This window comes from Toxorhynchites rutilus, chromosome 3, assembly GCF_029784135.1.
Source record: "Toxorhynchites rutilus septentrionalis strain SRP chromosome 3, ASM2978413v1, whole genome shotgun sequence".
NCBI classification, from domain to species: Eukaryota; Metazoa; Arthropoda; class Insecta; order Diptera; family Culicidae; genus Toxorhynchites; species Toxorhynchites rutilus.
Window position 1 is genome coordinate 234,538,033 of NC_073746.1, and position 501,765 is coordinate 235,039,797.

Sequence of the window (501,765 nt, forward strand, 5' to 3'; positions counted from 1 at the left end):
CCAGTCCACCTAGCCGGCGTTATATAGTTTCGGCCGCCGAAGTGATCGAGTTAGCTGGCAAAGCTGCTCGCGACGATGAGAAAACCCGCATTCGGTTCGGTGGACATCAAGACAACAGGCAGTTGCAGCGAGTGGCGAGTGGCAAACGCAATCGCAAAACGGCATCAGGTAGCAGAAGAAAAAAGTTTGTTCTTTATACAAACTGCTTTGGTGGCAAATCCAGAACAAGGCGGCATCGAGGGCGTTCGAAATGGTTTTTTTCAAAACCACGAGTACTAAGTTTTCTAAATTGGAACCATTCCATAAAACAAGGCGCTTTTCAGGGCCATTAAACCTTCCAAAAAAGAGTTTAGGAAATACAGTACAATGCTTTCTAAAACATTATCCAAAATAATAATAAAACACAAATTGATTTTTTCATAATTTGTTTGCCAGGATCTGATGAGTATGTGAATTTGGCAGTTGTTCTGAGCTTATTGATAGTTGGGGACTTTCCTGATTATTCAATTTTCACCAATTCTTAAATTGTTTCCAGATTGAAAGTACAGTAATTTACAATTAGTTCGACATTTAGCTAATTGGACGGACATGTAATGCGACTTATTTAGTTGGACATTTTTATAAACATAGAGATCCAAATTATGACCCCACATTGAAAGTCGACACTGTACCACTGTCATCGCAAATGTTCAATTACAGGTTAAAATCGCCTCCAATGCGACACTGAGTGGCGCTTCGGCACGTCGCATTGAATGTAATTTACTGTACAACATGTCACAAAGCTGGATGGGAAGAAATTTTCTAACTGTGAAAGCTGTGGCGAGTGGCAACAAATCGCTAAACAGGAAGGTTTAGCCGAACAAGATGGGGATATCGAGTGATAACAAAACAATAAACTCTTTAGATTGAAGATAATTTTGTGATCCTGAAAAGGACCCTTTTTAGCCTGTATGTTTTTTTTTATCTGTATTATAGTGACTTTCAACTCATTTGGCTGGTTCATCACTTCTACTTCCATTTTTGGAAGAATGTCGGGAGTGAGAATTGAACTCGTGACCTTTAGCGTGAAGGGCATGGATGTTACCACTACGCCAGATCGTCTCCACTTAGCCTGCATGTGAATCCAACGAGCGAACAAATCGTAATGAATGTATTTTTTGCCATCGCTCCCTTTTAACGCTCATTCGTTCGTCTCGTTGGACTCGCCCCTCTGGCTGTGTCTGCCGATTTGTCTCTATCCTGTGAGTGTGTACCGCTAGAGTATAAAACACGCGGACCCCAAAAAAATATCTTATTTTCTTTCAAACCGTAAACCCGTGTGGTTGTACGGCATCGGCATCGTGGACGTAACAAAGGAGGACAAGTTAAGGGAAAGGCAAAGTCTCACTCGAACCGTGCAGGTCTCCAGTTCCCTGTTGGTCGCATTCACCGATTGCTCCGCAAGGGTAACTAGGCCGAACGGATTGGTGCCGGAGCACCGGTATACCTAACAGCGATTATAGAGTTTCGGCCGTCGGAGTGCTCGAGTTGGCTTGCAAAGCTGCTCACGACAATCAGAAAACCCGCATCAAGAACAGAGCAGCTTCGGTTCGGCGCTCATCAAGGCAACAAATAGTTTCAGTGAGTGGCAAAGTGTTTCTCCGGCACGTCACATTAAATGTAATTTACTGAACAACATGTCACAAGCTGGATGGGAAGAAATTTTCCAACTGTGAAAGCTGTGGCGAGTGGCAAACGCAATAGCTAAACAGGAAGGTTTAACCGAACAAGATGGGAATATCGAGTGATAACAAAAACACAACACCAAAGGTTCTTTTCAGAACCATCAACATATTCATAAAGAGTAAACAGTAAACTAATCCATTTTTCAGGTAGATAGGTAGATATTCACGTAGGAGAAGAAAATAAAACAATATATTTAAAATATATATTTAACAAAAGCTGTCCCCTTTGTATAGTCCTACGTCACTCCGGTTATGTCCCCGACATTACCCACCCGTCTTTTTTTTATCCCATTTATTTATTTCAGGCTCATTAGCATTTTAGCTGTAACAGAGCCGAATTTTAATCATGTACATGTCACATGGTTATCATATCTATAATTATAGCACATTACATTACACAGTTGCCATTCGCCAGTATTCCTTCTATACCATTGCATATGGTACATTTACACAGTAGCCATTTAGGCGTAAAAGTATTCTGTATTGTATTTTTCTTCCATTATCCAGTTAGACCACCGGACAGCGGAGAAAGTTGATTGATCATTGTTGAGCTATTTATAGAACAGCAGCCCGATGTGTCTTGCAGAGCAGAGCAGTTGTATGGATGAATCGATCTAATTTCGACCGTGGATCGATCTCCATCGCTGATGATTGTTGCGTGGACGTAGCTATTCTGTAACAACACAAAGATGGTCAATGAGGGTCCTGAGTTTTGAACTCACGATCGATCGCTTACTAAGCGAACGCGCAACCAATGTGGCTACGGAGACCCCCAAGGTCATCTTGATTGATTTTCTTTCGAACTTCTTCCTCTTTTTCACCGGTTGCCACACGTATGCACTGCAGCCGAAAATCTGGAAGTGCTGCAAATCGGGTTTGCTGCCGAACCAAATCTCGTACGGCGTCGATCCAACCGCTGACGACGGCAGCCGGTTCTGGATGTACGCCGCGGTGTTCACAGCTTCCGCCCAATAGTGGCGAGGCAAGCCAGCATTCAACAGCATGCACAGTCCCATCTCGTTTAACGTTCTGTTCCTTCCTTCAGCAACGCCGTTCTGCTGCGGTGCGTACCCAGCGGTGAATTCAGCCTTGATTCCCTCCTCAGCGTAGAACTTGCACCTTACCGGAGGAGTACCTGGATCCACATGCCTCCAGAGCTGCTCCCTCCGCAACAACGCCTTCACGGAAAACGACCATGCTTGGTAGTTTGAATTGGTCAACTTGACAATCTTCGCCCACTCCATCACTTCGAGAAAAAACAGCAACTATTCACGCTTCAATTTTCCGACTTCAGTAGCTTCCGGACTGGGCCCATAACCTGTCCGAGATTCAGGTGCAGGGAAAGATTCTTCCAGAGGAAATAACACCTAGTCGAGTTGAACTACTAATGAAAAATCTTTATTATTCTACAGTAGTTGCTATGTTAAATATATAGCAACGGAACGATATTGCATATGCGCAGGTTGCCTTGTTGCTTCAACATATTGGACGCTCGATGGTTCGACGCATCGTGTAGTCGATGGACAAACTACGAACCTCCAATGTCGAGCATCGAATAGTCGCGTTGAAAGGTAATCCGTTCGTTGTGGATTAAGCCGGCGCCACACGATGCTACGAACACCCCCGAATATTGGATGCTCGATTGTTGGATGAATCGTGTAGTCGACGGACAAACTACGAACCTCCAATGTCGAACGTCGAATAACCGCGTTGGAAGGTAATCCGTTCTTTGTGGGTTTTTTGGCACGAGTCAAAGGATTTTTGTCATTCGCTCGATTTGACACTCGATGGCATCCGATACACCGCTACATAATTCGTCCGAAGCTATCTTCGACAGATTGGTTTGTTTACAAGTTATAGATGAAGGAACTATGAAACAGTGTCGTGAAATTCAAAATATGCGGCAAAATATTGCAGTTTAATAATGTTGATTTCAAGTATTTTTTTACATCACGATATCAGTAGCAATTTCAATACTCACATCGTCATCCAATTTCCAAACGTTTTTGGTGGTAAATCAAAATAAAAAAACATTCGCTCCAAATACTCGTCGATTGTTTGGACCGAATGCTTTGGTTCGAGCATTCACTTCACCGTGTAGCAGCACATTCGTCACAATATTTGGCGATTGATTCAGTCAAAAATTTGAGTGAAACATTCGACTCAAACGTTGAACGAATCGTGTAGCGCCGGCATTGCACGAAAACTCTGGGCGAATGTTAACAAGCATTCGTAAACAAGCTAGAATTACTGAAGCAGCTGTTTTCAAACATTTACATCTTACCGTGAGCAGTCAAAAGAAAGAAAAATTAGATTTCCGGATAAGATCGGGAAGGAAACAAGAGAAACAGAAAATATCGCCCAAACCAAAATACCTATAATTGTGACAATTTCTTCAGATCGTGGTGCAATATTTTTGAATTGCAATGAATGATATATTTCAAAACAAAAATTAACCGGGCAAACGTATGCCGACTTCACTAAAGGATTGTATCCTATGTTTCAAACTAACCGAGAAATCAGTGGAACACAAGATTGTTTAAGATAGACCGCCGCTTCCGGCGGCTGACTCTGATCGTGACATCTCGGCGCCTTAAGCTGCCTCGATTCCTTATCCTCGATAAATGGGAATTTCGCCCCCATTACACCGGGCAACTGCGGTTGGAATAGTTCTGGCTAAGTGAACTGTGAGAATAACACAAGTTTCTGAAGTCCAAATTTCTCTTTATATTTCACTAAATGCGTCACTTTTTCGTTGGTGGTAAAGAAAAAACTGGCATGATGGATCATGTTCTGTGCTACCTTTATGTTCTGTCAAAAAGATAGTGAGGTAGTTGTTCAGTGTTGTTCGTCTGTAATCTTCCTACTACATTCATCTCGCTCTTACACATCGCGGGGTGATGTCGTGGGGTGAGAGGTGATACCCGCGACCATTATAATTATATTGTTTCGAAAAAAAACTTTCTAAATTTTGAATGAACGTCACGCGTTAGTGATTCTTTTTTGCTCATTTCGTAAAGGCTTTATATTAAAAGTTCATCTTTTTTTAAGTGATTGGTGATATTATTTAGTGAGTAATTTTACCATGGAAATGTTCATGTAAAAAAATAATTCTTAAGTTTTTTCGTTCTGGACGGGAGAAAGGCTGCTGATACAAAGACATCCGTTATCGAATGGAGAGAGACGGTTCAGCTTTCATGACGTGCCTATCTTAATTTTCAACAACGCTCCAATCATGTCGATTTCAGATGTAGGACTTCAGGTTTGGTTAAGAAAGCAAAACAAAAAGCCATATACTAGCGTTTGTGGTGTGCTGTGCCGATATCCTGTTTCCCACATTAGACCATATGTTTCCTATAAAACACCGATTCATTCATTCTCCCTTTTCCATGTCATAAACCACCCAATATGACACACTCTTCTTCCCAGAATCCGTACACCTTATTTGTAACGTGAGAAGTCCCGAGCGCCTCTAGCGCGAAGCTACATGACTCACTAAGTCTTATCTGTTAACCATTAACGACCTTGCTATGTTTCGATTTCTGCTTTCCACTGCAACCTAGTAACACACTTCTGCGCACCAAGTGCCAGCAAACGAACTCAAAGGCACAGCGCACAGCGAGAATACAATTGTCCCTTTTCTTGCTCGAACTGGGGAATCCGCCCAGATAGTAAATAAATAATTATGTACAAATCTAGCCGTAAGGATCATTCGTGTAAAGCAAACTGAAAATAAAGAACCATTCTGGTCTTAACCTTACATCGTATCACGTATCAATACACGAACCAAAAGAAATGCAATTAGCAGACCTCGATAGTGGACCACTCTTCGAACTTAGGAGGACAACACGCTTTTGATGAGAACTGATGAAGCTGTTCACTCGTTTCGCAGTTTCAACTCATAGCATATTCTCCTGAGCCGCACAAGAGTGGTGGTAAAATGATTGTCGCAAACTCAACGGAGTGCTAATTGTAATGTTGTAAAATCGATTTATGCGAACTACATTAGGCCAATGAAGTTTTGTGTGATCCTTCCGGGAACTCGAGTACTAGATCAAGTAAGTACATGGCCCTTTCTTCCAACAATTTTCATTTTCACTTTCCTGTGTTATCTGTACTTCTGGTGTGATGTACTACGTGAAGTAGATCTAGCGCAGAATTATTTACAAACCAAAAAAAATAATCTGAGACACATTGCGAATAGACTCAATGCACTGGCAATTATTCCTGTTGCAGAAAGGAATAGAAAGGTTTTCATTGGGAGTTACAAGAGCGATGAAAATCGTCAAAAGAAGTTGCCGGAACTTTTAAATCAATGAAAGTAAATTAGCAGTATTAGAGAAAGAAAACAAAAAATAATTTTTAAAAAATTGATCAACGCGTACTTACAAATATAACTGACACAAGGTACAACAAGCAGATACCCAGCAAACATTAAATCGCATAACAAGCGTATATATAACATCATATGCCCTAAAATTTGGTTTGCATATAATGCGCCTAACTGGCATATGCATGCAAAAGTGGAGGCCATATACATACATGGCAAATGTTAACCGAATTTGTTTGGATGAATATGCAACTTTGACCGGCTATAATAGCGATTATGTTGGAATTGAATTGCGATCTAATATGAATATAATCATGAATTGTCAAAGCACCAAATACGACTTTTGTCATACTCATATACGATTTATTACGGACATAGAAAAAAAACAAGCAAAATATTTTTGTGAAATATTTATTATAGCCTCACGAATCGCCATTTTTATATATGAGTATTTATGTTTGCGGGTTCGAACTCCGGTCGTCTGGATTATCATCCACCAGCTATCTCGCGCGGCCATCTGAAATTTGATTCAACAGTGGTTAAAACTTTCGAGTGCATCAGCTTTTCATTGACATTTCAATATGATGTAATATGTTCTTTATTAGGATCTAAAATGATTTACTGTTTCATGATTTTCTTCAGCATGCAACACGATTTACTACAGTACTGAATCGATTAAAATTATACGCTTATACGACACACAAACTGCATCAGCGTAATATACGCATATGATGCGGATTAAATATATTTTACGACAATGTACAGGGTTTTCCATTTCGGGCTTCCGAAAGTATACAGCCCTGCGCTGACAACCGTTTGACATAGCTGTCAATCAAAGCTTCATATCGTTAGTTGAATGTCTTCCATCAAATCCGTAATCGTACTACACCATGCAGATCTCTTTTCCCTTCTTTTGAATGTCGAAAACAAGCTTTCGGAACATTCTATTTAGATAAAATTATAGTATGATATGAGTGTTAAAAGGTTTGCTATCTGTTTTCAGAATAATGGTTTTTATTTCTATAAAAATAGCGAATGTATGTGCTAATGTATGAAAATTGACTCAAACTCATAACCGTACGCTGGTTGAAATCTCTACTCGATTTCGAAGGCGTTGGCAAATTTCCTAATTCCATCATTATTATGGTATCCCTTGTTCATTGTAACTATCTTTAGCTGTCTTTAGCCTTATCTACGAGTTTTTTGGTGTATTCAGAAGGTATATTTATCATTTTTTTCATGAGTGGTTTTTTAAATCGTTATTTTTAGGAATTGATGGGTACTAAATTTGCTACACAAATAACTTCCTTTGTTTTTTATTGGGGTTGATGTCGGAAGATTGTTGAGGACTATCAACAACTTTTGATTAATTGTAATGTAACCATGGGCGAACTTCATATGCCTTGAACTGTGGGTTGGGTCAGAATGTTTCATCGATCATCCTGAAGGAAAATATGAAGCAAAGTGCCAACAAAATGGGATAGAATGTGGATTCAAGTTTTGCCAAGACAATAACCCACAGTTCAAGGCATATGAAGTTCGCACATGGTTACATTACAATTACAAAAGTTGTTGATAGTCCTCCACAATCTTTCGACATCAATCCCAGTAAAAAACAAAGGAAGTTATTTGTGTATGAAATTTAGAAACCATTAAATTCCTAAAAATAACGATTTGCAAAACCACTTAATGAAAAAAATGATAAACATACCTTCTAAATACACCAAAAAAACTCATGGATAAGACTAAAGACAGCTAAAGATAGTTGCAATGAACAAGGGATACCATAATAATGATGGAATTAGGAAATTGGCCAACGCCTTCGAAATCGAGTAGAGATTTCAACCAGCGTACAATTATGAGTTTGAGTCAATTTTCATACATTAGCGCATACATTCGCATTTTTTATAGAAATAAAAACCATTATTCTGAAAACAGATAGCAAACCTTTTAACTCTCATATGACACTATAATTTTATCTAAATAGAATGTTTCGAAAGTTTGTTTTCGACATTCAAAAGAAGGGAAAAGAGATCTGCATGGTGGAGTACGATTACGGATTTGAGTCACTGTATGTTTATTAGTACAGTACAAAACGACTATAGATTGGTAGCATTCACCAAATAAATCGTTGTATTTATTAATTATTTCTCTCAGTGTGCTAATCAACACGCAGCGAGTGTTCAAGAAAAACATTTCTACAGAGCACTATTGTACCCACCGCATAAAGCACAATTTTAAATCAATGTGCACTGAAGTTGCGTATAAAAAATAATCAATCAAAGCCGTGTCTAGTTGTCAATTTGCACGGTTTTCCTTCTTCTGCCAGTTCAACACGGACGAACGAGGAAAAATCTTGATTGCGACTGAAAAATGGCTGATTCCGAGGTAAATTAACTAACTTTGTTTTAAAAATTGTAGTGTGCAATGGTGCCTGTATAGAAAACATGTGAATGTGTTTAAGTTTTGCCTCAACTGCTGGTCTGTTCTTTCCTCGTCAGCTAGCGAAGGCCTTGAAGGATTTGCCGAATCGGGTGCTGAACTCGAGCGTTGAGGATAGACCGGAGCTGTTCCGAAATGTAATTGATGTGCTGCCTAATCCAGGTAAGATATGCATGCCAGTGGTTTACTCGAGATATTCATCTGGGTGGTCACTCTCTGTGATAAAACTGTGTCTAGTGGTTTTAACCTCAAAATGTTAACAAACCTTCATTCCATAAACAAAGTTGCTGTAAATTATGAAATTTGAGGACCGTTTCTGGAATACAAATCAACAAATAAACCAATCGTTGTATTTTGATTTAATTTAATCTTATTCGTTTTAGGTATCAACGCCACAATTATACGTGGAATTTGTAAAGTGATCGGCACAACGCTAACTAAGTACAAGGATCCGGCATCACAGATGCTGGTTCGGGATTTGATTGTTGCATTGCTCGAACAGCACCCGGACCTGGCATATGAACACTTCAATAATGTGCTTAAAACATTGGTAACGAAGGATCTCGCTGCAGCACCGCCTCTTAAGGGAGCCCAGGTGGCAATACTGGCACTGGGGTGGGCTAATCTGATAGCGCTACATGCAAACCATGAATCTGCAGTCGGGAAGAAGGAATTCCCCAAGCTAATAGAGAATCAAGCGGGATTGTATCAACTTTCGTTAACATCTGGTATTCAGAAGGTTTCAGCTAAGGCGTATAGCTATTTGAAAGAATTATTCGCTAAAAAGGAGGATTTAGAAAAGCTTTACTTTTCGCAACTAATCAGTTTTGAACCCTCCAGTTCAGTGATTATTCTTATGTCGGCCATTTTACGCTACTCCAAAGAAGAATGCGATAATCTTACGCTGTTGGAGCAGAATAGAACGAAGCTTCTTGATCACATTGTCAAAGGGTTGATCACCGTGAAAATTAAGCCCCATGCGAGCGATATCGTAGGATGCTCGGTTGTGTTTGGTACCATCACAAAGGATGAATTCAAAGCGACGATCCTGCCAGCATTACAAAGGTCTATGTTACGTTCACCGGAGGTAATTCTGCGGGCAGTGGGATCGATTGTGAATGAAATCCAGCTTGATATCAGCGATTTCGTGTTAGATCTCGGAAAAACGCTTGTCCAGAATCTGGCATCTAAGGATGAAACCGTACGCCAGGAAGCGGCCGAATCGCTCAAACAAGTGGCCATGAAATGCAGCGCACCGAAAGCAATTGAAAGTTTGCTAAAAGACGTATTTGCGGTTTTGAACGGATCCGGTGGAAAAATAACCATTGCCGAATTGAGAATCAATTTGTTACAGGTAAATGACCCTTTTGAAATGATAAATCAAAAATAGCTAAAGTCATTTGTTTTCAGGGAGCGGGTAATTTAAGTTATAATCGGGTTAGCCCCGTGGATATCCATGCACTTTTGTCCACAGTTGCCGAGCTATTCACTAAGACGCTGGAAACTGAACTTCAGGAGAAGGTTCTTTGCCACGCACTGGAAATGTTCGGGCTATGGTCAGTTAATTTCCATGGAGAAATTCCAGCAAAGATCGTTCAAACGTTTAAGAAGGGGTTGGAATCGAAGGCGCAGGTCACGCGAACATGTTATCTACAATGGTTTCTTGCATGTTTGAGAAATGGAAAGCTGCCCAGCGGAAGCGATTTCACCATTGCACTATCCAAAATCGTCGAGAAGGCCGCTCAAAACCCTACTCAATCACCGATTATTTCCGAGGCCATCGGTGCGACCTGTGTGATTTTACTGACGAATCCCAAAGATCAAGATCAGTTGAAAGATTTTTGGAACGTGGTGCTCGACATGAACAAAAAACTGTTTCTGGGTGAGAAGTTCCTCTCCAGTACCGCACCGGAGACGCTGTGCTATGTAATGTTAATCTGCGAGCGATTAATGTTGAACCATTTGGAACAGCTCAAAGGTTCGTCGGATCCCATTTTCAAAGCGATTATTTACTGTGTCAATTCACACCACAAAAAGGTTCGCCAGTACTGCTTGCCTCTGCTAAAAAATATTGTGAATAGCTCAAACGGTATCTTTCTTGGGAAAATTTTACTTCAAGAGCTTACCAACTTTGTGGAGATTACTAAAATCCTGAACGAAGGAGAACAAGAAGAAGGTGTTATTCCTGCTCAAGCAATCGTGGATACAATAATGGCGGCTTCCGATATTGACCCTATTCAAAGTGCGGACGCACAGACAATTGCTCTTCATGCGCTGCTGAGTGCCCATCATTCAGCGGCAGTTTCGGTGAAAGCTGATTTGTGGGAATCAATACTGCAGCGTTTCGAACTAGACGGAAAGTATTTCATATCGATGAACTTGACGCACATAAGGGAGGTGTTCTTCAACAGCTACAAGGCAACCGCTATGTACGAAAACACACTGGCTACACTATCCCACATCAGTCCAGAGGTAATCCTACCGGTGCTTGTGAAGAATGTCACGGATCATCTGAATAACTCGAGAATGTCCAACGTAACCGACGAGGAGTATTTTACTTATTTGACGCCGGACGGAGAACTGTATGACAAAAGTGTTATACCCAATTCGAACGAACAGACAAACACCGCACATTTGAAGCGAGAAAACAAAGCTTACAGGTGAGTCGATACGAATAGTATAGTTTTAAATTATTTATCGACCAGTTGGCTATTGATTGTGCGTATTGATACTGTTGATTAGTTAGTTTGTTTTTTTATCGTTATCACCCGATAATTCACCGAAAAAATTGAGTTGTACAGAAAAAATATTAAAAGCAAATCCGACATCACTGAAAATGTCTAATTTTTGTTCCTGTTAGCATCGACGCTAAGACGCAACAAATTCTTTCTTCTCTCAATTAAACGAAAAAAGTATTGCAGATCTGAAATTTATCCGAAATCAGTAAGTTTTGATTGTTCTGTATCTGAAAGTGACTTATTTGAAGTGATGATTAAAGTAAATAAACTCAGAAAAAGAGGATTTATAATGCGTAGAATTAAGCTCCTAATGTTTTGTTTATGTTCCTTACTCTGCGTTCCCATCAGTAGCTTGTTTTGGCCATGGAGATGACAAGAAAAGGCATTTTAAAACACCGAGTAGCGAAATATCAAGGAATTCCGAAAAGAAAGCACAACTGTAACGTGAATCACTCTGAAAAACGCTCAGTTTTCGGAAGGAAGAGAAAAAAAGTCTCGTCCAGTGGGTAATCGACGCATCCAGAGCCGGTTTTCCGATTCACAAGAAGCGTCTGGAAACACCCGTGCCATATTTTCTGCGAACCGTTAAACGGAAGAACATATTAAATTTTTGTATGAGAGATAATTGTGAGAAATGTCACTGTAAATAGCTAGGATGAACTATTATAAAATATAGGACAGTACGATATTTATAATTGGAGTGTGAAATCAATCATACCGTGTTTTATTGTTCAGTCGTGGACTATACAAAGTCATTGGACATCCGCCAAAGTGCGGCGATCATGGAGGGATGAAACGCCAGGTGATCTCGTTCTCCGCACACCAGTTGAAAATTTGTCACTAATGGCACTGATGGTACGTAAGGCGAACCAGGTTACGACCCCCCATGATCCAGATCCAAAATATGGTGAGAGTACTTGACTAATAGACTGGATAACAGATGCTTCGGCGAGAGGACAATCGGAAATTCCACATCTTCGCACACTGCAGCATTGCCGAGTCTACCATCGACTTGGATGGCACCTTCCTTGTCGCCTTTCAATCACTTTAAGGCTAGGCGCAAATTGAGAAGCGTATAGCGCTCGTAAGCGAACGCGAAACTACCAACACGACTCATACGTGCCACAAACGTAGCGTGGTGGAGCGCATATTGAGTCGCAGTTTGGTGTAAATAACATGCCACTCGCATACAACTACTGATTAACACAGAGTTGCGCGATATATTTATTTACTAACACAATCACCCGACCAGTACAGCAATACAGTGTCAAACCCACGGCGTTATATGATTGTTCACCAACACAACTACCACAACCGGCATGACCAGCACGAGAAACTGTGGTTCAGCCACAGCGTCGCGCGAGTCGTGTCTCACGAGCGCTCCACCATCTCGCGTCATCTGGCCAATTTGCGCCGTTCTATCTGTTTTCATTATCCACAAAAATAGGCGCTATATCGCGCCAAGTTACTCGCGCTATATGCGTCTCAATTTGCGCCTTGCCTAAAGGTTACGATATAGGAATGCGTTCCCCGGAGAAAATATCTGGAACCGAATCATGTCGAGATAGTCAACAAAGCGCGATGTCTGCTTCAGGTGAAGGTGGAAGCTAGCCACAAATGGCTGCCACAATGGCGCTCATTTCTTTCATCTCCCTCCCTCACCCCTCGCCCGAAAATCAATAATTTTGCGAAACAGTGTGAAGAAAATGATCGTTTTCGCACACTTCCCATGAAGTAATATCAACCAAACTCTAATCGATTACTCACAAGATATTAAATTTTCACCTGCTGTTGCGCTGTATAGTGAAAAACGTCGGAAAACTCGAGCAAGTGCTCTGAAAGTTAAATTTTCATTTTTCAATCTTCGGCAATGGTTTTGTTTGTATTGGTGAAAGCATCGTTATTTTTTCGACACTGATGCCAGACAACATCATCGAAACAGCTATCAAAACCACTCAATAAATTGTTATTCCTGAGTTATAGCGGTTCATGTTATGAAAATCAATAGGATAAAATTGTGTTGATATCAATACAATCATTATTTTTACGTTTAATGGGTATATAATGTAAGTTTTAGCAACTTTCACATAGGGTAAGAAAATTGTATTGCAGAGCTCGGAACACTGCCACGGCTCCCTATGCTTTCAAAAACAATAAACGGAAAAGTATTACATTCAATCTAAATGTTTCGGCCAACGAAGAGAAGGGTTAAGGCTCTCCAACGTGAATATGTGAAAACAATACGACCAACGAAGGAAAAAAATTGAGGAATTATCAGCATCGATACTATGCGGAAGAACTTGTTAATATCAAAAGAGCCCCAATTCGCATGTGTTATAAATTTGCTCATGTTACGCTCGCGTATAATCAGAATTTTACTTCATATTCAAATGCACCTTCCATATATATTTATGTTTGCAATCGTTCATCGGAACATATCGTTCATACATTTATCTTCAGTATTGAATTGTTATTTTTTTCAAATGTATTCAAAGACTCGTGTCAATGAAGCGCCACACAGTCTGATAAGTGAATTGATCTATTTACATGTGCTTTGCTCTTCTCTCACAAACACTATTACCCCATTTTTACACGTGGGTTTACCTATACTACTACAATGGCTAGCTTCCACCTTCACCTTCACGGGAGTCGGTAGTGATCAAGGTCTCAAGGTCTTCAAGTCACTGAAATATCGTGTGCCGTATGCAATATATCGGGGAAGCTTGTTGAAGCAGGAGTACCGATAGAACAAATTATCGGAAAACTTGCAATCGACAGTTGCTACTAAGGCTAAGTTGGATTTGGCCTCTGACATGAGGATCGAGCGATAGCATCTCGATAACATACCACTTAGATGGAGACAGAGATGACCAGTCCGAACCGTTCCACCATAGAGAATTTGAGAAATTGCTCGTGAATCGATTACTCGATTTCTTGAATAAAAATAATGTTCTCTACAAGTTTCAGTATGGATTTAGACGGGGGTGTAGTACTTCAACCGCCATCACTGAGCTTATAGATGAATTAATTGATGGAATAGATCATAAAATGTTGGTGGTCTGTTTCTAGACCTCAAGAAGGCATTTGACACGATAGATCACAAAACATTACTGAACAAGCTGAGTATTTACGGAATACGCGGGAAAGCGAACGACCTTGTCAGTAGTTACCTCTCCGGTAGACAACAATATGTAACACTGAATAATGCTAAAAGAAAGTACTCTGAGTCCAATAAATACTGGCATACATCAAGGTAGTAACATTTGACTCCTTCTATTCCTAATATACGTCAATGATATAGGAAATCTGCCATTGAAAGGAACAGCCAGACTATTTGCGGATGACACTGCATTATTTTATCCATGCTGTGACTCGAGATCAGTAGTTTCACTAATGGAAAACAATCTAGCTATCCTTAGTGAATATTTCCGGACAAACTTGCTATCACTAAATCTAAAAAAACTAAATACATGCTCTTTCACTCGCCAAGGAAAAAAATGATCAATTATCCAGATCCTAAAATCTCAAATATAAATATCGACAAGGTTCCAAGCTTCAAATACCTTGGTGTCCACCTAGACTCTAACTTATCCTAGACATACCATATCAACTGTTTACAAAATAAAATTTTGTTTTGAAAAGATTGTCCTCTTTTGTGCCCCAAAAAGCCTCAATCAATTTCTATTTTGCATGCATACATTCTCAATTACAATATAGAATTTTAGTATGGGGGCATGCATGCAAAACAAGGCTCAAGAGAAATAATCTACATGCTACCGAGTCTACATCCTACTCTGAAGTTGTATTCAAGAGACTCTCACTTTATATTGCCCCTCATCGGGCTGCGCGATTTTGAGGTTAGTAAACTCGTACACAGTGTGATACATTCAAATAATAGTCATCATAACATATTATATTAATACCTACTGTAAACCATGGACATGAAACACGGCAGGCTCAGAATTTAATGCGTAGTCAAGCAGCATCGTGTATTGGTCAAAAGCGTATTCTGTATTATGGACCGTCTCGCTTTAACGCATTACCACTTGAAATTCGAATGATAACACGTCGTGACCACTCTAAAACAAAAATACATGAATTCATGATATAAAGAGCAATCAACCACAACAATACAGTGAACTCTTATGAAACTTTTATGTGTCTATTCTATTTTCTCTCAATATGATTTTGCCAGGGTAATCACTGAATTTTTATGGTTTTGTTATTGAATATTCTCAAATATCATTTAAAATTGGATCCCTTGAAAGAAATAATATTTTCACTAGGATCCAACTGTAAGTGTTCTAGTAATATGCCGCTCGTTTCCATCCTACTAACATTTTTATTGTTTCGTTTTTTTATATGTTTTAAATCAACTGGAGCCCAACTCCAGGAAGCTCAAGTGAGGGTTTCTTCGAGATGGGGGTGAGTGGAGGGTACAAAAAAAATGTTCCTGCAACCACTACTCTGCACACAGTAGAGATGTGATACGGAGTCCTATCTTGTCCAAATGCAACATTTGGCTTCGAGCCATACTGCTTTGCTTACGGAAGAACATACTTACCTAAAATCCGGATGTAGAACTTCGTATTTTCTTTGTTGCCTTCTGGAATGAACACCGGATTTTTTTTTGCTTCGGAAGCCACCAACCCAAACACCATAACGTTAGCAGAATGTTTTGTCAAACACATGTTTTATGATCGTCGGTCACGTTTTTTACCGAGAGAGAACTAATATAATATAGCGATCTGTTCCGGAATTTCATACGAGATTAACGGTAAATCTGATCTCACCGGTGAAAAGGAATACCGGATTTTTTTCTCGCTAGAGGATGTTCAAGATTTTCTTATATCGCTAGACTCGTAGCTTCCGGATGTTGTTGGTAATCATGTGAGTTTTTTCCGTGCCCTTCGCACTTCGCACAACAATCCTCCTTTGCGATTTTCCGTGTCGTAAATTCGCTGATCCCGTGTTCTTTCGCTATTTTCCTTATTGACGGCAGCCTTCGCGGACAGTTATCTTTTATTTTCTCTGTCTGAGACTCTTTACACGGTCCACTGGGACACTCCCACGGCAATTGAAACGTCTTTTAGCGACATTTGTGCGTGGGACAAATCATGAATACGCTGCCACTTCGTCATGGTGCAATTGTCAAAATAGGGTAATCGGCTTCTTTTACTCGCAACCTATCATGATAAAGGGTGTGTCACATCAAATTGCATCACGGAAAAAACGCTGTAGAAATTCGCCCAGTAGACCGATCCTTTTGAAAATTTTAGACAGTAAAATAAAAACTATTAAACAACTTTTGGCATTTTCTTTTTATTCATACTTCGAGCCCAAGCCCGTATGCTCGCACCTTCCTCTTTACCCCGTCCATAAGGTTCTGTACAACGTCAGGTTGTAGTTTTTTTTGAACAGAAATCCATTTTCTCTTGAAGTCCGCCTCCGATTTGACAACTTTTGGGTTCTTCCGGAGGGCCTGCTTCATAATCGCCCAATATTTCTCTATTGGGCGAAGCTCCGGCGCGTTGGGCGGGTTCATTTCCTTTGGCACGAAGGTGACCCCGTTGGCTTCGTATCACTCCAACACGTCCTTTGAATAGTGGCACGAAGCGAGATCCGGCCAGAAGATGATCGGGCCCTCGTGCTGCTTCAATAGTGGTAGTAAGCGCTTCTGTAGGCACTCCTTAAGGTAAACCTGCCCGTTTACCGTGCCGGTCATCACGAAGGGGGCGCTCCGCTTTCCGCAAGAGCAGATCGCTTGCCACACCATGTACTTTTTGGCAAACTTGGATAGTTTCTGCTTGCGAATCTCCTCCGGAACGCTGAATTTGTCCTCTGCGGAGAAGAACAACAGGCCCGGCAGCTGACGAAAGTCCGCTTTGACGTAGGTTTCGTCGTCCATTACCAGACAATGCGGCTTCGTCAGCATTTCGGTGTACAGCTTCCGGGCTCGCGTCTTCCCCACCATGTTTTGCCTTTCGTCGCGGTTAGGAGCCTTCTGAACCTTGTATGTACGCAGGCCCTCCCGCTGCTTGGTCCGCTGGACGAATGAACTTGACAAATTCAGCTTATTGGCGACATCCCGGACCGAACTTCTCGGATCACGTCTAAACTGCTTAACTACGCGCTTGTGATCTTTTTCACTGACGGAGCATCCATTTTTGCCATTCTTCACCTTCCGGTCGATGGTTAGGTTCTCGAAGTATCGTTTTAGTACTCTGCTGACCGTGGATTGGACGATTCCCAGCATCTTACCGATGTCCCGATGTGACAACTCCGGATTCTCGAAATGAGTGCACAGGATTAATTCACGACGCTCTTTTTCGTTCGACGACATTTTTCCAAATTTACGAAAAATTGACAGTGAAGCATGGTCAACGTGATCTATACACTCTTATCTGATTATAAGCGAAAGCTGAAGATATAATTCCTAAAAATTAAATTTCTACAGCGTTTTTTCCGTGATGCAATTTGATGTGACACACCCTTTATGAATTATAGCTTAGGTGCATGCAAAGAAAACCAAAGCATTGTATGCACAGGTGAAACGGGAACCTATTTGTACGATGGTGCAAACATTATCACGCATACGGCGTGATAATATTGGCGTGCACTACAATAGACCAAACTAACAGTCTAACTCCGTGAGCAGATAACTTGGCTTCACTTGGCTAAAACTAGTGGTTCAAGGTTCCTACAGAAGAAGAAGGGCCAAAGGCTATTTCGCAGAAGTTGATGAGCAGTGTCAAGTTAAAAGTACGATCATTCTTTTCCGGAGACTTATGAATATAAAAAATCAAGTTAACAAAGAAAAGAAAAAGAATCGATCTTTAGAAATCAGCAATACGCTGAATTTCTTCGTTCAAATGTTCTCTAACATGTGAAGCTTTACTAAAGTTTGATAAATTTTCACAATTGTCTTATTATTTATTTCTAAATGTTTATAATTACTTTTCGATGCACTTATTACTCAAGTCTCACAGTGATGTAAATCGGTATAATATGCGTATGCCACATATTCAACATTTTGTTGATGGTCAACTAATTCACTTTTTCCATTCAAATTCGTATTTTCAGCTACAAGGAACAGCTTGAAGAGCTTCAATTACGACGGGAAATCGAGGAAAAGCGTCAAAAGGAAGGGAAATCAAAACCACCACAGCTTACGCCCAAACAGAAGGAGGCGATCGAGAAGCAAACCGAGAAGGAGAAGGCCATCAAGAACCGCCTAAAAGAGCTGAACAACATCATCACAACACTAGTTTCGCAAATCGAGGGCGCCGCAAAGGGAACCCCTCGTCAGTTGTCGCTTTTCTTTCCGACACTATTGCCCGCTATCCTGCGAGTGTTTTCATCACCGCTGGCAGCACCCTCGATGGTCAAGTTGTACCTCCGGCTGAAGGATATATGCTTCCCGTCTGGGGGTGATCTTGCCGAGATTGGGCGGGATGTTGCGATTGCCACGATTCGCCTTAGCAAGCCTCACTGTGATCTGGAGGAGAGTTGGTGTACGTCAAATTTGTTGGAATTGGTTAGCGATATTTTGGTTTCAATTTACGACGAAACGATCGACAAGTACAATGTTCACATTGAGGAGGATGGAGCGAAGAACTATTTGCTCAACGCGCCCGCGTTTAGTTATTGTTTTGAACTGTTGAAGAGAGCTCTTGTGATGTCCGACGCAGAAAAAGATGAAAGCTTGCTTATCAATGGAATACAAATTATTGCGTATCATACACAGCTGAAAGGAGATACCGTCGATGGTTTAGATTTTGGGGATTTGTATCACCCGAGATATATGCCCAGATTGGAGATGATCAAATTGTTGTTGAGGTTGATTCAGCAGCATAGGGGAAGAGTTCAAACGCAAGCCGTTGCAGCGTTATTGGATGTGGCTGAAAGTAGTTCAGGGAAGGAGTATACCGCTGATGCTGATCAAAAGGAAATTGAATGCTTAATGGTTGCGCTGCAGGACGAATCGGATGCTATCAGGGACGTAGCATTGAGAGCGTTGGCAATTATGATAAACGTGCTTCCGTCGATCAGTGATGATTATGAAATAGGGTTGCGGCTGACGCGAAGACTATGGGTGGCCAGACATGATGTGTGCCAGGATACGAAGCAACTGGCAGAGAATCTTTGGCAACAAGGCGGCTTTGATGTACCGATCGTGATGGCGGATGAACTACTGAAAGATATTATTCATCCAGAACCGTGCATTCAGAAAGCCGCTTCCTTTGCTTTGGTTACTATTTTAACTGAGGATTCCTCGATAATTGATGGGATTTTGGAACAACTGTTGGAAATTTATCAGGATAAATTAACTATGATTCCGGCAAAATTGGATCAATTCGATCGTGAGGTTGAACCGGCCATTGATCCGTGGAGTCCGCGACGGGGTGTTGCCATTGCTTTGTGTCAAATAGCCCCATTTTTAACGTCCGAATTGGTAAATAGTTTGACACAGTTTATGGTCGCTACAGGCCTGAGGGATCGGGAAGAGATTGTTCACAAGGAAATGTTGGCCGCTTCCTTGGCGATTGTAGAACATCACGGTAAGGAGAGCGTGTCGTATCTTCTGCCTACTTTCGAGGAATTCCTAGACAAAGCGCCCAACAATAGCGATTACGATAATATTCGCCAGGCGGTTGTTATATTGATGGGTTCACTGGCTCGTCATCTAGACCGGGACGATGCGAGAATTCAACCGATTGTGAATCGTCTACTAGCAGCACTCTCTACTCCGTCTCAACAAGTTCAGGAATCAGTTGCTAATTGTATTCCTCACTTGATTCCATCTGTGAAGGATCAAGCTCCGCAGATGGTGAAAAGGCTTATGCAACAGCTTGTGAAGTCGGAAAAATATGGCGTACGGAAAGGAGCAGCGTATGGAATCGCCGGAATTGTGAAAGGGCTCGGAATTCTCTCCCTGAAACAGCTGGACATCATGACAAAGCTCACTGCTCACATACAGGACAAGAAAAATTTTAAATGTCGCGAAGGGGCACTGTTTGCCTTCGAAATGTTATGCTCCACTTTGGGTCGTCTGTTTGAGCCGTACATTGTCCATGTTTTACCCCACCTGCTTCAGTGTTTCGGAGATTCATCCTCCTATGTCAGGGAAGCTGCCGACGAGTGCGCAAAAACTGTGATGGCCAAGTTATCTGCTCACGGAGTAAAACTGATTCTGCCCTCATTATTGAACGCTTTGGATGAAGATTCATGGAGAACGAAGACCGCATCGGTAGAACTTCTTGGAGCAATGGCTTACTGTGCACCCAAACAGTTGTCTTCCTGTCTCCCGAGTATCGTTCCCAAACTGATGGAAGTTTTGGGAGATTCTCACATCAAAGTGCAAGAAGCGGGGGCGGATGCATTGAGGGTTATCGGCAGTGTAATCAAGAATCCCGAAATTCAAGCAATCGTTCCAGTTCTGCTGAAAGCCCTGGAAAATCCATCTACGAAGACATCGGCTTGTTTACAAAGCCTGTTGGAGACAAAGTTCGTTCATTTCATCGATGCTCCCTCGTTGGCATTGATCATGCCCGTTGTCCAGCGTGCCTTCATGGATCGTTCCACCGAAACTCGCAAGATGGCAGCTCAAATCATCGGAAATATGTATTCTCTTACCGATCAGAAAGATCTCACGCCCTATCTGCCGAATATTATTCCTGGATTGAAGACATCACTTTTGGATCCCGTGCCGGAGGTTCGTGCCGTATCATCTCGAGCACTTGGAGCCATGGTCAAAGGAATGGGTGAATCCTCTTTCGATGACCTTTTGCCGTGGCTAATGCAGACACTTACTTCGGAAAGTAGCAGCGTTGATCGCTCAGGTGCTGCGCAAGGTCTATCCGAAGTGGTCGGAGGTTTGGGTGTCGAAAAACTGCACAAACTCATGCCGGAAATTATCGCAACCGCTGAACGGACGGATATTGCTCCACACGTGAAAGACGGTTATATTATGATGTTCATCTACATGCCAAGTGCGTTCCCGAACGATTTCATGCCCTACATAGGACAGATCATCAATCCAATCCTAAAGGCGCTTGCCGATGAGAACGAGTACGTGAGAGATACTGCTTTGAAGGCTGGACAGAGAATTGTCAATTTATATGCGGAATCTGCAATCGCTCTGTTGCTTCCAGAGCTAGAAAAAGGTCTGTTCGATGACAATTGGCGAATTCGCTACAGCTCGGTGCAGCTGTTAGGGGACCTCCTGTACAAAATCTCCGGAGTGTCCGGAAAGATGACAACGCAGACTGCCTCGGAGGATGATAACTTTGGCACAGAACAAAGTCATAAGGCGATTATCAGAAGTTTGGGAGCCGAAAGAAGAAACCGAGTGTTGGCTGGTTTGTATATGGGACGTAGCGATGTATCGCTTATGGTAAGGCAGGCGGCTTTGCATGTTTGGAAAGTTGTGGTCACCAACACGCCTCGCACTCTCCGGGAAATTTTGCCAACCCTATTCAGTCTATTGCTCGGGTGTCTTGCCAGTACGAGCTACGATAAACGTCAGGTTGCTGCTAGAACTTTAGGAGACTTGGTTAGAAAACTTGGAGAGCGCGTTCTTCCGGAAATCATTCCTATTTTAGAGCGTGGACTCAACTCGGACCAAGCCGATCAACGACAAGGTGTCTGTATTGGTTTGTCCGAAATCATGGCCTCCACTTCCAGAGATATGGTGCTGACTTTCGTCAACAGCTTGGTTCCCACCGTAAGGAAGGCTTTGGCCGATCCACTCCCGGAAGTACGCCAAGCCGCTGCGAAAACTTTCGACTCTTTGCACAACACTGTTGGAACTCGTGCCCTTGATGACATCCTACCATCCATGCTAGAGAGTCTTTCCGATCCCGATTCAGACGTTGCCGAATGGACTTTGGATGGCCTGCGTCAAGTAATGGCCATCAAATCGCGTGTGGTCCTTCCGTATCTCATCCCTCAATTAACGGCACATCCAGTCAACACTAAGGCATTGTCAATTCTAGCGTCAGTCGCGGGAGATGCTCTCACGAGGTATTTGCCCAAGATACTCCCCGCTCTGTTATCGGCGCTGGCCACTGCTCAAGGAACTCCGGAAGAGGCTCAAGAACTGGAATACTGCCAAGCTGTGATTCTCTCTGTAAGTGACGAGGTAGGAGTTCGCACTATTATGGATACCGTGATGGAATCTAGCAAGTCGGATAATCCCGGAACACGGAAAGCAGCTGCAACATTGCTGTGTGCTTTCTGCACTCATTCCCCCGGAGACTATTCTCAATATGTGCCACAACTGTTACGAGGGTTACTCCGTCTGCTGGCTGACTCGGATCGAGATATTTTGCAGAGATCATGGGACGCCCTGAATGCTGTCACTAAGACACTGGATTCGGCCCAACAAATTGCTCATGTTACAGACGTCCGCCAGGCCGTCAAATTTGCCAGCAGTGATCTCAAGCAGCCCGAACTGCCAGGGTTTTGTTTACCCAAAGGTATTACACCGCTTCTCCCCGTATTTCGTGAAGCCATTCTCAATGGTCTGCCAGAGGAGAAAGAAAATGCTGCACAGGGTTTGGGTGAAGTCATTCAGTTGACTTCGGCCACTTCGCTACAGCCCTCTGTGGTTCATATCACCGGTCCTCTGATTCGTATTCTTGGTGATCGCTTTAACGCGGGTGTGAAAGCTGCAGTTCTCGAAACGCTGGCCATTTTACTGCACAAAGTCGGAATTATGCTGAAACAATTTTTACCTCAGCTTCAAACTACATTCCTGAAGGCACTACACGATCCAAACAGGCTCGTCCGTATCAAATCTGGTCACGCACTGGCAGAACTGATTGTTATCCACACCAGACCAGATCCACTGTTCGTGGAAATGCATAATGGCATCAAGAATACGGACGACTCCGGGATCCGGGAGACGATGCTCCAAGCGATGCGAGGTATCCTAACTCCGGCTGGCGATAAGATGACTGATCCGTTGAAGAAGCAGATCTACACCACCCTGGTTGGTATGCTGGGTTATTCGGAGGATGTGTCACGTGCCGCTGCTGCTGGCTGTTTCGGAGCTCTCTGTCGCTGGTTGTCCCCAGAACAGCTGGACGACGCCATGGGCTCACATTTGCTCAGTGAGGATTACGGTGAAGATGCGGCACTTCGACACGGTCGAACAGCTGCATTATTCGTTAGTCTCAAAGAATGCCCAGCTATAGTTTACACCGGAAAATACGAGGCTAAAATCTGTAAAACTATTATTTCCTCAGTGGCATCAGAAAAAATACCCGTTGCTCTGAATGGTGTCAGAGCCGCTGGATATCTGCTTCAGTATGGCATGTGTACCGAAGACGTCAAGCTCCCGCTGCAGATAATCGGACCGTTTGTGAAATCTATGAATCATACCAGCAACGAGGTAAAACAATTAATGGCAAAGACCTGTATCCATCTAGCCAAAGTAGTACCTGTCGAAAAAATCGCCCCGGAATATATAAAGCTTGTAATCCCAATGCTTGTAAACGGAACCAAGGAGAAAAATGGTTACGTCAAATCCAATTCGGAAATTGCCCTAGTGCACGTGCTTCGATTGCGGGAAGGTGATGAAGTACATCAGAAATATATCGCTCTGCTGGAACCGGGCGCACGGGATTCGTTGAGCGAAGTAGTCAGCAAAGTTCTCCGCAAGGTTGCCCTCCAGCCAGTGGGCAAAGAAGAAGAGCTAGATGATACAATCCTAACGTGATTACCACCACCGCTGCTAGCGAATGGTAGTAGAAAGCAGTGTCAGCAACTTTGCTTCACTGTGCTTTGCATTTGGATCGTGGGTACACCCTCTTGGTGCCACTGCAATGCTCTGTCGTCAGTTGTAATCGATAGCTTACAAATCAAGTGGTTCGATAGGAATAATAAAATTGAATATCATCCAGAAAAAAAAATTGTTTTGTGGAGCGTCTGACCTTGCCAGATTATCGGTCAGTACTTACGGTGAGCATCGAAAGAAAGTCTTGATTCGCCCTTATCGGTTGTACATACACTGCTATTGATTATTGCTATAATCTTCTTGAATATGACTATCAAGTAAACTACGGTTACCAGCGACGGTGCACACAATGTAAGACTTCGATTAATACAGGACACAGATATTTTCAAAATAAACATACCAAAGTTTTCGTAGATGGCGTTCTCGGAACCATGACCAAATATGTGTGTACTTAATTGCCTTTGGTTGTTTTTATTGTTATTTTCTGAAACGACGGAAAAGGGGAAAAACGAAAATAATAGAAATGGTTTTCCGATCAAGTGTAATCAGCGATCCATTTCTGGAGGGCCAAAAATATGACTTAGTCAAGTGTTCTCTGGTTCTCGTAAATCTCGCTGGTTGAACATTAATCTAAGGGAACTATACAACCAACTGGAATTTGGATAGAATACGGAAAAATGTTGGTGGTAGCCTTTAAAAATTCAAAAAAAAAATGTCAACATGGCGGCTACATTATTTTTTGAAAAAATTGTGGCAAAAATCATCATTTGAAATCAAACAGCGTTATGCAATAGAAATAACATTTTTATGAGCTGAAAACAGATTTCAGCAAAATCGATCTTGTAGATCAGCAGTACTCAACCTTTTTTTCATAGAGGCCACAAACACGTGTTACGGTGGGTTGAGACTAGTGATTTCATGTGAAGAAATTTGATGAGATTTATAGAAATCGCATCAACCGTTTACACTAGCGCGAACTTATATAATGAATATATTCATATTTTCGGTGAATTTATTCACCTGAAGTAGAACTGCATCCAACTTTAGTGATTTCCCACCAGTGAGAAATTCACCAACGTTTACATATGTCTGAATTTATTCTTCTCATAGTGGTTATATATACCTCGAAGAAGTGTATCATATATATTCTCAACTGTTTACATCTATTTTCGTGTGAATAAATCTATAGCTATAGATCTCCCTAATGGAAAATAAGGAAGGTTGATGTCCAAGACACAACCGCATTGTTAACATAGAACTACAAAATTATTGCCGGCGAGAACAAACATTAAAGAAATCTATATAAATAAAAATGATTTGGTGTCCGTTCCTCACGATTTAACTCAAGAACGGAGCAACGGATTTAACTGTCTATCAGGTTTGATGCGTCTTATTCGGCCTCAGGTTTATATACCTAAAAGGCTATGAAAACCTTTCGGAAAGTTGGTAAATTTTTAGCAAATTTTGTATATCTATGTAAATAAAAATGATTTGGTGTCTGAAATAATTTCTGTGAGAGCTTAAGTGTTTGAATTGATTCAAATCAAAATATCAATTGTAGGTGGGACGAAGTTCGCCGGATCAGCTAGTTAAATAATAAAACTCTTTGATATAAATATTTGATAGTAATGACAAGTTGTCAAATTAATTGTACACATTACCGTGTACTGTTGATTGCTCGCTGCACTAAAACTTAAATACTGATCTTCTTTAATATCCAAGTAGTATTTCAGTATCTCTTAGCAAAATCATATCTTCAACGCAGAACGAAACATCTCAGAAGGCGCAGAACGGTTACAGAAAATCCAAACCAGATCTATTGTGTGGTGGCGACGGAGGCGAATGCAATTGCATCAAAATAAATTTTCCTCTTCAGTTTTTGACCGAAGAACACAACTCTAAACGCTGAAAAATATCTTACTTTTGGCCTGGAAACAACAATTAAAATCTCGAAAATTGAATATACGATTATAAAAATCACAAATAAGTCATTATCGATCTATTAGTCATCCAGCTAGCGACCGGATGGCAACACGGCTTTCCAAATGGTATTTCTCAAGGCGTTGTTCAGTTGAGTTCAGTTGAGCCGTTTGCGTTGTTTTGTAAACGCAGCTGAAGATGGTTGATTCATGAATCATTCTTGTTCTCGCAAGAACAAAACACGCACTCAGTATGCATCGCGACATTCTTCTCGTACTACACACAGTGCGGCTTCAAGCGATTATATATTTATTCCGCCACTACCGTTATCTATTTGATAAAGCATAAAATCAACAATTCGTACAATCTCCACAGTATGAAAACCGACAATGTACGTCCTATTGGATATTTTTCTTCTGTTTGATTATGTTTTACACTATGCATGTCTCTTATATATTCAAAAGATTCATTCTGTGGTGAAAAAAAAAGTTCAACACAACAGCAAAATAAAAACCAGGGCAAGCAAAATATTTCGAAAACTTTCACTGACAGTCAACGACATACATCAATAAATCGTGACTAAGATGGACTTTCAACCAGGTAACCATATTTAGATATTTTTTGATTTCAATAGTTTGCTTTAGAAACAGTTTTAAGCTGTTGAAACAAGTTTTTTGGCCAATAAGTAACCAGCATTACTCATACATCTTTTATCATTCGAATGAAATGATTTACATACCCCTTTGTGCAACCGACAAAATCAACGCTCAAAACATTGCTACCCAAACGGAATGTTAAACTAACACCCCAGTACAGATTTGATTATGATGTAATGAAAAAATCCAGAGGCACTCTTCGCCAGACGGCATGCAAATCGACGAGGCGCCCTCACCGAACAAAATTACCCCATACTGTGCGATATCTATCTTTCATTCTTCCTCAGAATCGAGCAAAACCACTGCGTGTGATATTAGCATTGAGAAAGACTGGTGTCTGATAGCTGAAGCAAGACGACTTGAATGATGATGTTTTGAATTATAGAGGTTTTAAAATTCATCAGTTAATTCGCCTCTAACTTTGAAAAAATCGCAATATGGAAAAGTAAACGAAACACTCACCCTTGAGAAAGCTCATTCCGAAAGCCTTGCTGCCGTCTGATCACAAGATGACTGATGAATTGTGAATACTGTAATTTGAAATCGTGAATGGTTCGTTTATACTCAATGAACATAATATAGTGGAGCTTAGATTTCAATATTTTCTTTACCCACATTGTCCGAAGAACGAATGTTGCATTTGTATTTCGAGTGACCGATTTACGCTCACCTGTGTTATTGAATATTGTATCTCAGCTACGGGAACACGATAGGAAAATATTTTTTTTTTCAATTTTCGTTAATTTTAATCATAACCGTAATGTATAACGTACCGAAAAAATTGAGAATTTCCGATTCTATTGGAATGCAAACCATCAAAATCCGTTCAGAGCTAAAATCATTAATCATTAATATTTTTATGACCGGATTTAATATATTCAATAGATATTTAACTAGACAATGTGTAATAATCTCCATTATTTCCTCTCATGTTTCTTAGATGATTTCTCAAATTTTCATGATTGTTACACATACAAAACGGTAACGGGCCAGGCGGGCCAACCAAAAGAGCCCGGTGGGCCGCAGGTTGAGTATAGCTGGTGTAGATAGTTAAAAATAAATGTGTCGCCAGGTGTAAAACAAGGTTTCTTGAAAAAAAAAGTTTTATTCTCACTTATATAACACAAGACTCGTTTTGAACTATGCAATATGCAAATGTGCGAAGAACTGTTAATTCCAAAATTTATAACATGCCCCAATTCGCATGTGTTATGAATTTGCTCATGTTACGCTCGCGTATGATCAAAATTTTACTTCATATGCAAATACACCTTCTTTATATATTAGGCTGTCAAAAAAGTCCTGCGGTATTTCCGCGAGGTGTCGTTGTAAGCGCGTAGTTCTAGTTGTATTCATTGTATCGAGTCAAACTTTTGCTTTTTGGAAAGGTATTTTTGCGCGCTATAATATAGTCCTTGACAGTGTTTTATTTGATTAAGTCGTTCGTGAGTTATAGTGTCGCAAATATGGAGCAAAATAAAGAGAAAACCCGACATATTTTACAGTACTACTATGACAAAGGCAAAAATGCATCTCAAGCTGCCAATAAAATTTGTGCAGTTTATGGAGCCGATACAGTTTCCATTTCCACCGCACAACGATGGTTTCAACGTTTTCGTTCTGGTGTAGAGGTCGTCGAAGATGCGCCACGCTCCGGAAGGCCTGTCGTCGAAAATTGCGACAAAATCGCTGAATTAGCCGAGAAAGACCGGCATAGTAGCAGCCGTAGAATCGGCCAAGAGCTGGGGATAAGTCATCAAACCGTTATTAACCATTTGAAGAAGCTTGGATTCACAAAGAAGCTCGATGTATGGGTGCCACACACGTTGACGCAAAAAAACATCTTTGACCGTATCGACGCATGTGAATCGCTGCTGAATCGCAACAAAATCGACCCGTTTCTGAAGCGGATGGTGACTGGCGATGAAAAGTGAGTCACTTACGACAACGTGAAGCGCAAACGGCCGTGGTCGAAGCCCGCTGAAGCGGCTCAGACGGTGGCCAAGCCTTAACGGCCAGGAAGGTTCTGCTGTGTGTTTGGTGGGATTGTCAAGGAATAATCTATTATGAGCTGCTTCCCTATGGCCAAACGCTCAATTCGGACCTGTACTGCCAACAACTGGACCGCTTGAAGGTAGCACTTATGAAGAAGAGGCCATCTTTGATAAACAGAGGCCGCATTGTCTTCCATCAGGACAACGCCAGGACACACACTTCTTCGGTGACGCGCCAGAAGCTCCGGGAGCTCGGATGGGAGGTTCTCTTGTATCCGCCGTATAGTCCGGACCTTGCACTAAGTGAGTACCACCTGTTTTTGTCCATGGCGAACGAGCTAGGTAGTCAGAAGTTATCCACAAAAGAGGCCTGTGGAAATTGGCTATCCGAGTTTTTTGCCAATAAGGAAGCGAGCTTCTATAACAGGGGTATTATGAAGTTGGCATCTCGTTGGGAACAAGTCATCGAACAAAACGACGCATATTTGACTTAAAACAGATGATGGTAACTAATTTTATGAACAAATGAAAATTCAAAAAAAAAATACCGCAGGACTTTTTGACGTAGAACTACGTCTTTCATTAAGGGTGCCAAATCAGAAAACAGGTCACGTTTTTATGAAATAAAGTTAACGTTAATAACTATTTTTGCCGCGAACGGATTTCGTCGATTTACATACTAAACGAATCGGAAATTCCGTAAGATTTGTACAATATGCTATACATTAGAATCCCCTAGTTTGTAAATGGTTAAAATTCATGAAAACTTTAAGCGTTTCCATTTTCCCATACATTTGTTCTGTCCATTTGTGTGCTTTCCCGAACAGAGCTATCAATAACGAGCAACTTATCGACGACCAACGGAGGGGAAATCGTAGGATTTAAAGTCTCCGTGAACAAAGGAAAAGTAGAAGAATGAAGGGGAATACATGCCTACAGTATAAACAGTGGATCTCGCTGAGGTAAACTTTCATTCGGCAGTGGACACCGACTGGACAACATCGTTGCTGGACGAGCTGGACGGCGAGGGATCGAGTGCCTTTCTCAAGGCAAGAGGGTGGAGGTGGTAGCGCTGGAGTAAATAGAGTAGAGTTTTCAAAGGGCCTTTCTCAAGGCTAGAGGCGAATGAACTGCAAAAGTTTAAAGTCTCTATAATACAAGACGTTCCTTCCTTCATTCGGCATCGGACTGTTGAGCAATCCAGTTCACTTTGCTTTCGCTGCGCTTCGATCTAAGATTGGACCCCACCAGTGGTAATCCAACTTGGATATCGTCGTTTGCTTTTGACGTAGGACTACGTCTAACCGGAAGATATAGGGGGTGAAATGGAAATCTAGGCACTGAACAAGTAGGAAAAAATGCAAGATTTGGAACGCTTATAACTCGAGCATTTATCAATAGATCGCAAAGGTTTTTGCATCAATTGATAGGAAATATATCTACGCATCTATCATAACGAATAACATTTCATTTTTCTTGAGATAAATAATTGAATAATTGTGAAATATCAAGCATTGTCCAAATACATTATGTGCCCATTTTTGATTGGTCCATTTTGTGCTCCTCAAATCGTACCGACCAAAACGGGCAACCAGAGCAGCAGCGAAATAGAATGAAGCACGATTGGAAAGGAAAAAGAAAAAAATGAGGGAAACATTGGTCGCAGTCTCACACATGCGTAATTCTCGAGCCAGCCAGTCAGCTTAAAAATCCCCGCTCCGCTGCCGTAACGATCATTCTCATCCAAACCGTACACCACATCGGTTCGCATCACAACACATCAACAAACCAACCCAAGCAGCCATGCCTGGACATGGTAAAGGAGGAAAAGTGAAGGGAAAGGCAAAATCCCGCTCGAACCGTGTTGATCTGGAGTTCCCCGCAAGGGTAGCTAGGCTGAGCGCGTTAGTACCAGTGTACCAGGCCACCTAGCCGGCGTTATATAGCTTCGGCCGCCGAAGTGATCGAGTTGGCAAAGCTGCTCGCGACGATAAGAAAACCTGCATTCGGAACAGAACACATTCGGTTCGGTGGACATCAAGACAACAGGCAGTTGCAGCGAGTGGCGAGTGGCAAACGCAATCGCAAAACGGCATCAGGTAGCAGAAGAAAAAAGTTTGTTCTTTATACAAACTGCTTTGGTGGCAAATCCAGAACAAGGCGGCATCGAAGGCGTTCGAAATGGTTTTTTTTTCAAAACCACGAGTACTAAGTTTTCTAAATTGGAACCATTCCATAAAACAAGGCGCTTTTCAGGGCCATCCTTCCAAAAAAGAGTTTAGGAAATAAAGTTCAATGCTTTCTAAAACGTTATCCAAAATAATAATAAAACACAAATTGATGTTTTCATAATTTGTTTGCCAGGATCTGATGAGTATGTGAATTTGGCAGTTGTTCTGAGCTTATTGATAGTTGGGGACTTTCCTGATTATTCAATTTTCACCAATTCTTAAATTGTTTCCAGATTGAAAGTACAGTAATTTACAATTAGTTCGACATTTAGCTAATTGGACTGACATGTAATGCGACTTATTTAGTTGGACATTTTTGTAAACATAGAGATCCAAATTATGACCCCACATTGAAAGTCGACACTGTACCACTGTCATCGCAAATGTTCAATTACAGGTTAAAATTACCTCCAATGCGACACTGAGTGGCGCTTCGGCACGTCGCATTGAATGTAATTTACTGTACAACATGTCACAAAGCTGGATGGGAAGAAATTTTCCAACTGTGAAAGCTGTGGAGAGTGGCAACAAATCGCTAAACAGGAAGGTTTAACCGAACAAGATGGGGATATCGAGTGATAACAAAACAATAAACTCTTTAGACTTTTTGTGATCCTGAAAAGGACCCTTTTTAGCCTGTATGTGAATCCAACGAGCGAACAAATCGTAATGAATGTATTTTTCGTTTCGTTTCTTTGTTTTTAAGAGGCTCTAAACTTTGCAGTTCATTCGCCTCCAGCCCAGTGAAGAGCCACAATAAAACCAGTCCAGAGGGGACTGGCGAAAGGGAAACCAACAAAATCACTCATCAGACCTGTCCGCTCGACTCTCGGTTAAAGAAGAAGGTAGGAAGGGATCCTATGCTTCATAAGATATTTAATATATGCTGTGAAGAAAAGTAAAAATTTACTGATCCGAGGACCAAAGCAGTAACGAAGCACAAGTGACCCAGCGAAAGGCGTGTTCCAAAGCCAAAAAACAAAACGGCCCCTCTCAGGAGGATAGGAAGGAAAGGAGTGGAAAGGATTTGGGTGGGATTAGTGGATTGGGAGGGGGTGGGAGTGGTATGGGAAGGAAAGAGGGGAGGAGTAGGTGTGGGGTGGGGTGAAATGAAATGAAATACAGTTTGAATAGATAATAAAATATAGTGGTTTTGAATTTAATGGTATATAGTATAGCTGAAAAATGGAGAGGTTTATTTAATGAATTTATTCTCCTTGGTGAGTGTGGCTGTAGGAATAGGAAGTTGATTAAAGTATAATGTAATGGATAGAAGATAGATGTGGGTATGAAAGTATATATTATATTATTTGTTATTTAATATTATTGAATGCGTGTATATACATGTATGAATACCTTCCTTCCGACCCGTACATACATGTGTATACACACATAAACACGCATACATGACTGTGAAGTTTAATAAGCACTTTCCAAGGTATTTAGTATTTCGGTTTAGATTTTACCAAAGAAGTCGGTTTCTTTCAGAAACGCAATTAAATTGGTTTCTTGGGTCTCGTCTCTACTGAGGATATCTCGGAGACTCTGACCTATGTTGTGTCGGACTCGAGCATCTTTGGTATGTTGACATTCAAGTAAAAGATGGCTAACGGAAACCGGAGCTTCGTTGCAAGCACATTGGGGTTTTTCGGCTCTGCAGAACAAGTGTGAGTGGGTGAAGTTAGTGTGCCCAATTCGAAGACGGGTAAGGACTTGCCTTTCCCTACTATTGAGGCGGTCATCCCAAGGGAGAGTGGAATTTTTAATTTTATGAAGATGAGTGGGACGGCTGTTTATCCAGCCTATGTCCCAGCTTTCACGGACTTGCTGTTTTACCCAGCGGACAATGTCAGATGGAGGACAGGGCATGTCTGGGGGATCTATTTTGCTGCCCTTGCCGGCCTGTATGTCGGCGGTTGTGTTTCCACGGATTCCTGAGTGACCAGGAACCCAGCAGAAGGAGATGTTTTTATTTGAAGCAGCCTCTTCTGTTTGCTTAATCCATGGGTGTTTGCTGTTTCCACTCAGAAGATCGTGGAGACAGCTAGCTGAGTCTGAGAATATTGTGGTAGGAAGAAACTCATGGGTGCATTCTTGGGTAGCTATTAAAAGGGCGAAAGCTTCCGCACTGAAGATGGAGCATTGCGGTGGAAGAGAAAAGCTACCAGTGTATCTACTCTCAAAGACTCCACATCCAACTCCATCGGCACTGACTGAACCATCTGTGTATACCTGGTGGTTGATTTGAAAATTGGATGCAACGAGGTTATTGAAGCAGGCTTTGACTTTTGGAGAAGGGTCTCCCGCTCGAACTGTCTTGAGAAGTTCAAGGTTAATGTTCGGCGGTTTGACGTTCCAATTTCTTCCCGTCGCAGATGAACGTTCACATATATCGGGAAGATCTTTGTTCGTGAGATTTTTGAACCATGTTTTAGCTCTATGTATTAATGGGACATTGTGGTCGCTTTCGGGGAGTGACAAGTGACGGATGGCTTTATTCGTGATGGCTTTTGTTACCAGGTGGGTGAAGGGAAGTTGCCCACTTTCTGCCATTACAGCAAGAGTAGGACTGGTGGGAAAAGCGCCAATTGCGAGCCGAATTGCTTTATTGTAAATTGGTTGAATGGTGTTTAACACCCTGTCCCCTCCACGGCTGAAGGTGCCTATTCCGTAAAGGATTTGTGGGACCAACCAAACATTTACAACATTTAGCAACGTCTTTCTATGACCAGAGGCTAGGTTGCCTGCGATAGACTTGATGATGTTCAATTTCTTTCTGGTGGCTATTTTGGTCTTTTGGGAATGTGATAGGAAGTTGAGTTTCTTGTCGAAAGTAACCCCTAGTATTTTCAATGTCCTCATTGTAGGGATCGGGATTTTGTTGAGCTGAAGATAGGTTCTCCTTCTGAGAGCTTTTCCGATATGTATGTGTTTGGATTTCTCCGGGGAAATTTTAAAACCTGTTTTTAGAGCCCAGTTTTGGATGGAGTCTAAGGTTTTTTGAAGCCTCTTTCTCTGAATTAAGCCGAAGCAGCTCGTAGAGATAAGAGTGATGTCATCTGCATAGACTATGACCTTTATATGGTCCGGGATAATCTCGAATAGAGATTGCATGGCAATGTTGAAGAGGGTTGGTGAAAGTGCTGAGCCTTGTGGGAAGCCGTTTTCTGGGATTTTTAGAGAAGATTGGTGGTTGTTAATAACGGTTTTGAAAGACCGGTTTTCTAGAAAACTTTTAACGAAGAGACCTAATCTCCCACGAATCCCCCAGTCGAAAAGGCTTTTCAGCACTGGGTACCTCCATGCCCGATCGAAGGCCTTGGATAAATCCAGGGAAACAATATCAATGTGGTGTAATTTTTCAGTTGCGTCGTCTAGGATTTTTTCGATTGCTACAAGGCAATCTTCTGTACCTTTTCCCGCACGGAAGGCGAATTGTCTGGGATCAATCAGCTTATTTGACTCTAGAAAAGTCGTTAAGCGTCGATTGACCATTTTTTCCAAGACTTTCCCAACACAACTTAGGAGAGTGATGGGGCGGAAATTGTCAAGAAGATGATTGTTCATGTCTGGTTTCGGGATACAGATCATTAAACCCTCTTTCCAGCAACTGGGGAGGGTTCCACTGTCCCAGACTTTGTTGAGGAGCTTCAGAAGTGCTTTTTTCCCGAGATGAGGTAGTTTCTTTAGCATCGGGTAGCTGATGTCATCGGGTCCGGTGGATCCTTGTTTGACTTTGTTCAGTACCCAATCGAGCTCTTTGAGGGAGAGGTTTTTGTTGAAGTCAAATTCCACATCGGTATGAAAATCGATGGGAATTCTTTCGCATTCCGTTTTGTGGGTTAGAAAGGTTTGGTCGTAGTTTTGATTGGAGGAGGCGGAAGCAAAGAAATCTCCAAACGCCTCGGCGATGATTTTCCGGTCATTGGTGTATTGACCGTTAATTAGAAGATTATATTCTTTGCTTCTTTTCTTTCCATGAAGCCTGCCAATCTTACTCCATAACTCCTTTGTTGACGCGTTGGGATTAATTTCGCTGACGAATTTAACCCAACTGTTGTGCTTGGCTGTGTTGATAGCAGTCTTAGCTTCTTTGCGAGCCCTTTGGAACTCTGCAAGCAGAGTGGGTCTCAGTGGGCTGTCCGGATGGGCCTTTCTTAATTTGCGTAGGGCCTTACGTCGACCTTTGATCGCTGCCTTCAGCTCAGGCGACCACCATGGGACACATTTCCTGCCAGGGATGCCACTGGTTCTGGGGATGTGCACCATTGCAACTTCTAGGACAACTTTGGAGAATTCCTTGGCTGTCCAATCTCGTTTAGCGGAGAGGCGGTTTTCAATGTCAAACTGATAGCCAGCCCAGTCAGCGTATTCAAATTTCCATCTTGGCCTTGTTGAAAACTCTGGAGAAGTTTGGCCGAAGGAAGTGAAGATTGGAAAATGATCGCTTCCGCAAGTATCATCGTGGATGTTCCAAGAAAGTTTTGAAGATAGTTTGTCTGATACTATAGTGAGATCGATGGCTGAAGTAGTACCAGAATAATGGGTTCTGGTGTGTTGGCCGTTGTTAAGAAGGAGAAGAGAATGGTCGGATATGAAATCCTCTATGATGGATCCTTTTCGATCGAGGTATGCACCTCCCCAGGCGTATGAGTGGGCGTTGAAATCACCCATAAGCATGATTGGGGCGGGAAGTTGGGCGAACAGATGGTCCAGTTGTCCGCGTAGAGTGTTCGGATCGGAATCATTAGTGATGTAGATGCTAACGACGGTGATTGGAAAGGGGTGTTTAATGCGCACTACCACTGCCTGAAGATCAGTGGTAATGGGAAGAAGATCATGTGGAGTGCCATCTTTGATTGCGATTGCAACTCCGTTTTTTGAGGGGTTGGGACCCTCTTTGAAATATGTGATATATTTTGAGATGAAGTGTTTATCGAAGTTGTTTGGAGTCATAGTTTCTTGAAGGGCTATGACTGTGGGATTAGAGTTTGAAATAAGCATTTTCAGTTCTAGAATATTTCGTCGGATACTTCTGATGTTCCATTGTATCCCGAATTTCTGTGTTGGAGTGAATGTGTTGGTGTTTTTAACTCTAATTCCTAAGTCTTAATTGTGTGTATGTTTGAACTATTCAAAGAGAATTAGTTCGATGGTCCTTTACCCTTGGAAAGAGAAGCTTTCTTTGAGGTATTGGTGTTGTTTTTGTTTGGTGTAGAAGTCTTTGGAGTGTTTGTTGTGTTTGTGTTGTTTTTTGTTGAATGTGCGTTGCTGTTGTTGTTATTGTTGTTTTTTGTTTGATGTGTGTTGTTGTTGTTGTTGTTGTTGTTGTTTTCTGTTGGGGTTGTATTGTTATTTGTTGTTGGTGTCTGTCTTTGTTCATTCTTAGTTCTTTTCTTGTCCTTGTTTGTTTGGGTCTCATCTTCAGATTTTTGATCTGACTCTGAGGATGATCCTTTAGTTATTTTTCTTTTGTTTTTGTTTTTGTTTGGAACATCAGACGTGTCCATAGAAATGACTGATTCGCTTTCGGATTCAGTTGATGAACTACCAGTTGTTGAATCTGTCATGGTTGTATCGAATGTAGTGTCAATTGGGGGGGTGCTTTCGCGACTAGAAGTGGCCGAAGCGGCCGAGGCGCAGTTACATTTGCAGTTGCAGCTGGGTGCTGGCTTTTGCAAGTTGGAAAGTCTGTCTTGCAGAACACTTGCGAATGTTGGAGCATTGTTTTGAAGTTGCAGCTGTTCCTTTGCCTCTTTGTATGAGATTCCATTGTCGATTCTTATTCTGGTGATTTTATTTTCGGTTTGCCATACGGGACAATTCCTACTAGAAGAGGAGTGGTTCCCTTGGCAGTTGACACAAAAAGCTGAAGCATCGCATACTTTGTTTGCGTCTGTTTGTTGTTCCGGATGTTCATGGCCGCAGTTTCTGCAAAGCGGATTTTCGCGTTTGCATCGCTTGTTCGTATGTCCGAATTTGTAGCACTTGTAGCATTGCATGGGATTGGGATAAAAATTTCTAGTCCCGGCTCGAATGAACCCAAAGTAAATAAAATTGGGAACGACAGTTCCGCGAATGGTCAATATTAAAGTGGCCGTTGGCACAACAATGTTGTTGTCCTTTCTGGTGATGCGTTTGACGCCGATCACACCTTGAGCGGTGAGTTCTTTCACCAGTTCGGATTCCGGAAGGTCGATAACTTCGCGGCAAGTCACAACGCATTTGCGTTGGTTTAAAGTTGGGTGGAAGATCACTTCTACAGGAGTATTATCAATCAGTTTGGTAATCGAAAGTAACTTACCGACTGTATCCTCATCCCTGGTTGTCAAGATGTACTGGAGTTTCTTTTTATCATCTCGCTGTGGTTTGGCGCTGTTGAATTTTTTTACAACTGCCTTGATGGTATTGCTGACTGTGAAGGGGTTTGTTGGAAGCACCTTGTCTCCTGTGGCTCTCAGAAGCAGTATCTGGAGATTACCGTTCGAGGGGTCCGCCCATAGTGGAGCGGTGGCTTCGGTGGGCCTGCCCTCATAGAAATTTGTAGCCCGGCCTCCCGGAGGCCCGGAGCTACTTGAAGCCATGCTTCTGCTTGACTATACCTAGGTTATAGTCAGCAGGTACGGATATGAAATCACTAAAATTCCTTATTGGGAGATATTCACTAAGGGGTATGTTCCCAGAAAATTACACTTTGTTCTAGTAAAGCACTTTGAAAAGCCACCAATGGGTGCGGAAAATTGCAAATCACACTTAATATAATAATTGCTTCCGTCACTTCACTTGCTTGTATGCGTGTTTTTCTTTTTAGATTTTATTTAATAATAAATATTCACTACACTACAATATAACTGGCAACACTGCCCGAAAGAAAAAGGGGGCGTGGCGTCGGTGACGCCGAAAAAGCGCGCGCTTTTTCCGGCAAGCCGGTGAGCGCCCGCTCTCCACGGTCGAAGCGAGCTATTGCCTTTTCCCGCTCTCCTTCTGCTGTCACCTTAAAACTTATTCTAACAAATCTCCTTCCACAATCGCCAGGGGGAACGTCCCAGTCCGCTGTCCAGAAACGCCAAAACTCCGAGCTGCTGAAAGAAAAATCGACCTTCTCGGTCGGAGGTTAAAATCAGTATGATGTATTTTTTTGCCATCGCTCCCTTTTAACGCTCATTCGTTCGTCTCGTTGGACTCGCCCCTTTGGCTGAGTCTGCCGATTTGTCTCTATCCTGTGAGTGTGTACCGCTAGAGTATAAAACACGCGGACCCCAAAAAAATATCTTATTTTCTTTCAAACCGTAAACCCGTGTGGTTGTACGGCATCGGCATCGTGTACTCAACAAAGGAGGAAAAGAGAAGGGAAAGGCAAAATCCCGCTCGAACCGTGGTGGTCTGCAATTTCCCGTAGGTGTATCCGCCAATTGCACCGGAAGGGTAGCTAGGCCGAGCGCGTTAGTACCTGTGTACCAGTCCACCTAGCCGGCGTTATATAGTTTCGGCCGCCGGAGTGATCGAGTTAGCTGACAAAGCTGCTCGCGACGATAAGAAAACCTGCATTCGGAACAGAACACATTCGGTTCGGTGGACATCAAGACAACAGGCAGTTGCAGCGAGTGGCTAGTGGCAAACGCAATCGCAAAACGGCATCAGGTAGCAGAAGAAAAAAGTTTGTTCTTTATACAAACTGCTTTGGCGGCAAATCCAGAACAAGGCGGCATCGAGGGCGTTCGAAATGGTTTTTTTTTTAAACCACGAGTACTAAGTTTTCTAAATTGGAACCATTCCATAAAACACGGCGCTTATCAGGGCCATTAAACCTTTCAAAAAAGAGTTTACGGAATACAGTTCAATGCATTCTAAAATAATATCCAAAATAATAATAAAACACAAATTGATTTTTTTATAATTTGTTTGCCAGGATATGATGAGTGTGTGAATTTGGCAGTTGTTCTGAGCTTATTGATGGTTGGGGACTTTCCCGATTATCCAATTTTCACCAATTCTTAATTTGCTTCTAGATTGAAAGTACAGTAATTTATATTTAGCTCGACATTGAGCTAATTGGATGGATCTGTAATGCGACATTTTTGTAAACATAGAGTTCGGGGTCCAAATTATGACCCCACATTGAAAGTCGACACTGTACCACTGTCATCGGAAATGTTCAATTACAGGTTTAAATCACCTCAAATGAGTGTTTCTCCGGCACGTCGCATTAAATTTAATTTACTGACCAACATGTCACAAGCTGGATGGGAAGAAATTTTCCAACTGTGAAAGCTGTGGCGAGTGGCAAACGCAAAAGCTAAACAGGAAGGTTTAACCGAACAAGATGGGGATATCGAGTGATTAAACAGTGAACTAATCCATTTTTCAGGTAGATAGGTAGGTATTCACGTAGGAGAAGAAAATAAAACAATATATTTGAAATATATATTTAACAAAAGCTGTCCCCTTTGTATAGTCCTACGTCACTCCGGTTATGTCCCCGACATTACCCACCCGTCTTTTTTTCTGTTCGTTTTTGTGTGCTTTTCTTTCCGTGTCATACATTGGACGCTTCGCGTAGTGTGTGATGAGCAAGAAGAAGAAAAAGGCAGGCTCGAGCCCTGCAAAAAACGAACGCATTGCCAGGGGCAATGAAATTTCGAGGCAAGCGTCATCTAATGATGCACGCGATGTTGGTGCTAGAGATGGGCAAAACAGTTCACTTTGATGAACGGTTCAATCACTAACCGTTCATCTAAGTGAATCAGTTCTTTTGAACCGTTCTTTCGCTCTTTCGTTCAGCGGTATTAAGAACAACATAGAATGTTAGCTGCAACTCAACATCAATAGACAGCTATTCATTGATATCGTTTTGTGTACGTATGGAATTTATATTTTTTAAATTTAGTCCTTCTTCAAAAGTCGCAAACTGTATGTGAAATCATGTTCATCGGCCGACAAAAGTGTATGTAATAATTTAATGCGAACAAAATATATGCAATTTTTCATATTTTCTGTTTGGACAATACACAGGTTCCATGTAAGATCATATTTCATTCAGAGAAAAAATACAAACCATCATGATAACACGTACGCGGAATAGGCCAAACAATGGATTGAAAGCAACGAAAAAACTTTTTTCTTAACTTGCCCTCACTATGAGATTTTATGTTACCTAATTCATGAATCGCCCCAGCTTTCCCGGATTTTTTTCTGATAATCAGGAAGTATATTAATATTACGCGGAATTGAAAGAATACATGAAATTGATAATATATAGGTTTGCCTTTAAAACTACGAAAATCTAATTTAATTTTTAACCCAAAATTGAGTATACATTAACAAAATAAACCTTGCGTTACATGCATTTTGCTCATAAATGACAATATTGTTTTATTTTTCTTACACCGTTTTCGCAAACCGTTCTTTCGGAATCAGTTCGTGGATAGTATACCGTTCTTTGAAAAAGAACGACCGTTCGTTTACTCTTTTCGGCGAACTAGTTCTTTTGTACCGTTCGTGAACGGTTTGCCCATCTCTAGTTGATGCAGTGAAAAGCGCTCGCACTGAACCGAGCCTTCGCGATTGTTACACCGCATCGAACAACATCGAAGTAGGTGATTTCGGCGCTTAGGTCGAAAATGTAAACGCCGCTACCCAGGCAGCAACCAAAAGCTTCCCCCGCTGGTGGTGAAGGCGGTCGCTCTTGATAAACTCATCAGCGAATTCGCATCGATGGGTGTTACAGCAGAGTACAAGCTGTGTGGCATAATTCAGTCTTTTTCCAAGCAGATAACATTGTTTATTTTCCGTCATCATAAGGGCTTCGTTGGTGCCTTTGAGAATGCATCAATGCATTAAACTGACGTTATGGCGAATCAGGCGTAAAGGTTGTGCGCCAAAAAATTATTTGGGGAATACCAAGCATCTTGAATGTCTTACTGGAATGTTATAAGTTATTGGGGTTTGCGTGCCAGTCGCAAAACTGTCTTCAACTAGGATTGCATTTGCGCTAATATTGATCATAATGAAGCATTACTACTGTTTTCGAGGTTGTTATTAACAAAAAGAGTTTATTTCGCTTGTTTAGTCACGAAGAAAGTAGATGTCGTTCTGGAATTTTGTATGTGATTAGGTTTCGCTTGCCAGTGGCAAAACTTCCTCCACTAAGGGTGACAGCTGCGCTTCTCTCGAGCATGAGTAAGTAATGCAACTTTTTTCGAGACCAGTAATATTAACAGAAGCGTTTCTTTTGAGTATATCGCAAAATGATGAGAAGTGTTTATATTCCTAGTAGTTTAAAGCCCCCAATGTATGGCTCTGTATGCATGCTATGGCGAACGCTTGTTTGGCGCTTGGTTTACGTTGTACGGACGATGCCTAGAGGTGCGATTCCTTTGAGGCAATACTATTTCAGAGATTATTCTACTAAACAGTTGTTTCTAAAATTTAACAGCATTATAGAATAATATCCGAAGGTATAAATAAGCGACTTATATAAAATATCAGCGTAGTTCTACGTCAACAATGCGGTCGTATCTTGGACACAAACTCCTATAATTTTTTATCAGCCTAATATTTACATTTGCCATTGTTCATCGGAACACATTGTTCATACATTGAAGCGTACGCGTCATACGCGTCAATGAAGCGCCATACAGTCTGATAGGTAAATTGATCTTTTTACGTACGAAAATCAAAACTTATTCAGATATAATTGAAATTGAATGAAAAAACTCCAGAAAATATTTTTTCTTTAACTCCATTTAGTTTTAATAGTCATTAAATTCAGCCATCTCATTTACGCTCGGTCTGTCAGACCTATGCGCGAGTATAGGAAGGTTAATCAAACTCGAGTGTTGAGAACAGCTCCAGATCCTGAAAATAAAAAATGAACAATTAATTAAACACGAAAAAGAAATCATACACAAATAACTCACGAATTGTACTTACCTCTATTTACTTACCTTTTATGAAACGCACATAAAACGCAACCATCACATAAAACGCAAACGTCACACAAAAACATCGAACGGAAATGATTACTGTCATAAATAACCTTGGACAATCACCACAAAAAGTTCATTCCAATAAAACCCATCAACGAGTGAAGTGCGCAGTTGAAATTCGTCTTTCTTTTTTTGATCCGAAGTGGAGGAAAGTTTTCGCATAAGTGGTCGGTCGGAGCATACAGTCGGAAAGAAACTTTTTCTATTCACCGAGTCCGCCAGTCAGCAACATTCTCCCGTAACATTGGTGCCGAAACCCGGGATTATAGTTGCAGAACGGAGGAGCTAACCTCATTCCCACGTGGTTGGAAAGTTTCGGATGGCAGTTGTCCTACCTCAGCGGATCGGAATCGGCCATTTTGCCGGACAAACAGTAGCAGTAGAAGCATCTTCCTGCTTTTATCATCCCGTCGTCGTCATCGCCCTCGTCATCATCGGCATCGCCCTCGTCATCGTCGTCGCAAAACCGGCCGAAGTAGTTGTCGCTTCATAACCTCACCACGTGAGTTGAAAGGTTTCACTCTCATCATCGTCGTCATCACCATCATCAGAAGAACGGTAATCAGAATCATCAGTTAGTGTCGTCATCGCCTGACTCCACGTCACCACGTGAATTGGAACTGGTCATTGCACCAGACAAACAACAACAGAAGTATTATCCCAGTGTTGTTATCACCGTCGCAGACAAAGCTATCGTCGTCGTCATCGCCGATTAAAATCGGCCAGGAGCAAGTTGTTGCCCAGTAAGAGCAATCAGCATCGTGTTCGTTGTCATTGTCGATCATATTCGACCAGCAGTAGCACATTTCGAATCATCATCATCATCATCACCGTCCCAGTTCTCGTCGAGCAGGAGTTGTTTACACCAGCCGTTGGCAGCAGAAAATTCATCGTCAACAGTCGTCAACAACAGCAGTTCGCAGCCACCAGCAGCGAAAATTCCCTCTACCTGGTCGGTGGAAGGTTCATCGTATTCATCATCACATCTCGTTATCGACAACCGTCGGTGATTACCGAAAGCAGAGATTGGATCTTCACCCCCGTCATTACCTGTACGACGAAGAGGACAAAGAGCAGGCTGAAGAGGTCAGGGTAAGGTGGTAACAATAGCAGAAAACACAGGTACGTGAAATTTTGTTCCATTGAATAAAGAGTTGCTCATAATGACGCCACCAAAGCAAAAGGCGACGAAACAAACAAAATTAAAAATATTGCACCGTCGGCGGACAAATATTTTTGGTTCCGCGCATTTTATAAAATCATTTGACGACGATTTTGATTCGACTAAACTCGCACAAGTGCCCATTCGCATTCAACGTCTTGATGCGTTATGGCGAGAATTTGAAGAAACTCAAGAAGAAATTGAGCTTCTTGAAGATGGAGAGGAAGATTTTGCTGAAGAGAGACAAGAATTTCAAGCCTTATACTACGAATTAAAGACATCGTTGCAAAGTAAAATTCCTGTGCAACCACCCGTACCACCCCCTGCTCCTGTTCAACCAATTTCGTCCGCTATTCCGATTTCGTCGAGTGTTCGTCTGCCGGAAATAAAGTTGAAGGAGTTCTCTGGGAATCTCGACGATTGGGTTTCTTTTCGCGATTTGTATGTCTCGCTAATTCATACGAGCATACAACTTACAGCAGTTCAGAAAATGCATTATTTGCGAGCTACACTTTCTGGCGAAGCAGCGCGAATCATTTCCTCGCTCGAGATTTCTGCTAATAACTATCTCGTAGCGTGGAAGCTATTGAAGGAACGTTTCGAAAATCCTAATTTATTAGTAAAGCGGCATGTTTCTGCCTTACTCATGATTTCTTCTCTGAAAAAAGAGTCTGCACAGGGACTAGCAGATCTTGCTGACGAATTCGATCGTCACGTACAGCTGCTGGATAAGCTCGAAGATTCTGAGAACCACTGGAACGCCTTTTTGGTCGAACGATTGAGCCAATGTCTCGATGCTGTTTCACTCCGTGAGTGGGAGACACATGTTTCTGAGAACAACAGATATCCAATGTACCAAGAGTTGCTCGAGTTTATCCATAGAAGATCGCGAATTGTGCAAACCCTTAAGCTCTCCCAATCAGCAACCACCCAATCCGAGATCAAGCATCTCAAGTCACGATCCGTCGTTGCGCATGTTGTTTCCGATAACGTGCCACTGTGTGTCAGCTGTAAGCAGGCCCATTTCCTGTTCCAGTGCGAGCAATTCCGAACGCTCTCTCCTCAACAACGCTTTGAAGTCGTGAAGAGGCACGGGTTATGCATTAACTGTCTCAAGGGAAAACATCATGCAAAGAACTGTTCCAGCGGGGCCTGCAAGAACTGCTCAAAGAAACATCATTCGTTGTTACACCTGCCACCTCTCTCGTCGGCTTCTGGTTCACAACCAGCGGCAACAGTCAAGCAGCCATCATGGACGAGCAAGTCCACTGTAACATCCACTTCGCAGACGTGCCAAATGTCGCACTTCGTTCCAGATTTTATCGAAAGCTCTCCGTCGGAAGAGCTCGTTGTTGCTTCACCACCTGGCACATCGGGTCTTTCGCAGTCGTCGCGCGGTCAAACTTTTCCCAAATCGTCGGTTTCGCGGGTTGATTTCATTCCTCCACCCACTGCCTGTCAGAGTGCAGAATTATTTACCCAACCTCGACAGTCAACAGTCATTTTGTCCACGGCGGTGATCAAGGTGAAGGATGCTGATAACAACTACGTTCTTACCAGAGCTCTTTTGGATAGCGGTTCACAACCAAGTTTCATTTCGGAAGCGCTATGCCAAAGGCTTCGTTTGCCGCGGACAAAGCTGAATTCGCCAGTCAGTGGGATCGGACAATCCGTTGTCAACGTTCGCTACGCTGTGTCGCTATCGCTCGCATCTCGTTTTGAAAATTTCTCCACTCAACTAGATTGTCTAGTATTGCCGAAACTAACTGTCTCGCTGCCAAGTCACCACATTGATGTGTCTCGCTGGAGAATCCCAAGGAATCTTCCACTCGCTGATCCACAATTCAACATTAGTCAAGGTGTGGACATGATTATCGGAGCCGGGCTATTTTTCGAGCTTCTCGAAAACCAGCAACTCTTTCTTGCTGCTGGTTATCCAACACTGCAGAAAACGGTTCTAGGCTACATAGTTTGTGGAAAACTGGAGCAGCCCAAGACAAACGCCACTGGAACACAATCCTGTCACATCTGTGTCGAAGATAGCCTTGATACACAGCTTCAGCGATTTTGGGAAATCGAAAACTTCGATGATGGTAAGGCTCTCACTCCGGACGAAAATTTCTGCGAAGAATACTTCCAATCCACCGTTGTCCGCGACAATACGGGTCGTTACGTCGTTCGTCTACCGCTCAGGAAAGACAAAGTGTTGCTTCTTGGAGATTCCTACCCCGCCGCATTACGGAGATTCCAGCAGATGGAGAAAAGGTTCCTCGCCGATGAAAAACTCCGTCAAGACTATTCGGAGTTCATGGAGCAGTATGAGAGGTTGGGTCATATGGAGTTGAGTACCGTCGCGTCTTCTGGCCCACAGTATTTTCTTCCCCACCATGCTATTCATCGACCAGAGAGTACAACCACCAAGATACGTGTGGTATTCGACGGTTCGTGTCGTGGAGCTACCTCGCTTTCGTTGAATGATGCACTCTACGTCGGGCCAACGGTTCAGCCAGCTCTCTTTACCATCGTCGTGAACTTTCGTCTACCGCTATTCGCCATAACCGCTGATGCGGAAAAAATGTTTCGACAGATTTGGGTCCACCTAGATGATCGGAAATTTCAACAAGTTCTTTGGCGTAAAAAACCGTCGGAGCCAATCCGCAAGTACCAGTTGAAAACCGTCACTTACGGCCTTGCAAGTTCGCCGTTTCATGCTGCTCGCATCCTAAACCAGCTAGCTATCGATGAAGGACATCGCTTTCCACTGGCCGTACCAGTTTTGCTAAAGGGTACTTACGTAGACGACGTTATCTCCGGACACGACGATCACGACACGATGACGGAAACATGCAAGCAGCTGATGGAGATGATGAAGTCCGCTGGTTTCGTCCTTCGCAAGTGGGCTTCAAACCACAAGACGGTTCTCAGCAGCGTCCCAGAAGCCTTATGGGAAACGTCCACGGAACTTGAGCTCGATAGTTCGCAAGCCGTCAAAACATTGGGGTTGTTATGGTTCCCCCTGCGGGATGTCTTTAAATTCAAGGTCCCTGAGCTCCCAGACCTAGAGGTGGTTACCAAGCGTATTGTCGTTTCCGAGATGTCTCAGCTCTTCGACCCTCTTGGTTTACTCGGACCAGTAGTCGTGAACGCAAAAATGTTCATTCAAACTCTTTGGGCAGCGAATATGTCATGGGATTCTGAGCTTGCAGAAGAACCAGCAACATGGTGGAAAAGGTATCGTGCGGACATTAAGAAGCTCAACTCGCTGCAAGTTCCAAGAAGGGTCGTATGCAACACCAAACGTCAGTACTCACTCCACTGCTTTTGCGATGCTTCGCAGAAGGGTTACGGATGCTGCGTCTACATCGTATCAAAAGACGAGTTGGGCCAGCTCCATTCACATTTACTAACGTCGAAATCTCGTGTCGCTCCTCTTCGTGGACAATCAATTCCGCGCTTAGAGCTATGTGCAGCTCTCCTCGGGTGTCAACTGGTACATAACCTCTTGACTAACACCGACATCACTGGACCAGTCACGTTTTGGACTGACTCTACAGTCGCACTTCACTGGATCAAATCCAGATCGAATTCCTGGAAAGTTTTTGTATCAAATCGGGTCGCAGAGATTCAACGATTAACAAAGGATTCACAGTGGATGCATGTACCGACTGATCTGAATCCTGCCGACCATATCTCCCGAGGAGTGCTTGCGAGCCAGATCATCAACGACAGTCTGTGGTGGCATGGTCCACAGTATCTAACCTCCCCCGTCGAGCTTTGGCCAAAGTGTGTGGTTTCAATACCGATCAAGTCGGACTTGGAGGAGGAGATGCGCCCGTTGGTTTCCCTCCACCTACTGCAAGACAAAACAACTATCTTCAGCGAGTTCTCAGAGTTAGCCAAGCTGACACGCTTCGTCGCCTACTGCTTCCGCTTTCGAAACAACTGCAAGCTTCCGAAAACCCAACGCGTGTTGTCCCCGCTGTCACCCGAGGAATTTGACTACGCACTGAAGGCGTTGATTCGCCTTGCTCAGCACCAGGAATTCCCAACGGAAGTTCATTCCTACCGTCAAAAGCAGTCCGAGAACGCTGCCAGGCTCGCACCAAAATCACCGCTAAAAAACCTCAATATATTCATGGATGAATTTGGACTCCTTCGGATTGATGGAAGGCTGAAAAACTTAAACGCACCATTTGATACTCGTCATCCGATTCTGCTTCCAGCAAGGCACACCTTGAGCTTTCTCATTGCCAAGTCCATTCACCTACAGACACTTCACGGTGGACCGTCGCTGTTGCTCGCTACAGTCCGTCAACGATTCTGGCCGCTCCGGGGTCGAGACTTGGCTCGTAAGGTTGTCCGACAATGCATCACCTGTTTTCGGTGCAATCCTACAACATCCAACCAAATTATGGCACCTTTACCATCAGTTCGCCTCAGGCCAGCTAGAGCTTTTACGTACTCCGGGATGGATTACTGTGGGCCATTCCTCGTTCGTCCGCTAATTGGGAAAGGTTCGTCGGTTAAGGTATATATCGCGTTGTTCGTCTGTATGGTGGTGAAGGCCGTGCATCTTGAGGTCGTCGCCGACCTGTCGTCCGCCGCGTGCATAAACGCCGTCAAACGTTTCATTGCCAAGCGCGGGGTCGGGTTCTTGAGTTGCATTGTGACAATGCGACCGCTTTCGTCGGTGCGGATCGTGAACTACGGATACTACGAAAGGAGTACCTGCAGAAATTTCAGTCGACGAAATGGGGAAACTACTGTGCAGGAAATGGCATCACCTTCCGTTTCATTCCTGCACGCTCTCCGCATTTCGGTGGCATATGGGAAGCAGGAGTGAAATCGTTTAAGTATCATTTTCGTCGCATCATGGGACAAAAGGCTTTCACAATGGATCAGCTCCTAACGGTTGTAGCTCAAGTAGAATCAGTCTTAAACTCCCGTCCACTCGTTCCTATTTCTGATTCTCCTGACGACCTTTCTGCTCTGACCCCAGGGCACTTTCTAATTGGAGAGCCTCTTGTCTCTATACCTGAGCCTGACCTGCTTCCCCAGTCCCCTAATCGCATCACCCGTTTGCAGGACATGCAACGCTCGGTCCAGGATTTGTGGCGTTGCTGGTCTCGGGACTACGTGAGCCAGCTACACCAGCGTAGCAAGTGGAGACGCCCGGCGGTGGACGTTCGCAAGGGTCAACTGGTACTACTGAAGCAAGAGAACTGCCCTCCGCTACAATGGCCTCTCGGACGCATAATCGAAACCATCCCCGGTCCAGACGGTCGAGTCCGAGTAGTGGTAGTCAGGACGGCATCAAATGACTACAAGCGAGCGGTCACGGAGATCGCGGTTCTTCCAATCGACTCCGGCGACGAGGAAGACAGCTCAGCAGCAACGTCAACTGGCGACGTGGTTGTTGGTTGAAACAGACTGTTTCAACGGCGGCCGGCATGTTGAGAACAGCTCCAGATCCTGAAAATAAAAAATGAACAATTAATTAAACACGAAAAAGAAATCATACACAAATAACTCACGAATTGTACTTACCTCTATTTACTTACCTTTTATGAAACGCACATAAAACGCAACCATCACATAAAACGCAAACGTCACACAAAAACATCGAACGGAAATGATTACTGTCATAAATAACCTTGGACAATCACCACAAAAAGTTCATTCCAATAAAACCCATCAACGAGTGAAGTGCGCAGTTGAAATTCGTCTTTCTTTTTTTGATCCGAAGTGGAGGAAAGTTTTCGCATAAGTGGTCGGTCGGAGCATACAGTCGGAAAGAAACTTTTTCTATTCACCGAGTCCGCCAGTCAGCAACATTCTCCCGTAACATCGAGGTTTTTACACTTTTCACAAAACACAAGTTTGACTGAAGTTTCTTCAGAATTCTCAGTAAGTTGAGCATTATATGATTGTAGTTGTAAAGGACCAGAAAACGGCACACTCAATTTTTACGAAATAGTTTTATGATTTTCCTGATCTGTTCTACTACAGAACATCGTTTTGTGCAATACGGTTGTGCTTCAATTTTCGACCGCCTGGGTTGCTCATCCCTTTGACAGAAAATAAAACAATAAACCTCTCTGAGGCCGAGGACATAGTAAACGCGATGCGGTGCGATGCGATGCGAAGCGATTAATTGGTGCTCATTGCGTGCTATGACATACTAATCGCTTTAGATCGCGCGTTTTTTGATATTTCATTCCACTCCATTCTACATGTAAACAACCCAGCATAAGGATGCCATATATGATAACATGTCTTCATTTCGTAAACAGTTGAATTGTGAGATCGTTTTTATCTGTGAACATGGTAAATGGAAAGTCCTTAACGAACGTTTTATATGCATTATGTAAGTTAGAATAAAGTTATATGATTTATCGAACAAAACAAAAATAATAAGTTTTTTTTTATTAAATCGTTTATTTTTACATGCTCAGTTACATAAGTTGAAAGGAGCCAAACTCCTATCTGTATAGTTACAAGTATATATAAACATTTTTCATTAATTTTAATGTTAATGAAGTAGAGAACCGATTACTCGCGGTTTGCTCGAGTTTAGAAGGGTGACATTTTTTTCTTTTTTTTTTATAAGGATGTGTTGACAATGTTCACACTCACATTCATCATACTCAATGTTGGGGCTGTAGTGGACTGTAATTGCGCCGGTCGTTAGAGTGCTCGCGTTCCTAGCGGGAACCGAACCGGGTGGGAGCAGGAACCGCTGTGTTCCTTCCCAGGAGGGCAGCTGGGCCGGACTCCTTGGGTTGGCTTCGCCTCATGAAGTCAACGACGCAGTTGGACTGGACTAGCTTGGCTATCAACAACCGCATGAACTCGGAGAGCCTTGAGGAATGCTTTTTCGAAGCTCTTCTAGAAAACATTAAACTCTTTTTATTGCGGCAGAGATGGAGGACTGGATGTTCCGGCGGTCGAACGCAAACACCGGAGACCATGACTAATTACACTTTCATTTTATTTACAACTTTTCTCTTCTTGTTTCTATTTGAATTCACTGTGATGTTCACTGTTCGATGGTTTTATGACGACTGATGCGCGCCGCAGTTGGCGCGTCACTTTTATGATGTGGCACCGAAACGGTTTTCTACTTGCTGGCGGTGCAGCTTCTTACTGCCGACAGTGCAGTTTCATTGCTGCTGCTGCTGCTGATGTTCTTTTTCTTATCTGATGATGGTCTCTAATGTTCACTGCACCACGGCTCATCACGGGATCTTTTAGTGGGAGTACGCCTGCCAAAACCTCGAGACTCATGGTATGCGTTGAGGGCATACATCCCAACGCAATACGGAGACAAAGATACTGAATTCGCTCGAGTTTAATGAGGTGTGTTTTGGCAGCTGATTGAAAACAGAAACTGCCATATTCCTTCACTGAGAGAATAGTTGTTCGATACAACATTATAAGATCTTCGGGATGGGCTCCCCACCCGGTGCTGGTAATTGTACGGAGAAAGTTTATTCTTTGTTGGCATTTTTGACGTAGGATTACGTCTTTCGGGAACATATTGGGGTACAAATTGAAAATCGAAAATCGAGTACATCGTGAAAATTGTCCAATTTCAAACGCTTATTGCTCAGTCATTTCATGATGGATTGATGAAATTTTTGCGTCAATCGATTTCGGCACTCCATAACAATTTTTTATATTGAAGAAAATAATATATGTCATGGAACTAACTATCGAACAGTTGAAAAATCTCAACCCTTTTCCTAACGGAAATACCCACTTCTGATTTTTTTGAATTCACGACACATGCGGGGCTCCCTAACAGAGACAATAAAACCAAGCTGCCTGGAGGAAATCGGCATTGCATATGCCGGGGGCATTTTTGTATTGCAAGTAAGGTGCGTGATACGATTAATTCTAGCAAATAAAATTTAAATTTGGAACTTGAATGTTGGTTGCTTCATGAAATTTTATATCAATGACCGATCGTGTATTGTGAAAAATTCAGCACAAGTGTAAGTGTAACATTGTATATTGTAGCAGTTGCGTTAAAAATGACTTGATATATGACACGATTTATTTCAATTTTAATACAAAGCAAGTTATATAACATGTTATTCAATAGAGGCGGTAGACCCCGAGAGTGTAATTTGTCTGACAAAACCTCTATTGAAACAGAATCAAAGGCCCCCTTTATGTCCAAGAATACTGAAGCCATTTGTTTTTTTTCGGCGTAAGCCATTTGAATTTCTGAAGAAAGCAACGCAAAACAATCATTCGTCCTCTTGCCCCTGCGGAACCCATATTGTGTATCTGAGAATAGGCCATTCGTTTCAACCCATCGAACAAGGCGAAACAAGATCATTTTCTCCAACAATTTCCGTATACAAGACAGTATTGCTATTGGGCGGCACGAATTGAAGACGGACGCGGGTTTTCCGGGTTTTTGAATAGCTATAATTCGCACTTGTCTCCAATCATCTGGAACAATATTATGTTCCAGAAACCGATTGAATAAATTCAACAAGCGATGTTTCGCCACATCAGGGAGGTGTTTCAACCAGTTGAACTTAATTCTACCCGTTCCTGGAGCCGAATTGTTACAAGAAAGGAGAGCAAGAGAGAATTCTACCATCGAAAACTCGGAATCAAGATCGCACCTATCTTGTGGTATATCTCGAACCATTTTTTGCACAGGAACGGAATCGGGACAAACCTTCCGTGCAAAATTAAAAATCCATCGATGTGAATATTCTTCGCTTTCATTCGATGAAGAGCGATTTCTCATGTTTCGAGCCACTTTCCATAATTTTTTCATTGACGTTTCTCGTGATAAACCTCTCACGAAAGCACGTTTTTTCCCTTTGATCAAGTTTTTAAATTGATTTTCAAGTTCCAAATACGTTTGAAAATTCTCAATGGTTCCACGTTTCCGAAAAGCTTTAAATGCGTCCGATTTATTCTGATAAAGCTTGGAACATTGGCCATCCCACCATGGATTGGGAGGCCTTTGACGAATAGTGGAGCCTGGGATGGGTTTCGTTTGAGCGCGAACCGCGCATAATAAGTTAACAACTCAATTTTTATTTTCGTTCGATGAGTTCGATTTTGAAGATATTTATCAAAATCGTCTGGCAACCATCACTTGCGTTCACTCGCGACTAAACACTCAACAAACAATTCCGCCGCCTTGAAATCCGCATCGCATCGCGTTCACTATGTCCTCGGCCTAAGGGGATCTCAATAAGGAACGCAACACCCAAATTGAACAAATAAAAGTTATATTCAATTTTTTTTAATTAAGTCAAACATCAATAATTATAATGATTTGTTAAAATGAATCAAAATAGTCATTATTTTTACACGGTTGCAATTCCCTCAAATTGTAAACCTCAATTTGGTTCAACCCAGCCATTTTCATCTACTTGTTTTCTGATGGCGGGGGCACCCATCCACCATATTTCCGTTCTAATTCCGCAGCTACTGCAAAAATCAAATGATCCTGGCCGGGACTGGCAACGATCTGCAACGTAAACATAGCATTAAACAGAGTGAGCTTCCCAATTGATTTTTTCTTCGCTCGCTTACCTGCACTGCTATAGGCAACTTATTTCGATCCAATCCTACCATACACGAAGCCGCCGGAAGTCCTAATGTATTGAACACCATCATGTAGCTCGTGTCTACCAACTTATGGTAAATCTCAAAGTGCCGATGGGCAGTATTCGGGAATATGGGATAGATGAACACTCCATTTGTTCCGAGCAGATCGATGAAATCTTTCCGGAGCAGTTCGATCTGCTCATCCAGAAAGTTTAGTCTCGTACTGGGGATGTAATTCTGGACGACGTGTTGCATGGGGCCTATCACCACTGACGGCAAGTCAGAATCCGAACAGCCGCAGATGTATTTAAGTAGTTCCTTTCCAACAGTGGTGTTTGGCTGACCATCCTTCTGTGGGGTGTAAATTGTCTCGATGTCCCTCATACGAAGCATTTTACACACAGAAATATCCAAAGACCAAATTAAGCGTTTAAGTGATACTTTTTCGGCATTGAAGTGGTTCGCAACATTTTTTATGGCTGCCACGATATCTGCTTGGATTGGTTCAGTGAGTCCAGAAGGACCGTCATTCTCCATGAAATAATACTTCAATTCTGTTAGGTTCACTGGAGCATCTAGATGGTACGGTTTACCGTTGGGATCACGCATTGCTTTGAGTAGTAGTGGAAGATCGTCAGCATACCGACACATGGCCCCGGGAGTGAAGAAATCTCCCCACGATTCATCCTCACACGAGGGATTGTGACCATACGGAGAAACCAGGAATGGAGAAGGTTTGTGACCGAACACACCTACAAAAGCAGCTGGAAGTCGGGAAGAACCAGCGATATCGGTAGTTACACCGAGCAGAGAAGCTGCTGAGCTAATTAGTGCCGCTTCTCCTCCTGACGATCCTCCGGCGGTTCGCTGCAAGTTGTGTGGATTTTTTGTGATACCAGTGCATTTATTATAGGTTTCCCAACACATACACAGCTCCGGAGTGTTGCTGACAAGCAGTATGATTCCTCCATTTTTCTTGATCTGCTCCACCACTGGAGAATCATGCTGTGCAATACGCTTGTTCTTTAATTTTCGACCGCCTGTGTTGCTCATCCCTTTAACAGCAAGACTCTCTTTTATGGTGACCGGAATTCCCAGAATAGGCGTTTCCTCCGCTATCTCGGCCGCGCTTTTCAACCCTTCGGCCACTTCTCGATCGATTCGTCTTGCCTCATCCAGAGCCTGTTCGAACCGATCCTCGACAATTGCGTTCAGAATCGGATTGACCTGCCGGCAGCGTTCGATGTAAGCACTAACGACGCTCTCACTTTTGAGTTGTCCCGTTCGAATTTTGGCTGCCAGCGTGACAGCCGGGATCTGGAGCAGCGGGTTATCGATGGGAGGCAGTGGCTTGTGACGTATCCGAGCGCTTACCATGTACGAATACGGTATAACAAACCAGCTGAACACGTGCATAGCTCCGCGCAGTGCTTTCCTTATGATCCAGCTCATTCTTCTGCATGAAATGAAAGGAAAAAAAAGAAGTTGAATTAGAAACATATATTTCGCGGAAAATTTATTATGGACTTGCTCAAGTGTGGATATGTTTAGCCACAGTGCGGTAAAAAAGCTTTACACTAAGGCGCGTGAGGTTCCAGACACAACAACGTTGGGGTTAATTATTTACTTATTGATGCTAGATGTTCTCCCACAGATTGCATCTAAAGCAGCGATTGTAATAAATTATAATAGTCAGAATGGGTCACCTGTTTACCGTATTGAAAGTCAGGGAATATAATCGTTATTCATTTTCTGCACACGTGGCCAAATTCATTTCCCGTGTACCAGCGTGTGAGCTGAATTTATCACAGTCCGACAAATATGGATAACATCCAAACAGCCCGGTGGACGTAGGCGCAAAGTTCACCTCCATCCATGGATAATCTCGGATGCAGAATATCCCGCTTTCCAGCATCGCCATTAGGATCCGAATATACAACCGTTTCGCTACAACAGTTAGTGTATCATCAATAACGCTTGCATTGGAAAAATGGATAAATTTTACCAATCTTTCATGCGTTCATCTCAACACCTATGGATGAGACCACTTGTGCATCGTCTATCGTAGTAGCCCATAAGTTTTCAAATCAAATATGACAGGGCTATCAGTTGAATTGCGGAAGTTATAGCGAAAACAGAGAAATAACCGCGCTCCTCGGTTTGTGCGTACTGGGAGTTCCACCCGGTTGCGAAGAAAAAGGACATCGTCAAGTACAGTAGAACCCCGATTATCCGCAGAATAGTCGGGCAAGCTCACCGCAAATAACGAAAATCGCGAATGAGGGCCTAAAAATGAGGCGTGACACGAAAAAAAAGTTTTTTTAGCATGAAAGCTATGCTTTATCGATACATAAATAATTAAACTATTCATCTATAAAGTTGTTTACACCAGTAGCTGTACAATGTAAAAGCCACGTGGAGGCCTATTGATTTACCATGGAACAGGCTGCCGCGAATAATCCGCACCGCGGATCATCCGCTCGTGGATAATCGGTGTTCCATCTATAATATTTTTACACTTCTGGTGAAGAATGAGAGCATTGAACAGACGCCTGGAAAATAGCTAGCAAAGATGGACATAATCATGCGGTAACGTAAGTCAAGACAGGTCGTGTCGGGACAACAAGCTGTGACTCAGAAATTTGATGGAAAATGTTTTTTTTTCGGCGAAGCAGAACGTCGCGGCCGCCATGGATGACGAGACGTATTTAACGATGGATGACAACGACTGGTAGGGAACCTCGTCCCCCACCAAGGACATAAGCTCCGATGCGAGGTATATCTCCCACATTGAGTTCCCAAGTGGTGAACCATCAGCGAAAAGAGGCCCTTCTTCCGTTCGGGACTTGCAGTGAACGGGACATATACTGCACAAAGTGCCTGCCGAAAGATGTCTTCTTCATCCAAAAATATCATCCGGACGAGGGTGAGGTGTTTATCCGGACCTGGCCTCCGCCCATTACGCGAAGAATTCGCTGGAAGAGATGAACCGCTTGAAGATAGATGTTGTTTCGAAGTCCGTCAACCTTCCGAACCCAGCTGCATCCCGTCGAGAATTTCAGAGCAAACCTTACGCGGAGGGTCTAGACCAATAGTTTTATGGTGAAAACGGAGGAGGAACTAATAAATAAAGCTAAGAAAGAACCGAAAAACATGCCAATACAGATCCCAACACGGCCCGAATATTTTGTGTTGCCAAAAAGCAACGGTTTTTTTTTTTCATATATTCTTTTAAACTTTTTAGTGGTTAACAATATTTAGGGATCAATAAAAAATGACATGACGCGAATATTTTAGTTTTTGCACTCCTCGGGTACACTATGGTATACACTGATGAGTCTACTGCTCCGGGGCTAAAGATGCCAAATATAGAAAAACCTTCATGCCATGCGCAAATGCAACGGGTACTCACAAATTGCCGATGTTTTCAAAAACGTCCAAATTCCCGTTGAATATGCCTCTTCGAAAAATGCGTGGACGACTCGCGACATATTTCAGAAGTGGTTTCACGAGTCTTTCGTACTGACTTTAAGCAACGGATTAAGAAAATCAACCTTAGATACGTTTCTTTATGGCTGCATGAAGCATGGAAACGGTGATTCAACGACCTTGGAAAAATATAGGTTGGATAGTTGGACCTGCGCACGAAAACGGCGTTCCTTTGAGCATATTGTTCAATTCCCAGATGGACATCGACACAGTTGAAACAACGGAATACCCAGAGGAAGAATTTTGCGTTGATGAATACTCAAACGCGAAAATTATCACTCTGGTACTGAATAAGGACGACAAAGGCTGCGATGGCATAGAGGAAGGAGGAGATGTCGAACATTTCTTGGATAAACAAGGAGATGAAGATTCGATTTTGGTGCACATCGTACTTCCTGGTTCAGCATTGACCCGAACCTACCAAGTCACTCAAGAACTGGCTCGGGTAATCGGATATGCTGAGATGTGAATTGAGATATAGCTTGCATTATTTGAAAATGCAAACAACAATTACTTGAATAAAGATGAAAGAGAAAATTAATTTTTCAATAATAATTTCTTAAGGACAAAGTCGTTGGAAACTACAATGGCTGCCTCTGAGGTTTTTACCATGTCATCTAGCATTTTTTTGAGACACACATCTCAACAAATTCAGACGTCTCATCCCTGAAATTGTTACTCATAGCTTGCTGCAGTGCTGGATATGTGGGTTAACAATTTCAGGGACGAGACGTTTGTATTTATTGAGATGTGTACCTCGATAAATGCGGGGTGACAGGATGAAAACCGCAGAGGCAGTCTTCACCTAAAGAAAGTAACATTCCAATGATACCAAGGGGGAAAACACATGCAGATGAGGCCAGAAATGTCATGTGCACCTGTTATATTCACCAATTGACTATTTTTTGGATTCTAAGTTGTTAGAGGTCCAAAAATAGAATAGCCACCTGGTAGTATTCGGAACGCAACCGGAACAGGTCCGCATCTGGCCTATGACGACCTAGATACTAGATATGACCACCGATGGGCTAGTTTTTAAATCCCGAGTAATTAGAGGTGTCACATGATGGGCATAGTACGGTTCTAAGCACTGCTTTGATCATGTCCATTATATTACTGGAACATGTTCCGGCCATATTCCGGAACCAGTTGACCGATTCCAGCCATTTATATTGGCAACATAAAGGATATTATTATCTTATATTATGGTTGAGCTTAAATTGGTGAATGAAGAACCAGAAAACTAAAAAACAGTATTTAAGAAAAACCGTTCGTTTTTTGCACATGTGCCAAAATCGAACCATGCCAAAAACGAAACGTGCCAAAATCGAACGGGTCTGTAAATATGTTTTTGACAGCGATGACGAATGTTCCGAAGGTGTTTTGGGACATTTGTTCCATTAAATTATGTTTTGTAGTTTTTCATTCGCCGTCCGAAAGTTGTTTTTTTAATGCAAGCTGCTACTCACCAGGCAGACGAAGCATCCCAGACCCACCTCGCAGTCGCTGCCGCTCAGCCAAATCAGGGACGCTCCACTAACCCTCGTTTGTCATACGCCGATGTAGCTGTTGATATAACCTCTGACAGTTCGATGTTTACTACGCAGTAGATACTGACTCTCGTAACAGAAGTTATCACTGTTATGCGTACCTGCGTACTGAACTAAGGCTTAGCAGCTACAAACTGCATTAGCACTGATCAGCAAATATGTTCCGTTAAGCTGTCAGTATTGCGGATTGGAACATTTGCTCGATTACAAGGAAGCACATGGATCTACTCGATTTCCTCAATAACAAGATCTATGATGCTGTCATCATCGATACGCACATTAAACCAGAAATTAACATACTTCATGAGGAATTCCGACTTCTAAGACTCGACAACCAGTTCAAATAAAGGGGGAGTGGCAAAAGCTGTGAGGTGAAACATTGACGGTTGCCTGCCGGTGAACATACAGCTCAAAACATCACAACCATCGTTATGAAGGTTCGTACATTGCTTGGGCCAATTATCATCATTACGGTAAAATGTCCTAAGCAAGTGAACATTAGGGACGGCTCAGCCGCATTTTCATGGAGCGACTTGGTCAAAATGCATCATCGTAGAAAACTTCATTGCTCGGCATGGGAATTGGGGGAACTGAAGGCAAAACCAGAACGAGGGTCTAGGAACATAAGAACCCCTTTCCCAGAGGCGTCTCGTCCGCCTGTTCAAACTGTTCAGAGGACAGGTAGACAATCTCTGAATAAAATGTATATTATTTCACATTTGTAACATGTATGAGGAATTGTCGAAGGTAATTTTTTTGTAATTTCCATGTTATCCCGAATATCCTTATTATATTTTCTATTTTGGTGAAATTCAAACCCACCGTGAAGAATATAATCTGATAATTACATTTGAATACACCCCAACCCGCGCGCAACACAACTTTAACGCTACGAAATAAGCAGTAATTACTACCGGGTTCAAACCATACATCTGAACCCGCCGTCACCCAAACACAGAGCAAACACAGTCAACTACGTATGAAAAGATCACTACTACTTATGCGCCGTCTTGCGTAAAAATGACGTTTTCGGTTCAATATTTCTGCTGAACAAAACCGATGCAAACGATGGAAAATACACACCACCATTCTTCAGTGTTTATTCGTAGTTGTCATCGTTTCCCTTTCTGTTTCTCTTCCTATTCCTGACGTCATTAAAATTTAAGAGAGGGCACGAGACCGTGAGAGTACACAGCACCAAACACCCCCAGCGAGCATGATACAAATAAAAGAACGAACAAATTCATTCATGATTTCTGTGGATGTGGTGGTATTCTTCGTTGATGTGTGGTTTTAATTCGAGCGTTTTTATCGATTTTGTTCATTTGACAACTTGAACCCGGTACATTTAGTACACGTATGTCTGCTTACGTGCAGAGACGAATGAACTCCCAGAGTTTAAAGTCTCTTTAATACATCATCATCATCATCATCAATGCTTACGTTTCAAAACCTCCGCTAGATTGGCCGGACATGTGGATGAAATAGCTGCGTACTTTGTTCTTAATGATGACAAAATTGTGGCCCAGAGCCATGATGGCGCTACTGTAATGTCCGGAGACAAATCTGATGTGCAAACATTGGTTATTCACTGGATATATTCACTGTCGCACACACGTATTGAACTTGTTTTTGCTTCACTCGTGCACAAACAACAAGAAAACGTCAAGGTTTTTCAATACGATCTCATCTCTTGCGGCATTTTTCTCGCAGTCGTCGAAACGCAGCGAGACATTGAAGCAATTTATGGAGACCAAAATACCAAATGTTTGCAAAAATAGATGATTTTGACGTAGGACTACGTCTAACCGGAAGATATAGGGGGTGAAATGGAAATCTAGGCACTGAACAAGTAGGAAAAAATGCAAGATTTGGAACGCTTATAACTCGAGCATTTCTCAATAGATCGCAAAGGTTTTTGCATCAATTGATAGGAAATATATCTACGCATCTATCATAACGAATAACATTTCATTTTTCTTGAGATAAATAATTGAATAATTGTGAAATATCAAGCATTGTCAAAATGCACTATGTGCCCATTTTTGATTGGTCCATTTTGTGCTCCTCAAATCGTACCGACCAAAACGGTCAACCAGAGCAGCAGCGAAATAGAATGAAGCACGATTCGGAAGGAAAAAGAAAAAAATGAACGAAACATTGGTCGCAGCCTCACACATGCGTAATTCTCGAGCCAGCCAGTCAGCTTAAAAATCCCCGCTCCGCTGCCGTAACGATCATTCTTTGTGTGGACACCGACTGGACAACATCGTTGCTGGACGAGCTGGACGGCGAGGGATCGAGTGCCTTTCTCAAGGCAAGAGGGCGGAGGTGGTAGCGCTGAAGTAGAGTAGAGTAGAGTTTTCAAAGGGCCTTTCTCAAGGCTAGAGACGAATGAACTGCAAAAGTTTAAAGTCTCTATAATACAATACCTTCCTTCCTTCCGTAACGATCATTCTCATTCAAACCGTACACCACATCGGTTCGCCTAGCAGGCGACATATAGTTTCGGCCGCCGATGTTATCGAGTTAGCTGGCAAAGCTGCTCGCGACGATAATAAAACCCGCATTCGGAACAGAACAGTTGCAGCGAGTGGCGAGTGGCAAACGCAATCGCAAAACGGCAGCAGGTAGCAGAAGAAAAAAGTTTGTTCTTTACACAATCTGCTTTGGTGGCAAATCCAGAACAAGACGGCATCGAGGGCGTTCGAAATGGTTTTTTTCAAAACCACGAGTACTAAGTTTTCTAAATTGGAACCATTCCATAAAACAAGGCGCTTTTCAGGGCCATTAAACCTTCCAAAAAAGAGTTTAGAAAATACAGTTAAATGCTTTCTAAAACATTATCCAAAATAATAATAAAACACAAATTGATTTTTTCATAATTTGTTTGCCAGGATCTGATGAGTATGTGAATTTGGCAGTTGTTCTGAGCTTATTGATAATTGGGGACTTTCCTGATTATTCAATTTTCACCAATTCTTAAATTGTTTCCAGATTGAAAGTACAGTAATTTACAATTAGTTCGACATTTAGCTAATTGGACGGACATGTAATGCGACTTATTTAGTTGGACATTTTTCCAACTGTGAAAGCTGTGGCGAGTGGCAACAAATCGCTAAACAGGAAGGTTTAGCCGAACAAAATGGGGATATCGAGTGATAACAAAACAATAAACTCTTTAGATTGAAGATAATTTTGTGATCCTGAAAAGGACCCTTTTTAGCCTTCATGTAAATCCAACGAGCGAACAAATCGTAATGAATGTATTTTTTTGCCATCGCTCCCTTTTAACGCTCATTCGTTCGTCTCGTTGGACTCGCCCCTCTGGCTGAGTCTGCCGATTTGTCTCTATCCTGTGAGTGTGTACCGCTAGAGTATAAAACACGCGGACCCCAAAAAAATATCTTATTTTCTTTCAAACCGTAAACCCGTGTGGTTGTACGGCATCGGCATCGTGGACGTAACAAAAGAGGACAAGTTAAGGGAAAGGCAAAGTCTCACTCGAACCGTGCAGGTCTCCAGTTCCCTGTTGGTCGCATTCACTGATTGCTCCGCAAGGGTAACTAGGCCGAACGGATTGGTGCCGGAGCACCAGTATACCTAACAGCGATTATAGAGTTTCGGCCGTCGGAGTGCTCGAGTTGGCTTGCAAAGCTGCTCACGACAATCAGAAAACCCGCATCAAGAACAGAGCAGCTTCGGTTCGGCGCTCATCAAGGTAACAATTAGTTTCAGTGAGTGGCAAAGTGTTTCTCCGGCACGTCGCATTAAATGTAATTTACTGAACAACATGTCACAAGCTGGATGGGAATAAATTTTCCAACTGTGAAAGCTGTGGCGAGTGGCAAACGCAATAGCTAAACAGGAAGGTTTAACCGAACAAGATGGGAATATCGAGTGATAACAAAAACACAACACCAAAGGTTCTTTTCAGAACCATCAACATATTCATAAAGAGTAAACAGTAAACTAATCCATTTTTCAGGTAGATAGGTAGGTATTCACGTAGAAGAAGAAAATAAAACAATATATTTAAAATATATATTTAACAAAAGCTGTCCCGTTTGTATAGTCCTACGTCACTCCGGTTATGTCCCCGACATTACCCACCCGTCTTTTTTTTTTCTTTCTTTATTAAAGAGATTTTCAGCCAAAGGCTGGTTCATCTCTAAACAAAAAAAAAAATAGATGATTTCAATTATGCACCTATCAATGATGCTGTAACTTTTACTACATCCAGAGGTCCTCACGCATTCATGCTTGAGTTCAACACTGTATACTTGCTAAAACTTTTTTCGAATATTTTTGCACATACGGATGTTCTTTATCAAATTTTGCAAAAGAAAGGAATTAGATGTAATAAAATTTGTGCATATCGTCAAGGCTTGCCTTGCTTCTATAGAGAAAGCAGATGATCATTCCGATAGTACGCTCAAAGATGCAATTGATGTATCTGGCGATACTATGATTAACAGTCATCAATTGTCGTCGTTTATATGAATCGATTACAGACAAAATTATTGACGAAATGACGAAACGGTTTAAGGAACTAGATGAATACAAATTCGTCGCTTTATTGAATCACAAAAAAATTTCCGACTTCGATGTCGCATTACCTACTGGAAATTCGAAAATGCTTATTTAATACCACTCGAAATTCGATGAAGCGAAGCTGACGGTTCTCTTTAAATTATAGTCATTATTCCGATTATCGTTGGACAAAACCTGCATCAAACCATCTCCGAAACGGCTGGCCAGAATTATACTGACATTGTTCCGTTGAAAGAACTTTTTTTTGTTGTTCGACGGATCAAGAATTATTTACGGTCGAGATCTGACCAGAAACGGTTATTCGGAATTATGATGATGACTGTGGAAAAAAATTACCTTTATAACATAAGGCAGATGTCTTTATTTTATGAGGAATTCATTGTTAAGTTTGCGCTCATAGTTGATCGTAGGATTCTTTTGTCATACAGGCAAACTTGTTTTTGTGCGGGTGATAGGGACCGCACAAAAAAATCGTGTTCGCTAAACAATTTGAAAAAAAAATTGTTATGTGGTTTGCACATACGGATGTTCTTTATCAAATTTTGCAAAAGAAAGGAATTAGATGTAATAAAATTTGTGCATATCGTCAAGGCTTGCCTTGCTTCTATAGAGAAAGCAGATGATCATTCCGATAGTACGCTCAAAGATGCAATTGATGTATCTGGCGATACTATGATTAACAGTCATCAATTGTCGTCGTTTATATGAATCGATTACAGACAAAATTATTGACGAAATGACGAAACGGTTTAAGGAACTAGATGAATACAAATTCGTCGCTTTATTGAATCACAAAAAAATTTCCGACTTCGATGTCGCATTACCTGGATAGGAATACATGAAAAAAAATTCCTTAAGAAAATAACCCAAATCCTAATGATTCCATTCGTGATCAACATTCGATTTCCTTTTTTCACTTTCATAAGCGGCCTACTCACTTGCGCAGATCATAAAATCAACTCTTTGCTCCTGTCAATAAGCTTCACTGACACCTTAAAACAAACAAAACAAAACATGAGAATGGGAATTTACTGACACAGTCCTTATGTAGAGCGATAAAATACATATGAAAGATAGAAAAAAATGAGCGATTACTTCATTTTCTTTCAAATACCGCACAAAAAGTCGCACCGAAAAAATCCCATAAAAAACCTCAAAAGAACTGGTTTTACTGTATATATATATATAAATGTTGAGAAATAAAAATGTTAAAATCTGTCATCGCAATACTGTTGTTTTAATGTTGCAAATGAAATTGAACAGGTAGCTCAGTTGGTCACGCGTCGCTACTGCCCTTCCCATCCTTGTTTGTATTTGGCAGGCTTTAAATTTTGCAGTACATTCGTCTCTAAAGGACCCCGGGTTCGCCAACACTTTGAACATCGGGTTCACACTTAATCGACGGTTCATTTGCGGTTCATAACCGATGCTGAGAGTTTTGCTAATTCCCTTCAGTGTGCAGGTTACCAAAGTCCTGAAACCGGGAAACTTACTGTCTGAACCTTATAAGTGGATTCAAAAGTGTATTTTTATTTCACAAATGAGCAAGGTCTTTTCCTGAGGAACAGTTCATAAAAGAAGGTTCAAGTATCTCGAAAACGGTTAGTCCTAGGATAAATTGTTATATATAGTTTTTCACGTAGAATTGTATGTACATTTATTTTTTGTGTAACTTTTCTTAACAAAGTATTGAAATTAAAAAAAAAACTTAAAATTCATATCTCCATTTTCGAGAGTTTACCACGGCACCACTGTACGTCCAACTTTGTTAAATTGGGAGGTATTTCCAAGAAAAATATACAAAAGAATATTGAAAAAGGGGTGTTTTGAGATACAAAAATATTTTAATAATAAAATCAATTTTGTGTAAGATTTTTTAACAGTACATTTAAAATGTTATTTTTCCCAAATGGTTCATTTATTTTTCAACAACTTTGTCACACACCATATTTTAATCGGACATCTGGATATTGAGTTACGATTTTTCGAAAGAAAGATCAATGATTCTGAATACGCCCTTCTAAAAAATCAGTCGTAATTCAATTTGGTCATATAATAATGATAATTGTGATTTTGGAGAGGGTCAGGTCAGCGGCCGGCTGATTTGGGATGGAATTGCTCTATGGCTGTCAATAAACAAACATTCTACCCTACCATTGAATATGAGGTTTCTCTTCGGAAGAGGTGTGTCCGGACACACATGCTGAGACTCTAACGCGTTCAGAACAAAATTCTCAAAATCATCCTGAGCTCCAGCGTGCAAGGCTGGATGAGAACAAAGTTTGACAAAGTCATACGAAAATTTGGGGAGAGGTGCTCCACTCCCGCTGTACAGAACTTGTGTATAGTAGATTAAGGTCTTCAATTAAGTAGATAGTTTTATTTCAACAAAAAACACAAGTGTTCATCACTTAGAAAAATTTAAATAGTTAAATTAACCAGAAGTAAACTTAAATAAAGATGGTTTACGTAAGCTGAAAAATTGAAACATATAGAATATAATATATATATAATATATATATATATAATATATATATATATATATATATATATATATATATATATATATATATATATATATATATACATAGAATATATACTATGTTCATAATTTTGGGCAATTTTTGTACGTTTTTAGAATGAAAAACCGAACCTCTCAGAAATCACTGATCATAATTCAACGAAATACGTTCTACCATTATCTAAAGATATCGTACCATTACGTAATGAACACGGTTATCGACGAAGCAAAACTAGCTTTCATTATTCTGCCATTGAATAGATATACATCAATGAAGTGCAAGCCGAACACAAGTACCACAAAGTTCGTTAGCAAATATTTAATTTCAACAGTTTCTGAAACTCTTTCGCTGTTGTTGAAGGTTGACACGTATATGGATTTTGTATTTACAGTGGAGTATCGCTCAGGAAGCAATATAAATTGTGCTTGCCATTCTCGAGTGATAAATATAGTCAATAAATACACAGACCGGTAATGATTGCTTTATTGACTGTACTAATCGCAGTTGCAATCCGTAATCGATCAGAATTAGTCAAATAATACAATATCACATGGAGCTCATGAGAGTCAACCCGTTCAAGATGTATAAACATTAGTGATGAATCGAATAGTAGCTTGACCGGATACCGGATATTCGGCAAGCTTCGAAGCCGGATGGCCAGATATCCGACAGCCGGATATTCGGTTCTTTATTTGCGAATACGAAACTGGATGAACTACATGTGTGCATGAAGCAAGTGAAGGACTCAATTTTTACATAGAAATAATGAACGATGATTAAATTTTCCGTTTAGAATGAATATCCTTTAACCCTTTCAATACGACAGTGCGTTCCGCCGGAGTGCTACCGCTGTACGGAGCACTGCGCCGAAAAGTATGCACATCGCGCTGATGTGATCGATGTATCAATATCACTCTCAGGTCGTCTAAAGACGACGCTCGTACACACAGCTCATCGCGCGGATGTCGTCAATAGACGATACTTGTAGCAAAAGGGTTAATAGAGTATCAATTTTTTTTCTCCTGAGAATTTTTTACTTGTTTTGCTGGAAAATACGCGAGTTTTTTTTGTAAATTTCTAATACAGGTAGGACTCGATTATCCGGAATTTTAGACTCGATTATCCGGAGTATTTTATTTTTGATTTTCGGAATTATTGAATAATTTGTATAATAATTATATATTTAATAGCTAATATGGGTATCAAAAGAAAGGGCTTGACTAGTAGAATGCAGTTATTTATGAAAAATGCAAATCCAAGATGGCGGCCACTACAAAATGGCGGATTACATATTTTCTCAGAACCCCAACAATATGGGTATCAAATGAAAGGGCTTGACTTGTAGAACACAGTTATTTATGAAAAATGCAAATCCAAAATGGCCGCCAACGCAAGATGACACCATATATATTTTTTTCACAATCCTATCAATATGGGTATCAAATGAAAGGGCTTGACTAGTAGAATACAGTTATTCATGAAAAATGCAAATCTAAGATGGCGGCCACTACAAAATGGCGGATTTCATATTTTCTCAGAACCCCATCAATATGGGTATCTAATGAAAGGGCTTGAATAGTAGAATACAGATATTTATGAAAAATTCAAATCCAAAATGGCCACCACTACAGAATGCCATATATTTTTTTTACAACCCCATCAAAATGGGTATCAAATGGAATGGCTTGACTAGTAGAATACAGTTATTTATGAAAATTGCAAATCTAAGATTGCGGCCACTACAAAATGGCGGAATACCTATTTTCTCAGAACCCCATCAATATGGGTATCAAATGAAAAGGCTTGACTAGTAGAACACAGTTATTTATGAAAAAATGCCCAAAAATGTATCAAAAGAAAGTTCTCAACTAGTCGAACATAGCAGATAATGAAAAATACAATTTCAAGATGGCCGCAGTCCCCAAACAACTAATTACTTTTTGAATGGTTTCATTCAGCTTGATCTGTTTCTATGTTTTTTTTATAGAGGTGAGGAACGCTCTTCCAGACTTATCTGGGAAGGAATAACCCAGACGTCGAGTGGGGATCGCACCCACAAAAACCAAGCCCTCTACTCGTAGCCTCATTCCCCCCGGGACCACATCTAGGCGACTACTTCAGGGGGCGGCTGTGCTCATGCACTTCACGAGTTTTCAACGCTAACTAGCTTTCATCCTTCCCTTTTTCTCTGTATATCTCATTTACGAATCCGTTGTACTCCGCCACGCACATCCGTTGCACAGGATTCCTTTTACCCGTCGAGACGTGTACCGATTAGGAATTGCCCTCCAACTTGACGCGCAACCCGTCACAGTCACCCTCGCGGGGTTTCTCACCTGTCGAGACGTGAACCGATTAGGAAGTGCCCTCCAACTTGACGCGCGCCCCGTCACAGTCACCCTCGCAGGATTTCTTTTCCCAACGGAGCGCCGATTAGGCAGTGCCCTCCAACATAACGCGTACTCCGTCACAGCGCCTCTCGTGGGGTACAGTCCATTGCAGCAGCCCTCGCAGTTGTTTCTCTTCGACGGTCAGGGGTTATTACCACGCTGGTCGACCCTCCACTTCCGCTGTAGCTCGGACATGATGTGCACGATTACACTGTTCACAGCGTTCCAGGTGCCCTCCTCGCGACACATTTCCTCCACTATGTTCCCGGCATGAATGGCAAGCAGCCCCTCGCGTCTTGCGGTGAACCTGGGACACTCGAATACTACGTGTTCTGGTGTTTCCTCCACGTCTTCACACTCCGGACAGAGTGGCGACGTTGCGTGCCCGAACCGGTGCAAATATTGCCTGAAGCAGCCATGTCCGGACAGGAACTGTGTCAGATGAAAATTCACCTCCCCGTGCTTCCTGTTCAGCCAGGTCGATAGTACCGATATGAGCCCATACGTCCACCTACCTTTCTCCGCCGTGTCCCATTCCTGCTGCCACTTCAAGAGTGATTCTACTCTCGCTCTTTTCCGGATACCTCTGATTTCCTTCCGTTTGTAGCACTCTCCGTCTTACGCCAGAGTGATGCCAATCGGGATCATGCCAGCGATAACGCAGACTGCCTCCAACGAGATCGTCCTATACGCGCTCGCAACTCGCATCGCCATGAGCCGATACGTACGATCCAGTTTTCTACGATTCCGGTGGGTTTCGAGAGCCGCAGACCAGGCTGGTGCTCCATACCGCAGTATGGACGAGGATACAGCAGCCAGAAGACGTCTTTTGCTACTGCAAGGTCCTGCGTTATTCGGCATTATTCTCGCTATCGCGCTAATGGACTTCTCCGCTTTCTCGCAGACGTGGTCGACGTGGTTGTTGAAATTCAGCCGGTCGTCGATCATAACTCCCAAGTATTTCAAACTACGCTTAGAAGTTATCACGTGTTCCCCGACTGTGATTTCCGCTCGCTGCACGGCTTTGCAGTTACTCACCAACAATACTTCCGTTTTATTATGAGCAATCTGCAGTTTCACTGCTTGCATCCAGTTCCCTACTGAGACGATGGACTCGGTTGCAAGCATCTTCACCTCTTCGAGTGTCTCGCCTGCCACTGTGAGAGCGATATCATCCGCGAAGCCCACGATCTCCACGCCTTTGGGAAGCTTCAGATTCAGTACACCGTTATGCATTACGTTCCAGAGCGTTGGGCCCAGGATAGAGCCTTGTGGTACTCCGGCCGTTATATTCAACGTTGTCCGCCCCATGCTCGTCTCGTAGACTAGGACGCGGTTCTGAAAGTAGCTTCCTAGAATTCTGCACAGGTACCCAGGAACCTTCATACGGTGTAGGGACTCGGCGATGGCTTCCCAGCTAGCGCTGTTGAAAGCATTCCTCATGTCGATCGTTACTACAGCACAGTGTCGGTCGCCCCTCCGCTTTTGCTGTGATGCCTTCTTTGCTTTTTCAACCACTGTCCAGATAGCATCAACGGTGGACCTGCCTTTCCGGAAAAATACAATTTCAAGATGGCCGCGTCCCCAAACAACTAATTTTCTTTTTGAATGGTTTCATTCAGCTTGATCTGTTTCTATGTATGCTTGAATGTTTGTTGGGTTGTCCCATATTAATAGAAAACTGACCCCGTTCCTGTTGAATGATTGATCTGAAATTTGGAACATACATTTAATTCTACTGTCATTATAAAACTGCGTATTCCATGATCTTGGAAAATTCAATTTTTTGTTATCCCTTTTGTTTATTTTAGGCTCATTAGTATTTTAGCTGTAACAGAGCCGAATTTTAATCGTGTACATGTCACATGTTTATCATTTCTATAGTTAGCACATTACACGGTTGCCTTTTTCCGGCGTTAGAGTATCCCCTTTTATACCATTGCATATGGTACACATTTACACAGTAGCCATTTAGGCGTGAGAGTTTTCTGGCTGTTCTTCCATTATCCAGTTAGCCCGGACAGCGGAGACAATTGATTGATCATTGTTGAGTTATTTATAGAACAGCAGCCCGATGTGTCTTGCAGAACAGAGCAGTTGTATGGATGAATCGATCTTATTTCGACCGTGGATCGATCTCCATCGCTGATGATAGTTGCTTGGACGTAGTTATTCTGTAATAACACAAAGATGGTCAATGAGGGCCCTGAGTTTTGAACTCACGATCGATCGCTTACTAAACGAACGTGCAACCAATGTGACTACGAAGATCCCAAAAAAAAAATTCAATTTTCCCGCCGCAAAAAAATGGCTGAATGGCTTGATTTGGAGAACAACACTATGAACAAAATAAATTCGAAAAGGTCGCCGCCACAAAATGGTCGACTATGTATTTTTTGCAATCCCCTCAATATTGGTATCGAATGAAATGGTTTGACCGATAGAATACAGTACAGGTTGGACTCGATTATATACAGACTCGATTATATGTGATTCGATTATATACAATTTTGGACTCGATTATATTCAGTTTGGAAAAAAATATTTGTTTCATATTATTACATGTATTACATGTGGGGTAAAAATCGTGATTTTTGAAAATTTTGTTTGAATTTTCACCAGGAATTGTTCATATCGATATTGCAGCCAAATTAAGAAAGATAGAAATTGTGCGTCAAAGAACAAATTGTGGAGCGGTTAAATAACTTCATTTTAATTGATAGAAACAATCTAGTTTAATATAAATTTTTAGGATAAAATTAAAAATCACACATTAAAAATTATTAACTTTTAAGTTTTTCACTTCCAAAATGGTATTTAAATTCACTAATTTAGTTGTTCCACTACTATATCCTGTACTAAATTTTCTCATCTTTCAAATGAGCATCAGAATCGTCTTCCGTAGCGTACTTTTTAATGTAGAGCCAGTTTGAAGCAACAGAGTCCGAAACGAAAAAAAGTTCTGTAACTCTGTCATTGTTGAAATTCGAACATATGCGTAGGAGGATTTTTTCATCAAATATGATCGTCTATCACCTCCTGAGAGAATCTGGATAATTTTTTTTCATGTGAGAAAGGTATTTTCTGACTTTAAGGGGATGAATCAAAAATCAAATTTCTCTTTTATTTTCAAAAAAACGAAAAATACATGCGAAAGAAAACAAATAAAGAAAAAAAATGTTTTGACTCGATTATCCGGAGTGAAAAAAAATCAATACTCCGGATAATCGAGTCCGACCTGTATTTTAATTTACTTGTTAATTTGAGTAATTTTGATTAATTTGAAACAAAAAAATTGACACAGAACGAGTCGTAACAAATTTGTCCTTTCTCCTAGTTTAGGCCCCAAGGAATTTGTGAAAAATATAAAGGAGTTTGAGATTTTCAAGAAATAGAAATATATTTTTACCAATGTCATGTAGAATTGAAATTTCGCATAAAACTCAAATTAGCACATCGACGAATCGTTCCCCAAAGTTACCCCCATACAATTTTTTTTCGTTATACCATGAGCAATCATTATCCGGCTATCTGACAAAAAGCTATTTTGGTACATCCTAACATACATGGTTTGAAAGCTACTCGATAACAGATGTTTTTTTTCATCAAATATAATTTTCTATAGATTTTGTTCTATCTCGAGAACAGTTAGTCTTAGGGTAATAATTTTTTTTCCAAGATATATGTTTTATTAAGGCACATATGGCGTTAGCCTAACGGGGCCGGTAGTTCAATATTTTGACAATTTTTGTCTTACGATTATGTTAGTAATATGTAACCGATTACTCGCGGTTGGCTCGAGGTTAGTATTACAAAGATTCTCATAATTAGGATGTTGCAGTCTCCAGTGCTCTGTATGTGTGGCCGACACGGGATACTTCCTAATGGGGTGCAACTGACCATTAATCAGCGACGCCCCCCTAGTCTGTACCTCATATCAATCGTGGTGCATCTCTCTAGACTCGAGGAATCCAGGGTAGAATGGTCACTGGGCGGTACAATCTTCAGCTCGTGTAGAGTTGTCATGAGCGGTACAATCTTTGGCTCTTGTTGAATGTTCAGTGGCCTGCACAACCTTCGACCTGTGTATCTGTGAAGAGTATGTGTATGTATTGACGGAATAACATTGGATCGTAGATGATCTTGGATTCCATGGATTTTTTGCCTCATGGACAGATAAAAAATGACAGAGGAATTGCAAAAAATATGGGAAGCAAACTTGGTTGGAGATGCCTGGTGAAGGGTGCACTTCATGGGTAAGATACTCATGGTATAAAGGAGGAGTCAGTTGAAGTAGATTTTCGAAGTTATCAATCACCAACGGATTCATGATCTTGCAACGGATGAGAAATCTGTAGGATAATTCTGTGAACCGAAGAGTAAGCGGGGGTACTCCTGCCAAGACTTCGAGACTCATCGTATGTGTCGAATGCAAACATCCCATGGCTATACGCAAGCAACGATATTGTATTCTCTCCAGCTTGAGAATATGAATCCTGGCAGCTGATCGGAAGCAGAAACTGATAATATCGTTGTTTTGTACAACTGATGGGCTCCTGGATGGGCGCCCCACCATGTTCCGGTTATTGTTTGGAGAAAATTGATTCTTTGCTGGCATTTCTGTTTCAAATACGCAATGTGTCTCCCCCAGGTGCACTTAGAATCAAAATATACACCCAGGTATTTAAAGAACATCGAGTGCCTGATCGTTTTGCCGGATAGGTGAAGCTGGAATTGAGCGGGTTCGTGCTTCCTAGAAAAAACGACCATTTCAGTTTTCTCCGTAGAGAATTCGATACCCAGCTTGAGGGCCCACGTGATCAGATTGTTCAGGGTATCTTGCAACGACTTTTGCAGAACGACGGGATTGGTACCCGTGATGGAAATAACTCCATCGTCTGCAAGTTGTCTCAGCGTGCAGTCTCTAGTGAGACAATCATCCATATCATTGACGTAAAAACTGTACAAGAGGGGGCTTAGGCAGGAGCCTTGCGGTAGGCCCATAAAACTGTAATGAGAAGATTCGAGCTGCCATGAGAGAAAATCATGTGCTTTTCTGACAGTAAATTTTACAAGAAATTATTCAGAGTTGGTGAAAGTCCACGATCATGAAGCTTCTCTGAGAGAATTTCCATGGAAATTGAATCAAATGCCCCTTTGATATCAAGGAAAATAGAAGCCGTTTGTTCTTTACGAGCAAATGCAATTCGAATTTCAGAAGATAGCAGCGCGAGACAATCATTATAAGCAGAGTCCCTTTACCTCGACGGAAGCCAACCTGCGTATTTGACAGCAAATTGTTCGTTTCAACCCACTTGTCCAAACGAAGTAGAATCATTTTCTCTAACAATTTACGAATACAGAATAACATTGCAATCGGCCTATACGAGTTGTGATCGCAAGCCGGCTTGTTGGGTTTTCGTATGGCTATCACTCTCACTTGTCTCCAGTCATGCGGGACAATATTCAGCTCCAGAAACTTGTTGAACAAGTTCAGCAAACGCTGTTTTGCCAAGTCGGGAAGATTCTTCAAAAAGTTGAATTTAATCTTGTCCGACCCCGGAACTGAATTGTTACATGAGAGAAGTGCAATTGAGAATTCCACCATCGAAAAATTCTCATAATCGCTTTGAAGCGGTATATCGCGTACGATGTGTTGTGCAGGGACAGAATCGGGACAAACCTTTCTTGCAAATTTTAAAAACAAACAAATTTTAAATTTTGCAAAACAAACCATTGACGAATTTCCGCCAATATCCACGCTTTTTTTTAATCAAACCAGTTTACCTGAATTTTTTGAAGGCGGATGATTTTTCAAGGAAGACCTTTGAACACTCCTTGTCCCTCCAAAGTGATGGAGGACGACGTCGGAAAGTGGTAGCCGGTACACGTTTTTTTGGGCTTGAAGTGCGCTTTCGTAAATCAAACTCGATATAAAGTTATACTCTTCGAGTGGAGGGAGTTCATGCATTGAAACAATTGCTTCAGATATTATTTCTGCAAATTTTTTCCAGTCAATATTTTTCGTGAGGTCATACGCAATATCGACTGACTTACGAGAACCTGATTCATTGGCGATCGATAAAATTATTGGCAGGTGATCACTACCGTGGGGATCTTGGATTACCTTCCACGTGCAATCCAGGGATAACGAAGAAGAGCAAAGTGATATGTCTAGCATGCTTGCCCGTGCAGGAGGGTTGGCTATTCTAGTTGCTTCCCCAGTATTCAAAATTGTCAATTTGAAGTTGTCGCACAGATCATAAATCAAAGTGGCACGGTTGTCATCGTAGAGTGATCCCCATGCTGTTCCATGGTAGTTGAGGTCACCTAAGATTAGCCGCGGCTCCGGCAATGCCTCGATGATATCAAAAAACTGATGGCGGCCGACCATGGTTCTTGGAGGAATATATATCGAGGCAATGCAGAGATCTTTGCCATTGATTTGTGTCTGGCAAGCGACAACTTCAATGCCTGTCATCGATAGGAGAGTAACTCTATAGAAGGAGTGACATTTTTTGATCCCCAATAGTACGCCACCAAACGAGTCATTTCGATCGAGGCGAATAATGTTGAAATCGTGGAAATTCAACTCGTCGGCTGAAGAAAGCCATGTTTCACAGAGGGAAAATACATCACAGTTAGAACTATGAACCAAAAATTTAAATTGATCTAGTTTAGGGATGATGCTTCTGCAATTCCACTGTATGACAGTGGTCAAATCCTTGACCTCTTGCACTGAATCAGGCACCGAGGGAAATAAACGCTGCTCAAAAACCACATTTTTCTTTCAAAAATGTTCTCACAATCGGAAGCAAACATAATACTATGCTTTTAAGAGGGTCATTTATATTTAAATCATTTAAAATGTTGTCCTACAAGTCAGAAAGCGCAAGCAAACCAGATTGTGGCTGTTGCCTCGACCGCAAAAATGGAACAGACGGGGTGGGTGCTGCTTCGGGAAGTGCTGAGGACCCCTGGTGCGTTGAAAAACCGCTTAAACCAGGAGGTACTTGCTTCGGTCTATTCTCAGCACGTTCAATTCTAGTTTTCATTCCAACTTGGGAAGTTTCGGTCGACTTTCTGGGGAGTGATGGAAAAGAAGTAATTTTTCTTTTCCTAATGGCACCCTACGATGTACCGGAACTTCCTGCATTGGGAGCGTCAGCAACAGGCTCGTCGTTCTGCAGAATGGAGTAGGGATTGTCCTGAGTCGTTGGAACGGAACTCTTAAGCATTTCTGCATAAGTCCGCTTGGAACGTTCCTTTAAGGGACGCTTGATTTTTTCCCCTCGTTGTTTGTACACCGGGCATTGGATAAGATCATGAGGAGTCCCGCCGCAATGAAGACACTTGTGCTCTTTCGCGCAAGGATTCTCATCATGGCTGTCTCCACAATCTGCGCAACGTTTTTTAATGCAACAATAGGCGGCCGTGTGACCGAGTTGCATACATTTGTTGCATTTCATTACCCGGGGTACAAACAACCGAACAGGTAAACGAAGTGCACCTATTGCAACGTAGTTTGGAAGGGCGGAACCCTCAAATGTCACACGAAAAGAGTTTGTCCGATTGAGAACTCTTTTGTCATTTTTAAGTAACACAGATTTCAGTCGATCGCATTCAAGAATCTTCACACTTTTAGGTGAGGAGTTCTTGAAGCGACCGACACCATCGAGTATCTCTTTTCGAGTCAAACCCTTTCCGTTTATTACACCGTCTATTTCAACGTTGCAACAGGGTACGTATACGCGATACTCAATCGCAAAGAGATCACAGCGCGTTTTTGCATTCGCTTGGGTCCTGCTAGAGACGACAACTCGTAATTTGTCTGGCCCCATCCGAGTAATTTCAGTAACATTGGAAAAATTCTGCGTTAGTTCTTTTGAGATGCGAATGACATTAAGAGGTTTGGATTTTCGTCTAACGTATACAATCAATGGACCTTTGAATCCCTCATGGTATTCCTTTAGACGAAAATCATGTTTTTCATCAACTTCCTCATCTTCAGAACTTTTTACTTCATACACAGAATTTTCCTCCTCAATGTCTGCTTCATCCTCCTGCTCTTCAGGAGGTGGGTCAGTATCAGAAACATTCAATGACGTGGATGGGGGATCCTCCCCGCCCTCAGCCATAATAATAAATCAGTCACCTGTTCAATATGAACACTATAGAATAATAATTAAAAAATAAAAAAATAAATGAGTAAATAAATTATATTTCTATTCAAGGAATATATAAATTATATTTGTTTCAATTGTTTATTGTACAAAATTCAAAAATGAAAAAAAATTTCAACAAAAGTTCAACGGTAATGTAAGAAAAATGGACACCCCTAATGACAACGCTTGCCGATTTGGTAAATACAATGTTGGACAATGGTGTAAATCGTACACAGGAGGTAGAAGGAATGATAATGGAACAATAGAAAAATAAACTTCTACTTGCTGCTGCTGTGTAGCGTGTGATGAATATGTGTACTGAACAGAATCATCAGCGTCTCGATCGTGCACCACTTTTTATTTAGCTCGCTTCATTCGCAAGCGCTGATGAAAAAAGCACAATATAAATCTGCGTGAAAAAAAACACCGTTATCGGATCGATTATCCAAATGTCTGTATAATTTTTCATGCAGAATTTTGTGTAAAATCATTTTCTCGCATTACTTTTCTCGAAAAGGTAGAATTTTTCAATGTATTGGAATTCCGTCAATTTCTAGGAATTAATATTTACGTTTGCGTGAAATGATCCATGCACCACTAGTCGTCAAACTTAAATCAGTTGACCCAGTATTCTATTTTTTCAGAAAATTTCGCATATAATGCAGTTGTAAAACATTTGAATTGATGGATTGATGTACCTTTTAGAAGTTAAAAAATACTTAAAATTTGTCGTTTTTCAAGGGTTTTTATAATTTTTTATAAATATTATAAAAATAAACTTGATTGTTTCTATCAACAAAATTAAAGCTCTCCAACCCTTCTACAATGCCTTCCTCGACACCACAATGTTATTCCTATTGTTATCTACTAACTGTTCCACAACAGAAAATTTTCTCATCTTTCAAATGAATGCAATTAAATTCTTCTAAGTAGCGTAATTTTTAATTGGGGTCAATTTCCAGCAAAAAATGAGTCTCAAGAAAAATTCAACTTTCACAGTTGAGATTTGAGCTTAATTCCATAGTTGGGAATCAATGTATCGTAAGTTGTCTTAAGTCATTTTTCTCCGCAAACACTTTGAAAGTCATCTAGACACTCAATGCAGAATGGCCCATAAGGATTTGAAAAATAATAAAAAAATTTAAAACGCCTTCAATACCCTCTGAAAATTCTCCGAACTATGGCGGAAAAGGTTTTGACTTGCGCTACCGACTAAAGGTGAATCGGAAATCCAGAGTGGAAATGAATAGGCATTTACTGTGATCGAACATATTCCGGAGTGGGCAAAGATTTGTTTCATCTAAAATTTTGAGTAACACTGTAACAATGCAATTGACAAATAAAACAATGCATTTGTCAAAGCAATGACTGGATCTTGTATATAACATTTTCAATTTTCCACAATTGCCCTTCAATTTGCTGTGCGATCGTTATGTCATTAAACATTCATAATCCAAAATGAAAGGATAACTTTTCATTCGATCGAGAATATCTCGGTAGTAAAAGGTTCTACTGGAATTCCATATGAGTCAAATGAAGGCGAAATAATCAAGTTGACTGGATTATTACTGGCGTCTATGTGATATCAACACATTTTTTGCATGTGTTTAGAAAATCGTGAACTAGCAATGTATTTGAAAATGATTTTAAATCCATTTATTTCTATTCGATTGGAGCTTGCAGTCTCAATTAGCAAAGCTCAAGATCAATCTTTGAAGTTGTGTAGTTTATATTCAGATGCGGATTATTCCTCACCTGGCTAACTGTACATTGCGTGTTTCCGTGTTAACAAACCAGATAGCCTTTATATCTTCGCTGATAATGGAAAAACAAAAATATTGTATACTCACAAGTGTTTCAAAATTGAACTCACAAGAAACATGTGCTTTGTTATGCCACTCATTTCTCTACCATATAAGAACAATGGCCCACAACAAAGCACGTGCAGGGTACCGCAAGTAAAATTTGAACTAAAAACAGGAAGTGGGTTGTATCTATGGTATAACCGCAAGGGTGACGTAGGACTATCGTTGATTTAGAGATCATTTGTATGAAGTTGAATCTGAATTCATTCTGAATGAATGAATATTTGGAGAACTTCGAAAACGAGAGCGTTACGTTGGAGGCACAAGGTTTTATGCATCCAATATTGGATACGGAAATATCCTACTGATGGGGAAGAATAATCTTCAGAAGCTATCCTGTTGATTACGATTGATTGAAAAATCACAAAACCTAATGTATTTGGTCACAGTGTTACATGGATAGAAAACATTAAAATAAACTCTTTCATATGAATGTAATTTTAAATTCCTAGAGGAACTGGCAGATTATTTTCAGTAACGATTAGATATTTCCACATTTTCCTCGATACTGGAAGCCCACCAGTGGTTAATGCTAACTCGATAACCATCTGTTAATAGCACTTGATTGAAACATATTTGGTCACAGTGTTACATGGATAGAAAACATTCAAATAAACTCTTTCACATGAATGTATTTTTAAATTCCTAGAGGAACTGGCAGATTATTTTTCGGATCTTTCACGATCCAAACGGAAAGAATTCCGTGCGTGTATGTGTGTGTGTGTGTAGCGGCTGCTTCGAGATCTTCCCGGGGAACCGTTTGTAGCATCACTCTCCTCCTGATGGATTCCCTTCTGGCCTAAGGTGCACAAACAGGCTCTTGGTGACACCGTTCATCCGCGCTTTCATGATAAATGAAGAGCTTCACCACAACAGCGACAACATGCTCCAATCGCTGTTCAATTAGAACTGAGTGGATTTCCGAGCGGCGCTCGCTTATATACCGATTGGTGACTTCAATAGCCTATTTTGAAAGCAAATTTAAGACTATTGAAACAAGTTTTTGGATCAGAAAGTAACAAGTATAGAACGCGTAGACATTTTATCTTTCGAATGAAGTGTTTATCATACCATTTCGTTCAGTTGTTTAGGAGCTATTAACACTCAAAATCTCGGTCTCCGGCGTAACGCTTTCGTTTTCGAAATTTTGATTTTACACCCCGCTATAGAAATGAAAGACGTAGTCCTACGTCAAAACAACTTAAATTGAATTAAAATGGAGTTTAGGTGCAAATCAGTTATTCTCTTAATTATTTTAATTTAAATAGGAAAAATGTCCACGTGGACAAAGGGGGGTAGGGGTATGAAAATGTACACGCTTGTCCACGAAGGGGGAGGGGGGAGTCTAAAACCGTGCTTTTTCTGTCCACGTGGTATGTGGACAGCCCCTTATGACATATATAATGCTAATTAAATTAAATTGGTTATATCTCGAGAACGGTTAGTCCTAGGATAAAACGTTATATACAGTTTTTCATGTTGAATCGCATGTAGATCCTAATTCTTATGTTACTTTTCATAAATGATTACGACTTCAGAAAGTATTGAAATTTCATGATTTAAAAAAAACATCTCCATTTTAGTAAGTCCGACACGGAACCATTGTACCTCAAACTTTGTTAAATTAAAAGTGTTTTCCAATTAAAAATACAACAAATATCGATATTTTGTTTTGAGTTTTCAATATGAAATTCAATTTTTCGGTAAGATTGTGACAGTGGATTTAAAATGTTATTTTTCCTAAATAGTTAATTGGTTTTCAAACATCATATATAAATCAGATATCTGCATTCTGAGTTACAATTTTTTGAAAGGAAGATCAATGATTTTCAATAGAGTATAGGTAGGCACATTCGGACACCTTTTTTTTCTTGATTTTTAATATTTTTTGTATACTTCAAAAGCAATCCTGAATTCATTCTGGTTGTAATTTAGACATCGAAGTATCATATAAGCGTGTTAGAGGTATGCGGTGATGCGATTACGAATGGTTTATTCGAATTTTTGAAAATTGTCTTTTCGTCCGAATGTGCCTTAGGTTAGGTTAATGAAAATTTTGTGTTTATCAACAGTTTTTTTTCCGTTTCCTCTTATTTCCAGCACTTTCTGCATTCCTCTGTTTATCAGTATTTGTCTGAACGGAATCTGCTTGCTATGGAGAGTCAGTCAAAATTCGTGATTTTCCCTTCCTCCGTCCTCGAGTGATGGTTTTCCGTGCTGAAGCTTTCGGAAAAGGATTCGGGTCAAATTTGGGAGAGTAAAATCTGCAAATGCTGCAAAACGCAATGTTTATACTAAATTGATATTTGTTAGAAAACAACAATCAAACAAATTTGATGAGGTATTAAACAGTGTCCGAATGGGCCCCGTGAACGATGTCTGAATGTACCCCACCACCATCCGAAGACAAATCATAATTTTATCTAATAAATAGACCTTTGTTTCCCTGTTGTATGCACGTTTTTTCATTTTATTTAGTTACTAACTGAGATGGTGTAGCTAAATTTCTAAATCGTTCACAAAGGAATTTAGGAAATATTTATAGCTTCAAGCTGAAAAGTTTCAAAACGTGTATGGAAAAGGGCACTGTGTTGTTTTCGTAAGTAATTAACGACCAAGAGTTGTCAAACTATGTGACAGTTGTTTGTGGAAGTAGCAACCCTTACTTATATTTTTAATTTGGTTGAAGATTGTACCACTTATTTTTTTAAAAGCCTCGTCCGAAACTGCTGAGAGCCACCATAGGACCGGAACAGTATAAAAGGTTTGGATACTGAGAGTAGACGAGTGACCACAAAGGGTTCAAAGGGTTGTAGAATTTAAGAGACATTGCATTCACACGTTGAAACTATATTTTCAACTGCTGAATGGATCTAATATCCTTTTAAAATGATTATAAGATTATAACACATAAAGTTTTTTTTTACAATCAGATCTTTTTTTGTTATCGATCCGATTTTTAAACACACTAGATAGTAACATGATACGTTGATAACGACGGACCAACCCATACCGGCACTAAATCCACGGATTGCACGGATCGATTCCAGAACACTCTGATATTTTCAGGAATGAGCATGCAGATCTTTTGGCTAGTGCAGTAATTATTCTCTGTATACGTATATTTATGATGTTTTCGGCAGCTATATGCTGTTTATGCTATTTGCTGATGAAATCATCCGTTAGTAATGCAATAACTCTGTAACAAACTTTTTCAGCTACGCGAGCGATAGAGTGTGAAAACAACCGTGTATGTCGGCAAGTTCCCTTTCAGAGCGGTGTAGAAAGCTTCAATGCGTTAAAATGCGTATTAAATATGTGTATACGTATCAACCGACCGGTAGTATTAGCAGCTACAGTGTGGAAATACATTGTGGCACGTGCATGTCTATGGAGATTTCAGGTGAACGAACTAGTATCAGTGTGTGTGTCAACACCTGAGAAACTTTCGCTGGTGTCAGCTAATTGCACCCGGTCATGAACGCATTCGTGTGGCAAAGCGATACGACCTTGAATTTTTTTTTGCAAAATCATCTCTGCATCTAACTTTCGAGATGAATGACCATCGCGCCCTGAATGTGTAATCCGAGCTGTGAGCCTACACTAAATAGCCTGTGACTTGGCCTTCGTGCAACCTTATCAAACATGTTGAGCATGAAATGCGAAGCTTGTTGAGTAGAGTTGCGTGTGGCTTAGTTACAAAAAATCAAAACCATGCTGTCAAAAAAATTCAAAAAATTAAACCGCAAAACCAACATGAACCTGTTTAACGGCATTTGTTTTTTATATTATCGAGATTTGAATGCTTGTCACTCAAAACATAAACAATATGTATATTGCAGTATCGAAATGAAACCTCTAATAAAAATTCGGAAATTTGCTGAGTGCTATGAAATGCTATGATTGATATTCAATGATTTTTTTTTCGATGTTTATGGCAAATACGATTTTTTTTCTGTGGGTTTCAGCATAGGTCGACTGTTCATTTCGCAGCCGCAATTTCGACAATCAAATTGCACAAAGAACACACCGGGTGGTGTTCGGGTGGGAAAGAATGGACGTATTCAGAGGAACCGGAAGATAATTGTGCGACTGATAATGGCGGAGACCTCCCACTAGAACATTTTCAAATGGTGCTCCGCGGGAAATTTGTGCTCCGCAAAGTTATAGCAAATGCTCCCACTTGAAAACCCACCTCGAAAAAATACATTCTTCAATTCAATTTCACAGTGCATACAATGTTTTATCTTGTTTACTCCGGGTCAGATGTCGTGTAACTGCTACACGCAATCGAAATAGAGTTGTTCCCAGTTGGGCAATGTCAATTCAAGTAGAATTTGTTTTGTTCATTAAAAAATGCAGGTGCTCCGTCAAATATTTTTGCTATAAAAGTGCTCTGCCATAAAAAAAACTGAAAACCTCTGCACTAGAATACAATAGGGCGTATGGTATGATATGATACTACAAAATTAATAATCCAAGCGAATTTGCATTGATTTCAGTTCAGAGTATGTTTAGACTTACTCTTAAGTTCAGAATAAACCCCGTATAGCAAAAAGGGTTCAAATTATCTCGAGAGAATGACAGCTTTCAATCCGTAATGGTATTGTAATTTATATATTTCACTAGCTGGCCCGGCAAACTTCGTCCCGCATGCCAAATTAGGCTCCATTTGCTTGATTGGTTTTCGAGTTATGCAGAAATTTGTTTTTCATTTGTAAGACAGCCGACCCTAAGAGAGGGGGAAGGAGTGTTGAACCACCATAGAAACATTTATTGCATCCTAAAACCTCCACATGTCAAATTTGGTTTCGTTTGCTTGATTGGTTCTCGAGTTATGCAGAAATTTGTGTTCAATTTGTATGGAAGACCCCCTTAGAGAGGGGGAAGAGTGTCGAACCACTTCAAAAATTTTTCTTCCCCATAAAACCTCCACATGCCAAATTCAGTTCCGTTTGCTTAATTAGTTCTTGAATTATGCGGAAATGTATGAAACTGTCGGTTCATGTGAGAGATATTCGAAACTGTTCTAGCTATTTCCCGCTTATCCCGGTCAGAGAGCTTCGATTTACGTGGAGCTCTCTCCTTCTTGCCGTATCCTTGAGGATTCGCTCAATAATTGAACACTACTTGATGGGATCGTCCAATACGACGAGTAATTTCTCTGATACCAATATTTTCTTGGTGAAATGCATCAATTTATTTTTCTTCTCTCTCCGTGAGCACTTCTCCCTTCGACATTTTCCAGATTTATTGATCAAAACTACTAAAAGAACGGAAGATGTAACTGGTCTTATAGAAACTTGACACTTGAAAAATACAAAAACATTCGTTCACGCTCAGCGCTTGCACACACACAAATGAAAATCATGCAATGTATGGTAGTCATAAATACCTACACACTAGAATATAAATTGAAACATTGTTTGTTTAAAATGACACAAAGCAGCAAGATCACCACCTGCTCTTATAGAAGTTGGACAGAGTGTACTTGCTTTAAATTGATTTTATTGCCCAATAAAGTTATACAAAACTGAATGAAATTAATGGTAAATGGTAGCTGAAAAATAAAGCTATCATTTGATGCCAAAACATTACCATATGGTCATATTCCTAAGCCATGAAAAACTATCAAAATTGCTGTTCGATTTTTCGAATAGCTGATACGAAACGGGCGAGTCCGCCCTGTACTATAAAATAAGGCATTTACAAGTTTTGTGAACAATCGAGAAAAACTTGTAAATGTTTCTATAAGGTCGTGTACACCAGTGGTCAGTTAATGTGAAAGCCATGACCAAAACAAAAGTGCATGAGCCTGTCACTCACCAACAAATTCCGGGACGCCCTATATATTCCCCATGAAACTCGCTCCCGCGGATAATCGGAGTTTTATTTTTTGTGATTTCGTTCATTTTATTGGTTTGTTGATAGCTGGAAAAGTTACTAGGAACACCCATTTACGTAGAAACGTTGCTTACCAATCCAGTTGAACTTCATTTCTAGCTCTGCCATACATTTCGAAAACAAACAATTCTAGAATTATTTCCGTCGAATCTATAAAACCGGTCTCGTAGTATCGATCTAACCCAAAGCCTGACCATTATTTTGTGTGTCAAATGATATGACACACAATTCCTCACCTTGTTTGGATATGTACGAAGCACAACACACATCAACTAGGGATTGCATTACCGTGCCAAAATTTCAATAACCGGTTACTCGGTAATGAAAATTTCATTACCGGTAAAACCGGTAAATCACCGGTAAACAAAATACTTTGAAATGAATCCATTCCATGGCTTTTATTGTTACTAATTAGATAACAAACAAACAAAACATTTAGCAAGTTTTTGCTACTCAGTTTTTTGGCTAAAATAATACTTGAGGACACTAAGGATGTTAATTGTGTCGTCTCCTAATCTAGATCGAATCTTATTAACGAAATTTCCAGAAGCGGAGAAGGCACGTTCAGAGTCCACTGATGTTGGGCGTACAGTACGAAGAGCATCAAATACAATCGTCATGTATTTGCCTCTGATGTTCTCTGCGTCGTAGTAGGAAAACTCTTGTCTGAGGGTCTTCATCAATACGTTTGTAGACGTTGTGTTGGAGCTGGACGTTAAAACCTTTGACTGTTGCAATCGTCGTTCCAGTTTTTCCTTGATGCTCAAATTTTCTGCAGGTTCTGCATCGTCCAGTGGCTTTTCCTCCTGCTGTTTACCAGCTACTGAATCAATACCATCTTGGTCAAATTTCATCAGGTCACGCACAATCTCAAATGCCTGCTTGATCATTGTAGTCCGTGACGTTTGATAGAGAACGCCAAAGTCACCATTAGCTGTGTCACCACCACGAGCAGAATGATTATTCATATATGCGAACAAATCTGCATATACGAAACGTCTTTCTGTAATCCTTTCAATCAGGGCTTCAAGCAGCTGCTTCGAAATTTCTGATGGTTGATCCGATACCTGTTCTAGCATAAATTGCAATCCGACGTCAGCTTCGTAAAGAGTGCAATTCTTCCGGCATAGCAGTTCAACGGCGACCAGAACTGGTTCGAGGGCATCAACCAATTCCTTTATCGCTGTCAGTTCTTGATCGCTGAAGCTTATATTGTGCTTCGTTTTCAGATCGAGTATCGATTTTTGAACTGAAGTTCGGAGGTAGTAGAATCGGCGCAACATTGCCAGAAGACTGTTCCATCTAGTTTTGCAATCAAGGAGCAAACAAATATCCTTCCCGTGGTCCGCGGTGACATGCTTCTGGAGAACTTCGTCGTTTTTAACCGGAGATTTTCTGAAGAGCTTCACCGTTTTTCGTACTTTTTGGATTGTTAGACAGTATTCGGGCTTAATGATACATTCATCGGTTTCCTCACTGTTGATCGCGAAAAAATCGGTGATATCATCATTATCGTCGTCATTTTCTGTGTCCGACCCGTTATAATCGGCAAAATCTGCATTGAACGGAAAATTTATTTATGTTTTATCATTTAATTTATTTTTTACAATTATTACCTGAATACGAAGTTGAATTGGATTTTTGATACAACACGTCTGTGACCGCTAGATGAACGCCATGCGCGAGACAAACTTGATGCGCAGCTGGTATGAGGCTTCCAACTTTTTTCATGACGGACGCCCCATCAGTCGTGACACCCATTATGTCCTTTGTTGTCGATATTCCATATTGGGATGTTTTCTCAGAAAGTAAGGTAACACACCGTTCCGCGTTCATTGAGCCTTCAACACGTTGCAGACCGAGGTTCCAAGTTTTATCGGCCGAATGAGCATTCACGTTCATGTAACGCCGATTTCTAATCGAAGTCCATTCGTCGAAGGTTAGGCTTAATTTTCCCCCGTCCTTTTTGATATTTTCAAACTCTTTCCGATACTCGATGACGACTGTTTCGAAAAATGTCTTGACTCGTTGGCGAATTCCATTGCTGGTTCGAGGAATGTCCGAAAACCCACGAGCTACCAGCCCTTGCCTGATGTCTTCCGAATTGCAAATAGTGCTGAACGGTATTCCATCTTTAGCTGCCAATCTAGCTAGAACAGCATCCAAAGGGCTTGACTTGAAGAAATATCGGATGATACTCCTCTTCTTGGCTTCGGGTCCGGATGTTGATGGAACTTCTTTAGACGGTTCCGGAATGGCAGATGCAGGTCGTTTGTCCAGTAGTATTCCATGTTTCAATCGGAGATGAGCTTTACATCCACTTGTGCTTGAGCCTTCACACTTGATGATTTTATCACACTTGACACATTTTGCAATCCCTCTGTTCTGTTTACCTCGTAAAAAGTACTTCCATACTGAGGTTTCCGACAATCCTGCCTTCACTTTTCCTTCAAAATCCATTTTATCTAACAAAACTTGTTTCGTTCTAACCAAAATCTCGTGCGTGTTAAAAAAAAACAAATGAATGAATTCACAACAATCGATGTTTTTTCGGTATGAAAGCGGTGAGACAGGCACAATGTTGATTCATCATCTCTTTCATTCGTATGCTGCTGGTGATATGTCACGTCAAGCACTCATTCATGTATACAGCGAATGGAAACGATGGAAACGAGAAAGACAGAGAAAGACTTTTGTGCCTCTAGCCATGTTTACATGTAAGTGTCGATATCTTCTCCCGTATGGGTATCGACACTGACGCAGCCGTTGTGTTTTCCCGATCTTATTTAGATTCTCGAGTAAAATTTTAAAGCGGCATAAAGGCAAATATTATTTATGGTGAAAAAATAAAAATTACCGAAATAACCGGTTGTTGATTGTAAAATTACCGGTAATTCGGTAATGAAAAATGGTCCGGTATTACCGGTAAAACCGGTAACGGTAAAACCGGTTAACAATCCCTAACATCAACCAACTTCCCGACGAGTTAGGGCGAATTTATGATCTGTCGTTTCCGCGTGAGAAGATTCAATTGCAGCAACAATTACTCAACTCCTCCATTCACGATGAAGGCTAGAGTTTTGTGAGTTTTCTCAATCACGAAGCAGCACAGAGCTTCTCCCCGCGGTTCCGATTCAGGCAAAACACTAATCGATCGGTCGAAAGGTATGGGTTTGGAGCGAGATAAACTTTGTACGGTTGAATCTTGTTTCTTTCATACACACAAGAATACAGCAGCTGTAAACATCGATGTTGCACACACAGCTGATTACTTTTGGTCTCGCGTGTGATGCTTTCAAGCAATGAAACAGGTGAATCAACTTTGGCCGTGGTTACCGTACATAGACAATTACTCTGGTATGCTAGAAAGGACCTTGCATTAGTATTGCTAGATAAGCAGGAAAGTTGTATGAGTTTGTATGGAATTTAAAATATTTTTGTAATTTAGTGCAAAATAGAAAACTACTTGTTACTAATATAGTTATATATTCGATGATGAAATATGCTTTTCATATAGAGATTATATTAATATAATCTGATTTAAGCAATTTCTTATAGTTTGCACAAAGAGCAAAAAAAATCATTAATATTTATCACGCGCTTTTCTGAAAATTCGATTATCAGGAATTTTAGACTCGATTATCTGGAGTATTTTATTTTTGATTTTTCTTATTTTTAGATCGGAAATTTTGAGAAATTTGTATAATAATCAATATGGGTACAAATTAAAGGGCTTGGCTAGGTCACAGTTTTTCATGAAAAATGCAAATCCAAGACGGCGGTCACTACAAAATGGCAGATTACATATTTTCTCAGAACCCCATCAATATGGATATCAAATGAAAGGGATTGACTAGTAGAATTCATTTATTGTTGAAAATGCAAATCCAAAATGGCCGTCACCACAAAATGACACCATATATATTTTTTTTTCACAACCCCCTCAATATGGGTATCAAATGAAAGGGCTTGACTATTAGACCGCAGTTATTTATGAAAAATGCAACTCTAAGATGACGGCCACTACAAAATGGCGGATTACATATTTTCTCAGAACCCCATCAATATGGATATCAAATGAAAGGGATTGACTAGTAGAACACATAGCGAATTCGTTTTTGTTCAATTTCACTGCTGTCAAAACGTTTTTTATTCACTCAGTTTCAACCTAGTTTCGCACTAGGTTCACCCCGAAAACTGTTAGTTTTGCACTGAGATGTTTCACGCGGAAATAATGATGAAAATTCAGGTGGAATAAACATGCTTTCAAAATCAAAATTTTGAAAATGAAAATTTACTTCAACGTATCGTTTTTTTATTTTATGTGATGAAAAAAGGGTTTTTTTCCGAAATTGCAAAAACATATTGAACGAAAACTGTGTCTGATGATGATTTTATATTATAATAGTAATTATTTGTGGAACAAACATGAAATGTATCGACAAATGGTTAAGTGAGTGTCAGGACTACATGTGTTGGGTAATAAAACAATATGAAGTAGAAATTTCCATTCAAACTTTTATATTTTTACACGGAACTTGGCCCTTCCGATCTGATAGAGAAAAATTCACCTCCCGAGCACTAATATCGCCACCAGACGTCGACACTGTACATTGGTCATCGCAAATATAAACAAATCAGACCATATAACGCACACCAACAAACCGTCGCATTCGTGGACCTGAAAACGTTTTGTTTATTACAGAGTTTGGAACTGATTCAGTTTTAAAAATGAATTCGCGAACAGTTATTTATGAAAAATGCAATCACAAGATGGCACAATATATATTTTTTCCATAACCCCATCAATATGGGTATCAAATGACTGTGCTCGAATGGTAGAACACAGTAGATCATGAATAGTGATCCCCGATAATCGTTCGATTAATCGATTAATCGAATACTTCCTACAGAAATCGATTCTTAATCGAACGAATACTGCGCAACCAATAATCGAAGCGAACGAATAATTTACGTCGAATCATCCATTCAAACCCAGAGAAAAAAGTACGGCCACTGCAGTTTAATCCTGAAAATCAATCATTATCTTTGAGGCTCGCGAATTTGCATTGACGGCATTGAGCTTCGTTTACGAGTTTAGGGAAGAGTAAAAGATAATAATTTCCCGGCGGAAAGAACACTTTTTTGCTTGTAGATGGCTTTCTAGCAAATGAGAAACATTAGTCCAATCAATTATTCCTCTCTGTACGACGATTAATCGATTAATCGATTATTTGGGGCGATTAATCGTATAGAATAACAAACTCCTGAAAAGTATTCGATTAGTGGATGAACGATTAATTTCAAAAATCGGGGATAACTAATCATGAAACATCTAAATCTAAGATGGTCGCAGTTCCCAAATAAACAATTACTTTTTAATGTTTTCATTAATTTTGCCCTGTTTGTATGTATGTTTGAGTGTTTGTAGGGTTGTCCCATATTAATAGAAATTTAACTTCGTTCTTGTTGATTGATTAATCTGAAATTTGGGAGACACTTTTAATTCTACTGTCATTATAAAACTGTGTATTCCATGATCTTGAAAAATTCAATTTGGCCGTCGCTAAAAATTGGCACAATGGCTTGACTTGAAGAATACACTAAATTATGAACAACATAAATTGGAAAAGGTCGCTGCCAAAAAATAGTCGACTATGTATTTTTTGCGATCCCCCCAATATTGGTATCAAATGAAATGATTTGACTGATAGAATACAGTACATCATCAAAAAACTATGGATGGGTTATACCTATGATATAATCGCACCGTTGGCTTAGTAATCATTTGTGTTTTTGACGCAGAACTACGTCTTTCATTAGGGGGGTCTCATTAGAAAACAGGTCACGTTTTTATGAAATAAAGTTAACGTTAATAACTATTATTGCCGTGAACGGATTTAGACTATTTACAAACCGAACGATTCGGAAATTCCCTAAGATTTGTTTTTTATGCTGTATATTACAATCTCCTGATGTGGAAACGATTTAAATTGATGAAAACTAGAAGCATTTCCATTTTCCCATACATTTGTTCTGTTCATTTGTGAGCTTCTCTACCCATGCCGTCAATAACAAGCCACTTATGGGCGATCAACGAAGGGAAATGCTTTAAAGTCACTGTGAACAACAAAAGAAAAACGAAGGGAAATATTTGCCTGGAGCATAAATATTGGATCTCGCTGAGACAAACTTGCTTAGAGGCGAATGGACTGTAAAGTTTGAAGCCTCTCTAAAACAAAGAACGAAGGCAAACCTTCAGTATGGTTCTAGATACGAAGCAATGAACGCTTGATCTTCCTTGTTTTGTGTCAGCCCTTGTCTTCGTTTCGCCTTGTGGACGCGACCAAATTACTTACGCGCTGATGTCTCTGGCATTACAATCATTGCATCAAACTGCATTATGGTTCTGAGCTGCACATTTGTGTGCAGAATAATCAAGCTAGGTTATCGTCGGGTCACCAAGATCTCATTGTTCAAAAATTTGGTGTGTGATTTGGTTTCACATGTCAGTTGCAAAACTCTCTCCATCAAGGATGATAGCTAAGCTAATCGAGACCGGAAATATTAATAGAAAGGACTTCTTTTGAGAAGAGCGCAAAGCGGATATAAGTTTGTGTGTGTGTAAAATAATATCCGAAGTTATTAACAAGCGACTTGAACGAAATAACAGCGTAGTTCTACGTCAACCAAATGGTCGTGTCTTGGACATAACCTCCTATATTTTTTCAATTAGCAATAATCGCACCTCGGATGTTCCTCATGAGTACGATATCGCCGCTACGCAGAGCTATCTTTCGTATGTATTGATTAAATTATTGATTAAACTAGTGAATGAACGAAAAAAATTACGAATTCAATTGCAAACAAATCCCATTTTAGATCAATTCATGCATTAAGATAGTGTTTATCGCAGCAAATAGTTATCAACATTTTGCCTAATCATCAAACGATATGTGTAGAAGCTCAGTGAGCTGGCGACATGAAGGGATATGCAGTCTTGAATAACCGAGCCAAAGCGTTGCATTTGTACCCGATTTTGTAGACCGTGTTAGCAAAACGAATTCCGGAGTGTAAAAAATGCATAAAAGTACTGCCGAGATCTGCAATGCCGATTTTCCCAACTTATTGACTTCGGAATCTGTGTTGGGAAAACACATTCCGGTTTGCAAAATGCAAGCGAGTACAAAAGTACACGCAGCTTGCATCTCATTTGCAATGCTAATTTCCCCACGCTCCATGGTTTTGAAATCTGTGTTAGGGATACATTCCGATTTGCAGAAACGCCAGCGAGTACAAAAGTACCCACAACTTGCATATATTTTGTAATACCGTTTTCCCCAGGCTCCATGAATTTAAAATCTGTTTTAGTGAAACATTCCAATTTGCAAAAACGCAAGCGAGTACAAAAGTACCCGCTGCATGGAACTATTTTGCAATGCCAATTTCCCCAGGCTCCATGGTTTTGAAGTCTGTGTTAGGGAAACATCCATTCATTCCAGCGATGGTACCTCAATCGTTGCGCAATCATAACTGAGTGGATTTCCGAGCGCCACTCGCTTTTATACCGATTGGTGTTATTTCAACAGCCTGTTTTGAAAGCAATTGTAAGGCTATTGAAACAAGTTTTTGGATCAAAAAGTAACAAGCATAGAACGTGTAGACATTTTATCTTTCGAATGAGGTGTTTATCATATCATTTCGTTCAGTTGTTTAGGAGCTATTAACGCTCAAAATCTCGTTCTCCGGTGTAACACTTTCGTTTACAAAACTTTGAACTTACATCCCAGTATAGAAATGAAAGACGTAGTCCTACATCAGTATTCCGAAGAAAGTATACTAAAAACTGGAAAGATACTAAAAACTAGATAATAAAATAAGTAAAAAAACAGGAAGTGGGTTATATCTATGGTATAACCGCAAGGGTGACGTAGGACTATCGTTGATTTAGAGATCATTTGTTTGAAGTTGAATCTAAATCCATTCTGAATGAATGAATAAATGAATATTTGGGGGACTTCGAAAACGAGAGCGTTACGTTGGAGGCACAAGGTTTTATGCATCCAATATAGGATACGAAAAACCTTGTTCTGAAGAATAATCTTCTGAAGCTTTCCTGCTAACTGTACTTGATTGACAAATCACAAACCCAAATGTATTATATGGATATTTTATAGATAGAAAACATTAAAATAAACTCTTTCGCTTGAATGTAATTTTTCAATTCCAAGGGGAACTGGCAGATTATTTTCCAGCAACGATTAGATATTTCCACATTTTCCTCGATACTGGAAGCCCACCAGTGGTTAATGCTAATTCGATAACCACCTGTTAATAGCACTTGATTGAAACATATTTGGTCACAGTGTTACATGGATAGAAAACATTAAAATAAGCTCTTTCACATGAATGTATTTTTAAATTCCCAGAGGAACTGGCAGATTATTTTCAGTAACGATTAGATATTTCCACATTTTCCCCGATACTGGAAGCCCACCAGTGGTTAATGCTAATTCGATAACCACCTGTTAATAGCACTTGATTGAAACATATTTGGTCACAGTGTTACATGGATAGAAAACATTCAAATAAACTCTTTCACATGAATGTATTTTTAAATTCCCAGAGGAACTGGCAGATTATTTTCCGGATCTTTCTCGATGCTGAATGGCATCCAAGCGGAAAGAATTCCGTGCGTGTATGTGTGTGTGTAGCGGCTGCTTCGATGGTCACCTTCTCTTCTCCTGAAGGATCGGCTTCCCTGTGCTCCCTTACAGTTTCAAACAAACTGCTTGCGTTTCAGGGCAGATCTCGATCCTTCGCCGTCCAGCACCCTCAGCAACGATGTTGTCTTGTCGATGTCCTCACGAAAAATGAATGCATCTCACCACCAAAATATCGCTTAAGTATGCTTTTTGTGCGTGATTGAATCGAGAGAAGGCGTGGTTTACGATGGCAATTTGGAAGGCAAACTAGAGGGGAATGAACCCTCTGAGCTCGAAACTTTCGGCGACTGTGCAATAATCGATTGCGGGCGCATACAATATTGGATACGGAAATATCCTACTGATGGGGAAGAATAATCTTCAGAAGCTATCCTGTTAATTGTGATTGATTGAAAAATCACAAAACCAAATGTATTTGGTCACAGTGTTACATGGATAGACAACATTCAAATAAACTCTTTCACATGAATGTATTTTTAAATTCCCAGAGGAACTGGCAGATTATTTTCAGTAACGATTAGATATTTTCACATTTTCCTCGATACTGGAAGCCCACCAGTGGTTAATACTAACTCGATAACCACCTGTTTTTTTTATCCCATTTATTTATTTAAGGCTCATTAGCATTTTAGCTGTAACAGAGCCGAATTTTAATCGTGTACATGTCACATGGTTATCATATCTATAATTAGCTAAACTGTGTAATGCCATTCGCCAGTATTTCTTCTATACCATTACATATGGTACACACAGTAGCCATTTAGGCGTAAGAGTATTCTTTCTGTTCTTCCATTATCCAGTGGGACCACCGGACAGCGGAGACAGTTGATTGATCATTGTTGAGTTATTTATAGAACAGCAGCCCGATGTGTCTTGCAGAGCAGAGCAGTTGTATGGATGAATCGATCTTATTTCGACCGTGGATCGATCTCCATCGATGATGATTGTTGCGTGGACGTAGTTATTCTGTAACAACACAAAGATGGTCAATGAGGGCCCTGAGTTTTGAACTCACGATCGATCGCTTACTAAGCGAACGCGCAACCAATGTGGCTACGGAGACCCCCATATAACCACCTGTTAATAGTACTTGATTGAAAAATATTTGGTCACAGTGTTACATGGATAGAAAACATTCAAATAAACTCTTCACATGAATGTATTTTTAAATTCCCAGAGGAACTGGCAGATTATTTTCCAGCAATGATTAGATCTTTCCGGAACTTTCTCGATGCTGAATGGCATCCAAACGGAAAGAATTCTGCGCGTGTATGTGTCGATCCTTCGCCGTCCACCTCCTCCAGCACGTTAGGCAACGATGTTGTCTTGTCGATGTCCTCACGAAAAATGAATGTGTCTCACCACCAGAATATCGCTTAACTATGCTTTTTGTGTGTGATTGAATCGAGAGAAGATGTGGTTTACGATGGCAATTTGGAAGGCAAACTAGAGGGGAATGAACTCTCTGAGCTCGAATCTTTCGGCGACTGAGCAATAATCGATTGCGTACGCATACAATATTGGATACGGAAATATCCTACTGATGGGGAAGAATAATCTTCAGAGGCTTTCCTGCTAATTACACTTGGTTGAAAAATTACAAAATCAAATGTATTTGATCGCTGTGTTATATGGTTAGAAAACATTAAAATAAACTCTTTCACATGAATGTATTTTTAAATTCCCAGAGGAACTGGCAGATTATTTTCCAGAAATGATGAGATCTTTCCGGAACTTCCTCGATGCTGAATGGCATCCAAACGGAAAGAATTCCGCGCGTGTATGTGTGTGTAGCGATGTCTTCCCGGGGAACCGTTTGTGGCATCACTCTCCTCCTGATGGATTCCCTTCTGGCCTAGGGTGCACAAACAGGCTCTTGGTGACATCGTTCATCCGCGCTTTCATGATAAACGAAGAGCTTCACCACAACAGTGACAACATGCTCCAATCGCTGTTCAATTAGAACTGAGTGGATTCCGGAGCGGCGCTCGCTTATATACCGATTGGTGATTTTAATAGCCTGTTTTGAAAGCAATTTTAAGACTATTGAAACAAGTTTTTGGATCAAAAAGTAACAAGTATAGAACGCGTAGACATTTTATCTTTCGAAAGAAGTATTTATCATACCATTTCGTTCAGTTGTTTAGGAGCTATTAACGCTCAAAATCTCGGTCTCCGGCGTAACGCTTTCGTTTTCGAAACTTTGATTTTACACCCCGGTATAGAAATGAAAGACGTAGTCCTACGTCAAAAAACTTTTAAGGTAAACGGTTTAATGTCCTGAAAGCTAGAAAATAATTAGGCAAGTAGTTATCATATCCGTTTCTTCGTTAATCTAGGGCTATGATGAGACTAAAATAAAATCGAGGAGTATATGATGAAACAACTAACTGTGGATAATGGAAATCCAACGTTTATTTTTTATCTAACTTTCATCGGAATATTTTCATGATGCACTGTATTCTATTAGTCAAATAATTTCAATTGATACCGATATTGAAGGGATTGCAAAAAATACATAGTCGACCATTGAATGGCGGTGACCTTTTTGAATTTATGTTGTTTATTATGTTTTGTGTTCTCCAAGTCAAGTCAGTCATTTTTTAGCGACGGCCAAATTGAATTTTTCAAGACCATGGAATACGCAGTTTTATAATGACAGTAGAATTAAAGGTGTTTTCCAAATTTCAGATCAATCAGTCAACAGGAACGGGATCAATTTTCTATTAATGTGGGACAACCCTACAAAAATTCAAACATACATACAAACAGGTCAAGCTGAAAGAAATCATTTAAAAAGTATTTAGTTATTTGGGGACTGCGGCCATCTTGGATTTGGATTTTTCATAAATAACTGTGTTCTACTAGTCAAGCCCCTTCATTTGATACCCATACCGATGAGGTTTCGGGAAAACCCATATTGATGGAATTTTGAGTAAATATGTACATAATACGTCATTTTGTAGTGGCCGCCATCTTTGATTTACATTTTCCATAAATAACTGTGTTCTACTGGTCAAGCCCTTTCATTCAATACCCATATTGATGGGGTTTTGGGAAAACCCATATTGATTGGATTTTGAGAAAATATGTACATAATCCGCCATTTTGTAGCGACCGCCATCTTGGATTTTCAAGATCATGGAATACGCAGTTTTATAATGACAACAGAAATAAAGATGTGTTCCAAATTTCAGATCAATCGGTCAACAGTAAGGGATTTAAATTTCTATTAATGTGGTACAGCGCTACAGACAAAGTTACAAAGTCAAAAACATACAAATGGGTCAAGTTAGATAAAACTGTTTAATAAATAAGTGCAAATCCTTATTATATTACGTTTTTCGAGAGAAAATTCTTATGATTAGATTATCCGGAGTGAAAAAAAAATCAATATTCCGGATAACGGAGTCCGACCTGTACTTTTTTATTCTGTAATAGTCATTTTTTAGTTTATTCAGTTCATTTACGGAAAAAACAAACATGTTTTCACATATGTAAAGCAATTTACGAAATTTTTAAAAACTCAGAACTTTGTGATTCCACTAATTACTTTAGTCTGTTTGAGTAAATTTGTGTGCGATACAAAAATTAACATACCTCCGGTAACTGACGATTTACGTTGGGCTGCAGCAGCGAAACAAAACAGGGAAATGAACGAAAAAAATAGTAGCAAAACAAAGCAGGAAAATGAATGAATAAAAACCGCTCATCTGAGCTTCTTCCATTGAGAACATGAGAGAAGGCAAATACAACGTGTGTGCGTGAATGTGGTTCATTTGCTGAATGAACATTTCGTGGGAGTGTAATAACATTATGCAACGGATGTTTCAAATAGCTCTGGCGCACACTGATTATGACACGAACAGTTTTGAATAAGCCTGAGATCCTGTAGTACTTTGTCTTATTTGCTGACCTTACGTCCTTAAGCTGATTAATTTGTTTGTTTCACTCTCTTTCGTTCGCTACTAGCCGGATTTTGAGCAGAACACACTGTTTGCAGCTCAATTCTTATCTGGATATGCTGCATCCGTTACATCTCTGAAACCTCAGAGAACATAAGTGTTTGTTTGAGTCGGGAATAATAACAGTAAATATAATTGAACTCGTCGTGGTTATTCCATTCAATTTTCTATGTATCATTCATCCGTTCAATTTCTTCTTCGTGCTTCAGTATGATGTGAAGATCGTTGAACATTTCTTTTTTTAACTGATTGTATTTAGAAATTGATTAAATTTGAATAATGAATTGAATAAAATAGTTCTTGGTATGTGGAACTTGGAGCTATATTGCTATAAGTTTATAATAAATTACTTTTTGAAAATTTCGGTGGAATGAAATTGAATTATATGCAAAATAGCATCTATTTCTCTCATGGGTTTATTATGCAATTGCTATTGTTAACGGTATCTAAGATTATCCGGAGAATCTAATCTTTTCACACTAAAAGTTTCGTGAATGCATATTTGGAGGTTCAGACATATTCTGGGGTGGTTTTGACGTGCATTTATCAAAAAAAAAAATTGTCAGAGGATATTGTATAGCGGGTTTTGTTGTCTATCTGTTGCTTCGGAATATGACGCATTAACATCGTTTGTTTATCACAGCAGTTGGATATTTTTTGAACTTTAACCTTTGCGTTATATTGTATGATCAATTCTAACTATCCTGCTTTTGCCCGACGGTTAAACCCAATCTTCCAGAACTGGTATTTCATTAAAGCTCCTGATGTATGGAACGACAAATGCTGATATATTTATTTATGCATATTACTAGTTGGTCCTCAGTTTCAAAACGCAAGGATCACATGTATAAACATATAACCAAACAAGTTTAATGCTTCAGTATCCGTTTTTTTAAATACACCGCTCGACAACTCATGTAGCTCTTTTTGCTTAACTAACATGTGAATGTAAATCATTGCAGCGTCTATGAGCAATTCGTTTTCTCCTTTTCTTCTATCATGTTGAAGTAACTCTATCCATCTATTTCACCGATGAATTGATTTGCCGAGTTATATACACCTGGTTAAAAACATTCAAAGTATTCTATTAGGTTTAATGTGTTGATTTTTCTTCTATCGAAAACCATAAGGCCTCTTAAAGTTACAACAGCATTGCAAATTGTGAAAACAAAGTGAAGCGAAGAGGTTGATCCTACCTTCCATCTGGAACTTACATGTGAAATTCACGCCTCACTAGACGACATCCTCGTGAAAAAAGCTGGAGCAGCAGTCCCACCGCTGCGTATGCATATGACAGCATTTCTTTTCGTAGTTATGTTCGCACTTTGCACTGTTATTTCGATTGCACTGCTAGTGCCGAGCAGTGGTATGGTGTGGAAAATGTAAATGCAAGTAGTACAATTGTGGATGGTAACAACGTTGAAAACTAGCACATAAATTCAATACACATCGACCGCACCGTTTGAACGCCCGAATACCACTGTCAGCTGTAAAAACATTTCAAACGGCATCAAGCGGCTTGCTATTTCTCAATGTACATTGGCAGTTACCATAGGTATGCCATTATTTTCATATCTCAAATAAAACAGTCACACATATAAAAATAGCAGAATCGCGATGTTTTGTTCAACATTTTTAACAGTTTGGAATATATGATTAATTTGAACACTTTTTTTCAATTCAAATTGAAGAAAAAATAACAAACTGAAGAAATTGACTGAAAATGAAACTGAATTAAATTCTGAAAATTACCAGATTTTTATTAAAAAAACGTTTTTAATTGCCTTGATGGAGTCGTTTATAAGAACTGGTTTGTGAATCATAAGTAGGGATTCAACAAAATGTATACAAAAGCACATATTTAGCACGAATTACAAATTCTCAGCATTTTCGTATCAAAGACATTTTTTTCACATCGAATATGATCTTTATAAGGTAGAAACAGCCTTCCGTACACCATATTACACAACAATATTCACAGGATGTGACTTCATATTTCAGTTAATCTCTCTAGATCTCTCCAGTACATTGAAAATATTTTCTTATTTCCAAATGCTTATCGACCATTCGGCATTGTGTGTCCAAAGCGTAAAAAAAGAAATGATATCAAAGGATCTCGTGCGGCAAAATTACACCAGACAATTTTCAAATTTGTGATCTTCGTAGCCACATTGGTGACGCGTTCGCTAAGGGATTGATCGTGAGTTCAAGGCCCAGGGCCCTCAATTCACCATCCTTGTGTTGTTACAGAAAAACTACATCTAGGCAACAATCATCAGCTATGGAGATCGATTCACTGTGGGAGTCCTGGAGCCTCTCACCATATATATGCTCTGCTCGCAACAAAGAGAAACATCGGGGTGTTGCTATTAATAACACAACAATGGTCATATCAACTGTCTCTGCTGTCCAGCCTATCTGAACAACGGAACAGTAGGAAAACTCTTATGTAGCGTTTGCATTAGGGAGATCTATAGCTATAGACGGATTTATCCACGCGAAAATAGATGTAAACGGGTGAGAATATATATGATACATTTCTTCGAGGCATATATAACAACTATGAATAGCATGAATTCAGGCATATGTAAACGCTGGTGAATTTCTCACTGGTGTATTCGAGAATCAGTCCCATAGTTTTATTTATGGAAAAAAAACATTTGCTTGCAGATAATATAACTTGCATATATTTTCGCAAACTAAAATAATCTGGCATCTCTGAAACTGAAAGGAACAGTCTGTATTTGTGAAGCGAGTACTATGATGTGTTTTTGAGAAGGAAAAACGAGTTTTAAATGAAAATTAACTTTTCCGAATCAAATTAGTATTCTATGTGAATGCAAATCACTTTGTTTCTGCAAGTGGTGAGAAAATCCCATACAAAAATTGTGTCTGAAATTGACGTTATATTATAATAATAAGTTTTAGTAGGAATATCGGAAAATTCAGAGGAAATAGTTTAAGTTAGGGTTAGGACTACGCGCTTCAACTAATTAAATAATGCCAAGTAGATATTTTCATTCAAATTTTACCAATTGCTTTTTAGCCTTATAATCTGATGGAGAATAGTTTGGATCCCAAACTCGAATGTCGCCACTAGCCATCGCGTATACTTTTGTTGTCTCGGGTTGAAGGCGATATTGACCGTGTAAGGTGGCAAAATATTGATTGAGGTTAGATCGGATGACGGAAGCCTAGCTGTCACGATATTGGAGACACTTATTGTCAATCATTTTGATCGTGTAAGGTGCCCATTAGACTTTTCTTTTCGATTGCAGTTAAAATTTATAAACTTCTGAAATTGTAAAAAGCATAGTGAAAGCTTTTGGTTTGGAAAACTGATGCTTTTAATAGCAAAATACGGTACTTTTCGCGATGCAAATGAGAAGTAAACTGGCAATGTGGTGGTGAGAGAGTGGATGAAACGTAACAACGTTTTACGAGTTTTTTTTAGTGTTGAACTCGGTCAATTTTGCACTAGCATGCGGGGCAGCCACTTTAGTCTAAGCTGTGTGTTTCTTCACAATCCGCTATGAAATTTGGAGAATGAGAAGATCTGGGAAAATCACAGGCGGAAAAACATCATGTGTTAATTCAAGGTACAGTAGAATCCCGATTATCCGCGGAATAGTCGGCCAAACTCACCGCGAATAACGAAAATTGCTGATGAGGCATTCGAGGACCAAAAAAGAGGTGCAAACACGAAAAAAGATGTTTCAACATAAAAAAAATATGTTTTATCAATACAGAAATCATTAAACTATCCATCTAGAGACGTCGGTTAATCGTTCGATTAATCCAAATAATCGAATATCTGAAATTATAATCGATAAATTTTGTATCGAATAATTTGAAATCAAAATATGGATAAATCGAATAATTGTCACTGTAATCGCGATTAATGAAAGAACGAATCTTTTTCAAGGTTGATGCATTTTCAGGCAATTAGGCTATTTAATTTTCTATATCCAACATTTTTTATCCAAGCATCTAACATCGATGAATCGAATATGGAAAAATGCCCGATAATCGGTAATCGAATAAATGAAAAATTTAGACATCACTATATCCATCTATAAGATCGTGTACACCAGTGGCTAAATAATGTAAAAGCCATGACCAATACAAAAGAGCATGGGCCTACCACTCACTTACAAATTCCGGAAAGGTCAATTGGTTTACTATGGAACTCTCAGTCGCGAATAATCCACACGACGGATCACCCCTCGTGGACAATCGGGGTTCTATTGTCGTAGTCTTATTTATAGCAGATGTGATAATATAACATGCATAAATTTTCGCAATCTAAAATAATCTGGCATCTCTGAAACTGAAAGGAACAGTCTGTTTTTGTGAAGCGAGTATTAGGGTAAGATGAGAAAATTTGATTGTACGAAGAGAAACAAACAATTTTGTTCGATAGAAGCTAGCGAAATTGAACGAAACAAGGGGGAAGTAATGTAACCACACCAATACAACTCAATGTGGTTGTTTACTTTCACTATTGCATACATTTCGTACGACCACTTTTCTGCATCCAGTGTCACCGCCACCTTATGGTGTGTTTTGAAGAAGGAGAAACGAATTTCAAAGTGTAAATTATGAATGAAAATTAACTTTTCCAAATCAAATTAGTATTTTATGTGAATGAAAATCACTTTTTTTCTGCAAGTGGTAAAAAAATCCCATACAAAAATTATGTCTGAAATTGACGTTATATTATAATCATAAGTTTTAGTAGGAATATCGGAAAATTCAGAGGAAATAGGTTAAGTTAGGGGTATGACTACGTGCTTCAAGTAATTAAATAATACTAAGCAGATATTTTCATTCAAATTTTACCTATTGGAAATTGCCTTATATTGATTGAGCTTAGATCGGATGTCGAAAGCTAGGCCACGATATTGAAGACACTTATTGTCAATAATTTTGATCGTGTAAGGTGCCCCTTACCAAAAGCTCAACGTCAGTCCCTATGGACCGACACGGACCTCAACGTGTTAATGCTTTTCGGGTGTTGAACAGGTAGTAACTGAAAACGAAGCAAACGTTCTCTTTAGTATCTAGTATATAGTACATCTTAGTAGTCCATACTTGGCTCCTGAATTGTTCTTTTTTTTCCAAACCCAACTGTCATCGAATAAAGACGTTCTCCAAACTGAACTTATAAAAGGTTATGGGTTCCACGGCGAAAACTGTGTGCGGAATTCCGCAATTCAACGGCGGACTGGATTTTCAACACTAGAGCTTCAGAATGAAGATGCATCTGGATTCGGTCGGCGTTTTGAAGAATTTGACGGAGAATGCACCGGAAGCGGAAGCGGAGAAAAAGAAGTTCGATGAGTCGGATCGTAAGGCCAAGGCTCTAATCATAAGTTTTCTGGCCAACGAGTGCTTGGAAGTAATCAGGGAGAAGTCGACTGCCACGGCAATGTGGACGGCACTTGAAGCTACGTTTGCCACCAAATCGATCGGATCTCAACACCTGATAAGGAAGCAGCTCAATCGGCTGAAGCTGAAAGAAGGCGAACCGATGAGACCACATCTGATGGTATTCGACGACTTGATACGGCAAATGAAGACGGCTGGCGCGAAGGTTGATGATGCTGACCTGGTGGTGCTGCTGTTCCAGACATTACCTGATTCGTACGACCCTCTGGTAACCGCCCTAGAAAATGTTCCTGAACAGGATCTCAAGATCGAAGTTGTGAAGCAACGTCTGTTAGCTGAAGACTTGAAGCGTCGGGAACGAAATGAGGAATGTGGCGAAGCGAAAGGTGCGGCTTTCTCCGGTGATAAAACGAAGAAGACTTTCAAGTTTCAAGGAAAGTGCCATAAATGTGGCAAACGCGGTCATCTGAAGAAAGACTGTAAGCAGAAATCTGGTGGTGAAGCTAATTCGGCTGAAACGCAGAGGAAAGCAGTAAGTTTCATAGTGAACCGGGACTACGCGCAGCAGAAGAACAAAAAACTCGTGTTCAAACTCGACTCCGGGTCCAGCGACCACCTGGTCAATGACAGCAAGGTGTTCCGGAGCGCTCAGAAGCTGAAACAGCCGATTGTGATCAATGTGGCAAAAGATGGTCAATCATAACTTGCAAAGACCGTTGGAGAGATCTATGGGAACAGCAATAAACTGTATCCGCTCCATATGAAGGATGTGCTGTATATTCCGGAGCTACGCGACAATTTGATGTCAGTGAAGAAGCTAGTGATGGCTGGAGTACAGGTAATCTTTGTCGGAAAAGAAGCAGTGTTGAAGAGAGACGACGAAACCATCGCTACTGCCCATCTGAGAGGCGGACTCTACGAACTGGAGATAAATCTGGAGAAATCGTCAGCAAACTTGTGCAAGAAGGAAACGGATAAGTTATGGCATCGACGGCTCGGGCATTTAAGTGAGAACGGCATGAAGAAGATGGTAAGCAACGATCTGGTGACGGGGGCTGAGTTTCGTGGTACCAAACTGAGTTTCTGCGACGCCTGTGTACAAGGGAAACAATGCCGTGACCCGTTTAGTGAAACTCGTGACCGAGCATCCAGGCCCTTGGAAAGGATTCACTCGGACGTGTGTGGTCCTATCGACCCTCCTGGATGGGATGGATCAAGATACTTCGTAAGCTTCATTGACGGTCATACCCACTTTGTCGTGCTGTATCTGATGCGGAAGAAGTCCGAAGTCTTCAACAAGTTCCAGGAGTATGAGGCGATGGCTACAGCGAAATTTGGCTTGAAGATATCGACCTTAACTGTGGACCAGGGACGTAAGTATGGCTCTAATGCTCAGAAAGATTTCTATCGTAGAAAGGGCATACAAATCGAACCGACGGTGGCTTATACGCCACAGCAAAATGGTGTCTCGGAACGGTTCAACCGAACTGTAGTTGAAAAAGTGCGCACCATGTTGATCGACGCAAGCGTTCCCAAGGAGCTGTGGCCAGAAACTGTCCTGACTGCTGTCTATTTCATTAACCGAAGTTCGACAGCAGCTCTCCCCAAAGACGTAACACCGGCTGAATCCTGGTATGGAACCAAGCCGTGCGTGAAGAAAAGATTTTTAGGTGCAAAACCTTCGCTTGGATTCCTGACCAGCAACAAAGAAAGCTAGATGCGAGAAGCAAAGAAACAGTCCTGGTAGGCCATGCTCCAAATGGCTATCGTTTGTGGAATCGTAAGGCTAGAAGGATTATTATTGCTCGTGATGTGAAATGCGATGAAGATTGCTTTCCGTATAAAAAATGCTCCGACAAAAAGGACTCACCGCTGGAAATATACTTCCCTGACGAGCAAGAGGGGGAAATCACCCACTACTCCGATGATGAAAACCACAGCGACAACAAGCCCGACATTGATGAACATGACGAGACTGACGACGAATTTGAAGACACTGCAGACACCGGAGCGCTCCCTTCGCAATCAGAACAGCACGAATCCATGGATGAGGGTCAGCCGTTGCTGAGGCGCAGCGAACGGGAGCGCAGACTCCCCGGTAAGTTTCTCAATTTATTTTCGACGTACAGTGCAACTTCTGCTGGTTCAAACATTACAGATGTTCCAAGTTGCTACGATGAAATCGATGGTAGAGATGATCGTGACCAGTGGCTACAGGCTATGCAAGAAGAGTTGGATTCATTGAAGGCGAATCGAGTCTGGAAACTGCAATCCTGTCCCCAGGGTATCAAGCCAATCCAATCGAAATGGGTGTTTCGTGTGAAGGAGGATGAAAACGGCGAGAAGGTTCGTTACAAGGCACGACTTGTGGTGAAAGGTTACCTGCAGCGTCCGGGCATCGATTATAAAGATACCTACGCACCCGTGGCAAAGCTAACTACGATTCGCACTGTTCTGGCAGTAAGCGTTCATCACCGATTCCTGTTTCACCAGATGGACGTTAAGACTGCGTTCCTTCACGGTGATTTGAAGGAAGAAATCTATATGGCAGTACCGGATGGAGTAGAAGCTGATCGAAGTAAAGTGTGCAAGCTTTCCAAGTCGTTGTACGGGTTAAAGCAGTCGCCCCGCTTCTGGAACGAGCGGCTGAATGGTCAGTTACTTCGCATGGGATTCACCAGATCAAGTCATGACTACTGTCTGTATACGAAATGCACGCAAAGAGACGAATTGATCATCATCATTTACGTCGATGACCTACTGATCGCTGGAAGAAAGCTAAATTCGATTGTGAGGCTGAAGAAAGAGCTCTCTGAAGCGTTCCAGATGACCGACTGTGGTGACGCTCATTACTTTCTGGGAATCAAGCTGGAGTACGACCGGGATCAAGGAACACTTCGACTCTCGCAAGAAGCGCAGGTGATGAAGATACTTGAGCGTTTCGGGATGAAGAACTGCAATCCTTGCAGATCGCCTATGGAGAAGGGTCTTCAAATGGATCGTGAAGGACCAGCGACGAAGGAACCGTATAGAGAGCTACTTGGCAGCATAATGTACACCATGCTGTGTGTGCGGCCTGATATTTGCTATCCTGTAAGCTACATGGGACGTTTCCAGCAAAAACCTACTGATCAACACTGGCAGTCGTTGAAGCGCATCGTTCGTTACCTGCAAGGAACATCGGGACTCTATCTGGAGTATACAAGAAACGAGAATGCGGAACCGTTAGTAGGATTTGCGGATGCTGACTGGGCTGCTGATACCGTGGACCGACAATCAGTAAGCGGTTGTCTGTTTAAGGTCTTTGGAGCTACCGTATCCTGGTCAAGCAAGAAACAGACGACTGTGGCAACGTCGTCAAGCGAAGCAGAATACGTTGCCCTGAGTACGGCTGCGTCAGAAGCAATTTGGCTGGCTGGGCTTCTTGGCGATTTGAAGATAGCTGAAGGACCCGTTGTAGTCTTTGAAGATAATCGTGGCTGTATAGGGATGGCCAAGAACCGTGAAACCAAACGTACCAAACATATCGACGTGAAACATCACTTCATTCGTGATCACGTAGAAGAAGGACGATTGAAGATCAAACCAGTGAGCACAATGGATCAACTGGCAGACCTGTTCACCAAGACGCTAGATGCTACACGTTTCCAGGAGCTACGCAGAAATCTTGGACTAAACGATTGAGAGGGGGTGAAAACGAAGCAAACGTTCTCTTTAGTATCTAGTATATAGTACATCTTAGTAGTCCATACTAGGCTCCTGAATTGTTCTTTTTTTTCCAAACCCAACTGTCATCGAATAAAGACGTTCTCCAAACTAAACTTATAAAAGTAACAAACTAACAATGATATATCACACAATGATAAAACAAGCTCTCGGAAGATTCTTTTTAGATAAAGTCATAGTGTCTTATGAGAGTTAACACGCTCGCTGCCCCGTCACCCAGATATGGGTGACACTTTCATCGTTCAAATTGAATAGGATTTTTGGAAAATAATTTGATTAAATAGACACCTAAATGTAACTATAGGGTATGTAGAAAAATAATATAATCATAACCATATTAGTATAATGTTTATATTAAAGTGACCAGATGGTCAGAGGTCTAACGCGGGACACAAACACAAACAAAACGTTATGTATATACGTTATGTGAACATAAACCATAGTTCAGCGAGTCTAAACTGATCAGTATTATTTATTTCTGAGTATCGGCACTCAGTTGTGATTTTTCGGTGGTTTAGATTTTGTTTACGCCCGAAAATCACTCGCTCAATCAGAGCACTTACGCCTGGCAAACACGATTCAAATTCTACAATTTTCTTCAAATTACCGAATGGAATACTCGAAAATTCCAATTAATTTTTCATCGATTTTAGTGTTAACGTGTTTAGTACACTTATTCGAGGTATATATAACTTGGATAAATTCAGCATATGTAAACGCTTGTGAATTTCTCACTGGTGAGAAATCACTAAAGTTGGATGCAGTTCTACTTCAGGTGAATAAATTCACCGAAAATATGAATATATTCATTATAGAAGTTCACGCTAGTGTAAACGGTTGATGCGATTTCTATAAATCTCATCATATTTCTTCACATGAATATATCACTAGTCTAAACCCATCCTTAGACATCCTGAGTCACTTTGTGTCCGCCAGATATAGCCGATCTGGTATTTACAATATCATCTCTTTGCCGCTCATTAAGCCGGGAGATCGAAGCAACCGGCCAAACGGTGGAGAAGAATCTGGCCAAAATGGACTTTTTATGCGGAAGCGTCAGACGAGACCGGCCGTATCTGAGCAGCAGGCTCACCAAGAAGGAGTAGCTTGAGGTGCTGGTGAAAAACTTCTTTCCGGAGAAAGAAGTGAAACACTTGTTTCCGCACTCATAATGAAAGACGAAACGTACTTGACGCTAGAATTCAACGAATGGCAGGGGACCGGGTACTTTACGTTCCCCAGGTAAACGATGACGTCGAATATATCATTCACATCAAGTTCTCGAAGAAGGAGGACCTGACAGACGTGAAGGGAATGTCCAAGCCGCTCTTCTTTCGAGTCATATGGTGAACGGGGAGATATATAGTACGAAGTGCTCACCGGAGTTGGGAAAGTGATGTGGTCTTTATGCCGACCCTGGGATCAGCCCATTATGCCAAAAGATCACTGGATCGATGGATCGGCTGGAGATAAACATGGTCGCGAAGACCACCAACCTTCCCAACATTTCTCAGCTGCGCCCGATAGAAAACTTTTGGGCGAATGGCCAAAATAGAAAGACAGACGACCACCAAAGCCACGAAAAGGTAGAATAACACGCCAATATACATCTTTTCATCGATCATGTTTCAGGTACTGGCCAACTTCCGTAAGCGCTTCATTTACGATACTTCATCAAACAACTCTGCCTCTTCCTGTCGAATATACACTAGTTCTTCCGGCTTATTTAAAACGTTAAGGCCTGGCCGAGCTAGGGGACCAAAGATGAACTTTTCGTCTGACTCACGTTGGACCCTGCGGATCAATAGGGGACTTCATTTTCCAATTTTGTTGCTGTCGCTTGACACTCTCTAAACAAAAGGCCCAATGTCGGTGCAATGAAACCAGCTCAACGTATTAATCTTTGGATGCATTAGAAGCGCTCTTGAACAGTCTGCCAAATAAAAGTTTTTTTGAGGTTCATCCATTTAAGAAAATCAACATGATCAAATTGTGATATTGAAATATATTGATATCGCGGGACATTTTCGTTTCTTTTGCCAAATGCGGGACGTTTCGCGGGACGGAATCTCACGCGGGACATTTTGTTGAAATGCGGGACTGTCCCGCGTAACGCGGACGTCTGGTCAGTTTAGTTTATATTATACTTTTTATTGATTTATAGTACGGATGATTTGTACTGCAGTTTTTTGCGAGACCCATATAATAAGACTTTGGCATATGTTATTATTGCGAATACTTCTTCAAACTAAAAAAATATTGCTACATCATGTAAAAGTTGTCTACAAACCAAGTTTGATCTTCATTTGATAATTTATCCGCAAGTTGTGTCCTGCGAGAAACTCAAAAACGTCGCGTTGGGCGTCGAACGTGTTAGAAGGTTTGCTATCTGTTTTCAGAATAATGGTTTTAACTTCTCTAAGAATGGCGCTGAATACGCTAGTTGAAAATTCAACTCGATTTATCATTAGTATGGTACCCCTTGATCATTGCAACTATCTTTAGCTGTCTTTAGTCGTTATCTACAATTTTTTTGTGTATTCAGAAGGAATATTAATCCATTTTTAAATCAATTGGTTTTTAAAATCGTTATTTTTAGAAAATTGATGGTTTCTAAATTTCCTACACAGATAACCTCCATAGTTTATAGCTGGGATTGATGCCGGAAGATTGTGGAGGAGTATCAATAACTTTTGATCTGCATGGCGCGTACCATTACGGGTTTGTATAGTGATACAACTTACGCACAGTACAGGGAAATTTATTAATGAACACATAGAGCAATAATAATGCGAATAATAATTATGCAATCAATAGTGTCGAAAAAGATAATAGTCGAATAGATGTAACAGAGCCGGATTTTAATCGTGTACACGTTGCATATTTCATAGTATCTATAAATTGTACATTACATGGTAGCCATTTCTAGGCGTAAGGGTATTCTTTCTGTACCATTGCAACCCTTGCTGTGGGAGCATTGCTGTTTATTTTCAGGACGCAATGGTTTTTTCGGTTTTGTCGAACGAAGCAATAGCGCTGAGGCGTGGAACTGATATGTTTACTATGGGAAAGCATAAATCCTGACTCGATTCGTTACCAACATTATTATGTTCTTACTGGTTAGGTCCAATCTGTATACCATGAGATGAGTTTCTAAAACAATAATAAACAACATTTTCGTATTCCTTATAGTAATTTATTTTGCTGAATTTTTCGATAGTACAAAGGAAAAAGAGCATACTGCAGTTGATTCACTTCCACCTCGCCTGGGAAACAATCCTTTCTAACAAATAACATATCCAATGATCGCATTAATCCATTCTAGTTTTCAATTTCTTCACGGTAAGTTTCTCCTTCTCTACAATATAAACTGTCGCACCCCAACCGGAAATAGCATCCCGATCAAAAGCATTCACCAGCGCCTGTGAGATCACCTCGAAAAGATTGGCTGGCTCAAGATCTGGCTTCCACAATGTTTCACACATTCCATACAGCTGTTCGGCACAAGTACCCGCAACGACGAAGTCATTCGGTTTGTTGGGGCAACCAATTAGATCCATATTGCAGATAAACGGTTCGTACGTTTTTGGATCCAATCCGGCGATCACAGGCTCGATAAAGTACGGCCCGAAACGTTTTTCGTACAGGAAATTGGATAACATTGCGGCGAAACGATCCGGTGTCATTTGACGATTTTCCCGTACTTCATACAGATTCTTGCGGAATACCAACCGCTGGTGGACCGTTAGGATATCTGTTTGTAGGCCGACCAGGCCCAAATACATGTGTGGATTTATCTCAAACACCTTCTCGAAATCGGTTGCAATTGTCTGGGCCTGAACACCAAAACGGTGATCCGTGGCGATAGCTACACAATTTTTGCCTTTCATCGCCACTACACAGCCACCATTGTACGCGAGAATAGACATTTCGAACGAAGTTGATGAACCGTATTACAATAGGCTGGAATACAGAGGGTAGTTATTTAGAAATATTGAAATTTTGAGATTAACTAAAAATTACACGAGAGGTTAAATGTTTACGGCTTGCAGTTTTTGATGAGATGCGTCGACAATGACAGTACAGTTTTGCGGCTACGCAGATTTGACAGCATAACGTCGCCCCTACAGTAGCCCCTGTGTCTAAATATAAATAATATAGTAATGTAGAATCCAGCTGCTAAATGCGAATTAACAAAGGTGGAACGATCAATACCGTGCGAAGTGCTTCAGGATCCGCATGACTTTTTAATCTGGACACTATTATTATATTCAATATCATACCGAAATCATACCATCATTATCATGTGACTGATAGTTACTATTGTATCAATTTAGTGTAGTGTCAGGAATAGTGCCTCGCTGTTGACAAAATATGTGAAAAAAAAGTCACAGGAGGGTTGTGTCCGAGACACGACCGCATAGTTGACGTAGGATTCCGTTAGACTATCTGTTGATTTTGGATATGTTTGAAGAATTACATCGTTAAACTCTTTGATAATGATATGGTGGCCCTGAAAAGGGCCGTTTTTTTCGGTTGTTGGGTATTGTATGTTAACTCCACCAGTGTTTATCGAGTGATGACGGCAGAAGGATGGTAAACAGTCGTTGGATGGTGCGTATCAGATGAAAGATACCGAAGTGGAACGATATATGATGAAAACAGCCCTCTGTGATCCTAGACGAGATGCCTCCTGTGATATGTATGCATGAAATAAAGAAAAAAAACTCACCAATGTAACATAAGACAATTACCAATACCGAACACAGTTATAGTTTTTCCTCATCAGTAAAAACATGTTACTTTAATATAGAGAAAACATATTTGAAATGGAAAAGGTATTCTTTTTTTATAATTTTTACTTTCTGAGTGTTTATTCAACCCAATTCAATTTTAATTGGACTAACAATATCCAATACTATATATAGAGGATATGGGAAATCACCTTTTCGAATATTTCTTCACGTTTCCAATTTTTCTCGCCGTATAAACCTCCCTCGGGTGAAAATGAACAAAAAAACAGACAGCTTAAACTAAACGACCCGTTCTCGAACGGGAACACACCTTGGTTTTTAATTTTAGGAAATTAAAATAAATCGTTTCATATATCAAGTCATTCTTAGCACAACAAATTTTACACTTACACTTGTGCTAAATTTTTCACAATAAACGATCGGTCATTGATATGAAATTTCATGGAACAACCCCCGACTTGCATATATTTGCAATGCCGATTTCCCCGAGCACCTTGATTTTGATGTCTCTGTTAGGGAACACATTTCGATAGGAACAAAAGATCCCCCTACTTTAATATATTTGCAATACCGATTTCCCCCAGGCAGCTTGGTTTTGATGTCTCTGTTAGGGACTCGCCGCATGTGTCGTCAATTTCGACCAATCAGAAGTGGGTATTTCCGTTAGGATAGGGGATGAGTTTATTTTCTTCAATATAAAAAATTGTTATGGAGTACCGAAATCGATTGACGCAAAAATGTCATCAATCCATCATGAAATGACTGAGCAATAAGCGTTTGAAATTGGACAATTTTCACGATGTAATCGATTTCCGATTTTCAATTTGTACCCCAATATATTCCCGCAAGACGTAATCCAACCTCAAAAAATGGGGGTCTCCGTAGCCACATTGTTTGCGCGTTCGCTTAGTAAGCGATCGATCGTGAGTTCACAACTCAGGGTCCTCATTTGACCATCTTTGTGTTGTTACAGAATAACTACGTTCACGCAACAATCATCAGTGATGGAGATCGATCCACGGTCGAAATAAGATCGATTCATCCATACAAATGCTCTGCTCTGCAAGACACATCGGACTGCTGTTCTATAAATAACTCAACAATGATCAATCAACTGTCTCCGCTGTCCGGTCTAACTGGATAATGGAAGAACAGAACGAAAACTCTTACGCCTATATGGCAACTGTGTAAATGTGTACCATATGCAATGGTACAGCTAAGGAGCCTAAAATAAACAAAAAGGGATAAAAAAAAAACGTCAAAAAATCTTATATGAAAATTGCACATGAAAAAAAATGTGTTTGAATGATGTGTTTTGGTACATCAGGCAATATGCCTTCGGGCCTTCTAGTTCGATGGGAGATTAATCTGCCTGCCTAAGGCGGCTCGCACACCGGAGCAATGAGCAACTAGCAACTGTCAACATGCAATAAGCAATATTATCACCAATGGATTTTTCCATTTAATCTTTGTTGATCTCGCACACCGACGCAATACGATATCGCTGTCGCCTTTACAGAGCAACACATGTCGCTAGCAACACGGCGTGTCGGTTGAATAGCAACTTATCGCTCATATTTTGACAAGTTTCGTACATTAAGGCGATTGTTTGCATAATGTCAGGGGTTTTTATTGCTCTGGTATGCGAAGAACAACAAAATATGTTTCCTGTTGCATATTGTGTACTGCAGTTTGCTAGTTGCTTATTGCTGCGGTGTGCGAGCCGCCTAAAAGAATATTGCTCATGGCATCGCTTGGTGCCACCGAAAGCAGACTCGTTTGCTGAGGAGTGCTGAGCGACAATGAAAATGTCTTTCTAAAGATAGGTCGAGAAAGAGTATGAACTAGTTTTCTTCGCAAGGGCCCTTCTCAGGGCTAGAGACGAATGAACGTAAATTTTAAAGTCTCTATAATTCAAAAGAAGAAAAATATTGCTACCAGATGTCACGAGCTTCGACATTTTTTGCTACTATGGTGCTACTCGCCCGTGTAGTTGGCGCAAAGGAACCGCAAAAATATTATTTTATAGAATTCCTTCATGCATTTGTCTGATACGGGCTGTGTATCGTTCGTTCTTGTTTTTGAAGGGACTTTAACCCAAAGGTCATTCGTCCCTAACGGGCTGTGTATCGGTAATAGGTAATGAATTAGAAAGACTTTAAACTCTGAGAGTTCATTCGTCTCTTATCGGGGCTGTGTAATAACTGGAGCGTTCCGTTATATACGTGCATGCATATGTCCTTCGCTTCTTTTGCCAAATCCAGTAAAAGGTGGTTGATGAAACGTATGTTTTTGACGTGATACGTTCCATGTTAGTTGTTAGTAGAAAATGTAAAAATAAACAGTATTTTTGTGGTAAGTGGAAAACAGTAAAATAAACTCTTTTGTTTCAAAACAAATTGATAGTCCTGAGAAGGAATGGAATGGTTTAATGGGTTGTACGGAATCTGCTGCGTTTCAGTCGGATGTAGCAGTTTAGTTCTGGGAGCGGTAGCTTTTACGGATTCGCTGATGCTTTCCTTGACTTTGGCGCCATCGGCTTCTGTGCGTCGATTTGCGAGGGTTTGATTGGCACCACCACGACGAGCTAAACGACGGATAGCGGGTGTGGTACGATGCGATGCAATGCACTTCGCTCCTCTGCCTCCTTTGCCGCATCCAATTGTTGATGTGAAGAGGAGCGCACCAGCAATGCACACTAGATTTAATTCGATGCTCTCCGCTGCTCCCTCTTCTTTGCCCCCTTTGCCGCACCGCATCTATCGCTGGTTGCCGATGGCTTCCTCTCCTTTGCCGCACCGTATGGTGTTGGTTGATTTGTAGAACACTACACACTAGAAGCCCAGATGTTTGCCGATCTGAGCGTTGAACGAGAATGAGATCCAAGGAAGGAAGGAAGGTATTGAATTAGAGAGACTTTAAACTCTGAGAGTTCATTCGTCTCTAAAGATCCAAAAATGCTACCGTCCTTTTATATCAGTTGGTATGTGAGAAATAGGCGCCCTCCACTCGCTCGCCATGCAAATATTTGAAAGAAGCGAATCAGGCGAAAAAGAAATGACGTCAATTTCGACCAATCAGTACCGTTTGGATAGGGGTTGAGAATTTTCAATTGTTCGATAGTTAATTACATGATATATATTATTTTATTCAAGGTGGAAAATTGTTATACAGTGCCGCAATGTTTTGATGTAAAAATCTCATCAATCCGTCATGAAATGACTGAGCAATAAGCGTTTGAAATTGGACATTTTTCACGATGCGATCGATATTCGTTTTTCAATTTGTACCCCAATATGTTCCCGAAAGACGTAATCCTACGTCAAAAAACATACATTTGGGTTTCTTAAACCCACGTAGAATCGAGTGATTAAAAGAGTTAGTGGATTGATATGCAATACCAAGAAAGCATTAACAGGATTTCAAGAACGATTATTCGGATTATTCGGAACACATTCAGAAGAAAATTCTAAATCAGGAAGGATCAAAAGTTCACGATATTTTTTATTGTTACAAGCCCTAGAAAGAATGGAGCAAGGATTTTAGATATACTAAAGAGTACACTGAATGATCAGACTAAGGAACGCTACTAATTAACAAAAAAAAAATGCAGCAGCATTCTTTTCAATAATTAAGAAGAGATTATCATGCAGCGAAAAAGTTAGGAGAAGTCGTCAAAAAGGTTAGTTCACCATGTCAAATGGACATACTTGTTTTTCTCATTTTCCAGTTTTCTATATTTGATCTGTGCTGTATCAAGGATTTTATCAAAAAGACGCTTAAATTGTGGCAGTAAGGTATGACTGTTGGAACTGGCAAAGAATTTTAATATTTTGAATAAATGTTTTTCGAGTTTTCGATATCTTCATCTGTCAGCTGAGTGTAGTAGCGATCTAACGTCACAAAGTAATAAAAGATTACTGCAGTAAGATAATCATGTAATTTTTTGTATTGACTTCTGTAGCAAAACAGTTTAGCGGCTAACTTCAAAACCAAATAGAATTTGAGTTGTGCACGCCGATAGACTTTTATCGATTTAATTGAAGAGAAAAACATTTTGTCATTCAAAGCAGACAATCTCATTAACAGCTTATAAAAAACTAGCTGAGCTGAACCCAATGAATACAGGGCATAATCTGAAATTCTAGACGATTTGAAAGGGATTGTTTGATCATTCCCAATGATCGCACCAAATCCACTTGATATAAACACGAGTTTTTATTGAGTAAAGTACAATACACATACAACGTCCTACGCGGACGTCAGTCGATCAGAATACTCGTAAATTTATCTTTCCAACTGATGGTTATAACGAGAATTTCCTGAGTTGTGACAGATCTGGCCGGTGGAGTATCGGTTTAAAAAAGGTTCGGGTCGGCTCGGTTATCGGGAATCTAGTGAAGTGAGTTTTCCCTTGTAGATTCATTATGGACATAGATATTCAGTTCACGATCGGCCAAAGTTTATACGGGATGAATAAAATCGGGTTGGATATACAGAGAGTTGCCTTTAATTCGACATACTGATGCACCGCTCACTGTCGCATTGAACGCGGTTTTGACCTGAAATTGGACATTTGCGATGACAGTGGTACAGTGTCGACGTCTGGTGGCGACTTTCAATTTGGGGACATAATTAGGGTATCAAACTCAGTGTAATCAGTGTAATCACTATCAGATTAGAAGGCATGGAACCAGTTTTAAAGTGTTAAAATTTGATTAAAAATTTCTACCTCATGTTATTTAATTACAGTGATTCGCCTCTAATTGGATAGACCGAGGCACCACTCAGTAGTTGAAAACAGCCCTAAAAATTTCTCGTGTTGTAGAAACTTGCACAAAGGATGTTTACAAAACATGGCCAATTAGAGGCGGAAATCCCCTAACATTCGTGTCGCATTAAGGTCTGTCCGATAAGCTAGATGTCGAATTAGAGGCGAATCGCTGTATATTATAAACATAAAATACATAAAAACCTGTTTGAAATGTTTTTTTTTTGTTTTATGTTTTAAATGTGAATAATAAGTGATAAATTATAACTTTGGGAATTCTTATTAAGATGTCACAATTTAACTTTGCGGAATCATGGTATCATCGTAGTATCAAGCAGTTTGGGAAAAAGTTCGGATAGTTTCAACTGAGATGAAAAGCATGATACTTTACATTAAAGCGGTGGTTTTTCTATATGTCGATGGAATCGATTTCATCGTTTTACGCAGGAGCAGAAGGATCGTGGAATATCTGCAGGGTTTGTTGTAAGATCGGAATTGTACGCTTTCAATATATATGATTTTTTACATTTAGCTTGATATTGTTCATAGATAGATATATTGGCGTGTTCTTTTTTATAAGTCGATACTATTACCAGCAGCCATTTTTTGTGAAGAGCATTGCTTTAGTCGATTTAAAAGCTGATTTATGGGCGCTGGTTATATGGTTTGTTATTACCACTATTTAATGTAGGGTGAATGATGGAAATAAGATAAACTGACAGTTTATGAAAGCTAGGCTTGATGACAATATATGACACAAATGAGTTTGCTATAAAAGCTCCAAGCGCCAAGTTGTGGTTTTTTTTTCTATTTTTGATTCCGAATAATCAATATTGAATAAATTTGAATACCAAAAAAAAAACACATTTAATTTTGAAGAACCAATTTAAAAAAATAGATGGTTCATATAAATGACGTTCTATCAAATCTCGCGTTCCAGAGCAATTTCAAATGAAACCGTCCTAGAAATGCAGATTTTAAAAACATGTATTTTTGATTCGAATGAAAGTTCATATTCTGTTTGGGTCGGAGGAAATATGAGTTTTCCACAGCAATTGAAATTTTTCGACTCAAGTGTAACTTTTGGAGAGGACGTATCGATTTTAGTAAGAGAAATTTTTGATAATTTATATCTCAAAAACTATGAGTCGTACCGAAATAGTGTCTTAGAAAGAGTTATAGAGTATTGATGTTAAAATGTGAAAAAATATACACTGAGAAAAAAAATTAGTACTCTTTTTTTTCCAAAAAAAAAAAATCAATTGCGATATCTAAAATATGTATTTTTTATTTTTTTTTAATTTTTTCATATAAAATAGAAGTCATGTAGAAAATATAAAAAATGAGTCCAAGATGGTAAAACTATTTTTGACGAACTTTGTGATCCAATTTTTATGAATATTCGGAACTTGTATGTTGCTTTTTGTATGTTAACAATCATTTTCAGCCACAAATTATGAATCCTGATGTAATTTAGAATAAAAAGGCTCTTAATCAAGCCTTCTAAATGCAGCCATTCTCGAGATATTATAAAAATATTTCTAATTTAAGGTCGTTTTTATTTTTTTTTTGCAATTTATATATGTATTTATAATTTTTTTTTAATTTTTTCATATTAAAACAGAAGTCATGCAGAAAATTTGGAAAATAAGTCCAAGATGGTAAAACTATTTGCGAAACTTCGACTTTTTGTATATTATCAATCATTTTTAGCCACAAATTATGAATTCTGATGTGATTTAAAATAAAAAAGCTCTTTATAAATCTCCTTCTAAATGCAGCCATTCTCGAGATATTTGAAAAAACATGTCTAATTTATTGTTGATGTTCCACAAAGAGTACTAACTTATTTTCTCAGTGTATATTTTTTTCACATTTTAACATCAATACTCTATAACTCTTTCTAAGGCACTATTTCGGAACGACTCATAGTTTATGAGATATAAATTATCAAAGATTTCTCTAACTAAAACTTTTCAGAAGTTACACTTGAGTCAAAAAATTCCCAATTGCTGTGGAAAACTCATATTTCCTCCAACCCAAACGGAAACAAACTGTCATTCGAATTAAAATTACTCATGGTATGTCGTTGGGATGTGATGTCATAGTGATGTGGCATCGTCATAGTTTCGTGGCATCGTACAGCCGTCTAATTCGTTAGGGATAGTTCAACATTGTAAATCACATGATAATGGAGGTCAATTCACGGACTCAATACGCGAAATTATCCGTTCTTCAAAAGTTTTATTCAATATATTGCACCGTCTTGTTGAACCACTGCTCCCTCACATTGAAAGCTCTCAGTTGTGGTACAAGAAAATCGATGATTATGGCCCTGAAACGGTCACTATTAAATATAACGTTCTGGCCGATACCATTTCTAAATAAAAACGGACCAATCAATTCACCGGCCTATAAAGCGCACCAGGTATTGTCACGAGTTATCCTATAGAGTAAAAGTGTGGTGCGCCAACGATCCATGGTTGCTCGCATGACTGTTCTGATGGATGGTGGATGGAGTAAGTATTCTCTTTTGTTCCGGTAAACAAAGTGGTTTGACAACGGATATAGGTAATAGTGATTCGTTTATCGTCGGACGGATGTCAATTGATGCGGAATGGCGAAGAGGTTCGGATGCAGACATCCAATAAAGTTCAGGTCAGTCATTGAATATAGTAGAACTGGGCACTGAGCGCTTTTGTGGATAGCGGAGCTGCCTATAACCTATGAGGATCCCTCTAAGGTACGAGGTAAACTGTTGACCGACAGAATTACCAACAAACATCTAAACACATGAAAATAATAAAAATTTAAAACTGAGAGAAAGTAGAACAAACGACCTACGTCAGGTAAAATAAAAAAAAGGTTATGCCATTAGTGTCATGACATAATACGTTGAAATTCTAATTAGAATTTCCAGTGAATTACTCTATCCAGTGACGTATTTTGCTGTAATTGAACTGAACACGAACACGAACAAATGTAAGATCATTTATTTTCGCATTCAGAAATTTATTAATTAAGTAATAATAAGCTTTTTGTTTGCCTCCTAGCGAGCCTTTGCAAGCATTTTCATATGTATACCATGCGAAAATAGGCGTCATTGGTCATCCTTAGCTTAACACATTTCTTTAAATCATGTCTATAGAAAACTTGAATATACCGCATTTTACATGGGTGTGCTTGCAGAATTAATTATATTTTTTTTGTTATTCCTGGGCAGGAGTTTTATACGGCAACCGGAAGGCTCACACGGCTGAGGTATTCCAGGTAGTTTGACAAGCCATCTAGACCTGTGGCTGCCTTTTCCGGAATAACAATACAATATTTTTCCGTACTGGTATACCGCCAACAACATGCGGGTTGTGTTCAAGGACAAAAACGCTCCCAAAACAACAGAGTTCCACCCAATTGAGAAATATTGAGCCATCGGAAATGGTATTTGAAGAAGACCAGAAAAACGGTCGGTAACGAAAAGCAGCTTGAGATAAACTTTGTTGGTCAGTGGACGAGGTCGCTGTACAGAATCAGGGATTAAGGCTGGAAATACATGAAAGGTCCGGCAATTTGGATTCGATCAACCTGAACATTAGCAAAATATTGTTTCGGTATTGATAATTGCACTTTAAAAAGAATAATAATTTGAATTCTTGTTTGACCAAATTTCGATTGTAACATCCTTTACGTAAATGATACATTTAGGATCCACATGCCATTCAATAATAATTATGCGTCTAATTAGCTTATACAGGGTGGGCCATTTAAAGTGGAAGCATCTGGCAACCCCATAACTTTTGACAGAGATGTCAGATTAACAAATGTCATACCGCGTTGGAAGCGTCATTTCAGTACAATTTTAACCATGGAACAAAACACACCTAAACAACGCACTGAAATTGTTCAGCTGTACATTCAAAATAACTTCTCAATTGTGTTAACTAAACGTGCGTGGAAAAATAAAAATAAAGTTAAAACATCGCCTGGAGACAACACTATACGTCGATTATATGCCAAATTTATATCGTCTGGTAGTGTTGGTAATGCCAGTCATCTGTCCAGACTAGGATTGGGCGATCTTTATAAAAAGATCGATCTTGTCGAATCGATCCTCTAAATGGCGTAAAGATCGATCCACTGGTTAAATCGGAACTAAAGAATCGATCTTTGCTGAATCGATCTTTGAAAAATCAAGATTTTTTTCCAATTTATCTGCTTATATAGGAGTGTAGAATTTTCTTTAGACATAAAAAAAAAATTTTAATTTCATATATTGTTTTGTTCCTTAGTATGAAGACCACATCCAGAAAAAAACCAGGGCATTCATTTTGCGACGTCATGGAGTCGCTTTATCAAGCATTTATCTAAATTCAACAACTGATAACTGTCCATAACTCAGCTGACAACGATAAAAGCCAGTCGTGCCATACGTTTGTCATTTAGACGAAGCCGATTCTCGATTTTGGCGCCAGCTCTTAAGAATAACCTTTCACCTGGAATAGATGTCAATATCTAGTTCAGTGATCCTTTGAGCCACTGATGACAGTAAATCTTCTCAGTTGCTGCCACTAGTTCGAGACACAAGCATTAGTACATAATTAAATCGTAGAAGAAGCGATTGAAATTATGTTTAAAAAATTGGTTATGGTGTAATTGGTGAGATTAAAATCGATGTATACTGAGAAACAGATCTACAAAAAGTTTATCCAGGATCGAAAAAATCGAAAATCGAAAGAATCGATTTTCTTGATTTTTTTAAGTCTAAAAGATCGATCCAAAAAATCGGAAATCGGAATGGAAAAGATCGATCTTCGAAAAATCGATCCGAGATCGCCCAATCCTAGTCCAGACAACGACCAAGACGTTTCGACGAGAATATTGATGCCGTTCGAGCCAGTGTTGCAGAGACTCCATCGACATCAGGTCGCCATCGTTCGCAAGAGTTAGGCATCGCTCGAACCACTCTCCAACGCATAATTCGTGTTGATTTTTTATTGCCATTTGTTCGTGAAAATGAATTGGACAATTACTGGTTCCAACAGGACGGCGCTACATGCCATACAGCGGCTGCCACGACCAAATTATTGCGCGAAATGTTTCCCGGAAGATTAATATCGAAAAACGGCGATTATGACTGGCCACCGAGATCACCTGATTTGACGCCTCCTGAATTTTTTTTATATTTAAAATCCAAGGTATACACTGGTAAACCAAGGACCCTGGCTGCGCTGAAAGACAATATCCGACAAGAAATTGCTGCCATATCGGCCGAAACATTGGGCAAAGTGATGGAAAATGCCGAAAAAAGGGCACATTTTGCGGTCAAGGCCAGAGGCGGTCATTTACGAGATATCATAATCAAAAAGTAGTTAGAACAAATCTCCTTGGACCAAAATAAATGAATTTAAAAAAAAAATTTTAAAGTCCACTTCTTTACTTTGCTATTGCAAAAACAAATCCTTCCACTTTAAATGGCCCACCCTGTACATGCAAAAGTTGAGACCATATACACTCGACAAAAAAAAAATGAAAGTAACAGAGTGCGAAGTCGAAATTTTTAAGTGATTTTTGAAATGCTGTAACTTCGTGAAAAATCAGCGCATGAAGTCGGAATGTATTATATTCTGAAGCTTCAAAAAGCTATGCCTACCCTCGAAATGAAGGATTTTTGTTAAATTTTTTTCTCAGTTTGTTCATTTTAGCAATTAAGAGTATAATAGGATAGGACGATAAGATAATAAGGGTATACAGTGACAGTATCAGTATGTAATATTGGTACTTATGTATTAACGCGGCCGGAGCTTAATTTTCATTTTGATTTTTTTTTCTTAATTAAATTTATGCTGAGGCCAATGTAATGGGGGCGAAATCCTTATCTAACGAAGATATGGAACCAATGCGCCTAGCCGCCAATACGACGCGTCATCTCATCGGCTTGGGGCCACCTCGTTTCCTAATCCTCGTTAGATGGGGAAATTACTTTAACCTCAGAATAAATTTTATTGCAAAACAATAATTTCATAATAAAAATTTCGCTCCGGTGGCGTTAATACGTGAATATTGTAGCATTTTTAATTTTTCTTATTCTGTTTTTAATCATATGTTTTAACATTATATATTTTGTTATATTCTGTGTTATTCTGACTAGTCCTGACTGTTCTTTATGAATGTCTACATTATTTTTGGGAGCTATTATTCCTCGCATAGTTTTTGTTTCCTGTTTTTTTTCCAGATTGTTTCCTTAAACTTAAATAATCGTTCAACGGCTGCTATGAGTGCAGCAAAGTCAGAAATGTTGGAATATGTTTTCCTCAATTTTATAATAGCACAATTATTGTAATTGATTTTGAGTGACAAAATTTTTCCCCGAAAGAAAGAAACATCCTAGGCATAGTAAACATCGTTTACAGTGAAGTCAGTATAATCCAGGTTTCGGATCTCCCTGAATTCATTATCGCTATCATGAATATAATTTCGATCGCAAACATTTGGTGGACTTTGTAGAAGGGGAACAATTGATATACAGTGACTCAAATCCGTAATCGTACTCCACCATGCAGATCCCCTTTCCCTTCTTTTGAAAGTCGAAAAGGAGCTTTCGGAACATTCTATTTAGATAAAGTCATAGTGTCATATGAGAGTTAAAAGGTTTGCTATCTGTTTTCAGAATAATAGTTTTTATTTCTTTACAAATGGCGAATGTATGTGCTAATATATGAAAATTGACTCAAACTCATAATCGTACGCTGGTTGAAATCTCTACTCGATTTCGAAGGCGTTGGCCAATTTTCGAATCCCATCATTAGTGTGGTATCCCTTAATCATTGCAACTATCTTTAGCTGTCTTTGGCCTTATCTATGAGTTTTTTGGTATATTCGGAAGGAGTTATTTTTAGGAATTTAATGGTTTATAAATTTCCTACACAGATAACTTCCTCAGTTTTTTTTACTGGGATTGATGTTGGAAGATTGTGGAGGAATAACAATAACTTTGGAGCAATTGTAATGTAACCATGTACGAGCTTCATATGTCCTGAGCTCTGGGTTATTGTCTTGGCAAAACTGGAATAATCAATTCCATCCCATTTTGTTGACACTTTGCTTCATATTTTCCTTCAGGATGTTCAAGTAAACATTCTGATCCGGTGTAATCGAAAAAAAAAACAAATTGAGTAAACAAAGAGTTTGTAATGTGCCTAGGAAGGGCAACTTGAATGCCCAGGTACACAGGGACGAACCTTTTCTCAGCAAAAAAAAAAAAAAAATAGTAACTCCAATTTGATCATTCCAAACAGCATGAAACACATCAATGTCTTACTGGTAAGGTGTTATTTCCGTAGATGGGTCCTAATTTGATATTTTTGGCTCCGATTATTATCGTACGATGGATTAAATGTAAAAAAAATCTGAAAGCAACGTTTGAACATGGTGGTGATGGAGGGATGGTATGAGGGTGTATGTATGAGTGATTTGGTTTTCATCGATGGTGTATTGGATCAGAATGTTTACTTGAACATCCTGAAGGAAAATATGAAGCAAAGTGTCAACAAAATGGGATGGAATCGAGGGTTCAAGTTTTGCCAAGACAATAACCCAGAGCTCAAGACATATAAAGCTAGTACATGGTTACATTACAATTACTCCAAAGTTATTGTTATTCCTCCACAATCTTCCGACATCAATCGCAGTAAAAAACTGAGGATGTTATCTGTGTAGGATATTTAGAAACCATGAACTTTCTAAAAATAACGATTTTAAAAAAAATTGATAATAAATACTCCTTCCGAATATACCAAAACACTCATAGATAAGGCCAAAGACAGCTAAAGATAGTTGCAATGATTAAGGGATACCACACTAATGATGGGATTCGAAAATTGGCCAACGCCTTCGAAATCGAGTAGAGATTTCAACCAGCGTACGATTATGAGTTTGAGTCAATTTTCATATATTAGCACATACATTCGCCATTTGTAGAGAAATAAAAACTATTATTCTGAAAACAGATAGCAAACCTTTTAACTCTCATATGACACTATGACTTTATCTAAATAGAATGTTCCGAAAGCTTGTTTTCGACTTTCAAAAAAAGGGAAAAGAGATCTGCATGGTAGAGTACGATTACGGATTTGAGTCACTGTATGTTTCATTTCTATGGCATTAGTTGGATCGATTACCGTCATGTTGATGACCAAAGTATCATTGAAATTAAATCGTTTTAGAACTTGATTGCAGAGTGCAATGTAGAAACTTATCGAATTAGCGCTGTCCGAAATTTTACATACGGACATTAATCAACATTTCAGTCGGGGAATCAACAAAAACATTAACCAAACTGAAATAATTCTGTTGATCGATCTGTACGTTGTTCTGATCGGTTATATTTTTCATGAAGTCTGCCTTTAAAAAGTTATCCAAAAGTGTTCCGAATATTCATGAAATGCTCAAATGCTAAGTAAATAGTTTCGGACTTTAGCTTTGAAAATACTTCAACTCTAAGAGAGTTGGGGAGTAAAACACTCGAAAATGACGGAAAATAATAAAAAAAACTGCATACTGGATAAAACTGTGAAAAATTGAAAAAGCTCCTTACATTTATTATACCCTCAAATGAATGAAAATGAAAGTTACAAATCGTTCACTTCGATGACATGCATAGCTTTTTGTAGTTCCGGCACAGTTTGCGATGAAGTGTTCATTTAATTTAATCCAAACTTTGATCGATCGGCTAAAAAACGGCAGAACGTATCAATACGAAACGTAACGTTCACAGAAATTTAGGAGATACAATGGGTTAAAGTGTACCTGTTATTATTAGATTTTACTGCAATATTTGCCAAATTACAGAAGATTTTTTAAAACACTACAAAAAACGTGCTTTGGCACTTTTGAAAATCGATGGAAAAAATTCAAAAAAAATTTATCATCAAAAGAATAAATTAAACTTGTACAAAATTCATTGAAGTCAACTAATATCTCTGTATGGAAAGCATCTACGGGAACGTTCTAGAAATCAAATGAAAGCTATTGTAAGGTTAATTCGATTTTCTATTGACTTAATTAGCAAAAAAAATGAGTTAGTCTAGAGCAGGGATTCTCAAACAATTTTGGCCAGAGACCCCTTTTCTAGAATGAATTAATACAATCGACTCCTATAGCCAAATTACCTTAAACATTTTTTCTTTATCTCATTCATACAAAAAAAAACAATTCAAAAACTTTGCGGTTGGTTAAGTGAATAAACTTGACATAATTTTCTCATCAATGAATAGACAAAAAAAATCAGTAAATATAAAGTGTAAATATTAATTATTATTACAAACTACAAAAACAATACTTTCTACTAAAACATTAATCATTCTTATAACAAGTTGGTTTACGTAATACAACTTATACAGTATTTTGAAAGTTTCAAATAAGAACTTGTGTTAATAAATAGGGATCGATCTTTAGACCTCGTCGACCCCCAAAATCAGTTTTCGTTAACGTCGACCCCTGGGAAACCCATATCGACCCCAAGGAGTCAATATCAACCACTTTGAGAACCCCTGGTCTAGAGAAAGTTTGAAAAAACAGAAAGAGATCGATTTTTTATATCTTCCAGACATTTCTGTCCACACAAACTCAGATTAAAATGTTTTCGTAGATAATCCAAATCTACAAGTTGAAGCTTCAAAATGATAAACATCCCATCTTCATGAACAGATTTAGCACGAAGTTACAGCAGTTTAAAATCACATAAAAATTTCGATTTCGCACTCCAAACTTGAACATTGCTTATGGACCCGTATAAGTCAATAAGAGTCTAACCGTACATTAATCAAACGTGTCATCGAGAAGGACGAGAGATGTGTTTAAGATGTAACACAGGCAATCCATATATTAGAGAAGTGAATGGTAATTGACCAGTGAGATTCCAGTCGAACGAGGCGATGCTCAGAAGATTTCCAATAATTATTTTGAACGGCAGGCAAAATATAATTGAAGTACATTTGAAAAGGACTCAGTTTTTCATTACCAGATCGAATAACTTATAATGCGCCTTCGGTAAGTTGATGGATTAGTTGGCATGGGAAACATCCAGTGTGGCCCCACCAACTAGAATAAATACTTCCTTATGAATACAATATTTGTCATAAATTTAGCCATCGATAGAAAATTTATCAAAAAAACAAATAACTTGTTACCCCCATGAACAAAACGAAAATCACCCTACAATATCACTCGTTAACGCTATTCAGTCTTGACACTGCAATTATATTTATATAAAATAGGACCAAAATAATTCGATTGGTTTCAGATGAAATCAAAGAAAAACAGCCAATTTTGAATACATTTTTCGTCTCTTCCAACTCAAAAATGTTTATTTCCGATTATATATAGAGCTAACTGATAAATAATTTAGTTTAAGCATGATGAAATAAGTTTCTTTGCAGCAGTTAATTCAACTAATACAGCATACCTATTAATACTTTCATAGTTGTTTTTATCTTACATCGTAATGTTTTGCTCTAATTTTATCGCTTTCATACAACTTTTTGCTCCGTTTTTTATATGATTCACATACTGTTCGTAGGTTTGCTTGCGGCAAATGGGCCTATAAATTGAACTAAAAATTAAGCTGACAGCCGTTAACCCCATATAAGAGGGTTCACTTGTTGTTCTCATGTAAGTTTTTGCTTGAGTTTTAGCCTTGTTCTTGTTTGTTCTTCAACTGACCGATATAAGACTTCCTTGACTATGGTATAGCAAAGTTCTGTAAAATTTCCGTTATAAATTTGTAAATTTCAGCTACGCCCGGACGCGTTTCCGTAATCACGTGACTGTTCAAATGTGTGTAAATGTTACGTATGGTTCCGAGTGAACCTATAATAGTAGTTGATTTTGTGTTGAGATGCTGTTGGTTTTTTTTTCTTCTTGTTCTTATTTTATGCCCCTAGTCCGCTGATGTCCTTTCGGTCGTTATAATCTACTAATCATCGCTGTATAACAATAGTTTTTAGTAGTGTATAAAACTCTGTCTCATGGATATATTGTCCTGTGGTTACGATATACTTTTGCTGCAAATGTTCTGCTGGGTAAATTCTCGTGTAATCTCTACGGCTTGGCTTAGCACGACTACAATTTGTTACTGTAAAAAATACTCCCTCTTGTATTGACAATGTGTCGGTGTGCTTTTCTCTCTCGTGTGTTTTTTTTTCTTTTGCTTATTCATCCTGGTCGGTTTCATTTGATCAATCTAATGAGAGGTGGATAATTGTGGCTTCTGTGGATATCAACCGTTTGCTATCACTGTGTCAAAATATTGGGAAAAATATGGTTTTCATCCCGCGTTTATACTCTGTTTCTAAATTACTCTTGTATTTAATTTTTCTTATATTCCTTTGGTGAGATATGATTTCCTTGCAGAACAGATATGCCTCGATCTTAGGTTAAATTACGGATTAGATGAATTCGGTTACAAGTTTTCGCGAGTAGATAATTACTGGTTAGTTACACGATTGTAATATTCTGAAAATGAAAATGAAAGAGATCTATTGCAATTTCAGTCGGTGATGATTGAGCCTTTAGATGTGTTCGGTTATTACATGAAAAGCGTGAGATTAGCAACGAGATGTGTTATGTTTCTGAGTGAAAATATAGGACGTCAAAATTATGTTCTAATACTAATTCCCATATCATATAAACAAATAATGTTCGTGAAAATTTCAGCCACAGATATAAATCAATGCGATTTCGGTGTCGAAAGAACTAAGTCACATTCCTTTACAATGTGTTACTTATTTGTGAGTTACATGCCTGTGCAGACACACGAGTAGCATTAAACTCGTAATTAATTCCTGTGTCTGGCAACAATATGAGTATGAAAAGAATTTCAAACTAGGAAGAAATTCAAAATTTTTATCAATAATTTCATTATTTACTAAATGAGGAATGATACCGATTGGAGGGAAGGCAGCAAACAGATCTCTTTCGGGGAAAAAGGCGCTGCCTGGAAGAGAAAAAAGGGTGAGTATATGGATATAGCGTACATTTTACCTCGATATTTTCAATGTGTAATTTTTTTTCGAAATACAGTAAAACCCCGATTATCTGCGGAATAGTCAGGCTAGCTCATCGCGGATAACGCAATAAAGGTTTAAAAATGAGGTAGCAACACGAAAAAAATGTTTTAGCATGGAAACTATGTTTTATCAATATGTACAGAAATCATTAACCCTTTCCTGTACAACATCGAGTCTCACTCGTGGTGTACTTGCATAACATAGGACGCTAGAACGCTCAGCAGAGTAGTGAAATCACTTTATGTGTGACGTATTGAATAATACGGGAAAGGGTTAAACTGTCCATCTATAGGGTCATGTACACCTGTGGCCAAATGAAGTGAAAGCCATGACAAAAAAGTGCATGAGCCTACCACTCACTGACCACTTCCGGGAAGCCCTATATATTTACTATGGAACTCTCCGTCGCGAATAATCCGCTCCGCGGAAAATCGGGGTTCTACTGAGAGTTTCACTGGTTCAACAAAGGTCACTTAGTGGACTGGGTATAGGTTCCTGAATTTCATTTACAGCATTGGAAGTCCCATGAAGCAATATGAGTATTGTCCATTGTAGATAAGCTGTCATAGTCTCATGTCTGAAACCATAGCCCATAACCAAGACTTTCATAACAAATATGCATTTTTGCATTACATGCTCTGAAATATGGCTTGACCACTTGTGCTGAAGAATAAAGGTGAAATCGGTCATATTATCTATTTATCCTTAAGGTATGATTCAGTTAGTATCCAGAATGACAGTTCATTTTATAACAGCGATCGTAGTAGGCGTATCTCAAATCTTTTGACAATTGTTTGAAAAACCTTATGTTGATCCGTTTTGTTTTGAAAAATATTTGTGCAGGATGGAAACCGAGAGAAGAAATATGATTTTGAATACCCATATTAAACATCGCGAAATCGCTTAAAGTGGGTAAATCGACAGTGTATGATGTGCTGAAACTTTTCCGTGAATGTACAATTGTTGTTCGGATGGATCAGTTGACGCGATGTAGTGGAACTTAAGAACAAAAGCTGGAGTTGAAGGTATTGAGAACAATTAAGGCAAACCCGAGACTCTCGGACTACGACATCGCCAAAAAACACAACTCTAACCAATGTACCATCCGGAGAATCCGTATGTGAGAAGGTTATCGTATTTTCCGTGCCTGCGAACAACCAAGCATGATGCTGAGGCAAAATCTGGTGGCCAAAAGACGCGCTCGAAAGTTGTACAATAAGGTTTTGAGGAAGAACGAAGGATGACGAAACGTACGTGAAGATGGTTTTGGACAGCTTCCAGGCCAGATATTCTATAAGTCCATTGCTAGAGGAGACGTTCACAGTTCGTAAGACGTAAGTTCGTTTTCGTTGATCAATTTGCCAGGAAGTTTTCGATCTGGTAAGGGATTTGCAGCTGTGGACAGAAATTCAAGGTTCTCGTCACAAGTAAGACAATGGACTCGAAAATGTATAGGAGAGAGTGCCTACACAAACGTCCGGTGAAGTTTTGGTGACTCGGAAAGCTGCCACTACAGTCGAGAGGTGTTTCAGTGGTATCGTGACTATGGGATCGATTATATTGATCCCAATCCTCTCAATTGCCCTCAATTCCATTGGGCATTTGATAAGCGAAATTTAAGATGGGTGCCAAAGTGACTCGGAGAGTAGCAGACATCAAGAGATCGTGGAATGAATTGCCGCTGAGGTTGACTAACAGAGAATACAAACTTTGATGGAGGGTATCCGAAGAAAAGGACGAAAATTCATCAAAACTGTAAAGGAACATTTTTTCTGAAAGAACAATAAGTTATCTGTATTTCGAAATAAAAAAAATGTTGTACCTTTATCCAATCCCGAGATACAACTGGTTTTGTGATTCCGGATTCTAAATGAATTAAGCTTTAATCAACAGTATGAAGGGAAACATCATGAAAAAGGTTGGCTACATCTTCTAGTTGAACTTTTTCATGAATATTTACTAACTTTATCCAAACAGCAACACAAAAAAGAAATAAAAGTTATGTTCCCGAGTTCTTTATTATGCTTCGATATAACGTACAATTTTGAAAGTGAAATGTATGTTATATCGAAGTTCCCCTGTATTTGCTATTCCTATTTCAGAAAAACGATCCTCGTTTTCTGAGTATATCTCATCCAGAGTAGCACTACAAATGATAATAACTCGTATAATTTTCCTAAAAAAACAATAACATAGCTAGAGGCGAATGAACTGAAAAGTTTAAACCCTCTTAAAGCCAAAAAGAAGAAGAAGAAGAACAATAACATATCTCGTTGTGTTAACAGAATCGTGTCTTTTCAATAAATGATTTTTACCCGCAGCTTCGGCAATGTTTTCTATGATCGAATATGATTTTGTGATCGTATATGTACGTGAGATTACGTGCCCGTGGTTATCTGCTTATGGATGTGTGTATGTGTATAAACTAGCGATGAAGCGATGATTCTCTCAATGCGTATGCGTGCAATATATTCGATTTGCTTACAATGTTCTGAGTATAATTTACAGTGTAGATAGCTCACTTATCTCGAAAAAGAGGCGACATGATTAATTACTTAGAATGATTCAAAGACTCTATTATTTACAATACGGACCATTTGATAAATTCAATGTACAAACCTATACTAAGTGTAACTAAATTGGTTATCGTTTCAATTACTTAAATTAATTGTGCGATATCTTTTCCAATCTTCTCGTTCCCTTCGGAGAACAAATAGAGTATTAACCAACTGATCCGAACGAAGGCAAGTCTAATGCAAATACTCTACACTTACAAGCTTACGTGATTCTTAATTACAATGATAGGCGGAGCATATCCTGTTTAACGCGGCGTTAAAATACTTTCGGTGCTCCCTTTGCTCCTTTTGATTAGCTTTCTTTACCTATATGACTAATGAAATTGTTCCTTTGCCTACTAGTTTCTTCTTGGCGCCTAGTTCTGGAACTGTAACGAGCTCATCTGGCCTGCGTTTATGTACATTTCGCGGTCCTGGTCAGATATCATCGAGTAGTTTGCAGAATCCCGATCCTCGGGGATTGTGGCAACCGGGGTGAATGTGCTATGACTGGATTGGGAATGTGTTGGTGGCGTGCTGTTTGGTATTCCCCCCAAAGGGTCGTGTAAAAGTTTGGAGAAAGTGTGATGTCCACTTCCCAGACCCAGATGACCGTATGGCGATTCGGCTGCCTTGATGTAGGGCATGCGTTTCAGGAACTGGTTGGACGAATAACGAACTCCATTGGGAAGAGTTGTGTGCTGCTGAAGCTGCTGCCGGGAGGAAGAATTCGGAGGGGTAAACGAAGACTGTGAGTGATAGTGGTGCTGCTGGTGATGATAACCAGCCGGTAGAGGCATCGTACTGCATTGCGGATATTCAGTGCGATGATTATCCACTGAACCACGTGTCAGCGGAAGCGTTGCACTGGAGCCATCCTTGTTGAAGCTTGACATTTTCATGTTAGTAGACCGACCGAAGGGTTCCTCCTGGATCGCTGGTGGTGGGGGTTTGATGATCGATTTATATGGACCTGATCGTGGGCGGATGACGACTTCATCTCGTTCCTCCCCGGAGTGTACTCCGCTAGATGTCTCCGACGGAGCGTCTCGGCAGTCGGGTGGCGATGTCGAACTTTCGTTCGAAGTGGTGTCGGATCGGGGTGTTAGAGCCTCGTTTGGCATGCCAGAGTCGGCCCGACGTAAGCAACGTGGGGTTGAACCCGGAGGCTGCAAAATGGAAGAAGAACTAGTTGCAAATCTGTTGAATGCGAGCAGAGTGTACCTTACCATATTTTCATTGTTGTGTACGGTTACGGTGACTGGTGCGAGAGGACTGCCTAATTGTTCCGGTGATCGCATGAACGCTTCGCGAGATAAAGTTCGCGTGATGGGTGGTTCCAGATCTCGAGTGGATGCGTACGTAACACTGTCATCTCGAACGCAGGCGAGTAGTTTGCCTTCCTCCGAAGTGTCATCGGCATGGTCCGCGTTTCCGCAGACCAACAGTTCGTCTGGTGGAGGTGGATGATCACCGAACTCTCCCATGTGCACCAGATCACCGGGGGGACCTCTTAGCGTAGCGTAGTCTCCGTCGTCAGTTTCCCCCGTAACACGGGATACACGTAGCGAGGCTCCAACGGACGGATGGCTGAAGAAGTTGTTATAATGGATTAGTAAATGGCTAGTCGCACAGTAGAATGCATGCTAAAACGGTTGTGGGTCACATTTTGCTCTCATAGCATTAAAAATAAAGATATCGCATGCATTAAACTATCAAATGTATTCATTTGAACAAAATTCGAAAGTACAAAATTTGATGACAAAATGTCCTCGTTGAGCTATCTTGAAAATCATTTCAAAATTATTATTCAACACTGTTAATTTAGCCAAAAAATCTAAAGATACGGCGTCGTTGTGCTAGAAAACTTCTAGCATAAAAGATTGGAACAGTGTATATATTTATCCAAATACTAACACAAATGATTTGGGTGTCTGGAAAAGATGAAATTCCATCAAAGAATGTACCTCATCTGAAAAGTCGCCAGGCTATCATCATTTATTAGTTTTTCTAGAATAAAGCAATTCAACGTCAAATCAACCGGCCGCTGATCCGATTCTCTCCGATTCTTTTGAAACATGGTACTTATCATGGAAACTACCTAACATCACAATTTTTATTATCATATTATCATATTTAAATTACGATTTTTCAAAAGGGCGTATTCAAAATCTTTATACTTTTTTTTTCAAAAAATCGTAACTTAAAATCCAGATATCTGATTAAAATATGATGTTTGACAAAGTTATTGGAAAATTAATGAAATATTCAGGAAAAAATACATTTTAAATGCACTGTTAGAAACCTTATTCAAAAATTGAACTTAATACTAAGAACTTTTATATCTCATAACATCTCCCCTTCGATATTTTTGACGTAGGACTACGTCTCTCTTTCTGTACTGGGGTGTAAGTTCAAAGTTTTGAAAACGAGAGCGTAACATTGGAGAATCAAGCTTCTCCTTAAAATGGGAATCCACCTGAGAGAAGAATGGTGCCACAAAAAAAAAATGTGCCAATGCCAAAGAGAGCAACTGCGGCTTCGAAAAAAGATACCGTCGCCACACAACACGGACAACACGAGAGATTTTGTTCTGTTTTAAAGGGTGTGTCACATCAAATTGCATCACGGAAAAAACGCTGTAGAAATTTAATTTTTAGGAATTATATCTTCAGCTTTCGCTTATAATCAGATAAGAGTGTATAGATCACGTTGGCCATGCTTCACTGTAAATTTTTCGTAAATTTGGAAAACTCGAACGAAAAAGAGCGTCGTGAATTAATCCTGTGCACTCATTTCGAGAATCCGGAGTTGTCACATCGGGACATCGGTAAGATGCTGGGAATCGTCCAATCCACGGTCAGCAGAGTACTAAAACGATACTTCGAGAACCTAACCATCGACCGGAAGGTGAAGAACGGCAAAAATGGATGCTCCGTCAGTGAAAAAGATCACAAGCGCGTAGTTAAGCAGTTTAGACGTGATCCGAGAAGTTCGGTCCGGGATGTCGCCAATAAGCTGAATTTGTCAAGTTCATTCGTCCAGCGGACCAAGCAGCGGGAGGGCCTGCGTACAAGGTTCGGAAGGCTCCTAACCGCGACGAAAGGCAAAACATGGTGGGGAAGACGCGAGCTCGAGCTGTACACCGAAATGCTGACGAAGCCGCATTGCCTGGTAATGGACGACGAAACCTACGTCAAAGCGGACTTTCGTCAGCTGCCGGGCCTGTTGTTCTTCTCCGCAGAGGACAAATTCAGCGTTTCGGAGGAGATTCGCAAGCATAAACTATCCAAGTTTGCCAAAAAGTACATGGTGTGGCAAGCGATCTGCTCTTGCGGAAAGCGGAGCGCCCCCTTCGTGATGACCGGCACGGTAAACGGGCAGGTTTACCTTAAGGAGTGCCTACAGAAGCGCTTACTACCACTATTGAAGCAGCACGAGGGCCCGACCATCTTCTGGCCGGATCTCGCTTCGTGCCACTATTCAAAGGACGTGTTGGAGTGGTACGAAGCCAACGGGGTCACCTTCGTGCCAAAGGAAATGAACCCGCCCAACGCGCCGGAGCTTCGCCCAATAGAGAAATATTGGGCGATTATGAAGCAGGCCCTCCGGAAGAACCAAAAAATTGTCAAATCGGAGGCGGACTTCAAGAGAAAATAGATTTCTGTTAAAAAAAAACTACAACCTGACGTTGTACAGAACCTTATGGACGGGGTAAAGAGGAAGGTGCGAGCATACGGGCTTGGGCTCGAAGTATGAATAAAAAGAAAATGCCAAAAGTTGTTTAATAGTTTTTATTTTACTGTCGAAAAATTTCAAAAGGATCGGTCTACTGGGCGAATTTTTACAGCGTTTTTTCCGTGATGCAATTTGATGTGACACACCCTTTAAGCAAATCAAATCCAGTTCTTTTCAGAACTCAAAATTGCTTGAAACGAAAGAGTCGTAAATTTATGTAAACTGATTAGATTCGACCGATATTTTGTCTATTGGAAATTATATCCCACACAAAGGGGGAAAGAGTTTGAGAATTAGTGACAAGCAATGTATTATTTGGCACCAGTTTTGCGTGATTGCTTCTTTTGCTGAATATTTTTTCTTCGTTACGTACAAATTGTTCGACGACTTTGTACACAAAGTGAAAGGCAATCTTGCTTTGCCAGTCGTGCCGCTCGCATATTAATCATGACTGAGATGGACTTTTTCAGTTAATTCTTTATACAATAGTTTGCTCTCGAAGCATATAAACCGTAGACATTTTATCTTTCGAATGAAGTTATTATCATGTCACTTCGTTCAGTCGACAAGAAGGTTTTAAGAGTCAGAACCTTGTGCCTCTAACGTAACGCCCTAAAAACACTTATGCTTATCCACTCACATACTCAGCAAATTTTTAAAAATATCCATTCTTTCATTCATTGAGAATTGATTCAGATGCAACTACAAATGCGCTTCTACATTAAAAACTATATTTAACGTTTTACCCCGCCCCATGTTGTTTTTTTTTACATTCGAGTATGCCTGTCATTAATAAAAAACAAAAAAAAATCAAGAAAGTAGTAGAACTAGGTATTGCTATCAAGCGATGTAGTTTTATTCTGTCCTTGGTGACGTTGTCAACTACGGAGTATGAACAATCACACCCCACTCTTTACTCTTGATTTTCAATTCACCTTCCTCAACCTCGTCTTTGTCCATAAGCGGATATACACGGTCCATGGTGACCATATTGTCAATATGATTACATTTGAGATCATGATGACGGCTGACACAGCCGACGCTCGATATTGATGAAGAAATCCGGATTTTCTGATTTTCGAGCATCAATATCTTGACATTTCATGTAAATACATGGGGCCTTATTCCCGAATACACTTCACAGTTAGAACGAAATGAACGGTACGCCATTGAATTACGTTTTACGAGTTAATGAAGTATCAAGGATAATAATGAGTTTTCAGGGAACTCCTTCCAAATAATTATTAAAAAATAATAAATGAAAATTAACTTCTTCGTATTAAATTAGTGTTTAGTGTGTATTATAAATGAGAAGTTTAGTGGAGAACTACTTTCGTATCCAGATGTCAGCACCGTACTGTTGTCATCGCGGATACACTTCATTTCGTTTTCACCGTGATGTGTATTCGGGAATAAGGCCCATGTTGTTGACGTTTAAGTTCACGGATTTTGAAACTAAGTTGCCAGACTTGTCAGCGTAAATTTGAAGACATGTTTTTGTTTGTCTTTTTTGTGATTGCAATTGACTTTTACAAACTTCTAAAGTTCTAGGAAACATAAATGAAAGCATTTGTTTTGGAAAACTGAAATGAAAACTTTTAACCCATTAACGACCAAGCTGTAAAAATTATTTTTTAGGAAACCCACTGGTGGTATTTTGATTATTGGTGCTATAAAAACCCCAATCTTGAAGAATTATTTTTTCCTTTCTACCATTATCCGGAAAAAAAACAAAAAATAGAAAAAACATTTCCTAAAATCTACATTTTTATTCCTGAAGGATGTTGAACATAATATTTTTTTCCTACATCACAATGTGTGTTTTTATAATTGAAGTAATACTGTAGAAAAGATTATATATTTTTACATTTTATTAAGTTTTTTTTTATGTTGTGTGCGTTTATGTATTATCCGCACATAATTGCTTTAAACCGAATTCATCGCCCACTAAAGCTATACAAAATAAATAGTAAGTGGTAGCTAATAAACTAAGCGATCATTTGATGCCAAAACCTTACCATAGGGTTGCTTTCCAAAACCTTGAAAAATTGTCAAAGTTGTTGATTTGTCGAACGCTTGGACTAATATGGATTAATAGCAGAATCTGATGCAGGATAATTTGGATCCCAAACTCGAATGTCACCATTAGTCATCGAGGATACTTCAACCCCGTCAAAGGCGGCCAAAAAAGATCTCAGTCAAAAATTGTGAAATCGTTGAATTTGAAAAAAAAACACAAGCGTGTAGCGTTCTCGACATCTGCATAGGCAGGTATTAAAAACAATCAGAGCAAATCCAGAACTCTCGGAGTGTGATATTGTAATGACTTACAGTACCGTTTGGTGATTTCGTCTGTCCAGACAATATCGAACCGGAGACTGAAGTAGAACTTAGTGGCCAAAACACGCGCCCGTAAATTGTACGGCAAGGTTCTAACGAGGTACCTAGGATGCTAACTTAACACTCCTATACACTCCTGTGAGACCGAGAAATCAATATTACGTTTATTTCTCAGAAAATATCAACCCTACGACTTTGCGATTCTCTCTAACTTCGTTACTCGTCGTTTGTCATCGTTTAGCCTATCGTATGTGTTGGTACAAAAAAGACGTGTCTCACTTTTTTAACATTTTCGGTCTGACACACCGACGCGAGTATAGGAGTAACTTTTTTGGACAAGTGACTTTTTCCTAATTTATAATATTGTTCAATGAAATGTATTAATGAATGTTATTGGCGTGGAATATTGATTGAATATAATGCATAAGATGATTACCGGACTATTATTATTTGATTAGAGTTCTTTTTGTCACCGGATTGAACGGATTCATACATCATTCGGCGTTAGATTCATACTGACAAAAGCAGAATACAAATGTTTGACTTTCGTATAGTTATTCGCTAACTAAAATGGTCACACATATACGCACTTGTGGAAGAATTGTGAGCTGCAAACTGGCTTACGGCTTATGGTTATGTTTTTCAGTTACAGTTTCGGGGATATTTTTTATGATATATGGGCTGAACAAAATCGACAAGAAAACAAGTCGCAGGAAGTTCTTAGAAAACCTTTTATATCATCTTTTTATGTCCCATCAAAAAAGGCATTACTTTTTAGTTTACTAAAAACACGGAGACAATGGATATTAGAAACATGCAAACTTTATATTCCAGAACCGTTATCATCTGGTTAATGAATTATATTCAGTTGCTTGTTTTCAATTAATAACAGGAAAATTTCGAATTTCGTTATTTGTGTTGAAGAATCAAAAATTACTCTGTTTTGAGGAGGCTGAATTAGATGACGGGAGTTTTTTCCATTCAATTGTACCGTTTTCTTCAAATAAATACCAATAAAGCCTAAGAAATACACAATAGCAGTGTTACAGAGAAGTTCAACTTTCGGTCTGTGACCCACGCGAGAATACGAGGCATCGAGCAGCAAGTTCAAATTGATTTTTGCTGATAAATTTTGCTAAAATTATTGATCTGGCAAGAGATATGCAGCTGCGGAGTAAAACCATGTTTTTTTTTGTTACAAACCAGACAAATTTATCAATATTCAAACCTAATTAATCCTCCAAGTATAACGACTAGTGATGAAACGGATAGTAGTTCTTTATTTGTGAATACGAAACTGGTAGGAACTGCATGTGCACAGGAAGCAAATAAAGGTTTACATTTTGGGAAGAAATAAATACATTTTCACATAGAAACAATGAACGATAATTTAATCTTCCATTTAGAATGAATCTATGAAATGAATGAAATAGACTGTTATTCGAAAGCAAATCGATCGCAATCACGATCCTTACATTTGGTAATAGTTGAGCTCTAAGCAGTACCTCCAATTGGCAATGTTTGATACAGTTTGTCCATCAGCTCCTTGCAGTGGTGTTTACAGCGGAAGACTGTTCTCCTTATGTGGTCTGATTACGAAACAAAACGTAATCGGTTGTCACCATCAACCGTTGAAAATTTATTATTCATTAATCATAATTTACCACTGGTTACTGTTCATAAATTAAAAATAAAATTAATTCTGTTGAAAGATCAATTTAAGTAATAATAATTTAATTTTGGAAACAATTCAGGTATTTCAGTCATCAAGCCTTATTTTTAAATATCTATGATGTGTTAATGAGAAATTATGATTTTTTTTCCAAATATCCGGTATCCGGCCGGATAGTAAGTCACATTCTGGTATCCGGTCGGAAACGACTGTGTTGAACAGCGTATATTTTTTATTTAAAACGTACACAACCCAAATTACCAAATTAAGAAATGGAAAATCGATTGGCCAACTTCAAGCGCTTATTGCTCAGTCGCTTCCTGGCGAATAGGGGTAGTGGAGGCAAATTGGTCATGGAGGGCAAAGTGGTCACCTGCTTGTTTGGTAGTATAACTATTGACTATTGAAACCGTATTAATAGTCATCTTATGTTTGAAGAGTTCAATGACTTTTAAGTCACCCTGTACTTCAGTAGAGCTGTCAAAATATGAATAAAAACAAAAATTGCTCTCTCGATAGCTATTGGGCCGTATTCTGTGCGCATGGTATCTAAGGAATTTCACGTGAAATTTAGTATATTCAATCTGATATGTTGGACAAATCATCAGTTTGGACAACTGTTCACCTATTCTAGGAGAGGTGAAGAGATATTTTGTTCAATCTCAGCGATTAATTATCATAGAGATTTCTTTCGTGTTTGGGGGCAAAGTGGTCATAGGTGTTATTCACTTACAATGTTCTGTTTACTAAAGCTGATATACCTCGTCACATTCTGCTCTTGATGAGGTTTCTTTTGTGGCATTGACCCTGGAAAAAAATGCCACTCGAAGTAAGCGAAGCCGTATTATGCGGAACGTTATGTGTTTCTTACTACATTTTTGTATGCATCAGAAAAATCAAATTGAGACTCTAGGTGAATAGGGCAAGCTTATTTCATACATGTACCTACTATATCAAGTATGATTTGACCAAATTCGGACGAAAAAAACTTTTATTTTATAGTAAAAGCCGAATGCTATCTTGAACAACAATGAGTTGAACTATAATATTCTTCGAAAAACGGGAATTGAAGCGGTATGTGGACGCTGGAAATGGGCATATTCCTTAGAGTGACCACTATGCCCTCACTTCCCCTATATGAAATATTTGCACTTAATTTGGGCACTCACACATTCCAATGAAATAAGTTAAATATTCCATGAAAATAACTATCGAACAATTTGATTTTTCGCTCCGCCAAATCCCATGTTTTGATTGGTTCAATTTGCACTTCCTAAGTTTCGGAGTCTGAAAGGAGCAAGGGGTGATCAATTGTACCATGTAGCAACTATGAAAGCCGGTGTCCACGATTTCAGTGTTTAGCCCATAGAGGCGAATGAACTGAAAAGTTTGGGGCCTCTTCAATTCATCACATCCGTTCGCTCAGTGTTTAGTGTTATTATGGACAGCGGGCAGTGTATGTCAATGCAGAGCGTTAATTTGACAACGTTGCGTGCTATGTGTCCTAGGTTACTTGAAGTAATGACGACGGTGTTAATTGCTACGATATTTTCGGGCGCAAAAAAATGAATCGATTCCGTGTGCTATTGTTACTTTCATACACCTCTACCATTGTAAAGCCTACTGTGCCATCTAGTCGACTGCAAACCGCGTTCAGGAGAAGAAAAATATTGAAACGTAAGCTCCGCTTTAGTTGGTCGATAGTGGCCAACTTGAGTATTCGCGTTGACGGCGTTGAGCTTCATGTGTTAGATTTAGAAGGAAACATGAAAATAGATTTTCAAGTAGAATGAATTTTTAAAATAAAAATTATGAATAAATTAACCTTTTCTCATCAAATATGTACTCTATGTTATAGAGTAGCACCTGAAGGATGTTGAACATAATATTTTTTTCCTACATCACAATGTGTGTTTTTATAATTGAAGTAATACTGTAGAAAAGATTATATATTTTTACATTTTATTAAGTTTTTTTTTATGTTGTGTGCGTTTATGTACTATCCGAACATAATTGCTTTAAACCGAATTCATCGCCCACTAAAGCTATACAAAATAAATAGTAAGTGGTAGCTAATAAACTAAGCGATCATTTGATGCCAAAACCTTACCATAGGGTTGCTTTCCAAAACCTTGAAAAATTGTCAAAGTTGTTGATTTGTCGAACGCTTGGACTAATATGGATTAATAGCAGAATCTGATGCAGGATAATTTGGATCCCAAACTCGAATGTCACCACTAGTCATCGAGGATACTTCAACCCCGTCAAAGGCGGCCATGTTTTTCATGCCAACATCTCGAAAACAAAACAGCTGAGATGTATGCGGTTATGAACCCGTTTTGAACCCTACTGACACCTGTGTCAGGTTTTGTCTTGTGTCAGCTGAGATGCAGACACTTTTATAGTTTTGAACCCTGAGATGTTGGCATCATTCGAGCACATAGGGAGGGAGAGACGGTAGCAGGGATCTGGGATACTTTCATAGTCCCGGGTTGATGGTGATATTGACCGTGTAAAGTGCGATCTACATATAACATCAATATTACGTACTCGTTACGTCACGTCACGTTACGTCAATTGTTCTTTAATGCAATTATTATTGAAACATTTACTTTTATTAGATCTGATGTCGAAAGCCTGGCTGTCACTATATTGGAGACAAATTTTGTCAGTAATATTGATCGTGTAAGGTGCACAACACGCATGATTTTTTTCCTATAGCTTTACTCAGTTAGAATAAGGTTGAACTGTTTATTTTACTACAGCGCTACTACTCTTCGATTTTGGAATGATTTGACAGCAGATTGTTCAAAAAGTTTTCTCCTCTCAGTGGTGAAAGTTTTGGTATAATAAATTCTGGTTTGAGAAAAAAGTTGTGTCAAACAGGCCAAAAAAAGATCTCAGTCAAAAATTGTGAAATCGTTGAATTTGAAAAAAAAACACAAGCGTGTAGCGTTCTCGACATCTGCATAGGCAGGTATTAAAAACAATCAGAGCAAATCCAGAACTCTCGGAGTGTGATATTGTAATGACTTACAGTACCGTTTGGTGATTTCGTCTGTCCAGACAATATCGAACCGGAGACTGAAGTAGAACTTAGTGGCCAAAACACGCGCCCGTAAATTGTACGGCAAGGTTCTAACGAGGTACCTAGGATGCTAACTTAACACTCCTATACACTCCTGTGAGACCGAGAAATCAATATTACATTCATTCAATCAATATCATATTCATACATCATTCGGCGTTAGATTCATACTGACAAAAGCAGAATACAAATGTTTGACTTTCGTATAGTTATTCGCTAACTAAAATGGTTACACATATACGCACTTGTGGAAGAATTGTGAGCTGCAAACTGGCTTACGGCTTATGGTTATGTTTTTCAGTTACAGTTTCGGGGATATTTTTTATGATATATGGGCTGAACAAAATCGACAAGAAAACAAGTCGCAGGAAGTTCTTAGAAAACCTTTTATATCATCTTTTTATGTCCCATTAAAAAAGGCATTACTTTTTAGTTTACTAAAAACACGGAGACAATGGATATTAGAAACATGCAAACTTTATATTCCAGAACCGTTATCATCTGGTTAATGAATTATGTTCAGTTGCTTGTTTTCAATTAATAACAGGAAAATTTCGAATTTTGTTATTTGTGTTGAAGAATCAAAAATTACTCTGTTTTGAGGAGGCTGAATTAGATGACGGGAGTTTTTTCCATTCAATTGTACCGTTTTCTTCAAATAAATACCAATAAAGCCTAAGAAATACACAATAGCAGTGTTACAGAGAAGTTCAACTTTCGGTCTGTGACCCACGCGAGAATACGAGGCATCGAGCAGCAAGTTCAAATTGATTTTTGCTGATAAATTTTGCTAAAATTATTGATCTGGCAAGAGATATGCAGCTGCGGAGTAAAACCATGTTTTTTTTTTGTTACAAACCAGACAAATTTATCAATATTCAAACAATTCAAACAAATTTATCAAAGACAAAACAATTCAAATTAATTAGTCCTCCAAGTATAACGACTAGTGATGAAACGGATAGTAGTTCTTTATTTGTGAATACGAAACTGGTAGGAACTGCATGTGCACAGGAAGCAAATAAAGGTTTACATTTTGGGAAGAAATAAACACATTTTTACATAGAAACAATGAACGATAATTTAATCTTCCATTTAGAATGAATCTATGAAATGAATGAAATAGACTGTTATTCGAAAGCAAATCGATCGCAATCACGATCCTTACATTTGGTAATAGTTGAGCTCTAAGCAGTACCTCCAATTGGCAATGTTTGATACAGTTTGTCCATCAGCTCCTTGCAGTGGTGTTTACAGCGGAAGACTGTTCTCCTTATGTGGTCTGATTACGAAACAAAACGTAATCGGTTGTCACCATCAACCGTTGAAAATTTATTATTCATTAATCATAATTTACCACTGGTTACTGTTCATAAATTAAAAATAAAATTAATTCTGTTGAAAGATCAATTTAAGTAATAATAATTTAATTTTGGAAACAATTCAGGTATTTCAGTCATCAAGCCTTATTTTTAAATATCTATGATGTGTTAATGAGAAATTATGATTTTTTTTCCAAATATCCGGTATCCGGCCGGATAGTAAGTCACATTCTGGTATCCGGTCGGAAACGACTGTGTTGAACAGCGTATATTTTTTATTTAAAACGTACACAACCCAAATTACCAAATTAAGAAATGGAAAATCGATTGGCCAACTTCAAGCGCTTATTGCTCAGTCGCTTCCTGGCGAATAGGGGTAGTGGAGGCAAATTGGTCATGGAGGGCAAAGTGGTCACCTGCTTGTTTGGTAGTATAACTATTGACTATTGAAACCGTATTAATAGTCATCTTATGTTTGAAGAGTTCAATGACTTTTAAGTCACCCTGTACTTCAGTAGAGCTGTCAAAATATGAATAAAAACAAAAATTGCTCTCTCGATAGCTATTGGGCCGTATTCTGTGCGCATGGTATCTAAGGAATTTCACGTGAAATTTAGTATATTCAATCTGATATGTTGGACAAATCATCAGTTTGGACAACTGTTCACCTATTCTAGGAGAGGTGAAGAGATATTTTGTTCAATCTCAGCGATTAATTATCATAGAGATTTCTTTCGTGTTTGGGGGCAAAGTGGTCATAGGTGTTATTCACTTACAATGTTCTGTTTACTAAAGCTGATATACCTCGTCACATTCTGCTCTTGATGAGGTTTCTTTTGTGGCATTGACCCTGGAAAAAAATGCCACTCGAAGTAAGCGAAGCCGTATTATGCGGAACGTTATGTGTTTCTTACTACATTTTTGTATGCATCAGAAAAATCAAATTGAGACTCTAGGTGAATAGGGCAAGCTTATTTCATACATGTACCTACTATATCAAGTATGATTTGACCAAATTCGGACGAAAAAAACTTTTATTTTATAGTAAAAGCCGAATGCTATCTTGAACAACAATGAGTTGAACTATAATATTCTTCGAAAAACGGGAATTGAAGCGGTATGTGGACGCTGGAAATGGGCATATTCCTTAGAGTGACCACTATGCCCTCACTTCCCCTATATGAAATATTTGCACTTAATTTGGGCACTCACACATTCCAATGAAATAAGTTAAATATTCCATGAAAATAACTATCGAACAATTTGATTTTTCGCTCCGCCAAATCCCATGTTTTGATTGGTTCAATTTGCACTTCCTAAGTTTCGGAGTCTGAAAGGAGCAAGGGGTGATCAATTGTACCATGTAGCAACTATGAAAGCCGGTGTCCACGATTTCAGTGTTTAGCCCATAGAGGCGAATGAACTGAAAAGTTTGGGGCCTCTTCAATTCATCACATCCGTTCGCTCAGTGTTTAGTGTTATTATGGACAGCGGGCAGTGTATGTCAATGCAGAGCGTTAATTTGACAACGTTGCGTGCTATGTGTCCTAGGTTACTTGAAGTAATGACGACGGTGTTAATTGCTACGATATTTTCGGGCGCAAAAAATTGAATCGATTCCGTGTGCTATTGTTACTTTCATACACCTCTACCATTGTAAAGCCTACTGTGCCATCTAGTCGACCGCAAACCGCGTTCAGGAGAAGAAAAATATTGAAACGTAAGCTCCGCTTTAGTTGGTCGATAGTGGCCAACTTGAGTATTCGCGTTGACGGCGTTGAGCTTCATGTGTTAGATTTAGAAGGAAACATGAAAATAGATTTTCAAGTAGAATGAATTTTTAAAATAAAAATTATGAATAAAGATTAACCTTTTCTCATCAAATATGTACTCTATGTTATAGAGTAGCACGTTCACATTTGCAAAAGTGTTGAAAAAAATCTGTACTAAAATAATATCTGATAATGAATTTATATTATTATAATGTTTCATAGTAAAAATATCTATCAGATTATCGGGTCTGCTAATCTGATAGAGATTAAATGATGAAATGAAATCAAATGGATATCACCTCTAGACGTAAACACTGTGCATTTGACATCAATAATCGATTGGTTGCTTCAAAAAAATCACGTGAATAGGGTGGTGGCGCGCACAGAATAAAGCGGGATATGTTACATTATTTGGCCACACAATATGAGCAAGTGTATATTATATGATTTAACATATTGGTTGCTTTGTGATATTCCATTACAAATCCATATGAAGGGCTTAGAATAAAAGGGGTGTAAGTGACTTGATCGATTTCTCTTCATCAACTTTTTCTTTAGTTAATAACTCAAATGCAAAAACGTTCCAATTTGAGTTTGCTATAGAACCCGATAGATGAGGTTCTGGCCTATATTCCACATTGTAAAATACAGCTGGGAATGAGTTTGCAGCTAAGTTATGACCAAAAGAGAGAGTCGATGTAGAGAAATCGATCAAATCACTTACACCCCTTTCATTCTAAGCCCCTCATATAGAACGCAGGAGTCATTTCGTCCGGGGTCAAAGAGGGTAGATTTCAATATATCTCATACCCCTACGGCATCTTTTATCGTGATATGCACTGTCCATACTTTTGCCATCATCGCTCGATTGTATCACTGGGGGAGTGAACAAATAATATCCAACAATCAAATTGAATGGTCCTTTTCAGGGCCACCAGATTATTATCTAAGAGTTTAATAATGTACAATTTTAAATATATCCAAAATTATTATACCGTAAATTGCGTAACGCAATTCTTCGTCAACGCTGCGGTCAGACAAGATTATCCCTATCCTAGGATCAAAACTATGCTCAAAACAAGAAAGAACGTTTTCCATCACTGAGTGGTATTGGTGGTTATGTGAACCATGCAGGTCAGATTTTAGTGAAGCAGGTACCAAAAATTGAGTATTCAAGATGAGCAGAATGTTTGGTTGTTTTGAGATATAAATGTTGTTAATATTAAATTCAATTTTTGAGTAATAAATTTTAGCAGTGCATTTATTACGTTATTTTTTCTGAATAGTTCATTAACTTCAATAACAATGATAATGAAAATTATTATTTTAGTAGTTTCCATCATACGTACCAAGTTTTAAATAAAATTGAAGAGGGTCGCGTCAAAATTCGTGTTTTTCGGCTGATTTGGCGTGGAATTGCTCAGTATTGATAATGTTAAGTTAGCAGATACTCAAATGCAGATAACATTCGGTTTCAGTACTTTGGAAAAATATGTTACGATACTTAAACCTAATAAACGAAACAGGCAATCAATGTAAAACCAACACAATACAAATTATCACGGTACAAATAATGCTTACACACACAGCAAGCAAGAACAAAAACAAACAAACAAAAAGAAAACACAACTAGAAAATCGAAAACAAAATAATTTGATTTGGAGGAACTTTGATTGACTGTTTACCGCATTCCGTCATGTTCGGCCTGAGTATGATCGGATGACGTACTGGTAACTTCGTTGAAGGTTACTTTGAGCTTCGGTGAGTTGGGTGCTATCTTGGGCCAGTAAATTGTTTCCTCCTCGCTGCTGTTTGCCCCGTTGCCATCGCCGGGCAGACTCTTCCCGTTGGGTGATCGCAGAAGTGATCCACCACGGAGAAGTGGTTGTGATATACCGCTGCGGGCCCCAATTGCCTCTAATGGAGGCAGTTTGAAATGCCAACGACGTTTGGCTGTCAGCCCCAACCAGAGGACGATCCACAAAAACAAATGGATCACCGAGCCGAGAGCTAGAGAAAATACCACAAAATGTTCAATGATCAACTCCAATACTTAGTTTTCAATCTCGTGAGAACTTACCTGCGGCTAACACAGCTCCGTCCAAGCTGCCCCGATAGGTTGCGCTCAGATCGTGAAGCAGTGGAGCCTTAACTACCGCGAGAGCCAACACGAAACACAGTGAGGAACAGTGCGCGAAGTAAGCCCACACGTCCGTACTCTGCTTGGCTGTGATCATTCTTCGATCGCGTATCTTCACCGTCAGCTTACCATGGCCATATAAATATAGTACCATGGAGGATGCGATCGTTAATATCACCGCCAACATGGTGAGCGCAATCGTGACCGTTCCGTTCAAAATCAATGTAGGAGCCTGTAGAGGCAATGGTTGTCCGATGGTTTGCAGTTTATAGAGAACGCTGGCTCCAGCGAAACTCAAAAGTATGTCGACTCCATTGGCCACCATCTGCAGACTGAATAGGAAAGAGAACAGTTTCGAAGTGTGCCAGAAAACGGATGGATAGCGGGCAGCCCAGGCCATGAGTGCCAATGAGAGATTGATGAACTCCAAGCTGGGAATTGAGGCCCAGCGCTTGACGTTGAACTGCCGGTCTACACCAAGAATGTTATGCAGAAATCCAGCGAATCCAGTCAACTCAATTGGTTTCGTTGTGTCGTTCCCTGGAACCGTTCCTATCAGGAATGCTGGTCTGATTGCCATTCCGTTTTCGTCCTTGATAATGAACTCATCCTCATCCACACTCGGTATGTTTTCCAAGCTTTCCAAACTCTCGCTACTGTAATTATCTGAAGTATAACGTTTGATCTTCTTCGCTGTACTTTTAACAGTCGTTCCTGTTGTGCTTGGTTTGATCTCGATAATCTTAGAATTGGTTGTCACTGGAGTTGACGGAATAGCGTTCTCCGGTAGTTTAACCGGTTTGATGATATGTGTATCACTATCTTTGCTGGCTATCTTTTTCACCGCAGCTTTTGTGGTTGATTTTGTTGCAACAGTTGTGGTCGTATCGCTAGTGATCGTTGCCATCGAAGATGGTATATTCTTCTTACCAAGTGGCTGCTCTTTTCGGCTATGATTGACCTCAAACAGTGTAGTAATTTCATGCTGTCCGTACTCCCCAAAGTCGAACTCCTGTTGTGGCTGCAGCTCTAGTTGGGCATCCACATCCTCCAAGCGATGTTGACTGTGGTGGTGGGATTTGTCTTTCTTGCTTCCATTGCTATGCCCTTTACTAGAATGTTTACGGCTGTGGCCGTGGTTTTTGGATTTTTCACCTTTCTTTGACACCATTGGTCGCGTTGTTTTTGGCGTTGTCGTCGTAGTAACGGTTGTAGTCGTCGGACTTGATTCCGAAGTCGTCGTTAGCAGATTCTGTGCTGGAGGTAGTGTGTGCATTGTGGTTGGATTATCAAACACGTTGAAGTTCTCCATGGTGGAAATGGAAATGACCGAATGGTCTTGGTGTCGTCCCATCTCCATTGCCTCATGGGTGCGGAAAGGATCATCGTCGTTGTCAATGTCCTCATCGTCGTCGTCTTCGTAAGCAGAGAACTTCTCCACGAGGTCACTGTGTTCGAAATAGCCGTTCTGGTAGAGCTTGCGTTCGAATTCACCACTTCTGTCGCCACCACCACTTCCTATTTGCGAAGGCTTTTGAGTTGTGTTCGGATACGGTGAGGTCATGAATGACAGTACGACAAGTCGATCGTTGTGTGTTACCATGAAGTCTAAATCGGTGCGCCAGATATCATCTGAAATTGGAAAGAAAACCAAATAAGAATTCGATAATGGTGTTTTCGTACGATATAAACGTTCAGTTGATTGCTTTACAAGCTCACTCAAAAGTTACACGGTTGATTTGATCCCATTGCACATACCGTCTCGTGTGTTAAGTGTTAAGTGATACGACTTGGTTGTAAGCAGTTAATTTGTCCACTAACGACACTCTTGAACCTCTCATTAATCCTTTGAGGCACAGAATTTTAGAAAACAAAAATACTCAGGTTGCACAGAAATTTTATATCATTCAAAATTGAAAAAATGGTAAGGGGTTGTATCTAGGACACGACCGCATATTTTCGACGTAGAACTACGCAATTATATTATGCAATCCACTTGTTTACCACTTCGAATATTATTTCAAAATGCATCGAAATTTTTGTAATAGATTATGTTCTTTGTTACAAATAAATTTGATAAACGTCCTATTACGTTTGATATGATGCCTAGGACTACCATAATATGTAAACGGAAGAATTGTCAAACGATCATTGTATTTTACATTTCCCTCTGAAACCGCGAAAGTTCATTCACCTCTGGTATCTGAAACGACGATTTTCCGAGGCCTCTCAGTTCAAAAGTACGTTTTGGGGAAACATCTGCACAACGACAAGCGAGTACAAAAGTATTCAACACCAAAAAATACCTCCGACTTGCATGCATTTGCAAAGCGGATTTCCCCAGGCACATTAATTTTGAAGTACGTGTTAGGGAAACACAGCTTAGTGGGAAAAAATACCCCCGACTTGCATGTTTTGACAAAGCGGATTTCTCCAGGCACATTGATTATGAAGTCCTTGTTAGGGAAGCACAGCTCGGTGGGAACAAAAACACACCCGACTTCCATGTATATTTGCAAAGTGGATTTCCACAGGTACATCGATTTTAAAGTCTGTGTTGGGGAAACCGTAAATCGGGCCAATCAACCCTTGGCAGTTAGAGCGTTTAGAAAACGCTTGACATTTTACAGTTGTTCACGGCTTACAGAGACAAGGCTAGTTCTTTAGCGAGTAAACATTTTTTTTGATGACGTCATCCGAGTCGTCAGTGTAAACAGTCGCCAGTTGTATTTTGTTTTCCGACTTACGCGTAAATGTTTCTGAAATGAAAAATCGAAAATGGTTCAATGCGCTGTGAGCGGGTATATAAATTATGGAAATGACATTATCGGGCCAAAAAAAGATTCTTTCGCTTTCCGAAAAACCGAGAATTATGTTCTTTGTGGATAAATGTTTTATCAAATTATTCATGGTGTTAAATATAATCAACTATATTATCAACGCACAAACTTACAAAGCACGAAAAATAAAAAATAAGAACACATTGTTTACTTCAACGACTCAGATGACGTCACTAAAAAATGACTGATCCGGAGTAGCTAGCCTTGTCTCTGTAAGCCGTGACAGTTGTTCAATTGTTCATCTCATAAAAATAACATTTTATCAATTAAACATTTTATAAAAACACGTGGAAATATTTCCTATCAATTGATGTGAACATCTCTCCGATCTGTTAAGAAATGTTCGAGTTATAAGCATTCGAAATACGGGTAAGGTTAGCACACAAATCGCCAGAACAAATGTATGAGAAAAAAGGAAGTTCTTCCAGTTTTCATGAATTTAAACCGTTTAGAGAATAGCGAATTGTAATGTTTAGCATATCAAACAAATCGTAGAGAATTTCCGATTCGATTGGTATAGAAATCATGAGAATTCGTTCACAGTGAAAATAGTTATTAACGTTAACTTTATTTCATAAAAACGTGACCTGTTTCCTGATTTGGCACCCTTCCTGAAAGACGTAGTTCTACGTCAAAAAATGTGTGTTGTCATAGAGCGATTTCAAAAGAAATCGACAAATGACAAAATATGAGTATTTTTGATTCGAATGAAAATTTGTATTCCGTTTGGGTTGGAGAAAATATGAGTTTTCCACAGCATTTGGGATTTTTTTTGAAAAGGGCGTATCGATTTTAATAAGAGAAATCTTTGATAATTTATATCTCAAAATTTATGAGTCCTACCGAAATAGTGTCTTAGAAAGAGTTATAGAGCATTGATGTCCAAATGTGAAAAAAATATACACAATACAACAATAATTTGCAATATCTAAAATATATATTTTTAATTTATTTTTTGAATATTATCATATAGAATAGAAGGGATGTAGAAAATTTGAAAAATTGGACACAAGATGGTAAAACTATTTTTGAAATACTTTGTGAAACTTCGAATTTTTTCGATTTTTTGGAACTTCGGATTTTTTTTTCGGTATGTTAACGATCATTTTAAACCACAAATTCTGAATTCTGATGTGATTTAAAATAGAAAAACTCTTTATCAATCTCCTTCTTAATGTAGCCATTCTCGAGATAGTTTAAAAAACATTTCTAATTTATTGTCTATTTAATTTTAATTTTTTTAAATTTATATATGTATTTTTTTTGTTTTTTTTTTCAATTTTTTCATATAAAAATGAAGTCATTTAGAAAATTTAAAAATTGAGCACAAGATGGTAAAACTAATTTTGATAAACTTTGTGGAACATGAAATTTTTATAAATTGACTTCTTTTTTATATGAAAAAATAAAAAAAAAACAAAAAATAAAAAATACATATATAAATTAAAAAAAACGAAAAGACAAAAATTTGGAATCGAGAAAGGCTGCATTTAGAAGGAGATTGGTAAAGAGCCTTTTTATTTCAAATCATATCAGGATTCATAATTTGTGGATAAAAGTGATTGTTAGCATACAAAAATTCAAAGCTTCCAAAATTCATAAAAATTTCGTCAAAAATAGTTCTACCATCTTGTATCCATTCTCCACCCCAACCCGTCAAGAAACATTTTATATTGTCCACATTATCTATCGTCAATGGCCCAATTTGCAGTCTCAATAGGATAGCCGCTTTGTTTAAAATCATTCCCGATACGTCGTTTTTCTCTAGAGGTTCCGTTCAGACCGGTAGCAATATAGAAACGGAATTGACCAGGGAGGGCACAATGTTTTGGCTGTCAGCGAAACCAAAACGTCATTCGTCTCTGAGAGTGGTTTTCCGAGCGGACGCCAGTTTGAATGCAGTTTTGTGTGATTTCACTAGACAGTTTTTAAAGAAATTTTCAAGCTATTGAAACAAGTTTTCAGGTATATCACTCTTAGACATTTTGTCTTCCGGATAAAGTGATTATCATACCACTTCGTTTAGCCGGAGAAGAGATATTAACGCTCACAACCTTGCACCTCCAACGTAACGTTCTCGTTTGCGAAACTTTGACCGTACCCCTAAGTACAGAAATGAAAGACGTAGTTCTACGTCAAAAGGAGATCGATAGAACGTTGAGAATAACAGAGGAATAACAGGAATAACTTTGGAATAACAGAGGAATAACTTTGTGATCTATGGTTTTCGAAATTTTAATGAATGACTTACTTTTCGATGCCTGAAAGAATCACATTGCCTTCGATCAGCATGGGTTTTACCCCAAAGGATCAACTACCATGAACCTAGTTCAGTTTACCTTGTTTTCTATAAGCAACATTGATGCTGGTGCTTAAGTCGACACCGTCTACACTGACTTGAAATCAGCCTTTGATAGAGTTGACCATGGGATACAGCTAGAACGATTAGGAAGAATCGGTGTTCCCGCGGATCTTGTAAGCTGGTTTGAATCATACCTCACGTATGGTCACCGTTAATATTGGGTCGAAAAGATCGGAACAATTTTCGAACCTCTATCGCATACCACAAGGGATCAATCTGGGTTTCTTGCTATTCTCACCTTTTATTAACGAGTTTTCTATTGTACTACCACCTGGCTGGCGATTGTTTTACGCCGATTACGTCAAAATTTATGAGGACATCAGAAGCTTTGTGGATTGCCATGTTCTATAACGGCTGCTGAATCGTTTTACCGAACGGTTTACACGGAACATGCTAATGCTTAGCATTCACAAATGTAATGTTACTTCGTTTCACCACAAGCTCAATCCGATAACATACGATAATGAAATTAAAGGACAATCACTCGATCGCGTCTCCCAGCTTTGTGATCTTGACATCACTCTGGAAGTTCCCTTTAGATTACATTACAATGTCATGTTCTCTCAAGCCAACCGGCAGCTGGGATTTCTGTTTAAAATATCCCGAGAATTCAATGACCCACTTTGCCTCCAGCCTCTATAATGAATTCTGGTGAGATCGATTTTGGAATCTAATGCTCAAGTATGGTACCCAAATTGGTCAACGTGGACCAGTAGTATTGAATTGATTCAGAAGAAATTTGTGAGATATGTCCTCCGTCGCCTTCCGTGACGAGATCCTATGAACCTTCCCTGATACGAAAATCGATGCAAAGTGCTGGGGCTGCAGACATTGCTGCAGTGTCTGCAGCAGAAGGAGCATATTTCAAGCTATGTTTATTGCAAACATTTTTAACGGAGAAGTTAACACACCAGAATTATTGGGGCAGCTTAACATTTACGCTTCTGAACGATTGCTTCGCCAACGGAATTTTTTGCAGTACGAACCCGGAACACTTTATGAGGCCTCCGTTACTCAGTACGCTTCATGTCGGCTAGCTTCAACGAAGGCTACGTTCATTTCGATTTTGTTTCTACTGCGTTTGAATTGAGGCACATACTCCCAGAACTGAATAGGTATCAATGACAAGGATCGTGGCCGAGTGGTTAGCATCACACCTAACATGAAGGGGTTCGGGTTCGATTCCCGTTCTGGTCGGGGGAATTTTTCGTTAAAGAAATTTTCTCCGGCTTGCACTGTGGTCGCGCGTACTCTAGAGCTTGCCACTCAGAATGCATTCAAGGCGTGTTATTCGGCAAAGAAATGTCAACCAATTAATAAAAAAATTACGCAAGTAATACTACGTTGAGACACCGAAGTTCCTCTATCAACGTTAGTGCCATTTAAGAAGAAGATAAGGACCCAGTTCCCACTTAGTTAATTTTTTTTATTATCTGACTACAGTTGATGACCACTGTTATTTAATGGATTTTGATTGTTTTATATGTTGTGTTCAACAGGTACAGTTTGTTTCAAAAAATTGTTTGTAAATCCTGTGAGAAGGTGAGGATCATTCAAATGTCCACCTAGGGCTTCCTCGCACACCTTGATCCGGAACAGGTAATTTTCGATGACTTTTCGGCACATATGGGGCGGTATCTCGGTCATAACTTAACGAATGTTGTCTTTCAAATGTTCAAGAGTTTGCGGATAGTCGGCATAGACACGGTCTTTCGCATAACCCCACAAAAAAAGTCTAGCGGGTTCAAATCGAATGATCTGGACGGCCAATTGGCATCACCAAAACGCGAAATTATGCGTCCCTCAAATTTCGTTCGCAATATGGCCATGTTCGGTCGTGTTGTGTGGCACGTGGCGCCGTCCTGTTGAAGCCACATGTCATCCGTATCTATATCTTCAATTTGTGGCAAAAAAAATCGGTTAACATGCGGCCATAGCGCTCACCATTCACAGTTACCGTCTCGCCGTCCACATTTTCAAAGAAATACGGCCCGATGACTCCACCAGACCATAATGCGCACCAAACAGTGACTTTTGGCGGATGCAATGGCCTCTCAACAATCACGTGTGGATTTTCTGAGCCCCATATACGGAAATTTTCTGCGTTCAAATAGCCACCGAGCTCGAAATGTGCCTCATCGCTGAAGAAAATTTGATGCGAAAATTCAGCATTTTGCTGCTGTTGTTCGTTCACCCAATCGACGTATGCCCGACGCATTCCATGGTCACCACGCTCTAATTTTTGTACCAGTTGGACTTTATATGGATGTAGGTGCAAGTCCAAATGCAAAATTCGCCACAATGATGTGTTCGACAAGCCCAATTGCTGAGCACGCCGTGGTATCGAAACATTCGGGTCATCCTCCACACTGGCAGCAACAGCAGCAATATTTTCGGCCAAACGCACATTACGATGATGCACAGGTTTCACAATATCCGCTACGGATCCAGTTTGTTCGAATTTACGCACTACATTAGCGATTGTGTGCTCTGTAGGCCGTCCATGACGACCAAAATCCGTCCGTAATGCTCGAAAAACATTTGCCGGTTTTTCATCATTTTTATAGTATAATTTAACAAAATTAACACGTTGTGCGATGCTATATTGTGCGCAGGGTTGTATACTTTCGGAAGCCCGAAATGGAAAACCCTGTGTGTACGAAAAATTCTACGAAATTTTTCTGACACGTTCAGCATTGTGAAAACAATATTATTATTTGTTTTCTAGAACTCGAATTTTTTTTCTAGAACTAGAACTATTAACTTGGTAAACAACATCCAAAATTAATTTGAGCACATTTTTTGACAACCTCATAAAATGCTTTAATCTCTTCAGTTCATTCACCTCTATTGCAAAAGGTGAGTTTGTGTTTTATATGTTTGTCACAACAATATAAAAGCCATATAGGAGAGCAAAATAAGTTACTTTTCGCAAATAAGCACACATTAACCCTTTCACCACGAGGCATCTGTATCATACTTTGCCACTTTTCGCAACTTCATTTTATAATGTGAAGAATTTCAAAGAATTTCAAATACAATTTATCCGGATAGAATACATACCCGAGTGGTAAATGATTTCGAGAAGGAAAGAAATTTCAATTTTGTTAATAATTCAGATAATGAATTAAAATCAGTTGAACACTACGTAACAGAAAAGCTCACTTGTTAAATAAGGGATTATTTTTCTATGATTATTGAATTTAGATGTTCATTTTTGATATGTCCAATTTTAATATATAGAACGAAAAACGCGAAAGAACAGCTCATGTTTAGAGAAGGAAAACTCTATAAAATATGACATTTTGTTTTCTTAAAAAAATCACATTTTCAGCACGTTTATGATTGATATTTTTTATGTTGAAATTATCTACTATATTATCGAAAAGAATGTTCCGAAGCCCGTGATGATTTATAAATGATCTTATAGTGTTAGTATTGTTCGGCAAGGAAAGAAGAAAGCATTTTAATTGTACCTACACTAATTTCTAAAAAATCAGTGAAGTCCCCTGCATAATTTTCAAATTTCCTCATTACAAATTTTCACTTCACTTCGTATTTATGCTGCTCTCTCACGTTGTATGGCAATAATCTTATTTTTTTATCAGAAATTTCAACAAAACTCATAACCTGATTTGTCGAAAAGTTTCCTTCTTCATTTATTTACATTCGAATAAATGTTGTATTCGGGTATTTGTTACATTCATGTAAATGTCACATTCGGGTGATTGTCATTTGCGTATTTGTTACATTTCGGGTGAATGGTTTTCGGGTAAATGTTACACAACCGGTAAATCTACCTGTATCCGGCTTATCTCTGTTGTGCACAAAAAAAATGACAGACAATTTGAATTGAATAGTGAAAGGCGAGATCGTCGAACGGAAGTCTGGCTCCGGCCGCCCGACGAGGCAACAGAAGCTGAAAATGAAGATGGTTTATGATGGTTGAAGATAAACGTTGTACCGCCAACCTTCCCAACTGAGTTTTTGTGCGAACCTTAATCGGAGGATTTACTCAAATAATTTCGGGGCCAGAACGGAGAAGCAGATGATCGCCAAGTGCATGAAAGAGCTGAAGATGTCGACACTCATTTTTTCTTCGGTCATGGCTAAGGTTCCAGGGCGTCGAATCATTGATAAACGTAAGATTTAGGGAAAAATTGATCCATTGAATTATCTTTTGTAGTTTTTTTTTTCAGCGCAATCCGAAACTAGTCCATTTTAATCCATATATTAGATTATAGTTGGAATGCGAGCAATTGAACTTACTAGACACTGGAGAGTTTAAAGAGTCATGATTGAGGCAAATTTGCATGAAATGATTTCTCTGAAGAACACATATCAAACAAATTGAATCTCTTCTAGAATGTGAAATGATTATTATCGGGAAAAATCAAAAGCGAAAATCTGATATCATCCGTCCTGTTAACACAAACTGGAACAACTTTCTAGTGGTGAGTTTAAAAATTCTATTTGATGTTCAGCTGTTGTTTGTTTGATGTCATGAAACGATCATCGCACTTCCCCAGGGCGATGTATAATTTATCCGTTTAGTTGAAAACATAAAACAACTGCCTGGAGGGATCGGAATGTGTCTTAAAGAGGACTTCCTTACTTTATCCAGATGCCCTATATATGCGATGTGTAGGAGACTATGCGTCACAAACTATCCAACACATTTTCCCGCCAAAGGGCTAGCAACTTTCCCAGAGCCTAAAGAGGTCCAGCTTTAATGGTGAGTAAACAGAGTGAGAATGTTGGAATTCGTCAGTTTTTTCAGTCGTATCGTATGCACGGTTTTGAAGATAATGAGGAGGATGATTACGGATAGCTTCAGGATATCATTAAATTCCAAACAATGATTCTGGTAACTGTGTGTTTGTTTTTTTATTTTTTTATTTCTGGATAGTGGCGGTTACATATTGATATAACACATTGTTGTGACTATATTTCTTTCATGTTGGAGCAAAAATGGATATTGAACATCTGTTTTAAACATGGGCAAATTTAAATCGGTTCAAATTCATTGATGGAACAAATTAATTTGGGGAACACCCCCAAAATACTTACTTAATTATGGACATCGAAACAAGCGCACGAATAGAAATTGTAATTGTACCTCTAGCTCAACTTTTTTGATGCGTCAGAATCACCAGCATCAAATTCTTTGCTCATTGGCGATGCTTCGTGGATTACGTGAATTCACACTCCAGCATTTTTTGACGTGAAGAGAACATTTCATTCACACCGGTTGCCACAAAATGTTTCGTTTTTGTGGTCCATCACCGATGGTAATTTGAAACTTTCCAAACAGTTGTAAACAATTAAAACCCACACCACTGCACCGGTGAATAGTCGTTTCACCGTCGCACGTCCGCTTTGCAAACAGCTAAAGCATGCTGTAATTCGTATACTTCCTTCCGTTTATTAGTATTATGAATGTGGATCCACCGGTGGAGAAAGTTTGGCCGTAAGGCCTGATTATGCACCGTGGGTATATGATGATCCTTTACGGACAAAAAATTCGCACCGTGGGTTTAATGTTTGCTGGGATTTCTATCCAAACCTGCAGTTTTTGTTGTGTTTGAAGTAGAAAAGTGAACTGATAAACGTAGCACAACCTTATTTTGACTTCTGTTTGGATTTTCGAATGAATGGTACGAATTTTGTGGAGTAGTTCGTTTAGGCACATTTCGAGGGACAATGCCCATTTTTTACCCCATTTAATCGACGTGAATCTTCCTCGTAGAGAGTTAGAACCAACAAAATTCTTCGGATGTTCACCTCACGTTCCTTATTTTCTGTTTGTCTCAAATATATTTTTTACACTGACAGTTTCTTTTGCTCTGAACAATATTATTATTATCCCAGCAAAAATTAAGTCGTTCTAAGTCATATATAAAGTGGGATCGAATCACAATCATATATAAGGTCGAACAAAGTATATATCGTGTATATCTAAAATCACTAAAATGTAAAAAATCCGAATTTATTAATCACTACAGGTAAAGTCGTAATTCGCTATAACAAGCGTCGGTTTCATGATACACACAATCGTAAAATCGATTTGAGCGACATCAAATATGCATATCAGGCAGATGCAGTTCGTGAGTCGATTAATCAAAATCAATGAATTTTGATGGAAAATCGTATTACATGCTGGGAAAAATCGTGCACCAATAAATTATATTAGATCGTGAATAAAGATATGATGTAAAACGTATATAGTTGACACATCGATGACATATGTATAGTGTAGGCGTCTGGTGGTGATTTGGGAGACAAACTATTCTCTACCAGATTATCAGGCTTGATGACAGCTTTAAATTGTAAAGATTTGAATGAAATTTTTTACTTCATGTCATTAAGTTACTTGAAACTAGACTTTCTGAGATCTCGCACAGCACGCAAAAGAGACAGTGTGCTTTGCGTTATCCAGTCTCGCATCTCACAAAGTCATTGGGAGCTGTCTGCAACAAATCAGCGAGACAAAAGACGGCCGAGCGAGCAGACTTCCTGTGTGCGCTTAAATTTCGTGAGACGAGTAGCGATGACACCGGGCTTTAGCACGCGAGCTTGGGATTGGCTCTTTCTTTTCTCTTACGAAAAATTTTGTGATGCGTTCAGGAATACCTCGTTGCGTTTCGATGCAAACGATGCACATGTGTTGTGTACACGAAGAGATGCTCGTGCATTAGTGCCCGCAAGGCTTTCTCGTGTAAATGCCTCAAAGTGACAATACTCGACAATATTTTCGAACCATCGGTCAACTTAGGAAAATCATAGCTCAAAAACGAAGAAAAACGCTTCTCTCTTTTCGAAATATGTTATGTGAAAAATCTTCAGCTTTCCAGAAAAAATATAAAAACATATAGCGCCTTTGGTCTCGAGACCATGAAAACAATAAAAAAAACGAATACAATCAATAATAACGAGAGCAGAATTCGATTTTTTTTGCAGGTATAGTCAAAAAATACCAGGTGATTTTATATGTCGATCATCTGAATCGGTCTAGTAGTTCAAAAGTTATGTATTTTTGAAAAAAGTAATTTTTGGAAAAAGAGGAAAAAGTTGGTTTTTCGGACAACCCTAAAATGGAAACGGTCATCCTGATAAAAAATGGTAAGGGGTTGCATCTAGGACACGACCGCATATTTTCGACGTAGAACTACGCAGTTATATTATGCAATCCACTTGTTTACCACTTCGAATATTATTTCAAAATGCATCGAAATTTTTGTAATAGATTATGTGCTTTGTTACAAATAAATTTGATAAACGTCCTATTACGTTTGATATGATGCCTAGGACTACCAAAATATGTAAACGGAAGAATTGTCAAACGATCATTGTATTTTACATTTCCCTCTGAAACCGCGAAAGTTCATTCACCTCTAATATCTGAAACGACGATTTTCCCAGGCCTCTCAGTTCAAAAGTACGTTTTGGGGAAACATCTGCACAACGACAAGCGAGTACAAAAGTATTCAACACCAAAAAATACCTCCGACTTGCATGCATTTGCAAAGCGGATTTCCCCAGGCACATTAATTTTGAAGTACGTGTTAGGGAAACACAGCTCAGAGGGAAAAAATACCCCCGACTTGCATGTTTTGACAAAGCGGATTTCTCCAGGCACATTGATTATGAAGTCCTTGTTAGGGGAGCATAGCTCGGTGAGAACAAAAACACACCCGACTTCCATGTATATTTGCAAAAGGGATTTCCACAGGTACAACGATTTTAAAGTTTGTGTTGGGGAAACCGTAAATCGGGCCAATCAACCCTTGGCAGTTAGAGCGTTTAGAGATGAACTAGCCTTTGGCTGAAAATCTCTATAATAAAGAAAGAAAAAAAAAAGTTAGAGCGTTTAGATAACGCTTGACATTTTACAGTTGTTCAATTGTCCATCTTATAAAAATAACATTTTATTAATTAAACATTTTATAAAAACACGTGGAAATATTTCCTATCAATTGATGTGAACATCTCTCCGATCTGTTAAGAAATGTTCGAGTTATAAGCATTCGAACTACGGGTAAGGTTAGCACACAAATCGCCAGAACAAATGTATGAGAAAAAAGAAAGTTCTTCCAGTTTTCATGAATTCAAACCGTTTAGAGAATAGCGAATTGTAATGTTTAGCATATCAAACAAATCTTAGAGAATTTCCGATTCGATTGGTATACAAATCATGAGAATTCGTTCACAGTGAAAATAGTTATTAACGTTAACTTTATTTCATAAAAACGTGACCTGTTTCCTGATTTGGCACCCTTCCTGAAAGACATAGTTCTACGTCAAAAATAAAAAAAGACGGGTCAAATGTTTTGCGATAAGGAAGAAAACTACCATTTTTCACGAAAATCTGAGAACTACTATATCGGTTTGACATGGAATGGCTGTATATATCGTTTATTCATTCGAACTAATTCGCAATCATATACCATGCTTGTATATCGCCTCCACTTTAGCATGTATATGCTAGTTATGCACATCACATACCACTCAAAATCTGCGTATATGATGCTACATATACGATTTCATGTTTGCTTAGATATTTCCCTGATACGAAATGGAATGATTACGATTTTTTTACGATTTTCCGTATAAGCATGCGTAAAATCGGAAAAATCATATTTCTGTTTTCTGCGTGGCTGTCGAATATGGTGGCTAAAATATTTTTAACGCTAGAAGAAAAACTATCACGTTTGCGGTATACCTTATTTTGTCGTGAGGATTGAACTGTTTACCAACAGTCCACAACGCGGATGGAACTAAGTAAAACGAACTCAACAAAGGTGTGACTGCTAAACTTTTTATAAACAAAGTTATATTTCTGCTAATAGGGAAAAAAATCATGAAAACTTTCCCATCCACCGTTCGTTATGTAATTCCAGTCTCAACTGTAGACTGTTATATTTATTACCAACCATACCGGAGCATGGAACGCTGTTTTTTAATAATTCTTAGCTAACACGTGACTGATCGGATGGTGTCGAATCTCCGAAGTGGTTACATGCCCACGGCTTCAAGGAACCTCCAATAACATGTTACTGGTACAAAGCCGGATTTGCTTGGATTCTACGGTCAAAAACTTTTAATGGACGTAACATTGGTTATGCTGAATGTTCTCACCCTTAAAGTTTCTCCTCACGAACAAAAAATATAGCATTGACAGAAATTTAACCCATGTTAAAGACCTCATTGAAGACTTATGGTCAAATATTTCATAAAGTCATTAGATCAGAAATGAATTGTAAACTTATTTTTCGCACCTTTGCGCACATCAAATAGTCGTAAATGTGCGAAAAATCATAAAATCGAAAAAACAGCATTGGGAGCTAAAAATCTAAGAGTTACTAATGAACGTGGCCGGCAATATAATTTCTCAGCGGCTTTCAAACCTCATACTGTTCGTAATTGATCATCTCACAGCACCCACGAGTGGAGAGGGCTTGAAAAAGGAATTTCATTTTATTCTTTATTAACTTTACACCGAGCGAAGGATTCTTCAGTGCTTTTTTTGCTTCCTGTTGTGCTTTCCTTCCATCATCTCGACGCGCCTCATTTCAGTGGCTGTGTCGTAAAGAACAACCGGCAAAGAAAAGGCATTTCAGCTTGGCTGAAAAGAATTCTCAACTTGTTTTATGTAGCTTGGTAAATTACCTTAATTAGATTTATGCACAAAACGCGGGGGTGGCGCTTGGGTTCGGAGCAAGAACGAAAAGCGAGCGGCGCTGGCTGAAGTGAAAGACTTGCTTTCTTCGGAGCGCTGCGCTGTTGTATGGATGAAAAATCAAATTATTTGCATGATGAAATTTGAAGCAATAACAACCGTTTACGGTCGTAGCTCGACGGCTAGATGTTGTTGAGGTGCGGTGTTTATCATTTGTTCTACGCCAAGAGTGATAAAGCGTGTGATGGTATCACGTCATTTCGCATTTTGGCTTGAATTTTTGTATCAATTGTGGAACAAAGCTTCGTCCTCACCGTTATAATGCTTTGAACTCGGATTCGAACCAAAGTAAAGTGAGAAGTAAAGTGATTTCCAGCGAAGGAAGAGAAAGCTATAATGGATTAGTGACTTCAGAGGATTACTTTGCACTGGATAAGATGATAAGAGATGAGAAAAAAAACAAGAAAACTGCAATTCTCCTAAATTCACAAGTCAGATGAATAGTTTTGTGTTACGGTACAGGGATAAACTGGATACAGTTGGTGTATCGAATGGGAACGAATATCTAAAAGAAAATTTTCTTTATCGAAATGATTGCAATAGTATCAAACAACTATCATCACAGCGCATTTTTCCTGGATGTTTTTAAGTGATATGTTAAAAACATGGAGATGAATTGTGGCCTTTTGAAATTGTAAGTATTCCTTGGATCGGTGCTTTCAATTCGTTCAGTTACGAGCAGTACTCATTGGAATTCATCGACTGGTTTCATGGTAGACTACAGTGATACAATTTCCATTTTTGGTGCGCCCAACGCAAATTTTCAAATTTCACTGCCTGAATGCCTATTGAAGTTTCAAGTTTCAGTTTCAAGTGAAAAAGGAATATTCAACCCGATAAGGAGTCGCACTTTTCACGATTTGTGTGATTGGCGACTACACCACTAACCACTCGACCACGGGAGCCACAAAGAATACAGAAGTCATGCCAATCCAATCAAATATGCATATCTATGTACACAAAATTCGAAAATGGATTGCGCTATTGTTTGATGAGTCGAAAATTCAATTTGCAGCTCTCCAGCTTTCGAAATCAGAACTCCCAAGCACCACAAATAGTGGTGGCGCCCGACGACACAATTCAAAATTAGTTTGGCTACCAAACGTTTGCGCGTCGTTGCTTCAAAGCAAATGGCGAGGAAAGCATGAGAAGCACGCGAATCCATGGCTACAGGTCTTTCGACAAACAGCAACAGTGTTTGCCACAAGGAACGAGAAAAGCTTCGTGCTCGATGCTGCCTGTACTCAGCAGCGCGGCGGGGGAGTTAAATGAGTTGAGAATGAATGAAAGAACGAACCAAGGAATGAATAATTCATTCGGGAAAATAGCTTTTGTTCACGATGCTGTTTTCTGCCATTTCTTTCGTTAGCTTCCGGTTACGGAGCAGCAACCGGAAAGAAAGTGGCGAAAAGCTGGGAAAATAATTCAATGTAAACTGTAACCTGAGACGCGAAGGCGGAACCGTCGAGTGTCTCCTTTTTCTCAATCCCTGTGTTTGTTTTTCTCTCTCTCGCCTTTTCTTTGGTCGGAAGGAAAGAATAAAAATACAGTGAGATATGAACGGGGAAATTTGTATAGTTACAATCGCTTACTACTACAAGAGTTTTGCAATTACAGGTACACTTGTATTTCAGCCGATGTATTTGAGTTGTTAAGTTCATAGTGGAAAAGTAGCTGTAAACGTTTCTTATTTTAAGTTATGAAGCTAGCCTAGACGGCATATTTCGCATAAGGCTTAAACTATGCGAAATTGAGTAATTGAGTAGCCATCGAATGGCACTTGGAAATTGATATCCATTTTAAATTCACAACTAGCAATCATTCGAATTCATACAAGGGATATACAGAGAAGTTGTTTCAGAAAAGTAAAAAAATCGAATTATAATATTAGTCATTCATATTTTTTAAAAAATAACTTAGGAGACTGAAATTCTTCCAAATATAGTGTTTACAAAACATCAGCTTTTCCAGTGGTAGTAATGTGGATTGATGTTGAAGCGACAGGCGGTCGCAGTGCTTCGTGCAGGCGGGTATGCTACAGTATTTTCACATTCTCGACAATAGCAAGCAGGGCTCGGTCATTTCAACTGAGGATAGTCAGGGGCTATGAAGAAATTTGCCTTCGTATTCAGTTGGAAATGAGTTTTAGCTTCCTTCAGCGGTTTCTCAGTCAACATGACTCAACAGTCATTCGGGCGATTAGTTGCTATATCACTCTACGACTCGATTATCTCATTTCATTTTTCCTCGTCAAATTGACTTCATTGCATATTGAAGTGACTCCCCCCAAAATAAATTCGTTTCCCTCTCTCATGTATACCATATGCATGTATCGATGTTTTAGATGCAGACTAGCTCGCGGCTAGCTCAACAATCGATGAAAATGTTGCGCTGCAATTTCGTGCGGATTGTCATACCTAGCCTTCAGTTTAACTAGAGTGAGAGCGTGGTTTGCATGTTCTACACGAAGGTGCGATAACGGAATAGCTGCTTCCTAGAGGAGATTGGTCTGACTATCCCACAGTATTGCATTATGGTGTATTTCACTACAGATCCTGAAAAGAATTAAAACACGTCCTAAAAGAGCTTAAGACAAATCATAGCGTTTTATAAGTTCCATGAAAGTATTCCTCAGCGAAGTCAAAACGCCTTCAAACTCGACTCGATGCTCTAGGAATTCATTCATCTCTTCATCCTTGCAGCTATCCACCACACGACTGTGAACAGAGAGTTAACGCGTCCAAATTACGACAATATTATTTAACTCGGTTTGATTATCAACGTTATCAATATCGTTTCTTTTTTGTAATGTTTGTACATTTTGTGATGCTAGGTTCAAACGCTTCCAGTGATGTGTTTTGACGTAAAAAATTGTCAATTTCGGATACACTAAACGGATTCTAATTATTTCAAAAGACAAAGCTCGAAATGATGTTGAATCCCAGTAAGATACTATTATACAAATGAGTTATAAAACACGCATCCGAATCAGTTCGCAGAGCTTCAATTAATGTATTCTTGAATTTAATACATTGATGACTAATACTAAACTATTTTAAAATTAGTAAGAGAAGAAAAAGCCAAAGATGTCGATCTAACCACACCCTTTTGCTGTATCGTAGACTTGGTAAACTGTGACTAAAGCCGAGAAGTGCGTGGCATCGTGGCAATGGAATAGATTTCATCAGAGAGGATCTCAACCTAGCTTATTTGAGTGAAATGTTTGAGTGGAAAACGAATGATTTTACTTGTATGAGAATTCAATCAAAACTGTATCACAGAGACACTCATTGGGCCCTATTATAGAAATCGAGGCGATAAGAATTTTGCTCGTTAGCTCTATTTTACCATTATAGAAATCGAGTAATGCGATATCACCGAGCGAGTGATAGCTATCGATGCAAGTGTCAGAATTTTTCGAGTTGTTTGGTTCACTTGTTGCATATCTTCAGAGAATTATTTTGTTTTGGTTTGCGTCCCTGATATTTTCCTTTGGGAAACATTTCAGAAACGCTTAAATATATGCAATTTTCAACACATGTTCGTTTGTCTTGATCAGTATTTGTTTTACGGTGCTGCCAGAATAGTATATACAAGGTAAGTGTTCAATACAGCATTATTTATATTGATCATGTTATAATTTACAATGCAGAACATACTTCCAGCACATATTTCAGTGGCTGGAAATGAGTGGACAGACAAATCACCACCAGTTTGAACGACTCGTTGAAACAATGAATGCGAATGTAAACATTGCTCGAGGTATTTGTGGAGGCAGTTCAAATAGAATCCCGGTTAAGGAAAAGTGGGAGGAGCTTAATGCACTGAGACCATCAATGCGTCCTGGTTCAAAATGGCAGAAAGTAAGTGTTTCTTCTACGATACATATAACTTCATAAGTAAATTTTATCATATTCTTTGAATTACCATCAACCGAATTTCCTTCCTAAAAATTGCTTATTCCTGCTAGCGTACATTAGTACGTGTTACTTTTGTCAGCAATTTTCTTCTCTATCGCTATACTATACCAAACTTTCTATACCATATGCTAAAGCTGAAATATCTTGCAAAACAATAATGATTTTTTTTAAATTACAGATTTGGATTGACATGAGGTGAAAGGTAAAGAAAACACTAACACACAACAAGCGAGAATTTAGGGCCACAGGTGGTGGCCGAACACAATAAACCTATTGACGCCGCTACAACAAGAAATCGACGCTAAAAGAAAATTACATGCAAAAAAATTGTTTTACTGAAAAAAGTGGAATTCATGTGTGACTCCTTACGGAATTCCATAGATTGCAGTTGTGAAAATACATGAAAAATCCTTTTCTACTAATTATATTTTTTGTAAAGCAAATTGTTCCATGATGTCATTTTCATCACACATCCATGCATGCATTACGCCTATTAAGCTTCATTCGTTGGGGGAATATCAGTTTTCTCCAAAACATAACCATATTAACACTTTTGGAAATATAGATATTTATAATTTTCATAGCAGATGTCTCAAAAAAAGATTTGGCATCCTTTCTATAGTGCTTTGTGAAACATTTCAAACTCGTTTCAAAATATTTCAGCACCGCCACTGACATTCGAGCAGAGTAACGAATCGAGCTGTTTTCCTCGATTTCTATGATTTCAGACTCGGTGTGATAGTGATAGTGATTGTATCGAATCCTCGATTCGATTTCTATAATAGGGCTCATTGGCTCGAGCAAACGATTTTAATCTGATTCTCTCACCATCTAACGTCGTTCCGAGAGACAAATGAGAGAATGCAAAATTCTCTGAAAATAGATGAAAGGAATCGAGACTGATATTTTTCTGCTGCTGAAAATGAAAGGAATCGAGACAAAAATTTTCCGATGAATTCGTGAATGAACTTTGCGAAGATGATAGGTGATTGTTTTCTGTCTCAAATATAGTGAGACATAATCCAAGAATAGAAGGATGAGTTTTATCTGTGAATGAGTGTTGTCGAACGAATTTAGATACAATTTTTCCCATACCTGGATTCCAATTGACTTATTGTGCCGACCTTCTGGTTGCTTAACCACGAATAAACCCTCTCACGACTAACGCAACTGCTCCTCTTCGAGAGGAAATTTCATACTTTTTCTTAAGAAAATTCTTCACCTCAGCTAATTTCTTTCGTGTAGCGGCCCAAACTGCTTCTTCCTTCGCATTTGTATGACCTTCTGTTACTCCATTATTCTCAGGTTGAGATTGTCTACCCTAGACGAGTGTTTGCTTGATGTAGAACGAGCAACCGACCGTTATGACTGGACTATGGAATACTCTGCACGACATTGATCGCATTTTCAATCACTCGAGCAATTCCGAATGAAATCGACAAATGTCAAAACATGAGTTTTTTTTTTATTCGAATGAAAGTTTGTATTCCGTTTGGGTTGGAGGAAATGTGAATTATCCACAGCATTTTGAACCTTTTTTTGACTCATGTGTAACTTTTGAAAAAAGCGTATCGGTTTTAGTAAGAGAAATCATTGATAATTTATATCTCAAAAACTATGATTCGTTCCGAGATAGTGTCTTAGAAAGAGTTATAGAGTATTGATATCCAAACGTGAAAAAATATACACTGAGAAAAAAAAATACTACTCTTTTTTTCATTTACAAAAAATACTTTAATTTGCAATATTTAAAATACATATTTTTAATTTTTTTTTCATTTTTTCATATAAATAGAAGTCATGTAAGATTGTAATGTAATTTTAAAAATGGGTACAAAATGGTAAAACTATTTTTGACTAACTTTGTAGAACGTCGATTTTTTATGAATTTTCGAAACTTCGAATTTTTGTATGTTAACAATCATTTTTAGCCACAAATTATGAATCCTTATGTGATTGAAAATAAAAAAAATCTTTTTCAATCTCCTTCTTAATGCAGCCATACTCGAGGTATTTGAAAAACATTTCTAATTTTTTTAAATTTTTTATATAAAATATAAGTCAGGTAGGAAATTTAAAAAATGAGTCCAAGATGGTAAAATTATTTTTGACAAACTTCGTGGAACATCGAATTCTTATGAATTTTCGAAATTAATTTTGAAACTCAAATTATGAATCCTAATGTGATTAAAAACAAAAAAGCTCTTTATCAATTTCCTTCTAAATGTAGCCATTCTGGAGATATTTAAAAAAATATTTCTATTTTATTGTTTTTTTTATAGTAAATAGTCTCTTTTCATATGTTTGCTGTTATAGATCGCCATGTTAAAAAAAAATTATGGATTTGCTTATAATTTTCAACAACTTTTCCACATACATCATTATGGTAAAAATATATGTTTAGAAGTTACGTTGAAAAACATTTGAAGACATGTGGGTTGAAATTTAAAAACATAACATGGTTAACTTTCTACATGACTTATATTTTATATAAAAAATTAAACATACATATATAATTTTTAAAAAAATTGAAAAAGACAATACATTAGAAATGTTATTTTCAAATATCTCGAGATTTTTTTATTAAAATACTTTATTATAAAGAGCTTTTTTATTTTAAATCACATCATGATTCATAATTTGCGGCTAAAAGTGATTGTCAACATACAAAAATTCGAAGTTTCGAAAATTCATAAAAAAACGATGTTCCACAATGTTTGTCAAAAATAGTTTTGCCATCTTGTACCCATTTTTTAAATTTCCTACATGACTTCTATTCTATATGAAAAAAAAAATATATATATATATATATATTTTGGATATTGCAAATTAAAGTTTTTTTTTGTAAATGAAAAAAAGAGTACTTCTTTTCTCAGTGTATATTTTTTTCACGTTTGGATATCAATACTCTATAACTCTTTCTAAGACACTATTTCGGTAGGACTCACAGTATTTGAGATATAAATTATGAAAGATTTCTCTTACTAAAATCGATACGCCTTTTTAGAAAGTTACACTTGAGTCAAAAAATTCCCAAATGCTGTGGAAAACTCATATCTCCTCCAACCCAAATGGAATAAAAACCTTCGTTCAAATCAAAAATACAAGTTTTTAAAATCGGAATTTTTAGTTCGACTTCATTTGGAATTGCACTTCACTTGTGCGCATCCGAAATGTACCCGACTAAGTTGACTGCCGTGTTCGGTCAGTCACACTTCGCACATTGACTCATGGCCTGCATTTTTGAATTATAAATTCGAGAAAGTCTATGAATGATATTCGGAAAGGGTAGGACAACGTCCAGATTGTAGCCAATTCGCAGCTTCAAAGCTGTAATATATTAATTCAGTATAGGTATACATCTTTTTCATTCACACATAAAGCTAACATATTTGGAATCCGGAATCACTGTTCCTTTCATAGTAGCGCTTGTAGTAGGTGTATCTGAAATCTTTTGACAGCAAATTGTTTGGGAATTCTGTATCTCACCTGTATTTCACGTTAATCCGTTTTGTTTTGAAAATGTTGTGCAGGATGGAAGACAATAAAAGAAAATTAATTTTGGACATTAAAATTCCGGCTTGGTCAGGTACTAAAATCGCGAAATCTCTGAAAGTGACTAAATTGATCGTGTATGATGTGCTGAAACTTACAACTCTTATTTGGATGGATCAGAGGACGCATCGTAGAGGAACTTACGATCGGAAGCTAAGGTTTAAGGTATTGAGAACAATTAAGGATTCTCGGACTACGACATCACGAAAAAACATAGCTCTAACCAATGTACCATCCGGAGACATCATATGCGAGAAGGTTATCGTAATTTCCGTGCCTTCAAGCAACCAAACAGGACGCTGAAGCAAAATCTGGTGTCGAAAAGACGCGCTCGAAAGTTGTACAATAAGGTTTTGAAGAAGAACGAAGGATACATGTTGATGAATGATAAATTTAAGCTCATTTTCGCTGATAAATTTGTCAGGAAGTTTATTATTTGACAAAGAATTTGTAGCTGTGGTAACAGCAGAAAACCAAGGTTCTTGTCACAAGCAAGACAATGAACATGAAAATATTTAAGGAAGAGTGCCTGCAGAAACGTCTGTTTCCGTTGATTAGCTCCGGTGAAGTTTTGGTCAGATTTAACAAGCTAACCACTACAGTTGAGGAGTGCATCAGTGATACAGCAACAATGGGGTTGATCATATTGAAAACGGCCTCAATCCTTCCAACTGACCCGAATTCCACCCAATCGGAGATATAGGGGAATTGTCAAGCTGAAATTAAAGAAGGTTGACTCGGCATGCTGCAGACATGAGAAGATCGTGGAATAAAACTACCGCTGAGGTAGACCAACAGAGAGTCCAAACTTTTATGGAGGTTATTGGAAGAAAAATACGAAAATTCATCAAAACTGTAACAGATTTTTTTTTCTAATTAACATTTTAATATAAAACATTTTGACGTAGGACTACGTCTTTCATTTCTATACCGGGGTGTAAAACCAAAGTTTCGAGAACGAAAGCGTTACGCTGGAGACAGAGATTTTGAGCGTTAATAGCTCTTAAACAACTGAACGAAATGGTATGATAAACTCTTCATTTGAAAGATAAAATGTCTACGCGTCATATACTTGTTACTTTTTCATCCAAAAACTTGTTTCAATAGTCTTAAAATTGCTTTCAAAACAGGTTATTGAAATCACCAATCGGTATATAAGCGAGCGCCGCTCGTAAACCCACTCAGTTATGATTGAACAGCGATTGGAGCATGTTGTCGCTGTTGTTGTGAAGCTAATTTCGTTTATCATGAAAACGCTGATGAACGGTGTCACCAAGAGCCTGTTTGTGCACCTAAGGCCAAAAGGGAATCCATCAGGAGGAGAGTGATGCCACGGTTCCGCTTGAAACATCGGAGCAGCCGCCACACACACACACACACACACACATACACGCGCGGAATTCTCGTTGCTATCATCGTTGCTGAAAAATAATCTGCCAGTTCCCCTGGGAATTGAAAAATACATTCATGCGAAAGAGTTTATTTTAATGTTTTCTATCCATATAACACTGCAACCAAATACATTTGGTTTTGTTATTTTTCAATCAATCGCAATTAACAGGAAAGCTTCTGAATATTTTTTTTCCCCATCAGTGGAAATTTTCGTATCCAATATTGAATGCATAACATGAAAAACGGAAAATGTTTCACATCGCGAAAATCAAGTCATTTTTGAGCGATTATTTGCTTTCTACTCATATAAATCTGCGACCAAATACATTTCGTTTTGGATTTTTTCAATCAAGTGCGATCAACGTAAGACCACGTCTTTCGGCAATTTATTAGAGGTGCAATGAATCTTTAGGAATTCCCGCTCTATGCGCACTGGCAAACAATGTTTACTCAACAATTTCTCAAACGAGAAATGGGTGTTGTGAGAAAGGATTAGCGAACGCGAAAACGACAAACGGGAGAAAGATACGTTTGGAGGTTGAAGGAAATTGGCAGAAAACTTCTTCATTCTATCATTCAAATAATGTGATTCATACCACATCGTTTTGCCAGAAAGAGATTATTAATGTTCAAAGGAGGAATCGAGTCCTCCGAGGAAATTACCCAGCGCAAATTAGAGTCGACTATCGATTGCGGCATTCGTACACAAATAATTTTATAATGCAGTTTCACCAAAGTGATTTCTTCGGATATATTCACTACATCATGTCATGTATTTCATATTCTTCATTAAGAAATCCATATCCATGGCACCTATCGGTAACGAATTATTATCGAAACCACGATTTTCGCTAAATGCTCCTTTCAGTTCGGCCTGTAAAAAACTTTTCTGTACTCTAATCCATCAAATTTGGAGCCCTGAAAAGGGCCGTTGATTATATGCTAAGCTAATATAGCACGCTCTCCTCGGATACGATGGGCCAGCTGGATGTCCTTGGGCATGATGTGACGCGTTTTGCATGGATAGCACACAAATTGGTATCTTCGAATAAGCCTCCTGCAGCGTCATAGCCGCGGAACTTTGAAAGCGCGAGTCGGTTTTGAAGTCCTGAGCAATTCCACGATCCAAATGCTGCAAAGGTAGCTGCGGATCAGCAATTCGGTCGACTTCTGATAGCGATGAATTTCACGCAAAGTTCCCGGTCGATAGCGATGTGGCTTCTCCACCTATCCTGCTACTGGTGCGCTTATCCGAGCTGACTTCGTGTGCCTTACCACCGAATGACTAACGAGCTGTCTGCGAAAGACTAACGAGCTCGAGTCCTCACGGTGCGAGAGTAGAGTAAGAAATGAACGAAAGCAGGAAGGAAGGAAGGTATTGAATTAGAGAGACTTTAAACTCTGAGAGTTCATTCGTCTCTAACGAAAGCAGGAAGGAAGGAAGGTATTGAATTAGAGAGACTTTAAACTCTGAGAGTTCATTCGTCTCTTAGAACGAAAACAAGGGAAGTGTCATTTTATAAACCATAAAAGTATAGAATCTAAATCCCACCCTTATTATATTCGTGAGTATACAGTAAGCTTATATAATAAAGAGGGTGGGGTTTACATTCGATTCTTTTATGTTTTATAAAATGACACTTCCCTTGTTTTCGTTCTAAGAGACGAATGAACTCTCAGAGTTTAAAGTCTCTCTAATTCAATACCTTCCTTCCTTCCTGTTTTCGTTCAATGGTGCTACTGACACTCGACCGCAACGGTTATGTTTTAGCGCCATTCTAAAAGAGAATAATAACTATAGAAGTTTTCTCCTACAACCGAATGTATAGCTTTTTTCAAAGCTGGTTTCGGTCCTAAATATAGCGTTTTTTTCAGCAACAGTTGTCCGGATACCAGGAAAGGAGGAAGCAGCCGAGAAGCCCCCAACGGCCACTCAGGAAGTTGGTTCGGTCGGATTGGCCACTTTGACCGGCAGTTTTCACTGCCCCCTGCGTGTCCCGCTGTTTGTGCCCGTCCCATCAGCTACGTTTTTCCTGCCAGTGACGCGCGATTTTGGCGCAATTTCTACTCATCAATCAGCAGCTCAGGAGGTGTGGAAAGAGGTTTTCTTCGCTTCGTCGCTTCGAACCGCTGCGGCGATTGCCCTGCCGTCGGCGGTATCCGGTCCCTTCCCCGCTACCCCACTACCATTTGGTGGTGTATTAGGAGTGGTTCTTCAACACGATCGGTGAGTGACCAAACCTTTCTTAATACCAGGAGTTAGTGAGAGATAGGACGCCCAAAGGGTATAGGTTAAAAATTTTTTTTACTACATATCCCAAATTGATTTTAATTTAACTGACATTTAAAAAGTGATTTTTTCCAAGTGTTTTTAAAAAAATAGTGTTTTTCCGCCAAGTGATTTCGGTGTTTGTTCATGTGACTGCGTTGGCATTGTCCCCCGCCGTTACTGTCCTCCGCCGTTTTCGTCCCCCGTCGCACGTCGTAGGGTCTACTTTGGTTAGTGAATATTTTACGACTTTTTCGCCGGCTACACCTGGGTGTAGCTAGGCAACAAAAATGGCTTCCAGTAGTTCCGGACCTCCAGGAGGCCGGGCTACAAACCGTTACCGTGGAAGACCAACCCAACGGACCAGTCCATTTTGGGCTGACCCACTGAGTGGTGATCTTGAAATTCTTCTATTACGGGCCACAGGGGAAGATACCCTCCCCTCGAACCCCTTTCTTGTAAGCAAGACAGTTGCCAAGGCAGGATCCTTAGAAAGTGCAAGACCACAACGAGACGATAAAAACCGAATTCAATATGTACTCTCAGTAAGAGAAAAGGATGTTATCGAAAATTTACTTTCAATTAACAAGCTAATTGATGACACCCCAATAGAAATTATTTACCATCCGACTCTAAATCAACGCAAATGCGTTGTCACCTGTCGTGAAGTTCTAGATTTAAAGGAAGACGAATTGTTAAAAGAACTAGCCGATCAAAAAGTGATCGAGGTAAAGCGTATCACCAGGAAAGAAAATGATTTGATTATAGCCACACCAACATTAATTCTGACCATTCGTGGAACTGTTGTTCCTGAATATATAAATTTTGGATTTCTTCGAGCAGGGACTAGGAATTATTATCCAAACCCCATGCAATGTTTTAAGTGTTACCGCTTTGGGCACACAACAAAACGGTGCAGACGAAATACTCCACTCTGCAAAAACTGTGGAAAAGAACACAAAATAAATATTTCCGGAAACAAAATTTGTAAATCCCCTGAATTTTGCGTCAACTGTAAGGGTGATCATACCTCATCCAACAGGACGTGCCCAATATGGGTAAGAGAAAACAACATAACCAGAATAAGAGTAGATGAGGGAATATCTCACAACGAAGCTAGGAAAAAGTATGACCTCCAGAACAATGGAATAACCTATTCCAGTGTGCTGCAGGACAGACTTAATACCATTCAAACAACAGTAGATGGCTGCACTCAATGCAAATGCCAATGTAATTCCGCTAGACCCAATCAGGATAATAGCCAATCCATTACTTCAGGCAATGAAACGGAAAGCTCGGTAGATGAATCTGAAGAAGATTCCGAAGAATCAGAAGAAGAAGAAATGGAGGAACCAAAGAATATAGAATCTGAAGAGGATAGACAGGACATGCAAACCGAAGAGGAATCAGATAATCCAATGGAATACATTGAAATTAGGAATAAAAATAAAAGGAAAATCTCGAACAAAGGAATATCTTCTGAAGAACATAAGTCTTCTGATGAGGAAAACAAGCAAACCAAAGAAGTCCAACGAAAACGGACAAGGAACGAACAAACAAATCAAATAAATGGAAGAAACAACACACACACACACACCAACAATAAACACCCACATAACAACAATCAACAATCACATGCTAACACTCTATACCACTCCACTCCAAATAAAAATAACACTAACACAAATAACACACACACCAGGAAAGTTTCCAGCCCTCCAAAATGTAATAATAAAAACAAATAAATTATTACTTCTATTACATAATTTTAACCTTTAATCTGCAGCATTTTTATATCAATCAACATTATTTTAGTTAAACCGAACGGCCCGGAGTTGCCGTCCACCTTATTTCTGAGGGAGATAGGATGGACGGCGGCTCTAGCCCTCGATCTCTTGATACTATTTATCATACTTTTCATAAAATAATTCATAAATCGAAAGACCTGGAGTCACCTTCCGCCTTATTCAAGAGGGATGGGACGGAGGGCGGTTTTCAGGCTTTCACTTATTCATATTATATTTAATCGAATTATTTCTTTAAATAACTTTCATAATCGTAGGACCGGAAACCGACTCTCACCTTATTTTGGAGATGGTAGGGTGAGCGGCGGTTCCTAGTCTAATATTATATTTTCTCTAAAGGCCGGGAGTTGTCCTCCATTTCACTCAGTGGGATTGATGGCGAAGACTCACGATGGAACACATATTAATCACATGCCCTAAATTTAATGCTTCAAGAATAAAGTTTCAGGTTGCAGACACCATAAGGACAGCACTATCGGACGACGCCGTCGAGCAAAAAAGGACCATCTAGTTCCTAAAGGATACAGGTTTATTCGATCAGATCTAATGTCAAATTACTATATCTACCTATACTGATAAAACTACGTTTGTTTTCTCTTCTAATTTCAGCAAAAGATGAGCAGGTTTTTTACGCCCTTTTTAGAAGCGAGCTCGTCAAGCACACTAAAAGGGGCTTTTTCCCTGCTCCAATTGTTTGGTTGTGTTTTTGGCCCCAGAGCCGTGTAGGGTGCGGCGTTACGACATACATCCATAGCGGTTACTAAGACTGAGTCGAGCGAGAATAACGAATTTTGCAATAGTTTTTCTTAGTTTTCCTTTAGTTAAATTTCCCGCCCTCAAGGGCAAGAGACGAATGAACTCTCAGAGTTTAAAGTCTCTCTAATTCAATACCTTCCTTCCTTCCTGTTTTCGTTCATTTCTTACTCTACTCTCGCACCGTGAGGACTCGTTTCATCGGGACTAAGCAGACAGCTCGTTAGTCCTTCGGTGGTAAGGCACCACGAAAGCAGCTCGGATAAGCGCACCAGCCGCAGGAAGCGTGAAGAAGTCACATCGCTATCGACCGGGAACTTCGCATGAAATTCGTCGCTATCAGAAGTCGACCGAATTGCTGATCCGCAAGCTACCTTTGCAGCATTTGGTTCGTGGAATTGCTCAGGACTTCAAAACCGACTTGCGCTTCCAAAGTTCCGCGGTTATGACGCTGCAAGAGGCTTATTCGAAGATACCAATTTGTGTGCTATCCATGCAAAACGCGTCACATCATGCCCAAGGACATCCAGCTGGCCCATCGTATCCGAGGAGAGCGTGCTATATTAGCTTAGCATATAATCAACAGCCCTTTTCAGGGCTCCAAATTTGATGGATTAGAGTTCAGAAAAGTTTTTTACAGGCCGAACTGAAAGGAGCATTTAGCGAAAATCGTGGTGTCGATGATAATTCGATACCGATAGGTGCCATGGATATGGATTTCATAATGAATATGAAATACATGACATGATGTAGTGAATATATCCCCATATCGAAGAAATCACTTTGATGAAACTGTTTACCGTTTGTCGTTTTTAAGTGTTGGGAAAGGGCATTATTTTTGCTGAGTAAATTCCAAGAAAAAATCCATTCCTTCTTTAAGCGTGATTCATTCTGCTTCGGAAAACGGAACAGTGATAATCATTTCATACAAATGATAAAATGTCCAAGAGTTATATGATTGCTATTTATTGAGTCGGAAAATTGTTTCAATAGCTAAATGATAGCTTCGAAAACAGGTTTTAAAATGACGCTTCCTTTGCTTTCGTTCATTTCTTACTCTACTCTCGCACCGTGAGGACTCGTTTGTTTGGGACCAAGCAGATAGCAGGTTAGTCTTTCAGTGGTAAGGCACACGAAAGCAGCTCGGATAAGCGCACCAGCCGCAGGATAGGTGAAGAAGCCACATCGCTATCGACCGAGAACTTTGCGTGAAATTCATCGCTATCGGAAGTCGACCGAATTGCTGATCCGCAAGCTACCTTTGCAGCTTTTGGATCGTGCTCAGGACTTCAAAACCGACTTGCGCTTCCAAAGTTCCGCGGTTATGACGCTGCAGGAGGCTTATTCGAAGATACAAATTTGTGTGCTATCCACGTAAAACGCGTCACATCATGCCCAAGGACATCCAGCTGGCCCGTCGAATCCAAGGAGAGGGTGCTATATTAGCTTAGCATATAATCAACGGCCCTTTTCAGGGCTCTAAATTTGATGGATTAGAGTTCAGAAGGCCAAACTGCAGGCCAAACTGAAACGAGAATTTTCGTTTGGATGCCATACAGCATCGAGAAAATTCCGGAAAGATCTAATCGTTGCTGAAAAATAATCTCATGCGAAAGAGTTTATTTTAATGTTTTCTAATTATATGGCGAACACAGCGACCAAATACATTTGATTTCGTAATTTTTCAATCAAGTGTAATTAGCTGGAAAGCTTCTGAAGATTATTCTTTCCCATCAGTAGGATATTTTCGTATCCAATAATGGATGCATAACATGAAAAACGGAAAATGTTTCGTATCGCCAAAATTATATAATTTTCAATCGATTATTGCTCAGTCGCCGAAATTTTCATACTCAGAGAGTTCATTCTCCTCTAGTTTGCCTTCCAAATTGCCATCGTAAACCACACCTTCTCTCGATTCAATCACGCACGAAAAGCATACTGAAATGATATTCTGGTGGTGAAACCCATTCATTTTTCGTGAGGCGTCGTGCACAAATTACGTAACGCGATAAGGGGGGAGGGGTTAGATGTTGCGTTACTTTCTGTTTATTAGAGATAGGAAATTGCGTTACGAAAGGGGGGGGAGGTTCAAAATCCGGATTTTTGCGTTACGTAATTTGTGCACGACGCCTGAGGACATCGACAAGACAACATCGTTACTGAACGAGCTGAACGGCGAGGGATCGAGGTATTCATTACCTGGCTTGACCTGACCTGAAATGCAATCAGTTTGTTTTAACTGTGAGGCAGCGCAGAAAAGCTGATCGATCAGAAGGAGAAGAGAAGGTGACCAAGAGAGTATCAGCATCGAAATACGGTTCCTCGGAAAGACATAGAAGCAGCCGCCACACACACACACATACACGCGCGCAACTCTTTTCGTTTGCTGGTTATCGAGAGGAAACCTGGAAAGAAATGATCGTTGCTGAAAAATAATCTGCCAGTTCCCCTTGGAATTGAAAATAACATTCAAGCGAGTTTATTTTAATGTTTTCTATCCATATAATACTGCGACCACATACATTTGGTTTTGTGATTTGTCAATCAAGTGCAGTTAACAGGAAAGCTTCTGAAGATTAGTCTTCAGAACAAGGTTTTTTGTATCCAATATTGGATGCATAAAACCTTGAGTCTTCAAAGTAACACTCTCGTTTTTGAAGTCACCCAAATATTTATTTATTCATTCATTCAGGATGGATTTAGATTCAACTTCAAACAAAATCAACGATAGTCCTACGTCACCCTTGCGGTTATACCATAGATATAACCCACTTCCTGTTTTTTTACCTTACCTTTACCTTGATTTCAGATACGCTTACTACAACTGCTGCTATTCACTTCATTGAGAACGCAATACCCGCAATACCCATTCCATCATTTTTCCATTATTGAAGAAAACACAAAATTTTCATGCTTTCACCATAAAATTTATTTTGAAATATAAAGTCCTAAATTAACACATGCAAAGAGAACTACAAAACGGAAAATGATATCTGTATGGACTCCTGATGGATGAAAATACAGAAAGTCTACAAAGTTTACTGCCGAATTTTACGGAAGGATTCAAAAGAGCTAAACTCCAACGAGACTAACAACAAGATGTTGTGTTATTCTAAAACTCAATTACTCGTTGTTCATTTTGTATCCATTTCGATAGTGGTAGAAAATAGATCCAATCATTTCACTTCCCGATGGCGATCGTAATGGCGATTCTTTTTAAATCACGCCATACCTATAAGCGTCATTCGTTTGCTAGACAGAATTTTATCAGTAGTGGGATATGAGTGCATTCTGCAATCGAATTTCCGCAATTTCCGGGATGTGGGGTATGGGAAAATATGATTGGGTAGCGTCGGTTTGCTATCTTTTGTTCACCAGTTTCAAGTCAGACATCAACCACTTTGTGTGATTTTATAAAAATGTATGAACGCAGGAATGAAAGATTCTGAAACTACAATGGAAGGAATACAGTCGGTAACAGATAATGATGATAATAGCATCAAATGTTGTAAACAGTCACTAGTTTCTTTACTGTTTTCTTACTGTTTATTGACACCGTTTTGGTGACAAAAAATAGAAGATAAAATAAGATTAAATTAGATGAGAAGCTTCATTCTTCATTATCCTACATTTGTCTGTTTGAGAAGCTATTCCAATTCGCGTTGTTGAACAAGTTTTTTCATATACTTTTTTCGATAAGCTCACTTACTCATTCTCCACAGATTCGAAATGCATCCATGAAATTAATTTTTTTATTATTTCAGTTGCATCGACAGTTATAATAATCTTCTGAAAATTGAGAAAACGTGGGAAACAAATATTATGGAAAAACAAATCATCCCTCATCTCTTTTTCCACCATTCGAACGGATCAATTCATCTCGTTACCATTTGATTGGTTTTTCATTGGGTCGTTCGAGAAATGAGAAAAGGAACTTATCGACTTGTCCCAAATATCAGGTTTGTTTCTTCAATGTGTTTTTCTTTTTGTAAAAACAAGCCAAATCGTTTCATAAAACGATTTTCTTCGTTCTCCGTTTCGGCAGAAGTATTGGGAACTCACCGCAAACAAATTCTTAGTCAATTACTGGAAACTGATGGAGAAAATTCCTTCTCCAAACAAACCCGGAATCGCATTGCGAAAGAGCTCATCGGAAAGGATGATATGAATATTCAAACAGCTTACTCTTGTGGTGCTGCGAAAAAAAATGCTTCCTTCGTAAATTGGTTGTCGAGTATACAATAAAAAAAACTATGCTTGGCATCAAAGTTGTTGAACAATACACGCAAGACTTGGTATGGAAGCGGAGGACGATGTGTTCTGTTTGAATGGGAAACACGTTTTTCCTCGGAGCTGTTTTCCCGCTGCTGCAAACTTCCTGAACTGTTGCTTGTTGTGGTTACTTTGCACTTTGATGCGCACAACGGAGCGGATTATAGATATATTTTTTTCTGATTTTAAGAAGACACATTTGTTTCCCCGGGTTGAAAGTGCGATATGAAGGAGGTAGATGAGTAAATTGGAATAGGCGAGATTGAACTTTATTTCAACACACTTCGACGAAAAATCTACGCAACTTTGGAACGAATCAGAGGCAACAACTCTTTGAAGAACATACACATTTAAGACGGAACAATGTATTTAAGGATAAATATTCTACCATACCCGTCTGCTATTCTGTAGGATGTACCTCTCGGCATTGTTTCAAAGCTTCTCTTGAGGCGAAGCGAAGCAATTCGGCACGTGTGCAAATATGATAAACTCTCTCATGATATATCGTCGCTGTGCAATAATCTGGTATAAGCGTAAACCCTTTGTGTGGACCACCGATCGAAATACATAGTATTCTCTGCAGATATATCTTAACAAATGCTTCCACCCTAGTAACCAAAACAATGAATCCGGAAACACTTTGCCACAATTCCCAAAGCCATTTATTCACATTTGTTATAGGCACGTTGGAATTGTCGAAATTTACAATGCATGGCCCATCGACGTCGTCGGAAACGGAGGTATATTTTACGGGTTTAACCTTCTGTCACCTTTAACTTAAACCACATTACCGCATGTCCCGTGTCATATCACAACCATAAATCTATCCAAATAAAATAATAATCCCATCTCTCAGTGTTTCTCAAGGGTGTTACACTGATGGCTTTCCCTTGTACGCTCTGTTGATCCCTTTTTGTGCGAAAAATATAACATTCCCTTATCAGGTAGCTCCATCGCAGCATTTAATCACGGCCTACCCCTCAGGATATAAGAAAACACCTCTTAGAACAAACGCATCCATCCGTTTGTATACCCATCCCGACTGACTGGGAGCTGAGTGCTAACCTCATAGTCTTCAAAATTCATCCATCATGTACCACCTTGACTTTGCACCAGCGAAAAAAAAGCATAAACATCAAAACCAGTTGTGTCCCTTATTAAGCATTCCATAGTCTGACGGATCCTTTGCGGTCGTCATGGTGGTTTATCCATCATTTTGCCACTTTTCTCTATCTTGTATCCAAACTAGAACTGTCAAGAACTGGCCGCTTTTCTCTGCTGGAGGAGACGGATGGTGTTACACTTCATGCCATTTCCACTTAGGATCTTTGAATGCTTAAATACTTACTTAAATACCCTCCAAAGCGAGCGTAAGTTGTTCCTTCTGAGCCTATTTGCAAATCCTGTTGGAAATCTTCAGCGTTGGTTGAGAAATCGGTTGGGTCTCCGATGAGTAACAAACAGTGTTTGTGGAAATTTTCGGGGGGTAAAGTGAAAGTTTATAATTTATAGGTAGATGATGATGGTCGAAAGATGGAAGTTTCACGAGTACTATTTTTCATTTTATTATAACTTTTCTACAGCCTGGGAGCAAAAATGGAAGGCCAGCAGTTAAGAGCAGTTTGGAAAATAGCTCCAAGTGCCTGCTCGTAGTTCTGCAGAAGAGTGCAAAAGTTATTGTGTCTGTCTGTTTGAAGTTTAATTGATTGCAATTTTGAAGCCGTTTCTGGCTATCGTCAAACGGTCACTGCTTCGTTTGGTGCAGTTTATATTTTCTATGGAACGAGTGGATGCGCTAAAGGGCTAAAATATTTAATATCAACGTTGCAAAAGAACTACGAATTATTTGTAAATGATTGTTTGAACATTATATCGTCGATGGGAATGAGAATCATGGTCATGGTCATGGGGGTGAGATTGGGTCAAAAACGGAGAAAGTTACTATGAGTAATATCTTGACAAATATTGCGAATAGTTTTCGAAGCTGTGAACCGATTAGTAGGAGACATTCTTTCACTGCCTAATACTAAACTGTAGTACAAATACATATTGTTTAATAATTCATCAAAGTTTGATATATTTACACATCACAGTTATTTTTAAATTACCTGAAAAAATTCAGGGTGGTCCTAAATTGACCCATTGTTTTTGCTTTGTATGTGGGCGTTTGTGTTTGCGTGTTGACAATTGAACAGTGAGCATTGAGTGAGTAACTAACTAAAGCTTTCTTTGTCTCGCTTTAACACTTGTCTAACTCAATTCCTTCAACTTAATTTCCAGTTTATTAGTACCGTTTTCAACTAACCGGAAGCCACCATGTCCTTTTCCAAAATGGCATCGTTGTATGATATTCGACTTTCGCTGTTATAGTCTTTTAACCAAATACCTATATCGTAGGGGGTATCCATCATTGTTGGTCATTTAGAGCCATTATCAGCAAACCGGAACATAAAACAAAATTATATTCTTTTTCCACTTGTCAATTACGTCATTTTTTACATAATTACTAGCTGACCCAACAAACGTTATTCTGCCATATAAATTATTGCTGGTGGATATTTTTTTTTTTATTAAATTCGTTTATTTTTACAGGCTCAGTTACATAAGTTTCAAGGAGCCGAATTCTTAATTATATTTTTATTACTATACATAAACATTTTCTTAATCTAAGGTAAGTAAGGTAGAAAACCGATTACTCGCGGTCTACTCGAGTTTAGTAGGGTGACATATTTGTTCAGGAAAAGGATGGGATATAAGGAAATTGTTACAATAATGATAATCTCACACACTCAATTCTTAAATATATTCGTATATCTATTGTGTATTTACATTTCAACTTATTCTACTGTTTGTAGCAAGGGGACCAATTGCACGCAAAGGATATAAGGATATAAGGATAATCACACACGAACATCGATAGCTTTAAGGAAAATATAGATTTGGGACATGTAATCAAGGTCTAACCGAGCCAACACATCTCTCACCGGCACATTGGGCTGTCTTCCTCTAGCCCTGAGGGAGTTTTCTAAATTCGATCTGGCGACAAGATACAACTCGCACGACCAAACAACGTGCTCGATGTCGTGGTAACCGTGATAACCACAAACACAAAGATTGCTGTCGGCAAGATTAATACGAAAGAGTAGCGCGTCTAACGAACAGTGGTTGGACATGAGTCGGGAGAAGGTGCGAATAAAGTCTCGACTCAAGTCCAGACTTTTGAACCATGGTTTGAAGCTAACCTTAGGGATAATTGAGTGGAGCCACCGGCCCAATTCATCTTCGTTCCATTTGCGTTGCCAATTAGCGATGGTATTTTTACGGACTAAAGAATAAAATTCATTGAAGGCGATTTGACGCTGATAAATATCGCCTTCAATCGCACCTACCTTTGCTAATGAGTCAGCCCTCTCATTACCCGGAATTGAGCAATGAGAAGGGACCCAGACAAAGGTAATGACATAACAGCGTCTGGTTAAAGCACTCAAAACTTCTCGTATTCTCTCAAGGAAATACGGCGAGTGCTTTTCCGGCCTCACTGAACGGATAGCTTCGACAGAGCTAAGACTATCCGTTACAATGTAATAGTGTTCAACAGGTCGTGAGGCGACGCTGTCCAGCGCCCAGTGTATTGCTGCCAATTCAGCAATATACACTGAGCAAGGATACTGAAGACTGTGTGAGGTGCTAAAAAATACGTTGAACACTCCAAATCCTGTGGACTCATTTATAGTGGACCCATCAGTAAAGTACATATTATCGCAATTGATACGCCCATACTTTGCATTAAAGATCGTAGGAACGATCCCCGATAGAAGATAATCTGGAATTCCATGGATTTTCTCCTTCATGAACAGATCAAAATGTACAGAGGAATTGATGTAGTCAGGAAAACAAACACGGTTGGGAATATACGAAGAAGGAACAACCTGCATGGAGATGAATTCATGATATGAACTCATGAATCCAGAGTGAAAATTTAGCTCGATCAGTTGCTCAAAATTTCCGATCACCAATGGGTTCATAACCTTACACCGGATGAGGAACCGAAGAGATAATAAATTGAAGCGATCTTTTAGTGGGAGTACGCCTGCCAAAACCTCGAGACTCATGGTATGCGTTGAGGGCATACATCCCAACGCAATACGGAGACAAAGATACTGAATTCGCTCGAGTTTAATGAGGTGTGTTTTGGCAGCTGATTGAAAACAGAAACTGCCATACTCCATCACTGAGAGAATAGTTGTTCGATACAACATTATAAGATCTTCGGGGTGGGCTCCCCACCATGTGCCGGTAATTGTACGGAGAAAGTTTATTCTTTGTTGGCATTTTTTACTCAGATACCTAATATGGGCCCCCCAAGTGCATTTGGAGTCGAACCAGACCCCAAGATACTTGAATGACATAGCATGAGTGATCGGTTTACCCAAAAGTTGAAGCTTTGGTTTTGCTGGTTTATGCTTCCTAGAAAAAACCACCATCTCTGTTTTCTCCGTGGAGAATTCGATCCCTAGCCCAATGGCCCAGGTTGAAAAATTGTTCAAAGTATCTTGTAAGGGTTCTTGCAGGTCGGATTCGTTTGATCCTACGACAGACACCACTCCATCATCTGCAAGTTGTCTTAAGCTGCAATTTTGTGTAAGGCAATTGTCGATGTCGCTTACATAGAAGTTGTACAAAAGGGGGCTTAAACATGAGCCCTGGGGGAGTCCCATGTAGGAGACCCGGCTTACTGTCGAATCTCCATGAGAAATGTTCAAATGTTTCTCACAAAGCAAGTTATATAACATATTATTCAATAGAGGCGGCAGTCCCCGAGAGTGTAATTTGTCTGACAAAACCTCTATTGAAACAGAATCAAAGCCCCCCTTTATGTCCAAGAATACTGAAGCCATTTGTTTTTTTTCGGCGTAAGCCATTTGAATTTCTGAAGAAAGCAACGCAAGACAATCATTCGTCCCCTTGCCCCTGCGGAACCCATATTGTGTATCTGAGAGTAGGCCATTCGTTTCAACCCATCGATCAAGGCGAAACAAGATCATTTTCTCCAACAATTTCCGTATACAAGACAGCATTGCTATTGGGCGGTACGAATTGAAGTCGGACGCGGGTTTTCCGGGTTTTTGAATAGCTATAACTCGTACTTGTCTCCAATCATCTGGAACAATATTATGCTCCAGAAACCGATTGAATAAATTCAACAAGCGATGTTTCGCCACATCAGGGAGGTTTTTCAACAAGTTGAACTTAATTCTATCCGATCCCGGAGCAGAATTGTTACATGAAAGGAGAGCAAGAGAGAATTCTACCATCGAAAACATGGAATCAAGATCGCACCTATCTTGTGGTATATCTCGAACAATTTTCTGCACGGGAGCGGAATCGGGACAAACCTTCCGTGCAAAATTAAAAATCCATCGATGTGAATATTCTTCGCTTTCATTCGTTGAAGAGCGATTTCTCATGTTTCGAGCCACTTTCCATAATTTTTTCATTGACGTTTCTCGTGACAAACCTCCCACGAAATTTCGCCAATAAGCACGTTTTTTCCCTTTGATAAAATTTTTGAACTGATTCTCAAGGGCTAAATACGTTTGAAAATTTTCAGGAGTTCCACGTTTCCGAAAAGCTTTAAATGCATTCGATTTTTCTATATAAAGCTTGGAACATTGGCTATCCCACCATAGATTGGGAGGCCTTCGGCAAATGGTGGAACCTGGGATGGGTTTCGTTTGAGCGCGAACTGCGCTGTCATAGATCAAACGAGAAAGGAAGTTATACTCCTCCAATGGAGGTAAACCATCTCTGGAATTGATGGCTAGAGCAATCGCGTCCGCATATTTTTTCCAGTCAATGTGTCTTGTGAGGTCATATGCCATATTTATAGATTCAGAAGAATTCGACCCAGTGGTGATGGAAATTTTGATTGGCAAGTGATCACTACCGTTGGGATCCTGTATTACATTCCACTTGCAATCTAACGATAGTGAGTTCGAGCAAAGCGAGAGGTCAAGAGCACTTGGCTTAGCAGGTGGTTTAGGTACACGTGTTGTTTCCCCAGTATTCAAAATGGTCATATTGAAGCTGTTACAAAGGTCATATATCAACGATGAACGGTTGTCATCGTACTGTTCCCCCCAGGCGGTTCCGTGAGAATTGAAGTCTCCCAAGATCAACCGTGGCTCAGGAAGGAGTGAGCACATGTCAGCAAGTTGCTTGCGGCTAACCGCAGCTCTCGGAGGCCAATACAAGCTGACAATACAGAGGTCTTTGCCTCTGATGTTTGCATGACAAGCAACAGCTTCGATCCCACCAATAGGTGGAAGATCAATTCGGAAAAATGAGTGGCACTTATTGATCCCTAATAGCACCCCTCCGTATCTGTCATATCGGTCCAAGCGTATAATATTAAAATCGTGGAAAGAGAGATCATCTTGCGAAGAAAGCCAAGTTTCGGACAGAGCAAAAACATCACAATTGAACGTATGAATTAAAAATTTAAATGTATCCAATTTAGGGATAAGACTACGACAATTCCACTGTAAAACAGTGATATCTCCGACCTCTCTATTTAAATTAGACATCAAGAGAGATAATCATTGCAAGGAGGGGCCATGTTTGCATCAATTGCTGCAAAATTGTCTTTAATACTGGAAGCATTGCGGTGACAATGGTTCTGATGGAGTCGGAAACATTAAAACACGTGAAAATTTGATCCACAAGGTCGGACAACTTTTGCTGGTGGATATGATGTTTGTTAAATAAAAAATAATCACCTTATTGATACTGTGTTTGAATGTTTATGCGATTTATAGAATCGATCGAATGTGGTCGATACAATAGAACGAATGAAAAGATTTGAAAGGAAGTGTGTTTGATGTTTATGCTGCCGAAAGTGACGATGCACATCGTCATTCGATAAACAAAGCGAAATGTTCGTGACTCATGTGTTCATAGTTGTGTTTGACATACCGAGAAATAGAGTGCCAAGACGATGACCGCCGACGAAAAAAAACATACCTTTACTTTTCTTAATTCAATGTATTTCAACGTAATTGAAATGTTTGATCTCTTAAAAGTTAAATGTAATGCGAGAAAATAATATATTTTTGTCGTGAAATTAAAAAAAAAATAAAGTAAATCAATATTAATGTGAAAAATAATCTCTATCAGATTATCAGACCCAAAAGCAATTTTAAATTGTTAAAATTTGAATGAAAATTATTACTCGAAGTTGTTTAACCTTCCTATACTCGCGTATAGGTCTGATAGACCGAGCATCAATGAGGTGGCTGAATTAATTGATTATTAAAAGTAAATGAGTTTAAAGAAAACATATTTTATTGAGTTTTTTCACTCAATTATATCTTTTTCTTTGAATAAATACCAATAATACCTAAAAATACAAAATATCAATAACACAGAGACGCGCACAGCCCAGAGTGTTAAATACTTAGAAGACATATTCCTGACCTAACTTAACTATCTTTCTATAAATCTCGTTGCATTTCCACCAAAACTTTATCCATTATATAAAACCATTCTCAGAGACAATTTTTTTCAAGATTTTTCCCCACTTGCAGAGAATGTGTTACTCCGTAACACAGAACATATATTAGGGTCTTTTTTCATTTATAATTATTATTTTGAAGGCGTGTTTATTTTACCCGAAAATTCTTTACCATTTTCCCTTCACAGAAATGACATGAAGCTCTATGTAGTCTATGTCTATGTCTATGTCTATATTGTGTGGCTAGGTTGCACCATTTGCACAACCCAATACTGCGAACCGTTAGGGTAGTTCTGACTCGATCGGATTTCAGAGCACAAGAGTGTAGGCGATCAGTAGACGGATCTAGAATTCCAGAGGATTTTTTTTCGCTACCAATTTGTTCATAGCGTATTTTGTCGACCAAACAAAGTAAAAATGTGCGTGTGAGCTAATCCTCGCTTTTGTCATTCAATCTCATACATTCAACAACGTCTGGGACCGAATACGTGTAATGTGGAACTGGAGCTCATTGACGATTTCATTTTTTGTTTGAGTACACGTGCTGTAATGTTAATACAATGCATGCATTTTGGTCTGGCAATAGCAAAGGCTGTGTCGGTTTTTTTCTCATGATAGCGTCTCGCAAGTGAATGTATTCTTTTTTACGCCGCTTCTGTTAATTCAGTCGAATGAATCGTAGTCGTTCGCTCTCTACCTTTGCATATATGTCAACCATGATCGTTGGTATAGTCCACGACATCATAGAATGACCTCACACGATACACATAAAACCTATCGAGCGCACTCTTTTGTTTTGTTCCTCAGATATAGCTACTCAGAAATATTATTTCATAATGAGTAATGATGGTCATAATGAATGGAGTACCTGTGGCAGGATCACGTTGTCTAATGTTTGTATAATATTCGGCTTGTCCTTTCAGAACGGTCAAGCAGTTTTCGTCATATATGTTTCTTCTGACTTGCATTGTGGTTACACACATTTTAGAGCCTGCCACTCAGAATACATTCAAGGTGTGTTGCTTGGTATAGACATCTCAACTAAGTACTATGAAAATGATGCAAGTAATGTAACAACGATGATAAGGCAAACGTTGGGAACGTTAGTGCTATTGAAGAAGAACATGGAGAGAGTCGTATGAACGATGAGCGTTAGCGATTAATCCCAGATTATTGTTTTTTATTTGAATCACAATTTCTCACGGCACTGTGTAGTCGCCTTGCATGATTCTGGTAACACTGGCGCATTGAATCAAGATACGTGCTCTCCAGCAGGTGTTTTATCAGAATTGTTGATAATAGCGTGATTGTCATTTTGTAAACCGAGCAATTGTGATTTAATTATTTCAATAATTCGTTGTGCTCATTCAAAAATACTTCCAGCTCGCCGGCGATATGCCAGGCTTCAGACGAAGTGAAGTTACTTGCGAATGTGTGGATAAAAGTTCGATGTAGAGGGCCTAGCGCCATCTGTCATTAAAAAACATAAATAAAATTATTCAAGGCCGTTTATCAAGGCCGACAGTTAAATTATTTGAATATTTTTTAAACCGAAATACTAAAATCGCGATTAGAAATAGGGTACGGGGGCTTAAATCTGTGGTTAGATGTATTGTTTGAAGCTAAATTTCTGCATAGGGCCACTCTAATCGGTATTAAATATTTAGTAATCGGTGTCCTAGTGGTATCGTATATAGTTTACAACCTATTCTTATGCTTACCCAGTTTTTTGTGCATAATTTCAACAAAATCGGTCGAGCCGTTTTGAAGAACTTCGGTAACAAACACCGTGACACGAGATTTATATATATATATATATATATATATATATATAGATAATATAATTAAAGGTGTTTGTTATTTCCGGGCAGTTGGGAGTACAATCGTTGCAAAAAATCGAAGACCTGTTCAGGACCATGTGGTGGTCGGTTTAGGACCACCATTTTTGAGCCCGTCGAAAAATGGGACTTCCGATTTGGCCTCTGTTTTCCCCTTTTTTGGCACTCACGAACCACACCGACCAGTATAAAACATAGTTTAAGAGTTATAGTATTCAAGTTAATGCCGAAGTTGCCGAAAAAACGAAAAATTTATGTGATGAATGGCCGTTGAAATTTAGGGGGTCGGATTAGAACCACCTTCCCATACCATTCGTCATCAATCGTTTGAATTTAATGAACCTAGTCAATTGAGCTTCGAAAGTGTTCAATGTCAAACGAAAACTGTTCCTTCTTATTGGAATGTGATGAATGTAATGAGTCGAACGAAAACAAATAATTCATTTTTAAACCTCGGATTTCCGCATTGAAGTATGATTTCGGTTTATTACCGGTCAAATCCGCGTTGACGGCATTGAACTTCGTTTACTAGTTTAGGGGAGCGTAAAAAAATAATCGATTTTCAGACGGAATGAATACGTTTTTAAAATTAGAATTATAAATGAAAATTATTTTTTCCGTATCAAATTAGTATTCTATTCAAATGAAAAACACTTTTTTCTGTCGGTGGTGAAAAATAAACTTACAAAAATTGTTTTTGAAGACAACTTTATATTAAAATGAAAAAATTCAGTAACAATGTTGGAAATGTATAGACAAATGGTTAAATAAAAGTCAGAAATACGTGTTTCAGGTAATTAAATAACAAGATATGTAAATTTTCATTTAAATTTTAACATTTTATAACTGGGTCCGTGTCTTCTAATTTGATAGAGATTACACTAACGAGTTTGGAACCCAAATTATGGCGCCTAATTAGAAGTCGCCACCAGGCGTCGACACTGTACCACTGTTATCGCGAATAGGCAAGGCATACACAGAGCAGGCGATGGGCAACGTGGTTTGACATGTACTACAAGGTTTTTTGTACCGAACGCGAAAATTACTCGCGCAGATAAAATAGCGTTCATAATCACGGTCTTTTGTTCATAAAATCTAACAAATTCATAAATTTTGTTGATTCAAATCCGTTTTTCCGGTCATTTTTCCTTACAGAATTGGAGGAAAGAAATAACTATAAAGTCATAACTTTTACCGCGTGAATTTTATTCATCAAAAAAGTCGAACAAATAGATGCTCCTCCTGGAAATTGATTATCATCAAGTTACATGGACGATTCAAGTTTATCAATCGCTGCTGATGATTTCTAGTATGATATGGAAGTGCGAATTGTGGATATAGAGGAATATGTACGGAACAACAACATTTTATTGATAAAACTTGCGAACAGTTTTTCTCGAATTGAAACAAAAACATATCGGGTTGCATGCTGTAGGGTGTCAAAGAGAGAGTAAGTTGGAACACTAAGGAGTTGTGAAATGTACGAATATGATCGGAAGCTCAATAATGTATTGGGTCCTCATGGCAACGTTCAGGTAATTTATTCTTTTCGTTAAGATTTGTCTGTGTTGCCCTTTAAAGAATGTTAACACTTTTTTGTTTTTCCAGGTCTGGATACCTCGGGGCCTTTTTGGAGACTGGAAGCAACGATGTCATGCATCCATCAATGGTTAAATGACGAAGCTATTGCTTATGGAAGCTGTCAACAAAGCATAAGTTGCTGGGTTTAAAGTCAGCGGTATCAGACTGCTGTAGAGAAACGTTTTTTATCTCATCTATTTATTTTTATTAGGCTTATTTAGTAATTCAGCAGTAACAGAGACGAATTTATCGTGTACATTTTTTTTTCTCATGTTGTATATTGCACATTAGCCATTTTTAGGCGTGAGATTATTCTTATCTTATCGATGCACATTTCATCTGTTACACAGTAGCCGTTTAGGCGTTAGAGTATTCCTATTCTATCGATGCACTTAGGGAAACGTTGATGAATCATATTTTCCAAAAAATATATGAAATCGTTTGAAATGCATACTTCTACATCAAATATGGGGTTTTTTAGGAAGAAATATATATTCATTTCTCATAAATTTACAAAAAAAAAAATAAAAAAATTCAAACAAATTCAAGCAATTTACTGTTTACCAACGCTAACGCAAGGACCCTTATAGCATACCTGGTGACTGTCTAAGTATGTTGGGCGATAGGAGAGTATTTTCTAATGTCCCCTCACTCATGTGTTAGCGTCACACTCTCACAATAATGCGAGAAGCGTAAGAACGAAAGAAATAAAAAATTCACTCTCGCCAGTTATCGGGTGTCGATTGAGTATCAATCACCAGTTCAATCGATAGGGCCAAACGTAAATCTCAAATGACAAGCGGCTTGAATGAAAGTTACTCAATGAAATGAAAAGCATACAGTGAGATGAGATTCGTGTGAATGAAGCATGCCCATTCGTCAAAGGAGATCATTAGCTCTTCATATTCGTGTGAAAAGAAGTGTTGTCAAGCTTGACTGATGTTAGTTGTTCTTTCGAGCTCAATTGAATGAATTGATTAAGCATTGAATAGGACATTTCTCCGTTTCCGAACCAATCTCACCCCCATGATCCATTCTCACTCCCATCGATGGTACCTCGTGTTAGGTAGCGTATCGCGATGGGTCCAAGCACCTCTCGTATAGCATAGTTCTCTGGATAGAATTGTTCATTTTTGGTTAGTTACGCATGGTAGGCTATTACGTTGGAGAATTGGTAATATGTTTTAGCAATAAAATCCTCAAACCCATCACATTTTTTTCTCACTGTGAACAATAAATTAAAATTTTAATACCGCGAGTTTTCTTTAATTTGTGCGAAGAAATCCGTCTTGGATAAAACGCATACAAATTAGAATGTTGGTTCCAGTCAATTTCAAGCCCGTGCATAGTCGCGCGGCGGCTTAAATGGCTTACATTGCCTTGTTTGTGTGCTTCTGCCCGAAAGCTCACAACTGCCGTTTTCCTTAATGCCTTGTGACACTTCTTATCTCGTAGAGGTCTTCCCACAGAAATCCACTCAGATAATGGTCTTAATTTCCAGGATGCCAACAACCACTGTCGAGAGCTGTACTAACTGATCCAACTACGATAGCTGGAATCGCCCATGAAACAACCCAGCATGACATAGTTCGAAATTTTATGCCGTCACGAGCACCAAACTTCCGCGACCTTTGGGAGTCAGATGTGAAATATGGTCTCTCATCCTAGTCCTGGACCAGCGGCAACTTTCTTCCGAGGGCATGATAACGATTCTTACTTAGGTCGAAGCTGTTATGAGTGGGTGCTTCCGCGGCCGAATTATCTTATGGCGGACGGACAAACAACACAATGTTTTGGCAAGTATTTCGACGAGATCGAATAAACCAGCCTTGTTTACTTTTTATTTTTCGACAGCAAATCGACAGTGCTTCAGACGAAATTTGCGTAAATATGCGTGAATAAGCAGTGCCGTTGTATTTACTGCATCAAGGTATCCTGACAAGATTATGTCGAGATGATCATATCAACTACTACTTTATTGTTAATATTCGATTAATCTTTACTAGTAGCAAAAGGTACTAGTTATTCACTTTTTTATTTTCAATACTTGAAGTATTCTAAAAAATAAATTATATGTTACTTGAAAACTTACATGGGTCTACATTGATCTAGTATAGTTACATCAAATTAATGGAGATGATTGGTATAATTATGCTCAAACTGTATGTTTCTAGATGAATTGGTATTTTTTTGTATTGTCGCTAAACACAATAAAATATGTCTAATTTTGCGAAACGCTTTTTTCACAAAGCACGAATTTTTATAATTTGATAATTGGTAAACATTACGCAGTTGTAAGCCATGAATAAATGACAATACAAATTGCTGAACATGTTCTATCTTGGCACATGTCACGAATCATGCGTGAGCTGTCAGAAATAAAAGTTTGAAAACGAAACTCCACAAAAATCATCCTGTCTTTCCATGCATGTAACATTTTCACAAGGCGACGTTTTTAGAGTGTCAATGAATGACACGTGTTTTAACCTTCTCACCCCGACCGGAATATAAAAAGTAACAAAATAGACATAATATTTTTGCGCTATACAACCTAACAAACAAACGCCTTTTCCTAGGTATAATCAAACAAAGGAATCGGCTGCGGCTAGTAAGGATTCATAAAACAAGCCCACACTTTTCATCTTTTCAACAGTTGATGTTCACTGGAGCATGCTCTGCGTCTAATCTTTCGCTGTCTTGGTTTTCCCCCTGTTTCCGCTTGGGGTCTTCGGTGGGTGGATTGTATTATTTTTTGTTTCTTTCGGGGGCACTCATGCGTGAAAATCGTCACTGCGAGCGCATTACTTCCAGAAGGGATTCCGTTTCTCGAACGATGATGACGATGAAAAAATTATCTTCACGCGAAGAATGAAAGGATGAAAAATAAATCCCTTTTCTCATAATGAAGCCTAATTAGAAAGTTCGAAGCTAAGACTGTATTAAATTTATAAATTTATTTTGTTGGCTTTCAGGATAATTCGCCTTATTAGGGAATTACGTTGACATTGCGTCAGGAAGGCCATCGGTGAAGGTGAGATCATCGTAAATTCGTTTGATTGTAATGATTTTTTTTTCTCACGGAAGATTTTAAATGGCTAATCCTGTGAGTTGGAGAATATCTGAGGCGGCTGAATGTAGAATTGGCTCACTTTCAAAATCGAGTGAAATATAGTAATTTGTGTTAGTACAGAAAAAGGAAAACTTTACTTGATTTCTTTACTAATGACAGTGCTCTTTATCTGATTCGTCCTTGACATTTTCTCCAGTAGAAAGTGTTGTTGCTGTAGGCTTTGAGCTATTTAATATTAATTTAATGCTTTCCATGATGTCGAAAAAATATGGACTCCACAACAGGACGTTTGTTATCATTCTTTATTTCCAATTCGGATCCTCCGGGGCTCGAATCAACAGAACCTTGTACTTGTTTTGATTGCATGCCTCCTTCCTCCGGATCCCGTGGTGAGTGGAAACCAATTCAGAACAAACTGCTCGAGGGTAAGAGAAATCAAAATGCTATTCCGTACAGCAGCAGAAAAATATGCTCGAACGCAGCAATATACAGCGGCAACCGGGGAAATATATCTAGTACAACCTTAATAAAAATGCATCGTAATCAAGATTGCAATTCATCAGTTCCCTATTTCTGGCTACAATGTTATTGTCGATGGTAGACTAGGAATGAGACACACTCGGCTTGGATTTTTTATGCACCGAAAGGCGGCATCATGACTCACCCGGGAGGTGTTCATGAGAGAATGGGGAGAAATAAACAGACGTTGTAGTTGGAAACGATGGTGGTAGAGTAATAAGCTCGCTTCTATAATTGGTTGGATGAGAAAGGATCATGTCGAAAATTAATAATTGCTCGAATGATTGCTCTAATAACTACGTTCGCTGAGTGTAATGAACCGATGTATCATTAAGTTTGTGTGCATTTATTACGTATACTAGGTAGCCAGTACCATCCACAGATTTAGTTACAGCTTTAAGCGAAGTTGGGGAAGTAATTCAAACTAAACTGCTTTGAAAACTAAATTTCTATCATCCCCTTCCCTAATCATATTCGAAAAAGGATAGATATACTGCATCTCACAGGCGAGTTTGTGCAACGTACCAATATCTCAATACATAGATCGTTCTGCTTGATTTGGTTTGGCTAGGCGCATGAGCTTATTGATTATTGATTTTCATTAGTGTTCCATGAGTTGAGCAGTTAGGTGTCGTGCACAAATTACGTAACGCGATAAGGGGTGGGGGAGGGGGGTCGAGGTTGCGTTACTTTCTGTGTATTAGAGATAGGAAATTGCGTGAGGGGGTCTAAAATCCGGATTTTTAGCGTTACGTAATTTGTGCACGACGCCTTATTAGCTTTCGACATGATCCTTTCTGATCCAACCAATTATAAAAGTGAGCTTAATACTCAACCACCATCGATTTTCACTTCAACGTCTGTTTATTCTTGACAAACTGACAAAAGAAAAAAGAATATGGAAGAGTACCGAAGGAGACGACTGTAAGTTCTATGAGTTTGCTCCTAGATAGAAAGAAATAATGTTTCGAAGGAAACTGTCTCTCTTCCATTTTCACGTGGTAGGACTTAGCACAACACAGTTGAGCCCTTCCAACCGACATTCTGCAGTCATTCTGCGTTTTGATCGGGAGAAAAGGGTCTTTCAGCCTGCCGTTATGAGCATGTATTCTTTCAACAGTCATCACATGACTTTTCAATTACATTACATAATCCTATCCGACGATTCTGGTGAAAATCTGTTGCCCGGGTGTTATCAAAATGTGCGTGATTCACGCACCAAAACTTTGCGACTATTGCTTTCCAGTTGCGACTACGATATCTTGGTGTTCACTGAAAAGATGGCTTTGATCGGACACCCATGATCCATAGATATCACCCAAATACTACTTATGTCGATGTGACCTTAGCGAACTTACCAATGAACTCTCGGGAGACGGTATTTGTTGAAACTTACTTACGAAAGGGTTAAGGAAATATTACTGAGGAAGGAAGGATTACTTCCTGAAATAGCGTGTGAGTTAATGGAGCGCCCCCGCCCCGATAACACATTGGTAGGGATCTGGGTACGTTCGAATTTCGTCTAGGCTTAGGCACTAGGTATTAGGCTTAGATGTAACAATCCTACGGATACACCAATCAAAAACAATGAGGAAAGTAACAATAGACGAATTTCATGCCAGCACGGCTTAGGAGTTAGCAGAACCATCTCAGATTGTAGCGAAATATTGTGGGTGTAATGTCATAGGTCATTTAAGTGACTTTGCTTACATGAAATCTTAAAAAAAAATAATTAGGTTTTTTTCTAAATTTTTTACAAAAATTTCTAACTCAAGAACTATAACACCTAGAAAATTTCGGTCAAAGAAGGAAATGTAGAAAATTGTTTAAAATTTCATTAAAAATGACAACAAAAAATTTAAAAGTATTACGCTGAAAAACATGATTTAAAAAATAGCAATTCATTTTACTCAAAAACGTTTTTTTAGAATTCTCATAAAAATTATATGAATAGCCCATACAATTACCAACCCCATGTCACTCATGCACCGGAAGATGGGTAGTTTTACAGGGAAACTTTTTCCTTGTCAACTTTCTCATGTTTTCTCTGGAAAAATTACAACTAACCCTAATTTTGTCAAGATAACGATATGGTGTACTCGACTTACTTTTAGATCTTATTGAAATATGGATTTTTGTCGAAGAAGTCATCTTTCCATTCTTTGGCGTCATATACAAATTACGTAACGCTAAAAATCCGGATTTTGGACCCCCTCCCCCCCTACGTAACGCAATTTCCTATCTCTAATACATAGAAAGTAACGCAGCCATTTTATAGTGTCTTGTGCCTATTAATCTACACTCAGGTTCTCTTTCGCCAATAAATCATCATACGATCTACAAGTGTTTTTTTCATTCGGTGTAATTGAACAGTGGTTTTTCTATTCGCCTCGTCGGCTCGGTCGGCTGTTAAGTCCACGAGTTTCATCTAGTGACAGAAAGATCCGTTTCCACTTGGAGCTCCCATTCAAAAATGTCATTTATTCCAGAAACTATAGACGATAGGAAGTTGAAGTCTTCGACAAAAGTCCAAAATTTAATAATATCTAAAGCTTTGTCAAAAACCTATATCGCTATTTTGGCTTTAAACAATATCAGGATTAGTTGTATTTTTTTTCAAAGAAAACAAAAGATTTTTTTTGAGAGTAATATTTCTAACATATTTTGTTGGAATATTTAATGAAAAATTTAATATGAAAATATGAACTATTTCCTACATTTCATTCATTGACCAATATTGTGTAGGTTAAGCATTTAAATAATACATTTTTTTTAAATTTAGAACTGGTTTTTCGCATGCTTATTAGAAAGAGGGCATTGAAATTTAAAACTTTTGTAGGTGGCGACACCACGAATAACAGGAATAACATTAAATAAATCATTCATTTGACATTCGACGTGACGGTGCTGCTGCAAGCATAGACTGCAAGTGTGAATTGGTGGGAACGGTGACGGAACGTGGATATTCTTTTACGTAACGTTCTATTTGAATCGCACATTATAAGTTTTGAAGAAGATTTCAAAGATATACAAAGTTGCTTAAATGACCTATGTATTTACACTCACAACGTTTCACTGTAATCTGAGATGGTGTTGCCAACTCCTAAGACGAGTTGGCATGAAATCAGTGTGTATACTAATGTGTGTGCTCCCGTGGCCGAGTGGTTAGCGTCACACCTAACATGCCGTGGGTTCGGGTTTGATTCTCGCTCTGGTCGAGGTAATTTTTCGTTAAAGAAATTTTCTCCGTCTTGCACTGTGGTCACGCGTATTCAAGAGCTTGTCACTCAGAATACAATCAAAGCGTGTTATTTAGCATAGAAATCTCAACTAATTACTTAGAAAAATGACGCAAGTAATACTACGTTGAGACGGCGAAGTTCCTCTAGGAACGTTGGCGCTAGCGTTAGCGTGGATTTTATAACACTTTAAAACATGTGAATTCGTAAAAATATACTATAAAACCACTGTAACTCAGAAAAAAAGACAATTATATTTGTACGTTTTGAAACATTCGAATACCCGATTTGACACAGGTGCGTTGAATTAGAGCATTCAATAAAGTGGATAACCATGATCATGTTTTCGACTGGACAAACCAGAATCATTAACCTTATTCATTTCTTTGTCATTATTTTCAATAACACAGTGCTACAAAAATTCAACTTTTCTTCTGCCATGAGTTCTATCCAGTGATGTCATCTATGTAGCAAAGAGAAACTTAGATTCTCCCACCTACTCCGTCACCCTCAACGAGAACGCTCCTCTTTAGTCTATAATCACCATAGTTCTAGATAAGTGCGAGCGCAAGATCGCACAAAGATTTCCCCCAACTAGCGCACATTGCCTCTTTTTACAACTAGCGCACATTGCCTCTTTTACATTTACATTTTCTCTTTGGTGAGTGATGACTGTATTCTCAGTTTAGGCATGAAATTATCACGCGGGTGTATCATTTCAGTGAAAATGCCATCACTGGTTTTATCTATGTTTTTTCATGGATTCGGTACAAATCTGGATGTTCTTTAGTTAGGGCCCTATCACCCTGATGGAAAGTGATACATCATTTTTATTTTTTTTGAAAAATCTGATTTTTTAAGGTTTTAGTTAGCCATTTTTTCAAAGAAGCGGGATATCAAAAGGTTAACACGGTTACCAGTCATACGTTTCACTAATGCATTGGTACAAATAGATCCGAAATTGGTCATTGCGCTTAAAAAAATGCTTATTTTCGAAGTCATCTCAGCGTGCTTTCGCTAATTCTTTTCAGATACCTTCAGAAACCTTCAGAAAGATGGTGAGCAGAGCCGGTGGATAGCGATGCCTACATTGCGATATTTAGTTTTGAGCCAAACACAAATGAAAAATCTTTGATAGAAGCCAGGGGAAAAATTTGTTGCTCCTTGTATTTTTTTTCAGGTTCGAATTAGAAAATCGATTGTTTGACCATCGACATTTAAAGCATCGCTTTTGAAGTCTACAAACATTTTCATATCTGCACGATTCGTGTAGAACAATTGAAGAGTTGAACAGTAAACTCTATGCAAAATTGAGCATGATTTCTTTCGCTTGGATCTTTTATTGAGAGGAATATTTTTGACGGTTTGCTATTTTCATCAAAAGGAGAAATGGCCTGCATGATTGATTTGAAACCTCATGTCACAAGCTATAGTTGTTTTTTACCAGAGATCAGCTGGCGGTCTTTTAAACATTTGTTGCCTTGTTGAAAAAGACAATATATTTGCCACTGACTTTTCTGTTATTTCTAATGATTTCGTAACTGTTCTGTTCGTTGTCTGGTTTATTCAAACTGAATACAGAAGGCTAGCCTAGGAGAAATACTACAGTATAAATTAGCTGTATTAAAGCGCATTCCTGAATGAACAGATATTGAAATGTTCGTGATAACCGAGCATAATTCACTTCACTTAATTATGGGTAAAGTCATAGCTACGATAGACTTCACTGTGAATAAAATACAAAAGAAAAAATCCCTCAAAACCAAGTTCAATATGTTTTTTTTTTGCAAATAACATTATCTTGAATTCTATAAACCTAATCAGCTTGACAAAATTACGTTTGCCAGAATGTATAAGACGCGGTGAAGGTGGTTGCCACTAAGCGAATTGTCTTGGCTATCTACACAAACACAGTCGCGACAATTCGTTTCCTCGAAAACATTACTGCATTATTATCCCCTCCTCAAGAATCCTTCCATCCTATCCAGACAGTTACGGGCCATTTCGAATCAGCGTCTGCATAACGCACTCCGCAAAACGCACGAGTGCAAAACATTCCGGCAAAGAAGGTTCATAATCGTAAATATAATTCGACCGTAAAGATGGACTTAAATTGATTTTCCCTTCTTCTCGCGGCGAAAGAGCCGAGCTCGTGTGCTGAAGCTCATCGTTTTCCACTTAGCGGGTTATGTCCGGAGCATCATCGGGGGTCAGCTATTCAATGAGCCGGAATAAGGAAGCGTTGAAGTTGAAATGAGCATTTTCCCTCTGACTGCGTTTCCACCAAGAGCCGTAGAGTCTGTTGGCGTGATGGAATATCAAGATACACATTTCGCAGTAGCTGCATAGTTGCAGCTGTTTTTCGTTCTACCTTGGACTGTTTGACTTAGACTTTTGAGGAACATCTAATAACCTGTTATGAACAGTTTGGACAGTGAAGTGACATGTTATGGTATAAAACATTTCAAAATTGCAATTAACGTACCTTTAAAATGGATAATTTTACATTCAACTTGAGAGCTAAGCTTACCTGAAAAAAGGAAACAAAAAAACAATGATTTACATAAATCTGCAAATGGCTGTCATAACAGATGGAATGTGTTTCTATCCACTACGAAAATAGAAGATTCGGGAGAAGCTTTTTATCCCCGCACCCAGTGATGCCGACCAAATTTTGTGGCAGAAGTCTGCAAAGTTCCGCAAGTCTCATATGCAAATAAACCACTTAGGTGTTCGTCGACTCAATCGCTCGCTGAACCAACACGCTTCTCAGTTTTTCACACCCCCATCTCTAATATTCCAAGGCTGCGGAGATGGCGTACAAGTGAAAACTTTTCATTCATGCGAGATTTGTATGTCTTCTCCAGCAGCCGCCAACATCTATCAGGGGGTGAACTTATCGGCAGCAGCAGTTGCTGGCATTTTATGTGGTGCTGTTTGGTTTTTCTTTCCCGGGAAGAACGAACTGGGGATCAATCAGAAGCTGCTATGAGCAGAAATAAGGAACGTCTTCAAGAGCGTGTTTATTACCAATTCTGTATTCGTAGCTTTTGTGGGAGTGGATCGTTGTTCTAAGGGAATTTTATTTTCCGAGGACTATCTAAATTTTCGCAGCAATATCGTTTGTTGTCTCTTAACTTCACTGCAACATAAAGACGAGGAAAATGGGTTCAAAATGATTTGGAATAATGTTAGCGAGTAAGTGATCGATGTTCGGTTTTCAAGTCGGAATAGTATTCTACTAGTGTAATTAGGGCTGAACAGTGTCGGTTCTTCTTCTTCTTGAATGGTGTTAACGTTCCCTATGGAACTTTTGCCGTCTCATCGTATGCATTAAATAGCGTCATTTGTTAATACTTATTTGAGATTTCTTGAGCCAAATAACACGCATTGAATGTATTCCGAGGGGCAAGCTCAAGAATACGCGTGACCACAGTTGCAAGTCGAAGGAAAATTTTCTGACTAAAAATCCCCTGGCCAGAACGGGAATCGAACCCGAACACCCGGCATGCTAATGTGAGACGCTAACCACTCGGCCACGGGTGCACAACAGTGTCGGTTGATAATAATAAATAAAAAATTAAGTATGGTTCCGTTGTGTTGGGTAACTTTCGACACATTAGTTTTTCAATGTTTTCTAACAGAACTATTGTTGGAATTTATCTAGGTGATGACATGATGACAGAGGGATCGACCCTGGGTAACTTACTGTCAAATCTAGACTTGCTGGTTAGTGAAACCTTACGCTTAACACCGAAAAAATATTAAAATCAATGAAATCTTAACTAATTCTTCGGTGTTGCTAGTATTTATATTATCCTAAGAAAAACTACCCTTTAGAGCAGTATTGTAATCGGAGCTACACATTATTAATAGTCGGGATATTAATATGATCATTTTAGTACATGCGTAGAGTACCTTGTAAAACAAATATCAGTTGGAAATTACAACACAAAGATGCTGAGTAGTCCTGAGTCTTATAAAGCTGTTATCGGATGGTCACCATTATCTTCCGAGAACAAAACTAATATATTGGCTGAAAAGTTCCGGGATTTTTAATGAAAACAATCGTTTGTTGGGCAAAGCTGTATTTATTCCTCAACAGCTTTGTTCGAGGGCCAACATTTTGATCCCCTTTCTGTAGTACGAAACGTCTAAGTCTTCAAAATATGCCTCAGTGCCACTCTGCAGACTACCTATTGGATTCTGGAGTGTGGTAATGGATCCACGTTTCATCCATTGTCACAAAACTCGATTACGCTTCAACGACGTTAAACCGGCTGTCGAATCATTAACGCGCCGCTGTTTTTGGTCGACAGTCAGTAAACGCGGCACCCATCGCGTGGATAGCTTTTTTCATGTCCAAAATGTCGTTCAAATTGTATCTTACTCGTTCTTCTGAAATGCCTACGGCCTTAGCTAACTCGCGTAAGTTCACTTCACGATCGTTCAAAACGAGTCGATGCCTTCCAGAGTGAGGTGCATCTGCGGTTCTAAATTCACTAAGCCACCGATAAACTGTTGTTCTCAAAGGAACAGGAGTAGAATAACATTTCGTCAACCACCGCATTGATTGTTCAGGAGTTTTTCCTATCAAAGAAAAATGTTTGATTTAAATACGATACTCCTCTTTTTCCATTTTCTATACGATTGCTAAGGTAGTGACACTTAAACAACTGTAGTTTGTGAATAAATAATCGAAATGTCATGAAACTTCACACATAAGCTAGTGACAGATGAACCTCTCGGAATGAATCTTGTTCATTTTTCAGTGGCGCCATCTATTGAAAAATCCCAGGAAATTTTCAGCCCATGTAGAATATGATGTGTTGAAAAACGGCTATACCATAATTCGTAGTCAAACAATAATGTTTAATGAAATATAAAATCTTTCTAATGTGTAACTCCATAAACATATGATACTTAGTCTTATTATATTGAACGCGTTGTTCGTTGTGTGTGAAATCAGTAGATTATCTCAATCGAACGTGAAAAGTCACGCTCAACACTGGTTTCTACCCGCAAAAAATACAAAAATGTTGGATTTGCACTGACTGACAGCTCGTTTCCAATTGGGATTTTTTGCCTTTTGAATAATGAATTCTTTCTACCAAGCAGCAAACCCATTGTGATTGCCATGTGCAGATTGGCAAAAGTTTTCCATCGCTGGGATGGAAATGCATCATGTGGGTGGAAAAGGCACATAACGAAACGACATGTGTGATGTACAGTCGCAATCTTGAGCAGATGTTGTACATATTTTATTTATTTCCTCTAAAGGATTATTTCGATTGATAGAATGCATATTTGTACATCCATGCGATTCAGCTCCAATGCTTGTTTGCGATTCGTTATTTGGTGCAAATGTCGTGACTGACAGTATACTGTTCATGACATTAATTGGAATGGGGAAGATGTGTTCTGGACTGAACCTAAATGCAGTTTTCCAAGTTATGCACTGATGAAGGAGATATACGAGCCAACTTCCTAAGGGTTGATTTCGGTTTTTTTTGAAAAACATTCACTTGTCGGAGAAAAAAGAATGAATTATTATATACACTATACATGAAATTTGGAAAAACGAACTTTTTTTTCCAATGTCAAATGACTTAAAAATGAAGATGTGTTTTGGACTGAACCTAAATGCAGTTTTCCAAGTTATGCACTGATGGAGGAGATATACGAGCCAACTTCCTAAGGGTTGATTTTGGTTTTTTTTTGAAAAACCATTCACTTGTCGGAGAAAAAAGAATGAATTACTATATACACTATACAATAAATTTGGAAAATCGAATTGTTTTTCCAGTGTCAAACGACTTAAAAATTCCTAAAACGTCGCGATCTGGTATCATCTAAAAAAAAAATTTTGGCCGAAAATCGACCATCTGGGAACTGAGTGGCCAATAAAAATCAAATGTTTGAGTGCTTTGAGGAACCCCTAAATTATATCCGATTGAGCTGAAATTTTGCGCAGGTCATTTTTTGGGCCAATAAATAAAATGTACACTGTCAGTTCTTTTTTCCATGCCTTAGTTGCCTAATCCCAGAAGGTAAATTTTCGGCCAAAATTTGTTTTTCGAGATGACACCAGATCTCGACGTTTTATGCATTCTTAAGTCATTCGGCATCGAAAAAAAGTTTTTGATTTTCGATTTTCGTAAACAAGGCTGAGTGCACGGCTATTGCAAAGGTAACAAAATATCAAAAAAAAAAAAAAAACAAATTCAATTTGATATCATATTAGACTTATGATTAGGAAATAAAGATTGTGAAATGTTTTATAACGACAGCGATAGTGAACAAGAGAGCACTCTTATACCACAAAGGCGGGAGCTGAGGGATAAAAGTAACCCTCTATCTCTAAGTGAAAATGAGTGAGCTTGTCTTATTTACGTTTTCGATATGAATGATAATAATTATTCTTTTGTTCAAGATTTCGGCAGTATTTCAGGCTTAACCGAGAAGCATTTGGAAATACCATGTTCCAACCAACTTCCAGAATTACTGCTATTCCTTCAGCTTTGCGTTTTGAATCTTTTGGCTCCTGGTCGTACCAAATTGAAGGGTAAACACGAAATTATTGCGACACCGAAAATGTCATGCCAATTTTCTTATAATGTTTAGAATCAAACCAAAATTGAGTGTTGAGTGTAAAATTGAACGCATTTTCGCTTGATGCCCTCCATCAAAGTCTTTACAGTGTCATCCGGTACCAGTTTCTCAGTTTTTTTCCATTTTCTTAACATGTCCTTCTCGTCTTTGACTGTCTTCTTGCTCTTCCGAAGTTTCCGCTTCATTATTGCCCAGTACTGCTCCACCGGGCACAGCTCCGGACAGTTTGGCGGGTTCATGTCCTTTGGAACAAAATGGACAGAATTGGCCTCATACCACTCCAGGACACTTTTAGAATAGTGGCATGATGCCAAATCTGGCCAAAATAGCGGAGCTTCGTCGTGCTGCTGCAAGAACGGCATAAGGCGCTTCTCGAGGCACTCAGATATGTAGATCTCGCCATTTACTGTGCCCTTTGTCACGAAAGGCTCACTCCTCAGTCCGCAAGAGCAGATGGCCTGCCAAACGAGATATTTGGAGGCGAACTTCAACATTTTCTTCTTCTTAAATTTGTCGTCCACATCGAACTTGCTCTTGCCGGTGAAAAACTCCAACCCCGGAATTAGCTTAAAATCGGCTTTTATATACGTTTTGTCGTCCATCACTCAGCAACCATATTTTGTCAGCATCTTCTCGTAGAGCTTCCGTGCCCGAGTTTTAGCCGTCGATTGTTGCCGCTCATCGCGGTTTGGGAATTTCTGTACCTTGTATGTATGTAGTACAGCTCTCTTCTTTGCATTCTGGACGTAGCTCTGCGACATGCCGATCTTTTTAGCCAAATGACGGCTTGAGACGTTGGGATTTGCTTTAATCATCCGCTTCACCTCTCCCTCCGTCTTTTTGTTCTCCGGTCCCGATTTTCTTCCAGCTCCTTTGCCGTGGTCCAACGTCAACCGCTCCTGGAACCGCTTCAACACTCTGGAGACGGTTGAATGGTGAATGTTCAACATTTTTCCCAACTGCCGGTGCGACAGGTCAGGAAATTCCAGGTGTTTGGATAGAATTTGTCCTCTCGACTCACGTTTGTTCACCTCCATTTTCGTTGAATCGAAAAACACGACTTCGAGTTTGACAGCAGGTAGACAATACACATCAATGAGAAAGTGTGCAAAATTTGGTTGATTTTTATCCAATGGTAAAAAAGTTACGCCCTGTTGAATGTGTCGCAATAATTTCGTGTTCGCCCTTTAATGTAATAAAGGAGAAAACTGTTTACTTGGTATGGCTCAACCAACAGTTTCATCAGTGTTCAATAAAATGATGCCACTTCTGGAAAAAAGCTTATGCGAAAAATGGATTCTGTGATTCTACCCATATACTCATTCTAAGACCTACGGAAAATGAACAATTTTTTTTTCACTGCGAAACTCTCCGCACCGGGATCCCTCGCTCATTATGTGTATTCTGTCAAACTTTCCCATAATTTGTGAGAAGTTCTCTTCGCATCAGAGGTATTCAGTAAAATTTGGGCTAGATCTGAATAGTCCTCCATGGACTCTGTCAAATGTTCCACTTGGGAAGCGTTGATGCTTATTGCATTTCTCCGTGATTCCATAGTGCTAAAATAACAAGTGATTAATTATGCAACATATTAAAAGTATTGTATTCACAGTTACATACTGGTAATAATAGACGTTTTCCCATACGACGATCAACCATTTTTTGTCGAGACATTTGTTCTCGTTTCGAGCTATTAGGTGTACCGGTATTTTTCTTAGTTTTTACAGCAGATGGCGTCACTTGAATCATATTCCAGTGAACCAAATTTCCATACAATCGTTGGAAAGCTACTGCCATTGCGCGTCTTTTTCAGTATATGTCAAAAAGTTGACACGTAAACAACATAGTTTTTGCCACGTCGAATATGTCGAATTTCGTACCAACGAGAGTGTTTTTGCGGGGAGTGTTACTTCATTACTTCAACATGAAGAAAAAAGCTGCGGAAAGTCATCGCATTTTGGTGGAAGTTTATGGTGACCATGCTCCAACTGAGCGAACGTGTCAGACGTGGTTTGCACGGTTTAAAAGAGGTAATTTTGACTTGGAAGACGAAGAACGTTCCGGACCGCCAGAAAAGTTTGAAGATGAAACATTGGAGACTTTACTCGATCAACATCCGTCACAAACGCAACAAGAGCTTGCAGATACACTAGAAGTAGCTCAGCAAACCATATCCGATCGTTTAAAAGCAATGGGAATGATCCGAAAGATAGGGCAATTGGATGCCGTATGAATTGAAGGCACGAGACGTCGAACGCCGTTTTTTCACGTGCGTCAACGTCTTAAAAGAAAGGTTTTTTTGCATCGAATCGTTACTGGCGATGAAAAGAGGGTCCATTACGACAATCCTGAACGTCGGGCACCGTATGGATACTCCGGCAATACATCAACATCGACGGCCGCGCGGAATATTCACAGACAGAAGGTTGTGCTGTCTATTTGGTGTGGTGTACTATGAGCTGCTAAAACGAAATAAAACCATTACGGGGGACTTCTACCGACGACAATTGACAATTTTAAAGATAGGAAAAAATCTTTGTTCTACAAAGTTGTTTAAAATAACTGGGGCTACAACATTGTTGAACTATGTTTATCTCTATCTATAAAGATAGAAAGTTAGATTTTTCATTTCATCGACAATTTTGGTCACCCTATTTTTGATAACATAAAAATGAGCGCTCTATCATATGTAACAACTTTGTCTAAGACAATTTTTGTCTAAACTGAGTTACATTAGGGTAACTATGAAAAACGGGTTTTTTTACTCTAAATTTTATATTTAAAATTCTACATCAAAATGGTCTTCCTACGGCTTTCAGAGCTTATCAATACCAACATTTTGCGATGCAGAACATGTCAATATATTAATCCTGCTCAAAGTTATTGATGGGTTTTCATCCAAAAACTCATGATTTCAATTTTAATTCTCTCAAACACAATATCTCTATCTATAAAGATAAGAAAGTTATATTTTTCATTTCATCGACAATTTTGTTCACCCTATTTTTGATAACATAAAAATGAGCGCTCTATCATATGTAACAACTTTGTCTAAGACAGTTTTTGTCTAAACTGAGTTGCATTAGGGTAACTATGAAAAACGGGTTTTTTTTACTCTAAATTTTATATTTAAAATTCTACATCAAAATGGTCTTCGTACGGCTTTCAGAGCTTATCAATACCAACATTTTGTGATGCAGAACATGTCAATATCTTAATCCTGCTTAAAGTTATTGATGGGTTTTCATCCAAAAACTCATGATTTCATTTTTAATTCTCTCAAACACAAAAAATAACATAGTTTTAAAAATCACATATTATATATAGTGAAATCTGTTCTTTCAAATTCCGTCAACAAATATTTTTTATGTTTGCCCCAGAAAAAATGACAAACAAATGAAAAGAGCGTGTTTTTTGGGAAGAAATATCAATAACTTTGAGTGAAGTTGAGATATTGACAAGTTCGACATCGAAAAATGTTTGTATTAGTAAGCTCTAAAAGTCTTTCGAAGACAGTTTGCATGTAAAATTTGAAATATAAAAGTTAGAGCAAAAAAACAATTTTTTTCATGGTGACCCTAACGTAACTTAGAAAAAAGGCGCTATATCGGTTATTTCAAGAGATAGAGAAAAGCTTCGTTCTACAAAGATGTCTCAAATTGGAGCTACAACGAACTATGTTTACCACTATCTATGAAGATAAGAAAGTTAGATTTTTTTTTCATCGACAATTTTGGTCACCCTATTTTTGACAACACAAAAACGAGCGCTCTATCATAAGTAACAACTTTGTCTACGACAGTTTTTGTCTAAAGAATAACTGTCAAGCTCTAAATTCTAATTTCCACTTAAATGCATCTCCTGGACCATTGTGCAATGCTTTGAAAAAAATCGTTAATCTGCATTGCTCTTGAAATTTATTTCGTAGTTACTCTCTGTGATTGATCTAAACCAGCGGAATTTCACAAACAACAAACTGAATGGCGGTTGGGAGTAATAATCCATTCTCATTGTGCATGTTTTGGTGATTCGGATCGGGTGGTTTTGATTTCGTTACTTGATGCAGTTTACGTAGTCTGACCATTTATTATAAACGAAATAGCGTTTAAAAAAAACTATCCAAACAATTTCATTCGTAGAGAAATATAATCCGATTTCGTCTGAGACTTTGAAAACAAAACAGAGTCAACGGTCGGTTTCAGAGGAAAAAGCCCGACACATTCGTTTTCAATGTTTATTGCAAAACTTCTTCGGTCTTCATAATAATTCCGAGATTGCCCCTCTACTACTGCACGTGACTGGAATCCCATTGCGGCGAGTTTCCCTCTGGTAACCCAGCGAGTAGAAGAAGGTTTCTTTTCCGTGTGTATGTTAACATCATGAAGCGACGCATACGATGCTCGTTATCGATTGCGATGCAAACTTTATCGATAGATGAACATTGCCAATCGCCATCAAACTTCGCTCAAAAGTTGTACTTTGGCCATTAGGGATTGGCTAAACCAATATCACGATGGAGGACAAGTTGAACCCTAACTACGTATCATTTGAACAGATGTTGCCACACACTTTACTTACGTTTCTCGCAAAAGGGGGCATACTTATGTATGTTCCACCCACTCGATGGGCCCCGTTTCGTCGATCATATTTGAGGAAAGTTATTTGATACTCGGGTGAGCGACTTTTTTCACCACACACACAAACACAACTCTCCTTCCAGAGATCTATTGCCAAACAGAATTCGAGGTTCAAGAGAAGGACGAAAATGTTTTATTCCCCACCGAATTGTCTCGGCTGGTTGGAAAATTTGATAAGAAGGAAAAGGTGGGTCTCTTGAGGCTAACTTTTCCAGCCAGAGTGGACGGGGAAGTTTCTGCAAAAACGAACATCGGTGCAGAACGGTGCGGTAGGGCCCGGAGCCATGTTTTCTTATTTTTTTTTATGGGTCCTGTTATGATGAAATGTTCACTTTTCTGTGTTTTCGTTCATCGCTTGATAATGATTCTAGTCTGAAAGCGTAACGAAAATGTTTGTTCACATTTGTAGGTATTGAAGGAGGGGAAATAGGCTTTTACGCGTGCCAAACGGCGCCTTAGACTCGACGATTCAGTGTCAGGCCCCAGATTTGTTACTTATCGACGTGACTCATACGTTTCGAATAACGACGTGTGGCACAGATTGAGTTGAAAACGGGGAAAATTTTATTTTCATCAATTAAAATATAATGAAAATGAGGTCTGTTACACTCGCCGATCACAAGTATCTAATTGGGAGATAATAAACCGCGCACCACAGAAGTGTTATCGAGTTTGAAAGCCGACAAATTGATTCTGCTCCGACAGCGAGCATCTGTGTCCATAATCATCAAAAGGAAAATAATAAAATTTTAATCAAGTTATATGCTATCAGTTCAAAGGATAATGAAAGTATTATCTTTAATAAAAATACAGTCTCGTCGAATATGTGTCGTACATGGCAGTTTCCAACAGCAATAACCCTTCAACCTATTTTTTTATCGCTGAGGGAAGCCCGGTTTATACATTGTAATGGCAGTGCATTCGACCACACCATCCCAACCACGTTGTTGGAGGGGAGGAATGATGAAAGCATAATTGAGTTCGGAACAATTTCCATTCCACCGGAATATTTACGATATCCAGTCGGCGTGAATTCGTTTAACGCAATGTGTTTGTTACACTTTTCAAGGTATATAACAGATGAAGCGTACAATTGAAACCATATGCATGGATGATAATGCCCGTCGTTGGGGAGTACGCAGAGAGTGCACTTTGGAAGTATATTTGTGCAGGATTGTTACATGGGAGTGTTCGAACAGAAATAACATTGCACTTGTGTATTTTTTCCCATGAGTGCATGAGTGAGAATTATTTTTAGCGGAATATGTAACTTTCAGTTTCCGAGATGTGACTCCCATAGCCGAGTGGCATGCCGAGTTGGGAGCTTTGGGGTCGATTCTTGTTCTGGCCAGAGGTTCTTTCGTCATCTGAATTGCTGAGAGCTATACTTATCATGGATGGTCTCAAGTATTGTGTCACATTTACCCGAAACCCACTCACCCGAAAAACATTCACCAGAATTCCACTCACCCGAATGTAACGAATACCCGAATGTGACAGCTACCCGAATGTAACATCTACCCGAATGTAACATCTACCCGAATGCGACAGTCACCCGAATGCAACAATCACCCGAATGTAACATCTACCCAAATGCGACAGTTACCCGAATGTAATAATTACCGAATGTAACATTTACCCAATAATATGCAAATTTTATTATTAGGAAGTATTTGTATATTTATTTCTGATGAGTGTTATATGAAGCTCATAGTTGTCTTGTAAGTTCGTTTCCATCCAAAAAGTTCGTATTTTTCGTGGGTAGTGCAATTTGGGAAACAGCGGCGTTGGATCAAATCCTTTTTGAAATAATAAAAAGTGAAAGAATGCAGTTTTATAATGTATTATGAAATTTATTTATTCATATGGATGATGCAGCCCGTTTACTTTAAAGAAAGCTGACAATTTTGGTACATATGTATTATGGCACTGAAGTGCAATTTATATTATGAATTTATTGTTTCGCAATAAAATTTATTCTGAGATCACTATAATGGGGGAGAAATCCCCATCTAACGAGAATGAGGAACCGAGGTGGCCTCAAGCCGACAAGGTGATGCAATCCGAGTTGGCCGCCGACCGTAATGCACCAGGTAACCGTATTCCGTCCGACCTAACTAAAGGATCGTCTCTTACGTTTCAAACAAACCGGGTAACCGATGGAACACAGGTTTGCTTGAGAGAGGCCGCCGCCGTTTCCGACGGCGGGTCGGCGGCGACGGCAATTTTAGAAATAATCCATAACCCATGCTCATTTTTGAATGATCTCAGGGCCTTAAAGATCAACACGGAAAGGAAAAAAGACGGTTTTTAAAAATTATACCGCGAAGTCTTCATTTCAAACTTTCAAATTTCCTCATTACAGTGATTTCTTTCTTATTTCTTTTTATTTATTTATTTATTTATTTATTCATTTATTTGTCTTCGACATAAAAATCGTACAGACAATTTCATCTATTAAGTCTAAACACGTTTTTGGATACACCAAAGTCAAACACATGAGCCACTTCGTTGAACTTTTTTTTCTCTATTATAGTGACTTTCAACACATTTTGGCTGGTTCGTCACTTTTACTTCCATTTTTGGAAGAATGTCGGGAGTGAGAATTGGACTCGTGATATCTGCGTGAGAGGTATGGATTTACGCCAGATCGCCTCCTCGCTTCGATGAACTTGTTGCAACAGACGTCCAGTAACAATCCAATCCACAATCCACATTCCATAGGTAGTGCGGTGGTTCGATCGGCGGAAAAATCTGATTGTCTCGTCACTCGAGGAGGTGTGTTGAAGCCAAGTTTTGCACAGTCAATGTGATCAGTCAGGATATCAAAGACGAGTAATCGCTGAAGAAGTGCTCGTCTCATTGCTAATGTTGGCAGGTCAATCAGCATACAACGGTTTTCGTACCCTGGTCGATTCGTTCTATCTCTCCAGTTGAGATTCCTAAGAGCATAACGGATAAAATGCTTTTGGACTCGCTCTGTTCGATTTATGTAGACTACATGGAACGGGGCCCAGACTTGTACCCCGTATTCCAACACACTACGCACCGAAGAGCAGTACAGCGTTTTCAAACAATATATATCGCCAAAGCATTTCGTGTTTCGTTTCAAGAAGCCTAGCATGGAATATGCTTTCGCAGTGGTTGAGGCGATGTGTTCCGCAAACCGTAGTTTACAGTCTACGAGAATCCCCAGATCCTTTACGACACTCGTACGCTTCAAACTTGTCGTCGCCATTTTATAGTTGGAAGACAATCGGCGTTCGTGAGCTGAATGAAATTACGCAACATTTGTTGACATTGACTTCCATCCCGTACAAACTGCACCATTCCAGAATCATGTCGGTGTCCGATTGCAGCGCACAACAGTCTACAGGCGTTGAGACTGCTCGATACAATTTGAGATCGTCGGCATACATCAATTTCGGTGATTTCAGCGTTTTGCAAAGGTCGTTAATAAACAGAACGAAGAGCAACGGCCCCAAAATATTTCACTTCGTATTTTTGTTGCTTTTTCTTGTTTTTTTGATTTAATGCTATTTATCAACAGGAGATTTGACGGGGTAAATTCGGGTAAATGTTGCATTCGGGTAAATGACACATTCGGGTAAATGACGCATTCGGGTAAATGACGCATTCGGGTATTTGTTACATTCGGGTATTTGTTTCATTCGAGTACATTTCCATTCGGGTATTTGTCGCATTCAAGTAAATGTCCATTCTGGCATATGTTGCATTCGGGTATTTGTTACATTCGGCGAATTGAGGTGATCCAGCGGAAATTCGTCCGTTTCGCCCTACGCAACTTGCCCTGGAGCGATCCTTCGAACTTACCCAGCTATGAGGATCGTTGTAAATTGATCGGACTCGATTTGTTGAGCGTACGTAGAGATGTAGCGAAGGCAACTTTTATATCCGATCTAATTTCCTCGAAAATCGATTGTGCTGATCTTCTTCAGTCGATCGATTTTAATATACGCCCTCGTAACCTGCGTTCACATACATTTCTCTGCCTTCCTCACTCTCGCACAAACTACGGTTACAACGAACCCGTATTGAGTATGTCTCGTGTATTTAACCGCTGTTACTTATCTTATGACTTTCACTTATCTCGCGCCAGTTTAAGAAAGGCATTCTTGATCGCTCTTTCCAGTTAGGCATAGTTTTAAGTAGATTAAGTATTTTATGTTATTAATTTATTAGGTATCATTAGGGCACTCATGTTCAGGCCTGTTGATAGTAATGAATAAACTAAATTAAACTAAAAATAAACTAAACATTCGGGTGAATGTCATTCGGGTATGTGTTACATTCGGGTAAATGTGTTTCGGATAAACGTGTTTCGGGTGAATGGTATTCGGGTGAATGGGACACAATCGGTCTCAAGATCTACGCTGATTCTCGCTAGCGGCAAGCCGTAGCTATATAGGTTGTCAAAGACATAAGCGAGAACATTGGCATGGAGTTCGACTTAGACAAGCCAATCGCAGAAATCAACGACGGCGAGTTTATGATGAACATGGTTCGTGGCGAGACGTATAAGTATCTGGGATAGTCCCCCTTGGATGTCGAGCAACGAGAGGAAGCAGAAATTTGAGCCCTTGAGTCGGATGAACTGTGCTCTGATATGTTAACTTTCCTATACGCGAGAACAAGGTAAGCGCGAACAACACCTTCGAGGTTTCCCCGTCTGATCTTCAGTTTCATAGTAGTCAAATGGAGAAAAACTGACCTTGAATACCTTTTTTGGTGACCAACGAGAAATTGATTATTTTATAACATAATTATTTGCCACAAGGTCGCTGGAAATGAAAACCTTAATTTGTTGAAAACAAAAAAAGATACCTTGCAAAAAAGTAGTAAACTAGAAAAAATATTATACTATCCTCGTCCAAAAACAATTGGCGAAATTAGAATAATATTAAAACAGTAAACAGGAAAGTCAGTGGGAGCAACATCGGAATCGACCATTTGATCATAAAATCAAACCACAAACAAGTACGATTTGATCACGATGGCAACCGCAGTCGGCATTAGCATTAACGCAAGCAAATTACCGCACTAAAATTCAATACCTGTAAACAGTTCTTTTGTGTGGGGGAAACGGAAATTCTACTGCACCCCGCTCCAGAACAATTGCAAAGCTTGGTTCTCCTTTCTCTTATTCTTAAGCTCAAACCGTTCCGACTCCACAACTTCGTCATTATCATCGTGTTACACACATGGAAGACGCATGCCGGTGGTTGGCAGCAGTGCGACGGGGCGTTTCATCCCCAAAGCAGGAAGGGTCGCCCGATATAGGGTGAGGCAGTTATTCGCTTACTCGTGCTAAACAGAATAAAGTAATAACCGGCTGGAGCTTTTCAGAGAAAAAGTAATTTAAAACGAAAGTGCTCTCGTGCGGGACGAGGAAGATACGTTATTTAAAGCTTCATTTGCATATACGGAGGTTTTGGGGGCGAGGAAGGGATGATTTCCATGGAGCGCGTTCATTGTGAGAGGGGTTTTGGGGTTGACTTGCTGGGGATATACACCCCGTCTGAACATTTATTTGCATGGAACTTGAGAAAACCGCCGAGTAAACACCGGGTATTTATTTTGGTCTGGCTATTTGGATAAGGTGGTGTTCCATGAGATATTTCCGGGTTGTGTTTCTGCTGTGCGGTGGAATACTATTAAACGGATAAATTGGGAAAGTCTCTTTTGCCCGTCGGAATGTGGGTCTTAATTAGTGAGTGCACAATTAACGATTTTCTCTGGGGTTATCCTGCAAAGCGAATGTTTGTATTCGTGTCTTGTTTATTAATTCAGCGCTGATAATCAAGCAATTAATGCTCACATTAGTAAGCTGATAAGAGGTGTGTTATAGTTCACTTGGTATTTTTCCGCATTGCGAAGTTTACGAATAGAATCCAATGACCTGCTTGTTGGATGCCACACATGCCTACGGAACTATCCCTTGTTGTCAAACAACAAATATCCAGCTTTGTTTAGTTTATAACTACCAGAACTAACCATGATACACAGTAAATCATAAAAGTGGTTATAACCACTGTAACAATAATCAACATAGTTATCTCCGTTTTGTAATAGAACTGCAAACTATTTGAAATTTTATTGCTTATGTTTATTCTCCCCCGTGGGAGGATCATATCGAACCGTCCAGACAAATCGCGCGGAGGCAGAACAGCAGTCAAAGTTCGATGTAAATTCATCCCAAGCGAATAGAATCAATTATTATTATAAAAAAAGTTTGTTTTTCCCTCGATTATATTCTGAGCTGCAGTGCGCGGACCGAAACTTACTCCTTCACTCTTAAATTACTACTGTTTCGGGAAATTAATTTTTTTGTCAAACTTTCAGAAAACGCAGTTGAATACTCGAAAATCAAAATAGAATTAAAACTTTAAAGTCATATCTATTCCTGTGATACTACAAACTACGCGAGTTTGCTATAAATTATAGCATCAGCCCCCGAATTTACGAGCAACCTACCTAGAATAAATTATAGAGGGTGGTATTTGAGCCATGACCGCAATGTTGATGTGGGACAACTAAGTTATTTAATTGAAATTCGCTTGTTGTAATAAAAAATTAATTCCGTTTTTTTCTGAAATTATATCTGTAGTGATAATATATGATTTCAGAATAAAACGGAATTAACTTTTTATTAAAATTATTAATAAAATAATTTTAATAAAAAGTTATTATTTTATTTTTTTAAATTATTTTTTAAAGTACTCTCGGACGAATATAAGTCGATTTCATATCGCGAGTCCATGGATACATATGAAGCATGATTCGACACACAAATACACGTACGCACACACAAACAACCAATTCCATGCGAATTATGTTGTCCGATTTTGCTCGAATTTTCCATATTTATACCCTATAGTATTTGAACTGTCTTTATTTTGTTGTGTTCGCCTTTGCCCAAGAAAGGAAAAATTAGAAAGTTTTAAGGGGAAATAGGAAAATTCGGAAAAATCGATTTCTCACATGTTTTGCATTGAAATAGAGGCGGTTAATAGTCCAATTATTAATGGATTTTCAGGTGGCATGAACACACATTTTGAATTAAAATTTGGAATTAAAATAAATACTATCTTTTTTGTGGCAACTGTCTGTTCCATGTAGGGTAACACGGGGTGATTTGGTCATATGGGGTGATTTGGAACACCCCTTTATCTCAAAAATTACGGCTCAACTTGGATTTTTTATAATGTCATTTCCTTCTATTGTTGAACCGTATGTACCTAAAGTAAAAAAACTTTGGTTAAACTTCACAAGTAGAGGGAAACGGTAGCATAAACACAGCAAGCACTTTGATCGTCAAAAAATGTGAGTTTTCCGATAGTAGTTTTAAGGTTGTTCCCGCTAATTAAACAAACTTTTCGTGTATTGTGCATTACAGTTCTGTTCGCCTACAGAAGAGGAACAATTTGATGTAGCGAAACTGTAAGTTTGATAACAATGAATGAAATTAATTGCAATTTATTTTTTGCATGTTGTGTGGGGTGCCATGGACACGTTTCTGTGGGGTGAATTGGTCCTACAAATTTGTGACTTTTTTTTGGCCTAACTGATTTCAGATGCCACTGAATTACAAAAAGAGGATGGACAGACAACGTTGGAAGAAGGAGGAGCTTGAAAGAGCAACGCAGGCCATCGAGAACGGATTTTATTTAACCAAGCATAAAAAGTGTTTGAAAATGCTCGAACAACAGTGAAAAGATTCATGCAGAATTCGAGATGGTCTCAATCCAACTTTTCTGGTCTGGAATCTGGCCAAGACACCTGGTATCGATCCCAAAACATTGTTACTGATTGTAACATTATCTCAAAATACTTTACATAAACATAAGTATGTTTTTTTCGATGAAACACACACTGGACCAAATCACCCCACAGGCGGTCCAAATCACCCCACATCAAATTTTAGTGTCCAAAAATCATCTCTTTTATTTTATGATATATTTGGTAGATTGAAGCTTTATATAATGATGAAACATTATTTATTGAGAGAAAAACAAGTGTAGCTCAGTATACAATGTGACATTTTTTATTTAGACCGTATAGGCTTGGGAATATTAGGCGATTTGCTTAGGCTCCAAATTCCCCCCTTTTCCCCTAATACAGTAATAAGTAATACAGCTCCCTCAAAGTAGTGAAAACATATTTTGCATGTAAGAAAAAATTGTGTCTGATGTTGATTTTACATTATAATGTTATGTTGGGTTTTGAAAATATTGAGAAATTTCAAAAAAATACAGTGATTCAAACACGAAGTCGTACCCCACTATACAGATATGCTTTTCACTACTTTTGAAAGTCAAAAACAAACGTTCGAAACAGAAGGTCGATTTTCGGCCAAACTTTTTTTTTTCGAGATGGCACTAGATTTCGACGTTTTATGCATTTTAAAGTCCGTCGGCATCGAAAAAAAATATGATTATCCATTCCATGGATCGAGGATAAAAAAAATCAAAACTTTGCGCGTTCTAACGCTTAATCATGTCCGATTGAGCTGAAACTTTGCACAGGTCATTTTGTTGGGGGCCAATAAATAAATTGTACATGGTCGGTTTTTGAAATTTGACATGACTATTTTCATTGCCACCCTAACGGACATATTCTGATAGAATTTTTTCATGTTAAACAAATCAATCGGGTGTGTTTTTGCAGCTTCAATAACGACAAAGTTATCTCGTGAATTATTCAGGTGCTGTTCAGCTCCTTTAAGGGGTGATCCTGTTACCTTAGATTCGATGCATTTTTCTGTACATATATCACACAAGAGTAAGATAACGTGTGCTGGTTTCTGAATTAACATGAGTGAATTCATGTGTTTCAGTTTGTTTTGTACAATTTTTCAATCAATGGTAAACGTAGTTCAAAAACTATAAAATAGGTTTGATCCTCGTTTTGTTCAAATGTTTAAAGTTCGTTTCACTGTTTGGTTTCAGTCGTAGTTGACGCGGAAATTGTACAACAGTTTCAGTTCGATGAACGTTTAACTGGGAAAAAAGTGCTTAAAATTGAACAATTTTCGTGACACGGCCTACATTTAGTTTTTCAATTTGTACCCTCAATATGTTCCCGAAAGACTACCTCACGCTACATATGAAAATCATAAAAGATGACTCTCATAACGACTAATCAAATAAGAAAGCTGTATTAATGAAATAGGATAGGTGGAAGAAAATGATTTTTTTTTTATCCAAAATATATATTTTTATTAAGGCTCATATGGCGTCAACCTGACGGGGCTGGGAGTTCAATATTTCGCCTTATAACTATGTTAGTAATATGTAACCGATTACTCGCGGTTGGCTCGAGGTTAGTATTACAAGTGTTTTCGTAATTGTGATGTTGCTGTCTTCAATGCTCGGTACCTGCGCCCGACACGGGATACTTCCTATTGGGATGCAGCTGACCATTAATCAGCAACGCCCCCCTAGTCTGTACCCCATATCTAGCGTGGTACGTCTTTCTCGACTCGAGGAATCCAGGATAGAATGGTCACTAGCCGGCGCAAACATCAGGTCGTGTAGAGTTGTCATGAGCGGTACAACCTTTGGCTCTTGTTGAATGATCAGTGGACTGCACAACCTTTGGCCCGTGTATCTGTAAAGAGTGTGTGTATGGATTGCCGCGACTAAGAAAATGATATTGACCTTAAATCATAACTAATATTGGAACGTTGTTCTAAAAAATCTGTAAATTCTGTGTGAAACCGAAAAAACCGTAATCTACAGATTCTTGTTTCTAAAACATCTGAAAAAATTGTAGAAATATAGATTATTCTGTAGACATCGTAACCCTGCTTGCAACATCGAGTCGCACTCGTGGATCCTTTAGCCGAAGGATCCACCATTCCGGTCAATGGTCAAGGTGTATACATAATTGAATAAATGTGTGAAGATAAATATATAAAATATAAACAATGATTCTTTGGATTTTAAGTTGCTAGATGTTCCGTTTATTACGATAACGTGCCAAAAAAGGAAAATTGTAGGATATCGTGGAGAATGTCGTTAAGGTTTATAATTTCATCAGATTGCACTCATTGGATCAATGTGAGTTTGAAACAATTCAAGGAGAAGAGGATGCAGCAGAAAATTCTTTACTTCAGTTGAGAAAAGGTACAGTGATGATTTTTTGGCTTTAAAAATGTAATTGGGAAAGGTTAACCAATGTTAACCATTTCCCACTTGCATGGCATCCAAATTCAATTTTCGCAAAGATGGATTTCTGTTAAAGTATGTTTCATAATTCTACATATAACGGCACTATTGTGATTTGATAAAAAATTATCGTAGGGCTTCCTTAAGCGCATCTTTCCCTGCAGATTTCACGCTTCGATAAGGTTTGTGTCCTGAAACCCATTTGTGCCCAGTTGGTCCATTTCCGTCGCCTCCCTCGAATACAAGATCGGATTCTGTTTGGAAAGAGCCCCCACTTTCGAACGAGTTTAGTATCGGTTGTTTATGATTTCTCACCCCCTCCTGGTTTTATGCCGAAGATCAAACGTTCTTCAACGCTTTTCAGAACATCAGTAAAATCACGAGTGAATAGTCGGCGATCTTAATTGTAAAGGTATTCGATCAATTACGCTTGTCCTGGGGATGCCATAAGATGAACAAATGAACTTTCTCTGACAATGAATGCCTACTTCTATATTCTTCAGTGAAATTTTGAAAATGTTCACTATCGTGACCAAGTGAGCAGTCTAAGTGATAGTCGAGCAGCACATCTACACTGTATCCGGCATCTTTGAAAAAATAAGAAAAAGTCAGGATAGACGGACACTTTCTGACTTCCTTCATGGACTTCCCATAGAATCTTCCCTAGGTCGAGGAGATGTCGCACCAGCTAATGTTCCTCCTGCTGACTGAAAACTGTTGCAACTGGTCCTAGCTGTGATAAAAAATTTGAATTTTTGAGGTGCCGAGGTGTGAGGTATGATTGTTGTTTTTGGAATGTTGGAATTCAACTCAGCTGTGTTCACGGGGGACCCTCAGATTTTACAGTCTCTTTCATTCGCTGGTTTGTGCATGACTTCCGGTTGCTCTTGCAAACGGAGTTAGACAGAGATGAATCAGACTTCGGCTGAAAATCTATTTAATAAAGAAAAAAAGAAGTCAGTGAGCATCTGTTAAAAAAAATAAGGACGAGATAAACAAGTTTCTAAACAAAATGTTCGCGGATTGTACGTCTTTCCCGACTTGATTTCTATTTTTTAACATCAATATTTCTGGAGTAAAAATGAGCAAATTAACCGCTGGTTCGATAAAATGGGAGGAGAGTGATGGTAGACACCCAGAAAATTACTTAACAATAAGAACCTTATTTTCTGCAGACGAGAAATAAGTTACATCGAACTACTCTTTGGAGATCACTTTTATGTTTTGACGTAGAACTACGTCTTTTATGAAGGGTGTCAAATCAGAAAACAGGTCACGTTTTTATGAAATAAAGTTAACGTTAATAACTATTTTTGCCGCGAACGGATTTTGGCGATCTACATACTAAACGAATCGGAAATTCCGTAAGATTTGTTTAATATTCCATACAATAGAATCCCCTGGTTAGTAAACGGTTAAAATTCATGAAAACTTTAGGTGTTTCTATTTTCCCATACATTTGTTCTGTCCATTTGAGTGCTTTCCCGAACAGAGATATCAATAACGATCAACTTATCGACGACCAACGGAGGGGAAATCGTAGGATTTAAAGTCTCCGTGAACAAAGGAAAAGGAGAAGAATGGAGGGGAATACTTGCCTAGAGTATAAACAGTGGATCTCGCTGAGGCAAACTTTCATTCGGCATCGGACTGTTGAGTTAACCAGTTCACTTTGCTTTCGCTGCGCTACGATCTAAGATTGGACCCCACCAGTGGTAATCCTACTTGGAAATCGTCGTTTGATTTGTCTGTTCGTTTTTCGCGTTGTTCGTATCGTGTGTTCTTCTTTCCGCGTCATAAATTGGACGCTTCGTGTAGTATGCGATGAGCAAGATGAAGAGGAAGGCAGGCTCGAGCCCTGCAAAAAACGAACGCATTGCCAGGGGCAATAACATTTCGAGGTAAGCGTCATCTAATGATGCACGCGGTGTTGGTGCAGTGAAAAGCGCTCGCATTGAACCGATCCTTAGCAAATGTGACACCGCACCGAACAACAACGAAGTAGGCGATTTCGGCGCGTCGGTCGAAAATGTAAACGCCCAGGCAGCAACCAAAATCAAGCTCCTCCCGCTGGTGGTGAAGGCGGTTGCTCTAGACAAACTCATCAGCGAATTCGCATCGATGGGTGTTACAGCAGAGTACAAGCTGTGTGGCATAATTCAGTCTTTTTCCAAGCAGTTAACATTGTTTATTTTCCGTCTTCATAAGGGCTTCGTTGGTGCCTTTGAGAATGCATCAATGCATTAAACTGACGTTATGGCGAAGCAGACGTTAAGGTTGTGCACCAAAAAATTATTTGGGAATACCAAGCATCTTGAATGTCTTACTGGAATGTTATAAGTTATTTGTGTTCGCGTGCCAGTCGCAAAACTGCCTTCAACTAGGATTGCATTTGCGCTAATATTGATCATAATGAAGCATTGCTACTGTTTTCGAGGTTGTTATTAACAAAAATCGTTTATTTCTCTTGTTTAGTCATCAAAAAAGTAAATGTTCTGGAATTTTGTATGTGATTAGGTTTTGCTTGCCAGTAGCAAAACTTCCTCCACTAAGGGTGACAGCAGCGCTTCTCTCGAGCATGAGAAAGTAATGCAACTTTTTTCGAGGCCAGTAATATTAACAGAAGCGTTTCTTTTGAGAATAGTGCAAAATGATGAGAAATGTTTATATTGCTAGTAGTTTCAAGCCACCAATGTATGGCTCTGTATGCATGCTATGGTGAACGCTTGTTTGGCGCTTTGTTTACGCTTAATTTGTACGAACGATATCTAGAGGTGCGATTACTTTGAGGCAATACTAAAAAACATGTAACATGATATTTGATACTTGCAAGTGTTGTCATTGTTGTTGTTTACATGCGGTGCCAAAGATATATTGATGTAGTTATGAGATATGGAATAATGGTGCTGGTGCAACATATATATAATCGACTGTAGCCGAGTCTATGTCAATTTCGAAAAAGGCAACCGGAATAGCCTTCGAGGTAAATTTTCAATGCATTGACATGAAATAAATTGCGACATACGATTGTTTTGCGAGGGCAAGAATGAATCATCAATCAATTATCGTCAACTGATTCTACAATGAAAAAATCATTTCAGAGATTATTCTACTAAGCAGTTGTTACTAAAATTTCACAGCATTATAGAATAATATCCGAAGGTATAAACAAGCGACTTATATAAAATAACAGCGTAGTTCTACGTCAACAATGCGGTCGTATCTTGGACGCATCCTCCTATAATTTTTATTTACAATTTTGTCAGAGTACCAGCTAGGTGTACACAGTGAGTGTTAAAAATATTGATATACTATATTGCAAGATTGTACATCATTCAAATTTAAAATAAAAGTGTTAATTTATCAATTATACATGAGTGCACATCTTACCTGCCCTGTCCGTCCATCCCGACTTCCCCCTAGTTCAGTTAGAGAAACACATCACACTTTTCTTTCATTGTCAAAAAAAATCGAGCAATCATGGGTCGTTTATGCACCTCACCACTTTGCCGGTGAAAAGAAATCACCTTTTCTTTTGTCATAATTTTTGAGAAAAAAGAATAGTTACAAAGTGCAAAAAAAAGGTGAATGCGGTGGATGATTTACGAGACAGACGCGATTTCGAACTCAAAATTGTGATAGTACAACGGATTCTAGTTATTAATTCTTCAATAATCTGAGCTAACCCCCTATTCAACTCGAACGCACAACCGTTATAGCTACGGAGACCCCCGCCTGTTCGCTGGCAGGAGTAAGACTGGGTAATGAAAGTTGCAAATTCTGCTTTTTCACTATGGGTAAGTTGCCAACGGACCGAGCATAAATTGACGTTCAAAAAACGTTAACATTATTTCATAAAAGTAGAAGGGTCTGAGTCTAGGGGCACGGACGTCAGCTTGACGTAGGACTGTGATTGTTCGGAACAAATTCTTTTCATTGAAATATATTATTTAAATTCTTTCGAAAATCTAAATGGTGGCCTTGAAAAGGGCCGTTTGTTATATGTACTCATAAAACGGGTTGTAACGAACAAAAAACAAAATTAGCTTTTAGCTCAACTATTCATCTTTTTTTTTGGCAACTCTGCTTCCATAGTGTTCTGTAGTGCCTATACAGCTCGTGAAAGTTTTATCGTTTTCTTAGTGAATTAAACAAGTTTAACTCACAAAAGGTACGTACAGGATTTTCTCGCGCTGTCAGCCTCACATTACGTGAGAGAGGCGACAGAAATAAGTGAAGTGTGCCACAATAAATTGTGATTTTTGGTTTGCATAGTGAAGCAAAACAAAAGCCATCGCACAATTGTCAACAAAGCACAGGGTATTGCATGCGATATAGACCTAGTGAACATATATTGCATGAAATATATTATGCAACATTCTGTTGAAGAAGTGTTGCGGAACTATATATATGTACATGCACATGACATCTAACTCTTCGGTTAAGATTCTGTATATACATATATATTTAGAATATATCCAATTTATTTATTACTTATTTATTTACTATAATTCTTTTTTTTTTTTTTTTTTTTTTTTTTTCCCCCAGCAATGTAAACGCAATGTAAATTCTTTTTTTTCTTTTTTTTTTTTTCTTTTATTATTTTATTATTATATATATATATATATATTTTATTATTATATATATATATATTATATATATATATATTATTATATATATATATATTTATTTTTTTTTTTTTTTTGTTTTTTGTTTTATTTGTTTCTCTAGTTTTTTCCCCCTTTTAAAGATTGGATATAAACATGCAACCGTCCAACTCAACCGAACTGAATTCCATCAAGATTCAAATTGATGAAAACTCGAACGACGAAGGACTTCACAGCAAATCGCTGGAAGACATTGCTTCTTGTTCTTCGTCCATTCTTAACTCTCCAAATCATGACACCCTTGATGAAGAGATGAGCGGTGAGGATGACAAAATAAATATCACCATCAAAGAAATTCGCCAAGGAATGAGTGATACTAATCGGATGGAGTCTTTGGTCGAACGCCAGACGAAGACATTCGACAAATCGAACAACAAAATGAGTGGAGCGACGAGGAGGCGCATGAAAAGATTCATTCAACGAGGCTATGACAAACAACAAGCCCGTGAAATGGCTCTTGAGAAGCCTCCATCTGATGTTCCGGCGAAAAGACCTAGCAATGCAATGGACTTGAGTGGCTCTAGTGACGGCAAACCTGAACCAAAGCGAATTAAGGACACTTGCAAAGCTAGGCCGTATAACGCTGGAATAGGAAAAACTTTCTCGTTACCCACTGGTTCAAAATCTGCGAACCAAAGGTTTGTTAATGCAAAAAACTGCACTTCCGGGCTTTCCAAGAACCTGGAGGGTGCTAAAAATTGTACACAAACTAACCAACTCTCTTACAGCGATGTAACCATTCGTGTGAAGGTGGGAATACTCCCAAAAAACTATCCAGTAGTTGAGCTAAGCACAGATCAACAAAATCTTATTGAAGATGCAATTTTTGATGCTGTTCTACTTCAGCGGAAAGAACAACTGAAACCAAAATTTGCCAATTGCACCTACAAACCAGGGTACATGATTATCAACTGTCTCGACAAACCTACGTCTGAGTGGTTGATGAAATTGGTCCCTTCCCTAGTTCCGTGGAAAGACGCGGAGCTTCTGGCTGTCGATGAGAGCAACATTCCAAAGCCAGACATTCTTGTTACAATCTTTCCGAAGAGTGTAAAATACGATAACAACATAATTAAAGCGCTTATAGAGAGCCAAAATAACAACATCAACACTGACGCGTGGAGAATCCTAAAACGCTCAGTGATCAATAATTTGCACATCGAGTGGGCACTCACGGTCGACGGAGCATCAATGAAGACGCTAGTTAACCGAGGCATGACCATCAATTATAAATTTGGGCAAATTTCGTTCAGAAAATCAAATAGAAGTTCAGGCAAACCCAAAACAAAAGACCCAGAGGTCTCTGATGAAGGGAAGAATCCAAACTCTGGACAAACGGGCTCCACTTGTTCAGACCTAGAGGGCAAAACCAAAGGCGTCAAATGCGTCAGCGGTATACAGAACTCAGGGTCAAACAAGATCAGTGCCTGTTTGTTCCAGAGGGAGAGTTCAAGCACTTCATCAAGAAGACCTGAAATCACTGCTGGCTGTTCAAAAAGCTTCAATGATACCACTACGAATGTTCAGAAGCAGACCAGCACAAAGACAATTGGAAGCCACTCCAATCAGAGGGATAATCTCATGCCCCTGAAGAATGGTAACCAACAAAACCCACAAAATACAGAATAATGTAAAACTCATTCAGGTGAACCTTCACCACGCCAAGGGAGCAAGTAGTGTCCTATGCAGAAGGTTCATTCACGAGAATTTGGACGTGGCTCTTATTCAAGAGCCTTGGTTCAACAATCATAGAATCCGAGGAATTTCTACACCAAAAAGTAAGCTCATCTACGATAGCACACAAACTGCACCAAGGGCAGCAATTCTTCTACGGGATAACATTGAACATGTACCCTTTACAGAATTCATCAATAGAGACATCGTGGCAATACAATTGGAGGTACCAACGACCCGAGGGAAAACCGCCATCATCATCGCATCAGCTTATTTTCCAGGAGACAACGTTGAAATTCCCCCATTAGAAGTTGCTGCGTTGGTTCAACACTGTAAATTGAAGAACAAACAATTCATAATAGGATGTGACGCTAATGCCCATCATACGGTCTGGGGTAGTAGCGACGTCAATACTAGAGGTGAGTGTTTGCTTGAATATTTAATGTCGCATAATATTAACATTTGTAACCAGGGAAACGATCCAACATTCGTTAACTCAGTTAGACAAGAAGTTCTTGATCTAACACTCTGTAGCTCTAAATTATCAGATACGTTAAAGAATTGGCATGTGTCAAGTGAAGAATCGCTATCTGATCACAAACATATAATGTTTAATTATAATTCAGGAGATCTTCTGATAGAACAATTCAGAGACCCTAGAAAAACAAACTGGGATATTTATCATTCCAAACTTCTCGACAATAATTCGATGTCATTGAAAATTATTTCTTCCACTGAACAGCTTGAGCTAGTTTCGTCGGAATATGGAACCAATATTTCATCAGCATTTGAAGAAAGCTGTCCACTAACGCGGAAAACATCAAGTAAGGATGCATCTTGGTGGAACAAAAAACTCGAAAAGCTTAGGAAATTATCTAGAAAACTTTTCAACAAGGCAAAAATTACTTCTAATTGGACAGAGTACAAAAACTGTCTAACGGAATATAATAAAGAAATTCGCAAATCCAAAAGAAGGACTTGGAAGCTCACTTGTGAGCAAGTTGAAAACATACCTGCTGTAGCAAGACTCCATAAAGCCCTCTCAAAGGATCATACCAATGATCTTGGTAGTCTAAGAAAAGAAAATGGACAGTTCACAACCGATTCTCAGGAGACACTTAGTATCATGATGGAAACACACTTCCCAGGATCAATCCAAATGACTTCGGGAAACGCACAGGTCCTCAATACAGCTCAATCTTGTCCAATCAGAGACGAGAATAGAGCTAATGAAATGGCTAGGGCGGTCTTTACGAAGTCAAGGGTTGAGTGGGCAGTGGATTCCTTGAAGCCCTTTAAATCTCCAGGACCAGACGGGATTTATCCGGTGCTGTTACAAAAATGCAAGGATATCACTGTCCCTCTTCTAACGGAGATGTTTAGAGCTAGTATGGTACTAAGCTACATTCCTAGTAAATGGCGAGAAGTCCGGGTTATATTTATTCCCAAAGCTGGCAATCGTGACAGGACAACTCCCAAAGCGTATAGACCAATTAGTCTAACATCTGTCATCTTAAAAATGATGGAAAAGATTATTGATCTCCATATCAAATCATCATATTTGAACAGGAGACCATTAAACAAATCTCAATTTGCCTATCAAGCGAATAAATCAACTGAAACAGCGCTTCACACGTTAATTTCAAAACTAGAGAAGTCTTTAGACGCAAGAGAAATCTCACTTACAGCTTTTCTTGATATTGAGGGAGCATTTGATAATGCTTCACACAATTCTATAAGTAGAGCTATGAAAAAATGTGGTTTTGACATGTGCATCTCCAAATGGATACATGCTATGTTAGCCAACCGAATGATAACAGCCAAATTAGGAGGATCAACTCTAACGACGAAACCAACAAGAGGCTGCCCTCAAGGAGGAGTTCTGTCTCCTTTGCTGTGGTCTCTTGTTGTTGATGAACTTCTCAACAATCTGACCAACCAGGGGTACGAAGTCATTGGATTTGCCGATGACATAACTATTTTAGTTAGGGGTATATGTGAGCATACTATTTCCAACAGAATGCAGACAGCCCTAAACTACACACTCAAATGGTGCAAACTGGAAGGACTCAGCGTCAATCCTTCTAAAACAGTTATAATTCCATTCACCAGGAAAAGAAAGTACAAGATTGCAAATCTTAGATTAGGAGGTGTACAATTGGAGCTTTCCAAACGAACAAAATATTTAGGTGTCATACTTGATCAAAAGCTAAACTGGAACGACCACCTAGAGTATGCTATTTCTAAAGCCCGAACTGCTCTTTGGGCATGTAGTAGTATATTCGGAAAAAAATGGGGTCTAAAACCGAGAATGATTCACTGGGTATACTCGGCAATTGTGAGACCCAGGTTAAGTTATGCTTCGTTAGTGTGGTGGCCTAAAACAACACAAATATCAGCTCAGAAAAAGCTTGATAAACTACAACGTCTGGCATGCCTATCAATAACTGGAGCAATGCCCAGTATTCCTTCCAAAGCCCTAGATGCTCTTTTATACCTTCTACCCCTGCACCAATATGTGCAACTTGAAGCGGAAAAAGGTGCTCTTAGGCTTAAACGTACGAAACAATTCCAACAAGGAGATCTTAAGGGGCACTTGCAAATCCTGAAAGATTTTCAACTGAATCCTATATTAATCATGAACGAAGACTGGATGGAAACAGAGACTAACTTCAGCGTTCCTTTCAAAGTGATTGAATTCAATCGCAGCGTATGGGAAGAAGGTGGTCCAATAACTCGTCCGGGATCACTCGTGTTTTACACAGATGGGTCAAAAATTGGAAAATCTACAGGAGCTGGGATTACTGGACCAGGGATAGATGTCTCAATTCCAATGGGACAGTGGCCTACAGTTTTTCAAGCAGAAATACATGCTATTCTAACATGTACAAACATTTGTTTGGCTAGGAAACACAGGTATGCCAGTATCTGTATTTTCTCAGATAGCCAAGCAGCTCTAAATGCATTGAAAGCATATACTTGTCAGTCAAAGCTAGTTTGGGAATGTATTCTTTCTTTAAAAAAACTAGCTGTAACTAATGACGTTAATCTATACTGGGTGCCTGGTCACTGCGGTATAGAAGGTAATGAAAAAGCTGATCTTCTAGCAAGATTAGGATCTTCAACTAAATTCGTCGGACCTGAGCCATTTTGCGGATTATCTACATCCTGTCTGAAATCCGAGCTCAAATCCTGGAAAATATCGATGATTGAAGCCAACTGGAGAGCTCTATCAACATCACGACAATCAAGATCATTCATTACACCTTGTAATAGAATAACACGCAGCCTACTCAGCTTGAATAAAGCCGATCTGAGTATGTTGACTGGGCTATTGACCGGACATTGTCCGAGCAGGTATCATCTCAAAAAAATTGGGAAAATAACGGATGATAAATGTCGTTTCTGCAATTTTGATGCTGAAACTTCGGAACATTTACTGTGTCAATGCAGTGTATTGATTCAGCAAAGACTGCGGATTCTTGGAAAGGGCATTCTTATGCCTAACGAGATATGGTCTGCTGAACCAAAAAAGGTAAGAAACTTCTTAAAAGAAGTCATACCTTCTTGGGGGGAGATGCAAAGTCCTAGTGCGACTATCACTTATTCCTTGAGTGATGGAACGAACTGACAGCGCATATATAGTAAACTGGAGTGCACCACAATAGATCAAACTAATGGTCGCAGTGGTTCAATGCTCCTACAGAAGAAAAAAAAAAAAAAAAAATTCATCTGTCTAACTGGAAGTGAATAATTAATATCAGTGTGAAACAAAATGAGGTGGAATGGCAGCCGAAGAATATGTGGATCAGTAAACCATTTATCGTACAATTTCCATTGTCTCTTGCTTTCGTAAACTATTCGAAGCAATAGTGAATAAAAACTACTTCCAACAAGTAAGGAATAGAATAACGTGTATGCAACAAGGCTTCTTCAAAGGCCGCTCAACTACAACTAATCTGTTGGCATTTATGACTTTTATTTTGAATGCAAGGGAAAATGGCAAACACGTATAAGCTCTTTACAATGACTTCAGTAAAACATTTGACCGCATCGACATTCCATTACTACTCTTCAAAATGCAGAAAATTGGAATGGAACAAGGACTCTTAAACTGGCTCAATTCTTATCTAACAAATCGTGAACAAATTGTTCATTTTCAAAATTCTCTCTCAAATCCAGTAAAAATCACTTCGGGAGTCCTACAAGCAGTGATGGTAAAAAATCACATTCAACAATCAATAAATAAGTATATCCCTCTAGTCGGATGTTTTTAAATCACCCCCAGCAGGCGATGCTCTTTTATCCTTCATATGTACACAGAGAGAATACTTGGAACGGTGAGCTACCAAGATCTCAAAAAAGCAATATGAATGAGGAATCCCCACTGTATGCAATCGCGAAGCATTACTTCTACTACTCAAGGTTTATCGTGAGTGCAAGCCACAAACGATTAATCCCATCCCATAGAGCGGATGATGATCTCTTGATCGGAAAGTGTAACAAGAGACGATCAACTGAAATCTTACGACACTCGTCGAGGGATTTTTAATTCTCTATTGCACTGACCGCAGTGAGTGGCTGACTCAGTCTCGTGTCGATTTTATTATGCTGTCGTCTCCCGCCCGATAAACAGCAGACGGGAAATGGATGCAATTGATTAATTTTATTACCAGCAGATTTGGGCGAATCTCATCCCGCCCAAAATCTTTTTTGTTGTTTTTGCTATTGTTCTGATGTTTCATAACATGGCACTCTATTGATTATTCGCCGAAAATGGATGAAAAATATCCTTGAGGTTAGCCTACGGTATGGTGAGCCAGTCTCAGGATAAGAAAACATTTTAAAATAAAGCTTAATTTTTTTTAATGAATCAGTAGTAAAACTAAACGTCAAAACGTTTCTCGGCTTTGTGATAGCAGATAATCATTACTCATTTGAGTTGTATGAGTATTCCCCCCACAAATTGTGGATAGTCTATCTGTATATAAATTATGTAGAGTTCCACAGTCCTAAAATTTAATGAGTAAATATTTACGTGCTTACACAAAAAACACATGTTGACATATTTGCGCTAATTTATGTTTTTGATTAATTTAAGGTAATTAAGGTCTTTTCAAGCTACAAGTTTACTCGGGCCCGAAAGGAGTGTTCTGTATTTGTGCTGGCGGAAAAATATATTTCGAAAGTCCTCGTGTTCGATATCGTAAAAGCCTTGGCCAATAAGCATTTACATTAACTCATAAATTAGTGATTTGAGGGGATTGTTGTTTGTAGTCTCTTGTAGATGAATTTAAACACCATCTGAGAAATCCTCTGTGGGGAACATTAAACATTAATGTCGTCCTATCTGCTGTAGCGCATTTTTTATTCACATAGTTTCATCGAAGTAAACGCGCTCGGAGAGGAAAATTGAACTCCCGGACGAGAGAACGAGAATCGTAAAGCGTACGTCATAGAGATACTCATTCCCATGGAGCAAATTCTTGTTAGGAGTTGTAAACAGAACGAGGAAGGAGAGTAACTCAATTATTCGAACCAGTTTCAGTCTAGCAATGCTTTGGTCAACTCAGATTTACCAAGAGAAAATCATTTGGTTATGATGGGAGAGGATTAATAGTCGCAGTTTGCACAGATTACGATCTGTGCAGTTTGCGATTAATCGTAAATCTCATCATGCTCCCTTGTTTTCCATCCTTGCCCACAAGGCTCTCATCTTGATCCTCTTGTACTTGTGTTTGCAGATGACATGAAGCTATTCGCGGAAATTGGTGATGAAAACGACATCGAAGCATTCCAAAACGAAATACATGTATTCCATACTTGGTGTAATGAAAATCTACTTAAACTGAATTGAAAAAAAATGCAACTCCATAACATTTAGCAGAAAAAATCATGTACCAAATATTGTAATACGTCTTGGAAATCAGAAATGTAGAAAAATGTGAAATAGTTAGAGATCTAGGCGTCGTCCTGGACTGTAAACTCTCATTCATAGAACACTACAACTCTGTAATCAATAAGGCAAATAGTGTGTTAAGCCTTATCAAACGCTTCTCACAAAACTTCCAGGACCCATACACAATAAAGCTTTTGTATATCACATATGTAAGGCCCATTCTGAAATACTGTAACATCGTTTGGAACCCGTATATGGTCGTACCGCATTGAGTCAGACCAGAAGCAGTTTCTCTTATTTGCACTCCGTAAGTTGAACTGGCTCTCATTTCCACTTCCTGCAACTGAGAGTTTATAGCATATTTGTCTATCAGAAGCTTTAAGCATTTCGGTTTAGCAATACGCTGGGTTTTTTATAAGCAGAAAACTATTGTTTAATGAAATTTGAAAAGATCTCCTCATTTGAATCAATCAATCTTGGTTGCGGACATAAAAATTCATGGTGGGACAGTTATGCCTTGAATATCAACATGGGACAGTTGAATTTGATGTTGTTTTTTAGAAACTGGAAACAAACAATAAGTTTTTTGTGTTTTTTCCGAAAGAGTACGCATAAAAACATCGTTTTATGAAGAAGGGAGTAATCTGCAATACCTTTACAGAATATAAATCTCATTGTTATTAGGCATTCTGTAACAAGGTGTACACGTGTTCTGTTAAACTTTTTTTATTTGTTTGAAAATTAGTTTGTTTTTCCAAACCAGAAATGAGTACATTAGCCCTGCTGAAAGTGTGACATAAAATTCTTGTACTTGAACCGATTTATTTGATATAGAGCTACAAAAAATACATGGTGGGACAGTTTTGAATAGAATATCATCATGGGACAATTGAGCTTGATGTTGTTTTTATAAAAGCTGGGAACAAACAATAAGTTTTTTTTTTGTGTTTTTACGGAAAACTAGGCATTAAAACATCGTTTTATGAAGAAAAGTGAAAATTGTCAAAAAGTAACATGGGACAACTATGCGTAGAATGGCAGTACAATCAGCTGAATTACTAGAAAAAAATAAATTTCTATGTACCTGGGCGTCAACTAAGAACACGCAATTTGTTTCTAACCAAAACATCCAGAATAAATTATGCAAACAACGCTCCTATCAATCGCTTGAGGCGTATATACAATCAGCACTGCGAATTAATTGACACAACAATGAATAAAAAACAGCTAAAAAGAAACATGTACCGTAGGATTAATATTTAACTTAAGAAAACATTGTAACATTAATATTAGGCTGTCAAACAAATCCTGCGGTATTTTTTTTGAATTTTCATTTGTTCATAAAATTAGTTACATTCATCTGTTTTAAGTCAAATATGCGCCGTTTTGTTCGATGACTTGTTCCCTACGAGATGCCAACTTCATAATACCCCTGTTATAGAAGCTCGCTTCCTTATTGGCAAAAAACTCGGATAGCCAATATTCACAGGCCTCTTTTGTGGCTAACTTATGACTACCTAGCTGGTTCGCCATGGACAAAAACAGGTGGTAGTCACTTGGTGCAAGGTCCGGACTATACGGCGGATGCAAAAGAACCTCCCATCCGAGCTCCCGGAGCTTCTGGCGCGTCACCAAAGAAGTGTGTGGCCTGGCGTTGTCCTGATGGAAGACAATGCGGCCTCTGTTTATCAAAGATGGCCTCTTCTTCATGAGTGCTACCTTCAAGCGGTCCAGTTGTTGGCAGTACAGGTCCGAATTGAGCGTTTGGCCATAGGGAAGCAGCTAATAATAGATTATTCCTTGACAATCCCACCAAACACACAGCAGAACCTTCCTGGCCGTTAATGAGGGCTTGGCCACCGTCTGAGCCGCTTCAGCGGGCTTCGACCACGACCGTTTGCGCTTCACGTTGTCGTACTTAAGTGACCCACTTTTCATCGCCAGTCACCATCCGCTTCAGAAACGGGTCGATTTTGTTGCGATTCACATGCGTCGATACGGTCAAAGATGTTTTTTTGCGTCAACGTGTGTAGCACCCATACATCGAGCTTCTTTGTGAATCCAAGCTTCTTCAAATGGTTAATAACGGTTTGATGACTTATCCCCAGCTCTTGGCCTATGCTACGGCTGCTACTATGCCGGTCTTTCTCGGCTAATGTGCGATTCACATACAACGTTACGGAAAAGAACGTCCACGTTCCGTCCACGTACCATTCACGTCGCCACCAATTCACACTTGCAGTCAGTGCTAGCAGCAGCAACGTCCCGTCAAATGTCAACGAATGAATTAGTTGATGTTTTGATTCTGTGTCAGAAGTTTATTTTGAGCTTAGAGAACTGCTGAAAAAAATCGAGTTTGCTTTGATTAATTTCATTATAAATCTGAGTTTTTTAAGGTATGACAATATTTGGTACACTTCTATTAGCCAAATAAATAAAATAATTCCTACTTTTTTGCAGATGCCGAAGTTTTCCAAAAAACAATTAGCGGTTATTGTTATATTGTTGGATGAGGAAGAGAGTACTAGGCGCCGTAGAAAGCGATGGATCCGGAATATGTTGACTCTCAGGAAGCAGGAAGGGGAATTCCACACATTGTTCAGGGAACTGGAAGAGGAGGATTTGAGTTTCCACAAATATTTTCGGATGCCGATGTCCCAATTTTATTATTTGTTGGAACGTATTGCGCCAAGGATTTCGAAAGAAAACACCTCTTTTCGCCAAGCAATTTGTGCTAAAGAAAGATTGATGGTTTGTTTAAGGTAATGACTATGTTGCATTAAGCTAAGTTATTTTCAAATATTTACATAATATTTATTTAGAAGGAGAAAAAGAAGAAATTTGAGAAACTTGGTGTCATAGAGCGTATATTTTGTACATTCTTAATGAATTGGAATGTGTGATGAGAGTGCGTTATTAAATTCGTTCCAGATAATGTTTCTTTTTTGGTTCAAAAATTAGTTTAGTTCGGCAACCTCTTGCGGACCAACTTTACGGGACAATTCGTTATTTTCACTTCACTTCATACACAATTTGTTAGATGATTTGTGTCATTTATTGACACATTGTTTTGCATATGTTAAATTATTAATTTATTATGAATGAGATACGTAAAAAAGGCTAGCATTTATACACGAATAAGCATTGATTTCCTATGCAGGACGATGATAATTATGTCTATAAATATAAAGAATTCGATAAATAGACGGTAGACGAAGTACTGAGCTAAATTCAAAAATTTTGAGAAAAAAAGGAAGTATACAAAATAGGGGTTGGTAGAGAAGGTTCGATTTATAAAATGTATAAAATGTATGTGTAATGTAAATGTTTGAAATTTCAACTTTTATTGTTTCTAATTCTAAAAAAAAATCTAAACTAAATTCATTCTATTAATTCATCAGGATCACAAGAAATGAAAGAATAGCAAGCCGCCTCCGGTGATGCTTCATCTGAAGGAAAAGCAATAGTTGATGAAGCTGAAGGCCGAGAATTTTGAGACCTCACTTGGAGCTGTTGCCATTCAAGATCAGAAACTGTATCGAAAAGCCGTTTTTTCGCCAAATGTTGGAATTCAGGCGAAAATGTTTTCACTGTGGCTGACAGACTCTGAAAGAACACATCAATTGGATGTGTCTTCGATACAGCTTCGGATTGTTTCTTATTACAGTCTACCAGATACTGCATGAGCATGGTTGATGGCGATTCTTTGGCATGCCTATTCCTGCCATGGAATTTATTCGAGCCTGAAGACGAAGGAGCACTCGCACTTGTCATCGTTTTCGGAGCTGGTTCAGAAATTTCTTCGGTATTTCCAAATTCCTCTCCATCGTCAACTAGTGTCTCACAGTTGATGTATTCTTCCCCGGGAATGTTGCTGCAAGTATCCCGCTCTTTAAGAAACGGAAGTACAAATGACATGTTGTCTTCGTACTTCCATTTAATATTCGGTACGGCAGCTTGTCCGCTTCTTGTGGCCTTCTTTTTCTTCGCCTTCCTCAGCTGATCGCGCAGGGAAATCCATCTCATTCTACATGCTGTACCTAGGAGAAAAACGTACGATTTGATTATTGCATTATTTTTTATACATCGGATGAATGACGGATAAATTTGATATTTTCACATGTTGGGAAAATCCCTAGCATATATTAAACCATGGAAACTAATTTATCGCACGACTTATCACCCTTTTTGCTCACTTACTTGTATTGTTACAGTGTACAGTTATATCCGTCCAGTTTTCTAATAAAACGATTTTATTTTTTTTCTATTATAGATTCCTGGCTACTGGCGATTCGTTTCAGATAATAGCATTCAGTTTTCGGTTGGGTCATTCTACAGTACATACCATTGTCAAAGAAGTATGCCAAGCAATAATTGACGAGATGCTTATGGAAGTGATGCCGCAACCAACTGTAGAGGACTGGAGGAGAATAGCAACCGAATTCTGGAACATGTGGAATTTCCCTAACTGTTTAGGAGCACTCGACGGGAAGCACGTAGAAATTTTTGTACCTCCTAACAGTGGTTCCATGTATTATAACTACAAGCACACATTTTCCGTGGTTCTACTAGCTTTGGTTGATGCGAATTGCAAATTTATAGCAGTAGATATAGGTGCTATGGGTAAAAATAGTGACGGAGGAATTTTCTCAAACTTTAATTTGGGAAAATCACTCGAAGCTGGTAGACTAAACATGCCCACACAAAGAGCGGAATCTACCAGGAACAGAGCGTCCAGCACCTTTTGTGATCGTTGGAGATGAAGCTTTCCCACTCAAGACGTACTTGCTACGACCTTTTCCTGGTGCTTCGATCAATGGTGATATTAACAAACAAATTTATATCTATAAACTTTCCAGAGCAAGAAGAGTATCATGTTTTGGACAGTTGGCTCATAAATTTAGAATCTATTTCCGAAAAATCAATTCTCTACCCGGGAACGTTGACAAAATTATATTAACAACTTGTATTTTGCACAATAACATCAAGGATAATAGTACTGTAAATTTAGAATCTCTAGAAGAAGAATCATATGTAACAAATTTACCTCGGCAAGGAGGTAATGCATAATGCAATACATACACATACTCTTTACAGATACACGGGTCAAAGGTTGTGCAGTCCACTGATGATTCAACAAAAGCCAAAGGTTGTACCGCTCATGACAACTCTACACGAGCTGATGATTGCGCCGGCTAGTGACCATTCTATCCTGGATTCCTCGAGAAGACGCACCACGCTAGATATGGGGTACAGACTAGGGGGGCGTTGCTGATTAATGATCAGCTGCATCCCAATAGGAAGTATCCCGTGTCGGGCACAGGTACAGATCATTGAAGACAGCAACATCACAATTACGAAAACACTTGTAATACTAACCTCGAGCCAACCGCGAGTAATCGGTTACATATTACTAACATAGTTATAAGCCAAACATTGTCGAAATATTGAACTCCCGGCCCCGGTTGACGCCATATGAGCCTCAATAAAAATATATATTTTGGATAAAAAAAAGGAGGTAATGCTGACGCTTCAGCTTTTTTGATACGTGAAACGTATAAAGATTTTTTCAATTCAACGAGCGGGTCTCTACCGTGGCAGAGGGACCGGTTTTTGTAATCAATAGTTTTGGCTATGCTATATTTAATAAAGATCTGCTGTACCTATTACAATTGTTTTAATATGTTACCATATCCATTAAACTTGATTGAATGTAGAATTTATCTAAAATGTAAATGTATTGAATGTAAAATAATATCTTTTACAGTGGGACTTTCATACATAAGATCTTTGAGATCACATCTTTATTCGTTTTCAATTATATTATTAATCAATATTAATTGATGTTGCGTGAAATTTCAAAAGCATAGTACTGGAAGCAGCATGATGAGGGTCAGGATGCTAATGAACTACGTGAATTTTTTACAGTTTTAGAAACATGTTTAATCTTTAGCGATGGAAATATCACAATGAACATGGTCTCATAACCCCTCAATACTAACAACAGTGTGGTATTCCGAAGTATTGCATATTTTATATTTCTCTTAACTTCTGATTAATATCGGGCACTCGAATGTACTCTAAACTCTTATTGCTTCTGACTATACCACCGATACAATACAAGCAGTTCTGACACTGAGTTCTCCATCATTATGCTTCAAATCAAATCGTATTAAACCCTGAATAGAAAACAATCACTTATATGCTACATAAAGTAAACTCTTTTGCATTACATATGTTGTTGCCTCAAACGGATTATACGATTAATCAAAACAACGATGTGAATTTTTGAATTTTGTCCGGAACAACAACAAAATTCGTTAGTCCTGTTAATATTCGAATATTCACGCTGTTTGAAAATTTAAATAAATTTACCTGTTGTACCGAGCTCACTAGCTATTTTCCTCCAAACATTATCTTTGTATATTTTGTCGTTGTAATGTTTGTCACGCATATTATATAGCTCCTCATGTTGTCGCACCATTTCTATCAATCTCTCGTCATCCATTTTAAAACAAAACTGCAACTCTCACCGAATTTAAAAATGAAACCAATTTAATACGAGCTCTTCTGTAACCAAAACATCTAATATGGCGTTGCAATGTGATGACAACCAAAACAAAAACAAAAGCCGAGACACAAAGCCCAGACAAAAACCCGTCCGTCTCCGTCAATTATTCTTTTCTACAAATCCTGCCGGTCGTTTTCGTTCGACGGTCGCTGACGGGTCGTTACGTTGCCGGTGTATGTGAATGTTTCCATAAGAATTGCTTGGAAGAATAACTAACGCAACGTGACGGGACGGAACGTAAATGTGACGTGGATGTTGTATGTGAATCGCACTTAATTCAGCGATTTTGTCGCAATTTTCGACAACAGGCCTTCCGGAGCGTGGCGCATCTTCGACGACCTCTACACCAGAACGAAAACGTTGAAACCATCGTTGTGCGGTGGAAATGGAAACTGTATCGGGTCCATAAACTGCACAAATTTTATTGGCAGCTTGAGATGCATTTTTGCCTTTGTCATAGCAGTACTGTAAAATATGTCGTATTTTCTCTTTATTTTGCTCCATATTTGCGACACTATAACTCACGAACGACTTAACCAAACAAAACACTGTCAAGGACTATATTATAGCGCAAAAATACCTTTCCAACAAGCTATAGTATGACTCGATACAATGAATACAACTAGAACTACGCGCTTACAACGACACCTCGCGGAAATACCGCAGGATTTTTTTACAGCCTAATATATAAGTATGTAGTCTACATTTGTTTGACGAAAATGAATAAATAAATAAACAAAAAATATATATAGTCATTAATTACACTGAATAAGAAGAAGAAACAATAAATTTTGATAATATTTACGATTTCTTGGTATTCCGAGGCAAGATACAAATGAAATCATAAAGCTGGTTTATTTTAAATGGATAGCTATGGCATTGTTAGTAATCGGGAGTAGTGTTTTTTCGCACACACTGACACTGTGGGCAGTGACAATACCACCTTGGTATCGCTGAAATAATGATTTTCTGAAATAATGAATTTCCTCGAAATTGCAGTCATCTTACTAACTCACTCCACCATCTACATCACTCTTATTCCTACACATTGGCTGGATGTCCAATTTGATTGATATAACGAATTATTACACACAATCTTGTGTTGCACAAGTATGCATTTGAAATCTCTTAATTTTTCGTTACATTTTTAGTAGAGTGACCCCCCTATATACCAATCAACGACGTAGCCCTACGTAAAAAACGTTACCTGTTTTCTTTTTATTTTCCACCCTTACTGAAAGACGTAGTACTTCGTCATAAAATTTCCAAATTGATGATTGATTGTCCGGTTTCTTTGCATTGATTCAAGCAAAGTGTGTCAACTACGAATTGTGTAATCTACATGAGATTTCTGTACAGATATCAAGTGCTGCAGTGCTGCCGGTTACAAACGATTGATCGGTTCCCGAGTAAACATTAACGGACGATATCGCCAGTAAACACATCATTAAAACGAGTAACTTAATTTTTGCAATATATATATATTCATTTCAACGACTTTTCTTTTTTATACATTTTCTGGATGCACTTAAAACTATGGCGTTCTCGTTTGTTCGTTCTGTGATGTTTTTACTGGATGTGGACGCATTTCTTTGGCAGAGCGAACTTCAGCGTCTTGGAGACCGACTTGGCGCTCATGTCTGGGTTGGCACCCTTGTTGATTTGCTGCCGCAGGAGCTGAGCGGCCGAATCCGTGGCCGGTCGGCAATGAACATCCACGTACTTCTCGCTCTTTTCAGTGACCTTGCAACGTGGGTTGCAAGCTGGCAGAGGGCGCTTCGTGAAGCAAATCTGATCCCCCTGCCGAACGTACTGCACTTGATGATTTACGGTGCACTCCTTCTCGCTACCCTTCTGTTTGGCTGGATTGTGTTCCGAGCTTTCAGACGATGATGATGATGACGAAGAATCGGAGTTGCGGCTGTTCGACTCGGAGCTACTCGAGGATGAGCTGGAAGAAGATGACGACGACGACGACGAAGAGCTCGAAGAATCAACGTGGTGATTGTAGTGTCGATAGCGTTTGCGGCCAGCTTCAGTTTCACTGATTACATTTCCGTACATGTACTCAATCTTGACGCATTCCTCCTTCTGTTTTTGCTGTGAAGCAATGGCGTAGGCCTTAGCTGGTCCAGTGCAGTTCTGTCCGGTGATTGCCCAGGAAGAGGCGAAATATTCCGGTTTACGCATAATGCATTGCTGAGGGGTGATGAAATCATCCTCACCTTCCTTATTGTCGGTTCCGCAGAGTCCCACTGTGTTATCGTAGAGCGACTGCTCAGCGAAAATTCGTGCACGATATCCATCACTAACAATGTAGACCGAGCCATCGCGAATATCAATCTTGATTTCCTTTCCGGGCAAGGCGTGGACGCGAAGCAGAGGCTGGTTGCCCTCGTCTTGGGAGTACAGAGGAATGGAGTATTTCTCATGAACCTGCAGGGGTTCGTTGTTGATGTACACCTGTGGAAGCTCCGCTCCATTTGGCATAACATCGACATTGTAGTCCCACTGATCCTTTTGGCCAAGGACGATTTTCAGATGCTGTTGATTCTTCTCATCATTACGGGTAAGAATCGAAATCTGTTCGTGTTCTTCAAATCCGTTGTTATACTGTTGATTCGCATCGGGCGTGCCGAAGTGGGAATGCTGAGCGGCGTTGTGTACGTCCGGCTTAACGGTATGCATAGCGACATGCCAGCAGTTTCCTGTATTGTATTCGTAAGTTCTTCCATCGAATGAATTGACGTGTTCCGTAGCGACAACGCAAGATGCTTTGAACGGAAAAAGAAAACAAATAAGTTCACCCATCATTGTGCCGTATGTAGAATTAATACTTACGATTACTCTCTCCACGATAGGCGTAGGTCGCCAAGCGCTCATCCCAGTCCAAGTCTGGATGCATCGAGACAAAGTATTTTGCCCATTCACTTTCAACTGGATATTGTTCAATTTCAATTCTGCGGTTTGGTGTGGTAAGCGTAACGTTGACGCGATCAACAGTTGGTGACAACTCGAGCTTCAGCTGTGCTTGTCCTTGCTTGCTTTTGTGAGACATGGAGTTCTCTGCCCACCATGGAGCAACAGTACTTTGGACGAAGTTCAACACTTTGCTAGTGTAGTTCTGAATAACGACCGGTACGTCCTTGTATTCGATGTCGAACGTCATATGATCCTGATAACTAGCCTGGCGAGTAGCGTTTTGACAATGTGGCAGTTGGTAGTAACCTTTGTCCATTTGCTCCTTACACTGTTTTCCGAGTTCCGATACCCTCAGATGGTGACGCCACTGGTCAGTTTGACGCAATTTACCGCTTACCGAAAGCTGGGCTCCTCCTTGACATTTCTCACCGAACGCCAGTTCTAGGTCGATGGTAGATTCAGCATTTTGGTTCAGAGCGTTGATGAAATTCAGCATAGGTACATTCGGGTGTTGTTGGGTTAAACTGAGACATGCCTGGAGCTGCGCCGGTTTAACAGATGCAATGGAAAGATAAGGACTGGCAGCGGCGAATATCAGCGTGCGTGACTTCTCATCTACAGGAGATTCAGCGTTAGCTATGGTTAACACAAACTCAGCCTTTTGCTGGCGTCCTTCGAATTGCACACCAATATCAACGACGCTGATCTGGCTATTGCGGATTCCGGCACCGGCGTTCTTCATGAGCTGATTTTGTCGTCGTTCACTGTTTGGCGTAGATACGTAGGGCTGAGCCAGGTTTTGTTCGTTGAAGTATCCATCCACGCCGTGACGTGCCTTTGGATGTTTGATTGCCGATTCTTCGTAGTCTTGGGTGGTGTCATCCTCGCTCTTGATTTTCAGCGTGAATTTCATGTTCTTAGCAGCGGTGCGTTGAGCGTCGTACCAAAGGTTGACCTGATGGTAGTGATGAGTCTCGGAAACAAATGGATGTATAAGAACTGACATGAAATCTTGTGCCTGCAGGCGTTCCAAAATGTAATCAAAATCATATGTTGGTTTGTCGTGTTTAACCTGCAAACGCAAGGCTACACCAGTCATTTGATGGCCGAGGGTCTGCTCGAATGAGGTAGTGCTATGTTCAGAGCTGTGTAGGATTTGAGCGTTTGGATGTTCGGCAACCGATCGAATGTCGGTGATGTCCTTGTATACTGTGTAAGGCCATGAGCTGATGTGACCAATCAAAACATCATTCTTGGGCTCCAATGGTTGTACGTTAATTTCGTAATCGTCATCGGCAAAGTTCAGTGCAGCCTCAATGCTCAAGGGAACCTGCGCGTGTTTCTTTTTCTGATATCCGGCGATGTATCGCTGATGATCGAATGGAGTTGTGAATCCAACCTTGGCATCCACCAGCTGGGAGTAAACGACGTTAACGTCGGCGGAAATGTTAGCAGTCAAGGGGATGTAGATTTGTTCGTCGTTCTCGTTTTCCGGGTGTCCAGATGCCTTGTGTGCAACGTTTGGCGAGGTTTTAGCACTTGCTTCAATCTCGAACTTAACCAGAGTTGGAATGTGTAGAGAATAGGTGAACGGGAAACCGGTTTCAAGCGGCATGGCGATGCTCAGTGAATTTTGTTGGTACATTTTGGTGACATTCATTCGCCTTCCATTCTCTAAATCTTGCAAAAATCGACGGATTTGCTGCGGTGATTGCTCAATACTGCGATTATCGAAAGCGAATAGACGATGTCCATTGAATAGTTCGAATAAAATTTGTCCCTCTACCTGTTCGGCCTCCTCCGGGTCAATGTTCAACAACTTAGCGATTCTGGTGGTGGACCATTTCTGATCAGCCTTGTTGTCACTCTTCTGATGTGCCTTTTCCTGTTTCTGATTGGCGTGGCTCTGGCGAGAATGCTGATGATGTGGCGACGATTGTTGACGACGTTCTTGTTGTTCTTCAACGGTTACGATTTTCTCGTCCAGGAGATCGAACAGAGCTTGTACATTCGAAACAATGTAATGATAGGACGACAGTTGCTTGAGTCCGCCGAGATTCTTGTGCAAATGCAATACCATACCGGCGGGTACCGGGTGATTTTGAGAAGCAAATTGCGCGGCTTGTATGCGGTACGAGAGATCAAGCTCCTCAAGAGCGTAGTCTCGCAGTTGGGCAGTCGAGTACTGCAGGCCAAAGTCTTGTGGAGTCAACATTTTGATGGCAGCTTGTGCGTTTTGTGCGAGATCCGAATCCTCGTCATATTCATCACATTCGGCGGCCGATTCGATAAGACTCTTCACAAGTGCACTAATCTGTCTGCTTCCTTTGTCGGTTTGCTCAGCCATTCGCTGCAGCATAGCCACCGGTGGCGAGGTACGCATGAGCAGCAGAACAGCAGCGCTGCGAACTTCATCGACATCGGCTGTGTTCTGGTAGAGCTTGTACAGGACCGAACGGGCCAATTTAGGATAGTTCTCAGTAAGGCGATCCAATGACATCACGATAGCGAATCGCTGATAGTGTGAAACCGGAATCTTGCCCTCGAGGTATGGTTCGAAGACGTTCAAAATTTCCGGATGTCCAAGGTTACCGAGAGCGCGGACGTACACCTGAATTCGCACGCTATCGGCATCCTTAACCGCTTCTCGAAGCTGATGAGCCAACCATGGGACAGCTTTGTGGGCCACGATTTGATACTTCGAATCGGCCAAACGTCCAAAGCTATTGACCGGATAATAATTGGCAGCTGAACGATTATTGACATGGGCACGGTTCAGGAAATCGCTGAAGGCAATCACTGCAGTTGCGTTTAGAACTTCTTGATGCTGCACAGCAGATGAGGTAGCAAGTAAGAAGAATTCGTGCATTTGAGTTTCCGTTGGGTAGCGGATACTTTTCGGCAGAGTGGCAATAACGGAGGCGCCTTCGTTTCCTCGTAGTTTCTTCTCTTCAATGTATTGCTTGATCACTTGGAATGCCGGTGGAGTTCCAGCCTCAGCCAAAGCATCACGGAAGACATTCCAGGAATCGACTCGAATGGCAAATTTTTCACTATGATTGTCACCATCTTCACGTTCCTTCTGTGATATGAACAATTTTTGAGTGATGTCATACAACTCTTGATGATCCATGTTCCGGAGCAGACGACTCAGGGTATTGAAATCGTCCAATGTATGGGCTTTGGGCATGCTGGATGGGTTCTGTAGATCCTGAGCGATTTTCTTCGTCAACTGAGGAACAATTCGTGAGAAATCCACGTTGCGGGCATTCTGAAGACGGCTACCCTTGTATCCAGTAGCAAACGGCAGAAGCGGGGCTGCGGGAGCATGCTTTTGGCTATTAGGGGCTGGCTGGTGGTATTCTTCGCTGCTGTCAAGAGAATCCGAAGACGAGGATGAACTGCTTGAAGAAGATGACGACGAGCTGGTTCGGCTGGAGTTGTTTCTATTGTTCCGATTAGATTCCTCGGAGGATGAAGAAGATGATTTGGAATCGTCTGAGCTGCTGGAATCTGAAGAAGTGCTCTTTTTTCGGTTCAACCGGTGTTGGTCCATTTTATAGGCTTCGTAGTACTGCTTCTCCTTCATGGCGTCAAGATCACGACGTTTGCGACTTCCGCGGCGTTCGGTTTCTTCCAACTTGTTCTTGTGCTGTTCGGCTGGACTGATTTTTGGGTTATCTTTTTCTTCCGAGCTAGAACTCGAAGAGGATGAGTTACTTTCGGAGGAAGAAGATGATGAGGATGAGGAAGATGAAGACGAAGATGAGCTGGATGTTTCATTCTCTCGGCGGGCAAGATTTTGCTTATCCTCTGGAAGATTGTAGCTGTACACTAAACCGACAAAAACGGATCGATCCTCAGCTGGTGCCGAAGGTTCCTTTTTGCTCTGTTCAATACGTTCCAGTGTAATGTTGACCTGGGCGTATACCATGGCCTTCTGGGTGCTAACCAGCGATGGGCTTACCACGATCTTACTGATAGTTGAGGCAGATTGAATGGTATGGTTTTTGGAATTACCCACGGCAAAAATACGGCTCACGGCGGACTTGCTCAAAATGTTACCCATTTGGTTGGTGTTGGGTTTCATGTTGGACGCACCGGTGATTCCGAAGTGGTATCCCATGCGACGATCGCAATTGCTGTAGTTTCTAGCCTTGACAATCTCCATAATATTATCATCGCGTTCCATATACTGTGGCTGCGGAACCCAATCCTTGTGCGACTGGATCAGATATTTGGGGATCGCGTTGACATCGTACAACGTTTCACATTCACCTGAAACTGATGGCTCCATGGTCTTGTAAGCCGCAGTCACGGTATCATTCTCCGGCAGTTGATTATATTTCGATTTAACTAAGTTGACACCAAGAAGATCAATCTGCAGCTGGCTGATGTAAGATTTCAAAACATTGACCTCGTTGTTGGGAACAGTGTTCTCCACAAACAATCCTTTGATTGCGCCCCTCTTGTACTTGATACCGAACGGCTTGGTGCTCAGCGGCATGGGTTTCCAGGAAAGCGCCAAATCGGACAACTTGGTGCTGTAGCCTTGAGGTAAATACTCGTTGAACTGAGCGTAGACCGGCTGCTCAACGCGACCTACGACGTAACCATCGCGCTTGGAGCTGACGATCAGCTTGGCATGGGTCACTATACCGGTCCACTGTTCGATCAAATCCGGCATTGCGGTCATGGTTTTCGTTGTCACGTTATAAACATACACTTGGTTCGGCTCAAACGCAAAGTTATCATCGAGGAATTGCTTCATGCCGTCACGTCGCGCTTGGTCGCCATGTTGCTTCGTCTTCGGAGAATCACTGCTCTGACTTTCGGCAAAGCAGGTTCCCACTAGAAAAGTACCAATACATCAAACGTTAAACTCATTCATTGCTTCTTTTTTCTGGAACTTTTCTGTTGCGAACTTACCCAAGGCGATGAGAATTAACTTAAACAACATTCTCGGTTTAATTCACTCGAACACTCGATAGAAATCTTTTCACCTTCCGCACCACTTCACAATGTATCAGATGAAAGGATGATGTCGACTGTGCCCTACCTTCGAACAGTTGATCCTATTTAAAGGATTGAAAATGCCGACGATGCGAATTGGAGTGTACCATTGATAATGAATGGAACAAAATCTAATCATTGATGGGTTCATCTGATTACTGGATGACCAATACATAAGAAAGTGGGGAAAATGCACTCATTCATCGTTCCTGATTAATGAATAGTTGCACTAAAATGTGAATATGGTTGTATTTCTGCTTACCTCTTGGAAGGAGTCCGTTTTCGATCATTTTTGCTTCGAGTAATAGCCGCGGAAGTAGCAAGCAAATCGCGGTTATGATATGTATGAAGGCAGAAGTTGGTCCACCGTGTATCCAAAGTGCGCTGCAAAATAAAAAATATCTTCGTTATAATTAATGAAATACTTTGTAACAATGTGATTTTGAACTTTGCAACATATTATTATACATTCCGGCCATGAGCGTGTAAAAATCAATAACATCCTGATAACAACATTCTATCAACACTCAGTCCAACGACACGGCTTAACCGCTGAAAGTTAAACAACGGCGTTAGAAAATCATTCATGCGAGCAGAGGTGAATATTGCTTACTAATCGCGATTCGATCAATTACCAGTTAATTCATAATTGGCTTATCGCTCGGAAAATTTGCATCTGTGTGGTTGTGTTTATGTGCGCCTCTGTAGGATCAGTCTCGTTGAACGTGGTGATTCTTGACACCATTTCAACTGAGGGGCAAAGGAAGCACATTCACCCCGAGTTCCTTATTCAGCAGGTCTTCACAACAAATGACTGGCAGGATGATGTTTGTTCGACGATGTTTTCGTCATCCAGTTTAAGTGAAATTGATTTAGGTGTGGGTTGATTTTTGGGAAAATATTAGCATTTCCAAGAAATAGTTTGATTTTTCCTTCCTGGTTTTTTTGCTTCAACTTTTAAGCAAAAAATACTGGAGGCACGGATAAATTTTGAGTTTTTCTTTAAAACGGTGAACCTTTGTTCAGTGTTACAGTGCATTATATTCAAAGTAAAATTATCTTCAGTATAAATTTTTCGCTATCTTTCAGACGACGAAAATATTGTTGTCTTTTATGGCGATCAAAAAATCGACCCTATTTTCAACCTCTTTGTATGGAGTGACATGTTGCTCGATATGAGTGGCATTAGTATACACAGTGGCGTCGAGTGAAACTTTTGCTCCCAGGGCGGAAGAGTTGATTTGCACGCCCTCCTTCCGCCAGAAAAGTAAAAACATTTGCACCCAGGGAAGAGTATGTGTTGCACCCGGGGCGAAAAAGTCGATTTCTTCATATAAATTCGGCTTTTTTATTTTTTCATTATTATGTTATGTAAAAAACCTTAGCTTTCAGAAAAAAAAAAAATTAAAAAAATATAGTGCCTTCTAGTCCAAAGCTACGAAAACAATAGAAAACAAATATAATCTTGGTCTCATCACAGATTACGAGGACGTCACTACCCTTGATACGTGCCTTACACGCAGTAATTTCAATTCCTTCCAATAGAGGAAGGTGAATCCTATAAAATGGGTAGCATTTTCTTATACCCGTGAGAACTTTTCCATAGAAATCATCACTGAACGAATAATGTTGAAATTATGGATGTTTAACACATTGTCTGAACGAAGCCATGTTCATCCTCTGATATAACAGAGAAAGAATTTTCAGAACCTCGGGTACCTGAGGTGAAGCTGCCTGGAGCATATCAGCGAAGGATCGATTAGAACCATCTTTAAGGTAGCATTCTAGTCGAGAAATTTGAAAAAAATAAAAAATGTTTTCTTCATATTTCTGAAGCCTAGACATTCAAGAATATAAATAAATAAAGAGCTTTTCTAGAAACTCATTATTTACCGAGTCAGAACCATTCTAATGATGCGGTATCTAATCTAGTGGGGTCATAACAATTAACTTCAAATGCGTTTTTCTCGAAACTAGCTTTTTCAAACTGGCGTACACGATATCTCACATCCTACTGAACCTATTTATGTCGAATTTATATTATTATCTGTATGCATCTCTCTATCGCATGAACCAATGAAAAATCATTATTTTTTCCACTATTTTTCAAAAATCGAGAAACGTAACAAAAAACGCATTTCTTTCTTCAAACGGCCAATTTTTTGACTTGTCTTTACTGATTCAGAATCTGTTCGATTTTTTTTGTTTCAGATAAACTGAAGGGCTGGAATTGTGTACGCCATGGTACTACTTTTTTTTGTACGTCCTCTCTTCATTAGCTTGTAACTATTTTAATTTTGAATATACTTTCTCCGTCAAATTTTTGTTTTATTGTTAAAAGATAGATAAACAAATAATTATATAATGGATGATAAAAATGTTCTTTGTTTTATTTTTTCAGAGATCGAAAAATCGATGTATCCACCTCCACATAAAATGCATTCATCAGCATCCTTGTTACAAGTGCCTTCATTATAGTCGTTTCCACATTTTGAACATTTCCTTTCATTACAACAGTAGGTTTTTGAGTGAGCTAACTGATTGCAATTAAAATAAGTCATTAGTTTAGGGGTATATAACCGAACTGGAAGAGGAAGTTTATCAATAAGCCCATAATTTGGAAGTGCTATGCCTTCGAATGATACTCTAAAAGAGCCAGATGAATAAGACTTCTTTTCTGTACCCTCAGTTTTCGAAGAGTTCAGGGATCTCTCCTTCAAAACTTTGATATGAGGAACATTCGCATTGTGGAAGATATCCTTAGCTTTTTCAAAATCTTCTATTTGAAGATATTTTCCGTAACTACACCATCGATTTCAACAAAGTGAGCTGGAGTATAAACTTTATATTCATTAGTGAAGAAAGAGTTTTTCATTATCGCGTAAGCATTTTTGTAATTTTAGAGCACAACGTGAAGTTTATCTTCATTGACTTTCGTCATTTCTAAGACACTTGAGTAGTTAGACGTCAGGTGTTTGCAAATTTGAAACACCATCCAACGATTTTTCGATGGCTCCGGGGTGTTCTGGTATTGCATAATACGTGGAAGTTGAGTAGAATTAGGCAGAGATTGTACCGAAGAGAGGAGAACAGAGTCACTATTTGGTACAGACGAAGAGCTTAACTGCGATTGTTTTTTTTTCCTGGTGAAACCGTAAAATCATCTGGAGGAGAGTCTAAGACCCTCATTTCAGCATCGGAGGGTTCGCTTCCCTCCATTTAAAAAATATAAGTAACAACGTTGAGAGAGCCGACTCTTCAGAACACACAAATATTAAATGATAAAATTTGAAAAAAAAAAAAACAAAAATGAATAAATATATCAATAAACAAAATGTGTATATGTGTATGTATTGATATATGCGTGAAATAAAAATAAAACGAAAACTTATCTTAAAGATGTTAGAGAACTTCAAAAATTCTTGAAGCGGGTTCAGTGGCAACTTCACACAAAACTTCAACAAAACACTTGCAAAATAATTCCAACTTCAAGAAAAAAATCGTCCTTCCAATAGACCGTTTCCTTTAGAATTCCGTAAAAAATCGTCTTGAATAATTACTGAAAAGCACAGAGAAAAAAGGAACGGAAAATACGTATTTTTTCGTGATGATTTGAAATACACGTCACCTTTTTCCCAAGGCTTGCTGCTATATGTTGTGTTTGTTGATATGTTCAATTAGATGACACTGACTGGTGCCTTCATATGTCCAATTAGTGGTAAATCACTGTACATACAGCGGTTTTAAGACATTTTTTTTAAATGCTTCAATTTTGCTCAAAATTGCCGAGATTGATCACCAGCCAAAAAGTTAAACCCGTATTTTTTATTTGTCCATCAGGGTACTCAATCTTAAAATAAGGTGACAAACAAAAAGCGGCAATGTTATAACTTTCGCATACGAATTCAAATACTTTTGCTATATTTTCTTTTGTTGTTAGTTTTACATCACACAATAGTTCCAATACTTCTCGAATGTCAATCTTTCCAAATTTGCTTTCATCTGTCCACTGATAAGCTACATAAATATAATGTTCTGTTGTTAATTTTTAAAATAAAGAACAATTATATTAAATGCAATATTCCACTCGTAAAGGCACATACTATTCATTCTTTTAATACTAGAAATAGAGAGAATTTTGTAGTAGAAAAAGCTCGAACTGAACTCGCAACTAGAAATGTATTTTTTGCTGGAATTATAAAATTTAATGCATTACCTCCTGAATTGAAACAAGAAACAAACATTGTAAGATTTAAGAAGAATTTGCGTAGGTTAGTTTATAGTGAACATTCATGAAAGGTACTTGCTCATCAGAAGAATTCACCAGCTGATTGGCTGGCTTCTTCTTCTTAAATGGCGTTAACGTTCCCTGTGGAATATTTGCCGTCTAAACGTATGCATTAACTAGCGTCATTTATTAATACTTAGTTGAGATTTCTTAAGCCAAATAACACGCCTTGAATGTATTCCGAGGGGCAAGCACTAGAATACGCGTGACCACAGTGCAAATCGAAGGAAATTTCTCTGACGAAAAATCCCCCGGCCAGAACGGGAATCGAACCTGAACACCCGGCATGATAATGTGAGATGCTAACCACTCGGCCACGGGTGCATTGATTGGCTGGCTACAGTTTTTTATAAACCTCACAGCCAAAATCGTAAGTAAAGAAAACAAAAATCTTTCTTCGAAATTTAGTCCTGAAATGTTCAACAGTATTCTTCAACGAATTATTTTGATCATAGAAAAACTGGAAAAAATATCTTTGAATCATGTTTTCAAGATGTTTGAAGCCATACGAAATAAAAGAAGAACTTTGTTATCTTTCCATAAACCACAAATTATTTTCGTTCTTGTCATTTTTTATCATTAATGTATGGAAGAATGTAACACATACCGTAACGTTCCCTCGAAGGCCTCCTCCTCCAGTCCGTCGGTGGACGTGGACGAACAGAGTCGGGTTCCGGACGCCAGTTTAATTCCGTCATTGGCAAGATTCCCAACGCGAAACAAAGCTGCCGCGAGCAACAGTGGCAAAAACAGAACCACCAGTCCACAGAACACAATCTGTATGTCCAATTCTGTCGTTGGCTTTTCGTATTTCCACGCCAGCGCTGATAGGCCAACGTAGCGATGGGTTCCCTGCAGGATCAGATAACCCTGGAGCAGAGTGACCAGCAGACCGTACCAAACGGACCAGAGGGTGTTGAGATGCAGCCGGTGAGGCTTCTTGGTCCCACCGTCCGTCATCCGGTGGCGATACTGACTGCTCGCGTTCGTTATCACACTGTTCGATATGCTGGTGTTCAGACTTTGGCATTGTTTCGAGGAGGCGTTTGATGTCGCCGTTATGTTCAGCAGGGAGCGATTTTTCTTCGAGACTTCATTGTTGTTCTCGTAACCGACTAGCGAACCGGTAATCGACATTTTATCCGTTTAAGGAAACGATAGTTAGTTTGCCCGGTATGTTTGGCGACTGATGTTCTAGCGTCGAGATAGGTTAACGCAATCAAAAATGTAGCTAGTTATGGTTCTGACTGTGCTGGATGAATTTTCAGATGAGATCGCACGATGGAGGTGAAATCTGATTATCGCCTACATGAGCTTGTTTAGACGATGACCAGCTGCTGCCATATCCAGACTACGTATTCGGTATCAGGTCTTTTCGGCGGCGTTGATATGATGCGTTCATTGTGGTGTTTCTGAGCACTGAAATTGAATAGATTGTACAATGGTTTGTTAGATATTGAAAAGGAAAACATTGAGTTACTAGGATTTTCTAAATGACAGTAAATACAAACATTGTCTCATTGTGTGATTTTTAACTGTCGAGAACGGTGGATTATTATACTTTTATTACGGGCTCTAATCGGACGAGAAAAATCAAGAACCGTAGATAACAAGTGAGATTTTATGAGCTTTAAAAATTACCCCCTTGGAGAATACTCATGCATAAAAGTTATCTAACAAAGCAAAAAATGAAATGAAAGAGGAAACGAAGCGATAAAGTCAATTTCACGTGAAACGCACATAAAATTAAAGTCCCAGGCGACCTTTTTGTCGAAAATAAAAGCACCATTCGCAAACGGCACGTGAAAAATTCAAGCGTTCCGGTACATTAAAGCTGTTCTTCTTTCCACCGATGGGGAACAGATTGGCAGGACCCGTAATAACTAGCACCTAATCCTAATTAAAATGATTCAATAAGCGGCTTGCAAACAGCTGCCCGAATACAGTATTATTGCACTACGCGTAGTTTGAGGTCCCAACATTGCAATTATAGCGCTAATTGAGGCGATAATAAAACTATCGCAACTAATGCATAAAATTGCATTCTCATTCCGAATGTATGTGCTATATGCGATGGAAAATGGAAAATGAATTCATTCGTCCTCCTGCAGAAAAAAAACCTATCACGAGCAAAACTAGTTTGTTGAACAACTCCAGTAGCATTTATAAAATTATATTGTTGCCTCCTTGCGCCTCGGTACCCTGGGAAACACTTATTTTTTCGAATCCTGACCTACATGCATATTTTCTTTAGTTAGCGAGTGTATCATCATGGTTGACTATTTTTTCCGATTTGGCAAAAGTGTCGATTTATCTACAATTTACTCTCAAACATCTTAGTCGATTTCCATTTTTTACAGTGAATGAATAATATTTAGATTAAAATTTAAAACGAGACTCGTGACGAAAATTAGAGAGATTTCTAAGGCATATCATGCCGGTCGTGGTTATGTAATATAACATTTGAAGCGAGAAATATCCGGTTACATTTCGGGTGAAAATATGAATAGTGGCACTGCCGAAAAAATAGGAATACTTTTTGATCCGTCCAACATTCTACAAACAACCTTTTGGATACATCTCGGACGTCAAATCACATAGTAAGGTAAATTTTTTTTTTTTTATCCCTTTTGTTTATTTTAGGCTCATTAGCATTTTAGCTGTAACAGAGCCGAATTTTAATCGTGTACATGTCACATATTTATCATATCTATAATTAGCACATTACACAGTTGCCATTTTTCGGCGTTAGAGTATTCCCTTCTATACCATTGCAATGGTACACATTTACACAGTAGCCATTTAGGCGTAAGAGTTTTTCTATCTGTTCTTCCATTATCCAGTTAAGACTGGACAGCGGAGACAGTCGTTGATCCATTGTTGAGTTATTTATAGAACAGCAGCCCGATGTTTCTTGCAGAGAAGAGCAGTTGTATGGATGAATCGATCTTATTTCAACCGTGGATCGATCTCCATCGCTGATGATTGTTGCGTGGACGTAGTTATTCTGTAACAACACAAAGATGGTCAATGGGGGCCCTGAGTTTTGTACTCACGATCGATCGCTTACTAAGCGAACGCGCAACCAATGTGGCTACGGAGACCCCCTAGTAAGGTAAATGATTTTGGTTTGTCCAGTCGAAAATATGATCATGGTTTGTCCACTTTTTTGAATGTTCTAATTCAGCGCACCTGTGTCAAATCAGGTATTCGAATGTTTCAAAACATATAACTAAAATTGTCTTTTTCATGATGTACAGTAGTTCTATAGTATATTTTTACGGATTGACATGTTTTAAAGGATTCTAAAATCCACCTTCTATTGGTGTTGAAGCGCCTCTCATTTGAGCTAACTTTTAATCAATCACCAGGTGATTACTTGGCACGTATTCACACCTTTTCTGGATTACAACACTTACAAATATTGTAAACATCATGCCTGCACACCATTTGTATCAGATTTGTATTACATAGCTAAACCGTGTAATTAACGCATTTCGATAACCTCAATTCTGATCATGAGTGGTCTAATTAACTAATGTTGATTTGTCCACATGATTTCTATGGCAACCGCTTGGCTCTCTGCAGTTTGTTTATGGTGTCCTTCCTAAAGTTTCTCTTTGTTGAGTGATTTGAGGTGAACACTTTTAAAATGCCCAAGAAAAGGCAATATTCTGAAGAAAGCCTGGATGATGAATGGATCAATATGATGACAGTAACCTTAAGCAATAAGAAATGCAACATCCACTTGAAAATTAGAAATTTTTCATTAAAAAATTGTGATTTCTAAAGCCAGATAAACCATGATCATTTTTTGGGCAAACCATGATCAGAGATGGACAAACCATGATCATAATTTTTCTTTGAGGAAAATCGTTAAAAAACATAAAAATTTGAATAATTTCAACGCCTTATGGTAGTTTAGCAACTAGAGACTTGGGGCTTTTCAACAAACCCAATCTCGTATCGATTATGTGTGATTTTCATGAAGAAAAATCGATTTGCATTTACTAGTTGCGTGAAAACACCCTGAATCGGGCAAACCAAGATCATTTAGCCTATGAGTGTTTTCTTCGTATCGTGGATGAAACGAAATGAATGATTGTTTTTTTTATAGGGCGATTCTTTTAGTAGTGTTTTTTGTGTAAATTTGTTAACATCGATGGGATATGTATGGTTGACTTATGGTCGTTCGCTTAGTAGCGGACACGCAACCAATTAGGCTCGAAGACCCCCTTTGTTTCACTCTAAATAATATCCGAAATAATGGACAAATTGTTTTAATGAAATAATTTCCTAGCCTTATATTAACAATGCAGTCGTTAATATAAGTGTTGGACACTTCCCTTTATAATGTTAAATTCGGCTTTTTTTTGTCGATTTCTCCTAAAACACCAATCAAAAAATGTTCGGCCCTATTTAATAAAATTCGATTTTTTACCGCAAATGCATTATTTCATTCGAAGAAAAGTATTCAACAGCATCTCAAATAACTTCTTTTATGCGGAACTTCGGATGTAAAAAGTTTCCACGGTTTTTGAGGTGTCAAAAGGTTTTCTTAACGTGACATGTCAAGAATTTATAAAGGTATTCATTACATGTTGAGTCAAGTTCAACATCGACGGCTTCAGGTTTGAGATATACCAAGAATTTTATTGCGTGTTCCTCGTTCTAGGATGACTATCGACAACCGAAGATCCTCCAAATTGCTGGGATAAAAAATTTAATATTTCATCGCTTGCATTTTTTCCTAGTAAAAGATCTTTGCACAATCTAGAATTAGAGCTAGCAAGCAATTCGTTTTTTTTTTGCTTGAGCGTTTAATCTGTAACATTATTTACGATTTACGAGTCAACCTCAGAATGATCTATCCGGAGATCGATGACTGTCGTCAGACATTAGCAAAGCGGATTTCTTGCTTCCTTTGAGAATCTATCAATATTCAATGAACCACAATGTGCCATGCTACTGACCATCTACGAATATATTACGCTGGGGAAAAAGTTATCCATTATTTTCTCGATAGCTGGCTTTAGTGATCAATATCTTTTGTAATATCAATCATACAATTTTAGGTAAAGGCTTGTTGTAAAGGTGACAAGCCAGGCCACTGAAATTGCAATTGATGTCTGGTGTCGATACTGCAACAGTAAAATACGTGCAATTCATTTTTTTTTAATTTTTTTTCAATTTTTTTTAAAAATTTTTTTAAAATTTTTGTTTTTAATTTTTATTATAGTGTAATATACTAAATTGAGATATCTTCTATCAACAAACGGACCGTTTGAAGCTAACGATGGAATAGAAACGTTCAAAACTGGCCAACAAAAGAGGTTTTGTGTTCCATCAGGACAACGCAAGGCCACAGATTTTCGAGAGCTTGATTGGGAAGTTTCTATGCATCCACCACATAATCCGGACCCGGCACCAAGCGATTACCACCATTCCACGCATTGCAAAATTTCCAGAGTGATAAGAAATTGGGTTGAAGAACTTGAACTATTGCTAGAATTTATCGCCAATAAGGACCAAGACCTCTATGATAGAGACATTATGAAGCTACCTTTAGAATGGCAACAAATTTCCCAACAAAATGGTGTATATTTGACCCAAATCGGACAATCCGAAGCATATTAAAGATAGTTTTGAAATTCACCCAAAAATAATGGATTACTTTTTCCCTAACCTAATAAAACCGAAAAAGAGTGGATGATTCAGATAGTTGAACAGAATGAATGTATTCACTTTTCTTGCACCAAGTGAACAAACGAAGCTAGGAACGAAGCCTGTTGATTGCATATCCGAACTGAACCTAACAACGGACATCATGTTCAATGATTGTATACAGCTTCGGTATGTAGCGAATGAGAAGCGAAGAAAAATATAAACTCAATGCACCAAAAGCGATCATGGCGTTTTGGTTTGTATGCTCGTATATCATGGGGTGCTAACCGATGCAGACTTCTCTCACTCACTTCATATCTGTGGGATTCGCAAATGAGTTTTCACTGAAGAATCTTCTGGAATGCGTTTGGACCTAAGGCTCCGAAAGTATACCATCAACTTCAAAATGTCCTTACTTAGTGTGGCTATTAAACAACAAAACTGGCGTTGCTGTTTTACAGAAATGTGAAAAAATGACCCCGTAAAAGCTTGAAAATGGAATGGCGTAAGCGCCATTTCCCTTATGATGTGACGTAACTTGATTGTGATGCGATGTGATGTTTTGATCTGTTCTGATGGCATAGAATGAACGAGTCGGGATAGCAAATTTCACACAACATGTTCCGTAATGGACTTTTAGAATAATGAGAGTCACTTTTTTTTTGAAAAAATACTTTTCCGAAAAGCTCGTCATGCCAAATATTTTAATCAAAAACAGTCGATCCCCGTGCAGTGCTACATTTATAACAGCAATTTTGTTTTTGAACTACGAATCATGTACTTAGAAGCTCTGTTTAAAAGTTTCGTCAAATAATTAAATTCATAAAATCAAACTCAACTTGAGAGAAAAAAAATTAATTGTTGATTACGAGGATTTCCCAATAGTGTCATTTATCTTCAGGAATCAATGGACAAAGCTTCTTGACGATGTTTTCTACCTCATCGGCTCATATTCTCTTTCGGATGAATTCAAGCTAATTGTTGATTGAATCTAAATTGAATCTAAATTCTCCATTGAAACGCATCTTATAACAAAACTCAAAATATCCTCGCGTAAAATTTGTACAGATCAGATTTTCGTAATGTACGTGTATGCTGATTATACATGCAATTTTGCGAAAAGTCTCGTACTGAAAATTCTTTCCTCTGGCACGATGCAAGATTACGGCAGTGAAGGTCTTTTATCCTAATCTCCTTCGCAACGGAATATTACGAATCATTTTGAATATTCTTCTCTCTTGGAATAGCTTGAAAGTTATATCCCCTCAATCCGCGAGGCGAATGACCAGTGTTCTCGAAGGCGGATGGTGTGACTATACTTCTCGTTATATGACATTCCAAATTCTGTTCTAATTTTAGAGACGAATGAACTCTCAGAGTTTAAAGTCTCTCTAATTCAATACCTTCCTTCCTGTTCTAATTAGTTATGACCTGGGGTTTCAAATAGGAGCTAAAATGTCATTCACGGCGCAGAATAATGAGGAAAAACACGTGCATGCAATAAACACCCATTACTATACACTTAAAGTTTCAGTAGTGGTTTCTTCATGTTTTATGTGAAATTTCATGTCCTAAAATACTTTCGGGTCAGCGAGAAAGAGCACCGAGAACAAAGGCACGAACTTGTTTATAGAAGCGATCGGCACCGCACTCGAAAGAGAAAGCTTCATCCTAAACAACTATCGATTGCTAGCGTTTGGCACATGTGTACTTCTTTTGCTGATTAACCCCTTATAAGGCCGTGGAAATTAGACAACGAATCGACTCCAACTTCAGAGAACATAATTCTTACATGAGGAAGAACACATATTTACCTTTGATAAAAAATAAACTATTGAAACAATTGGAAAAAAATGGTGACAATATAGTTTCCACTGCCCGTTAACCCCAAAAACACTTTTTCGTCAAAAGTGATAATTTTGTTTTTCATCGCAAAACATTAGACGTATTTTTTTTATTTTATATGTCGATCATCTATATCGGTTCAGTAGTTCAAAAGTTATAAATTTTCGAAACAAGTCATTTTTGGGGAAAAGTGCAAAAAATGATTTATCGGACCACCCCAAAATGGAAATAGGTACCCTAATGAAAAACTAAAAAATACGGGTCTAATGTTTTGCGATAAAGAACAAAATTACCGCTTTTCACGAAAATCTAAAAACCACTATATTGGTTTGGCATGGAATGGCTGCTTATGGAAATGATATTACTAATTCAAGAAATATTGTAGTATTTTATTTTGAGACTTCGATATTTTTCTGCATATTTCTATTCGAAAGCTATTCTATTCGAATTGGAATTTAACAAAGTTTGATGTGGTGCCGTGGCAAACCGTGGCAAACTCAACAAAATGAAGATATGATTTTTTGAAAATTCATGAAATTTCAATATTTTACATGAAAAACTTTATATGGCGTTTTATCCAAGGACTTACCGCTCTCGGGATATAACCAATTTAATATAATTAAAATAATGTTCGTGAAATATTAAAAAACCTTTATTCTCGGGGCTCTTTCTCGCTGACCCGAAAGTATTTTAGGACATGAAATTTCACATAAAACATGAAGAAACCACTACTGAAACTTTAAGTGTATAGTAATGGGTATTTATTGCATGCACGTGTTTTTCTTCATTATTCTGCGCCATAAATGACATTTTAGCTCCTATTTGAAACCCCAGGTCATAACTAATTAGAACAGAATTTGGAATGTCATATAACGAGAAGTAAATATAGTCACACCATCCGCCTTCGAGATCACTGGTCATTCGCCTCGCGGATTGAGGGGATATAGGTTTCAAGCTATTCCAAGAGAGAAGAATATTCAAAATGATTCGTGATATTCCGTTGCGAAGGAGATTAGGAAAAAAGACCTTCACTGCCGTAATCTCGCAACGTGACGCAAGCGCCAGAGGAAAGAATTTTTAGTACGAGACTTTTCGCAAAATTGCATGTATAATCAGCATACACGTACATTACGAAAATCTGATCTGTACAAATTTTACGCGAGGATATTTTGAGTTTTGTTATAAGATGCGTTTCAATGGAGAATTTAGATTCAATTTAGATTCAATCAACAATCAGCTTGAATTCATCCGAAAGAGAATATGAGCCGATGAGGTAGTAAACATCGTCAAGAAGCTTTGTCCATTGATTCCTGAAGATAAATGACATTATTGGGAAATCCTCGTGATCAACAATTAAATTTATGAGTTTTAACTATTTAGTTACAATCATTATGTGCAATATGTGAGAACAACAATACACTTTAATCTAGGATTTTTTTTCTCTCAAGATGAGTTTGATTTTATGAATTTAAATATTTGACGAGTGTTTTAAACAGAGCTTCTAAGTACATGATTCGTAGTTCAAAAACAAAATTGCTGTTATAAATGTAGCACTGCTCGGGGATCGACTGTTTTTGATTAAAATATTTGGCATGACGAGCTTTTCGGAAAAGTGTTTTTTACAAAAAAAAAAGTGACTCTCATTATTCTAAAAGTCCATTACGGAACATGTTGTTGTGTGAAATTTGCTATCCCGACTCGTTCATTCTATGCCATCAGAACAGATCAAAACATCACATCGCATCACAATCAAATTACGTCACATCATAAGGGAAATGGCGCTTACGCCATTCCGTTTTCAAGCTTTTACGGGGTCATTTTTTCACATTTCTGTAAAACAGCAACGCCAGTTTTGTTGTTTAATAGCCACACTAAGTAAGGACATTTTGAAGTTGATGGTATACTTTCGGAGCCTTAGGTCCAAACGCATTCCAGAAGATTCTTCAGTGAAAACTCATTTGCGAATCCCACAGATATGAAGTGAGTGAGAGAAGTCTGCATCGGTTAGCACGAGCACGAGCATTGAGCACGAGCATACAAACCAAAACGCCATGATCGCTTTTGGTGCATTGAGTTTATATTTTTCTTCGCTTCTCATTCGCTACATATCGAAGCTGTATACAATCATTGAACATGATGTCGGTTGTTAGGTTCAGTTCGGATATGCAATCAACAGGCTTCGTTCCTAGCTTCGTTTGTTCACTTGGTGCAAGAAAAGTGAATCCGATTTGGGTCAAATATACACCATTTTGTTGGGAAATTTGTTGCTTCATAATGTCTCTATCATAGAGGTCTTGGTCCTTATTGGCGATAAACTCTAGCTATAGTTCAAGTTCTTCAACCCAATTTCTTATCACTCTGGAAATTTTGCAATGCGTGGAAAAGGTGGTAATCGCTTGGTGCCGGGTCCGGACTATGTGGTGGATGCATAGAAACTTCCCAATTAAGCTCTCGAAAATCTGTGGCCTTGCGTTGTCCTGATGGAACACAAAACCTCTTTTGTTGGCCAGTTTTGACCGTTTCTATTCCATCGTTAGCTTCAAACGGTCCGTTTGTTGATAGAAGATATCTTAATTTAGTATATTACACTATAATAAAAATTAAAAACAAAAATTAAAAAAAAAATTAAAAAAAAAATTGAAAAAAAATGAAAAAAAATTTAATTGCACGTATTTTACTGTTGCAGTATCGACACCAGACACCAATTGCAATTTCAGTGGCCTGGCCTGGTCACCTTTACAACAAGCCTTTACCTGAAATTGTATGATTGATATTACAAAAGATATTGATCACTAAAGCCAGCTATCGAGAAAATAATGGATAACTTTTTCCCCAGCGTAATATATTCGTAGATGGTCAGTAGCATGGCACATTGTGGTTCATTGAATATTGATAGATTCTCAAAGGAAGCAAGAAATCCGCTTTGCTAATGTCTGACGACAGTCATCGATCTCCGGATAGATCATTCTGAGGTTGACTCGTAAATCGTAAATAATGTTACAGATTAAACGCTCAAGCAAAAAAAAACGAATTGCTTGCTAGCTCTAATTCTTTATTCGACCCCGTTGAATTTACCTATTACTATAAAACTCTTAGTATTTATTACAGAACTCATCATTATAATATCAGATTATGTTCAGACACAAATCTCGTTTAAGATTTTTCAACTACTTGCAAAAACATGTTTCTACTTTACATGAAATAAATGTTTTATACAGAAAATATGATAATTTTATAATATGATAATTTACTCTTTTCAACAGTGCGTTTGAGTGCGTTTCATCACATTAAAATCCATTTCCATTTTCGAACATAGATCAATTTCGCTAGCGCAAACATCAAATCGACTAACAGCACTTGTCAATATGTAATTGTAGAACATATGGGAATTTGATTTTCCAAATTTTCCTTTTTTCCTTCAGAGTTTTCCGAAATTTTTCAATTGTCATGTTTGGTTGGAATATTTTTGGTTGAAATATGTGTAATATTTTTATGGGACCCCCTCCCTATTCCAGAGGAGGGAGGGGTGTTATACCATTATAGAAACATTTATTGCACCCAAAAACCCTCACATCCCAAATTGTACTTGATTAGTTCTCAAGTTATGCAGAAGTTTGTGTTTCGTTTGTATGACAGACCCCCTTATAGAGGAGGGAGAAGTGTATTCACCATAGAAACGTTTCGTGCCGCGTAAAACCTTCACATGCCAAATTTGGCTCCATTTGCTCGATTAGTTTTCGAGTTATGCAGAAATTTGTGTTTCATTTGTACGACAGCCCACCCTTAGAGAGCAGGAGGAGTGTCTAACCACCATACAAACATTTATTGCATCCTAAAATCTCCACATACCAAATTTGGTTTCGTTTGCTTGATTAATTCTCGAGTAATTCAGAAATTTGTGTTTCATTTCTATGGCAGCCCCCCTTAGAGAGGGGGGTGGAGAGTCTAACCATCATAGAAACATTAATTGCATCCTAAAACCTCAATATGCCCAATTTGGTTTCATTTGATTGATTAATTCTGGAGTAATGCAGAAATTTGTGTTTCATTTGTATGGCAGCCCCCCCTTAGAGAAGGGGGTAGAGAGTCTAGTCACCATAGAAACATTTATTACACCCTAAAACCTCAATATGCCTAATTTGGTTTCATTTGCTTGAATAATTCTCGAGTAATGCAGAAATTTGAGTTTCATTTGTATGGCAGCCTCCCTTTAGAGAGGGGAGTGAAGAGTCCAATCACCATAGAAACATTAATTACACCCTAAAACCTCAATATGCTAAATTTGGTTCCATTTGCTTGAATAATTCTCGAGTAATGCACAAATTTGTGTTTCATTTGTATGGCAGCCCTTCCTTAGAGAGAGGGTGGAGAGTCTAGTCACCATAGAAACATTTATCGCACCTTTAAACCTCAATATGCCTAAATTGGTTCCATTTTCTTGAATAATTCTCGAGTAATGCAGAAATTTGTGTTTCATTCGTATGGCACACCCCCCCCCCCCCCTTAAAGAGGGGGGAGGGGTCTCAAACTGTCACGAAAAAGCCCCGGCCCCTAAAACCCCTACATATCAATTTTCATGTTGATCGGTTCAGTAGTTTCCGAGTCCATAAGAATCAGACAGACAGACAGACAGAAATCCATTTTTATATATATAGATATGTCCTTATTTTTTATTTATAGTATATAATTACATTGGTTTCTAAGCGTTTTTATATGTATATGTTAAATTGCGCGTGTTCTTAGAGATAAGTACATTAGAATCGTCCGTAAACCTATTGTTAAATTCAATTTTTGATTACATTTGATTTTTTTTTCTCTATTATAGTGACTTTCAACGCATTTCGGTTGGTTCGTCACTTTTACTTCCATTTTTGGAAGAATGTAGGGAGTGAGAATTGAACTCGTGATCTCTGCGTGAGAGGTATGGATGTTACCACTAAGCCAGATCGCCTCCTCACATTTGAAATGTTGATTTTCTAAATAGTTCATTCATTTTACAACAACTTCGTCAATTTGGAACAGACATCTGGTTTTGAGTTAGCATTTTTTTAAAGATAATTTTGAATACCTCCTTTTAAAAAATGAGTCGTAATTTGAATTGATCACATGATAATGAACAATTGTGTTTATAGGAAGTTTCTATCATAAGTACCAAGTTTCAAAAACATCCAAGAGGGTCGGGTCTGCAGCCGGCTGATTTGACGTGGAATTGCCCTCCTCTGATCTCAATTTTCGGAAAATATATTATTCTGATGTAACCGGCTCCATATGATGAGAAAATATTTCCAGTTCTATTATCCTGGATTTTAGCAAACACAGGAGATGCAGCATGTGATTAGTGGCCTTTTCCCATCGCTTGTATTTTTCACTGGTATGGAAGTTTATTTATATTTGTACAAGGCGGATTTGATTATATTATATACAGTATCCGATTTCTTTTCACTGTATGTAATCAAGTCAATAAAAATATTTTTTTTATTTGTTTTTTATACATATTTTTTTTTAATATAAAAGAAGAATTTAGTTTTTGATTCATCCCCTTAATGTCAGAAAACACCCTTCTCACATGAAAGAAAAACTTTATCCAGAATCTCAGACGATCAAATTTGAAGAAAAAAATCCTTCTACGCATATGGTCAAATTTCAACAATAACAGAGTTAAACAATTTTTTTCAGCTTCGGGCTCTGTTTGACTCAAACTGGCTCTACACTGAAAAGTACGCTACGTAAGACGGTTCTGTTTGTAAGATGAGAAAATTTGGTACAGGATATAGTTGTGAAACATCTGAAAAAGTGGATTTAAATAACATTATGGAATTGTTAGTTAGTGGTTTTGAAGGTGTTATTATTAATTTTATCCCAAAAACTGATAATAAACTTGATTGTTTCTATCAACAAAATTGAATTCCTCTAATCGCTCTACGATTGGTTTTTTGACAACTTCTATCTTTCTTAATTTGGTCGCAATATCATTATAAACAATTCCTGGTGAAAATTCAATCAAAATCATCAAAAAACACGATTTTTACTTCACTGCGCTTATAAGAGCCAATTTAATTTCACGTGAAGAAAAATTGAAATATTACATTTTTTCTTGAAATAAGTCGTATATGAAACATAAAATAAATTTTTAAAAACCGTATATAATCGATTAATGCCACCCAGAGAGGCAAGAGAGATAGAGATGATTGAAAGATACAGCTTTCAACATACTCCCCGAAAATCTGAAATAATTGAACGATGGCCAAGTATTGCTAGTATTGCCTCATTTATTCTATCTATTTCCTGTACATTTATTAACAGAAGATTGATATTTAATGTGAATATAGCTGTCCACAGGAGCGCTGTTTTTCGACTCTCACTATGATACAAACCACCATTCTTTTACGTTCCGTTGGCGTGAGTCTGATGACCTTAATTCGTCGAAATGAAAACATAAGCGGGGCTTGTGCTGAAAACCCACTTTATGTAATGCGATTATAATTTCATAATAAATTCATGGCGACCAGATGCCGAAACAATCAATCACTTCGTCAGCCCCTTAATGATGCAGTGTATTCCTTAACTTAATTGTGGAAAATTCAGTGTTTCCGAGTTCTGTTATCAGACCTAACATTCCACAGACCGCGTCTCCCCGGTAAACGAATGAACAACCTCTCCTGTCACCGAGGGGAGCCTAACGAAATGAAGCACTGGCGTAAGCATCTTGGGGAGAAGCAGAACTTTTATCATTCCGATTAACAGTCTCAGACAGGCAGACATTGCGTAACCGCAGCAGTAAATAATAAATTGGCTCTGTTAATATTCTATTAGCGCAGCGCAATTTGCGAATGCTAGCTAATCATCCTTAATCACCGAGGCGTATTCCATTACTGCTTCAGGAAAATTATTTCAGTTTACAGACTAGCGCAAGGATAATTTGAGCGAATTAATCAGTCCAAGAGCTGTGGCATACCAATAACTGCTAATTACCACGAAGATACCACGCTTTATTCTATCCAGCTGAAAATACTTGAACCTAATCAATTCAACTTCACTACCAAACTTAGTTAGATTATGATTTGCTCAACCATCGAAATACATCAAGAGAGCATATTAGCGGGACTCATTGAACCACGCAGCAACAGGCCTCCGTAATGATCATCGCAATCATTCCCTCTTTAGCACGTCGACTATATCCGGAACAAATCCTTCACCTGACTCCGGAGACCGCAATCGCTTCTATCGTGTAAATCGTGTAAATGGGATGCATTTTCCTTGCGGCCATTATTGGAGGGAAAGCCACAGATCCTTATCACTCATCTGAGAGTGTGGACTACTGGCTGCAACTCCTGCTATTAGTAACTGCTACAAATGAGTAATCCTTTAATGTCGGAATCGCAATTTGTTTTTCTCTAGCCATGGCTAAATGGCAAAACACACGACGACGATAGAATATAGGGCGTTCCAGTAGGTTGTGTTTTTATTCTTCCGTTTAATTAAACAAAGTATTCAAACAGGCAACCCGCGGTCATCCGTGTGGTATTTTGATTTAAATTTACTCTGTTAGTGGACAGCGGTACCATTTGTTTTCTGGACAATACAATAGTCTAGTTCTGTGAGTGTTCTTGATAATTGTTTCATTTGATGTTAAATACATAAGATGACACAAATAGTCGCAAAGGGATGGAACGATCAAAATTTAACTTGAATTTGAGGTATTTTTATTTGGTATGCATTTAAAAAAATGGAAACCCATTTTGTATGAGTGTTCGTGTAGAATGATTCCTTTTTTATTTTGACGTTTGCTCTTCAGTTCTCAAAACGGCGTCCAAGTAAGAATAGCGCTTGAAAATTTTGTACAGCGGCTTCATCGCCGCAGAAAGCCAGTTTTCTTGGAAATGTTTTTGCTTTCCTCTGTTTTTGCGACCCATCTATTTCTTTCAATAATTGCATGATGTCAAATCCGTCTAAAACAGAACAGGTTTTTCGTATTTGTCGAGGAAAGACAGTTGACGTTTCTCCAGGCATTCCTGGACGTTCAGTGATGTGCATAAATAAAATCCCCCCCATTTGAAATCAAAATGTCACAATGTTAAAAAAAATTCAAACTTTTCGGTATTCCAGACAATACTAGGTGAAAGAAGGTAATTAATAGACCATTTTACATTTCAGTACAGTTTTTGAGAAAAACAAAAACAAGTGACTTTTGTTCCTAAATGGGTACTTTTAAGGTATGATACAAAAAAATCAATTTGCGTAAATTTGTTTTACCGTGTTTTGTTAATCGATACACCCAGCTGGTTGTTTACATCTAACACAAACATAATTTTCACAGCTGTTTTAGTCAACTTTTCGTGTGCTGTGATGTGTTTTTGACACTGAGGAAGCTTCCGGAAAATGGATGAAAAGCAAATCTCAACATAGGTTCGAAATTTGATTGTGCGTGACTTTCAGCGTAAGTAGTCTCAACGAAACATTGCTGGGAAGTATGGGGTAAGCTGTGGTGCGGTCCACCTGGACATTCCGAAGCATCAGATGCTCGGCAGCGAGACCGAGAACAGGATTGAAACGTCCCGTCCCAACGTCTGAAGCAAGAACGGACACGGTAATCATCTTGGATGTAAAGAAAAACTCACGAACGACTATTCGAACGATTGAAGAAAGGTTGGATCAGCACCTTTCCAATCGCACCATTCGAAGACGCTTGGTGGAACGGGACATGAAAAGCTCCTTCGTCAAAAAGCGATCGATGATCAGCAACACCAACAAAAAAAGACTTCAGTTTGCTAGAGACTATGTTAACAAGCCGCTGGAGTTCTGGAAGCGCGTTATTTGCCTGGACGAGTCCAAGTTCGAGCTGTTTCACAAGAAATGGGGCCAAGAAAAGGAGAGCGACGATTGCCTCCAGGACCGGCATCTATAATCGACTATGAAGCACAGTGGTGTACGCATCATGATGTGGGGCTGTTTCTCGTGGGCTAGGGTGGAAAACTTAGCGCAGGTCAACAGTATTATGACTGCTGATGGTTGCATCGACATTTTGTGCAAGAACCTGGAAGAATTCATGCTGAAAATGGGACTACACCTTCCAGTAAGATAAGAACCTGAAGCATACTGCGAAGAAAACAGCTGCATTGTTCCGATCGGCTCGGATCAAACCAATGGTGTCAAGCGTTATCTAAACGTCCTAATTGCCAAGTTTTGATTGGCCCGATTTACAGTTTCTCCAACACAGACTTCAAAATCGATGTACCTGTGGGAATCCTCTTTGCAAATATACATGCAAGTTGGGGGTATTTTTGTTCCAACCGAGCTGTGTTTCCCTAACACGGACTTCAAAATCAATGTGCTTGGGGGAATCCGCTTTGCAAATACATGTAAATCGGGAGTATTTTTTTACTCGCTTGGCTTTGTGCAAACCGGAATACGTTTCCCTAAAACGTTCTTTCAAACTGAGAAGCCTGGGAAAATCAGCATTTCAGATACTAGAGGTGAATGAACTTTCACGGTTCGAGAACTACGTAAATATGAGATGTGCAATAATTTCAGTGGGAAAGGTAAAATACAATGATCGATTGATAATCCTTACGTTCACATATTTTGATAGTCCTAGGCATCATATCAAACGTAAAAGGATGGTCATCAAATTTACTCGTAACGTAGAACATAATCTATTACAATGCATGAATTGATCTTACATGGCAACCAGAGATGCCAACCTTCCTGATTTTTCAGGATTTCCCAGACTTTTTGGCACGCTCCCTGATATCCTGACAAACACTCGATTTCCCCTGATTTTTATAAAATGATCCTGATTTTTTACTTTTTGCTTTTTGTATTTTTTACTTTTTACTTTTTGCTCAGAAAAAAAATCCATATAAATATACTGGGAGTTTTGCTGGTTGTGTATGAGAACTGTCATAATAGTCTACATTTAAAGCTTTCCGGTCCGCGCTTATATAATGCTTACTCTTCCTTTCGATTATACTTTATCTGTTCGCATTTTCGACATTTTTTGAATTTTGAAGTTAACGTGAAAGAAATATAATCTATAAGGATCTTATGCCCCTGATATCCTTCTCTCAGAGAAGCTTCATAATCGTGGACTTTCACCAATTCTCAATAATTTCCTGTACAATTTACTGTCAGAAAAGCACATGATTTTCTCTCATGGCAGCTCGAAATCTTCTCGTTACAGTTTTATGGGCCTACCACAAGGCTCCTGCCTAAGCCCCCTCTTGTACAGTTTTTACGTCAATGATATGGATGATTGTCTAACTAGAGACTGCACGTTGAGACAACTTGCAGACGATGGAGTTATTTCCATCACGGGTACTAATCCCGTCGTTCTGCAAAAGTCGTTGCAAGATACCCTGAACAATCTGTTCACGTGGGCCCTCAAGCTGGGTATCGAATTCTCTACGGAGAAAACTGAAATGGTCGTTTTTTCTAGGAAGCACGAACCCGCCCAATTCCAGCTTCACCTATCCGGCAAAACGATCCAACACTCTATGTTTTTTAAATACCTGGGTGTATATTTTGATTCTAAGTGCACCTGGGGGAGACACATTGCGTATTTGAAACAGAAATGCCAGCAAAGAATTAATTTTCTCCAAACAATTACCGGAACATGGTGGGGTGCCCATCCAGGAGACCTCATTCAGTTGTACAAAACAACGATATTATCAGTGTTAGAATATGGCAGTTTTTGCTTCCGATCAGCTGCCAGGATTCATATTCTCAAGCTGGAGAGAATACAATATCGTTGCTTGCGTATAGCCATGGGGTGTTTGCATTCGACACATACGACGAGTCTCGAAGTTTTGGCAGGAGTACCCCCGCTTACTCTTCGGTTCACAGAATTATCCTACAGATTTCTCATCCGTTGCAAGATCATGAATCCATTGGTGATTGATAACTTCGAAAATCTACTCCAACTGACTCCTCAGTCAAGTTTTATGTCTTTATACCATGAGTACCTTACCCACGACGTGCACCCTTCACCAGGCATCTCCAACCAAGTTTGCTTCCCATACTTCTGCAATTCCTCTGTCATTTTTTATCTGTCCATGCGACAAAAAATCCATGGAATCCCAGATCACCTACGCTCCGTTTCTATTCCGCCGATATTTTCGGCAGAATATGGGAAAGTTAGATCTGATAAAATGTTCTTTACTGACGGTTCATTCATAAACGGGTCCACTGGCTTCGACATCTTCAATGAAAATTCCAGTGCCTCTTTCAAACTCAAAGATCCTTGTTCCGTGTATGTCGCTGAACTGGGTGCGATATATTACGCATTAGGGATCATTGAAACATTGCCCATCGACCACTATTTTATTTTTTCAGACAGTCTCAGCTCAATAGAGGCAATCCGCTCAATGAAAGTTGATAAATGCTCATCTTATTTCCTAACAAGAATAAGACAACTATTGAGTGTTTTGGTCGAAAAATTATTCAAGATTACCTTAGCATGGGTTCCCTCTCATTGCTCGATACCGGGGAATGAGAAAGCGGACTCGCTAGCTAAGGTGGGCGCTTCAGAAGGCACACTTTTTGAAAGGCAAATTGCTTATAATGAATTTTTCCACATTCCTCGTCAGAATACGCTCGTAAGTTGGCAGCGCATGTGGAGTGAAGATGAGTTCGGTCGTTGGTTACACACGATTATCCCTAAGGTCTCGACGAGTGCATGGTTCAAGGGATTGAATGTAGGTCGTGATTTCATTCGCGTGATATCTCGGCTTATGTCCAATCACTACAACCTAAACGCGCATCTCTATCGCATTGGGCTCGCAGCAAACAATATTTGTGATTGTGGCGATGGCTACCACGACATCGAGCATGCTGTCTGGTCGTGTATCCGGTTCCATGCTGCTCGCTCTCAGCTCTCTAGAGTACTGAGAGCACAAGGCAGACAATCGGATATCCCCGTCCGGGATATCTTAGGTAGCCGTGATCCTGATCTTCTGCTTCATCTATACCTGTTCCTCAGAAACGCCGATGTCAACGTTTAATGATGTTTCCTTCGTTGTGTCCCCGTTTCATATCCCTCCTATCCAAACGATAAACTTTTACTTAGTCGCGGCAATACATACACACACTCTTTACAGATACACGGGCCAAAGGTTGTGCAGTCCACTGATCATTCAACAAGAGCCAAAGGTTGTACCGCTTATGACAACTCTACACGAGCTGATGATTGCGCCGGCTAGTGACCATTCTATCCTGGATTCCTCGAGTCGAGAAAGACGCACCACGCTAGATATGGGGTACAGACTAGGGGGGCGTTGCTGATTAATGGTCAGCTGCATCCCAATAGCAGGTATCCCGTGTCGGTCACACGTACAGAGCATCGAAGACTGCAACATACCAATTATGAGAACACTTGTAATACTAACTACGAGCCAACCGCGAGTAATCGGTTACATATTACTAACATAGTTGTAAGCAAACATTGTAGAAAAATTGAACTCCCGGTCCCGTTAGGCTGACGCCATATGAGCCTTAATAAAAATATATATTTTGGATAAAAAAGGATCTTATGCCCGAAGGTTCTCGCAATTCAATCTCAATAAAACGAAGATTAGAAACAGAATTGGAACGGAAACGATGAAAGGAATATTAGCGACCAAAAATTATGTACAGTTAAATAAAAACGATACAGGTTTCATTACATGTAAGCATCTTTTTTTATTAAACTGTAATTATTTTTAAAAAGTGTTTTACTTCTTGAAGAATATATATTAAATTATTTGTAAAGCAAGAAGTTGTAAGAATGATCCGCGAGACACGACAAATGAATTAACAGGTACACTATATATGTTACATTACATGGTTACGTAAATCGTTACGACTTGTGCGTTTCATCTATGCATCGATTTTTTTAAAGCAAATCGTGGCGGGTGATGAAAACAGGTCATTTCAAACAATCAGACTGACCCGGTCTTCACCTGAAAAAAAATTATGATCTGGTTCAGGTGGTATTGGAGAGGAATTCTGTATTGTGAGCTTCTACCAAGCAATCAGTCGATACATTCCCACAAATACTGCTCGCAACTGGACAAAGTAGCTTCCATAATTATATAAAGTTTAGAATTGTTTGGCTACCTGAAAGATTTCAGAACTTCCTGAATTGATTGCAAAACAACACTGTGCATATAAAATTCAAAAAATAATACTTTTGTTTTCTCAAAAATGGATACGAACTTTCCGGACAACCCAATATGAGCTATCCTGATTTTCCCTGATTTTTTTTTTCATTCTCCCTGATTTTTCGAAAAAATAGTTGGCAACCCTGATGGCAACTGTTCAAACTTTTTACTTACAAAGCAAATATGTTGAATTCAATTGAATTCGAAAATTGTTTCGTCCAATCGATAATTTATTCAATACAATACAAATGCTTATTAAGACATTAAGACGGTAGTCCCACAAGGTTTTTGAATATGAGAAATGTTTCTATAATGGTATGACACCCCTCCCTCCCGTAAAAATAATACACATATTTCAACCAAACATATTCCAACCAAACATGACAATTGATTTTTTTTTAATGTGATAAAACGCATTCCTATATCTTCTTCTATCTATATAAATAAAAATGGATCACCGAATGTGTTGATAAGAGCAAAACTCGAGAAAGGAATTGCACGATTTAGGGCTGTCTTTATTATATCATATTTTCTGTATCAAACATTCATTCCATGTAACGGAGAAATATGTTATTTGCAAGTGGTTGATAAATCTTGAACGAGGATTGTGTCTGAAAATAATCTAATATCAGATTAATGTCTAGTTTTGGTAGAAGTACTAGGAATTTTATAGTAAAACGTAGTGTTGAAGGGTAGATTAGAAAATCAACCAATGACCAGTTCTGCGATTGGACCAATGAACGTGCGCTTAGTAATAAACGTGAATGTGATAACGAAAAATAAATTTTGGGTGGAACGAAGTTTGCCGGGTCAGCTAGTACTAAATATTTTCATCTTTCAAATGGAAGCAACAGAGTTGTCTTACGTAACGTACTTTTTGAAGTAGAGCCAGTTTAAGGCAAACAGATCCCGGAACAATAAAGAAGTTCAATAACTTTACCATTGTTGAAATTCGAACATATGCGTAGAAGGATTTTTTTCATCAAATATGATCGGCTATCACCTCCTGAGAGATTCTATAATATTAAATAAAATTTATTTTGTTGTGTGTAGAAAATTGTTTTCTGACTTTAAGGGGATGAATAAAGCTTAAATTCTTCTGTTTTATTCAAAAAACGAGATATATATGTATAAAAAACAAATAGAAAAAAAAAATGTTGATTCGATTATAGGCAGTGAAAATAAATCGGAGACTGTATATAATCGAAATCGCCCTGTATTTCAATTTGTGAGTTAACAGAGAAGCGATATTAGTTTTGCACGGCAAAGTAAATTCATTAGTGAGTGGAAAATTGAAATTAAAATAAAATTGTACTGATGGCGCGAAATGGACAGTGCACAACGGGGAATCGCTGGCCATCTGGCAAAAAAACGAATATGGCGTCAGCTGTTTCGTAGTATTTTCTCTTTCTTGCTATAATATTCAAGTGCTTAAATCCTACATCTGAGCGCAATATCATCAAATCCGATTTTTTACGACTTCTCAAATCTTGACATATTAGCGTTATTTGACAATTTTTAAAAGAAAATACATTAATTTGAAACGCTCTGCTGCATCAATGATAGCTTGGATTTTTTTGGCGTCAAGGGAAAAATTGTTCGAAAAACTATTCAAAACAAATATTTTTCATTAGATATTGTAAAATTTGATCATAGCAGGACTAACAAAAACAAATTAATGAAAAAAAGTGATTTTTTGTAGAAAACCAGCTTAAAAGTTTCGTTGCCGCAGTTTGCCACGGTTGTGACTAGATTCAAAATTCAGATGAAAACATAAGCCTTCAAGTAAATACGCAAATGGTCGTTTAAGTGAGAGGAGCGATAGCAAATTTTTTTTACCCCTTTTTTCTAATATTAGGTTGGGGAAAAAGTAATCCATTTTTTTTGGGTGAAATTCAAAACTATTTTTAATATGCTTCGAATTGTCCGGTTTGGGTCAAATATGCACCGTTTTGTTGCAAAATTTGTTGCCATTCTAAAGGTAGCTTCATAATGTTTCTATCATAGATTGTAAAAATCTATTGCTAGAGTTTATCGCCAATAAGGACCAATGTCTATTGGCGATAAACTCTAGCAATAGATTTTTCACAATCTTCGTCATCCCAATTTTTCATTACTCTGTAAATTTTGCAATGCGAGGAAAAGGTGGTAATCGCTTGGTGCCGGGTCCGCACTATATGGTGGATGCATAAAAACATCCCAATCAAGCTCTTGGAAATCTGTGGTCTTGCGTTGTTCTGACGGAACAAAAAACCGCTTCTGTTAGCCAGTTTTGAACGTTTCTGATCAATCGCTAGCTTCAAACGGTCCATTTGTTGACAGTAAAGATTTAGTCTCAATTTAATATATCGCACTAAAATGAAAATAAAAAAAAAATTTAAAAAAATGAAAAATAGATTGAGTTGCACGTATTTTACTGTTGCAGTATCGACACCCTACACACCAATTGCAATTTCAACGGCTTGGCTTGCATTTTCGCATTTATAAAACAAAATGTGTAAAATCTACCGAATTTTCTTTTTGTTGACCTCCATTGTTAACACCCTGTAACTCACAACTAAATGGAACAAAACAAAAACAGCAAAATAGTTCTTTTTAGTATGAAATGTCACCTTCACAATGAGCTTATACCTGAAATTGTATGATCGATATAAAGCGAGATATCGATCATTAAAGCCATCTATCGAGAAAATCATGGATAACTTATTCTCCAACCTATGTTAAAATTTTATCTAGGATTCAATTAAATCAAAATCATAATGATTCATTCATGAAAATATTCGAATTACAGAAATCTGTATAGGATAAAATATAAATTTGGGCTAAACATCATAAAATTTATCATTGGAAAGTTATTAGAAAGTGGGTGATTAAAAAAGGAATAAAAGTAGTGTAAAGTAAAGAAATATTTATGAAATCTGAATCATATCAAACCAATTTATCACTAATTGGCTTCAATTGGATATATGCATCATTGAAATCGGTTCGGTAGTTCAATAGTTTTTTAAAAAAGTCTTTTTTGGAAAAACATGGAAAAATAGACTATTCGGAATGGAAATGGTCACCATATGAAAAAAGGGGTCTAACATTTGGAATGAGGAACAAAACTACCGCTTTTCACGGAAATCTGAAACTCACTATATCGGTTTGGCATGGAAGAACTTGGTTGCATTTTTATTGGCTTTACTGGGTAGCCAAAGCATCGACAAATCATAAAGCATATTTAGGAATAGGTCTTGAGCTCAAGGTTTGGAATCCTCTTCTGTTGAAGCTAACTTTCAACCCACGCTCTCGGAGGCTAGTAGGTGAGTGGGATCGATCATTTTTGAATTTGGTCCAGTGAGAAGCCTAAACGGTTTTCTTTAGAACTAACCTAGGTTTGCAACTTGTGGTTAAATTGCGGGTCGCGTATCAACGGTGTCGCGGGTCCTCTCGAGAGCGTAGGTAAAAGTCTTGGAACTATCCGGGTTTGTGAGGAGAAAGGACAAAACCGCCCTCACTAGGTTTCTTATTGCCGAGTAAGGGAAACAACACGGTGGTTGATGTCCTTCACGAGAGTGGCGCTTAAGTCGAGCGTTTATCTGCGCAAACCCCCCCAGTAGCGAGGGACTTGCACACCCTCCGGCGTCGTGGGTTTCAAGGGGTTTCAAGAAGTGCTAAAGAAAAGGTTTCACGCTGACAATTTGGTTGGGTGGAGACATTTTTCCTATTCCAACACGTTCAACTCCGCGCCGGTCCATGGGGACTGACACTGAATTTTTCGTCTAGTTCACACCGGACTCACCGTCCGACGGTGGACTTTTCGTTTGATGAACGTCGACATTGGGAACGACAGTAACAAGGCGAGAAGATGATTTTTAGGAAAGTCCACTATTGCTCCGCTGGGACCGACGTGGGCCAGACGGAAAGTTCATTGTCGGTCCCCTAGCCGATCGGTTAATTCTAGATTTTTGTGGCTTCAGCGCTTCAAAAGAGGTTTTTCGGAAAACATGGATGTGAATTTAATTTATTTTTGGAACAACTTTATAATGTTTGTGAGAAGTTTGGTGTTTTTCATTTTTCAGCCGAAAAAAAGTATACAAAGCGCCTTTATATACCTTTACCTTTTTTGTATTGCACACTCTAATCGATTTTCTCACGAACAACACAAGAGGAGCGTGAAGGGAATAATTAAAAGAAAATTACCACCACAGTGGAGAGTCCATTCGCGGTTCGATGTCACGTCCAAACGAGTATCATCAGTCCTGTGACCAGGTCCATTCGGGCTGCAGCCGGTTCAACCACCGAACGAACAAACAACGGTGAAGCCGGCGGGGGAGTGCATTCGAAGTTGTGTTGCGAAAATGAAACATGCTTTCAATTTCAAAATTCTCTTTCCGCTACTTCACGTTCCTAAAACGTTTTCTAATGGAACGACAGGAGCCGCAGAACACGACACGTAACATTGCACCAGCTTCCGCTTCAGCACGTTGCTGTGGACATTACAAACACCGGTGCGAGTTTTCAGAAGTGAATTCAGCAGTAACCACTTGTGTGGACCCAATTATAGCAACAACATTAGCTGCGAACTCGTGACGTTCGTTAGTCAAGTTGACAGTGTGGATGCGGAGAATGTCCTGTACATGTGTGATTTTTTTTTCGCGAAAAGTCGAGGGAAAACTTTGTCATTACTTCGGGACATTTGGAAACAACTCTGTGATGGTGCGATAGATAGAAACATGCAATTAGATAATTTAAAAGTTTCTGGATTGACGATTGCAATGGAATTTAAGTGACATTTTTGCCTCTTTATGATGCAACAAATCAACAAAATTGAGGACAGTTGTTCATTTGCTCTGTCGACTAGTGGAAATGTAGTTTTCTAGCTTTGATTGTTACATTATGATTCTACCAAGTTGAAAATGAATAGTTAGTTCACAAGTGCTTTGAAACATTCATTTTCATAAACGTTGAATTGTTTGACCTCAGACTCAGACTCACACAGCATAATATAATAGCCACTTGAAATTTCATAAGCATGAAGCCAGTCACTTATGAATAGAGTTCAGAGCAAACAAGATAGAATAGACTTTGAGTTGTTTTTATTTTTAAGAAGTTTCGTCACTACTATGATTTTGTAAATCAACTAGTAAATCCTCGAAATGTCATCTTAGTAATTATCCGAAATTTACTGAGTATACTTTGTCGTTATACCATCATGCCGTCTGATAGTTTGCTTGCATATCAAAACAGTGTCATCGTGAGAGGCAAAACAAACATACCAGAAGTGTCATTGTAGCTCCCACAGTCATCAGCAGTCGGGTCGTGTTCATCCCGCACCTTGCACGAAACTGACAGCATGCACGTTTTGGCAGGATATCCAGCCACGTTGCTATCCGTTTTATTATGATTGCCAACACGCACTCCTCGTGCCTTCCTTTGCTGCTCATCATATGTGTAAGTGTGTCTATTGCCATCGTTAGGACGATGATTACGATGCCGAAGATTGGGTTTGCCTTGCTCCCGTCTGCATATCTATCGCGGAGCTATCCCCGAAATAAGCCATGTGAAACTCACCCGGTGTCAATGACTTCTGCCCTTTTTTTACTTCAGTGTGCTCACCCAAAAATCCTGATCATAAATTTATCCCCCTCGGGTAGTTTTCCTCCTCCTCGCCATGCTCGCGCAAACAAATTCCTGCCATCCCGTTTTTTTCCTTCGTCTCCCCAAAAGAACGAAGCAAACTGTCACTTGAACATTAGGTTCTACATTTTTCTTTTCTTTCCCCTCGCCACCACGGAAAATTTAAGGTTTCCACCAGGGAAAAATCCTGGCTGAAACAACCACTTGCTTCGAATGCTCTCATTCCCTGTGGCAGAGGACCTGGGAACCGTCATGCCGTGGCAATTCTATTGATTTTTTCAGATTGCTTCTTTTCTTGCCGTTTTGTGACCGGTTTTCCAAAGTCCCCCGTTACTGCGTTTCTGCTTTTAAGCTAAATTTCACTCGTATTTCGTGCCAGCGTGTCCAATAAATAAATAGATCATGTCTGCGAAATGTTGCAGCAATTCGGGAACGCGGGATAAAGTAGCATCCTTTTCATTTTTTTTCTCCTTCTTGTTTTTTTTTCTATTCGTAACAAATTCAATACGATCCATTTTGAATGGCGCTTTTGGGGAGGGCTTTTAGCAGATGAAAAGCATACTCAGACGTAGGTGGACGATTACGTATGAGATTCGTGGCGTTCATGGGTTAGCTCAAGATGAATTATGTCATTTTGTTACACAACAATGTGGATTTCATGCTGTAGTTAAGGTACAACTGAATGTATGATAAACTGTTACCATTCCAATAGGGTTTGTGAAAGTCGATTTCAATGTATTTCCAGTATAAGATTTTCTTGGTTAGTTGCAACTTTTCGCTTCAAACCGGAACTAAACTAAAGTTCTAAATGATGACAATTCATGTCGAATGTATTTGATGAAAATTCTCCTCAAAGAATTAGAGATACCCAATTCCATTGAAAATTGTAGATGCACTTTGATGAACTTTTGATAGCTTCCCTGTTTTTCATTGAGTTCGACCGCTCGACAATTCGGAAACACATACGTATATTATTCTGCTCCCAAACCTCCATCAATATGGATTTCCTTTTTGAAATAAAGTTTGAAAATGGACCAAACCTTGAAAAATGATGGGGAAGTATTCCGGCACAATGCTCTAGATTCAGCAGTCGTTTATTCATATAAACGAATTCAAACTCTACTTGATCAAGTGACAATATAAATGTGGATGAATAATCGGTGTGTGACTGGGAATCTGAAATGAAAAACAGCAGATGAGTGCACATAGAGTGCTCTAATCTGAATGTGGTTGTTTTTCGATCGATTTTGCGAAAATACCTATATTTAATAATTAGTAGCTTTTGATCTACTTGAATGGTGTAGCGCTGCACTGATTTTAGTATTGTTGAGCCCCTCGTTTCTATGAGTATGAGCGTCAGATTCAACACAACTCCCGTGTGTGGAATCTGAGTGTATTTTCATATGTGTATGTTTCGGATGAACTGCAAAGCGAGTGCTTTTCCCCTTTTCGATTTCACTGCTAGCTATAATTGAGTGCCAGATGTAACTCGACGGCTCAATTTAGCCAAGACACGTCTCATAAATGTCTTAGACACTCGTGTGAGTTTTTTCTAAGAAATTCACGTTTCCTTAACCGGGAGAGTTTTTGGCGGGTTTTCTCGGTATTTTAATTCGGAATCCGGCGAGCGACTCGATTTAAGCTGCGCTCGGGAGATTAAAGATAATCGTCCGAAAATGTTTGAAAAGAGGACAGATTTAGGCAAGGGGGTTGAGGGTAAGACTACGTATTATAAATATCGTTAATAATTGCGTAGTTTCGGTCCTTTTGATTATTGCGCTGATCTGAGAACTTAGAAGAAATATTCTTCCATTTCAGCTTAGCCCGTGGAAGAGGCAGCAGTGTGTGGTTCCGGTAGTTGATACTTCACTACACCCTAGTAGTACTCATTTGTATCTTTCTTTGTTTGTTTTTTTTTGGTAGTGCGCGCAATTAGCTCAATTTAGTTTCAAATTAAATTCAAATTTTACCCTCCAGTGCATCGAGTAAAATTTAATTGGAGGTAAGCATTGGCACTCCTATTGTGTGGCTATATTTTAAATGGCTTGTGTGTGCGCTTTTTATGTGTTGTTTCTAGGTGGCACCACTTCTGACCCCACGGCTACGTTGGAATTGGCCCTCTCCGTCAACACGAGCGCCCCAGCAAAATTCTCGCGCTCCCGGCGGCTCGTCATCAGCGGAAGTTCATCGCTCTTCGCCGCCGTATCACGTAAATCCATGGTAGTGAGTACCCATTTTTATTTTCCATTTAAGTGCGCATGTTCCTTTCGTGTGGTGTTGCTTCTGTTCTTGCGCTCTATAGCGCACCTCTCATTTATTAGCGTGTTGTGTATTATTTCCCCACATGCGCATGTTAAATGGAAAATAAAAATGGGTTTCGATTATCCGGAATTTTAGGCTCGATTATCCGGAGTATTTTATTTTTGATTTTCGGAAATTTAGAATAATTTGTATAACAATTCTATATTGAACAGCTAATATGGGTATCAAATGAAAGGGCTTGACTAGTAGAATACAGTTATTTATGAAAAATGTAAATCTAAGTGGCGGCCACTACAAAATGTCGGATTACATATTTTCTTAGAACCCCATCAATATGGGTATCTAGAGGAAGGGCTTGACTAGTAGAATACAGTTATTTATGAAAAATTCAAATCCAAAATGGCCACCACCACAAAATGGCGCTATATATATTTTTTTTTCAGAACCCCATCAAAATGGGTATCAAATGAAAGGGCTTGACTAGTAGAATACAGTTATTTATGAAAAATGCAAATCTAAGATGACGGCCACTACAAAATGTCGGATTACATGTTTTCTCAGAACCCCATCAATATGCGTATCAAATGAAAAGGCTTGACTAGTAGAACACAGTTATTTATGAAAAATGGCCAAAAATGTGTCAAAAGGAAGTTCTCGATTTGTAGAACATAGCAGATAATGAAAAATCCATTTTAAAGATGGCCGCAGTCCCCAAACAACTAATTAATTTTTGAATGGTTTCATTCAGCTTGACCTGTTTCTATGTATGTTTGAATTTTTGTTGGGTTGTCCTACATTGATAGAAAATTGACCCCGTTCCTGTTGAATGATTAATCTGAAATTTGGAACATACATTTAATTCTACTGTCATTATAAAACTGCGTGCAAGTCACTCTATCAGTCAGTCCTTCAGTCAGTCCTTCAATTGGTCCTTCAGTCAGTCCTTCAGTCAGTCCTTCAATCAGTCAGTCTGTCTTTCAGTCAGTCTTGAAGCCAGTTCTTCAAGCAATCTTTTAGTCAGTCTTTCAGCCAGTCCATCCGTCAGTCTATCAATCAGTTCTTCAGTCAGTCTTCCAAACAATGTTTTAGTCAGTCCTTCAGTCAATCCTGAACTCAATCCTTCAGTTAATTCATCATTCAATCCTTCAGCCACTCCTTCAGTGAGTCCATGAAACAATCTTTTAGTTAGCTTCTCAATCAATTATTAAACATCAAATCCTCAATCCTTCGTTTAGCCCTTCATTTAATTATTCAGTCACTCCAGAGTGAGTCTTTCAGTCAATCCTTCGGTCTGTCTTTCAGTCAGTCCTATAGTAAGTCAAGTCCCTCAATCAGTCCTTCAGTCAGTCGTTCAATCAGTTTTTCGGTTAGTCCTTCAAACAACCTTTTTTTCTCTATTATAGTGACTTTTAACACTTTTTGGCTGGTTCGTTACTTTTAGCTTCGTGACTTCGTGACCTCTATGTGAGAGGTACGGATGTCGCCTCTACTTCAAACAACCTGTCGCCGCCACAAAATGGTCGACTATGTATTTTTTTTGCAATCCCCTCTATATTGGTATTTTGGTATTGGTATTAGAATACAGTACAGGTCGGACTCGATTATATACAGACTCGATTATATGTGATTCGATTATATTCAGTTAGGAAACAAATATTTTTTTTTATATTTCAAATATGACTTATTTCATGAAGAAATGTAACCTTTCAACGTTAAGGTGAAGTTTAAGTGGCTATTACATGTACAGTGGGGTAAAAATCGTGATTTTTGAAGATTTTGCTTGAATTTTCACCAGGAATTGTTTATATCGATATTGCAGCCAAATTAAGAAAGATAGAAGTTGTGCGTCAAAGAACAAATTGTGGAGCGGTTGAAGAACTTCATTTTAATTGATAGAAACAATCTAGTTTGATATAATTTTTTAGGATGAAATTAATAATAACACATTAAAAATTGTTGACTTTTAAGTGTTTCACTTCCAAAATGATATTAAAATTCACTAATTTAGTTGTTCCACTACTATATCCTGTACTAAATTTTCTTATCTTTCAAATGAAAGCATCACAATCATCTTCCGTAGCGTACTTTTTAATGTAGAGCCAGTATGAAGCAACAGAGTCCGAAACAAAAAAAAGTTCTGTAACTCTGTCATTGTTGAAATTCGAACATATGCGTAGGAGGAGTTTTTTTCCGGAGTGAGAAAAAATCAATACTCTGGATAATCGAGTCCGACCTGTACCAAGAAAACCCACCAAAAACTTTCCCGGTTAAGGAAACGTGAATTTCTTAGAAAAAACTCACACGAGTGTCTAAGACATTTATGAGACGTGTCTTGGCTAAATTGAGCCGTCGAGTTACATCTGGCACTCAATTATAGCTAGCAGTGAAATCGAAAAGGGGAAAGCACTCGCTTTGCAGTTCATCCGAAACATACACATATGAAAATACACTCAGATTCCACACACGGGAGTTGTGTTGAATCTGACGCTCATACTCATAGAAACGAGGGGCTCAACAATACTAAAATCAGTGCAGCGCTACAATGGTCCTCGATCGTTATTTGCAAATTTATTTCTAGATCCTTATGTCAGGTTACGATCGAAAGGCCCAATTGTTCTTTTTCTTCTCAGATGGCTCGAATGCTTCTAGAGAAATTTTGCCGTCGCAACGTTGTATTTGTATTAGTGCCAATTTGTACTATGCAAAATAACATTCCTTGATTGTTTTCTGAGGGGCGAATTCGAGTGCGAATCGAAAGAAGTCATCTCAGTGAACCCATTGTGGTTCTCAGATTTTCTTTAAAAGTAGTAATTTTGTTTTTTATCGCAAAACATTTTCTGAAAGTATTTTTTATTTTTCAATTAGGGTGCCCTTTCCCATTTTAGGGTGGTCCGAAAAACAACTTTTTTCCACTTTTTCCCTTTTTTTTTTTCAAAAATTCATAACTTTTGAACCACTCAACCGATTTAGATGATCGACATATTAAATTGAAGGCAATGAACTAATCTTCTTTCATTGAAAAAACATTGAACTTGCAAGAAAAATGGTTTTTTACATGACATATCTCGATATCGGAGATGCTTTTTTTCGTTTTTAAGATTTGATTTTTCAAAGCTAATCGGTGGTCCGAAAAATATTTTTTCCCCTTTTATCCAAAAATGTCTTTTTGCTAAAAAAAAAGCATAACATTTGAACTTCTGCACAGTTTTAGATGATCGACATATTAATTTGAAGCCAATAAGCTCTCTTTGAAAAAATATCACACCTGCGGGAAGATTGGATTTTAGTCGCATAAAACAAAAACGAACAATAACACCTCCAAATAATATGATTTTTCAAATTTAATCGATGATTCGAAAACAATAAAAAATAAAATCCTTTTTTTTGCAAGTTCAATATTTTTTAATAATTTTTTAAAAAAAATAATAAAACTCGTTGGCTTCAATTTGACATGTCGACTGTGTAAATCGGTTCAGTGGTTCAAAAGCCATTTTTGATAAAAAGTGCAAAAAAATGATCTTTCGGACCACCCTTAAGAGGAAATGGGCACCTTAATAAATAATAAAAATACGGGTCTCATGTTTTGTGATAAAGAACAAAATTACCATTTTTGACGAAAATCTGAGAACCACTATATCGGTTTGGCATGGAATGGCTGTATATAAATAAAAATGAAAGGCCAAATGTGTTGTAAAGCTCAAAACTCGAGATAGAGATGGTCCGATTTGAGCCGTCTACATTTCATTGTATTCGTCTCTTCCCGTAGATCAATGTTATGTTATGGTTAAAATTTTGAAATCTTTGTAAAGCTTCGAGAGAAAGCTGGAAAAAACTAATTCCCATATGTTCTACAATTACATCGTTGTTAGTCCAGTTGGATTTCGCGTTTGCGGAATCAAGCTTCGTGTTTCGTTGATGTGAAGCGAAAATGGCAATAAATTCTCAGGTGTGATAACGCGCTAAAATGAGGAATGAAAATTTATTTTTCTGTGTTCCAGGTAACGGATAAACACTAAATTGTGTCTAAAAATAAATTTATGTTTTGTTAGAAGTAATAGGAGAATTATGACAATAGGAAATTGTAAAATAATCAGTTATAAGATCAATCAAGGGTGAGTTCTGCGATTGAATCCACAATCGTTCGCTTAGTAAGAAAACGAAAATGTTCGAAAAAAAAACGTATCAAAAAATTATTTTTGTGCGTTACGAAGTTCGCCGGGTCAGCTAGTTCATAATACAAATGCATGGACTGAAGACACCCATACAAACATATCGCATTACAACATATACGTACACTCCTTACTCGAAACTTTTAACGAAAGAAGAAGAAAAACGATTGATCGTATCAGTATGAATCGTTTTCAGTGGTTTCAGGGATACACTAGGCTAGAAACATAAATGCTGGTATTAGTAATTACAGCAGTATTTGCAAAATCACAGTAAAATTTTCTAAAACACTGATGGTTTTTTTTTTTCAAACAATAAATGAATTGTACAAAACCCGGCGAACTCTGTTCAGCCCAAAATTGATATTTTGTCATAAATACTTACAAAAATTCACGTTAGAACGTGAAGAATCGATCGTGAGTTCGATCTCAGAACTATTTATTAATAGATCTTCTAATTGGTCTTTTTCAAAGCTAGAGGCAACTGAACTTTCTAGTCCAAAGCCTCGATAATAGAAAAAAAATCTATCAAACAATAAACTCGTGATGAGGAATGTACAGCTTTTACATCGACGGTAGTGTGAAGCAATTACCTTCATCTGTTTAGCAAAATTGAAGGCATTTTCAACTTGTTAAAATAAAAACAAAAAAGATTCAATCTCAGATACAATTTTAGTTCAAAATACATTTCCTTTCCTTCCTTTCCTTATCTGTATAAGAGAGGCTTTAAACTTTTTTTTTTAAAGTTTTTTTTAGATATTATCCAGTTGTACCCAGTTTTTTTTTATATGTGCTTCAGTTTTATCCATTTTATGTAAAATACATTCACAATACACCCATTTGTTACTATAGGAGCATTGAACCACTGCGACCATTAGTTTGATCTTTTATGGTGCACTCCCATCGACACCCATACCTCGCTTTACGGCAGAGATACGTTTCTTGACCGCTAGGAAAAGAGCCGTATAACGAATTCACACAAATTCTATCGTTTCCAAGTTTGTTTGACGAAATGCCGCAAAGCGAGGTATGAGTGTATATGAATATTATTCCTCCCAAGGTTTCCACAATAAAATCTGTGTTTTTGATCTAAAAAAAAAATTTTATCTTGGTTTGTTTTTCTCGGGAAATCTTTGTTGATATCTGTATTAAATTTTTTAAGAACAATTTTGAACAATAATCTTAGCTTTAGTGTCATTTAGTATCAGCGTATATCATAGCATATATCATTCTAAAAAAAAAAAATTATTTAAATTTATATTTTTTATTCGAGCTTTCGTCATTCAATCGTTTGATGATTCTTCAAATAGTCTAAAAGGTTATTTTTCTATTCTCGTCCAGTTCAGTAGCTTCTGTTTCTAGAACTTCAACATCGATGTAGATGTATTCGACCTCTTTAGATGATGTACAAAATCTCCAAAGTCTAATCCTGCTTCCTTAGATTTTTGTAGTATTCTGAACATATATTGCTCGAGAGAGAAAGACTATTCTGGTTTCCGAATTAATTTGAGTGAATTTGGGTGTTTCAGTTTGTTTTGTTCAACTTATTAATCAATAGGGAAAAAAGAGGTTTGATCATCGAGTCGTTCAAATGATTTAAAATTAGTTTTACTATTTGGTATCGGTCGTTATTGAACATCCCAGCTTACGTCTAACGAGGGATTCCGGCAAAAGCCATATTGTTGCGGATGAATTCAATATTTTCTATGGCTTGAGCAGTGAAACGTTGTGGGTGTAAACACATGGGTCTTTTAAGTAACTTTGCATACTTGAAATATTCAAAAAAGATAAGACTACTTTTTGAAAAGGGGCCAAAACATTTTTCTTGTTTTTTTTTACAAAAATTTGATCAGATTTTTTTAGGTATTATAGTTATTGTGTTATAATTTTTCGTGAAAAATTTCGAATTTTTTTTGGCCCTTTACAAAAACTAGTCTAATTATTTTTGAAATATTTCAAGTATGCAAAGTTGCTCAAAATGTTTACACCCGCAACGTTTCACTGCTATCTGAGATGGTGCTGCAAACAGTTAGTCGAGTTGGCATGAAGTTCGTCAATGGACTGTTAGGTGCATTCGATTGGTGCAAAAATATCATGAATCCCCCATTATCCCATTTGTTTATTTTAGGCTCATTGGCATTTAGCTGTAACAGAGCCGAATTTTAATCGTGTACATGTCACATGTTTATCATATCTATAAATAGCACATTACACAGTAACCATTCAGGCGTAAGAGTATTTCTTTCTGTTCTTTCATTATCCAGTTAGACCACCGGACAGCGGAGCCAGCTGATATGATCATTTTTGTGTTATTTATAGAGCAGCAGCCCGATGTTTCTTGCAGAGCAGAGCAGATGTATGGATGGATCGATCTTCATTCGACCGTGGATCGATCTCCATCGCTGATGATTGTTGCGTGGACGTAGTTTTCTGTAACAACACAAAGATGGTCAATGAGGGCCCTGAGTTTTGAACTCACGATCGATCGCTTACTACACGCAACCAATGTGGCTACGATGATTCCCGACACGAATAATATCTAGTTTTTTTTCAATTTGTAACTTCTATATGTTTTTTAGTAAGTGCTTTAGTGAGAGAAAGGTAAACAGTGTTATTTTGTAACCGTTCGAAGTCCCGACTAGCGAGTGTAGTAAAACACGGTGGCTTTAGCGCCACTCCCAGTAGGGAGACCACCTGTCGTGTTGAGTTAATGCCCGACTAACTGCAAGAATAGCTCAGGGTCAACTTATCCTCGAACGATCACGCACGATCTCAGGAAGAGGTCACACAATCACAGGTGAACTCTCCTGCGAGAAACCTTATCCGGCTAATGCACGGATTTCGCGAACGCGCAAAGAATTATTTTCAAAAACCTCACCAAGTCGAATGAGAACTTTAGGAGAGCGAAGATATCTAAATCTCAAAAGAAATAAAAACTAATTTGAAATGTTGTCTCAATGAAAGAAGCAAAATGTATTTAGAGCCCTATTTATAATTTTATTTCCTACATTTATTCCCCTCTTCTCTTCCTCTAATCCGTTCTCCTCTCTTCCCCTATTGTAACAATCCACATTATCCTTCTCTCTTCTGTTTCCCCCACTTCATGAATATTACGAACGATCGTGTAACGTGATAACGGGTTACGTCATGGCCATGCGTATAACGGTCACCTACCTGCGCGCAGGGTTTTACCGGACTGATGATGATGGGCTGCGTAAAATGCTGTGTGCGCCGACTGAATAAAGTTGATGCTCGGTTTGGTGTCGGTTATAAACCGTATCTTCGAGTGGCTACCGCACGGGATCTTGGGGTCAGGTCAGTCCGTTCCGTTACTGTTTACAATCACTGTCGAGCTTCTACGTAAAATGTTGGGGAATCTCGCATCCCACAAATTCAAGTCTGGGAAATCGTTTATCCCACATACGCCGCCTGTTGAACAGGCTTTCTGTTCAACGGTAATGATATGTTACAATTTTGATAAGGAATGAGAGGAGCGTAGTTACCTGTTATTTTCGATAATTTAAATTTAGCGGAACAATAAATATTTATTTGATCTAATAACTGTTTTTTTTCAAACTGAAAGTAAACTGAATTAATAATTCTTTTCTTTATTACTTCTGTCACTTTTACTATCTACTGAGAGCACATTTCACCTAGTACCTTTTTGTACTTTCGCGCACAATTAAAAGATATGTTCCACTCTCTGACCGCTCCACAAACGAAATGGCCGAGAGTTTCTGAAGATAGAAGGCCGTAGCCGTAGTATGCCAAATGGCGACTTATTTCCGCCCGAAAGTTTCTTGCAAACGATTTCGCCGTGAAACTGTACGACGTTCCCTTATCGATAGTCATTATCGATAATGGATACCTGAGGAAAACTGGACCCCTAATAGATGTCGTTGTTGTGGTGTTTTTTTTGAATATTCGGCAACGATTCTTTTTTTTTAAATATTGACAGCGGAAAAACGTTACAATTTGATAATTGTAACGTTAACCGGTGGTGCAGACTCTTGCATTTTCTCACTTTAGATCGAGCATGTGAAAGCAGGACATCAGGCTACATATGAATTTCAAAATGTGATGACTATTCTGACTCAAAGTGATACCAATGATTCAATGAATAAAATAGGTGAGAAGGGAAACCATATTATCGACATCATACATACCATAACGAAATTTGGAACATCCTTTGAAAAAAAAACTGTAAAAATTTCCTACGACTTGCCCTGTGGTCACGCGTATTCTAGACCTTGCCACACAGATCGCATTCAAGGCGTGTTATTTGGCATAGAAATCTCAACTAAGTACTAATAAAAATAACGCAAGTAATACTACGTTGAGACGGCAAAGTTCCTCTAGGAACGTATGTGCCATATAAGAAAAAGAAGAGTTTCAGTGATGCTGATGATGTTTGAAATCAAACCACTTTGCGCTTGTTCTACAGTTTTTGAAACCATTGTCAATGATGCTGTGTTTTCCCAAAAAGGTCTGCTGCTACCAATTTGGTCTAGTTTGTTTCCATCTCTCTGCAAAATATGGAGCAAGGCACACAGATGCACACAGTGTATACAGATCTTGAGGCTGCTTTCGACTGCGTCCATCACAAAATCCTTCTAGCAAGGCTGAACAAACTCAGGATTTCATCCCGATGTACGACATGGTTAGACTTGCCTACCAGATGGACAGAACGTATATCAGGAACGTACTAGATTGCCATAGGCTTCAGGATCTGGTCGACCGCTTTGAAGAATGGTTTTTGCTCAAGTCAATTGTGTTTAGCTACTCCATTTCTGGCCAAGTCCTGTTGCGAGTGAGTCACATCCGTGACCTTGGAGTAACCCTCGATAATGCGCTCAGCTTCCGTCTGCACTTCAACGAAATTATCGCTAAAGCCAACCGGCAGTTGGGATTCATTCTCAAAATTACGAACGAATTCAGTGATCCACACTGTCTGAAATCTCTACACTGCTCGCTAGTTCGATATGCACTGGAGTTTAGCGCAGTTGGCTGGTGCCCAAGCTAACTGGATTTGTAGGATTGAGTCTATTCAACGGTAAATTGTACGACATGCTCTCCGGAATTTTTCGTTGCGGGATCCACCTAACTTACCACCGTATGTATGCGCCTGAACGTAACCTTCGTGCCGGAAGTAGTCGTTTCGTTTTGTTCGTTTTATGTTCCTGTTCGTTTGATGTCAGCAAACGAAACAAAAACAACAACTCAAACTAAACTCTCGGCCTTCAGAAACATGTGATACGTGTGACGCACATCAGCAGAAAATCGGTCACATACGTACATTTCATTGCACAGTCCCTTATCCTTATTTCTACAGAGTACAGATGCACTGGATGTGGGAGCTAATATTGCTTTTACGAATTGACCAATCAGAAGGCGGGATTTTCATCTAGATAACGCTTGAGATTTTTTCAATTTTTCGATAGTTAGTTCCATAAATTATATTATTTTCTTCATTGTTATACATTTTTATGGAGTGCGCGAATCGATTGATGGAAAAATCTCGTAAATCCGTCAAGGAATGACTGAGCAATAAGCGTTCGAAATTGAATAATTTTCGCGATACGATAGATTTTTGTTTTTTAATTGGTATCCTCAATATGTTCCCGAAAGACGAAATGAAAAATGAGGAACAATTCAATGTGATATTGGTAATTGTAATTGTAATTGTAAATGTCCTTTTAACATTTAAGAAATTAAATTGTTAATGGAAAGCAATGGAGCACTATCATTGTCGTAATAATAGAAGTACGTGAAAAAATGTTAAACAGACTGGAATTATAAAAGATTTGATTTGCTAATTTGCAATTCGTTTTGCAAATTGATTCGAATTTTCCATTCTTGAAGTGTTCACAAACAAACTCAATAATTCGATTTTACAGTTACTCTCACTTCCACTTGAACTAGACTTGGTATACACACAATGTATTCAAATGGAATCCGGCTGCTGTCTGTTACTGGAACGGACTGATGGTAACAAGGATGGGTGTAAACACTCCAAATGGAAAACACAAACATTGTTTGAGAATAGACAGGAAGAAAAGCAGCGGAACGGAGAAAAAACAGCTTGATTTTGCATTACGGCAGGATTCACTCATCCTTTCGACAATCATGTATAGAAAAGCATCAGATTAAACGAAACACTACAATTTTCGCGCGAGGGGAAAGAAGAGTTGAACTACCGCTTCAAGGATATGATGAGGATACGAGCAGAAAACATGACAATCGTAGTGAAATTAGTCACATGGTTTTGCAAGAACATTGTTCTGTAAAATCCTTCGAGAAGACTCGAGGTGCCCCGGAACGAAGCTTCAGCTTACATTGTTGAGTTAGATTCACTGCCAGGATTGGAAATCTCCCAACAAGAGGACATCGAATAACCATGATGAACGAAATGGGATTACTATGGCTTTCAGTTAGATTTGGTAGCTTCCAATTGTTTGATTTTCGGCTTCGAATTGAATTCGAGCAACGAAATGTCCACTTGGTCTACGAACGGTACGGTTCACTGGCGGTCAAATGTAAATTGATCCTTGATAGACAAGCATAGAACAAAAACTCCTCTCAGTGCAGTGAAGAGAACCTAAACAACTGAGTTTCCGTTCGGCGAAATGTTCGAAGCACTTCCCCAATCCAACTGGGGGTGTTTTTCTATCATGAAGCTTTCAGCACGCCGATCACGCAATAACATTCTGCCGGCACTCTCAACGGAATTATTTATCCAGTTTCCGTGCTGTGATTTTAATTCAACCATTTATGATGGAATATGCAAATTCTCGCATCACGCTGGCCGACGTGGCCGTTGACTGTTTCTTGGCAGTGTGAACTGGATTTGCATATTCTCCCCGTCGTTTCCGTACTTGAATGTGTATACTTTTGATGATGTCTTTTCTTGGGAAGACTATTATCCGTGACGCCAGATGGTACATCGTGTCAGGATAGTGTATTGCAATTAGATCGTTCTTCCGATACAAGGATAGTATTTTTTGTTAGTTGATTTTTATATTGATTCAGAACTAAATTTGCTGACACTCTGCTGAGTGTCCTATCGCCCTATGCACCCTTAAGTGCGTCACGAAGGTATTTTCTTTTGTTTAATTCTAATAAACATTATTAAAATCACTACATTTGTATACTCATTGCTATTCAAAAACACTGGGTAAAACAATAAAAAAAAAACTTTGATTGCTATACTCTTTTACGTTGTGAATAAGTTGTATAGTTTCGATTTGATATTAATTAATAGTTTTATATAAATAACAGACGTTTATTTTAAATATTATCATTATTCACGAGTCACGAATCCCATACTCGTGGAGAAAAAAATGGTAAATTTCAAGTAATCGCCATAAAATTCATAGAATGAGATATTGACATCCATAAAAATATGCATCCCGAAAGACAGATAATGCAATAGAAGAATAATTAGTTGATTTCTTTTCCTATAAACGAAAACGTTGAAACGTATTCGGGTGAACGTCATTTGGGTATTTGTTAAAATCAAGTAAACATATTTCGGGTAAACGTGTTTCGGATGAGTGGGATTCGGGTAAATGTCACATGTCACATGTCACATGTTTATTATGCATTTCCCGGAGAAAATTGATAAAAAAACTTCCAAGAAAACTCCAACTTTCATACTTTTTCAACAGAATCGTTCATAAGAAGCGTACTTTTTGGATTAGTTTAAGGGGGTATTCTAGTGTACATGCACGAATTTCGGACGTTTTTTCGAGCTCCGAAAAAATTAAACAAATAATATTTTTAGTATTTAGTATGATATAATTTATTTGTTAATCTATCTTTAAACAATAAAACAAAATTGCACGGGTAAAAATATTCATAATTAGAATAGTTAAAAGTTGATGAAGTGAGAGGGTTCAAAAAAAGTTGTGCCATGGCGTACACGATTCCAGCCCTTTTGGTTATGGTTATCATATTTTGAAGCAGTAAAGATACCGCTATCACATGAACTTCGGACAAGTCAAAAACATGTTTTTTTTGACAACATGGTGGCCGTTTGAGAAAAAAAATCTGTTTGAAACGATTTTTTAAGTCTCCCGATTCGCAATATCGCAATATCGTGTACACCAATTTGAAAAAACTAGTTTCGAGAAAAACACGTTTGAAGTCAATTGTTATGGCCGTACTAGATTATACAGGGTTTTCCATTTCGGGCTTCCGAAAGTATACAGCCCTGCGCTGACAACCGTTTGACATAGCTGTCAACCAAAGCGTCATATTGTTAGTTGAATGTCTGCCATTTTACAATATGGATCGTTTTAGCATCGCACAACGTGTTAATTTTGTTAAATTATACTATAAAAATGATGAAAAACCGACAAATGTTTTTCGAGCATTACGGACGGATTTTGGTCGTCATGGACGGCCTACAGAGCACACCATCGCTAATGTAGTGCGTAAATTCGAACAAACTGGATCCGTAGCAGATATTGTGAAACCTGTGCATCATCGTAATGTGCGTTCGGCCGAAAATATTGCTGCTGTTGCTGCCAGTGTGGAGGATGACCCGAATATTTCGATTCCCCGGCGTGCTCAGCAATTGGGTATGTCAAACACATCATTGTGGCGAATTTTGCATTTGGACTTGCACCTACATCCATATAAAGTCCAACTGGTACAAAAATTAGAGCGTGGTGACCATGGAATGCGTCGGGCATACGTCGATTGGGTGAACGAACAACAGCAGCAAAATGCTGAATTTTCGCATCAAATTTTCTTCAGCGATGAGGCACATTTCGAGCTCGGTGGCTATGTGAACACCCATAATTTCCGTATATGGGGCTCAGAAAATCCACACGTGGTTGTTGAGAGGCCATTGCATCCGCCAAAAGTCACTGTTTGGTGCGCATTATGGTCTGGTGGAGTCATCGGGCCGTATTTCTTTGAAAATGAGGACGGCGAGACGGTAACTGTGAGTGGTGAGCGCTATGGCCGCATGTTAACCGATTTTTTTTGCCACAAATTGAAGATATGGATACGGATGACATGTGGTTTCAGCAGGACGGCGCCACGTGCCACACAACACGATCGAACATGGCCATATTGCAAACGAAATTTGAGGGACGCAAAATTTCGCGTTTTGGTGATGCCAATTGGCCGTCCAGATCATGCGATTTGAACCCGCTAGACTTTTTTTGTGGGGTTATGCGAAAGACCGTGTCTATGCCAACTCTCCGCAAACTCTTGAACATTTGAAAGACAACGCTCGTGAAGTTATGACCGAGATACCGCCCCATATGTGCCGAAAAGTCATCGAAACTTACCTGTTCCGGATCAAGGTGTGCGAAGAAGCCATAGGTGGACATTTGAATGATGTTGTATTTCACACATAATGGCATAAACCAAACTTTAATTTGAAATAAAAGTTTCATCGAAATTCGAATTCTAAGTGTGTTTTATTTCAATTTACTTTCGGAATTTAAAGTTGGAAAATCCTGTATATCGCATCACCAAAATGTCCATAACTCAGTAGATAATGGGATTTTCGAAAACTGCTTTCTAGGATATATTCTTGAGTGTCTAAGCTTCAGAAATATGAAGAAGAGTTTTTTTCTGAATTTCTACAATAAAATACCACCTTAAGGCAAAACATTTGAGCTCAAGAGAGATCAATAACTCTGTCATAGTTGAGATTCGGTCATATTTTATAAATCAAATATGTTCCTATATCCCCTACTGAAAGATTCAGGGTTAGTCTTTAAACACTTTGTATAGCAAATTTCAATGAATCACGGAATTGTAATTATTTATCAAAAATAATGAAAAAATCGAGTCCACATGCATTTCTTCATGAAAAAATATATAATATGTTTTGTCATAAGAGTAACCGTTCTCGAGATAAAACAAATTTCATATGATATAAATGATGTTTGAAAAATATGAAATGTATGACTTTATGAAAAAAATGAAAAAAAAAGCATAACAACACCAGACCACTCGTCCATGGATTTTTTAAGCATTATCTAGAAAGAGTGAACTGGAAGGTACAACCTCATCCGACATATTCCCCAGACATTGATCCGTCAGATTAATTTTTCTCCCAGTCTATAGCCTTTTTTGCAGAGCGGTTTTGGTCTCATAAAAAATCAAAGTTGGCTCGACAACTGGATCATTTCAAAACAACCAGACTTCTGATAGCATTGAATTTGTGTATTATCTGAATGATGGACCAACGTCATGATTCCTGATGGAGCATAACATATGTGTTGAAAAAATGGGCTGACTTCAGCAATTGTTCATGCGTTCGCCATTCTCATGATTCACCTCCTCGCCACCTGATGATGATTCCACCATCCACAATCCATAATCCACAATCGACAATCGTCGCAACTCTGTTGTGTACGTAAATAATTGACAACGTTATCAGCTGATTTGAAGCGGTCATGATGGAAATAGTCGAGCTCGATACTTTGTTCGTATTCCCAGCTCCACCAGCACCCACCTCCGGAGCTAAGAAGTTGAACATCGTGAGGCATTTTGTGTCCACCGGATATAGCTGATCCGACCTTTACAACATCCTCTCACCCACTAAAACCAAGCCCTCTTTTCCTAGCCACATCTAGGCGACTTCTTCGGGGGGCGGCTGTGCTCATGCACTTCTTCTGTCTTCAACGCTGAATAGCGTTGTTTATACCCTTTTTATTCTTTGTTCTTTCCATTCCATTCGTTTCCGTTTACCCATCGAGACGTGCACCGATTAGTCACCCTCGCAGTATTACTTTTCCCAACGGAGCGCCGATTATGTAGCGCCCTCCAACATGACGCGCACTGCGTCCCAGCTACTCCCATGGGGTATTATCCGTTGTTCACCTTTTACAGTCAGGCGTTGTCAGCACGTTGATAGACTCTCCACTTTCGCTGCAGCTCCGACATGATTTGTGTGATTGTACTGTTCACGGCATTCCAGATCCTCTCGTCGCGACACATCTACTCCAGATGCGTCTCTTGCTGCTGCTTGGACCTAAGCTTTTTGGCATGATCCTCGCCATCGCATTGCTGGCCTTTGCCGCCTTCCCGCATGCATAGTCGACGTGCTGGTTGAAGTTTACCTGGTCGCCGATCATATCTCCGAGGTATTTCGCTGCCCGCCTCGAAGCAATGGTACGTCCATCCAGCTATCGATCATGTCTACCGCCTCAGTCGCCAACATTTCCACTTCCTGGAGCACCTCGACGATTACCGTTGTTACGATGACGTCCGCGAAGCCCACAATCTCCACACCTTTGGATAGCTTCAGCCTTAGTACACCGTCGTACACCGTGGACGGTGCATCACAATAAATAATTGTTGTGAAGTATGGCATCAGCCGTGGAGCTGTTCGATAAATTTGGGATAAGAAGTTACTCAAATAATGATTTCTGCGTATCCGAAATGATCAGAACTTTTCACTTAAGATGATCAAAGATTTTGTCGTTTAATACTCTTATGCGATTATTCAAATAACATGAGACATTTATGCCAACAGTAGTTCTTATACTTATGAACAATCTTTTCCATCACACCAAAGTGTTCGATGGCTAAATTCTGCAGTTATGATTTTTGTCTCACATTCCTATGCATTCAACGCACTGTCTTGTGTGGGTGACTACTTTGTTTGATACTGTGTACCGTTATCCATTACTCATACGAGTACCGTATTGATTCGTGAACAGGTACATGAGACATCAAGCTTCGTTTAGGAAAAGCAAAAACTGATACTTGGTTGAGTAAAATATAAGATTAGCATGGTTTCTTGCTGTGGTGGCTGAGAGCAGACAAACGACCACAAAGAGTTAATACTAATCGCATTATTTTATTATGTAAGCGCTGCAATCTCAATAATTGTGTGCTATTTGCAAGGAACAAGATGGATGAGCAGAAGTCTATGTGAGGTGAGACGAGCGATTTATATAATCTGATTTTACTTTGTACGGTTAACTCTTTCTTCAAACGGTAAATGACGCATATTTCTTAGCAATCTTTTTGATGACATTATCAATGTGAGATTTAAGAGTTAATCTGTCATCAATAACTTCTCCCAGATATTTTATTTATTTAACCCGTTCAATATTCTCACCATCAGTTTCAAAGTTACCGTCGAATCTGGAGTTTGTTGAAGAAATGAGCATGTATTTAGTTTTACTAACATTCAATTTTAATTGTTCAAATTTCAACCACCAAGCCAGAGAATGAAGATCTTCGTCTAAGCGTTCTGCGTCTTCATTCAACTCTTTAGTTGCGATGAATAGGACAGTATCATCCGCGAACAAATTAATATCACAAAAACGTAAAACTCGCCGCATATCATTGATATAGGGGAGATGGGGGTAAGACGGACATGTTAAGGAAAACTTCAATTGTATCTTTGGAAACTCATGTTTTCAAAAATTTAAAAGCAGTTTCTTACAGTTCAATATACTGGTTTTCGAAATAACTGGCTAAATGTTTTATAAAAATGTGTTTTTCCATGTTTTTTTACTGAAATTAAAACAAGCCGTCTCTGTCTCTGTCAACTCACAAACCGAAATATAACCATCAGCGAATTCAATTTTTCAATTAAACCACTCAAAATGCTTAATATCGAAGCCGCAAAAGTTACATCCACACGCGGAACGTGGACACGTGGTTTAAATATTATATAATAGCATGTAGAAGGGTTTCCATCAACAGAAATTTGAAATTCATAATGCAACTATACAAATCAAACACCAGTCCATTATACCCCCACTATCCGTCTTACCCGCGGCTCCCCTATAGATGAGTGAAATAGGCCCTAACACACTCCCCTGTGGTACTCCAAGTGTGTTATCGATGAGAGCGGAAATAAATTCGTTGAAACGAGTCTTCTGAGTTCTATCGTACAAATAGCTTTCAAACCATATGTACGATGTCCCCACAATTCCAATGCGCTTCAATGTTTTGCAACAATAAGGCCCTAGAAATTATTTCAAAAGCGCGTTTCAAATTCATGAACACCGCAAAAATAGTTTCTTTAGCCTCGATATTCTCTTTCCACTTTGCTAACATTAGATTCAGAGCAGTCTCACAAGATTGTCCTTGTTATAGTCAATAAATTTCATCAGCTGGCCTTTTACAACATTTCTAATCTTTTTTCTAATGTTTGCGACAAGTTAATAGGGAGGAACTCTTCGGTTTTATCCGTCCCATTAACATTGAGAATGGGAACCACAAGAGACTCCTTTCAATATTTAGGCCCGTGCCCAGTTTGCAATGATTCATTTATCAGGCCCAGCAATTCGTGTCCAATAACATGAAAGCAATCTTGTATCACTTCGATAAACTATGGGTTTGTGTGGTTTTGTGAAGGAAATGAAGATGTTTAATACATGATTCATTTTTGTTCTTGTGAAACTGACGTTACAGCTGTATTTCCGAACGTGCAAGTAACGGAGGCGGTAAGTGACAGCCAATTGGATGGCTGCAAAACTTAAACAGGCGAAAAAATTTATTACGCCGAGTATTAAAATTACTCAACAACTGCTAAGCCTTAATAAGAAAGACTTCAGCACATTCACTGGTCTTGTAACAGGACACTGTCCGAGTAAATACCATCTTAAGAACATTGGTTTAGCACAAGATGATATTTGTCGCTTTTATATTCCCGAAAGCGAAACCTCGGAACATTTGCTCTGTAACTGCGGAGCTCTAACTAGACGCAGACTTCAACACCTTGATAAAGCTATTCTGGAGCCCAAGGAAATCTGGTCTGCGTCGCCGATCAGGATTATAAATTTTATCAAACAGATCATTCCTGATTGACACCTATCTCGCTATAGCTTTTAGTCTACTCCTTCATCAATAAGTAGTAGATAAGCTTGAAGTGTAGTATAAAAAAAGGGGTACACCACAATAGTTCAAAATAATGGACGCAGTAGTTCACACCCAACAGGGGGAAAAAACGGAGGCGGTAGATAGTTTGCGCAGACATCTGGAACGGTAACGAGTACCACCCAATCAGATCGAAGCATAGCTTTTGGCGACACAAACCTGTATGAATCAGAACTTCTTTTCGTTCAGGTAAATTCTATAAACAAACGTTCGGTCTCAGTATGGGTAGCAAGCTATCGCCACTCTTGGCGGATGGTTTTATGAGATATCTTGAAATAGAGTTGGCGAAAGAAAAATACTTCCCGCGAATGTGGAGACGCTATGTAGACGACATTTTCGCAGTTGTGAAACAACGCTACTTGAAGCAGACGTTGGAGTTGCTGAATTCCCGACATAGGACAAAAAAGTTTACTGTTGAGAATGAAAAGGACGGTTCACTTCCTTTTTTGGACTTGAACACTCCAGCACAGAAATGAATGACGTAGTCCTATGTCAAAATCCAATTCAATTCGAACGAAGCGTCACCCATATTTGGATGAGCGGGCGACGAACGTGGTAAAGCTTAAATTTTGGAGAGCCGTTCGGTACTGGTGAAATCATAATTCTGTTCAATAGTCTCCTACCCATGGTGTCAGCGATCGCATGCCATGGTCCGAGTGCTACCACCCGCATCCGTATTAATTGAATCATTCCACTAGTTTAGCCTGCTGACGTTGTCCATATTTCAGTCAATTTCACTCGACTCTTCCCGGGCGATAACCCGCGTACGATAAGGCACAGCATAAGATAGATGTTTGCATATATTTGCGTGGAAAGCCGCACGATAACGATGGTAACGAAATGAAGCAGAAAGGGTGTAACAAATCTTCACCCAGGCGGCGGTGATGGTTTAATTCAATTTAGTCTCTGGAGCAGACAGACTGAATCACTAATCCCACAGTGAAGATACAGAACAAACAGTGCGATAAATAAACATTCCAATTGGATCCTGCTGGAGACTGCCCTCCACCCTTTTCCTTCGGCTTCTTCGGCTACATGAGACAATCGCATATACGGAGGGAATGTATGAAGACATTGCTGTGCAAACAACTGAATGTGAAGCTGGTCCAAGTCTGGTTCAAGTTTTGAATGATAAACATATTGATTTAATTATGCAGCTCCACGAATTATTACCCTGTGTGATATTGTTACACCTATTAGAGAACCATAGTATAGCTGCTTTAAGGATGCCAGGCATCGTTGAGCATACAAAGTATGCATACTTTTTCGACTAACTCCGCAACAATCATAAATTACATAAGTCCCAGAACAAAATATGGTTAAAAATGATGTTCCACAAATGAAGGGCTCAGCTCGAGCCAGATAACTAGGCTTTCCCACCAACACCTGGCCATTTGTAAACTATTTTCCTCGTTGAAAGCACCCATGTGGTTTCCCTCATTGCGATCGAGCACCGTTCAGTGAGGGCCATAATTTGCATAAAATCCGTTTGGAAGGGAGTCTCCGGCTCTGCTCGAGCCGAGAGGACCCGTTGTGACAATGGTGCTCATTCCGTACTGTCCGCACCAGCGGTGGACAAAATGGTGAGAGGTGGCGGAACATAATCATATTGCAATCATGTACTATCGTTTTACCGACGATCCACTGGCGGTGGAAAGCTTTTATCCATACAATTTTGCTCGGCTCAGATCTAGCATTCGAGAAAGCAAGAAGGGGCAGCCGTAGTGAGGAAAATTGGCGATTCAGTGCACTTTAATCTCGAGCGAAATATATATTTTGCGGCGAGCGGAAAATCTGAGGTGATGAATAATATAACAAAAAGAATAAAGTATCTTAAGTATATGCGCAACAGAACCTGCGAAACATGATCTTAAACCGAAAATCAATGAGAACGTATCTTCGCAACAGAGTTATTTTTTCAACTCGAGCATCCAAACAGTGCTTCTCTCTTCGTCCACTATTGGTATTCTTGGTATCAGCGAATCATTTTGGGTTTCTCCAGATTGCATTTTATTACATTTTGCCTGGTACTCGTGTACGTGCTCGCCCTGCTTCTGCTGCTGCAAGAGGGGTTGAATGCACCATCTGTTATTACACACCCCGATGATTCCCCGCCGGGTATTGATGCAGTTGTAATAAATTAATTGCGAATGTGGAAAATAAACACATTCGATATCCAGTCCTCTTGAGCTCTGAATGGGCGATGTCTGAGAGAGGGTTTGGAATCGATGCGGCTCTACGTCCAAGAGCAGTGGGTTTTGTGATTGATGAAGCACACTTAAGCTGAGAACGACTAAACAAAGTCATCAGATTGATTAGATTGGGATTTCGGAAAAAGCTCTAGAGATGCATCGCAGTCGATCAATTTCAAAATTGATGTATCTCTTGTTTTCGTCCCAAACGATGCTCCCATCCGAGTCTAGAATGTAACACGGGTTTGCCATTTCAAAGCCACCAAAACATGATAAACGGAGGAATCGCGGGGCGCTGAAAATTTCCACGAAAACAAACACCAGAGTAAAGGGTGTGTCACATCAAATTGCATCACGGAAAAAACGCTGTAGAAATTTAATTTTTAGGAATTATATCTTCAGCTTTCGCTTATAATCAATCGCTTATAATCATTCGCTGTCAATTTTTCGTAAATTTGGAAAAATGTCGTCGAACGAAAAAGAGCGTCGTGAATTAATCCTGTGCACTCATTTCGAGAATCCGGAGTTGTCACATCGGGACATCAGTAAGATGCTGGGAATCGTCCAATCCACGGTCAGCAGAGTACTAAAACGATACTTCGAGAACCTAATCATCGACCGGAAGGTGAAGAACGGCAAAAATGGATGCTCCGTCAGTGAAAAAGATCACAAGCGCGTAGTTAAGCAGTTTAGACGTGATCCGAGAATTTCGGTCCGGGATGTCGTCAATAAGCTGAATTTGTCAAGTTCATTCGTCCAGCGGACCAAGCAGCGGGAGGGCCTGCGTACATACAAGGTTCAGAAGGCTCCTAACCGCGACGAAAGGCAAAACATGGTGGGGAAGACGCGAGCCCGGAAGCTGTACACCGAAATGCTGACGAAGCCGCATTGCCTGGTAATGGACGACGAAACCTACGTCAAAGCGGACTTTCGTCAGCTGCCGAGCCTGTTGTTCTTCTCCGCAGAGGACAAAATCAGCGTTCCGAAGGAGATTCGCAAGCAGAAACTATCCAAGTTTGCCAAAAAGTACATGGTGTGGCAAGCGATCTGCTCTTGCGGAAAGCGGAGCGCCCCCTTCGTGATGACCGGCACGGTAAACTGGCAGGTTTACCTTAAGGAGTGCCTACAGAAGCGCTTACTACCACTATTGAAGCAGCACGAGGGCCCGACCATCTTCTGGCCGGATCTCGCTTCGTGCCACTATTCAAAGGACGTGTTGGAGTGGTACGAAGCCAACGGGGTCACCTTCGTGCCAAAGGAAATGAACCCGCCCAACGCGCCGGAGCTTCGCCCAATAGAGAAATATTGGGCGATTATGAAGCAGGCCCTCCGGAAGAACCCAAAAGTTGTCAAATCGAAGGCGGACTTCAAGAGAAAATGGATTTCAGTTCAAAAAAAACTACAACCTGACGTTGTACAGAACCTTATGGACGGCGTAAAGAGGAAGGTGCGAGCATACGGGCTTGGGCTCGAAGTATGAATAAAAAGAAAATGCCAAAAGTTGTTTAATAGTTTTTATTTTACTGTCTAAAATTTTCAAAATAATCGGTCTACTGGGCGAATTTCTACAGCGTTTTTTTCCGTGATGCAATTTGATGTGACACACCCTTTACTGTGCGCGTTTTTCCGTTCCACTGCTCACCTGGCTTGCGAACTAATGTGGCTGCGTATGGTTTCCCATTCCAAGGATGGAAAGTTTCTTGACTGAGAACAGCTTGCACAATAACAACCACCCCAGGTAAAAGGGAAAGTGACGCAATGCGACTTTTGAACGTTTTGCGTATTTTATGTGTTGCAAAAACTGAGTACGAGAAGACGGGTCATAGTTACATTCAAATGTTCACACAGTCGTAAATTGCAACACGAGATGGAAATCGCTGCGTACATCATGTGAGTGTTAACACTTCAAGTGATGCAGAGTTGGATTTGGCGGTACCTGCATTATCTGTAGATTCATTCTGTTAGACATAGAAAATAATGTTCTAACAAGATGAAAAGTGACCTAAACTGGCTCTCTTGGGTCTCAGGAATAGCGCTACCTAGTATCCAACGGTATTTCGTTCAGCGATTAAATAACGTGTCAGTGTCAAAAATGTAAAAAAAAACTGGGGAAGTAGTTTTTGGTCATAGCCATATGGTCGGCCTTGAATGAGTTCGAATATCAGGAAATGAAAGAGGTCTTTCTATTCCATAAAATTCCAATGAAATCGTCCTGAAAGCCGGAATAATCAAATCCTACCATTTCGTCCGTCATAATAAGCACTCCTTACAACACACCCTTCTTGTGTTGAAAATCTCCACTAATAACACCTGAAGAGGTTCGATTCCAGCTTGAGATGGAATATTTCGCTGATTACTTTGTAAAAAATGCCATCATTTGCTGCCCCACACGATGTCCTGTGTACCAAGAAGGGTTTACAGAAGGGTGTCCTTTTGTTTTTACACCCTTGAGTGCCTCTACTCTCTGGTAATAGAATTAACGAATAGCGATACAGAACGTTAATGGAATTCACTCCGCACACACTCCGTCGTTGCCCTTTCTCTACGTTCCGGGACGCCCTATTTACTCGGCAAAGCAAAAAGGGTTCCAAGTCTCATCTAGAACGGTTTCAGAAGTTTAAATATCGATCAGCTAAGTCTGATGGGGGTTGTGAGGTGATAAAGATGTGTTCAAATTGTTGATTAGGTCTACACACAAACAGTTATGGCTGGGGCGAACAATAAGTTAGCAGTGCTTCAATCTCATCAACAGTTGCGGTTTTCTACACCCACACCCACTCAATACGAAGTCACACGTAGCTGTTGAACGCAAACAAAAACTATGAATTCAATTTACTCGCGGCAGGTTTGAATGTTCTGCGGTTGGTATAGCCTTCCGGTATACGTTTCCGTTAATTTCCGCCTGTCGAAGGTTGATTTATGTTGCGGTGAGCGAGAAGAAACGATCATGGTATACAATTATACTATTTACCACCAAGTGTCATGTGTTGCATATTCCCTCGTAATATATTTTTAAATTGTTGTGGGTATGTTAATATTTTTTTTCACATATTGCAATGAATTAGCCAAAGAAAATAAGTTAATCAAAATTCATATTTTAAATAATAGTTTTATTGGTTCAATAAATCCACGAATTTAAAACAACAGCTCGTTTTAAGAATATATCTTTTGAAAATCATGAGTTATAATGTATTTGGTCATTGGAACTCAGTTTAGCTCGCGTTAGGATAGAACTTCTGAGCTTTGATTGAATTACGTTTCAATGCAATACAGGTCGGACTCGATTATATATAATCGCAATTTCACTTTGAACGTTAATTTTTGAATCCAATACATAATCTAATCACAAAAAGCTATTTTTCTATTAATTTATGACATTCATACATTAATGAAAAAAATGTTTTCTTGAGATTCGATTATGTATAGGATTTGAAAATAATTGTTGAAAAAAAAAATGGTCGACTATATATAATCGAGTCCGACCTGTACTAAACTACCACGGTTTGTTAGTCAATTTCTATGCAATCTCTATGCAAAATATTAGCTCATTCAGACTTCATTTACTATTTGGCAAATGTCAAAATTTAACCGAAAGAATGCCGCCATACTCGCGACATTGCAAATATTCTAAACAAAATCGGGAATATTTGATCGAATGCCGCCATACATGTGGCATTCCGTTATATTAAGATGGGAAAAAAGTTATCCATTATTTCCTCGTTGGCAGGCTTTAGTGATCAATCTTCTTGTCTTGGATGGCATTAACGTTCCCAGTGGAACTTTTGCCTTCTCAACGTAAGTATTACTTGCGTCATTTTTATTAGTACTACTTAGTTGAGATTTCTATGCCGAATAACATGCCTTGAATGTATTCTGGAGTGGCAAGCTCTGGAATACGCGTTGACCACAGTGCAAATCGGAAGAAATTTCTTTGATGAAAAATCCACCGGCCAGAACGAGAATCGAACCCGAACCCCCGTCATGATAATGTGGGACGCTAACGCTTAGGATCGTTGTAAAGGTGGCATTTCACACTAAAAAAAATCTCGTTTTGTTTCTTGTTTGTTCCATTCAGTTATGAGTTACAGGGTGTTAACAATCGGAATCAACACAGAGAAAATTCGGTACATTTTACACTTTTTATTTTATAAATGCGATAATGCAAGCCAGGCCGTTGAAATTGTGATTGATGTTTATGGTGCCGATACTGCAACAGTAAAATACGTGCAATTTGATTTATTTTCAAATTTTATTTTTTTTTTTATTTTTTTATTTAATATTTTTTCAGTGCAATACACTAAATTATGATCTCTACTGTCAACAAATGGACCGTTTCAAACTAGCGATTGACCGAAAAGTTCATTATTGGCCAACAGAAAAGGTGTTGTGTTTCATCACAATTCCGAGAGCTTGATTGGGATGTTTTAATGCATTCACCATATAGTTCGGACCTGGCACCAAACGATTATCACCTTTCTCTTGCATTGGAAAATTTCCAGAGTGGTAAGAAAATTTCTCGCATTGGAAAATTTCCAGAGTGGTAAGAAATTGGGATCAAACGAAAATTGTAAAAATCTATTGCTATGGTTTTTCGCTAATAAGGACCAAGAATTAGCATGATAGATACAAGATGATAGAGACATTGACATTAAGAGATAGACCTTTACATTGAGAGATAGACCTTTACAAATTTCCCAACAAAACGGTGTATATTTGACTCAAATCAGACAATCCGAAGCATATTAAAAATAGTTTTGAATTTCACCCAAAATTAATGGATTACTTTTTCCCCAACCTAATATTTCAGGAATTCTGTTAGGTTATGCCCTTTTTATGCATGCAACGTGATCTGGAACATTCCTTTCCGAGCAATCCGTTATATTTCAGGAATCCTGTTAGGAATTTCTGTTCATATACTACCTATTATTACTGAAAGTTTCCATGAAATCCAATAAAGCGATGTTAATTATGCACTGTTTCTCGCTCTGGAAATAAAGCACTTAAAAATCCGTCGACCAACTAGCCATCGTTCTAGAACTCGAACATCGAACTTAACTCGGTTATAGATAGAGGGCGCTAATTTTTCAAATATTTTTTTTCTTGAAAGTTGATTTTTTTTACCCAAACGTATTTATTTTGCTCGAATGTGTGGACTTAAAAAGCCCGGGAGTTTTGAACAAATGGCGCCACTAGAAAATGAACAAAATTGATTTCGAGTGGATTTCGACGATGGATGAAACGTGGATACTTCACTCCTGAATCCAATAAATAGTCTGCAGAGTCTTTTGAGGCATATTTCGAAGACTTGGACGTTTCGTACTACAGGAAGGGAATCGAAATGTTGGAAACTATGTTGAGGAATAAATACAGTTTTACCCAGAAAACGATTGTTTGCATTAAAAATCCCGAAACTTTTCAGCCCATGTAGTATCTGGGTAACCATTTTTTAATGTAATTCAGGCTTATTAGCATTTTCAGCTGTGACAAAGCCGGATTTAACCGTTTGCATGCGTTTCGACTCGATCTACCAGATGTGTGAGTTGAAATTGTCCGGTTGATGTTTTAGATGTTGCTAACAGGGTTGTATGCATTCCTTCGATTTGACATGTGTGTAATTTTTTCCATTTGACATTAAACTTCAAATGACAAAATACCTCGGTAGTCCAGAGTATCAAAAATGTCATAACATTTGAGGCATTCGCTACTCTTGTTCTTTAATTTGGTGGAATAAAAAACAGTCGAAGTACATCGTTTGCTTGTTGTAACGAGAACCCCGAGCACAAAGAATATGGCTTCCACCTGGTGAAGCAGGCCCATCCAATGCAAAGCCAAATCGTTTCGACCGAAAGACCATGTTTTGTGTGTGGTGGAACCAGGAATGTATGGTGTATCATGAGCTACTAAAACCGGGTAAATCAGTGAATACAGATGATAAATTGAAGCTTAGCAATGATGGAAAGAAGAATGTAATAGGCCCGAAGACACGGTGAAGTAATATTACAGCATGACAACGCACTGGCGCACACCGCAACGGCCGTGAAGAGGGCAATAAAAACCCTTAACTGGGAAACGCTATCCCAACCAACGTATTCTCCAGCAGACCCCGCCATATTATCACCGTTTTGCTTCAATGGAACATGCACTTGCAGCACTTCGCCAAATATAAATTTGTCGAAAAATGGTTTTCGTCGAAACAAAAGAAGGGTTATTGGAAAGAAATCTACAATTTGCCTGAGAACTAGTCGAAATATATAGAATCAAACGGGGATCACTCTGAATAAAAATATTTTGAGGTTTGACTGAAAATTGTGTTTTTGTCGAAAAAACCGGACAATTTCAACTCGCACACCTAGTATAGCAGAAGAGGTGATAAAATGTACATGCTCAGGAACATGCCTTTTTAATGCGTTCACATACCGCTAAAATCCCCGTTTTTCGATGAATATTCTAGCCTAACTAAGTGTTGTTCAACATATCGAACGATTTTTACTACAAAAATAAAAAAACAATAAAATACATACATTTTTCATTAAAAGAAAAAAAGTTGTCAAATCTTACTTTTAGTGTGCGGTTAAAATGATCACAATTAAAATGGAGGTGATAAAATGAACAATTATACATATCATGCTAAATGAGATAGATTTATGGGTTATCAAAATTTGTTTAAATCATCATTGAAATGATAGGTATATATATGGAAGAAAGTGGGCCTATTCACCTAGAGTCGTAATTGAGTTTATCTAATACTTACAAAAACATAGCAACATCCAACAGCTGGGACCAAGTTATATCTAAGCCAATCAATTTTTGCCCCAAAAGATTCCTCTCGAGTAGCCTGTATTCGTTATCCAAGCCTTGTCTAATACCAGCTTCAATGAATTGAGGAAATTGGCTCATCAAATGGAAACCGCAGCCGAAACAATTCGGGGCTCAACGTATTAAATGAGTCAATATACGATTCGCGGATTAATTATGATCATACTTAACATGGAACGAAAAGAATAGTTTAAGCTCTTCAAATCGCTCCAGATTTCGTTTAATAACTGCATTTCGCTTCACAACTGCACTATTTAAAATTGGATTTAAACAAGATATGTAAATTCTGTATATACAGGTTTTGTATCTGAAATTTGGCGAAGGATCTGTAAATTACAAAATATTCTGTATATGTGGCAACCCTGGTGATAAGGTAGATCAGCTCTAGAAAACATAACAGTGGTGGCTCATTTTGCCCCCAAACAACAAAGTAATTTCGAATGCAAATCAATCACTGAAATCAAACAAAATATCTATTTATCTCTTCTAGAATATGTGACTGTTGATTTGTCGAAGATATCAGGTTGGATATAATAAATATAAGAGGAAATTCTTTAAATACGATGCGCGCTAAATTACACCCCAAAGGCTACCGAGTGAGAAATTTCTGTTTTTGTTTATTGTGTTCAACATTTGACAGATTTATGCATAACAGGGTATCTCGAATAGCTTCATTTGTTCTATGAATAGGGTAGTCAATTAGTATCAATTGATTATTAGTTGAATTATTGGAGTTTAAGTACTGGGTCATTTTACCACCTCTGTTCATTATATCTGCATTTCCCCTATGGTAAATCACAGAATGTTGGCTTCGTGGCGCAAGTGTATTCATTTTGTACCACTGTACAGTTGGACTGTACAGTAGAGACATCACTGAAGTTTTGCGTGAACGTAATTGTTTTAAAATACATGCGAACGTTCAACCAATGTGAGTGAGTTACCTCACATTGAACTTTGAGTTTGAACTTTTTGAAAGATAGCCGTCCTTTCTCAGGTTTCATTCTGGTGCAATGGAAATTCCAGAAAAAAGCCCTTAGAGCTAATGAAGTATCTTCCAAATGTCTTCTAGGAAATTTCAGATTCGTTAGAAGTATCGGTAGTTTCGTTAGGATGTGCTCAAGCATCATCCTTACAATTCTGTCTATGGCCAACATTGTTCTGCGGAGATGTTTGTGAAAATAGATTTTCCCAGTTTTTTGTTACCAGTAGGCATCGGCATGAGAGAGGCTAAATGGAATTATCTTCAAAATGGCATTACATTATCGACCAAAATGGTGAATATTTGACATAAATCGGATCGTTCCAACGTTGCTCTTTCCTCTGGGGTAATGTCTGTATAACGATAATTTTTATTTTATTTTATTTCACCATCTTCGACAACGTCGTACAGACTGAAACCTTAAGATCTAAATTATTCTAAGTTTCTTATTCTAGTACTAAACACATTCTTGGACAGAGTAAAATCAAACACATCACTAACATTGTTAAAAGAACGTAAACACAAATTGAAACTATTGTTGAAACCATAATTCGTTCTATGGAATGGTATAAGAAATAACGATGAATTACGAAAACGACGGGGAGGAATATTCCACGGAACTTGACGTAACAGTTCGGGACAGTCCACATTGCCGGTTATTAAATTATAAATAAATATTCTTTGTAGTTTGGTACGCCTGGCTGATAGTGTTTCCAAGTCAATCAGTTTACAACGATCAGCATAACTCGGAAGATTTATCGGATCATTCCAAGGGAGCTGTCGCAAAGCAAACCGCATGAAACTTCTCTGGATTCGCTCCAACGCAACGATTTGTGTAACGAGGAATGGGGACCAAACCGGTGCAGCATATTCCATGATGCTCCGAACTAGCGCGCAGTATAACTTTTTGAGGCAATACACGTCAGAAAATCCAGAAGCATGGCGACGAATGAAACCGAGCACAGTGTATGCTTTAGCGGTTGTGATTACTATGTGCTCATTGAACTTCAGTTTAGAGTCGATCATTACTCCTAGATCACAGATCGAGTTTGCGCGTTCTATGGGCTCCAGCCCCATGTGGTATTGGTGGCGAATGACATTATTGCAGCGACTGTAGGATATGGCTTTACACTTTTTACTATTCACACGCATACCGTTATCATTGCACCAGATTAGCAAACAATTAATATCATCTTGAAGTTTGATGCAGTCAATGGATGATGCAATCTCACTGTAAATTTTGAGATAATCGGCGAATAAAAGCTTGGATATGGAAAGTAGCTCACATAGGTCGTTAACATAAATAATAAACAGAAGCGGGCCGAGAACACTTCCTTGTGGCACACCAGATGGAATGAATGTGATTACGTTGGAGCCCCATGCGTTGCTAACATTACGCTTGCGAAGGAAATCAAACACCTGATGAGGGCAACGAGTGCTCTAGCTTTTCTTCTTCTATTCAAATAATGAAGTCAGCTTAGCTGCAAGCTGCTCAGTAATATATTGCAAATCCAATGGCCGGCAAAGCTAATCTGCTTAAATTCACAGTGGATAAACTGGAATGGCATATCGCTGATCTCGAATGTCACCGTCGACCATCGGTCGGCGCTTTTCCAAATGGCCGAGCATCAAAGGCCAACTGGGTTCTCTAGTGTCGAGCTCCCGACTCGTCTCGTTCTTTCTAAGCGATCTGCTGGGATGGAACTCTGCCACAAGTGTTATTTGGCTGTAAACCGTCATCAACGTGTGCTCTCATGTACGCTATGGAAGAGGACAGCATACTCTAGCGAAGGAAATTTCTTACCCGACTGATGAGTAGCTGCGTCAGACGGGTCTTTCAATAGCCGGTCGGAAGCTGCTCATGTCAAATCAGTATTATTACGCAAAGTTTATCCTTTGGTTGCAGAATACGATGGTTGAGGGATAATATATATGCACACAAACGAGACCAGAGAGAGAGAGAGAGTGATGTACATCCCTCCGATCCAATCCATAGAATCCAGTCGCATCAAACATTTCACACCCACAGGGGAAGGTTAGGGTGGCGTCCGTTTACAATGCGAGTAGTGGAATGAGCGTTTCGCGACATACGAATTATAGTTTTGTAATTTAGACATGTGCATCAAGGAAACGTACATGAACTTATCCAATTAGTGACTGTATCAGACCAAAAGCCTCCAGAGGATAGGGTTTCAGTTGACGATTACAGTAGCTACCCAATATCGTAACTTTTTGAATTAACTGCAAACAGTGGTACTCTAAAATCGTGCCATTTTCTATATTATTTCATTTTGCAGCTCTTCACTTCAGCGGCTCGAATGCGAAACCAGTGAAAATCGATTTCAAAACATTCATTTACATTTTCGACAACCGCCTGACTTCCAATCATAGCAAAGCACCATCGAAATAAATCGGTGAAATCGAATACGAGAGAAGAACCTCTCGAAAACCAATCTACTGAAAAATCAAACACAGCCTGCCTGATGCCGCCGACAAGAGCGGTGTAAATAATTTCAAGTGGCGTCTTCTCCTTTGCATCCTAATGATTGATCTCGGTTATGTTACCCGGAGCGAGGGAAAATTTCCCTTCTACCCAATCTATCGGATGGTATGGTATCAAAAGCGGGAATGTAATGGCATCCCAGCGTAGAAAAATGCGAGAAACACGTGGGCGAATGCGGATGGTTACAGTTTTCCGGGAAAGAACCGAAAAGTATGCACTGATGAGTGCTAATTTGTACATTCCAGACACGTTAGCATAAGTGGTCGAGTTCTCACATACACACATTTCCAAATAATTCCATTGAAGTTGAACAGTTCAGAATAAATTAATTGGAGAATGAGGTCGATGTTGATGCAATATTTGAGGTTCAACTGCTTGCTTCCGTACTTCCCACTATACTGGAATCACTTCCATCGGAGGGTTTTTCAGTTTAACGGAAACCTCTTGAGACTAATATCTTCTTTCTTTTTGCAACTCATTCGGTTTTTCACTCCCACGGGTTTCAACTTATGATAGAACTAAACAACCCTCTGCCATTTTCTTAACAAAGTGGGAAAACGGATGCCCAAATTCATCTTTTGTTGTTATTATTCGCCCAAATTAACTCAGCCAGGCTGTATTGCTATGAGAGACAAGCCTACGGAGAGATGTTAACCTTATTATTACTCGAGGCAACCGGGGCAGGAATTCCACTTTTTCAGACGGGGTTTCGTCTATCTGTTTCTTCATGTCGTCTGCCACCTAGAAGACTAGCTGACATCGAAGACATCGGAAGTTGAATTGGAGATAATGGAAGCGTTTTTGGGATGGTCCTGGGAGGTTTCCCATTTGGATGGTAGACGAGGAAGCGGTTTAATCAGAATTTGTTCCAAGAGTTCACTACAGACATAAGTCAAGAGCTCAAGATTGGCCCAGAGGGATGATAGATTGAAAATATATTAGTTTACGATCAATGTTCTATCATAAATGGCAAACCACCATTGTTGCGAGATTGTGCGACATCATGCAATAACAATTTATTTTGGCCTCTATTTTATTTTATTTTCAGTAATGTAGCGTTTGTTGCGAAAGCAAACCCAAGCGTTGCTGAACATAAGTGAAGCTCATACGACTTCTTTGGAAATCAGATTCATAGAAAATGTAGAAAAATGTGAAATAGTTAGAGATCTAGGCGTCGTCCTGGACTTCAAACTCACATTCATAGAACATTGAAACTCTGTAATAAATAAGGCAAATAGTGTACAACAGTGTATATGGTCGTACATGAAGAACGCATAAAGTCAGTCCAGAAAAAAAATCTTCCATTAGCACTTCGTAAACTGAACTGAACCTCGTTTCCTCTTCCTTCATATGAAGCACGCTGTAGGCATTCCTACTGTAAAATTTCTTAATAAAGTTTCTAGATTGATTACATCTTATCTTTACACTAGAATTTTCAAGATTTTTTTTTCGGATGATAGGAATAAAGTGAAGGGTTCGGGTATTTTGGTTATTGTTTGAGGTGAACCCAAAATCAATTTTTATCCCATGTTTTGACAGCCTGATTTATAACATTAAAAATAACAAAAATGTGCTACCCTCCCATACTAGTACAGCATTTCTATAATATATCAGCCATTCTATGCCAAACCGAGTGGTTCTCAGATTTTCGTGAAAAGTGGAAGATTTGTTCTTTAACGCAAAAATTACACCCGTATTTTTTTATTGTTTTGTTAGGGTGCCCATTTCCATTTTAGTGTGGCTCAAAAAATCCAATTTTTCGCCTTTTCCCCAAAACTGCCTTTTTTAAAAATTCATAACTTTTGAACTACTGGACCGATTCATGATGATCGATATATCAATTTAAGGTCAATTACTTAGTCTTTTTTGGGAGAATGGCTACGCTAGCCAAAAATTTTGATTTTGTTTCCGTAATTATTATTTGTATTTGTTTTTTGTTGTTTTCATGGCTTTTCATATTTTTCATTGAAAGGCTTTAATTTAATATATCAATCATCTGAATCGGTCCAGTAGTTCAAAAGTTATGAATTTTTGAAAAAAAGTCATTTTTGGGAATAAATGGAAAAAATGGATTTTTCTGACTCTAAAAAGGAAACGGTCACCCTATTAAAAAAATAAAAAAATACGGGTGTAATATTATGTGATAATACAAATCTCTTACTTATCACGGGAATCTGAGAACCACTATATCGGTTTGGCATGGAATGGCTGATATATGCTATAGCAATATAAGAGCAATATGAGAAAACGAAACAAGAAACACATTGCAAATAAGCACGCATTAACCCTTTCAGCATAATTCGCCACATACACGGCCCGGACCGAAAAGTATACAGATTCACGTTAATGCTTTCCTTTTTACTCTTAGAAAACACTTTCCATGCATACTTTTAATATCTAATTTCGTTTTCTAATGTGGGCATTTTATATTCTCACGTATTTGTACAACAGCACCAGTGGCTACGTGGATAGTGTAGTCGTATAAAATAACCTTGCATTCCAGCTCTTGAAAAAAATGCTTTTATTTGTTATTTCACCCTTCACAACACGAAAAAGCATTTTTTCTGCCGAAGATTATATTTATTTGCCACCGCTAGTTTAGGTGTATATTTGAAGATGTATTTTCCCTTCTTTGAGTGCATGAACAATGATTGTTACGACGATTGATGATGTTGAGAGATAGATGCGTAGATGCTGTCTGAAAATTGATACCGATGGTTCTGAAGCAACGGGGTGTCGCATATTTTGAAACATAACGACAACTCTAAAGTGTTACATAGGAATTTTTTTTGAAAATTCGGAAAATTGCCAAAACGACGGTTACTTTTGTAAAAAATAAGTTGTTTTTCGTAAAAAATTCGAAATTCGTACATCAATACTATATCCCTTGAGGTATCCTGATAATTTTGTCTGTAACTTTTCAACGAAATCAAATATCAAAAAATATTTTTAGGACAACATTTCTGAGAACACAATCTTCCCAAAACTGCAAAAATTAAAAAAATGATTTTTTCGACCTTCCTGAACGGGGCCTCCCCTTAAGCCACCAGGAACCAGGCAGTAATACAAGCAAACCTTTCTGATGAAAGGTTCATATCTGCTGACAGCATTGCCAATTGTACTGTATAGATTTCGTGAGGGATCGATTGCAGTATCTGGAGATATCGTCGATATGTTCCTGCGTATACCGATGAGTCCGCTGGTTCAACATTGTCAGCGAATTATCTGGTGTGAGCGGGATGGTGCAATTGTAGAATACGTAATGACGTTTGGCGCTAAATGCTCGTCAAGCTGGGCGCAATTCGGTATCAACGAGAATGCAGTACAATTCACAGCACAATTTCCAAAACATGACGAGACCATTAGAAAATATCATTATGTCATGTGACATGTTGGTGAGCGTCGACAGTGAAGAAGAAGCATTAAATTTGGCAACGGACATCCATCTGCAGGGCGGATTCACAATGAGAAACTGGATTTCAAAATCTCCTGCTGTTTTACAAGCGATCGGCGAGATTGGACAGATAGAGAAGAATTTACGTGTGAACAATGAGGCAGTACTGGATAAGATTCTTGGAATGTGGTGGGACACCAAAACCGACACCTTTCGATACAAACTTTCCACTCAGCGAAATCAAGAACTTCTATCCGGTAGTAACCATCCTACCAAACGAGATGTACTACGTGTACAGATGTCAGTGTATGATCCCCTCTGCTTGATATCACATTACATGATATACCTGAAGCTTCTCTTCCAAGAAATTTGCGAATTTTCGGATCCCACTTTGTTGTCACTTGTCCCCATCACGGGGTAAGCTTCGTACGATTGAGCTGCATATGTTCGTGGATGCCAACGAACTCGGATACGCAGTAGTTTGTTACTTCCGATTTATTGAACGAGACAGAACCTCGTGTTCGAATCGAAAAGCGGAGTTGCACCGATCAAGTTTGTATCGATCCCAGGAATTGAGCTTTAGGGGGCGATGAATGGCACTCGTTTAGCGTGAAGCATCGAAGAAGGGCATTGAATCAAGGTTGATCGGCGAGTTTTTTGGACAGATGCCCGTGAAGTAATCTGTTGGCTTAAGTTGAATCATCAAAAATACTCCCAGTTCGTTGCATTCCGCTTTGGAGAGATTTTGGAAGCCACGAATATAGAAGAATGCAGGTGGATTCGTGGAAAAATCAACGTTGCCGACGAAGGTATGGAATGGGATGGCCCACCAAATTTTGACGTCAACTGACGCTGGTTTGCGGGACCGCATTTTCTGTCAAAATCTACAGAAGCATCGATCAACGGAGAGGTAGTAGAGGAGCTCCAGCCACGTTTGGTGCATCAGCACGCTCAGGTGGTCGATGATATTCTGCGTTCGGACTACCAATCCACCTAGACTCGCTTACTGCTCTAGTGCAGCGATTTCCAAACAACAACGAAAACTCAAGATTGAAAAAGTCAATGTTGTCAGCGGGTAGGTCCAATTTACCGAAAACCAGTTCTTTGCATAAAGTTAGCCCATATATCGAGATACTCAGTTCCCGATTACACTGCCGCGTCAAAAATATCACCACCATTGCAATGGAACGTTCGTCAATGAGGTGCGGAGAAAATTTAATATTCCTAGTGTACGTCGTCTCCTTAATGCTACAACTAGGAAACTCGGAAATCAAAGTTTCGAGAAAAATGGATTTGAATATTTGACCTTGTGTCAAGAACATGGACTGGCATCCAAGAAAGCTTGTATGTGGCATTTTTTCACAGTACCGGTCACTGAAACTATGCTTAAAGCCTGTCCACGTTAAATTTCGGATACTTTTCTTTCAGTGTAGTTTATGAAATATTTCACTAATCAATGAAATATTTCACTTACATGACAGTTGAAACCGTCATCTTTATTTCGATGTCCAACATGTTCACATTCTTCTTCAGTTTGGTAAAATGCGTCGAATCAAGTGGAAGTACGCAAACGCATTTTGCGCGAACGGCAGCAAAATCCAACATTGTCGGAACGCGATCTCGCCAAAAAGCTAAAACTGCCGAAAAGTACCGTGTTTAGTGTGTGCAAATCGTTTGACCAGCGCTTAACTGTGGATCGGAAGGTTCGAAGCGGTACAAATCGAAAAGTATGCTCCCGACAGATGGACCGAAAGGTGGTTGCCATTATTGAGAAACATCCCAACCTTTCAGTTAGAAATGTGGCTCGAAAGGTTGAAAAATCTGAATCATATGTACAAAAAGTGAAGCAGAGGCATGTACTGAAGGCGTACAAAGGTAAAAAGGTGCCCAGTTGTGATGATAAGCAAATTTCACTGAAAAAAGCCGTGCTAAGGTGCTCTACACCCAGTTTTTGCAAAAATGTTCACGCATCATAATGGACGATGAAACTTATGTTCTCGAATACTTCAAACAGCTTCCGTGTCTCGCTTTTTATACTGCAATGCGAAGGAATGCCGTAGCCGAGTGTTTCCGGACCAAGAAGTAGTCTAAATTCCCCAAAAAGTACTTGGTTTGGCAGGCCATATGAAGTTGTGGCCGAAAATTCAAATCTTTCGTCTCTACCGACACTATCAACAAAGATGTCTACGAGAAGGAATGTCTCCAGAAGCGGTTACTACCATTCATAAGAAGCCACGACTCTCCAGCGTTGTTTTGTCCAGATTTGTCCTCTTGTCACTTTGCAAAATCCATCCTGGAATGGTATAATGCACATGAGGTCAAATATGTGCCAAAACCAGCAAATCCACCGTACTGTCCAGAACTTCGCCCAGTGGAAAAGTACTGGGCTCTGATTAAGCGAAAACTATTCGAAGAAATAGTGACATTAAGGATTTCAAGAGGAGATGGGAAAGCGCCGCCGCCGGCATATCTGAGGATACTGTACGGAACCCAATGGCAGATGTTCCCAAGAAAGTTCGTGAATTTTACAGACAACGTAATTAACATCGAAGCAAGCGTTCCTTTAGATATAAGTCTATTTTACTGAAATAAACAATCGGTTTTGTTGTATTGTGTGAATTTTTGTTTTACTGGCATCATCTTGGTATCCGAAAGTTAACGTGGACAGGCTTTATTAAATTTAACGACAGTGGCGTTTTTGAGGAATGAGAAACAATTCTTTTGAAAGATCCATAGTCACCTAGTTGTAGCAGGCAAAACAAGTCTGATTTTTTGGAGCGATTGTTCTCAGATAGCCCTTTTAGGAATATTTCAATGAAAGTTCTTGAGTTAAAAATTAATGTATTTATTAATTTGGCAGTTCTGTAGATTTATTGACATGTTCAAAAGTCGAATCACATATTAAAAGCTTTCATTGTTTTCATTAACATCACCTTCGTCATTGACTTAATTTTTTTGTGATTAAAATATAAAGGTTTATAGCAACCCTCATAAACCCATCGGTTTCATTCCACATGGAACAAGTTCCTTGTTCACTGACCATATTATAAACCGTGAAGTTATACGTCGCAAGTCTACGCTTGTAAAAAAGAGCATTGTTCTTTGGGTCATAATGTACAAGCAAAACTTACTGTAGATCGAACGAATAGCAAACGAGCTTATCGTTTGATGATATGGCTAGTTATAAACAACTACTTTCCGATTTTCTTGTCTAACTTTATCCTTTTGAGCCAAGTGATGGTCGTATTCATCCTTCAATTCATTATCAGCATTATCATAGAAATTACAAACCCGGCATTGATCTTTCTTGGGGCTTTAGATGGAATTTTTATTGAAAATTTAGCGGTACATGGAAGCAGTGATTTGCTGTTCTCCTCTTTTGTCGCAATACTCGCGATACAGACGGTACATTAGGGTTATGTTGAGAGAAGGGTAAAGATATTTGCGGTATGTTTTCCCTCGACAATATGAGATATCTGCTTGTAACACTGATAAAATAATAAAATCAATTTTATTTTCCGAGTTACCTAGTTTTAGCACACAACATCGTTTTTCTAAACTAAGATACCTAGTTTTGATAATTATAAATATCTATTTCATTTGGCGTCAAAATTTAACCATCTTTTGATATGTTATAAAGCCTAACGAGATGAATATTTTGGTATACTTAACTCAAAATCGACAAATTTCGAGTTACCTAGTTGTAGCATTGAGGGGACGACGTATTCTGTGTGACAGAGTGCGCAGAAAGTGTATCCGGTGTAAAATGAAGAGGATGATTCAAACAGTAAAAAGTATTCTAGATTAAATCGAACCGAGACGCCCTCCAACCGATGAAGTCCTTAGGACCCTTATAGTGGAAATCGAAAACATCGTGAACAGCAGACCGTTGATCCATGTTCCTGTCGATGATGAATCGTCTCCCGCGTTAACGCTGAACCACTTTTTGATCGGAGCCTCGAATGGCTCTAAGTCTCTAGTGCCATACAACGATAGTGCTTTGGTCCTGCGGCAGTCCTGGAAAACATCCCAACCGCTCGCCAATTATTTTTGGAAACTCGCAATTACTCGCAGTGCAAAGTGATTCCGGCTGGCGAAACCAATTAATGTTGGGGATATCGTTATTGTCGTCGATTTCAGCTTTCCGAGAAATTGCCCAAGGGCAGAATAATGCAGTGAAAACTTCGAAAGACGGTCAGGTTCGTTCAACAACGGTTCAGACAGAATCCGGGATCTATGAGAAGCCTGTGGTGAAACTGTCGGTGCTGAACATCGAGGCAAACAAGAGTATACTGGACCAGGCTCCATCTATTGGGAGGACTGTTGAGTAGCAACAGACAGATGATGGATGAGTGAATACATTTAGCGATAAGGATTATTAAAAATTCACCTCTGTTCCGAAGAATTCTTAGAACTGAGCTCACGTGTTCTATGCCTAAATTTATTGCGTTATATAGTTTTATAATATTTTTCATACAGAAAACCATAGCCACTGAAATTTTCTTTACAGTGAGTCAAACATGAGTAGTTGTGTTTAAATTGATGAAATAATCAATTTATTATTCTAACTAGGCTAGCTTGTGTGCTTTGCGTCAACGCTCACCTCCACATTGTTAATTCTGCTTATATGTTCACGGTAAATTGCTACTTACAACTAGGGAAAAGTCTAAGTCTAGTCTAAGTCTAAGTCCAAAGTCTAAGAAATAGTCTAAGCAAACATTGTCAAAATATTGAACTCCCGGCCCCGTTAGGCTGACGCCATATGAGCCTTAATAAAATATATATTTTGGATAAAAAAAAAAAAAAGCTAGGGAAAAGGTTGTGAAAATTTTGCTAAGCTAAATTCAATGATTTAGTAATGATTACTCGGGCTAAGCGATAAGAAAAATTGTAAAACTTGAATTGAATTGAAAATCATCAAACTGAATTCTAACATGTGAAATTCATTATAGGAAATTTTAACGTAAAACATAAATAAATTCGTTGAAAATTTCGGAAACGACTCTCTCTTCGTTGCATAAGCAACACACACCATAATAAGAACAATTTTAATTTTTAAATTATATTTTTTTAGGCACATTGAAGAATTGTAAAAAGTCGAGCATTATCTAAATGCGCTAAATCACACGTTTTAATTGGTCCAATTTGTGCTCCTTAATTGTATCGATCATAGGGAGCGAATATACAGTTTACATACAGGAACATAACCTGGACCATGAGGAGCGACTGTACAGCGGAATACATTATCTAAATACATCTACACCACTGCGAAAACAATAGTAGCAATCCACCACGCATATCATTCTGTTCAAGTTGAATAAGAAAAATAGAAAACGGAGCCTCCACAAAATTTTTGTCCTCATTTTAGTCAACCTCTAGATGCTAAGTTAAAAGCCTCTTAAATAAAAACAAGAAGGAATTCAACCCCAGTCTCGCACCAGCTAGCGACTAAACAACATTATCCCTTAATGCTGATATCACATACAACGATTTTGTTCGATATAAAGATAGCCTAAAGAGAAGTGAAACATTGCGTTGCAAGCCTCACTTTTGTGTGATTCTCCTACCAGTCAATATACATAAAAAGTGCTGTTCCGCTGCGAAGTGATCATTCATTTTCTATACGGGTAGCAATTAAGATCTGAAACCAAATAGGAAGCCCCGAAAAGAAGCAGGGTAATCAAGTCCTACATCAGAAGCGGTAGCGAAGCAGCAACATCAACAGAAACAACCTGCAGCAGCAGAAACATCATCGTTAGCAGCAAACAAATGTTCAATGCTTCGCTCCTTTCGTAACGTGTCAAGAGTTTCTGCTATGGACTTCCAAGTTCCAAGCGTCGAGAGGCACGTTTCCATCGGAGAACCGTGATACAATTTTGTTCGGTTGAGGTGCCGCATTGATCTTCGTCACTTCTGGTGGGGAGTGCTTCTGAACATTTGCATCACACGCAAACGTTGATGTTTTTTTTTGTGCGCTGGTAGATTGAGATGGTTAAGAAATGTGGAATAATGTTCATTAAATTAGCGACCGGACGACAGCGCTGGTTCGATAAGAAGATACGTAGATATACGTAATGGCGGTGGTGATACAAATATAGAATGCTGCATCCATAAACCCACGTCCGCGTCCTTTTTCAGGACTGCCAGAACTATCACTAAAGATTTATTTCAAAAAGTTCGATGCATTCTAAAGTAATATCTGAAAAAATAAAAAGTGAATTCATCTTCCTATTTTTTCCGAGAGAATTCAGATTGGATTCAGAATTGTTTTGAGTTTATTGGCTTTCATGCAATGTTTCCGGGTTACAGACGAGGTCAAAGTGCAACGCATATCAAGGCCGTTCTTCAATGCACAACTAAAGGTGGAACTTTGCTCTACTGCTGTTGCTATCGCTTCCGCCGTCACCACGCAACTGATATCGTTCGGATTTCCTGTTTCCGGTCTGCGTAAGGTCCTGCATAGTATAATTTGTGAATCTTCTCTTTGAGAATGAAGTTGTAGGAGCGTTTGAGAATTTTTTTTTCTAAAAGATACTGGAAACTACTTGGATAATCGATATCTACGCCACTTGAGCACAATTTTATTATGATTTTACTTTACGAAAAAACAAATCCATATTGAAAATAGCGCTCCGGTGACGTTAATACGTAAGTACCGGATATTAAATAAGTTACTAAAATTATCTGTACTTTGTATATTCCGACGTGGCTTTTCACAACATTATACAGTCGTCTTTTTTGGCATCTCAAACTCGAATCTAGAAAGCAAACCGATCTACTTCAGTTACAAAACAATCTACAAGCTCTTGCGGAAATAATAAGAAACTGATATCGGAAGGTCAGTTCTCGAATAATCCAGATTCAGATTCTGATTTGGAAGTTTTTGCTCATCTGAACTTCACGCACAAGGTGTTTGAGTTATATTGCAATGAAATGCGCAAGATGTTGCAGTTTTTTATAGCAACCCGTTTTCGTTCTCATTTGATGTGGCTAGTCTTTCCGAAGAAGTATAGGACACATATTTGGTTCGACCCAAGGATATCGGGCTGAGTTTGGTTTACTAGTTGTATCCTAAGTCGTATTGCATGCATTGAAGGAACATGCTATAGTAAAAAAATTGGGAACCACTGTTCTAGAGTGTGGCTGCTCCAATTGTGAAATCTGTTTCGTAAAAAAATCATTTAAACCCTGAAAGCTCAGGGAAATACATCACATTATGTCATAGTTTAACCAAATAAACCACCCCAAAGAACTATTCGGTGCGCGCAAAACGTCCCAACCGGGGCACAGTAATTATCATATTTTATATACAAATCCCATTTTTCATTCGGACCGGACAGCTCTCGTAATAGTTTGCCACATGCCGTCGAGTTCCCTGCTAGTGATGCTAGCACTACGAGCAGCTCCACACGTCCCAGCCGAAGAATCACTCGGGAATAGGAACAGGCAAAAAATATGAAAAGTCCTTCACAATAGCACCGAGATTTCCATTTCTCCCTATTTGCCTCCGGGTCAGAATGAACTCGCTGAACTCGTATGAACCGACCCCCACCGACCTCTATGCCCTACTAGCTTCGTACGGCAGTGAACCTGAATGAAATGTCCTTCCGTTGTCGTAAGTTGTGGTGGCGCCGGGGACACAATTCACACTTGATCCGGACGGATAGAAGCCCGACAACGACCAAAGGGACAATTTAAACTGATAGTGCAAAACGGAAGCGATAAAGTCGACAGGTCTGTGGGTAGCGGAGTTGAATCCAAACTATTACCGTGAATGGAAGATGGCTATTTCTATTGGCCAAAAGATGGCTATTTCCGCGGAATAACTCTTCTGGATTTTGGGTAACTATTATGGTGGTTGACTGAATAATTAATTAAAGAAATGCGGTAGTATTAAAGTATATTATAGCATGCAATGACGAGGAATTCGAGAGCGGAGATATTCATTTGCTCTGTCATGATTTCGCGTACGTCTGGCATTGATTGTTCCTGGAAAGTGATACTCCCTCAAATAATTCTATCGAAACCAACCACCGAAATATGTCGCTTTCCAAAAGTTATGTTAAAGATTTCCGAGAACCTACCGTGGCGCTGTTATACCAGCACTTCTAAAGTTTCTCATCGCAAAATGTCCGCATCGCTTCGCCTCTGGGAGACGGATTTCCTTAATTGTGTTCTGCTAGCATCTGGAAAATTTCAGTTCGGTGAAAATTTGCGACAACAGCAGTCGTTAGGTGCACACAGCAGAGGAAACTTACAGTTGTTGCCGGGTTGCCGATGGTGGTGGAGGAAGTAGGTACTGTTTCTGTGGTGAAGACAAACTAATTTTCCCGCACCACTAGGGAAACACCCCCCAACCACGTTTACTCACCAAGAAGCCCAAGATAAAAGCCAGCTCGCTTTGAATTAATACATTTTCTCTTACCTAACTCAACCTTTAGTTTCCAGGGGGAGTAGTGGTTGAGTGGTGGTGGTTAATGATTGAGAGGGAGGAGTTTTAAATTTTTGGCTTGTAATGAAAATATGTCACCAGAATTCGGCTTCACAAGAATGGAAAACGTGATGTTAGCTGCAAGTGTTGCTGGATTGAGAAGGATCTGCAATGAAATTGTGCAATGGAAAGTTTTCCACAGATGACGAAAGAATTCTCAAGTTGACCATTACTCAGCCAAACAGCAGCTTGAAATTTTTGTATGGAAAACAAACGCAAATTTCTCCTGCGTGGCAACTCGGCAAACTCGCAGCAGAAAACTCGTAAATATGTAGTCCTTTCCTTGTTCCTGGAAGCGAAGGAGTGTAGGGTAATTTGGATCTGATGTAAAGCAGTTTCACTTTCGCCGGCAACATTAATTCTATTTGTATATGTAGGATCTGGGGAGACTTTTCATGCCAGAAAGCCATTAAGTGATAAAATCAGTTTTGGGATAGGCTTAATGTTTGCATAAACATTCCATTAAATTTATTTCGGCTACTGATCCGGTGACACACAAGCCGTTAGTGAAGGGATAATTGGATAATTTATTCAAGTCGAACTTTTAAATTGAACAGCATTGACCCAATTGGTTTCATCAAATTTGAAGTATGACCGCTGCTTTTTTCAAATAATAGGATTCTTCAGTTCGGTTCACATGTAGCTACTGCTAGTCGTCAGTCGAACGATCTTCGCATTGCAAATGAAGCAATTCATTTGCAATTCATTTGCATGATCATAAAGAAAAAAATTGATTCCAATATCGCAAAATGTCTATCTACACAAAATACGTGGAGAGGGCGATGTTTATTGATGATTATTTGATTCATTTAACATTTTGTCAGAGTTACTCGAACAAAAGTAAGTGACAGTGTGTCTTATGCCACCCGTGCGATGTTGAAAATAAGCCAATATCGATCCTGATTTCTAAAATCGGCAATTTATAATTGACTGATGATATGGTAAATGGTAAATCTGGTTAATTAAACTTGATGCTTCCAAAACGATTCAGAGAATAATCGTCGAACTGGAAAATGGGCACTCCCAACTGGGCCTAAATCGGAAAATTAAATGCACCAATGCAAGGCTCGATCTCTAATGGTCAAAGGCAGTGGCGTAGTGTATGGAGGGCGAGAAAGCCAAACTGCTCCGGGTATCACACCCAAAGGGGTGTCTTAAGATGAACAAGCTAGGCGGAAGACATTTTGGGCCCGGGATGTGTGCATTACTTATAGTACTACTCAACCCTACGAATGAATAATGGAAATGAGCCTGAAGGTGATGCGATAACAGTCAACGTTCAAACGGTTCAAGATAACAAAGATACACTCGTGGGAAGCAGCTTTGATATTCTGTTTCCAAAACAGCTGCAGAAAGCCATCGAATGCTGTGTGATGCCTATGGGGGCCGTGCTCCATCAGATACGTTCAAAATTTGAGTCCACTCGTATTTCTATTTTCGTTCAAAACACGAAAAATATTTCGTTCGAATAAATCGTTCAATTTTAATATCCATTCGAATGCGTTTTAGTGCGTAAAATATAATTGTTGACATCGGTTTGACAACTCGGTTATCCAAAATATCACACATTCTTGCACTGCTCTACATTTCTAATTGTTTAGAAAAGTTGAGGTACATCTGACTACATCAACATTTCAACGTTCAAAAAAGTCTCATTTGAACGGATTCGAGCGAAAACGCGAATATCTTTTCCGAAAATGTTCGATTCGAGACGTTCGAACGAAAGATAGATACGATCGTAAACAAGAATAAGGCTGACTGTTCAAGAAACATTCCGCCACAAGCGACAAAGAGCGTGAAGGAAGGCCTGCATCGACAATGTATTGGAGGCGTTATTAGACCAACCTTAAGAGGAACTTGCCAGATTTTTCGGGAATGATTCATTAAGGCAGTATCCTAGTTTAGAAATAAAAAAAAATTTCTTCATATTTCTGATATTTAGGCTTTCAAGAATATACTCTAGAAAGAACTTTTCGAAAACTCCATTTTTTACCGAGCTATAGCCATTTTAATGATGCGGTGTATAATTTAGTACGGCTATAACAATTCACTTCAAACTTCAAACTTTCTATGCAAACGGCCGCAATTATTTCAAAAAACATGTTTTTGACTTGTCCGAGGTTCATGCGACATGTAGAGCCTGTTGACGTTTTGAGAAATAAATATAAATATAAATAGTGGCATTTTTACTAACTCAGAATCTGCCCTTAGAAGGGTGACACCCATGACCATGACGAGGGAAAACACAAAGTTGTGAGCGTTAATATCTCTCTACCGGATGAACGAAGTGGTAGGAAAATAACATTACTCGAAAGATAAAAGATCTACGAGAGAAGTTTTTTTACTTATTGCCCATAAAAACTTGTTTCAATAGCTCAAACTGCTTCGAATGCAAAATATTCAAATCATTATAAATAACGAAAGCTTCTTGAAATTTCATCTCAGTTCGATTGGTCTACGATTGATACCCACATGATACCGCATGATACCTACATGATGCGTCAGTTGGCCGACCTGTCAGTTTCTCTTCAACTGCCGTGATGAACGAACATGCAAAATCGTTAGCTTTTGAATGCACCCAAGGGGTAGAATATGATTTCGCACACATTTGGGCAGTTAACAAGATGTTCCCGTAATGATTCTTCCGTGATATAGGAAAAGATATTTCGGATGTACGGTGGATTGAATAAGCTTGTATTGATGGTTTGAGTATTGAACACCGAAAAAGAGACCTCAAACGAAATAATATTGTTTTGTATATATTTGAACAGAACGCAAGACAATACCAAAGGAAAAAAAATATCCATTTATCCATTTATTGAGAATTGTTTTAGATGCAACTTCAAACAAATAATTTCTATGCCAATGGTAGTCCCACGTTAACCTTGCGGTTATATCACAGATATAACCCACTCCTAGTTTTTCCGTTTTGTAGTTGTAGTTTTTGTTGAGAAAGAAAAACAAAAAAGCCGTGTAGGCTTTTTGGGCTTATGAGGACAACATGATTTCGCTAAGAATCTACAGTGTGCGACATTTTTTTTTTATCTGTATTATAGTGACTTTCAACTCATTTGGCTGGTTCGTCACTTTTACTTCCGTTTTTTCAAGAATGTCGGGAGTGAGAATTGAACTCATGACCTTTAGCGTGAGAGGCATGGATGTTACCACTACGCCAGATCGCCTCCACTGTGTGTGACATTATCAGAGCTGTTTAATCTGTTTACTCGTTTTTCACAGCTCCAACTGATCGCTGAGCTGATTTCTAAGCCACACAGGTGTTTATTAAAAGATTGTCGCAAACTCGATGGAGTGGTAATTTTACTGCTTTGAAACAATTTTTGGGCTGATCACAGCCACTGGAGTATTGTGCGACTCAAACACTGGATCAAGTGCACGGTCCCTCCTATCAGAAAAAGAGGAAGATTTAATACTTCTGTGTTATCTCTACTTCTGATACGTTGTACCGCATGAAGTAGATTTTCAAACCAAAGAACCATCTCTGAGTAACGTTGTGACCAGACTTAATGCACTGGTAATTCTTTTTGCTGTTGAAAGGAACAGTCTAGTCGAAATGGTCATTAAAAAGGCTTTATTAAATCCATTGATTAAAAATTTGCTACCGAAAGTAGAATTCCTAAGATACTTCTAGATAGCTAGATAAGATAAAACGAGCAAATCAGGCGAAAGATCCTACGGACCCGGTCCAACGATGGAATAAATGTTAGAGTGAGGGAATCGCCCAAAGAAGCCGAAATTTTTGAAGCAATTCAAGCTCGACAGCGAACTACGATGTTCGGAAAGGCAGCTTTTGCTAGAGATACCAGGACTCCGTAGTCACTTGAAGGCCGCTGGAATTAACTCTAATGATGTCATTAATTAGATTGCATTAAATGTGTAACAGTTCATCATAAAGTGGGACTTTCATAAATCGGTTCCAAATTTTTCAGTGAATTTGAAACTGTTTCTAACGGTGTACGTTTCTGTGGCATCTGGTGGAGAGCCTTAACAGAGTTGAAATTATTTAAAAATGTGCGGTCAAAGATGGACCAGAAAAATTTAGTACTCTTTTTTTTATATACAAAAAAAATTAATTAGCAATATCTAAAAAACTCATTTTTTAATTTTTTTAATTTTTTTTTTTTCATATAAAATAGAAGTCATGAAGAAAATTTAAAAAATGTGTCCAAGATGGTAAAACTATTTTTGACAAACTTTATGTAACATCAAAATTTTATGAATTTTCTAAACTTCGAATTTTGGTATGTTAACAATCATTTTTAGCCACAAATTATGTATCCCGATGTGATTTAAAATGAAAAAGCTCTTTATCAATCTCCTTCTCAATGCAGCCATTCTCGAGATATTTGAAAAAACATTTCTAATTTAAATATGGTACAAAAATCAGAGGTTTCGAAAATTCATAGAAATTCGACGCTCTAAAAAGTTCGTCAAGAATAGTTTTACCATCCTGGACTCATTTTTTAAATTTTCTACATGACTTCTATTTTATATGAATAAATTTAAAAAATATATATAAAATACAAATATAAAAGACAATAAATAAGATTTTTTTTGTTTCAAATATCTCTCGAATGGCTGCGTTTAGAAGGAGATTTATAAAGAGCTTTTTTATTTTAAATTACATCAGAATTCATAATTTGTGGCTAAAAATGATTGTTTCAAAAATTCATAAAAATTCGATGTTCCACAATGTTTGTCAAAAATAGTTTCGCCATCTTGTAACTATTTTTTAAATTTTCTCCATGACATCTGTCATGGAAAAAATAAAAAATGTGTGTAAATAGAAAAAAGTACTAATTTTTTTCCTCAGTGTATATTTTTTTCTTCATATTTCTGATATTTAGGCTTTCAAGAATATACTCTAGAAAGGACTTTTCGAAAACTCCATTTTTTACCGAGCTATAGCCATTTTAATGATGCGGTGTATAATTTAGTACGGCTATAACAATTCACTTCAAACTTCAAACTTTCTATGCAAACGGCCGCAATTATTTCAAAAAACATGTTTTTGACTTGTCCGAGGTTCATGCGACATGTAGAGCCTGTTGACGTTTTGAGAAATAAATATAAATATAAATAGTGGCATTTTTACTAACTCAGAATCTGCCCTTAGAAGGGTGACACCCATGACCATGACGAGGGAAAACACAAAGTTGTGAGCGTTAATATCTCTCTACCGGATGAACGAAGTGGTAGGAAAATAACATTACTCGAAAGATAAAAGATCTACGAGAGAAGTTTTTTTACTTATTGCCCATAAAAACTTGTTTCAATAGCTCAAACTGCTTCGAATGCAAAATATTCAAATCATTATAAATAACGAAAGCTTCTTGAAATTTCATCTCAGTTCGATTGGTCTACGATTGATACCCACATGATACCGCATGATACCTACATGATGCGTCAGTTGGCCGACCTGTCAGTTTCTCTTCAACTGCCGTGATGAACGAACATGCAAAATCGTTAGCTTTTGAATGCACCCAAGGGGTAGAATATGATTTCGCACACATTTGGGCAGTTAACAAGATGTTCCCGTAATGATTCTTCCGTGATATAGGAAAAGATATTTCGGATGTACGGTGGATTGAATAAGCTTGTATTGATGATTTGAGTATTGAACACCGAAAAAGAGACCTCAAACGAAATAATATTGTTTTGTATATATTTGAACAGAACGCAAGACAATACCAAAGGAAAATAAAATATCCATTTATCCATTTATTGAGAATTGTTTTAGATGCAACTTCAAACAAATAATTTCTATGCCAATGGTAGTCCCACGTTAACCTTGCGGTTATATCACAGATATAACCCACTCCTAGTTTTTCCGTTTTGTAGTTGTAGTTTTTGTTGAGAAAGAAAAACAAAAAAGCCGTGTAGGCTTTTTGGGCTTATGAGGACAACATGATTTCGCTAAGAATCTACAGTGTGCGACATTTTTTTTTTATCTGTATTATAGTGACTTTCAACTCATTTGGCTGGTTCGTCACTTTTACTTCCGTTTTTTCAAGAATGTCGGGAGTGAGAATTGAACTCATGACCTTTAGCGTGAGAGGCATGGATGTTACCACTACGCCAGATCGCCTCCACTGTGTGTGACATTATCAGAGCTGTTTAATCTGTTTACTCGTTTTTCACAGCTCCAACTGATCGCTGAGCTGATTTCTAAGCCACACAGGTGTTTATTAAAAGATTGTCGCAAACTCGATGGAGTGGTAATTTTACTGCTTTGAAACAATTTTTGGGCTGATCACAGCCACTGGAGTATTGTGCGACTCAAACACTGGATCAAGTGCACGGTCCCTCCTATCAGAAAAAGAGGAAGATTTAATACTTCTGTGTTATCTCTACTTCTGATACGTTGTACCGCATGAAGTAGATTTTCAAACCAAAGAACCATCTCTGAGTAACGTTGTGACCAGACTTAATGCACTGGTAATTCTTTTTGCTGTTGAAAGGAACAGTCTAGTCGAAATGGTCATTAAAAAGGCTTTATTAAATCCATTGATTAAAAATTTGCTACCGAAAGTAGAATTCCTAAGATACTTCTAGATAGCTAGATAAGATAAAACGAGCAAATCAGGCGAAAGATCCTACGGACCCGGTCCAACGATGGAATAAATGTTAGAGTGAGGGAATCGCCCAAAGAAGCCGAAATTTTTGAAGCAATTCAAGCTCGACAGCGAACTACGATGTTCGGAAAGGCAACTTTTGCTAGAGATACCAGGACTCCGTAGTCACTTGAAGGCCGCTGGAATTAACTCTAATTATGTCATTAATTAGATTGCATTAAATGTGTAACAGTTCATCATAAAGTGGGACTTTCATAAATCGGTTCCAAATTTTTCAGTGAATTTGAAACTATTTCTAACGGTGTACGTTTCTGTGGCATCTAGTGGAGAGCCTTAACAGAGTTGAAATTATTTAAAATTGTGCGGTCAAAGATGGACCAGAAAAATTTAGTACTCTTTTTTTTATATACAAAAAAAATTAATTAGCAATATCTAAAAAACTCATTTTTTAATTTTTTTTTATTTTTTTTTTCATATAAAATAGAAGTCATGTAGAAAGTTTAAAAAATGTGTCCAAGATGGTAAAACTATTTTTGACAAACTTTATGTAACATCAAAATTTTATGAATTTTCTAAACTTCGAATTTTGGTATGTTAACAATCATTTTTAGCCACAAATTATGTATCCCGATGTGATTTAAAATGAAAAAGCTCTTTATCAATCTCCTTCTTAATGCAGCCATTCTCGAGATATTTGAAAAAACATTTCTAATTTAAATATGGTACAAAAATCAGAGGTTTCGAAAATTCATAGAAATTCGACGCTCTAAAAAGTTCGTCAAGAATAGTTTTACCCATCCTGGACTCATTTTTTAAATTTTCTACATGACTTCTATTTTATATGAAAAAATTTAAAAAATATATATAAAATACAAATATAAAAGACAATAAATAAGATTTTTTTTATTTCAAATATCTCTCGAATGGCTGCGTTTAGAAGGAGATTTATAAAGAGCTTTTTTATTTTAAATTACATCAGAATTCATAATTTGTGGCTAAAAATGATTGTTTCAAAAATTCATAAAAATTCGATGTTCCACAATGTTTGTCAAAAATAGTTTCGCCATCTTGTAACTATTTTTTAAATTTTCTCCATGACATCTGTCATGGAAAAAATAAAAAATGTGTATAAATAGAAAAAAGTACTAATTTTTTTCCTCAGTGTATATTTTTTTCACGTTTGGACAGCAATACTCTAAAAAAAATAAAAAAATCCCAAATGCTGTGGAAAACTCCTATTTTCTTCAACCCAAACGGAACACAGACTTTCTTTCGAATCAAAAATACTCAAGTTTTGTCATATGTCGATTTCGTTTGGAATTGCTCAATAGCAATATTACAGAGTTCAACTTTCGGCCTGTGACACCGTGAGCGAGTCACGAGTTGTGATTTTGCGCGCGGGTACAGGAGAGTTAAACATACCTGTGGCCGATTAGTGTTCTCTCTGTTACCTTCTCAGGTTTCCCAAATATAATTCATTTTACATTTTTCTGTCTCAGGTTACCTAAAGATTTCTGCCGCGTGTTAAGAGATAATCTTTTCGGAATCTCGTTTTGTTGATTGGTCGATAGTTCGTGTTTACATAATCACATCACTTACCTCAGTAAATCCTGATTCTTACCTCGTCCCACTAACAACTATCCTTTCCATGATAAACGTTAGGGAACCACACTTTTGTGCTCCCGTGGCCGAGTGGTTAGCGTCAAACCTAACATGCCGGGGGTTCGGGTTCGATTCCCGTTCTGGTCGGGGAAATTTTTCTTCAAAGAAATTTCCTCTGACTTGCACTGTGGTCACGCGTATTCTAGAGCTTGCCACTCAGAATGCATTCAAGGCGTATTATTTGGCATAGATATCTCAACTAAGTACTAATGAAAATGACGCAAGTAATGCTACGTTGAGACGGCGGAGTTCCTCTAGGAACGTTAGTGCCATATAAGAAGAAGAAGAACCACACTATAGAGGCGACCCTTCTGGCCTTCGGGCGTCGAATATCATACTAACATTCCTTCCATCCCTCTGGTGACTGTAAGGCGTCGTTATTGACTATTTAAAGCACGAATCACCGAAGCTTGCAGACTGAGTATGATTTGCTACTTCCAAGCGTAATTCAGTGTGTTCTTTGTGCAATCTCGCTGGTTCAGGTCAATCACGGAGAGCAACTACGAAGTATACAGTCTACCCAAGCTCAAACTCAAGGGGTGACACCATAATGACCTACCCCGGGTGTCACCCGGTCACGCTACGCCACTGCTCCTCCCAATGCATTATCTGTCTTTTTTTCTTTTTTCAACAGATTTTAAATATCTATGAATTTTATGGCGACTCTTTGAAATTGACATTTTTCTTTGACATATATATAGGGTACGTGATCCAAATGACTGAAAAATGTTTATAATCGAATTTTAGTTCCCTCTACCACTCCAATTCCACAAACGTCGACATCTAAATCAACACAACCTTGCATCGAAATTGGAAGCGATTAAATTAAACCTCAACCGATGCTCCGGCTGCAATGTCAAACCGTTCTCTGTTTCATAGATCACGACAGTTGTCTGTTCCAACAGAAATGCCATCACTTGTCGTCGCGCAGGCAGCCTCCAAATCCGTTTCCGACGCCGACGGCGTCTGAAAGGGTATTTAAACGCTTCGTTTCAGCTGCAGACCTTTACGTCTGTCGATTACACCCCCTCCACCGAACGGGGTATGTTTCATCACTCTCTCGGAATGCTCCCGGGGGTGACAACGACGCTCATCACATCACCCTCATTTTGGCCACGATAACATTCCCGAGGAACGAGTTCAATTTCCGCCTGAATTGTTGCACAGAACTAATTTGAATTGTGTTGCGCCACCAACTGCACGGAAAGAATACGTTTCAGTAATTCATAAAAAGGTGTCTTTCAGACTGTGTTTAATGCGCGAAAAGTTGAATTTCAAAAAAGTTACCCCAAAATGTATAATATCGACTTTTGGTGAATTTCTTTTAACGGCCAATATACAACACAATACAGGATTTATCCCGTGTCCCGATAAAAGCCATCCGTCTCCACTCCAATCTCCGAGGGAAACAAAGCATTTAGTGGTAAGCCTTCGTCCGTGAGGCAAATGCGTTTCTGAACATCTAACCAGTCAGCGGCTCTGTGCGTACCATTTTGATGGATTTCCATGCAAACAGCTTTTGTTGTTTCGAAACCCCCCTACTTGAACACAATTTGCCCCTCTGGAAGGAGGAATGCCAGCGGTGGGTGACAGTAAACATAGATTCTGACGTCCCGGCCAGACATGGGTGGCCATTGCGGGATGGATTCATACGCACATCCTCATCAGGGATTCTGTTGTCGGTCCGATGAGTACGGGTGTGTGTATAGGTACACATGAATATGTATATGGGATATTGATACCCGGTCTCGATGCTTGCGTACAGTAAAGTCATACCATATGTGCAATACGCGCCCACCAGCCATTTATTTATTGTCTCCGACGCCGTGCGGCGATAGGAAAGCGTCGGTGTAGCAACGCTTAGTGTTATCACGGAAGCATAATCCTCGGCAATTGGATACAATGAATTATGCGTGTGGGATTGCTGGAGGTGTTCGTTTTCGCAATGGCTGGGGCATGAGTGACAGGCGACTTTTGTTACACTTGTCGGTGAATGTGATGAAAATAGTCAATTTACGCTAGGATTGAGCCGGACGAGGATGCCACTTTCGTTAAAGCTGGATATGTTACTGCTTTTTTTTCATAAAATAGAGCGAAATTCGGAGTTATCGTCGAAAACAATTTATCATCAAGCTTTCAAGCATGGCTTTATCCGTTATCTACCGGTTACGCATTTAAGCATAAATAATAATAGAAAGACAATGACCATCCTGTTGGAGCGAAACGGTTTGAAGACAAGGAATTGAAGAAGTGGTTGGATGCAAATTAAACCCAAACACAACTAGGAATTGGCAAAACTCTGAATGTGTCCCGAACAACTATTGGCCATCGTTTTAAAGTTATGGGAAAGATCCAAAATTTCGGAGAATGGGTGTCACACAAATTGAGCGAAAGGCAAATGAAGCATCGTAAAACGATTTGGGAAATGCTTCAACGGAAAAATCGAAAAAATTAATAAATCGGTTTTGAATTGAATTGTTGATGGCGACGAAAAAATAATTTATTTCAGAGAACCCTTAACGCCAAAAGTCATGGCTTTCACCTGGTGAAGCCGACCATCCACTGCAAAGCCAAATCGTTTCAGCCGAAAGAAAAAGATGCTCTGTGTATGATGAAACTACGGGCGTTTGGTTGTACCTCGAGTGCCTAAAATCGGGTGAAACAATGAATACAGACGCTACCGACAACAAATGTAAATTTGATACTTTGCATTAATACAGACACGGTAAAGTGAGATTACACCATGACGACGCTCCGGCGCACACCGTGTAAGCCGTGAAGGACCCATTAAAAACCTTAAATTGGGAAACGTTATCACGCACTTCGTATTCTCAAGATCTGGCCACGTCACTTTCATCAAACCCTTATTGAAAGTCTAAATCCGAGGAATGTCCTATTGATTGTGTGTGGTACCGGATGAACAGATTCTAGTTAGTGTAAAAGTGTGCTGAACATAAACTGATATTTCCATGTACGGTCACATTGATTCTGCCTCTTTCCGTATCCAACCGCCAAGCAGATCAGAAGCGGGCAGTAGTCCCTTTCTCTTGCAGCCTTGAGAATTGCACAATGGCGATCCTGCCAGGAGTTGCAGTTTTTTTTCTCGTTTAATTTCAACTGCAACTTGAATAGCGAATGAAAGCAGTGTTCAAGGTGCAGAGAAAGGGATTACTCTCAACGTGTAGAGTGTGAACAGGGTGTACAGGGTTTTTGGAAGGTTTTGTGATTAAGGTGCTATTCGCGGAGATTCTGGTAAGAAGGTGTACAGTTTTACCGATGGCAGCCTGCCACTGGATGCTTGAACTCATGTTATTCATGGCGGTATTTCTTTTGGATAGTTGGCTCGAAAATAGGTGTTTATTTGGCTCCGTCCACTTGGTGAGCGGTGGAATGAGGTACAGTGCGACGGGAGCAAGGAGTAAATGCGAGCGTTGTGTTTTGTGTTCAAAATGTGACATGACGTTGAACGCTCTTTGCCACTGCTGATGCTGCCTTTGTTGATGTTTCTGCAGATTTTGCTGAGACTGCTGATATTGCTGCTACTCTTGTTAATGATGTGGCTATCACTTGTGTGGTGCATATCCTGCTTCTTTTTCGGTTTTTGATTCCTTCACGGTTGGAAAATGGTTCAATGCTCCTCGCGGTTTTATTGGTGGTATTATGTTCTGCTACGCTGGTAGATCGCAAGAATATTCACCCAGGGCTAATATGTACTTCATATCGTCGACACTGATTTGAAAAAGTGAAAGTGTTCTGGAAAATGAGGACGTTGACGTCGTTGATGCATCCAGCTCAGATAGGAATTAGAAAACTCATGAGAATTGGTGGCACAGTAAGACCACAGTGTTCAGAGTGGCACAGTAAGACCACACTGTTCAAAGTGGCACAGTAAGACCACTACGATCCAGTAGATCGCTGAAAAAGTACAAATTGTGATTCTCTAGGTGGCACAGTAAGACCACACTTCATCAAAATCTCATTGGCACAGTAAGACCAAATCAATTATTTGAAAAAGCAATTTAGTAATAAATGGTGTGTAGTTATTGTGGCATAGTAAGACCACAGGAATTCCGGAAGTCCGGTTTGAACGATGGTATAGAGTGAACGTACCCCTGTAGGTTCTGTCTTTAATCGTTGAATATCATTGTCTATTTTATATTCCGGTAAAATAAGTATTGTGGTTTTATGTAGAAGTGTTTTCTGAAAAGTTAAGCATGATTTGTTACTACAAACAAGCATGTATCCATGGCTTGTTAGACTTTTTTTTTGAGAAGAGGGGAGATGTGTGGTACCGGCTGAACAGATTCTAGTTAGTGTAAAAATGTGCTGAACATAAACTGATATTTCCATGTACGGTCACATTGATTCTGCCTCTTTCCGTATCCAACCGCCAAGCAGATCAGAAGCGGGCAGTAGTCCCTTTCTCTTGAGAATTGCACAGATTGCATTGATTGCCGGCGGGCGTCGAGGAGAAGAAACCGGAAAGAAGTCATTATCTGCTAACAAATAGGGCCTGATCACGAACGTCACTTCACGGTGAAAACTAAGTGAATTGTATACAACCTTATTACGGCTGTCACCGTGTGTGTAGAATCCAGAAGAGTTCATCCGTCGTAACAACTTTGATGAACTAGGTGTTATTATGAATACCACGATACTGTCATGTCACGGAGAAAAGCAGGTATATTTGTCACGTGTGTTTTAGATGATGAAAGCTAGTCACGCGGAATGGAGTAAGTTTAATTTCGTATTTATTTAGCTTTTTTGCTAACATTTTGGATCTTGTCTTGTCTTGTTTAAGAAACAAAAGATAAACAAACAGAAATTTACCCGCCTGGTGGCATTTTTAGAACAAAATTCTGACGTATCCAGAGGGCATAAATTTGTTTATTTGGATTCGGTAAATGCGATATGGGATGTAACTAAGGATTAAAAATGTAGCGTAGACCCATTGAAACGTGGCGAAGGTCTACTTCCGATTGTCCTGAATGAACAGAAATTTCTTGTTTCTATTTTTAGGATTAGACTAAGAGAGAGTTGCAATACCATAAAATGGCAATGGAGGCCACTGGCCCAAAACCGATCATTATGATTGATTGTGTATAAAATTAATTTGTTGATATTTTGGATATAAAATAATAACTGTAAAGTTTTTCCAACGTTGCAGAACTAGTTTTTTTGTAATTCAAACATTCACAATTGGCGGACCAGACCAGAATCAGGATGATAGTTATAACTTTTTACGTTATAGATATTTTCAACGGCATTGTTTTGAAGACATACTTTGAATGAAGGAATATGAAAAAAAGTGATTGTATGTTTCAAACAAGGAAAAAATGAGTCTATCTTTGCAAAGCATTCACAAGATACTGTTTTGAAATTCTTCTATGGTTCTTTTTCCATAATTTTGATATCTGTCAAAAGAAAATCTGAATCACTTTCCGCTTTTGTCAAATTCCTTGAAATCCATCAGATGTTTTCTATGAGGATTATGCTTCTGACTCACGCTGCTGGCCAGTTTCTGTTTAAATAATTAAAGCAAACCTCATGTCCCGTATATCAAATTACACGAGAATAGGAAGGATAAGATGATTAAACTTCAGAATCCCATATGGGAGTAGCTCAGATTATTTATACTGATGGTGAGGTGGTTAGTTCTGAGATATAGAAGATGTTATTATTTATCAAAATTATAGAAACGGTTCATAAAAAATGATTCTAAATATTTCTCACTATTAAAACGAGTAAGACAGAGCTAAGTACAAGAGTATGCGAGATTTCGATTATTAAACATAATAGTCATGTTTTATCTCTAGCGTAGAATTACATTCCCATATGTTCAACAAGTACATTATTCCCGTTCAACCAAGTATTTCTCCTCATCTTTGAGCCAGCATTTGATTCGGCAAACTAATCATCGAGGTATAATCGCAAACTTGTCGTTCTAAAAATGGAATATTATCTCATACGCTGTATTAATTTTACCTACATAACGTTCAAACGTCCGTAATTATGCAACCGACACAACGTTCAAACACCCGACATTATGCAACCAACATGTCTTTTATAAACGGGAATGAACACATTCACTTCACGGAGTTCATTTTTACACGCAACTGTTCGTGACAATGATGATAGACACAAAAAGATTAAGTGAAGTGTAAGTGACGTGAAAGCGTACGTGGCAGTGATGTTCGTGATCAGGCCCATAATCTGCCAATTCTGCTTAGAACTTTGAATTTTTCAATCATGTGCAAATAATAAGTAAGCTTCTGAAGATTATTCTTTCCCACCAGTAAAATATATTCGTATTCTATATTCGGTGAATAGTAGTAGAATGTTGGTGTTTGTGTGACACAAGAGTGTTATATATTGTGACAAAATATTTTTCTGACGTGAAATTACGTACTTTTTTGGGTGCATAAAACGATAAACGGAAAATCATCCACATCCCGAGAATCATATAATTTTCCAGCGATTATTGCTCAGTCGCTGGAGGCCTCAAATTCAAGAGTTGCTTTTGAGAGGCTTAAAACTTCTCAGTTGATTCGTCTTCAAAAACTCAGAGAGTTCATTCGCCTCTAGTTTGTCTTCCAAAATTCCATCTTCGCTATACCGAGGATAGGACATCACTGGTGACTAGCAATGTATTATGTATAGGGCAAACATAAAAAGCGGAGAGTAAAATTTGCACCAATTTTGCGTGATAAAATTTCAAGCTACCCAGGTACCCAGGTTTTGTGATTTGAAAAAAATGTAGTTGTCTTTAATTAAAGAGACTTAAGACTTCATCAATTCATTCGGCTTTATCAACAGTTTGCTTGCAAGACATATAACTCGTACACATTTTATTTTTCGAATGAAATGATAATCATGCCACTTCATTCAGTCGACAAAGAGATTTCGAGGCTCAAAACCTTGTGTCTTTAACGTAACGCTCTCGTGTTCGAATTCGCCGAAATATTAATTCATCCAATCACTGGAAGTTGATTCAGATTTACCTTCCAACAAATGATCACTAAACCAACGATAGTCCTACGTCAACCTTGCGGCTATACCACAGATATAACCCACTTCCTGTTTTTTTTGTATCCAAACAAAAATACAGAAAAGTTTCCAATTCGCGTTGACGGCATTGGGTTTTGTGCTCTACTTTCGGGATGTGATAACGACAATGGATTTTCAGGTGATATTATATAAACACTAGAGATGAAACGGATATCCGGTAACTATACGGTATCCGGCCGGATACTGTATATTAGAAAAATCAAAAAATCAAATTAAATTCACAGTAAGTCATAACAATTATTTATTAACAATAATTTTTTTGTTATAAATTTTGTTATAAATTATGTTTCACTGTGAACACTACTGCAAGTAGCTGAAAGATAAACTCTAGAAAGTTGGGGTACTGCTTAGAGCTTATTAACCACGTAAAACGTAAGGAACGGGATTGCGATCGGTACGAATTGTTTCGCATAACAGTTGATTTCGTTAGCAAAGTGGTTTTTTTTAGTGAACGTTGACTATCATTTTCAGTTGCCACTTCGTTGAAACAGTCAATGCAAATCGATTTTCCTTCTTGAGAATCACATATAATCGATGCGAGTTTGAGTTTGTTGAAAAGCCCCAAGTCACTAGTTTCTAATACTACCATAAGTGGTCGAAATTATTCAAATGTTTATGTTTTTTTAACGATTTTCATCAAAGAGATCATGGTTTGACCACCTCTGATCATGGTTTGTCCGGTTTGAAAAATCATCATTTTTGAATGAAAAATACGAATTTTCAAGTAGCTGTTGCATTTATCTAGTTTACTGTTTAGTTTACTGTCATCATATTGATCCATTCATAATTTAGACATTCTTCAGAATATTGCCTTTTCTTGGGCATTTTAAAAGTGTTCACCTCAACACACTCAACACAGGGAAACTTTATTTCTGCTATGCGCGAGGGACAAAATAACAAAAAGCAGCGCGCTAAGCGGTTGCCATAAAAATCATGTGGACAAAACAGCATTAGTGAATTGGACAACTCATGATCAGAATTGAGGTCATCGAAATACGTTAATTTAATGGTTTAGCTATGTAAATCTGATCCAAATGGTGTGCAAAAATTATGTTTATACTATTTGTGAGTGTTATAGTCCAGAAAAGGGTCTGAATACGTGCCAAATAATCATCAGGTGATTGATTGAAAGCTAGCATTGACACCAATTTATATAATCCTTTAAAACATGTGAATCCGTAAAAATATACTTTAAAACTACTGTAAATCATGAAAAAGACTATTTTATTTATTATTTTGAAACATTCGAATACCTAATTTGAAAAAGGTGTGCTGAATGAGAGCATTCAGAAAAGTGGACAAACCACGATCATATTTTCGACTGGGCAAACCAAAATCATTTACCTTAATAGAAAATCCGAAAAAAGAGATTAAGAGATATTCTTTCTAAACGGAAAATTTAATGCACAGATGCAGTTTCTCTCAGTTTCGTATTCGCAAATGAAAAGCCGAATATCCGGTTGCCGGAAACTTAGTTTAAAGGTATGGACAACTGTTGAGGCAAACCCGGGACTCTCGGACTACGACATCGCCATACAACACAACTCTAATCAAAGTACCCTCCGGAAGGTTATCGTATCGAAGGTTATCGTTATTTCTGTGCCTGCAAGCAACCAAACAGGACTCTAAAGCAAAATCTGGTGGCCGAAAAACGTGTTCGAAAGTTGTACAACATGGTTTCAACGAAGTACGAAGGATGCATTTTGATGGATGACGACCCGAAACGTACGTGAAGATGGATTTTGGACAGACCTGAAATTCTATAAGGCCATTGCTAGAGAAGATGTCCGCAGCAAATTTATGTTTGTTTTCGCTGATAAATTTGACATGAAGTTCTTGACTTGGCAGGGGACTTGCAGCTGTGGACACGTCTCCAAGGTTCTCATCACAAACAAGACACTGTACTTTTCGTTCTGTTTATTAGGGTTCACAAAGTTTCGGTGAAATTTTGACCAGATTTGGCCACTACTGCAGTGGAGAGGTGCTTCAGTGGTACCGTGACAATGGGGTCGATTATATTGAAAAAGACCTCAATCCTCCCAATTGCCCTCAATTCTGACCAATCGATAAATATTGGACAATTGTCGAGTGGAAATTTAAGGAGAGTGCCAAAGTGACTCGGAATGCTGCAGACATGAAGAAAGATCGTGGAATTAAATGGCCGCTGAGGTTAACGAACAGAGAATCCAAACTTTGATGGAGGGTATCCGGAAAGTACGAAAACTCATCAAAACTGTAACGGAATAGTTCTTTGAACATTTTTTTCGAAAAGAATTATAAATTATATGCATTTTGATATAAAATTTTTGATATCAATTTTTTATACATTTAACCAATCGCTAGATACAACTGGTTTTGTGATTCTGGATGCTAAATGAATCAAGCTTTATGTAATTGAGAATTACATTATTTTGCAAGTGATGAAGATTTTTTTCAATGAAGATTGTGTCTGATAACGAGTATTGGCAGAAAATCAATAAAAATACTTGAATAAGGGTAAGGACAATGTGTTTCAGACAATCAAATAACACCAAGTATAAATTTTCATTCGAATTTTAACAATTTTAGAATGCCTTCGGGCCTGCTTATATGAATTGTTAGCCTTGAAAACACGGATGTCGTCACCAAATACCGACATTGTACATTCGTCATCGCAGATAGATCACTGATTTTTGACACATGGATTCTTTCAAGCTACTTCTGCTGCAGCTACTATAAAGGAAATTACAGTAGTTTCATGCTTCTCCAATCCAATCCTTAAAACTGAATGCATTGAGTACTCTGTACCTACCTTTTCCATTATCTAAACTGATCATATCAGCACCCATTCTTAGTATTCAACACATTTCGAAGGCAGAGTAGAAAGAACAAACTAGCTGACTTGGGAATTCAATGAAACATCAAAACATCACAAACGAGGTATGCCTTTGAAATTATGTAAATAATGTAGTAGGTAACCGTGCTTACCGATACATATAGATCGGAGCTAAGGTGTTTTTACGTGTCTGAAAACGAGTGACCTACTCTAAATTACCATTCTGTGGTATCATCATTCACCCGTTTCAAGTATTTCGCCGATTTGAGTACTACATGTGTTCGAACTTCAATTTTTGTTTCTCAGTCTCAATAAATAATGAGCAATTCGTAAGTGGTGGAAAAGTGTTTCTACTGCGGCACTCTCAAGAAAACAATCCTTCACCAGTAGGACCAAACGCTTCACACACATTTGCATCTTACCTGTCGGGTGGTTTGCGATTTATAACAGCTTCAGCTCTCCAATTTACATCGAGTCGAAGCGCCTTCACTCGATTTATCGTCCCATGGTGTGCAATACCGCGGTAAAATTGCAAATTGCTTTGTTGCTCTGGAAAGGAAAACAAACGAAATGCAGATCCATGCTAGAAGAACAAATATCCGAGTGAAATGAAACCAATGCTGCGAGAATGCTACCTCCAGAAACCAATTGAGGACCAAACGAATCAATGAAAAAGAATCATCATTTTATATCATAATTACTTATTTATTTAGTTTTACTTCATGTAAAGTTTTGTCTTAGTATTTTCTCCTTGTTTTTGTTTGTTTGCTGTTGTTCATTTGTTTTTTTTTTCTGCTGAGTACCATTACAAGTATAGGTAGTATTATTCTGCCACTGTTTCGTATCAAATCTTACCTTACCTTGCAGTGCCGTGTACATGCACGCGCGCGTATTCTCATGTGTATGTTTTGTGTTCTTCTCTGTCTCTGTTCGGTTTGTTTTGTTGTTTATCTCGGGTAGTCTCAGTGTTTTCTACTTATCTAGTACATTCATTAAATTATATTTTTGTTTTGTTCTCATTAAAGGCTATTAGTGGTTTCTGTTTTGTTTTTTTTAGTTATTACTTTTCAGAGCTTGTTTTCCGTGTTTCTATTATTATTGGTTTGATTACTAGTTCCTATCTGTTTTCCACAATTGTGTATAAGTTTGTCTTGTTGTTGCGGTTGCGTTCTTCTTCTCTCCGCTGGCATGGTGTTGAATCAGTAACTGTCATTTCTAGGTTCAGTTGTAACATGTTTTTAAGGTGAATTTTCTTAACGGTTACTTTTCCTCATACGTTTGGGAGAACTAAAACGTCAACTAATACTAATTCATTCCACTTCTATCGATTGAATCCTCATACGATTGGTTGCATCCGTGGGTTTCCATAATATTTTTTTTATTTATTCATTTATTTAATGTTTTTGCTTGATTAGGTTGTGAGTGATAATTAAACGCTCTCGCTTCAATAATAAGAATAAAAATAAATAGTTCTTATTCGAAGTTATATTTATAAGATTTTGCTTACCTCTTTATTTCTTCGAGCAAATAAAATGATTCACATTCGGATAGTTACTTTTGTTTTATAATCATTTTCCGTAGGACCCAAAAACTTTCATGAAACTGAAAATATGCTAAGTATTTTTGAATTTTATCCAAAACATCGTTTTTGTTATTCTTTGTGTCCATGTGCAATTTTCTCTTTTCTCTCCTTGCAGTAATAGACAAACAAAACATATCAAGAGTTGGAATGTGCCCTAAACAAACTGTTTGAGAATAAGTTTAATCTTGGCGTTGATAAACGAAGACAGTCAGGATTACTTGTGAGCTAACGATTGTAGGAGAGATACCTTTGTTACGGCTTGATTTTCATTTAAACACACGAGTCGAACGTAAAAACTGATGCGAAGGTGGGGGAGAATAGTTAGCTTCCATGCAATGGGAGGGAAAAAACTTAATTCCAAACAATTAAGCAGATAAAAAATCAACGGGAAAAATGAGGGATACAAATTCATCCTCTACTAATCCGGCAAAAGGTTAATTCGTTTCTGAGATCTATGACGGCGTCAAATAGATTTAACCTCAACGATAAAACGCCCTACACGCGAACTGCTCGTAGGGATCGCCCTAACTTTATGTCACTAAAAGTCTACCATCGGAAAGATTTTTTTCCCTTTATGTACTTTCATTCCTATGTTTTCCTCCCTTATCTTCTCTTCCTCCTTGGTGCCATTTATCTTAATTAAAGTTTGTTTAACCACCTCCAACTAACAACTCAGGCGCCCAATCAGCTAAGACATTTTTTCTCTTACCTTCACTCATCCTAAGATATATGTGATTTTCCACTTACAATCAGTTTTAACACAATTTGTACATAGTGAGTATTTCCCACTAAACCGCAACTTTATGGTTTCCCTTCACTACCTCTCTTTCGTCCGTTGGTACCATCGACGTTAATTATGTTCACTGATTTCGATTTGTGATACTGCCCCTCGCCGGATGGTTCTGCAGACCGCCATTCTAGTTCAATTAAACTTGAAGAAAATAATTCTCCCATAAACAACACTCCCCCTCTACTCAAACTTAGTTTTCTTAGCAACCGGTGCACCGTCCACGGAGCTTTCCTCATCGTCCTCGTCGTCATCGTCCTCCCCCTCGTCATCCTCATCCTCGTCGTCGTCTTCTTCCTCCTCGTACGTCATGGACCGTTTCGCACTGCTCTGCGAGTCGCTGTCATTGACCTCGTCGCTGTTGTTGTTCCGGATGCTGGCCGTGGTTGTGCTGGGTTTCTCGAGACTATCCTCAGACTTGGTGCATTCGTCCAGGCTGTCCATGTATTTGTTGTCCTTAGAGGACTCGTCCGAGGTGGCCTTTCCCAGCTCGGTTTCCAAGTTGCTTTCGTCGGACGGCTCTTCCATTGTGTTGTTTTCGGACGAGGCTAACGATACCGAGGCACCGTTCGTGGCGGCAGGCATACTGGAAGGTGTCTTCGTGGACGTTGGATTTCGGGTGTAGCTATTTTTGCTACCCTCCACAGCCGCCGGCATGTCATCCAGCAGCTCCGGCTGTAGCTCTCTCGCGACATAATGCGTCCACAGGGCCAGTTCTACGTTATGCGGGGACCACTTTTTCTCGATTTTCGGTGCATCGTTACTGTCCTCGTCATTGCTACCGTCGGCGTTCGAGCTGCTCACCGGACCGTGCACTTCTTCGTTCAATCTGTCCGTGGTAGCCTGAATGTGCTGCACAAAGTTCATGTACTCTCGGGTTGTGTAGTCGATACCTTCTATCTCGGGTATCGCCATCAAACACTCGTCTGCCATAAATGGTGCCGTTTCGGGGGCAGCTGCCGCCAGCAGTGCGGACGCCATCGTCGTTCCAACACCCTTCAAGTTTGACAGCGCAGTGATCGCCTGTTCAAGGTTCGGCAGCTTTCGGAAGGCTTTCTTCGTTTCCGCCTGTACCGCTCGGGGAGTGTTCACTTTAATCAAGTACGACAGCTGGGGGAAAAACTTACCACGGGTCTGTTTCCACTTCATGGTCTGCACCAGTTCCTCGTGGACTACGAAGCGATCTTTGCCCCGTTTCTTGATCAACTGTGGTAGCTTGTTTTGGTACCAGTCGTCCAGCCGGATGAGATCTTCCGGTTTTTTGCATTTATTTTGCGCCTTTAACTTGAGTACCTGTGGATAGAGGCCCAGCGCAAAATCGAACTGATTCGAGCTGCCGTTAGCGAAGAAGGAAGCCGTGTCTTTGACGGAGGTCATCTTGTTCAGCGATTATCGGTGACGTGTTGTGCTGTCTTTAATGGGTGGAACGTGGAATAAGCGCGATACTTTAGTAGCTAGACGCGGATCTAGAACATAAGGAAAGCTGTGAATTATCAGAGGCGATTAGTTGAAATTGTCTACAGTGGTATATGGTGTGGCCTTTGCGGAATGGAACAGCACCTATTCTTCACTAGTTGGATGATACTTCTTATTTTGAAAAGTATTCGCATTCAATCGATACGATTGAATCTTGATACCCGATATTTTTTGACAATCTTATTTTACTTCATAAGATGGTTGAAATGACACTGATTTTTGTTTGTTGAGAAAGCATGTATCGCGTTTGAAGAAAACTGTGGTAATGTGGTATAGAAAAAAAAAGTAGAAAAAATGTTCCTCTACTTAGACTAGATCTTTTCTTTTTTGAAACGGACAGATCAAAAGTTAACGATAAAATTTCTTATGGAAGGGGCATGTTCATAAAATAATAATCAAAACATAAATTTCATAACTCAACAATTAATTTCGCTCAAAAAAAATCTGTTGACAAAATGTGTCCAGAATTAAACCAAAAGTCACCGGAATCCAAATCATGAATAAAAAAGTGTCCGGATTCCACATTAAGGCACACTGGACAAATTTACAAATTTTGGAACAAATATATAATGATTTTGTGGAATTCTGTGATTAATTAAGTGTCCGGATTTCGATGCATTACGATATCTCATTCCAGAAAATTCCGCTTGGATAGAATACTTTCCTAATTTTTTCAATCACATTCGACAAACAGCTTTCAACATACGATAACAAATTGAAAAACTAAAAATCGCTCCTGTCACGAAAAGTCGTCACATTTTGAGCGCTCTTTTTTTGACGAGAATTCAGCGCCAATCGATTTGGACACTTCCTAACAACATAGAAACTTATATATTCTTCAATGATTGTTGAAATAGCGTTGAAATGAAAGTTTCTGATTCTGTGGCTCTTTTAAGAACCGTGGCTTATTTGTAAAGAACCGTTGATCGTACGCTCGTTCTGACGAACTGTGGCCTGCGGCAGTGCAGGAGAAATATGTGTTTCCCATTCTAAATTTCCCAACAAAATATTTATTCCTATGTTTGAGACATGCTGCTTTTAAAACGGTTTCATTCAGTTTGACCTGTTTGTATGTTTGTAAATTGCGGCACGGACCTTTCTTTGCGCCCGAGGATACCGAAGTTGTACCATTCCCGCAGACTGAAAAGAGTGCAGTAAAGATCATGGACAAGAACTTTCTTCCGTTCTTCTTCTTATATGGCACTAACGTTCCTAGAGGAACTCCGCCGTCTCAACGTAGTATTACTTGCGTCATTTTCATTAGTACTTAGTTAAGATTTCTATGCCAAATAACACGCCTTGAATGCATTCTGAGTGGCAAGCTCTAGAATACGCGTGACCACAGTGCAAGTCAGAGGAAATTTCTTTGAAGAAAAATTTCCCCGACCAGAACGGGAATCGAACCCAAACCCCCGGCATGTTAGGTTTGACGCTAACCACTCGGCCACGGGAGCACACTTTCTTCCGTTGCATTTGGTTGATACTTAGAACATAGAGGACCTCTGTTGGTGTGACTACCGCTGAAGTTTTGGGATACCGTATAATGCAAAAATGGGTGGTATAATCCAAATGTGGAAGACGGTCGAAGAAAACTTAGGACACAAGAAGCTGACTGTAGTACATCAATACAGATAGCTGAGTGATACAACAAGGTGCCAAGTGACCCACCTTTCTCCTGTCGAACAAAAGCAACACGTTAAACCTTTAAAAGAACAGACCGCCTATAAATAGTGAGCAGAACCTTCCTCAATATCCTCGAAGAAGAGAAGGGAGATGTAAAAAAAATAGGCATAGCTGCAAAGACCAGGCTATCATCGACACTGCCAGAGCCGAACAATCAGTATACTACAACCTACAAGCAGTCAGACACACCGGAATAGTATGGTTTACGTAGAATATCGGAAGGCTTATCACTCTATACCTCACTCGTTCCTCGCCAAGGCATTGTAGGTCTCTAAAATTGATCCCGCCGTCGTTATGTCCCTGCAATATGCGATGATGTAGTCAAGCACGTTTCTACACCCCAGTGATGGGGAATTTGTTTTAGTCTAGAGCGCTGCAGATGAAGAGGAGGACAATTCAAAGACACCGCTTTGGTTGTGTCTTGAACAGAATTGCTCAAGAGAAACGACCATGGCTATAAGATACGGAATGACGATGGTGTCCACGAAGAAGTGTCCCATACCTTCTACATGGATGATCTCAAGTGTTGCGCTGATTCACGTCGGTTTCTAGCTATCCGGGTTGTCGAAGACATGAGCATTTGCATGAAGTTAGACCTAGACAAGTGCCACTATGCCCATCTGCTTAAAGAACAATTTACCGAATCTGGAAGCCGCGAGATCTACAACGACGAGTTTAGACATGATTTTAATCCTATAAATATCTTGGATTCCAACGGCTCACGGGGATTCGCCACTCCGATATCGAAACGGAATTTTTAGACGAATGAACTGTGTTCTGAGAACTTTCCTGAGCGTGGGGAACAAGGAACAAGCGATCAACACTTTTGCGGTTGACCTGTTGGCTTTCAGTATTGTAGTAATCAAGTGAAGCAAAACTGACCTAGAAGATCTTGAGAGAAGCATTAGGAAAGCAGTCAGAAACATTGGAATACATCATCCTCAATCTTCTCTTCATTCTTTCTATATTATGATGATTTTCAACACTTTTGATTGGTTCATCACTACCTCCATTTCGGAAAAATGTCGAGAGCGAGAATTGAACTCGTGACCTTTAGCGTGAAAGGTACTGAAATTACTACTACTCCAGATAGTCTCCTCGTCCTCAATCGGCACTGTAGAGCGTGATACTATCACGCAAATAAGACGGACTTGGAATCGCTGACATTTCTGCGCTATATGTTATATACAACTGCGAACTTCACAGAACGCACTATACTGGGCTGTCTGCGCAAAGAATACAGCACTCTGCACTCGACACACGCGGAGTATTAGCTCAACTGCAATCTGCAGACAGTGGTAGAAAAGATTGCTACTCGGAAGCAGAAATCACCATTGACCGTGAAACTTAAAGAACTATGGAACCTATGAGAGGTGGGAATGGAATTCCCGAAGAAGCCTCTGGAATCGCTAAAGGTACTCATTATGAAGAAAGAATTGGCCGGCATCCAAAGGTCGGTCATCCTTATGAAGGCTCGATTGTCTGACAATTCCTTGGATTCCCGTTCTTCACGACTAAAGAGCACGAGCATGCAGATACGTGCATTCCGCAGAGCCTAATCACCCTTGGTACAAAGAAACCCGTGGCAGATTAAGGATTCTGGAAATATTCGCCTAGTTGTTTGCATCACGAGTATACTAGAGAGTAAATACCCGTTTTATTGACGTTCACCACTTTCACGAATTCATTTATTTGAACAACACCTCGATCGATCGTTCGTGAACTCTAAACCTATTTCATCGTGGCTCACGCTCATATGTGGTTGTTCATATAGTTTTATGATTCATGAGTAAAGTGAGCAGTAGAATGCGAATTTACTCATGAAATTTGACTCGCGAGCAAATCTAACTCTGACATTTACTTGGCAGAGTTGGGCTATCAGATTTTCTTCATATTCTTGAACATCAAATCAATTTTACCTGGTCAAATAAACAAACTCGAGAACGTGGCAGATGTCAATAAAGTAATAACCGTGAGTACACTACAAAAAACAGACGCACGAGTTTTTTGCTACATTCATTTATACTCATGAATCACAAAACAGTGAGTAGTTCTAGAGATGCGTTACTCGTGTATAAAACGTGTATATCGAATTAGGTATCTGATCAAAAACTCATGAATTTCTTCCACTTGACTAGAGCTTTCTATATCTCACGTAGTTTTTTCCCCCTGTTGGATGTGAACCACTGCGTCCATTATTCTGAACTATTGTGGTATATCCCATTTTTTTATACTCCACTTCAAGCTTACCTACTGCTTATTGATGAAGAAGTAGACTGAAAGCTATAGCGAGATAGGTGCCAATACTCTGTTTGATAAATTTTATAATCCTGATCGGCGACGAAGACCAAATTTCCTTGGGCTTCAGAATAGCCTTATCAAGGTATTGAAGTCTGCGTCTAGTTAGAGCTCCACAATTACAGAGCAAATGTTCCGAGGTTTCGCTTTCGGTATTACAAAAACGACAAATATCATCTTGCACTAAACCTAAACCTTGCAAATGTTCTTGAGATGGTATTTACTCGGACAGTGTCCTGTTATAAGGGCTGTGATTGTGCCTAAATCTTTCTTATAAGGACTCAGCAATTGTTGAGTAATTTTAATACTCGGCGTGATAAATTTTTTTGACTGGTTAAGTTGTACCGCCAACCAGTTGGCTAACACTTCAGCTCACCTTTCAACACACAGTCAGAAATTCCACAAAATGGTTCTGGACCAGTGAAAGGTGAGCTTGAGCCGTTCCTGGCAAGTTCATCTGTTCGCTCGTTTCCCTCTATTCCACAATGGCCAGGAATCCAGTACAGTTGTACCGAACTTATCCGACTTAGTTGCCGTAAGAGGAGAATGCATTCCCAGACAATTTTTGAGGAGCATTTAAAAGCTTTAAGTGCCGCTTGACTGTCTGAGAATATGCAGATGTTAGCATGTCTATATTTTCTTTTAAGGCAGACATTTGAGCATTCTATTATCGCAGCTATTTCTGCTTGAAAAACTGTTGGCCAGTTTCCCATAGCTACAGAGATTTTTTTTTCTGGGACCATACACTCCAGCACCTGTTCTGATTCCCATTTCACGTAGTTACATAATCACAAGACATTCGCGAATTAAAATGGCTCCGAATAAGGAATATCTAATTTCATTCCCTTCAGAAAGAAGGCTATCCCCTCGTTGTTTGAATGGATTTGAATTTCTGTAACGGTCAAGAAATCACATAAATTCAGTCATTGCGTGATAAAATGTCATATTTTAGGTTTTTTTGTCGTCCGTTTAACCCGTTAGTTGTACGTGTTGAGCTTCCATTCCTCGGAAAGGAAGCGGAAGACCGCTCAGATCTAGCAAAGTATCATACCGCAATCAATCCATTCCAATTAACCTTGATCCAAAAATAACTCAGAAAAGAAACGCTCGCTAATTGATAAACTACATATTAACTCGTTTCAAAATTGTATTACACTTCGGAAATTGGCGAAGAAATAGACTTGGTTCCCCGAGAGAACCCAAATCTAATCCCAGCGGCGGGCTTTGGACAAAAAAAAAACTTCCAAACTCAATTATGTTTAACTAAGTTTCGGTGCAAACGGTCACACACAAACAAATCAATCGGTCACACGCACAATCAATCACCGTTTTCCCTCCTAACTGAGCCACTCCTTCCCGCCACATTCGATCATCGATGGCAACGGTTTTTTCCCGTGCTGCTCGAACGTAATCATCAATATTATATAGAAAAGTTTGATTACATTTTCCTGGTTTTTCCCAATTTTCTCCTCACCCCCCCTGGTTTCGGTTGCCCTCGTGTTTTCATTTGGAGTCGATAGTTTAGACTGATATGATGGGATGGTGTGGATGGATAGCGTAAATTTGGTGTAACTGCAGGCTTTCCTTGGTCGGAGGGTGCACTGAATCGACAAGTTAATTCCTCGTTATCAGAAAAAATGGGCTCGAAAACACAATAAAACGTAGATTTGTGGCCTCCGAACATGGGACTGTTTTTCTCCCCCAACGAGTAAACAATAGTTTTTGGCAGCGTTTCGTTGACACGATAACGTTCTTCAGCCAGATTGCAGGATTGTGGGTGAGCTTGGCTCGTAAAAACTTTCTTGCATTGTCCTATTCGAAGGTGGGGGTTTAGAAGTTGTTTCCGGACTTAACGTAGGTGTCACGAGCACGCGATTGTGGGTGGATGAGGTTGTGTTCGTGTGATTGTCACTGTTGGCTGAGGGTATAGTTTTCCGCTCGGTTTACAACGAACAAAGGGTGACTCAAATATCCCCTCAACTTGAATATTGGTTGAAATTCGGTGCCGGCATGGCGGATGTTGTTGTGTGACTCATGCGTATTTTTACCTGACATTTAAAATTACAAAAAATATGCATTTCTCACCAATTCGAAGTTTATTTGCTTTGCTTTTAACTTAGAATCTTTTTTTTCCTTTTTTCTTTTCTAGTTTTTAGTACGTTTCCCGTGTCATTAGTACATTTCTCTACAATAAAAACACACTCCACAATTTTTAAAAATGTTTGATTTTTCGGAATGTTTTCATGATGTACTGTATTCTATTAGTCAAATAATTTAATTTTATACCGATAAAGATGAGAATGCAAAAATATATAGTCGGCCATTTTGTGCCGGCGATCCTTCTGGATTTATGTTGTTCATAATGTAGTTTGTTCTCCAAATCAAGTGCATTAATTTGATACACATATCCCAATCAACATTTTTTTAGACTAATGTGAAATCAGCCATTTTATAGCGGTGGCAAATTGGATTTTCAAGATAATGGTATACGCAGTAATGGCAGCAGAGATAAAGGTGTATTCCATTTTCAGATCAATCGATCAAAAGGAAGGGGGTCAAATTTCTATTAATGTGGTACAGCACTACAGACAAACATGTCACAGGGCAAGCTAAATAAAACCGTTTAGTAAAAATGTATCACCGGCTACCTTAAAATGGAACTTCGACAATTGACGGAATTAAATACTTCACTTTTGCCTCTCACACTAGTCAAAATTTGGAAATGGCAGAGGCCATGTATCTCGTTTCACATAATCAAAGTCGCTTAGAATAATCCATATTTGTTGATTCTGAACATATGAAAGTAATACGAGGGGCTTTCAAAAGATATAGGTGGTATTCGCTACAAATTACGCAGTAAAAACATCGTAAGCACTGTGAATATGGCTGATCACTACAATTGGTATGAATGCTTCAAAATATACTTTCTGGTTAATTCTCATGTTTTGTTCAATAATTTAACGAAGAATAACAACGTGATATAAACGAAACGTGATAAAAAACACCCAGTGATATAATCGAGACGCCACTGTACCAATTTTCAAGTTAGTTCTTTCCATGAATCCTTCTTATTTTCCTCTGAGAAATCTTTTCCCTTCCGAGGATCCTACCGAAAACTCCGAAACTCCGACCAGATGGTATTTCTGCGAAAGAGCACAAAACAAATTTGAGAAAATGAGAGTAATAAATAGCCTAATATTCTTCAGGAGATATTTGTTTTTCGTCGATTGTAGAACGTAGATTCAATATTTATGTTATTTCAGATTGATTTAAATATTTCATATTTTTTATCATTCTTTATTTAAGAGGCCTTAAACCTCCTGGGCTGGTTCGCCTCTTAAATATTTCATTTCGGCATGATTTTCCACTATAAGTCAACCAGATAAGCAAATGGTTTCCAAGTGGCCCCTCCTCTACCTAATTGATTCCGATGTTAAATTATTCGAATCTATTAAAGCAATGTACCATTTTAGGAAAACTGTAGGAGTCTAAAAATAATTTAAAATAATCAAATATCAACGCGCATTTGAAAAACAAAATAATGTCAGCAGGAGGAAACCACATGTTTAGTTTCCTTTTCTTCAATTGTTCTACATAGCTCCCAAGATAAGCGCGTCAGAGATAGCGCATCAGACGAAGAAATAGAAGAAAAAAAATATTGACGGCAATTATGTAGATGTTTCCCACTTCAACATGTTTTGATAAGACCCAAGGCGAGAGCGCAGTATGGGCCACTTTGTTTAGGTCTTGCCCTATATCGCGAATAGAATGAGCGCAAAGGGCAGAGAAGGATAGGACAAAGAAACAAAAATGTTTATTAAGTATCCCATGAAGGTGGCGTAGTGGAGGATAAGTACAGCAAAATATAGATAGGATTTCCTTGGCTGGCAAGCAGCAAATAGTTAGGTCGTAAAATCTTCATGGACGGACCATTCTGGAGCTGTCGGATTCTGAAGGGTTAGTGGCTGCCCTAGTCGGGATTTGCTGAAGTCTAGGGGCTTAGCCCATAAGAAAGCACCTAAGGAAAAATTTCGAAAAGTAACAAAAATCCAGGGAAATAAGTTCCCTGGTTAACAGTCTTATTTATAGACTTGATCTTTTCAACTAACTTTTCAACTTTATTTTATACCTATGTATATCGGATTCCGGTTATCATTTATTGTTCAAAAACGGTTCAAAAAAGTGGTTCACCTAGGTGAACGGTTAACGAGTGAGCCGTTGATCAAAGTGAACTGTTTTACTTTACTCTACTACATTATCTGGTTTTTTATTCGTTCTCACATATTTTTTTCGTGACGGACGAGGTGAGTCGATGTATATTGACAATTGTCCTACATTTGCCGATGGTAAGCTAATGGTTTTATTTAGTCAGCCACATTTCCCCGAATCCACTTGTCCATTTCTCTTTCCTAAGCATAAAAATCACCCGTTGGGATCAATTTATTACAAAATTCACACAAAATTTTACAAGAGTTGTCTCACGGTAATAAGACGATATAATTTATGATTCCGAACTCTTTCTGTCACTACCACTCTTACAATCCGTTTGAAGTTCAGTTCATATAACAAATAGTTTTTTTAGAGCCACCATTTGGAGTTTTGAACGGATTTCTGAGCAGTTACAAAGTCTCATCAAAGTCTCACGTCAAGTTTCCGTTCGTGCTTCTAGACTCACACCCTTCTACTTTTTATGATAGAGATCGAAGAAATGCGATAGAGTTCAAGGTGATATTTGCAAATTCTAATGGCGCAAATTGCATAATTCGCAATGTATTTCCGCCAACTGCCGTTATGTCAAAAGCTGCAGCAAAATAATCATTGGCTAAAGAACACCTCTCAGCATAAACAGCAACATCACTCAGTGCCTCCATCCTGTCAACCTCACTAGCATTGTTTGTTTACCTCAATTTGCAAACCTCTGTTGCTTCCCCAACCAAAATAGCAGAAAGCAGTCGGCTCGTTTGTATTCATGCACAATTTGAAGCTGATTCGATCGGAGTTGATAATGGAGAAAACATTGTCCTCTCGTCGATGACGGCAAATGGCACTTTGGGGAAAATTGAATTTCTCTACGAATGACACGCTGGAGCACACCCGCGCCGTACGGTGTTTTGATTTTGAGCTTGAGCTCCATGGGAACGCTTCTAATCCCTAAATAATAACCACTTCAGCGTGACACGAACAGTGTGTACCGTTCGAATAGCTTTCAATAAATCTCGTATCATATTGCCATCATAAATAGCGAAAATTGTTCGAGGCAGCATTACACACCATACCCTTAGTCCGAGATAATGTACTCCTGAAGCTAATGATACGATTGCAGTGAATGAAAAGTAAGTTTTATGGTTCTCGTTATGTATGAAATAACGACTTCTGGACAAGTTGTAACGGCGGCAATAAAAGTTCACATATCCGTCAAGGCCCATCTAAATAGCCTCTAAGGGGGAAAACTCAGATGGATTGCAAAACTTGTGAGCCGTACATCATCGCGATTATCTCGGAAACTTTCCCCCTCTCCCGGATCATTACGCCCCATGTTTAATTCATAGGCCACTATCACTTTCGGGAAGATACGGCAGGAATCTTCGAGGAATTTTCCTGCAACGACAATAATCCACACCGACAGGCGTAACATCCAAAAATTGCCTCCAGCTGTTACCCGCGAATGGAAGAACGATCGAGTGCAGCAGCGGGGGCGGTGGCAGAGACTGAGAAAGCTACTTAATATTAATGGCATGATTGCATAATGCGACAGTTTTAGAGTTCCTTTAGAGTTCCATCCACTGGTGGTGGTGGTGGTGATGGCTAGAGCATACGATGCTACTCTCGGAAAAGCGTTAACGAAACGGGGCCCGGAGCAAAGGAAAACAAAACTACATATTTTATCGGCTCTGACAGCCAGGATCTGCTTACCAACTTGTTGTGTTCGAAGACTGAAACACTATCGCAGAACGATAGCATTGGGAGAGCGAGTGTTTCGCTGCATTCGCACCCAGTGTCTGCATGCGAGCAGACGTTTGGTTTTCTGGCCGGGATGTGGGGATATGAAAAATTATGTTGTCGCGACTTTTTCCGACCCCATTAACTGTCTGAGCCACCAACACGCGATAGCAGAACTCTACTTCTTGGCAGACAGGATGATAGTTTTGTTCCGGGGAATTAATTTAGCTTATTTTATTCTCTGAGGATGCGACAATATTTAAAGATGTATTTTGAAGACAAAAGGTATATTGTTATTTTACTTCCGTTTATCTATTATTTTATCGGGGTAACTAGCTGACCCAGCAAATTTCGTCCCGCTCAAAATTTGTTTTTTGTTATCAATACCTTCAAACATTCACGTTTTCTTACTATGAGCAAGTTCATGGGTCCAATCGCAGAACTATTCATTGATTGATCTTCTAATCGACCCCGTTGAATTTACCTTTTACTATAAAATTTCTAGTATTTGTAACAAAACTCATCATTATAATATCAGATTATTTTCAGACGCAATTCTCTTGCAGATTTTTCAACCACTTGCAAATAACATGTTTCTCTGTTACATGGAATAAATGTTTTATACAGAAAATATGATAGAATAAAGACAGCCCTGAATCGGACAATTCCTTCCTCGAGCTCTGCTCTTATCAACACATTCGACGATACTTTTTATTGGCTTTTTATTATTCGCATGACAAATTTGGCTCCATTTGCTTGATTAGTTTTCGAGTTATACAGAAATTTGTGTTTCATTTGTATGGCAGCCCCCTCTTAGAGAGAGGGGTGGAGAGTCTAACCACCATAGAAACAACCATTGCACCCTAAAACCTCCATATGCCTAATTTGGTTTCATTTGCTTGGTTAATTCTCGAGTGATGCAGAAATTTTAGTTACATTTGTACGGCAGTCCCCCCTTAGAGAGGAGGGTGGAGAGTCTAACCACCATAAAAACATTTATTACTCCCTAAAACCTCAATATGCCTAATCTGGTTTCATTTGCTTGATTAATTCTCGTGTAATGCAGAAACCTGTGTTTCATTTGTATGGCAGCCCTCCCTCCTCCTTAGAGAGGGAGGGCTGCCATACAAATGCCAAATTTGGTTTCATTTGTTTGAACAATTTTCGAGTAATGCAGAAATTTGCGTTTCATTTGTATGGATTGTAATTTTAAATTCATGCTCTTACATTTTGCAATAGGATAAATATTTTGCTATTTTTTTTATTTTTTTGTTAGGATTCAGTTTTGAGTTACATGATGTTAAAAATGGAAGACAACAAACATGCAATTCGATATATTCTATAGTTTTTCTTTGATAATGGCGAACATGCACAGCAGGAAACTAAAATTGTGAATGGATATGATCCATGATTCTAATACTCCAACAACAAATCACGCGTAAGCACTTGATTGCAAGCGTCTGAAAGGTCTGTCAATAATTTCAGTGGCCTTTAGCTGCCACTAGTATTCGAAGAAAGATGAAATGTTTGCAACGTTTTGTGTTGAATAGCACACAAACCATCCACAAGCGTGTTGTGTTTTGTATACAAACAAAGACACAGTAGACATTCAAGGTGGCTGCAGAGTGGTTTTGGCGTATTGACCCACCTGGTTGTATATTTCTAAGTGGCCTAGATACTAATGACATGGACCATGGTCCAATACGCCTATGTAATTCTGTTTGAGTTAGACATTAGATGTTAGTGACACATGTTCACTTCGAAAGTACCACCGGCTTCTATACAAATTAGTGATTTCAATATTTTATTGACGTAGGACTACGTCTTTTATTTCTATATAAGGGGGCCCTCTACGAAAAATTAAAAGATTAAGATTTGCGCTGTGGGGAAAGAGCAACAAACAACATATTTGCATACAATTCCGGCTTTAGCCTCCATGATAGAGATGGGCAAACCGTTCACGAACAGTACGAAAAAACTAGTTCGCCGTTCGAAAAAATTGGAACGATTCATTAATTGGGTTAACAAAAAATTTTCTAGCGGTAAAGTAAATTGAAAAAATGTTTTTCGTTGCTTTTACTCCATTGTTTAGCCTATTGCGTATACGTTTTACCGTGATAATCACTGCCGGATCATTTGTTTCCTTTTCCAAGTAATTTGAAAAATTCATACAAACTATTTACTTGTTACTTGTCATTTACTGTTACTTGTCAACATTAGCAAGCAGGCGAGCGCTTCTTCAGCGATTACTTGTCTTTTATATCATGACAGATCACATCGACTGTGCAGACATATTAGCGAAACTTCGCTTCAACACACCCCTTCGAGTCACGCGGCAATCAGATTTTTTTCGAATCACCACGCCACCTATGGTCTGAACAATCCATTGGACGTCTCTTGTAGCTTGTACAAGGAATTGTCTTATATGTTTGACTTTGGTGTACCAAAGAATATGTTTAGGCTTAGACTTAATAATTATATTAGGCTGTCAAAAAAGTCCTGCGGTATTTCGTTGTAAGCGCGTAGTTCTAGTTGTATTCATTGTATCGAGTCATACTATAGCTTGTTGGAAAGGTATTTTTGCGATTTGTATAATATAGTCCTTGACAGTGTTTTGTTTGGTTAAGTCGTTCGTGAATTATAGTGTCGCAAATATGGAACAAAATAAAGAGAAAATCCGACATATTTTACAGTACTACTATGACAAAGGCAAAACTGCATCTCAAGCTGCCAATAAAATTTGTGCAGTTTATGGACCCGATACAGTTTCCATTTCCACCGCACAACGATGGTTTCAACGTTTTCGTTCTGGTGTAGAGGTCGTCGAAGATGCGCCACGCTCCGGAAGCCCTGTCGTCGAAAATTGCGACAAAATCGCTGAATTAGCCGATAAAGACCGGCATAGTAGCAGCCGGGGAGCTGGGGATAAGTCATCAAACCGTTATTAACCATTTGAAGAAGCTTGGATTCACAAAGAAGCTCGATGTATGGGTGCCACACACGTTGACGCAAAAAAACATCTTTGACCGTATCGACGCATGTGAATCGCTGCTGAATCGCAACAAAATTGACCCGTTTCTGAAGCGGATGGTGACTGGCGATGAAAAGTGGGTCACTTACGACAACGTGAAGCGCAAACGGTCGTGGTCGAAGCCCGCTGAAGCGGCTCAGACGGTGGCCAAGCCCTCATTAACGGCAAGGAAGGTTCTGCTGTGTGTTTGGTGGGATTGTCAAGGAATAATCTATTATGAGCTGCTTCCCTATGGCCAAACGCTCAATTCGAACCTGTACTGCCAACAACTGGACCGCTTGAAGGTAGCACTCATGAAGGAGAGGCCATCTTTGATAAACAGAGGCCGCATTGTCTTTCATTGTCCATCAGAACAACGCCAGGCCACACACTTGGTGACGCGCCAGAAGCTCCGGGAGCTCGGATGGGAGGTTCTTTTGCATCCGCCGTATAGTCCGGACCTTGCACCAAGTGACTACCACCTGTCTTTTGTCCATGGCGAACGAGCTAGGTAGTCAAAAGTTAGCCACAGAAGAGGCCTGTGAAAATTAGCTATCCGAGTTTTTTGCCAAAAAGGAAGCGAGCTTCTATAACAGGGGTATTGTGAAGTTGGCATCTCGTTGGGAACAAGTCATCGAACAAAACGACGCATATTTGACTTAAAACAGATGATTGTAACTAATTTTATGAACAAATGAAAATTCAGAAAAAATACCGCAGGACTTATTTGACAGCCTAATATATGTAAGATTTTATGTCGAAGATAAACAAATAAATAAAATAAATAAATAAATAATCTAACGATACAAATACCAGGACATGAATAGTTGTGAAGCTGCCTATGTTTGTTGGGTTTCAGCCAACATTCAATGTTGTTCTTGATACATGTATTGATGCCGCCGAACGGAAGAGGGAAAGAACAGTTGAAAAGAACTGATTCACTTAGGTGACCGGTTAGAGACTGAGCCATTCAAAAAATTAGAAGACGCAATGGATAAATAAAAGTGAAATCCATTATCCATCTCTTTTTCTCATTCGTTCTTACATGTTTTTTGTGACGGACAAGGTGAGCCGATGCATATCAAGAATAATTCTACATTTGCCGATGTTGAGCACTTGTCAGAATCAGAGGAGAGGAGATGACTTGGAAGATAGCGACTCTATATCCCTTAAGTTTTGACGAGAACTTTTATAACAAAGGTTGTTGTCTAATTATATCGTCCTCAATGTACGTCTCCATCATGTCCTTCAACACTCATATACTCGCGCGAAAAATCGTAACTCGTGTACTCACAGACTGTGTGCGTCTCTGTATTATTGCTATTGTGTATTTTTAGGCGTTATTGATATTTATTCAAAGAAATAGATATAGGGTCTGATCACGAACGTCACTTTACGGTGAAAACGATATGAAGTGCATACAAATTGCAGAAAATTCAGTTCGTTTTCACCGTGAAGTGACGTTCGTGATCAGGCCCATAATTGAATGAAAAAACTCCAGAAAACATTTTTTCATTAATTTCATTCAGTTTCAATAGCCATTTAATGCAGCCACCTCATTCTTTCTCGGTCTGTCAGACCTATGTGCGAGTATTTATTTATTTATTTTTGCTTAACGTCTTTACAACATGGCCTGATTCACAATTTTTCAACTGCGCGAGTATAGGAAGGTTAATAAGAATTTTTGACGTAGAACTACGTCTTTCAGGAAGGGTGCCAAATCAGAAAACAGGTCCCGTTTTTATGGAATAAAGTTAATGTTAATAACTATTTTCACTGTGAACGAATTCTCATGCAGTTCTACGTAGTTCTACGTCGAAAATATACGTTCGTGTCCTAGATACAACCCCTTACAATTTTTTCGAATAAAATGATCGCAGCACTTGTTCGCTAACTGGACTGAAAGCGCAACCCAGTTAACGAATTCGACTAGTTGGCTGGGCTAATTTTTCTAACGTCAAGAACACTGGGGGGAACATCAACGGATCAATGGAGGCACTCAAAAAATATGGAAGCGCAAAATAAAAACTACGATGTATTGTTGTCAATTATTTATGTATTGACGTAGGACTACGTCTTTCATTTCTATACTGGGGTGTGAAATCAAAGTTTCGAAAACGAAAGCGTTACGCCGGAGACCGAGATTTTGAGCGTTAATAGCTCCTAAACAACTGAACGAAATGGTATGATAAACACTTCATTCGAAAGATAAAATGTCTACGCGTTCTATACTTGTTACTTTTTGATCCAAAAATTTGTTTCAATAGTCTTAAAATTGCTTTCAAAACAGGTTATTGAAATCACCAATCGGTATATAAGCGAACGCCGCTCGGAAATCCACTCAATTCTAATTGAACAGCGATTGGAGCATGTTGTCGCTGCTGTGGTGAAGCTCTTCGTTTATCATGAAAGCGCTGATGAACGGTGTCACCAAGAGCCTGTTTGTGCACCTTAGGCCAGACATGAATCCATCAGGAGGAGAGTGATGCCACAAACGGTTCCCCGGGAAGATCTCGAAGCAGCCGCTACACACACACACATATACCCGCGCGGAATTCTTTCCGTTTGGATGCCAGTCAGCATCGAGAAAGATCCGGAAAATAATCTGCCAGTTCCTCTGGGAATTTAAAAATACAATCATGTGAAAGAGTTTATTTGAATGTTTTCTATCCATGTAACACTGTGACCAAATATGTTTCAATCAAGTGCTATTAACAGGTGGTTATCGAGTTAGCATAAACCACTGGTGGGCTTCCAGTATCGAGCAAAATGTGGAAATATCTAATCGTTACTGAAAATAATCTGCCAGTTCCTCTAGGAATTTAAAAATACATTCATGTGAAAGAGTTTATTTGAATGTTTTCTATCAATGTAACACTATGACCAAATATGTTTCAATCAAGTGCTATTAACAGGTGGTTATCGAGTTAGCATAAACCACTGGTGGGCTTCCAGTATCGAGCAAAATGTGGAAATATCTAATCGTTACTGAAAATAATCTGCCAGTTCCTCTGGGAATTAAAAAATACATTTATGTGAAAGAGTTTATTTTAATGTTTTCTATCCATGTAACACTGTGACCCAATACATTTGATTTTGTGATTTTTCATTCAATCGCAATTAACAGGATAGCTTCTGAAGATTATTCTTCCCCATCAGTAGGATATTTCCGTATCCAATATTGTATGCGCCCGCAATCGATTATTGCTCAGTCGCCGAAAGTTCCGAGCTCAGAGAGTTCATTCCCCTCTAGTTTGCCTTCCAAATTACCATCGTAAACCACGCCTTCTCTCGATTCAATCACGCACAAAAAGCATACTTAAGCGATATTCTGGTGGTGAGACGCATTCATTTTTCGTGAGGACATCGACAAGACAACATCGTTGCTGATGATGCTGGACGGCGAAGGATCGAGATCTGCCCTGAAACGCGAGCAGTTTGTTTGAAACTGTGAGGGAGCACAGAGAAGCCGATCCTTTAGGAGAAGAGAAGGTGACCATCGAAGCAGCCGCTAAACACACACATACACGCACGGAATTCTTTCCGTTTTGATGCCATTCAGCATCGAGAAAGATCCGGAAAATAATCTGCCAGTTCCTCTGGGAATTTAAACTTACATTCATGTGAAAGAGTTTATTTTGATGTTTTCTATCCATGTAACACTGTGAGCAAATATTTTTCAATCAATTGCTATTAACAGGTGGTTTTCGAATTAGCATTAACCACTGGTGGGCTTCCAGTATCGAGGAAAATGTGAAAATATCTAATCGTTACTGAAAATAATCTGCTAGTTCCTCTGGGAATTTAAAATACATTCATGTGAAAGAGTTTATTTGAATGTTTTCTATCCATGTAACACTGTGACCAAATATGTTTCAAGCAAGTGCTATTAACAGATGGTTATCGAGTTAGCATTAACCACTGGTGGGCTTCCAGTATCGAGGAAAATGTGGAAATATCTAATCGTTACTGAAAATAATCTGCCAGTTCCTCTGGGAATTTAAAAATACATTCATGTGAAAGAGTTTATTTGAATGTTTTCTATCCATGTAACACTGTGACCCAATACATTTGATTTTGTGATTTTTCATTCAATCGCAATTAACAGGATAGCTTCTGAAGATTATTCTTCCCCATCAGTAGGATATTTCCGTATCCAATATTGTATGCGCCCGCAATCGATTATTGCTCAGTCGCCGAAAGTTCCGAGCTCAGAGAGTTCATTCCCCTCTAGTTTGCCTTCCAAATTACCATCGTAAACCACGCCTTCTCTCGATTCAATCACGCACAAAAAGCATACTTAAGCGATATTCTGGTGGTGAGACGCATTCATTTTTCGTGAGGACATCGACAAGACAACATCGTTGCTGAGGATGCTGGACGGCGAAGGATCGAGATCTGCCCTGAAACGCGAGCAGTTTGTTTGAAACTGTGAGGGAGCACAGAGAAGCCGATCCTTTAGGAGAAGAGAAGGTGACCATCGAAGCAGCCGCTAAACACACACATACACGCACGGAATTCTTTCCGTTTTGATGCCATTCAGCATCGAGAAAGATCCGGAAAATAATCTGCCAGTTCCTCTGGGAATTTAAACTTACATTCATGTGAAAGAGTTTATTTTGATGTTTTCTATCCATGTAACACTGTGAGCAAATATTTTTCAATCAATTGCTATTAACAGGTGGTTTTCGAATTAGCATTAACCACTGGTGGGCTTCCAGTATCGAGGAAAATGTGAAAATATCTAATCGTTACTGAAAATAATCTGCTAGTTCCTCTGGGAATTTAAAATACATTCATGTGAAAGAGTTTATTTGAATGTTTTCTATCCATGTAACACTGTGACCAAATATGTTTCAAGCAAGTGCTATTAACAGATGGTTATCGAGTTAGCATTAACCACTGGTGGGCTTCCAGTATCGAGGAAAATGTGGAAATATCTAATCGTTACTGAAAATAATCTGCCATCAAACAAAGGATCACTGAATCAACGATAGTCCTACGTCACCATTGCGGTTATACCATAGATATAACCCACTTTCTGTTTTTAATCAAGGTATAATTTTTTCATGATATTTTTTCCGGCACGAATCAATTTATTAGACACGGCTTGTTTAAATGTATTTCTTTGAAATCCTTATCCACTGTAATAAACCTTAATTTTACCATTGAAGACGTGTCTGAATCGGTTAGAAATAAATTGATGCGCTGGGTTATAATTTCAGTTGAATTTTCCATAGCGATACGGTTGATTATATTTAAGTTTTATGTGATTTTATAACATCGGATAACTTTATCACTTCTCTCGAAGACCTCAAAGCTTAAAAAAAGCAGGCAACACTTCCGCCGCCCTCGTATAACAGTTTCCATCACGTAGTGCCGCGCACACATAAAAACCGTAAGCTGTATCGTTGCTTTTTACGGCGAAGTGAACGCTGTCGGGTTTTGTGAAACTTTGTGTGAAACTGGTACAAATACTCGCCATATTCGGGTACATACATATATGTGCCGATGTTGGCTATGGATGGTGTGGAACATGTCGAGAAATGGCATTCAAATCGATTCTTGCGGGTCAAGAAGAAAAACCAAAGCGGGAGAGGGCAATAAAAACATGAGTATAACATAATCATCCCTAAAAGTTGATGTTTTAAGGTTTCTTTACGGTATGAACCTAACAGTGTGACGGCTGGGGATGATAAGGATTTATTATCCCTCGCGAGCCATTGACGTTTAATGTCTTTTCATTCTGCTAGCGAAAGAATTGCTGTTCCATTCCGAGTGCCACTGTGGAGACACTGTTATCGATAATCTAATGGTACCTTTCAGTTTGCTGGATGTGGGTGAAAGTTCATTGTCTGATTAGATTTCCTTCACTCCATCGCATGAGCACATCGAGGGAGGCTTATCCGTTCAAATAATGGGTGCTGCTTTCGCGCTTCCTTCCGAATGGAATTGACAGCTAAAAGATGTTGTCTTTTGTCACTTGTCACTTTCACGCACAACAGCTTGCCTGCATGTCTGGCGCTGACAGGAAACTAGAATATCATGCAATCTCTTTTTTTTTGCAACTGTCAGTGTTTGTTTTCACTTCGCGATTAGAAGATTGTGCGTCAATCAACGTTAGATTGTTAGTAAACTTGTTTTATGTTTTCACGCTCAATTCGATTCACAATAAATTTATCTGGAAAAGATAATGATTTTATAATGGTGAAGTGCTCTTTTGATATTTTTAATGCGGCTAAGAACAAGTTAAGTACTGTTTCGTTCATTCGAAATCTCGTCCCTAGAGAACCGGCTGTTTGTTAATTCTGGCGAAATTAATCCACGTAGCAGTGTGATATAACATGTCGAATATGCCCGCTTTATTGTCACAACTCGTTTATCCGACAAGTTATAGCTTAGTATAGAGTGAAGAAAGTTGAAGAATCATGTCTAAAAATGAATATGTTCAAATTGAAACACACGAGCGCAACGACTTTCCTTACGATTCGAACAGTAAGGAAAGGTCTTCAATTTTCATTCCTCTATAAACACACTTGACTGCAGTGAACGCTGTCGTTCGAAATTTGCAGCAGCCGGCATCCGGGACGCATTGGCGCGGATCAGTCTTGCGAGAAGATGATTGAATAAATTCGGGCTTCAAACGGCAGCACATGATTAATGGGGTTGCCTTCGACCATATTGTAATGGCGTTGAAAATGGCAGCCTTTTCGCCATTTAAAAGAATCGTGACAAAGATTAGCTTTTCAAGTCGCGCAAATGATAATTCAATCAACCGCACATATTCACTTGACGTTTGCAGCCGAGAGGTCGCTGCTCTAGCACGAGATTTTTCACTTTTAAATAAGCTTCCCAGCACCTTGTATCACATATTTCTAGTTTGACTTCACCCTGAGAACACTTCGAACGCGACTGTGGCTGCCATTCGAATTCAGACAGCACAGACTTATACATGCAGACCGAGTTTGCCACAGGAAGATTGGAGATATGGCACTAGAATCGAAATGTGCTGTGATATAGCAATTTCTACAGTTTTTCGTCTGTAAAAATGGCCAACAGGACGTGAGTTTTTCCGTATCCATTACGGGAATACCCCAACGAGCTATTTCAACGTACTTCTTTCTTAGTATCAAGTGGAAAAGAACGCTTCACTATTATATTTGTGAGGAATTTATTCATGGCGAGAAAATCGATGAGCAGGAGCACCGTTCGTTTAACATCACTTTTCTTACACTCGTGGTCGCTTTTTCATACGCCTAGCATCAACATCCGGTAAATGAACGTGTTTCGGTACCGTTCTGTCGAAAATTTGCACCCAAATCACTAATGTTTCAACTTAAATTATATTTGATACACTGAATCACAAACTTCCAAAGTATAAAATTGTATGCGAAGAGACGTCAAAACTGTACTATTCGGTTCGCAAGATCCGCACTGCTGCTGCCAGTGCTGGCTGTGTTTGTGCTGTGGCTTTGGTTCGATGGCAGGTAGTTTCCACACAGCACAAAACACACCAGCACACGATCACAGAGCAGTGCTGCAGCCGACGCAAACTACCGTACAATCCCACGGCGGCAAAGTCTCAGTGTCCCGTCGTGTGTTCGCTTTGCGCGTTGCCCTGTTTTTCAAGATGGCAGCCAACTGCGTGCCAAACTGTGCGAAAATCGATACCGGTGCCCCTGCGCGGTACGGACCGCGTTCGGTCGGAACGATTGACGTTCACGTACGTGCGGCTACCAATGAGGGTTTTATGGGAATAATAATCATTCGGAACATTGTAATTGCGACAAATGGCTCGTTTAAACATTGTCAAATAATGGTATGTTCTTATGTTTGAATCTACTAATTTACCATACATTGTACTGACTAATGCTCCCAACAGGATCAGCACTGTTTCGAGTTGCTTCTCGGAGCAATTCGAAATAGTGCGCAATCATCAACGGATCACGCGCTCGTTTCTTGGCCACTTCAACGGATTGCGGGTAGCCTGAGACAGGTCGTGGCGTCGTTCGAAATTTAAACAGTAATCATCTACTAGAATGCTATCCTTGAACGACGTCTTGATGAAGTTTTTCGTTAGATACTGCTCCATAGCGAAGATTTGTTTTTGCCCAAACCATAACTCTATTTCTCCATAGCTGTGATGCTATTCTTGATTATAGTTCACATGGAATATAGGAGATCTTCATCTTGTACTGCACTTAATATCACTGAGGCTTATGATATGCATAAAGTTATAAATTACAAAAAAAAAATTTTTTTGGCACGGATTGATTTGGCTTAAAAAAAATTGAATTCAATCTAACGAACGATAAAAGTAAACAATACCACGGAGCGTGTTGAGGCGCCAAGAGATTTTCCATGGTTCCTTCGTGTTCCCACTTGTTTATGATTTTATTTACTATAGAGTGGGTTCTTCTGGCAGCAGCTGATATTTCCTACAATATCTTTCCTTAAAGTTATAAATTACAAAAAAAAATATTTTTGGCACGGATTGATTTGGCTTCAAAAAAAAATTGAATTCAATCTAACGAACGATAAAAGTAAACAATACCACGGAGCGTGTTGAGGCGCCAAGAGATTTTCCATGGTTCCTTCGTGTTCCCACTTGTTTATGATTTTATTTACTATAGAGTGGGTTCTTTTGGCAGCAGCTGATATTTCCCACAATATCTTTCCTCGACAAGTCTTACTTGTTACCATTGTACGTGTAACTATACCTATTTCTTACCTCTTACTTGCCATTTTCATAAAAAAAATTTCAAATCACTAAAAAACAAGAACCAACACTTCCCAACAAGTGATTGGGAACATTGACACATTGACGAAAAAAGTACGCTAATTTGCAATGATCTTACTTACAAGATGTGTTTGTCTGGAAAAATTTAAGGTATACACTAGAGTGTCAATGAATGTATGAGAAAAAATCGACCCTAAAATTTCGAAAAGTTACCCTATACAGAATGTTCATCACCTCGTAAAAACATCCTATGCAAAATATCAGCTAAATCGGGCGGGAGAGTGGCGCAAAGCGGTGAAAGTTTGAGTTTTTTGAAAACCGAAAAGTCACCCAGGGGGGGAGTAAAGGAAACCGGGGTTTTCGAAAAAAAAATGTTGATGCCAAATGTTTTGAAATTGCATAAAACGTCGAGATCTAGTGTCATCTCGGAAATTTTTTTTGTCAAAAATCGACACTCTGAGCTTTTATTTCGGAATACGAGGCGAAACGTAGGGTTTTAAGTACCAAAATAGTTATCTCGATTTTTCATTCGGAACTTGTTGCGAAATGTTGATTTGCACGATTAGGCACCCTATGCAAAATATTAGCTCATTCGAACATCATTTATTAGTGTTTTTTATCCCATCTGTTTATTTTTATTATTATTTTTATGAGCCTATTCATCTAGCAATTCAGCTGTAACAGGGGCCGTACATTTTTCTGATGTTGTATATTACACAATAGTCATTTAGGCGTAAGAGTTTTCCTATCTCATCGCTAGGGTAGGGCGGGGCTAGTTGGTCATTTTTGAATAAATTTGGCTATAGCTTTTTAGTACGAAATTATGCGTTAGAATGTTATGTACCACAATGAAGCTTACCTTTCACCCTGTTAATGAAAAATAGCCAGAGAATCAATTATTTGACTTTTTTTTAAACGTATTTAACGTTTTAATATTTCAGAATAAATTGATCAACTATCCCCACACACGGGTTAAGTTGGTCAACAATAGGCATGTTTTTTGAGCAAATAAGAAAACGTTTTTCCATTAGAAGTGTCCTTCATTATAAATTTATTAATTAAATCAAAACAAAAACAGTTAACTAATATCATGTAGCAAGTAAAAAAACAAAAATAATGTAAATTTCAAATTATCATCGTGGTTGAAAATTAATCAGGCAATCTTTTCTAGCGATTTCGTCTCTCTTCCACTTTGTGGCGAACCAGAGATGCCAGGCTTGAAGACATGTTTTCATTTTGAAGACATTTAATTTTGTGAAGACATTTTGAAGACATTATGAAATATGTTAAGACATTTCAGTATGATAGCGTACATGGATTTTTAAAAGATATTATTTGTATGAAATTCTAGCTATTGGTCGAAAATATTGTCAAAAAAGTAGGGCTTTAGTCTCAGCGAACGAAGCGATCTGAATACATATTGTCTCTAGAACACATTAGTTCATTTGAGTTCGAAGATACGAATAATTGTGACATTGAATCTCTATTATTTTGGCCCTTCTATACAATAGATTAACCTAGATCTTTCAAACAACCACTTCACCACTTTAGCAGTAAAACATATGCTTTCTATATTTATTTATAGCTTGCGTAATGAAACACGGCATACCTGAAAATTTTATATGCGTTGCTTTCAAACGAGCAATTTGTGTGACCAACTAGCCCCTCTATATATGAAAAAGAATATTCATGAAAATTCAATAAACATAATTTTAAAAGCGATTTCCATTAACAATTAAAGCTAATACGTACAATAAACCTTTGTTTTACGTTGGAACCGATTTTTTTTCATGGTTATTATCCAGTTTTAGAACAAATTCTATAATGCGCAAACCGTGAATGATTTTTGGCAAAATCGGAACCATGTCCGTATTTTTTAACCTACTTAATAAATTTTTTTTCCAATTTGCTTATTCTATTTTATCAGAAATTCACTATTTTTCATCCATAGATCGCTAATTTTTTGGACGCTCAGATTTCAAGATATCGTCACTGATCAACTTACCCCTATGACCAACTAGCCCCGCCCTACCCTACCCTTTTTATCTATTACAAATTATCCTTTTAGGCGTTAGAGTATTTCTATTCTATCGATACACAACACATGTCGCATTTTTCGGCGTAAGAATATTCCTATTGTTCGAATGTTCACAGTTAGACACAGCGGGACTGTTGGTATGAGGCTTCCATTGTTGTGTTTATAAATAGCACCAATTACCGATGCAGCAGATCGATCGTATGTGGAGTGAGAGGCTGGGATCACATGAGTGTGCACTTAGTAGCGGACACGCAACCAATTAGGCTACGAGAACCCCCTCCATTTATTAGTGTTGCAGACATTAAAATTTCAGTTTTTTGAAAACCGAAAAATCACCGGAAATCGGGGTTTTCGAAATTTTTTTTGATGCCAAATGCCTTAGAACTGCATGACACGTCGAGATCTACAGTTATTTCTTTATTTTTCAAGGATCGTCTTTTCAGATTGAATTGAACGACGAGTAATGCAATTTGAAGACATTTGGCATCAATAAATTTTTATGAAAACCCCGATTTTCGGTGATCGTTCGTTTTTTAAAAAAAAACTAAAATTTTGATGTTTGTGACACTAATAAATGAAGTTCGAATGAGCTAATATTTTGCATAGGGTATATTATCATGCAAATCAACATTTCGCAGCAAGTTCCGAATAAAAAATCGAGATAACTATTTTTATTGGTACCCAAAACCATACGCTTCGTCTCGTATTCCGAAAAAGAACTAAATCCAAGGGAGTCGATTTTAAACAAAAAAAATGTTTCAAGATGACACTAGATCTCGTCGTTTCATGCAATTTTAAGACATTTGGCATCAAAATTTTTTTTTGCCTCTGTTATTGTTATTTTGACAGTTGACTATTACCTTATGACTCATATGATGTATGATATTGATCCAACACTAAATAACTTTTGTTATAAAAAAACATTCTCGCAGCATTTTCATTTATTGAAGCTTCAGTTTTCTGAATACTCACTTGAACAACAACGTCCCTTCCTTAGCTCAAAGTTATCTCATACTTTCGATCTGAAAAGAAAAATAGGAAAAAGAACAAATTAATCGAATCTTCATTAAAACAACCCCAAAACTCAATCAACTAGACGTCAAACACCGTGCAACAGCACTTCATCGAGAGTTTACCCTCCGCCCAATCTCGGTCATGTTTCATCATTATCAACCTCACCAACAGACTCGGCCTCGGTGGTGGCTCGAGGGTGGCACCGAGCCGTCCCATAAATCAGCAGAACATCATGACAAAACCAAAACCTCTGCTCATTCCGCGCGAAGGAATCACCCAAATATGAAACGTCTTTTTCGAGAGGCAGTCTTCCCAAGTGGGGAGAGATTCTACGTAATTTTCGGAAGGTTGACCCCTCAGAGCCGAACAGCTTCTGCGTTATCAAAACAAAGGCGAAACATTGCTGCTATGTACGTTTAATTTGACAACGACATTAAGTTGTCCTGCCAGGAATTAAACACGAAAATTAAACATTTTCGTTACATGAATGTAGAGACGAAATTAATGAAAAGTTCGAATGTTCACCCAATAATTCTAGAATAAAAATTGGGTCTTTATTAAAATTGAAATCGATCTGCGGAACAATAAGTTGGCTGCCCTGAGAAAATGGAAGCAGATATCAGCTATAAATTATGGTATACATTTTACAGAATGCGTTGTTGTCACAAGATTTACTGTTTTATTTTTTCCATGATAATTTTTTTGGCATCAAATTTAACAGTTTGTCTGGAGCAGTAAAGTTTTTAACACAAGTATTCTTCAATATGATCAAGTTTCCGACATTTTCGCATTCTCGTTCTGCCTCAAGACAAGACCTGATAGTACGAGCGCACCACTTCTGTGTCAATTTTCAATACTGTCGGACCATTTGCTATGTTGTAGATTTTGAAGGTATCAATGAAGGTAAATATCCAAAAAGACTTTTTTAGCAAATGCAATGATGAAATGAACACAGTTTGTCTCCATTCGTGTTAAGATGCCAAAGTTTACATTTCACTTCACAAAAATTTTGTCTTTTCTATTCGCAAACGTTTATCTTTGAATAAAGTACTAGTATCAGCTGTATACCACTGACAGTCTTGAGAGAATGCAGAAATTCAGAAGTTTCTTGTTAATATACCTCTTTCAAGCTTCAGGTAAGCTTTCTACCGTACGGTTTTCATGTACCGCTCCCCTCAACAACTTCGTGACGAAATGGCTACACGAATAGATTCTACTCGCCATGGGTTTACTGCTAATCATTGCCAATAATAAAAAAAAACTTTTTAAGTTAAACGGTTTAATTGTGATTAAACATAACAATGTACTAAAAGCTAGAAAATAATTAGGCAAATAGCAGTTAGCAGTTATCGCACATCTCCTTCATTAGTCTAGGGCATTGATAAGACTAAAATAAAATCGTGGGACATATGATGAAGTCGCTAATTGTGGATGATGGAAATCCAACGTGCCCCACGATTTTATTTTAGTGTTTTCAATGCCCTAGACTAATGAAGGAGAGGTGTGATAACTGCTAACTGCTACTTGCCTAATTATTTTCTAGCTCTTAGTACATTGTTATGTTTAATAATAATTAAACCGTTTAACTTAAAAAGTTTTTTTCAATTATTTTATTTCATAGTACTAAATTTGTTCCATTGGAATATTTCTGTACAATAAAACCATTGTACTGTATTCTATCAGTCAAATAATTTCATTTGATACCGATATTGAGTGGATTGCAGAAAATACATAGTGTGTTCTCCACGTCAAATTCGTTCGTTTGATACACATATCTCAATCGTCCTTTTTTGAGATGATATGGAATCAGCTATTTCGTAACGGCGGCCAAATTGGATTTTTCAACATAAGCAGTTTTAAAATGACAGCAGAGATAAAGGTGTTTTGAAATTCGGTCAGTTCTTATTGGTAAAATTTCTATTAATATGGGACAACCCTACAGACATACAAACATACATACATACATACAAACAGTTTAGCTAAATAAAACCGTTTAATAAAGTAATTTGCTATTTTGTGATTGCGGCCATCTTGGATTTGGATTTTTTATGATCTGCTGTGATCTACAATTCAAGCCCTTAATTTGGTACCCATATTAATCGGGATTTGAGAAAATATGTAGCCCGACATTTGGTAGTGGCGGCCATCTTGGATTTGCATTTTCATAAATAACTGTGTTCCACTAGTGAAGCCCTTTCATTTGATACCCATATTAACGGGGTTTTGTCATAATATGTAGTCCGCCATTTGGTAGTGGCAGCCATCTTGGATTTACATTTTTCATAAATAACCGCATTCTACTAGTCAAGCCCTTTCATTTGATACCCATATTAATGATGTTTTGAGAAAATATATAGTCCGCCATTTTGTAGTGGCAACCATCTTGGGTATATATTTTTTATAAATAACTGTGTTCTACTAGTGAAGCCTTTTCATTTGATACCCATATTAACGGGGTTTTGACATAATATGTAGTCCGCCATTTTGTAGTGGCAGCCATCTTGGATTTGTATTTTTTATAAATAACAGCCATCTTTGATTTGCATTTTTCATAAATAACTGTGTTCTACTAGTCAAACACTTTCATTTGATACCCATATTGATGGGATTTTGGATAACCCATATCGATGAGGCTTTGAGAAAATATGTGATCCGCCATTTTGTAGCGGCCGACATCTTGAATTTTCAAGATCATGAAATACGCAGTTTTATAATGACTACAGAGATAAAGGTGTGTTCCAAATTTCAGATCAATCGGTCAACAGAAAGCGGGTCAAATTTCTATGAATGTGGGTCAGCGCTACAGACGAACACGTTACAAACACACAAACATACATACATACAAACATACGAACAGATTACAGAGCAAGCTAAATAAAACCGTTTAATAAAAAAATAAAATACTATTAATGACAGTTCGGCCCTCTCGCTTTCACCCGACTGTCACTTCGTTATATTACCTACAGTATTGAGATGTTGAATATAAAATGGGAAGATTTACGGGTCTACTCTGTGTTAAATTTTGATTGTATCAATAGCTATTTGTCAGATAGGAAATTAACAAGCAAAAGAGTGCCCGTGTTTTCGTTTGTTTCATTTATATGTTTTGTGTAAATGATTTCGAAGAGTTTGTGAAAATATAACACGAAATGGAATGGTGAGAATCTTTATGTCAATCTGATGATGTGGAAAGTAGAGTAAATATTGAAATATAGAACACATAACTGGGTTGTCATTAGTTATCATGTAAACGCATTCATATTAATATTATAAAATGAAATATGACAAATAAACTGTGATCTTCAGGGACGATTATTAACACGTTGAGCCCCGAATTGTTCTTGCTGCGCTTTCCATTCAGCCCGCATCAAGAGCGTTTACACGATATTAGTGTCGATCTCAGCTCCCAAAGATACTTATTGTATAGAGAGGAAATAGTCAGAAATTCGACTAGAAAGTAGTCATATTTTGTAAAACATCTGAAAACAAACCATATATATTTTTTTTTGGCAGACTTATCTCACTTCTTAACTAGGCGAACCTAGCCAGAATTTTCACCTGCCCCCGGGCTTCTGAATGCCAAAGGGGGACTAGGCTCTGCGGAATGCACGTATCTGCATGCTCGTGCTGTTTCAGTCCTGACCGAGAAATTGTCGGACAATCGCGCAGGTGCTAAGGATGACCGACTTTTGGATGCCGGCCAATTCCTTCTCCATGTTCAACACCTTTAGCGCTTCCAGAAGTGTCTTCGGGACAATTCCAGTTCCAGAGAGAACGACTGGAACAATTCTTGGGACCTCCCTTAGCCCCCACAGTTCCTTGAGCTCCACGGCCAATGGTCGGTACTTGCAGATTTTGCGACCGTGGGTCTCCTCCAGATTCTGGTTCAGTGGAATAGCGACATCGATGATGGTGACTTTGCGGTCGCTCTTGTCGTAAACCATTATATCTGGGCGGTTGTGGTGGATCGAGAGGTCGGTCAGAACAGTGCGATCCCAGTATAGCTTGAAACGGTCATTTTCCAGGACAGGTGCAGGCAGGTACCGGTAGTTTGGTACGTTGTCTTCCAGTAGAGCACATTGGAGCGCCAGTTGTCGATGAACAATACGGGCCACGTTGTTGTGGCGCTCGGTGTAGGCTGCGTTGGCCAAAACGGGACAGCCTCCCATAATGTGCTCTATGTTTTCACCTGGTTGATGGCACATCCGGCAAATGTCATCAACGTCTTGATGCCAGACGTACCGCCTGCAGTTTCTCGTCGGCATTATCCTGTCCTGGATGGCTATCATGTCGGCTTCTACTACTGAAGAGAGTTCACCACGCGTTAGCCACAGATTAGATGCGGCCTTGTCGACGTGTGGCCGGTCCAGTTGATGGGGGTGGGCACCATGCACTGCCTTCTGCTTCCAAGCTGCAATCTTCTCCTCCACTGTCTGCAGATTGCAGTTGAGTTGGTACTCCGCTTGCGCCAAGTGCAGAGCGCTGTATCCTCTGTCGGCGGCGCAGACAGCCCGGTATAGCGCGTTTTGGTTGGCGCGTTCTGCGAAGTACTCGCGCAGTTGTCGTACCTGGGCAACACACAGTGCAGAAATGTCGACGATTCCAAGTCCCCCTTCTTTGCGTGGTAGTGAAACTCTCTCCAGTGCCAATTGAGGATGGTGCATTCCGGCCTCTTTGAATGCTTTCCTCATCCTCCTCTCAAGGTCCTCTAGGTTAGTTTTGCTCCATTTGACTACACCAAAACTGAAGGTCAGCAGGGGAACCGCGAATGTGTTGATCGCGCGTACCTTGTTCCCCGCGTTGAGGAAAGTCCTCAGGACACAGTTCACTCGACTCAAGAACTTGTCTCGCAGCTCCGTCTTGATGTCGGAGTGGCGAATCCCGGTGAGCTGTCGGAATCCAAGATATTTATAGGATTCGCCACGAACCATGTCTCTTATAAACTCGCCGTCATAGACCTCGTAGCCTCCGGATTCGGTAAGTTGTCCTTTCAGCAGGTGGACACAGCGACACTTGTCGAGGCCGAACTTCATACAGATGTCCCTGCTTATGTCTTCGACAACCCGGATAGCTACACCTAGACGCTGACGTGAATCAGCGTAGACCTTGAGATCGTCCATGTAAAAGGTATGGGTCACTTCTTCGTGGGCGCCGTCGCCATACCTTATTTTATAGCCATGACCGTTTCTATTGAGCGTCCTACTGAGGGGGTTCAGTGCCAGACAAAACCAAAGCGGGCTGAAAGAGTCGCCTTGGAATATCCCCCTCTTTATCTGCAGCGTTCTAGACTGCAACACATTTTCCCCATCACTAAGGTGCAGAGACGTGCTCCACTGCCTCATCGCATGCTGCAGGAACCTAACGACGACGGGATCAATTTTGTAGAGCTCCAATACCCGGACGAGAAACGAGTGAGGTATGGAGTCATAAGCCTTCCTGTAATCGATATAGGCCATGCTTAGGTTCCGCTGATTATAAACCGCCTGGCCGACTATGGTTGCGTCGATGATGGCCTGGTCTTTGCAGCCATGCGTATTTTTTCTGCATCCTTTCTGCTCTTCTGCGATGATATGGTGTTGTTCGCAGTGGGCAGAAACTTTGGCGGTTATGATGCTGCTTAATATCTTGTACAGACTCGATAGGCACGTTATCGGCCTGTACTTTGATGGGTTCAATGTTTGTTTATGTTTTTGTTTATTTCTATAGTCATTTTTTTTTTGACTATCAGTCCCAGTCAGTCAGCGCTTTCCCACCAAAAAGCTCAACGTCGGTCCCCGTGTTAAATACGCGAAATAAACGGTTTCTTTTCTCTAACTTTTATCTTTCAAATTATACATGTAAACCGTGTTTTGACAACTTTTAGAGCTTACCAAGACAAACATTTTGCGATGCAGAGTCTGCCAATATCTTTTTTACCAAGTGGACAGAAAAAGCACGATTTTAGACACCCCCTACCCCTCCGTGGACAAGCGTGGACATTTTCTATACCTCTCCCTGTGTTGTCCTCGTGGACATTTCTCTATTTTTTTTTAAATAAAAATTGGGAAAATAATTGAACTGCGCGTAAGTTCCATTTTATGTATGTTTCTATTTTCTATATTTTGTTTACATTAATAAAAAAGTTTAAATAGTTATAGTTTATGAATAGTAGCGGTTTGTACCCAATTTTTATTTATTTATATCCCTACATTGCCCGTGAAGCTATTTGTATAACTCCTTAGTTTCATCCAAATTCCATTTCGTTGTTATTACATTATATTTTCGTTATATCAAAGCATCACTTGTGAATCTTATCTCGTACATTTTGTAGCATAAACTGATGTAAGCTGGCTGAGCTGCTCAAGTTTTGTAGAAAATTAAATAATGAAATCAAGGGCTTCGTTAGTGGAATTCAGTGATTCGAAATCATCGAAGAAAAGCTGAAGCGAAACAAGACCTAGAATATGAAGAAACGATATGGATTTCATCACGCTGTTCAAGATATTAAAATGCTGTGTGGTGTTATATAGTTTTAATTTGATCAACACCTAAATTGCTCAAACTGATAACCGTTAAATAGTGCAAACTTTCGTCATCCTTCACGCAACTTGAAATCCCATCATCGCAGAACTTCTTTCTCTTTTCTGCCAAAAGACTGCGCAACGTATTTTTGATGATATCCAATGAGTCGAAATTCTTGTCCTTCAGTTATTTTTCCCACTGGTCTGAACAAATGATAATCTGAAGATACAATATCTGGGAAATACGGTGGGTGAAGAAGCTAATCGCAGCCAAACTCCAAGAATTCTTCCGGACTGTCAAAGGCACATGAAGTTTGGCATTGGTGGAACAGGACACCCACCTATCATGATAGCTAATGGCTGGGCCGTTTGGTTCATTTAGTTGCGAGCTGTGCTTGTTGGAATTTATCGACTGATTGCTTGGTAGGAACTCATAATACAGCATTTCTTACCAATCACTCAGACACAAAGATTAACTTTCTCCTGGTGGAGACAGGCTTTGTGGATAGCAAACAGAGGTTTCTTGACTGGCTTTCAGATTATTTGACCACTGGTGTGCACGATCTTACAGATAGATAACTTAATGACTTCTGTATTCATAAAACAAAGTTTTCATGCTGAATTTTTTTTTCGTGTTTGCATCTCATTGTTAGTCTATTAACGCGTTATCCGAGATATTCGTTATTCGCGGTGACTTTTCCAGACTATTTCGCGGATAATCTGGGTTCTACTGTATTTGTAATGAAGCTAATTCATGTGTCGAGTACTGAGGATTATTCTTGATCAGCGTCTCCATTTTATTATCATCACAAGACGGCATGAATTTTCTGAGCAACCCAATAGAAGCGTATTCTAGAACGAAGAAGAGCATCACTGTTAAGAACATTTCTCGAGAGATACAATTCGTGCATCCATAAAAGATTTTGTTGTTTTTGTTCCATTCGCCTTCGGAGTTTTCATTGTGCAATTTGGTTGGTTCAGGTCAATCACGGAGAGCAACTACGAATTGTACAAGCTCAAGCTGAAGCTCGTTCGCCTTCGGAGTTTTCAAAAGGTGAAAGCGAAATGGTTTATACATCAAGAGCGGAAGTTGAACCAAAATCCCCATCTAGGTGAACAATGTCGTGCATTTCTAATATTACAACATTCTAACATGTTTTGACAGTGTCTTCATCCTGTCATTTCGGCATTATTCTGTTAAACCATTGAAAATAAATCGATCGCTCTCGGTTGATGTGCGTTACTACCAGGATACTCATTTTAGCAAAGAAGTTAAACGATATGAAAAATATGGATTTTCATCCGAGAAGCACTACTGGACAACTCAAGCTTTCTATTGATAATTACCAATGAATTTCTCGAAAATGTTTTAATTTATTGTTAAATACAGATGATTTTTTTCATTGGACCGAAAAAGATTTATTAACACTCAAAAGAGGAATCGATTCCTCCTCGGAATACCAAGCACAAATCATTTGCAATCACTAATAAATGGATTTCTGAGCGGGCACCGGCTTATATACAGATTAGTGTATTTCCAATAGCCTCTTTTCAAAGCAATTTTAAGCTATTGAAACAAGTTTGTGGATCGATAATTAACAAGCATATAACTTTTGGACATTTTTGTCGTTCAAAACCTTGCACCAGGGTGGCCATTATAAAATCTGTGTTTTCGGTCTGAAAAAACCTTTCCATCTTAGTTGTTTCTCAGAAAAAAACAAATTAACATTTTAAAAAACGAGAACAACGCATGAAAAGAGGACATTAAGTAGCTATGTAGCAATATGCTTATAATTCAAACACTTTGTTTTTTCTTTATTCTGATAGATTTTTTTTCATTCTGAATGTGGTTGAATCTTGAACACCGACGAAGATTCTTGTGGCTTCTTCTGAGACTGTTCAAATACTCTGCCTGCTATCTTAGATTTGATGTGTTGATCCTGATCCTGCTATTTGAGATTTTATGTATTGTTCTAGACATATATTTCTCAACATTACGATAAAGTGTTGTAGTTTCCGAATTCATGTGAGTGAATTCGAGTGTTTCAGTGTGTTTTGTTCAATGTATCAATCAATTTAAAAATCAAGTTAAGAAACTATGATTGGTTTTTGAGTCGTTTAAATGATTAAAAGTTTATATCGATGTCAAAAAGAGACGATTTTCATTTTGACTAATCAAATTGAAATGCTATATCAATGAATATGTAAAATATTATTACCTTAAGTTATAACTATTATTGTAACGTTTTTTTGAAAAAACTGCGGGCGAGCGGCAATCTCGGCATTTGCCGGGGGCGCTGACCCTTTGGGCGCCAAAATCCAAGAATTTTCAATTACAATTTTTTCCCCGTATCATATTTCCTTTTCAATTGAGTAAAAAACATCCACCATGAGTAGTTGCTTCTGTCCGTACATGAAACCAACAACCTATCTTTGATTTTCGCAAAATTGAAACAACGTCAATCACATTACGCCAATAACCCTTTAATTTTTCGCTACGCATGCCTGGCCACGCCCTCAATTCTATGCATTGTTTTACAGTTATTGCTTGAAACTTTCATCGTCATCGTCTTTCATTCAAATACACCCGTCACCCAGATCTGTGGAGGCGATTTTTGTGTGGAGGCGATCTGGCGTAAGTGGTAACATCCATATCTCCTACGCGAAGGTCACGAGTTCAAATCTCACTCCCGACATTCTTCCAAAAATGGAAGTAAAAAGTGACGAACCAACCAAAAGTGTTGAAAGTAGCTATAATAGAGATAAACAAAATATGTTTGTATGTTTATCTGTAGGGTTGTCCCATATCAATAGAAATATAGCCCCCTTCCTGTTGATCGATTGATCTGAAATTTGGAACACGCCTTTATCCCTGCTGTAGTTACAAATCTGCGTATTCCATGATCTTGAAAATCCAAGAAGGCGGCCGCTACAAAATGGCGGACTACATATTTCATCAATACACAAAAAAAATGAAAGGGCTTGACTAGTAGATCACAGTTATTTATGAAAAACTAGCTGACCCGGCAAACGTTGTTCTGCCATATAATTTATTTCTAGAAAATATTTTTGGTTAGCAAAAAATAACGAATAGATTTCAAGAGTGTTTGTATGTAATCGTTCAGATCTGTAAAATTGATCCAAATGATGATTTTCACTGCGAAACATACACATGCGTACTTCTTATTCGAATTTTCCCTTTTTATTTTAAATATCCCTCTTTTATATATAAAGAAACGCATAGTCCTTTTTTTCTAATCACCTTAAATATTTTTCAAAGTAGTCTATTGTTCTAATTTGGGTGAGGACAACCTCGAAAAATATATGGATGACGCAGATCTCATCAGCCGTTCTCCCGTGATATTTTACACGTACGCGAGAAAATCGTTCTTTTATATATAAAGATATGCATAGTCAATTTTTTCGAATTTTTCTAATCATCTCAAATATTTTCCAAAGTAATTTATCATTGTAATTTGAGTGAAGATAAACTCGCAAAATATATGGATGGCGTAGACCTGATCAGCCGTTCTCCCGTGATGATTCGAAACTAGCTGACCCAGCAAACTTCGTTCCGCCCAAAATTTGTTTTTTGTCTTCAATACCTTCAAATATTCACGTTTTCTTACTAAGCGCAAGTTCATGAGTCCAATCGCAGAACGGAGAAACATGTTTTTTGCAAGTGATTGAAAAATCTTGAACGAGAATTGTGTCTGAAAATAATCTGATATTGAAATGATGAGTTTTGGTAGAAGTACTCGGAATTTTTAGTAAAAGGTAAATTCAACGGGGTCGATCAGAAGATCAATCAATGAACAGATAGATCTTCTAATCGACCCCGTTGAATTTACCTTTTACTAAAATTTCCTAGTACTTCTACCAAAACTCATCATTATAATATCAGCTTATTTTCAGACACAATTCTCGTTCAAGATTTTTCAACCACTTGCAAAAAACATGTTTCTCCGTTACATGGAATAAATGTTTGATACAGGAAATATGGTAGAATACAGACAGACCCCTCCCCTCTTCTCCCCTTAGAGAGGGGGGAGCAGTGTCTATCCACCATAGAATCATTTATTGCACCCTAAAACCTCTAGATGCCTAATTTGGTTGCATTTGTTTGATAAATTCTCAAGTAATGTAGAAATTTGTGTTTCATTTGTATAGCAGCCACCCCTTTGAGAGGGGGAAGGGATCTCAAACTATCATGAAAACCTTCCCCGGCCCCAAAAACCCCTACATACCAATTTTCATGTCGATCGGTTCAGTAGTTCAGTAGTTTCCGATAAGAATCAGACAGACAGACAGACAGACAGAAATCCATTTTTATATGTATAGATATGCATAGTCATTTTTTTCGAATTTTTGTAATCATCTCGAATATTTTCCAAAGTAATCTTTCATTGTAATTTGGGTGAAGATAAACTCGCAAAATATATGGATGGCGTAGATCTGATCAGCCCTTCTCCCGTGATGATATATTACACGTACGTGGAAAAATCCTTCTTTTATATATAAAGATGCAAATCCAAAATGGCAACATTTTTTTTCAACTAATCAATATGGTTATCAAACGAAAGGGCTTGACTAGAACATAGAACGTAGAACATACTTGTTTTTGAAAATGCAATTCCAAAATGGCGATGTATGTTTTTTTTCCAAAACCTCTTCAATATGAATATCAAAAGAAAAAGGCTTGACTAGTAGAACCCATTAGTTCATGATCCAAATTCAAAAAGGTCAATTACTTTTATTCATACAACTCTTGTACAAAGCAATTCCACCCCAAAGCTGCTGGACCGACCCTCTACGATTTTTTCGCTACCTAAAATAATTTTTTTCGCTACCTAAAACAACATCTTACATAACATTTTACAATCAAACTACTACTTATCAACGGTCACTTAAAAAACATATTGTATTGGTAGTCCGCCGTCTGCTTTTGAAAAAAAGGCGAACGTGACGGTGAAAACATCACATTTTTCATTTAGAACGAGAGACTGACTAACATCTATGAGCATGGATCAATTGAGGTAGGTTGCGTCGAATTTCGGGCGGAAGTATTCTTCAGATGTTGAAAAAAAGAAATTTGTATCAGAGGTGGAAGTGTTCAAGATGTATACCCTAGGAACTATTCCCTGATATGAACTCTTCGACGCCCTTAGGAATCTTGAACATTATTCTCAGACATTCTCTCGCTTTCATTTACAGTGGCATCGTATGAACGCAGTATCAGCAAGCTTAAATTGAATCAAAATTATCTACGTTCTAAAAGAAACCTAGGCCGACTCAATGGCTTGGTAGTCCATTCGATCGAGAACAAATCGCTAAGACCTTTATTTAGATGCAATTGTGAATCGTTTTGCTTCAGCTAAAGCACGCAAGGTAAAGATTTGAGCAGAGAATAAGCGAAGCTGATAATGATATTTGTAGCCTTCTAAATACGAATAAACTGCTCAAAGTGAGCATTGGTATAAGTGAGTAGTTTTCACAAAAAATATCACAATCTCACAACTAGTGAAAAAGTGGTACTTTTAGGGGCGCCATTTTCATAGTTTGCCGGGGCCGCTGTCTACCCCCACTACGCCGCTTAGTTGAAACAGCATCAATAAGATCCACGCATTCGTTTTTCCGTTCGTTCAGTTCTGTTAAAAAACACACCCTTTGTTTACATTCACATCATTTATTCAAATATTCCGTAGGCGGCGACACCTTCGATGTCCCGAATATCAAACCTCGAACGTCTGACAATCAGGACATGAAAAAAAAATTATGACGTCATACATTTTGTGTATCTTTAAATTCTTCTCACCTTATATTTTCCATTTCGTTACTGTTAGTAGGGTGACTAGACCTACTTATTCTGTGTTGAATATAACTTTATTCATTAACTTTATAAAACAAATAAAATACAATACATTTGGAGGGAAACCGGTTATAAAGGATGGTGCGTATAATTAAAAGCAACGATCTGTGTTATATGATGTACTGTAACGGAAAAAAATTAATTTAGAGCATTAAATTTCTAGAACACTGAACAGAATAATTCAGACCTTTATCCGAATATTGAAACATTAAATAGTGTCCATTATATTAAGTTTAAATCAACATGTGTTGCTCTTCGCAAACACTCATGCCAACATCGGTATAAGCGGCAATACGGTGCCATAATTTTCCACCAACCATTTCATGGCGCAATAAAGTTTAATTTCAACAATAAACCAAATGGCTGTAATTCAAAAACACTCGCGTCCTGCAGAGTTCACATGGGGCAGTAATGGGTCAGTCCCCAACCAACAACTCACACAAATACATCTAGTGGCAGTAAATGTTCAACTCAACAAAACTCATAATGCACGAACGTGTAGAGGAACGGGGGTTGAAACGAACAGGTTAAGATGTTTACCAAAATATGCATTGATACCGTTCAATTTACAAATATTTAATAGAAAACGATTCGTTAATGTTTCAAAAAGAAAACCGAAAAGTTGTTTTTTTCGCAGTGCGGGTAAAACAGGGGTTGAGACGGTCAAGTTTATGATAATGATCTGAATTGGAAAACTAATCATTCAACTTTTCACTATCAACCGCTATCCGCCTTACCCACTGTTTCCCTAATGCTTAGTCAAATCCGAACCATTAAAACATGGCTGGTGTGCAATTCCATGTGTTTTGGTTATCGGTAGCAGCAGTACTCGGTGCATTACCACCTATGCATACAGATTTAACTCCTGATGCGAAACTAACTATTCACGCAGTCACGTGACCATTTGGTTGCCCGCATCAGGATTTACTGGGTGATATGAGGCAGCAACAGATCAAAATTCTGATCTCATCGGATGGTAGGAGGTATGATTTTCACGAGTTCACGAGATGGACAAAACTCCCGTCCCTTCGTAGTAATTCATTATTCAATTAGGAATGGATATATTTGATAAGACGGAAAGTTCGAGTTCTGCTGGCAACGACAATTCTTGGCCATCGTTTGATGCACGTGTGTCGGATCAATTTCTCTCTATAACAAATTTCGTTGCAATATCACCGCAGCACCGAACAATGGGAGCAAGACGTATCAAGATTCGAGTTTCCAAGTTTTTCCTTTGTTCGGCGCTGGCACAGCTCACTGGAAAAGGAGTAATTCAGCAGATTACTTCTTCGAAGAATAATGAAAAGGTTTAAGAAATTGATCCGCGTCGTTTCAGGTTGTGCCTGCTTGTATTTCAGAAGGGCAGGTGAGTTGAGTTTAACGGACTGAGTGAATGAAAAAAAAGCGAAACTACGTAGTGAAGGGAGAAAAATCTCTAAGGGTAAATGGAGCGGTGCTGGTTTGTGTTGTTCTGCCTCACCCATTGCGGGATAATTTAGTGGGCATTAGTCGATGGGATCTCTTCCTGTAAGAGGATGATGGGAACATCTTGATTCTGCGATAGAGAAATGGATAGGTAGGCATTTTCTACCATTTTCATCCTTCTTACAGTGGTTCCTTTATGAGGTTTGTAGTTTGGAAGGGACGAGATCGATTTGAGTAGGTGCTCGAAATCGATGAGATTGTTAAGTTATAGATTGAATGGTCATATTGATCGGTTTGGGAAATATTGAATTATGAAAATCAATCGTCTTACTTGCTTTTCTTCCTTACAATTTCGATATAAAAACATTGAAAAATTACTCACGTAATAACGATAAAACAACAATTACCGGTCCTGTCACTGAGCGAGTCATGCAATTATTGCTAATCCCTGGGGCATTCAAAATTCACAATAAGCTCCACAGTTTCCTCGTGAAGAATTTTTATTACCACTTATCGAGCACTTCAATGCATGCCTCTCGTTTGGCCGCAAAGGTACGCAATAAAAAAAATAAACCCCGGAAAGAATCTGTCGAAGTGATTAATATGCCCCCTGCTTGGAGAGAACAGGTAAGTAACCACCGACTGGGAATTGCGTTCGTTATTCTTGCCCGTCCCGAGTCAGCGAATGGATGGGAGGGTTGTTTGTGATTTCCCACGCGTCAGGTAAGAGCTATCACGTACCGGAAAATTGAAGCGTAAATTATTTTAACGGGTTCGCGGGTGGCAATTCTATGCTGCCACCGACGACGATGTTGCCTCGTGATTTAGAGTGATTGGGAGGAATCGTCAATTTGAACTGTATAAATATTTTAAAAGTGCTCCTGTAGCCGAGTGGTTAGCGTCTCACATTATCATGTCGGGAGTTTGGGTTCGATTCCCGCTCTGGTCAAAGAAAGTTCTTCCAGCTTGCACTGTGGTCACACGTAATCAAGAGCTTGCCACTGCAGAATACATTCAAGGCATGTTAACCGACATAGAAATCTAAACTGAATACTACTAATAAAAATGACGCAAGTAATTCCTACGTTGAGAAGACAAAAGTTCCACTGTGAACGTTAATGCCATCCAAGAAATATTTTAAGATTGGGAACTTCATGTTCGCTAGATACTTCCGGTAGCACCGAATTTCCAACCAATCTTCCAATATTCTAATATTAACTAATACCAACGTTCACCCTGAATTTCGGACAAAAAATGGTGCCGAATAATATTATCTGATAGAAAATGTTACTCCATGTATGATTTAAAGCATACTATATGTATACATATATGTAAGTTTTATGTCTTTATACCATGAATACCTTACCCACGACGTGCACCCTTCATCAGGCATCTCCAACCAAGTTTGCTTCCCATACTTTTGCAATTCCTCTGTCATTTTTGATCTGTCCATGCGACAAAAAATTCATGGAATACCAGATCACCTACGCTCCAATGTTATTCCGTCGATATTTTCGGAAAAATATGGGAAAGTTTGATCTGATAAAATGTTCTTTACTGACGGTTCATACATAAACGGGTCCACTGGCTTCGGCATCTTCAATGAAAATTCCAGTGCCTCTTTCAAACTCAAAGATCCTTGTTCCGTGTATGTCGCAGAAATGGGTGCGATATACTATGCTCTAGGGATCATTGAAACACTGCCCATCGACCATTATTTTATTTTTTCAGACAGTCTCAGCTCAATAGAGGCAATCCGCTCAATGAAAGTTGATAAACGCTCATCTTATTTCCTAACAAGAATAAGACATCTATTGAGTGTTTTGGTCGAAAAATTATTCAAGATTACCTTAGCATGGGTTCCCTCTCATTGCTCGATTCCGGGGAATGAGAAAGCGGACTCGCTAGCTAAGGTGGGCGCTTCAGAAGGCACATTTTTTGAAAGGCAAATTGCCTATAATGATTTTTTTCACATTCCTCGTGAAAATAGGTCGTGATTTCATTCGCGTGATATCTCGGCTCATGTCCAATCACTACAACCTAAACGCGCATCTCTATCGCATTGGGCTCGCAGCAAACAATCTTTGTGATTGTGGCGATGGCTACCACGACATCGAGCATGTTGTCTGGTCGTGTATCCGGTTCCATGCTGCTCGCTCTCAGCTCTCTAGAGCACTGAGAGCACAAGGCAGACAATCGGATCTCTCCGTCCGGGATATCTTAGGTAGCCGTGATCCTGATCTTCTGCTTCATCTATACCTGTTCCTCAGAAACGCCGATGTCAACGTTCAATGATGTTTCCTTCGTTGTGTCCCTGTTTCATATCCCTCCTATCCGATCTATAAACTTTTACTTAGTCGCGGCAATACATACACACACTCTTTACAGATACACGGGCCAAAGGTTGTGCAGTCCACTGATGATTCAACAAGAGCCAAAGGTTGTACCGCTCATGACAACTCTACACGAGCTGATGATTGAGCCGGCTAGTGACCATTCTATCCTGGATTCCTCGAGTCGAGAAGACGCACCACGCTAGATATGGGGTACATACTAGGGGGGCGTTGCTGATTAATGGTCAGCTGCATCCCAATAGGAAGTATCCCGTGTCGGGCACACGTACAGAGCATTGGAGACAGCAACATCCCAATTACGAGAACACTTGTAATACTAACCTCGAGCCGACCGCGAGTAATCGGTTACATATTACTAACATAGATAATAAGAAAAACTGTCAAAATATTGAACTCCGGCCCCGTCAGGCTAACGCCATATGAGCCTTGATAAAAATATATATTTTGGAAAAAAAAGTGTATACTAGGGTGCCAATGAAAATGGTTATCTCGAATTTCAAAAAGTTACCCCATAAAAATGTTCACCACCTCGGAAAAAACCCTATGCAAAATATCAGCTCAATCGGACTTAAGAGAGAGTGGTGCAAAGCGGTCAAGGTTGAGTTTTTTTAAAAATGAAAAAATCACCCATGAAATCGGGTTTTTCGAAAAAAAAAATTGATGCCAAATGTCTTGAAATTGCATGAAACGTCGAGATCTAATGGGCACTCTGGGATTTTTTTTCGCAACGTGTCATGCAAATTTAAGACATTTGGCATCAAATTTTTTTTTAAATACCCCGATTTCCAGCGATTTTTCGGTTTTCAAAAAACTCAAATTTTAACGTCTGCGACACCAGTCAATGAATATATAGCTAATATTATGCATAGGGTATATCATCGTCCAAATCAACATTTCGTAGCAAGTTCCGAATGAAAAATCGAGATAACTATTTTTATTGACACCCAAAACCATTGGCCTGATTCTACGCGACGTGTGATGTGAGATGACAATTGTCACATCACCATCACGGAACTCTCCTCACTCTATTCCTACAGTCGTATCGGGTGCCGTGAGAGGTTCATTTTATAAATGAGAGTTTATTCCTGCTGCAGGCTACTTAAAATATTGACCTTATTAGTTCCAAATGATAAACGAAGTTGGCCAATTTCTCAGTTATTAGCTCGTATTTTCAGATATTTCAGGTTGTTAGCGCATATATTTGAGGAAAAAAATTTGGCATCACAGAATTTTATTTATCTCGCTCAGAGAGATCAGATATTTGTTTTGCTACAGTCAGTGCCAAATCTATAGATCTGATTTTACTTGACCTGTTGTTAGCATAAACATTTTCTTTGTATATCGGGTCATTCTGCCGAATTTGCAGGTATTTGATTGAGATTTAATTTGTTCAACAAGCAGAGTGAAAGAGTGATTGTATCCTGTCATGTTTTACATTTTCATTTGTTTTGGTCGTAGTTGCTGCTGCTCTCTGTGCTCTCAGTGTTTAATTGGCTCTGGCTCCGGCTCCGGCATATAACACGGCTTCTGAAATGGATGGCAGTTCGGTTTAGAGAAAAAAATAGATATCATGAAATGGAAATAATTCCGGTGTGCTCATTCGTCCGATTGAGGGATACCAGATTCACTACCGCTTTCACAAAAAAAATCAAACTACTTGCAATTCGTCACTCGCACTGTGAAAATTGAAGATAAATTGAATATTTTGAATAAAATTGAATAAATTGATATTGATACATACAATACCATTACTATCGATTCTATACGACCCAAAATGCCACTTATTATTCCTCTTCCATTTTTCATTTGCTTTTATGCGCTGTCGACACCTCAAGACATATCGACGATTGTCACCTAGAAATCCCATTTCATATGACAATCGTAACGTATATTTGAGAGCGGGAATACGGTGCGAGTTCATTCAAGTGAGATTTCTCACGGCATACGACTGGTGGAATCGCGTGACATAAATGACAATTGTCATCTCACCTCACACGCCACGCAGAATCAGGCCGCATACTTTTCGTTAGGGTCGATTTTTTCTCATACATTCATTGTGTATACATGAAACCGGAATTCACACATCAATATTTATACATACTAACGTGAAAAGTTGAAAGTCATATCGATGATAATTTTAATGTTTTTGACATCTGTCAGCAATAGTCAATTGAAAACATCAGTAGTTTCCTGTAGCACATTTTTGACGTAGAACATTCATTCATTTCTGTATTTCTGTGGGTGTAAGTTCAAACTTTCAAAAACGAGAGCGCTACACTTGGAATGCAAGGTTTTAAAGGCCGGCTGAACGGAGTGGTATGATAATCATTTCAATCGAAAAATAAAAAATAATAGCTTCAAAATTGCTTTGAAAACAGACTATGAAATCACACAAATCTGTATATGAGCTGGCGCTCGCTCGGCAATCCATTCGGTTGGGATTGCGATGTGAGGTGAGAATGGTATCGCTTACAGGCCTATGCATTATGGTCTTCTCTCCCAATCACATTTTGTTCCTGCAGCCGTACTACTGTTGAGTATTTCCAAAAAGGAATCCATTCCTTCTTTGAGCGTTAATAATTCTGCTTCCGTTCAACGAAATGGTATGGTAATCATTTTATGCAAAAAATAAAATTCACAATTCATTCACCAAAGCACTATTTCCCGTTTCTATTCTACTGCCGATCTGATCAGAGCCTCTAGTAAAGAACTATCGAATGATAAACTATCGATGATAATGCGATATAGATTGAGTGCAAGTGGTGCCATTGGCTATGGCTTCGATAGCATAAAATAAAGTGAACAGCATAGAGAACATTTCACTATATCATAGATATTCGATTGTTCGATGGAAGAAACCGTGCCAATGTTTATTGTTAAATGAATTGATTAGGAAACTACACAAGTCAATTTTTGAATGTTCACGAAAGCTTTTAGTAGATTGATGTGGAAGCTCACATGAGTTCCATACATCATTGGTTTTCCCACCGTTTTATACGTTGACAAAGATAAATCATGGTCGTTGAACAAATATGAAAAAATCTCTAAAAATCTTTCGAAGAAGAGATACATACTGACAATAAGGACATATATCTTGTGTATAGTTCTCATGAGAATAAGCAATAAATATGCATCAACCATCATCAGTTGTTTCTACAAAGCCAATCATCGATCCTTTTCAAGACCACCAGTCAGTTCAAAAGAGTCGAAATTTATGTAGGGGAGGTGGGGGTAAAACGGACATGTTAAGAAGAACTTCAATTATATCTTTGGAAACTCATGTTTCCCAAAACTTTGATGCAGTTTCTTGTAATTCAATATACTGTTTTTCTACCTAATTGGCCAAATAATTAACAAAAAAGTCTTTTTCAATGTTTTTTACTGAAACTAAAACAGACCGAAAAGTACAACATTTTTTTCGATGTGGGTAATATGGACATATAGTGGGGGTAATATGGACAGGTTTGTAGTATATGAAGCGTAGAGAGGAATAATTTTATTCAACCAAGGTCTGAACTCATCACGAATGTCCGTTAAATGATGAAAAAAAAACGAATTAATCCACCTAGAAATGATATGATAATGAATGATAATGTGCTTTTCAGCAGTATAAACGGAGAGGCCCTCAACTATTTTGCTTTTGGTTCCAGTCAGCTTCTGAACAGTACACATTTGGCGATTTAATTTCCATTTATAGACGCAGGACATTCCTTGGGAATAGATTAAACAGACTTTGTACAATCCATCTCACTCCCACTGGCAACTGTCTGTTTTACCCCACCAGTTCAATTATTTTAATAATTTTAATTTTCTACTCAAAAATGAATTTATTTTTCCGTACATACCTAATATCGTTTCTATGTTAACTTACAAACCAAAATATAACCATCAGCGAATTGATATTTGATATCAAACCACTCAAAATGCTTAATATCGGAGCAGCTAAAATTACATCCACACGCGGAATCATGTATGATTTTCGGTTTTTGTTTCCCTTTTCCACTTTCGATCAGTATTCATTGCCATAGAGTGGCTTAAATATTATAGAATAACATGTAGAAGGTGTTCTCATTAACAGAAATCTGAAATTCAAAATGTAACTATAGAAATCAACCACACGTCCATATTACCCCCACTGTCCGTATTACCCACGGTTCCCCTACTTCCCTGTATCAATTATAATTCAACACTTATACTCATCCACTCACACACTTACAAGAAGAACGTTCACCAAATTTTTAAAATATCTATTCAGTCATTGTGAATAGATTCAGATGCAAGTTTAAACAAATGATTACTAAGCCAACGATAACCCTACGTCCACCTTACGGTAATAACAAAGATTTAAAAACATGTTTCTCCATTAAACGAAATGCATGTTTGATACGAAAAAGTTATTTTCATTTTTATTTTTATATCTTCAAAATGCGTTCTTCCACCTTAGAACCAGTTACCATTTCGCTCCACAACAAAATGAAGACAGCCTAAATCGTATGATCTGCCCTCGAGTTTTGCGCTTAGTAACACATTTGGCTTTTTTTTTATTTCTATTGATAACGCAATGCCAATCAAGACGAAAAATATTCTCTGTTTTACCTTTCCAATTTTGAACTTATGGATAGATTCATCGAGATTTCGGTTTCGATTTCGTGGGTATTGTTTACTTGTTTACAATGTGTGAGTTTCATCATCAGTTGCGTAAGAAAAATAGAGTCGATAGAACAGCGAAGTAATTCCGCACCCAAACTTCGATAATAACAACCGTTCACTTGGTGACAATGGAAAAAGTTGTGCCTTTCTACAATCTACTCTGTACTTGATTTGGTTGAATATATAATATATATATATATATATATATATATATATATATATATATATATATATATATATATATATATATATATATATATATATATATATATATATATATATATATATATATATATATATATATATATATATATATATATATATATATATATATATATATATATATATATATATATATATATATATATATATATATATATTGTAGTAGTGAAAAGGGCAGCCAATCCTGTGTTGAATAAATCACCCTTTACTTTACTTGAGGATCCAAAAAAATGTTCAAAGTTGGAATGTTTGAATATAACCATTTTATTGTCACATGTTCGACTGTGAATGTTGTATCAACTCATCTCATTTCTCAATAAAACCCATTCAGCATCGTTCACCGATTCATCCGGTTAAATCCATTGTAAACGGATGATTTACCATGTAATCCAATTAAAATCTGATTTTCTTCCCATTTTCCACCACAAAGTTCTGAAACAACAGTTCGCCGAAACATGTTAATCCCACATGGGTTTGCGAACTTTCAGACCTAAGCACGTGGAAGGCAAACAACACCCGAGAGCAGCATCGATTTTTCCATTCCATTACTTGCGAGGAATGTGCGCAGATGGAACTTGAATCCGTTTCCTTTCCTGAACGGACCGTGCTGCTGCGGGGGTGACACCTCCCCGTAGAAATGTCATGTTCAATTCCAATTAATTTAGCACCTTCTGGCCGTGACATTAGGGATCACTGTCGGCTCGCTTTCGATTAACGCCAAATCAGCTTGATGGCTTTTTGATAGCCACAGAAGAACACAGTCGCCATCATCTAGTTGGGCTGGAGGAATTCACCTGTATTCACTCGTACCAACCTTGAGCGATCAATCATTCTGGTTTTAGATAATGAATGCTATCACTATAGGACGAAAACGCCAACGAATAGTTGGAAATTAGATATTTCTCTTGCAAAAGTTGAAGCTTGGATTCGAGTGAACTAAGGGGCATTGGGTTACATGGTAATAGCACACGACGAGAAGATAAAGTATAACCTGGCAATTATTAAATACAATTTTCGTGCTTTCTGTGTTGGAATTGGATATTGGATGAAGCTATCATGTTACGACCACACTTTTGCAGCAACATGTGTCACCCGACCATACGTTGTGATGAATTGGGGTAGTGTTGACATTTTGGAGTCGGCTTTGCGTGACAAATAGGTCGTATTTATCTTTAACTCAGCGTCTATTTTTTCGCATGTCGCTTCGAATTTGTAAATTGTCTTTTATAGATATCCATTACGTATGAATCTTGATCGAAAAGTAATGAAAGCCTAGAAATTTCGCAGCGGTAGATTTAGCAAATTAATGTCCGATTAGGGCGGATTCTCGAGGTGGATGCCAGAACCAATTTTCTCCACTCAGCTTCTATCACGCGCAACTTTTGAAAAACAAATCGGATCGTAGCAAAATCTTCACCGCTCAGAGAAAAACATTTGCCACTCAAACTGATGTCAAAACATTACAGAACCAACCGTTGGTGGCACTGCTATAATGTGAGCAGTGATTCTAAGTGGCTGAAGCTTCAGTTTCGTATTCTGTGCAATTATTAGTCTTAATTATTCCAATTTTTTAATTTTATTGTGTCGCTCACTTTATTTCAAGCCCGAACCCAAGCAGTAGTCTGAAATAGAACATACTATGGTTCAGAAATAGTTATTCTGCAGCAAATTGAATTGCTGCATCGATATTTAGCTTTTTTTCACTCTCGTACATATTTAAAGCTAATTAAAATGATAAACCATATAGCTTTACCCAGAATGTAAACACTCCTCGTTAAAATTATACGCTAGACACGCTCTTTTACGATCCAGCTGTTCAGATTCTTGAACGCAGATGTCATCAATCCAAGATATAACGCGTGTTGACCAGATGGTACTTATGAGTAAGCTGTTGGCCACTGTCCGGTATAATGTACTGCTTATTTGAATATCCAACCATCATATCTCCATAAATCATATGCCTATTACCATAATCATCATATGAACAACTCGAAGATTCATTATACTGTGCGTGCAAGGTAAGTGTTCGAAGTTATGTATCCCCCCTAATGCAGGATATTGTTCCTGAGAGCATACGAACACAAGTTTCATGCATCACCAGAAATAAAACCGAGATACTATAATTATCTTCCCCCATACCTTTGCGATCAGCCGAAAATATCCCTGAGCCGGCTTCTATACGGTAACTTTTAAGGTTGCTCCCAATTATTAATTGGATCCGTTTCTGTTCTTGTTGTATGCGGGCAAGAAAAAAACACGTTCGCCATGTAACCACATGCATTTGAAATCGTAGTCTTCTTTTTTGGGGAAATTCTCTGTTCACAGTCTCAGCTCACTGCTGCCAGGTGGTATTTGAGACAGGGTTAAACCGGGAAATCGATGACCGTGGTGTGGTGGCGTCTGTCTGATATACACTTGTATCTTGAATTATCGCCCCGCAGCAACCAACGTCATTTATTCCCCATGGATTTAGTCCAACACGGACACGGCTTCAAACAATCGGGGGCCAATTAGACGGTTTGTGGTGTGAGTTATTTGTCAACTCGCATAGATAATTTGCAAGGGATTTATATTGCATGTGCTTTTCAGTTCGAATCAACCGGTATGGCCGTAAAATCACTGCACTTCGAAGACGAGTATCCTCTCAAACAATGCAGAAGAGAAGAGACAATGTACAACGCAATTGCACCTCATTACACACGATCCTGCGTTTCGTTTGTCTCGTTCCGAGCACCTCGTGGGTTTCTGCAAAACGTGCGCATTGTGTATGCGCCCTAATTGAAGTTTATCCTTTCTTCAGATGTCCTGGCATACAACCGTCCCGAATAATCTCTGTACGATCTCATCGTGTTTCGCGTGGTATCGGCTCAATCAAGCTGGAAAGTCTCGTCGCCGCTGCAAACGTATAATTGCACTCCCAGACGGCTTCTGGCTGATGGTCACGTCACCTGGTTTTGGGCCAACCGTTGCTCTCTTTCTCACTTCCCTTTGTGGTGGCCTGATTTTGGGGTAGCACAAGATTTTTGTGAAGTGCAATGTGCAGACAAAAACTAAAAGCGAAGATAATAAATACAGGTTGACTGGTTGGAATGAGAAGAAATACAGAGGAAACCCAAAGGCGGCACCGATTGGACGAAACAAACGGACAGCAGATGTTTCGGTTTTGTCATGATTTGCTAGCGAAGGTCGGCCGAAAGGAGATCGGACGAAAATTGAACATGTTTTTGAGCTTGCAAAGGATCAACATTTGCAGAGAAAATCTATTCGAAAGTCATATTTTGCAGGTAAATTATCTCTTCTAGTGTTGTTTGAGCAACCGTGTTGAATCGCAAAATAGGATATGTTTATTTCCATGTGATTTATCGTAGTGTTAGTTTTTGTGGTAATATTATTGTTTAAGGTGGCAATATTCGTACCTGCATTTTATTAACCCTCCCACACTCGCGCATACGCTCTGACAGACCAAGAATCAATGAGGCTAAAACCCAAATATTTTATTTGCGTGAAAAAACTGTAGTAGATCATATTTTTGATGAGAAAATCGACAATTTTTTAAACTCACGGATTTTTTATTCATACCGCAAAACCAGTAATCCGCTTCAAGGGGGTATTCTAGTGTAGGTAGGACTCCGACGGAGCACACTGCCGTATTGAAAGGGTTAAGGCGGGGATGGGTATCTGGTCGGAAAAACAATCATTTTTCTTTTGAACTGCTCGTAGCAGTTATTCCTTATGATGGAAAGCATAAAAACAATTCTGGTCAGGTGTAAAATGATGTCGCATTTGAGGTATACGATTTGCGTTTCCGATGCGTATCTCGGTTTTTTGCAAATCTGCTTTCCGGAATATCTGGAAAATGATCCATTCTTCCATGCTTGACATCAGAGGGTGGAACATACGCTCGCTTCGAAGTGGATGGTTTCTTTGTGGTGATCATACGTTGGCGACCGGGAGTTTTGCAAAACATCTGGGCTTGATAGGATTTCGTAACCTCAGTCCGAAAGTTCGGTGAATGAATATTTAAATGAGGATTCCAAAAAAAAACTGATTTTTTATGTTTTTGAATTCAGTAGACTTCGGATCAGTTTTGTCAGCGGATCCAGTGAACTTTCCAGATCCTACAAGTAGGCCTGACCCAATGTTAGCTTTTTAGTGGCATCTTTTTTTTTGTTCTTCAATTTCCTGGTCATTGTAGTATTCACCATCGCTCCCGAAGTTTCTGCAAAACAGCTGTATTTTAATTTTCAGTAGGTTACACTTCAGCAAGAGTCGGATTTTTTTCGCTCAATTGCCTAACACCGCCTCAAGGTGGGCTATGGTTTTTACCGAAATACTGCTTTTTTTTGTTACCATAACAACTAAACTTGTTGTCGAATGTAAAATACTAATCAAAATAAACTTACCGAACAATTTTTTTTCACCAATGAAATGTTCATAAAGTGTGTTTGTTTTTCGTTTGGAGTGCGCGACAAAATCGAATCATTATTTTTCCTCTTTTATCTCGCATTTCCGACTTTCGACATAAAACACTCCTAGCAGAAACCAGCCAACACAAAACCCATGTGTTTGTATGATAGATGAGAGTATTTTGAAGACGCGCTGGTGTGGGTGAACATTGAAAATAATGTCTGAATAGGTTGTAGAGGGTTAAGGTAGAGGGTTAAATAACTATTAAAACTGAATGAAGTTAAAGAAAAAATATTTTCTGGAGTTTTTTCATTCGATTATATCTTTTTTTTTAAATAAATACCAATAACGCTCAAAATACACAATAGCTGTACAGGTCGGACTCGATTATCCGGAGACTCGATTATCCGGAATTCGATAATCCGGAATTTTAGACTCGATTATCCGGAGTATTTTAGTTTTGATTTTTTATTTTTTTTTTAATCAGAAATTTTGAATGATTTGTTAATGTACTTCATAAATATGATCATTTGAACGAAATTGAACGCAACTTGGTGAAACATATTTTGGTCCACGGGCATGGTCTGGTAACAATGTGATGACTTTTTTCGATTTTTAAAACATTTCTACTCCCCCAGGCTACAACACTGAAATACACAAATAAATCAGTGCAAATAATAGTTGATTTGTGTTTACCGAGAGAAATTTTTATTTTTTTTCAATGATTCGATTATCCGAAGTGAAAAAAAATCAATACTCCGGATAATCGAGTCCGACCTGTATTACAGAGATACGCACAATCTGTGAGTATACGAATTACCACTTTGCGCGGATACAGGAGGGTTAAGCACGACTTTAATATAATAAGTAGTATTAGTTCTCGTTTTTCTTTATTACCCTGCTCAAAATAAAAGAGCAGTGCTATGAACTAAACAAAATAGAGAAACAAATGAATAAATTAAAAACCAGAATCCGATATATATTCTGCACATATTTTACAGTATGTTAATCAGAGAAGATTTTTTAAACAACTATCACTTTCACAAACTAATAATATTGGTTGTGTGAATATGAATGTTTGCTGAGAAAATGAGAGAACATGCTCACTCCTACAGCTACAACCTAGGCTTTTTTTAAAGCATTATACATTCTGAAACATCGAGGCAAGTTGAAATTCGGGGTAAGTTAAAACGGAAGCCATTAGGGATTGCATTACCGTGCCAAAATTTCACCGGTTATTCGGTAATGAAAATTTCTTTGAAACAGACCATTTTCTTGAAGAAACGACTTTTATTGATAACAAGAAAACATTTTTCAAGTTTTTGCTACTTAGTAGCTATTTTGCTACTACTTAGGGACACAAATAATGTTAATTTTATCGTTCTCTGACCTTAATTGGATCTTATGAACGAAATTTCCAGAAGGGGAAAACATATGTTCATAGTTCAATAATGTTGGGCGTACAGTACGAAAAGCATCGAATACCATTTTCATGTATTTGCCTCTGATGCCCTCTGTTAATATCTTTGATTGCTGCCATTATCGTTCAAGTTTTCTCTTGATGCTGAAGTCACGAACGATTTCATATGCCTTGAAAAAAAGCAGTGAAAATCAATGCATTCCGTGACTTATGATAGAAGGCGCCTAAGTCATCATTGATTATGTCACGACTAGGAATGGGTGCTCTTTAGAAAAAGATCGATCTTGACGAAACGTTTTTCTAAACGGCGTAGGGATCGATCCACTAATTAAATCGGTACCAAAGAATCGATCTTTGAAAAATTAAACGTATTGTTTACAATTTCTTTATTTATTCTATATGAGAGTCGTCTTTTCTTCAAACGGTGAATACAAATTTTATTCAAACATCAAAGACATTTAATTTAGTTACTCATTATGAAGGCCACAAAAAATTTAAAGCTCGGAAATATAGCATTTTCCATGGCAAATTGAAACGTCATGGAATTAATTAAATAAACTTATTGAAAATTATTACTAGAAATTCAACAACTAGTATTTGTTCAGAACTCCGCTAGCAAACATCCCATGGAATTCGCCCGTGCTGCACTGAAAAACAAATCCATAAAAAGTTTTTTTTTAAATCGGAAAAATCGGAAGAAAAAGATCGGTTTTCGTGATTTTTTCGAGTACAAAAAATCGATCCAAAAAATCGAAATGGAAAAGATCGATCTTCTATAAATCGATCCAAGATCGCCCAATCCTAGTCACGACCACGAGCAGAATGATTGTTCATATACGCGAACAAATCTGCTTATACAAAACGTTTATCCTTCCCTTCAGGGCTCCAAGCAGCTGCTTCGAAATTTCTGATGGTTGCTCCGATAGCTGTTCTAACATAAATTGCCAGTCAGGTTCATAAAGGGAGCAGCTCTTCCACCATTCAACAGCGATGAGAACTGGTTGGAGGGCATCAACCAATTCTTTTATCGCTGTCTGTTCTTCATCGGTGAAGCTTATCGTGTGTCTCGTCTTCAAAACGAGCAGCTCTGCAGCTGAAGCTCGGAAGTCCTAGAATCAACGCAACACTACCAGTTGTGTTTTTTCGATCTTATTTTGATTCTCGAGTAATATTTCGAAGGGGCATAAAGGCAAATATTATTGTAAAAATTAAATTACCGAAATTACCGGTTATTGATGGTAAAAATACCGGTAATTCGGTAATGAAAAATGACCCGGTATTACCGGTAAAACCGGTTAACAATCCCTAGAAGCCATAACTTGTACTATGAATGATGGATTGACATGATATATTTCTTCAGTAAATATTACATTGAAACTCACCTTATGACAGCCATTACCAGAATATTGGAATGCCTTAACACAAACCGCGTCTCTTTTTCTGTTTACTTTTCCTCGTTCGTGAAATCAAAACAAACATTTTTGCGCGCTGACCCAAAATTTCAAAAACCGACCATGTACATTTTGTTTATTGGCCCAAAAAAATGATCTGCGCAAAATTTCAGCTCAATCGGACATGATTTAGGGGTGCCTCAAAGCTCTCAAAGTTTTGATTTGCTGATCCTCTAAAATCTTCCAAGGGGGGAGTAAAGGAAATTTGGAAAATCGAAATCTTATTTTCGATGCCAAATGACTTAAAAATGCATGAAACGTCGAGATCGTTGATAATCGACCTTTTGGGACTTAGCAATGAAGAGTATGAAAAAAATCGACCTTTTGGGACTTGGCAATGAAGGAATGGAAAAAAATAACTATCGAATTTGAAGAACCGACCATGTACATTTTGTTTATTGACCCAAAAAAATTACCTGTGAGAATTCTTTCGAAAATATTGAGAGCCCGTAATTTCAACATCGTAACGCTGCAGGGGGTGGGCTGGAAAGGTTCGATGGTGCGATCGTTTGAGGGTGGGTATACCATCCACCAGAGCTGTGGCAACACACACGAGCTGGGTACAGCTTTCATCGTGATGGGGGAGATGCAGAAACGTGTAATTGGCTGGTGGCCGATCAATGAAAGAATGTGCAGATTGAGACCACTTCTTCAACATCAGCATTATCAACGTCCACAACCCTCATCTTACTAGCGCCGATAACGATAAAGAAGAATTCTACGCACAGATAGAGCGTGAATACGATCGCTGCCCAAAACACGACATCAAAATCGTCATCGGTGATTTTAATGTTCAGGTCGGCCAAGAGGAGTACAGACCGGTAATCGGTAGGTTCAGCGAACCAACGAAAACGGCCCAAGTCTTATCGACTTCGCTGCCTACAAGAACATGGCCATACGTAGCACTTTCTTCCAGCATATCCTCCAATAACGTTACACCTGGAGATCACCACAGCAAACAGAAACACAAATGGACCACGTTTAGATTAACGGTCGGCACTTCTCGGATATCATCGACGTCAGAACCTATCGTGGCGCAAACATAGATTCAGACCACTAGCTGTTGGTGGCCTACTACGTTCCAAACTGTCAGTCGTCAATAACATGAGACACCAGCGCTCACCACGGTACGCCCTAAGACGGCTGCAGGAGCCGAACGTGTCTGCAACAGACTCGCAACGTCTTGAAACTGCGTTACCGGGGGTGGACGAGTTGGATGCTGCTCCCCTCGATGAATGCTGGAACACCTTGAAAACAGCAATTAGCAACACAGTAGAAACCTTCATCTGGTATGAATAACGAGGACAACGGAACGAATGGTTTGACGACGGGATGCAACACGCGCAGCCATGCTGCAACGAGCAACTCGACAAAACGTGGAACGATACAGACAGACGAGAATCGCGAAAGGTTCTTCAAGAAACTAAACGCCTCGCACAAAGGCTTTTTGCCGCGAGCCGTAATGTGCACGAACAAGGAAGGAGACATCTTGACGAACGAACGCGAAGTGATCGGTAGGTGGAGGCAGCAATACGATGAACACCTGAACAGCGCGCCGACAGTAGACCAAGACGGCGTTGATGAGGAGTACAGCGGTGCAGAGTACAACGACGACGTACCAGGAGGTCCGGGAAAACTTGTAGCGTGTATGCACCGGTTGATAGTCAGGATCTGGGACACAGAACAGCTACCGGAAGAGTGAAAGGATGGGGTAATCTGCCCCATCCCTAAAAAATGTGACAAGCTGGATTGTGGGAACTATCGTGCCATCACAATCCTGTATGGTGCCTACAAAATTCTGTCTCAGGTCCTCTTTCGCCTTCTATCGCCATTAGTAAGTTGATTTGTGGGAAGTTATCAAGTTATGACCAGTTGCTCGATGACGGACCAGATTTTTACACTGCGGCAGATCCTCCAAAAGTGTCGCGTGTATCAGGTCCCTACGTTAACTTCAAGGCTGCATATGATACAATCGACCGACGACAGCTATGGTGAATCATGGACAAACACGGCTTTCTCCGAAAGCTGATAAGACTGATTCGGCAACGATGAACGATGTGCGGTGCAGTGTGCGGATCTCAGGTGAGCTGTCGGAATCATTTGAGACTCACAGGGGACTTCGACAAGGCGATGAACTCTCCTGTCTGCTCGTCAACGTGGCGCTGGAAGGTGTTATGCGGAGAGCGGACTTCAACACGCGGGGTACGATTTTCATCAAGTCTAGTCAGTTTATCTGCTTCGTCGACGTCGTGAACATAATCGGAAGAACACATGCAACGGTAGTGGACTTGGACTTGAAACACGAATCAGGACTGATTGGGCTAAATACATGCTAGCAGAAGGGACTGATCGCAACAGAATTCTTCTTTGCGACGGCGACGAGCTCGAGGTGGTAAAGGAATTTGTCTACCTTGGCTTGTTGATAATAACGGATAACAACAGCCGTGAAATTGGAAGACGCATATTTAATGGAAGTCGCGCCTACTTTGGGCTCCGCAAATCCTTGAGGTCCAACAAACTCCGACCCCGTACGAAGTGTACCGGTTCCCGGAATAAAACGCTGCAGAAAACGACTGCAACAGAAACAACCACTCAGAAAAAAGTGTAGTAGGCTAGGAATATTGTGGCGCGGTGTATTTCAAAACAAAAATTAACTGGGCAAACGTAACATCCCGGGGAAACGTATGCCATCCGACACTCGCTAAAGCTCAGTCGGACATTGCTAAAGGATCATATCCTATGTTTCAAACTAACCGGGCAATCAGTGGAACCTAGGGGTGACATTGCGCATTTCGAAACGAGTGATTTTTGTTCGTTTCGACCATTTTGACATGCCTTGACCAGCTTTGTTTACTCAAAAATTTTACATTTCTTTACGAAACAAGTTTTGCTCTAAATCTGGTACACCGAAAATATGAACTTGAAAAATATACATAATACTAAAACCATTTCGATTTGAGTTCGAATTTTCTCGAAACGTTTACTCGTTTCGAAATGCACAATGCCACCCCAGGTTTGCGTGCGAGACACCGCCGCTTCCGACAATAATTTAGATAACTCAATTTTACATTTTTACATGCCAATTTCAGCTAGATCGGTTTGATCTTCATTTAATAATTCATCCGTAATTTGGGCCCCGCGAGAAAATCAAAAACGGCGCATTGGGTGACGAACGTGTTAATATGTGATCGATTCAGGTAACAGTCAATTCAGCGCTTCGGATCAATGACTAATTTATCATGATAATTGTTCCATTAGACATACGTAAAGTCCAAAGCTCACAATGATTAGAATTCAAACTTCAGAATGAATTTCGTAACCAGAATTAGGGTCAAGGTTTGAAATGCTTGCTGTCTATAATAATAAAACTATTTCAATAAAATAGATTTTTTAAGTGTTTTCAGGTTCAATAAATGGTAAAAGGAAAGTGAGTGGATGAATCCGAATGAATCACCCTATGCTCATCCATATAATTACCCCCACCAACCAATTCACGCTCATGGAATGGTCATGAAATTACGAAGTAACCCAATTGCTTCCCGCTTTTCACGCCGCAAGCCCGCACATTCATTCAGCGTGGATGGACGCATGCCACGCTTCCACAATGACGACACAGGTAACATCACTCATCGCGGGACCACTCTCCGGATGATGAATAATTTATGTCACGATTATTCATATGCCATCCAAAAGTAATTACGGAAGCAATCCTGTGGCGAGAGTGGAACCAGCATTACCACCAAAAATACGCACTTTCGACAGCCTGTCAAACGAGGCTGGAGAATAATGATCGCTAGCGTATAATTTGTAGCTCAGCGGAAGTCGACGCCTGTTGTTTCTTTTCCGTGCGACGCTTTTTTTCCTGTATGGGGTCACCGACCGGTTACAGGAGGAAGTGTTAACTGTAATTTATGCCCATTTTCCAGAAGAGCTACTTCAACTGCTCACCATGACAGGATCCTTCACAATTGGTCCCATGTCACTTGTCGCCAGGGGAGTGTTTAATATCATTCCATGGCATTCCAGCCGGACCGTTCCACGTTTCATATATATGAATACCGGCTCGAAAGAAGAAAGAGAATGCTGCCAGCATGGGATTTTGATTTCGTGGTGGTGGAATCTCTTCAAACATACATCATTGACGGGATTTAAGTGGGTAATAATTTGTTACGGAGAGCATCGAATCGTCCCATCATCAAAATCGAATCTCTTACCTACATTACGAAGAATGAAAAAACGAAAATTAATTTAGAAAAACAACAACCAATATCCGTTATGTATGTTTATGTGTATATTAAAGGGTGTGTCACATCAAATTGCATCACGGAAAAAACGCTGTAGAAATTCGCCCAGTAGACCGATCCTTTTGAAAATTTTAGACAGTAAAATAAAAACTATTAAACAACTTTTGGAATTTTCCATTTTTCATACTTCGAGCCCAAGCCCGTATGCTCGTACCTTCCTCTTTACCCCGTCCATAAGGTTCTGTACAACGTAAGGTTGTAGTTTTTTTGAACAGAAATCCATTTTCTCTTGAAGTCCGCCATCGATTTGACAACTTTTGGGTTCTTCCGGAGGGCCTGCTTTATAATCGCCCAATATTTCTCTATTGGGCGAAGCTCCGGCGCGTTGGGCGGGTTCATTTCCTTTGGCACGAAGGTGACCCCGTTGGCTTCGTACCACTCCAACACGTCCTTTGAATAGTGGCACGAAGCGAGATCCGGCCAGAAGATGGTCGGGCCCTCGTGCTGCTTCAATAGTGGTAGTAAGCGCTTCTGTAGGCACTCCTTAAGGTAAACCTGCCCGTTTACCGTGCCGGTCATCACGAAGGGGGCGCTCCGCTTTCCGCAAGAGCAGATCGCTTGCCACACCATGTACTTTTTGGCAAACTTGGATAGTTTCTGCTTGCGAATCTCCTCCGGAACGCTGAATTTGTCCTCTGCGGAGAAGAACAACAGGCCCGGCAGCTCACGAAAGTCCGCTTTGACGTAGGTTTCGTCGTCCATTACCAGGCAATGCGGCTTCGTCAGCATTTCGGTGTACAGCTTCCGGGCTCGCGTCTTCCCCACCATGTTTTGCCTTTCGTCGCGGTTAGGAGCCTTCTGAACCTTGTATGTACGCAGGCCCTCCCGCTGCTTGGTACGCTGGACGAATGAAATTGACAAATTCAGCTTATTGACGACATCCCGGACCGAACTTCTCGGATCACGTCTAAACTGCTTAACTACGCGCTTGTGATCTTTTTCACTGACGGAGCATCCATTTTTGCCGTTCTTCACCTTCCGGTCGATGGTTAGGTTCTCGAAGTATCGTTTTAGTACTCTGCTGACCGTGGATTGGACGATTCCCAGCATCTTACCGATGTCCCGATGTGACAACTCCGAATTCTCGAAATGAGTGCACAGGATTAATTCACGACGCTCTTTTTCGTTCGACGACATTTTTCCAAATTTACGAAAAATTGACAGTGAAGCATGGCCAACGTGATCTATACACTCTTATCTGATTTTAAAGCGAAAGCTGAAGATATAATTCCTAAAAATTAAATTTCTACAGCGTTTTTTCCGTGATGCAATTTGATGTGACACACCCTTTACTACTAAAATGTACCATATGCCGTCTCAATATTATGAAATTTCGTCCGTTTTAGCGCGGCAGTAAAATATGATTTTACGATGCGCTGCATTTTGGCAACATACCCTGTGTCTTCTTTCATCTCAGGAGAACTTCCCGAGGTTCAAGAAGATAGGTAGTAAAATTATCTCATTTCTGTGCACTTCATTGGATGGGAAGCACTTGAGATCAGGTTATTGTTCCAGCGAGCACACAAAAAGGCAAACACGTTGGGTCGGAAGAAAGCATCCTTCCTCGCCATAATTCAAGTTGTGTTCCCTGTAAACAAAGGAAAAAAATGCACGAACAAACTGAGGAAGCCATAAATTTATCCATAGATAAGGATGAATGTGCTGGAGTGTGTGAGTACGAGCCACTTGGGTTGAAGCATGATCGGGTCTTCTTTTTGAAACAAAATATGCACGCAATGATTACAAGTACGCATCACAATTGTTGCTTGCACGCGCCATGAATCGCGATTATATAAAGTCTGCCAACACACACACAGACACAGAGAAATTGACTTACGTCAGTTTGGCAGCCACGTTATTAGTATCATGTGTTTTTTTTTTCCAGTAAAATGTTTAGCAAATTTCGACATGAAATCATCTGTCGTTTGTTAAGAAAAGAACCTCCGGTACTGCGTATAAATTATAAAAGTTCAACAGACGAAGCATATTCCCGCATTAAATGAAATGATAAACAAATAAAATAAGTAAAAAAAAGGTTTTTAGTTAAACGGTTTCATCGCAATTAAATGTTATAATAATACAGATAATGTATTAAAAGCTACAAATTAATTAGGTAAGTAGCAGTTAGTAGTTATCACACCCCTTCCTTCATTAATCTAGGGCATTTATGAGACTAAAAAAAGGATACGTAACCATTTTACTATAGGTCAACTTGTCACTAATCTCACCTAAATAATGAACGCCCATATGCTGAATACAGAAAATCTCAACTCACATTTCGTAACAATTCACATGTTCGTCATAATTCAAGAATAATAAGCAAAATCGCTGCGAGATATCCCTGTTAGTATAACACCACTTTAAATCAGACTCAACCCAGCCTTGCAGGCTGCGAAATGTCTGCGGCTCAGTAGAATCCCCCCAAAACTCGGATCAACGCAAACGGAGAACTTAATTAAATTTTCCTGCTCATATACTAGGATCAGTGTTTATACTACGATAATGTCGAGATTCATTAGAGGCACGTACAGGGAAAAAATATAAATGAAGAGAAGAAACAAAGTAGAATTAAAAGCTCATTTCGCCACATCATCTCACCTTCATTAGGCGCTTTTTCTCCCGCTGTGTTCTCTCAGTGTTTATGGCGATTCGTCGCACACGAGGATCATTCGGTGGAACTAATTCTGCAAGATAAGGAAAAAAAGAAGCATGGGATTAGTGCAATGTGCTGATAAATGTTCCAGTATGCATAAAAACTGAGCCGACGTCCGACCTTTTTGATGTGATTCAACGATGTTGTGGGCGAAACAAAAACAGGACGATAAGCCGCATTGGACAGTGCACCACGGATCAAATGTACTTCTACGATCCAAGATTCAGTGGTTGGGTTCACAGTTGTAGTTCAAAGGACTCATGTATGCATAACCGAACCACTTTTCAACGAATGGTTTAAAATCAAATGTACCTAATCTCTTCAGTTCATTTCATCGCCTATGCGATCCTTCCGTTGCAATTCTATGAACTTTTCCTATATTGTCCTACATTCTGCAATTGTCAAATTTAGTAATTAATTAATTTTATTATTAAATTCTAGTTTAGACATGCTAAAAAAAACCATTGTTTTTCATTCATTCAAGAATACGTGTTCGGAAGGATCTTTCCAAAAATCTCATTATTCACCGAGTTACAGCCATTTTAGTGACGCGGTATCTAATCTGGAATGACATTGACTCAAAGCTTTGAACGCGTTTTTCCCGAAAATACTTTTTTTCAAGCAGGTGTGCAGTACACGATATCCCAAGTTCTACAGAACCGATTTATTCAAAATTCGTTATGAATAAATCTTTACATGATCTATTGCACGAACCAACAAAAGTTTAGATTTATAGAACTTTACAATCCCAAAAATGGAATTGACATAAAAGCGTGTTTAAAATAAAGTTTTTTAACTGCCGCCATGTGTTCTAGATTTGTCCGAGATTCTTACCATAGCAGCTACTTTACTAATTATAAATCCATTGGATTTTTTTTTGTTTCAGATAACCAGAAGGGCTTACATCATACAGAAAACCGTTTTTTGGACCCCAAATTCACAACCTTCTAACTTTTTTATTTTTCAATGTCTGGAGAATACGGCGGGTGGGATAGAACCTCTCATTTCAGCGTTTCCAAGTATGTTTTGACCAGTTTCGCGACATGCAGCCGATCATTGTCGTGCTGCAAAATAACTTCCTCGTGTCTTTGCTCTTGTTCTGGTCGTTTTTCCTTCAGTGCACGGCTCAAACGCATCATTTGTCGTCTGTAGAGGCCCCCCGTAATGGTTTTTCGGTTTTAGTATCTCATAGTACACCATACCCAGCTGGTCCCACCAAATAGACAGCATAATCTTCTGGCCGTGAATATTCCTCACAGTCGTCGATGTTGATGCATGGCCGGGGTATCCATACGTTGCCCGACGTTTAGGATTGTCGTAATGGTCCCACTTTTCTTCGCCAGTAACGATTCGATGCAAAAAAAACCTTTCTTTTATGCCGTTGGAGCAGTTGTTCGCACGTGAAAAAACTGCGTTCGACGTCTCGTGGCTTCAATTCATACGGCACCCAATGTCCTATCTTGCGGATCATTCCCATTGCTTTTGAATGATCGGATATGGTTTGCTGAGCTATTTCAAGTGTATCTGCAAGTTCTTGTTGCGTTTGTGACGGATCTTGATCAAGTAAAGACTCCAATTCTTCATCTTCAAACATTTTTGGCGGTCCGGAACGTTCTTCGTCTTCCATGTCAAAATTACCATTTTACCGTTCGCTCAGTTGAAGCTTGGTCACCATAAACTTCCACCAGAATGCGATGACTTTCCACAGCTTTTTGACGTAGAACTACGTCTTTCATTAAGGGTGCCAAATCAGAAAACAGGTCACGTTTTTATGAAATAAAGTTAACGTTAATAACTATTTTTGCCGCGAACGGATTTTGACGATTTACACACTAAACTAATCAAAAATTCCGTAAGATTTGTTTAATATGCTATACATTGGAATCCCCTGGTTTGTAAATGGTTAAAATTCATGAAAACTTTAAGCGTTTCCATTTTCCCATACATTTGTTCTGTCCATTTGTGTGTATTCCCGAACAGAGCTGTCGATAACGATCAACTTATCGACGACTAACGGAGGGGAAATCGTAGGATTGCAAGTCTCCGTGAACGAAGGAAAAGTAGAAGAATGAAGGGGAATACTTGCCTAGAGTATAAACAGTGGATCTCGCTGAGGAAAACTTCCATTCGGCATCGGACTGTTGAGCAATCCAGTTCACTTTGCTTTGAACCGAGCCTTCGCGAGTGTGACACCGCATCGAACAACAGCGAAATAGGTGATTTCGGCGCGTTGGTCGAAAATGTAAACGCCGTTACCCAGGCAGCAACCAAAATCAAGCTCCTCCCGCTGGTGGTGAAGGCGGCCGCTCTTGACAAACTCATCAGCGAATTCGCATCCATGGGCAGAGTACAAGCTGTGTGGCATAATTCAGACTTTTACCAAGCAGTTAACATTGTTTCTTTTTCGTCATCATAAGGGCTTCTTTGGTGCCTTTGAGATTGATGCATTGATGCATCAAACTGACGTTATGGCGAAGCAGACGTTGAGGTTGTGCACCAAAAAATTGTTTGGGAATACCAAGCATCTTGAATGTTTTACTGGAATGTTATATGTTATTTGGGTTCGCGTGCCAGTCGCAAAACTGCCTTCAACTAGGATTGCATTTGCGCTAATATTGATCATAATGAAGCATTGCTACTGTTTTCGAGGTTATTAACAAAAAGAGTTTATTTCGCTTGTATAGTCACCAAGAAAGTAAATGTCGTTCTGGAATTTTGTATGTGATTAGGTTTCGCTTGCCAGTAGCAAAACTTCCTCCACTAAGGGTGACAGCTGCGCTTCTCTCGAAAATGAAAAAGTAATGCAACTTTCAACAACAACGCAACAGTTATTTCTAAAGTTTCATAGCATTATAGAATAATATCCGAAGGTATAAATAAGCGACTTATATAAAATAACAGCGTTGTTCTACGTCAACAATGCGGTCGTATCTTGGACACAACCTCCTATAATTTTTTCTTCATATTGAAGTAATGAAGTAACACTCCCCGCAAAAACACTCTCGTTGGTACGAAATTCGACCATTCGAAGTGGCAAAAAACTTTTTTGACATATACTGAAAAAGACGCGCAATGGCAATAGTATTCCAACGAATGTCTGGAAATTTGATTCACAAGAATAATAATCAAGTTACGCCAATAATGTTGTTAAACCGAAGAAACATACCGGTACACCTAATAGTTAAACTAGTGCTAAACATTCTTAAGTGATTTAAACCAAAAATGCAATAGAATTTTTAATGACACATAAATTTTGATGTGCATATTTTTTGAAATGCTAATATACAGCCATTCCATGCCAAACCGATATGGTGCTTTCAGATTTTCGTTGAAATTGGTACTTTTGCACCTTATCGCAAAATATTAAACCCGTATTTTTTTTTTTATTAGGGTGCCCATTTCCGTTTTAGCATGGTCAGAGAAATTCATTTTTTCCACTTTATTAAAAAAAATCCTTTTTTTCGAATAACTTTTGAACTACTGGACTGATTTAGATGATTGACATATCAAATTAATACCAATAAGCTAGTCTTTTTTTTTTAAATATTACACTTGCAACAAATATGGATTCTGTTTCCGTGATTATTGATTGTATACGTATTTTATTGTTAACATGGCTTTGGACTGAAAGCTGGTTTTTTTACATGATATATCCAAACATCAGAGCAGTGATTTTTGTCGTTTCTAAGTTATTTAAATAATCGACTTGTCGATCCCTGATCCACTAATCCCAGCTCCTGTAGATTTACCAATGTTAGACCCATCGGCATAAAACACGAGTGACCCAGGACGTATTTTAGGACCTCCTTCGTTCCATACGCTGCGATTGAATTCAATCACTTTGAAGGGAACACTGAAGTTAGTCTTTGCTTCCATTCAGTTTTTTGTTCATGATTACAATAGTGTTCAGTTGGAGGTCTTTTTAGGTTTTGTACTTGTCTCATGATTTTTTTCCCCGATTTTGTATTCAAAATTAGTCGGGCTATGAGGAAGATCATCGGCAACTAGAGACCACAAAAAGGGAAACTTGTTGATTCCGATGGATTCGTTGTTAGAGTAGATCCTCCTAATTTAGATGATACAGTCGGTTGGTTAACATAGCATGTATCTAGTTGGAGATGCACATGTTAAAACTACATTTTCCATAGCTACTTAGTAATAGAATTGGATGCAAAAGACTTCTATATTTTTTAAATCATCGTGTAAAGCGTTGTTTCAGTTTTTTCACCGGCTAGATAAGCAAATTGAAATTTGTTCAGTGGTATCCTATTCAAATATGATAATTTTATTTTAAGATCAAGGATTTTTTTCATCATTTTCAAAATGACAGATGTTAGAATGTAGCCTAATATCATGCTAGCCCTAAGTCTCTGTTCTTGCATTTTGTAACAACACGGGATAGATCCCATCTTATCCTGGAGATTTCAAGGGCTTCAAGGAATTCACTGCCAATTCAAAACATGACTTCGTGAAGTAGCCCTGCAAATTTCATTTGCTTTATTCTGATTATTTGCCTCTAATTGAACAGTATTAAGCTATATTGAAGACTTATGCGTGTTCAGGAGTCATTTGGATTGAGTCTGAGAAGTGCGTATTCCTCATGGTACTTAGTGTTTCCTGGTAATAGGTTGTAAATGGTCCGTTTTCTTTCTTCAGACTACCAAATCCATTGGTATGATCCATTGAAAGGGCTTTATGAGGTTTCACTGCAACTTTAATTACAACGAAACTTTCTGTCTACCCACAAGTGAACTTTGAATCCCTTCTTTTAGATTTACGAATTTCTTTGTTATATTCTGTTCGACAGTTTTTGTAATCTATCTAATCAGAAGTAATATTTGCTTTGTTAAAAGATGTCTAGATAGTTTTCAAAGCTTCTCATTTTTTTTTCACCAAGATGAAAACTTTTTTGAAGTTTTCCGCTTCATTGAACAGTTTTCTTCAAAGGAAGATTCAATATTGGTTCTAAATTGTGATGAAACTATTTCAAACTTTTCAATGGAAGAAATACTTTTCCATGATAACAAATTTTTTGTTCTGAAGATTTGAATGATAAATATCCCAATTTTCTTTTTTTGGACTTCTGATTTGTTCAATCGATAGATCTCCAGAATTATTATGATCAGAGAGCGATTCCTCGTTTAAGACATTTCAACTGTTTGCGACCGACAGCGCGAATGTTGAGCAAGTGTTCCATAAAACAGTTTCGGGTTTCCATCCCAATACTGTCCAATACACTCCCTTCCTATCATAAATGTAACGTGTGATGCATTACACAACTACAAACTGCAGCGAAACCCGATGCACAGCTTAAACGCATGCGAACATATACACTGCGTTTCACAACTAAAGAACCATACATTTTTTCTGAGTTTCCAGAGATATGTAAGAAGTCGGTTGAATTGAAGTATATAGTGTAGAACACAATAACTATCTTCATTTAAAAGACTGGCCATTTCAACTTTATTGTTGTGTTCAGGCGCGAAATATTCAAAAAACTAAAATTGCAGTGTTTGAAACATCAATTCATAAAATCGGGAAGGTCATGGCATGGATTAATGAATAGGAGCTTCAGATTCTGGACTGGTGAGCTTGTTCACGAAAACAAAACCCTGTCAGGAACTTATGAGGAGTGATCGTATGAATAGTCAATGCAGCTTACAAGCGGTATGAATTGTTCAAGAACTTGAACGGACAGTATCCTTTGCGTAGAACGAGATACACATTACAACATGGCGCAACTTGGTCGTAATCACCCCGAATGGGTTATTTGAACCGATTGAGAACTAAAAATGACCTATGACTTAGAAACTTATCGTAATTCATGTTAAGTTGACATTTATTTTGTAAAGAAGTGAGAGTTTATCCATCTGGTTCTATAGTTATGAAACACTGCATTTTTAGTTTTTTGAATGTTTCGCGCCTGAACACAACAATAAAGTTGAAATGGCCAGTCTTATAAATGAAGATAGTTATTGTGTTCTACACTATATACTTCAATTCAACCGACTTCTTACATATCTCTGGAAACTCAGAAAAAATGTATGGTTCTATAGTTGTGAAACGCAGTGTATGTGAAAGCGCAGAAATCGATCCATAGCCAAAACAATTTTTTTGCATTTCAATTCCAATCTTTAAGTGTAAAAGATCGGGAATAAATCCATCCAGCCTAGGGATACGCCATTCCCGTCAATGGTGTGATCCACCATCAACCCTTTAGCATAACTGATAGTTTAGAGCTGCAAAGTGTTAGATCAAGAACTTCTTGTCCAATAGAGCTAACAAATGTTGGATCGTTTCCGTGTGAAGGGCATTAGCGTCGCAGCCGGTGATGAACTTTTTGTTCTTCAATTTGAAGTGTTGAACTACAGTGATCATTGGTCATCAATAGCAGTAATCGTCAATCTCCAAAATGTGTAGCTGCTACAAGAGATTGAGAATACGCTAGCCTCACTACAAACTCGATTGCAGTCCGAGTGTTCGTTGGATAGATGGCTGCAAGAATGCACAAAAACCAATAGAGAAAGCGCAGCTTCATACGAGTAGCTCACATGACGAAAAAAAACTCAAACGAGTAACAATACAATCCCTGGAACTGTACGTAAATGCTTAATCTGCATGAAACCAGGCATCGATTGCAGGAGTGCCAACAGATGTGTTGGACTTGTCTTAATCAACATAGAAGAAATCGTTGCCGATCGTCAATTAAATATAAAATCGACGGTTGCGAATCAAGTACCATCCACTGTTGCACCGAACAGACGAAAAGACATTAAAACCCACATCAACAGCTGAAAATCATTCGCACTGAGAGTAGGAATAGGTTCCATAAGAAGCTTGTGCTCCGTTTAGTAAATGTCAAGGTTCACCCTCTTTCTCGTACTTAACAGAACAGAGATCTAACGATTTTTCCGATGTCTGTACATTGCATGTACTCGCCATCCCTCTAACTACTAATCCTTCCATGATAATCAACCACGGAACCACGGTATAGAAGCGACCTCCGTCAAGTAAGCTGGTCATCCGTTGACAGAGATGGCGAAGGCGTTTCCGAGGACGTGAAGCGACAGGTTCTGGCTACGATTTGTCTAAGTTTGAAGAGCTACAAGTACAGCCTGGTGCAAAACGCCGCGAACGCGAAGGAAGCGTGGAAAACGCTTTCTAGGACAGTGTATTGACCAGGAAAATCGGATTGCTCCGGAAGTTTACGTCGGTTCGACTGATCAACTGTACCAGTGTTCAGACGTATGCGGACGAATTAATAAGCACGAGCTATGAGCTCGCATCCGTTGGATTCAAGGTGGGAGATTTCAGATTTGGGGCGATTTTGCTGGTGGGTTTTCACGAGCAGTACGAGCCAATATGCATGTGTCTGGAGGCCATCTGTAAGCGTGGATACACACGGTGTTCACGGCGAACAGGTTCGAAGTCTGGAATGAAAGCGGAAAGTTTGTCATTACCGATGTAAAAGGAGGTGGTCTATCGTATCGTGTTAGCCGGCGAAACAAAAAACGTCTTTGGCCAACAACAGTGAACTATGGCACGTACCTCTCGGCCATTAAAATGTGGATATTTTGAAGAAACCTCAAAGAAATGGCCAATGGAATCGACTTTAAGAAAGAAGCCTTCGCTGGTTGCGAGCCGCGTGTCACAAGGAAACAGGCACAATTTCCGTTTCGTTCCAATGACTCATGAGCAGAAGAACTGCTAGAGTTGGTGCACTCCGATCTATGCGAATCTGTGGATGTGCCATCGCTTTTTAATTACGTTTGTGGATGATGCCAGTGAGAAGGTAGTTGTGTACTTTCTCGAGCGGAAGAACCAAGTATTGGAAGCATTCCGGAAGTTCAAATCAAGAGGTGTGAAACAAAGCGGCATATAGATTATGGGAAGAAGTACGTCAACAGAGTTTTCCGTGGACTCCTGGAACGTGAAGGAATTCGGCATCAAACCACGTATATATGCCCAAACAGAACGGGATTGTGGAGTGTATGAATCGTACTTTGGCGCAGTTAACGATGCGAAGCTACGAAAGAGGCATGATCCGGAAGCAAGCCAAATCTGCATCTCCTGAAGGTATATGGGGCTAACGCAATAGAACATGTACCGAAAGGGAAGCAGAAGAAATTCAATCAAAGGCTAAGATGAATTTGAATTTGAAATTAGTCGAGATATTGGTCGTTCCAGAATATGAAATAAACGCACAAACCGCGCAGCACGGCGGATGGAGTCGATGAAGATCAGCAAGATACGATCGTTGGTGTAATTTCGCAATGATCATAAAAAAAATTCGAAGAGGTTGCATATGAAATTGCGCCTGACAGGGAACATTGAATTCAAGTAATAAAGCAGTCGAGCAAAGTATGGACCTCGCAGTTGGATGGCGTTAATCAGAAGTTCGGACTGATTCGTTCTTCAGTAGCTATTTGTATTGGATGATACATGGAGCTGATATTTGTCACCATTTACGTTGATAATTTCTTGATCATCACCAACAATCGCCAAGAGTTTGACCGAAGTTCATCTTACGTAGGCCTCATCGTCCAGCGAAATACATTCGTTAAATTTCGTCAAAGCTTGTTCGTACAGCTTACTTGCATGGTTTATGACAACCAGGTTTTGTTTCAGTTTTCTGTCGGGATGTTCACTAACATGGTTCGACCAAAAATCTGCACTGTGTCGAACTGTAGTGCGCGTCGCAATGAACCTTTCCGCCAAATCACGTCGAGATTCCAAGATTCTTTTGGACTGCCCTAATGCTCGCTCACAGTTTCCGGTTTTACTTATACGTTTGTTTTGTTTTTGCGATCCATCGTTAGAGTTTACTAATAACTTTGAGCTACAGTATTTACAATTCCTGACCAAGTTGAGCTTTCGAAGTGGGTATGCGGAATTTTTTTTCACGTCTCTCACGTTCCATCTCCGATTACTTTAGAACGTGTGTACTACAAAAAACTGATGGAATTTAAGCCACAGAATTACAACCATGCCGAATTAAAACGCTGTCATTGGTTTTTCTCTACGACAATTAGGAACGAAAAAGAAAGCGGTGAAATTTATAATGGAATTATTTTATTCAATAATCAATTTTTTTAAGTAAAATTTGTTTGATTTTTTCATTCTTTTCGTGTTTTTTTTTTATTCAAAACGTACGTAACTTCACTTTGTTTCAAATTAAAAACAAACGAAGTGGCAGTGCGAATTAAAGGTTTTCTGTTCAGCGACGCTACAATTAAGCATCCTTATTGTAATCACGTGCCAGAAGAAGGCACGTTTTCGCTCATTAACAAACTAAGAGAAACAAGTGAGGCTCCTTCTGGAAGCACTACCTATGCTAGCATCAGCCGAACAGGGATATTATCCAACTGGCCACGATCTGCACATCAAAAGCTTCAACGTTCCGGGGGAATCATTGTCCTGTGCTCGGAGAGGAGGAAGCGCACACAACAGATAGTGTTTGCAGATAGCCGAGAAGCGACCCTAATGAAGATTTACTTGTTATGAACTTCCGTAACGGTTCCGGAAAACTTTGCTAATGGTAGGAGGTTTACTCGGTAGCGAAAACACCCAGAAAACCAACGATATTCAGATAATATGTGTGTTGAGTAAATGTTGGAACAAGTTATGAAGATTGACGATGTTCGTTATTTGAAAAGGGAACCACAGGAATACACCAAAGTGTTAAAATTAATTATAGTATTATTATTGAAAATATTTAAACATAAATTCACCACTGGTTCCGCTCGCAGGGAAACCATATCATCCCGCTGTCCAGCTCTCTTGATTACATAATTAAGAAAATATATCACTGTGAATCGTGCTGAGTTTTGAAGTGCAGTATCTGTTTATTTCAAAGCTCCCCCAACGTAGGAGAAAAATAACGCAGAAAAATAATAACGAGTGATGGGTGGGTGAAAGCCACCAGATAAAAAGTAATCCCAGCTTAGGATGATTCCAGTGAGCCATTGGGGCTGATGATTGGAAATGATTGAAAAAACATCGTCATTGTAAGGAGCGCATTTTCCAACCATCGGTAGAATACCGTGGAGCGGAAAATCGATAAAGTTAATCCGAGTCTTTGCGTTGCACAGATGGTTGGACACACTATTGGGTTTGGGCTCAGGCCAATCGGAATCGACCAGAGCGATGTACAACGTACGATGGTCCTTTTTTCCCAGCGATGAACACTTTAGAACTTTTACAAAAATTTTGAAAATTTCGAAATCTACTAAAATTATGTTGCTTTAGTTATGTTATATATTCAATTCTCCTGGTCTTGTACAATAGATGTTCAACTTCGATGATAACAATACAGCATCCGGCCAATGTCCAGTTTTCCTAAAAAAAACGGGTCGAATCTAACATTCCAGTATCGCTTCAGAACGTGGAGCCACCGACCTTTTTTTCTAATTCGCATTGGTGTAGATTTGCCACCCGCTCGGGTAGCAATTGATTGTATGAATAGTCTGTCCTGTTCGAAATTGGATTTCCGGTCGGCCGTCCAATTTAGATTTCGATTTAGATATTGGAACGAGAATTTATAGATGATGAACGCGTTGACGCCTGCCACTGTGAGATCTGTGAGTTTGTGGCCAAAGCCTAACACGGGACACCGGCCGTTGATTTTTACATAACGAGTCAGTGAACTGTGAGGTTCCGTAATCAAATCACTCCCGGAAAAGCAAACAGAAAACGTAAAAATTAATTATTTTCCTCCTGTCACTGTTTCGCTGTGGCGCTGCTTTTTTGTTCGTTCAGAACTTAGTCGTCATTAATTGGGACAAAGGAATCCCCTTCGTGAAAACATTCCTCCAGAGGCATGGGAGCCAGCGGGCAATAGAAGACTCGTTCGTTCGCCATGTGGCCAACATTTACGGATGTAAATTGGCACATTTGTATCGATGGAGCGTTCGTTCGGCCCGCAATTCCGTCGTGTTTCCAGAGGGATTGCTGAAGATACAGCAGATGTTCTGCTTACAATGTTGATGTTTTCCGTGAAAACACACAGAAGCGGACCGAGTTGTTATGAGAAACGCAGAACATAATTGCCAATTACATGTATAGACCATCAACGAGTTTTAGGGAAAAACAAATTCTGAAAAATCATAGAATCAGGTTAAAGGTGGAGCCTTCATGCACGGACAGGATACCATACTTGAAAAAAAGATTGATGAGCGGCATCAATGATATATTTTCGGTTCGAATCATTTCTCGAATCTCGCTGAAATATTCTTCCGTCTCTTCTGAAAAAGCGATAAATCAGTTGTACGTTTCCATCATGTTGCGAAAAAGCAAACAATGCAAAAAAAAACATCACAAAACAATTGATTTTTCCAGAGAAACAAAAAATTATCCTCAGCATATTGTACAACACTTGCTCATTCAATTGTGAAATCAAATCTTACGCTAGTCTGCGTTTTTTGAATGCATATCCCCACATCTACAACACTGTGGCACAAATAGTTTGAATACATACCGCTCAGTCGACGCATGTTTTGCATACAACATGTGGCTGATCATCATTCGATTTGCATTCTGAACTGATTTGTATGCCAAATCGGTAAAAATGGATACGTTTGAAACAATTGTTGCTTCCGAGATGAAAATTTTATGTTCTACTCAAGCCGAGCTAGACGGGGTCCGTTTCCCCTCACGATTTAAATGCATAAATTTGTTGTCCCTTTTTCAAAAAGTTTTTGTGAGACACAATATGTGGATTTTGTTTCACTCCGCCACATATGTGACTGGTTTGACCTTTAACTCACTGATGTGGCTACTAAAGGTGGAAGTACATTGTTTGATCACAGGTTTTATTTACCATTTTTTGAAAGATAAAATGTGGATAAAATTTAGTACAAATACTATCCTTGTAGTGCTCCTGTAGCCGAGTGATTAGCGTCACACATTATCATGCCGGGGGTTCAGTTTCGATTCCCGTTCTGTTTGGGGTATTTTTCGTCAAATAATTTTTCTTCCGACTTGCACTGTGATCACGCCTATATTCATGGCATGTTATTTGTCATAAAAAATCACAACTAAGTACTACTAATAAAACAAACGCAAGTAATACCTACGCTGAGACGATCACTGTCCACTGGAAACGTTGGTGCCATTCAAGATTATCTTGTTTATCACTCATCAATTATCAATATGAACACCAGGGCTTCGAAGATGAAACATGAAAATCGACTTTCCTCTCAGTAGCTTCGCTTCGACTAGGACTACTTCGGCATTCGCCGTCAACGCTTTGAATTGACTAGAAATGATTTGACGAACGTTGAGAGCGAGGATGACTGATGAACTATCTAGCAAATGGTTATTCTAATTGACGTGACTAATGAATACAAATCTGCCTCTTCATTCAACCTGACTTTAATCCACACTTCTACTCCCCCTGACAGGAATCTCGTTACCCGCGTACACAAAATTACTTTTACATCCATATAAAGTAAAACGAAAACTTGATTTATGATGCAAAAAAGGTAGTTACACCATTTTATTGGACGGTTTATTGTCTAACCACCGTGAACTCAAGCCAACGAACTTAGACAGTTATCAGGTATGCTATAAAGGTCCCCGCGTTAGTATTATTAAATAGCGTGCAGTTTAATAGGAATTCTAAACCAAATTTTAGTTTACTTTGTCTCCGAGTTAAATTTTGTGAAAAAAAAAATTATAGAAGGTTGTGTCCAAGATACGACCGCATTGTTGACGTAGAACTACGCTGTTATTCTATATAAGTCGCTTATTCATACCTTCGGATATTATTCTATAATGCTGTGAAATTTTAAAAACAACTGCTTAGTAGAATAATCTCTGAAATGGTTTTTTCATTGTAGAATTTGTTGACGATAATTGATTGATGATTTATTCTTGTCCTCGCAAAACAATACACTGGCTGATCGTAAGTCGCAATTTATTTCATGTCAATGCAATGAAAATTTACCTCGAACGCTTTTCTTTTTTTTGCCTTTTTCGCAATTGACATAGACTCGGCTAGACTCGATTATATACATGTTGCACCAGCACCATTATTCCACATCTCATAACTACATCAATATATCTTTGGCACCGCATGGAAACAACAACAATGACAAAACTTGCAAGTATCAAATATCATGCTACATGTTATTTAGTATTGCCTTAAAGGAATCGCACCTCTAGGCATCGTTCGTACAACGTAAACCAAGCGCCAAACAAGTGTTCGCCATAGCATGCATACAGAGCCATACATTGGTGGCTTGAAACTACTAGGGATATAAAACACTTCTCATCATTTTGCGCTATTCTCAAAAGAAACGCTTCTGTTAATATTACTGGCCTCGAAACAAGTTGTATTTCTTTCTCATGCTCGAGAGAAGCGCAGCTATCACCCTTAATGGAGGAAGTTTTGTTACTGGCAAGCGAAACCACATACAAAATGCCAGAACGACATTTACTTTCTCGGTGACTAAACAAGCGAAATAAACTCTTTTTGTTAATAACAACCTCGAAAACAGTAGCAATGCTTCATAGCGCGAATGCAATCCTAGCTGAAGGCAGTTTTGCAACTGGCACGCGAACCCAAATAACTTATAACATTCCAGTAAGACATTCAAGATGCTTGGTATTCCCCAAATATTTTTTTGACGCACAACCTTATGATGACGGAAAACAAACAATGTTAACTGCTTGGAAAAAGACTGAATTATGCCACACAGCTTGTACTCTGCTGTAACACCCATCGATGCGAATCCGCTGATGAGTTTGTCAAGAGCGACCGCCTTCACCACCAGCGGGGGGGCTTGATTTTGGTTGCTGCCTGGGTAACGGCGTTTACATTTTCGACCGACGCGCCGAAATCGCCTACTTCGCTGTTGTGCGATGCGGTGTCACACTCGCGAAGGCTCGGTTCAGTACGAGCGCTTTTCACTGCACCAACATCGCGTGCATCATTGGATGACGCTTGCCTTGAAATATTATTGCCCCTGGCAATGCGTTCGTTTTTTGCAGGGCTCGAGCCTGCCTTCCTCTTCTTCTTGCTCATCATACACTACGCGAAGCGTCCAATTTATGACGCGGAAGGAAAAACACACGATACGAATAACGCGAAAAACGAACAGAAAAACCAAACGACGATATTCAAGTTGGATTACCACTGGTGGGGTCCAATCTTAGATCGAAGCGCAGCGAAAGCAAAGTGAACTGGATTGCTCAACAGTCCGATACCGAATGAAAGTTTGCCTCAGCGAGATCCACTGTTTATACTCTAGGCAAGTATTCCCCTTCATTCTTCTACTTATCCTTTGTTCACGGAGACTTTAAATCCTACAATTTCCCCTCCGTTGGTCGTCGATAAGTTGCTCGTTATTGACAGGTCTGTTCGGGAAAGCACACAAATGGACAGAACAAATGTATGGGAAAATGGAAACCATTTACAAACCAGGGGATTCTAATGTATAGCATATTAAACAAATCTTACGGAATTTCCGATTCGTTTAGTATGTGAATCGCCAAAATCCGTTCGCGGCAAAAATAGTTATGAACGTTAACTTTATTTCATAAAACGTGACCTGTTTTCTGATTTGGCACCCTTAATGAAAGACGTAGTTCTACGTCAAAAACATACAGAAAAACGGACTTATATCAACAAAATTAAAAAATTTGTCAGTGTTTCTGAACACAATACGTTATTTTAGATTTGTGAGTAATTCTCAAGTGCTATACAAAAAAATCTAGCACATCTGTAGTATACACTCTGTACAACTTGTATAAGACCAGGTGATGATCTTGTTGCTTTGTGTCATTGTAAACAAACAATGCTTCAATTTATATTCTAATGTATTGGTATTGGTGATTACCGTACACTCATACACTGCATGATATTCATATGTGTTTGTACGAACGATAAGCGTAAACAAATGTTTTTATATTTTTCAAGTGCCAAGTTCGTATAAGACCAATTACATTCTCCGTTGTTTAAGTTGTTTTGATCAATAAATCTGGAAAATGCCAAAGGGAAATGTGCTCAAGGAGAGAGAAGAAAGACAAATCGATGTATTTCAAATGTTGGTATCGGAAAAATTGCTCGTGGGATTTTTGCTCAATTATTTGGCGAATCCTCAGGGATACGGTAAAAAGAAGAGGGCTTCACGTAAATCGAAGCTTTCTGACCGGGATAAGCGGGAAATAGTAAGAACAGCTTCGAATACTTCAAAATCGCTTATGCAAATAAAGCTATCTTTGAATTTAAAAGTTTCCCGGGAGACAATTCGTCAAGTTTTGGAAAATGGTCCTTACTAATCTTACACCGTCACACATCGGAAAACGTCTGAGTTTTGCCAAAGCTCACATGAACCGACAGTGTAGCATGGTATACTATGAGAATGGTGAGAATTTTTTCAAAAGAATCCATAACGAAAAGTTCTTCAATGTATAGGTTATCTTCAGTGACGAAAAAAAGTTCGATTTGGATGGTAATGATGTTTTCAACGGGTACTGGCGAGAAACAGTATTTTTTAACCAGGAATTTCGGTGAAGGCTCGTGCATGGTTTGGGCGGAATTGTGTGCAACCAACCGGACGGCTCAAGATAGCTTTCACATCATTCAAAATGAATAGCAAGGATTACATACATGTTCTGGAATCCTCTCTCCTACCGTTTTTGCGTAGATATCATCGCAAAAAAATCACATTCCGGCAAAACATTGCTACTACTCATACCAGCAAGAAAACTAAGCAATGGATTAAGGATCAAAAACTTATTCTTTGGACTGGCCGACTCGCTCTCCAGACTTGAATCCTGTTGAAAACCTTAGGGGGGTCCTTGTACGTAGAATCTACACTGAGGGTAAGCGGTACACCACGATCGATGAGCTGAAGGCCACAATAATTATTGACATGTAAATCTGCCGATTCTTATGAATTTTTCATTGATAATACCTATGGATTTTGAAATGGTCTTATAAAAATTGGACAGCTGAAGTTATCATATTTAAGCACAATAACTGAACAAACGACTCTTTTGAGCGAAATTGACCTTGAATATACTTTATTCTAAGCATTCAACAATGTATAAATATCTTGTTGAAATTCTAGCTGTTTGTGTTACAACGAAATATATTCAGAGTGGTCTTATAAAAGTTGAACAGAGTCTATGTCAAACAATTAAAAAAGTTGAACAGAGTGTATGTCAAACTACGTTTAACGTTTAACGTACGAAGGCGAATTTCATTATAGTCCGCTGATTATCCACAGTTTAATATGACTTTGCCGAGCCCTTATGAACACTATAAGCAGATATCTGTTGGCCCAATTAGGAGTTCAGCCTGGTGTTAAATCTGAACTAAACGTTGGTCCACTGTAGCTTGCAGGAGCTGTCGGACGCTAGGTTCAGGTTTGCAGTGCTGTTCCAGTGTCAATATACGATGTTCGTGCGAATACGACCATTTTCCGTGAGTTTTTCGAGAAGGTTTCGCAGCTGTTTGAAGTTAATCTGATTACTGCCTCGAACGAGTGCTGCTCGAAGTCTTGAAGCGATAAGCTGCTCAATCTGCTTGATCCTGAACGACGGTTAATAAAGTAAGTTGTACTTTTACTCATTCAATTATTCAACATAACAGGTAACTCACTGAAATTCGTAGGTATCGTTTATTTTGTGAACATTGTATTCTAGTCAATGACCACTCGCTAACGCTCGTTCGAACCTAACTAAAGCATCGTCTCCTATGTTTTAATCTAACCAGGCAATCTATGGAACACAGGTTTTTTTTTGCAAGAGGCCGCCGCTTCCGAGGACGGGTCGGCGGCCGACTCCGATTGCGTCTCCTCGGCTGCGAGGGACCGCATCGGTTCCTTATTCTCGTTAGATAAAGACTTCGCCCTCACTACATTGACTTCAGAATAAATTTCATTATGAAAAAATTAATTTATGATATAGATTGCGCTTTTTTCTGTGTGGCATTTGCACCCAGGCGGATTTTTCGCGTGCGCTTTATTCCATGTGTGCAATTTCCATAGCGCTTTTATATTTGCCGTTATTCTTTTGTGATTTTCCGGACACGACCAAAAGATAACAAGATTGCTCTTTATTGCACTTCTGCTGCGGTGACATTGATACGTAGGTACCGGATATTCTCTGTTTCTGATTAGTACACCCGAAACAGTTTTCTTTTTAAAAAAAATAAATAGATTTTTGCTACATGTTCTTTGCATGCTTTATTAAAATAGCTTCTGAATGTTTCCACCAGAACCTATGCAAAATGGACCGGGAAAGTTGGACAAATTGGTTTGAAAAATCTTTGCGTTAATGATACTAAAGCCGATGAACATAACGCGAAATCCAACAGAAATGTTATTTCATATCCAAGACGGATGAAACACGGTACCTGGAATGGATTCAACGATTTAGGATAAAACAAATGAAAATCATTCTTCTATGCAGTTTAAACTTCAGCGTGTTGATATTCCACTAAGTAATCATAACCAATTTCAACGTATATTTTTTTTGCTTCTATAGTAATTTCCCACTGTAATTAAAATAAACATTAGAGAAAAACAATTTGAGTGTTTTTTGCATACCACATCGTCTCAATAAACTATAAGAAAAACAAAAACATTAGTTGAATTGTCTTCTACGCAATTCGTTCGAAAGAACGATTTTCGAAGGTTCGAGCGGATAGATTTGCTTCGTACGAAACAAAGAATACGAATGAGGCATATTTTCGATCATTATGTATTGGTTCGAAAACAAGAATAAGAGTGATAATCTTCAAAACAGCATATGGACACCAAACGTTTTGTTTAGAGCCCAATTGAATTTTCCGCCGATCGAATTCAAATGTATATCAAACTGTTTCTATCATTGATATTCTTTGTTGAAGGATGATTGGATTCAAAATAAAATGCTCGAAAAGCTCATGAATTTTCCAAAAACAAATATCGAACATCATTTTTCATCGAGAAGCTAGCTTTCGAGTTATGATGAAATTGATTCGAGGATAGAATCAGCTCGAATTCTATCTTTTTTAATCGTAACTCAAAAACTAGCTGCTCGATTAAGAAAGATGTTCCAATAATTTGTTACAAAAATATGATATTATATTCCCTTCATATTTACGTAGCTTGATATGTGTATCTCAGCAACAGATTTTCGATTGGATGTAGAATTCAGGAGGGCTTCGAAACGTATCAGATCCATCCCACCTCTACTTACTCAGAATTCAAAAGAGAAATTGCATCTCGCGCGACGTTTAAACGTGCTAAAACGCATACCGTAACATTTTAGAGCGCCGAAAAATCCCGACTTCATGAAACAATTTCCGACTTTTTCCCGCATTTTTCCCGATAGATTTTGATTCCCGACTTTTTCCCGCATTTCCCGCTTTTCCCGAATGGGTGGCCACCCTGCACCAACGTTGTCAGACTTAACCTGGTTTTGACGTAGGACACCGTCTTTGATTTCTAAATAGGGGGTACTCTATGAAAAATGTAACGAAAAATTAAGGGATTTCAAATGAATATTACGCAGAATTTTTTTTTACGATATACGTTATAATATAATTTATCCCAATTTTTTTTCACCTCAGACATCAACATTGGGAATAGTGAAACAAGTGAGCAATTTAACGAATCAAAGAGATATGTTTTGCGAACGAATGCAAAGGTAATTTATGTCTTATGCATACTTTCTTTTGGTTCTCGTGAATGTTGTATGTCACATAAAATTGTGCGCAATAATTCATTCTATCAAACAAATAAGACATCCTGTCAATGTGTAGGAATAAGGGTGATGTAGATGGTGGAGTGGGTTAGAAAGATGGGCACAATTCCATAGAAAATCATTATTTCAGCGATACCAAGGTGATTGTGTCATGGTCCACAGTGTCAATGTGTGTGACGTGGAAACGAACATTAGTTTACCGAAAAACTATTACTCCCGATGACTTAGATAAAGAATAATGATAACAATAAGACTATGGAGAGATATCACAATATCATAGATATCAATCAAAAATAAAGCAGCTTTATGATTTCATGTTTATTTTGCCTCAATATATCACGAAATCGTAAGCATTTTCAACATTTCTTTGTTTCTTCCCCATAAACTTCATATTCAATGTAATCAATGACGGGTTTTTTTTTTTTGTTTATCGATCCACATATACTTCGATCATTAATCATCTACAGTTGAACCTTCTGCTAGCAGTTAATTATGTTTTTTTTGTTCGTTACAACCCGTTCGACGGTTACAATAGTGAGTACAGTAAAACCCCGATTATTCGCGAGCGGATGATCTGCGATGTGGATTATTCGTGACAACGAATTCCACAGTAAATTTATAGGCCTTTCAGGAGTTTGTCAGTTAGTGGTAGGTTCATGCTCTTTTGTTTTTTTCATTCCTTTTACATTATCTGGCCACTGATGTACACGATATTATAGATGAATAGTTTAATGATTTCTGTATCGATGAAACATAATTTTCATGCTGAAACTTCTTTTTTCGCGTTCGCATCTCATTTTCAGTCCTTCATTGCGTTATCCGCTTGCCAGACTATTCCGCGTATAATCGGGATTCTACTGCACATATAACAAACGGCCCTTTTCAGGACCACCATTAGAGTTTTAAAAGAGTTGAAATAACAGTTTTCTGATTTCTGAACAATGAAAAGAATTACATTTATAAAAACAATTGTTCCGAACGCTCACACTCCTACGTCAAACTTACGTCCGTGCCCCTTTGCTCAGACCCTTCTACTTTTTTATTATTCCGACAAGACACTTAACAGAAGCACTACGTTTCATACGTGACACATAATTTTGGATATATTTTGGATAATCCGTATGCGTGATAATGTTTACGCCATTGAGCAATGTCAAAATAAAAAAAAATCTCAAAAATTTCGGTTTCGACTTTTTTATTTATTCAAAAGGGGGGTGTTTCCGAGAGTTTTAAACTATGTTAATCATAGATCGTGTATCCATGTTCCGCGCGCTTCCGGAGCGCACGACAGATCCTAATGTATTGTAGTCTAGATTCATTACTCTCCAGAAACGGGCCAATGTTTGTCTGAGGTTTGCTGTACTCGGGTGGCGTATAAAACAAGCCTCGGCCTTCATGACGCGCCATACTGAGTAATCCAGCGGGTCACGATCGGGGCTGGAGTGCGGCCACATATCCTTCGCCCAAAAAGTCAAATGTTCCTGCATCCACTTTTGAGTGCGGAAATACAACATTTGGCTTCGCCGCTTTCTGGAATGAACACTGGGTTCATTTTTTAACATACAAAAATTCGAAGTTTCAAAAATTCATAAAAATTCGAAGTTGCACAAAGTTTGTCAAAAATAGTTTTACCATCTTGAACTCATTTTTTAAATTTTCTACATGACATAGAACATGACACAGAAGTATATGAAAAATTAAAAAAAAAATAAATATTTTAGATATTGTAAATTAAAGTTTTTTTTTGTGAATAAAAAAAAAGAGTACTCAGTGTATATTTTTTCACGATTCAACATCAATACTCTATAACTCTTTCTAAGACAATATTTCGGTACGGCTCATCGTTTTTGAGATATCAATTACCAAAGATTTCCCTTATGCATAATTGCATAATGCATAATTCAGAATCCTGAATCCAGAATCGGAAATCCAGAATCCAGATTGCTGATCCTTAGAGCAATTAATTAAATTAAGAGCAACTAGTCTAGTTTGCGAGAAGCGAAGTGTGAAGAAGTGTCAAAATTATTTTCTAGAAATATCACGGTTTTGATCATAAAAAACATTTCACAAATGAGACCAATAAACAAATCTAGCTGGTTTAATTTGCTAGAAGCGGAATGTATATATAGAGTCAACATTATTCTCTGTTTTGATCGGCATAGAATTGCACTAACAAACAAATCTGTAACTGTCAACCCAACCTGGATCCATTAGAACATCACGAACAGCTCCCTTTTCTAAAAAGACTGCAATATTTAGCGGAATAATGTAGAATATGTCGAAAGACAACATGCAAACATGTAGCCAACGGTCAACAATGTATTAGAGTGGACATTGTAGTGCTCTATATCCGAAACAAAACTAGGCGTCTGAATGGTTCTAGTATTGCAGTACAAAAAAGTCTTCCTGACGTTTAGCAGCTTTCTTCTGGGTGCAATTCCACACGTAAAAGCGAAAGAAACAATGCATTCCATGTCTCGGGAGACATGAGGGAGGACACAAGCAATACAAATGCTCGAAGCTATGTGGTTTTCATTCTCAACCCCTTCTTCTCTTAGTCAGAGTATTGGGGCTTATCATTTGTGGTCCTTGAAGAGAGACCGTTCGTTGGTCCACCAACATCCAAAGCTATCGCCCTCGGTACAAGCGAAGATATATTTTATTTTTGTTTGAATATTTTATGCTCACACCTCCACGCTCTTCTGTCTTGCACAAACTGTGTCTATTCGAACGTTTTATGAAACAGTCGTCTATCTCGGGGTTGGATCAGAAGGGAGCGTTTTTTGCTTGCTGGCGCTGCTTTTCGCAATTCCAAACAAATATCAAATGTAAATATTGGGAATGGGTGAAGAGAGGAAGTGTATCGGAGGAATCGAGAACCCGTGGGGGTTGGAAATCCGGAACACAAGTGAAAAGCACGCAGCCGGATAGAGCATGAATCAGAGATCCTTTGGTCTGTTGTTCTGGCATTGGAGAAGTGTTTCCTTCTTGGGGGAGGGTTCGTTCTGGTGACAACGGGGAATAGTAGCCAGTGGTGTGCGAAATTGGGAAATAAGTGGAAAATAATTCACAATTCTACATTCACTTTCTTTTTCTATTGTTTAACATAATATCATTGTGTTGGAGATCGCAAATAAACGTTTAACCAGCCTCATGGGTTTACCCTTAGAACTTATCTTCTATTTTCCACCGCTCAAAATGTCAATTATGCCGCTCAAGTGAACTAAACGTTTCGCGTGTATACACAATAGGGTGGCAGCGAAAATGGTCATGTCAAATTTCAAAAACCGACCATGTACATTTTGTTTGTTGGCTCAAAAAATGATCTGTGCATAATTTCAGCTCAATCGAACATGATTTAGGGGTGCCTCAAAGCTCTCAAAGTTTAGATTAGAAACTTTGCATAGGTCATTTTTTTGGGCCAAAAACAAAATGTACATGATTGGTTTTTGAAATTCGATTATGAATTTTTTCCACACATCCATAGCCACCCTAATACGCAATCGTAGAACGGATCCATGTTTTGTGCAATCCACTGGCTGAAACGTTTCTTCTGTTGAGGGCCAGGAATCTAAAAGTCTGAAAATGCGTGTCTGTCACGCTCCCTTCCGAAACGGGAGAATTTTCTGTCGTAAATCAAAGCATCGTCGTCGTTCACGAATGCAGAAACAGGAAAGAATGCAAAAACGTGGCAGTTCTTCCATTTCTTCTGTTGATTACTGTCGGAGTAAACAGAGGGAAACGCTCGCCACCCCCACACACACACACCGATTTGGTTTTCGACATTCGAAATCAACAATCGGCTGAAATTGATTCCATTTTTGCACGTTTCCTGATAGCAGTCCTTTCGACAATTAAATTACGATTTGGCAGCACCCGAAATGGATAATACACACAAATCATCCCCTCGCAACTCGCTATATTAGGGAAGTCCTGACGAATGGTTATAATTGGAGCGGAAGCCTTTTTCCCGAAGGACGCAATCAGGAGCGGGATGAATCAGTAGACAAATTGTGAACGATATATATTTTTATGACGGGAGAAAGTGGAAAATCAATTATAAGACGAAAGCTGGAAATATGTGCAACAAACTGAAAATCGTCATTCCAGATCAAAACATAACAAAGCGACATATAATATAAACATATTGCCTTCAAAAGTTTTGGATAAGTGTATCGATTGGTATAGTAGGCAATAGTAATAAATATGTATAAGTTCGCCATATTCAAAAAGGTTCATTGAATCACAACATTTCGAATGCAACCGAAAGTCCAACGCATCAAAACATAATTGTCACTCGCTACATACACTGCGGAAATAGTTCACGAGGAACGTACACATATCCATTAACGCACGCAGGCCGTTGACCAACAAAACGAATTTTTGATTTATGTACGCTATTACATAACGGGCGCGTGCTGCAGCCCATCGATACAGTTCTTTTACAGCTCTGCTTTTTTGCGGAAGGGAAGCATCATAGTAATTTGTCACGGCGCTCACCATATTTCACCCACATCAACAAGAAGCACACTCTCGATCAAAGGCTCACTCATCATGTGAATGTTGTTTGAGTGGAAAGAAAAAAGTGAGCGATTTGTGACGAATCAACTATGTTCTATTTTTGAATCTTGTCTTCTGTACTTGATGAGTAATGAAGAGTCACTTTCAACCTGAAATCACTCATTTTTGGCAACGCCCCTACTGGTCAGATCTGTAATGTTCTAAAATAAGTGTGTTTTAAAATGTCCCAAAAACTGCAAAGTGGTGAAAATCATTACCATATTTTTTGTCTTTCAAAAGCTGTGCGCGATGGATGTCGAAAAAGGGAATTTTTTTAAACACCCGTGCCGAATATCATTCTTGGTTCGAACAAAACTTTTATAAGACAACGAAGTAGGGAGATGTCAGATGCAAGTTGAAGTTCGACATATTTCAGACACATTTTGCAAGCTGTAATTAACGTTAAGAAGTACAGCCCAACTTTTATTAATTCGTCATTCCTCACCTACCGAAGCATAGCTGATTTCTAAATTTCGCATTCCAAGTTACTAGAGCTTTAACAAAAGATTGCCTCCCTTTATTATGTATTGCCTTTTTTTATGTTGAAACGTTAAACTATTGCTAACAGCCCCTAGCTTTATGATAAACCTCAACTTGTAACCTATAGCAACATGCTTTTCGAATATAAAATCAGCAAAATTCGATTTATGACGGATTTTTCGGCTGAGGGAAACCTTGATGTTGACAGCTCAGGAATTGGATGGATCTGGTATTTTGGCCTTGAGAAAGACCATTTTAATACAACTTGCACTGAAGAAATAAAATACTTTGGAAAATTTAAACATACAGAGGAATACTAACTAAACAACGAATAACGGAATGAATAATAGTGAGGAGATTGATACGTATGCACTAAGATGCCAATGAATGTATGGGAAAAAATCAAAATATATGGGAAAAAAACAAAATGTTCACCTCGAAAAAACACCCCATGCAAAATTTCAGAAGCGTTTCTAGGATATCACGAATTTACAATATCGAGAACGAATTTTGTACCCTAAAAATAAAATTGCTCCGGAAGGAAATCATATTTTCAAAGACGAACATGCGTCGGGTTGGGGGACAAAAATGGGATGCCTAAAAAGAATTGACGGTTCGTATTTTCTGTGTTTCGATGCCTTGTTTCTAACGTTCTCACTATGCCTCACTCATTGGCAACCGTCAAGCGATTTTTATCGGAATATAATCAAAACAGGGATAACCTCCCGAAAGCAACTCAGCAACGACACGATGAACGCAATTTTAAGATCCAAAGATTTGATTGGGAGCATCAATCAAGCAAACGGAACCAAAATTGTGCATGTGAAGGTTTCAGAGAGAGGGGTGCAAAATTTGCATATGGAGGTTTTATGGAGCAATGGTTGTTTCTATGGTGGTTCGACACACCTACCCTCTCTCTAAGGGGGGAGGGGGCTGCCATACAAATGAAACACAATCTTCTACATAACTCGAGAGCTAATCAAGCAAATGGAGCCAAATTTGGGATGTGAGCGTTTATGGATACGAGAAATGTTTCTATGGTGGTATGACACCACTCCCTCCTCTGGAATGGAGAGGGAGTCTCATAAAAATAATACACATATTTCAACCAAACATATTCCAACCAAACAAGACAATTGAAAATTTTCGGAAAACTCTGAAGGAAAATGGGAAAATTCGAAAAATTCAATTCGTATATGTTCGACAATTACATATTGACAAGCGTTGTTAGTCTATTTGATGTTTGCGCTAACCAAATTGATCTTTGTTCGAAAGTGGAAATGGATTTCAATGTGATAAAACGCACTCCTATATCGTCTTCTATCTGTATAAATAAAAATGGATCGCCGAATGTGTCGATAAGAGCACAACTGGAGAAATGAATTGTCCGATTTAGGACTATATTCATTCTATCATATTTTCTGTATCAAACATTTATTCCATGTAACGGAAAAACATGTTAGGGGCTGTCCACATACCACGTGGACAACTTTAGGCTGGGTAGTGGGTATCAGAATGTCCACGCTTGTCTACGGAGAGGGGGGAGGGGGTATAGACTATGTCCACGTGGACACGAAGAATAAATATGTTTTCAAATATAATCACCGATACACTCGGAATAAAATAAAAATCGTTTCGTATTCAAGAATTTCAAAACTCCGCCCAACCTGAGTATTCCATAATTATCAATAAACTGATTGAGATGAGAGTCAGATATTTACTGAGAGTGCTCCATATATATTTACTAAATCATTGGACTTCTTCACTAAAATCCATATTCTGAAAATAACTCACGTAAACTGTGAACAACCGGGCTATTTCCTATGATTTTATTTATTTATTTACTGTGACTCTACATCCCATTGAGATTAGATCTGATTCACTACTCTTCTCCAAACCCAATCCATGGCTGCAGTTCTCCAACTCCCGGCTGCACCGATTCTTGCCAAGTCCTGCTCCACCTGATCCAACCACCTCGCTCGCTGGGCTCCTCTCCTTCTTGTTCCTACCGGATTAGATGCAAACACCATCTTTGCAGGTCTGCTGTCCGGCAATCTTGCAACATGCCCTGCCCATCGCCCTCGTCCAGCCTTGGCGACTTTCTGGATGCTGGGTTCGTCGTAGAGTAGCGCCAGTTCGTGGTTCATTCTCCTTCTCCATACTCCGTTTTCCTGTACACCACCGTATATTGTTCTGAGCACTCGGCGTTCGAAAACTACGAGCGCTTGTGAGTCCTCTTCAAGCATCGTCCATGCTTCGTGCCCATAGAGAACAACCGGTCGAATTAGGGATTTGTACATGGTACACTTCGTACGGGGTCGGAGCTTGTTGGACCTCAAGGATTTGCGGAGCCCATAGTAGGCACGACTTCCATTGACAATGCGTTTGAATTTCACGGCTGTTGTTGTCAGTTGTTATCAACGAGCCAAGGTAGACAAATTCCTCCACCACCTCGAGCTCGTCGCCGTCGATCACAACACTACTACCAAGAAGACCTCTGTTGCGATCAGTCCCTCCAACTAGCATGTATTTAGTCTTAGACGCATTGATCCCAAGCCCAATCAGCCCTGCTTCGTGTTTCAGTCGGGTATACAAGTCGGCTACCGTCGCATGTGTTCTTCCGATTATGTCCACGTCGTCGGCGAAGCAGATAAACTGACTAGACTTGTTGAAAATCGTGCCCCGCATGTTGAAGCCCGCTCTCCGCCTAACACCTTCCAGCGCCACGTTGAAGAGCAGACAGGAGAGTCCATCGCCTTGTCGAAGTCCCCTGTGAGTCTCAAGTGATTCCGACAGCTCACCTGAGATGCGCACACCGTTCATCGTTGCCTGAATCAGTCTTGTCAGCTTTCGGGGAAAGCCGTGTTCGTCCACGATCCTCCATAGCTGTCGTCGGTCGATTGTATCATATGCGGCCTTGAAGTCGACGAAGATGTGGTGTGTAGGGACCTGATACTCGCGGCACTTTTGGAGGATCTGCCGCAATGTAAAGATCTGGTCCGTCGTCGAGCGACCGGGCATGAATCCGGCCTGATAACTTCCCACTAATGTACTTACTTTTGGCGATAGACGGCGGAAGAGGATCTGAGACAAAATTTTGTAGGCACCATTCAGGATTGTGATGGCACGATAGTTCCCACAATCCAACTTGTCGCCTTTTTTATAGATGGTGCAGATTACCCCGTCCTTCCGCTCCTCCGGTAGCTGTTCTGTGTCCCAGATCCTGACTATCAACCGGTGCATACACTCTACAAGTTTTCTCGGACCTCCCTTGAAGAGCTCCGCTACGAGGCCATCCTTACCAGCTGCTTTGTGGTTCTTGAGCTGATTAATGGCCTCCTTAACTTCACCCATCGTAGGGGGTGGTACGTCGTCGTTGTTCATTGCACCGGTGTAGTCCTCCTCAACGCCGTCTTGGTATCCTGTCTGCGCGCTGTTCAGGTGTTCATCGTAGTGCTGCCTCCACCTTTCGATCACCTCGCGTTCGTTCGTCAAGATGCCTACTTCCTTGTTTCTGCACATTTCGGCCCGCCGCACAAAGCCTTTGTGCGAGGCGTTTAGTTTCTTGATTTCCTATGATCCTATGACTTTTATAGTTACGGGTTATACATAGACTTTCATGACCAAAAACTATAAAAATTAAACAATAATGGTTGAGTTTTCATGATATTACGCATATGGTTTATTCATCAAATATAAATTTCTATAGATTTTTTTCTAACTCGAGAACAGTTAGTTTTAGAATGAAAATGTCTGTATAGTTTTTCATGCAAAATTACGTGTAAAACCATTTTTTTGTATTACTTTTCTTGAAAAATAAAAATTTTTCAAAGTATTGGAATTTTTCAATTTCTAGGATATATTTACATTTACGAAAGATGAAGAATGGTCGGTAAGGATTTGAAAAATAATAAAATATTTTGATACGCTTTCAATACCCTAATTTTCCGAACTATGGCGGAAAAGGTTTCGTATTGCGCTACAGACTAAAGGTGAATCGGAAATTCAGAGTGATTATGAATCGGCATTTGCTGTGATCGATCATATTCCGGAGTGGGCAAAGATCTGCACTCAATAAAAAAAAAAAGGACCAGAATGCAACATCGAAAATATTGAGTGGGTTTTGGAACGCTGTAACTGTCATAAAACGATGCAATTGTCAAAGCAATAACTGGGTCTTGTATAGAACATTTCAAAACTGTCCATCGATTTGCTGTGTCATTATGTCATTAAATGTTTATAATCCAAAATGAAAAAATAATTTTTCGTTAGATCGAGAATATCTCTGTGAAAAAAAATTCTACTGGAATTCCATTTGAATCGAATGAAAGCGAATCAACCAGGTTAAGTGGATTATTACTGGATTTTCAGATGGAATAAGTACACTTCTGAAATAAAGCTGTGAACTTAAATTAACATTATTGTATCTATGTATTCTATGTGATATCAACACATTTTTTAGAAAAAACCTGAACTAAAATTGTATTTGAAAATAATTTTAAATCCATTTTATTTTATTCGATTGGCGTTTGAAATCACAATTAGTAAAGCTCCAGATCAATCTTCGAAGTTGTGTAGTTATATTCAGATGCGGATTGTTCCTCACCTGGTCAACTGTACATTACTAGTTTCAGTGTTGGCAAACTAGATAGCCTGTATATCTTCACTGATAATGGAAAAACAAAAAAAATGTTTACTCACAAGTATTTTAAAATTAAATGGAACATGTGCTTTGTTATGCTACCCATTTCTCTACCGTAAAACAACAATGAGCCACAGCAAAGCTGGTACAGCAGGGTACAGCTAGTAAAACCTGAAATAAAATAAACTTAAATGGAATTTAAGCGCAATTCACACATTTCCTTAGTTATTTTAATTTAAAAAAAAAAGAAAAATGTCCACGTGGACAAAGGGAGGTAGAGGTATGAAAATGTCCACGCTTGTCCACAGAGGGGGAGTCTAAAATCGTGCTTTTTCTGTCCACGTGGTATGTGGACAGCCCTTTATTTGCAAGTGGATGAAAAATCTTGCACGAGAATTGTATCTGAAAACAATCTGATATTATAATGTCGAGTTTTGGTAGTAGTAGTACTGAACTTTTATAGTAAAAATTAATTTTAAAGGGTAAATTAGTTGATCAATCAATGAACAGTTCTGCGATTGGACCCAAGAAAACGTGGATGTGATAACGAAAAATAAATTTTGGGCGGAATGAAGTTTGCTGGGTCAGCTCGTTATTTAATAAGAATTTGTTCGATCATTTAAGAACAACTGGATATAACTACCTCAACTCCCGTGAGGAATTCATTATACGACTTCGTTATAGGAAAAACAAATTTAACCAACATTTCGTCAACTTTGCAAGCGCTTCTACGAATAAAAAATTGGGAGATTTGTTGGTCAATTAGTAGAGAAATGGAGCTTTGCAAACAATATGGTGGACCGATTTTTAAATACAGAAGTTGCATGGCTGATGTTGGAATTTGTAGTTCCTTCAGAAACTGGTAATTGCAATGTTTTCCAGTTATGAATGGAGCTTTAAAAATATTTTATAGGTTACAATATTTTTTATGTTATTTAGGGACTGCGGCACCGAGTTTTGAAAATGGTTCGTCTCTAGGAGGGAGGCCTGAAAAAGATTTCGAAGAATGTAAATAAATGTAAATTTTGATCTTTGTCCCCTTGCCCCTCCCCCTTTTTGGTTTTTGGTGAAACAGAGTTTTCGTATCCGAAAACTCCAGTCTACCAAAAATTGGATTTTTAGCTCAAAAATCGGAGTTTTGGCCGCCTAAATTTTCTCAGGGACCACTGGACCACAGGGACTAAAAATGATTTTTTTTCTAAATTCATAAATTTTGAACTACGTAACCGATTCAGATGACCATCAAAAATATCAAATTAAAGCTGATTAGCTGGTCTTTTTTGGAAAAACAATTACACTTGATTTTTAATTTCATAATTATTGACTGTATTTGTTTTTTGTGTTTTTTGTGTTTTTTGGTTTTGGCTTTGGCTTTGGACTAGAGGGCGCAATATTTGTTTTATGTTTTTTTCCTGAAAGTTAAGGTTTTTCTACACAACATATCCAAAATTCAGATTTGTGATCTTCGTCGTTTTTAGGTTATGATTTTTCAAAGTTAACCGATGGTAAAAAAAATCATTTTTTTTTCGTTTCTCCCAGAATGACTTTTTTGAAAAAATCATAACTTTTGAACCACTGAACCGATTCAGGTGATCGACATAACAAATTTAACCTGCTAGTCTTCTTTGAATGAATATCATAATTTCAAAGAAATTGGATTTTGTTTTTGCTATTATTGATTGTATTTGTTTTTTATAGTTTACATGGGCTCTGTACTTTTTTTATTTTTTCTTGAAAGCTGAGGATTTTTTACATAACATATCCAAAAATCAGAGATGTGTTTTTTTTCGTTTTTGAATTAAGATTTTTCAAAATAATCTTGTTTTCAATCCTCGTTCAATATTCATAGGCGAATAGACTAGATCTATGCAACCAGGTTCCAATTTTTTGCCAGTGTTATATTTTTTTTCAAAAAGAAATAGCTCATTGGCTTCAATTTGATATATCGATTCTCTAAATCGGTCCAGTATTTGAAAAGTTATGAATTTTGAAAAAGTCATTTTTGGAAAAAGTAGGAAAAATCTCGTAAAACCGTAAAAAAATGACTGAGTATTAAGCGATCGAAATTGAACAACTTTTACCCACAATATGTTCCCAAAAGACGAAGGGCTACGATAAAAAAATGATCAATTTATACGCGTTCTTGTTTGATAATTTTTTGGTCGTAGCAGTATCTCAATATGCCGTGAAGTTCATTTGACGGTGAAATTTTAAACGAACACGACCATCGTAGAGCTGATACCAACGAAAGGGCCTAAATGACTTTTGATTTATGTCGACAGAGAAATTGCTGGAAGAAGCAAAAACTCATTTCCAATTGAATGAGAAGGCCGATGGCTCCACAGTCCCCAGGCGATCCTCTGTTGAATATGACTTTGCCGAGCCCTGGTGGCAACTACCCAAAATCATAATTTTCATTATCATATGACCAATTTTAATTTCGACTGATTTTTTAGAAGGGCATATTCAGAATCATTATTCTTTTTTTTATAAAAATCATAGCTTAAAATCTAGACGTCTGATTTATATACGATGTACGGCAAAGTTGTTGGAAAATTAATTGAATATTCATGGATAAGAACATTTTAAATACACCGTTGAAAAATCCTACTCCGAAATTGAATTGAATGTTGAAAACTTTTACATCTCGAAGGACCACTACCCCCTTCGATATTTTTGAATATATTTTTATTAGAAAACAATTTTTGTTTAATTCAACAAATATTGACATATACTGATTCGGTATCGGACTCTTCAAAATGGAGATATTATATTTGTTTTAAATTATGAAATTTCAATACTTTGCGAAATCGTGTCTATTTGAGAAAAGTAATATGAAAAATGGAATCTATTTGCGATTCTACATGAAAAACTGTATATAACATTTCATCGTAGAACTAACCGTTCTCGAGATTTAATCAATTTTAATTTTATATCAATTTTATATAATGAAAATTACTATCAGACACAGAAGAACCCAAAAAAAATGGAAATCATAATCATAATCTCTATGTAATAGAGTTTTTTTTGCAAGTGGTGAAATAATCCTGAGCGAGAATTTTGTCTGAAAATGATCTTATATTATAAAGATGAGTTATAGTGGAACTATCAGGCAATTTATATGGAAATGAGTACTAGAGTACTGAGTTCAGTATTATGTGTTTAAATAATCAAATAACATCAAGTAAAAAGTCTGACTCTTTTTTTTAATTAAACTTAAACTCACTGCCAGAAACAATATTCGAAAAGATTGTGAAAGATTGGTAAACACATATAACGTAAAAAGTGACGTCAAAAGATAAGTTTTAATTGTTGGGAATTAGGAGTTATGTGATTTATTGTTGAAAAAAAGAAAAATCGAGAAAATGTCTAGAAACTTTTATTTATTAACGTTCAACGGTTAATATTCGGATCAATTTTCGTATTACTATTTCGGATAGAAAGAAAAGATCGGTTTTCGAAATTAAAAAAGGAACCTTTCGAATTTCGTGAGTAGGATACAGTGGTGGAATCTAAGGTATACGCTAGACCGGGGAACAACTCATCCGAATCCTTGTTGTTGACCTTGATGTTGGCATTCTGGCGCAAAAATCGGTGGTTTTGAAGGCCCGCATAGCATCACCCTTACATAACTGATGTTTTATGCCATGATGAATTGAAAAAGGAAATCTGAAATATGAGCTTCTACCAAGTAATCAAGCGATAAATTCCAACAAGTATAGCTCGAAATTAGGCAAATTGGAGACAGCAATAAAGGACAAACTTCCAGATTTGGCCAATATGACGGGTGTCGTTGTCACCAGCGAAATATTATGAAAAAGATGCATTTTTTATTGAATAAATCAATCAAGGTTGGGGAAAAAGCGATCCATTATTTTCGTGGTTGCTGGCTTTAGTGATCAATATCTCACGTAATACTGATGATACAATTTCATGTTTAGGCTCGTTGTAAAGGTTGTAAGGTTGTAAAGGACATTTCACACTAAAAAATCTTTTGCTGTTTTTTGTTTGTTCCTTTCAGTTGTGAGTTCCAGTGTGTTAACAATGGTAATCCAGAAAGAGATAAATTTTTCACTTCTTCTTTAATAAAGGCGAAAATGCAAGCCAGACCGCTGAAATTGTGAATGGTGTTAATGACTCCGATACTGTAACAGAAAAATACGTGCAATTAGTTTTTAAAATTTGTTTTTAATTTTGAATATTTTTAATTTTATTTTTTAGTGCAATACGCTAAATTCAGATCTCTACTGTCAACAAATGGACCGTTTGAAGCTAGCGATTGACCAGAAACGTCCAGAAATGGCCAACAGTGGAGATATTGTGTTCCATCAGGACAACGCAAGCCCACACAACTCCTGGAGCTTGATTGGGATATTTTAATGTATCAACCATTTAGTCCAGACCTGGCACCAAGCGATTACTACCTATTTCTGGCATTGTAAAACTTCCTGAGCGGTATTTGGGATCAAGAGAAGATTTTCAAAATATATTACTAGAGTTTTTCTCCAATAAGGACCAAGCCTTCTATATGAACATTTGGAATGGCAACAATTTTTCCAACAAAACGGTGCATATTTGACTCAAATCAAACAATCCCAAGCACATTAAAAAAGATTTTGAATTTCGCCCAAAAATAATGGATTACTTTTTCCCCAACCTAATATATTGACAAAAATAATGCTTCTGATTTTTTCTTAAAAATTGGCACAAACTATCCGGACAACTCAATAAGAAATCGTTCTCGGATTCTGCGAGGAGTTACTCCATTCTAAAACGCATCCATCGAACTCGAATAAATAAATAACTTCACAAAACCCTGAATGCTGTATCGTATCATGGCAACTGTATACAAGCTGAACAAAAATCAAATAGGCTGACATCAAACCACTTCCATACATAATCATAACGAGAGCGCTCCTATCTCACCTCACCCTCGACGAACGCCAGTCGATTTCGAGAGGACATTTTACGGCATTTTGTGCTGAATACGTGAAGTATGATCCTTCAGTTCCTCCCCATGGACGAGCCTATTTCTCCTGCTAATAGGAAATTCGAGCCAAGAGGCAAATTGTTGCAACTCCTCGGCAACCCGCACTGGAAGTTTGATGACATGTTCGGTAAATAGGAGGACCCACTCTGCGTTAAACCCACATTTTTTCCACCCTCATAAGCCATCACATACCATATTCATTAAAAGTCACAAGAAGATGCTTCATTGTTTCGGAAGCGCCCTTGAATTTTTCCCCCCTATGATTTTCTGTTGATGTGGGACTGAAGCGAAATCATTCGTCACCTACCGCCACAGATAAGTACCGAACATGTGCGGATAAGAACCCTCCAACGCTTCCTGCAATCGGCTTGTATGAATAATAGATTGAATTAAAACCGCATTAACTTGGAGTTATTTCGACAAGGAACTTTTCGACGGCTTTGACAGTTCAAAAAGGGATGAGATGCCTTCAAAGCGTACTCTCGAATCCCGTCTAGTTGGAGTGAATCAGATAATTAATATTCATGAGCACAAAATTCGTCCTCTTCTACTCACCGGTGACCAACGAAGCGACGTGGATCCCATTGAAACTCTTCTCAATCCGTCGCATTCTGCCCAAAAACGCAAAAAAAGAGGAAAGTCGCTTCCAGATCACAGAAAAGTCATCGCTAATGCAACGACGATTCGAGTCTCATCGCTTGACAGGGGAAACTAAAGCAAACGACGTGATAATTTATGACCAGTCCCAAAAATAATTACTCTCCTTCGCACAACCACGGGGACCACGTTTCGAGTGCAATTCCGATGCATCGTGAGATAATTTATTCGCATGAGAGCTAAGCGTCAGACAAGAGGGGGAAGCTTTGTCCTCGTAATATGGATGCAATTCACATACACGAATTGGTCCATTTAAACTGGAGTATATTGTGTGAACCGATATAGGAGGACAATCAAAGGTTCATGGCCACCGAAGGATGGGAATGCGCAGATTTGCGAGAAATTCTTCTGCCCGATGGTGAGGTTATGCTCAAATTTATTTCAAGTTGAAAACTTTCAGCAACTATGCTTGGGCGTTTTCTTATTTGATAAACATTTTAACTGGCAGCTAAATGTATTAGAGAGTAAGAACCAGGGCTATATAACCTGTATATCACCACAAACTTGGTATTTATTTTTTATCCTGCTTAACTCAACGGTTTTTTTATTAACACGCTGACGGCCGCAGTACATTTATGTGAATTCAATTTCAATTTGAATGATAAAAACGTTTTTTTTTTTTTTTCCAAAATATAATTTTTTATTAAGGCACATGTGGCGTTAGCCTGACGGGGCCGGGAGTCCAATATTTTGACAATTTTTGTCTTACAACTATGTTAGTAATATGTAACCGATTACTCGCGGTTGGCTCGAGGTTAGTATTACAAGTGTTCTCATAATTGGTATGTTGCAGTCTTCGATGCTCTATACGTGTGCCCGACACGGGCTACTTCCTATTGGGATGCAGCTGACCATTAATCAGCAACGCTCCCTAGTCTGTACCCCATATCTAGCGTGGTGCGTCTTTCTCGACTCGAGGAATCCAGGATAGAATGGTCACTAGCCGGCGCAATCATCAGTTCGTGTAGAGTTGTCATGATAAAAACGTTTTGTTATTATTAAAATATGTATTGAAAATACGGATTTCCACTTATTAAAAAAAAATATATCTGCTTCATTGATTTCTTTAGAGGAAGCTTTTATCAATGTAAGCCAGTGAAAAGCGCAAATCATTTTGTCCGTCAATATGTTAAAATCAAAACTTTTGTCATTCATATCATGTCATAATCTGCCTTGTCTTTTCGTGCCTGAAAGCAACCTAAGCAAAACCTAGTGACCAGCACAAATGCTCGGAAGCTGTACTTCCAGGTTCTGAAGAAGAGTCAAAGATGGTTTGCTCATGAATTAAAATTCATGTGAATATGTATTTTAAACAGTTTCCCGTGATATTTTTTTTATCTGGCACGAGGTGATGTCCTCACACAGCTTATGTTTGATTAACTATAAACGATAATAATTTTTCGCGGAATGCGATGAGCGAGCTGCTGTGAAGGAAAAGCCACGAACAAGACAATGTACTCGACGGTGTTCCAAGGGTTTCTCGAAAAACTATATGCTTTTTTTTATTTGACATAAACTTCTTCAAAAATCCTACCGACAATAAATGACAAATTTGAGTAGGCGAACTGGCGTAGTGGTAACATCCATATACCTCTTACGCTAAAGATCACGACCTTAATTCTCACTCTTGACATTCTTCCAAAAAATGGGAGTAAAGTGATGAACCAGCCAAAAGTGTTGAAAGTCACTATAATACAGATACAAAAAGAATTAAACTATGCATTGATGGAATAAATACCGAAATGGGCCCGAAGACACGGTGAAGTGGTATTACAGCTTGACAACGCACCAGAGCACACCACTAAAACCGTGAAGGACGCAATAACAACCCTTAACTGGGAAACCTTATCGCATCCGCCATATTCTCCATACCTGGCCCCGTCAGATTATCAACCTTTTGATTCCAGGCAGAACTTTTGATTACAGAGCAGCACTTCGCCGAATATAACGAGATTATTGAAAAGGAATCCACAATTTTCCGGAGAGATGAGCGGAAATATGCAGGCTCAAACGGAACTTACTGACGAATTTCGTGCCAACTCTTCTTAGGAGTTGGTATCACCATCTCAGATTGCAGTGGAACATTGTGGACATTGATAATTTAAGCAAGTTTGCATACTGAACATGAAATAAAAATGAACCAGCGTCTTAGTTCGTATTTTTTTACAACAATTAACTCAATAACTCAAAAAATATAAGACCTACAAAATTTTGGCAAGAGAAGGATATGTAGGAAATTATTCAAATTTTCAATAAATGTGAAAAAATATGAGAAATTAACATTTTTTTTAAATTAAATTTTATTTTTCTCTAAAATTTAAAAATTCTCAAAAACGTATTTTTTCAAATTGTATAGTGTGTGCAAGTGGTATAGTGTGTTCGGCAAGCTAATGATAATGTTACAATATGAACTTTTGTCGGAGACTTCAACATTCTATCTTTTCTAGATTTTGAAATATATGCAATTTTTACATGCATACTCCTTAAAAACTAATATTTTACTCGTAACATTTTCGTGTGTAAATTCTCGGGATTAACGTGTACTTGACATGTTTCATAATAGAAAAAAAAGTTTTCAGAATATGTAAATCGCGAGAATTTATACACAAAAATGCTACGAGTTAATTATTAATTTTTATTTTTCAATAAAAACAATGAAAAAGTTGTTGTTAGAATGTATAGATGACTTGTTGGTTATTGTATAAGCTATCCCATGTCATCCCATGCAAATCCGAAAAATATAGTTTTGTAAAATAATATCATATAGGAAATCATATCTACTGAAACTTGCTTAACCGATCTTTGTTAGAGTGAGTCGAACATGAATAGTTTGAAGTTTATAGAAGAATTTTAGTTATAATGAATTTATTATTCTAACAGGCAGCGGCTAGCTAAAGTACATTGTATCAACACGAATTGTATCACCTTGATATTGTGAATCTGTATATATATATATATATATATATATATATATATATATATATATATATATATAAATGTTGTGTGCGTTTGTTTACGCGTCAAAAACTCGAAAAGTACGGAACCGATTGAGCTCAAAGTTTGACACAATATACATTTCACTCCGAGGAATAACAACATAAAAAAAATGAAAAAATTGGAGAAAAATGGTTTTTCATATGGCCATAGGGCATTTCTGAAATTAGGCTTCTAATGAAAATCGACCATTCCGTATTAAATATGGGTTCTATGTGAAGGAAACATTTTTTTCCAAGTATTTGACAAAATCGTGAACACAAATTGTGTTTCGAAATGATTTAAAATTTATCGATTTCCCTCATCCATCTCTATCTCTCTATATATAAAAATGTGGTGTTCATTTGTCTACGCGTTAAAAACTCGAATAGTTCGGAACCGATTAAGCTCGAAGTATGATACAATATACAAATTAACCTACACTTCTTGGATAGTTGTTACGACATGAAAAATTGAAAAGAAATCAACTCAACCATGTAACCGATATGTGCCACAGCAAAGCGTGGCAGGGCACAGTTAGTAATCAATATTCACGGTAAATTCTTACTTATAATTTAAAAAAAGATGAACAATTTGCTAATCTAAAATTTTGGATTTAGGATTTTGCTCAAATTAACGTATCGATTGATTGAATTATTTACTCCGAGTAATACGACAGAAGAATTATAAAACGTAAGTTGAATTCGAAAATATTAAACAAAATTCTAAATTGTAAAATTTATTATAGGAAATTTTAACGGAAAATATAGATAAACTTCGTTGAAAAAAATCGGAACAGTTGCATAAGCAACAATGGTAGTTTTGTTGCTTATCGCATATATTAGATTAAGACATAACAAATTTCCTACATTTCTTTTTCCGACCAAAAATTTTTAGGTCTTATTTAAGTAAATTTTGCAATTTTTTAGTTTCCTTTTTCTAACTTTTGACGTAGGATTACGTCTTTCGGGAACATATTGAGGGTACAAATTGAAAAACGAAAATCGATCGCATCGTGAAAAATGTCCAATATCTAACGCTTATTGCTCAGTCATTTCATGATGAATTGAGATTTTTGCGTCGATCGATTTCGGCACTCCATAACAAACAAATTTGGTCGAAATCGAAGATAGAAGCTTCCTTTTGTACTTACAATTATTGCTCAGTCATTTTCTGATAGATGCACGAGAATTTTACATCAATCATTTTAAGCACTCCACAACAATTGATTACAGTGAAAATGAATAAAATAATATATTATATAAATAATATATATACCTTGATTTTGAAGTCTACAGTTGGACTTCAAAATCAAGGTGCCTGGGGAAATCGGCATTACAAATACATGCAAGTTGGAGGAACTTTTTGATACTCTATAATTCTTTGCTTTTGATTTTTTATCAGAGCAATCTTCACTAATGTTTGTTAGTTTTTAAAATAAATTCTATTCGACATTTGTTTTCTTAGTTTAGGGCGCAAAAGAAATAGAATAATCAACTTGTTAGAACAAGTATCACTGTATAAAGATTCGAATAACATGTATTCCTTATTGAGGAACTGCATACACCTAAATCGACAATTTATCATATCCATGTATGCTATCATGTGACGGTAATCGAAAAAAAATATAACTTTCGTTTAGAACTGTTCATATTAAAAGCTTACTCAACTCAATAATAAGAGTCATTCCATTTTTTTTAAATTTTATAAGCAGTCCACAATGACTGCTTTTGGGCAATAGAACCATTCCAGCGTGACGTGACGACGGTTTGACTCACTAAAAACAGTTTTTTTCTCGTTTTCATGTATAAATCATACGATTTCCAAATGGTAAACGATTTTAAAGTGAAATTGAGAAAATTTCCTACAAGAATCTTCTGTTGGAGAATATTTTGCAGTTGAATTCGCTTGTTGTCAACCCAATACTTTTGTGACGTGACAACACCTGTCTTTTTGCGGGATTAATTTTGAAAATTAATGTTGTATTGACGTGGGACTACGTCTAACCGGAATATACGGGGGGTAAAATGAAAACATAAACACTGAACATGCAGGAAAAAATGCAAGATTTCGAATGCTTATAACTCGAACATTTTCTACTGAATTGGAAGATGTTTGCATCAATTGATAGGGAATATTTCTACGCATCTATCGCAATTAATAAAGTGTTATTTTCCATTAGGTAAATAATTCAATAACTGTAAAATGTTAATCGTTATCTAAATGCCCTTACTGTCTCGTTTTGATTGGCCCGCTTCACGGTTTCCCCAACACAGACTTCAAAACCAAGCAGCCTTGGGGAAATCGGAATTGCAAATACATGAAAGTAGGGGGACTTTTGTTCTCTCCGAAATGTGTTCCCTAACACAGACTTCAAAACCAAGCAGCATTGGCGAAACCGACATTTCAAATACTTGAAAGTAGGGGGAGCTTTTGTTCCCACCGAAATGTGTTTCCCTAACACAGACTTCAAATCCAAGGAGCGTGGGAAAATTTGCATTGCGAATTCATGCAATCGGGGGCATTTTTGTTCCGACTGAAATGTGTTTCCCTAACACAGACTTCAAATCCATGGAGCGAGGGGAAATTGGCATTGCATATACATGCAAGTCGAGGGCATTTTTGTTCCGACTAAAAAATGTTTCCTAAACACAGGCTTCAAAATCAAGGTGTCTAGGAAAATTGGGATTGCAAATTCATGCAGGTCGGGAGTATTTTTGTTCCGACTGAAATCTGATTACCTATAATGACTTCTAAACCAAGGTGTCTGGGGAAATCGGCATTGAAAATACATGCAAACTGCGAGTACTTTTGTACTCGCTTACCTTTGTGCAGACTAGAATGCGTTTCCCTAACACGGTCTTCTAAACTTAGGTACCTGGTAAGATCGTACAGACACTAGAGACATTGCATTTGTTCAATTTTTTTCTCACAACGCGAATATATTGAATTCAATAGAATTCGGAAATTGTTTCATTCAATCAAAAATTTAATCAATACAAACAAATGATTACTAAGCTAAGGTAGTCCCACGTCAACCTTGCGGTAATATAATATATATATATATAACCAACCCATTTTTTTAAGTTCCGTTTCAAAACATACAAATAAACTTTTTTCTATGATTTTTCAATGAAAGATGAACGTAGATTTCTGTCTACTCAGTTTTTCGAAAAACTCGCAAGAACATGCATTTTGACGGCATACATTTTGTGACGTGACAACGCGCTCTGTGCGACTAAACAGTCTCCACGAAGCGTTGTCACGACACAATCAATAAGTTGTATTAAATAAGAATTTCACCGTATTGTAGCAAGCTATATACTATTTTTCATGTTTTTATTACTCTGAATACCTCTCACATTCCTCTGAGATCTCCCCTTCCACTTCCAAAGATCCATCCTATAGGGAAATGTGGTTCAGGATCACCGGTCACGTTAGGGTGATTCTGAACCTACCCCTCTTTGTATCTCAGGAACGGTACGTCCTATCGAAGTTTCAGTAGTATCAAATAAAAGGTGTCATAACGCTGGCAATTTGAGAGCATGGTTACTTTTTTCTGGCTCTCTTCATTTTAGCGTTTTAGCGCCATTTTGCGTTTTCATTGCTTCAAAAACAGAGAAGAAATATTCTTGAATGTTCTTTCAATGTTCAATGTTCAATGTTCATTTAGATTGTGTTCAATGTTCTTTTAGATTGTGAAACATTGCGAAACAAGGCAATTGTAAATGCTTATTGTAAATGTATGTTCATTAAAATAAGCTATATAAATTAAATCTACCTGTTACCTGCAATACACGGTATGTCTTTATTTGGGAAAAGTCGGTGTGGTCCTAAACCGACCTCCAGTTTTTATATTGTGATTGTTTCACATGTTCACTCTGGCGCTTGTCATAAATGGTTAGCACAACCCTGATTCATCGATTCATCGCTCACTACAGGGGGAACGCATTTGATTTTGCTATCAGAAACTATGTATGCATCGGCGCACATACCTGTGCAAGGGCGTTTGCGTGTTGAAGATGACTTTGACCTTGACGTTGATTTCGATCGTTGATCGTTGATCGTTGATCGTTGATGTTTGCGTGTGCGTTTGTATGTGTACTTTCTTTGTATAACTCCACACACGTCGCTCTAAGGTTAAGTTCTTTCCACTTAAACATTATCTCCCTCTCACTTAAAACCTATCTCTCACTATCAAACATTATTCTTTTTTTTATTCCTCTTCGTGCACCAATGGATATATGCCAACATTACCATCCACGATCGTATTGTGGGATTTCATGCCATTCCCGGTCTTTTGTATCCGTTTTTAACGAACCGGAAGTCACCATTCTTGATTCCAAAATGGCATCGGAATACGATATTCGACTTCCGCTGGTAAGCCCATATCGTATGGGGTTTCCATATTTGTTTAGCATTCAATACTACCATCAGCAAACCGGAAGTTTAAATAAGATTATATCTCATGTTATGGAATATACGTTCATATATTGTCGATAAAACATAGGAGAAAGACAGTTGATACTTCTCTATTTGTGGACCGATCTCAACCAAATTTTGTGGGTTGTTGGCCTTCATTGTTTGCTCAGAGAAACCCAAGTATAAAAATGTTTGAACCTATGTTCATCTGATAAACTAAAAAAATGCTCTATTTTTGTGACGTGAAAACGCTTCAAAATACCTGTTTTTCAAATGCTTGTTTCTCATAAATTACAAAATGAAACGTAGGTCTACCCGCGGCTCTTCAAACAAGCATTTAATCACCCATTCAATGATATATAGACATTGAAGTTTGGTTACGCATGTGCGGAGATATCTCAAGAAACATAAAAATAGTGAAAACCTAAAACATTTTTTAAATATAATTATGTAGTTTTTTGAACTCGTCTCTCTCAAAGGATGGTGCATAAAAATTGAATTTGTTATAAAAAAATCATGATATAACTGGTGCTTATTCAAAATACGTTTTCAATTTTCTCCTAAAACTAGATTTGAAATTTGGTTCTCTGGTACATAACCTCATGGAATGGGTCAATATAGGTATAACACATAGGTATATACCAGAAATTAAAAAATTAATTATTAATAAACGCATTTATATGCTGTACAAAAAGTCACAACATTCTAAGAAATTGTGTCATTATTTACATTATATTTTTTTCTAAATTAAATTGAAAAGCAGTCAAAATGACTTCATTGGGCAATCTAGTGTTAAGAGAATCCTAGAAACTGCTTTCGTACCGCAGTGAATCCTGGTATACACCCTCCTCTCTAACCCTTTGCGGTCGTTTGTCTGCTCTTAGCCACCACAGCATGGGATTATACTAAATACTATATTCAACGAGGTAATAGTTTATATTTTTTCTGAACGAATTTTTATGTATAGTAAACTTTCTCATGAATGTATACGGAGTTTTTATGGTAACGGTACTCGGTATTACCAAAATATTATTAGCGTGGAAAAATAAGAGAATCTCTTTCAAGGAAAATCAGTTCCGACCGCAAAGGGCCAGGTGAATAGCCTTCCTGAACGAAAATATCACATTAACAATCCATCTCATTCAAACTATTTTTCGTAGAGACATGATCGGCGCTGTTATAAATTGTTAAATGTCCAAATAACCGAAACTCCTTGAATGAGAATAGATGCTATTTCCGTTATATGCATTTTCACTGGCTGGTGTAGGTTCAATTCAAAAGAGCAACTACAAAATATATAGTCTTGGAAAGTTCACGTTACGCAATTATTTTACAAGAGGAAACTTCGTGACACTTTTGAAGTTAAAGCATGTCCGATACTGCATAAGATGTCAAAATCTATTCAATAAAAACCCATAATATTAGTAATATAGTGAACGTTGATGTCAGATTCATGAAATGGATCCGAATATAAATTTAATAGAAGCAGATTATCTAAAAAAAACATCCACATTCTACCTGGAGAATAACGGATGTAAAAAACAAACACTTACCGAAAAGTGTGCGGCGCAATCTTAAAAATAGCTCATCCAATTGGACTGCAACTGAATTCACATAATCCAAGCGGCAGAAGCACACCACGTTCGATCTGAGCGAATGCAAATAGCAGTGGGTGCGGGGTTTTCACGTTTTATACCTCGCACTTCAGTGGTCAATTTTTTACTGTATATTGCACTGTCAATCACAATTCGTACTTTGATGTTATTTTCGCACTAATTTAAACGGTTGTTTTTCACTTGTTCAAATTTTATCCGAGACTCGAGTTGGGCCGTTTGTAACAAATTCAATCAAGGAGATATACTTCCACTTATCCTCAGGATTTGATCACAATTGAAGCATCAGCGTACAGCGAGTATGTTGATTAATAATATGTGAATAATAGAATATTTGTTTAGATGATAATTTAGGAAATTCACAACGCTCACGTGGTACACTATATATATTTTATTTTACTTCCGGGAAACACGAATTACGCTGATGCAGTATGAAAATCAATAATTCGAAGGTCACATCACCAAATCCATATACACTGAATGAACTGCATATGTTTCCGTTGTGTTATTTTCTAGAGCCGGTGTTTTTTTTTATCTACATCCCAAATCCTCTCTGCGATGATGTAACTAATTTTCCAACGATTGATCAACCGAAACTTAGTGAATTATCTGTAAGTTTAATGTACCGAATGTTTTCAACTCACGATAATATAATTCCAATTATTAGCAATTGCACGAAAACACTTTGAACACAACGCATTTGCAAACACCCACCACCCAAGCGATGATACCACCTGCTCTCACTGCTTGTGGGCGGAAGGCTTTTCTCTTTCTCTCCTCCCACTCTCGTGCTCTTTTTCTTCCAAACACTTTGATAAACAACAATACCAAGCAGTATAATTCCCCCACTATTCCTCGTTCCACTCAATTCTTTCACGACACTTCGCTGCACTGTGCGACAATTAGCTTTTTGCTCCACTCACATACCACACGAAAAAGGACATCACCTTTTCTCTGCTTTTCTCGCGTTAACAGCTTCTTCTCGCTCTCCCTCCCACGCTCCGAGATCTGTTTTGCTACACTTTAAAATTTCTGTGAACGTTGAACATAAAAAAAGGATTCGTCCTTGCTCTTCAACTCCAAACCCCCGCAAATGTTTCACTCACTGCTCCTTGTTTTCACACAACCGATTCCGTTCTTTTTTCTTCCCCTTCCACTACTACCACTTCTCAACCACGACCCACTGCACGTCTGTGTGTCTATATTCCTTGCCACCGAAATGCCGAATTTGGAGGAAAAACCGACAAAGTGCATCCGCTCGCCACAACCCTCGACGAAGGAATAAGCCTGTCTGCCGCTCTCACTCGATGGAAGGCGTTATGTTGTCACTGCTGCTGCTTCTTCCCTCGCCGCTGCTGATGGTATTCTGGACGACTGTGATAGCATAAAACATCGAAATGAATGCATGTCCCGATCTGAGAGAGTGAGCGGCTCTGCTGCGGGGGAGAAAGAGCGAACGAGAGCAGAGCAGTGAAAATGCGCAAAAATAACATTCTGTTTGGGTGGACGCACGTTGTTATTAAACAAATTGGACAGTGTTGGTAGAAATCTTACCGGTTCTAGATAATCCTTTTTGTTCTTTATCTCTTTATTTATTTATTCGTTCTATCTTCATCCGTATCACACATATTAATCTAAAATTGTTCCACAAACTTCCGTCTATCTATCTATCCATCTAATGTTTTCACAATTATCACATGCAACACTGAAAGCCTGATGCCAGGAAAATGGAGAACTTTTAATTCCATAACTAGTCATGTACCTAGAAATAGCGGCTAAAGCAGAATGCCACAGCTCGTACATGGATGTTCCTATTGTTCATTAGGACTTCGAATATGGACAGCTGTTACAGTCTAAGTTTTCGCATCGACAGATGACTATTCTTTTTGCAGCAACTCACTTTCTCACATCCTTAACACTTTGAGCCCCGCTTCGGTCCCCGTGGACTGACATCGAATGTTCCATTTTGTTCGCACGGGTCTCATTAGACCGACAGTGGCTTTTACGTTTCGAGAGTATCGAGACTGGGAACGACAGTTACAAAGTTTGAAAACTATTTATAGAAAAGTCTACTATCGGTTATCGGTTCAGGAACCTAGAAAACGTTCAAAGACAAGAGAACGGATAAAATCACATTGCAGACTTCACGCCGCGGTCTACCACGGGTGGGTAATGTCGGGGACATAACCGGAGACGTAGGACTACACGAAGGGCTGCCGATTGAAAAAAACTTTTCCAATATACGAGTAGTTTTTCGGTACCTATTAACAAAAATATATCTTCAACCATGCCACTTCCCACCATTGTTTCCGGCACAAATTCGAAGAAATTTCATGACCGATTGGAATCGAATCACCAACACCCAATAAACCCGAAAACACTCCTAAATTCACAAAAGCTCTCCCAAAGCAAACAAACATCAGATAAGTTTTTTCATTATGTTGGATATCACTTTAGAATGCATCGAACTGTTGCATTGAATTGTATTGTAATAACTCTCTTGTGAAAGGTCCAAGGCTCTGAACAGCGCCAATGGATTCGCGAGAATAAACTTTCCATATTTTCAAATTTGTGTCATTATTTTGCCAATATTCTTTTAGACAAACTGAATGCAGCCAAAGGCAATTTCGCATCAGTACCATCACTGTGTGCTGGATCATAAACACAAATGCAATGGGTGACGGTTGTCCGTTGGATGACAACAAAATTAAAACTCGTTGGCCGCTGCTACCAATGCTACCTGCTGATGAAAATAATATTCGTAGTGCTGGAACGGTATAAAATGTAGGAATATTTCCAATCAATTGGAGCAAACATCTTTGCGATCTATTAAGAAATGCTTCAGAAAAAATTACATCCAGAACATCAATAGTGATTGGATGGACAGTTTTCAACGTATTAGGACCATCGTTTCTTATCGTAATGGAAGGTATTTCTGTTCGAAAGAGAATGCTTATGAACTTATATGATTTACCTTAATTATCATATGTTATACTGTCAACGTGTTAACCAACATTTTGTAGGCCTTATAGTTTTCGAGTTGGGATTTTTGGAAAAAAAAAGTTGAAAAAACTCAATATTTCAACAAATTTCTCACTTAGAAATTATAGGGCTTACTAAATTTTGGTTGCAATTGAAATGCAGGAAACTATTTGAATAAAACATATCAAACAAATTAAAAATAAATCATTGAAAAAAATATTTTGGAAATTAAAATGATTTTTTTCTCAAAAACGTTCTTGACCTTAACCAGGTCAGTTTTCTGCCGCTGCCTGATCACTGCTGGGTCGTAGAGGTCTTCTTAAATGATTTCATCGCTTGGGACACATGGGAAGCAGTTGTTTCAAAGTTTACGTAAAGTTACTCTAATTAAGCCTAAAACGCGAGCCAAGCGGCAGTAAAAGTGAATTGATTTTATGGTACTGATACTGTAACAGCCAATTAACAGTCCAGTAATTTTGATGACAAAGTTGCACCGAAGGCCAGAAGGCTCGCCCCCATAGCGTCCCTAGCGATTATAAATGAAGAGATAGTTGTAGGTTGGAAGAGGTAATAAAAAGAATTCACTGTGGTGAGTGATGTGATTACAAGTTTATCCATTTCTTTCTTTGCATAATAACTATGGATAACAGCTATTACAACCATCCTATTCAGGGGCTTCGGACCCTCTGTTTTGGTTCTCAATAGTTTTAGGTTCTTTTTCGGACATGCTACTATAGAGATTCGTCATTCGCAGACAGAGTTACAAAGACAATTACTTCAAATTGGTTCAAAAATTTCGATTAGTCGTTTGAACATGTTCCTCACTCTGGATGAGGTCCAAAAAGTGCTGCTACTGAAGAAATGATCAATTCTGTTCATGAAATGGCTATCGATGATAGACGATTCACCAAGCGTAGAAATGCTGCGGTTATAAGCTAAAATGGACGGTTGCATTTTTTAAACAACTAATTAGGTTTTAATAAACTCATACACAAAGTCCTTCATACAGTGGTGGGAAAATATATAGAGGCATCGGTTTTTTGACATAGGGCTACGTCTTTCATTTCTGTACCAAGCTCAAAGTTTCAGGAACGAGAGAGTGACGCTTGGAGTACAAGGTTTTGAACGTTAATAACTATTTGGCGGCTGAACGAAGTGGTATAAAAATCACTCAATTCGAAAGATAAAATGTCCAAGATTTATATGATTGTTACTTATTGATCCAAATAATTGTTTCAATAGCTGGAAAACTGCATACTATCGAAATCACTATAAATATAGCAATCATTTGGAATATCACTTCAGTCGCGATTGGACTACGGTTGAGGCATGATGCTTGATGTCGACGTCAACATCTCTCAATTTCTAGTTTGCTCTTGCATGGTCTTGGAAAATTGTTTTCCTGTAAATGCGCCCGAGCGGAGGAATATTCGCATACATTTGCGCATTAGACTAGGTGTTTCGTGATGCAATCTAAGAGCATCAGTTTTTATTCTGCTCCCACATGGAATAGTCAGAAAAAATAGTTTGCTTGTGATTGCGCTCGATCGAATGAATATTCGCACACATTTGCACATTTGAGTAGGTTTTCTATGATGCAATTCAAGAGCATCAGTTTCTATTTTACTTTCGCATGGAACAGTCATGAACAATCTCGTGTATTATATTTACGAAAACAAAATTAATCAGGTATCAAATATCTTCAGTTTCTTTTACAAAGCCACTCAAACCCATCGGTTCTTTTCAGGACCATTAACTAGTTCGAAAAAGTTGAATTAAATGAATGATAGAATATTTTAAAAGATTGCTGAGTTTTTCTTGTTGTTGTGTGGAAGTGTGTAATGGCCACCCATACACTAACAAGAAAAACTCAGAAACCTTTCAAAATATTCATTCATTCATTCATTCATTGAGAATTGATTCAGATCCAATTTCAAACAAATGATTACAGAGCCAGTTGTAGTCCTACGTCTACCTTTACAGATATAACCCACTCTGAACGAATAAAAAAAGAACTGTCAAACATGGTCCGATCTGACTTAACACCGACCACATAATAAATGTGTTATGTGCAATGTCCACTAGTGCTTCACAATTGTTTGAATACCATAACTAACTATTTAGTTTAATTTTCTGATAATGTTTATCATTTTTGTATTACAAAGCAATATATAAAATACCGATATAATAAACCTAACTCTTCGTTTATTTACCTTCATTTACCTATACACCCTGCTATGATTTTCTAGTGATATTCTCTTACTTTACACCCACAATAGCTAAAATATTGTGTTGTATTGGCATATTTAGTCTTGGGCATTGAGATTTGAGATTGAGATTTCTATGCCAGATAACACGCCTTGAATGCACTAAAGCACTAAATATATACCTTATAGGGTTTTATTTTGAAACATCAATATTTTGTGTCGCCTCCACTTTTTTAAAGACTTTAATCAATCGATTTTGCATTGAATCAACAAGATTTCTCAGTGTGGCATTACGCCCTCCAAATATGTCCTTTCCAAAGACCTTTTTAACACCCTTAACCACAAATGTTTCCTTTCATTTCACACTTAGTGAAATGCAATTATTGCGAATCACAACCTCTCATTAACCACAGGTCATAAATTATTAGTCACCCACTAAACAATTTAGGACCTAAAAAACAACCTTTTCCCACACAAGAAATAAACTCGACACTTTCACCGTCATGTGAGCAAATCGTCACACAACGCAAGCGCCAGATGTTTTATTTCTCGACCTACTTGAATCATGTTTGTGTAAGCAAGGCAGAAACCCATTTGCAAACACATCAACTTTTCTCCATCCTCATTCTATCTCTTTCATTTTCCACGTTCACCATTTCCCTGTGCGAACGCTCAGTAACAAACAATAATTATTTATTGTGTAGAGTTAAGCTAAGAATTGTAAACTAGTATTTAAGTGAAATGCTGATAAAAATATACAATAGTAGTTAGTACGCACAAGAGCGTGGACGTTATCTTCTTACATCCGAATTTTATCAAAGTGGCGCAAGGACTGCTTCGTCGATTCTTGACAATTCCTCCTTTATGGCTTGTTTCAGTTGGTTTAAAAAAATAATTTTTCACCAACCAACTCTTCTGCAGCATCAATTGGAACTTCTTGCAACATGTCTGTGTAGTATTTTGAGTTCATCTTGTACGAAACAAAAATAATTTGCTGCCATACAAATGAAACACAAATTTCTACATTACTCGAGAATTATTCAAACAAACGAAACCAAATTTGGCATATGGAGGTTTCAGTATGCAATAAATGTTTCTATGGTGGTTCGACATTCATCCCCCTCTCTTAGGGTGGGCTGTCATACAAATGAAAAACAAATTTTTGCATAACTCGAAAACTAATCAAGCAAATGGAGCCAAATTTGGCATGTGAAGATTTTAGGGGGCACGAAACGTTTCTATGATGAATGGACACTCCTTTCCCCTCGCTAAGAGGAGAAGGGGGGAGAGGTCTGAAAAATCTTGAACGAGAATTGTGCCTGAAAATAAGCTTAAATTATAATGATGAGTTCTGGTAGAAGTACTAGCAATTTTTTAGTAAAAGGTAAATTCAACGGGATCGATTAGAAGATCAATCGATGAACAGTTCTGTGATTGGACTCATGAACTTGCGCTTAGTAAGAAAACGTTAATGTTTGAAGGTATTGATAACAAAAAAAATTTTTGGGCGGGACGAAGTTTGCTGGGTCAGCTAGTATTCCATTATAATTAATGTTCTGTTCGGTTGCTTTCGAAGAATTTCTCTACGGTCCCGTTTGGAGATGACAGTTTTTCAGTCGGAGCGACGTTTTTCGCCATGATCATTAGGTTTCATAAAATTGTGAAAAACTGCCAGTAAACGATAGATTTTCTAACGATCTGCCTGTTGCTGAGGTGCATTTCACGATAAGTCATTATTTTCGCAATTTCTTCTACGGTCAACTATTTTCGACGAGGCATCTGAAAAAAAACATAAGAAAGCAAACATTTACTTACGAGAAATAGCAACTGGTATGCGTCAATCGTAATATAACATTACCTTTCTTGCAGTAACAACTTAAAAAAAAAAGAAATATCTTTTCTACTTTTATAATTATTTCCAGCCGAGAATGACGCTTTACCATTATTACAATAACACAGAAACAATAACGAATGAGGGATGTTGCCTAAACTAGTCAGTAGAATGCACACATACCACCACAGTGTAACACAATCTTCAGCACACGGGTGACTCTGTAGCACTATACAGAAGCTTGCCTTTATATTTATTTCCTCTACTGTAGTTCCTGATTTTTTACTGATTATTACTTTTTAAGCTTCATGGAAAGTAATACTTGGCAACGCTGCCGACATCACTCCCGACAACGTAGGACATTCTGAGCATCCTTCGAATCCTCGCATATCTGTTTTGTTTATGTTTTCATCCGTTGTTCATCCAATTCTATTCTGGTATATTGCGCTTCATTTTCCGATGAAGCGTGGCTGAGTTCCGTCGCATTCATTCGTGCGATGTTTCCATGAAATTCATCGCATATTCTACCCACCGAATGAAGACAGACCGTTTGCGCGTTCTCATGAGAAAAATCGAACATGAGTCGAAGGCAAAATCGTGGTGTCGTTCAACACCGGGGCTCTGACAACCCTATCCCAACCAATGCAAACTAAGCGTAGGCAGCATAAAGCAGGGCTCGCGCTAAGGGGGCTCACGTATTGTTTACAGTTTGGAGTCATATATGTTAATACTTGATTACGTTGGATAGTTTCCTTTGGCAATCGATGTTTGGATACCCATCCGGAAGCTTTCTTGGAGATTCGAAATTAAAATCACTGCTACAGGATCGCGCGGAGCACTTCATTTTTAATTTCAGGTTATGATTTTTATGCTCATTAGTTTCTATGTTGGCTACAGAAAGGCGGCCATCTTAGCAATCCCTTGTTCAACACACACAAACCGGACTCAGTGACCCAACTGAACGGAATCGGCAAGGTGAAAAAAATCTGTATGCAACGTAAACAATACCTGAACCGGCGTTTTATTTCGTTTCTTCAGTGTGTAGAAACTAAAGAAGAGCGGTTTGAAATTCATGCGCGGTCTCCACATTTTTGGCTCAATTTTCAGCACATGCACTGCCAGCCGGGTTAAATAGCAAAATGCACCGACCTGATACTGACATGCGGATTGTTTATGAATTCGCTCCCTGAGGTGGGCGTTGGAGAGGTGTGATGATAGACGAAAAATGGTGCACTGTTTTTGGGGGAAACGAATTTTGTCGGGGAAATTGAACAGCTGGGTATGTTTATAGCTGAGAATTTATTTTTGTAGCAGATCACCCACAATGGCTGTTTATAATTGGTTTGAATGTTCTCATTAAGTCATCCTAACACCACACAGCATTCCACACGAATAAAACGTAATTGTGTTCAAAGGCCAATGACATCCTAGCTGATGTTTTCATTCATGACTATGATCGCAAAGCGTATTTACGAGTTCCTCTTGCATTTCATGCAACACTTTTCTCTGACTGTAATTTTCAACTAACGCCAGCATGGGGTGCTAGTTTTCCATTCAAAGCTAGTTGTGCCATTTTCAATACCGACTGTGAACAGGCTCTTTTCAAACTCACCCTTATTCTCAAGTAAATGCATTATGTTTGTATGTCAACAGCAGCACTTAACGCAAGAGACAGAAAAGTAACAAGAGCTCCGCAGCATTTGATTCATACCCCTGCCAACAAGAAGAGGCACTCGAGAGGAAGGAAAGTGACGCAGGAGAATTTTAAATAAAAATTATGCACCGAATGTGTACACTGATGACAGCTTTCCGAAGCTACAGCCCAACCTCCAGCTCTACCTGTTCAGTAATCTGATATCGGTACGGGTTGCACAATGAGAAACATGTGTTTCCATGATAAAATAGGTGAGGTTCCATTGTTGGAAAGTATCCCATTTGTGGCGTAATTAGAAGCTATGGACAGCAGAAATGGCCGTTCAACCCCTCTCTAGATGACACTGTGGTTAATTCGTAACACATTAAGAATGATGAAAGTCAATTTGCTATCGGAGATGACCTAAGCTGCAGCTATTTGTCTTCATTCTCGACGAAGTTGAGTTTCTTATCCGACTATATGGTAGCTGTTGGGCTCCTGCTAAAGGATAGAAATAATGACGAATTAATACCGTTACATTCTAAAAGATTCTTTGTTCATTTGTTCATTTACATTTACATTTATCAACAGCTTCAATTACAACCCAAATGATACAAAAATTATTATTAAAAATGAGAATTTTTTCAATCACATATAAAATTTTTTTTTCATCGATTTCAGTATTTTTTATTAATAACATAATGTATTTTCTTCAAAAAAATGTTAGTGAATGTTTGAGTAAAGGCCGTGGTCTGCTGTTCGACGCAACTTTGTCGCGATGCTCTCACAAGAACGTTGTAAGGCACATACGTCCATTTTCCGGATTCTAGTAGTCAGTTGCTTCGTGTCCTTGGCCCTCCAATTGTTTTTATACACTAGGGCACTGAGTGAGCCAAAGAAACCCTCTATTGGGCGGCACTGGGGCAAGTTTGTTGGGTTACGATCTTTCGGCACGAACGGTATCTTTTTCTCCTCAAGATACGCCAGCGTCTTCTTGGCGTAATGGGAAGACGCCTTGTCCGGCCAGAAGACGTACTTCCCATCCGCGTGATGCTCGTTCAGGAACGGCAGCAGGATTTTATCGAGGCACTCTTCTCGATAGGTTTGTTGGTTGATTGCCAGACCGCTCGGCTTAAACCAAGGCTTTGAAATGCCCCGGTCGGAAATGGCGATGTACAACATAACCTTTTTTTTCAAACTTGTGCTTGAACTTGTATTTCACTTCAGGCGGTGTGGATGGCTTGTCGCTGGAGTAGTAATTATCATTTCCTGGAATATGCGTTTTGGACAGCGGAAAATAGCTTTCGTCGTCCAGAACGAAGGACGTCCCGCGGTATTTTTTTGGTCATCCACCGACACTGTGATTTAACCGTCTCAATCTGCTCTTCTGTGTACTCCGGCGACCTCGTCTTCTTCCTGCAGACGATTCCTTCCATCTTGAGGGTCCGATGGATCAATACGTGGGAGCAGCCATATTTCCGACCGGCGTCACGCAGGCTGGTTGCGTCCTTGTTGTCAAACAGCTTCTTAAACGATGTCTTCCTCTGCTTCGTCATTATCGTCACCGGACGACCACTTCCGACATTCCGCTCTACGTTCAGGGAACCCAGGATACGATATACCGTACTGACAGGTACATTTTCTTCCTTAAAATGTGCCACCGTGAACTTTTTTCCTTGCTGGAAATGCGTTTCGTAGAACCGTACAATGCGTTCGCGGAGCACGTGCCGTTTCGACGCCATCTTTGCTTTGACTAAATGAATTTAGTCAATCTAGCAAAACCAAACACGCCTACTGTTTCTAGGGAGCCCAAAGAGCAATTTTCTTGGAGAAAAAAAAAATTTACGCTCTTTATTTGAGTTACTAAAAGGTATTGAAAAAATTCTCATTTTTCATTTAACACCCGTTATTTGGCACGTATTCAGACCTTTTCTGGATTATAACACTCACAAATATTGTAAACAGCATGCTTGCACACCATTTGTATCAGATTTTCATAGCTAAACCATTAAATTAACGCATTTCGATGACCTAAATACTGATCATGAGTTGTACAATTAATTAATGTTGTTTTGTCCACATGATTTCTATGGCAACCGCTTGGCGCGCTGCAGTTTGTTTATGGTGTCCTTCGCGCATAGCAGAAACAAAGTTTCTCTATGTTGAGTGTGTTGAGGTGAACACTTTTAAAATGCCCAAGAAAATGCAATATTCTGAAGAAAGCCTAAATTATAAATGGATCAATATGATGACAGTAAACTCAAACAATGATAATTGCAACATCTACTTGAAAATTCGAATTTTTTTCATTCAAAAATAGTGAATTCTCAAACCGGACAAACCATGATCATTTTTTGGACAAACTATGATCAGTGGTGGTCAAACCATGATCATAATTTCTCTTTGAGGAAAATCGTTAAAAATATAAAAATTTGAATAATTTCATGGTACATATGGTATTAGCAACTAGAGACTTGGGGCTTTTCAACAAACGTATTGATTATATGTGATTTTCAAAAAGACAAATCGATTTGCATTTACTAGTTGCGTAAAAACACCCTAAATTGGACAAACCAAGATCATTTACCTTAGTTAGTGCGCGATGTTGGAAGACGAAGAAAATCGTGATTGCGCAGATTTCTCCTTCTGGTATTGAAATTTATTTGTCGTAGTAATTCTGAGCAATCGATATTCCCTTGTAAGAGGTCGAAAACAAACAGAGCTTTCGCTGTATTGCGTAGCTCGCAGAGCAGATTCAATCCCAAAAGCTTTCAGCGATCTTCGTAGCTGGGGAGGTTCTGAGGATCATTCCAGAGTAATCGACGTAGAGCGAAGCGTACAAATTTGTTGGACGGACTTAATTCTTCGGATGCTGTTGTCGTAATAAGGGGTCCAAAATACGGATGAGCACTCAAAGATCGAGCGAACCAGCGAACAGTATAAAGCTTTGAGGCACTGTATATCGGTGAAATGTTTGGTGATACGAAACGTAAAACCAAGAGCTTTGGATGCCTTAGAAACAACGTATATAGTATTTTCTTGGAGCGTCAGTTTCGAATCTAAAATGATTCCTAGGTCCTTAATGTTCATAGTTCTATTCAACGTCGATGCATGAAGCTCATAATCGAATCGTATCGTTGATCGTTTCCGAGAGAAGGAGATGACAGAGCACTTTGAAGCGTTGAGCGACATACGATTGGCTTCACACCAACCGGCAAAAATTGTTAATTGTCCTTGCAAAAACACTGCATCTTCGTAGTTCTCAACGCGCATAAAAAGTTTAAAGTCATCCGTCATTTATTTTAGGCTCAGTCAAAGTCATTTATTTTAGGCTCATTGGCATTTTAGCTGTAACAGAGCCGAATTTTAATCGTGTACCTGTCACATATTTATCACATCTATAATTAGCACATTACACAGTTCCCATTTTTCGGCGTTAGAGTATTCCCTTCTATACCATTCCATATAGTACACATTTACACAGTAGCAGCCATTTAGGCGTAAGAGTTTTCTATCTGTTCTTCCATTATCCAGTTAGACCGGACAGCGGAGACAGTTGATTGATCATTGTTGAGTTATTTATAGAACAGCAGCCCGATGTGTCTTGCAGAGCAGAACAGTTGTATGGATGAATCGATCATATTTCGACCGTGGATCGATCTCCATCGCTGATGATTGTTGCGTGGACGTAGTTATTCTGTAACAACACAAAGATGGTCAATGAGGGCCCTGAGTTTCGAACTCACGATCGATCGCTTACTAAGCGAACGCGCAACGAATGTGGCTACGGAGGCCCCCTATATATATATATATATATATATATATATATATATATATATATCAAATGAAAGTCCTCGACTAGTACACCATACCATAGCAGATAATGAAAAATCCAATTCCAAGATGGCCGCAGTCTTCAAACAACTAATTATTTTTTAAATGATTTCATTCAGCTTGACCTGTTTCTATGTATGTTTGAATGTTTGTAGAGTTGTCCCACATTAATAGAAAATTGATCCCGTTCCTGTTGACTGATTGATCTGAAATTTGGAACATACATTTAATTCTACTGTCATTATAAAACTGCGTATTCCATGATCTTGAAAAATGATTTCACTAATAGAATACAGTACATCGTGGAAATATTCCAATGAAAATTAGGTAAGAAATAAACGTTGGATTTCCATTATCCACAGTCAGTTGTTTCATCATATACCTCATGATTTTATTTTAGTCTCATCAGTCTTTCATCCTAGATTAATGAAGGAACGGATGTAATAACTACTAACTGCTACTTGTCTAATTATTTTCTAGCTTTTAGTTCATTGAACCGTTTAACTTAAAAAGTTTTTTTTTACTTCTTTTATTTCTAGTTTTTAGTAAAGTATCTGTTTCATTAGTATGCTTCTCTACATTAAAACCATTCAAAAATATATTTTTTTCTAAAATTTTTATTTCTTACCTAACTTTCTTCGGCAAGCTGAATGGAACCATTCAAAAGATATTGTTTATTTGGGAACTGCGGTCATCTTGGATTTGAATTTTTCATGATCAACTGTATTCTACCAGTCAAGCCCTTTCATTTAATACGCATATTAATGAGGTTGTGCAAAAGATATATATGGCGCCATCTTGTGGTGGCGGCCATTTTGGATTTGCATTTTTCATAAATAACTGTGTTCTACTAGCCAAGCCCTTTCATTTGATACCCATATTGATGGGGTTCTGGGTAAATATGAAATCCGACATTTTGTAGTGGCCGCCGTCTTGGATTTGCTTTTTTTTTCATAAATAACTGCATTCTACTAGTCAAGCCCTTTCATTTGATACTAATATTAGTTATTCAATATGGAATTATTATACAAATTATTCGAAATTTCCGAAAATCAAAAATAAAATACTCCGGATAATCGAATCCCGGATAATCGAGTCCGACCTGTACATTGTATCCCTTTGAAAAAATTGTTTTATCACTAACAACTATCTGTAAAGGCGTCTTTGTGATGAATTCGTCAAATTCTAAGGAAAAGGTAAACCAAAGAATGGATTAGGAAAAAAACTCCATCCCCTTTCAACTAGCTTCCGACATGAGAGACCTCCCGGTGACACAAGGCCATGAAGGTAACTGTAAAAAATAATCTCAACTTTCAACATCCCTTTTGTGGTGAGATTCTTCGTTGATTTGCCGCCGAGACCACAAATCAAGCGCTGGCCACTTAACAAAATTATGAAATCAACGACAGGTGTTGTACACTAACCATCTCTCTTGAACCTGATATTCGCATCTTATAACTTGTACCGGTTTTGGCAACAGGGAGTCGAATTCACAACGTAAAAAAATGCGGTACAATAAACAATTTGTGATTTTATCAAGCGGGGAACGAGTTTAGCCCTTTTTTGCTGCATACGAAAAGCAATTCTGCGTGAAGAAATCGATCTACGGTATTTTTTCATAATAATAACGAGTTGTTGTAAAGTTTTCAAAGCTTTATTATTGAAGAGAAAACAAAATACGACACAGATGAAATAATGCATCTGTTTCAAGAAAATATTCGCAAACAGTTCGGCATTCATATTCTTACGTTTCGCTGTGGGAACCTCTTAGTGCTTCTGCCGTCGAGTGGCTTCGAAAACAGGACCTCCTCAACTGGGCGATTCCTCTGATGTCGAGAACGAAAACACCTTGGCTCTGAAAAATGATACTTCTTCTGGAGAGTGGGCTTCTGGGCGCCGAAAAAAAAACAGAATGTGCAATTAGTTTTATCGACGCATTTTCGGGTTAACTTTGAGGGGTAACCAACGCACGCTGCAGAATGGCAAATTCAAAATGATCAGAATAGGGGCATTAAATTAACATCCTGATGCGATCTTAATGTAATGACTTCATTGAAGTGAATTTATTTATTCTGTTACTTTTACGGGTTCACATGGTGAAGCAGGAAGAATTGATAAATGTTTGAGTGCTCACGTGACATCGTAAACAAAATGTTTTATTGGAGATAGACGGTAGTGTAGCATTAGATTCATTTGGCATATGGAATATTTAATATAAATGATGATATTCAATTTAAATGGTGATAAGACATGCGAAAGATACATATTTAAATGCACCAATTTCAGGCCAAATTGACTGGCCGTGGTCCCGACTCACTCCGATTTCATACAACTTTGTACGTAGCAGCTGCCTAAAATCACTGTTTTCATTATGATTGTTACCGCGATCAAGTCCTTTTTCGGATATGGAAATCAGTGCATACGATTTTTGAATAAGGTTTAGAAATGATGAGCTTTTATTGCTCCACCAGTAATACGATAAACGAAACGATAATTCGGTGTGATGCGTATAAGGTTTAATGCGATACTAATTATATTGCTTGATTCTGCCTATCTTCTAAGTGAAGAGAGTAAGTGAACAGAGATGATGCGATAGCTCTCTTTAGATAGTGGTCGGATGCTGCGACAAAATTCCCTAATTCACGTTAGGCGTGAACAATGATCATAATCATTTTCAATTGCGTCCGATTTTTTAATAAAGGGTGTATCATAGACGATTGTTCTAATCGGTTCGGTAACGTTTAATTTGAGTTACGTAAATTTTTTTAACAGGGTGTTCAACATGTCATTTTTTCTAAAATTTTCATTGACTTTCCAACAATTTTGTCGAATATCATATTTATTTAAATCAGACATTTGGATCTCGAGTCGCGTTTTTTTCGAAGAAAGGTCTATGATTGTGAATACCACATTAAAAAAAACATCACCCGCAATTGAAATCAGCAATTACATGGCAAATCAAGCGAAGAATAACAGTTTTTTTGAACAGTTGACACTAAGTGGCTACCAAAATTGATTACCAATTTCAATTACGACTGATTTTTAATCAGGGCGTATTCAGAATCAATCCTTTTTAGCAAAAGCAAAACAAAATCTTCTCGGTTCGATATCCCAAGCCTAGTGAATGAAATCCATTCATTCATCCATTCTTTGCAGTTCATTCGCCTCTAAGTGAAATTCACGAATGCTACCTCCTTCTATACCAATTAAACGTGTGACGTAAGCGAGCGGGAGACTTGACGGTGAACGAATATCATAGAGTATCTGCCGCATATGCGCTCGATGCATGCACTGATAAAAATCTCTATTCTGTATTTCGAACGATTACATATATTTCGAACAACTTGATAAAATTCAATTCTGTATTTCTTTCGAGTTGTTTTTGCATTACGTTCGATCTGTTTCTCTTCGAACATTAAGCTTTTGAAATAGGGAAAGCGAAATTATAACTCGAACAAAATAATGGTTTCGAACGAAATGCAAATCCGGCGGAATGCGGAATAGGGGTGAATATTAATCCGAAACGATCGAATCGGGAAAAAAAACAACGGTCACTAAGAGAGCTTCCCACAACAGCTTGCGTGGATTGTCAGAGATAATTTGAATAATTTGTGATGAATTGTTATGAAGTGAAGTAAACCCATCATGAATCGACTGAACAATAAGCGTTTGAAATTGGACAATTTTCACAATGCGATTTCCGTTTTTCAATTTGTACCCACAATATGTTCCCAAAAGAAGTAACCCTACGTCAAAAATATTTAATGCGGTGGATAGGGACCGTATAAGACTAGTAATTAGCTGACAAAATGAGTTCTTTCGCAGTGAAAATAGTTATCAACGATAACTTTATTTCATAAAAACGTGACCTGATTTCTGATATGGTACCCTTACTCAAAGACGTAGTTCTACGTCAAAAATAAACAACGCTATCAGTCATACTAATAAACTTTCATCAATTTGGAGATATGACTCTGGGCTAACTCCATTGCCGGGTTATCAGAAGTATTTTGTGGAGGCAACATAAGATGAACTGAAAATCTCGTTGATGAATGAAAATGAAATTATAGAGAGTGATGTCCAAGACACAACCGCATTATTATATTAAATTCGTTTGTTTATTACTACAGATTATATTTTAAAAAGGAACGAAATTCGAGAGTTAACTCATTAGTAATAGTTTTTGGTGGTTCTGAGAAGAGCCAGCAGTTTGCGTTTCACTACTGACAATTTTTCATGCCCCCTCACCACAAGCGTTTTTTCAATAATAACTATTATCGCTGCTCTACAAGCGGTGTTACAACATTTTAATCGAATCATCAAAATCAAACCTTTTTCTCATTTGTTTGATCAGCTCCACGGAAAAATTGCGAAAAATATTCTTTGAAATGATCTGCATTGCGCTGTCCATTGCTCTGATAATTTCTTCTGCTGCTTTCCAACCTAAAAATTCTTTTCGCTTTTCAAATGATCTTCATATTTAATAGTATTGGACATTGAAACAACATTAGATTCCTCGTATATATCAGTGAGAATGATCAAAAGAAAAATCCTTCAGCTCTTCATGTAGCATCGTGAATTCAGGTTTTTCGGCCTGGAACCAACGATTCAATCTGAGGTAAAACATACCGTCTATATATAGCACCGTCTTACGCGAATCCTTTCAGACGATCCATGTAAGCAATTCCGTCCTTATGAAACTGATCAATCATTGCATTGTAAATGCTTTTATGATCAGCAGCACCAAGCAATACTGCGGCGTAAAAGTCGTTATGTACCTCAATGTTGCTTTGTTTCAATGTAAGAAATTTCACGCATGGAAAAAAAAACTGTACCAATCCGTACTTTTTAACGAAAATCTGTACTCTGTTCCGTAAAGAATCTGTACTAAAAATAACGAAAAATCTGTACCATTCCAGATAAATATGTACGTGTGGCAACACTGTCTACAAGTTCAAGATTGATTCCTATTTATGTTTTCGGCTCATGTTTCAGTGCTCCCATGGCCGAGTGATTAGCGTCACACTTATCATGCCGGGGTTCGAGTTCGATTTCCGTTCTGGCAGGGGGATTGTTCGTCGAAGAAATTTATTCAGACTTTCACTAGGGTCACGCGTATTCTAGAGCTTGCCATTCAGAATACATTCAAAGCGTGTTATTTGACAAATGAAATCTCAACTAAGTATTGATAAAAATGACGCAAGTAATAGTCTACGTTGGGGCGGAACTCCTCAGGAACAATAGTGCCATTGGAGGACTTTTCGGTAGGAATCATCCGACTATTCTAACGATGTCACATAATTTAGAATAGCGTCTCCCCTGCCACAATTATAGTGGCGCACACAAGAATAAATAGCCCAAACAAAGATCGAGAAAAACAGGAAGACAATTTATATTGAAGTTGTATTCCATATCACACCGCCTGTAAACGACGACATTTTCTCTCTCCTCCTGCTTGTTTTGATTTGTTTACAACCCGCCTCAGACAATTGAAGGAACAAAACGAACAGCGAGACGAACAGAGGATAGCGGCACAGATGAAATATCATTCATGGTTATTACTCTATATCAGCGGACAAATATATCCAAATTACTGGGCCCAAATTGAGAGAACCCTTCTTGTTTTATGGACGTTTAGCTCTAACGCTTGTGTACATTCCCTTCATTCACTCTAATGATTCATCGGGATCATGTGTCAAAGGCTGCCTTCGGCGTGACGCCCTTCGATTATCAGATTGTCACTAGCAGCAGTTCTTCCATTTAGCCTCGTACTGCTGGAAATGGGAGGGTGCTTTACTACCCATCTCTGTTTGATGTCGCTGCAGACACATATGAACGATAAGGTTCATGTGAAAATGCATTTCCCTTTTATGCCGTTCTAATATACCGAGAAAATGCTAGTTATTTTTAATTTGTCACACGCAAACAAAATTAAATAGTTTAGTGTTTTACGACTGGAACCATTTTTGGTTTTCTGGTGTAAATACATACTTGAAAACAAGATCAGATTAATTAATATTCGAAACTAACAAGAAGACCAGAACGAACGATTCGAACAGCCGAAAATTGTTCAAAAATGATTTATTTCACACTGATCGTTTAAGTTATTATAACTTCGTCTCGAGTTTTGATAAAAACTCTACGGACTGAATCTTGGTTTAAGTTTTATGAATAAATTATGGATGTACTTAAAACACTGTTTTTTTTTCAAATATTATATTTATTTTCAGTTCTGATAACAAAATAACATGTCTTGGGAACACACGAAACAAATAACATAAAATGTTCTTTAGCTTTCCGTAGCCAATGTCCTTCCTGCTCTTCAATGTCCCTCATTGGGTTCTGGACAACCGTCTCAAAAACGTATACTCGAATTTTCGAAGTGTATCACTTTGTCGGTTTTTTTAACATCAAGCACAAGAATACACCAAAGATGGACCAATCGCCTAAATGAGAATGAACGTGACGAGCTGATAGAGAAATACCGTGAAAAGAGAACTGAAGATTATTCAAGACGCGTGGTAGATGGTAGAAGAAATCAGAGTAAAAAAGATACCTAAGACCTCCAATGTTTTTTTCGACTTCAAATCTTTACAGAACCTCTCTTAAACTCTACATGAACCATTCTACAGCATCTGTTGATGATTTTTTGAGTAGAACTCAAATTTCGATAGAATACAAAAATTTTAGGTGAAACAAATGGAAACGCGGGTAAGATTGATACCCTTTCGGGGTAAAGCCGACACCTTTAGAGAAACGAATGAAAACTGGTTACAATAATTTCAAAGTACTAAGAGGCTATCCATATACTATGTGGACACTTTAAGAGGGAGAGGGGGAATAGTTACAAATGACACCTAATTGGATTGCAAAGATTTTGAATGACAAATTTATGTATCTCGACTGCAAACAAAACCTGCTCACGGTTGGCTTATTGAACACCATAATGTAGTTCCAAGCTTGCGGAGCGAATGGTTCTCAACCAGCAAATATCTTTTGGTATTGAAAGGGTGTTTCACGTTTTTTTGCCCGTTCTAAGGCCAGACGAAGGGTATCGGTAATAAGGATCTCATAGAAACGGGTTTCAAGGCAGCTTGGGAGAGCATGTGGAGATGTGGACCTTTTTTTTTGACATGCCCTACTCAATGTTGGTTTAGACTGTTTCAGCTGAATATCAAACCTGCTCTGCCATTTTGTCTATCAAACATGACTAAGAGGCATCTACAAAAAATAAGGACGCATTATACCTGTCAGTGATACACAAATCAAGTGTCGGTTTTACCCCGAATTCACTCGAAATTTCAATACAGAGCAGTTGAGCATTAATAAGCAACAAAACCAACTACCGTCTCACAAAATACATTGAGCAACGATCTAAGATGAATTAGGCTCAGAAAAAATATAAAAATTTTCGACTAAAACAATTAAATTACATTAGCGAAATTTTACACGGATTGTTTGCTGTTTGCTGACCGTTTTTTTTTGTTGTTGTTTGCTATGATAAAAAGCGACTTCCGCAGCTGTAGGGTGACTCGAAACGTAAAAAATGGCAAGTGTGTACAGGGGACATCGAAAAAATTGCAAACAGTGGGTTATATCTGTAGTTAACGGCAAAATTGACGTAGGACTATCGTTAATTTAATGATCATTTGTTTGAAGTTGAGTCTGAATCCATTCTGAATGAATGAATAAATTAATATTTGTGGGACTTCAAAAAACGAGAGCATTACGTTGGAGGTACAAGGTTTTATGCATTCATTATTGGATACGAAGATATTCTACTGATGGGGAAGAATAATCTTCAGAAGCTTTCCTGTTAATTGCACTTGATTGAAAGGTCACAAAACGAAATGCATTTAATCGCAGTATTATATGGATAGAAAATATTAACATAAACTCTTTCACTTGAATGTAGTTTCCAATTTCAAGGGGAACTGGCAGATTATTTTTCACATCTTTCCGGATTCTTCTCGATGCTTGATGCCCACCAGTGGTTAATTTGCGATGACAATGGAATAGTGTCGACATCTGGTGGCGACTTCAAATTAAGGGCCATAATTTGGGTCCCAAACTCGTTAGTGTAATCTCTATCAGATTAGGAAACACGAAGCCAGTTTTCAAATGTTAAAATTTGAATGAAAATTTTTGCATCAGACGAATTTCATGCCAACTCGACTGGCAGCACCGTCTCAGATAGTAGTGAAACGTTGTGGGTGTAAAGACATGGGTAATTTAAGCAACTTTGCATGCTTGAAATATTCGAAAAATAATTAGACTACTTTTTGGAAAAAGCCCATTTTTTTTCTTAATTTTTTACAAAAAGTTATAACTTAAAAACTATGATACCTACAAAATTCATGTCAAAGGATGAAATTGTTCACAAAAAATACCAAAAATTTGTTGGAAAAAAAATTCGCTGACAAAAAAAAATATTTTAAAAATTAAAATTCATTTTTCTCAAAAACGTATTTTTTAAAAATATTCAAAAATATATATATGAATAGCCCTTAAAATTTACAATAAGTTATCCATACATCGGAAGATGGGCACTTTTACAGGGTAAAAGTTTTTCTAACAACAACTTTTTTTAATTTTCTTTGAAAAAAAATACAACTAATCCTAATTTTGTTTAAAGTCCAAATAGCGATATAGTTTATTTGACAAACTTTTAGATCTTATTAAAATATGAACTTTTGTCGAAGACGTCAACTTTCTATCTGTTATAGTTTTTGGAATATAAGTCATTTTTTTATGAAGACTTCTGAAAAAAAAATAGTTTTGCTCGTAACATTTTTGTGTGTAAATTCTCACTTTTGACATGTTCTTGACATGTTTCTAAATATAGAAAAGTTAGCGATATTGCGATAATTTATACATAAAAATGTTACGAATTAAACATTGATAGTATTTTTTCAATGAAAAAAAAGTTTAAAAGTTGTTGTTCGAAAACTTTTTCCATGTAAATGTGCCCATCGTCCAATGTATGGAAAACTTGTTGGAAATTTTAGTAAAAGAATGGTATGTAGGAAATTATTTTGGTTTTCATTAAAAATTATCAAAAAACTTTTTGGAAAAAAATTTAATTGAAAAAAAAATATTTTGAAAATTAAAATTCATTTTTCCCGAAAACATATGCTTTTAAAATTCTGAAAAAATAGATATAAATAGCCCTTAAAATTTCCAACAAGTTTTCCATACATCGGACGATGGGCACATTTACATGGAAAAAGTTTTAATTTTTGGGCCCGCAGTTTTGGAAATGATATTTTTATGGTTTGGGGATAATTTTCTCCAAAAGTCCTGGTTTAGATAGCTTACTATCAACACGAAAGAACAGTCAGAAGTGCAAAGAAGTACTTCAAAATCTTTTACTGCTGTTTTTATATCATAAACAATGTGATAATGGGCTAATCTGACATCAATTCATAAAATCTGGATAGTCATGGCATGGTTTGATGAATAAGGGCCTCAGATTCGGGTCTGGTCAGCTCGTTTACCAGATCCAAACCCTATCAAGAACTTTTGAGGAGTGATCGTAAGAATAGTAGATGCAGCTTACAAGCAGTATGAGTAATTTGAAGAGATTGAACGAGCAGTATCATCTGCGTCGAACGAGATACAAACTACAACATGGCGTAGCTTGGTCGAGAAACCACCCCGAATGGGTTATTTGAACTGATTGAGAACTAAAGATGACCTACGAATTAGAAATATATTGTAATTTATGTAGAATTGACGTTAATTTTGTAAAGGAGTGAGAGTTTTTCCATCTGGAATGAATTCCATGAAACACTGGAATTTTGGTTTTTTAATGTTTCGCGCCTGAACACAACAATAAAGTTCAAATGGCCAGTCTATTAAATGAAGAGAGTTGTTATATCCTACACTATATACTTCAATTCAACCGACTTCTTACATCTCATGAAACTCAGAAAAAATGAGTGGTTCTATAGTTGTGAAACGCAGTGTATAAGGTATGTTCCTGAGTTTTTTTATTACGCTTCGATAGAACGTACAATTCGATACAACGTACAATTTTCAAAGTGAAATGTACGTTATATTTTCTAATAAGTTCCCCTGTAGTAATTTTTCAAAGTTAACATGAAAAAGTTGTTGTTAGAACTCTTTACCTGTAGCAGTGTCCGTTTTCCGATGTATGGATGACTTGTTTGATATTTTTTAATGAAAACATGAATAATTTCCTACATTTCTTTCTTCACCAAACATTCTGTAAATCTCATAGTTTTTGAGTCAGAATTTCTTGATTTTTTAAAATTTTAACTCCAAAAGCTATGAAACATACAAAATGTTGGAATTTATTTAAATTTTCATCAAAAAGTATCCAAAAATTAAAAAAAATAATCTCATTGAAACAAAATTATTTGGGAATTTCAAATTATTTTTTCATATTTTTTGAAAAATTCTGAATGTAAATTATATGAATAACCCATACCATTAACAACAATTCACCCATACTCCGGGAAAAGAGCACTGCTACAGGAAAATAGATTTTCTAACAACTGTATCATGTTTCTTTAAAAATTATTATTAATGTTTAACTCGTAACATTTGGCTCCTTGAAACTTATGTAAATGAGCATGTAAAATTAAACGCATTTAAAAAACTCGTAACATTTTTATGTGTAAATTAACGCAATTGACATATTCTGCAAACTTTTTTCTATTTAGAAACACGTCATCAACATGTCAATCGCAGAGTTTACACACAAAAATGTTATGAGTTTTTTTTTATAATCCGTTTATTTTTACAGGCTCATTTGCATAAGTGTTACTAACATAATGATTTACATGTTTTCAGGAGTCTCCGTACAAAAATGTCATATAATCCTGAAACTATAAAAGATAGAAAGTTGACGCTTTCGACATAAGTTCGTATATTAACAAGATCTGAAACTTTATCGAATACACTTTGACTTTAAACAAAATTAGTTCTAATTTTTCAAATATGTTTTTATATTTTTTTTAATTTAAAAAAATACGTGGAAAAAATAGATTTTTAATTTTTGAAATATTTTTTTCAGTGTAATTTTTTTTTTTGTTTTTGTTATGAAAATTTAAACAATTTCCTACATTTCATCCATTGACCAGAATTTAGTAGGTATTATAGTTTTTAAGTTATAAATTTTTGTGAAAAAATTAAGAAAACAAATCCAGCCCTTTTCCAAAAGGAGTCTCACTCTTTTCAATAGATTTCAAGTATACAAAGTTGCTTAAATCCCGAATGTCTTTACGCCCACAGCCTCACGGCTATTTGAGACGGTGCTGACAACTCCCAAGACGTGTTGGCATGGATTTCGTCATATGAGTCTTTCCAAAAAATTTGAAATTCCATTTTTTTCTCGGTTCAAACAGGGTTGCCACATCTACATAATATTCTGTATTTTATAGATTTTTCACCAAATATCAGATACAGAATCTGTATACACACAATTACAGATTTTCATCAAAGATATAAAATTTACAGATTTTTTAAAATTCAATTTTAAATATTGATTTTATTACAGTGCATACATAGATACCTTGATTTATAAAAAAGTTGAAGGCAACGCAACGAAATGGCTTCCTTTGAAGGCAGTTGTTAAGCAGAATCTTGAGCGATTTGAAGAGCTTAAACTATTCTTTTCGTTCCAAGTTAAGTATGACCATTATCAATCCACCAATCGTATATTGAATCATTTAAACCAGGGATTCTCAAAGTGGTCGTGGACTCCTTGGGGTCGATACCAGTTTACCATGGGTCGACAAGATACTGTATAAGTTTTGTTACGTGAACCAGCTTGTTATAACAAAGAATAATAATAGTTTAGTGGAAAGTATTATTGTTGAAAATTGTATTATTAATTATTTATCACACTTAATGTTTTCTGAATTGTATATCTATTTATTGTAGAGAGAATGATATCAAGTGTACTCACTTGACCAACCACAAAGTTTAAGAATTTGTATGAATAAGATAAAGATAACTTTTTCTAAGAAATGTTAGGACTCGATGTTTACCGCCGCTGCTGCTGCTACTGCCACTTGAGTTCGATATGAGACACAGCTCAATTGTTGGCCGCTCAGATTCGATGCTCATCTTGAAGTTCACTGCTGCACTTTCACGATTCCAAGAAGCATGTGCTCGCACTTCTGATGGAGAGAGCGTGCCCGAAATGCTCCGCTCGCGATGCTTGCTGCTGCCACTAGTAGAGTAGTAGTAGTTTGTCGCTGCTTATACTGCCATAGAAGCTTGATGTGAGGCACAGCTAGCCTATTGACCACACAGCTTCGATGCTCGTCTATATATTAGCCGCGTCCACTGCTGCTGCTCTCCACTGTTGTGCGTTCCACGTCCGTTGTAAAAATGAATAAAATCCACGAACGCTCCATCCTTTTATATTATTTGGTATGTGTGAAGTAGGCGCCTCCTCCTCGATTGTCATGCAGCTTGCCGGTGAACGAACGAATCGGGCGCGAAAAAGAAATGACGTCAATTTCGATCAATCAAGCCTAGGTATCTTCTGTTTGGATAATGGTTGAGATTTTTTAATTGTTCGATTGTTAGTTACATGGTATATATTATTTTATTCAATGTGAAAAATTATTATGGAGTGCCGACAACGTATGATGCAAACATCTCATCAATCCATTATGAAATGAATGAGCAATAAGCGTTTGAAATTGGACGGGTCGCTCATTTATTTTCTAACGATCATTTATTTTCTAACCGGGAAGCAGTTGACATACTACGCTGCGCTTTTATGTACATGAAAAACCACTTTTAACATGCGGGGAAAAAATCTTATATGAAAATTGCCAGATGTCAATGTTGCCAAGCGTAGTTATCCCATCCGTTACGAGCGTCGTCTATAGACGACATCCGCGCGACGTCTTGTGTGTACGAGTGTCGTCTATAGACGACATCCACGCGACGGGCTGTGTGTACGAGCGTCGTCTTTAGACGACATGAAATTCATACTGCTCTTCGATCACACCAGCGCGATGTACATACTTTTCGGCGCAGTGCTTCGTACAGGGGTAGCACTTCGGCGGAGCACACTGCCGTAATGAAAGGGTTAAACCGACGCCGAACCGAATAGCGATGAACGCACCCATATCACGAACTTCGACATTTGATTTGCTATTATGGTGCTACTCGCCTGTGTAGTTCGCGCAAAGGCATCGGCAAAATATTATTTTAGAAAATTCCTTGAGGCATTTGTCTGAAACGTGCTGTGTATGACCGGAGCCGTTTCGCTATATATATATATATATATATGCATACATATGTCATTCGCCTCCCTTACCGCATCCAGTCAGGTTGGTTGATGGAAAGTATGTTTCTGACGTGATAAGTTTCCTGTTAGTTGCACATGATCAAAGAAAATGTAAAAGTAAACAGTATTTTTGATCGTAGTTTTATATCATTTTTATGATAAGTGGAAAACAATAAATTAAACTCTTTCGTTTCAAAGCAATATCGAAAGTCCTGAAAAGAACTGGAATGGTTAAATGGGTTGTATGGAATCTGCTGCGTGCTAATGTAATGAGGTTTCAGTCGGATGTAGTAGTTGTTAACTTTTTGGCAGCGGTAGTTTTTTCGGAGTCGCTGCTGCTTTCCTTGGCTTTGGCATCTTCGGCTTCTGTGCGTCGGTTTGCAAGGGTTTCGTTGACACCATCACGGTGAGCTAAACAACGGATAGCGGGTTTGATACACTGGATGTTGCCATGTGGAACCTTGCGATACACTATTCCTTAACCGGGTCCTTTGTCTTCTTTACCTCCATAACCGCATCCAATTGTATTAGTTGATGTGAACAGGAGTACCAGCAATGCACACTAGAAACACATATGTTTATCGATCTGAGCGTCCAACAAGAATGAGAAATCTGACTGAGTAGCAGCAGCAGCAGCAGTAGAGAAAGAGAGAATGCCTGAAACTCTCTACTCATGATATTTGTTGTTGCCAACAGTAGTGGACCGATGCGAGACACAGCTCGATTGTTGAGGTTCAGCCTCGATGTTTACCGCCACTGCTGCTGCTACTGCCACTTATGTGAGACACAGCTCAATTGTTGGCCGCTCAGATTCGATGCTGCACTTTCACGATGCCAAGAAACGTTCTCGCACTTCTGACGGAGAGAGCGTGCCTGAAACGATCCGCTCGTGATGCTTGCTGCTGCCACTAGTAGTAGACCGGTTTCAACAACCGTTGCTACTGTTTGCCGCTGCTTATGCTGCCATAGAAGCTCGATGCGAGACACAGCTCGCATTTTGACCGCTCAACTTCTATGCTCGCCTATATATTAGCCGCTTTCACTGCTGCTGCTCTCCACTTGTTGTTGTCCGTTCCACGTCCGTTGTAAGAATGAATGAGATCCACGAATGCTCCTTGCTTTTATATCATTTGGTATGTGTGATGTAGGCGCCTCCTACTCGATTGCCATGCAGCTTGCCGGTGAGAGAACGAATCGGGCGCGAAAAAGAAATGACGTCAATTTCGACCAATCAGGACTGGGTATCACTGTTTGGATAGGGGTTGAATTTTTTCAATTGTTCGATAGTTAGTTATATGATATATACTATTTTATTCAATGTGAAAAATTGTTATGGAGTGCCGTAATCGTTTGATGCAAAAATCTCATCAATCCATCATGAAATGAATGAGTAACAAGCGTTTGAAATTGGACATTTTTCACGATGCGATCGATTTTCATTTTTCAATTTGTACCCCAATATGTTCCCGAAAGACGTAATCCTACGTCAAAAAAATTTTCTTCACGATTTGGAAATGTGTACGTTATATCAAGGTAAAATGTACGTTATATCGAAGTTTCCCTGTATAAACATCGTACAATTCAAAGGATTATGAGAAAACCTTTTCATGATTTATGTTGTTGTTTTGATGCGACTTTAACAACACATATATAAGAAAAATAAATTCAAAATGAAAATAAACATTCATTTTCAATTTTTCATTAATTTTTCGATACAGATTGTTTTTGCAAAAAATACTGAAATTCTGAAAATTTTACAGAATTAAATGTGGCAACCCTGGGGCCAAACCCTCAGGATGATTCGATGAATAGCACTCTACAGCCTCGACTCGACTGACACGACTGAACTGGCACGGTCCGATTCCTGATTCCGTTTACCGCTTTATAGAAACTTCTCATATCCAATCATCCGCCTCCGCAAGAGCGCGATCGCAGTGCTCACGTTTCTCACGACGATGAAGTCTCTTTTCAGCACAGCTTGCCTCTCGGTATCCCTCCATGACCTGTCGTGTCACATTTGTTGCCAAACTTTCCTCGTTGAACTCGATTTAGATACGTTGGGCAACCGGACCAGAATCTTACATACAACGAAATAGTGATGCGAGTCGGCATCAGGTCTTCGAAATCTTCAAACATCGATGACGCCTCAGAAGTGCAATGTGCAACCGGCAATCTGAACATGGTCGATTTGAGAGTTGGTGCTCCGTTTGGATGGTTCCAGGTGTGTATCCGAATAGTCCAGCATGTGATGGAAATACTACAAATTTGCTATTCCTCTGGCTGCGGCGAAGTTGACTAATATCAGGCCGTTTTTATTTGTGACTAGCTGACCCGGCAAACTTCGTCCCGCCCAAAATTTGTTATTTGTTATCAATACCTTCAAACATTCACGTTTTCTTACTATGAGCAAGTTCATGGATCCAATCGCAGAACTGTTCATTAATTGATCTTTTAATCGACCCCGTTGAATTTACCTTTTACTATAAAATTCCTAGTATTTCTAACAAAACTCATCATTATAATATCAGATATAAAGATAGCCCTAAATCGGACACTTCCTTTCCTTGAATTATGCATAAATTTGCGTTTCATTTTTATGGCAGTCCCACCTGAGAGAGAGGAGGAGTATCTAACCTCCATAGAATCATTTATTGAACCCAAAAACCTCCACATGCAAAATTTGGTTCCATTTGCTTGATTAATTCTCGAGTAATGCAGAAATTTGAGTTTCATTTGTATGGCAGCTCCCCCTTAGAGAGGGGGGGTGGAGAATCTAACCACCATAGAAACATTTATTGCACCCTAATACCTCAATATGCCCAATTTGGTTTCATTTGCTTGAATAATTCTAGAGTAATGCAGAAATTTGTGTTTCATTTGTACGGAAGCCCCCCTCAGAGAGGGGGGTGGAGAGTCTAACCATCACAGAAACATTTATTGCACCCTAATACCTCAATATGTACAGTTTGGTTTCATTTCTTGAATTTTTCTCGATTAATGCAGAAATTTGTGTTTCATTTGTATCGCAGCCCCCCTTAGAGAGGGGGGTGGAGAATTAAACCACCATAGAATCATTTGTTGCGCAATTTTCATGTTGATCGATTCAGTAGTTTCCGAGCCCATAAGCATCAGACAGACAGACAGACAGACAGAAATCCATATATATATATATATATATATATATATATATATATTAGGCTGTCAAAAGTCCTGCGGTATTTCCGCGAGGTGTCGTTGTAAGCGCGTTGTTCTAGTTGTATTCATTGTATCGAGTCATACTATAGCTTGTTGGAAAGGTATTTTTTTTAATATAGTCCTTGACAGTGTTTTGTATGGTTAAATCGTACGTGAATTATAGTGTCGCAAATATGGAGCAAAATAAAGAGAAAATCCGACATATTTTACAGTACTACTATGACAAAGGCAAAAATGCATCTCAAACTGGCAATAAAATTTGTGCAGTTTATGGACCCGATACAGTTTCCATTTCCACCGCACAACAATGGTTTCAACGTTTTCGTTCTAATGTAGAGGTCGTCGAAGATGCGCCACGCTCCGGAAGGACTGTCGTCGAAAATTGCGACAAAATCGCTGAATTAGCCGAGAAAGACCGGCATAGTAGCAGCCGTAGCATCGACCAAGAGCTAGGGATAAGTCATCAAACCATTATTAACCATTTGAAGAAGCTTGGATTCACAAAGAAGCTCGATGTATGGGTGCCACACACGTTGACGCAAAAAACATCGTTGACCGTATCGACGGATGTGAATCGCTGCTGCATCGCAACAAAATCGACCCGTTTCTGAAGCGGATGGTGACTGGCGATGAAAAGTGGGTCACTTACGACAACGTGAAGCGCAAACGGTCGTGGTCGAAGCCCGCTGAAGCGGCTCAGACGGTGGCCAAGCCCTCATTAACGGCCAGAAAGGTTCTGCTGTGTGTTTTGTGGGATTGTCAAGGAATAATCTATTATGAGCTGCTTCCCTATGGCCAAACGCTCAATTCGGACCTGTACTTCCAACAACAGGACCGCTTGAAGGTAGCACTCATGAAGAAGAGGCCATCTTTGATAAACAGAGGCCGCATTGTCTTCCATCAGGACAACGCCAGGCCACACACTTCTTTGGTGACGCGCCAGAAACTCCGGGAGCTCGGATGGGAGGTTCTTTTGCATCCGCCGTATAGTCCGGACCTTGCACCAAGTGAATACCACCTGTTTTTGTCCATGGCGAACGAGCTAGGTAGTCAGAAGTTAGCCACAAAAGAGGCCTGTGAAAATTGGCTATCCGAGTTTTTTTGCCAATAAGGAAGCGAGCTCCTATAACAGGTGTATTATGAAGTTGGCATCTCGTTGGGAACAAGTCATCGAACAAAACGGAGCATATTTGACTTAAAACAGATGATTGTAACTAATTTTATGAACAAATGAAAATTAAAAAAAAAATACCGCAGGATTTTTTTGACAGCCTTATATATATATATATATATATATATATATATATATATATATATATATATATATATATATATATATATATATATATATATATATATAGAGTGAATGCTTTCTCTACCAATAATCGGAAGCTGAAGCAGAATCTAGTGACCAGAACACACGGACTTACATTGAAATTCATGGACGATGAAACATATATAAAGATGGATTATTGGCACATTCCAGGCCATTAGATCGGTCAGACAGGCCATTAGATCGGTGTCCCAAGAAAGTTTTCGTACCACAGCTGCACAGGAATTCGATTTCGAGTTTATGCAGTTTTAATTGAAGATGAATTATAAACACGGTGGTTTCGGCATGAAAAAAGACAAGCTTCTATCGAGTATACTTTTAGTGTTTGACTGTTTACTTCATTTAACTTCGTTCGCAGCCTAGTTTTGTTTTGTTGCTTGCAGCATAGTAATTAGCGATTTATTTGCGCTTCGATTCAAATAATCTGTTCAAAGCCAAAATAAGTTAATCAAAATTAATGTGCGAAAAATAATAAGTTTCAAACTGACTAAACGCAAGGCTTTCTAGTCACTGTTTTAACATGCCTCCTTCATATCTTGTAATAATCACTTCAAGATGAACACGTGTACTCGTTACTCCGGCCGCCACGATATTTTAATAATCACTAGTAGCGCATGATACAGCTTAGCGCTGTTCGCATAAACTCTCTAATAATAATCTGTATGGGTTTGTTTTGATATCTTCCGCTAGTAGCGATAACATTTGCTTACCAATTACACATAATTTCGAATCTAAACAACACTTCCTATTCGTTTTGAGATACCTACTACGTTGGATTACGTCTTATACCGTGATCCCGAGACCAGGCTTAGTTCCGAGCACATCGCTCAGCTTCTGCTGATAGGCAGCCAGCGTGTTCTGATCTGTGATGCCTCGATTCTTGCATACCAAATGCATCGCATTCAGATACTGCATCTCGGTGAACTGGGATCCTTTTTCGATTATGGAGGTTAAAATTTCCTAAAAGTGAATTATTTTGAGCTTTAAGAGTTGGCTCACAGTATGGAATGATTTGAGAGTGTTTACTTACATCTGGATCTAGGTAAAACATTTCATAAAACGCCCTAGCATAATCCAGGGCTACTTCCCTGGAGGCAGTTATACTACTGAGTGTTTGCTGGAGAGCAAGAGCATTGCGACACATACGTTGGACCCCCGCGTGGTCTATAGACTCCATTGAATTCGCAGTCATTATAAGGATTCGAGATGCTAGGTGAGCCAGTCCTTCAAATATATACTGTAAGATGAAAGAAGGTTAATCATTGATTACTGTGCTTCTCAGAGGGTCGTTGTTATCCTACCTTTGTCTTCCTCGTGTGCAAAGTGGAACTCAGCGCCTCGTCCATATCGGACAACACCTTCGTCAGTTTCAACACCTTCGCATCCGGCTCTAGTGAGTCGCTTTTGTTTGGGTTGTTTGACTTAAACTTGTCGGAAGGATTCGATTTCAAGTAATGAAAACATTGCACTCTTACTTCCAAATGCAACACCAGTAGACATGTGTTCGCTAGCTCCTCAAATTCGAGAGCCAAGTTCACTAGTACCTTGATCATACCGTCCTTAACGACCACCGGCGAGGAATTAATTCCGCCGACCGACAGCAATCCGTTCACGATTGGCTTCCGCAAATCGTTGGCAAAATCGGTGATTCTGCCAGCGAACCACTCCATGCTCTCCTGCAGAATTGCCAGCTCCTTGAGAACCCCAACGTCGGAGAGGATTTCCTGCTGAGAAATTCCACCCTCGCTTAGATTACTAGTGAGCATTTCAGCTTCGCGAACGTTCCGCTGCTGAACCGCTGTCGGGCTTTCTTCCTCCGAGGGTTCCGTGTTCATTAACCGCTTCTGACCCGAAGACTGCTTGTGGCGAACGTTGGACGTTTTGAGATCTGTCCAGTTTGGGAGTGATCTATTGAAGAGACGTATGTTTTTGAAGTTTTGTTACTTTTAGATCTTATTAAAATATGAACTTTTGTCGAAGACATTAACTTTCTATCTTTTATAGTTTATGGAACACATGGTATTTTTGTATGGAGACTCCTGAAAAAATTATGTTATACTCATAACATTTTTGTGTGTAAACTCTCGCGTTTGGCACGTGTTTGACATGTTTCTAAATAGAAAAACGTTTGCAGAACATGTATATCGCGACAATTTATGTTAAACATTAATAGTAATTCAAAGAAAACATGAAAAAGTTGTTGTTGGAAAATTCATTCCCTGTAAAAGTGCCCATCTTCCGATGTATGGGTGACTTATTGGAAATTGAAAGGGCTATTCATTTATTTTTTCAGAATTAAGAAATATATATATTTTTGAGAAAAAATAATTTTAATTTTCAAAATATTTATATTTTCAATTAAATTATATATTCGTGTGAATAGGAGTGTTGTAAAGCATGACTGATTGTAATTGTGCGTACAATTCCGAATGAATAATTTGAAAAATAGCAGCACTGCCCCGCAAACTAAAATTTTGTCAGAATAGTTTAACAAATAACATTATTACATCATCATTTGCTATTACTACTTTTCTTAACAAATACATATATTTTTCAATATTCACTCCTTCCCAAATTGTGGTAAATACTATATTTTGACGTGGGATTGCGTCTAACCGGTTGTTAGAGACGAAAGAACACCCAGAGTTTAAAGTGTCTCTAATTCAATATCGTCGTCGTCGTCTAACCGGAATATATAGGGTGTCAATAGAAAAACCTAAACACAGAACATGCAGGAAAAAATTAATGATTTCGAATGTATATAACTCGAACATTTCTCAATAGATTCGAAAGATGTTTGCATCACTTGATAGGAAATAGTTATAATGTATATTACATTACATCTATCACAATGAATAAAATGTTATTTTCAATGAGATAAACAATTGAACTTAAGCGTTATCTAAACGCCATACCTGCCAAGTTTTGATTGGTCCGATCTACGGTTTCCCCGGCACAGCCTTCAAAATCAATGTACCTGAGGGAATCTGCTTTGCAAATACATGCAAGATGGGGGGGGGTCTTTTTTTGTTCCTATCGATGTATGTTCCCTAACACAGCCATCAAAACCAAGGTGCCTTACATTACATAGCGTTTGTTCAAATTTTCTACTTACACAGCAAGTATGTTGAAATCAATCGAACACGAAAATTGTTTCATCCAATCAATAATTTAATCAATACAAACAAATTATTACTAAGCCAACGGTAGTCCCACGTCAACCTTGCTGTTATATCATAGATTAACACACCTATTTTTTCGCCATACATTGTAATACAGGGTGTATTCTATTCTGCGACAGCCAAAATACCAGTTACTGTAGCTATCTTTGCTTGAAGTGGAATATGAACTTCGCAGTGTTCGAACGCGAGCTAGCAGAAAAATGTTTAGAACTTGTGGTAAAAGGTCAGCTGGTGGAGTTTATTAACAACAATAACTTGCTGATACCAGAACAGTCGGGATATCGAGGGGGACACTCTTGTGAGACCGCTCTGAATTTGGTGTTAGCAAAGTGGAAAGAGAATATCGAGGCTAAAGAAACTATTTTTGCGTTATTCTTGGATTTGAAACGCGCCTTTGTAACAATTTCTAGGGCCTTATTGTTACAAACACTGAAGCGCAATGAAATTGTAGAGACATCATACAAATGGTTTGAAAGCTATTTGTGTGATCGAACTCAAAGGACTCGTTTCAACGATTTTATTTCTGCTGCTCTCGGTAATACACTTGGTGTACCACAGGGGAGTGTGTTAGGGCCCATTTTATTCATTTTATATATCAATGATATGCATCGAGTCTTAAGTTTTTGAGATGTTAACTTGTTCGCGGATGATACTGTTCTGTTTATCGCATCTAAGGAGTTAGATAAAACCGCGGTACATTTAAACGAAGATCTTCATTCTCTCGCTCGGTGGTTGAAATTTAAACAATTGAAATTGAATGTTAGTAAGACTAAATACATGCTCATTTCTTCATCAAACTCCAGATTCGATAGTCATTTTGAAATTGATGGTGAGACAATTGAACGGGTTACAGAAATCAAATATCTAGGAGTAGTTATTGACGCCAAATTAGCCTTCAAGTCTCACATTGATAATGTCATCAAAAAGATTGCTAAAAAGTATGGCATCATATGCCGATTGGAAAATGAGTTAACTATAACTAGTAAAAGCAGGTTGTATAAATCACTCGTTTACCTCACATAGACTTCTGGTCATCCATCTTGTTCCTTGCAAATAGCACACAAGTATTGCAACGATTACAAAATAAGATCATGCGGTTAATATTAAGATGCCATAGATACACTTCCTCTAATTTAATGTTGAACGCGCTACGGTGGTTATCTGTTGAGCAAATTTATTACTTGACAATGGTGTTCATCTTTAAAATTTTGAATGGTATGTTGCCTTAAGTATTAAGTTAAGTATGTGATCGAATAGAACGAGAAAGTGATTTGCATAGATATAATACAAACAACGCGAATGATGCAAGAACACCGAACTTTTTAATTAGTAGGTCGCAAAACTCACTATTATATAAAGGAATGAATTTCTTTAATTCGATGCCCAGAAAGATTAAGCAAGCGGCAACAATGGCTTCAATGAGTTCAAAAAGTTCTGCATCGTACATTCAAAAGAATTGTTCGTTTATTTATTGTGCTTAAATATGATAATTTCATTTGTCATGTTTCTATAAGACCATTACAAAATTCATATGTATTATCAATGAAAATATCAAAAATATTGCCTGATTTACATGTCAATAATTGGCAACCTTGCCAATTTTGGCTAATAACCTGGGAAATTCGTGTTGGCATACTATTTACCAAATTTTTTTTGAGCGGATTTCTCGATATTTTTCCATTTTTCCAGAATTGCGACCTTGAGCTCTTCAATCGTGGTGTACCGCTTTCTTTCAGTGTAGATTCTACGTACAAGGATCCCCCTAAGACTTTCAACAGGACTCAAGTCTGGAGAGCGAACCAGTCAGTCCAAAAAATGTTGGTCCTTAATCCATCGCTTAGTTTCCTTGCTGGTATGAATAGTAGCACCTGAATTTTTCACGTAGGACTACGTCTTTCACCCCAGGAAAGTTTCGAAAACGAAAGCGTTACGCCGGAGAACGAAATTTTAAGTGTTAATAGCTCCAAAACAACTGAACGAAATGGTGTGATATACACTTCATTCGAAAGATAAAATGTCTACGCGTTGTATGCTTGTTACTTTTTGATCCAAAAACTTGTTTCAATAACCTTAAAATTGCTTTCAAAACAGGCTATTGAGATTACACCAATCAGTATAAAAGCGAGTGTCGCTCGGAAATCCACTCAGTTACGATTGCGCAACGATTGAGGTGTGAAAAGATGTTTCCCTAACACGAATTTCAAAACCATGGAGCCTGGGGAAACTGGCATTGCAAATTAGATGCAAGCAGCGGGAACTTTCGTACTCGTTTGCGTTTTTGCAAATCGGAATGTTTCCCTAACACAGACTTCAAAAACATGGGTTTGACATTACAAAATAGATACAAGCAGCGGGTACTTTTGTACACGTTTGCGTTTTTGCAAACCGGAATGTTTCCCTTACACCGATTTCAAAACCATGGAGCCTGGGAAAACTGGCAAAGGTGGAGTTTACATCGCAAATATTCTTTTTTCGCTATTTCCTTTCGTTGTTTCTATTCTAGCGGCTGCATAAATGCCCGTTATTGACAGCTCTGTTCGGGAAAGCACACAAATTGACGGAACAAATGTATGGGAAAATGGTAATGATTCCAATTTTCATCAATTTAAAGCAGTGAATTTCATCAATTTAAAGTAGTGGGGAATTCCCCCCTAGTTTTGAAGATGAAGATGATTAGCAAAAATTGCCACAAAAACTTTATTGGATACGCTACAATTTGCGATCGGAATCTGAAATGCAATGGTCAACTGAACAACTTCGCAATGTTCGAAAGACTTTCGTCAGTGAATGATGATGGAACAGACGACGAAACAGTACAGGAAACCATAAAATAGGAAACTGTACATCATTTGTCAAGATTTATCCCGTGTGAACTTGAAACATATTTTCCTTATATCAAAGAACAAAATTGGACAATGTTTGAAGTGCCTTTCGACTGGCAGTGACGGCAGAGTTTCGGATCAATTTTAGAATAAACTCATTAATCTACTATATAACTAGAAAACCGTTTGTATTCTTACATTACTTTACTGACTTACATTACTACAGACTTTCTTACAAAATACTGATAGGGGTGAAGCACTGCGATTAATTTTCGTAAAGGGGGAAGTTGAGCAAAAAAAGATTTAAAACCACTGATTTAAAGCATATACAGACTATGGGATTGTAATGTATAGCATATAAAACAAATCTTGGAAAATATCCGATTCGATTGTTATACAGATCGTTGAAATCCGTTCGCAGCAAAAATAGTTATTAACGTTAACTTCATTTCATAAAAACGTGTCCTGTTAAAAAAGTACTATGAACAATCTTTTGAAATTTGCTACAAAAGACGTGTATGAGCAAGGAAATTATATCCCGATTTTCCAAATATTTCGTACGCAATACGATCATCTTTTTTCACTCACTTGAGAAATCGCGTAATATCATCGTCCTTCAGCCACGCCACGCTATAAATTCGTTTGTCTTCTGTCTCAGGTTGAACGATTCCTCGATAGGCCGCCTGGCAGGTTTCCCTGTAAGTCTTCAGCAGCGCACACACCATTTTAAGCAGCTCATCCGAATACGTTGGTAGATCGAGAATGAGTTTCTTGGTTTCGGAAATTCCTACGGAATAGACTGTGATTAGTCGACCGAGCTCGAAGAAGGAACATCGCGAAACATACGACTCTCGACCATTACGGTGTTTTGAAGCAACGGTCTCGTCAGCCCCAATCGTTTCATCTCCTCTGGTGAGATGATCGAGCGCCATGCGTCCTGTGTTTTCGAGAGTGATTCAATGGTCAGCTGCAGGTTCCGATTGTGCCCTCTCGCTAGATAAGCATCCTTCACATAGTTTGCCAAGAAGGTATTCAAACTACACAATTGCCTGGAAGAATTCACTTTCAACAAATCACCATTTAAATGGAAATTATTTCCATACTTACCCAGATTTGCATTTCATAAAACTTTCGATTTCATGAATGTAACCCATCATTGGAAGATATATCTGTCGCACCAAAGCCGCATCCGGTGGGCAGACCAGTGATCGTTCGGCTTTCTTCCGATCGGATCCTGTCATGTGCTTATTAAAACTAGCGTTCAACAAATTTAGTCCGTTACCGCCGGACTGATTCAATACGTCTTCCTTTGCGGTGGAGTTGGAAACGTTCGATGGATTACGCCGGTGCTCTTTGGAACTAGAGTCCGGTTCCAGTGAGGCCGTATGAGAGGATTTGTCAAACTTGAACAGCATTTTCTTGGCCTGCATCTTCCGTCGGCTAAAGAACGTGTTGATATTGGTCGCCTGATCAGTGAATTGAACACGCATCAGCTCATCGCTGCTATCGTTCTGGATATCCAAGTAATCGGTAAGCACCAGCTTCAGCACCGCCTGAGCCTGACCCCAGTATTCAATCAGATCGTACGCTTTGGTCTGCGGAAGGCCGTATCGATGGATTACGTTATGATAGTTTTTAAGCGCCATTTGGTGAGCTGTTGCTATCAGCTTGAACTGTTTAAACACCACGTCCAACAGTTCCAGAATTGGAACTGTCTGCTCTTTAAGCTCTTCTGCGTTGTTGGTTGAGGATCCATACTGATGCTGTTGCTGATTTTGAGTGTGCTGCTGGTTGAGCATGATAATGTATTGAGTAGATTTTGTAACAATTGCCAACAACTCACTCTGCATTTGTACTCTTATTGACTGGAAGAAGGGAAGTATCGAGTGGAATGTCAATATAGTAGTGCAACTAGTTGCTTACCTCTATAGATTCAGGCACTTTATTCAGCAAAGCAAAGCACTCAATAATAATTCCTATAAAGTAAGTTGAATTGACGTCGGGATCGAGCAGATCTGTGTCTTCGATGGTTTCACTTTTGTCAACATCAAGATAGCCTGAAAAATAGAATATTTGTCACCTTTGTGTTCTCATGATTTCTACCGATTATACCATTCTGTGCTATTTCAAATAGCGCTTTCCTAGCTTTCGTATTCGCTTCTATCCGTTCCGCAGAGCGTCTCAAAACGTTTCTTTGAAAAGGAGAAGCTCCGCTGGTTGCGTTATTGGCATGTTGGCTGTTTCTGCCGGACGCCTGCCGATTGAAGTTCTGCAACACTTCCGCCGTGCTGGACACGTAAAGGTGTTTATTCAGTTCATCAAGCAGCCTGCTATAGAGCTGTTGGCGTTTGTTCTGGAAGTCTTGTCGGATATCGTTCAACCCTTCAACCTCTTTCAGTGGACCTTCAGTGGTTTCGATTGCTGACATTAGTAACTTGGTTGCGTGCAGATAGTGCTTCTTCGTCATGAAAGAAGCCATCTGTTGAGGAGTCTTGCGCAGTTCGTTGACCTGGTCGAGCATTTCCAGCACATACTTGTGCCGCACGGCATCCGTGTAGAGCTTCTTCATCTCCTCCCGCCTGCATCGTAGCAGCTGCTTGCACGACTGGAGATTTTCTTTCACCACATGTATCCTTTCCCGCGAGCAGGTGATCTGGGTAGATACCTTACCGAACAGCTGCATAACGCGCGTGAGGTCGCCATCGTTGCGCGAGACGAGTTCATTCAGTCGTTGATCAGTCTTGCGGAACTCCTTCTCAATCTTCAACTTTTCCCGCTCCCGCTGCTCGTTGGTTTCGCTTGCATCGAGGGTTTTGATCACCGAAACAAGCAGTCCGCAGCCGCTCTGGAAAAAGAAAAAAATAAGGAAGAAAATGAGAACACAGCCATCATACCAAATACGAATTGGAAAGTAAATATGTAATGTTATTTTTCGTGACCGGGATAAATCGCAGGAGAAAACAACTCTAACAGAAACAATCGCTCAGAAAAAGTATAGTAGGCTAGAAATATTGTGGCGCGAGAAAAACATCATGAGTATAAAGCATCACAGAAAAAAAACCTAATTCTTATTTCTGATTTATTTTGGAGTCAATGTAATGGGGACGCGATCCGAATAATCACCACGTACCATGTGGACAGAAAAAGCACGAGTTTAGATACCCCCTCCCTTTCCGTAGACAAGCATGAACATTATCTATACCCCTCCCCCAGTTGTCCACGTGGACATTTCAATATTTTTAGAAAATAAATTACATTTTAAGTTTGTTCATATTTTCTATTCTATCATTTAACATTTAAAGAAATGTTAGCTCTATAAATAGAAGCGGTTTGTTTACAATTCGTTGATTAGTTCTCCAACATTTACCGTGAAGTTATTTGTATAGCTGTTTAGTTTCTCTCAGATTCCATTCACGTTGCTATTACGTTACAGATACGGATAAACAATTTAAAATGTTTATATCACAAGAATTCCAACACATTTGAACATTGGGTTCCTTTCCTTGGTCGTTTGACGAAGATGTTCTATTGCCAAGATTCCTGACCAAAGGTGGTGGATCCCTGTCGTTCGAAAATGCCGACTTTTCTTCTTCACCTTTTTGCTAAAGGAAAGAAACAAGGATCTTTGGATTACAATTTCTTTTTCAAAGCACAAGTTGGAATCTTTTAGAAAACAAAGCAGTGTAGCAGTTCATGAAGGGTCATCACCAAGAAGGACACCTGTTTCCCGCTGATCTCGTAAAAGTTTCAGAGGATCTCGTATTTCAGGCAAAAACAAACGATGTGTTCGACCGAATAGCGGACCTCGCACAGATCGCAATGGGAATGAAAGAAACTTCTGTTGAATTTGTGCGATATTATATGTGATCTTAGTCTGGACAGGATTCAACGCTCCCTCATCGCTTTTACATCTTCGAACCGGAGGAACAGTCTCGCTTCAACGGAGCATATTGGTAGTATTTTAGTAAGATAAATTCGACAAAAGTTTGCTTCATGCCCACTGAGCTCAGCTCAGAAGTTGTTTCTGCATTCTCCATTGGCTCCAAACCAATGTTGTTTAGCTATCGGTGGAAGGTTGCAGGGTGACGCCTGTTGCCAATGTTTTTTGTTAAGACAGTCAGGTGCGTCTCCACAGCTGGTTCAGGCGAGGAAGCTCACAGTTCTGGAGACTATTGCCATGTCCACGAAAATGTCAAACGGAGGTTCGCCTACTTCAGCGCATACCAAGACTGCAGGTGTCGATGGTAGCAGGCCAAAGATAATCCGCAGTGCATTCTTGTAAATCGGAGATTCAGTCATTCGATTATTACTCCGGTGAGGTTTGGTAATTGTATTAAAAAGACTAAACCGATGGCACAGTTCTTCTTCACCTCGTCGACATAGTGCTGGAAATTCAGGTTGCAGTCGGCCACCACAGTATTTTGCACGTCCTACGGCGGGGTATGCGTTCGTTGTAAATTTTGGCTCCCGAACTCATCCCCGTTGTTAATTGTGATCGCCATGTGACCACTCTTTTACCCCTAAAGCCGCAAAGATCTTGATATAATATGCGTGTTTCCCACCACTACTAAAATGTTGTCTTCCGCATAGGTGAATATGAACACTAAGATGGAATCTTGAGGTACACTAGTTTCTTCGTGGACTTTTCCCTCGATGGTCGGGTTTGTCGCGATTTTTTTTTCCACAAAGTGCAGCAGATTGCCGTCTGCTACTTGCCGTCTGTCAAAAATTCAGAAATAGAGGAATTCAGGTTCGGTTCCCAATCCCAGCAAACACGAAGCACGACTTCCTCCAAGTGAAGATCGGTTTTGGGGATAGCTAATGGTGGTTCATTCCGCTTGTTTTACGTAACCATGGTTAACCAGGTGCTCATGAATATAAATATTTGCAATAAATCTGCTATTTCATGTGAGGATTACTCTTGATTAGCGCCTCGATTTTATAATCATCAGTGACGGCACAAACTTCCCGGACAACCCAATAGAAGGGGGTCTTCGTAGCCACATTGGTTGCGCGTTCGCTTAGTAAGCGATCGATCATGAGTTCAAAACTCAGGGCCCTCATTGACCATCTTTGTGTTGTTACAGAATAGCTACGTCCACGCAACAATCATCAGCGATGGAGATCGATCCACGGTCGAAATAAGATCGATTCATCCATACAACTGCTCTGCTCTGCAAGACCCATCGGGCTGCTGTTCTATAAATAAATCAACAATAATCAATCAACTGTCTCCACTGTCCGGTGGTCCAACTGGATAATGGAAGAACAGAAAGAATACTCTTACGCCTGAATGGCTAATGTGTGAATGTACCATATGTAATGGTATAGAAGGAATACTGGCAAATGGCAACTGTGTAATGTGCTAATTATAGATATGATAACCATGTGACATGTACACGATTAAAATTCGGCTCTGTTACAGCTAGATTGCTAATGAGTCTTAAATAAATAAATGGGATAAAAAAAAACCCAATAGAAGTGTATTTCAGAAAATATTACATTTCAACGAGATCATCTTCGTCGCTAAGGACACTTCTCCAGAGATACGGTCTGTGCACCCATGAAAGAATTTATTGTTCGTGTCTTCGTGTTTTAAAATAATTAAAAGAAGCAGTTTTTACTTTAGTGGCATCTTCGTCTCTCATCTTCATCCATAATTCTCTAAAACAAATGAAAATAAATCGATCGCTCTTAGTTCATGTACGTTATTCTTAGATTACACATTCAGCAAAGCAGTTCAACAATGTGAAAAATATGGATGTTCGACAGCCCAGAGCTTGAACTTGAGCTTGGGTAGACTGTACAATTCGTAGTTGCTATCCGTGATTGAACAGAACCAGCGAAATTACACAAAGAACACACTGAATGAGGCTTGAGAGTAGCTAACCATTCTCATTGTACAAGTTCGGTGCTTCGAGCTTTAAATAGTCAATAACGACGCCGGCCACGTCCTTACAATCACCAGGGGAAGGAAAGGAATGTTAGTATGATATTCGCCGTCCGAAAACCAGAAGGGAATATCAAGGAAGGGATAGTTGTTAGTGGGGGGGAGGTAGAATCAGGATTCACTGTGGTTAGTGATGTGATTATGTAAACGCAAACTATCGACCACTCAACAAAACGAAATTCTGAAAATATCATACCTCAACGCGCAGTAGAAATCTTTAGGTATCCTGAGAAGGAAAATCTGTACAATTGTTTACATTTTTCATTTCTCGCACATATTTGTTATAGAAAACCAATTCCAATTGCGAATGTTCGACTATCAGTCAGCTCAACCCTTTTATTTATAAATATGGCTTTTCTTGGAATAACAGAATAGAATTCACGTATTGTTGAATACAGAAATGTTTTTTTAATGTCCACGTGGACATTATCTATACACCCTTCTCCTCTCACCGTGAACAAGCGTGGACATTTTCGTAACACCTACACACCCTAAAGTAGTCTACGTGGTATGTGGACCTTAACATGTAGTCTTCGTACGTAGTCGTCCAAAGATAGAGAAGAAATCAATAGATTCTCAACTGCGTCAAGCTGTACAGACGCGATGCGATGAATGGATCATCTTCATACACCGGCTTCTGTGGGTTGCTGATGAACATTGATTCTCGTGCGTTTAGATGTGAAAATTTTCAGAAGTAGTTTATCAGCATTGCTTTGGTCCAATTGATTTTGTGGTCAAGACTCGTGGTATATCCCGCTGCTGCGTTTCGGAGCAAGAGCTTTCGATAGAAATAACAAGATTTCGATGACATGTGATCGCTGCAGGAATAATATTAGTGTTCTCAATTGGAATCGTGGAGTGGAATACTTATTTTTATCGTGTTGTAGGAATGCATTATTGTATCCGAAACTTGAACCTGTTATGTGTATCGATTGTATCTAATGAAAGGAGTCTGAACAATTTGTCGATCTTGTCAGTTGAAAACGAATTAACTAGGCGAGTAATTTTTTATAAGATTTAGTTTTGAATTAAATTGAATTTCTTTAACCGTTTTTTGAGGTTTTTTGTATAACTACAACACAAGGATAATTCCGAAGGAGGAGGGGTGCAACCAGATAATTCCGCACCGGGAGTGAAAGCTTCAATCGACGCCACTGGCTTTAACTAACTTAAAAGATACATATCAGTTGAAAAAATAGAATTGAAACTTGGAACTGACAAAAATTATTCTGAATACTCGCCAATTTTTAAAAATTTGCGAAATTTGAATTATGTTAACTCTTTAGATGAATCATGTAGTGGTTGATGATTAATAGTATTTCTGTTCAAGATATCTATCATGTTGAAATTTTTATACATTATAAATTTCATAAGCCTCAACAAACGTGCTAAATCCATAAAATTTACATTTTCATTGGTGAAGCTAGGTATTCAATTTTCCCTTGATTTCCATTCAAACAATTGAGGCAAACATGCTAAAACATCAATTATGCTACCACACTATAATTCAATGATTAGCCAAAACCCACTGATGATGTCATGCTAGAGCTTTGCCCATAGAGCGAAAGATTGGAACACCGGTATGCATGACTTAACTCGCGAATATATCGTGGTCCAATCCACACGATTCATCTCACCATTATATTCTAATCAGCAGCCGAATTGTGTAATCAGAGGGAATCCACAGCCAATTGTAGCAAATATAAAGTGTCGTTTATCCTAGCAATTGGTTCCTAGCATTCGTTCTGCAGGCTTTACTGCACAAATGCTGATATCACGCACGTATCGATGCCACTTTTTTGTCACTGAACTAAACTGTTTTCTACTCCCAATGTTTTCATAACAAACTGGAGAGTTAATAATGATTCGCTCAACATCAAACCGATGTATATCGCTGTCACTGTGTTATTTTGACATTACTTAAATCTCCTGTTGTTTACATGTGCACAACCTTAGCCCTGAAAGCAATGTGTCCGAGTTGCCAGTTTGTGTAGTTGAAATCAACATGGGACAGCGAATCTGATAAAAGTACATCGGTTGTTGAGAAATACTATCTCAGAGTTTCTATGAATTAAATCACATACAGTAGAAGTCCGATTATCCACGGAATAGTCTGGCTAGCTCACCGCGGGTCACGAAAATCGCAGATGTTAGAGGCGAGTGAACTGAACAGCTTAAACCCTCTTAAAGCCAAAAAAAAATCGCGGATAACGCAATAAATGACTAAAAATAAGGTGCAAACACAAAAAAAGATATTTTAGCCTGAAAACTATGTTTCATCAATATATGAATCATTGAACTATGGTATGGTCGTGTACACCAGTGGTCAAATAATGTGAAAGTCATGATCAAAACAAAAAAACAAAAACCTACCACTCATTGACGAATATAGGGAAGGTTCATAGACTTACTAAGGAACTCGCTTTCGCGGATAAACTGCACCGCGGATCATCCGCGAGCGGATAATCGGGGTTATACTGTACTTGGGAAAACATAGCTTTAAATGCACAAAATATCTTGCACACCTTAATGAAACTAGCAGACCAACGTTCGGAATCTAAATAAACTGAAAATGCGCTCTTGATTGATAATTTTAAAAACGAACACAAGAATACAATTTCATCTATTTTTCAAATATTCGTATATTTACGTTAAAAGTTTCTTCCACTAGCCAACATTCGAATCAAGTGACAACTTAATTGAATAATATTGAACTGACATTCAAGATGAATGATTTGGTGAAATGAGGTTACTGTAACCATGCCTCATGCTTTTAGTTCAATATAAGCCTACAGGGAATATGGTTTCCGCGAACTATTGGTTGGTTTTACATATTTTTTCTCATAATTAGCAAAGTCGGAATAGGAATATCAACCAAGTGTTAATCGAAAACTAAATTTTGAAGTATACACATAGTTTTTGAACACATCCATTAGTAAAATCTTTGGAAAGTGGCGTCTTACTAAAATATTACACCACAGAAAAAATACAACTGCCGCAAAATTGTCACCTGAACTGTACTCTCTCCATCGTTTCCTTATTTTTCATAATCGACCCATTAATCTGCAAAGTTTCTGCAACCGTAAGTTGAACTGGCAACCAGCATCAATTAATCGATGTTAGCCCCTCTAAGTTATTCTCTCTCTCTCTCTACCGTTCCAGACGATACAGGTCACCCACTATCACATCATAAAAAAAAACCACTGTCTCGAAGAAAACATGACCACCCACAAAAATAAACACTAATTTCAAAGCGGTAACATATCCTTTACCAAAACCAACTATTGTCGGGATAGAAAATCTTGTTAATGACACATTACACTACTTCTGAACCTGATCAAATCAGCAGAATTACCGTTTCTTTGCCGTATTTTACACCTCTCGGGGGTTTCACGGGTGGAGGATCCATCTATAGAAAAAAAACTTCACCCCAATTATTAGCTCCCACCGCAATTCTTGACACTTCTTCGTTTCTGCATCATTCGCTATGGCTAAATGCACACTGTATCCGCGTTGACAGCATTGAGCTTCGTATTACGAAATGGGGGAGTAGGCATGTCAATATGGGTTTGCAGAAGAAATAAACACACTTTTAAAATAAAAATTACGAATGAAAATTATTTTTCTCGAATCAAATTAGTATTGTATGTAAATGAAAATCACTTTTGCTTGCATGTAGTGAAAAAATATCATACAAAAATTTTGTATAAAGAATTTTTTTTTATTATAATGGTAAGTTTCGGTGAGAATATCTGAAATTTCATAGAAAATAGTTTAAATTAGGGTCAGAACAACGTGCTTCTAATAGGTAAATAACACCAAGAAAAAAATTATATACAAATTTTAGCAATTTAAAACTGCCTTAGAGCCAACTCTTCTGATAGAGAATAGTTGGCCTCATGCAAACTAATATCGTATTCAGATGTCGACACAATTCCGCTGTCAACGCGAATTGCTTGCAACCAAGGCGCTTATATAAATGTATAATAGGTGAAGCAACATCATCACTTCAATAAGAAGGGGATTACGGTTTGTGGAGCGGGGGTTGTTTGTTTTGTTATTGCTAGGATATGCCATTTTTGATTTTTTACATGCGAAAGTAGTGGATGAACTGGATGAGAATGAATTCTACAAAATATAAATTCGCGATAGCCGAATAAAGTAGGCATCATTCGAATAAGCGTCATAGCAGTTTGTAGAGAGTCGCCGTCAGCTGTTTGTAAACAATACCGATAGCAATTCAGCAATATGACTGAAAGTGCATTTCATATGATTGTTACACCTGGTATATATAGAGGTGCCTTGCTTGCACCCAAAGAATTGCTAAGATGGCCGCCTATTTGTAGCCAGCATAGAAAATCATGAGCATAGAAACCATAACCTAAAATTAAAAATGAAATGCTCCGCGCGATTCTCCAGCAGTGATTTTAAAATCGCCAAGAATGCTTCCGGATGGGTATCCAAACATCGCTTGCCAAAGGAAACTATCCAAATTAATCAAATGTTAACATATATGACTTTAAACATTAAACAATACGTGAGCTCCCTAGGCGCGAGTCCTGTTTTATGCTGCCTACGCTCAATTTGCATTGGTTCGGATAGAGTTGCCAGAGCCCCGTTTGCAACGGTATTGCATACTCGCCACTGAAACGAAAGCTCAGAAATGTTATTGTAATGATTCGTGTTTGCAGATTAAACGATTGACGAATCTTAATTTTTCATTGAGTGTTTTTTTAGGGACATTGAATTTTAAAATTGGAATAAAATACAGATCAATAATGTTGATTGTCACGAATTTCCCAACAAATAATCATAAGCTGTTATAAAACTAGTTAGTTGAATGTTGATCGAACAATAGTATTGAGTGCTTATTAAGAAGATATGCTGTACTGTATATCTATATATAAAAATGGAGTGATGGCTGTCTGTCTGTCTGATTCTTATAGACTCGGAAACTACTGAACCGATCGAAATGAAAATTGGTATGTAGGGGTTTTTGGGGCCGGGGAAGGTTTTCGTGATATTTTGAGACCCCTCCCCCCTCTCTAAGGGGGGGCTGCCATACAAATGAAACACAAATTTCTGCATTACTCGGAAATTAACCAAGCAAACGAAACCAAAGTTGGCATGTGAAAGTTTTAGGATGCAATAAATGTTTCTATGGTGATAAGATACTCCTTCCCCCTCTCTTAGAGGGGGCTGCCATACAAATGAAACACAATTTTTTGCATTACTCGGAAATTAATCAATCAAACGAAACCAAAGTTGGCATGTGAAAGTTTTAGGGTGCAATAAATGTTTCTATGATGGTTAGACAGTCCTTCCCCCACTCAAAGGGGGGGGGGGGTCTGCCATACAAATGAAACACAAATTTCTGCATTACTCGAGAATTAATCAAGCAAATGAAACCAAATTTGGCATGTGGAGGTTTTACGATGCAATAAATGTTTCTATGGTGATAAGATACTTCTTCCCCCTCTCTTAGAGGGGGCTGCCGTACAAATGAAACACAAATTTTTGCATTACCCGAGAATTAATCAAGCAAATTAAACCAAATTAGGCATATGGAAACTTTAGGGTGCAATGAATGTTTCTATGGTGGTTAGATACCCCTCCCTCTCTCTTAGGGGTGGCTGCCATACAAATAAAACACAAATTTCTGCATTACTCGAGAATTAATCAAGTAAATGAAACCAAATTAGGCATATGGAGGTTTCAGGGTGCAACAAATAATTCTATGGTGGTTAGACACTCCACCCCCCTCTCTAAGGGGGAGCTGCCATACAAATGAAACACAAATTTCTGCATTACTCGAGAATTAATCAAGCAAATAAAACCAAATTTAGCATGTAACGTAACGAAGAAACATGTTATTTGCAAGTGGTTGAAATATCTTGAACGAGAATTGTGTCTGAAAATAATCTAATATTATAATGTCGAGTTTTGCTAGAAGTACTAGGAATGTTACAGTAAAAGGTAATTTTAAAGGGTAGATTAGAGGATCAATCAATGAATAGTTCTGCGATTGAGCGGGACGAAGTTTGCCGGGTTAGCTAGTGTTGTATAAAAGCTTATTCAGACCAAATTGAAGTTTTTGTTCAACTGAAATTCAACTGAATTGGTTGAACGTTTATTCAACTGCAAAGCGGCTTTTGTACAACACATGACGGACTACCAAAATGCGCATTTGCTGCCAGTCTTTTAAGCTCATGTTCGACTGCTTGGCATTACATTTTAAAGTGTTCTATTGGAGCAAATGGTTTGTTGAAGGATCATCGTTGCAAAAGTCGTAATCTTGAATCTTGGACATTTCAATTTTTTTTCAAAAATTCATCAGAAACTGAACAAGTTTGATCTAGTAGCTGTAAAAGACTCTAACTAAAGCGTTTGCCAAGGTTCTAAAAAAAACGTATTCTATTCATAGAAATTTGTTAGAAGAAAATTATGCAGTCAGGCAAAGATCTTCTTCGATATCGCCATCTAAGTAGAGCTAATCAAATCAGAATATGGTCGAATAGACGTTTCCACCACACCTTGGAGCTTGTTAGACGTTTGCTAATTGACTTTAACACTGCTATACTCGCGCGAAAAATCGTAACTCGTGTACTCACAGACTGTGCGCGTCTCTGTAAGGCCAGGCGCAAGTTGAGACGCGTATAGCGCGAGTAACTTGCCGCGATATAGCGCCTGTTTTTGTGGCTAATGAAAACAGATAGAACGGCGCAAATTGGCCAGATGACGCGAAATTGTGGAGCGCTCGTGAGACACAGCGTCACGTGGCTGAACCACAGTTTCTCGTGCTGGTCGTACCGGTCGGGTGATTGTGTTAGTAAATAAATATATCGCGCAAAACTGTGTGAATCAGACATTGTATGCGAGTGGCACGTTATTTACACCAAACTGCGACTGAATATGCGCTCCACGACGCTACGTTTGTGGCACGTATGAGTCGTGTTGGTGGTCTCGTGTTCGTTTACGAGCGCTATACGCTTCTCAATTTGCGCCTTGCCTAATATTGCTATTGTGTATTTTTAGGCGTTATTGGTGTTTATTTAAAGAAAAAGATATAATTGAATGAAAAAAATCCAGAAATTATTTTTTCTTTAACTTCATTCAGTTTTAATAGTCATTCAATTCAGTCACCTCATTCATTCTCGGTCTGTCAGACCTATGCGCGAGTATAGGAAGGTTAAACTGCATTTAACGAACAATATTGGTTATAGCTTAATAATTTCTACTAATTTGCTTGAACAAGGCTTGAATAGAGGATTTGATGACAATTAGTTCAGTCATTATTAAGCATAGAGCTAAATAAAAACATCATAAAAAGGTAAACACTGATGGGGATGGGGGTTAGTTTTATACGAAAGTGTTTTTTTCCAGTTTTATTTGAATATTATTCCTAGTTTATGGCTACTTCGGTTTCTTTCACATTCCCTGGTTTCGACTGGACCGGTTCCAAATACTCCGCTAAGGTTTGGATGGATGACCGGAATACAATTACTTCACACTACAAGTTCTAAAACCATACATTCTTCGTCTACTCATACAACCATTTATTTACCATATATTTATATAAAATTGGTTAAATCTTACTAACGTATGCATTAAAAAAGGGACAAACAAAAAATAATATAATGGAATCAATTTCCCTTGAATCCAACGTTTTTAAGACTTCCACAGAAATGCTTCGACGCCCATCAGTTTTAATCAAGATTTAATGATTTGCAGCAGTTATGGCGAAAACAATCAAGCAACTATGCTCCATGTTTTGATTGTACAGTAAGTTACATCTAATTCCACATCTAGCTAGCATCTAGCTTTTTTCAGCCGACAGTTTAGTCGGATCGGCCTACTGGTGCAAAAACCGACCCAACTGAATCGGTGTAATGTGCGCACATGCATACCTCTCCGTACTGATTAAGCGGCCGACCGAACTATCGATCGACAAGTCAGTCTGCAGTCTGCGGGGGCTCTAAATCTTATAACTTTTGCACATTCTAGATCGCATATCAATCCGTATCAAATCACAATCGTATAAAATATCAATCAAATTATACAAAATCGTATAAAATGCAAGAATACGATTACTTACTGATAGATTACCTCGTATATCGATATAACGAGCATTCGTAGCTTTATATACGTACATTCTATTCATTTTATGTAACATTGTCGGGTCAAATCGCATATTAGTGTAACAAGCATCGCAATATCGTAATATATGACTTCATATACGTATATAATGTACGGTTTAGAAAGATAATCATACTTCTTACCTGGATTCTGCTCGGCCTCAACGATTAACTAAGGGGCCGTCCACATACCACGTGGACAACTTTAAGGGGGTACGGGGTAACAAAATGTCCACGTTCGTCCACGGAGAAGAGGGAGGGAGTATAGACTGAGTCCACGTGGACAGGAAGAGTTTTTTTTCTCAATACAATCACCTATGCATTTATAATTAAATTAAATAATACATATTCGAAAATGCCAAACTCTCCGTATTAATCAATAAACGGATTGAGCCGCTTGAGAGTGCTGGTACAAGAATTTTATACCACGCTTCCAGCAGGGCTAATGCTCTCATTTTTGGTTTGGAATTCTCAAACAAACGAAACAAAAGTTGAACAGAACACGTGTACACCTTGTTAGCGAGTGCCTAATAACAGTGAGATTTATATTCTGCAAGGGTGTTGCAGATCACTACCTTCTTCATAAAACGATGTTTTTATGCATAATCTTTCGGAAAAAACACCAAAAAAAACTAATTGTTTGTTCCCAGTATTTCAAAAAACAACATCAAGTTCAATAGTTATATGTTGATATTCTAGAAATAACTGTCCCACCATGAATTCTTAAGTCCGTAATCAAGCTTGATTGATTTAAATGAGGGAAACTTTTCACATTTCATTAGACAACAGTCTACTGCTAATAAAAAGCCCGGTGTATTGCTAAAATGCAATACTTCAAGCTTCTGGTAGACAAATGTGTTAGAAAACTTCGATTGCGTTTTTCTCGGTTGCTGATTTCGGGACATGGGACAACGATGCATAGAACGGCAGTATAGGCGTTTCGAATTCGCTTAAAAATTTCTACCCTTTGCTTCTAAATCCTTTGTCATGTGAAGATCTCTTGATATCAGTGTATGCTTCCAATTTTATAGATTCTTTTCTTGAAATTTTTTTAATTGATAACAAATAATCCTTCCATATAAAATTGTTCTGTTTGTTTTTGTGCGCTTCAAAAATTCGAAAAGTTCGGCACTGATAGGGCTCATATTATGACGCAATATACAATCAAGAATTGTTGTTGCTACTGCCAACACATCAGGAAGCTTCAAAATTACTTTTGAAATTTAGTTGTGAACGTAAATTAACTTTTTATTATTGAATATGTATTCTATGTGATAGCAACACATTTCCTTGCAAGTGATTAAAAAATCGTGAGCCAAAATTGCATCTGATAACTATTTGAAATCCATGTATTTTTATTCGATTGGCGTTGCTCAAGATCAATCTTTGGAATTGTGTGGTTCACATTCGGATACGGATTGTTATTGGATATTGCGCGTTTCCGTATTTGCAAACCAAATAGCTTCTTTTATATCTTCGATAATAAAATGAACTAAATATTACAAGTATTTTTAAATGAAATTCATATGAAAAATATGCATACTCATTTCTCATTTCTCTGCCATAAAACCTCAATATGCCACAACAAAATGTGGTGTTGCTAGTAAAATTTGAAACAAAATGAAATTAAATGGAATTAAATTTTAATTTATGCGCAATTCAGTTATTTCCTAAATTAATCTAATAAAATAATGAAAAATTTCCACGTGGACAACAGGGGGAGGAGTATGGAAATGTTCACGCTTGTCCACGGAGGGGGAGAGGGGAGTTTAAAATCGTGCTTTTTCTGTCCACGTGGTATGTGGACAGCCCCTAACCACTAACTTGAAAAAAAATATAATGAAATTTAAATATACTTACCATTCTCTTCTTATTAAAATCTTCTTCTTGAATGGCGTTAATGTTCCCTGTGGAACTTATGCCGTCTCAACGTATGCATTAATTAGCGTCATTTATTAATACTTAGTTCCGATTTCTTAAGCCAAATAACACGCCTTGAATGTATTCCGAGGGGCAAGCTCTAGAATACGCGTGACCACAGTGCAAGTCGAATGAAATTTTTTTGACGAAAAATCCCCCGGTCAGTTCGGGAATCGAACTCGAACACCCGGCATGATAATGTGAGACGCTAACCACTCGGCCAAGGGTGCACTTCTTATTAAAATACGATTTCTTAGAAAATAATGGTTCTACCATTCTTCCGTAACCTATCGCGAGTCCGAATCAAGATGAATTTCTTGTTAACTTCTCGAGATCACATCTCACACATCTCCTTTGAAGTAGCTAACATTCTAGGATTAATTTTTTCGGACGACAAACCATTCCAAAGATCGCTATTAACTATTTGGATTAAAATCATTGAGACGATATGTAACCAAGGCGTTATTCACTTCCAACCTTATTTTAGTGAACATTGACTGTCCAGAGCACCTTCGGTTTATCAAAGTGCGATTCACATACAATATCCACGTCACGTTCACGTTACGTCACGATACGTCAATTATTCTCCCATGCAATTCTTATGGAAGCATTCACATACACCAGCAACGGCAAGTCAAAGTTGTAATTGAAGAATAATTGACGCAACGTGACGTGAACGCGACGTAGATGTTGTATGTGAATCGCACTTAATTTGATTGATCGTCGTGTTTTATGGCGGGTTTACATTAGGGAGATCTATAGCTATAGATGGATTTATTCGCCTGAAAATAGATGTAAACGGGTGAGAATACATATGATACACTTCTTCGAGGTATATATGTATAAAATGTATAGAATAAATTTAGGCATATGTAAACGCTGGTGAATTTCTCACCGGTGAGAAATCACTAGTTGGATACAGGTTCTACTTGAGGTGAATAAATTCACCGAAAATATGAGTATATTCATTATATAAGTTCGCGCTAGTGTAAACGGTTGATGCGATTTCTATAAATCTCATCATATTTTTTCACACGAATATATCAATAGTCTAAACCCACCCTTACGCTCATGCAATTTCTTGTATTTCCCAATGATTACGGACTTTGTTGTACCCAAATGCAAGCTGGTGGCTCTGACCATTGATGGGAAGTTGATAGCTCAGAAAATTATACTATGGTTATAGAAAAACACTTGGAGTAATATAAATCACAACTGAATATATTTTCATGATGCTAAACGTTCAAAAAATGTGTTTGGAATTGGTTTGATATTGATATTGGTTTATTTGCTTCTTCCTCTATGCTATACTTCGGTATATGTTCGTGATATGTTGCTTGTGTTGGTGTCATACATCACACACTGCGTTTCGATGGGAAAGGAGTGGCATGAAGGATTGGAAATTCGAGAAGGATTAGACATTCGGAAATTAAACTACTTTATGGAATATTTGATCGTCGTTCGCACCTAGACAGAGTGGCTTTACACCTCAGACTGCTTTTTGTAGGTTTGCGTAAAGACATCTATACGACATCTATGACCTGGCAACTGGATTAAGGTCTTGAGATATACACCCTTATTCTGTATTTCGATCGATTCGAAATATTTCGAACGACTTGATAAAATTCCATTCTGTATTCCGTTCGAGTTGTTTTCGTCTTTCGTTCGATCTGTTTCTCTTCTAACATTAAATGGGCAAAACGTTCGAAATAGGGAATGCGAAAATATAACTTGAACGAAAGAACGGTTTCGAACGAAATGGAAATCCGTCGGTATACAGAATAGGGCTGATAATAACACATGGGTCATAGGGAAAACACTAACCGGAATGCTAAAAAAAGGTGTAAAATTGAACCTTTCGCAAGAATTATCTCAAGCCTGGTCGCAGCGTTTGTACGAAATTATTTCGAAAAAGCGGACGATATACGGATCAGTTTTTCGGTTTATAGATCGTGTTCGCGATAGCGAACGGATTTCTTAATAGTAATAAATTAGCAAATGTGAGAGTAAAATATTCCAGTAATTTTCCGATGCAAGTAGGGCGCACGCTTGAAGAACATGTTCTAACATGTAACATCCAACAACCTTGCGTGGGCAGAATGAGAACAACGAAACTAGCGAGAGACAACCAACACAACTACAGGAGCGATACTGATTGGTTGGCGCAAATACTACGCAATTGAAATACGAGCGCATAGTTTGCGATGCAGTGTTTTTGACGTAGGACTACGTCTAACCGGAAGATATAGGGGGTGAAATGGAAATCTAGGCACTGAACAAGTAGGAAAAAATGCAAGATTTGGAACGCTTATAACTCGAGCATTTCTCAATAGATCGCAAAGGTTTTTGCATCAATTGATAGGAAATATATCTACGCATCTATCATAACGAATAACATTTCATTTTTCTTGAGATAAATAATTGAATAATTGTGAAATATCAACCATTGTCCAAATACACTATGTGCCCATTTTTGATTGGTCCATTTTGTGCTCCTCAAATCGTACCGACCAAAACGGGCAACCAGAGCAGCAGCGAAATAGAATGAAGCACGATTGGAAAGGAAAAAGAAAAAAATGAGGGAAACATTGGTCGCAGTCTCACACATGCGTAATTCTCGAGCCAGCCAGTCAGCTTAAAAATCCCCTCTCCGCTGCCGTAACGATCATTCTCATCCGAACCGTACACCACATCGTTTCGCATCACCTCACATCAACAAACCAACACAAGCAGCCATGGTTGGATATGGCAAAGAAGGAAAAGTGAAGGGAAAGGCAAAATCCCGCTCGAACCTTGATCTGGAGTTCCCGCTCGTGTTGATCTGGAGTTCCCCGCAAGGGTAGCTAGGCCGAGCGCGTTAGTACCAGTGTACCAGTCCACCTAGCCGGCGTTATATAGCTTCGGCCGCCGAAGTGATCGAGTTAGCTGGCAAAGCTGCTCGCGACGATAAGAAAACCTGCATTCGGAACATAACACATTCGGTTCGGTGGACATCAAGACAACAGGCAGTTGCAGCGAATAGCGAGTGGCAAACGCAATCGCAAAACGGCATCAGGTAGCAGAAGAAAAAAGTTTGTTTATACAAACTGCTTTGGTGGCAAATCCAGAACAAGGCGGCATCGAGGGCGTTCGAAATGGTTTTTTTCAAAACCACGAGTACTAAGTTTTCTAAATTGGAACCATTCCATAAAACAAGGCGCTTTTCAGGGCCATTAAACCTTCCACAAAAGAGTTTAGGAAATAAAGTTCAATGCTTTCTAAAACATTATCCAAAATAATAATAAAACACAAATTGATGTTTTCATAATTTGTTTGCCAGGATTTGATGAGTATGTGAATTTGGCAGTTGTTCTGAGCTTATTGATAGTTGGGGACTTTCCTGATTATTCAATTTTCACCAATTCTTAAATTGTTTCGAGATTGAAAGTACAGTAATCTACAATTAGTTCGACATTTAGCTAATTGGACGGACATGTAATGTGACTTATTTAGTTGGACATTTTTGTAAACATAGAGATCCAAATTATGACCCCACATTGAAAGTCGACACTGTACCACTGTCATCGCAAATGTTCAATTACAGGTTAAAATTACCTCCAATCCGGCACTGAGTGGTGGTAATGCGATGTGCCATTGAATGTAATTTACTGTAAAATATGTCACAAGCTGAATGGGAAGAAATTTTCCAACTGTGAAAGCTGTGGCGAGTGGCAAATGCAATCGCTAAACAGAAAGGTTTAGCCGAACAAGATGGGGATATCGAGTGATAACAAAACAATAAACTCTTTAGTCTTTTTGTGATCCTGAAAATGACCTTTTTTAGCCTGTATGTGAATCCAACGAGCGAACAAATCGTAATGAATGTATTTTTCTTCTTCTTTCTTTGTTTTTAAGAGGCTTTAAACTTTGCAGTTCATTCGCCTCTAATTCTCATGTATTTTTTTGCCATCGCTCCCTTTTAACGCTCATTCGTTCGTCTCGTTGGACCCGCCCCTTTGGCTGAGTCTGCCGATTTGTCTCTATCCTGTGAGTGTGTACCGCTAGAGTATAAAACACGCGGACCCCAAAAAAATATCTTATTTTCCTTTAAACCGTAATCCCCTGTGGTTGTACGGCATCGGCATCGTGTACTCAACAAAGGAGGAAAAGAGAAGGGAAAGGCAAAATCCCGCTCGAACCGTGGTGGTCTGCAATTTCCCGTAGGTGTATCCGCCAATTGCACCGGAAAAGGTAGCTAGGTCGAGCGCGTTAGTACCTGTGTACCAGTCCACCTAGCCGGCGTTATATAGTTTCGGCCGCCGGAGTGATCGAGTTAGCTGGCAAAGCTGCTCGCGACGATAAGAAAACCTGCATTCGGAACATAACACATTCGGTTCGGTGGACATCAAGACAACAGGCAGTTGCAGCGAATGGCGAGTGGCAAACGCAATCGCAAAACGGCATCAGGTAGCAGAAGAAAAAAGTTTGTTTATACAAACTGCTTTGGTGGCAAATCCAGAACAAGGCGGCATCGAGGGCGTTCGAAATGGTTTTTTTCAAAACCACGAGTACTAAGTTTTCTAAATTGGAACCATTCCATAAAACAAGGCGCTTTTCAGGGCCATTAAACCTTCCACAAAAGAGTTTAGGAAATAAAGTTCAATGCTTTCTAAAACATTATCCAAAATAATAATAAAACACAAATTGATGTTTTCATAATTTGTTTGCCAGGATTTGATGAGTATGTGAATTTGGCAGTTGTTCTGAGCTTATTGATAGTTGGGGACTTTCCTGATTATTCAATTTTCACCAATTCTTAAATTGTTTCGAGATTGAAAGTACAGTAATCTACAATTAGTTCGACATTTAGCTAATTGGACGGACATGTAATGTGACTTATTTAGTTGGACATTTTTGTAAACATAGAGATCCAAATTATGATCCCACATTGAAAGTCGACACTGTACCACTGTCATCGCAAATGTTCAATTACAGGTTAAAATTACCTCCAATCCGACACTGAGTAGTGGTAATGCGACGTGTCATTGAATGTAATTTACTGTAAAATATGTCACAAGCTGGATGGGAAGAAATTTTCCAACTGTGAAAGCTGTGGCGAGTGACAACAAATCGCTAAACAGGAAGGTTTAGCCGAACAAGATGGGGATATCGAGTGATAACAAAACAATAAACTCTTTAGACTTTTTGTGATCCTGAAAAGGACCCTTTTTAGTCTGTATGTGAATCCAACGAGCGAACAAATCGTAATGAATGTATTTTTGTTGTTGTTTCTTTGTTTTTAAGAGGCTTTAAACTTTGCAGTTCATTCGCCTCCAGCCCAGTGAAGAGCCACAATAAAACCAGTCCAGAGGGGACTGGCGAAAGGGAAACCAACAAAATCACTCATCAGACCTGTCCGCTCGACTCTCGGTTAAAG

At 38.8% G+C, this 501,765-nt stretch overlaps 8 protein-coding genes and 1 pseudogene across 15 annotated transcripts; 2 read left to right on the forward strand and 7 right to left on the reverse strand.

The window, feature by feature from the left end:
- Positions 1-8,305: 8,305 nt before the first annotated feature.
- Positions 8,306-24,477, forward strand: LOC129776690 (eIF-2-alpha kinase activator GCN1). The gene is made up of 5 exons (XM_055782484.1): positions 8,306-8,442; positions 8,556-8,658; positions 8,880-9,850; positions 9,907-11,156; positions 18,318-24,477. Exons 1-5 carry the CDS (start codon positions 8,428-8,430, stop codon positions 23,956-23,958), a joined length of 7,980 nt encoding a protein of 2,659 aa, XP_055638459.1. The 5' UTR covers positions 8,306-8,427; the 3' UTR covers positions 23,959-24,477.
- An 18,451-nt stretch (positions 24,478-42,928) lies between these two features.
- On the forward strand, positions 42,929-47,770 carry LOC129774038 (uncharacterized). The gene has a single exon (XM_055777735.1). It carries the CDS (start codon positions 42,929-42,931, stop codon positions 47,768-47,770), a length of 4,842 nt encoding a protein of 1,613 aa, XP_055633710.1.
- A 4,403-nt stretch (positions 47,771-52,173) lies between these two features.
- On the reverse strand, positions 52,174-97,113 carry LOC129779090 (fatty-acid amide hydrolase 2-B). The gene is made up of 3 exons (XM_055786358.1): positions 96,857-97,113; positions 52,498-53,968; positions 52,174-52,432 (listed from the first exon to the last, which is right to left on the reverse strand). The coding sequence occupies exons 1-3, from the start codon at positions 96,940-96,942 to the stop codon at positions 52,331-52,333; spliced, it is 1,659 nt and encodes a 552-aa protein (XP_055642333.1). The 5' UTR covers positions 96,943-97,113; the 3' UTR covers positions 52,174-52,330.
- LOC129780961 (U4 spliceosomal RNA) lies at positions 89,625-89,743 on the reverse strand (annotated as a pseudogene).
- Positions 97,114-107,933: 10,820 nt separating the features above from the next.
- Positions 107,934-108,878, reverse strand: LOC129777815 (proteasome subunit beta type-3). The gene is made up of 2 exons (XM_055784322.1): positions 108,783-108,878; positions 107,934-108,722 (listed from the first exon to the last, which is right to left on the reverse strand). The coding sequence occupies exon 2, from the start codon at positions 108,686-108,688 to the stop codon at positions 108,071-108,073; it is 618 nt and encodes a 205-aa protein (XP_055640297.1). The 5' UTR covers positions 108,689-108,722; positions 108,783-108,878; the 3' UTR covers positions 107,934-108,070.
- A 19,932-nt stretch (positions 108,879-128,810) lies between these two features.
- Positions 128,811-445,394, reverse strand: LOC129778147 (protein tincar). Its single transcript, XM_055784877.1, has 10 exons — positions 443,990-445,394; positions 400,959-401,044; positions 365,717-365,766; positions 337,613-337,739; positions 248,724-249,535; positions 244,091-244,212; positions 144,914-146,605; positions 144,519-144,843; positions 130,131-130,491; positions 128,811-130,070 (listed from the first exon to the last, which is right to left on the reverse strand). Exons 5-10 carry the CDS (start codon positions 249,251-249,253, stop codon positions 129,279-129,281), a joined length of 3,822 nt encoding a protein of 1,273 aa, XP_055640852.1. The 5' UTR covers positions 249,254-249,535; positions 337,613-337,739; positions 365,717-365,766; positions 400,959-401,044; positions 443,990-445,394; the 3' UTR covers positions 128,811-129,278.
- Positions 237,355-243,903, reverse strand: LOC129778146 (vitellogenin-A1-like). The gene is made up of 3 exons (XM_055784876.1): positions 243,745-243,903; positions 238,735-243,666; positions 237,355-238,667 (listed from the first exon to the last, which is right to left on the reverse strand). Exons 1-3 carry the CDS (start codon positions 243,773-243,775, stop codon positions 237,463-237,465), a joined length of 6,168 nt encoding a protein of 2,055 aa, XP_055640851.1. The 5' UTR covers positions 243,776-243,903; the 3' UTR covers positions 237,355-237,462.
- Positions 337,895-361,493, reverse strand: LOC129778148 (probable serine/threonine-protein kinase mps1). Of its 6 annotated transcripts, none has more exons than XM_055784883.1 (3): positions 361,199-361,493; positions 359,786-360,147; positions 337,895-341,025 (listed from the first exon to the last, which is right to left on the reverse strand). In XM_055784883.1, exon 3 carries the CDS (start codon positions 340,934-340,936, stop codon positions 339,743-339,745), a length of 1,194 nt encoding a protein of 397 aa, XP_055640858.1. In that variant the 5' UTR covers positions 340,937-341,025; positions 359,786-360,147; positions 361,199-361,493; the 3' UTR covers positions 337,895-339,742. The 6 variants fall into 6 exon arrangements, with proteins under 6 accessions (XP_055640858.1, XP_055640857.1, XP_055640853.1 ...); XM_055784882.1 differs by having other exon boundaries at positions 337,895-341,042; positions 361,261-361,492; XM_055784878.1 differs by having other exon boundaries at positions 337,895-341,042; positions 361,199-361,492.
- A 29,256-nt stretch (positions 445,395-474,650) lies between the features above and the next one.
- On the reverse strand, positions 474,651-489,771 carry LOC129778812 (exocyst complex component 4). Of its 3 annotated transcripts, none has more exons than XM_055785924.1 (9): positions 489,650-489,771; positions 482,457-483,189; positions 482,268-482,401; positions 481,452-482,209; positions 481,191-481,393; positions 480,933-481,131; positions 475,642-476,248; positions 475,371-475,577; positions 474,651-475,300 (listed from the first exon to the last, which is right to left on the reverse strand). In XM_055785924.1, exons 1-9 carry the CDS (start codon positions 489,701-489,703, stop codon positions 475,124-475,126), a joined length of 3,072 nt encoding a protein of 1,023 aa, XP_055641899.1. In that variant the 5' UTR covers positions 489,704-489,771; the 3' UTR covers positions 474,651-475,123. The 3 variants fall into 3 exon arrangements, with proteins under 3 accessions (XP_055641899.1, XP_055641901.1, XP_055641900.1); XM_055785926.1 differs by lacking the exon at positions 489,650-489,771 and adding an exon at positions 489,305-489,622; XM_055785925.1 differs by lacking the exon at positions 489,650-489,771 and adding an exon at positions 487,932-488,186.
- Between the last annotated feature and the right edge of the window lie 11,994 nt (positions 489,772-501,765).

Coding starts and splice junctions, on each gene's coding strand:
- LOC129776690 (XM_055782484.1), top strand. Junction 9,851..9,906: donor TGAGAATCAATTTGTTACAG/GTAAATGACCCT, acceptor ATTTGTTTTCAG/GGAGCGGGTAATTTAAGTTA. Junction 11,157..18,317: donor CGAGAAAACAAAGCTTACAG/GTGAGTCGATAC, acceptor TCGTATTTTCAG/CTACAAGGAACAGCTTGAAG.
- LOC129774038 (XM_055777735.1), top strand. CDS start 42,929: ATGACGCCACCAAAGCAAAAGGCGACGAAACAAACAAAATTAAAAATA.
- LOC129779090 (XM_055786358.1), bottom strand. CDS start 96,942: ATGCTGTCATATGCATACGCAGCGGTGGGACTGCTGCTCCAGCTTTTT. Junction 53,969..96,856: donor GTGAGGCGTGAATTTCACAT/GTAAGTTCCAGA, acceptor CATTTCATGCAG/AAGAATGAGCTGGATCATAA. Junction 52,433..52,497: donor AGTTGCCTATAGCAGTGCAG/GTAAGCGAGCGA, acceptor TTTACGTTGCAG/ATCGTTGCCAGTCCCGGCCA.
- LOC129777815 (XM_055784322.1), bottom strand. CDS start 108,688: ATGTCTATTCTCGCGTACAATGGTGGCTGTGTAGTGGCGATGAAAGGC.
- LOC129778146 (XM_055784876.1), bottom strand. CDS start 243,775: ATGTTGTTTAAGTTAATTCTCATCGCCTTGG. Junction 243,667..243,744: donor GTTAATTCTCATCGCCTTGG/GTAAGTTCGCAA, acceptor GTACTTTTCTAG/TGGGAACCTGCTTTGCCGAA. Junction 238,668..238,734: donor CTATCGTGGAGAGAGTAATC/GTAAGTATTAAT, acceptor TTCCGTTCAAAG/CATCTTGCGTTGTCGCTACG.
- LOC129778147 (XM_055784877.1), bottom strand. CDS start 249,253: ATGTCGATTACCGGTTCGCTAGTCGGTTACGAGAACAACAATGAAGTC. Junction 244,213..248,723: donor GCCTTCGAGGGAACGTTACG/GTATGTGTTACA, acceptor TTTATTTTGCAG/CGCACTTTGGATACACGGTG. Junction 130,492..144,518: donor GCCGAACATGACGGAATGCG/GTAAACAGTCAA, acceptor CAACTTCTTCAG/CCATCCGTCCGTTGGAGCCT.
- LOC129778148 (XM_055784883.1), bottom strand. CDS start 340,936: ATGACCTCCGTCAAAGACACGGCTTCCTTCTTCGCTAACGGCAGCTCG.
- LOC129778812 (XM_055785924.1), bottom strand. CDS start 489,703: ATGGATCCTCCACCCGTGAAACCCCCGAGAGGTGTAAAATACGGCAAA. Junction 483,190..489,649: donor TAAAATACGGCAAAGAAACG/GTAATTCTGCTG, acceptor TTCTTTTTCCAG/AGCGGCTGCGGACTGCTTGT. Junction 476,249..480,932: donor GATATTACGCGATTTCTCAA/GTGAGTGAAAAA, acceptor TCTCTTCAATAG/ATCACTCCCAAACTGGACAG.